Source organism: Somniosus microcephalus, chromosome 14, assembly GCF_052327205.1.
Source record: "Somniosus microcephalus isolate GS21.2 chromosome 14, FLI_Smic_1.0, whole genome shotgun sequence".
NCBI lineage: Eukaryota > Metazoa > Chordata > Chondrichthyes > Squaliformes > Somniosidae > Somniosus > Somniosus microcephalus.
This window is the reverse complement of record NC_141000.1, coordinates 123,341,438-123,753,859: the sequence shown is the minus strand read 5'-3', so window position 1 is coordinate 123,753,859 and position 412,422 is coordinate 123,341,438. Positions and strand designations below refer to the sequence as shown.

Sequence of the window (412,422 nt, the reverse complement as noted above, 5' to 3'; positions counted from 1 at the left end):
CTCTTCCCGTCTCTCTCGCTCACGCGCTCTCTTCCCGTCTCTCTCGCTCACGCGCTCTCTTCCCCTCTCTCGCTCACGCGCTCTCTTCCCCTCTCTCGCTCACGCGCTCTCTTCCCCTCTCTCGCGCGCGCTCGCTTCCCCTCTCGCCCGCGCTGTCTTCCCCTCTCGCGCGTGCTCGCTCTCTTCCCCCCTCTCGTGAGCTGCTCTCTTCCCCTCCTGCTCGCGCGCGCTCTTCCCCTCTCTCTCGCGCGCGCGCTCTCTTCCCGTCTCTCTCGCTCACGCGCTCTCTTCCCCTCTCTCGCCTCACGCGCTCTCTTCCCCTCTCTCGCGCTGCGCTCTCTCTTCCCCTCTCTCGCGCGCTCTCTCGTCCCTCTCGCGCGCGCGCTCTCGTCCCCTCTCGCAGCGCGCGCTCTCGTCCCCTCTCGCGCGCAGCGCTCTCTCGTCCCCTCTCGCGCGCGCGCTCTCTTCCCCTCTCTCTCGCGCGCGCGCTCTCTTCCCCTCTCTCTCGCGCGCGCTCTCTTCCCCTCTCTCGCTCGCGCGCTCCTCTTCCCCATCTCTCGCGCACGCTCTCTTCCCATCTCTCTTGCGCGAGCTCTCTTCCCCGCTCTCGCGCGCGCGCTCTTCCCCTCTCTCTCGCTCAGCGCGCTCTCTTCCCATCTCTCTCGCGCACGCTCTCTTCCCATCTCTCTTGCGCGAGCTCTCTTCCCCGCTCTCTCGCGCGCGCTCTCTTCCCCTCTCTCTCGCGCAGCGCTCTCTTCCCCTCTCTCTCGCGCGCGCAGCGCTCTCTTCCCCTCTCTCTCGCGCGAGCGCGCTCTTCCCCTCTCTCTCGCGCGCGCTCTCTTCCCCTCTCTCTCGCGCGCGCTCTCTTCCCCTCTCTCTCGCGCGCGCTCTCGTCCTCTCTCTCGCGCGCTCTCGCCCCCTCTCTCTCTCGCGCGCGCTTCTCGCCCCCCTCTCTCTCGCGCGCTCTCGGCCCCACTCTCGCGCGCGCCTCTCTCGGCCCCACTCTCACGCGCGCTCTCGTCCCCCTCTCTCTTGTGCGCTCTCGTCCCCTCTCTCTCGCGAGCGCGCTCTTCACCTCTCTCTCGCGCGCGCTCGCTCTCTTCCCCTCTCTCTCTCGCGCGCTCTCTTCCCGTCTCTCTCGCTCACAGCGCTCTCTTCCCCTCTCTCTCTCGCGCGCTCTTCCCCTCTCTCTCTCGCTCGCTCTCTTCCCCACTCTCTCTCGTGCGCTCTCTTCCCCTCTCTCTCCTCGTGCGCTCTCTTCCCCTCTCTCTCGCGCGCTCTCTTCCCCTCTCTCGCGCGCGCTCTCTTCCCCTCTCTCGCGCGCGCTCTCGTCCCCTCTCTCTCGCGCTGGCTCTCGTCCCCTCTCTCCCACAACGCTCTCTTCCCCTCTCTCCCGCGAGCGCGCTCTTACCATCTCCCGCGCGCGCGCTCTTCCCCTCTCTCTCTCGTGCGCTCTCTTCCCCTCTCTCTCGCGCGCTCTCTTCCCCTCTCTCGCGCGCAGCTCTCTTCCCCTCTCTCGCGCGCAGCTCTCGTCCCCTCTCTCTCGCGCTCGCTCTCGTCCCCTCTCTCCCACAATGCTCTCTTCCCCTCTCTCCCGCGAGCGCGCTCTTACCCTCTCCCGCGCGCGCGCTCTTCCCCTCTCTCTCGCGCGCGCTCTCTTCCCCTCTCTCTCGTCCCCTCTCTCTCGCGCGCTCTCGTCCCTCTCTCTCGCGCGCTCTCGGCCCACTCTCGCGCGCGCTCTCGGCCCCACTCTCGCGCGCGCTCTCGGCCCCACTCTCACGCGCGCTCTCGTCCCCTCTCTCTCGTGCGCTCTCGTCCCCTCTCTCTCGCGAGCGCGCTCTTCACCTCTCTCTCGCGCGCTGCGCTCTCTTCCCCTCTCTCTTGCGCGCTCTCGTCCCCTCTCTCTCTCGCGCGCTCTCTTCCCCTCTCTCTCTCAGCGCGCTCTTCCCCCTCTCTCTCTCGCGCGCTCTCTTCCCCCACTCTCTCTCGTGCGCTCTGTTCCCCTCTCTCTCTCGCTGCGCTCTCTTCCCCTCTCTCGCGCGCGCTCTCGTCCCCTCTCTCTCGCGCTCGCTCTCATCCCCTCTCTCCCACAACGCTCTCTTCCCCTCTCTCCCGCGAGCGCCGCTCTTACCCTCTCCCGCGCGCAGCGCTCTTTCCCCTCTCTCTCGCGCGCTGCTCTCTTCCCCTCTCTCTCGTCCCCTCTCTCTCTCGCGCGCTCTCGTCCCCTCTCTCTCGCGCGGCTCTCGGCCCCACTCTCGCGCGCGCTCTCCGGCCCCACTCTCGCGCGCTCTCGTCCCCTCTCTCTCGTGCACTCTCGTCCCCTCTCTCTCGCGAGCGCGCTCTTCACCTCTCTCTCGCGCGCGCGCTCTCTTCCCCTCTCTCTTGCGCGCTCTCGTCCCCTCTCTCTCTCGCGCGCTCTCTTCCCCTCTCTCTCGCGCGCTCGTCCCCTCTCTCTCGCGCGCTCTCTTCCCCACTCTCTCTCGTGCGCTCTGTTCCCCTCTCTCTCGCGCGCTCTCTTCCCCTCTCTCGCGCGCGCTCTCTTCCCCTCTCTCGCGCGCAGCGTTCTTCCCCTCTCTCGCGCGCGGCTCTCGTCCCCTCTCTCTCGCGCTCGCTCTCGTCCCCTCTCTCCCACAACGCTCTCTTCCCCTCTCTCCCGCGAGCGCGCTCTTCCCCTCTCCCGCGCGCGCGCTCTTCCCCTCTCTTTCGCGTGCGCTCTCTTCCCCTCTCTCGCGCGCGCTCTCTTCCCTTCTCTTTCGCGCGCAGCGCTCTCGTCCTCTCTCTCTCGCGCTCTCGTCCCCTCTCTCTCGCGCGCATCCTCGTCCCCTCTCTTGCGCGCGCTCTCTTCCCCTCTCTCTCTCTCGCGCGCTCTCTTCCCCTCTCTCTCTCGCGCGCTCTCTTCCCCTCTCTCGCGCGCTCTCTTCCCCTCTCTCTCTCGCGCGCTCCTCTTCCCCTCTCTCTCGCGCGCGCTCTCTTCCCCTCTCTCTCGCGCTCTCTCTTCCCCTCTCTCTCTCGCGCGCTCTCTTCCCCTCTCTCTCTCTCGCGCGCTCTCTTCCCCTCTCTCTCTCGCGCGCTCTCTTCCCCTATCTCGCGCGCGCTCTCGTCCCCTCTCATGCGCTCTCGTCCCCTCTCTCTGCGCGCGCAGCGCTCTCGTCCCCTCTCTCGCGCTGCTCTCATCCCCTCTCTCTCGCGCTGCAGCTCTCGTCCCCTCTCTCTCGCGCGCGCTCTCGTCCCCTCTCTCGTCGCGCGCTCTCGTCCCCTCTCACGCGCGCTGCTCGTCCCCTCTCTCACGCGAGCGCGCTTACCCTCTCCCGCCGCGCCGCGCTCTTCCCCTCTCTCTCGCGCGCGCTCTCTTCCTCTCTCTCGCGCGCGCTCTCTTCCCCTCTCTCGCGCGCGCTCTCTTCCCCTCTCTCTCGTGCGCACGCTCTCTTCCCCTCTCTCTCGCGCGTGCGCTCTCTTCACCTCTCTCTCGCGCGCTCTCTTCCCGTCTCGCTCGCGCGCGGGCTCTCTTCCCGTCTCGCTCGCAGCGCTGCGCGCTCTCTTCCCCCCCCTCGCGCGCGCGCACATCTTCCCCCCCTCGCGCGCGCAGCGCTCTTCCCCCCCTCGCGCGCGCGCACTCTCTTCCCCCCTCTCGCGCGCGCTCTCTTCCCCCCTCTCGCGCGCTGCTCTCTTCCCCTCTCTCTCGCGCGTGCGCTCTCTTCACCTCTCTCTCGCGCGCTCCCTTCCCCTCTCGCGCGCGCTCTCTTCCCGTCTCGCTCGCGCGCAGCTGCGCTCTCTTCCCGTCTCACTCGCGCGCTCTCTTCCCCCCTCGCGCGCGCTCTCTTCCCCCCTCTCGCGCGCAACGCGCTCTCTTCCCCCCTCTCGCGCGCGCGTGCTCTCTTCCCCCCTCTCGCGCGCGCGCTCTCTTCCCCCCTCTCACGCGCGCGCGCTCTCTTCCCCCTCTCGCGCGCGCGCTCTCTTCCCCCCCTCTCGCGCGCGCTCTTCCCCCTCTCGCGCACGCTCTCTTCCCCCTCTCGCGCACAGCTCTCTTCCCCCTCTCGCGCGCGCTCTCTTCCCCCCTCTCGCGCGCGGTGCTCTCTTCCCCACTCTCCCGCGCGCTCTCTTCCCCGTCACGCACGCTCCTCTTCCCCTCTCTCTCGCGCGCTCTCTTCCCCTCTCTCTCGCGTGCCCTCTTCCCCTCTCTCTCGCGCGCGCATCTCTTCCCCGCTCTCGCGCGCGCTCTTCCCCTCTATCGGCGCATGCGCTCTCTTCACCTCTCTCTCGCGCGCTCTCTTCCCCTCTCTCGCGCGCCGCTCTCGTCCCCTCTCTCTCGCGCGCTCGCTCTCGTCCCCCTCTCTCCCACAACGCTCTCTTCCCCTCTCTCCCGCGAGCGCGCTCTTACCCTCTCCCGCGCGCGCGCTCTTCCCCTCTCTCTCGCGCGCGCTCTCTTCCCCTCTCTCTCGTCCCCTCTCTCTCGCGCGCTCTCGTCCCCTCTCTCTCGCGCGCTCTCGGCCCCACTCTCGCGCGCGCTCTCGGCCCCACTCTCACGCGCGCTCTCGTCCCCTCTCTCTCGTGCGCTCTCGTCCCCTCTCTCTCGCGAGCGCGCTCTTCACCTCTCTCTCGCGCGCAGCGCTCTCTTCCCCTCTCTCTTGCGCGCTCTCGTCCCCTCTCTCTCTCGCGCGCTCTCTTCCCCCTCCTCTCTCTGCGCGCTCTTCCCCTCTCTCTCTCGCGCGCTCTCTTCCCCACTCTCTCTCGTGCGCTCTGTTCCCCTCTCTCTCTCGCGCGCTCTCTTCCCCTCTCTCGCGCCGCGCTCTCGTCCCCTCTCTCTCGCGCTCGCTCTCATCCCCTCTCTCCCACAACGCTCTCTTCCCCTCTCTCCCGCGAGCGCGCTCTTACCCTCTCCCGCGCGCGCGCTCTTCCCCTCTCTCTCTCGCGCGCGCTCTCTTCCCCTCTCTCTCGTCCCCTCTCTCTCGCGCGCTCTCGTCCCCTCTCTCTCGCGCGCTCTCGGCCCCCACTCTCACGCGCGCTCTCGTCCCCTCTCTCTCGTGCACTCTCGTCCCCTCTCTCTCTCGCGAGCGCGCTCTTCACCTCTCTCTCGCGCGCGCGCTCTCTTCCCCTCTCTCTTGCGCGCTCTCGTCCCCTCTCTCTCTCGCGCGCTCTCTTCCCCTCTCTCTCGCGCGCTCTTCCCCTCTCTCTCGCGCGCTCTCTTCCCCACTCTCTCTCGTGCGCTCTGTTCCCCTCTCTCTCTCGCGCGCTCTCTTCCCCTCTCTCGCGCGCGCTCTCTTCCCCTCTCTCGCGCGCGCGTTCTTCCCCTCTCTCGCGCGCCGCTCTCGTCCCCTCTCTCTCGCGCTCGCTCTCGTCCCCTCTCTCCCACAACGCTCTCTTCCCCTCTCTCCCGCGAGCGCGCTCTTCCCCTCTCCCGCGCGCGCGCTCTTCCCCTCTCTTTCGCGTGCGCTCTCTTCCCCTCTCTCGCGCGCGCTCTCTTCCCCCTCTCTTTCGCGCGCAGCGCTCTCGTCCTCTCTCTCTCGCGCTCTCGTCCCCTCTCTCTCGCGCGCTCCTCGTCCCCTCTCTTGCGCGCGCTCTCTTCCCCTCTCTCTCTCGGCGCTCTCTTCCCTCTCTCTCTCGGCGCTCTCTTCCCCTCTCTCTCGCGCGCTCTCTTCCCCTCTCTCTCTCGGCGCTCTCTTCCCTCTCTCTCTCGCGCGCTCTCTTCCCTCTCCTCTCTCTCGCGCTCTCTTCCCCTCTCTCTCTCGCGCGCTCTCTTCCCCTCTCTCTCGCCGCTCCTCTTCCCCTCTCTCTCTCGCGCGCTCTCTTCCCTCTCTCTCTCGCGCGCTCTCTTCCCCTCTCTCTCTCTCGCGCGCTCTCTTCCCCTATCACGCGCGCGCTCTCGTCCCCTCTCATGCGCTCTCGTCCCCTCTCTCTCGCGCGCGTGCTCTCGTCCCCTCTCTCGCGCGCTCTCGTCCCCTCTCTCTCGCGCGCGCTCTCGTCCCCTCTCTCTCGCGCGCGCTCTCGTCCCCTCTCTCTCGCGCGCGCTCTCGTCCCCTCTCTCGCGCGCTCCTCGTCCCCTCTCACGCGCGCTCTCGTCCCCTCTCTCGCGCGAGCGCGCTTACCCTCTCCCCGCGCGCAGCGCTCTTCCCCTCTCTCTCTCGCGCGCGCTCTCTTCCTCTCTCTCGCGCGCGCTCTCTTCCCCTCTCTCTCGTGCGCACGCTCTCTTCCCCTCTCTCTCGCGCGTGCGCTCTCTTCACCTCTCTCTCGCGCGCTCTCTTCCCCTCTCGCGCGCGCTCTCTTCCCGTCTCGCTCGCGCGCGGGCTCTCTTCCCGTCTCGCTCGCTGCGCGCGCTCTCTTCCCCCCCTCACGCGCGCGCGCTCTTCCCCCCCTCGCGCGCGCGCACTCTCTTCCCCCCTCTCGCGCGCGCTCTCTTCCCCCCTCTCGCGCGCAGCTCTCTCTTCCCCTCTCTCTCGCGCGTGCGCTCTCTTCACCTCTCTCTCGCGCGCTCTCTTCCCCTCTCGCGCGCGCTCCCTTCCCGTCTCGCTCGCTCGCGCGCGCAGCTCTCTTCCCGTCTCGCTCGCGCGCTCTCTCTCCCCCCCTCGCGCTGCAGCGCGCTCTCTTCCCCCCTCTCGCGCGCACGCGCTCTCTTCCCCCCTCTCGCGCACGCGTGCTCTCTTCCCCCCTCTCGCGCGCGCGCTCTCTTCCCCCCTCTCACGCGCGCGCGCTCTCTTCCCCCTCTCGCGCGCGCGCTCTCTTCCCCCCCTCTCGCGCGCGCTCTTCCCCTCTCGCGCACGCTCTACGCTCTCTTCCCCCTCTCGCGCACGCTCTCTTCCCCTCTCGCGCGCGCTCTCTTCCCCCCCTCTCGCGCGCGTGCTCTCTTCCCCACTCTCCCGCGCGCTCTCTTCCCCGTCACGCACGCTCTTCTTCCCCTCTCTCTCGCGCGCTCTCTTCCCCTCTCTCTCGCGTGCCCTCTTCCCCTCTCTCTCGCGCGCGCTCTCTTCCCCGCTCTCGCGCGCGCTCTTCCCCTCTATCGCGCATGCGCTCTCTTCACCTCTCTCTCGCGCGCTCTCTTCCCCTCTCTCTCGCGCACTCGTCCCCTCTCTCTCGCGCGCCTTCTTCCCCTCTCTCTCGCGCGCGCTCTCTTCCCCGCTCTCGCGCGCTGCGCTCTCTTACCCTCTATCGCGCATGCGCTCTCTTCACCTCTCTCTCGCGCGCTCTCTTCCCCTCTCACTCGCGCTCTCTTCCCCTCTCGCGCGCGCGCGCTCTCTTCCCCCCTCTCGCGCGCGCTCTCTTCCCCTCTCTCGCACGCGCTCTCTTCCCCTCTCGCGCGCGCTCTCTTCCCCCCTCTCGCGCGCTCTCTTCCCCCCTCTCGCGCGCGCTCTCTTCCCCCCTCTCGCTCGCGCGCTCTCTTCCCCCTCTCGCGCGCGCTCTCTTCCCCCCATCTCGCGCGCGCTATCTTCCCCCTCTCTCGCGCGCTCTCTTCCCCCTCTCGCGCGCGCTCTCTTCCCCTCTCGCGCGCCGCTCTCTTCCCCTCTCGCGCGCGCGCTCTCTTCCCCTCTCTCGCGCGCGCTCTCTTCCCCTCTCTCGCGCGCGCTCTCTCTTCCCCTCTCTCGCGCGCGCTCTCTTCCCCTCTCTCGCGCGCGCTCTCTTCCCCTCTCTCGCGCGCGCTCTCTTCCCCTCTCTCGCGCGCGCTCTCTTCCCCTCTCGCGCGCGCGCTCTCTTCCCCTCTCGCGCGCGCGCTCTCTTCCCCTCTCGCGCGCGCGCTCTCTTCCCCTCTCGCGCGCGCGCTCTCTTCCCCTCTCGCGCGCGCGCTCTCTCTTCTCTTCCCCTCTCTCGCGCGCTGTCTTCCCCGCTCTCGCGCGCGCGCTGTCTTCCCCGCTCTCGCGCGCGCGCTGTCTTCCCCGCTCTCGCGCGCGCGCTGTCTTCCCCGCTCTCGCGCGCGCGCTCTCTCTTCCCCGCTCTCGCGCGCGCGCGCTCTCTTCCCCGCTCTCGCGCGCGCGCTCTCTTCCCCGCTCTCTCTTCCCCGCTCTATCTTCCCCACTCTCGCGCGCGCGCTCTCTTCCCCGCTCTCGCGCGCGCTCTCTCTTCCCCGCTCTCGCGCGCGCACTCTCTTCCCCGCTCTCGCGCGCGCTCTCTCTTCCCCGCTCTCGCGCGCGCGCTCTCTTCCCCGCTCTCGCGCGCGCGCGCGCTCTCTTCCCCCCTCTCGCGCGCGCGCTCTCTTCCCCGCTCTCGCGCGCGCGCTCTCTTCCCCGCTCTCGCGCGCGCGCGCTCTCTTCCCCGCTCGCGCGCTCTCTTCCCCGCTCTCTCTTCCCCGCTCTCTCTTCCCCGCTCTCTCTTCCCCGCTCTCGCGCGCGCGCTCTCTTCCCCGCTCTCTCTTCCCCGCTCTCGCGCGCGCGCTCTCTTCCCCGCTCTCGCGCGCGCGCTCTCTTCCCCGCTCTCTCTTCCCCGCTCTCTCTTCCCCGCTCTCGCGCTCTCTTCCCCGCTCTCTCTTCCCCGCTCTCGCGCGCGCGCTCTCTTCCCCGCTCTCGCGCGCGCGCTCTCTTCCCCGCTCTCGCGCGCGCGCTCTCTTCCCCGCTCTCGCGCGCGCGCTCTCTTCCCCGCTCTCGCGCGCGCGCTCTCTCTTCCCCGCTCTCGCGCGCGCGCGCTCTCTTCCCCCCTCTCGCGCGCGCGCTCTCTTCCCCGCTCTCGCGCTCTCTTCCCCGCTCTCGCGCGCGCGCGCTCTCTTCCCCGCTCTCTCTTCCCCGCTCTCTCTTCCCCGCTCTCGCGCGCGCGCGCTCTCTTCCCCGCTCTCGCGCGCGCGCTCTCTTCCCCGCTCTCTCTTCCCCGCTCTCGCGCGCGCGCGCTCTCTTCCCCGCTCTCGCGCTCTTCCCCGCTCTCTCTTCCCCGCTCTCTCTTCCCCGCTCTCTCTTCCCCGCTCTCGCGCTCTCTTCCCCGCTCTCTCTTCCCCGCTCTCGCGCGCAGCGCGCTCTCTTCCCCGCTCTCGCGCGCGCGCGCTCTCTTCCCCGCTCTCGCGCGCGCGCTCCCTTCCCCGCTCTCGCGCGCGCGCTCCCTTCCCCGCTCTCGCGCGCGCGCTCCCTTCCCCGCTCTCGCGCGCGCGCTCCCTTCCCCGCTCTCGCGCGCGCGCTCCCTTCCCCGCTCTCGCGCGCGCGCTCCCTTCCCCGCTCTCGCGCGCGCGCTCTCTTCCCCGCTCTCGCGCGCGCGCTCTCTTCCCCGCTCTCGCGCGCTCTTCCCCTCTCGCGCTCTCTTCCCCTCTCGCGCGCGCGCTCTCTTCCCCGCTCTCGCGCGCGCGCTCTCTTCCCCGCTCTCGCGCGCGCGCTCTCTTCCCCGCTCTCGCGCGCGCTCTCTCTTCCCCGCTCTCGCGCGCGCTCTCTCTTCCCCGCTCTCGCGCGCGCTCTCTTCCCCGCTCTCGCGCGCGCGCTCTCTTCCCCGCTCTCGCGCGCGCTCTCTTCCCCGCTCTCGCGCGCGCGCTCTCTTCCCCGCTCTCGCGCGCGCTCTCTTCCCCTCTCGCGCGCGCGCTCTCTTCCCCTCTCGCGCGCGCGCTCTCTTCCCCTCTCGCGCGCGCGCTCTCTTCCCCTCTCGCGCGCGCGCGCTCTTCCCCTCTCGCGCGCGCGCGCTCTCTTCCCCTCTCGCGCGCGCGCTCTCTTCCCCCCTCTCGCGCGCGCGCTCTCTTCCCCCCTCTCGCGCGCGCGCGCTCTCTTCCCCCCTCTCGCGCGCGCGCGCTCTCTTCCCCCCTCTCGCGCGCGCGCGCTCTCTTCCCCCCTCTCGCGCGCGCGCGCTCTCTTCCCCCCTCTCGCGCGCGCGCGCTCTCTTCCCCCCTCTCGCGCGCGCGCTCTCTTCCCCCCTCTCGCGCGCGCGCTCTCTTCCCCCCTCTCGCGCGCGCGCTCTCTTCCCCCCTCTCGCGCGCGCGCGCTCTCTTCCCCCCTCTCGCGCGCGCGCTCTCTTCCCCCCTCTCGCGCGCGCGCGCTCTCTTCCCCCCTCTCGCGCGCGCGCGCGCTCTCTTCCCCCCTCTCGCGCGCGCGCTCTCTTCCCCCCTCTCGCGCCCGCGCGCTCTCTTCCCCTCTCGCGCCCGCGCGCTCTCTTCCCCTCTCGCGCCCGCGCGCTCTCTTCCCCTCTCGCCGCCCGCGCGCTCTCTTCCCCTCTCGCGCCCGCGCGCTCTCTTCCCCTCTCGCGCCCGCGCGCTCTCTTCCCCTCTCGCGCCCGCGCGCTCTCTCTTCCCCTCTCTCGCCCCCGCTCTCTCTTCCCCTCTCTCTTCCCCTCTCTCGCCCCCGCTCTCTCCCCCGCGCTCTCTTCCCCTCGCGCCCGCGCGCTCTCTTCCCCTCTCGCGCCCGCGCGCTCTCTCTTCCCCTCTCTCGCCCCCGCTCTCTTCCCCTCTCTCTTCCCCTCTCTCGCCCCCGCTCTCTCCCCCGCGCTCTCTTCCCCTCGCTCTCGCGCGCTCTCTTCCCCTCGCTCTCGCGCGCTCTCTTCCCCTCGCTCTCGCGCGCTCTCTTCCCCTCGCTCTCGCGCGCTCTCTTCCCCTCGCTCTCGCGCGCTCTCTTCCCCTCGCTCTCGCGCGCTCTCTTCCCCTCGCTCTCGCGCGCTCTCTTCCCCTCGCTCTCGCGCGCTCTCTTCCCCTCGCTCTCGCGCGCTCTCTTCCCCTCGCTCTCGCGCGCTCTCTTCCCCTCGCTCTCGCGCGCTCTCTTCCCCTCGCTCTCGCGCGCTCTCTTCCCCTCGCTCTCGCGCGCTCTCTTCCCCTCGCTCTCGCGCGCTCTCTTCCCCTCGCTCTCGCGCGCTCTCTTCCCCTCGCTCTCGCGCGCTCTCTTCCCCTCGCTCTCGCGCGCTCTCTTCCCCTCGCTCTCGCGCGCTCTCTTCCCCTCGCTCTCGCGCGCTCTTCCCCTCGCTCTCGCGCGCTCTCTTCCCCTCGCTCTCGCGCGCTCTCGCGCGCTCTCTTCCCCTCGCTCTCGCGCGCTCTCTTCCCCTCGCTCTCGCGCGCTCTCTTCCCCTCGCTCTCGCGCGCTCTCTTCCCCTCGCTCTCGCGCGCTCTCTTCCCCTCGCTCTCGCGCGCTCTCTTCCCCTCGCTCTCGCGCGCTCTCTTCCCCTCGCTCTCGCGCGCTCCCTTCCCCTCGCTCTCGCGCGCTCTCTTCCCCCTCTCTCTCGCGCGCTCTCTTCCCCCTCTCTCTCGCGCGCTCTCTTCCCCCTCTCTCTCGCGCGCTCTTTTCCCCTCTCTCTCTCTCTCCCGTGCGCCCTTCCTTCCCCTATTCCCACCTCACTCCTCTCCCTCTCTCTTGTCGTTCTGTGCTCTAGCTGAAAGTTTGAAGGTGGGTTGTGCTGACCTTGTACCATCATCAGGAGCACAGCAAGTGTCGAGCTGCCTGCAGACAGCCGCACTCTGCGTTTACCAGACACAAACCTTGAAAGTAAAATGAAGGACGTTTGGAATCTTTTCAGAGGTTGTGTTTGGTTCCCTTCCCCCCCCTCCCCCCACCCCACAAATCCCCCCATTCTTGATTTAAAATTAATCCTTTGTCATTCTTAACCAGGTCATTGCCGGTGATGGAAGAACTCAGGGCACTGATGGATGGTTCAAACAGGATTTGCTTCCCTAATTTATCCTCCCACTTTTACTTTATTCGTCACCTCTCCTCTAAAGAAGATTCTCTCGTATCTCCTTGACAGTACGTCACTGATCAATTCACACACACTCACTGACAAATTCACACACACTCACACTGACAAATTCACACACTCACAGACACACACTCGCACAAACACACACTGACACACACACTCGTGCACACATTCACGCACACACACACTCACGCGCACACACTCACTGATAAACACATTAACAAACTCACACGCTGACACACTCGCGCACAACCCCACATGCAGCAAGACCTGGACATCATTCAGGCTTGGGCTGATAAGTGGCAAGTAACATTTGCACCACACAAGTGCCAGGCAATGACTATCTCCAACGAGAGAGAGATTAACCACCTCCGCTTGACATTCAATGGCATTACCATCGCCGAATCCTCCACCATCAATATCCTGCGCTCTCTTCCGCCTCCCTAGTTCATCACTGTGTTGAAATCAAGACTCATCGCACATTCTCTCTCAGGTACTTAATACTACGCCCATTGTTTTCCCTACAATCTACAACTCAAGCTTGGTGTCGACAATTGACTTCCTGATTTGCTTCATCTTCTCTCCTACTCTATCCAACCTTGATAATATCCTGCCCTGTGGACCCAGGCCCTGAACCCCTGGCCCTTGACCCGTGGGTCCCACACGGGGGAACACAACCCTACCCCAGGGATTGGAACCCCCCCCAAGAGTACAGATCCCAATGCCGGCCCTGGGAACCCAACACTGGGGCGATGGAGAGACCCCCAACACTGGGGCGATGGAGAGACCCCCAACACTGGGGCGATGGAGAGACCCCCAACACTGGGGCGATGGAGAGACCCCCAACACTGGGGCGATGGAGAGACCCCCAACACTGGGGCGATGGAGAGACCCCCAACACTGGGGCGATGGAGAGACCCCCAACACTGGGGCGATGGAGAGACCCCCAACACTGGGGCGATGGAGAGACCCCCAACACTGGGGCGATGGAGAGACCCCCAACACTGGGGCGATGGAGGCCCCCAACACTGGGGCAATGGAGGCCCCCAACACTGGGGCGATGGAGAGACCCCCAACACTGGGGCGATGGAGACCCCCAACACTGGGGCGATGGAGAGACCCCCAACACTGGGGCGATGGAGAGACCCCCAACACTGGGGCGATGGAGAGACCCCCAACACTGGGGCGATGGAGAGACCCCCAACACTGGGGCGATGGAGAGACCCCCAACACTGGGGCGATGGAGAGACCCCCAACACTGGGGCGATGGAGAGACCCCCAACACTGGGGCGACGGAGAGACCCCCAACACTGGGGCGATGAAGAGACCCCACAACACTGGGGCGATGGAGGCCCCCAACACTGGGGCGATGGAGAGACCCCCAACACTGGGGCGATGGAGAGACCCCCAACACTGGGGCGATGGAGAGACCCCCAACACTGGGGCGATGGAGAGACCCCCAACACTGGGGCGATGGAGAGACCCCCAACACTGGGGCGATGGAGAGACCCCCAACACTGGGGCGATGAAGAGACCCCACAACACTGGGGTGATGGAGGCCCCCAACACTGGGGCAATGGAGGCCCCCAACACTGGGGCGATGGAGAGACCCCCAACACTGGGGCGATGGAGAGACCCCCAACACTGGGGCGATGGAGACCCCCAACACTGGGGCGATGAAGAAACCCCACAACACTGGGGCGATGGAGGCCCCCAACACTGGGGCAATGGAGGCCCCCAACACTGGGGCGATGGAGAGACCCACAACACTGGGGCGATGGAGAGACCCACAACACTGAGGCGATGGAGAGACCCCCCCAACACTGGGGCGATGGAGACCCCCAACACTGGGGCAATGGAGACCCCCAACACTGGGGCGATGGAGAGACCCCCAACACTGGGGCGATGGAGAGACCCCCAACACTGGGGCGATGGAGAGACCCCCAACACTGGGGCGATGAAGAAACCCCACAACACTGGGGCGATGGAGGCCCCCAACACTGGGGCAATGGAGGCCCCCAACACTGGGGCGATGGAGAGACCCACAACACTGGGGCGATGGAGAGACCCCCCCAACACTGGGGCGATGGAGACCCCCAACACTGGGGCAATGGAGACCCCCAACACTGGGGCGATGGAGAGACCCCCAACACTGGGGCGATGGAGAGACCCCCAACACTGGGGCGATGGAGACCCCCAACACTGGGGCAATGGAATCCTTCATGTTTGATTCAGCCACTGTCCATAGAATAGAATCTTACAGCACAGGAGGAGGCCATTCGGCCCATTTGCCTCTGCATGTGCCCTCCCAGGTCACATCTATTAATAATTTGAGTTAGAATTTCCAACCAAGCTCATTTCACATAGAAACTTTACAACAAACAACCTGAAAAGAAAGTAAGACTTGCATTTATATAGAGCCTTTCACGGCCACCAGACGCTTTACAGCCAATGAAGTACTTTTTTTTTGGAGCCTGGTCACTGTTGTAATGTAGGAAACACAGCAGCCAATTTGCGCACAGCAAGCTCCCAACGTGACAAATGACCAGATAATGTTTTTTTAGCGATGTTGACTGAGGGATAAATATTGGCCAGAACACCGGGGATTACTCCCCTGCTCTTCTTCAAAATAGTGCCATAGGATGTTTTACGTCCGCCCGAGAGGACAGACGGGGCCTCGGTTTAACGTCTCATCCGAAAGACGGCACCTCTGACAGTGCAGCACTCCCCTCAGCACTGGCACTGGGAGAGTCAGCCTGGATTTTTGTGCTCGAGTCTCTGGAGTGGGACTTGAACCCACAACCTTCTGACTCAGAGACCAGGGTGCGGCCCACTGAGCCACAGCTTAACACTTAACCTGGAACGCAGACTCGAGCGGTGAAAGGCTAGCTGCTAACCCAATGCTCCACCCGCTCCCACCCCCAGTCTTTGCAGCCTTTGGGATTCCTATCGAGCTTTGCTTGACTGCGAGGCATGTTTACTTTGAAGTTGCCGCTGGCTGCTCCGCGGGAGTCCGCGGCACAATCCCACCGCGACACCCAGCATAAAATCGGGGAACCTACCGAGTCGCAATTTGAGAGGACCGAGTTTAATTTCCCGAGGAGCAGGGAGGCACCGTACAATCTGATGCAATGCTATCTCCCATGCAATCTGCCCTGACCTTCATTAATAAGTAAACACGCTTGACCTGACAGTAAACTTTCCCGCACAAACAACAGGTAGGCTCTTAAATTACATCCCTGCCCAGAATCTGACGTCATTCCCGACTCAACTCACCAGAACACTGGCGTCTGATCAACAGAGAGATTAGACTATTGAGGAATTGGATTAGACAGGAAAGGGGATTAGACGACAGCGGGCAGCGGGATTGTCGGCGGGGGTTATGATCAGTAGCTTCGCAGTGAAGCCTCGGCGGTGGGATCCATGCAATGCTTGTACAACAACAACAACAACAAACTGCATTTATAGGGCACCTCCAACGTGCCGAGTCAGCTTTGAAACGTTCCCTTTCCGTTTAAGGTACATTGTCTTCGAAAACAGCAACAACTTGCATTTATATAGCGCTGTTAACATAGTGCAACAGCCCAAGGCATTTCTCAGCAGCCATATCAAACAAAGTTTGACACCGAGCCACGAGATATTAGCTGTGAGGAAAGATTGGATAGGCTGGGGTTGTTTTCTTTGGAACAGAGGAGGCTGAGGGGAGATTTAATTGAGATGTATAAAATTATGAGGGGCCCAGATCGAGTGGATAGGAAGGACCTATTTCCCTTAGCAGAGAGGTCAATAACCAGGGGGCAGAGATTTAAAGTAATTGGTCGGAGGTTTAGAGGGGAGTTGAGGAGAAATCTTTTCACCCAGAGGGTGCTGGGGGTCTGGAACTCACTGCCTGAAAGGGTGGTGGAGGCAGAAACCCTCACCACATTTAAAAAGTGCTTGGATATACACTTGAAGTGCCGTAACCGATAGGGCTACGGACCAAGAGCTGGAAAGTGGGATTAGGCTGGAGAGCTCTTTCTCGGCCGGCACGGACACGATGGGCTCCTTCTGCGTCGTAAATTTCGATGATTCTTCTCTGAATCTATATTAGGACAGGTGAGGTAGGTTTTAAGGAGCGTTTTAAAGGAGGGAGAGGTAGAGAGGATCAGGGAGGGAATTCTAGATCTTGGGCCCTAGGCAGCTGAAGAGACGGCCGCCAATGGTGGGGCAATGGAAATCGGGGATGCGCAAGAGGCCAGAATTGGCGGAGGTTACAGAGGGTTATACATCAGTCCGAGCGCTTGTAAATTTCAGGTCAATGTCTGGTTTTGAAAGACTGTTGTACTTATCTAACAACAGGCTATACTTGAGTCTAAAGAGCTTGCGTTAGGTGCAAGACTTGATAATATAATGTGGACTCAGAGACCTTCTCTGGCATTGCTCATAGTATGTAGGAGGTTACACTGTTTCATAAGGATAAAATGATTATGCCATGTAATGCACACTATGTTATCATAGAATGATACAGCCCAGGAGGCCGTTCAGCCCATCGTGCCCATGCTGGCTCTTTGAAAGAGCTCTCCAGTTAGTCCCACTCCCCCCTGCTCTTTCCCCATAGCCCTGCAATTTTTCCTTTTCAACTATTTATCCAATTCCTTTTCGAATGTTACTATTGAATCTGCTTCCACCGCCCTTTCAGGCAGCGCGTTCCAGATCACAATGCACTGTGTAAAAAAAAAAAAAAAATTCTTCTCACCTTCCCTCTGGTTCTTTTACCAATTATCATTCCAAGTACTCTCCACTTGGATACTCCTATAGTGGAATCACAGAAAGTTACAGCATGAAAGGAGGCCGCGCCGGCCAACAAAGAGCTCTCCCGCCTAATCCCACTTCCCAGCTCTTGGTCCATAGCCCTGCAGGTTAGAGCATCCCAAGTGCACATCCAAGTACTTTTTAACTGTGGTTAGGGTTCCTGCCTCTACCACCCTTTCAGGCAGTGAGTTCCAGACCCCCACAACCCTCTGGGTGAAGAAATTTCCCCTCAAATCCCCTCTAAACCTTCCACCAATTACTTTAAATCTGTGCCCCCTGGTTGTTGACCCCTCTGCTAAGGGAAATAGGTCCTTTCTATCCACTTTATCTATGCCCCTCATAATTTTATACACCTCAATAAGGTCTCCCCTCAGCCTCCTCTGTTCCAAGGAAAACAGACCCAGCCTATCCAGTCTTTCCTCATAGCGAAGATTCTCTACTCCCGGCAACATCCTTGTAAATCTCCTCCGTACTCTCTCTAGTGCAATCACATCTTTCCTGTAATGTGGTGACCAGAACTGCACGCAGTACTCTAACTGAGGCCTAACTAGTGTTCTTGCTCAGGCCAACATCCCCAGCATCGAAGCTTTGACCACGCTCAATCAGCTCCGATGGACGGATCACATTGCCCACATGCCCGATACGAGAGTCCCGAAACAAGCGCTCTGCTCGGAGCTCCGGCATGGCAACAGAGCCCCAAGTGGGCAGAGGAAACGCTTCAAGGACACCCTCAAAGCCTCCTTGAAGAAGTGTAACATCCCCACTGACACCTGGGAATCCCTGGCCCAAGACCGCACAAAATGGAGGAGAAGCATCCGGGAAGGCGCTGAACACCTCGAGTCTCTTCGCCGGGAGCAAGCGGAAGCCAAGCACTGGCAGCGCAAGGAGCACACGTCAACCCAAGCACCCCACCCACCCGCCCCTTCAACCACCGTCTGCCCCACCTGTGACAGAGACTGTAGGTCCCGCATTGGACTCATCAGTCACCTGAGAACTCATTTTTAATGTGGAAGCAAGTCATCCTCAGTTCCGAGGGACTGCCTAAGAAGAGAAGAACTACTAGTGTTTTATACAGTTGAAGCATAACCCCCTGCTCTTGTATTCTATGCCACGGCTAATAAAGGCAAGCATTCCTTCTGCCTTCTTAACCACCTTATCTACCTGGCCTGCTACCTTCAGGGATCTGTGGACATGCACTCCAAAGTCCCTTTGTTCTTCTACACTATTCAGTTTCCTACCATTTAATGTGTATTCCCTTTCCTTGTTAGCCCTCCCCAAATGCATTACCTCACACTTCTCCGGATTGAATTCCATTTGCTACTGTTCTGCCCACCTGACCAATTTATTGATATCTTCCTGCAGTCTACAGCTTCCTTCTTCAGTATCAACCACACAGCCGATTTTCATATCATCTGCAAACTTCTTAATCATACCCCCTATATTCAAGTCAAGATCGTTGATATATACCACAAAAAGCAAGGGACCTAGTACTGAGCCCTGCGGAACCCCACTGGAAACAGCCTTCCAGTCACAAAAACACCCATCAACCATTACCCTCTGCTTCCTGCCTCGGAGCCAGTTTTGAATCCAACTTGGCACTTTGCCCTGGATCCCATGGGCTTTTAACTTCGTGACCAGTCTGCCATGTAGAACCTTATCAAAAGCCTTGCTAAAGTCTATTTACACTACATCAAATGCACTACCCTCATCTACCCTCCTTGTTACCTCCTCAAAAAATTCAATCAAGTTTGTCAGACACGACCTTCCCTTAGCAGGGAGGGTGAGGTCAATCAGAACTGACCTGCTCCTCAGGCTGTAAAGGACAATCCAAGATGACTGGCTTTCTTCGTCTAAGCCTGGTGGCCAAGTGTTTTTTTTTTAAAAGCCTTCTGGTACAGATATTCTGAATGCCATGCTAAGAAGTTTTTCCTCTTGATGGCCAAAGTGTCTTTGTATAGTCCGATTTCTTTGTCATCTTTTAAAAATTAAACAAAGTATTGCTGGAAGAATCTTGCAGGTAGCTGCACGAAGTTTCCCTCTAATTAAGGGAGACACAGGAAGTGAGAAACAGGAAGTGTGACACAGGAAGTTCATGCACATGTCCGGTTTTTTCATAAGTAGAGATAGAGGGTAAATAGATGAGAAGATTGTTTGGATAGACAGAAGGATAGACAGTTAGGTGATAGATAGTTTGGATAGACAGAGGGAGGGACAGAGGGGAGGGGCAGACGGTTAGGCAATAGATAGTTTGGATAGATAGTTAGGATAGAGAATAAATAGATAGGTAGCTATAGATTTTCCAGTATATTAAACTCGTTGCTCTGTGAAATGGCAGGTGACTAACTATCTTTCATACTATAGCTCAAGCGCAACCATAGCAATGATGGTCTTGATGTTAGGAAGCTGTCCTCTGAACTCTGTACCCACCAGTTATTGTACCACTTCACTGGGTTAAAGACAAACAAGTGGGTAGTGTGCGTGGTACCGAGTCTGTGCTTAATCAGCCAGTCTCCGTCTGGGACAGCGATAGGACCTAGAATTGCACTCGGTATCCCTGGGTCAAAATAAAACTCACTCTCGCTCGCTATTCTTCATGCACTGGCCTAGACAGCGAGCCAGTGGGCTATTCGGCCGAGTACACCATCACAGCCGAGCCTGGTCCTGCTTTCAGCCACCATCCACCCTCTCTCGATCCTCCCTATCGCTATCGCGATCCTACTTCCCCTCCTATAGCCAATGAAGTACTCCCTCACTCCCTCCCTCCCTCTCGCTCTCTAGCAGGAAGCATCGATTAACAATCAGGAGTGGGCAGTCAATCTGCGCACAGCAAGGTCCCAAAAACAGCAATGTGATAATGACCAGATAATCTGATTTAGTGATGGCGGTTGAGGAAGAAGTAATGGCCCAGATACTGGGGAGAACTCCCCTGACCTTCTTCAAAAAATGTTCTTATTTTATTCGTCCCTGGGATGTAGGCATCACTGGCAAGGCCAGCATTTATAGCCCATCCCCAAGAGTGGCCTTGGAATCTTTTACGTCCACCCGAGAGGGCAGACGGAGGCCTCGGTTTAACGTCTCATCCAAAAGGCGGCACCTCTGACACTGCAGCGCTCCCTCAGCACTGCACTGGGAGTGTCAGCCTGGATTATGGTGCTCAAGTTTCTGGCGTGGGGCTATGAACCCACGACCTTCTGACTCAGTCGAGAGAGTGCTACCCACTGAGCCACGGCTGACACCTTTTGTGTGTGGTTAAAAGTCGAGAGTGGATTGCAATCCCGCCGCGAGGTCAGAACAGTTCCACCGCCCGGCTCTCACTGCAGTCACAAGACCCACGCTCACCGGCTCCTCCCCGAAGCTCGCTCTGCCGTGTTAGTTTGGCACGCCACTCTTCTTCTTAGGCAGAGTTGGGGGTTGTGGGGCTGGAGGAGGTTACCGAGACAGGGAGGAGTGGGGGGGGTGCCCATAGGGGGATTTGAACACAAGGATGAGAATTTTTAAATCGAGGCATTTGGGGACCAGGAGCCAATGTAGGTGAGCGAGCACAGGGGGTGGTGGGTGAACGGGACTGGGTGCGAGTTAGGACACGGGGCAGTGAGCACAGGGGGTGGTGGGTGAACGGGATTGGGTGTGAGTTAGGACACGGGGCAGCGAGCACAGGGGTGGTGGATGAACGGGGCTTGGTGCGAGTTAGGACACGGGGCAGCGAGCACAGGGGCTGGTGGGTGAACGGGACTTGGTGCGAGTTAGGACACGGGGCAGCGAGCACAGGGGTGGTGGGTGAACGGGACTTGGTGCGAGTTAGGACACGGGGCAGTGAGCACGGGGGTGATGGGTGAACGGGACTTGGTGCGAGTTAGGACACGGGGCAGTGAGCACAGGGGTGGTGGGTGAACAGGACTGGGTGTGAGTTAGGACACGGGGCAGCGAGCACAGGGGTGGTGGGTGAACGGGACTTGGTGCGAGTTAGGACACGGGGCAGTGAGCACAGGGGGTGATGGGTGAACGGGACTGGGTGTGAGTTAGGACACGGGGCAGCGAGCACAGGGGTGGTGGGTGAACGGGATTGGGTGTGAGTTAGGACACGGGGCAGCGAGCACAGGGGGGTGGTGGGTGAACGGGACTTGGTGCGAGTTAGGACACGGGGCAGCGAGCACAGGGGTGGTGGGTGAACGGGACTTGGTGCGAGTTAGGACACGGGGCAGCGAGCACAGGGGGTGATGGGTGAACGGGACTTGGTGCGAGTTAGGACACGGGGCAGTGAGCACGGGGTGATGGGTGAACGGGACTTGGTGCGAGTTAGGACACGGGGCAGCGAGCACAGGGGGTGGTGGGTGAACGGGACTGGGTGCGAGTTAGGACACGGGGCAGTGAGCACGGGGTGATGGGTGAACGGGGCTTGGTGCGAGTTAGGACACGGGGCAGCGAGCACAGGGGTGGTGGGTGAACGGGACTTGGTGCGAGTTAGGACACGGGGCAGTGAGCACAGGGGGTGATGGGTGAACGGGACTTGGTGCGAGTTAGGACACGGGGCAGCGAGCACAGGGGTGGTGGGTGAACGGGACTTGGTGCGAGTTAGGACACGGGGCAGCGAGCACAGGGGTGGTGGGTGAACGGGACTTGGTGCGAGTTAGGACACGGGGCAGTGAGCACAGGGGGTGATGGGTGAACGGGACTGGGTGCGAGTTAGGACACGGGGCAGTGAGCACAGGGGGTGATGGGTGAATGGGACTTGGTGCGAGTTAGGACACGGGGCAGTGAGCACAGGGGGTGATGGGTGAACGGGACTGGGTGAGAGTTAGGACACAGGGCAGCGAGCACAGGGGTGGTGGGTGAACGGGACTGGGTGAGAGTTAGGACACAGGGCAGCGAGCACAGGGGTGGTGGGTGAACGGGACTTGGTGCGAGTTAGGACACGGGGCAGTGAGCACAGGGGGTGATGGGTGAACGGGACTGGGTGCGAGTTAGGACACGGGGCAGTGAGCACAGGGGGTGATGGGTGAATGGGACTTGGTGCGAGTTAGGACACGGGGCAGTGAGCACAGGGGGTGATGGGTGAACGGGACTTGGTGCGAGTTAGGACACAGGGCAGCGAGCACAGGGGTGGTGGGTGAACGGGACTTGGTGCGAGTTAGGACACAGGGCAGTGAGCACAGGGCTGGTGGGTGAACTGGACTTGGTGCAAGTTAGGACACGGGGCAGCGAGCACAGGGCTGGTGGGTGAACGGGACTTGGTGCGAGTTAGGACACAGGGCAGTGAGCACAGGGCTGGTGGGTGAACTGGACTTGGTGCAAGTTAGGACACGGGGCAGCGAGCACAGGGCTGGTGGGTGAACGGGACTTGGTGCGAGTTAGGACACGGGGCAGCGAGCACAGGGGTGGTGGGTGAACGGGACTTGGTGCGAGTTAGGATGCGGGGCAACCAAGTTGTAGATTAACTCAAGTTTATGGAAGGTGGGAGGCCAGCCAGGGGAGCATTGGAAGGTCATGACCTTGCTCGTGAAGTTTTAACTCTTGGCCTTCATGTCTCACTGCACACTGTACGGTACAGACTAAATGGATATCGTGTACTGGAGGGGACACATACAGGCTGTCTGCAGTGGCCTTGGCCGAGAATGTTTCGATGTACGGGAGAGACTTCACTCCTTCAGCAAGTTCACAATCCCCACCCATCTGTGCTGAGTTAAAGAAAAAAAGACTTGCATTTCTATAGCGCCTTTCACGATCACCGGATGTCCCAAAGCGCTTTACAGCCGATGAAGTACTTTTTGTTGTAAGGTAGGAAACGCGGCAGCCAATTTGCACACAGCAAGCTCCCACAAACAGCAATGCCATAAGAACTAGGAGCAGGAGTCGGCCATTTGGCCCTTCGAGTCTGCTCCGCCATTCAGTAAGATCATGGCTGATCTTCAACCTCATCTCCACTTTCCTGCACTATCCCCATATCCCTTGATTCCCTTAATATTCAAAAATCTATCGATCTCTGACTTGAATATACTCAACGACTGAGCCTCCACAGCCCTCTGGGGTAGAGAATTCCAAAGATTCACCACCCTCTGAGTGAAGAAATTTCTCCTCATCTCAGTCCTAAATGGCCGACCCCTTATTTTGAGACTGTGACCCCTGGTTCTAGACTCCCCAGCCAGGGGAAACATCTTCCCTGCATCTACCCTGTTAAGCCCTGTTAGAATTTTGTATGTTTCAATGAGATCACCTCTCATTCTTCTAAACTCTAGAGAATATAGGTCTAGTCTGCTCAATCTCGCCTCATAGGACAATCCCCCCATCCCAGGAACCAATCTGGTGAACCTTTGTTGCACTCCCTCTATGGCAAGTATACCCTTCCTTAGGTAAGGAGACCAAAACTGTGCACAATACTCCAGGTGAGGTCTCACCAGGGCCCTATATAATTGCAGTAAGACATCTTTACTCTTATACTCAAATCCTCTTATAATAAAGGCCAACATACCATTTGCTTGCTGTGCCTGTATGTTAACTTTCAGTGATTTGTGTAAAAAATACTCTGCTTTTCTATTTTTCCTACCAAAGTGGATAACTTCACATTTCTCCACATTATATTCCATTTGCCATGGTCATGCCCACTCATTAGCCTGTCTATATCCCCTTGAAGCCTCCTTGCACCTCACCTCGAGTCAGAAGGCAGTGGGTTCAAGTCCCACTCCAGAGACTTGAGCACGTAATCTAGGCTGGCACTTTAGGGTACTGCTGAGGGAGTGCTGCACTGTCGGAGGTGCCATCTTTCGGATGAAATGCTAAACTAAGGCCCTGTCTGTCCAGCTAGATGCAAAGGGTCCCATGACATCATCTGAAGAGGAGCTGGGGAGTTCTCCCCGGTGTCCTGGGGCCAACATTCCTCCCTCAACCAACACCATGAAAACAGATTACCTGGTCATTTTTCTCATTGGTGTTTGTGGGAGCTTGCTGTGTGCTAATTGGCTGGTGCGTCTGCTTGTGTCACAACGCCGATAACAACCTGGCCCTTAACATCAAGAAAACCAAAGAAATCATTGTGGACTTCAGGAAGTCTAAAGGCGGAAGTCACACCCCCATCCACATCAATGGGGCTGTGGTGGAAAGGGTGGACAGCTTTAAGTTCCTCGGAGTCCACATCACGGAAGACCTCTCCTGGTCCCTCAATACCTCCTCTCTGGTGAAGAAGGCCCAGCAGCGCCTATACTTCCTAAGGAGGCTGAAGGGATGTAACCTGTCACCCCTGATCCTCTCTAACTTTTACCGCTGCACAATAGAGAGCATCCTGACAAACTGTATCACAGTATGGTATGGCAGCTGTAGCTACTATGACCGGAAAGCCCTGCAGCGGGTAGTCAAAACTGCCCAACGCATTACCGGCACCCGGCTACCGACCATAGAGCACATATACCAGAAACGCTGTTTACGGAGGTCACGGTCCATCATCAAAGACCCTACCCACCCCAGCCACAGTCTGTTCGCCCTCCTGCCATCTGGGAGACGCTACAGATGCATTCGCACCCGTACGACCAGATTTAGGAACAGCTTCTTTCCCAGGGCTGTCATCCTACTGAACTCCACAAATAAACTCTAAAGCCTGCACATCTGCCAATGCACTTTATTATGGTTATGTTAATGTATTACAAGCCAAATGGATGTTGAATGTTTAAATGTCTTAATCCAAATGTACACTCTCGGGAGCCGCAAGCCTACATTTCGTTGTACTGCACTTGTGCACTAACAATGACAATAAAAGTTGATTTGATTTGATTTGATTGAACAGTGACTCCGCTTTAAGAGGAATTCATTGGCTGCGAAGCTCTTTGGGATGTCCGGAGGCTGTGGAAGGCGCTGGAGAAAAATAACTTCTTTCCTTCTAACAACCAAACTGCGCCAACCTGCTGAATGTGCTGTTCCACAGAAGTCATGGAGTAAATAGATAAACATAAGGGGGATGACCAAGAGATCGCCTGGGGCCTGATCATCCGTGCAATTAATTCAGAGCTTGGGAGAAAACAAATCAGCGTGTCACTATAAAACTTTTAACAACAACTGGCATCTACACAGCGCCTTCAACATAGTAAAACGTCCCAAAGCGCTTCACAGGAACGATTATCAGACAACATTTGACACCGAGCCACATCATAAAATACAGGTTGAACCCCGGTAATCCGGCACCCGACGGTCCAGCACCTTCAGTGGTCCGGCACAAGGAAGGTCCTGCTGTCACATTCCCTCCCTGGGATGGGTCCGGCTCGGGTCCGCCGCCGGGTCAGGATCAGCGCCTGGACCGCGCAGCATCACCGACGGCTCGGCGGAGCGATGGAGCCCGAGCCCGAGCAGCCCGTGGGCAGCGGCGGCACAGGGAGAGCAGCAGCAGGAAGAGGAGGAGCAGGTGGTGGCGGTGTTTGTGGTGACTTTCGACACCTTCAGTGGTTCGCAATTTTCAATGGTCCGGCACCGGCCTGGTCCCGAGGGTGCCGGATTACCGGGGTCCAACCTGTAGTAGGACTGGTGACCAAAAGCTTGGTCAAACAGGTGGCTTTTAAGGAGTGTCTTAAAAGGGACAAGAGAAAGACGCAGAGGTTTTCAGGAGGGAATTCCGGAGCTTAGGGTCTCGGCAGCTGAAGGCGCGGCCGCCAATGGCGGAGCGAAGGAAATCGGAGATGCGCAAGAGGCCAGAATTGGAGGAGCGCAGAGATTCTGGAGGGTTGTAGGGCTGGAGGAGGTTACAGAGATGGGGAGGGGCGGGGAGGCCGTGGAGGCATTTGAACAGGAGGAAGAGAATTTTAAGACTTGAAACATTCGTTTGACAAGGGAGCCGGAGCTATTCAGCAGTTAAGAATCGGTTATTAAGCTCGAAGGATTTACGTTACAGCAAAGAACAAGAAAATCCACTGAAACTGGAGCCCACAGTTGTAGTGTAACCAAATCCAGCGCTGAGATAGACGTAACTATACCTGGCCTCTCCCCATCTCAACCCCACACAGGGCTCTTTGACCTTGTGCTCGCAGTCTCCCGAGAAGTCTGGTAACATCTTGTACCTCAAGTTCAAATCTACTTACAATAACACACGGCTCTGCTCTTCGAAAAGTACAAAGGCTGCACGAAATATCCGCCAACTACCAGATCTGGGGCTCTGTGAAATGTTTCCGATAGCATAGCTGCTGCACGGCCAGAACATGCTTACTCCTAGTGAGAAGAACCCAAGGTCCTTGATGAGACCGCACCTTGAGTATTGTGTGCAGTTTTGGTCGCCTTATCTGAGGAAGGACGTTCTTGCCATGGAAGGAGTGCAGCGGTCACCAGGCTGATACCTGGGATGGCAGGAATGACGTACGAGGAGCGATTGTGTCGATTGGGCTTATACTCGCTGGAGTTTAGAAGATTGAGAGGGGATCTCATCGAAACCTATAAAATTCTAACAGGACTAGATGCAGGAAGGATGTTCCCGATGGCAGGGGAGTCCAGAACCAGGGGTCACAGTCTAAGGATAAGGGGTAAGCCATTTAGGACTGAGATGAGGAGGAATTTCTTCACCCAGAGAGTGGTGAACCTGTGGAATTCTCTGCCGCAGAGGGCGGTGGAGGCCAGTTCATTAAATATATTCAAGAAGGAGTTGGATATATTTCTTAAGGCTAAAGGGATATGGGGAGAAGGCAGGGACAGGGTACTGAATTTGGATGATCAGCCATGATCTCATTGAATGGCAGAGCAGGCTCGAGGGGCCGAATGGCCTACTCCTGCTCCTATCTTCTATGTTTCTATGTTTAAAGGAGTTCAATGGATCAAGGCCTATAGAGCAGCTTAACTGCTGATCAACTACGGGGCCCTTGTTAAACAAATGTTTGAAGTCTTAAATTTTTTAATCCATCTCAAGCCATCGTTTGTTTCTTAACCTGTCCCATTACCATCTCCTCTTGCCTTGAATCTCTCTCAATGTCTCTTACCCTCTCCTGCCTTCCATCCTATCACAGACCTTCCCTGTTGTTCTTTCATCCCCTCCCCCATTTCCCAGCCCCTAAACTTGCTTTAAAATCTGTTCCTTTTCCTGCTTTTTTTTCCAATTCTGACGAAGGGTTTCGACCTGAAACGTTAACTCTGTTTCTCTCTCCACCGATGCTGCCTGGCCTGCTGAGTTTTTCCAGCGTTTTCTGTTGTTATTTTAAATCCTCATCCTTGTTTTCAAATCCCTCCGTGGCCTCGCCCCTCCCCGTCTCTGAAACCTCCTCCAGCCCTACAACCCTCCGAGATCTCTGCGTTCCTCCAATTCTTGCCTCATGCATCCCCGATTTCCATCGCTCCGCCATTGGCGGCCGTGCCTGGGCCCTCAGCTCTGGAATTCCCTCCCTAAACCTCCCCACCTCTCTTTCCTCCTTTAAGACTCTCCTTAAAATCTACCTCTTTGACCAAGCTTTTTGTCATCTGCCCGAATATCTCCTAATAACCCATCAGGAGGAGGAAAAATGTAAGAGAGCAGACAAGGTGATTCAGGAAGTAGTGTTTAAGTAACCTTCGGTTTTAAAAAAAGCTCCAGATAAGGGAAGGCTGAGGGAGAAGAGGATTCAGGGTCAAGGGGAGAATTAATTAGACGAGGAGATGCTGTGATGTATAGGATTTCAATACCCTTGGTTTAAGCGATAGAAGGGAGTGCAGAGAATGACATTAACCTCTCAAGGTCAGAAAGCGGCCTTATATTTGGTTGAACACAGTGCCCTTGGCCTGCACGAGCTCTGAGTTTTGAGCTAATCCCAGAGTGAGCTCTTTCATTCATAATAAGCATCAGATGAACTCCAATATCCACAGTGAGTGACCCTTACCCTGCTGAGTAAACAGTGACTCTGTACAGTTAGTGAGTGACCCTTACCCTGCTGAGTAAACAGTGACTCTGTACAGTTAGTGAGTGACCCTTACCCTGCTGAGTAAACAGTGACTCTGTACAGTTAGTGAGTGACCCTTACCCTGAATAAACAGTGACTCTGTACAGTTAGTGAGTGACCCTTACCCTGAGTAAACAGTGACTCTGTACAGTTAATGAGTGACCCTTACCCTGAGTAAACAGTGACTCTGTACAGTTAGTGAGTGACCCTTACCCTGAGTAAACAGTGACTCTGTACAGTTAGTGAGTGACCCTTACCCTGAGTAAACAGTGACTCTGTACAGTTAGTGAGTGACCCTTACCCTGAGTAAACAGTGACTCTGTACAGTTAGTGAGTGACCCTTACCCTGAATAAACAGCGACTCTGTACAGTTAGAGAGTGACCCTTACCCTGAATAAACAGTGACTCTGTACAGTTAGTGAGTGACCCTTACCCTGAATAAACAGTGACTCTGTACAGTTAGTGAGTGACCCTTACCCTGAATAAACAGTGACTCTGTACAGTTACAGAGTAACCCTTACCCTTCTGAATAAACAGTGACTCTGTACAGTTACACAGTGAGTAACCCTTACCCTTCTGAGTAAGCCGTGATGCTGTAGTTAGTGAGTAACCCTTACAGTGAATAAACAGTGACTCTGTCCAGTTACACAGTGGGTGATCCTTACCCTGCTGAATAAACAGTGACTCTGTGCAGTTAGTGAGTGATCCTTCCCCTGCTGAATAAACAGTGACTCTGTGCAGTTACAGTGAGTGATCCTTCCCCTGCTGAATAAACAATGACTCTGTACAGTTAGTGAGTGATCCTTACCCTGCTGAATAAAGTGACTCTGTACAGTTAGTGAGTGATCCTTACCCTGCTGAATAAACAGTGACTCTGTGCAGTTACAGTGAGTGATCCTTCCCCTGCTGAATAAACAATGACTCTGTACAGTTACAGTGAGTGATCCTTACCCTGCTGAATAAACAGTGACTCTGTACAGTTACAGTGAGTGATCCTTACCTTGCTGAATAAACAGTGACTCTGTACAGTTACAGTGAGTGATCCTTAGCGTGAATACTCCATGAACAGAATAGATCCCTGTGGTTGGAAACCAATCACGCATTCAGATTATGCATATATATACACAGAGTATATAAAGGAGGGGTTCAGAATGCATCACAAAACATAACATTATGTAACCCTGAGTTACCTGATCTCAGGTAACGCTCTACAACGGAGAGCGCCACTGAAAATTTCAGCCAAGGGTCCTGGGAGCGAGACAGTGCAGGCGTGCGAGGGACAGGATCCGACTTGGCTGCGATGCCTCTACATGTCGAATGTCCTGCCAACGCCGACATGTGTAAATGGCCAGCAGGTGGAGGCAGCGGAGGCTGGTTTGGACCTGTGGATCTATGGGCCGGCGAAAGAATCTTCCTGAGGGGAGGGGAGGGCAGGAGAGGAAGCGTCTGTAACATACTGCTGATATGGAGATGATTCTCTCGTGATTTCTTATGGGTTTCTATCATGGACAATAGGAAGAACATTACAGGGTCCCTAAAATGGTGTTCGGAGAGATGTAGATGTCCTCGTACAAGAAACACAGTTAACATGCAGGTACAGCAAGCAATTAGGAAGGCAAATGGCGTATTGGCCTTTATTACAAGGGGGTTGGAGTATAAGAGAAAGGAAGTCTTGCTACAATTGTACAGGGCCTTGGTGAGACCACACCTGGAGTACTGGGCACAGTTTTGGTCTCCATATCTGAGGAAGGATATACTTGCCTTAGAGGCGGTGCAACGAAGGTTCACTAGACTGATTCCTGGGATGAGACGGTTGTCCGATGAGGAGAGTTTGAGTAGAATGGGCCGATACTCTCTAGAGTTTAGAAGAATGAGAGGTGATCTCATTGAAACAGAAAAGATTCTGAAGGGTAGATGCCGAGAGGTTGTTTCCCCTGGCTGGAGAGTCTAGAACTAGGGGGCGTAGTCTCAGGATAAGGGGTCAGCCATTTAAGACTGAGACGAGGAGAAATTTCTTCACTCAGAGGGTTGTGAATTCTCCACCCCAAAGGGCTGTGGATGCTGAGTCTTTGAGTATATTCAAGACTGAGATTGAGAGAGTTTTGGACTCTAGGGGAATCAAGGGATATGGGGATAGGGCGGGAAAGTGAAGTAGAGGTCGAAGATCAGCCATGATCTTATTGAATGGTGGAGCAGGCTCGAGGGGCTGAATGGCCTACTCCTGCTCCTAATTCTTATGTTCTTATGTGATAAAGTGTGGGGTCGACCTGTCTGAAGTTAACATAGAAACATAGAAGATAGGAGCAGGAGTCGGCCATTCGGCCCCTCGAGCCTGCTCCGCCATTCAATGCGATCATGGCTGATCATCCAATTAACAATATTTTATCTGATGATACGATTTCTCAGGTTCTGCCTTTGTCTTGTTGTTGGTGCGTTCCTCTCACAGACAATAGGAAGAACATTACATGGTCCGTGAGATTAAAAAGAGCTTAAAGAAAAGTGCTTCAGACATAGCGGGTAAAACTTCATTTTACAGGTGTGTGTGTGTGTGTGTGTGTGTGTGTGGTGACCGCGTGTGTGTGAATGAGCGCGAGAGCGAGCGTGAGTGAGTGAGGACGTGAGTGTGTGAGCGAGCGCCTGTGTGAGCGAGCGTGTGAGCGAGCAAGTGCGTGTGTGTGCGAGCGCATGTAAGTGAGGACATGTGTGAGTGAGGACATGTGTGAGTGAGCGTGTGTGTGAGAGTGAGGACATGTGTATGAGTGAGCATGTGTGTGAGAAGTGCGAGTGGGCGAACGTGAGCGAGTGAGCACGTGTGAGTGAGCACGTGTGAGCGAGCGCGTGAGCGAGCACGTGAGAGCGAGCGAGCGTGTGCGAGCACGAGAAGTGCGTGCGTGAGAAGTACGTATGCGAGTGTGTGAGCAAGTGTGAGAAGTGCATGTGAGCGAGCGTGCTTGCAAAGTGCGTGTGAGAAGTGCATGTGTGAGCGAGTGTGTGTGTGTGCGAGCGAGCATGAGAGAGCGAGCAGTGCGAGAAGTGCGTGTGAGCAAGTGTGAGAGCGTGTCTGTGAGAGTGTGCACGTGTGCGAGTGAGTGAGTGTGCTCGTGAGCGAGCGAGCGTGAGTGTGAGTGAGCGTGTATGTGTGAGTGAGCGCGTGTGTGTGTGTGTGTGTGTGTGTGAGTGAGCGCGTGTGTGTGAGTGAGCGCGCGTGTGTGTGAGTGTGTGTGTGTGTGTGTGTGAGAGCGCGCGTGTGTGTGTGTGTGAGTGAGAGAGCGTGTGTGTGTGTGTGTGTGTGTGTGTGTGTGTGTGTGTGTGTGTGTGTGTGTGCGCGCGTGCAATTTGGGGGATATAGCAGTGACTACATTATTCAGCTAATTTGCAATCAGCTTCCATGGTGACAGCATCACCGGGGGAACAATGAGCCTGACAGGACTGGCTGAGGCTCCCTTCCAACCAGCAAGCTTCACACCGAGCAAAATAATAAGACACGTCAGACGGCAGGGAGCGGTCGGGTAACTGGATACTCTAGTCAACACAGAGACTGGCTGATTCACGGAGGCACTGTCAGGGATGAGGGAAGAGATCAGGAGGGGAATGGAATGAGTGGCAAATTCCTGACCAGGGTGGCAAGAGGAAAAGCAAAGGACCAGTTACTATGGAGCAGTCGATGTCCATCTCCGAGAGCTTAGTCAGAGCCTCACTGATAGAGACTGGAGGTCGCTCACCAGGAGAGGGGTGGGATGGGGTCAACTATCGAGAGGCTGGCAGAGCTGGTGGTGGGAGGAGACCGGGGGGTGGGGGGGGGCAGTGGGAGTAGCCGCCAAATAGTTCTAGCGAGAGGACCCCCCCTGTCCATTTTGAGGGCCCACTTTGTTAACCCACTGGGGAATTTTAGCTATAAGGAAAGTTTGGATAGGCTGGGGTTGTTTTCTTTGGAACAGAGGAGGCTGAGGGGAGATTTAATAGATGTGTATAAAATTATGAGGGGCCTAGACAGAGTGGATAGGAAGGGCCTATTTCCCTTAGCAGACAGGCCAATAACCAGGGGGCAGAGATTTACAGTAATTGGATTAGAGGGGAGTTGAGAATTTTTTTCACCCAGTGTGTCGGGGGGGGGGGGGGGGGGTCTGGAACTCACTGCCTGAAAAGGGTGGTCGAGGCAGAAACCCTCATCACATTTAAAAAGTACTTAGCTATGCACTTGAAGTGCCGTAACCTACAGGGCTACGGACCAAGAGCTGGAAAGTGGGATTAGGCTGGAGAGCTCTTTGTCGGCCAGCACGGACAAGATGGGCCGAACGGCCTCCTTCTGTGCTGTAAATTTCTATGATTCAGCAAGCCCCAAACGGGCAGCTCTGAGTCAGAACAATATGGCCGCCCAGACAAACAACAACTTGGATTTATATAGAGCCTTTAACGTCCCAAGGCGCTTCACAGGAGCGATTATCAGGCATAAAATTGACACCGAGCCACATAAGGAGATATTAGGGCAGGTGACCAAAAGCTTGGTATAAGAGGTAGGTTTTAAGGAGGGTCTTAAAGGAGGACAGAGAGATAGAGAGGCGGAGAGGATTAGGGAGGGAATTTCAGAGCTTAGGGCCCAGGCAGCTGAAGAGCAGCGAAAAGGTAGGTTCAAGGGTGGGGACTGAGGGAGAGGGAACCCAGGGGAGCAGCGGCTCACGTTATCCTTGTGGAGCCTGTGGGGGAGCAGTCCTGCTCCTCTTTGCCCCACAAAGATAATTTGAACACTTGCCCCTTCCTCTAGCCCACCAGGGTCCATTGAGCAGAGCTCCCTAGAGCACGATCCACACGGCAGGCCGTTAAAATTGCATCGGAGTCCTACGTACATCATAGAATGATACAGCACAGAAGGAGGCCATTTGGCCCATCATGCCTGTGCCAGCTCTTTGCTAGACCTATCCAATTAGTCCCACTCCCCCCTGCTCTTTCCCCACAGCCCTGCAAATTTTTCCTTTTCAAGTATTTATCCTTTCGAAAGTTACTATTGAATCTGCTTCCACTGCCCTTTCAGGCAGCGCATTCCAGATCAGCACACTCACTGCATAATTGTTCTTTTTCCTCATGTCGCCTCTGGTTCTTTTGCCAATTACCTTAAATCTGTGTCCTCTGGTTACCGACCCTTCTGCCACTGGAAAGTTTATTTACTCTATCAAAACCCGTCATGATTTTGACCACCTCAAACAGCTCGAAGGAGAACAACCCCAGCTTCTCCAGTCTCTCCACATAACTGAGGTCCCCCATCCCTGGCACCATTCTAGTAAATCTCCTCTGCACCCTCTCCAAGGCCTTGACATCCTTCCAATTGGGACTCCGATTTACGTGGATTCATCTGCCGCACAGCGGAAGGCCCCGGGAAACATGGTGGCGGAGTGGGATCGAAGCAGAGACACGGCCACCTCGACATTTAACTCCGCGAGTGACTGGTTTGCCCCTGGGAGGAGGGAGTTAAAATCCTTTCTCACACCCGCCTCAGGCAGCCTGTTGCCGATAAACTGGCCCGGGAAATGATTGCGTTTTCGACTCGGAAATATTCCTGAGTGTGTAATATGGCCGGCTTCCCTACTTACATCCCTATCGTATCGCGTCAACATCTGTAATACAGCTGCCCGTAACAACAACAACAGCTTGCACGTAACACGCCTTTTGGATAGAAAATAGTCTCAAGGCACTTCACTGAGGCGTAATCGAAAAAATGGACGTCGAGCCAAAAGACGAGATATCGGGAGATGCAGCCAAACAAGAAATAAAGACAGAACTTGCATTTATATAGCGTCTTTCACAACCTCAGGACGTCCCAAACTCTTCACAGCCAATGAAGTACTTTTTGAAGTGCAGTCTCTGTTGTAATGTAGGAAATACGGCAGCCAATTTGCGCACAGCAAGCTCCCACAAACAGCAATGTGATAATGACCAGATCACCTGCTTTTTAATGATGTTGATTGAGGGATAAATATTGCCCCAGGACACCGGGGAGAACTCCCCTGCTCTTCTTCGTGCCATGGGACCTTTTGCATCCGCCCAAGAGAGCAGACGGGGCCTCAGTAATTTAACGTTTCATCTGAAAGACGGCACCTCCAATAGTGCAGCACTCCCTCAGTACTGCACTGGGAGTGTCAGCCTGGATTTTGTTCTCAGGTCTATGGAGTGAGACAATAAACCCACAACCTCTGACTCCAAGGCGAGAGTGCTACCCACTGAGCCACAGCGGACACTAAAAGATTGGTCCCGGGGGTAGGCTTTTAAGGAAGGGTCCTAAATGAGGAGAAGGAAGCGAAAGGGAAGTTCAGAGCACGGGGCTGAAGGTACAGCCGTCAATGGTGGGAGGGGAGGGTAGGGGGGAGATGTACAGTGGGTGGAGTAGGAGGAATGAAGAGTTTTGGAGGTAGGGTGGTGGGAGTTATTGAGATATTAGGTCGGAGTGAGGTCATGAGGAAGAGTTTGAAACACAATGATGAGAATTTTAAATTTGGGGTATTGGGGAGCGGGAGCCAATATCGATCGGCGAGGCAGGCCTGAAGATGGTGGTCCTGGTGCCAGGGGCAACCATTTACAGTCACCGTCTCCGTTGGCAAGTGAGTGAATGCTATGTCAAAACAGGCCTCAAATTTATATTTAAACTGGGAGACATCAGCAGGGATTACAGGACGGTGATTTGGAGCAGGCACGGCCAGCTCACTCGTCTCCCCCTCCCTAGTCCTAGTGACCGCTTCCTCCGTTCAGCATGACTCAGTCCCACACTGATCTGCAAATCTACCAACTGAGCCCCTGGGCTGGGGGAAGAGAAGGGACCTCGGGAAAATTTAACGTGGTGGGTAAGGGTTACCGGACAGTGTTTTTTTTTTTTTTTTTAAAACGCCACAGGTTATGAATCGGGAGAGAATGTCACAACGGTTTAAAATGAAGAAAGGGGATGGGGAACACCATAGAGAAGTGGGAGAGAGTGCTGAATGTTCCTGGCAGGAATTTCATTTGGAATGCTTCATTAAAAACAAGGCACTGAGGTCAGAGCTTTCCGAGATGCTGAACAATATCCTACCCTTGACCCTCTGACCTCTCACCTTTTTGAAGTGAGGGGTCGCATACCATTATCAGAGCAAATAATTACTGGCCCGGAAAAAAAGACCTTTACAGCATAAAGCAACTGGTCCTTTGACCTGCACCTTTCGACCCCTGACCCTCCAGAGGTTATCAACACCACTGGCACTGTTCAGTTTATCGTGCAAATCTCTTTGAAGTGGCATTACCTCTCGGGCTGACAGCACAGCTTTACAATGCTCCTGCACTACACTTACAGATTCAGGGAAATGGAGAGGGAGAGATCTGATTGAAAGAGATTGTTCCCTTTTTACTCAGAAGCCAGCCTTGGCTCAGTGGTAGCACTCTCACTTCAAAGTTCAAAGGTTGTGGGTTCAAATCCCACTCTCAGGGATTTGAGCTCGTAGCCCAGGCACTTGAGAGCAGTACTGCCGGAGGTGCCGTCTTTCAGAGTTGGACGTAAAAGATCCCACGGCCACTATTTCGAAGAAGAGCAGGGGAGTTCTCCCCGGTGTCCTGGGGCCAATATTTATCCCTCAACCAACATCACTAAAACAGATTATCTGGTCATTATCACATTGCTGTTTGTGGGAGCTTGCTGTGTGCAAATTGGCAGCCGCGTTACCTACATTACAACAGTGACTACACTTCAAAAGTACTTCATTGGCTGTAAAGTGCTTTAGGACATCCTGAAGTCGTGAAAGACCGCGATAGAAACGTTCGTCTTTCCTTTCTTACTAACTTGGTAATTGCTTTTTTTTTCCCCCTCCTGATAACTGCATTTTCTATTTTTCCTTCAAGTAATTTTATAGAATGGACTAATTGACCTTTACAATTCGCTCCGGAGAACAGCATCAAACCTGGATCTACTTTAGTCAAAAATACTGCTACAAAAAGGGATTTCCTTACGGTCCAGTCCCCAAGGAACTGAAACTCTCACATCCCTGCATAGGGTCTTGCATTAAATGAACTGACCTTCTAATGGCATCAAGTGCGGAATCTGCTCAAAATTCAACCCCCTGTTGGTAATCGTACTCAGAGAGTGATAAGAAGCGTTGGCGTGGCGGTGGGGTGGCGGGGGGGGGGGGGCGGGGGGAAAATGACGGAAAAATAAAGCGTTTTTTCCATCAAGTATTGTTGGCCTCACTTTAATATCGTGACACAGGGTTCGCAATGAAAATAACCCAGGAGGTTTGATACATGAAGGAGCAGCAAGGAGACAGTCCAAGGACATATCAGGACGGCATGCATATGTAAATATTCTAGATTGCAACTCTGCTCACCTGCTGCTTTCTTCATTATGTTCGATGTGCTGTTACTAATTGGATTGTTCCAGCAGCCATTAGGCCGGGCATTGTTTTCAGATGTGGAAATATCTCGCAGGTTGTCGGGAAGTGTTTAAACTAGATTAGTTCTTTCGAAGGAGCCAAGCCACTCAATTCAAATACCCAGCACCTTTTCCTTTAAGAGTATTCTAGTAAATTGTCTGTGGTATCACCCACGCTCAATTGATGAACACAAGGTTGACTCCAATGCAAGATGGAAATGTAGTTGGGGGAAAAGAGACTTCAGAAGCTCGCTCCATAGAGCCCCTAGTGGCCAGAGCCTGCAACCACACTGATTGTTGACATAGCAAAATTGAATGAGTAATGTAAACATAGCAGTTTACATTGGTAAAGGCTGCTAATAAAGTATGACCAAAAATCACGGCAACAGGGAGTAAGGTTTGGGAACAGGAAGTGTGCGCCCCCATCCAAGCTGGTTAGTAATATCTTGGCAGCTCTGTTCCAGTTTGAGGGGTAGCTTTTGAATTTCCTTTATCACATGTCTACCTTCAGAAGTTCCTAAAAAAGTCTCTCTCACGCTCATTCGCTCCAAGTTGGGAGCAATCCTTCTGAAGCTATCTGAGAGTGGCAGCCAAGTTGCACACAGCAAGATCCCACAAACAGCAATGAGTTAATGAGCAAACAATCAGTTTTAGTGAGGTTAGTTGAATGATAAGTATTGACCAGAACACCAGGGAGAACTCCACTGCATTTTTTTTTTTTTGAATAGTGCCATGGAATCTTTTGCATCCACGAGAGAGTGCAGATGGGACCTCAATTTAATAACTCATTTGAAAGATGGCATCTCCCACAGCACTACACTGCCTAGATTGTGTGCCTAGACAGTGTAGAGAGAGCTTTACTCTGTATCTAACCCGTACTGTACCTGCCCTGGGAGTGTTTGATGGGACAGTGTAGAGGGAGCTTTACTCTGTATCTAACCTGTGCTGTACCTGCCCTGGGAGTGTTTGATGGGACAGTGTAGAGGGAGCTTTACTCTGTATCTAACCCGTGCTGTACCTGCCCTGGGAGTGTTTGATGGGACAGTGTAGAGGGAGCTTTACTCTGTATCTAACCCGTGCTGTACCTGCCCTGGGAGTGTTTGATGGGACAGTGTAGAGGGAGCTTTACTCTGTATCTAACCCGTGCTGTACCTGCCCTGGGAGTGTTTGATGGGACAGTGTAGAGGGAGCTTTACTCTGTATCTAACCCGGGCTGTACCTGCCCTGGGAGTTTATAATGCTGAAACTGGATGTAAGATATTGGAAAGTGACAACCCTCATCTTGATGAGCACAAAAAAGGCGGAGAAGTAAAGATGATGATAAAAGACCCTGAAAGAATCCAGTCGTTTGTGCAAGAGGCAGAAAGTTGCAAGTAGTGCCATTGAAGACCTTGTTACTAAAGACTGCTAGTGAGGCAGGATTTTCCCCTGATTGTAACGCACTTGGAAAAACAAACAATCTGTTTATCAAAAGCTCAATTAAGTTGCCCAGCATCCTCGAATTGCGAATCTTGGCTCTATATTGAGCAGTGACATTCTAAAACTGTCCGTAGACTGCAGGTACAAGAAGATAAACTCCTCTGCCCCAGCACTGGCCGTCAGGCCCTTGAACTACAACCAGCACTTTGGCCGCACCTACTTCTGTCAACTGCTTTCATCAAACTCCAAACTAGTGGTCGTGGCGTCAGCGTTAGTGAATGGCAGGCACAGGTGCTGGTTTTGGATGACGGGCCTGGTTTGTGATTGCACTTCTCCTGTTGCAGGTTCTCTGTTCAGCTCCTTCACTGTCACTCTTTCTTCAAACTCTCCTGTAGGAGATGTAAACTGACTCTACGCGCGGGGGTGAGGGTGGGGGCTGGGGCTGGGGCTGGGGAGGCCATAAGGGAAGGCTGGACAGTTGGGTTGGTGAGCAAGGGAGCCAAGTGAAGCACACCCAGAGCAGGTTCAGAACATGATAGAATGACTTGCATTTCTATAGCGCCTTTCACGACGTCACAAAGCACTTTACAGCCAATGAAGTATTTTTGAAGTGGAGTCACTGCTGTAATGTCGGAAATGCGGCAGCCAATTTGCGCACAGCAAGCTCCCACAAACAGCAATGTGATAATGACCAGATAATCTGTTTTAGTGATGTTGGTTGAGGGATAAATATCGGCCAAGACACCGGGGATAACTCCCCTTCTCTAATTCAAAATAGTGCCGTGGGATCTTTTACGTCCACCTGAGAGAGCAGACGGGGCCTCAGTTTAATGTCTCATCTGAAAGACGGCACCTCTGACAGTGCAACACTCCCTCAGTACTGCACTGGGAGCGTCAGCCTAGATTTTTGTTCTGAAGGGGAAAAAAATTGAGTCGCGCTCCAAATTAGCGCCCACACGGCCGAAATTCATTGGTAGCACCCCAAGAGGGAAGTGGGGCACTACTGCAAGTGCCCCGCCTCCCTCTTGGGGTGCTGCGAGGGAATATCACAGCGCTACGTGCCGCGGTACTGCAGGCCTTCCTCCCCTTCTTAAAGGGGAGGGGCCTTGTGCAGCGCGACCCGGGGCCCAGCTGGGCCACCGGGGATCGGAGTGCCGGAAAAAGAGCCTGGCACTCAAGAGAAGTGCCGGTCTCACGGAGCGCAGCCGGCACTCCGTGGGGGAGGGAGGGGGGGGTGCCAGGCAAGTGCTGGCCGCCCGCCACCTTGCCTTTAATTGGTGCCCCCTGACATAGTGTCCGGCGGTAAGTCAGGGGGCGCTACCGAAGTTCACGGTCGGGGCGCGAGCGGCGCACTGCGCAGACGTCATCGGCGGCGGCGCAGCAGCGCGGGACTCCAACGGTTACCACCGCCGCTGACCTCCTGCTGAATTTCGCGGGAGGCGTTGGCGGCACTGCGCCCGGGCGCTAGTTGCTTTGCGCCCCGCGAACGGGAGGCGCAAAGCAACCAAATTTTTAGGCCCAAGTCTCTGGAGTGGAACCCACAACCTTCTGACTGAAGAGGCGAGAGTGCTGCCCACTGAGCCACGGTTTATGCACAGGCTCAACTGAGCTGAAAGGCTCAGGCGGTGACCGGGAGTAGAAATTAATTGTGAAAATAAGATATACTGGTCAATCTCCCAGTGAAGAGCACGATGCTGCAGTGTCTTCACTGGTGGGAGGGTGTAATTACAGCGTGTCAAATTGGCACTCTCATTATAAATGTGGACGCACATTTAAAAGCCGACAGGAAGTGCACAGAGACCCACAAAGAAAGACAGTGAAGAAAAGAGTAGAAGTAAAGCTGAGGTAAATCAGGAAAGTTGGGCCTTTCGATGCTCCGGTTTTACTTTTTCCAGAATTGGGATACCAAAAAAAAGATGTAGGAAATCACACAACACCAGGTTATAGTCCAACAGCTTTATTTGAAATCACAAGCTTTCGGAGCGCTGCTTCTTCATCAGGTGAAGTCAGAGTTCACCTGATGAAGGAGCAGCACTCCGAAAGCTTGTGATTTCAAATAAAACTGTTGGACTATAACCTGGTGTTGTGTGACTTCCTACATTTGTCCACCCCAGTCCAACACCGGCATCTCCACATCAAAAAAAAGATGAAATCAGTAAAACCCCAACAGTTCCTCCAATCGAAAATAAAACCAAAACGTTTCTGAATTTAATTCCACAAAAACAGTTTTGGAAAGAACACACAGAATACCTTAAATAATAGACACGGACAGCTGTCTTCGCAAACAGAAGTGCCAGGAGGAGCGGAGCTGTATCCCAGGAGTAACTTTAATGTAGTAATACGTCCCAAGGCGCTTCGCAGGAGCATAATCCGATAAAAATGGATGCCGAGCCAAAGGCGGCAACATTAGGACAGGTGACCAGGTAGGTTTGAAGGAGCGCCTCAAAAATGAGGAGAGTGAGGTGAAAGGGTTTCGGGAAAGAATGAGTCGGAGGAGCTGATAGCGAGATCAGTGTTGGACCACGCAACGAGGAGGCAGGATGATGGATTCGGAAGCTTAGGAAGAGCAAGGGAGGAAAGTGCAGAAGAACAGAGTCCATTCTAAAATCAATAAAACAGAGAAAGAGCGTAAATATACTTGCCAAACACTTTGTTTTGAGAGTGTCGTAATCCCTTTCATTTCACTTGTGCCACCCAGCTAGTGTGCAATCCTGCAACCTCCCATCAGCTCGCTCCTCAGTGGCCCAGATGGTTAGCACTCTCTCTCCTCGGAGTCAGAAGGTTGTGCGGTTCAACTCCCACTCCAGAGACTTGAGCACAAAAATCCAGGCTGATGCTCCCAGTGCAGTGCTGAGGGAGCGCTACACTGTCGGAGGTGCCGTCTTTCAGGTCAGACATCAAGCCGAGGCCCCGTCTGCCCTCTCAGTTGGGTGTAAAGGTGGATCCCAAAGCAGTATTTTGAAGAAGAGCAGGGGAGTTCTCCCCAGTGTCCTGGTCAATATTCATCCCTCAACAAACATCACTAGAACAGATTCTCTGGTCATTTATCATGTTGCTGCTTGTGGGAGCTTGCTGTGCGCAAATTGGTTTCTGTGTTTCCTACATTACAACAGTGACTATACTTCAAAAAAGTACGTCATTGTCTGTGAAGCACTTTGGGGTGTCCGGAGTTTGTAAAAGGCGCTATGGAAGTGCAAGTCTTTCATTCTTCTCACCTCCTTCAATCTTCCCTTCATTCCAAGAGCGTCAATTCCAAAATTCTCCCAATTTTTTCTCTTCCCTCCCCTCGGACCCTGTATTATCTCTTTACCCCTTCCTCTCCTGCAGGGTGCTGTTTCCCGTCCCTCTGGTCCCTCACCCCCAAGTGGCCGTGTGTGAGCCTAGGCACAGGGCCCTGACAGACTGATCGACCAGGGGGAGCAGCACGGCCGAAACTGATCCCGCCCTCGAGCCAACACCCACACGGACTGCACTTTTCCAGCAAGGGACATTGAGTAGCGATGAGGAGCAGGAACGTTAACCGAGTTTTCCCCTTTCCTAGTCAAGGGGCGGTGAGGCCAGTTGTAGTGCGGCCCAAACACCACCCTGGCTGAGGAGAGTTAACTCACCTCAGACCTTAAATCTACTGGGCCGAATGGCTCAGCACAATTAAGTGTCAAGTGTGGCTCAATGGGTAACACCCTTTCCTCTGAGTTAGCAAAAGTTGTGGGTTCAAATTCCACTTCAGAATCTGGAGCACAAAAATCTGGGCTGACACTCCTGTGCAGTACTGAGGGAGTGCTGCACTGTCGGAGGTGCCGTTTTTCAGATGAGACGTTAAACCGAGGCCCCGTCTGCCCTCTCAGGTGGATATAAAAGGTCCCATGGCGTTAATCTGCAAGAGCAGGGGGAGTTCTCCCCGGTGTCCTGGGGCCAATATTTATCCCTCAATCAACATCACTAAAACAGATTATCTGGTCATTTATCACATTGCTGTTTGTGGGAGCTTGCTGTGTACAAATTGGCTGCCACGTTTCCTACATTACAACACAACAGGTACTTCATTGGCTGTAAAACACTTTGGAACATCCATCCGGTGGTTGTGAAAGGTGCGATATAAATGTGTAAGACTTTCCTAAACACAAGTTACTTTGCAGGAATAACAAACAATCTGCTCACCACTGAGGCAGTCCAATTAAACTGGTTACAACAAACAGCTCGGCACATATGAGAAGGTGGTTATCTTACTGGACTAGTAATCCAGAGAATGCAAGTTCAAACCCGCCTTTGCAATTTGGCTTTATTTTTAAAGCTGGCGTCAGTAAAAGTGACCATGAAGATGTCGGATTGTCGTGAAAACCCAACTGGCTCACTAACGTCCGTTTAGCGAAGGAAACCTGCCATCCGTACCCGGCCTGGGCCTATATGTGACTCCAGTCCCTCACACCAGTGCGGTAAATCTGAACTGCCCTCGCCAGCTCCTCGGTTGTAGTAAACCTTACAAGGCGGCGGCCCACCACCATCACCACCGTCTCAGGGCAACCAGGAATGGGCAATAAATGCCGGCCTTGCCAGCGACACCCACATCCCGAGGATGAATAACGGAAAAAATATATAGTCCCTCCCCGGTATTCAATAACAATACTTAGAGTAGTCCAAACATTGCATGTCGCAGTAAACATTAATTCAGGATTTTAACATATATAGTCACACAAAAAAAAATCCATAACTGAATCATGTAGCCCAGGGTGATAGAAACATAGAAGAAACATAGAAAAATAGGAGCAGGAGTCGGCCATTCGGCCCTTCGAGCCTGCTCCACCATTCAATATGATCATGGCTGATCCTCTATCTCAATACCATATTCCCGCTCTCTCCCCATACCCCTTGATGCCTTTTGTGTCTAGAAATCTATCTATCTCCTTCTTAAATATATTCAGTGACTTGGCCTCCACAGCCTTCTGTGATAGAGAATTCCACAGGTTCACCACCCTCTGGGTGAAGAAATTTCTCCTCATCTCAGTCCTAAATGTCCTACTCCAGATTCCATTCCCGGCCTCTGCTAAATTAGCTAATCTTAACTGGGACGGCGGTCAGACTGCTGCAATTGTCCTCAGTTCCCTGAGTAGGCAAGTGAGGGGGGAAACCAGCCAGGGTTCCTGCTCTTGATCCTAATCCAGTAACACACTGTGTGTGGGGGGGGGGGGGGGCACTGGACAAGGATGGGTTGGGGGCCGGGGCTCTGTCACGATCGCAGCAAGTGGTTTGATGATAAGGCCCTTTGAGGCAGGGAGTGTCCCAAGGCACTTCACAGAGCTGAAGCAGATGGTTTAACAGGACAGACCCACAGTTGAAAAGATCACTTTCCGGCAACGCCTCGATTTTAAAATTCTCATCCTTGTTTTCAAATCCCTCCCTGGCTTCCTCGCCCCATCCCTATCTCGCCAACCTCCTCCAGCCCTGCAACACTCCGAGAACTCTGCGTTCTTCCAATTCGGGCCTCCCCCATACCCTTCGCCCCACCATTGGCGGCCGTGCTTTCAGCCGCCTAGGTCCAGAATTCCCTCCTCCACTAAGACGCTCCGTGAAACCGCTCTCTTTTGACCAAGCTTTTGCTCACCTGTCCTCATATCGCCTCGCGTGACTCGCTGTTAAAATTGTGTGTCCGTTAATCGCTTTACCACGTTAGAGGCGCTATATAAATGCAAGCTGTTGTTGATTCGAGGAGGCCGTCGATAGGTGAGGAGGGAAGGCTTCCAGGAGTAGGGCCAAGATGGCAGAGGGTTCTGCCACTGATGGTGCAGGGGAGGTACGGTGCCCTCTGCAATGCAATTGCCTCCCAGCTCCCACAAGGCAGATCGAGCAACCAGGACCTGTGTGAAAGTGGACCCCATCAAGGGGTCAGCATCTTCACGTGAGGAGGAGGAGGAGGAGGAGGAGGAGGGGGGGGGGGGGTGAAGGAGGAGAAATGGAAAATAAAATCCAAGCGAACCATTATAACCAGATTTTTTTCATAAGCATTAAATTAAACACACAATCAATAAGCTGTGGCTAATATAATTCAAATGATTCACCCTGTAGCCTACTGAGCATTGACTGCTGACCACATCTAAACAACTTTATCATGGCAGGTTAAAAACTCTTGTTTACAAATTCCCTGGTCACCAACACCGACCTTTTAAAGTGGAGAACATTAAGGACATTAAAAAAAAGAGGATATATCCTTAACACTACCAACTCCCCCACACACTGTATAGCCCATTCCCAAGACTGCAAGGGGAAAACAGTACGAAAGGACCTGAATATCAAAATATGATATAAAAATACACACACAACACAAACCAGTGAGATTAACCCTTTAACAACACAATTAAAAATAAACATATTGTACAAACCCCTTTCCTAATAAAAAAAATACAAAAGACGTTCTGATTGCTCGGGATTAGAGTGGGTTATTTGTTTAAGATCCAAGGCCGATGCTTGGAAGAGGGAAGCTCGGCCTTTCTCCTGGAAGGGGATTTAAGGAGAAAGGACGAGGAAATCTATGGAAGCCACTCGGAATCCCGAGGTAGAAATGCCCAGGGACTGGGAACAGCGAGAGCTCCTGGTCAGTTTCAGCAGGGGCTGAAACTGCATTCTGATTGAGCTCGCCTTCTCCCCATTGATGTTACATTTTTTATATATATATCTATATACACACAATTAAATAAATATATATAATGGATGATAGATTCCCTTACCTGATCACACACACATACACACAGAGCAGCTCCGGAAATCCCAATCAGGATGAAGAAACGCTGCCGTTTCAATGGTTAGAAAAAAATTTTAATGTATCATTTTTTTTGTGTTGTTGCCGTTTCCTGGTTTGATTCCGGGTTTGCCAGCGGCCCCTGCCGATGGTGTATCCAAGCGAGGTTCAGGGGACACAAAGTAACCGGCTGTAATGTGTCCTCTCTGTACCTCCCCAGCGGAAAAAAACAGGTCAAAGCAAGGGCCTCTTCCAGAACTGGGGGGAAAAAAATAATAAAATAAACGGAAGATGATTTTTGGAAACTTAATTGCCTGATTTATTTAAACGAGGCCGTGCTTCCCTTTTTTTTCCTCTCTCTCTCTCGCACATACAACACAAACCTTTCCCAGGCCACATGGAGAATGAGGCAGTCGATCTAGACTCAAAGCCTAGGCACCTCCCAGATCAGAACATGTCGAGAGAAAAAAAAACACACACACACATACGACACACTACAGGCTGAAAGCTCCACCAGTCAACACCAGCAAGCTCTGGGGTTAAGCTGGCCCCACAGAGAGACTGGAGCACTCAGTATTTAACCCCTTGTGGTTACAACAAGTCAATCTGGTTGACATTATAAAGGTCTGCCAACATATTTTTTTCAACAAACATTTGTTTTTCCTACTCTCTCTCTCTCTCATTGTATTGATACTGCTTATGACCATTGTCGCTTTGACCACCCTCCCTTCACCCTCTCCAGCTCCAGTTACTAAAAGAAAGGACACCTTAGGAAGCGCCAAAGCGCTTTACGACCAATGGAGTACTTTTTGAATGAGGAACAGAAAATACTGGAAATACTCAGCAGGCCAGGCAGCATCTGCGGAGCGAGAAACAGGGTTAACGTTTCAGGACAGTGACCTTTCTCTCTCGCCACAGATGCTGCCTGACCTGCTGAGTATTTCCAGTATTTTCTGTTCTAATTTCAGATTCCCAGCATCCGCAGTATTTTGCTCTTGTACCAGTATATTTGAAGTGTGGTCACTGTTTGCAATGTAGGAAATGCGGCAGCCAATTTGCGCACAGCAAGGTCCCACAAACAGCAATGTGATAGAAACATAGAAGCTAGGAGCAGGAGTAGGCCATTCGGCCCCTCGAGCCTGCTCCGCCATTCAATGAGATCATGGCTGATCATCCAAATTCAGTACCCGGTCCCTGCTTTCTCCCCATAGCCCTTGATCCCTTTAGCCTTAAGAAATATAATAGACAAATGGCCAGATCATCTGTTTTTGCACAGGTGGGGATGAAGGAAGCCCCAGAGGATGAGGCCAAGGTATCGGCGGGTTTTGCCAGCGAATAAAGTCCGGATTCAGAGGACCAAGACTAGTGGCCCATTAACGGCTGTCGTAAGGAGAGTTCCTGGCGGTGATGTAACCGGTGACATGAATTACATCATTTCTGCCGCCAAGTCGCTAAAATTATTAAAATGCAAAAAAGAAATCCCGGTGCAGTGGATCGGACAGCAGAAAGAACGATGCGCCATGCAAGGATTTCCCAGAGGACAACCTGGAGCATTTGAGCAAAAGCAAAACACTGCGGATGCTGGAAATCTGAAATAAAATCAGAAAATTCTGGAAAACTCTGCAGGTCAGGCAGTATCTGTGGAGAGAGAGAAACAGAGTCAATGTTTCAGGTCAATGTTCTGATGAAGGGTCATCGACCTGAAACGTTAACTCTGCTTCTCTCTCGACAGATGATGCCCTGACCTGCTGAGTATTTCCAGCATTTTCTGTTTTGATTGGAGCATTTGAGGCCTGTTTTTGGCTGAACACGTTCCAGGATCTGAGTCTACTTAAAACCCCTGTCTCTTCCCCTAACCTCCCTCCCCCACTCCACCCCCAATTGCCCCCCACACCCCCAGTCCAATGTTTCCTGTAGGACCACACGGTCATTTTCTCCAGATCAAGACACAATTGAGGAAGGCTATTTGGCCCATCTTGCCTCACCCATCTAGGAAGATCCTGCAGAACTTCATCATAGCATCCAACTGCTGCGTAAATCATTCTAGGGTTTTAGCCTCCATTGCCTTAACCAGAAGTCCAACACATTTTGTTATTCCACCATCAACCACCCACCACCCTGAAACCTCCTTATACACCAGCATACATTGCTTAAGGAGTGTGATGGAATACTCTCCACTTGCCTGGATGAGTGCAGCTCCAACAACACTCAAGAAGCTCGACACCATCCAAGACAAAGCAGCCCGCTTGATTGGCACCCCATCCACCACCTTAAACATTCACTCCCTCCACCACCGGCGCACCGCGGCTGCAGTGTGTACCATCTACAAGATGCACTGCAGCAACTCGCCAAGGCTTCTTCGGCAGCACCTCCCAAACCCGCGACCTCTTCCACCTAGAAGGACAAGGGCAGCAGGTGCATGGGAACACCACCACCTCCAAGTTCCCCTTCAAGTCACACACCATCCTGACTTAGAATTATATCGCCATTCCTTCATCGTCACTGGGTCAAAATCCTGGAATTCCCTTCCTAACAGCACTGTGGGAGTACCATCACCACATGGACTGCAGCGGTTCAAGAAGGCGGCTCACCACCACCTTCTCAAGGGGCAATTAGGGATGGGCAATAAATGCTGGCCTTGCCAGCAATGCCCACATCCCATAAACGAATTTTTTAAAATCCCTCCATAGAACCCACTCCCTCCCTATCGCTGTAAACTCCTCCAGCCCTAAAACCCTCCAAGAACTCTGTGTTCTTCCAATTCTGGCCCCTCGTGCATCTCCCACGCCCTTCACCCCACCACTGGCGGCTGTGCCTTCAGCCATCGAGATGCTAAACTCTGGAATTCCCTGCCTGTACCTCTCCGCCTCTATACCTCTCTCTCCTCCTTCAAGATGCTCTGTAAAACCTACCTCTTTGACCGAGCTTTTGCTAGACTGTCATAATATCTCCTGAAACGTTAACGCTGTTTCTCTCTCCACGGATGCTGCCCTGGCCTGCTGAGTTTTTCTAGCGTTTTCTGTTGTTATTTCGGACTTCCAGCATCCGCAGTATTTTGCTATCGTAATATCTCCTTATGTGGCTCAGAGTGAAATGTTGTCTGATAACGCTCCTGTGAAGTGCCTTGGGGTGTTTTACTGTGTTAAAGGAGTTATATAAACACAATTTGTTGTTACATAGAAGATAGGAGCAGGAGTAGGCCATTCGGCCCCTCGAGCCTGCTCCGCCATTCAATGAGATCATGGCTGATCATCCAAACTCAGTACCCTGTCCCTGCCTTCGCCCCATATCCCTTGATCCCTTTAGCCTTAAGAAATATATCTAACTCCTTCTTGAATATATTTAATGAATTGGCCTCTACCGCCTTCTGTGGTAGAGAATTCCACAGGTTCACCACTCTCTGGGTGAAGAAATTCTTCCTCATCTCAGTCCTAAATGGCTTACCCCTTATCCTTAGACTGTGACCCCTGGTTCTGGACTCCCCGACCATCAGGAACATCCTTCCTGCATCTAGTCTGTCTAGTCCTGCTAGAATTTTATAAGTTTCAATGAGATCCCCTCTCATTCTTCTAAACTCCAGCGAGTATAAGCCCAATCGACCCAATCTCTCCTCATACGTCATTCCTGCCATCCCAGGTATCAGTCTGGTGAATCTTCGCTGCACTCCCTCCATGGCAAGAATGTCCTTCCTCAGATAAGGCGACCAAAACTGCACACAATACTCAAGATGTGGTCTCACCAAGGCTTCAAACCAGTCAATTCATATTCCGTCTATACCAATGGGCCGACGTTTACACAGTAGTCCATGATTTGGGCAGCACCCTTTCCATGTATACGGCATCCATGGTCTCACCCCTATCCACTAGGCCTATATCCTCCTCAAAGAAATTCTTAAACTGGTTAAGCGTGAACTGCTAGTCCATGGGAGCTGTGTCTACATGCTAGCTTTGGTCCAGTGGCAGCACCCTAACCTCTGAGTCAGAAGGTCACGGGTTTAAGCCCCACTCCACTCCAGAGACTTGAGCCCCACAAGCTGGACTGATGCTGAGGGAGCGCCGCACGGTAGGAGCTCTGGATGAAAGCGTAAACCAGGGCCCCGTCCATCTGCTCGGGGGATGGAAACGATTCCACGGCACTACGTGAAGAAGAGGAGAGTTTCCATCTGGTGAAAATCGGTAAATCCTATTTGCCTGGGATATTGCACCTGGATGTAAACCGGATCTAAATATTGACGCACTAAATGATGCTCCTTCAACATTCAAACAATTCACCTCCAGAGCCAGCTTTCTGCTTACCACATTGGATGCGCATTGGCATGCTCCAGGCTTTCATGCTTCGGATAAGTGCCATGGAGGATAGATAAACCACAGATTCACTGAATCACACAGCACAGAAGGAGGCCATTCGGCCCAACATGCCTACGCCGGCTCTTTGAAAGGGCTATCCAATTAATCCTTACCTAAGAAAGGATATACTTGCCATAGAGGGAGTGCAGCGAAGGTTCACTAGACTGATTCCTGGGATGGCAGGACTGCCATATGAGAGGTTGGGTCGACTAGGCCTATATTCACTAGAGTTTAGAAGAATGAGAGGGGATCTCATTGAAACATATAAAATTCTGACAGGGCTAGACAGATTGGATGTGGGGAGAATGTTTCCCCTGGCTGGGGGAGGGTCTAGAACGAGGGGTCACAGTCTCAGGATACGGGGTAGGACATTTAGGACTGAGATGAGGAGAAATTTCTTCACCCAGAGGGTGGTGAACCTGTGGAATTCTCTACCACAGAAGGCTGTGGAGGCCAAGTCACTTAATATATTTAAGAAGGAGATAGATAGATTTCTAGACACAAAAGGCATCAAGGGGTATGGGGAGAGAGCGGGACTATGGTATTGAGATAGTGGATCAGCCATGATCACATTGAATGGTGGCGCAGGCTCAAAGGGCCGAATGGCCGACTCCTGCTCCTATTTTTCTATGTTTCTATCTCACTCAGAGACAATGTTCCCTTAAAGCTGTCTGGACCTCCCAGGCAGCCAGTTCACCCGCTTTTAAATGCAAAAACCACACATGCGCGGATTCTTGAATGGACCGCGCAGCCCCCTTAAAGGGTCCGTGCAGCACGAAAAAATACTAGCAGGAACATTGCTAATATAATCATAGACTGCTACAGCACCGAAGGAGGCCATTCGGCCCATCATTTCTGTGCCGGCTCTTTGAAAGAGCTCTCCGATTAGTCCCATTCTCCCTGCTCTTTCACCCATAGCCCTGTGAATTTTTCCTTTTCAAGTAGTTATTCAATTCCCTTTTGAAAGTTATTATTGATTCTGCTTTTCAGGCAGCGCATTCCCGATCACAACAACTCGCTGCGTAAAAAATTCTCCTCATCGCCCCCTCCCCGGCTTTTTTGCCAATTATCTTCAATCTGTGTCCTCTGGTTACCGACCCTCCTGCCACTGGAAACAGTTTCTCATTTGTTAAATCATTATTTCCCGATTTTCCTCACCTTCTCTCTACCCTTTTCAACCTTGATGGTTTCCTACACTCGCCCTTTCATCAAGATTTCCGAATTTAAAAATGAGAGTGGGAAGACTGATCACAGAATCGCAGAACGAAACAGCACTGAAGGAGGCCATTCGGCCCATCGTGCCTGTTCCGGCTCTTTGGTGGAGCCCACCAGTGATACTGGAAAAGGTCCCGTTTAAGTGATATCTGATAACTTTTCGTGACATTACGGCATTTTTTACTTTGCTTTTTATTATTCCACTGATATACCTATCAATTCATCCAATGAAAAGCGACGAGTTAAGAAAGTAACTATAGGTTTTTATTGGCTAAATAACAGAGCCCACCCTCGTGGGTGATCGGATCCAACAAGGAGGAATACCTGGGCAGGTAGGTGGAGCCATGGGCGGAGTCAGCAGTGGTCAGCCCAGGTATAACAGCGTGACAAGAGGCGACCTCGTATAGTGATACAACAGTGTGAACAGTGATAACCATAGAGTAACGATAGTGAACGACAAAAGTGGTTTACCACATCCACCAACAGTCACCCACCACCCTGAAACCTCCTTATACACCAGCATTCCTTGCTTAAATCCCTCCATAGAGCCCGCTCCCTCCCTATCGCTGTAACCTCCTCCAGCCCTAAAACCCTCCAAGAACTCTGCGTTCCTCCAATTCTGGCCTCTTGTCCCACTCCCTTCACCCCACCATCATGGCTCAGTGGGTAGCACACTCACCTCTGAGTCAGAGGATTACATCGGATATACGGCACAGAAACAGGCCATTCGGCCCAACCAGTCCATGCCGGCATTTATGCTCCACTCGAGCCTCCTCCCGTCTTTCCTCATCTAAACCTATCAGCATCACCCTCTATTCCCTTCTCCCTCATGTGCTTATCTAACCGCCCCTTAAATGCATCCATAATATTCGCTTCAACCACTTCCTGTGGTAGCGAGTTCCACATTCTCACCACTTTCTGGGTAAAGAAGAGAGCTGTGGGTTCACGACCCACTCCAGAGACTTGAGCACAAAAATCCAGGCTGACACTCCAGTGCAGTGTTGAGGGAGTGCTGCACTGTCGGCGGTGACGTCTTTCAGATGAGACGTTAAACCGAGGCCCTGTCTGCTCTCTCGGGTGGACGTAAAGGATCCCATGGCACTATTTCGAAGAAGAGCAGGGGTGAGTTCTCCCCGGTGACCTGACCAATATTCATCCCACAACCAACATCACTAAAAACAGATTATCTGGCCATTATCACATTGCTGTTTGTGGGATCTTGCTGTGCGCAAATTGACTGCCGCATTTCCTACATTACAACAATGACTACACTTCAAAAAGCACTTCATTGGCTGTAAAGCGCTTTGGGACATCCTGAGGCTGTGAAAGGCGCTATAGAAATGCAAGTCCTTTCTTTCTTTTACACTACAGTTAGCTCAGTGGTAAATAGCCCAATGTGACACTGAGTTCCAGGGCTGGCTTTTCCTTTGTCTGCACTACAGAGTCACGGTAGGATTGCCCTGACCCCTGCCCAGTTTCCTGGGTCAGCGGGGGCCATTAGATATTCATGGTGGGTTTTCCGGTGGGATTCCTGCCAGTCGTGGGAGCCCACCAGTGGCCTGGCAGGAATAGCTGGGTGCAGGGTTGCCATGTTCCCTTGTTGTCGTAAGTGACCCAAGGGCCGTAAATATGGCTGGAGGGTCAGCAGGCCATCGGCGAGGTGGTGGGGCGGGGGACAGTAGTCCATCTCGTCAGAGGTGCGCCCCAAGCGGGGGACGGGGGACGGGGGAATGGGGGACAGAAACAGAGACAAAGCAGAAAGCCTAGGCCACAGGCTTCTTCCACTCAAAATATTGACGTGTCATCGCCAACGTCCTTAAGCTTCAAGTCAAATCCTACCCCAAAGGGTTGTCGGGCTGGTTAACCTTAAAGTCTCTGTACGCTCCTTTGGCCTTGGGTATCGCTGCTGCAGCTGGTTCGCTTCATGAGGGGTTGGGGGGAGGGGGAGTGGTGGGGGGTGGTTTGAGGCCGAGTGGCACAGTGTGGATTGCCATGGCAACGTGCTGTGTCACGGAGTGGCAGGATGCAACCAGCTGGCACTAAAACAGAGTACGAGTTACAGAATCGTTCGGGCATTGAACCTATGAGCATCTCACCTCTCAGCCAAGACGGTTAAGTGTGGGGAGGAGGGGGGGATTATAATAAAATGGCGCTAAAATTAAAAAATTAACAGCAGCATCAAAGTGCAATGAAATAGCAAAACAGAGCTGGAGATAAACTGTGCAAAGGTGTGAACATTGCTCACAGCACCACAGGCGGAAAACACATTCTGCAACAGGTCACCTCAGGACCCCACCATTGCAGACAGGATGGCCACCCGCTTGGTTTTGACCCAGACTGTCTGGTTTCCAGGGATAGACGCACGGGGCTTCAGATCGTTTAAAAAACAAGCAGAATAAGTCAGGATTGCGCTTTCCTGGATTTGGAAATTGCCGAGCGGCCCCTGTTCCGCAATGGTGCAGGCAAGTGTGGCCCCCATTAGATAATGGTACAGTCACGGGTGGTTCCCATTGGACAATGGTACAGTCACGGGTGGTCCCCATTGGACAATGGTACAGACACGGGTGGTCCCCATTGGATAATGGTACAGACACGGGTGGTCCCCATTGGATAATGGTACAGACCCGGGTGGTCCCCATTGGACAATGGTGCAGACACGGGTGGTCCCCATTGGACAATGGTACAGACACGGGTGGTCCCCATTGGACAATGGTACAGTCACGGGTGGTCCCCATTGGACATTGGTACAGACACGGGTGGTCCCCATTGGACATTGGTGCAGACACGGGTGGTCCCCATTGGACAATGGTGCAGACACGGGTGGCCCCCATTGGACAATGGTACAGTCACGGGTGGTCCCCATTGGACAATGGTACAGACACGGGTGGTCCCCATTGGATAATGGTACAGACACGGGTGGTCCCCATTGGACAATGGTACAGTCACGGGTGGTCCCCATTGGACAATGGTACAGACACGGGTGGTCCCCATTGGATAATGGTACAGACACGGGTGGTCCCCATTGGACAATGGTACAGACACGGGTGGCACCCATTGGATAATGGTACAGACACGGGTGGTCCCCATTGGACAATGGTACAGACACGGGTGGCACCCATTGGATAACACGGGTGGTCCCGATTGGACAATGGTACAGTCACAGGTGGTCCCCATTGGCCAATGGTACAGTCACGGGTGGTCCCCATTGGACAATGGTACAGACACGGGTGGTCCCCATTGGATAATGGTACAGACACGGGTGGTCCCCATTGGACAATGGTACAGTCACGGGTGGTCCCCATTGGACAATGGTACAGACACGGGTGGTCCCCATTGGATAATGGTACAGACACGGGTGGTCCCCATTGGACAATGGTACAGACACGGGTGGCACCCATTGGATAATGGTACAGACACGGGTGGTCCCCATTGGACAATGGTACAGACACGGGTGGCACCCATTGGAAAACACGGGTGGTCCCGATTGGACAATGGTACAGTCACAGGTGGTCCCCATTGGCCAATGGTACAGACACGGGTGGTCCCCATTGGACAATGGTACAGACACGGGTGGTCCCCATTGGACAATGGTACAGACACGGGTGGTCCCCATTGGACAATGGTACAGACATGGGTGGTCCCCATTGGACAATGGTACAGACACGGGTGGTCCCCATTGGATAACGGTACAGACATGGGTGGTCCCCATTGGATAATGGTACAGACACAGGTGGTCCCCATTGGATAATGGTACAGTCACGGGTGGTCCCCATTGGATAATGGTACAGACACGGGTGGTCCCCATTGGACATTGGTACAGACACGGGTGGTCCCCATTGGACAATGGTACAGACACGGGTGGTCCCCGTTGGACATTGGTACAGACACGGGTGGTCCCCATTGGACAATGGTACAGACACGGGTGGCACCCATTGGACAATGGTACAGACACGGGTGGCACCCATTGGATAATGGTACAGTCACGGGTTGTCCCCATTGGACAATGGTACAGACACGGGTGGTCCCCATTGGACAATGGTACAGACACGGGTGGCACCCATTGGACAATGGTACAGACACGGGTGGCACCCATTGGACAATGGTACAGACACGGGTGGCACCCATTGGACAATGGTACAGACATGGGTGGCACCCATTGGACAATGGTACAGACACGGGTGGCACCCATTGGACAATGGTACAGACACGGGTGGTCCCCATTGGACAATGGTACAGACACGGGTGGTCCCCATTGGACAATGGTACAGACACGGGTGGTCCCCATTGGACAATGGTACAGACACGGGTGGTCCCCATTGGACAATGGTACAGACACGGGTGGTCCCCATTGGATAATGGTACAGACACGGGTGGTCCCCATTGGACAATGGTACAGACACGGGTGGTCCCCATTGGATAATGGTACAGACACGGGTGGTCCCCATTGGATAATGGTACAGACACGGGTGGTCCCCATTGGATAATGGTACAGTCACGGGTGGTCCCCATTGGATAATGGTACAGACACGGGTGGTCCCCATTGGACATTGGTACAGACACGGGTGGTCCCCATTGGACAATGGTACAGACACGGGTGGTCCCCATTGGACATTGGTACAGACACGGGTGGTCCCCATTGGACAATGGTACAGTCACGGGTGGTCCCCATTGGACAATGGTACAGACACGGGTGGTCCCCATTGGATAATGGTACAGACACGGGTGGTCCCCATTGGACAATGGTACAGACACGGGTGGCACCCATTGGATAATGGTACAGACACGGGTGGTCCCCATTGGACAATGGTACAGACACGGGTGGCACCCATTGGATAACACGGGTGGTCCCGATTGGACAATGGTACAGTCACAGGTGGTCCCCATTGGCCAATGGTACAGTCACGGGTGGTCCCCATTGGACAATGGTACAGACACGGGTGGTCCCCATTGGATAATGGTACAGACACGGGTGGTCCCCATTGGACAATGGTACAGTCACGGGTGGTCCCCATTGGACAATGGTACAGACACGGGTGGTCCCCATTGGATAATGGTACAGACACGGGTGGTCCCCATTGGACAATGGTACAGACACGGGTGGCACCCATTGGATAATGGTACAGACACGGGTGGTCCCCATTGGACAATGGTACAGACACGGGTGGCACCCATTGGATAACACGGGTGGTCCCGATTGGACAATGGTACAGTCACAGGTGGTCCCCATTGGCCAATGGTACAGACACGGGTGGTCCCCATTGGACAATGGTACAGACACGGGTGGTCCCCATTGGACAATGGTACAGACACGGGTGGTCCCCATTGGACAATGGTACAGTCACAGGTGGTCCCCATTGGATAATGGTACAGACACGGGTGGTCCCGATTGGATAATGGTACAGACACGGGTGGTCCCCATTGGATAATGGTACAGACACGGGTGGTCCCCATTGGATAATGGTACAGACACGGGTGGTCCCCATTGGACAATGGTACAGACACGGGTGGTCCCCATTGGACAATGGCACAGACACGGGTGGTCCCCATTGGACATTGGTACAGACACGGGTGGTCCCCATTGGACAATGGTACAGACACGGGTGGTCCCCATTGGACAATGGTACAGACACAGGTGGTCCCCATTGGATAATGGTACAGACATGGGTGGTCCCCATTGGACAATGGTACAGACACGGGTGGTCCCCATTGGATAATGGTACAGACATGGGTGGTCCCCATTGGACAATGGTACAGACACGGGTGGTCCCCATTGGATAACGGTACAGACATGGGTGGTCCCCATTGGATAATGGTACAGACACAGGTGGTCCCCATTGGATAATGGTACAGTCACGGGTGGTCCCCATTGGATAATGGTACAGACACGGGTGGTCCCCATTGGACATTGGTACAGACACGGGTGGTCCCCATTGGACAATGGTACAGACACGGGTGGTCCCCGTTGGACATTAGTACAGACACGGGTGGTCCCCATTGGACAATGGTACAGACACGGGTGGCACCCATTGGACAATGGTACAGACACGGGTGGCACCCATTGGATAATGGTACAGTCACGGGTTGTCCCCATTGGACAATGGTACAGACACGGGTGGTCCCCATTGGACAATGGTACAGACACGGGTGGCACCCATTGGACAATGGTACAGACACGGGTGGCACCCATTGGACAATGGTAGAGACACGGGTGGCACCCATTGGACAATGGTACAGACATGGGTGGCACCCATTGGACAATGGTACAGACACGGGTGGCACCCATTGGACAATGGTACAGACACGGGTGGTCCCCATTGGACAATGGTACAGACACGGGTGGTCCCCATTGGACAATGGTACAGACACGGGTGGTCCCCATTGGACAATGGTACAGACACGGGTGGTCCCCATTGGACAATGGTACAGACACGGGTGGTCCCCATTGGATAATGGTACAGACACGGGTGGTCCCCATTGGACAATGGTACAGACACGGGTGGTCCCCATTGGATAATGGTACAGACACGGGTGGTCCCCATTGGATAATGGTACAGACACGGGTGGTCCCCATTGGATAATGGTACAGTCACGGGTGGTCCCCATTGGATAATGGTACAGACACGGGTGGTCCCCATTGGACATTGGTACAGACACGGGTGGTCCCCATTGGACAATGGTACAGACACGGGTGGTCCCCATTGGACATTGGTACAGACACGGGTGGTCCCCATTGGACAATGGTACAGACACGGGTGGCACCCATTGGACAATGATACAGACACGGGTGGCACCCATTGGATAATGGTACAGTCATGGGTGGTCCCCATTGGACAATGGTACAGACACGGGTGGTCCCCATTGGACAATGGTACAGACACGGGTGGCACCCATTGGACAATGGTACAGACACGGGTGGCACCCATTGGACAATGGTACAGACACGGGTGGCACCCATTGGACAATGGTACAGACACGGGTGGTCCCCATTGGACAATGGTACAGACACGGGTGGTCCCCATTGGACAATGGTACAGACACGGGTGGTCCCCATTGGACAATGGTACAGACACGGGTGGTCCCCATTGGACAATGGTACAGACACGGGTGGTCCCCATTGGACAATGGTACAGACACGGGTGGTACCCATTGGACAATGGTACAGACACGGGTGGTCCCCATTGGACAATGGTACAGTCACGGGTGGTCCCCATTGGACAATGGTACAGACAGGGGTGGTCCCCATTGGACAATGGTACAGACACGGGTGGCACCCATTGGATAATGGTACAGACATGGGTGGTCCCCATTGGATAATGGTACAGACACGGGTGGTCCCCATTGGACAATGGTACAGACACGGGTGGCACCCATTGGACTATGGTACAGTCATGGGTGGTCCCCATTGGACAATGGTACAGTCACGGGTGGTCCCCATTGGACAATGGTACAGTCACGGGTGGTCCCCATTGGACAATGGTACAGGTGGGACCAGCCCTGTTTTGCACACAAGAGCAATAATTCTTGTCTGCAATGCTCTGCTCCCGGCCAAGTTTGGGCCGGACAGAAGGTGACAATCCGGATTACACACACAGTAGCAGACAGGGGCAGCTGAGTAACAAGCCCCTATAAAGCCCCAAAATCACAGCCCCGGACACAGGTAGGGTGGGGTTGCTCCGCTGCAATGAGTCCCTTCGTGCCTCGCTTACAGACCCAAGGCTTGCAATACAAACAGCAGCAGATGTACAGAAAGAAAACACAAAGGTGACACAAAAATAATCAGTGACAGTTGCTTCATGCAAACAGCCCTCGTCAACCCTGGATGCAAAAAAAAACATTTGCATGTCAAGGAGGTCCCTTCAGAAGAGCAGCAAGGCAAACAACCCGATCTGACTGGGTCTCTGCCCACTCATCAGCTACAACATGCCAGTCAGGCATAAGGGTTACTTAAAGGGGAATTGTACTCATCGAGTGTGTCATACTGTCACAGCGGGAGTCTTACTGCACAGAATCAGTCACTTAGCCGTGGAACCCCAGGGCTGCCATCTGTCCAGTTTCGGTCCAGATTTGCAGCCGGCCATCTGCATGTTTGGAAGATATAAACCAGACATAGTTTCCTTTAATACGGAGGCTGGACAAGCTGGGGCTGTCCTCCTTAGTGCAGCGAAGGTTAAAGGGAGATTTAACAGAGGCGTTCAAGGTTATGAGGGACTTTTGATAGAGTAGATAGGGAGAAACTGGTTCCGCTGGCCGGAGGGTCGGTAACCAGAGGACACAGGCTGAAGGTAATTGGCAACAAAGCCAGGGTGGTGGGGGAAGGGGGGGGTGGAGGTGAGGAGAAGTTTTTTTACACAGCGAGTTGTTGTGATCTGGAACGCGCTGCCTGAAAGGGTGGTGGAAGCAGATTCAATAATAACTTTCAAAAGGGAATTGGATAAATACTTGAAGGGGAAAAATTTACAGGGCTGTGGGGGAAGAGCAGGAGGGGAGTGAGACTAATTGGACAGCTCTACCAAAGAGCTGGCACAGGCACGATGGGCCGAATGGCCTCTTTCTGTGCTGTATGATTCTATGATTCTATGGCAAAGAGTCAACAAGTTAAGGTACTGGGAAAAACAGTCATGACATCTTGAAGGGCTTTCCCCTCAATTATAGACCCTCCTCTACCTCATCTCTCCTCTTCTGAGTGTCCAACCGTGCTTTAGGGGACAGTTTCAAGAGTGCCAGTAGCCCCCACGGTACATCATCCAAGTGGTCATTTGTCTTTTGTACTCTGGACAGCGAGAACATAAGAACATAAGAATTAGGAGGAGGGGTCGGCCATACAGCCCTTCGAGCCTGCTCTGCCATTCAATAAGGTCCTGGCTATATAAATGCACGTTGTTGTTGTTCTTATTCCATGTTGAAAGGTCTGACTCCTGGAGGGGGGCAGGCAGGGGGGCTGGTGGTGTGGGGCGAAGCTTCTTGACAATGAAGACAACACTGGAGCTATTTATTGTCCATCCCATTGGATCCCTAGGGCATTAAGAGCCAGCGAGGACAGAGGGAAGTGTGGGATTGGAGTCATACATAGGCCAGACCAGATAGGGCAGCAGGTTCCTTTCACTGAAGACTCATAGTGACTTCAACTCCACTTTCCCACCCGATCTCCATATCCCTTGAATCCCCTAGAGTCCAAAGATCTATCGATCTTAGACTTGAATATACTTAACGACTCAGCATCCACAGCCCTCTAGGGCAGAGAATTCCAAAGATTCACAACGCTCTGAGTGAAGAAACTTCTCCTCATCTCAGACCTAAATGGCCTGAGCTTGGTCATCCTGAGACTATGCTCCCTAGTTCTAGACTCTCCAGCCAGGGGAAACAACCTCTCGGCATCTACCCTGTCAATTCCCCTCAGAATTTTATACGTTTGAATGAGATCCCCTCTCATTCTTCTAAACTCCAGAGAGTATAGGCCCATTCTACTCAATCTCTCCTCATCTCAGGAATCAATTTAGTGAATCTTTGTTGCACCCTCTAAGGCAAGTATATCCTTCCTCAGGTACAGTCCCAAAACTGCACACAGTATTCCAGGTATGGCCTCACCAGGGCCCTGTACAATTTCAGCAAATATGAGCAGGCTATTTTACAATGGGAACAAGGGGCGAGCTGGGCTCTGGCCTCACATGCTGTCCAGATCGATGGGTATGGTAGCCTGGTGTTTGTGGTGCTGCTGCAGCAACCTAGGGGTGGTGAGTTCGAATCCCACCATGACCAGTTGTGACAACTGAATTTAATAAATCTGGTCATTTGCACCAAGGAAAAGGGGCAATGAAAGCTGTAGGTTGTCACAGCAACTCAATCGGCACACCATGGGTCTTCAGTGAAAGGAACCTGCTGCCCTATCTGGTCTGGCCTATGTATGACTCCAATCCCACACTTGCCCTCTGACCTCGCTGGCTCTTGATGCCATAGGGGTCCAATGGGGTGGGCAATAAATACTTGCAGTGTTGTCCTCATGCCAAGAAGCTTCGCCCCACACCACCAGCCCCCCCTTTCCCTTGGGCTGATACGTCCCCCGACCTGCCCACCCCACTCCAAGAATCAGACCTTTCAACATGGAATAACAACAACAATTTGCATTTATATAGCGCCTTTAATGTCATAAAGTGTTCCAAGGCACTTCACAGGAGCGTTATCAGACCGAATTTGACACCGAGCCGGTATTTGGGCAGGTGACCAAAAGTTTGATCAAAGAGGTAGATTTTAAAGAGTGTCTTAAAGGGGGAGAGAGAGGTAGAGAGGCGGAGAAGTTTAAGGAGGGAATTCCAGAGCTTAGGGCCCAGGCAGCTGAAGGCACGGCCGCCAATGGTGGAGCGATGGAAATCGGGGATGCGCAGGAGGCCAGAATTGGAGGAGCGCAGAGATCTCGGAGAGTTGTAGGGGACTGGAGGAGCTTACAGAGGTAGGGAGGGGGGCGAGGCCACGGAGGGATTTGAACACAGGGATGAGAATTTTAAAATTAAGGTTGCTGCTGGCCCGGGAGCCAATGTAGGTCAGTGAGCACAGGGGGCGATGGGTGAACGGGACTTGGTGCGAGTTAGGACACGGGGGCAGCAGAGTTTCGGATGAGCTGAAGTTTACGGAGGGTGGACGATGGGAGGCTGGCCAGGAGTGCGTTGGAATAGTCGAGGCTGGAGGTGAGAAAAGGCACGCATGAGGAAGGTGAGTTTCAGGAATTTCTGGTCCGTACGTCTCGGTGGAATGTGTTTCCCCATTGAGGGAGTATTGAGGAGATGGTACTTGCTGTACAAGAGTTGTTGATGCTGAGGGTTTGACCACGCAAGTTAAATGGACAATTGGAACAACTCTCTTGGGAAGTTAATGGTTTATTTCAATCCGAGATCCGAGGCAATTTCCAGCTGCATGCGGTTCTCAGCCTCCAAATCATTAGCGCTATGGCAGGTTTGCGAGAAGGCCAGGCTACGAGTTTTCCGGGAATGCACAGAAGGAAAACATCCGATGCACCAGGAAGCATTGAACTTTGAACCCCGGCTGAACCTTGTACCAATCAGTAACAGGAAGGTGGGACTTTGCACAGGGAACCTGAGGTCAGGGTGCAAGGTCTGCAGCTCGATCAGGCTAGACTTTGTTCATATGAAACTAGATTATTAACTCTCTTGGGCAAACAATATATGCGCTGTGTTAGCATTGGGACAAAAAGGAGATTGGGCTGCTCTTACTCATATATGGTGGAAAAGATAAGTGTTCGAAAATAGGAACTCAGACACACACACAATGAGTGCACCCATTCTAGTTCAGGCTCCTACTGTTAACATCAAACATTCCCAAGTATGGGTTAGATACAGAGTAAAGCTCCCTCTACACTGTCCAATCAAACACTCCCAGGGCAGTTACAGCACGGGTTAGATACAGAGTAAAGCTCCCTCTACACTGTCCCATCAAACACTCCCAGGGCAGGTACAGCACGGGTTAGATACAGAGTAAAGCTTCATCTACACTGTCCCATCAAACACTCCCAGGGCAGGTACAGCATGGGTTAGATACAGAGTAAAGCTTCATCTACACTGTCCCATCAAACACTCCCAGGGCAGGTACAGCATGGGTTAGATACAGAGTAAAGCTTCATCTACACTGTCCCATCAAACACTCCCAGGGCAGGTACAGCACGGGTTAGATACAGAGTAAAGCTTCATCTACACTGTCCCATCAAACACTCCCAGGGCAGGTACAGCATGGGTTAGATACAGAGTAAAGCTTCATCTACACTGTCCCATCAAACACTCCCAGGGCAGGTACAGCATGGGTTAGATACAGAGTAAAGCTTCATCTACACTGTCCCATCAAACACTCCCAGGGCAGGTACAGCACGGGTTAGATACAGAGTAAAGCTTCATCTACACTGTCCCATCAAACACTCCCAGGGCAGGTACAGCACAAGTTAGATACAGAGTAAAGCTTCATCTACACTGTCCCATCAAACACTCCCAGGGCAGGTACAGCATGGGTTAGATACAGAGTAAAGCTCCCTCTACACTGTCCCCATGAAAGGCTCCCAAGACAGTACAGCACAGGTTAGGTACAAAATAAAGTTCACTCTACTCTGTAACATCAAACGCTCCTGAATCAGGTCCAGCAAGGGTTTGATACAGAGTAAAGCTTTCTCTACACTGTCCCATCAAACACTCCCAGGGCAGGTACAGCACGGGTTAGATACAGAGTAAAGCTGCCTCTACACTGTCCCATCAAATACTCCCAGGGCAGGTACAGCACAGGCTGGATACAGAGTAATGCTCCCTCTACACTCTCATGAATCTTATCATTCATGAAGAAATGACTCATGAAATAACACTGGGCGGCCAGATGGTGGCGCCGTCCAAGGAGTAAAAATATTCGGGCGGGGGCCCAGCTTGCCCAGGACATTTTTGTAACCAGGAACTAGTGATGTAACTAGAATCTCATGGCTGTGAAAGTTAATGAAAGCCTTGTTTTGTACTCAACCAAGTGCTTAGTGAGTTTTCTTACATCATACACTGTCCCGTCAAATACTCCCAGGGCAGGTACAACATGGGTTAGATACAGAGTAAAGCTTCATCTACACTGTCCCACCAAACACTCCCAGGGCAGGTACAGCACGGGTTAGATACAGAGTAAAGCTCCCTCTACACTGTCCCATCAAACACTCCCAGGGCAGGTACAGCACGAGTTAGATACAGAGTAAATCTCCCTCTACACTGTCCCATCAAACACTCCCAGGGCATGTACAGCACGGGTTAGATACAGAGTAAAGCTCCCTCTACACTGCCCCATCAAACACTCCCAAGACAGGTACAGCATAGGTTAGATACAGAGTAAAGCTTCCTCTACTCTGTCACATTAAACACTCCCAAGGCAGGTACAACACGGGTTAGATAAGGAGGAAAGCTCCCTCTACACTGTCCCATCCAACACTCCCAGGGCAGGTACAGCACGAGTTAGATACAGAGGAAATCTCCCTTTACGCTGTCCCATCAAACACTCCCAGGGCAGGTACAGCATGGGTTAGATACAGAGTAAAGCTCCCTCTACACTGTCCCATCAAACACTCCCAAGACAGGTACAGCATAGGTGAGATACAGAGTAAAGCTTCCTCTACTCTGTCACATCAAACACTCCCAAGGCAGGTACAACACGGGTTAGATAAGGTGTAAAGCTCCCTCTACACTGTCCCATCCAACACTCCCAAGGCAGGTACAGCACGAGTTAGATACAGAGGAAATCTCCCTCTACGCTGTCCCATCAAACACTCCCAGGGCAGGTACAGCATGGGTTAGATACAGAGTAAAGCTCCCTCTACACTGTCCCATCAAACACTCCCAGGGCAGGTACAGCACGAGTTAGATACAGAGTAAAGCTTTCTCTACACTGTCCCATCATCACTCCCAGGGCAGGTACAGCACGGGTTACATAGAGAGTAAAGCTCCCTCTACACTGCCCCATCAAACACTCCCAAGAGAGGTACAGCATAGGTTAGATACAGAGTAAAGCTCCCTCTACACTGTCCCATCAAACACTCCCAGGGCAGGTACAGCACGGGTTAGAGAGAGAGTAAAGCTCCCTCTACACTGTCCCATCAAACACTCCCAGGGCAGGTACAGCACGGGTTAGATACAGAGTAAAGCTTTCTCTACACTGTCCCATCATCACTCCCAGGGCAGGTACAGCACGGGTTAGATAGAGAGTAAAGCTCCCTCTACACTGCCCCATCAAACACTCCCAAGACAGGTACAGCATAGGTTAGACACAGAGGAAATCTCCCTCTACGCTGTCCCATCAAACACTTCCAGGGCAGGTACAGCATGGGTTAGATACAGAGTAAAGCTTCATCTACACTGTCCCATCAAACACTCCCAGGGCAGGTACAGCACGGGTTAGATACAGAGTAAAGCTCCCTCTACACTGTCCCATCAAACACTCCCAGGGCAGGTACAGCACGGGTTAGATACAGAGTAAAGCTCCCTCTACACTGTCCCATCAAACACTCCCAGGGCAGGTTCAGCACTGGTTAGATACAGAGTAAAGCTCCCTCTACACTGTCCCATCAAACACTCCCAGGGCAGGTACAGCACGGGTTAGATACAGAGTAAAGCTCCCTCTACACTGTCCCGTCAAACACTCCCAGGGCAGGCACAACACAGGGTTAGATACAGAGTAAAGCTCCTTCTACACTGTTACACTGTCCCATCAAACACTCCCAGGGCAGGTATAGCACGGGTTAGATACAGAGTAAAGCTCCCTCTACACTAATCCAACAATGTTTCCCTGTCCCAACCTCAGAGTGCCCCTGTAGTGCCGTTTCCTACACCAGCCATCTGTCTGAGTGAGATTGCCAATTAGTGCCTAGTTGGAGGTAGTTTTGTGTTGCCACATCAGTAGAGATTATGTCAGTGAAACAAAGTGCTGGGGAGAGCGGTTACTGAGTGACAGTGTGAGGGAGCTGGAAAAACATCAGTAGAGATACAGTCAGTGACACAGGGCGCTGGGGGAGCGGGGTTACTGAGTGACAGTGTGAGGGAGCTGGATTAACATCAGTAGAGATACAGTCAGTGACACAGGGCGCTGGGGGAGAGGGGTTGCTGAGTGACAGTGTGAGGGAGCTGGATTAACATCAGTAGAGATACAGTCAGTAACACAGGGCGCTGGGGGAGAGGGGTTACTGAGTGACAGTGTGAGGGAGCTGGATTAACATCAGTAGAGATACAGTCAGTGACACAGGGCGCTGGGGGAGAGGGGTTGCTGAGTGACAGTGTGAGGGAGCTGGATTAACATCAGTAGAGATACAGTCAGTGACACAGGGCGCAGGGGAGAGGGGTTACTGAGTGACAGTGTGAGGGAGCTGGATTAACATCAGTAGATATACAGTAAGTAACACAGGGCGCTGGGGGAGAGGGATTAAAAAGTGACAGTGTGAGGGAGCTGGATTAACGTCAGTAGATATACAGTCAGTAACACAGGGCGCTGGGGGAGAGGGGTTACTGAGTGACAGTGTGAGGGAGCTGGATTAACATCAGTGGAGATACAGTCGGTACAATTCACAATTCACAATTCAAATCGCTTTATTGGCATGATAAGTTACATCTTATGTTGCCAAAGCATCAAAATACATTTATGGTTTAGCACATAAACGCAGTTCTATTCATACAGTGTATAAACAGGTATATCCCTGAGTGTATAAATATACATTCGCATTGTTTATATATATTCTTTTCTTAGTTTACTGGTTGTAACACAGGAAATTCCGAAGAGGTTGCATATGGGACCTCTCTACTTAAGGACAAATGGTTACAAATAGATTACAGAATGGCGGCAGCAACAAAAGCCTGGAGTACGCCTGAAATCTCTAATCTGGGTGGGTTGGCACTGGAGCGACTCTGAGAAAGAAAGAAAGACTTGCATTTATATAGCGTCTTGCACGACCACCGGATATCTCTAAGTGTTTTACAGCCAATGAAGTACTTTTTTGGAGTGTTTTGGAGATCAGTCAGGTAACTGGGAGCTATCAGGTAACCTGAAAGTGTGGCAGAGATCGCTCGACTAGTTACCTATGCACAGCACCCTGCTCCCAGAGGCCCCTACTAATGATCTGCTGTTCATCTCTTTTGCTAATGGACATCTCATAAGAATGTACAAAAAGTGCCCACTACACCCTCTGAGTGTTTACACAAGGAGGAACACAGTTTACAACAGCGCTCCCCTGTTACACAATGCCCACAGTCATAGGAACATAGGAATACACATAGGAACATGGCAATATATATAGGAACATGCATAGAGACATAGGAACATACATAGGAACACACATAGGAACACACATAGGAACATGGGAATATATATAGGAACATGCATAGAGACATGGGAACATACATAGAGACATAGGAACATATATAGGAACATGGGAACATACATAAGAACATGGGAATATACATAGGAACATATATAGAGACATAGGAACATGCATAGGAACATGGGAACATACGTAAGAACATGGGAATATACATAGGAACATACATAGAGAGATAGGAACATACATAGAGACATGGGAACATACATAGGAACATGGGAACATTCTTAGTAACATAGGAATATACATAGGAATATATATAGAGAGATAGGAACATACATAGAGACATGGGAACATACATAAGAACATGGGAATATACATAGGAACCTACATAGACAGATAGGAACATATCTGTTCTAGACTGGACCTAATTCTGGGGAATGTAGCCGGGCAAGTGGTGGAAGTGTCAGTAGGAGAGCATTTTGGCGACAGTGACCACAATTCGGTGAGATTTAAGGTGGTCATGGAAAAAGACAAAGACGGCCCGGAAATAAGGGTTCTAAATTGGGGGAAGGCCGATTTTAATATGATAAGGCAGGATCTGGCCAAATTGGACTGGGAGCAGCTACTTCTAGGAAAATCCGCATCAAAACAGTGGGAGACTTTCAGAAGGGAAATAGAGCGAGTACAACGCCAACATGTTCCTGTAAAGGTCAAGGGTGGGACCAGCAAGCAAAGGGAACCTTGGATGACAAGGGATATACAAAAATGCATTAGAAATAAAAGGGGGGCTTTTGGCAGTTACAAAAGACTAAAGACGGAAGAAGCCCTAGAGGAGTATAAAAAATGCAGGGGCATACTTAAAAAAGAAATTCGGAGGGCGAGGAGGGGCCATGAAATAACACTGGCGAGCAAAATAAAGGAAAATCCTAAGATGTTTTATAAGTATATTAAGGGCAAGAGGATAACCAGGGAAAGGGTAGGGCCCATTAGGGACCAAAGTGGCAATCTGTGTGTAGAGCCAGATGATGTAGGCGGGGTTTTAAATGAATTTTTTGCATCTGTGTTCACTATGGAGAAAGACGATGCAGACATAGAAATCGGGCAAGGGGGCTGTGACATACTTGAACATATTAGCATCGAGAGGGAGGAGGTGCTAGCGGTTTTAGCAGGCCAAAAAGTGGATAAATCCCCAGGCCCGGACGAGATGTATCCCAGGCTGCTGTGGGAGGCAAAGGAGGAGATTGCAGGGGCTCTGACACAAATTTTCAGAACCTCTCTGGCCACAGGGGATGTACCAGAGGACTGGAGAACAGCTAACGTAGTACCATTATTCAAGAAGGGTAGCAGGGATAAACCAGGGAATTACAGGCCAGTGAGCCTAACATCTGTGGTAGGGAAATTATTGGAAAAAATTCTGAGGGACAAAATTAGTCTCCACTTGGAGAGGCAAGGATTAATCGGGGATAGTCAGCATGGCTTTGTCAAGGGTAAATCATGTCTGACAAATCTGATTGAATTTTTCGAGGGGGTGACTAGGGGGGTGGATGAGGGAAATGCTGTGGATGTGGTTTACATGGACTTCAGTAAAGCTTTTGACAAAGTCCCGCATAGGAGACTGGTCAAGAAGGTAAGAGCCCATGGGATCCAGGGTGCCTTGGCGCGTTGGATCCTAAACTGGCTGAGTGGCAGGAGGCAGAGGGTGATGGTCGAAGGTTGCTTTTGTGACTGGAAGCCTGTGTCCAGTGGGGTACCTCAGGGATCGGTGCTGGGTCCCTTGTTGTTTGTGATCTACATAAATGATTTGGATGAGAATGTAAAAGGTATGATCAGTAAGTTTGCAGATGACACGAAAATTGGTGGGGTGGTAAATTGTGAGGAGGAAAGCCTCAGGCTACAGGACGATCTAAACGGGTTGGTCAGATGGGCGGAAAAGTGGCAAATGGAATTTAACCCTGAAAAGTGCGAGGTGATGCATTTTGGACGGACAAATAAGGCAAGGGAATACACAATGAGTGGTAGGACCCTAGGAAGTACAGAGGGTCAGAGGGACCTTGGTGTACATGTACATAGATCCCTGAAGGCAGCGGAACAGGTAGATAAGGTGGTTAAAAAGGCATATGGGATACTTGCCTTCATTAGCCGAGGCATAGAATATAAGAGCAGGGAGGTTATGATGGAGCTGTACAAAACGCTGGTGAGGCCACAGCTGGAGTACTGTGTGCAGTTCTGGTCGCCTCACTATAGGAAGGATGTGATTGCTTTGGAGAGGGTGCAGAGAAGATTCACCAGGATGCTACCTGGGATGGAGCGCCTCAGCTATGAAGAGAGGCTGGACAGGCTGGGGTTGTTTTCCTTGGAGCAAAGAAGGCTGAGGGGGGACTTGATTGAGGTGTACAAAATGATGAGGGGCATAGATAGGGTAGATAAAGAGGAACTTTTCCCCTTAGTAGGGGGGTCAATAACAAGGGGGCATAGATTCAGGGTAAGGGGCAGGAGATTTAGAGGGGATTTGAGGAGGAACTTTTTCACCCAGAGGGTGGTTGGAATGTGGAACTCGATGCCTGAAAGGGTGGTAGAGGCAGGAACCCTCACAACATTCAAGAAGCATTTGGATGAGCACTTGAAATGCCATTGCATACAAGGCTATGGACCAAATGCTGGAAAATGGGATTAGACTGGACAGGGATGGATGGGCGGCGCAGACACGATGGGCCGAAGGGCCTCTTTCTGTGCTGTAAAACTCTGTGACTCTATGACTCTATGACATAGGAACATGGGAACATACATAGTAACATAGGAATATACATAGGAACCTACATAGACACGTAGGAACATACACAGGAACATGGGGACGTTTATAGGCGCAGAAGGAGGTCATTCAGCCCCTCGAGCCTGTTCTGCCATTCAATTAGATCCTGGCTAGTCTGTATCTTCCCGCCTTGGTTGGGTATCCTTTGGGTATTAATATTTACCAAACCAAGACATTACTTGTGGCTGTGAATGACGGCCAGAATCCATACAGCACTCCACTAACACGCTGGCGGTTTTGAGGCCGGATATTCATTGATTAATGTGATTTAGGAAGAAACATTTAAGGCTCCATTTTCCAATTCCATGCTCCCGAAATGGACCTCATGTGTTGGGAATGTATATGGGAAATCCGGGCGAGCTAGGGACACTAGTCTGACTGTTATTGAAGGGTGCACCCCTCAATTCTTGATACATTGCTTCCGATGGTGAGGCTCCGGGGGGAGCACACAGTCAGAAAGTGAACTGGTGGCTGATGAGAAGGCCTCAGCCTCAGACTCGGGCTTGGGGCTAGGGCTCGGGGCTGGGGCTCGGGGCTGGGGCCGGGACTCGGGGCCGGGGCTGGGGCTCGGGGCTGGGGCCGGGACTCGGGTCCGGGGCTGGGGTTCAGGCTGGGGCTGGGATGGGCTGGGGCTGGGCCTGGGGCTGGGGCTCAGGCCTCAGGTTCAGACTCGGGCTCGGGGCTGGGGCTGGGCCTGGGGCTCGGGCTGGGCCTGGGGCAGGGCCTGGGGCTCGGGCTGGGCCTGGGGCTGGGGCTGGGGCTGGGGCTGGGCCTGGGGCTGGCTGGGCCTGGGACTTGGGCTCGGGCTGGGGCTCGGGCTGGGGCTCGGGCGAGCTTCCACTGATCTTGGGCTGGGCAGCAGTTAAAGAAAGACTTGCATTTCTATAGCGCCTTTCATGACCTCAGGACGTCCCAAAGCTCTTTACAGCCAATGAATTTCTTTTAAAGTGGAGTCGCTGTTGTAATGTAGGAAACACAGCAGCTAATTTGCGCACACAAAGATCCCACAAACAGCAATGTGATAATGACCAGATAATCTATTTTAGTGATGCTGGTTGAGGGATAAATATTGGCCCCAGGACACCGGGGTGAACTCCCCTGCTCTTCTTCAGAATAGTGGCCGAAGCGTCTTTTATGTCCACCCGAGAGGTTTAACGTCCCATCCGATAGAGAGTGGTGGGTGGGGTACAATTAGCCTGCGAGCCCCTGGGTGAAACCAGCTTGGACTCCTGTTCCACGTCGATATCCGCTGACTGCTGTTGGATGCCCTGCACATTGGCGTCCGCTCAAAGCGTCTGCCTGTGTGCGAGTATATGTGTGTACCCGCGAGTGTGTGTGTGTACTCGCGAGTATGTGTATGTGTGTGTGTGTGTACTCGCGAGTGTGTGTGTGTGTGTGTGTGTACCCGTGAGTGTGTGTGTGTGTACCCGCGAGTGTGTGTGTGTGTACCTGCGAGTGTGTGTGTGTACCCGCGAGTTGTGTGTGTGTGTGTACCCGCGAGTGTGTGTGTGTGTGTGTGTACCCGCGAGTGTGTGTGTGTGTGTACCCGCGAGTGTGTGTGTGTGTACCCGCGAGTGTGTGTGTGTGTGTGTACCCATGAGTGTGTATGTGTGTGTGTGTGCACCCGCGAGTGTGTGTGTGTGTGTACCCGCGAGTGTGTGTGTGTGTGTGTGTGTGTACCCGCGAGTGTGTGTGTGTGTGTGTGTGTGCACCCGCGAGTGTGTGTGTGTGCGTGTGTACCCGCTAGTGTGTGTGTGTGTGTGTGTACCCGCGAGTGTGTGTGTGTGTGTGTGTACCCGCGAGTGTGTGTGTGTGTGCACCCGCGAGTGTGTGTGTGTGCGTGTGTACCCGCTAGTGTGTGTGTGTGTGTGTGTGTGTGCACCCGCGAGTGTGTGTGTGTGCGTGTGTACCCGCTAGTGTGTGTGTGTGTGTGTGTGTGTGTACCCGCGAGTGTGTGTGTGTGTGTGTACCCGCGAGTGTGTGTGTGTGTACCCGCAAGTGTGTGTGTGTGTGTACCCGCGAGTATGTGTGTGTGTGTGTACCCGCGAGTGTGTGTGTGTGTACCCGCGAGTGTGTGTGTGTGTGTGTGTACCCGCGAGTGTGTGTGTGTGTACCCGCGAGTGTGTGTGTGTACCCGCGAGTGTGTGTGCGTACCCGCGAGTGTGTGTGTGTGTGTGTACCCGCGAGTGTGTGTGTGTGTGTGTACCCGCGAGTGTGTGTGTGTGTGTACCCGCGAGTGTGTGTGTGTGTACCCGCGAGTGTGTGTGTATACCCGCGAGTGTGTGTGTGTGTGTACCCGCAAGTGTGTGTGTGTTTGTACCCGCGAGTGTGTGTGTACCCGCGAGTGTGTGTGTGTGTGTGTGTGTGTGTACCCGCGAGTGTGTGTGTGTGTACCCGTGAGTGTGTGTGTGTGTGTGTGTGTGTACCCGCGAGTGCGTGTGCGTGTGTGTGTACCCGTGAGTGTGTGTGTGTACCCGCGAGTGTGTGTGTGTGTACTCGCGAGTGTGTGTGTACCCGTGAGTGTGTGTGTGTGTGTGTGTGTGTGTGTGTGTACCCGCGAGTGCGTGTGTGTGTGTGTGTGTGTACTCGCGAGTGTATGTGTGTGTGTGTGTGTACCCGCGAGTGTGTGTGTTTGTGTACCCGCGAGTGTGTGTATGTGTGTGTGTACCCATGAGTGTGTGTGTGTGTGTGTACCCGCGAGTGTGTGTGTGTGTGTGTGTGTACCCGCGAGTGTGTGTGTGTGTGTGTGTGTACCCGCAAGTGTGTGTGTGTGTACCCGCGAGTGTGTGTGTGTACTCGTGAGTGTATGTGTACCCGCGAGTGTGTGTGTGTGTACCCGCGAGTGTGTGTGTGTACTCGCGAGTGTATGTGTACCCGCAAGTGTGTGTGTGTGTACCCGCGAGTGTGTGTGTGTGTGTGTGTGTACTCGCGAGTGTATGTGTGTGTTTGTGTACCCGCGAGTGTGTGTGTGTGTGTGTGTGTACCCGCGAGTGTGTGTGTGTGTGTGTGTGTGTACCCGCGAGTGTGTGTGTGTGTGTGTGTGTGTGTACCCGCAAGTGTGTGTGTGTGTACCCGCGAGTGTGTGTGTGTACTCGTGAGTGTATGTGTACCCGCAAGTGTGTGTGTGTGTACCCGCGAGTGTGTGTGTGTGTGTGTGTGTACCTGCAAGTGTGTGTGTGTGTGTGTACCCGCGAGTGTGTGTGTGTGTGTGTACCCGCGAGTGTGTGTGTGTGTGTGTACCCGCGAGTGTGTGTGTGTGTGTGTACCCGCGAGTGTGTGTGTGTGTGTGTACCCGCGAGTGTGTGTGTGTGTGTGTACCCGTGAGTGTGTGTGTGTGTGTGTGTGTACCCGCGAGTGTGTGTGTGTGTGTGTGTACCCGCGAGTGTGTGTGTTTGTGTACCCGCGAGTGTGTGTGTGTGTACCCGCGAGTGTGTGTGTGTGTGTGTGTACCCGCGAGTGTGTGTGTGTGTACCCACGAGTGTGTGTGTGTGTGTGTACCCACGAGTGTGTGTGTGTGTACCCGCGAGTGTGTGTACCCGTGAGTGTGTGTGTGTGTGTGTGTGTGTGTGTGTGTGCACGTTAGCTGAAGTCAGCATCAGACTTGGCTGTGAGGCCTGTACAGTTGAATATCCTGCCAATGCTTACTATGGGCGACAGAGGGTGGCTAGCGGGAGAGGGGTCACTGAACAGCAATTAGAAACGGAAGTCCTGGTTGGTTTACTTCCCCAGCCTCTCTAGCTGAAGTAGGGATGGAGGGAGGGGGTGGGGAGCTGAGGCAATTGTACACTGAGCATGCCCCCAATCCCGCCTCCCCCTCCCAAAGCAAAATAGCATCAATGGCTTCGGGGCAGGAGAAGGGGATAAAATCGAGGCGAACAAGCTCAGACAGGGACAGGTTGCGCGCACCATTAATCTTGAGCAAATGCAGAGGACAGAGGAGGCTGTTTCAGGAAGGTCACGAGGGTCAAGCTGATTAACTCCCCAGGCTTTGGCAACCGCTGGGCCCAGGCCCGGGGTTACTTGAGTTCACAGAGAGCCATTGACATTCAGCTCCAGCACTCACTCATTAACGCATCAGCGGGCGATCGGAGACTATTTAAAGGGCCGGCTGCCTTTAAAGAAAACAAAGATAGACCGAGGTACTAATACATTGCTGCCCTTTGGCGCAGATCAGGATTAAAAGGAAGAGATTCTGCCCATTTTAAATTAAGGTTTTATAAAAACGCCATTAAGCCGCGATCTTGCAAAAACGAAGCTTTGATTGAACCAGACAGTCTCATTTTCTTTTTCAAGACGAGATTTATAAGATGAAATATGTAGAAAGCTGATGGTTCAGGTGATAGATAGAAAGAACTTGCATTTCTCCCCCGCCTTTCACCACCTCAGGATGTCCCAAAGCGCTTTACAGCCAATGAAGTACTTTTTTGAAGTGTAGTCACTGTTGTAATGTCAGAAGCGCGGCAGCCAATTTGCGCACAGCAAGCTCCCACAAAACAGCAATGCGATAATGAGCAGATGTTGGTTGAGGGATAAATATCGGACCAGGACACCGGGGGGGAACTGCCCTGCTCTTCTTCCAATAGTGCCGTGCGATCTTTAACGTCCACCTTAGAGGGCTGGTGTTAGTAGATGCAATGCCCAGTGTGGAACTCAGGCACTCAGAGCAAGAACCAACGACAGCTTGTATTTATATAGGACCTTCAATGTAGGAAAATATCCCTAACCAGCTCACGGATCCATGAAGGACACAAAAACAGGCGCAGAGACAAAGGAGAGGTTAGGAGGGCAGATGACCAAAAGCTCGGTCAAAGAGGTGGGTTTTAAGGAGGGTCTTAAAGGGGAAGAGAGAGGCGGAGAGGTTTAGGGAGGGAATTCCAGAGCTTAGGGCCCAGGCAGCTGAAGGCACGGCCGCCAGTGGTGGAGCGATGGAAATCGGTGTTGCGCAAATGGCCAGAATTGAAGAAGTGCCGAGATCGCGAGGGTTGTAGGGCTGGAGGAGATTACAGAGATAGGGAGGGGCGAGGCCATGGAGGGATTTGAGTGGTACTGGGAGCATGGCGGTCATCTTCCCTAGGCTATTAGAGGGAGCAAACTCAGGCCCTGATTACAAGCCAGCGATTCTCCACTGGAAGGTGCGTTGTGTGGGCACCAGAAAGCTTTACAGCACGGAGTGAGGCTGTTCAGCCCATCCTGTCTACGCCAGCTCGCTGCTTAAGCAATCTAAAACTACTTAGCCGTGTCAGTTGTGGCTCAGTGATCACGCTCTCACCTCAGAGCCAAAAGGTTGTGAGTTCAATTCGCACCCCAGGCTGACACTCCCAGTGCAGTACTGAGGGAGCGCTGCACTGTCGGAGGTGGCATGTTTTGAAAGAGACGTTAAACCGAGGCCCCGTCTGCCCTCTCAGGTGGACTCAAAAGATTCCACGGCCGCTATTTCAAAGAAGAGCAGGGGAGTTCTCCCTGGCGTCCTGGGCCAATATTTATCCCTCAACCAACATCACTAAAAACAGATTATTTGATCATTTATCACATTGCTGTTTGTGGGGCCTTGCTGTGTGGAAATTGGTTGCTGCGTTTCCCTACGTTACAATGCTTCAAAGGTACTTCATTGGCTGTAAAGCGCTTAGGGAAGTCCCGAGGTTGTGAAAGGCGCTATAGAAATACAAGTTTTTTCTTTCCTTACATAGAAACCTTATTTTAAAGTTGCTGTTATATGGATGAATATGGAAGTCGATTTGCACAGTGAGATCTCCCAGATATCAATCCGATGAATGACCATTTAATCCAGTATTGACTGCGGGAGGAATGCTGGCCAGGACACAAGGACTTTCAATACGAGCTTAATATTGACAGGCGCCCACCTCTAAGCTTCAGTGTAATCTCTCATCCATAGGATGGCACCTCTGAAACAACAACTCACATTTATACAGCGCCTTTAACATAGTAAAAACGTCCCAAGATGCTTCACAGGAGCGATTACCAAAGGAAAATTCACACCAGCCAATGAAAGAGACATTAGGACAGGTGACCATAAGCTTGGTCCAAGACATAGGTTTTAAGGAGAGAGGTGGAGAAAGAAAAAAGAGAAAGACTTGCATTTCTATAGCGCCTTTCACGACCACCGGACGTCTCAAAGCGCTGTACAGCCAATGAAGTACTTTTGAAGTGGAGTCACTGTTGTAATGTAGGAAAGGCGAAGAGGGTTAGGGATGGAGTTTCAGAGCCCTGGGATGTTAGCTGTGGCTCAGTGGGTAGCACCCTTGTCTCCGAGTCCAGGTTAAATCGTGGGTTCATAATCCCACCCCAGTAGATCTGAGCACAGTAAATCTGCGCTGACAATCCAGTGGAGTGCTACACTGTCAGAGATGCCGTCTTTCGGATGAGATGTTAAACTGCGACCCTGTCTGCTTTCTCAGGGTGTAAAAGATCATGTAGCACTATTCTGGTGAAGAGCAGGGGAGTTCTATCTGATGTTCTGGCCAATAGTTATCCCTCAACTAAGATCAGGTGGATTGGAAATGGTTTGGTGGAGTGAGAGGTTTTTTTGCAGTCTCAGGATGTGGGCATCGCTTGCAAGGCCGGGTGTTTATTGCCATGGCTAATTGCCTGGAGAAGGTGGTAGTCGTCCATCTCTTCAACCGTAACAATCGTATTCGATGTAGTAAAAACAGAAAATGCTGGAAACACTCAGGCCAATGACCTTTCGTCAAGTCTATTCTCTGTAGTATTTTCTTCAGTACAACCGAGTGGCTCGCTAGACCACTTCACACGGCAATTAAGAATAAGCCACATTGGTGCGTGGCACTAGAGTCACAAATAGGCCCTAAACTAGGTGAGGACGGCAGGTTTCCTTCCCTAAAGGGACATTAGTGAACCAGTTGGGTTTTTATGACAATCCGACATCTTCATGGTCACTTTTACTGAAGCCGGCTTTTTATTTCCAGATTTTTAAAACTGCCGTGGTGGGATGTGAACTCCTGTTCTCTGGTTTATGAGTCCAGGCCTCTGAGTTACTGGTCCAGTAACAGAACCACTCTACCCATAAGTGCTATGGATCCGTTATCACCATTAACCAGCCAATAACATCTGCTAGCAGGAAGACAGCCAGTGACTAGCGTTGCCCACTCCGTATTCCGGGAGATTTCATCACATGGCCTCTAACCGCCCCGCCCCCCACCCTCCCGCCATTGGTCGCCCGACACATCCATCCTCACGACGTCCCGCCTTCCCACGGCCAATCGGAAAGCGAACAGACTCTTGGTTACCTGATTGGACGGGTCTTGACTGTCAATCAAACAGCCTTTTCCCTCCTCCGCCATCTTTTTTTTGAATTGTTTGTCGGCTGTGGGCGTCATTGGCAAGGCCAGCATTTATTGCCCATCCCTAGTTGCCCTTGTTCTGGACTCCCCCCACCAGAGGAAATTGTTTCTCTCTATCGATCCTATCAACTTCTTTAATATCTGCAATATTTTTATAGCTAATTAAACTAAAACGTTTGGAGAATGAAAAAAGCACACCATTTATTTAATGCTTCCAATGGTCTTTCTCCAGGATTGCTTGCCGCAGTGTCCTGGAGATTAACCTTCAATTCCTGGAGACTCCAGGCCAATCCTGGAGGATTGGCGACCCTACCAGTTACATGTGCACACATCACCATCACCAGCTGGGCACTGCAAGAGAATCACACTGGTGCTTTCAGTGGGAATACAGAGACACGATGAATGGAACCATTGACATGTCCATACAGGATAACTAGCCAGGTATAGTTGGACCTTCCCTTGTTGTAAATTACTGAACAGTGTTCAGTGTCAGGCACATGTGATCATCCATGCCAGTCTTTGGCTCTGAGTAACCCAGTCCTGACCTGCTGGAGAGCTTGGCATTGGGAACATAGGAACAGGAGGAGGCCATTCAGCCCCTCGAGCCTGTTCCACCATTCAAGTACTGTAGATCATAGCTTATCTGTATCTTAACTCTATCTACCCGCCTTGGTTCTGTAACCCTTAAACCCTTTGCCTAACAACAATCTATCAAGCTCAGTTTTGACATTTTCAATTCAGCTCCAGCCACAACAGCTTTTTGGGGGAGAGAGTTCCAGATTTCCACCACCCTTTGTGTGAAGAAGTGCTTCCTGACATCACCCCTGAACGGCCTGGCTCTAATTTTAAGGTTCTGCCCCCTTGTCCTGGACTCCCCCCACCAGAGGAAATAGTTTCTCTCGGTCTATCCTATCAACTCCTTTAATCATCTTAAACACCTCAATCAGATCGCCCCTTTAATCTTCTATATTCAAGGGAATGCAAGCTTAGTCTATGCAACCTGTCCTCATAATTGAAACCTTTTAGCCCCGGGATCATTCCTGCCCTGCACTGGGTGTCAAACTGTTCCGGAGTGTCACTGAATGTAAAACTTCCACCGTTGCTGCAATTTCAACAACTAAATCTTGCAGTTGAATGTAGAGAAATGTCCCAGGGTGTTTCACAGAGAGCCAAGGAAAACAGGCATCAAGCCAAGAAAGTAAGGATTACATAGAACGTATAGCAGCAGCGAAACAGGCCATTCGACCCAACTGGTCTATAAGAAAGAAAGACTTGCATTTATATAGCGCCTTTCACAATCACCTTCAGCGCTTTACAGCCAATGAAATGCTATTTTGAAGTGCAGTCACCTGTTGTAATGTGGGAAACGCGGTTGCCAATTTGTGCATAGCAAGATCCCACAAACAGCTATGTGATAATGACCAGATAATCTGTTTTTTTGATTGAGGGATAAATATCGGCCCAGGACACCGAGGATAACTCCCCTGCTCTTCTATCGAAAATAGTGCCATGGGATCTTTTACGTCCACCTGAGAGAGCAGACGGGGCCTCAGTTTAACATCTCATCTGAAAGACAGCACCTCCGACAGTGCAGCACTCCCTCAGCACTGCACTGGAGTGTCAGCCTAGATTTATGTGTTCAAGTTCCCTGGAGTGGGTCTATGAACCCACAACCCTCGGTCGCAGAGGCAAGTGTGCTACCACTGAGCCACAGCTGACACAAGTTGCACACACGTGTCCTCCCACTCTACTTCATCTCGCCCTATCACATAACCTTCTGTTCCTTTCTCCCTTATGTTTTTACCGAGCTTCCCTTTAAATTTATCTCTGCTATTCGCCTCAACCACCCCTTGAGTTCCACATTCTCACCACTCTCTGGGTAAAAAAGTTTCTCCTTCATTCCTTATTGGATTTATTTGTGACTATCTTATATTTAGGACCCCTAGTTTTGGACTCACCCACACGTGGAAACATCTCTACATCTACTCTATCGAACTGCTTCATAATTTTAAAGACCTCAATCAGGCCACCCCCTCACTCAGCCTTCTCTTTTCTAGGAGTAGGAATTCCAGCCTGTTCAGTCTTTCCTGGATGACCAAAGACTGGTCAACGGTTGGTCAAGGAGGTAGGTTTAAAGGAGGGTCTTAAAGGAGGCGAGGAACATGGAAAGCCATTATATAGGGAGGGAATTCCGAGCGTACAACAGAAGCAGCTTAAGCATGGTCACCGATTGTAGGATGAAAGGCAGGGATGTGGGGTAAAAATAGAGAGTTCTGCGGGGAGGTTGTGGAGCTGGAGGAGGTTGGGAGGGGCAAGTTCAGGAAGGGATTTAAACACAAGGATGATCATTTTATCAGGGCCTCGGTTTAACGTCTCATCCAAAAGACGAGATGAGATGTTAAACCGAGGCCCTGATATATATATTAATATAGTGAATATATGGGATAGACCATTTGGAAATAAAAGAAGATGGATAGTGTTGACATATTCAAGAGGGAAGTGGCTAACAGTGCGGCTCTCCCCCAGTAATGCGCTGAAGCGTCAGCCTAGATTTTGTGATCAAGTCTCTGGAGTGGGACTATGAACCCACGACCTTCTGTCTCAGATTGCGGTATAGAGGGACATGGAGCCAATCTAGATTAGTGAAGACAGGGGTGATAGGCGAGCAGGGCAGATGGTACAGGATGTAATGGAGAAGGATAGGGAATATATGAGACAGCCTATGTGGGATATGGTGGAGGGGGATAGTGAATATATGGGATAGACCATTTGGAACTAAAAGAAGATGGATAGTGTTGACATATTCAAGAGGGAAGTGGCTAGCTATTTGGAAGGGAAATGGACTGAGGGGTATGAGATTATAAGAATATTTTTGAACTTTGGGATCAGCCTCAATGACCTTAGCAGGTCTGGCCTGACCCTTTGCCTCCTTGTGTTCCCAGAGCAATACACATACATTAAAAAAATCCCATTCTAAATTAATTTCATCCAATCTCTCATTCTCTCCATTGCAACTCTTTTTGTGTCATCTTCCTCTGAGGTACCCTCTCTTGCACATCCAACTCTCACCCTAGACACTCTACCCCCTCTCTCCATGCTCATCATGTTAAAAGCAAGACTCATCGCTTTGCCTCCTACTCTAGCTGGTGTGTTGTGTCCAATTCTGGGCACCACACAATAGGAAGGATGTCAAGGCCTTGGAGAGGGTGCAGAGGGGATTTACCAGTGTGGTACCAGGGATGAGGGAATTCAGTGATGTAGAGAGACTAGAGTAGCTGGGATTGATCTCCTTAGAGCAAAGAAGGTTAAAAGAAAGAAAGGTTTGCATTTCTATAGCGCCTTTGACGACCTCAGGACATCCCAAAGTGCTTTACAGCCAATTAAGTACTTTTGAAGTGTGGTCACTGTTGCAATGTAGGAAACACGGCAGCCAAATTGCGCACAGCAAGCTCCCACAAACAGCAATGTGATAATGACCAGATAATCTGTTTTAGTGATGTTGATTGAGGGATAAATATTGGCCCCAGGACACCGGGGAGAACTCCCCTGTTCTTCTTTGAAATAGTGCCACGGGATATTTTATGTCCACCTGAGCGGGCAGACGGGGCCTCGGTTTAACGTCTCATCTGAAAGACGGCACCTCCGACAGTGCAACACTCCCTCATGGGGCATCAGCCTAGATTGTGCTCAAGTCTCTGGAGTGGGACTTGAACCCACAGCTTAGGAGAGATTTAATGGAGGTGTTCACAGTTATGAAGGGTTTTGATAGAGTAGATGGGGAGACACTGTTTCCAGTGGCAGGAGGGACACAGATTGAAGATAATTGGCAAAAGAACCAGAGGGGAGATGAGGGTTATTTTTTTTACGCAGCGAGTTGTTGTGATCTGGAATGCGCTGCCTGAAAGGGCGGTGGAAGCAGATTCAATAGTAACTTTCAAAAGGGAATTGGAGAAATACTTGAAAATGAAAACTTTGCCGGGCTATGGGGAAAGCGCGGGGGAGTGGGGCTAATTGGAGAGCTCTTTCAAAGAGCCGGCACCGACACGGTGGGCAGAATGGTTTCCTTCTGTGCTGTAAGATTCAATGATTCTGACTCATTCTTTCCCAAGACCATTAAACTATAGTGTTCCTCGCCTTCATCAGTCTTCCCAACCTCCTAGATCCTGCAGGCTTTTAATATCCAAACTTGGCTTCCTCCCTTCCACTCTTTTCAACCTTGACCTTGGCCCTTCACTGAACTTTCTCACCAAACAAAATGAAGTTCTCTCAATGCCTCAGCCCAGACGGTGCGAGCGACTTTAAGTTTGATGCGTCTAAGGAATCGCCTTGATGGCTACACGGCCACATTAATATTCACAAGGCAGCTGACCCGATGACCCACCAGGTCAATGCAGCACCTGCTGTGACCTTAAGCCACTCAGACCGGAAGGTCTCAGGTTAGGTTCCCAGCCTGCACTGAATTCGTTGCTCTCAGGAGGTTGGGTGGCTCAAGTTGGACTCAGTGGGCAGGATTTTCATTGGGCCATGGAGGCGGGATTGGAGGCGTGGGGGGGGGTTAAAATCCCGAAATCAGGGGGGCACAAACCCATCCCGCCCCCAACCCGCCTCCGTGCCAGTTTCAAAGGTGGCGGGTACCCGACCTGAACTGGTCGAGGCAGGAAGGGGATTAGTGCCAATTAACTGCTTGTTAACAGATAGTTAACAGGCAGTTTTTAGCTTAATCCCTATTTTCATTGGTGAAATGTGGGATTCCCGACGGTCCAAACCACGCCAAGTTTAGCGAGGCGGGCAGTCGGGATGAAGGGCTTGGAGGGGTCGAGATGTCCAGTGTTCAGGTGAGTGTAAAGTGTTTAAATAAGTTTTACTTACCTTTACTTACCTTTACAGCCTTTCTTCCTTCAGGTCTCGGGAGTCCCTCATCTCACCGGCACAGAAAGCAGAATGGCTGCGAGCTGTCAAAAATTGCAGCATTCAGCTTTCTGTTCTGGGGAGATCTCTAAATCATCCTGAGAGAAAGGAATTAACTTGGAGTACAGATTGTCAGTGTTTGACAGTTTCAAACAGCTATGAAACGCTGATATTTCATCTGTCAAAAGGTCTTGACAGATGAAATGTCAATCTGTGATGTCACCTGTTGCCAGGTGGCCCTTAATTGGCCTGCTGAGTCCGCTGGGCGGGCTCAACAAGGTCAATCAAGTCAAAATCGCATGGGTTGGCTACAACTCGATGGAGGCGGGACTACAACCCCAAAAGTTGTAGTCCCGCCTCCTACCCACCTCCTCAATGAAAATCCAGCCCAGTGTCTCCAGGCTAGGGAAGGGGAGATAGGAAATCAGCTAGTGTTGCCAACCATGTGTCAGCTGTGGCTCAGTGGGTAGCACACTCTGCTTCTGAGTCAGAAGGTTGTGGGTTCAAAGTCCCACTCCAGGGACTTGAGCACATAAAGCTAGGCTGACACTCCAGTGTAATACTGAGGGAGTGCTGCACTGTCGGAGGCACGTGCCGTCTTTCGGATGAGATGTTAAACCGAGGCCCCATCTGCTCTCTCAGGTGGATGTAAAAGATCCCATGGCACTATTTCGAAGAAGAGCAGGGGAGTTATCCCCGGTGTCCTGGGGCCAATATTTATCCCTCAACCAACATAACAAAAACAGATGATCTGATCATTATCACATTGCTGTTTGTGGGATCTTGCTGTGTGCAAATTGGCTGCTGTGTTTCCTACATTACAACAGTGACTACACTTCATTGGCTGGTGGTCATGAAAGGTGCTATATAAATGCAAGTCTTTCTTTCTTTCTCTGGTCACTATTCAGCGCAAGTCCGTATGTGTGAAATGCAAGTATGGATAGGCTTGGGCTTAGCGTGAGGTTCTCCAAGGTCGAATATCCTGCCGATACTCAGTGACCTTATACACGAGGGTTGCCCATGTTGCTGACAACAATGTGTCACTCTTCCTGTTTCCACACCTGGGCATATTGAATCACCCTTGGGCACAATGAAAGAACTTGCATTTCTATAGTGCTTTTCATAACCTCAGGACACCCCAAGCGCTTTACAGCCAATTAATTACTCTTCAAGTGCAGCCGCTGTTGTAATGTAGGAATCGCAGCAGCCAATTTGTGCACAGCAAGGTCCCACAAACAGCAATGAGATAATAACCAGATAATCAGTTTTAGTGATATTGATTGAGGGATAAATATTTGCCCCAGGACACCGGGGATAACTCCCCTGCTCTTTTTCGAAATAGTGCCGCGGGATCTGTTACGTCCACCTGAGAGAGCAGACGGGGCCTTGGTTTAACGTCTCATCTGAAAGATGGCACCTCCGACAGTGCAGCGTTCCCTCAGCACCGCACTGGGAGCATCAGCCTAGATTGTGCTCAAGTCTCTGGAGTGGGACTTGAACCCACAACCTTCTGACTCACTATGCGAGAGTGCTGCCCACTGAGCCACGGCTGACACCTATAGAGGGACGTAGGGTGGGCGAGGCACAGGCCCATAACTGATGACCCCCCGCCACCCCCCCCCACACCCCAAGGTGCCCTTACATGCTGCACCCAGGCGATTGAATACTCCTAGGCACAGGAACAGGAACATCTGCCCCGAGGCATGTTCAGGACAGGAGTGGGAGGTAAAGTACAACCTTCTCAAGGCTGCACTGTTAATGTAGCTGAAGATATTTTAACACCGAGGTAACAGACGTGTCTCCTCGTCACAGTTTGTTCTGAACCAGCTCCTCGCCTGTGCAGAAGTCCGTTTGCTAAAGCGTGGTGTAACCCAATGAAACAATTGATCCTCCCCCACTCTGTCAATCCGTGCACATCTACAGCCAGTACAGGACAATCTGTGCAGTCATTTTCAATTAGAAAGGAAATATCCCTTGGGGGCTTTCCAATAAGTGTCACTTACTCGGTATTTTTAAAAAAGAAACAGGGGAGCTCTCCCCGTTGTCCCGGCCAATATATATCCCCAACATCACTAAAAAAAAACTTCAGATTATCTGGTCATTATTGCATCGTTGTTCGTGGGATCTTGCTGTGCGCGAATTAACTGCCACCTTTCCATATATTACAACAGCAACTGCCCTTCAAACGTCATTCATTGGCTGTAAAGTGCATTGGGACATCCAGAGATCGTGAAAAGCGCGAAAGAAATGCAAGTTCTTTCTTTTTTTCTTTCGTTCGTTCGTTCGTTTGTTCATTCGTTTGTTCGTTCTCTCCGCCGTGGCTCAGTGGGCAGCACCCTCGCCTCCTAGTCAGAAGGTTGTGGGTTGACGTCCCACTCCAGAGAATTGAGCATAATCTAGGCTGACACTCCCAGTGCAGTGCTGAGGGTGTGCCGCACTGTCAGAGGTGCCGTCTTTCGGATGAGATGTTAAACTGAGGCCCCGTCTGCCCTCTCAGGTGGATGTAACAGATCCCACAGTACTATTTGAAGAAGAGCAGGGGGAGTTATCCCTGGTGTCCTGGGCCAATATTTATCCCTCAACCAGCTTCACTAAAACAGATTGGCCCAGAAATTCGGGTCGGGGGCTTCCCGCGGGTGCAAGCCCCCGACCTGCACTTACCTTGCGCGCCGGCAGTTGAGCTCTAGGGCCCCGTGGAATTCCGCTCCGGGGCCTGGCCCAGCTGCCGGCGCGCTGTGCTTGCGTGTCCCAGGGGCGTAGTTAGTGCGATGCGTCCCCTGGGATCACGTGAGCCATGGGCAGCCAATCGGAGGAGGGAAAAGCCCATTCATAAGATTGACAGGAAGACCTGTCAAAACGTATGAATACTACGGGCCCCAAAATAGCAGTAAACCTTCAAATAATTTTTTTTTTAAATCACACTTTTTAAATAAACTATAAATTACATTAAATAACTATTTTAAACAATAATTTAAATTTTTGAAAAAATAATTTTATTAAAAAATGGGGCTAAAAATAAACTTACCTTGCTTTAAAGTATTTAAAAATAATAAACCTGTGGAAAAAATGTTTTAATTTTAATTAATTGACCACTTACCTTGTAAAAAGCAGGCCTTACGTCGCTTTTTAAATGTGTAAATCCGACAGGCTTAACCTCGCGTGAAAACCTGCAAAAAAAACCTAAGTTCAAAGCGCACGCGCAGCCTCCCCTGCGCGCGCGTTTGACCTCTGAACCCCTTTGTTCAGAGGATCGGAAGTGCCGGTTTCCCGCGCATGCGCAGTGCATGCAGGAAACCGGCATTTCCATTTGGCCTACGGGTGAGCACCCCGTGCGTACTCACCCGGGGAGAGCCGAATTTCTGGGCCATTATCTGGTCATTATCACATTGCTGTTTGTGGGAGCTTGTTTGGTGCTAATTGGCTTCTGTGTTTCCTACATTACAACAGTGACTACACTTCAAGACGTCCTTCATCGGCTGTGAATCACTTTGGGACGTCCGGTGGTTGTGAAAGGCGCTACAGAAATGCAAGTCTTTCTTTCTGTCCTTCTAGTAAAATATTTCAGCTATGACCCAGTTTCCTCCCCAAGTTACCGTCCCGTTAAAAAATAGTAACTTCTGATTTGATACCAATTCACTCCGGCTGTAAAGAATCCCAGTGTGACAATCCACTTCCCTTTCAGTCCGGGTCTATTGAGTTCCTTGTCCAAAAGGTAATTGTTTTCTCATTATCCCATATTTAATGTTTAGAAATTGAACATGGTCACCCCATGGGGTAGTTCCAGCTCACAGCAGCCTAAATATTTGTGTGAAGTGTTAGGATTTACTTAACAGACCAAGGTTAAATCTATCAGTTTAATACCCAGGCTCTGTTGTATCACAGCAATGATCTTCTATCAGCATCTAATTATAATCAAAGATACAAAACAGCAAACCAATGAATATTTCAATTGCAGTCTTTTCTCCATAAGCACAATCCAAACAATATCTGCTACATGCACCATCTCCTCGAAATAATTGAATTTGCCACTGATCAGATACTTATTTCCAGCTCTTTAAGTTGACAGTGAGGAAAGTATGGCAGAGGAGTCTCTGAGTCAGAGGGTCGTGGTTTCAAACCCCACTCCAGAGACTTGAGCATAATCCAGGCTGACACTCCCAGTGCAGTACTGAGGGAGTGCTGCACTGTCGGAGGTGCCTCCTTTCAGATGAGACGTTAAACCGAGGCCCCGTCTGCTCTCTCAGGTAGGCGTAAAAGATCCCACAGCCACTATTCGGAGAGGAGCCGGTGAGTTCTCCCCAGTGTCCTAGCCCAATGTTTATCCCTCAATCAACATCACTAAAACAGATTATCTGGTTATTATTACATTGCTGTTTGTGGGAGCTTGCTGTGCGCAAATCAGCTGCCACTTTTCGCTACATTACAACAGTGACTACATTTCAGAAGTCCTTCATTCGCTGTAAAGATAGGCAAAAAAAGGAGGCCATTCAGCCTCTTAAGTCTGTTCTGCCATTCAATGAGATCATGGCTGACCTGTATCTTAACTCCATCCACGTGCCTTGGCTCCATATCCTTTTATACCCATTTAACATAATTAATTGAGCTATCATCTGTTGCCCTTTGCATGAAGAAGTGTTTCCTAACTTCTCTTGTGAATGCCCCGGCTCTGATTTTAAAGTTATGTCCTCTTGTCCTCGATTCCCCCACCAGCGGAATTTTCTCTCTCTCTGTCTACCCAATCAATTGTTTAAAAAATCTTCAATCAATTCACCCCTTAACCTTCTATATTCCAGGGAATACAAGCCTAGTTTATGTAATTTCTGCTCATAATCTAACCCTTGGAGCCCTGGTAACATTCCAATAAAGTGCTTTGGGATGTCCTGAGTTTATAAAGGTGCTATATAAATGCAAGTTCTTTCTTTATGTCCTCAGGTTGTCCCAGGGCACTTTACAACCAACAGGTTATTTTTTGAGCAGTAGTCAATGTTGGTATGTAGGCAGGATGTGGGCATCACTGGCAAGGCAGCATTTATTGCCCATCCCTAATTGCCCTTGAGAAGGTGGTGGTGGTGAGCCTCCTTCTTGAATCACTGCAGTCCATGCTACTTCTTTTTAGCAGTTTGGTACAACTGAGTGGCTTACTAGACCATTGCAGAGGGGCAGTTAAGAGTCAACCACATTGCTGTGGGTCTGGAGTCACATATAGGCCAGACCGGGTAAGGACGGCAGATTTCCTTCCCTGAAGGACAGTGGTGAACCAGATGGGTTTTTACAATAATCTGGTCACCATTACTGATACTAGTTTTTCATTCCAGGTTTATTTAATTAACTGAATTTAAATTCCCCAGTTGCCATGGTGGGATTTGAACTCATGTCTCTGGATCATTAGTCCAGGTCTCTGGATTCACTGGTCCGGTAACATAATTGTTGTGTATGTACCTTTAAGGGAATAACTGGTCTCAGACTGCAGTACCGGCAGTGACCACCCCTGTATAAAAGGCCCTAGCAGGCTTCTGTAGTTTTCAGTTCCAGGTTGTCTCCATTCAGTAAAGACTTGTTATAATCAACTCCTGCAGTCCGTGTCTCAATTATACACGGACATAATAATAACCACTATGCTACCAAATACACAGGGAGGCTTCATAACCAGCAACTGAGAAGAATGACCATTTGATCTATTTTTGGTGTTGGTTGAGGGATGAATGTTGGCCAGGACACCAGGGAGAACTCCCCAGCTCTTCTTCAAAATAATGCCGTGGGATCTTTTGTGTCCGTCTGAGAGGGCAGACGGCAGGGGGTGGGGTGGGGGGGGGGGGGGCCTGAGTTTAACATCTCATCCGATAGACGGCACCTCCGACAGTGCGGCACTCCCTCAGTGAGTGTCAGGCCCGAGACTATGTGCACGACGGGCATGTGCAGCTTCTGCAGCCTTGGAGCCGTACCCAAGGCAGAGTCACCGTCGGAAGAGGAGGGAGATGCGGAGGGGAAAAAAGGAATGAGAGAGCGGGAAAGAACAACGAAAGGAAATGAGATATTGTGCATATTGTGATTACAGGACACCCATTCTCTGTTTACACTGCAGGTGTTGTAGCCTTTTGTGCTGTCTAGTACTGAGAGTTTCTTGTGCTGTACAGTGTGTACTACTTTGCTTGATTACGTTAAGTCAGGGTACAGGACGTCTGTGCTTAATCAGCGGGGAGATGTACTAGACAGGACATGTTAATTAGTGTTCAAGATCAGTGGGGCCTGAGAGAAGGAAATGCTCATTGACAAAAAGTTAAATAGCGTTCTGCCCAAATTGGTTTTAGGTTACCAGGCAACCCTAGAAAGTTACAATTCATGGGCTTTTATCCTACTTTGACCTCCTGAACCGCACACCTCGCCCAGCCGAGAAGAGAAACAAGCACACGCCTACACACAACCTATCCCGCATTGTTATTTTTAACATTCCTGTTTCACCTGTCCCTGCCGAAATGCACAAATGCCACCGCCTTACTTCTTTATCTACGAGCATAGGCAGCCAGTTCTGGTAGCTATTTGACTGTAGAGGGCATCGCAACTGAGACCTATCCTGTTGTCGTTCCGATGCCCGCTGTCCTACTCAGGCCGCCACAGAAAACCCAGCCCCTGACCTGCTCTTGTTGCCACAGTATTTATGTGGCTGGTCCAGTTAAGTTTCTGGTCAATGGTGACCCCCCAGGATGTTGATGGTGGGGGATTCGGCGATGGCAATGCCATTGAATGTCAAGGGGCGGTGGCTAGACTCTCTCTTGTTGGGGATGGTCATTGCCTGGCACTTGTGTGGCGCGAATGTTACCTGCCACTTAACAGCCCAAGCCTGAAGGTGGTCCAGGTCTTGCTGCATGTGGACACTGACTGCTTCATTATCTGAGGAGTTGCGAATGGCACTGAACACGGTGCAGTCATCAGCGAACATCCCCATTTCTGACCTTATGATGGAGGAAAGTCATTGATGAAGCAGCTGAAGACGGTTGGGCCTAGGACACTGCGCTAAACCGGGGGGAGTTGTTGTGATCTGGAAAGCACTGCCTGAAAGGGTGGTGGTGGTTCAAAAGAGAACTAGATAAATACTTGAAAAGGAAAAATTTGCTGGGCTATGGGGAACGAGCAGGGGAGTGGGACTAATTGGAGAGATCTTTCAAAGAGCCGGCACAGGCACGGTGTGCCGAATGGCCTCCTCCTGTTCTGTATAATTCTATGACTTCAGTTTTACTAGGGCTCCTTGATGCCACACTCGGTTAAATGCTGCCTTGATGTCAAGGGCAGTCACTCTCACCTCACCTCTGGAATTCAGCTCTTTTGTCCATCTTTGGACCAAGGCTGTAATGCGGTCTGGAGCTGAGTGGTCCTGGCGGAACCCAAACTGGGCATCAGTGAGCCGGTTATTGGTGAGTAAGTGGCACTTGATAGCACTGTCGATGACACCTTCCATCACTTTGCTGTTGATTCAGAGTAGGCTAATGGGGCAGTAACTGGCCGGATTAGATTTGTCTTGCTTTAGTGGACAGGAGACACGTGGGCAGTTTTCCACATTGTCGGGTAGATGTTAGTGTTGTAGCTACAAGTGTAGCTAGTTCTAGAGCTCACATCTTCATTACTACAGTCGCAATTTTGTCAAGGCCTTTGCTGTGTCCAGTGCACTCAGCTATTTCTTGATGTCACATGTCTTTTCAATTGAGTGTGCAGATGACTGAATGGGTGAAAATCATAGAATCATAGAATAGCACAGCACAGAAGGAGGCCATTCGGCCCATCGAGTCTGCGCCGGCTCTTTCGAAGAGCAATCCAGTCAGTCCCACTCCCCCGCTCGTTCCCCATATCCCTGCAACCTTTTCTCCTTCGAGTATTTATCCAATTCCCTTTTGAAGGCTACTATTGAATCTGTATCCACCACCCAATCAGGCCGCGCATTCCAAATCCTAACCACTCGTTGCATAAAAAAGGTTTTTCCTCCTGTCGCCTCTGGTTCTTTTTCCAATCACCGTAAATCTGTGCCCTCTGGTTATCGACCTTCACCCATTGGAAACAGTTTCTCTTTATTTACTCTATCTAAACCCTTCATGATTTTAAACACCCCTATCAAATCTCCTCTTAGCCTTTTATGCTCCATGGAGAACAACCCCAGCTTCTCCAGTCTATTCATGTAACTGTAATCCCTCATCCCTGGGATCATCCTTGTAAATCACTTCTGCACCCTCTCCAAGGCATTCGCATCCTTCGTAAAGTGCGGTGCCCAGAATTGGACACAATACTCCAGCTGGGGCCAAAATAGTGTTTTATAAAGGTTTAGCATAACTTCCTGACTTTTGTACTCGGCCTCTATTTATAAAGCCCAGGATCCCATTTGCTTTAATAATTGCTTTGTTAATCTGTACTGCCAGCTTCAAAGATTTGTGCACGAACACCCCGCAACATCCTTTCTCTGATTGAATGGTGGAAACGTCCTTTCTCTGATTGAATGGGGAAACGTCCTCTCTCTGATTGAATGGGGGAAACGTCCTTTCTCTGATTGAATGGGGAAACGTCCTTTCTCTGATTGAATGGTGGAAACGTCCTTTCTCTGATTGAATGGGGAAACGTCCTTTCTCTGAGTGAATGGGGGAAACGTCCTTTCTCTGATTGAATGGGGAAACGTCCTTTCTCTGATTGAATGGGGAAACGTCCTTTCTCTGATTGAATGGTGGAAACGTCCTTTCTCTGATTGAATGGGGGAAACGTCCTTTCTCTGATTGAATGGGGGAAACGTCCTTTCTCTGATTGAATGGTGGAAACGTCCTTTCTCTGATTGAATGGGGAAACGTCCTCTCTCTGATTGAATGGGGGAAACGTCCTTTCTCTGATTGAATGGGGGAAACGTCCTTTCTCTGATTGAATGGGGGAAATGTCCTTTCTCTGAGTGAATGGGGAAACGTCCTTTCTCTGATTGAATGGGGGAAACGTCCTTTCTCTGATTGAATGGGGGAAACGTCCTTTCTCTGATTGAATGGGGGAAACGTCCTTTCTCTGATTGAATGGGGGAAACGTCCTTTCTCTGATTGAATGGGGGAAACGTCCTTTCTCTGATTGAATGGGGGAAATGTCCTTTCTCTGATTGAATGGGGGAAACGTCCTTTCTCTGATTGAATGGGGGAAACGTCCTTTCTCTGATTGAATGGGGGAACGTCCTTTCTCTGATTGAATGGGGGAAACGTCCTTTCTCTGACTGAATGGGGGAAACGTCCTTTCTCTGACTGAATGGGGAAACGTCCTTTCTCTGATTGAATGGGGGAAACGTCCTTTCTCTGATTGAATGGGGGAAACGTCCTTTCTCTGATTGAATGGGGGAAACGTCCTTTCTCTGAGTGAATGGGGAAACGTCCTTTCTCTGACTGAATGGGGGAAACGTCCTTTCTGTGATTGAATGGGGAAAACGTCCTTTCTCTGATTGAATGGGGGAAATGTCCTTTCTCTGATTGAATGGGGAAACGGCCTTTCTCTGATTGAATGGGGGAAACGTCCTTTCTCTGATTGAATGGGGGAAATGTCCTTTCTCTGATTGAATGGGGAAAACATCCTTTCTCTGATTGAATGGGGGAAATGTCCTTTCTCTGATTGAATGGGGAAACGGCCTTTCTCTGATTGAATGGGGAAACGTCCTTTCTCTGATTCAATGGGGGAAATGTCCTTTCTCTGACTGAATGGGGGAAATGTCCTTTCTCTGATTGAATGGGGAAACGGCCTTTCTCTGATTGAATGGGGGAAACGTCCTTTCTCTGATTGAATGGGGGAAATGTCCTTTCTCTGATTGAATGGGGAAAACGTCCTTTCTCTGATTGAATGGGGGAAATGTCCTTTCTCTGATTGAATGGGGAAACGGCCTTTCTCTGATTGAATGGGGGAAACGTCCTTTCTCTGATTGAATGGGGAAACGGCCTTTCTCTGATTGAATGGGGAAACGGCCTTTCTCTGATTGAATGGGGGAAACGTCCTTTCTCTGATTGAATGGGGGAAATGTCCTTTCTCTGATTGAATGGGGAAAACGTCCTTTCTCTGATTGAATGGGGGAAATGTCCTTTCTCTGATTGAATGGGGAAACGGCCTTTCTCTGATTGAATGGGGAAACGTCCTTTCTCTGATTCAATGGGGGAAATGTCCTTTCTCTGACTGAATGGGGGAAACGTCCTTTCTCTGATTGAATGGGGGAACGTCCTTTCTCTGATTGAATGGGGGAAACGTCCTTTCTCTGATTGAATGGGGGAAACGTCCTTTCTCTGACTGAATGGGGGAAACGTCCTTTCTCTGAGTGAATGGGGGAAACGTCCTTTCTCTGATTGAATGGGGGAAACGTCCTTTCTCTGACTGAATGGGGGAAACGTCCTTTCTCTGATTGAATGGGGGAAACGTCCTTTCTCTGATTGAATGGGGGAAACGTCCTTTCTCTGATTGAATGGGGAAACGTCCTTTCTCTGAGTGAATGGGGGGAAACGTCCTTTCTCTGACTGAATGGGGGAAACGTCCTTTCTCTGATTGAATGGGGAAACGTCCTTTCTCTGATTGAATGGGGAAACGTCCTTTCTCTGAGTGAATGGGGGGAAACGTCCTTTCTCTGACTGAATGGGGGAAATGTCCTTTCTCTGATTGAATGGGGAAATGTCCTTTCTCTGATTGAATGGGGGAAACGTCCTTTCTCTGAGTGAATGGGGAAACGTCCTTTCTCTGATTGAATGGGGGAAACGTCCTTTCTCTGATTGAATGGGGGAAATGTCCTTTCTCTGATTGAATGGGGGAAACGTCCTTTCTCTGATTGAATAGGGGAAACGTCCTTTCTCTGATTGAATGGGGGAAACGTCCTTTCTCTGATTGAATGGGGGAAACGTCCTTTCTCTGATTGAATGGGGGAAACGTCCTTTCTCTGATTGAATGGGGGAAATGTCCTTTCTCTGATTGAATGGGGGAAACGTCCTTTCTCTGACTGAATGGGGGAAATGTCCTTTCTCTGATTGAATGGGGGAAACGTCCTTTCTCTGAGTGAATGGGGGAAACGGCCTTTCTCTGATTGAATGGGGGAAACGTCCTTTCTCTGACTGAATGGGGGAAACGTCCTTTCTCTGATTGAATGGGGGAAACGTCCTTTCTCTGATTGAATGGGGGAAACGTCCTTTCTCTGATTGAATGGGGGAAACGTCCTTTCTCTGATTGAATGGGGAAACGTCCTTTCTCTGATTGAATGGGGGAAATGTCCTTTCTCTGATTGAATGGGGGAAACGTCCTTTCTCTGACTGAATGGGGGAAATGTCCTTTCTCTGATTGAATGGGGGAAACGTCCTTTCTCTGAGTGAATGGGGGAAACGGCCTTTCTCTGATTGAATGGGGGAAACGTCCTTTCTCTGACTGAATGGGGGAAACGTCCTTTCTCTGATTGAATGGGGGAAACGTCCTTTCTCTGAGTGAACGGGGGAAACGTCCTTTCTCTGATTGAATGGGGGAAACGTCCTTTCTCTGAGTGAATGGGGGGAAACGTCCTTTCTCTGACTGAATGGGGGAAATGTCCTTTCTCTGATTGAATGGGGGAAACGTCCTTTCTCTGATTGAATGGGGGGAAACGTCCTTTCTCTGATTGAATGGGGGAAACGTCCTTTCTCTGAGTGAATGGGGGAAACGTCCTTTCTCTGATTGAATGGGGGAAATGTCCTTTCTCTGATTGAATGGGGCGTTGAGGGGTGGCGGGGAAGGTGGAGATGCCTTTCCCTCATCAAGTTCCGGCCATTCTCTGATTAACCAAAGATCAATACACAGTTCGGTTATGGAAACATTTACAACTTGCCTTGTCCCACCATCCCAGTGGATAGAATAACAGAATTCAAGAGAGAGGAAAACTGGTCATGATGGAATGAGAAACAGAAAGAAGAGAATGGGAAAACACTTAACTCTCACTTGTAAATCTTAGACTTGCTGGCCAAAAATAAAACTTGGAGAATGTGACTCCTGGGCATTGATGAGTTCATTGTGACATTGGACTGGAGGTCATCTTGACCCTTTCATTCATCCATTGAAAGATCCCTTCAGTAACACAAATAACATCTTATCTTCTAACTCCAACTCCCTCTCCACTGTGCCAAGGAAGGTACAAAGACATTCAATCAAACACTAAAATTCTAAGAACTATATTTCAGCCTGAAAATAAATCGTCTGCCTTTTGATAAACTAAAACTGACTTCGATGTTTTTGCCAACGACTATTTATGAACATTATTGAATACTATCATTTTATTTTGTGAGGATGTATTTTCTGAACAGAATGCAACAGCTGGCTAGGTTCAAAGACAAAGACATGGCCTTTTGGATGGGTTGGCAGTAAACAGAATACTTTCCATCCCAATTTGATCATCAAGTTCTTTGATGATACCAAAACTGCGAGGTTATGACTATCAGGAAAGACTGAGCAGGCTGGGGTCTTTTCTCTTGAAAAAAGAAGGCTGAGGGGTGACCTGACAGAGGCCGTTAACATTCGGAAGGATTTGATAGGGTAGGCGCGAAGAAGTTGTTTCCACTTGTGGGGAGACAAAAACTAGAAGACATAAATATAAGATCGTCACCAATAAATCAAATAGGGAATTCAGGAGAAACTTCTTTCCCCAGAGAGTGGTGAGAATGTGGAACTCGCTACCACAGGGAGTGGTTGAAGTGAATAGTATAGATACATTTAAGGGGAAGCTAGATAAGTACACGAGGGAGAAAGGAATAGAAGGTTATGCTGAGATGACGTAGGGATGGGAGGAGGCTCATGTGGAGCATAAACACCGGCACGGACCAGTTGAACTGAATATCTATCTCTTCTAAGTAATTCTTTGTATGGAATTATTTTTCTCTTCACGCACCTGATGCTGCTGCCTCATGCTGGGGTCCATTTTCACAAGAGTCGGTAATCTTCGGCTCTTCAACTGCATGGGCGGGTGTATGGAGTTAGGTCGCAGATCAGCCATGATCTCATTGAATGGCGGAACAGGCTCGAGGACCTCAATGGCCTCCTCCTGTTCCTCTGTTCCTATGGGCCAGCCCAGTTCCGTCCTCACTGGACATCCACACCCCTACCCCTTCCAGCAAGTGTCGTTCGTTAGCGATCTAGAGTAGGGAACTTGAGCTGTCCCCACACCCCAGCAGCCCTGGGTCACTGAGTCCAATTGTAGCGCAGCTACTGCTGCTCTGGCTAACTTAACCCAGACTATGGGGGGGGTCAAACATTCTGTCCTGTGCACGGCTCTGTTTCACAAGCGGACAATGCTGAAGCATCCGTGAATCCCTACTCCCTGGTCCTCTAATGAAGAAGGATGGGAACTGTTGGTTTCTCTGGCAGTGAGTGGCCCGCAATTCAATGTTCCTTTTACTGGCTCGTAACCTCCTCCGGCTCAAATTTTAAAAAAAACAAGCCCCTTCCTGCCAGAATAGCCCTGGCAGAGTAGCTGGGTTCACCATGACCCGGTTTTAGCAGCATGATGCTGCCCCTATCATGAGGTTACTTGCAACATATTTCTCTGGCTGTTCACCTCAGGAATGGTGTGGTGTCTTCCAGGCACAGGCTGGAACATGGCTTGAGTCATACTCTGGGAAGCAACTTAGGTGATTCATGCCAGAATCAAAAAAATAAAAGCTGAGGCTTTGCACCCATTCCTGGCGTGGCGCCTGCTCAGTGAAGTAAGCGTTGGCACTGCCACTTTGCAGGTTGCACTGACCATTCTCCCAGCAAGGAGACGGTGACAGCATCGCGCTCCACTGGGTTGCTAGGAGACAGGTCAGAAACAGTTAAAGGGTTTGAAAAGAAAACAGTGCCTTCCATGACCTCAGGACGTCCCAAAGCACTTCACGACCAATGAAGCACTTTTTTGAAGTGTAGTCACTGGTGTAACGTAGGGAAACACGGCAGCCAATTTGTGCACAGCAAGGATCCACACACAGCAATGAGGTTATGACCCAATAATCTGTTTTAGGTGTTAGTTGAGGGATAAATATTTACCACCACACCAGGGAGAACTCCCTTGCTCTTCTTCGAATAGTGACATGGGATCTTTTACACCTGGTACGTCTGGCAGTGCAGCACTCCTTCAATACAGCACTGAATTTGTCAACCTGTATTATGAGCTCGAGTCTTTGGAGTGGGGCTTGAACGCACAACCTCCAACTCAGAGGCGAGAGTGCTAGCAACTGCCCCACCCTCAGAATTCTTTCCTCTCTCCGTGCACCATGGCCCCTTCTGGAAGGACCAGTTGAGATTGGTAACTCATTGTGAGGGGAATTCACTGCAGGAGGATGGGGCCTACAGGTGACTTGGCTCCCAGGACTTCGACAGAGCTATCACTAAAAAGGGCTGCTAAGATGTCTCACGCCAACCTTAGCCTTCAAATTTAGGTTCTGTTCATCTCCACCTTTTCCCCCCAGGACAAATCCACCCACCACCAGGTCCTTTCCCCCCTGGAGACGTAGATGAGCTTAGAGAGTCCCCATACAGAGAGTGACAGGTTTAAGACCAACATCCCGCCATGTTAGTGCAGTCACCACGGAGAGGCAAAACCCGATCCCCCTCCCCCTGCTGCAATTCCGTTCAAGGAGGGATTCATCATTTCAGCTGGGCCTTCCAAATGGGAAAGGTGGAAAAGCGTTTTTCGGATGAGTTGTTATCCCGTTCAGGTGGACATAAAAGAATCCAGCTCCGCAGTTCAAAGGGTAGAGCTTGGTTGCTGCTCAACATTTAATCCCTCAACCAACACCTAAAACAGACGGTCTGGTCAAATGTTTGATTGCAGTTCGTGGGATCTTGCTGTGCTGGAATTGGCTGCTGCGTTTCCAACAGCGGCTATGCTTCGAAAGCACTTCACTGCCTGTGAAGCACTTTGGGACCTCCTGAGGCCGTGAGGGACGCAGCAGAAATGCAAGTTCTTTCTCGAGGTGTGTGGAGGCTGGGCCTGGGGGCGGGAGATAGAAAATCCCAGAGGGAGGGTTAATCCAGGCCAGCCAGGTCTGTGGTTTGGATCAAATTGCTTTCCCTCCTCACTAAACCACCGCCCCCCCACGACCACACCCCCCCCACATCTGGAAGAAGGAGTAAAAGAGTGAAAGACTTGCATTTCTATCGCACCTTTCACGACCACCGGACGCCCCAACGTGCTTTGCAGCCAATGAAGTGTAGTCACTGTTGTAATGTAGGAAACACGGCAGCCAATTTGCGCACAGCAAGCTCCCACACACAGCAATGTGAAAATGACCAGATAATCTGCTTTATTAATAATAATTCAACTTTATTGTCATTGTACAATGCACAAGTACACGAAGAACGAAATGTGATCTTGCAAGCTCCCATGAGTCCAGTACAAATAACATTAACATTAAACGTAAATAGCACCATCCTGGGAGAAGCAAAGCCGCTGCGTCTGTGCGCGCCGCCATTCCATTTCCACCATTCCTCCTGTCCGACAATCTTCAGCCCAACGCCTGGGCCTGCTCACCAGCCGCCCCTTCCGTGACCTTCTCACCAACCGCCCCTCCTCGGGGCTCCTTCTGTGACCTTCTGCACCTGGTCTTCCCTGATGATCACCCCTCCAGGTACTAACCAGGCCTGGCTCTGCTTAGCTTCCAAGCCTTGCCAGTAACCCTGTCCCTAGTCCCAGGAATAAATATTCCCTGAGGGAAAAACTCCCCTGCTCTTCTTCGAAATAGTGCCATGAGATCTTTTACATCCACCTGAGAGAGCAGACGGGGCCTTGGTTTAATGTCTCATCCGAAAAACAGCACCTCCGACAGTGCAGCACTCCCTCAGCATCAGCACTGGGAGTGTCAACCTAGATTTTTGTGCTCAAGTCTCTGCAGTGGGACTTGAGCCCACAACCTTTTGATTCAGAGGCGAGGGTGCTATCCATTGAGCCATTGACTGACACTTGGAAAGTAGGAAAAATGAAACATAAGTTATTTTTTTTTAATGGGTTTGAGAAGGACTGTTTTGAGATCCAATGAATACTTTGCCCTGCGGTATTCAGGGTGGACTGAGCTGGCACTTCTAACCCAAGCCGTTCAGGAGAAATAACAAAAGGAGTTTGAATTAAGATGTTTTGTTGACAGAGACACAATGAATAATGTAATTTCATGGATGAAAATATAGCTGCTCTCTTGGGCGAGTCGACCTCAGGAGGTTGCTGCCCTGACCCAGGACAAATACACCTCACCCAGGCTGCGGAAACGGAGATCCAGTGATTTAATCCAGGATGCCAGGGGAGTCAACCCCGCACCTGGTGGACAACCCCGCACCTGGGCATGTACACTGCACATGTATGTGTGTGTGTGACTGAGTGTGTGGGTGTGTGAGTGTGTGGGTGTGTGTGTGGGTGTGTGTGTCTGTGAGTGTACGTGTGTGTCTGTGAGTGTGTGGGTGTGTGTCTGTGAGTGTACGTGTGTGTCTGTGAGTGTGTGGGTGTGTGTCTGTGAGTGTACGTGTGTGTCTGTGAGTGTGTGGGTGTGTGTCTGTGAGTGTACTTGTGTGTCTGTGAGTGTGTGGGTGTGTGTGTCTGTGAGTGTACATGTGTGTCTATGAGTGTGTGGGTGTGTGTGTCTGTGAGTGTACGTGTGTGTCTGTGAGTGTGTGGGTGTGTGTGTCTGTGAGTGTACGTGTGTGTCTGTGAGTGTGTGGGTGTGTGTGTCTGTGAGTGTGTGGGTGTGTGGGTGTGAGTGTGTGTGTGTGTGTGTGAGTGTGTGGGTGTGTGTGTCTATGAGTGTGTATGTGAGTGTATGTGTGTGTATGGGTATGTGTATGGATGTGCATGACTGTGTCTGTGCGTCTGTGTCGTGCCTGTCTGTCTGTCTATCTGTCTGTGTCTGTGTGTGTGTGTGTGTGCCTGTGTTGTGTCAGTGTATGTGTGTCTGTGTGTGTGCCTGTGTTGTGTCAGTGTATGTGTGTCTGTGTGTGGCTGTGTCTGTGTTGCGTCAGTGTCTGTGTTTTGTCAGTGGTGTGTGTGTCTGTGTGTGTCTGTGTTGTGTCAGTGGTGTCTGTGTCTGTGTGTGTCTGTGTTGTGTCTGTGTCAGTGTGTGTCTGTGTTGTGTCAGTGTTGTCTGTGTCTGTGTGTGTGTGTCTGTGTGTGTCTGTGTTGTGTCAGTGTGTATCTGTCTGTGTGTGTCTGTGTCAGTGTGTGTGTGTCTGTGTGTGTGTGTCTGTGTTGTGTCAGTGTGTGTCTGTCTGTGTGTGTCTGTGTCAGTGGTGTGTGTGTCTGTGTGTGTCCGTGTCAGTGTGTGTGTGTCTGTGTCTGTGTTGTGTCAGTGTGTGTGTGTCTGTGCCAGTGTGTGTGTGTCTGTGTCTGTGTTGTGTCAGTGTGTCTGTGTTGTGTCAGTGTGTGTGTGTCTGTGTGTGTCTGTGTCAGTGTGTGTGTGTCTGTGTTGTGTCAGTGTGTGTGTGTCTGTGTTGTGTCAGTGTGTGTGTGTCTGTGCCAGTGTGTGTGTGTCTGTGTCTGTGTGTGTCAGTGTGTGTGTGTCTGTGTGTGTGTGTCTATTGCCCGGTTAATTGATCCTAACCCCTCTCTCCTCCCGCTCAGTGTCTTTCCATTTCACCATCTGTTGCTAATGTGTTTGAATATTTTGGATCTGGTTGGAACTGTTGCTGATTAAATTTTCATTTCTCATTTTGTGTGTTGGCTCCTGCAACTCCCTCGGCCCTGGGGTGCCGTTTAAAAGGAACTGCAGCCCTTCTTATTCAGAGTGCTGCTGTCACTGAAATTTATAATGGAGAAATCTTACATTAATACGACGATTTTCTTTCCATTTTAATTTGAATCAGCCTGTGGAGGAAACTAAAGTCTTTGTGAATTACACTTTATATTTTTAAAAATCTATCGGTCCCCAGCTCTCTCCAGTCGTCTCCTGAAGCTGCTGACTCTCGGTGGAGTCTAGCTCCAGGGGCGCTGGCCCTCCCATTGTCCAAGTAGCTCTTTCTCCACGGGTGAGTCCACCAGTGAGAGGTTGAAAATTCATTGAGGGGGTGGGCGGGCACTGAGGCCTAAGCGCTGGAAAGGCCCCCTCGCCCAGGATCTCCACTGTTGACCCAGCCCACATCTCAGACGTACTGTTCCCTCCCAACAACAACAACTTGCATCTATATAGCGCCTTCAATGTAGTAAAATGTCCCAAGGCGCTTCACAGGAGTGTAAATCAGACCCCAAAAAAATGCCACCGAGCCACGGAAGGAGATATTAGGGCAGGTGACCAAAGGCCCGGTGAAAGAGTTGGGTTTTTAAGGAACGTCTTAAAGAAGGAAAGAGAGGTGGAGAGATTTCAGGAGGGAATTCCAGAGCTTAGGGCCCAGGCAGCTGAAGGCACGGCCACCAAAGGTGGAGCGAAGGAAATCGGGGGATGCGCCAGAGGACAGAATGGGAGGAGCGCAGAGATCTCGGGAGGGTTGTAGGGCTGGAGGAGGCTACAGAGAGAGGGAGGGGCGAGGAGGCCATGGAGGGATTCGTCCTCAGCCTGGATTCCCGGGTGAGGCCCACTGCCATCTCAAGCGGATGGGGTGCCTGTAGAGGAGGACATTTAGGGGCATCTCTGGGTGACTCCACTCGACACCCGTACATGCGTACGTTCCAGCAGAAGTTATTGGACGGTGACAGGAGAACCAGCATCCATCCCATTTCTACCACACCCTGTACACTCTACCCTATCACAGACTCTACCCCACTCATTTAATCTCTTGTGATAAAGTTCTGTATAAATATTCCCTGATTCCCAAAGATAGTTAATGAAAACCAGAATATTCATCTGTCTTCCCATTTCCAATACTCAACACTGGCTTCCTGCCCTCCACACACAACATTCCACCCCCTCCGGCTTGATCCCGTCACAGGGCTACCGTTCCCTGTGGGGTATTTGATTGTCTCAGTTTCTACCTGTCACTGTAACCTTCAATCTCATCCCCAACCAGGAATTGATCCAGCTCCTTTTTGAAAGGAGGTGAGTAACTCAGCCATGGATTCTGCTGGGGGTCCATTCTATTTGTACTCTGTGAGGGACGAAAGATAACTTCAAACCAGTTTGCTTTGAGGCTTCTTCATTCATAGCCTGTGTCCCCTTGTCCTGTGCGCAAGGTGCAATAAACCTTGCTTCATCGTCACTTCCCAACCAGTGACAAGCCAGTGTTTAATCCACCGCACCTCCCAATACTCCATTGATATGTTTTAAGAAATGTATTTAAGTATTGTGGCTTTAAGGGAGAATGGTAGGCTTTGCTAATGAGCTAAATGACCTTCTTTATCGGAGATCTTTGTGAGTCAGCACCTTCAGGGTAAGTGTGGAGAAAGAAAGTCTTACATTTCTAGAGCGCCTTTCATGACCTCAGGATGTCCCAAAGCGCTTTACAGCCAATGAAGTACTTGCTGAAGTGTAGTCACTGTTGTAATGTAGGAAACGCGGCGGCCAATTTGCGCACAGCAGGATCCCACAAACAGCAACGTGATCATGACCAGCTAATCTGTTTAAATGCAGTTCCTGTTGTAAAGTAGGGAGGAGAGGGGATTGTCTGTGGCAATCGCTCCCTGTTCTGCTGCTGGTGCCTCGAGCTCTGAGCTGTAAACCTCTCGCCTGAGACTTGAATTTTGCAGGTTTGCTGGTGGCGGATCCGTGGCCGACAGCTCCCTTTTCAGCTCATGACCGCTGCCAGCTCCCTCTTTGATTAATTCCCATTGTTCAGCTTTGTTTATCCCACCGAGAAGTTTAATTTACCCCCGAGATATTCTTACTGACCAGCTGCAGACTTGGTTAAAACCGCATGGGAGTCTGAGTGACATCGCCAGACCTCGGTTTTGCTCTTCAGTCGAGCCTGAGTGGGGCCCTGAGACGCTGGCCAAATCACGGTGGTAAAAATGGCGGCTCACGCATACGCGACAAGCACCATGCTGTTGCGATTTTAGCCCTTCCGCGCCCCCCCCCCCCCCCACAAGTAAATCCCTTTCCCATCAGGCGCAGGGAGGGGATTAAAATCAGTGCGAATATTTTGTTTTAATTTTACTGGGGTTGAACTGACATTCCTCATGTGGCCCCTAGGAGATGGGCAAGAGCTGAGTGAGAGGGGAAGGCAGGTTTTCCATGAATAAACCAGCTCCTCATCAAATCTTCACTTTCGTCCCACCAATTTGCTCCTCTATTGCCCTGAAGCTGTTGTTTTTTTTTGTGCAAAGATTCTGGGTTGAAGGGTGAAGATTATTGGGCTCATCGCCTTGATTTTAAAATTCTCGTCCTTGTTTTCAAATCCCTCCATGGCCTCGCCCCTCCCTACCTCTGTAATCTCCTCCAGCCCCACAACCCTCCGAGATATCGGCGCTCCTCAAATACTGGCCTCTTGAGCATCCCCGATTTTAATCTCTCCACCATTGGTGGCCGTGCCTTCAGTTGTCTGGGCCCTAAGCTCTGGAATTCCACCCCCCCCCAAACCTCTCCACCTCTCTACCCCTCTTTCCTCCTTAAAGATGCTCCTTAAAACCTACCTCTTTGACCAAGCTTTTGGACACCAGTCCTAATATCTCCTTATGTGGCTCGGTGTCAAATTTTATTTTATAACGCTCCTGTGAAGTGCCTTGACAAAGGTGCTGTATAAATACAAGTTGTTGTTGAAATAATGCCGTGGGATCTTTTATGTCCACTGGAGCGGGTGGACGAGGCCTCGGGTTTGACAGCACAAATTTTCGTTACCTTGGCGGGTCAGGTGCGGCCGGCATCTGTGGCGGGTCCCAACTCCACTGCTGGCTCCATCCCGCTGTAAAAATTGAACGTACCTTAATGGGGCCTATTCAGCCCTGCACAGCACGTTACCCAGCCCAATTAGATGGAGCGGGTCTGGTGGCATCATTCATGACAATTTTTAAGCCGGGATCCTTAAAGGGACCATGGCCACGTTAAATTGTAAGTTTAATTTAACGAAGTGGGTGTTGAATCTGTACACTACAATAATATAACAAAAGTTATATATGAGTGACAAAGAAATATTTTAATAATATTATCATTAAGTAATATGACTCCATCTACAAATGCGATCAAGAACATAATTTAAAAAGTACGTTAATTGGGAAGTTATTGGTGCTTTAGTCACAAACCTATAGATTATTGTATCAGTAACTGGTATAAATAAAAGGTGTGTGTATTGGTAAGACATAAAATTAAGCAGATTTTAAATGTAATTGTAAAGGGGTGGATTTACAGTCTTATGCAAGTTCAGCGAAGAGCTGCGGAATTCCTGACAAACAGTGTAAGTGGTGCTTACAGTGTGTTTCTGGGATTTCTGCAGCTCTTCTTTTGAAGTTAACAATGGACAAGTGAGAGAACCTCTGCAGATATTCACCCTAAAGTCTCAGACTAAAAAATTACATGAGTAATATTCAGAGACTGAAAGCAAATTGAACCAGTGGAGTGAGTGATGAGAATGAAATTGTTACGGTTGATGACTTGATTTAATCTGTAACTGGACAATCACAGTATACTGTGAGAAAAACCTGACCAGAAACAAAACACAAAAATGTATTTAAATGGTATATGTCATTTTTTGTAGTGCAGATCAATTCACTGCAATTACGGTTGCGTTGGAAGACAACAGCCGAGAATGGCCCTCACCATCCAGGGTAGCACTTACATCCCTTCAGGAATTTCTTAATTAACATTTACCAGCAGCTTTTCAAGTAGAACAGAGTCCCTATCAATCTGTTAGCTGATGTAATCAACATGTTTTTATTTTGGTTTGTTTTCCATGCTGTCAAGTGATCAGCTGGAGCAATGGCCACTGAACTCACGCCTCAGGTTGACAGACGTGGTTGCCGAGCCAAATCCCGTGGCCCTACAGGGAAATTTAAAAAGTAGGCGGGGGGAGGGCAGGCTCTTAAGTGCCTGTAAAGTACCTCATAATGATTTCAACTGGGTCCTCAGCCGCTGAAGGTCAGGTCGGCTCCACGATGACAGACGTACATGTGGGAGCGAGATGACAGCGGGTTCCCGACCCGCTGTCAAAATAAAATCTTTCCCACCCGACCCACCACGGAAAATTCAGCCCGACGTCTCCTCCGAAAGATAGCGCCTCAGCCGGTGCAGTACTCCCTCGGTACTGTACGGGAAGTGCCAACCTGGATTTTTGTGCTTAAGTCTCTGGAGTGAGATTTCGAACCCACGTGCTTCTGACTCAGATGCAAAAGTGCTACCCACCGAGCCGCAGTCAACACGTGTGGTCTCTAGTTTGCGCTGATTTAGCTGATGCGAGCCAGGGCAGGAGTTAAAATGACACAGTTGGCCTCAGCATCAGAGCGGGGGAAACAAAGTCAGCCAGGGTTGCCCCCCGCGCCCCTCCTCCCGTCCCAATCACTGTTCAGTGTCTCCTGCTGGAAAAGGCACTTGTGTGGAGCTTGGATGAGGAGAGGATCAAGACCGGACGTGATGATGCCGGACCTTCAGGTTAGCGTTATGAATATTTAATGGTTGCCACACACTCTCTAATTGCACTCTGGTCATGCCAGTGAATACAACCACTGACATGAATCAGTCATTCATGAAAGAAAGACTTATAAAATAATACTGAGCGGCCTACGGGTGGCGCTGTCCAGGGAGAGTATAAATACTCGGGCACGGGCCCAGCTTGCGCAGGACATTCTTAACAGGAACTAGTGAAGGACACAACTAGACCTCCATGTTGTAAAACAGTTGATTAAAGCTTTGTTTATCGCTTAGACCAAGTGCCTAGTAGTTTTCTTACGTTAACCATTATATGCCTTGGCCTTTCAACGTGTTCCCTCGGCCTCACTTTCTTTTATGGAGAGAGATAGTTGAGGAGAAGAACCCAATGATGGTATAAAATCCTCCAGATTAATGCATCATGTTAATTGGGCAGGGGAGAGGGGGCGGGCAGCGGGGGTGGGGGGTCGAAAGAATTTGACAAAAGACCAAGTTAGAGAGTGCAGCATATCAACGTAAAGGTCAGGGGTGAAGGATGATACACAGACAGACCGAACAGTGAGGCCCTTTGGCCAGAACGTTCCCACAGCCTCACTCTCTACAGTAGAGGCGGTAAGTTAGTCAGCCAGCAACTCCCACCATGAGAAAAGCCATTCAGTGCTGCAGAAAACCAAGGTTGTACAACCTATGGACCAAAGTCACTGTAAACATCCTGTTGCAGCCTGTGCGAGTTTCTCTGCGGCAATATCAGGAACACGTATTGATCGGAAGGAACTGTTTATCACATCAACAGCTTGCATTTATATAGCGCCTTTAATGTAGTAACACGTCCCAAGGTACTTCGCAGGAGCATAATCAGACAAGACCGAGCCACATAAGGAGCTATGAGGACAGGTGACTGAAAGCTTGGTCACAGAGGTAGGTTTTAAGGAGGATCTTATGTAGGAGCCAATGTCAGTCAGCGATATTCAGAGGGTAAAACCTGGTGACTAATATGCTCGCTGACCGACATTGGCTCCTCCATTAAGATCCTCCTTAAAACCTACCTCACTGACCAAGCTTTTGGTCACCTGTCCTAATATTTCATGTGGCTCGGTGTCAAATTTTGTTTGATGATTGCTCCTGTGAAGCGGCTTGGGATGTTTCACTACGTTAAAGGTGCTGTGTAAATGCAAATTGTTGTTGCTGTTGTTGTTGTCAGAGGAAAATTGTTCCTTTCCACGTTTGGCAATCCCATTTATCCGGCGCTGTTTGCTAAGCTGCGCCTTTTCAGTTGTTCTGACTGCTGGCTGCTGGCTGTACCCTTCTTCTGGGAAGGCCGAGCCTGCAACATCAAATCTTCTTAACAATATCCAGGGTCAGCTGTGACTCAGTGGGCAGCGCTCTCGCCTCACAGTCAGAAGGTTGTGGGTTCAAACTCCCACTGCAGAGACTTGAGTGAATCCGACAGGGGCCAATTTATTTCCCCAACGCTGGGATTAGCTAAATATCTCCCCCCCCCCCACACTGCCCCCTAAACCGGGGGGGGGGGGGGAATCGATGACCGGGACAACTGCAGGCCAAGCTGAGATCGGCTACGCTGGTGCAGACAGCGTATCGAGCCTGGCATGGGCTGGTCTGGGTTAATCCTCCACCAGATGGCACCTTTATCCAGTAAGCCAACAATGTGACTTTCAAAAGAACAAAAAAAATCTGAGGCCATTAGAACGGAACCGCAGTACATTTCCCCACAAACAAATCAAACCGTCATGGGCTCTGCATAATAAATAAAGTATGCTAATATATGCTAATATATTCAAAACATCCCAGTCTATCAACCTTCACAGCACAAAAGCAGCATTATCATCCTGCACCTTCGCCCATGTTGCCTCAACATGGCAATAAATTTAAAGGACTTTGCAATACAATTTGTTTTTTAATTTTGGTGAAGTTTGTGCTCATCAAGGTCAAGGATTCCCCCCCCACTCACCCCGCCCTGCCACCCAAGCCTTTTTTGTATTCAGTGTCAGCATCAAACACTCCCAGGGCAGGTACAGCACGGGTTAGATACAGAGTAAAGCTCCCTTTACACTGTCCCATCAAACACTCCCAGGGCAGGCAGCACGGGTTAGATACAGAGTAAAGCTCCCTCTACACTGCCCCATCAAACACTCCCAGGGCAGGTACAGCACGGGGTTAGATACAGAGTAAAGTTCCCTCTATACTGTCCCATCAAACACTCCCAGGGCAGGTACAGCACGGGTTAGATACAGAGTAAAGCTCCCTCTACACTGTCCCATCAAACACTCCTAGGGCAGGTACAGCACGGGTTAGATACAGAGTAAAGCTCCCTCTGCACTGTCCCATCAAACACTCGCAGGGCAGGTACAGCACGGGTTAGATACAGAATAAAGCTCCCTCTACACTGTCCCATCAAACACTCGCAGGGCAGGTACAGCACGGGTTAGATACAGAATAAAGCTCCCTCTACACTGTCCCATATTAAGAGTAAGAGGATAACTAAAGAGCCTATTAGAGATCATGAGGGTAATCTGTGTGTGGAGGCGGGAGACGTCGGTAGGGCTCTTAATGAATATTTTGCATCTGTTTTCACAAAGGAGAGGGGCAAAGCAGACATTGCAATCAGGGGAGGGGGCGGGGGAGTGTGAAATATTATATAAAATAAACATAGTGAGAGAGGAAGTATTCAGAGGTTTAGCAGCTTTAAAAGTGAATAAATCCCCAGGCCTGGATAAAATGTATCCCAGGCTGTTAAGCGAATCAAAAGAGGAAATCGGAGAGGCCCTGACCATTATTTTTCAATCCTCTCTGGCTTCAGGTATGGTGCCGGAGGACTGGAGGACTGCTAATGTGGTACCCTTGTATAAAAAGGGAGAAAAGGATAGACCAAGTAATTACAGGCCAGTCAGCCTAACCTCGGTGGTGGGAAAATTATTGGAAAGAATTCGGAAGGACAGGATAAATCTTCATTTAGAAAGACACAGATTAATCAAGGATAGTCAGCACAGATTTGTTAAGGGAAGGTCGTGTCTGACAAACTTGATTGAATTTTTTGAGGAGGTAACAAGGAGGGTAGAAGAGGGTAGTGCGTTGGATGTGGTGTATATGGACTTTACCAAGGCTTTTGACAAGGTTCCACATGGCAGACTGGTCACGAAGTTAAAAGCTCCCTCTACACTGTCCTGTCAAACACTCCCAGGGCAGGTACAGCACCAGTTAGATACAGAGTAAAGCTCCCTCTACATTGTCCCGTCTAACACTCCCAGGGCAGGTACAGCAAGGGTTAGATACAGAGTAAAGCTCCCTCTACACTGTCCAATCAAACACTCCCTGGGCAGGTACAGCACGGGTTAGATACAGAGTAAAGCTCCCTCTACACTGTCCAATCAAACACTCCCTGGGCAGGTACAGCACGGGTTAGATACAGAGTAAAGCTCCCTCTACACTGTCCAATCAAACACTCCCTGGGCAGGTACAGCACGGGTTAGATACAGAGTAAAGCTCCCTCTACACTGTCCCATCAAACACTCCCAGGGCAGGTACAGCACCAGTTAGATACAGAGTAAAGCTCCCTCTACATTGTCCCGTCTAACACTCACAGGGCAGGTACAGCAAGGGTTAGATACAGAGTAAAGCTCCCTCTACACTGCCCCATCAAACACACCCAGGACAGGTACAGCACGGGTTAGATACAGAGTAAAGCTCCCTCTACACTGTCCAATCAAACACTCCCTGGGCAGGTACAGCACGGGTTAGATACAGAGTAAAGCTCCCTCTACACTGTCCAATCAAACACTCCCTGGGCAGGTACAGCACGGGTTAGATACAGAGTAAAGCTCCCTCTACACTGTCCAATCAAACACTCCCTGGGCAGGTACAGCAAGGGTTAGATACAGAGTAAAGCTCCCTCTACACTGCCCCATCAAACACACCCAGGGCAGGTACAGCACGGGTTAGATACAGAGTAAAGCTCCCTCTACACTGTCCAATCAAACACTCCCTGGGCAGGTACAGCACGGGTTAGATACAGAGTAAAGCTCCCTCTACACTGTCCAATCAAACACTCCCTGGGCAGGTACAGCACGGGTTAGATACAGAGTAAAGCTCCCTCTACACTGTCCAATCAAACACTCCCTGGGCAGGTACAGCATGGGCTAGATACTCTCTCTTTCTTAGGCAGTCCCTGGGAACCGAGGATGACTTGCTTCCACATTAAAAATGAGTTCACAAGTGACTGATGAGTCCAATGCGGGACCGACAGTCTCTGTCACAGGTGGGGCAGACGGTGGTTGAAGGGGGGCTGGGTGGGGTGTTTGGGTTGATGTGCGCTCCTTGCGCTGCTTGCGCTTGGCTTCCGCTTGCTCCCGGCGAAGTGACTCGAGGTGTTCGGCACCTTCCCGGATGCTTCTCCTCCACTTTGTGTGGTCTTGGGCCAGGAATTCCCAGGTGTCGGTGGGGATGTTGTACTTTTTCAAGGAGGCTTTGAGGGTGCCCTTGAAGCGTTTCCTCTGCCCAGCTGGGGCTCTCTTGCCGTGTCGGAGCTCCAAGTAGAGTGCTTGTTTTGGGAGTCTCGTATCGGGCATGCGGACGATGTGACCCGTCCATCGAATCTGATCGAGCGTGGTCAAAGCTTCGGTGCTGGGGATGTTGGCCTGAGCGAGAACACTGACGTTGGTGCGCCTATCCTGCCAATGGATTTGCAGGATCTTGCGGAGGCAGTGTTGGTGGTACTTCTCCAGTGCTTTGAGGTGCCTGCTGTACATGGTCCATGTCTCTCAGACATACAGCAGGGCGGCTATCACTGCTGCCCTGTAGACCATGAGCTTGGTGCCAGGTTTGCGATCCTGGTCTTCAAACACTCTCTTCCTCAGGCGACCGAAGGCTGCACTGGCTCACTGAAGGCGGTGTTGGACTTCGTCATCGACGTCTGCCCTTGTTCGCAGTAGGCTCCCGAGGTATGGAAAGTGGTTCACATTATCCAAGGCCTTGTCGTGGATTTTGATAATCGGGGGGCAGTACTGTCTGGCAGAGGCAGGTTGGTAGAGGGCCTTTGTCTTATGGATGTTTAGTGTAAGGCCCATGCTCTCGTACGTTTCGGCGAAGGTGTTGATGATGGTTTGAATTTCGACCTCCGAGTGTGCGAAGATGCAAGCGTCGTCTGCATACTGTATTTTGACGACAGAGGATGGGACGACCTTGGATCTGGACTGGAGGCGACGGAGGTTGAACAGTTTCCCGTTTGTTCTGTAAATTAGCTCCACTCCAGCGGAGAGCTTACTGAGGGTGAGATGGAGCATTGCAGCAAGGAAGATCAAAAAGAGCGTTGGTGCGATGACACAGCCTTGCTTGACCCCGGTCCGTACGGAAATTGGGTCTGTGGTGGAAACATTGGTCAGGATCATGGCTTGCATGTTGTTGTGAAGCAGGCGGATGATGGTGACAAACTTTTGAGGGCAGCCGAATTTGAGGAGGACACTCCATAATCCCTCATTGTTGACAGTGTCGAAGGCCTTTGTGAGGTCAAAGAAGGCCATGTACAGCGGTTGGTGTTGTTCCCTGCATTTCTCTTATAATTGACCCGTGGTGAAGATCGTGTCCATTGTGCCCCTTAGTGGGCGAAATCCACATTGCGACTCTGGGAGGAGCTCTTCAGCCACTGGGAGAAGGCAATTGAGGAGGATTCTTGCGATGACTTTCCCTGTGACCGACAGCAGTGAAACTCCTCTATAATTATCGCAATCGAACTTGTCACCTTTCTTGAAGGTGGTCACAATCACGGCATCTCTGAGATCCCCTGGCATGCTCTCCTCCTTCCAGATAAGAGAAATGAAGCTCCCTCTACACTGTCCCATCAAACACTCCCTGGGCAGGTACAGCACGGGTTAGATACAGAGTAAAGCTCCCTCTACACTGTCCCATCAAACACACCCAGGGCAGGTACAGCATGGGTTAGATACAGAGTAAAGCTCCCTCTACACTGTCCCATCAAACACTCCCAGGGCAGGTACAGCACGGGTTAGATACAGAGTAAAGCTCCCTCTACAGTTTCCAATCAAACACTCACAGGGCAGGTACAGCACGGGTTAGATACAGAGTAAAGCTCCCTCTACACTGTCCCATCAAACACTCCCAGGGCAGGTACAGCACGGGTTAGATACAGAGTAAAGCTCCCTCTACACTGTCCCATCAAACACTCCCCGGGCAGGTACAGCACGAGTTAGATACAGAGTAAAGCTCCCTCTACACTGTCCCATCAAACACTCCCAGGGCAGGTACAGCATGGATTAGATACAGAGTAAAGCTCCCTCTACACTGTCCCATCAAACACTCCCAGGGCAGGTACAGCACGGGGTTAGATACAGAGTAAAGCTCCCTCTACACTGTCCCATCAAATACTCCCAGGGCAGGTACAGCACGGGTTAGATACAGAGTAAAGCTCCCTCTACACTGTCCCATCAAACACTCCCAGGGCAGGTACAGCACGGGGTTAGATATAGCGTAAAGCTCCCTCTACACTGTCCCATCAAACACTCCCAGGGCAGGTACAGCATGGGGTTAGATACAGCGTTAAACTCCCTCTACACTGTCCCATCAAACGCTCCCAAGGCAGGTACAGCACGGGGTTAGATACAGCGTAAAGCTCCCTCTACACTGCCCCATCAAACACTCCCAGGGCAGGTACAGCACGGGTTAGATACAGAGTAAAACTCCCTCTACACTGTCCCATCAAACACTCCCAAGGCAGGTACAGCACGGGGTTAGATACAGCGTAAAGCTCCCTCTACACTGCCCCATCAAACACTCCCAGGGCAGGTACAGCACGGGGTTAGATACAGAGTAAAGCTCCCTCTACACTGTCCCTTTAAGCATTCCAAGCAATGCACTTACCAGATGAGCCATTAAGGAAACCAAAACTCTTTATATCACATCGATGACCGGCTTTACATAATTTACGGGGAGTTTTTCATTTGTTTTCAGGATGTGGTGATACTGAAAAGGCTGCGTTGATTGCCCATCCTTCATTGTCCTGAGATGATAGTGGTGAGCCGCCTTCTTTAATTGATGCAGTCTGTGTGGTGAATGTGCTCCCACAATGGTGTTAGGTAGGAAATTCCAGGATAATGGCCCAGCGAAGGTGAAGGAAGGGCGATGCAGCCCAAGTTGGTGTGTTACTTGGAGATGATGGGGGCCTCACAATATTGAACCCCGCATCCTCGTAGTTTCATGGGTAGTGTGTTGAGGTGCAGAGTAAAGTTTTCTCTATACACTACCATCAAAGACACCCAGATGGGATACCGGATGAATAATATGTGGATAAAAGCCCCCCTGCATTGCCCCACACCATGTCGCCACCTCAACCTCACCGAACTACTGATGAAAAAGGAAGAAAGACTTGCATTTATATAGTGTCTTTCACGACCTGAGAACATCCCTAAGCACTTTACCGCCAATGAAGTACTTTCTGAAGTGCAGTCACTGTTGTAATGTAGGAAACGCAGCAGCCAAACTGCGCACAGCAAGCTCCCACAGACAGCAATGCGATAATGACCAGATACGCTGTTTAAGGATGTTGGTTGAGGGATAAATATTGGCCCAGGGCACTGGGGAGAACTCCCCTGCTCTTCTTCGATCTTTTACATCCACCTGAGAGGGCAGGATGGGGCAGTGGTTTAACATCTCTTCCGAAACACGGCACCTCCGACAGTGCAGCACTCCCTCAGTACTGCATGTAGATTTTGTGCTCAAGTCTCTGGAGTGAGACGTAAACCCATAATCTTCTGACTCAGAGGTGAGAGTGCTACCCACTGAGCCACGGCAGACAGAAAGCAAGATTTAGGATTGAGACAGAGACAACTGAAGGTTGTACCACTGGCTTATGGGATGCGTCTGCCCAACATGGGTAGGTCTATTATAATCATATGCAAATGATGGGGAATATTTTGCCCTTTAAAATAACGAAAGAACTGGCATTTATGTAGCACCTTTCACGACCTCAGGAGCAAAATGTAGGGTCATGTGGTTCGCTGTATTAATTTATGTCTTTCTTGCTGTGTGTCCTTGAGGGAAACACTGGAACTGGAAGTCGAGCACAGAAACTACGCAGAACCTAATAGAATATTCCGTCCACCATTTACCTTTAAGAAAGAAAGACTTACATTTATATAGCGCCTTTCATGACCTCAGGACGTCCCAAAAGGCTTTACAGCCGATGAAATACTTTTGAAGTGAGGTCACTGTTGTGATGTAGGAAACACGGCAGCCAATTTGCGCACAACAAGCTCCCACAAACAGCAACGTGATAATGACCTGATAATCTGTTTTAGTGATGTTGGTTGAGGGATAAATATTGGCCCCAGGACACCGGGGAGAACTCCCCCTGCTCTTCTTCGAAATAGTGGCTGTGGGATCTTTTACGTCCACCTGAGAGATCGGACGGGGGCCTCGGTTTAATGACTCATCCGAAAGGTGGCACCTCCGACAGTGCAGCACTCCCTCAGCACTGGCAGTGGAGTGTCAGCGTAGACATACGGGGGGGGAAGGAACCATGCTGCTAAATCCGTTTTTGTTTTGAGAGGAAAAAAATGCTTGCTCCCAAGTCTGACTGGCGTGAGATCTCGATGATCATTTCTGAATCAGCTTATGTCGGCATCTCACAAGGTGCCTCGCAGACTTACAGCCAGGATTTCATTCTCCGAAGGGTCAGGAGGTCACTGCACTGTAGTGAATAGATATGAGAGTAATGTAGCTTGACTTGTGGTTCCAAAAAGACCCATTATGAATTAATTTGATATTGCATCAAAGATCCATTGCCATCAGTAGGGGGGGGGGGGGGGCGAGGTGGCCCTATCATATAATGACATGCAAAAACCTTAAGCTCAATTGTTTTCTTTTCGTTGCTTTTAAACAAAGGAGGAATTTAAATATAGATTGTTCGGAAGCCTTTTGTACACCATATCGAAATTAGCCTCGGGGAACATGGCACACAGCCAGCACTAAAGTACCACAGTAGCAGCAGCGGGCTGAGACTGTCTCCGTTGCTTCCTATCGCACTGGAAGAGCTGAATGCTTTCCCTTGACCTTCTGCGACCTTCGCTCCTGCATCTTGCCCTGCCCCCCCGCACCCCACCCCCGCAAGGTTATTTCCTGCAGCAGATCTGGTGACCTTTGACCGCTGTGACCCCCCCACCACCGCCAACACCCCTCCACACCACCCCCACCCTCCCCCACCCCCCACTCTGCTTTTTGGAGCCGAGAGAATGTGACCCTTCCGCCCTCCCCGGTGCGGCCTCTCGCGACCTCGTTACTTCAGCGACGATGTGAAACCCATGGCCTCCCGTGACCTTTGTGCCTTCTCTGCTCTGTGACCTTCCGTCAGGTGATGCGTCTCTGTGCTAATCCACCAGCTGGAGGTTGTTTTCATTATTCGAGCTGTTTGAGTTTCTTTGCAAACAGATTATAAGAGGAGGTTTGTGATCCAGGACTCCTTTCAGAGGAGCAGGTCCCACATTCCGGATTCTGATATATGATTTACTTTCATTCTCAGAATTACTTATAAAAGTACTACAGATAATAACTAATAATATTCTATTTTTATTTTTTATTTCTCCTTTACTCCTAAAAACACTGCCGCCCGTGTAAAGTACAGATTCTGGAGTATGTTACCCATTTACTCCTTATAACACAGCTGTCTGAGCCTTCAGGAGAGGAGGAGATTGTACCCCAGTGAGAGTCGGCACCTTCAGGAGAGGAGGGGACCCGTACCCCAGTGAGAGTCATCACCTTCAGGAGAGGAGGGGACCCGTACCCCAGTGAGAGTCAGCGTCTTCAGGAGAGGAGGGGACCCGTACCCCAGTGAGAGTCATCACCGTCAGGAGAGATGGGGACCCGTACCCCAGTGAGAGTCATCACCTTCAGGAGAGATGGGGACCCGTACCCCAGTGAGAGTCATCACCTTCAAGAGAGATGGGGACCTGTACCCCAGTGAGAGTCATCACCTTCAGGAGAGGAGGGGACCCGTACCCCAGTGAGAGTCATCACCTTCAGGAGAGGAGGGGACCCGTACCCCAGTGAGAGTCAGCACCTTCAGGAGAGATGGGGACCCGTACCCCAGTGAGAGTCAGCACCTTCAGGAGAGGAGGGGACCCGTACCCCAGTGAGAGTCATCACCTTCAGGAGAGGAGGGGACCCGTACCCCAGTGAGAGTTAGCACCTTCAGGAGAGGAGGGGACCCGTACCCCAGTGAGAGTCAGCACCTTCCGGAGAGGAGGAGATTGTACCCCAGTGAGAGTCAGCACCTTCAGGAGAGGAGGGGACCCGTACCCCAGTGAGAGTCAGCACCTTCAGGAGAGGAGGGGACCCGCACCCCAGTAAGAGTCAGCACCTTCAGGAGAGGAGGGGACCTGTACCCCAGTGAGAGTCATCACCTTCAGGAGAGGAAGAGACCCATATCACAGTGAGAGTTAGCACCTTCGGGAGAGGAGGAGATTGTACCCCAGTGAGAGTCAGCACCTTCGGGAGAGGAGGGGACCCGGACCCCAGTGACAGTCAGCACCTTCAGGAGAGATGGGGACCTGTACCCCAGTGAGAGTCAGCATCTTCAGGAGAGGAGGGGACCCATACCCCAGTGAGAGTCAGCACCTTCAGGAGAGATGGGGACCCGTACCCCAGTGTCAGTCAGCATCTTCAGGAGAGGAGGGGACCCGTACCCCAGTGAGAGTCAGCACCTTCAGGAGAGATGGGGACCCGTACCCCAGTGAGAGTCAGCACCTTCAGGAGAGGAGGGGACCCGTACCGCAGTGAGAGTCATCACCTTCAGGAGAGATGGGGACCCGTACCCCAGTGAGAGTCAGCACCTTCAGGAGAGGAGGGGACCCGTACCCCAGTGAGAGTCATCACCTTCGGGAGAGTAGATGGCCTGTACCCCAGTGAGAGTCAGCACCTTCAAGAGAGGAGGAGACTGAAACCCAGTGAGAGTCAGCACCTTCCGGAGAGGAGGAGATTGTACCCCAGTGAGAGTCAGCACCTTCAGGAGAGGAGGGGACCCGTACCCCAGTGAGAGTCAGCACCTTCCGGAGAGGAGGAGATTGTACCCCAGTGAGAGTCAGCACCTTCAGGAGAGGAGGGGACCCGTACCCCAGTGAGAGTCAGCACCTTCCAGAGAGGAGGAGACCTGTACCCCAGTGAGAGTCAGCGCCTTCAGGAGAGGAGGAGACCCGTACCCCAGTGAGAGTCAACACCTTCAGGAGAGGAGGGGACCCGTACCCCAGTGAGAGTCAGCACCTTCCGGAGAGGAGGAGATTGTACCCCAGTGAGAGTCAGCATCTTCAGGAGAGGAGGGGACCCGTACCCCAGTGAGAGTCAGCACCTTCAGGAGAGGTGGGGACCCGTACCCCAGTGAGAATCAGCACCTTCAGGAGAGGAGGGGACCCATACCCCAGTGAGAGTCATCACCTTCAGGAGAGATGGGGACCCGTACCCCAGTGAGAGTCATCACCTTCAGGAGAGATGGGGACCCGTACCCCAGTGAGAGTCATCACCTTCAAGAGAGATGGGGACCCGTACCCCAGTGAGAGTCAGCACCTTCAGGAGAGGAGGGGACCTGTACCCCAGTGAGAGTTAGCACCTTCAGGAGAGGAGGGGACCCGTACCCCATGAGAGTCATCACCTTCAGGAGAGGAGGGGACCCGTACCCCAGTGAGAGTTAGCACCTTCAGGAGAGGAGGGGACCCGTACCCCAGTGAGAGTCAGCACCTTCCGGAGAGGAGGAGATTGTACCCCAGTGAGAGTCAGCACCTTCAGGAGAGGAGGGGACCCGTACCCCAGTGAGAGTCAGCACCTTCAGGAGAGGAGGGGACCCGTACCCCAGTGAGAGTCAGCACCTTCAGGAGAGGAGGGGACCCGTACCCCAGTGACAGTCATCACCTTCAGGAGAGGAGGAGACTGAACCCCAGTGAGAGTCAGCACCTTCGGGAGTGGAGGGGACCCATACCCCAGTCAGAGTCAGCACCTTCAGGAGAGGAGGGGACCCGTACCCCAGTGAGAGTCATCACCTTCGGGAGAGTAGATGACCTGTACCCCAGTGAGAGTCAGCACCTTCAAGAGAGGAGGAGACTGAAACCCAGTGAGAGTCAGCACCTTCAGGAGAGGAGGGGACCCGTACCCCAGTGAGAGTCAGCACCTTCAGGAGAGGAGGTGACCCGTACCCCAGTGACAGTCAGCACCTTCAGGAGAGATGGGGACCTGTACCCCAGTGAGAGTCAGCATCTTCAAGAGAGGAGGAGACTGAAACCCAGTGAGAGTCAGCACCTTCAGGAGAGGAGGGGACCCGTACCCCAGTGAGAGTCATCACCTTCGGGAGAGTAGATGACCTGTACCCCAGTGAGAGTCAGCACCTTCAAGAGAGGAGGAGACTGAAACCCAGTGAGAGTCAGCACCTTCAGGAGAGGAGGGGACCCGTACCCCAGTGAGAGTCATCACCTTCGGGAGAGTAGATGACCTGTACCCCAGTGAGAGTCAGCACCTTCAAGAGAGGAGGAGACTGAAACCCAGTGAGAGTCAGCACCTTCAGGAGAGGAGGGGACCCGTACCCCAGTGAGAGTCAGCATCTTCAGGAGAGGAGGTGACCCGTACCCCAGTGAGAGGCAGCACCTTCGGGAGAGATGGGGACCCGTACCCCAGTGAGAGTCAGCACCTTCAGGAGAGGAGGGGACCCGTACCCCAGTGAGAGTCATCACCTTCAGGAGAGGAGGGGACCCGTACCCCAGTGAGAGTCATCACCTTCAGGAGAGGAGGGGACCCATACCCCAGTGAGAGTCAGCACCTTCAGGAGAGATGGGGACCCGTACCCCAGTGAGAGGCAGCACCTTCAGGAGAGATGGGGACCCGTACCCCAGTGAGAGTCAGCACCTTCAGGAGAGGAGGGGACCCGTACCCCAGTGAGAGTCATCACCTTCAGGAGAGATGGGGACCCGTACCCCAGTGAGAGTCAGCACCTTCAGGAGAGGAGGGGACCCGTACCCCAGTGAGAGTCAGCACCTTCAGGAGAGGAGGGGACCTGTACCCCAGTGAGAGTCAGCACCTTCAGGAGAGATGGGGACCCGTACCCCAGTGAGAGTCAGCACCTTCAGGAGAGGAGGGGACCCGTACCCCAGTGAGAGTCAGCACCTTCCGGAGAGGAGGGGACCCGTACCCCAGTGAGAGTCAGCACCTTCAGGAGAGGAGGGGACCTGTACCCCAGTGAGAGTCAGCACCTTAGGAGAGGAGGGGACCCGTACCCCAGTGAGAGTCAGTACCTTCCAGAGAGGAGGGGACCCATACCCCAGTGAGAGTCAGCACCTTCCAGAGAGGAGGGGACCCATACCCCAGTGAGAGTCAGCACCTTCCAGAGAGGAGGGGACCCGTACCCCAGTGAGAGTCAGTACCTTCAGGAGAGGAGGGGACCCGTACCCCAGTGAGAGTCATCACCTTCAGGAGAGGAGGGGACCCGTACCCCAGTGAGAGTCAGCACCTTCAGGAGAGATGGGGACCCGTACCCCAGTGAGAGTCAGCACCTTCAGGAGAGGAGGGGACCTGTACCCCAGTGAGAGTCATCACCTTCAGGAGAGGAGGGGACCCGTACCCCAGTGAGAGTCAGCACCTTCCGGAGAGGAGGAGATTGTACCCCAGTGAGAGTCAGCACCTTCAGGAGAGGAGGGGACCCGTACCCCAGTGAGAGTCAGCACCTTAGGAGAGGAGGGGACCCGTACCCCAGTGAGAGTCAGTACCTTCAGGAGAGGAGGGGACCCGTACCCCAGTGAGAGTCAGCACCTTCAGGAGAGGAGGGGACCCGTACCCCAGTTAGAGTCAGCACCTTCAGGAGAGGAGGGGACCCGTACCCCAGTGAGAGTCAGCACCTTAGGAGAGGAGGGGACCCGTACCCCAGTGAGAGTCAGCACCTTCCAGAGAGGAGGAGACCTGTACCCCAGTGAGAGTCATCACCTTCAGGAGAGGAGGAGACCTGTACCCCAGTGAGAGTCAGCACCTTCCGGAGAGGAGGAGATTGTACCCCAGTGAGAGTCAGCACCTTCAGGAGAGGAGGGGACCCGTACCCCAGTGAGAGTCAGCACCTTAGGAGAGGAGGGGACCCGTACCCCAGTGAGAGTCAGCACCTTCAGGAGAGGAGGGGACCCGTACCCCAGTGAGAGTCAGCACCTTCAGGAGAGGAGGGGACCTGTACCCCAGTGAGAGTCATCACCTTCAGGAGAGGAAGAGACCCATATCACAGTGATAGTTAGCACGTTCAGGAGAGGAGGAGATTGTACCCCAGTGAGAGTCAGCACCTTCGGGAGAGTAGATGACCTGTACCCCAGTGAGAGTCAGCACCTTCAGGAGAGGAAGAGACCCATATCACAGTGAGAGTTAGCACGTTCGGGAGAGGAGGAGATTGTACCCCAGTGAGAGTCAGCACCTTCGGGAGAGTAGATGACCCGTACCCCAGTGAGAGTCAGCACCTTCAGGGGAGGAGGGGACCCATACCCCAGTGAGAGTCATCACCTTCAGGAGAGGAGGGGACCCATACCCCAGTGAGAGTCATCACCTTCAGGAGAGGAGGGGACCCATACCCCAGTGAGAGTCATCACCTTCAGGAGAGTAGATGACCTGTACCCCAGTGAGAGTCAGCACCTTCAGGGGAGGAGGGGACCCGTACCCCAGTGAGAGTCAGCACCTTCAGGGAAGGAGGGGACCCGTACCCCAGTGAGAGTCAGCACCTTCAGGGGAGGAGGGGACCCGTACCCCAGTGAGAGTCAGCACCTTCAGGGGAGGAGGGGACCCATACCCCAGTGAGAGTCGGCACCTTCAGGGGAGGAGGGGACCCGTACCCCAGTGAGAGTCAGCACCTTCAGGGAAGGAGGGGACCCGTACCCCAGTGAGAGTCAGCACCTTCAGGGGAGGAGGGGACCCATACCCCAGTGAGTGTCAGCACCTTCAGGGGAGGAGGGGACCCGTACCCCAGTGAGAGTCAGCACCTTCAGGAGAGGAGGGGACCTGTACCCCAGTGAGAGTCAGCACCTTCAGGAGAGATGGGGACCCGTACCCCAGTGAGAGTCAGCACCTTCAGGAGAGGAGGGGACCCATACCCCAGTGAGAGTCAGCGCCTTCAGGAGAGGAGGGGACCCATACCCCAGTGAGAGTCAGCACCTTCAGGAGAGGAGGGGACCCGTACCCCAGTGAGAGTCAGCACCTTCAGGAGAGGAGGGGACCCGTACCCCAGTGAGAGTCTGCACCTTCAGGGAAGGAGGGAACAAACATGAGGAAATAAAGCACAGGAGAAGTAACTGCTCCAACCTACAGAATAATGCAGAGATTTTACTGAAACTGATTTTTTGTAACACAGTCCCCTGGGTAAGATGAATAATCTTAGGTCAAACAGAAACCCTGTAGGAAATGTTTCCTCCGTTCCCAAGACAGTTGAGAGAACACTCGGTAGTACAATCCATTACAATCGACATTCTTAAACCCTGAGCTGATCCATTCTACAAATAACATTGCAAAATGACTGGAACCAGACAATATCTGTCTGTCTGACTGTCTGACCATCTGTCTGTCTGTCTATCTATCTAGCTATTTATCTCTCTGTCTTAGGTCTATCTATCTATCTTTCTATCTGTCTGTCTGTCTATCTATCTATTTATCTATCTATCTATTTATCAATCTATCTATCTGTCTGTCTGTCTGTCTATTTGTCTGTCTATCTGTCTGTCTATCTGTCTGTCTATCTATCTATCTGTTTGTCTATCTGTTTGTCTATTTATATGTCTGTCTTTCTGTCTGTCTATCTGTCTGTCTATCTGTCTGTCTACCTGTCTGTCTGTCTATCTGTCTGTCTGTCTGTCTGTCTATCTATCTATCAATCTATCTATATTTTTATTGTGTATTTATCTGCTATCTGCAAATCTATCTATTTATTATTCATCTGTATATCTATCACTTTCTATACTACCGGTCTATAATTTTTATATAAGATAAGAATATAAGAAATAAGAGCAGGAGTCGGCCATACGGCCCCTCGAGCCTGCTCCGCCATTCAATAAGATCATGGCTGATCATCGACCTCAACTCCACTTTCCCGCCCGATCTCCATATCCATTGATTTCCCTAGAGTCCAAAAATCTATCGATCTCAGCCTTGAATATACTCAAAACTCAGCCTCCACAGCCCTCTGGGGCAGAGAATTCCAAAGATTCACAACCCTCTGAGTGAAGTAATTCCTCCTCATCTCAGTCTTAAATAGCCGACCCCTTATCCTAGTTCTAGACACTCCAGCCAGGGGAAACAACCTCTCAGCATCTACCCTGTCAATCTGCTTCAGAATCTTGTATGTTTCAATGAGATCACCTCTCATTCTTCTAAACTCCAGAGAGTATCGGCCCATTCTACACAATCTCTCATCATAGGACAGCCCTCTCATCCCAGGAATCAATCTAGTGAACCTTCGTTGCACCGCCTCCAAGGCAAGTATATCCTTTCTCAGATAAGGCGACCAAAACTGTGCCCAGTACTCCAGGTGTGGTCTTACCAAGGCCCTGTACAATTGTAGCAAGACTTCCTTACTCTAATACTCCAACCCCCTTGCAATAAAGGCCAACATGCCATTTGCCTTCCTTATTGCTTGCTGTACCTGCATGCTCGCTTTCTGTGTTTCTTGCACGAGGACACCCAAATCTCTCTGAACACCAACATTTGAAAGTTTCTCACCATTTAAAAAATATTCTGTTTTTCTATTCTTCCTACCAAAGTGAATAACCTCACATTTCCCTACATTATACTCCATCTGCCACCTTACTGCCCACTCACTCAGTCTATCTATATCCCTTTGCAGACTCTATCGATTATTGATCATTAACTTCCCAAGTGAAGCGTTGTACCTAGACTTCCAACATGACTTGGATTCAGACGCTCCAGATGGCCTTGGAGCACGGCTCCAGCTGCTCTTTGCCTAGTGGGCCTGGCTGCAGACAGCATCACCTCGGCCTGGGCTGCAGCAGTCTGGTCTGGAAGGGCACTGATGGAGTGGTTGGCTGGGGAGCAGTCATGTTGTCACCCTGAGAGAGAGGACGGCACGTTCCTGTCCCATAGAGCCAAGGCTGCTCTCCTGAGGCCCCGCCTCACCACTCCTCGTGCTCTGCTGGAGTATAGAGTGCTGGACTGCTGTGATGCCCTGGAAGCCTCTTTCGACAGTGGCACCCAGAGCTAAGATGGCATCCGCCTGAGCTTCCACGGCAGCGGATTGTGTTGCGATGGAAGCTTCATCATGAGGCGCTCCATCCTGGTAGGTGCCACTGCGTTGCTGATGAAGTTCACCACTCGTTCCACGTTGGGAAGAATGGGGGCTCCATGCTCTGCGTAAAGCCTTGCACCAAGTTGGAGGTGGACACCTCCATGCTCCGCGACATTACGCGCAAGCTCTTCGGCAAGCTGCCCTGTGCACCCAGCATTTCCTGGTGTATGCCCATCAGCTTCTTCAGTAGCCTATATAAGAACATATGAAGTAGGAGCAGGACTTGGCCATTCAGCCCCTCGAGCCTGCTCTGCCATTCATTAAGATCATGGCTGATCTTCTACCTCAACTCCACTTTCCCGGCCGATTCCCATATCCCTTGATTCCCCTAAAATCCAAAAAATCTATCTATCCTAGCCTTGAATATACTCAACGATTCAGCATCCACATCCCTTTGGTGTAGAGAATAAATTCCTCCTCATCTCACTCATAAATGGCCGACCTTATCCTGAGACTCCCTAGTTCTAGACTCTCCAGCCAGGGGAAACAATCTCTCAGCATCTACCCTGTCAATCCCCCTCAGAATCTTATACTCCAGAGAGTTTAGAATCGGGAACGGTAGCATAGTGGTAATGTTACTAGGCTAGTAATCCCGAGGCCTGGAACGAATGATCCAGCGACATGAGTTCAAATCCCACCACGGCAGCTGGGGAATTGAAATTCAGTTAATTAAATAAATCTGGAATAAAAAGCTAGTAATGGTAACCATGAAACTATCGGATTGTCGTAAAAACCCATCTGGTTCACTAATGTACTGTCTTCACACTGAGGACACCCTCCATCGTGTTGTGTGGCACTACCACCGTGCTAAATGGGATTGATTCAGAACAGATCTAGCAGCTCAAAACTGGGCATCCATGGGACACTGTGGGCCATCAGCAGCAGAATTGTATTCCACCACAATCTGTAAGCTCATGGCCCGGCATATCCCTACCATTACCATCAACATAGAAACCTAGAAGATAGGAGCAGGAGTAGGCCATTCGGCCCCTTGAGCCTGCGCCGCCATTCAATGAGATCATGGCTGATCATCCAAATTCAGTACCCTGTCCCTGCCTTCTCTCCATATCCCTTGATCCCTGGCATGCTCTTCTACATTCCTGGTTCAATAAGGAATGTAGAAGAGCATGCCAGGAGCAGCATCAGGAATACCTAAAAATGAGACACCAAACTGGGGAAGAAGCAACACAGGACTACATGCATGCTAAACAGCGGCTGAAGCATGCTATAGAGAGGACTAAGCGATCCACAATCAATGGATCAGATCAAAGCCCTGCAGTCCTGCCACATCCAGTTGTGAATGGAGGTGGACCATTAAACAACTAACGGGAGGAGGAGGCGGCTCCATACCCCCATCCTCAATGATGGTAGAGCCCAGCACATGAGTGCAAAAGATAAGGCTGTAGCATTTGCAACCATCTTCAGCCGAGTGGATGATCCATATTGGCCTCCTCCTGAGGTCCCCACCATCACAGAAGCCATTCTTCAGCCAATTCGATTCACTCCACGTGATATCCAAAAACAGCTGAACGCACTGGATACAGCAAAGGCTACGGGCCCTGACAACATCCCAGCTATCGTGCTGAAGACTTGTGCTCCAGAACTAGCTGCGCCTCTAGCCAAGCTGTTCAAGTACAGCTATAACACTGGCATCTATCTGACAATGTGGAAAACTGCCCAGGTATGTCCTGTCCACAAAAAGCAGGACAAATCCAATCTGGCCAATTACCGCACCATCAGTCTATTCTCAATCAGCAAAGTGATGGAAGGTGTCATCGACAGTGCTATCAAGCAGCACTTACTCACCAATAACCTGTTCACTGAGGCCCAGGTTGGGTTCTGCCAAGACCACTTGGCTCCCGACCTCATTAGACATGGACAAAGGAGCTGAATTCCAGAGGTGAGGTGGGAGTGACTGCCCTTGACATCAAGGCAGCATTTGACCGAGTGTGGCATGAAGGAGCCCTAGTAAAACTGAAGTCAATGGGAATCAGGGGGAAAACTCTCCACTGGCTGGAGTCATACCTAGCACAAAGGAAGATAGTTGTGGTGGTTGAAGGTCAATCATCTCAGCCCCAGGACAATGCTGCAGGAGTTCTTCAGGGCAGTGTCCTAGGCCCAACTATCTTCAGCTGCTTCATCAATGACCTTCCCTCCAACATAAGGTCAGAAATGGGGATGTTCGCCGATGACTGCACAGTGTTCAGCGCCATTCACAACCCCTCAGATAATGAAGCAGTCCATGCCCGCATGCAAAAAGACCTCGACAACGTTCAGGCTTGGGCTGATAAGTGGCAGGTAACATTCTCGCCACAGAAGTGCAAGGCAATGAGTATCTCCAACAAGCGAGAGTTTAACCACCTCCCCTTGACATTCAACGGCATTACCATCGCCAAATCCCCCACCATCAACATCCTGGGGGTCACCATTGACCAGAAAGTTAACTGGACCAGCCACATAAATACTGTGGCAACAAGAGCAGGTCAGAGGCTAGTTATTCTGTGGCGAGTGTCTCACCTCCTGACTCCCCAAAGCCTTTCTACCATCTACAAGGCACAAGTAAGGAGTGTGATGGAATACTCTCCACTTGCCTGGATGAGTGCAGCTCCAACAACACTCAAGAAGCTCAACACCATCCAGGACAAAGCAGGCTGCTTGATTGGCACCCCATCCACCACCTTAAACATTCACTCCCTCCACCACTGGTGCACCGTGGCTGCAGTGTGTACCATCTACAAGAGGCACTGCAGCAACTCTCCAAGGCTTCTTCGGCAGCACCTCCCAAACCCGCGACCTCTACCGCCTAGAAGGACAAGGGCAGCAGGCGCATGGGAACACCACCACCTCCAAGTTCCCCTCCAAGTCACACACCATCTTGACTTAGAAATATATCGCTGATCTTTCATCGTCGCTGGGTCAAAATCCTGGAACTCCCTCCCTAACAGCGCTGTGGGAGCACCTTCACCACACGGACTGCAGTGGTTTAAGAAGGCAGCTCACCACCACCTTCTCGAGGGCAATCAGGGATGGGCAATAAATGCTGGCCTTGCCAGCAATGCCCACATCCCATAAATGAATTTTAAAAAAATATAGGCCCAATCTACTCAATCACTCCTCATAGGACAATCCTCCAATCCCAGGAGTCAATCTAGTGAACCTTCGGTCCAACAGGTCCGCGCCGGTGTTTCTGCTCCACACAAACCTCCTCCCACCCCTCTTCATCTCACCCTATCACCATATCCTTCTATTCCTTTCTCCCTCATGTGTTTATCCAGCTTCCCCTTAAATGCATCGACACTATTCACCTCGACCGCTCTCTGTGGTAGCGAGTTCCCCATTCTCACCACTCTCTGGTTAAAGAAGCATCTCCTGAATTCCCTGTTGGATTTATTAGTGACTAACCTGTATTTAGGACCCCACTAGTTTTGGACCCCTATGTTGAACTGCACAGCCAAAACAGTCAAGTATAAGTCAGAGCGAGTCATGGTCAAACTGTCCAGTGCTCTTGTGAGACCACAGCTTGAGAACTGCTCACCGAGTCACAGGGAAGGCAGTCAAGTGCAGGAGGAGGTTACAGAGGTAGGCAGGGGCAAGGCCATGAAGAGATTTAAGCACAAGGGTCAGAATTTTAAATTGGAGGCGTGGAGACTGGTTTTCATTTAAAAAGCTTCACACGGCACCAACGTGGAGATATTGTTTCCCACATGCCTCCTACCTTAAGGGAAAAGAAATCTGTCTGAGGTTTTTAGGGTTTTGAAAGGAATTGATTGGGTAGATGGAGAGAAACTTTTTCCGCTGGTGGGGGGAGTCTAAGACAAGGGGACAGAACGTTGAAAGCAGAGCCAGGCCATTCTGGAGAGTAGTTAGGAAACACTTCTTCCCACAAAGGCTGGGAGACGTGTGGAACTCTCTCCCACAGAAAGCAGCAGGTGCCGGGGCTCAAATAATCATTTTAAATCTGACATTGATAGATTTTTGCGAGACAAGGGTAGAAAAGGATATGGAGCCAAGGCAGGTGGGTGGAGTTAGGATGGAGATCAGCCATGAGATCACTGGATGGCAGAACAGGCTCGAGGGGCTGAGTGGCCTCCTCCTCTTCCTATGTTCAGTCATAATTGGACTAGAAGCAAAATTAATTAAACTTACTGTGTTAATCAAAATGGCTTCATTCTCGAGTTTGATTCATAAAAATGGAATGTTCTGGCAGTTGGAAGTAGGGATTAATCCCAGTGCTTCATTTTCTTGCCTGTTCTCATGGGAGCGAGCGTTAGGAGCGGGGGGGAGGGTGGCAGGGTGTGGGGAAGACCAAAACGCAAGATGACAGTTACTTAAAAAAGCGGAAAGGTTAAGGCCAAGGAACGTGCAGCTTTAACTGACCGAGGTGACAGTTGGTGGGTTGGTGGTTGAGAGTTTGCAGGTGCAGGGCGAAGGATAAAGGTTGAGGTCAGGTCAGAGTGACTGTTGAAGCACAGATAAGGGTGAGGGGGAGGTGAAGAGCTCCAAGTTAAGGGTTGGAACTTGCCGTTGCTTTTCCGGCAGGGTAAAGTGAACGTCGAGTGTGAACCTCTGTCCGCTGCGGGCCGAGAGTATGAGAGAAGGACTGGATCAGAGTCCGGGGGAAATGTTTTTAGAGGATTGTGTGGAGTGTGCATGTGTGTATGTGCATACGTATCCATGTTGTATGTGTGTGAGACGCATGATTTTGTGTGTGTCCACACATGTGTGTGTACGCGTGCGTGCGCATGCATATTTTGTGTGTCTTGTCAGTAAGTGTGCGTGAGTATATGTGTTACTGTGTTTGTGTGCATGTATCTCTGTGTGTATGTAACTGTGTCTGTGTGTGTGTACGTGTCTGTGTGTTTGTATATGTGTGTGTGTATGTAACTGTGCATGTGTCAGTGTGCATGTGTCTGTGAGTCTGTGTCTGTGTGTGTGTACGTGTCTGTGTGTTTGTATGTGTGTGTATGTAACCATGTGTGTGTCTGTGTGTCAGTGTATGTGCCTGTGTTTGTGTGAGGAGGTGGTTATTTTTCTTGTTCCAACCCCTCAGATAGAACGCTGACTTTTACACCCAGAACAGTAGGAACTGGAGGATGTCATGCTGAAACTGGACAGTGTGCTGTTCAGACTACAGCTCGAGCGAGACTTCTCTTTCTGGTCACTGAGACACTCAAACCCCCAAGGTTGATGCCTCAGACTAGTTTTCCGTCCTCTTTTTTACCTATTTGAGCAGGTGTATTAACTAGAATGATAATGAAAGAAAAACCGGCCACTGCAGATGTTTTCATTAAAGTATTAGCCACTCCACGGTTAGAAACTCCTTTGTGTTCTGGTACATGGCCGATCTTCTACCTCAACTCCACATTCCCGCCCTATCCCCATATCCCTTGATTCCATTAGTGTCCAAAAATTTATCGACATCCACAGCCCTCTGGGGTAGAGAATCCACAGCCCTCTGGGGTAGAGAATCCACAACCCTCTGGGGTAGAGAATCCACAGCCCTCTGGGGTAGAGAATCCACAGCCCTCTGGGGTAGAGAATCCACCCTCTGGGGTAGAGAATCCACAACCCTCTGGGGTAGAGAATCCACAGCCCTCTGGGGTAGAGAATCCACAGCCCTCTGGGGTAGAGAATCCACAGCCCTCTGGGGTAGAGAATCCACAGCCCTCTGGGGTAGAGAATCCACAGCCCTCTGGGGTAGAGAATCCACCCTCTGGGGTAGAGAATCCACAGCCCTCTGGGGTAGAGAATCCACAACCCTCTGGGGTAGAGAATCCACAACCCTCTGGGGTAGAGAATCCACAGCCCTCTGGGGTACAGAATCCACAGCCCTCTGGGGTAGAGAATCCACAACCCTCTGGGGTAGAGAATCCACAGCCCTCTGGGGTAGAGAATCCACAGCCCTCTGGGGTAGAGAATCCACAGCCCTCTGGGGTAGAGAATCCACAGCCATCTGGGGTAGAGAATCCACAACCCTCTGGGGTAGAGAATCCACAGCCCTCTGGGGTACAGAATCCACAACCCTCTGGGGTAGAGAATCCACAGCCCTCTGGGGTAGAGAATCCACAGCCCTCTGGGGTAGAGAATCCACAGCCCTCTGGGGTAGAGAATCCACAGCCCTCTGGGGTAGAGAATCCACCCTCTGGGGTAGAGAATCCACAGCCCTCTGGGGTAGAGAATCCACAACCCTCTGGGGTAGAGAATCCACAACCCTCTGGGGTAGAGAATCCACAGCCCTCTGGGGTAGAGAATCCACAGCCCTCTGGGGTAGAGAATCCACAGCCCTCTGGGGTAGAGAATCCACAGCCATCTGGGGTAGAGAATCCACAACCCTCTGGGGTAGAGAATCCACAGCCCTCTGGGGTACAGAATCCACAACCCTCTGGGGTAGAGAATCCACAACCCTCTGGGGTAGAGAATCCACAGCCCTCTGGGGTAGAGAATCCACAGCCCTCTGGGGTAGAGAATCCACAGCCCTCTGGGGTAGAGAATCCACAGCCCTCTGGGGTAGAGAATCCACAGCCCTCTGGGGTAGAGAATCCACAACCCTCTGGGGTACAGAATCCACAGCCCTCTGGGGTACAGAATCCACAGCCCTCTGGGGTACAGAATCCACAGCCCTCTGGGGTACAGAATCCACAGCCCTCTGGGGTACAGAATCCGCAGCCCTCTGGGGTACAGAATCCACAGCCCTCTGGGGTAGAGAATCCACAACCCTCTGGGGTAGAGAATCCACAGCCCTCTGGGGTAGAGAATCCACAGCCCTCTGGGGTACAGAATCCACAACCCTCTGGGGTAGAGAATCCACAGCCCTCTGGGGTACAGAATCCACAGCCCTCTGGGGTAGAGAATCCACAACCCTCTGGGGTAGAGAATCCACAGCCCTCTGGGGTAGAGAATCCACAGCCCTCTGGGGTAGAGAATCCACAGCCCTCTGGGGTAGAGAATCCACAGCCCTCTGGGGTAGAGAATCCACAACCCTCTGGGGTAGAGAATCCACAGCCCTCTGGGGTAGAGAATCCACAGCCCTCTGGGGTAGAGAATCCACAGCCCTCTGGGGTAGAGAATCCACAGCCCTCTGGGGTAGAGAATCCACAACCCTCTGGGGTACAGAATCCACAGCCCTCTGGGGTAGAGAATCCACAGCCCTCTGGGGTAGAGAATCCACAGCCCTCTGGGGTAGAGAATCCACAGCCCTCTGGGGTAGAGAATCCACAGCCCTCTGGGGTAGAGAATCCACAGCCCTCTGGGGTACAGAATCCACAGCCCTCTGGGGTAGAGAATCCACAGCCCTCTGGGGTAGAGAATCCGCAGCCCTCTGGGGTAGAGAATCCACAACCCTCTGGGGTAGAGAATCCACAGCCCTCTGGGGTAGAGAATCCACAGCCCTCTGGGGTAGAGAATCCACAACCCTCTGGGGTAGAGAATCCACAGCCCTCTGGGGTACAGAATCCACAGCCCTCTGGGGTAGAGAATCCACAGCCCTCTGGGGTAGAGAATCCGCAGCCCTCTGGGGTAGAGAATCCACAACCCTCTGGGGTAGAGAATCCACAGCCCTCTGGGGTAGAGAATCCACAGCCCTCTGGGGTAGAGAATCCACAACCCTCTGGGGTAGAGAATCCACAGCCCTCTGGGGTAGAGAATCCACAGCCCTCTGGGGTACAGAATCCACAACCCTCTGGGGTAGAGAATCCACAGCCCTCTGGGGTACAGAATCCACAGCCCTCTGGGGTAGAGAATTCTAAAGATTCACAACCCTTTGAGCAAAGACATTTCTCATCTCAGTCCTAAATGGCCGACCCATTATCCTATGACCCCTAGTTCTAGACTCTCCAGCCAGGGGAAACAACCTCTTAGCAACTACCCTGTCAAGCCCTCTAAGAATTTTATACATTTCAATGCGATCACCTCTCATTCTTTTAAACTCCAGAGTATAGGCCCATTCTGCTCAATCTCTGCTCATAGGACAACCCTCTCATCCCAGGAATCAATCCAGTGAACCTTCCTTGCACCCGCTCTAAGGCAAGTATATCCTTCCTTAGTTAAAGGGACCAAAACTGTATGCAGTACTCCAGGTGTGGTCTCGCCAAAGCCTTAAATAATTGCAGAAAGACTTCCTTACTCTTGTGTTCCAACCCCCTAGCAATAAAGGCTAACAAACCGTTTGCCTTCGTATTTGCTTGCTGTACCTGCATGTTAACTTTCTATGATTCGTGTACAAGGACATCCAAATAGAAGGACTATGTGCCTCCGTCAAACAGAAAGCGGATCTATCACAGAGCACACCGTAAGCCTCATGAGGAAGCGGTTCCAGTCCCTGGACAAGTGTGTGGGGAAATCCAGCTCGATCAACCAGCTAAAGTGTCCAGGTTCAATGTTGGACCATTGACCAAGTTGTGGACCTGGAAGACCAGCAACAAGATTCTTCAGCATAGGGAAGGGAAGAGATACCTGCAGAGCTAGAAGGGAACCAGGAGCAGCCCCTTCCGAGCTGCTAGATACATTTGGTTAGCATTAATAAATAAAACATTCTCCTGAAATACCCTCGAATATTCCTCTCCTACTAACCTTAAATTCTGAATTTCCTCCACATTAACCTCCTGAACAAAACATCTCTGACCCAGCAGCAACAGTCTTCTGAGTCAGAAGCTTGTGGGTTCAAGCCCCACTCCAGAGACTTGAGCACAAATTGTAGACTGACACTCCCAGTGCCAGTACTGAGGGAGTGCTGCAGTGTCGGAGGTGCCGCCTTTCAGATGAGACGTTAAACTGCGGCCCTGTCTGCCCTTACAGTTGGACGTAAAAGATTCCTATGGCGCCATTTTGAAGAGCAGGAAAGTTATCCCTGGTAAATAGTTAGCCCACAATAAACATCACTAAAACAGATGATCTGGTCATTATCACGTTGCTGTTTGTGGGAGCTTGCTGTGGGCAAATTGGCGGCCGCGTTTCCCACATTACTACACTTCAAAAAGTACTCCATTGTCTGTAAAGCCTTTTGGGACGTTCTGAGGTTGTGAAAGGCGCTGTATCATTGGAAGTCCTTTCTTCCTTTTCTGAAGTGAAAATAGAAGATGCGGAAAAACCCTCAGCAGGTCAGGGAGTATCTGTGCAGAGAGAAATGTCGGGTTAACGTTTCAGCTCAATGGCCTTTCATCAGAACAATCTTCTGCCCAACACAGCACCAATGGCCAATGAAGAAATCAAAGTGATTCCTTACACAGAATGTTTTGTGCCAAATGATTTGCTCAACACCGTCAACATAAGTGCCCCTTAACCTAATGTTTGGTTCCGGCTTTTTGTTCACCAAAGGTAGGGATATGGGGCAAAGGCGGGAATATGGAGTTAGGTCGCAGATCAGCTGTGACCTCATTGAATGGCGGAACAGGCTCGAGTGGCTGAATGGCTTCCTCCTGTTACTATGTTCCTATCTTCCTTTTCCCCACGTGACTGAACCCTTGTAGACAGCACTTAGCCCTTTAAGAGTTAGTGGTGTCGGTGTTTCTGATCAGACCGCGTGCTAATTGATTGAAATGATGCAGTCAGAAAGCTTCATTTGTTTGTTAAACTGCGACCCTGTGTTGACTCAGCGGGGTCAAGCAATCAATTGATTCTTTCGATTGTGAATAATCCTTTTGCCCATTTCCTTCAGTTTTCCAGAGAATTGTGTGAGACAGCAGATGTTGGCATTAGGCTTTTATACTCTATAATCAGGCCAATCGACTTCATAGGAACATAGGAACAGGAGGAGGCCATACAGCCCCTCGAGCCTGTTCCATCATTCAATGAGATCATGGCTGATCTGCGACCTAACTCCATATACCCACATTTCCCACATATCCCTTAATACCTTTGGTTAACAGAAAGCTATCACTCTCCGATTTAAAATTAACAATTGATTTAGCATCAATTGCAGTTTGCGGAAGAGAGTTCCAAACTTCTACCACCCTTTGTGTGTCGAAGTGTTTCCTAATTTTACTCCTGAAAGGTCTGGCCCTAATTTTTAGACTATGCCCCCTAGTCCTAGATTCCCCAACCAGCGGAAATAGTTTCTCTCTATCTACCCTATCTGTTCCCCTTAATATCTTGAAAACTTCAATCAAATCACCCCATAACCTTCTAAATTCCAGGGAATATAACCCTAATTTGTGTAATCTCTCCTTGTAACTCAACCCTTGAAGTCTAGGTATCATTGTGGTAAACCTACGCTGCACTCCCTCTAGGGCCAATCTATCCTTCCTAAGGTGTGGTGCCCAGAACTGCACGCAGTGCTCCAGGTGTGGTCTAACCAGGGTTTTGTACAGCTGCAGCATAACTTCTACCCCCTTGTATTCTAGTCCTCGAGATATAAAGGTCAGCATTCCATTAGCCTTTTTGATTATTTTCTGTACCTGTTCATGACATTTTAATGATCTATGTACCTGGACCTCCAAGTCTCTTTGGACCTCCACTGTTTTTAGCCTTCCACCATTTAGAAAGTACCCTGTTCTATCCTTTTTAGGTTCAAAGTGGATGATCTCACATTTGCCTACATTGAAATCCATTCACTTAATCTATCGATATCTCTTTGTAATTTTATGCTTCCACCTACACTGCCTACAATGCCGCCTACCTTTGTGTCATCGGCAAATTTGGATATATGACTTTCTATGCCATCATCTAAGTCGTTAATAAATACTGTGAATAGTTGAGGCCCCAACACAGATCCCTGTGGGACATCACTAGTCACCTCCTGCCAATTTGAGTATCTGCCCATTATCCTGACTCTCTGTCTCCTGCCGTTCAGCCAATTTCCTAACCAGGTCAATAATTTGCCCTCAATTCCATGGGCTTCTCCCTTGGTTAACAGTCTCTTATGTGGGACTTTATCAAATGCCTTCTGGAAGTCCATATAAATAACATCCATAGACATTCCCCTGTCCACTACTTCAGTCACCTCCTCAAAATCAGGTTTGTCAGGCCTGACCTACCTTTCACAAATCCAGGCTGGCTCTCTCTGATCAACTGAAAATTTTCGAGGTGTTCAGTCACCCTATCCTTAATTATAGACTCTAGTAATATCCCGACAACAGATGTTAGGCTAACTGGTCTATAATTCCCTGGTTTCCCTCTCTCACCATTTTTAAATATAAGAGTGACATGCGCAATTTTCTAATCTAAAGGGACGGTTCCTGAATCGAGAGAACTTTGGAAGATTATAGTTAGGACATCTGCAATGTGCTCACTGACTTCCTTTAAATCCCTGGGACTTCAGGTAAATGGAAACGCCTCTAAGTACAGAATTCAAATGGGCAACCTACCTTCACATTCATTTAATTGTGTATCAAATTCTAATTAACCATTCTCCATTCACTTCAATCCTACTGTATAATATCTCAATGGACCAAATCCATCCCATTCACTCCCAATGTATAAAATGCCAAAGGAACAAGCTCCTTCCCATTCACTCCCATTGTATGGAATCACAATGCACTAAAGCCTTTCCCATTCACTCCCATTGCCTAGAACCCAAAAGAGCTAAATCTTTCCCATTGCCTCCCAATGTATAGAATTCCCATTACATAGCATTTCAATCGATGAAACCCCTTCCCAATCATTTCCATTGTATAGAATTGCAATGGACACCTCCTGTTCCATTCATTCCCATTGTACACAATTCCAGTGGAGCAAACTCTTTCAATTATACACAATCCCAATGGGCCAAACCCCTTCCCATTCACTCCCATTGCACAGAATCCCAATGGACCAAACCCCTTCCCATTCACTCCCATTGCACAGAATCCCAATTGGCCAAACCCCTTCCCATTCACTCCCACTGTATAGAATCCCAATGGACCAAACCCCTTCCCATTCACTCCCATTGCACAGAATCCCAATGGACCAAACCCCTTCCCATTCACTCCCACTGTATAGAATCCCAATGGACCAAACCCCTTCCCATTCACTCCCATTATATAGAATCCTAATGGGCCAAACCCCTTCCCATTCACTCCCACTGTATAGAATCCCAATGGACCAAACCCCTTCCCATTCACTCCCACTGTATAGAATCCCAATGGACCAAACCCCTTCCCATTCATTCCCACTGTATAGAATCCTAATGGGCCAAACCCCTTCCCATTCACTCCCATTGCACAGAATCCCAATGGACCAAACCCCTTCCCATTCACTCCCACTGTATAGAATCCCAATGGACCAAACCCCTTCCCATTCACTCCCATTATATAGAATCCTAATGGGCCAAACCCCTTCCCATTCACTCCCACTGTATAGAATCCCAATGGACCAAACCCCTTCCCATTCACTTCCACTATATAGAATCCCAATGGAACAAACCCCTTCTCATTCACTCCCACTGTATAGAATCCCAATGGACCAAACCCCTTCCCATTCACTCCCATTGTATAGAATCCTAATGGGCCAAACCCCTTCCCATTCACTCCCACTGTATAGAATCCCAATGGACCATACCCCTTCCCATTCACTCCCACTATATAGAATCCCAATGGAACAAACCCCTTCTCATTCACTCCCACTGTATAGAATTCCAATGGACCCAAACCCCATCCTATTCATTTTATAAAACTCCATTGGATCTAATTGCTTCCTATTTAATCTCATTGACCAGAAATACTTTTTCAAGAGTAAAGACAGAGGGGGTGAATTTCCAGAAGGGTTCTCCCACCATAACTTCTGTGGAAGAGCCACGAAACCCCCCGGCAAACGGCCATTTTTCCAGGGTATCCGTTGCTCCTTCGCTGTAGTTACAGCAGTCGAGTGGGAGAATCGCTGAGGAAATTCACCCCCCCCACCCCCACCCAACCCAACTCACCCCCCCCCCACCCCCACCCAACCCAAGTCACCCCCCCCCCACCCCTTGGCCCCCGGAAATAATACAGAATGTTAAAGTGATGAGAAATGTAATCTATTTAAATGTCAAGGTTGCAAACTGCTTCCATTTGGCCCGAGGCAAGAGGTTGCTTTACTGGAGAGTCTGCTAATTGTATTTAATGATCCAGTCACTAGGTTCCTGGAAGCAAAGAGGTTTAGAGCTAAATGAATAATGGGAAGTGCAGTGTGTTTAAACTATTCTCATAACCGAGCCAACCTGACTAGGCAAAACCGTTCTGCTAGTATTCAAAATATCCCCTGCCTATGAAGGGTTGTGATAGAGTAGATAGAATTAGCTAGAATTCACAGCACAGAAAGAGGCCATTTAACCAAACTGGTCCAAACTGGTCCATGCTGGCATTTATGTTCCACACGAGCCTCCTCCCACCCGACTTCATCTCACCCCATCAGCATAACTTTCTATTCCTTTCTCCCTCATGTGCTTATCTAGCTTTCCCTTAAATGCATCTATGCACCTGCTCACCACTCTCTGGGTAAAGTTGTTTCTCCTGAACTCCCTGTTGGATTTATTAGTGACTCTCTTATATTTATGGCCCTTAGTTTTGGACTCCCCCACAAGTGGAAACATCTTCTCTACGTCTATCCTATCGAACCGTATCTTCATTTTAAAGACCTCTATCAGGTCACCCCTCAACCTTCTCTTTTCTAGAGAAAACCGCCTCAGCCTGTTCAGCCTTTTCTGATAAGTATAAGTATAGGGAGAAACTGTTTCCACCGGTGGAGGGTCAGGAACCAGAGGACACAGTTTTAAGATCATTGGCAAAAGAATCAGGGGGGAGATGAGGAAAATTTGTTTTACACAGCGAATTGTTGTGATCTGGAACGCGCTGCCTGAAAGGGCGGTGGAAGCAGATTCAATAGTAACTTTCAAAAGGGAATTGGATATATAGATGAAAAGGAGAAATTTGCAAGGCTATGGGGAAAGAGTGGGGGAGTGCGACTAATTGGAGAGCTCTTTCAAAGAGGCGGGGCAGGCACGATGGGCCGAATAATTCTATGATTGCAATGGGACTTTTGACAAGAATCCCAAAGGGTTGGGGTGGGAGAGGGGACACTGATTGGGACAGCTCTGACTAACTTCAAGTGGTGGTATGAGCACAGGGATTGTGGCCTCTCTGTGTTCCGTCGGCAGGGCAGTTTTTTTCCCCCGACCTTAGATTGGACTTTCTCGGAACACCCGCATTCCCTCCCTAACGATGACGGCAAGCTCGCCAACAGAGTAGGAAGCCGGCAGAGCTGGTGATAACAGTTGCAGGGGAGCTTTTACAATGAATTATTCAGGATTCCATATGCTGACAGGAGTGTACTCCCGCAGCGTACAGCCTGTTGGTCAGGGCACTCTGGTGGGAATGGGGGCAATTAGTCAAGCCACAAGCTACTGTCACCTATCGATTCTGTGTACAAATCATGCACAAAGTAATTAGAGATTATGTATTAAGGAGAGATGTTGCTTCAAGTTTGACTTGTCCAATCTAAGGGGGCTGAGGGTGGGAGGACAGTTTTTTTTTGCAGTCTGACAGCAAATTCAGAAAACTAACAGCTGTTCCACATGATTTTTTTAAGATAGAAAGAACTTGCTTACACTACCTTTCACAACCTCAGGACGTCCCAAAGCGCTTCACAGCCAATGAAGTACTTTTTGAAGTGTCGTCTCTGTTGTAATGTAGGCAACGCAGCAGCCAATTTGCGCACAGCAAGCTCCCACAAACAGCAATGTGATAATAACCCGATCATCTGTTCTTTTAGTGATGTTGGTTAAGGGTAAATATTGGCCCAAGACAGAAGCGACCAGCTGCATTCTCAACCCTGCCAATGGGACTACCTTTTCTTTCCGATTTGACTGTCCCTTCTCAATCCCTTGGCCCTCGTGAGCCTCACTGGAGTCCAGGACTCACATGTGCCCGCTGTCTCTCACAAGGGTGGTCTTCACCTATGGGCCCAGATTTTGGGGACCAGCGGGTTATTCAACTGATCACTGAACTTAAGCTCATCCAAAACTCTGCTGCCCCGTGTCCTAACTCGCACCATGTCCCGTTCACCCATGACCCCTGTGCACGCTGACCTACATTGGCTCCCGGTTAAGCAAAGCCTCAAATTTAAAATTTTCATACTTGTTTTCAAATCCCTCCATGGCCTCGCACTTCCCTATCTCTGTAACCTCCTCCAGCCCTACAACCCTCCAAGAGATCTGCGCTCCTCCAATTCTGGCATCCCAGAATTTAATAATTCCACCTTTGGTGGCCGTGCTTTCAGCCTGGGCCCAAAGCTCTGGAAATCCCTCCCTAAACCTCTCTAACTCTCTTTCCTTCTTTAAAGACTCTCCTTAAAACCTATGCCTTTGATCAAGCATTTGGTCACCTGCCCTAATATCTCCTTATGTGGCTCGGTGGCAAATTTTGTTTGATAATGCCCATGTGAAGTGCCTTGCGATTTTTTACTACATTAAAGGCGCTATGTAAATATAAGTTGTTGTTGTTGTTGAAGTCAACACCAAATCCAGTCCTCACCCAATGCCCACATAAATGGATCCCAGGAGGAATCATTGGGTAATGATCAGCAGCGAGAACACCTGGCTACACTTTTCCCATTAGGGGCTCAAGAAAAAAGTAGCACATTAACCATTACCTTGCTGAGATCAGAGGAACATAGGAACAGGAGTAGGCCATTCAGCCCCTCGAACCTGTTCCGCCATTCAAGTAGATCATGGCTGATCTGTATCTTAACTTCATTTACCCGCCTTGGTTACAAATTCCTTAATACCCTTACCTAACAAAGAACATCAAAACATAAGAATTAGGAGCAGGAGTAGGCCATACGGCCCCTCGAGCCTGATCTTCGACCTCAACTCCACTTTCCTGCCCATATCCCTTGATTCCCCTAGAGTCCAACAATCTATCGATCTCAGCCTTGAATATACTCAAAGACTCAGCATCCACAGCCCTCTGCGGTAGAGAATTCCAAAGATTCACAACCCTCTGAGTGAAGAAATTCCTCCTCATCTCAGTCTTAAGTGGCCGACCCCTTATCCTGAGACTGTGCCCCCTAGTTCTAGACTCTCCAGCCAGGGGAAACAATCTCTCAGCATCTACCCTGTCAATCCCCTTCAGAATCTTGTATGTTTCAATGAGATCACCTCTCATTCTTCTAAACTCCAGAAAGTATCGGCCCATTCTGCACAATCTCTCCTCATAGGACAACCCTTCCATCCCAGGGATCAATTTAGTGAACCTTTGTTGCACTGCCTCGAAGGCATGTATATCCTTCCTCAGATAAGAAGACTAAAACTGTGCACAGTACTCCAGGTGTGGTCTCACCAAGGCCCTGTACAATTGTAGTAAGACTTCCTTACTCTTATACTCCAACTCCCTTAAAATAAAGGCCAACATGCCATTTGCTTTCCTAATTGCTTACTGTACCTGCATGAAAGTCTATCAATATCAGTTTTGAAATTTTCAATTGACCCCCCCAGCCTCAACAGCTTTGTTGGGGGGAGTTCCATTTTTCCACTACCTCTTGTGTGAAGAAGTGCTTCCTGACATCACCCACAAACGGCTTAGCTCTAATTTTAAGGTTATGCGTCCTTGTTCTGCACTCCCCCCCCCACCAGAGCAAATAGTTTTGCGCTATATTTACTCTGTATCTAAGCCAGGCTGTACATGGTTTGGGAGTGTTTGATGGGACAGTGTAGAGGGAGCTTTACTCTGTATCTAACCCGTGCTGTACCTGCCCTGGGAGTGTTTGATGGGACAGTGTAGAGGGAGCTTTACTCTGTATCTAACCCGTGCTGTACCTGCCCTGGGAGTGTTTGATGGGACAGTGTAGAGGGAGCTTTACTCTGTATCTAACCCGTGCTGTACCTGCCCTGGGGGTGTTTAATGGGACAGTGTAGAGGGAGCTTTACTCTGTATCTAACCCGTGCTGTACCTGCCCTGGGAGTGTTTGATGGGACAGTGTAGAGGGAGCTTTACTCTGTATCTAACCCATGCTGTACCTGCCCTGGGAGTGTTTGATGGGACAGTGTAGAGGGAGCTTTACTCTGTATCTAACCCGTGCTGTACCTGTCCTGGGAGTGCTTGATGGGACAGTGTAGAGGGTGCTTTACTCTATATCTAACCTGTGCTGTACCTGTCCTGGGAGTGCTTGATGGGACAGTGTAGAGGGAGCTTTACTCTGTGTCTAACCCCGTGCTTTACCTGCCCTGGGAGTGTTTGATGGGACAGTGTAGAGGGTGCTTTACTCTGTATCTAACCCGTGCTGTACCTGCCCTGGGAGTGTTTGATGGGACAGTGTAGAGGGAGCTTTACCCTGTATCTAACCCGTGCTGCACCTGCCCTGGGAGTGTTTGATGGGACAGTGTAGAGGGAGCTTTACTCTGTATCTAACCCGTGCTGTACCTGCCCTGGGAGTGTTTGATGGGACAGTGCAGAGGGAGCTTTACTCTGTATCTAACCCGTGCTGTACCTGCCCTGGGAGTGTTTGATGGGACAGTGTAGAGGGAGCAATACTCTGTATCTAACCCATGCTGTACCTGCCCTGGAAGTGTTTGATGCGAGCACTTGGTGTGCTCAATGGGAAAATAATACACCTCACCGTGAGATCTACAAAAAAAAACAAGATAGAAACATAGGCCTAGAAATTGGGTTGGGGCGCCAAAGTGGCGCAAAAGTCGCCTGAGCGCAGGATTTAGCGCAGCATTCGAGGCTTCAGCGATCGTCAGATATTCAGTTTCATTGCCCCTCGAGGGACACGGGGCGAGGCTCGAGGCGCTCCGCGTCCCTCTTAGGGCGCTGAAACTGAATATCGCAGCGCAACGTGCCGCAGCATCACACGCTGCGGTACTGCAGGCCTTCCTCCCACTGTTAAGGGGGAGGGGCCTGCAGCAGCGCGATTCCCCGATCGCGAATGCCGGCAAACGAGCCCGGCACCAAGGAGAATTGCCGGGCACTCGGGAAACAGCCGGCAATGCCGCGGGGGGTGGGGGGGTTAGGAGGCCAGGGATGGAGGTGCTGGCAGGCAGCCGCCGAAAAGGCAGCCGCCCCGCACCCCCACCTTAACTTGCACCGCTGCCGGCACAGTAAGGCCCCGTGAACCGGGCGCGGGTAGCGAACGGCGCAACTGCGCCGTTCGCTACCAAATATCGCGAACGGGGCGCGAATGGGGCGCTGCGCACACCGATGACATCATCGGTGGCGGCGCAGCACAAAAGGCTAATGCCACCATTATCGCCCCAACTCAATATCGCGGGAGGCGCAGCCAGTGGCGCTACAGCCACTGCCTGCCTCTTTAGGCGCTAACAAGTGGCGCTGCTCACCCATAGAAACATAGAAGAGAGGAGCAGGAGAAGGCCATTCGGCCCCTCGAGCCTGCTCCACCATTCAATGCGATCATGACTGATTATCCAAGTTCCATACCCGGTACCTGCTTTCTCCCCATATCCCTTGATCCCTTTAGCCTTAAGAAATATATCCAACTCCTTCTTGAATATATTTAATAAATTGGCCTATACTGCCTTCTGTGGTAGAGAATTCCACAGGTTCACCACTCTCTGGGTGAAGAAATTCCTCCTCATTTCTGTCCTAAAAGGCCTACCCCTTATCCTTAGACTGTGACCCCTGGTTCTGGATTCCCCGACCATCGGGAACATCCTCCCTGCATCTAGTCTGTCCAGTCCTGCCAGGATTTTATAAGTTTCAATGAGATCCCCTCTCATTCTTCTAAACTCCAGCAAGTACAAGCCCAATCGACCCAATCTCTCCTCATACGTCATTCCTGCCATCCCAGGTATCAGCCTGGTGAATCTTCGCTGAACTCCTTCCATGGCAAGAATATCCTTCCTCACATAAGGCGACCAAAACTGCACACAATACTCAAGATGTGGTCTCACCAAGGCCCTGTACAACTGTAGCAAGACATCCTTGTTCCTGTACTCAAACCCTCTCGCTATGAAGGCCAACATACCATTTGCCTTCTTAACCGCCTGCTGCACCTGCATGCTTACCTTCAGCGACTGGTGCACAAGGACACCCAGGTCTCGTTGCACTTCCCCTTCTCCCAATCTATTGCCATTCAGATAATAATCTGCCTTCCTGTTTTTGATACCAAAGTGGATAACCTCACATTTATCCATGTTATATTGCATCTGCCATGCTTCTACCCAATCACCCAACCTGTCCAAATCATCCTGTAGTTTTTTGGCATCCTCCTCACAGCACACACGTCCACCCAGCTTTGTGTCATCTGCAAATTTGGAGATATTATATCTAGTTCCCTTGTCTAGATCATTAATATATATTGTGAATAGCTGGGGTCCAAGGACCGATCCCTGCGGTACCCCATTAGTCACTGCCTGCCACTCGGAAAAAGACCCGTTTATTCCAACTCTTTGCTTTCTATCTGCCAACCAGTTCTCTATCCAAGTCAATACCTTGTCCCCAATCCCATGTGCCTTAACTTTTCTCTTATGTGGGACCTTATCGAAAGCCTTCTGAAAGTCCAAATACACCACATCCACTGGTTCTCCCTTATCTATTTTACTAGTCACATCCTCAAAAAATTCCAGTAGATTAGTCAAGCACGATTTACCTTTTGTAAATCCATGTTGACTTTGTCCGATCCTGTCACTGTTTTCCAAGTGATCTGCTATTACATCTTTTATAATGGACTCTAGCATTTTCCCCACTACCGATGTCAGGCTTACCGGTCTGTAATTCCCCGTTTTCTCTCTACCACCTTTTTTGAATAGTGGGGTAACATTAGCTACCCTCCAATCCATGGGTACTGTTCCAGATTCCATCGAATGTTGGAAGATGATCAGCAATGCATCTACTATTTCTAGGGCCACTTCCTTAAGTACCCTAGGATGTCGATTATCAGGCCCTGGGGATTTATCGGCCTTCAATCCCATCAATTTCCCAAACACCATTTCCCTACAAATTACTTGCAAGCAGAGTTTCCGAATCCAAAACATGGCCAGGACAAGGAGGAATCCAGTGTTAGAGAGGGACCGCACTGCTTCTACCAACAACGCAACTAGGGCCAACTTGTGGTTGTTCAACATTTCACGGATATTTTTCCTTCATATTGCACAGGGGGGTCAAGACCAAGTGCAGTTTTCAGGTCAGGTGGAGCAGAGAGTGAACCAGTAATTGGAACCGGGCAGAGGAATGTGCAGGGGGGACTTCCCAAATGGCCGTCACCCAATTTGTACCACTTGTTGGTGGGCAGGAGCAGGAACTGGCAGGAGTCAATTTTTAAAATTCTCATCCTGTGTTCCAATCCCTCCATGGCCTCGCCCCATCCTATCTCTGTGACCTCCTCCATCCTTGCGACCCTCCGAGATCTCTGTGCTCCTCCAACTCTGGCCTCTTGTGCATCCCCGATTTCCTTCGCTCCACCATTGGCGGCCGTGCCTTCAGCTGCCTGGCCCCCAAGCTCTGGAGTTCCCTCCCTAAACCTCTCCGCCTCTCCGCCTCTCTCTCCTTTAAGACGCTGCTTAAAACCTACCTTTTTGGCCAAGCTTTTGGTCACCTGTCCTAATATCTCCTCATGTGGCTCGGTGTCAAATTTTGTTTGATATTCGCTCCTGTGAAGCCCCTTGGGATGTTTTACTACGTTAAAGGGGCTGTATAAATACAAGTTGTTTTTCACCGTCAGGCAGACAGAAGCAAAAATGGTGTCGGGGCCTAAATAACATCACTTGACGCCTATTTTGCACGCATGCATGAGGAACCCGCTTGCATCCAGCGGAAGTTCCGACTTCCGGGATTCAAGTCCGCCAGAAAACTGGAACGGACATCAAGGCGGCAGTCAGTTGACGCTCCATTCGGTTCCGCCGCTATCCCATTTCAGAAAGGCAAAGGGGGCAGCTCACAGGACGAAAGTCACCCCCATTATAAAAAGAACAGGCATTGGCTGCATTACAGAGGAGGGGGCCTTGTCACACAGACAAAGTGAACAACTACTCAACCCAAGGGAGCAACGCTGACAGGGCGGAGGGCGTTAGAAAGGTTGGTCTTCGAACCCTTCCAGTCGATTACTGCGCCACGGATCTGTGCAATCCCTTCCACACTGCGACGGGACAGCAGCTAGAAGCCAGTCTGGCACAGGCCCACGGGCCCCCGCCCCCCGTTAAGCTGCCCAGAGAACAGTCACGTTATGGCGTTGATACCCACGCCTAATAACACACGGAGACAGAGATTTGGATCTATTTTTCACTGGTTAATGCTTTGTGCTGTCAGCGCTCTGCGTTGAGCCCCCGTGGGTCCTGTGAAGTATCACGTCCAACGGATTAAGAATGTTGTCTGTAAGCACCACAGCTATTAATGCTGCGATCTTCCTCTCAACCATACAAAGGGGGTGGCTGAGTTAGACAAGGAAAGCTCGATTGCACCATCTAGTGTTCTGGGAACTGCTCAGTGTTAATTCCTCTGATGTTAGAGTCAAACTGAATACAAACAAAGAATTTCTACAGCACCTTTCACAATCTCAGGACGTCCCAAAGCGCTTTACAGCCAAAGAAGCACTTTTTAGAAGTGGAGTCACTGTTGTAATGTGGGAAACGTGGCAGCCAATTGTGCACAGCAAGCTCCCACAAACAGCAATGAGATAATGACCAGATGATCTGTTTTAGTGATGTTGGTTGAGGGATAAATATTGGCCCAGGACACCGAGGAGAACTCCCCCTGCTCTTCTTCAAAATAGTGGGATCTTTTACGTCCACCTGAGAGAGCAGACAGGGCCTGGGTTTAACATTTCATCCGAAAAACGGCACCTCTGACAGTGCAGCACTCCCTCAGACCGGCACTGGGAAAGTCAGCCTCGAATCTGTGCTCAAGTCTCTGGAGTGGGGCTTAAACCCACAACTGCGTGACTCAGAGGCGAGAGTGCTACCCACTGAGACACGGCTGAGTTTGTTTCATTACCGTCTGTGGGGGACGAGGAATACCACGTAATAGGCTAACGAATAATTCAGGGGACAAGTAGCAGAATGGATAACGAGCTGGCTTCAAGACAGAAAGGAGAGAGTAAGGGTAAAGGGTCTTGTAGGGGTGAAGCGCCCTGGAATATTTTACAACAGCAACAACTTGCATTTACATAGCTTCTTTAATGTAGTAAAACGTCCCAAGGCCCTTCACAGTTAAAGGCGCTTTATAAATGCTAGTTGCTGTTGTTTCATATGTTAGGCCAGATGTTGGGTTTGTCGCCAGTGGAGGAAAGAAATCCCTTATGAAACAAGCCATACGAAGGGTGTCAGCAGGTTTAGACAATGAAAGGCGTGGCCTCATATGGAAATAAACGCGGAGGTAACATTTACTAAGGCTGCTAGTATTCTTAGTGAATACATTTCAGCGTGGGGTCAGACGTATCCCTCTTGCCTCCCAACAGACTCCCACCAAAGATACGGCCGGGGTCTGTCGGAACAGACATGGGTTTTATGGCCCCAGCACTTTCTCCCCTCGACTCTTGGTGAATCCCTCTTCTGTGGTGAGTCAGCTGGGTAGAGCATCCCTGGGCTTGAGCTGGGGAAAGAAATGATCAGCCAGGGCTTTTTGCTCCCGATCGCTGTCCAGTGACCGCGGTGCCTTGGTGTAAGTTGTGTGCGTGTGTGTAGGCATCAGGTGAGGACAGAGTTGGGCTCATTGGTGATGCACTCCATACTCGAATAGCCTGCCAACATTCACTGTCCAGGCTGATACTTGAAGAATGGCGACTTGGGTGAAGCAAGGGGGAGCGTGGCTATGCCTCTACGGAACCTCACCTCAAACAACAGTCACTGTCTGCGGGGGATAGAAATGCAGTCAACTATATGCTAAGTCCAGCAGTGGAGCGAGTGGGGCCAGTGGGAAAATATTGTGCACACGGACAAACACTTTTTTGAATGCAGCATTAAAAAACGGACTTTAATTGCGTAATTACATTTACAGTGTCAGCTCTGGCTCAGTGGGCAGCACCCTTGCCTTTGAGTCAGAAGGTCGTGGGTTCAAATCCCACTCCAGAGACTTGAGCACAAAAATCTAGACTGACACTCCCAGTGCAGTGCTGAGGGAGTGCTGCACTGTCGGAGGTGCCGGCTTTCAGATGAGACGTTAAACCGAGGCCCCGTCTGCCCTGTCAGGTGGACGTAAAAGATCCCATGGCATTATTTTGAAGAAGAGCAGGGGAGTTCTCCCCGGTGTCCTGGGGCCAATATTTATCCCTCAATCAGCGTCACTAAAACAGATTATCTGGTCATAATTACATTGCTGTTGCGATGTTGGTTGAGGGATAAATATTGGTCAGGACACCGGGGAGAACGCCACTGCTCTTTGAATAGCGCCATGGGATCTTTTACCTCCACCTGAGAGAGCAGACAGGGCCTCGGTTTAACGTCTCATCTGAAAGACGGCACCTCCGACAGTGCAGCACTCCCACGGTACCTCACTGGGAGCGTCAGCTGTTTACAATCTATATCAATGACTTAGATGAGGGGACCGAGTGTAATGTATCCAAGTTTGCTGATGATACAAAGCTAGGTGGGAAAGTAAGTTGTGAGGGGGACGCAAAGAGCCTGCAAAGGGATATAGACAGGTTAAGTGAGTGGGCAAGAGCATGGCATATATAGAATATAAAGTGAAGAAATGTGAAGTTATCCACTTTGGTAGGAAAAATAAAAAAGCGAGTATTTTTTAAAAGGTGAGAGATTGGGAAATGTTGGTGTTCAGAGGGACCTGGGTGTCCTTGTACACGAATCACTGAAAGTTAACATGCAGGTACAGCAAGCAATTAGGAAAGCAAATGGTATGTTGGCCTTTATTACAAAGGGATTGGAGTATAAGAGAAGGTGTCTTACTGCAATTATACAGGGCCCTGGTGAGACCACACCTGGAGTATTGTGTAGTTTTGGTCTCCTTACCTAAGGAAGGATATACTTGCCATAGAGGGAGTGCAACGAAGGTTCACTAGACTGGTACAATAGCAAAATACTGCGGATGCTGGAAATCCGAAATAACAGCAGAAAATGCTGGAAAAACTCAGCAGGCCAGGCAACATCCGTGGAGAGAAAATAGAGTCAACGTTTCGGGTCAAACTCTTTGTCAAGACTGGTTCCTGGGATGGGGGGATTGTCCTATGAGATTGTCCCTCAGTGCTGCACTGGGAGGGTCAGCTTAGATTTTGTGTTCAAGTCTCTGGAGTGGGGCTAGGAACTCACAACCTTCTGACTCTAGAGACGAGAGAGTGCTCCCCACTGAGCCACAGCTGTTGTTCTCATACTCACAGAATAACCGAGAGGCGATATTGTGCCAGTGTTTCTGTTTCCCGGAGCTGATTGGGACACGGCACTGAGCAAATAAAGGGATTAGCTAACTGTCTTACGCTGCTGAGATTGTTACGTGATGCCGTTCAGTGCACTTTGCCCCAGCGTGTCTGTGACACAAGAGCAGAGAATGTTGTAAATCTCTTGTGTTGAACTTTGCAGCCAGGGCCCGTTCAGGAGAAGGATTTGGCGTCTGGTCTCCCCATCCTCCGGGTCGCAACCCCCCTCCCTCTGCACCATGAGCCGGGACACCACCATTCAAGACCAGGTTAAGGTAAGGGGATTGATTGGGGCATTCCTGGCACATTATTCCAGCTGTCTGGTTTTATCTGTAACACACTCTGGAAATGCAAGGAAGCTGCAACTGCACCAGGAGAGCACGGAATGAAGTGCTAATGATATGCAAAAACAAGTCACTGTGGAAGGAATCTGATTTCAATTCAATTTGGGAACTCGTTACAATAACAATTCTGGGTAGACATTAGTCTCTGGGTGTTTGTACATTGCTCAAGAGACTGCTTGGTTGGCTGTGTTTTTTTGCCTTCCCCTGGGTCCTAATACCCCCTGAGTTACACACACACAAATTGGAGTAGTCGTCGTCGTACGTGTCTTCACACTGTTCCCTTTGGGGAACTGTATGAAGTGGCCGCGTTTAACGCTCCTTCCGTGACCATAACCATCTTCATACCAGCCATTAAGGTGGTTAGTCCTATGGTGGGAGGGTTTTACAGGCTCCCACAACCCATACGAGGGGGGAGGCCACCCACACCCACGGACGCAAGTATCCCGCTGGATGTCAACCCAGAATTTAGAGCCGGAGCTCCGACTCCACTTGCCAGGACTGTCTGGAGCGGGGATCGAAACCCTACACCTTCTGGCCCAGCGGCGAGGATGCTACCGCTATGCCAAAGGCCCACTCCATTGGAGTAGTGAGTTGTACAGAGAGTAAAAGAGGGCTGTCAGTGAAGAAAGAGCGAAATAACTTGCATTTCTATAACACCTTTCACGACCTCAGGACGTCCCAAAGCATATTACAGCCAATGAAGTACTTTTTTAAGTTGTTGTAATGTAGGAAACGCGGCAGCCAATTTGCACACAGCAAGCTCCCACAAACAGCAATGTGATATTGACCAGATCATCTGTTTTAGTGATCTTGGTTGAGGGATAAATATTGGCCCCAGGACACCGGGGAGAACTCCCCTGCTCTACTTTGAAATAGTACCGCAGGATTTTTATGTCCACCTGAGAGAGCAGACGGGGCCTCGATTTAACATCTCATCCGAAAGACGGCACCTCTGACAGTGCAGCACTCCCTAAGTACTGGCACTGGGAGTGTCAGCCTGGATTCTGTGCTCTATTTCGAAGAAGAGCAGGGGAATTCTCCTCGGTGTCCTGGGGCCAATTTTTATCCTTCATTCAACATCACTAAAACAGATTATCGGGTCATTATCACATTGCTGTTTGTGGGAGCTTGCTGCGCACAAATTGGCTGCTGCGGTTCCTACATTACCACTTCAAAAAGTACTTCATTGGGACGTCCGGTGGTCATGAAAGGTGCTATATAAATGCAAATACAAAAGCAAAATACTGCAGGTGCTGGAAATCTGAAATAAAAGCAGAAAACGCTGGAAACACTCAGCAGGTCAGGCAGCATCAGTGGAGAGAAAAACAGAGTTAACGGCCTTGATTTTAACTGAGCCGTGGAGGCGGGCTTGGAGGCGTGCGGGGGGTTAAAATCACAAAAACTGGCGGTCGGGACCCCCCCGCCTGGTTCCCGACTCCGAGTCATTTTTACTCAGGCGTGTCTGATGGTCCTGAATCCATCCCGCATCCAACAGGCGGGACTGGTCTTTAAGGCCCTTAATCACCACTAAATGGCCTCTACAATGCCATTTTAACAGTTCCTTGCACTTTTAACCCTTTTCCCACGTAAAACACGCCTGGTGGGAAACACGACGGTGAAACCTGGCGGGAGCACTATTGGTCAACCATTAAAAAAGAGATTTGATCAGCCATCATTTGCAGGTGGCAGGATTTTTTGTCTCAGGCCTGGGCCAACTTTTACCAGGCTTAACCACACCTGTGGAAGGTTGGAGCCTCACACACATCTCCAGTTTGAACTCCTGGGAAACCCCTCTCGCCACCTTCCTTCAGCGCTTCCTCAACAGAGGCATATGTCAGAAGCATGGGAGCCATTTTTTTCCTTCCCTTCTGGGCATTAGAGGAGCTCAAGCACCAGGCGCAGCAGCAGCAGAACCAGGAACAACAGCAGCACCAGCAACAGCAGCAGCAGCAGGAGCGACAGGCTGCTCACCCACCTGAGGCAGCACAGGCCAGAAGGGGCCAGCGCCTGGAAGCCCGTCGGCACAGGAGATACCCCCCAAACAGGGTCTACTGACACAGGGTCAGCTACCTCAACATGTCTGAGCAGCAGTGCCAAAGGCGGCTCCGACTTTTGCGAGAGGTAGTGACTGACATCTGCGCAATACTACAGCAAGACCTGCTGCCCAGAGGACCAGGTGGACAAGCATTACCAGTGGCCGTCAAAGTCACCACCGCACTCAACTTTTTTGCCTCAGGCTCATCCAAGGATCAGCAGCAGACATCAGCGGCATCTCCCAGGCGGCCGCACACACTTGCATCACGCAGGTAACCGATGCCCTCTTTGACCTCGCACACAATCACATCCATTTCACCAAGGATCGAGCAAGTGTCACGGCGTGAGCTGTTGGATTAGCTCATCTGGCAGACTTTCCGAGGGTGCAGGGCATCGTTGACTGCACACATGTGGCCCTTAGGGCACCCCATCGCAATCCAGGTATTTTTGTCAACCGCAAGGGCTTCCACTCCCTTAACGTTCAGCTGGTGTGTGACCACAAGAAGGAAATGTTGCATGTTTGTGCCATTTACCCTGGCAGTTGCCATGACTCCTTCATACTGCGTCAGTCTAGTGTGCCTCCGCTATTCAGGCCACCAGACCAACTTCACGGATGGCTACTTGGAGACAGGGGCTATCCCCTGAGGACTTGGCTAATGACGCTATTGAGGAGGCCAACCAACGAAGCTGAGGAGCGCTACAACTCCAGCCACATTTCCACCAGATCCATTATCGAGCAAACCATCGGTTTGCTGAAGATGCGCTTCAGATGCCTGGATAGATCAGGTGGAGCCCTGCAGTACTCAGCAGCCAGGGTCTCCAGAATCGTCGTGGTTTGTTGTGCACTTCATAACATGGCACAGCGTCGTGGCTTGCAGATTCCTGAGGACCAAGTGGCTTCTCACATACCCTCCTCAGATGATGATGATGATGAGGAGGAGGAGGGCGAAAACAACCATCCTGCAGAGGACCAACAACCAGTGGCAGCATTACGCCAGAACATTGCTGCCCGGGATGCAAGGAACACACTCATCTTGGCCAGATTTGCTTAGCCTAGTCAATCAAGCACTTTAGCCTTGCAGCTTCTTACCTGAGCATCGACAATGGCCAAGACACTGCGGATTCCTAGCTATTTGTCCAGCATACTGACAATTGCAAGTAATCCTAAGTCCTCAATGTGAAAGTCTCATTTGCGAAATGACACACGCCACAAATACAGCAGTCGCCATCAGACTTTTTATTGACAGAATTCATCTGATGGCTTTTTTTAACAATACATAAAATTTCACCCAAGTGACTACCCTTGTGACTACTTGTGCTTTATTTTCCTCTTACACGTGCTCCTTCATAATGGTTCCCCTGTGGCTTCAGCAGATGTGGAGGCCCCTTGATCACTTTCCTGCTGCTCCTGTCTTGACACCTTTGGCGGGCATCCTCTGGGGTGGCGAGCCTGTGAGGGCTCATCAACAGTCTGCTGCTCCTGCGGCTGTGCAGGGGTTGAGACGTCTATCTCACTTGGGTGTGGACTCCGGTGGGGCTCTGACCAAGGGCCCTCTAGTGGCATGGAAGCGTGAGCGTTTGGAGAGGAGCCCCCACTTCCTTGAGGTCTGCCACCAACCTCCCTCTGATGGGTCAGCTCCCCCTCCGCGCCTGCAAGTGGCTGGAGAGCACCTTGCTGCACATCAGGGGGGCCATAGGGACCTGTATCTGCAATGGCAGTCCTACTCAGAAGGACTTCCATGAAGGTCTGGTTTCTATGTTCAATAGATGCCCATCGCTCCTCAAGAGATGTCATTCTATTCTGAACACTCGCCATGTTTTCCATACCCTGGCAACTAACCTCCTCTATGGCCGTAGCCCTCCTCTCCTCTACCGTAGCCAGCCTTACCACGGAGGCAGCAATCATTTCCACGTGGGTAGCCATCCTTTCCGTGTTGATGCGTTCATGCGCCAATGACTCCACAAAGGCTCTGCTCATGTTGACTATGGACTCCTCCATTCGCTCCACACTCGCAGCGACCCTGGAGACAAAACCTGCCAGACACTCCTGCATCTGTGCCTGGAGTTCCATCACCTCTGATCTTACGGATGGACCCAGAGGCAGAGGGTCGACATGCTGCTGAGCTGAGCTGGCAGAGTCCTGCGCCCTCCGCCTAGGACTCTCCACTGATGTCCCTGTCTCCACAATCTGCTGATGCTCACTTGTGAGCTGTGATACACCAGGTGACAACACTACTCTATGTCCCGAAGGTCCCACCAAGGTGTGAGTGTCTGCGCTGGTGCTGGGTGCGCTTATTTTTGCTGACGCTGCGCCCTCAGAGGTTGCAGCTTCCTCTGAGGAGTGTGGAAGCTCAGGCTCTTCCTCCTGGGCAGTGAGGACGGGGGCTCTCGATGGTCCTGTGAGGGAGTAAAGGAAAGAGTTAGAGATGTGAGGTCAAGGTTACATGCACATTGCATATTGCAGATGCTCATAAGTCCATCTGTTAGAGCTTCACAATCATTATCAGCGACTCATGCAATGTCAATGAGAGAGATGGAAAACTATTCTGTCACCAGCTTGCTGTGATGCACCCGTCTGTCCGTCCCCAACTTGCACATCTTTTTCAACCCCGACAATTTCCAGGACGGCTTCCTCCCAGGGGGTGAGCTGGGCTAATGATGGTGGGCCTCCTCCTGTCCTCGCTCTTTCCCTCTTATTGTGAGCTCTCTTTTCCTGCAATGAGGGAGACAAGTGGAGGTTGAGTGAGAATGAAGGAGTGAGTGTAGAGATTGCATAGCATAGATACTTAGAAGGAGACAAAGATGGAGTGAGGTTGCAAGACCAAGGGCCCTCCCTGTGTGTTGTCAGTTGTGTTCAAAGCATCAGAGTGATAGGGAGTGTGAGAGCTGCATGGTGGAATAGTTATGTGATTGTGAGCATAGAGAGAGAGGGAATGGGTAAGGGTGCATGGATGTCAGTGTCAAGTGGGATGTGGAGGAAGAGATTGCTAAAGCTGAGTGCTGGTGAGGAAAGGCAATGGGGATCAGATTGTGGGTGATGGGAACTTCATACTTACTTTTCCAGTGCGCTGAAGGTCATGGAATCTTTTCCTGCACTGCATCCAGGTGCCCCGTGTGACCCCCAAGGAGTTGACCTCCCCAGCCACCTGTATCCACACAGTCTTGGTCTGACTGGGAGGCCTCTTCCTCCCTGATGAAGGGAACAGGACCTCCCTGTGGGCGCTAGCCCCATCCACCAATGCCTGTTGTGCTGCCTCATCAAACTTAGGAGCTGCTCTTGGCCTCCCAGTGGCCATTGTTCCTGCAGGTTCCTGTGCCATCAAATGGAGAAAGCTTGGAAGCCTGCAGAAGAAGCAAGGCTTGCTGTGGACCTTAAATGCAGCAGCAATGATGACATCATCGGAGGGGACTTTCAGTCATGAAAAACCCATTTGCAAAGGCTTCCCACACGTTGGAAATCAATTGGCCAATTGAGTTAAAATTGCATCAATCTCCCACACCCTTTTAGATTCGTGTGGGAAACACGAAATTCAGGGAATACGACAATTCCCCACACCTGAGTTAAAATCGACCCCAACGTTTCAGGTCGATGACCTTTCACCCTAAAAGTGATCTCCAGTACTAAACCAACACTGGTCAGCATCCACTGGTGTTGGGAGTTGAATCAGATGATCAACACCTCAATCAATCATCATTCAGGTCCCAGTTTATTATTTCTCAACATTTTTGGTAGCCATATGTGAGAAGTGAATTTTGACTTTTTTTTAAAAACATTCTTTTCTGGAATCAAACTTTTTGACTGAATTTTTCTAAAATTTGAGACGCACTAGGATTAAATTTCTTCCAAAGACTTTAAATAAAATAAGGTTTGACTCAAGGTCCAGATACAAGGCTGAAACTAAAATTACAGTTATTACTTAGACCAGAACATTGATTTTTACAAACCTAACGCCAGTTTAAGTTGTGACCAGGTGCAATTATAATGGGCCGTATTTTCCGATCGGAGGCTTCCTGCATGCGGAGGCCTCCGATCTGGAAAAAAATCTATGCCCGTACCTGAGGGCTCCCGAGGTGCGTATACTTCCGCTCCTGGGCCTCTCCAACTCCAAGTGCGCAGGGCCCACGTATCCCAGGGGCGCAGGTGGTTCGCAAGCGTCCCTGGGATCACGTGGGCCATGGGGAGCCAATAGGAGAAGGGAATCTCCATTCATACACTTGACAGATAGACCTGTCAAATATATGAATGGAGATCACCCCAAAAACACTGTAAAACATTAAATACATTTTAAAAAACAGCACATTTTTAAAATGAGTTGAAATTACAATAAATTAAATATTTTAAACAAAAATTTAATTTTTTCAAAAAAAAATTAAAGTTTTTTACAGGTCTAAAAATAAACTTACCTTTTTTAAAGTATTTTTAAATGATAAATGAGTGAAAACATTTTTTCTTTTTAACTTTTTTCAACTCTTATGCTGGTAAAAGTAGGCCTTACACCTGCTTTTACCAGGCGTAAGCTTTCTAAGGGTTTTCTGCGGGCGGAGGGTCTCCAGAAAGCGGAACTCTCCCCCTGCAGAGGCCCTTCTCCAGGGCAGGCATCCGATCTGTCGAGCATTCTTGGCAGATCGAAAATGACGGTTTTCAGCGCATGCGCTGTGCATGCCTGAAACCAGCATTTTCGATGTCCCTACGGGTGTGTACACAGCGCGTACCCACCCGTAGGGATCGGAATATACGGCCCAATGTTCACTGAACTGTTAATAAAGCAACAGTTAACGTGTAACAGCACCACTTATTGGTAAAGAGCAGTACTGTGTGAATAGGTCAGTGCCAGCTTTTAAGAGGCAAGCCTGTGGCTTGGAAGGAAACACAAGAAATAGGAGCAGGAGTCGGCCATTCAGCCCCTCGAGCCTGCTCCGCCATTCAATCATGGCTGATCTTCGACCTCAACTCCACTTTCTCACCCTATCCCCATATCCCTCGATTCTCCTAAAGTCCAAAAATCTATCGATTTTCAGCCTTGAATATACTCAACGACTCAGCATCCACAGCCCTCTGGGGTAGAGAATTCCAAAGATTCACAATCCTCTGAGTGAAGAAGTTCCTCCTCATCTCAGTCCTAAATGGCCAACCCCTTATCCTGAGACTGTGACCCCTGGTTCTAGACTCTCCAGCCAGGGGGAACAACCTCTCAGCATCTACCCTGTCAATCCCCCTCAGAATCTTACATGTTTCAATGACACAGCTAACAGTTATATCGAGCCTTTCACATCCTCAGCACATCCCAAAACTCTTTAAACCCAAAGGATTATTTCAAGAGCAGTCACTGTTGTTTTGTAAGTAATGCGGTTGTCAATTTGAGCACAGCAAGGTCCCCATATTATAAAAAGGATATCGAGGCATGGGAGAAGGTGCAAAAATGATTTACTAGAATGAACCCAGAACTGAGAGGTTATACCTATCAAGAAAGATTGGACAGGCTTTGATAGGGTAGATCTAGGGAAGATGTTTCCACTCGTGGGGGAGACCAGAACTAGGGGCCATCGATATAAGACAGTCACTAATAAACCCAATCAGGAATTCAGGAGAAACTTCTTTACCCAGAGAGTGGTGAGAATGTGGAACTCGCTACCACAGGGAGTGGTTGAGGTGAATAGTATCGATGCATTTAAGGGGAAGCTGGATAAGCACATGAGGGAGAAAGGAATAGAAGGGTATGCTGATAGGGTGAGATGAAGAGGGGTGGGAGGAGGCTCGTGTGGAGCATAAACACCGGCACGGACCAGTTGGGCTGAATGGCCTGTTTCTGGGCTGTAAGTACTTTGTAAGGTCCGACAAACAGCAAATGACTGGACAATCTGTGTGTTTTGGGGTGGGGGGGGTGGTGGTGTGGTTTGTTGGTTGAGGGATGAATGTTGGCCAGCATGACTCCCCTGCTCTTCTTTCAACAGTGCCGTAGGATCTTTGCCATCACCCCCGGACAGGCAGACGAGGCCTTAGCTTGAACTTTGCATCCAAATCTCTGACAACACAGCACTCCCTCGGTGCTGCACGGTGTGTCAGCCTAGGTTATGTTCTCAGGCCCATGGTGGGGTTTGAATCCACCACCGTGATTACTAGAATGCCCACCAGTGTCAGGCTGGCACGATATAACACTATAAGGGGGTTTCTGGCACATGATTGAGTTCATAAAAGTTATGCTGCAGTTACACAAAACCCTGGTTAGACCACACCTGGAGCACTGTGAGCAGTTCTGGGTGATGTGCTATCAATTACTCATAAAAGACGGAGATTTAGGAGAGTAACTAAAAGGCTTTTATTAGCAAAGAACAGAGCATGCCTCTCGTGGTTGACTGGGTTCCAAGAAGGCAGGGGGCTGCAGAGCAGTCACCTTTATACCTGGGCCTGTGGGTGGAACCAGGGGCGGAGCCAGCAGAGGCATGTTGAGGCATGCATAGATACAACAGTGTGCAACAACAACAACAACGGTGAACAACAATAACAGTGGTTTACCACATTCACCCCTTGTTTAAAATTGAGTCCGGTGGGGTGAAGTGTACTAAAGGTTGGTGTAAGTAAGTCTATCAGGTGGCCTTGTATGCCGTCCTGATTGTCGTGGTGGCGGCGGTGATGGTGCAGCATCCAACGTTGAATCTGGCGTCTCATTGAGTGGTTGGGTGGTCAATGCCGGGTCCTGGGACTGCGGTATGCCGTCTACCGGGGTTGGGTTGTGGGTAGTGGTGGATGGCAATGGTAGTGTTTCAGGGGCACCCGAAGGTGCGAGGTCTCGTATGGAGACTGTGTCCTCCCGCAATGGTAGTGTTTCAGGGGCACCCGAAGGTGCGAGGTCTCGTATGGAGACTGTGTCCTCCCGCCCGTCCGAGTACGCCACGTAAGCATACTGGGGGTTGGCGTGGAGGAGGCTCACCCTCTCGACCAGGGGGTCCGTTTTATGGGACCTCACGTGCTTCCGCAGTAGGACGGGTCGTGGAGACGTCAGCCATGTCGGCAGCGAGGTCCCCGACGTGGACTTCCTGGGGAAAGTGAACATTTTTTCATGGGGGGTGGCATTGGTGGCCGTACAAAGCAGTGACCGAATGGAGTGGAGCGCCGCAGGGAGGACCTCCTGCCAGCGAGAGGTCGGAAGGCCCTTAGATTTTAAGTTTAAGAGGACGGCCTTCCAAACCGTCGCGTTCTCTCTTTCCACCTGGCCGTTCCCCCGGGGGTTGTAGCTGGTGGTTCTGCTTGTAGCAATTCCTCTCGTGAGCAGGTACTGACGGAGTTCGTCGCTCATAAAGGATGAGGCCCGGTCGCTATGGATATAGCTAGGGAAGCCGAACAAGGCGAAAAGGTCATTCAGACATTTAATGACCGTAGTACTGGTCATGTCCGGGCACGGGATGGCAAACGGGAAACGGGAGTACTCATCAATTATGTTGAGGAAGTACACGTTGCGGTCAGAGGAGGGGAGGGGCCCTTTAAAATCGACGCTCAGGCGCTCGAAGGGGCGAGTGGCCTTGATTAGGCTTGCTCTGTCTGGCCTATAAAAATGCGGTTTGCACTCGGCACAGATTTGGCAGTTCCTGGTCATGGTCCTGACCTCCTCGATGGAGTAGGGCAGGTTACGGGATTTGATGAAATGGAAGAACCTGGTGACCCCCGGGTGGCAGAGGTCATTGTGGAGGGTCTGCAGTCTATCGACCTGCGCGTTGGCGCATGTACCACGTGATAGGGCATCTGGGGGCTCATTGAGTTTCCTGGGCCGGTACAAGATATCGTAATTGTAGGTGGAGAGTTCAATTCTCCACCTCAAGATCTTGTCGTTCTTGATTTTGCCCCTCTGATTATTATTAAACATAAAAGCTACTGAACGCTGGTCAGTGAGCAGGGTAAATCGTTTTCCGGCCAGGTAATGCCTCCAATGTCGCACCGCTTCCACAATGGCCTGGGCCTCCTTTTCGACAGAGGAGTGTCGAATCTCGGGGCCCTGGAGGGTCCTTGAGAAAAAGGCCACGGGTCTCCCCGCCTGGTTAAGGGTTGCAGCTAGGGCAAAGTCGGATGCGTCGCTCTCCACTTGGAAAGGAATGGACTCATCCACTGCGTGCATTGTGGCCTTCGCAATATCTTTTTTTATGAGAGTGAAGGCTGCACATGCCTCTGCTGTCAGGGGGAAGGAGGTGGACTTGATGAGGGGTCTGGCTTTGTCCGCATAGTTGGGCACCCACTGAGCATAGTAAGAGAAAAACCCTAGGCATCTCTTCAGTGCTTTTTGGCAGTGGGGGAGGGGGAGCTCCATAAGGGGGCGCATTCTGTCGGGGTCGGGGCCGATGACTCCGTTCTCCACTACGCAGCCAAGAATGGCGAGGCGCGTGGTGCGAAACATACATTGTCCTTGTTGTATGTTAGATTCAGCCGCTGGGCCGTACGGAGGAATTTCTCTAGGTTAACGTCATGGTCCTGCTGGTCGTGGCCGCAGATGGTGACGTTGTCTAGATAGGGGAAGGTGGCCTGCAGCGCGTTCTGGTCAACCATTCGGTCCATCTCCCTTTGGAAGACCGAAACCCCGTTGGTGACGCCGAAGGGGACTCGGAGGAAGTGGTAGAGACGACCGTCAGCTTCAAAAGCTGTGTACTGGCGGTCCTCAGCCCTGATGGGGAGCTGGTGGTATGCTGACTTCAGATCAATCGTCGATAACACCTGGTATTGTGCTATCTGATTGACCATGTCAGATATGCGGGGGAGTGGGTATGCATCTAACTGGGTGTAGCGATTGATCGTCTGGCTGTAGTCAATAACTAGGCGCTGTTTTTCGCCAGTCTTCACTACCACCACTTGTGCTCGCCATGGGCTAGTGCTACCCTCAATAATCCCTTCCTTCAGGAGTCTTGCTACTTTGGATTTAATGAAGCTCCTATCCCCGGCACTGTACCGCCTGCTTTTGGTAGCGATCGGCTTACAGTCGCGGGTGAGGTTAGCGAACAATGGGGGGGGGACTTTAAGCGTGGAGAGGCTGCAAATGGTGCGCGGCGGGCGATTTAAAAGCTGCTGGCTGCAGACTGTGAGTGGGGGGAGGGGTCCACCGTACGCTAATGTGACACTTTTAAGGTGGCACTGAAAATCCAACCCCAGTAGAACGGCAGCGCAGAGATGGGGCAGGACAAGAAGTTTAAAATTTTTGTACTCTGTGCTCCTTACTGAAAGGGTCACTACACAGTAGCCACCGACGTCTGCTGAATGGGATTTGGAAGCCATAGAGATCCGATGGCGCGTTGGCAGGACCGGGAGAGAGTAACTGCGCATCGTGTCGGGGTGGATAAAGCTCTCCGTGCTCCCGCTGTCGAAAAGGCAGGTAGTGGCGCGGCCGTTTACCGTAATATCCATCATGGACCTGGACAGTTGGTGAGGGAGAGATTGGTCCAGCGTCACGGAGGCCAGCGTATGGTCGAGCGAGTCGCTGTGGTCGTCAGACGAGGCGGTGGTTGAGTCCGGGTCACCCGCGATTGGAGTTGGAGGCGTCCAAGATGGCGGACAAAATGGCTGCGCCCATGATCCCGATCCCCACGCGGCTGGAGGTGTCCAAGATGGCGGACAAGATGGCTGCCCCCACGGTTCACACGCGGCGCTGCTGGCGTTAGCGGTTTTACCTTTGCAGGCGCTGACGTAGTGTCCTTTCTTCCCGCAGCCAGAGCAGGTAGCGTTTTTCGCCGGGCAGCGTGCTCTGGGGTGTTTTGCCTGGCCACAAAAGTAACATTTCGGGCCCTTGGACATTGCTGCAGCAGTTGGTGCCGGGGGTGGCGGTCCCATGACCCAAGGTTGCGGCGTCCACGGTGCGGAGCGGTTAGGGGAGAATGCGTCCATATTCCGGTGGGCCGCGTCTAGCGAGAGCGTGAGGGACACTGCCTTCTTCAGGTCGATTTCGCCCTTCTCCAGCAGTCTCTGCCGGGAGTAGTCGGATTTGAGGCCCGCAATGAAAGCATCTCGGATAAGTCCCTCCGTGTGTGTCGCGGCCGATACCTCTTTACAATCGCAGGCTCGGCCGAGTATCTGTAGTGCCCGTAGGATTGCCTCCACCGATTCCCCGGACTGCTGTTTGCGGGATCTCAGGAGGTGTCTGGCATAAACCGTATTTACCGGGCGTCTGTATTGTCCTTTTAGCAGATCGATAGCCACCGTGTATGTAGTCGCATCCTGGATGAGCGTGTAGACTTGGTGGCCCACCTTGGAGGCCAGGATTTTTAGTTTGTTTCCATCTAGTGTCACGGCTGAGGCTTCCAGGTAAGCTTCGAAGCACCGCAGCCATTGTGCGAACTTGGTAGACGAACCCGCCTCTTGAGGGTCTAGGTCCAGGCATGTTGGTCTGAGGGCATGCAGCAGCGCCTGCTGTTCAGCGTTTGGTGCCGTCGTTTGCTGCAGCGCCAGCTGCTCAGCGTTTGGTGCAGCAGCCTGCTGCTCAGCGTTTGGTGCCAACATTTGTTAGGAGAGTAACTAAAAGGCTTTTATTAGCAAAGAACAGAGCATGCCTCTCGTGGTTGACTGGGTTCCAAGAAGGCAGGGGGCTGCAGAGCAGTCACCTTTATACCTGGGCCTGTGGGTGGAGCCAGGGGCGGAGCCAGTTGAGGCATGCATAGATACAACAGTGTGCAACAACAACAACAACGGTGAACAACAAAAACAGTGGTTTACCACACTGGGCACCACACCTTAGGAAGGGTATATTGGCCTTGGAGGGAGTGCAGCACAGGTTTACCAGAATGATACCCGGACTCCAAGGGTTAAGTTATGAGGAGAGATTACTCAAATTAGCGTTGTATTCCCTAGAATTTAGAAGGTTATGGGGTGATCTGATCGAAGTTTCCAGGATATTATGGGGAACAGATATGGTAGATAGAGAGAAACTGTTTCCGCTGGTTGGGGATTCTAGGACTTGGGGGCATAGTCTAAAAATTAGAGCCAGACATTTCAGGAGTGAAATTAGGAAACACTTCTACACAGAAAGGGTGGTAGACGTTTGGAGCTCTCTTCCGCAAATGGCAAATGATGCTAGATCAATTGTTAATTTTAAATCTGAGATTGATAGCTTTCTGTTAACCAGAGGTATTAAGGGATATGGGCCAAAGGCGGGTATATGGAGTTAGGTCACAGATCAGCCATGATCTCACTGAATGGCGGAACAGGCTCGAAGGGCTAAATGGCCTCCTCCTGTTCATAGAACAGCCTGGAAGAGTCTGCCGTTTAAACTCCACTTGCAGCTGTTATATTTGCTTCCAGATGCTTCAGAGAATTATACAGCACAGAAGGAGGCCATTCGACCCATCGTGCCTGTGCCGGCTCTTTGGTAGAGCTCTCCAATTAGTCCCACTCCTCCCTGCTCTTTCCCCGTAGCCCTGCAAATTTTTTTCCTTCAAGTATTTCTCCAATTCTCTTCTGAAAGTCACTATTGAATCTGCTTCCACCGCCCTTTCAGGCAGCGCGTTCCAGATCACAACAACTCGCTGCGTAAAAAAATTCTCATCTCCCCTCTGGTTCTTTTGCCAATTATCTTAAATCAGTGTCCTCTGGTTACCGACCCTCCTGCCACTGGAAGCAGTGTCTCCTCATTTATTCAATGAAAACCTCTTATAATTTTGAACACCTCTATTAAATCTCCTCTCAACCTTCTCTGCTCTAAGGAGAACAATCCCAGCTTCTCCAGTCTCTCCACGTAACTGAAGTCCCTCATCCCTGGTACCATTCTAGTAAATCTCCTCCGCACCCTCTACAAGGCCTTGACATCCTTCCTAAAGTGGTGCCAGAATTGGACACAATACTCCAGCTAAGGCCTAACCAGTGATTTATGCAGAAGCAAGTAAGATCTCTGCTAGAAACACTTGCCTTTCTACAGCACCTTTCACAACCTCGGGACGTCCCATAGTGCTTTACAGCCAATTAAGTACTTTTTGAAGTGGAGTCAGTGTAGGAAACGTGGCAGCTAATTTGCACACAGCAAGCTCCCACAGACAGCAATGTGACAATGACCAGATAATCTGTTTTAGTGATATTGGTTGAGGGATAAATATTGGCCCAGGACACCGGGGAGAACTCCACTGCTTGCTCTTCTTCGAAAAGTGCCATAGAATCTCTTACGTCCACCTGAGAGAGCAGACGGGGACCCTGGTTTAACGTCTCATCCGAAAGACGGCACCTACGACAGTGCAGTACTCCCTCAGTATGGCACGAGAGTGTCAGTCTAGATTTTTGTGATTTAGTCTCTGGAGTGGGACTGTGAACCCACAACTTTCTGACTCAGAGGCGAGAGTGTTACCCACTGAAACACGGCTGACAGTACTAGCAATGCTCTGGGAGTGTTTGATGGGACAGTGTAGAGGGAGCTTTACTCTGTATCTAACCCGTGCTGTACCTGCTCTGGGAGTGTTTGATGGGACAGTGTAGAGGGAGCTTTACTCTGCATCTAACCTGTTAAGTCTGTGTGTCCCAGTTATGCTTATTATAAATCACTGGACACAGACCACAAGAATAACTTTAACAGGTCTTTACTATTCGGAGGTCAGGGCTGAACTGCCCAGCAAATCCCTACACAACGTTTATATACCGGTGTGGTCACCACCGGTATTACAGTATACAGCAGCCAAGAGAAAGTAGTACATCTCTTAAGGTAGTTCTCTTAAGGTGGAACAGGTTACATACACCACAATCCTCCCTTTTTAGCTTAACAGTTATATCCCCATTTAACATAACATAATAACATATAGATATATATACATACAACTTCATGCAAAACAGTTCAAAGATTCAGTCTCTGAGGAGGCCTCCTGATTCGAGTTGGATAACGCCTTTCAGGGGTCTCTGATTCTCGTTGCTGGGGTGACTCATCTAGTTGATCTCTTATGGATTGGACGTCATCCTCAGGTACATTCACTTCTGAGGTAGATGCTTCAGGTTCACTAACTTCTTCCACGGTTGTCTCTGCCGTAACCCTGGGTTCGACCCTTGTTCTCGATTCTACCAGTTGGTCAGCATGACGCCGTATTACATTTTCACCAATATCTACCGTGTACATCAGCGGTCCTTGTCTGGCCCGAATTGTTCCAGATTGCCATTTCTCGTTTTTATAGTCCCGGGCTAACACTGGTTGTCCTATTTCGAAACTCCGAGTGGTCTTGTTATTTATATGCTGGAACTGTTTGTTTTCAACTTCCCTCCGCACATTTGGTTTTAACAAGTCCAACCTGGACCGCAACCTCCTGTTATAGAACATCATGGCAGGACTTTGGTTTGTCACTGCATGAGTGGCGTTTCGATATGCCAGTAGGAATTTGTCCACCTTGTGTTGTAGTGGAATCTGATCTTCGCTCATGGCCTTTATTGCTTTTTTGAACGTTTGTACAAATCTCTCGGCCAACCCGTTTGTAGCCGGATGATATGGGGCAGAGGTATAATGTTTCACCCCATTCTTCTTCATGAATTTCTGGAATTCTTCTGACACGAACTGCGGTCCGTTGTCTGAACATATTTGTTCTGGCAATCCATTTCTTGCAAATATCGTTCTTAACACCGCGATCGTCTTTTCCGAGGTAGTGGTAGTCATCTTAATCACTTCTGGCCATTTAGAATGTGCGTCCACCGCAATTAAAAACATGGAGTCCATGAATGGACAAGCAAAGTCAATATGTACACGTTGCCATGGGGTTGAAGGCCATTCCCATGGATGCAGCGGTGCAATCGGAGGTGCATTTTGCACTTTTTGGCTCCCTGAGCAGCTTTTCGTCAGATCCTCTATCTGTTGGTCGATACCCGGCCACCACACATAAGCCCTAGCAAGGCTTTTCATCTTGACTCCCCCCAGATGACCTTCATGCAGTTCCTTTAGAACTCTCTCTCTTAACTTAGGAGGAATAATCACCCTTGTTCCATACATCAATGTTCCTTGACAGACGGACAGCTGTTCTCGTCTTGCTGAGAATGCCGGTAACAGTGGATCACCATGTGCTGGCCATCCCTTCACTGTCGCTTCGTAGACCCGGGACAGTGTCGGGTCGTTCCTGGTTTCTCTTTCAATACTTGCATTGGTGACTGGTAAACATTCGATGATGGTCGAGTGAAATAACTCAACAGGGTCAACCGTCGGTGCCTCCTCCTCTGTAGGTAGTGGCAGGCGCCACAGCCCATCAGCATTACCATGCTGCTTTGTACCTTTGAATTCGATCTGATATTGATGTGCCCCTAGGAAAAGGGACCATCTCTGGAGTCTCTGTGCTGTCATCACCGAAACACCCTTCTTAGGGTTAAAAATGGATACCAACGGCTGGTGGTCTGTCAGAAGCGTAAACTTTTGGCCCTGCAGGTAAAGATTAAACTTCTTTACTCCCCACACAAGGCTGAGAGCCTCCCTATCTATCTGAGCATAGTTGCGCTCAGCGGAGGTCAATGATCTGGATGCGAACGCAACTGGCCTCTCCAGGCCATTTGGCAACTTGTGTGAGAGTACTGCCCCAATACCATATGGAGAAGCATCACAAGCCAAACGAATAGGCAGCGTTGGGTTGAAGTGAGCCAACACTTCCTCTGAGGTGATCAATGCCTTGCTTTTGCGAAAGGCCCTCTTACAGTCCTCGCTCCACTTCCATGGTACTCCCTTCTGCAAAAGAGCGTTCAGCGGGTGCAGCACCATGGATAAATTTGGCAGAAACTTATGGTAATAGTTAATCAACCCTAGGAACGACCTCAACTGGGATACATTATCCGGAGCGGGAGCCTTCACAACAGCTTCGATCTTGTCAGGAGACTTATGAAGCCCCTCCTGGTCAATGACATGACCACAGTACGAGATCCGCTTCTGAAAGAACTCACATTTCTGGCGATTAACTCGAAGTCCATATTCTTTCAATCTGGTGAGCACCAGTTCCAAATTTGCAAGGTGTTCCTCGCCATCATCTCCTGTAATCAGAATATCGTCCAGGTAACATTGTGTGCCTGGAATTCCCTGTAATACCTGCTCCATGGCCCTCTGCCAAATTGCTGGAGCCGATGCCGCTCCAAAAACCAGTCTATTATACCGGTACAAGCCTCTATGCGTGTTGATCGTGAGATACTGGCGTGACTCTTCCTCAACTTCCATCTGTAAGTACGCCTGCGCCAGGTCTATCTTGGTGAAGTGTTTCCCGCCAGACAACGAAGCGAAGATATCCTCAATCCGCGGAAGCGGATACTGCACCGTGTGAAGCACCGGATTAACAGTGATCTTGAAATCTCCACAGATGCGAACCTTCCCCGGTTCCCCCGGCTTGTTGCTCGATGAACGCTTCATGACGGGGACAATGGGCGTGGCCCACTCACTCCAGTCTACCTTAGACAGTACTCCTGAACGTTCTAGCCCTTCCAGCTCAGCTTCCACAGCAGGTCGTATCGCATAAGGTACCGGTCTGGCTTTGAAAAATTTCGGGTTTGCATGTTCTTCAACCTTGATGTTTGCCGTAATTCCTCTCAGTGTTCCCAGTCCCTGTTGGAACACCTCTTTAGCATCGTCCAATATTCTGGACAATCGTTTAGGTTTGACATCTTTTTTACCGGAATCTACCGTTAGTGCTTTTATGGAATGCCAGTCCATATTTATTTTCCTAATCCACTCCCGTCCCAGTAGTGGTGGACCTCCCTCAGGTAGCACATATAAGTCCATTCCTCGGCTTTCTTTGCCCTTGTGGACCACCTTTACCTCTATCTTCCCGATGGGGTATACTCTTTGCCCCGTGTATGTTTTCAATACAATCTCCGTATCCCGTAGGGGAATATATGGGAATAACCTTTTGTAATCTTGCTTATTCATGACCGTCAATGCCGATCCAGTGTCCAATTCCATCTTCACTTGGACCCCTGCTATCTGAAGTGTGACCCAGATTGTTTGGAGGTCTGCTTCATTACCAACATTGTGTACTCTTAGACTACCCAGTTCATTACTGCTGGAGTCTGAATTTGACTTCTGTTCGTTCGAACTGTTCTCTGTCACTTTGTGTACCTTTCTGTACTTTTCCTGCGGTGACTTTTTGTTGCTGGTCTTCTTTCCTGACCGGCATACTTTAGCTATGTGACCAAGCCTGCCACATTTTCTGCATTCCTGATTTTTGAACCAGCACTGGTTCTGATCGTGCGTTGTCTTTCCAAAACGATAACATTTTACTGTACCCAAGACCATTTGATTGGTGCTGAGTTCCGGTGACCGTAGCTGCATTTCCGCAGTGCCTCTCTCTGCGGCTTCGTGCAATGCTGCAGTAGTGACAGCTTTATCAAGCGTAAGATCATTCTCCTCAAGCAGTCGCTTTTGTGTTCCTTCTTTTAACAATCCACACACAAATTTATCTCTCAGCGCATCTGCTAGTCCTGTTCCAAACTGACAGTACTTTGATAGCTTACGCAGTTCAATTAAAAATTCAGCGTTGCTTTCATCTTTCAGCTGCGTTCTTCTGTAAAATTTAAATCATTCCGCTATCATCAGCGGCGTGGGGTTTAAATGATTTTTCAGGACAGTAACAATATTCGCGAAAGTCTGATCCGCCGGTTTATCTGGTGATAGAAGGTGCTTCAATAGCCCGTATGTCTTCGCACCCATTGAGCTTAATAAGGTTAGTGCTTTCTCATCATCTGGTACCTTATTTGCTTTACAATAAACTTCCATGCGTTCTACATACGTGGTCCAATCTTCGATATCGCTATCAAAGGTATTAATGTTCCCATGTTTAGGCATCCTTGCAAGTTTTTAAATTTTTCTTTTTCTCAAAATGGCGGCTTCCCGCGCTTGTCTTCTTCCCCCGCTGGCTGCAATGGCGATTGCCGTGCTGCTGCCGTTCTTGCCTCCCCAGCGGTTCTCAATTCCCCGATGCTGCTTTTACTCCCCCGTGGTTCCCGTGGGCATTCACGCTTCCCCTGCTGTTGTGCCTCTCAGCCCCGCATGCAGCCTGGTCCTTTACACCAGCTGCGTTTGAGTTCTCCGCGGCTCTCGTGCCTTAAGCTGCCCCAGTCGCTGTGCCTCTCGGCCTCGATTGCAGCCCGGCCCTTTTCACCGGCCGTGGTCGAGTTCTCCGCCCTTTTTCCTCCGTTTTCCCTCCCCCACTCCACAGTCAACGCGGCCGACTTTCTGCTCGTGTCGCTGATCGGCTTACCCACCACCGTGGTGGAAGGGATGATCACTGCCTGTCGCTGATGGAGGGCTTCGTGGTCAGAATTTTTCTTTTTAACCTGGGTTCTCGATGCCTCCCGTGCGATGGTGCTCAGCAGGATGATGAGGGCGGATGCCTCTTCTCGACACCCGTTCTGAGGACGAAGCTGCCTTGGATGTAAAACTGCCGCAGGGTAAGATCGGACTCGTCGCCACTGTTAAGTCTGTGTGTCCCAGTTATGCTTATTATAAATCACTGGACACAGACCACAAGAATAACTTTAACAGGTCTTTACTATTCGGAGGTCAGGGCTGAACTGCCCAGCAAATCCCTGCACAACGTTTATATACCGGTGTGGTCACCACCGGTATTACAGTATACAGCAGCCAAGAGAAAGTAGTACATCTCTTAAGGTAGTTCTCTTAAGGTGGAACAGGTTACATACACCACATAACCCGTGCTGTATCTGCCCTGGGAGTGTTTGATGGGACAGTGTAGAGGGAGCTTTACTCTGTATCTAACCTGTGCTGTACCTGCCCTGGGAGTGTTTGATGGGACAGTGTAGAGGGAGCTTTACTCTGTATCTAACCTGTGCTGTACCTGCCCTGGGAGTGTTTGATGGGACAGTGTAGAGGGAGCTTTACTCTGTATCTAACCCGTGCTGTACCTGCTCTGGGAGTGTTTGATGGGACAGTGTAGAGGGAGCTTTACTCTGTATCTAACCCGTGCTGAACCTGCCTTGGGAGTGTTTGATGGGACAGTGTAGAGGGAGCTTTACTCTGTATCTAACCCGTGCTGTAACAGCCCTGGGAGTGTTTGATGGGGCAGTGTAGAGGGAGCTTTACTCTATATCTAACCCGTGCTGTACCTGCTCTGGGAGTGTTTGATGGGACAGTGTAGAGGGAGCTTTACTCTGTATCTAACCCGTGCTGTACCTGCTCTGGGAGTGTTTGATGGGACAGTGTAGAGGGAGCTTTACTCTGTATCTAACCCGTACTGAACCTGCCTTGGGAGTGTTTGATGGGACAGTGTAGAGGGAGCTTTACTCTGTATCTAACCCGTGCTGTACCTGCCCTGGAAGTGTTTGATGGGACAGTGTAGAGGGAGCTTTACTCTGTATCTAACCCGTGCTGTACCTGCCCTGGGAGTGTTTGATGGGACAGTGTAGAGGGAGCTTTACTCTGTATCTAACCCATGCTGTACCTGCCCTGGGAGTGTTTGATGGGACAGTGTAGAGGGAGCTTTACTCTGTATCTAACCCATGCTGTACCTGCCCTGGGAGTGTTTGATGGGACAGTGTAGAGGGAGCTTTACTCCGTACCTAACCCGTGCTGTACCTGCCCTGGGAGTTTTTGATGGGACAGTGTAGGGGGAGCTTTACTCTGTATCTAACCCATGCTGTACCTGCCCTGGGAGTGTTTGATGGGACAGTGTAGAGGGAGCTTTACTCCGTACCTAACCCGTGCTGTACCTGCCCTGGGAGTGTTTGATGGGACAGTGTAGAGGGAGCTTTACTCTGTATCTAACCCATGCTGTACCTGCCCTGGGAGTGTTTGATGGGACAGTGTAGAGGGAGCTTTACTCTGTATCTAACCCATGCTGTACCTGCCCTGGGAGTGTTTGATGGGACAGTGTAGAGGGAGCTTTACTCCGTACCTAACCCGTGCTGTACCTGCCCTGGGAGTGTTTGATGGGACAGTGTAGAGGGAGCTTTACTCTGTATCTAACCCATGCTGTACCTGCCCCGGGAGTGTTTGATGGGACAGTGTAGAGGGAGCTTTACTATGTACCTAACCCGTGCTGTACCTGCCCTGGGAGTGTTTGATGGGACAGTGTAGAGGGAGCTTTACTCCGTACCTAACCCGTGCTGTACCTGCCCTGGGAGTGTTTGATGGGACAGTGTAGAGGGAGCTTTACTCTGTACCTAACCCGTGCTGTACCTGCCCTGGGAGTTTTTGATGGGACAGTGTAGAGGGAGCTTTACTCTGTACCTAACCCGTGCTGTACCTGCCCTGGGAGTTTTTGATGGGACAGTGTAGAGGGAGCTTTACTCTGTACCTAACCCGTGCTGTACCTGCCCTGGGAGTGTTTGATGGGACAGTGTAGAGGGAGCTTTACTCTGTATCTAACCCGTGCTGTACCTGCCCTGGGAGTGTTTGATGGGACGGTGTAGAGGGAGCTTTACTCTGTATCTAACCCGTGCTGTACCTGCCCTGGGAGTGTTTGATGGGACAGTGTAGGGGGAGCTTTACTCTGTACCTAACCCGTGCTGTACCTGCCCTGGGAGTTTTTGATGGGACAGTGTAGAGGGAGCTTTACTCTGTATCTAACCCGTGCTGTACCTGCCCTGGGAGTTTTTGATGGGACAGTGTAGAGGGAGCTTTACTCTGTACCTAACCCGTGCTGTACCTGCCCTGGGAGTTTTTGATGGGACAGTGTAGAGGGAGCTTTACTCTGTACCTAACCCGTGCTGTACCTGCCCTGGGAGTGTTTGATGGGACAGTGTAGGGGGAGCTTTACTCTGTACCTAACCCGTGCTGTACCTGCCCTGGGAGTTTTTGATGGGACAGTGTAGAGGGAGCTTTACTCTGTATATAACCCGTGCTGTACCTGCCCTGGGAGTGTTTGATGGGACAGTGTAGAGGGAGCTTTACTATTTACCAGCCAGGATCACTAAGCATAAAATAACCCCAGAATTAATTCTATTTTCTCTTTGGCCTCAGAGTTACTATGGGAAACAGCTGAAGAGATCCGAAGACCTACAGACCGATGTGTCCTGCTCCCTAAAGAGTGCCCCCCGGAGTAAATCAGTGTGCGATGCCATGACGCTCATCCACCCGGAGGTTTCTCAAAGGTGCTTATTTTTCAGGGAATTGCCTTGTACTCATTGGAGGGTGATTGGTTGTGCAGATAGGACGCTGTATAAATTTAATACACTGCATAGGAAGAGGGGGCGGCCGTTCAGCCCCTCAATCCTGTTCCGCCATTCAGTTAGATTAGGGTTGATTTGTGTCTTAACTCCATCTAGCCACCTTTATTCCATAACCCTTAATACCCTTTTGCCTACCATAAATCTTTCAATCTCAGTTTTGAAATTTTCAATTGACCCCCCAGCTGCAGCAGCTTTTTGGGGGAGAGAGTTCCAGATTTCCACCACCCTTTGTGTGAAGAAGTGCTTCCTGACATCACCCCTGAACGGCCTAGCTCTAATTTTAAGGTTTTGCCCCCTTGTTCTGGACTCCCCCCACCAGAGGAAATAGTTTCTCTCGATTTATCCTATCAATTCCTTTAATCATCTTAAACACCTCGATGAGATCACCCCTTAATCTTCTAAACTCGAGGGAATACAAGCCCAGTCTGTGCAGCCTGTCCTCGTAATTTAACCCTTTTAGCTCCGGGATCATTCTGGTGAATCTGCGCTGCTCCCCCTCCAGGGCCAGTATATCCTTCCTGAGGTGCGGGGCCCAGAACTGAATGCAGTCACTCCAGATGGGGTCTAACCAGAGCTTTATACAACTGTAGCATAACTTCCACCCCTTTGAGATAAAGGCAAACATTCTATTTGCTTTTTAATTATTTTTTGCACCTGTCCACTAGCTTTTTGTGATCTGTCTCCTGCGGGTACCCCATCTTGCTGGGGTACTCTTCGTCTTCTCAGGCAGTCCCTCGGAACCGAGGATGACTTGCTTCCACATTAAAAATGAGTTCTCAGGTGACTGATGAGTCCAATGCGGGACCTACAGTCTCTGTCACAGGTGGGGCAGACGGTGGTTGAAGGGGCGGGTGGGTGGGGTGCTTGGGTTGACGTGCGCTCCTTGCGTTGCCTGCGCTTGGCTTCTGCTTGCTCCCGGTGAAGAGACTCGAGGTGTTCGGCGCCTTCCCGGATGCTTCTCCTCCACTTTGTGCGGTCTTGGGCCAGGGATTCCCAGGTGTCGGTGGGGATGTTACACTTTTTCAAGGAGGCTTTAAGGGTGTCCTTGAAGTGTTTCCTCTGCCCACCTGGGGCTCTCTTGCCGTGCCGGAGCTCCGAATAGAGCGCTTGTTTTGGGAGTCTCGTATCGGGCATGCGGACAATGTGACCCGTCTCTTATGTTCATTACTAAATAGACATTCTTATTATGAACACAGCTAGCTTTTGCTAGTTACTTTATTGAGCACATGTGGACTAGGTACAGTATCTGTAGAGGCTTCCATCTTGACTGTTGCCTTGTGGGTAGCCTAGTGCCTCATGGATAATGTAGTCTTAATATCATACAGCTGGGTAGTGTAGTCTTATACATACAGCTATACGCAGCTCTACGGCTCCACCTAGTGTCCACTATAGAATGACATGTTATTGATCATTACATCCCCCTTTCTTTGAGGTTTAACAAAATCAATATCAATCAACTTTCAAGAAAACAATAAAGATAATATCAGTAACACTTTTGTTAGTGCTCTATAAACATAAACATTTTCAAAACAGTCAACACATTTTCAAAGCTTTACATTGTACTCAAAGATTAAGTCTATCAGGCTCTTTTACTTCATGTGTGGATCTTCTCAACACGGGTAAGTCTGATGTGTCTTCATCAGATTGTTCTGGCAGTGAATGACAAGATGCAGTTGCGGCATTGTCATCAATCTGGTCTTGAATAGTCTCTTGTGTTTTTAGGAGGGAACAGCAGTTCCTCCTGAGAATCTGTCCTTCCTCAGTTCTAACAGTGTATGACCTTGGTCCTACTTCCTCAAGAACTGTAGCTTTCCTGTTCCATGCATCTGGATCCTCAATCCTGACAACATCATCCCTTGCCAATGGTTTTAGAGTTTTGGATGACTTGTCATAGTATGATTTCTGTTTCAGCTTTAACAGTTGAAGTCGCTGTCTCAGTTCCTCACTTTGCTGTTCTTTTGCACAGCAGGGTAGCGTGGTGCGCAACTTGCGACCCATTAGTAGTTCAGCAGGTGAAGAACCACAGTCTAAAGGTAAGGCTCGGTAGCTCAGCAGGGCGAGATAAGGATCAGACTTGCTTTCTGTCGCTTTCTTCAGTAGCTGCTTGAGAACTTGAACACCTTTCTCTGCCTTACCATTTGACTGAGCATACAAAGGACTGGATGCGATGTGCTGAAAGTTATAATGTGCTGCAAACTGTTGCCACTCCTTACAGTTGAAGCACGGATCATTGTCGCTAACGGCAATCCTGGGAATTCCATGTCTGGCGAAGATGGATTTCACATGCATTATGACACTGCTTGCTGTGGTGCTTGAGAGCAGCGCCATCTCAGGATAGTTAGAATAGTAGTCAATCACTATTAGATAGTCTTTACCATTTAAATGAAAAAGGTCCATACCAACCTCTTGCCATGCTGCTGTTGGTATGTCAGCTACTATCATTGGTTCCTTTGCTTGTTTGTTTTGGTGTTTCTGACATATCTCACATTTGCCTATCATGTTCTCAATATCCTCATTTATGCCAGGCCAATAAACAGTGTCTCTTGCTCTCCTTTTGCATTTTTCAATTCCGAGGTGTCCCTCATGAATCCTTTTGAGCATGTCTTGACGTAGAGCCTGTGGAATGACTATTCTGTTTTGTTTTAGTAATAGTCCACTTGCGACACTCAATTCTGACCTTATGTGAAAATATTTTGGACAGGAACCTTTTGGCCAACCATGATGAATGTTCTCTATTACTGTTTGTAATACTGTATCTTTTACTGTTTCTTCTGCTATTTGCTTTGATTTTGTGTCTGACACGGGCAGCGCAGCAGTGACCATACTCACATGAACATCCACGTCTTCTTCAGTAGAGCTCACATGACTCATTGTGGGTGCTCGGGATAGTGCATCTGCTAACACTATGTATTTGCCTGGTGTGTAGATCAGTTCAAAGTCATATCTTTGCAGCTTCATCATGAGTCGTTGAATCCTTGGAGACATCTCATTCAGGTTTTTTTTTATGATGGCAACCAGAGGGCTGTGGTCTGTCTCAACTGTGAAGGTGGGAAGTCCATATATGTAGCCATGAAACTTTTCTAGTCCAACTACCAAGCCTAGACATTCCTTTTCAATCTGGGCGTATCGACACTCAGTATCAGTCATAGACCTGGCGGCATAGGCAACAGGCTTCCAATCTTCACCCTCTGCTTGTAGCAAGACCGCACCTAGGCCATCTTTTGATGCATCCGTTGACACTTTGATTCTTTTTGTTGGGTCAAAGAAGGTGAGTACAGGTGTGGTTGTCAGCACTGTTTTGAGGTTTATCCACTCTTGTTCATGTCTTTCTGTCCATGCGAACTCATTTGTTTTATGTAGCAGGTCTCGCAGACAGGCTGTCTTGGCTGACAAGTTAGGAATGAACTTTCCAATGAAGTTTATCATCCCCATGATGCGTAGCACTCCTTTTTTGTCAGTGGGTCGGGGCATTTTGAGTATAGCGTTTACTTTTTCCATATCTGGCTCTATTCCTTTACCAGATAGATTATCTCCTAGGAAAGTGACTTCCTGGATGCCAAACTGACACTTGGCTTTGTTGAGCTTCAGTCCATTCCGGCATATGCTCTGTAGCACTTTAGTCAGTCTCTCATTGTGTTCTTTCAGTGTGGAGCCCCAGATGATGATGTCATCAACATAGACCCGAACTCCTTCCAGACCTTCAATTATGTGTTCCATCGCTCTATGAAAGATTTCAGATGCAGATATTATCCCGAAAGGCATTCTGAGGAAACAATACCTGCCAAATGGTGTGTTGAAGGTACAGTATTTGGTGCTCTCTTCATCCAGTTTTAGTTGCCAAAATCCTTGTGAGGCATCGAGCTTTGTAAAGTATCTGGCACCTGACATTTCACTGGTGATTTCTTCTCGCTTGGGAATCTGGTAGTGTTCACGTTTTATGTTTGCATTTAAGTCCTTTGGATCCATGCATAGTCTTAGATCATTGTTCTTTTTCTTTACACATACCATGGAGTTAACCCAGTCTGTTGGCTCTTCGACTTTCCTGATGACTCCTAGTGTGGTCATTCTGTCCAGTTCATTCTTGAGCCGGTCACGCAGGGGTGCTGGAACTCTTCGTGGAGCATGTACCACTGGCTGAGCATTCTGCTTTAGCTGGATCTTGTAAGTGAATGGTAGAACTCCAAATCCTTTGAACACATCCTGGAAATTATTCACTACAGAACCCACCGAGTCATCTGGTCTGCTTATGGCACAGTTTATACGGTAGACTCTTTTGACCAGTTCTAAGTCCTCACAAGCTTTGTCCCCCAGTAGTGAATCAAGCCTTTCAGCCACAACAGAAAACATGAGATGATGCACTTTGTCTTTGACTGTCACTTTAAGTCTGCATACACCTAAGCTATCTATTTTCTGTCCATTATAGTCCTTCAGTAGTACTGACTTTTTCTGTATTTTGGGCTTTTCTTTCATATTGTTAATGTCACTCATACTGATTAAGTTTGCTTTTGCCCCAGTGTCTAGTTTCAAGGCAACTAATGCTCCATTTACCTGCAGTGGGATGATCTATTTGTCCTCTTTTACTGCATTAACTTTATGTTCAGCATTGTCCATTTCTGAGGGCTGCACATTTTCTGTATCCTTTTTGATATTGTCACATGACACCATTCCTACAAAAAATGTCTCACTTAAATCAGTGTCCTCAATTACATTAACTCGTTGCCCTTTCTTAGTTTGTACTTTTGAAAAGTATTGTTTGGCAAAGTGATTCTTTCCATTACACTTTGTGCACATTTTTCCAAACGCTGGGCATTGTCTTAACTGGTGTTTGTAACCACAGCGTTTACAATTAAAAATGTCATCCTCCAATTGCTTTTCATTTCTGTTCTGCCCATGCTTCTTCCCCTTATAGGACACAGCACCGACAGCAGCATTATCACTCATTACAATCGCATCATTATTGATTTCACTGAAAGTCTTCGCGTGCTTTTGAGCTAGCTCGCTGGCTTGGCATATTTTCACCGCATTTTCCAAATTTAGTTCGGTTTCTCTCAACAGGCGTTCCCTGACTTTTTTATCATGAATACCAAACACAATCTGGTCACGAATCATGGATGCTTTGAGCTCAGAGAAATTACATGTCTGTGCTTTCAGTTTCAGATCAGTTATAAAGCTATCAAAAGTCTCATTTTGCTGCTGTGTCCAAGAACGGAAGATGTATCTTTCATAGGTCTCATTCTTTTTGGGAGAGCAATGTGCATCAAATTTTTTTAGCACATCTTCTAATTTTTCTCTGTTCTCCTCTGGATTAAATACAAATGTATTCAATACCTCTATCGCCTGTGGGCCTGCAACCGTAAGCAGCAACGCTATCTTCCTTGCGTCTGGCTTCGTACCGAATCCGGTGGCTGCAATGTAGAGTTCGAATTGTTGTTTAAGAATCTGCCAATTGTAGTCGATGTTTCCTGTGAGTTTCAAACGCTCTGGTGGCTTCAAATTCTCCATGTCGCTATTCACAATTTTCAGCAGATCTTCACCACCCTGGTACCATCTTATGTTCATTAATAAATAGACATTCTTATTATGAACACAGCTAGCTTTTGCTAGTTACTTTATTGAGCACATGTGGACTAGGTACAGTATCTGTAGAGGCTTCCATCTTGACTGTTGCCTTGTGGGTAGCCTAGTGCCTCATGGGTAATGTAGTCTTAATATCATACAGCTGGGTAGTGTAGTCTTATACATACAGCTATACACAGCTCTACGGCTCCACCTAGTGCCCACTATAGAATGACATGTTATTGATCATTACACCGTCTATCGGAGCTGATTGAGCATGGTCGGCGCTTCGATGCTGGGGATGTTGGTCTGAGGAAGAACACTGACGTTGGTGCGCCTATCCTTCCAATGGATTTGCAGGGTCTTGCGGAGGCAGCGTTGGTGGTACCTCTCCAGTGCTTTGAGATGCATACAGCAGGGCAGGTATCACTGCTGCCCTGTAGACCATGAGCTTAGTGCCGGGTTTGAGGTCCTGGTCTTCAAACACTCTCTTCCTCAGGCGACCGAAGGCTGCACTGGCACACTGAAGGCGGTGTTGGACTTCGTCGTCGACGTCTGCCCTTGTTGACAATAGGCTCCCAAGGTATGGGAAGTGGTCCATGTTGTCCAAGGCCTTGTCGTGGATTTTGATAATCGGGGGGCAGCACTGTGTGGCGGGGGCAGGTTGGTAGAGGGCCTTTGTCTTACGGATGTTTAGTGTAAGGCCCATGCTCTCGTATGCTTCGGTGAAGGTGTTTACGATGGTTTGGAGTTCGACCTCCGAGTGAGCGCAGACGCAAGCATCGTCTGCATACTGTAATTCGATGACAGAGGATGAGACGACCTTGGATCTGGACTGGAGGCGACAGAGGTTGAACAGTTTCCCGTTTGTTCTGTAAATTAGCTCCACTCCAGTGGTGAGCTTACTGAGGGTGAGATGGAGCATTGCAGCAAGGAAGATCGAGAAGAGCGTTGGTGCGATGACACAGCCTTGCTTGACCCCAGTTCGTACGTGAATTGGATCAGTGGTGGAACCGTTGGTCAGGATCAGGGCTTGCATGTCGTCGTGAAGCAGGCGGAGGATAGTGACAAACTTTTGAGGGCAGCCGAATTTGAGGAGGACACTCCATAATCCCTCACGGTTGACAGTGTCGAAGGCCTTTGTGAGATCAAAGAAGGCCATGTACAGCGGTTGGTGCTGTTCCCTGCATTTCTCTTGTAATTGGGCTACAGTCCTAAAGGAGCAGACCACCCTTTGGTTTCTCATCTAAATGGCCATTGCCCAGCAATGAGCAAAGGGCAGTGAGTGTCGGCGGATATTTGACTGCGGAGGGCATCACAGGGAGTCCAATCCTGTTCTAACCTGACGGCCGAAGATAAACTTTCCATTGGGATCACTAGATAATGGTCAGGAGTGGGAACGCTGACTGTTCTCTCGCCCCCTAGATTAGGGATTCTACCTGAGCTGAGATCACCTAAATCAACCCACATGGGAAACAAACCCCAAACCTTCTGGATTATAAATATATAGAGGAAGAAATAATTATATTATATTGCTATAAGGAGAAACTGTTTCCACTGACCGGAGGGGCGGTAACCAGAGGACAAAGATTTAAGATAATTGGCAAAAGTACCGGGAGAGATGAGGAGAATTTATTTTACGCTGCGAGTTGTTGTGATCTGGACTGCGCTGCCTGAAAGATTCAATAGTATCATTCAAAAGGGAATTGGATCTCTACTTAAAAAGGGAAAGATGTGCAGGGCTATGGGGAAAGAGCAGGGGGGGTGGCGGAGAAGAAGAGTGGGGCGGGGGGAGTGGGACTAATTGGAGAGCTCTTTCAAAGAGCCGGCACAGGCACGATGGGCTGAATGGCCTCCCTCTGTTCTGTAAGATTCCAAATGGTTCATCATATTGGGTGGTATCCATTAGACCATTGGCAGAGTGCCCCATTCATTGACCAGTTGTGAAATCTGATGCAGCTATCTATGTCCTGAACACCTCCCGATTATACTGAGGGCGATTTCAGAGACCAGTGGTAACACGCAGAAAGGCTATAGCCAGGAATTTCCTCAGACCTGCTCCCGCTCCGATACCGTAACTTCGCCGGAAGTGCATCATAAACTTGCATGCCTGTTTCTGTAGCATTCACTAGTTGTAAGGTTCTAGCCTAGGCATTATGATCCAATCGGGGCCATACCCCATAAACCACGCAGTGTTGGCCCGTGAAGGTCATATTGACCCTTCAAGCCCACTGCAACTCTGGTCCCGTCAGGAAGCACTGCCGGCAGCTGCCATTTCTGTCTGCCAAGGAACACAATTGGATCCCTCCAGGGCCTCGCCCCTCCCTATCTCTGTAACCTCCTTCAGCCCTACAACCCTCCGAGATCTCTGCGCTCCTCCAATTCTGGCCTCTTGCATATCTCTTATTTTAATCGCTCCACCATTGGTGGCCATGTTTTCAGCTGCCTGGGCCCTAAGCTCTGGAATCCCTTCCTAAACCTCTCCGTATCTCTCTCTCCTCCTTTAAGACGCTCCTTAAAACCTACCTTTTCGATCAAGATCTGTCCTAATGCCTCCTTGTGTGGCTCGGTGTTAAATGTTGTTTGCTAACGTTCCTGTGAAGCGCCCTGGGACGTTTCACTACATTAAAGGTGATTATATAAATGCAGGTTGTTGTTGTTGTTGGAGGCATGTACATGATCTCGTTTATATCACAGCACTATCCCTGAGGACACAGCAGCCCAGAAAACGGACCCAGCCTGGGACGTGGTTAGGCTAGTTGTCCCAATCTGGGAGATGGTGGTCAGGTTAATAGGACCAGTCTGTGAGCTTGGAAGTATAGTGAACAGTGAGGAGGATAGTGATAGACCTCAAGAGGACATAGATAGGCTGGCAGAATGGGCGGACACGTGGCAGATGAAATTTAATGCAGAAAAGTGCAAAGTGATACATTTGGGTAGGAAGAACAAGGAGAGGCAATATAAACTAAAGAGTACAATTCTAAAGTTGACCTGGGGGTATATGTGCACAAATCGTGAAGGTGGCAGGGCAGGTTGAGAAAGCGGTTATAAAAACATCCGTGATCCTGGGCTTCATAAATAGAGGCGTAAGGCTTGATTTTGCCAAGCACGAGGAGGCAGGTTTGGAGGCGTGCGAAGTGGTAAAATCGCAAAAAATTGTGGGTGGGCGGGCAGGCCCGATCCCGCCTCCATCCCGCCTCCGAGCAATTTTCCCAAATGTGTGTTTTCTGACCCCCTTTCCATCCCGCCTCCAAGAGGCGGGATAGGTCCTTAAGGCCCTTAACAACCACTTAATTGCCTCTATTATCCCATTTTGAGAGGCCTTTCCGATTTTGAGACATTTCCCCCATCCTACATGCCTCCTCTGGAACACGCCAGTTAATCCTGGCGGCCTCACAATTGGATTGCTTACTAACAGCTGCAGCTCCACCATTACAAAGGAGTTTTCACCGATGATCATTTGCAGGTGGCAGAACTTTGTTGTCTTAGGTCTGGGCGAACTTTTAGCAGGCCTACTCATTGTTGTGGAAGTTTGGAGCCTGACACCCATCTCCAGTATGACCGCCTGGGAAACCCCTCTCCCCACCTTGACTGAGCGCTTCCTCAACTGAGGCATATACCAGAAGCATGGCGACCATTTAATTCCTTTCCTCCTGGACATCAGATTCAGACGAAGACCAGCCGCAGCAGCAGCAGAACCCTGAACAACAGCAGCACCAACAGCAGGAGCATCAACAGGAGCGCCAAGCTGCTAGTCACCCACCTGAAGCTGCACAGGCCAGAAGGCGCCAGCGCACGACAACATTGCTGCCCGGGATGTAAGGGAAGCACTCATCTTGGCCAGATTTGGTGAGCCTGCACAATCAAACACTTTTGTCTCGCACCTTCTTACCAGAGCATCGACAATGGACAAGAACCTACAGATTCCTATCACTCTGACCACCATACTGACAATTGCAAGGTGCCCTAAGCCCTCAATGTGAAAGTCCCATTTGCGAAATGACACAGGCCACAACTTCAACAGTTTGCCATCAAATCTGTTTATAATACAATGACAAAGATGGCTGGTCCAAATACAAAACATCACAGCACCCAAGTGACTACCCTTGTGACTACTTGTGCTTTATAGAATCATAGAACGTAACAGCACGGAAGGAGGCCATTTCGGCCCATTATGTCCGCGCCAGCCAACAAAGAACTATCCAGTCTAATCCCACTTCCCAGCTCTTGGGATGCTCTGACCTGCAGGGCTACGGACCAAGTGCACAGCCAAGTACTTTTTAAATGTGGTTAGTGTTCCTGCCTCTACCACCCTTTCAGGCAGTGAGTTCCAGACCCCCACAACCCTCTGGGTGAAGAAATTTCCCCTCAAATCCCCTTTAAACCTTCCACCAATTGCTTTAAATCTGTGCCCCCTGGTTTTTGACCCCTCTGCTAAGGGAAATAGGTCCTTTCTATCCACTTTATCTAGGCCCCTCATAATTTTATACACCTCAATAAGGTCTCTCCTCAGCCTCCTCTGTTCCAAGGAAAACAGACCCAGCCTATACAAAACATTTGGCATAGTGGTTAGCACTGTTGTCTCACAGCGCCAGGGACCCAGGTTCAAATCCGGCCTCAGGAGACTGTCTGTGTGGAGTTTGCACATTTTCCCCGTGTTTGTGTGGGTTTTCTCCGGGTGCTCCGGTTTCCTCCCACAGTCCAAAGATGTGCGGGTTAGGTTGATTGGCCATGATAAAAAATTGTCCCTTAGTGTCAGGGGGGATTAAATACGTGGTGTTACGGGGTTACGGGGATAGGGCTTGGGTGGGATGGCTGTTGGTGTAGGGACCGGGTGCTAGGGTTTGGATGATCAGCCATGATCTCGTTGAATGGCAGAGCAGGCTCGAAGGGCCGAATGGCCTACTCCTGCTCCTATCTTCTATGTTTCTATACAGTCTTTCCTCATAGCTAAGATTCTCTACTCCCGGCAACATCCTTGTAAATCTCCTCCGTACTCTCTCTAGTGCAATCACATCTTTCCTGTAATATGGTGACCAGAACTGCACGCAATACTCTAGCTGAGGCCTAACTAGTGTTTTATACAGTTGAAGCATAACCCCCCGCTCTTGTATTCTGTGCCACAGCAAATAAAGGCAAGCATTCCGTATGCCTTCTTAACCACCTTATCTACCTGGCCTGCTACCTTCAGGGATCTGTGGACATGCACTCCAAGGTCCCTTTGTTCCTCTACACTACTCAGTGTCCTACCATTTAATGGCCCAGAAATTTGGGTCGGAGGCTTCCCGCGGGTGCAAGCCCCCGACCGGCACTTACCTAGCGTGCCGGCCGTTGAGCTGTGGGCCCGCCTGGGATTCCGATCCTGGGCCTCCTCCAACTGCCGGCGCGCAGTGCTTGCGTATCCCAGGGGCGCAGTTAATTCGATGCGTCCCCTGGGATCACGTGGGCCATGGAGAGCCAATGGTAGCAGGGAATGCTTCATTCATAAGTTTGACAGGAAGACCTGTCAAACCTATAAATACTATAAGACCCAAAAATCACTAAATCTTCAAATAATTTTTTTTTTTAAATCACATTTTTAAAATAAACTATAAATTACATGAAGTAACTATTTTAAACAATAATTTAAATTTTTGAAAAAATTAATTACATTTTCTAACAGGGCTAAAAATAAACTTACCTTTCTTTAAAGTATTTAAAAATAATAAACCTGTGAAAAAAGTTTTAATTTTAATTAATTCACCACTTACCTTGTAAAAAGCAGGCCTTGCACCTGCTTTTTACATGTCTAACTTCTGGAGACTTACCCTCCCGGGAAAACCTGCAAAAAAACGTAAGTTCGATGTGCACGCGCTGCCTCTCCTGTGCACGCGTTCGACTTCTGAACCCCTTCTTTCAGGGGAATGGAAGTTCCGGTTTCCCACGCATGCGCAGTGCATGCATGAAACCGGCACTTCCATTGGGCTTACGGGTGAGTACCCCGTGCGTACTCACCCGTGGAGACCCGAATCTCTGGGCCATTGTGTATTCCCTTTTCTTTTTAGCCCTCCCCAAATGCATTACCTCACACTTCTCCGGATTGAATTCCATTTGCCACTGTTCTGCCCACCTGACCAATTTATTGGTATCTTCCTGCAGTCTACAGCTTCTTTCTTCAGTATCAACCACACAGCCGATTTTAGTATCATCTGCAAACTTCTTAATCATACCCCCTATATTCAAGTCTAGATCATTGATATATACCACAAAAAACCCTGCGGAACCCCACTGGAAACAGCCTTCCAGTCACAAAAACACCCATCAACCATTATCCTCTGCTTCCTGTCTCCGAGCTAGTTTTGAATCCAACTTGACACTTTGCCCTGGATCCCATGGGCTTTTAACTTCGTGACCAGTTTGCCATGTGGAACCGTATCAAAAGCCTTGCTAACGTCCATATACACTACATCAAACACAGTACCCTCATCTACCCTCCTTGTTACCGCCTCAAAAAATTTAATTATCTTCCTCTTACGCGAGCTCCTACATAGTGCTTCTCTTGTGGCTTCAGCAGATGTGAAGGCCCCTTGCTCACTTTCTTGCTGCTCCTGTCTCGATGCCTTTGGCGGGCGTCCTCTGGGGTGGCGAACCTGTGCGGGTTTGCCAAAAGTCTGCTGCTCCTGCAGCTGTGCAGGGGCTGAGACGCCCATCTCAGATGGGTGAGGACTCTGGTGGGGCTCTGACCGAGGGATTTGCAGTGGCATGGTCATGTGAGCGCTTGGCGAGGAGCCCCCACTTCCTTGTTCTCTGCCACCAACATCCCTCTCATGGGTCAGCCCCACTTCAGAGCTAGCAAGTGGCTGGAGAGCACCTTGCTACACTTCAGTGGGGCCATGAGGACCCGTTTCTGCACTGGAAGTCCTACGCCAGAGAACTTCCATGAAGGTCTGGTTTGTATGCTCAATAGCTGACCATCGCTCCTCAAGAGATGTCACTCTATTCTGAACAATTACCATGTTTTCCATACCCTGGCGACTAAGCTCCTCCATGGCCGTAGCCATCCTCTCCTCTACCATAGCCATCCTCTCCTCTACCGTAGCCATCTTCTCCTCTACGGTAGCCAGCCTTACCATGGAGTTAGCCACCTTTTCCACAGAGGTTAAGAACATAGAACATAAGAAATAGGAGCAGGAGTAGGCCAATCGGCCCCTCAAGCCTGCTCAAGGTTGCCATCCTTTCTGCTGTGATGCGTTCATGCGCCAATGCCTCCACAAAGGCTCTGCTCATGTTCGTGATGGACTCCTCCATTCGCTCCACACTCGCAGCGATCCTGGAGACAAAACCTGCCAGAGGTTCCTGCACCTGTTCCTGGAGTCCCAGCACCGCTCTCCTTCTGGATGGACCCGGAGGCACAGGGTCGTCATGCAGCTGAGCCGAGCTGGCAGAGTCCTGCGCCCTCCAACGAGGACTCTCCACCGCTGACCCTGTCTCCACCATCTGCTGATGCTCACTTGTGAGCTGTGATACACCAGGTGCCAACACTACTCTATCTTGCGAAGGTCCCACCGAGGTGTGAGTGTCTGCGCTGGTGCTGGGTGCGCTGAATTCTGCTGACGCTGCGCCCTCAGAGGTTGCAGCTTCATCTGAGGAGTCTGGAAGCTCAGGCTCTTCCTCCTGGACAGTGGGGAACGGGGGCTCTCGATGGTCCTGTGGGGGAGTAAAGGAAAGAGTTAGAGATATGAGGCCAAGGTTACATGCACATTGCATATTGCAGATGATCATAAGTCAACCTGTTAGAGCATCAGATTAATTATCAGTGACTCATGCAATGTCAATGAGAGAGATGCCAAACTATTCTGTCACCAGCTTGCTGTGATGCGCCCGTCTGTCCGCCCCCTACTTGGGAATCCTCCTCGATCCCAGCGATTTCCAGGGCCGCTTCCTCCGAGGTGGTGAGCTGGGCTACTGAGGGTGGCCCTCCTCCTGTCATGGCTCTTTCCCTCTTATTGTGGGCTGTCTTCCTGCAATGAGGGACACAAGTGGAGTTTGAGTTAGAATGAAGGAGTGAGTGTAGAGAATCCATAGCATAGATGCTTAGAAGGAGACAAAGGGCCCTCCCTGTGTGTTGTAAGTTGTTGTTGTCATTGCATCACAGTGATGGGGAGTGTGAGGGCTGCATGGTCGAATAGTTAAGTGAATGTGACCATAGAGAGAGAGAGAATGGATAAGGGTGCAGGGATGTAAGTGTCAAATCGGATGTGGAGGAAGAGGTTGGCAAAGCAGAGTGCTGGTGAGGAGAGGCGATGGGGATCAGATTGAGGGTGATGGGAAAGTCATACTCACTTTTCCTGTGCGGAGACGGTCATGAAACCTCTTCCTGCACTGCAGCCAGGTTCTGCGACACATTGAAATGGAGATCACCTCCTGGGCCACTTGCAGCCACACAGCTTTAGTCTGCTGGGGTGGCTTTTTTCTCCCTGAGGAAGGGAAGAGCACCTCCTTATTACATCTGGCTCCGTGCACCAGAGCTTGGAGGGAGGGCTCATCAAACCGAGGAGCACACTTTTGCTTGATCGTGGACATTGTCGGGAAATCAACTCCTTCATACAATTTGCAAAACGTTTGCAGTCTCCAGAGGAAGCCAGGCTGCTTGCAGGCCTTAAATCCAGCAGCACTAATGACGTCATCGGAGGCGACTTTCTGTATGAAAAGACTCATTGGGCCAGGGGTTCCCACACGCAGGAAATCAATTGCCCAATTAGGGGAAAATCGCATTTTTTCAACACTTCACTTAGGAGTCGGGGTCCTGACACGATTTCCACCCGACACGCCCCAGCCCGCCCACACTGACACGCCCCAGCCCGCCCACACTGACACGCCCCAGCCCGCCCACACTGACACGCCCCAGCCCGCCCACACTGACACGCCCCAGCCCGCCCACACTGACACGCCCCAGCCCGCCCACACTGACATGCCCCAGCCCGCCCACACTGACACGCCCCAGCCCGCCCACACTGACACACCCCAGCCTGCCCACACTGACACGCCCCAGCCCGCCCACACTGACACGCCCCAGCACGCCCACACCGACACGCCCCAGCCCGCCCACACTGACACGCCCCAGCCCGCCCACACTGACACGCCCCAGCCCGCCCACACTGACACGCCCCAGCACGCCCACACCGACACGCCCCAGCCCGCCCACACTGACACGCCCCAGCCCGCCCACACTGACACGCCCCAGCACGCCCACACTGACACGCCCCAGCCCGCCCACACTGACACGCCCCAGCCCGCCCACACTGACACGCCCCAGCCCGCCCACACTGACACGCCCCAGCCCGCCCACACTGACACGCCCCAGCCCGCCCACACTGACACGCCCCAGCACGCCCACACCGACACGCCCCAGCCCGCCCACACTGACACGCCCCAGCCCGCCCACACTGACACGCCCCAGCCCGCCCACACTGACACGCCCCAGCCCGCCCACACTGACACGCCCCAGCCCGCCCACACTGACACGCCCCAGCCCGCCCACACTGACACGCCCCAGCCCGCCCACACTGACACGCCCCAGCCCGCCCACACTGACACGCCCCAGCCCGCCCACACTGGCAAAATGCAGCCCGTAGAGTACAAAAGCAAGGAAATTGTGATGAACCTTTATAAAACACTGGTTCGGCCTCAACTGGAGTATTGTGTCCAATTCTGGGCACCACACTTTAGGAAGGATGTGAAGGCCTTAGAGATGGTGAAGAAAAGATTTACAAGAATGGTTCCAGGGATGAGGGACTTCAGTTACGTGGATAGACTGGAGAAGATGAGGTTGTTCTCCTTAGAGCAGAGAAGATTGAGAGGAGATTTGATCGAGGTGTTCAAAATCATGAGGGGTCTAGACAGAGTAGATAGAGGGAAACTGTTCCCATTGGCAGATTGGTTGAGAACCAGAGGACACAGGTTTAAGGTGATTGGCAGAAGGACCAAAGGCAACACAAGGAAAAACCTTTTTACGCAGCGCGTGGTTAGGATCTGGAATGCACTGCCTGAGAGAGTGGTGGAGGCAGACTCAATCATGGCTTTCAAAAGGGAATTGGATAAGACACTGTCAACCATGAGGGATTATGGAGTGTCCTCCTCAAATTCGGCTGCCCTCAAAAGTTTGTCACAATCCTCCGCCTGCTTCACGATGACATGCAAGCCGTGATCCTGGCCAACAGTTCCACCACAGACCCAATTCGCGTACGAACCGGGGTCAAGCAAGGCTGTGTCATCGCACCAATGCTCTTCTCGATCTTCCTTGCTGCAATGCTCCATCTCACCCTCAGTAAGCTCCCCACTGGAGTGGAGCTAATTTACAGAACAAACGGGAAACTGTTCAACCTCTGTCGCCTCCAGCCCGGATCCAAGGTCGTCCCATCCTCTGTCGTCGAATTACAATATGCAGACGACGCTTGCGTCTGCGCTCACTCGGAGGTCGAACTCCAAACCATTGTCAACACCTTCACCGAAGCGTACGAGAGCATGGGCCTTACACTAAACATCCGTAAGACAAAGGTCCTCTACCAACCTGCCCCCGCCACACAGTACTGCCCCCCGATTATCAAAATCCACGACAAGGCCTTGGACAACGTGGACCACTTTCCATACCTTGGGAGCCTACTGTCAACAAGGGCAGACATCGACAACAAAGTCCAACACCGCCTTCAGTGTGCCAGTGCATCCTTCGGTCGCCTGAGGAAGAGAGTGTTTGAAGACCAGGATCTCAAACCCAGCACTAAGCTCATGGTCTACAGGGCAGCAGTGATACTTGCCCTGCTGTATGCCTCAGAGACATGGACCATGTACAGCAGCCACCTCAAAGCACTGGAGAGGTACCACCAACGCTGCCTCCGCAAGATCCTGCAAATCCATTGGCAGGATACGCGCACCAACGTCAGTGTTCTTGCTCAGGCCAACATCCCCAGCATCGAAGCTTTGACCACGCTCGATCAGCTCCGATGGACGGGTCACATTGTCCTCATGCCCGATACGAGACTCCTAAAACAAGCGCTCTACTCGGAGCTCCGGCATGGCAAGAGAGCCCCAGGTGGGCAGAGGAAATGCTTCAAGGACACCCTCAAAGCCTCCTTGAAAATGTGTACCATCCCCATCGACACCTGGGAATCCCTGGCCCAAGTCCGCACAAAGTGGAGGAGAAGCATCCGGGAAGGTGCCGAACTCCTCGTGTCTCTTCGCTGGGAGCAAGCGCAGGCAGCGCAAGGAGCGCACGTCAACCCAAGCACCCCACCCACCCGCCCCTTCAACCACCGTCTGCCCCACCTGTGACAGAGACTGTAGGTTCTGCATTGGTCTCATCAGTCACCTGCAAACTCATTTTTAATGTGGAAGCAAGTCATCCTCGGTTGCGAGGGACTGCCTAAGAAGAAGAAGAAGGATAAGTACGTGAAGGAAAAGAAATTGCAGGGCTACGGGGAAAGGGCGGGGGAGTGGGACTAGCTGAAGTGCTCGCAGAGAGCCGGCACGGGCTCGACAGGCCGAATGGCCTCCTTCTGTGCTGTAACCATTCTATGATTCTATGGTCAAACTAATGAGACCAGTCTGGGGCTTGGTGGCTGGGCTAATGGCACCAGCATGACACACAGTGGGCAGGCTAAGTGGAGTTGGTGGGCAGGCTAAGAGATCCTGTGGGCAGTAGGAAAGTTTGTTTTCGTCCCATGAATCTGGACTCCATGTAAACCCAGGTCCAAACAAGCCAGTCACCTCCGCCCAATTAATGGAAGAAATGTGCAATACTGTATCTGTTTTTTACAGTGTACTGTGTTATTTTATCCCCCACTCCCACCCCTGTGACACACTCACAAGACTATTGCTCACTGATCACAATCAGGGCCATCCAGCAAATTGATTCCTTAAACGTGACAGTAAAAACTGCTGGAGGTGTAATGAAGGTGATTACTAACCACAGCATCTCTCTCTCCCTCTGTCTATCTCTTCGTCTCTATCGCTTTCACAATCTCTCTCTATCCCTGTCTTTCACTTCCTCTGTCTCCCTATCTCATTCTGTATCTGTCATCTCTCATTGTCTGTCTCTCTCTGCGTCTGTCAATATATCTCTCTCTCTTTCTCTCTCTTCCTCTGTCAATCTGTCTGTCTCTATCTCTCTCTCTGTTTCTGTCTCTGTCTCTCTCTCTCTCTGTCTGTCTCTCTCTCTCTATCTCGCTCTCTGTCTCGCTCTCTCTCTGTCCCTTTGTCTCTCTCTGTCTCTCTCTCTCTCTGTCTGTCTCTCTCTCTCTCTGTCTCGCTTTCTGTCTCGCTCTCTCTCTGTCTCTTTGTCTCTCTCTGTCTCTCTCTCTCTCTGTCACTCTCTGTCTGTCTCTCTCTCTCTTTTTCTCTCTGCCCCTGTCCGTTTTCTCATTTGTTTTCCAGGTATTTCGGATGTGGACTCGTGGTCCCAGAGAGGCTGGAAGGATGTTGTGTGTTGGATCTGGGAAGTGGGTCTGGCCGAGACAGCTATATCCTGAGCAAGCTGGTGGGACCTACTGGCCATGTAACTGGAGTGGACATGACTGACGAGCTGGTAAGACAATAGGAGAATTATTAACACTGTGATTGTTGTCCTCTAGGATAGACTCCAGGATCAATATTTCTTTGGTTTAATTCTCTTCATTCTGCCAATATTCTTGCCTCCACTTCTGACTCATTCCTGGGGTCACTCTCTGGTACCTCACCTAAGTGATCATTCTTCACATGTAAGCCAAAACAATAAGGGGTGGTAAGTTATTGAACTGTGAAAAGCATCACAGCTGAACTCGATCTTGTCCTTAACCAACGTGCACACAAACATGCATCTACACATACTTTCCAACAGGGGGCATTTGACAGTGAACATGAAGAAAGAAAGGACTAGGATTTCTATAGCACCTTTCACAACCTCAGCACAGCCAATTTGCAGTGTAGTCACTGTTGTAATGTAGGAAACACAGCAGCCAATTTGCACACAGCAAGCTCCCACAAACAGCAATGTGATAAAGGACCAGATAATCTGTTTTAGTGATGTTGGTTGAGGGATAAATATTGGCCCCAGGACACAACTCCCCTGCTCTTCTTCCAATAGCAGCTATGGGATCTTTTACGTCCACCTGAGAGGGTAGACGGGGCCTCAGTTTAACATCTCATCCGAAAGACGGCACCTCCGACAGTGCAGCACTCCCTCAGCACTGCACTGGGAGTGTCAGCCTGGATTTTTGTGCTCAAGTCTTATTGAAGTGGGACTTGAACCCACAACCTTCTGACTCAGATGCGAGAGAGAGTGCTCCCCACTGAGACACAGCTGACACGCTGTACATGTGGATATTGAGTGAGGACAGACTGGCTGGGCTATGATGCCTCCTAGAGTGGAATAGCCGGCCAACACTTAACCATTTCATCTTATCAATAAGGGGGAGGGTGGAGGAATGGGAAGAGCAGAAAGGAGGAGGGGGGAAGCTCAACCAACCATTTCAATTCTTCTTCCCCTCTCGGACCTGGGTACAAATCTAGCCCAGTCGATGACAAGTTTGGTCATGCAATGCCTAGTAAAATGCAGTACAATCATCAGCAACAGCAGGCCAGCTTAAAACAACATTGCAATCCACTAAATACAACAACGGGGCCCCAAGAACAGGCAGCGCAAATAAACATCAGTGTCAGCCGTGGCTCAGTGGGCAGCACTCTCGCCTCTGAACCAGAAGGTTGTGGATTCATAATCCCACTCCAAAGACTTAAGCACAAAAATCCAGGCTGACACTCCCAGCGCAGTACTGAGGGAGCGCTGCACTGTCGTAGGTGCCGTCTTTCAGATGAGATGTTAAACCGAGGTAACAACAGAAAATGCTGGAAAAACTCAGCAGGCCAGGCAACATCTGTGGAGAGAGAAATAGAGTCAACATTTCAATGTTAAACCGAGGCCTTGTCTGCTCCCTCAGGTGGCCGTGAACGATCTCATAGCACTATTTCTCAACCAGCGTCACTAAACAAACTGAATATCTGGTCATTTATCTCATTGCTGTTTGCGGGAGCTTGATGTGTGCAAATTGACTGCCATGTTTCCTACGTTACAGCAGTGACTACACTGCATTGGCTGTGAAGTGCTTTGGGATGACCTGAGGTTGTGAAAGGTGCTGTAGAAATGTAAGTCTTGCTTTCTTTAACAGTGACCGGCAGGACCAGCCTGTGGAATTGAATTGAACCTGACATCTATGCTGGACATGAAGATGTTTTGAGAACCTGGCACACAGTGCTTTAGGCCCCAAGGTTCAAATCCAGGCCAGACTGATGGGATGAGGTTTCCTGATTTCCTACGTGAAATGAGTTTGGTCAATCTCACCACAATTCATCATGGGGACGGCACAAAACTGCACCTATTTGCCAGGAGATGGTCAATCACACAGAATAACTGGTGCCGGAAATGGAAAATAGTTGCAAAAGGGAGCTATCCTGAGATTGGGGTTGGGACAGTGTAGAGGGAGCTTTACTCTGTATCTAACCCGTGCTGTACCTGCCCTGGGAGTGTTTGATGGGACAGTGTAGAGGGAGCTTTACTCTGTATCTAACCCGTGCTGTACCTGCCCTGGGAGTGTTTGATGGGACAGTGTAGAGGGAGCTTTACTCTGTATCTAACCTGTGTACCTGTCCTGGGAGTGTTTGATGGGACAGTGTAGAGGGAGCTTTACTCTGTATCTAACCCGTGCTGTACCTGCCCTGGGAGTGTTTGATGGGACAGTGTAGAGGGAGCTTTACTCTGTATCTAACCCGTGCTGTACCTGCCCTGGGAGTGTTTGATGGGACAGTGTAGAGGGAGCTTTACTCTGTATCTAACTCGTGCTGTACCTGCCCTGGGAGTGTTTGATGGGACAGTGTAGAGGGAGCTTTACTCTGTATCTAACCCGTGCTGTACCTGTCCTGGGAGTGTTTGAGGGGACAGTGTAGAGGGAGCTTTACTCTGTATCTAACCTGTGCTGTACATGCCCTGGGAGTGTTTGATGGGACAGTGTAGAGGGAGCTTTACTCTGTATCTAACCCGTGCTGTACATGCCCTGGGAGTGTTTGATGGGACAGTGTAGAGGGAGCTTTACTCTGTATCTAACTCGTGCTGTACCTGCCCTGGGAGTGTTTGATGGGACAGTGTAGAAGGAGCTTTACTCTGTATCTAACCCGTGCTGTACATGCCCTGGGAGTGTTTGATGAGACAGTGTAGAGGGAGCTTTACTCTGTATCTAACCTGTGCTGTACCTGCCCTGGGAGTGTTTGATGGGACAGTGTAGAAGGAGCTTTACTCTGTATCTAACCCGTGCTGTACCTGCCCTGGGAGTGTGTGATGGGACAGTGTAGAGGGAGCTTTACTCTGCATCTAACCCGTGCTGTACCTGCCCTGGGAGTGTTTAATGGGACAGTGTAGAGGGAGCTTTACTCTGTATCTAACCCGTGCTGTACCTGGCCCGGGAGTGTTTGATGGGACAGTGTAGAGGAAGCTTTACTCTGTATCTAACCCGTGCTGTACCTGCCCTGGGAGTGTTTGATGGGACAGTAGAGAGGGAGCATTACTCTGTATCTAACCCATGCTGTACCTGCCCTGGGAGTGTTTGATGGGACAGTGTAGAGGGAGCTTTACTCTGTATCTAACCTGTGTTGTACCTGCCCTGGGTGTGTTTGATGGGACAGTGTAAAGGGAGCTTTACTCTGTATCTAACCCATGCTGTATCTGCCCTGTGAGTGTTTGATGGGACAGTGTAGAGGAAGCTTTACTCTGTATCTAACCTGTGCTGTACCTGCCCTGGGAGTGTTTGATGGGACAGTGTAGAGGGAGCTTTACTCTGTATCTAACCCATGCTGTACCTGCCCTGGGCGTGTTTGATAGGACAGTGTAGAGGGAGATTTACTCTGTATCTAACCTGTGCTGTACCTGCCCTGGGTGTGTTTGATGGGACAGTGTAAAGGGAGCTTTACTCTGTATCTAACCTGTGCTGTACCTGCCCTGGGTGTGTTTGATGGGACAGTGTAAAGGGAGCTTTACTCTCTATCTAACCTGTGCTGTACCTGCCCTGGGAGTGTTTGATGGGACAGTGTAGAGGGAGCTTTACTCTGTATCTAACCCGTGCTGTACCTGCCCTGGGAGTGTTTGATGGGACAGTGTAGAGGGAGCTTCACTCTGTATCTAACCTGTGCTGTACCTGTCCTGGGAGTGTTTGATGGGACAGTGTAGAGGGAGCTTTACTCTGTATCTAACCCATGCTGTGTGCGATAACCTGTTTCCTTACTGCACATCTGTTTTTACTGCAGATCCAAGTGTCGCGCAAGTACATCTCGTATCATCAGGAGAAGTTTGGATACAAGGATGCAAACACAGAGTTTGTCCAAGGATACATTGAGAAGTTGGGAGATGCTGGGATTCAGTACAACAGTTTCGATGTTCTAGTGTAAGTCGGGGAGAAGTCTGATCAGTTTGTGCTCGATGCCTTTTAATAATATGTTTGCTTATTATTTTGGCCAATTCTCTCCGCTACTCACCTGAAGGCACTTATGTTCCTAAACCACAAGTGCGGGCAGATATTGCACCATGAGAGGCATCACACCCGAGCCCAATCTATGCCCCTGATTGGAGGGAAAGCAACTCAGGTGGTGAGGGCCAGTGGGGACATCCATTGGTCTGTCCCTGGTTATTAATGCCCTGACAGATGTATAACATCCAGTTCTGGGCACCGCACCTCAGGAAGGACATTTTGGCCTTAGAGCGGGGGCAGCGGAGATTCACCAGAATTACACCAGGGGTTATAGGGTTAAATTACGAGGACAAGTTGCACAGACTAGGCTTGTATTCCCTTGAGTTTATCAGATTGAAGGGTGATCTGATTGAAGTATTTAAATTAAGATATTTAAGATGATTAAGATTCGATAGGGTAGATACAGAGTAACTATTTCATATTGGCTGTTGGCTGTGGCTCAGTGGGGAGCACTCTCTCTCTTGCCTCTGAGTCAGAAGGTTGTGGGTTCAAATCCCACCCCAGGGACTTGAGCACAAAAAGCTAGGCTGACACTCCAGTGCGGTGCTGAGGGAGTGCTGCACTGTCAGAGGTGCCGTCTTTCGGATGAGATGTTAAATTGAGGCCCTGTCCGTCCTCTCAGGTGGATGTAAAAGATCCCACGGCCACTATTTCGAAGAAGAGCAGGGGAGTTTACCCCTGGTTTCCTGGCCAATATTTATCCCTAAATCAACATCACTAAAACAGATTATCTGGTCATTATCACATTGCTGTTTGTGGGAGCTTGCTGTGCGCAAATTGGCTGCCGCATTTCCTACATTACAACAGTGACTACACTTCAAAAAGTACTTCATTGGCTATAAAGCACTTTGGAACGTCTGGTGGTTGTGTAAGGCGCTATAGAAATGCAAGTCTTTTTTTTCTTTTCTCTGGCGGAGGGATCAAGAACAAGGGGGTATAATTTTAAAATTAGAGCCAGGCCATTCAGGTGTGATGTCAGGAACCAATTCTTCACGCTAAGGGTGTAATGTGTTGTAGGAAAACTGATTCCTCGGAAACTAGACTTTGAGTAAGAGAGACAACTTTATTAAATGACAGAGCTCTGGGAGAAGAGTCTGCAACCACGCGGTCTGCGAGAGCATCTTCTCCCCGATTGTAGTACGTGCCGAGCTTATATACAATTCCAAGAAGTTGGTTTTAGATCATTTACATTCATCCAATCAATTCGTTTATTAGCGCATATCGTTATTTTCCTCCAGTCAGGAGTTTACACACTTGTGTTGCCAATTCTGCCTCTTCAGGTCTTCGTTCCGTCTTGTTCCCCGGCGGAATGTGATTAGTTCGATAATAGGATACAAGTGATTAGTTCGATGATAGGATACCAGTGAACCTTGTTAGTCCTCAGTGATTCAATTAGTCCCAGTCAGGACACGAGATGAGCTTTGTTCCAGCCATGCGTAAGCGTGGCATGTTTCACTGTGCAGTGATTCAAGTAGTCCCAGTCAGCGAATTTGTTGTTTGTGTCTTTTCCAGCAAAATCTTGTCCAGCAATCTTGTCCAGCAAAATTTTATTCTAACAAATGTTATCTTATATCTTAGTATTAAGAGGCTTACGAGTAGATATCGTTGAGTACTCTTTATTAGGTCTTGAGTCAGTGCCAGCTCGTGCAGTGCTGCCGCATGGCCAAGATGGCTTCCTATTTATACGACTGCCGTCAAGCAGCTGTCTTTACTACAGCTAGCGTAAAGCAGCTGTCTTTACTACAGCTACAGTTATCTGTACATCTTTCCCCCTCAACGCTGACATAAACAGTAAACACCATAACATAACATAACACATAGAACACATATTAACAACATATAAAAACAGTCAGTGTAACTACTATTAATTACTATTAACAACATGTAAAAACTGTCAGTGTAACTATACCTTGCAATAACTGCCGGTACATATAAACACTACCCACACCCAGAAGTCCATTAGCTGTTTACAGTCTTTCCCTTGTCTACAGGTCGAGTCTAACGACAGGCTTTCTGGTGCGCTGTCACCTGCGTAGCTGAGCGGGTATTTGCTGGGCCAACCCAGTTGTGTCCATTAAGTTCATTTCTGTACCACATGGATCCCTTGTCTCATTGTCACCCCTGTGTACTTCATCACTTTGTGGCATTGCCCTCATCTCCTCGTCACTCTGTCGGATTTCCATCATCAGCTCATCCTCTCTGTCCTCCTGCGGCTGATAGGTCTCGGTGGTTTTCAGTAGGTGCCTCCTGTTTCTGCGATACACATTGCCATTTTCTGTCATAACACTGTATGACCTGGGGGGCGACCTGTTGTAGAACGGTGGCTCTTTGATTCCATGACCCAGGCCCTTCAATGAGAACTACATCCTTCTCCTGTAGAGGCACTAGTGCAGTGGCTGTGCGGTCATGGAGCATTTTTTGTTTCCGCTGAAGTTTCCGGGCCTTGTCTGCCCATACCTCATCTCTGTGATCAGGTGTGACATGCCTGGGAAGTCGAGTACGGATTTTGCGACCCAGTAAGAGTTCAGCTGGAGACTTGCCACTTTCCAGCGGGGCCGCCCTGTACGACATCATGGGTCAGTGTTGCTGTGTGCTGCTTTCTTCAATAGTCTTTTCACAATCTGTACCCCCTTCTCCGCTTTTCCATTGGCTTGAGGGTAGAGCGGGCTGGAGGTTACATGCTTAAACTCATACTCTGCAGCAAACGACTGAAACTCATGACTGGCATAGGGAGAGCCATTATCAGAGACCAGAGTTGGAGGGATGCCCTGCCTGGAAAAGATTGACTTCAGGTGAGTTATCACAGCTCTTGACGTGGTGCTGGGTAGGAGAGCAATCTCAGGATAATTAGAGTAATAATCAATAACTAACAAATAGTCTTTTCCTTCGTAGTGAAAAATATCAGTTCCTACCTTTTCCCAAGGTTGTGATGGGAGCTCTGTGGTAATGAGGGGCTCTTTTGTTTGCTTGTAGTGATACTCCTGACATGTAGCACACTCACTGATCATCTGGTCAATATCAGAGTTCATGTTTGGCCAGTAGAGTGCCTCACGTGCTCTCCTTTTTGACTTTTCCACACCCAGGTGCCCTTCATGTATCCTGTGAAGCATTTCTCGTTGCATAGAGATGGGCACTACAATCCTGTCACACTTAAGCAGTAGTCCATTGACCACAGAAAGCTCAGACTGAATATGATGATATTGTTTACATGACCCTTTCTTCCAACCCTCTTGAAGATTTCTCATCACTTTCCTCAGAACAGGGTCCTTTGATGTCTCTGTGGCTATCTTTGATAGTTGTTCCTGTGAGGCGGGCAATGATGCATAGACCATATCCACATGAAGGTCCACATCCTCTTCTGTTTCACTGTTTTGTGTGGCACGAGGCGCAGCCCTGGATAGTGTATCTGCTATGAACATTTGTGTCCCTGGCACATATGTGAGCTCAAAATCATAACATTGTAGTCTCATCATTAGGCGCTGTATCCGTGATGACATGTCACACAGATTCTTTTTTGCGATCCCTAGCAGTGGCTTATGGTCAGTTTCTAGGATAACCTTGGGAAGTCCATAGATGTAGGTATGAAATTTTTCACACCCAAATGCCAAGCCAAGGCACTCCTTCTCTATTTGCGCATACCAGCACTCTGTAGCCGTCATGGAGCGTGACGCATATGCCACTGGTCGCCATTCTCCTTCATCTTCCTGTAGAAGGACAGCCCCTAATCCATCCTTAGAGGCATCTGTGGACACTTTTGTCCTCTTTTCAGGGCAGAAGAACTTCAGTAGGGGTTCACTTGCTAGAATGTGTAGCAGCCCCTTCCATTCATTCTCATGTTCATGTCCCCATTGGAACTCTGTCTCTTGGTGCAGCAGTTTTCTCAAGTGAGCTGTTTTCACTGCCAGATTTGGAATGAATTTCCCTAGGTAATTAACCATGCCAAGGGCCCGCTGAACCCCTTTCTTGTCCTTTGGTTTTTCCATGTCATGTATGGCCTTTACCTTTGACTTGTCTGGCTGAATCCCTTCTGCAGAAATCTTGTCCCCGAGGAATGTGATTTCATTGACGCTGAACTGACATTTGTCTTTATTTAGTTTGAGTCCATACTGCCGTATCCTCTGAAGTGTTTTTTCCAGTCTGGTGTCGTGCTCTCCTTGAGTGGAGCCCCATACTACCAGATCATCCACGTACACCCGCACACCATCCAGGCCCTCGATGATTTGCTCCATTGCTCTGTGGAAGATTTCTGGGGCGGAGCTAATGCCGAAGGGCAGGCGCTGGTAAGAGTATCGACCAAACGGGGTGTTAAAAGTGCACAGCTTAGCACTCTCTTCATCAAGTTTCAGCTGCCAGAATCCATGCGAGGCATCCATCTTGGAGAAGAATTTTGCTCCTGTCATTTCACTGACGATTTCCTCTCTGTTAGAGATTTGATAGTGCTCTCTTTTTATATTAGCGTTAAGGTCCTTGGGATCCATGCAGACACGCAATTTATCAGTCTTTTTTGAATTGACGCAAACCATGGAATTTACCCAGTCAGTCGGTTCCTCAGTCTTCTTTATGACACCTAGGCCTAGAAATTCAGTGTAGCCACTTTTGGGGCGGTAAAGTCGGGCGGCCGCTGAAGTTTGCGCCCGGCGCAAAGTCGAGGCCACTTCGCCGATATTCAGTAGCATCGCCCTAAGAGGTTGCTGCTGCGCTAAAACTGGCGATGCACGACTATCTTTAGGCGCTAAGCCGGCGGTGCTGAGTGATACCGCCGAGGCCGGGCGCAGCGCAGGTGCGGTGATTTTTTGATTGACGGCAGACACGCTGGCCCCGGTCAGCTCTTAAAGGGGGAAGGGTCGATTTGTTTGCCTGCAACACCCTGGACACTGTAGCCCTCCACCTAGGCCTGAGCACTGCTGCTGCAACTCTTTACAGCCCAGGACGATGCAGAAGGCCCGGGAGAGAGCGCAGCGCTTCAGCGAAGGTGACCTGAGGCTGCTGGTTAGCTCAGTGGAGCGAAGATGCCATGTTTTGTTTCCTGACAGTGGCAAGAAGCCGCTGCCAGCGTCTACCGCAAAGCCTGGAGGGATGTCTCCAACAGGGTGACATCCAACAGCGTGGTTGCCAGGAATCCTGTACAATGCAGGAAGAAGTTCAACGACCTCACTCGGATTGTCAGGGTGAGTACCCTTTCCAGTGTCCTCCTCATCCTTGCATGTGCACCTCACATTATGGACAAAGGGACCTGAAAGCCCTAATGGCCAGCCCTCATCCAGCAGCTATGGGACTGGCATGAACATCAATTGCACATTCTGCACTTTACACACTGTCCAAGCTATTCGACCATGGGAGGCAGTGCAGACAAGATCAGGGCTACACACCGTACTTAGAGGCCGTCCTTTCTCTTGCAGGCCAAGCTGGCTAACAACAAGCGTAGCCAGATTGCGACCGGGGGAGGCCGACCTCAGCTCCAAGAGCTCACCGACCTCGACCAGCGCATGGAGCGCATTATGGGAGTCCGGGTGATTGGCCCCGTTGCCACTGAAGATGCCGACCCTGTTCTGGGCACCAATGGTAAGGACATCACCTTTTGGACCTCTCTCGTTCCACTTGCGCATCAGATCAACATCCTTTGCCACTGTCCGACCAATGCGGTGAATGGCACCACTCATGCCTCCCTCTCTGACGCCCTGTCCTCACTCTAAAGCTACTCTTGTGCCTTCCTGCTTTCAGATGGTGACTCGCCAGGTGAGGAGGAGGTCCCTCAAGCTGCCAGTGTCAGCCCCTCGGAAGAGGAGGAGGAGGAAGAGGAAGCCGGCCCATCAGTGGCACCCTCAGCCGCACCAGCCCATGGCGATGTAGGGGACATGGCTTCCCTGGAGGGGAGCCTGGGGGAAGGGTCGGAGGAGAGTCAAGTTCCGGGGCCCAGCGGCCTGCAGCAACGCGGGAGGGGTGGGGAAGCTCGGCGGCCTTCTCCCCAGAGGGTGAATGCGGCCTCCAGTCCTGCGACGGTCAGCGCAGAGGAGGTGCACCTCCTAGAGGAGATGGCCGTCGACTCTGAGCGTAGGCACACTGAGCTCATGGTGGTAGTGGCACGGATGCCTGACTCCATAGAGTCACTGGCTAAGAGTGTCCAGGAATTCGGGGCAGCACAGGCCAGGAGTCTGCAGGAATTCGGGGCAGCACAGGCAGCTAGTATCCAAATGCTCAGTCGTGCTGTCCAGCCACTGGCTGGTCTCATGCGGTCACAGACCAGGGCAACACGGGCACTAACTGCTGCCACACTCGCTGCGTCAGGCAGGCATCGCCAGGGCACCTGCCGCACTGCAGGAGCACAGCGGTCTGTCCTTCAGCAGATTGCTGCGCATGCTGCAGTGCTGGCCCGGGCGAGTGCCACTGTATCAGGCGACCAGCGAGCGCCTGCGATCAGCCAGCTTGCCCCCATTCCTGCAGCCGCCACTGCCACTCCACCAGTGCAGCTGCCACGAGCTGCTGGACAGACTGATGCCGCCCAGCCACAGCTGCAGCAGTCACCAGCCGGCCCCTCGAGGGCCAGAGCTCATGCAGGCCGACCCCCAAGGGCATCTGCCGTCACGCCATGTGCCCCTCAGGAGCCTTCCCCCAGCCTTGCTGCAGCCACTGGGCTCACATTGAGGAGGAGCAGCAGGGCGGCCAGGGGCCACACAACGATGCGGAAGGCATCGCCCTCGCGGGGCAAAAAGTAGAATGTGTGGGCAGTTGTGTTTGTTTGTTATGAAGGCCGAGGATGTTGTGTTTGGTTTTTATGAAGGCCGAAAATGTTATGTTTGTTTTTTATGAAGGCCGAGGATCACGGTCATTTTTGTTTCACTGTTTTGATCATCCTCTCCAGGTTGTGGGAGCCAGTTATGTGTCTGACTGGTTTTTGGGGGTTTTTTCTGTTGTTGTTTGTCATGCGGGAAGGGCACAGAGTTTGTGAAATAAACAATTTTCTTTATTCAGATTGTCCATGTTTGAACTTTGAAGTCTTTGTTGCCTTGACCGGCTGAGGGCTTGCGGAGCGGCTCCATTCATCTTCTTTCATTGGCACAAGCCATTCCCTGAGAGGGGGCCTAGAACCTACGTTCAATAAGCCGCCGACGGGCGGCCCTTGGACCTTGTGCCTCCCTCCTGCTCCTCCTGCTCCTCCTCCTGAGGTGGTGCTCCAATCTGTGGTGGCAGTGCCTGAGTCCTGCGGATAGCCAGGTTGTGCAGCATGCAGCAAACGACCACGAAATGGGAGACTCGCTCCGGAGAATACTGCAGGGCTCCGCCGGAACGATCCAGGCAGCAGAACCGTTGCTTCAGGACGCCGATTGTTTGTTCGATGATGTTCCTGGTCGCTTGATGGCTCTTGTTGTATGCCTCTTCAGCAGGGGTCCTGGGCGCGCGGAGCGGGGTCATGAGCCAGGTACACAACGGATAGCCTTTGTCCCCGATAAGCCATCCTCGTGGCTGAGGCTGTGCCTGGAACATGTCAGCCACAGTAGTCTGTCGCAGGATGAAGGCATCGTGGCTGCTGCCTGGAAAGCGGGCATTGACAGCTAGGATGAGCTGCCTGTGGTCACACACCAGCTGCACGTTCAGCGAATGGTAGCCCTTCTGGTTGCGGTAATCCTCGGCATTCTCCACAGGTGCCCGCAAAGCCACATGCATGCAGTCAATGGTGCCCTGCACCATGGGGAAGCCCGCTATTCTTCCAAATCCCATTGCACGCTGTTGCTGCTTGTCCAGGGTCATGGGGAAGGAGATGAACTGACGTCTCCTTCTGAAAAGGGCATTGGTCACCTGGCGGATGCAGCAATGCATGGCGAACTGGGAGATGTTGGCAATGTCCCCTGCAGCGGATTGGAAGGAGCCAGTGGCATAGAAGTTGAGAGCCACCGTCACCTTCACTGCCACCGACAGAGACGTCCTGCACCTCAGCTGTGGCTGCAGATCTCTCTGAAGCAGCTGGCAGATCTCTGTGACCACCTCCCTTCGGAATCGCAGCCTCCTAACACACTGCTCGTCAGACATGTTGAGATAGGAGAACTGCTGGCGGTATACCCTGGGTGGGTAAGGCCTCCCTTGCCGACGCCTGTTGCCCCCTCTCCATCTAGCCAGGGCTGCCACTCTCTCACGGCGTCTGTGAGCCCTTTGGATGTAATTGTGAAAGCCAGCGTTGACACCCATTGCAGCCCCCGTAATATGCTGGCAAACAATGAGATATCAATGAAGGCAAAGACAATTGCAAAGCTGTGGCCTGAAGCCAAAAGTACCTGTCCTAGTGTTGGGCCAAAGCAGTAAGCTCTCTACCTTGGTCTCTCTCCAAAGAGCCGTTTCACAAGAATGAGTGCTGCAAAATGGCAGCCTTTTATAGTGCAGGGGAAGTGCCCTTTAATTTGCGCTCCCCGCGGCCTGCATCGGCTGAGCACCGTTCCACTCAACAGTCGCTAGGGCCGCCCGGCGCACAATGGGCCGGCGCGACTGAAGATCCGGTTGGGGGCGCACAAAGGGCGTTGCACGAGGAAATGACGTCATGATCTGCGCGCGCAGCTGAGCGCGCGCAAAGACTTTGCGCCGGCGCTAAATGTCTACTGAAGTTGGGGCGAGGCGCAGATCGCGCTGCGCCCGGGCGCTAAGCGCCTAGCGCTCGACATCTACTCCTCCTAAGGCGCTAACGGCTGGCGCAATCAACTAAATTTCTAGCCCCTAGTCCCTCCATGTGGTCTAGCTCTTTCCGCAGTTTCTCACGGAGGGCCACCGGAACTCTCCTGGGTGCGTGAATCACAGGTTGTGCGTCATCTCTCAGTTTGATGGAGTATGTAAAGGGCAGTGCTCCGAAACCCTGAAATACATCTGCGTACTTGTGTGTTATAGCATCATGCTTTATATTTGTACTGTCTTGGGGGGCACTCTGCACACAGTTCAGTTCATTAATAGTATAGACTCGTTTTACCAAGCCCAAATCCACACATGCCTTATCCCCCAACAGTGACTCATGTCTTTCAGGCACTATAACAAACGTCAATGGGTGAATGCGATTTGTTACCTTAACATTCAGCCTACACGTTCCTTTTGTTTCAATACTTTGTCCATTGTACGCCTTCAAAGCCATTGTCTTGTTCAGTATTTTTGGTCTCACTTTGAGATTCCGTGCATCACTCCAGCTTATGAGGTTTGCCTTAGCACCTGTATCTAGCTTGAAGGGAACAATGGTGCCATTTACCAGCAAGGGGGCTATCCAAACTTCAGTCTTTAGTCCTACGGAATGTACTTCCTTTTCCATATCTTTACCCTGTTTTAAGTCATTTTGCACCATTCCAACATACAAAGTCTCCGATTCCGTGTCTTCAGTCTCAATAGCATGCACTGTCTTTTTACCTTCGGTTTTCTCTTCCCAAAAGCACATTTTAGCAAAGTGATTCCTGCCTTTACATTTTGCGCAGTTCTTCCCATAAGCCGGACATTGTCTTGCCACATGTCTATTGCCGCGCCGTCTGCAATCGTATGGTGTCATAGTCCTGAACTCTGTGCACCCTCTTGTGTCCCTTCTGTGTACTACATCCACTGGTAGGTTGTCCAGTTCCTGCGCTCTCACGCCCGTTGCTGTAGTTCTCCCATCGAATGTTTGCGTGTGCATGGCTGAGAGTTCACTAGCATGACATATTTTTACTGCAGCATCCAAAGTTAAGTCATTGCCCCTAAGCATTCTCTCCCTCACCTTCTTGTCAAGTATTCCAAAAACGACCTGATCGCGTATCATTGATTCCTTCAAGTCTCCAAAGTTACTTGTTTGTGCTTTTGTTTTCAAATCCATCAAAAAAACATCAAAGGATTCTCCTTGCTTTTGCACGCGGGAGTGAAAAACAAATCTCTCGAATGTTTCATTCTTTTTAGGTGTGCAGTATTTATCGAACAAATCTATCACCTTGTCCAGATCATTTTTGTCACATTCAGCTGCAAACGTAAATGTATTATACAGCTCGATTGCCTGCGAGCCAGCCACTGTTAGCAACAAAGCTACCTTACATGTTCCAGAGCTAGTCATGGCGTCGATCGCTGTGAGGTAGAGAAGAAAGCATTGTTTGAATTCGTGCCAATTTTTGTCCAGATTTCCTTCAAGTTGCAGGCTAGTCGGTGGTTTTATCCCTTCCATTGTTGTGGTATGCCCGTATCGTGCGTTCTATAAATCCTGGAACCATGTAATGTTATCTTATATCTTAGTATTAAGAGGCTTACGAGTAGATATCGTTGAGTATTCTTTATTAGGTCTTGAGTCAGTGCCAGCTCGTGCAGTGCCGCCGCATGGCCAAGATGGCTTCCTATTTATACGACTGCCGTCAAGCAGTTGTCTTTACTACAGCTACCGTAAAGCAGCTGTCTTTACTACAGCTACAGTTATCTGTACAAAGGGTAGTGGAAATCTGGAACTCTCTCTCCAAAGGCTGTTGAGGCTGAGGTTCAATCGGAGCTTTCAAGACTGAGATCGATAGATTTTTATATTGGGTAAGAGTATCACGGGATACAGAGCTATGGCGAGTAAATGTAGTCGAGACACAGATCAGCCACGATCCAATTAAATGGCGGAACAGGCTCGAGGGGCTGAATGACCTCCTCCTGTTCCTATGAGCCAATGAAATGTATTTTTAACTTTCAAACATCTTGGCTTGTAATTTATTTCAGCTCGAACTGCGTCATCTGCCTGTGCCCAGACAAAGGGGCAGTCTTTGAGGAGGCCTACCGGGTCCTTAAGGTTGGTACCGAGCTCTTGCTGGTGTTTAGGTCGATTACTGTTCAGATCATTAACTGCCGCGTGTGGCGAGGGATTCGTGGCGCGCCAGAGATGCCCGCATATAAATCGCATTGCCAACTGAACCTGTCATCTGCCTGGTGCCCGACTGCCCACCTCGCTCATGAAATCACTTGCCGGTGGGGATACCGTGTAGAGTCCTGGCACTGCCGACACTCACGCCCCATCCTGTCCTCCCCCAACATCTACGGTACCTGTTCATAAATAATCAGAAGGAGAAACCCTGGCTGATTTATTTTTACAGCTCTCCACCTCCTTAGCCCCAGGACCGGTCGCTCAGCTAAGATTGGGAGTTAAGTAAAGAGAGGGTCATGAGAGGGAGGTTGTTGGTTGGGTGGGGAGGGAGTTGGAGGGGAGGTTTGCCCTCAGCAGCTACTCCTGCATTCCTCCCAGCGTCAATCAAGGTTGGCCAGGCTCCCAGTGTCGATTATGGTTGGCCATGCTCCCAGCTTCAATCATGGTTGGCCATTCTCCCAGTTTCAATCATGGTTGGCCATTCTCTCAGCATCAATCATGGTTGGCCATTCTCTCAGCATCAATCATGGTTGGCCATCCTCCCAGCATCAATCATGGTTGGCCATCCTCTCAGCATCAATCATGGTTGGCTATCCTCTCAGCATCAATCATGGTTGGCTATCCTCTCAGCATCAATCATGGTTGACCGACTTCCCAGTGTAAATCATGGATGGCCATACTCTCAACGTCAATCATGGTTGGCCATTCTCTCAGCATCAATCATGGTTGGCCATCCTCCCAGCATCAATCATGGTTGACCGACTTCCCAGTGTCAATCATGGATGGCCATCCTCTCAGCATCAATCATGGTTGGCTATCCTCTCAGCATCAATCATGGTTGGCTATCCTCTCAGCATCAATCATGGTTGACCGACTTCCCAGTGTAAATCATGGATGGCCATACTCTCAACGTCAATCATGGTTGGCCATTCTCTCAGCATCAATCATGGTTGGCCATTCTCCCAGCATCAATCATGGTTGACCGACTTCCCAGTGTCAATCATGGATGGCCATCCTCTCAGCATCAATCATGGTTGGCTATCCTCTCAACATCAATCATGGTTGGCTATCCTCTCAGCATCAATCGTGGTTGACCGACTTCCCAGTGTAAATCATGGATGGCCATACTCTCAACGTCAATCATGGTTGGCCAATTCTCTCAGCATCAATCATGGTTGGCCATCCTCCCAGCATCAATCATGGTTGACCGACTTCCCAGTGTCAATCATGGATGGCCATTCTCTCAACGTCAATCATGGTTGGCCATCCTCGCAGCATCCATCATGGTTGGCCATGCTCCTAGCCTCAATCGTGGTTGGCTACCCTCCCAGCATCAATCATGGTTGGCCATCCTCCTAGCATCAATCATGTATGGCCATCCTCCCAGCGTCAATCATGGTTAACCATGCTCCCAGTATTAATCATGGTTGGCCATTCTCACAGCGTCAATCATGGATGGCCACCTGCCATCTTGACCACGTTAACGTGAGGCAGAAGGAAACTGAAGGTGGGGGCCAAGGTAATGAGTAAGATGGATCAGAGAGACCAGAGATACAGAGCAAGGGAATGGTAGCATAGTGGTTCTGTTACTGGACTGTAATCCAGAGGTCTGGACTAATGATCTGGAGACATGAGTTTAAATCCCACCACGGCAGTGGGGAATTTAAATTCAGGTAATTAAATAAATCTGGAATTAACAAAAAACTAGTGTCAGTAACGGTGACCATGAAACTACCAGATTGTCCTAAAAACCCATCTGGTTCACTAATGACCTTTCGGGAAGGAAATCTGCTGTCCTCACCTGGTCTGGCCTATATGTGACTCCAGAATCAATATGGTTGACTCTTAACTGCCCTCTGAAATGGCGGCTCACCACCACCTTCTCAGGAGCAGTTAGGGATGGGCAATAAATGCTGGCCTTGCCAGCGACGCCCACATCCAGTGAATGAATTTTTTTTTAAAAGGACACTTAAAGCAAAGTTTTAATAATATTAAAGAGGGTTCTTTGGAACCCGCCCACAACGGGTGCCCATTGTGAAGAGGAAGATCCCAGTTTTATTCCCTGATCCCAGCCAAGATGACATATGGATCAAGTCTCCTGTGCCGAGTGGACAATGAGACGACCAGTTTCTTCCACTGACCCCTGTCCAGATCAAGGTATTTGACTCAGATCAGAGGATCTTGGCTCATAACTCGGGTTGCCAACTCTGGTTGGACGTATTCCTGGAGGTTTCATCACATGACCTTCCACCTACAACCGCCCCACCTGGTCAAACAGCTTTTTATCCCATCTTGAATATTTTTTTTAGAACTAATAAAAAGAACATGATTTTTCTCCCGGGTGTTGCTGGCCGCCATGTCCTGGAGATTAGCCTTTCATTCCTGGAGACTCCAGGACAGCCCTGGAGGGTTGGCAATGGCAACCATACTCACAACCAGCAGACGATGGCTCGCCACGGTTGATGTTTACCTTTGCAAGTCTGTAACAGACTCGCCTTGTCTCTGGGTTGGTTTCTGTAACGAAAGGCATTTTTACATGGACAAGTCATTGGCCTGACTCACGACCCCCTTTAGGTGCACTGCCTTTAGTCTAGAACATAAGAAATAGGAGCAGGAGTCGGCCATTCGGCCCCTCGAGCCTGCTCCGCCATTCAATAAGATCATGGCTGATCTTCGACCTCAACTCCACTTAGAGTCCAAAAATCTAGCGATCTCAGCCTTGAATATATTCGACTGAGCAACCACAGCCCCCTGGGGTAGAGAATTCCGAAGATTCACCACCCTCTGAGTGAAGAAATTTCTCCTCATCTCAGTCCTAAATGGCCGACCCCTTATTCTGAGACTGTGACACCTGGTTCTAGACTCCCCAGCCAGGGGAAACATCCTCTCTATATCTACCCTGTCAAGCCCTGTAAGAATTTTGTATGTTTCAATGAGATCACCTCTCATTCTTCTAAACTCTAGAGAATATAACATAGAAACATAGAAGCTAGGAGCAGGAGTAGGCAGCACGGTGGCATAGTGGTTAGCACTGTTGCCTCACAGCGCCAGGGACCCGGGTTCGAATCCGGCCTCGGGTGACTGTCTGTGTGGAGTTTGCACATTCTCCCCGTGTTTGCGTGGGTTTCCTCCGGGTGCTCCGGTTTCCTCCCACAGTCCAAAGATGTGCGGGTTAGGATGATTGGCTATGATAAATTGACCCTTAGTGTTAGGGGGATTAAATACGTGGGGTTGTGGGGATCGGGTGGGGTATGTGTCGGTGCAGGCTCGATGGGCCGAAATGGCCTCTATCTGCACTGTGGGGTTTCTGTGATTTGGCCCCTTGAGCCTGCTCCGCCATTCAATGATATCATGGCTGATCATCCAAACTCAGTACCCAGTCCCTGCTTTCTCCCTTGATCCTTTTAGCCTTAAGAAATATATCTAACTCCTTCTTGAATATATTTAATGAATTGGCCTCAACTGCCTTTTGTGGTAGAGAATTCCACAGGTTCACCACTCTCTGGGTGCAGAAATTCCTCCTCATCTCAGTCCTAAATGGCCGACCCCTTATCCTGAGACTGTGACCCCTGGTTCTCGACTCTCCAGCGAGGGGGTCTCGAAGGGTTAATAGCTGATCAGACCTTATCTGGTCATTGTCACATTGTTGATTGTGGGAGCTTGCTGTGCACAAATTGGCTGCTGCGTTTCCCACATTACAACAGTGACTACACTTCAAAAGTACTTCATTGGCTGTAAAGTGCTTTGGGACGTGCTGAGGCTGTGAAAGGCGCTATAGAAATGCAAGTTCTTTCTTGTCGAAGTCTGAAGTATCTATTCTAACATTCCTCTTATACCTTTCTTTCACTGTACTTAACGTGAGAATCTGCGTGATTCAGGGTATTACCTCATTCAATTAGCTGCCATAACTTCAGTTTTAACAAGAATCATGCCCCAAGCCTTCACCTTGACTAAACTGTCAATCGAGTCATTCACACGGAGGCAGTTCCAGGGAACAGCGGCCCTCCACGGGGACGTTACACAGGTGTCCTCGGAGGAGTCACCATCTGCAGCCATAGCTTCTCGACTTGACGGTCAAAGTATGTTGGTAGATAACAACAGAAAATACTGGAAAAACTCAGCAGGCCAGGCAACATCCGTGGAGAGAAAATAGAGTCAACGTTTCGGGTCAAAACCCTTTGTCAAGACCGGAACGTTGACTCTATTTTCTCTCCACGGATGTTGCCTGGCCTGCTGAGTTTTTCCAGTATTTTCTGTTGTTATTTCGGATTTCCAGCATCTGCAGTATTTTGCTATTGTACTAGCATGTTGGTAGATATTTCACTGCCGAGAGATCTGCGGTAGCTCTCAAGGCTATGTAAACAAAGATGGTTTGTGACGTCCACAGAATCTCCTTATCAGAGAAAACAGTCTTTGTGTTTCATTTCACTGAAAACGAAACTGAAAGTGACATTTCCAGCCTTAGAAAGTATTACAAAGTATTTACAGCACAGAACTAGACAGCACAGAAACAGGCATTTCAGCCCAATCAGTTTATGCTCCACTCGAGCTTCCTCCCATACTTCCTCATCTCACTCTATCAGCATCACCCTCTGTTCCCTTCGCCCTCATGCGCTTATCTAACTGCCCCTTAAATGCATTGACGTAATAAAACTCACTACACACTTGGTTTGAGTATAAAACAAGGCTTTAATCAACTTGTTTCAGAACATGGCGGTCTAGTTGTACTTCACTAGTTCCTGTCTTACAAAATGTCCCTGAGCAAGCTGGGCCCACGCCCGAGTATTTATACTCCTTGGACGGCGCCACCAGCTGGTCGTCCAGCGTTATTTCATGAGCAGTTTCTTTATAATGATGAGATTTATAACATACATCTATACACAGAACACAGAACACAGAAACCCCACAGTGCAGATAGAGGCCATTTCGGCCCATCGAACCTGCACCGACACATATCCCACCCGATCCCGTAGCCGCACGTATTTAACCCCCCTAACACTAAGGGTCAATTTATCATAGCCAATCAACCTAACCCGCACATCTTTGGACTGTGGGAGGAAACCGGAGCACCCGGAGGAAACCCACGCAAACACGGGGAGAATGTGCAAACTCCACACAGACAGTCACCTGAGGCCGGATTCAAACCCGGGTCCCTGGCGCTGTGAGGCAACAGTGCTAACCACTATGCCACCGTGCTGCCCAACGATTCACCTCAGCCACTGTTCCCTCTAGGGTGCGTGGCTGTGCGGCCGTGCACACGTCCCTGAGCTCGCGCGCGCTTCTGATTAAATGCCGCACAGGGAACTGGACCGCCGGACAGCTGGAGCGGGGGAGGGGCCCCGTACACCTCGGCCCGGAATGCAGACAGTCGTCAGTGAGACTTGCCACCTCGGAGCCAATCCCAATTGGAATTTAACAAAAGAGTTGGGGCAGCGGCCACATGATGAGGGAGCGGGTGAGGGGCTGGTTGATTTGCTCGCTGGGAAGTTCCAGACGCTGCGGGCAGAAGCTGGAGAGAAGCCGCGCTCCGCCGGTTCCCATGGTGATGAGGGCAGCGTCTCCCTCCTTCTCCTTTGGCACCGTGGTTGCGGGAGCCTGTGTTACCCAAACTCCGCGGTCCTCGCGGGGCTTTTCGGAGCGGGGCCAGTCTGAGCGAGGCCAGTCTGAGCGGGGTCAGTCTGAGCGAGGCCAGTCTGAGCGAGGCCAGTGTGAGCGGGGCCAGTCTGAGCGAGGCCAGTCTGAGCAGGGCCAGTCTGAGCGAGGCCAGTCTGAGCGGGGCCAGTCTGAGCGAGGCCAGTCTGAGTGGGGCCTTTCCTGAGCGAGGCCAGTCTGAACGAGACCAGTCTGAGCGGGGCCAGTCTGAGCGAGGCCAGTCTGAGTGGAGCCTTTCCTGAGCGAGGCCAGTCTGAGTGGGGCCAGTCTGAGCGGGGCCAGTCTGAGCAAGGCCAGTCTGAGTGGGGCCAGTCTGAGCGGGGCCAGTCTGAGCGGGGCCAGTCTGAGCAAGGCCAGTCTGAACGGGGCCAGTCTGAGTGGGGCCAGTCTGAGCGGGGCCAGTCTGAGCGAGGCCAGTCTGAGTGGGGCCTTTCCTGAGCGAGGCCAGTCTGAGCGAGCCCAGTGTGAGTGGGGCCATTCCTGAGCGAGGCCAGTCTGAGCGAGGCCAGTCTGAGCGGGGCCAGTCTGAGCGAGGCCAGTCTGAGCAGGGCCAGTCTGAACGAGGCCAGTCTGAGCGGGGCCAGTCTGAGCGAGGCCAGTCTGAGCGGAGCCAGTCTGAGCGGGGCCAGTCTGAGTGGGGCCTTTCCTGAGCGGGGCCAGTCTGAACGAGGCCAGTCTGAGCGGGGCCAGTCTGAGCGAGGCCAGTCTGAGCGGGGCCAGTCTGAACGAGGCCAGTCTGAGTGGGGCCTTTCCTGAGCGGGGCCAGTCTGAACGAGGCCAGTCTGAGCGGGGCCAGCTCAGTGCAGCCAGCCACCACTATGGGGCTGAATGAAGCTTTAAAAATCGGTGGGAGAGATCGGCAGATAACCAGGTGATCCTGATCTTATTAAACCTGTTACAGGTGAGTGAGTCGCTGAGTTTTACTGCACAGGTGAGTAAGAAGGGACTTTGTTGCTGTCAGATGGCAGTGACATGTTTTAGGAGAGGAAATGAGAAAAAGATTTGTGTGAATTTTGAGCTGTATGCGAATCCGCTTTTTAAAATAAAATGATGGGTTTGTAAGATCAGGCTTTCAATCATTAGGTGAAACAAGGAAGCATTTTAGCAGAAGGAAGAAGAGCGATTGACACAAGTTTAACTTACTTTTATTTGCTACTTTTTAATAAATCCAATGCTGCACCAGAGTGGATTTATGGTTTTAATCTTGTTGCTGATGAAAGTTCATAAAAACCTGAATAACATTAAAAAGTGGGGAATATTGGAGTTTACTTTTGAAATCAGAATTCTGGCGTCAGGTTTAGATTTTTAGAAATGTTGAGGCACCTCACTTTCTACAGGCCGACCCAATTAGCGCATCTGCCTGCTGAAGAATTCAAACCGCCTGGGCCAACACAGGTTGCCTTTGTCAGAAACAAAAATATGAGTTTTTTTTTAATTCGGAAAATTGTTTAAAGCCGGAAAAAAATATGGGAAAGTAAAGTTAATGCTACCATAAACAAACTTGTAGAATGGGAACGTAAATGACAAGTGAATTTCCATATAGGTAAGTGTGAGATGGTGCATTGTGGCAGGAGGATTAAGGAGGCGACCTACTCCTGGGAAAATAAGAGACTAAATGGAGTAGAGGTGCAAAGGGATCGAGGGGGATCGATTCACAAATCATTAAGAGTAACAACGCAGGTTGAAAAAAGCCATAAAACTGCAAATAAAGCACTGGGGTTCATTTCTAGAGGAATAGAATTCAAAAGCAGAGAAGTTATGTTCAACAGCAACAACTTGTATTTATACAGAAAGAAAGACTTGCATTTCTATAGCGCCTTTCACGACCACCGGACATCTCAAAGTGCTTTACAGCCAATGAAGTACTTTTAAAGTGGAGTCACTTTTGTAATGTGGGAAACGCGGCAGCCAATTTGCACACAGCAGGATCCCACAGACAGCAATGTGATAATGACCAGATAATCTGTTTTTGTTATGTTGGTTGAGGGATAAATATTGCCCAGGACACCGGGGAGAACTCCCCTGCTCTTCTTCAAAATAGTGTCATGGGATCTTTTACGTCCACCTGAGAGAGCAGACGGGGCCTCGGTTTAACGTCTCATCCAAAAGACGGCACCTCCAACAGTGCTGCACTCCCTCAGCACTGCACTGGAGTGTCAGCCTAGGTTTATGTACTCAAGTCTCTGGAGTAGGACTTGAACCCACAACCTTCATAGACTCACGAGGCGAGGGTGCTGCCCACTGAGCCACAGTTGACACCTACACCGTTAACGTAGTAAAACGTCCCAAGGCGCTGCACAGGAGTATTTTAAGACAAAAAATTTGACACCGAGTCACATAAGGAGAAATTATGGCATCTTAAAGGAGGAGAGAGAGGTAGCAAGGCGGAGAGGTTTAGGCAGGGAATTCCAGAGCTTAGGGTCCAGGCAACAGAAGGCACGGCCACCAGAACTTGTATAGAACCTTATCTGATTGTCTTATGATTTGAGATGGTGGGGTGGCAATATGGCGTTACTGTATATATGCTTTTAACTGGTCACTGTTGTTGGTGTAAACGTTGTTGTTGTTGTCAAATTTGCTCACTGACGAAAAGGTCGTGGCCTGCTCAGCACAAAAAAATTAGAGTAGACATTGGCCTCAACCACTCCCTGTGGCAGCGAGTTCCACATTCTCACCACTCTCTGGGTAAAGAGGTTTCTTCTGAATTCCCTATTGGATTTCTTGGTGACTATCTTATATTGATGGCCTCTGGTTATGCTCTTCCCCACCAGTGGAAACATTCTCTCTGTGTCCACTCTATCAAAACCTATCATAATTTTAAAGACATCCATTAGGTCACCCCTCAACCTTCTCTTTTTTAAGAGAAAAGAGACCCAGCCTGTTGTTCATCCTTTCGACAACAGGCCATTCGGCCCAACTGGTCCATGCCAGTATTTATGCTCCACACGAGCTTCCTCTCACCCCTCTTCATCTAAACCCATTACAACCCAGACAGAAACGCACGTAACAGGGAATATATGTCAGTGTCCTGGGTCAGAATCCTAGAACTCCCTCCCTGACAGCACTGTGGGAGTACCTTCACCACACGGACTGCAGCAGTTCAAGAAGGCGGCTCACCACCACCTTCTCAAGGGCAATTAGGAATGGGCAATAAATGCCGGCCTTGCCAGCGACACCCACATCCTGTGAATATTTTATTTTTTTTTAATCCAGAAATGAAAGAAATGAATATAAAATAACCCGCTTCTTACACTGCCGGTGCAGTGGAGAAGGGAGGAGACTCTTGCGAAGACTAAATTCTCAGGAATGTTTTGTCTGTTGCAGGAAGGCGGAGAGATGTATTTCAGTGACATGTATGCCAGTAAGGCCCTGGATGAAGAGCTGGAGAAGGATCCGGTGCTTTGGGGTAATTGTTCTTTCTCTCTGGAACTCTTCGCACCTCACTGTTTGTACAGCACACCGCACAGCCCATTTAGTTGTTCGACTAAACTGAGCCTATGGCCGACTCCAAACACCGGCATTTATGCAGTGTTAACAGCAACTGGCTTCCGCAGAGTAATTTCTATCTCCATTGCCTATCATCTCTGTATGTGACAATGGCCCAGAATTTGCTGGGAAATTAGCGCCGAGTTTAATGGCGCTCGCCGTTATTCATGCAATTTGTGGCGGGGAAGAGATACGCCACAAAAGAGTTGCGAATTGCCGCAAGTTGCTGGACGATTTGCGCCACTTCACTGTTAGCCTCGCAAAAATGGGAGCTCGCCTTCGACCTCCCCGTGAGTTTCATGAGGTTGCTGCATTTGCACATTGATTACAATTAATCTCACCGCAGAAAGCTAGGGCTGCTACTTAATAGCGTAAGGACCCTTTTAATGAGGAGGTTTATGCAATGCCACTCAATCTCTCTGGCCCAGAAAGGGAACAATTGAAACTGTGGAGTCTCATTCCTGCAGGTAGTAAATTGTTGCTAGAGGTTTTTAAAATTTGAAATGTTTTAATTTTTTTCTTAGTTCTGTCACTTTTTTTTTCTCTCTCTTAATCCAATCTTTCTTTCCCTCTCTTTATTTCTCTCTATACCTGATTTGACTCTAATTCATCTGATTCCCTTTTCCCGTCATTCCTCTGTTTCTTTCTTAATCCTTTAATCTCATTGGTTAAGGAGACAGACTGTTGGTCCCGTCGTTCGCCGAGGTCCCAGATACCCCGCTGCCCTCGCCGCCCCATTATCAGCTCGCACTCCCAGCAATTTGCAGTACTATAATTTTTCAAACTGAAGGGTGAAGAGAACAATCTAACAAACGGGGGTACACTGCGAGATGCCTCGCTCCAGACAATTGTGGACCAGTGCAGCATTCCCGCTCAGCTGCGCAGCCGTGCGGCGGTCTGGAGATCCCGCGCAGGCCACTCACCAGTTAAAGGGACCGCGCGCACAAAAAAACAATTGGAGAGAACATTGGGCCAGTTGTTGGATGCTCAGGGATCTGAAGCTAGCTGGAACAGGTCTGACAGTTCTCAAGGATTTTATCTTGTTGCTGGCAGGGGAGGGGCTCGCAGGCGCCCTGTACTGGAAGGATTTAATCAGCCTGGTGAAGGCGCTCGGATTCAGCACCCCTTACCTCGTCACTGCAAGTCGCATTACAATCCACAAACCCGAACTTCTCAAACAGACGGGTAAGTGTCTTTGTTGCGGTTACTATGCGATTACTCTCTGTATAACTCACTGCCAGCTCTCTATTACTCTGAAGTGTCAGCCATGGCTCAGTGGGCAGCACTCTCTCTCGCCTCCGAGTCAGAAGGATTGTGGTTTCGAGCCCCACTCCAGAGACTTGAGCACAAAATCTAGGCTGATACTCCAGCGCAGCACTGAGGGAGTGCTACACTGTCAGAGGTGCCGTCTTTTGGATGAGACGTTAAACCGAGGCCCCGTCTGCCCTCTCAGGTGGATGTAAAAGATCCCATGGCCACTATTTCAAAGAAGAGCGGGGGAGTTCTCCCCGGTGTCCTGGGCCAATATTATCCCTCAATCAACATCACCAAAACAGATTATCTGGTCATTATCACATTGCTGTTTGTGGGAGCTTGCTGTGCGCAAATTGGCTGCCGCGTTTCCCACATTACAACAGTGATTACACTTCAAAAAGTACTTCATTGGCTGTAAAGCGCATTGTGATGTTCTGAAGTTGTGAAAGGCGCTATAGAAATGCAGGTCTGTATAACTCACTGCCAGCTCTAATTCTCTCTGTAAATCTCACACATTACATCCTCTTGCCAATGACCCTCTCTGGTAATTTTATCTCCCAGGAGATGTAAAGTACGCGTCTGGAACTTATCGCTTTTTCAAACTCCCCGCCAACGGGAACGATAAGAACGCTCGGGTCATCTATAGAGGAACAGTGACTGACCACCAGGACCAGCTACAGTTTGATTCCGTTCACACTTTCAAAGTAAGAAGGCTTAAATAAAGCGAGAGCTTTATATAAACATTTAGATAATATTGTGCCTGGTCACACCACCCAGAAATAGCTCGAAGCTCTTGGCGTTCATTGAATTACATTGTTAGGTTAACTTGTGGGCAAGTGATCATTTTCTCCTATCACTAAGGTAAAGATCAGATCTGATCTACTCATCCTCCAGCTCATCTGATCTGAGCTTATCCTTCCAAAAAGCCACCACTCCTGCAACTCCATGTTTGAATGTCTCCAATCAGGTCTCCACCCCACCATAGAACTGAAACAGCCCGAAGCAAAGTCACGGGTGACATTCTCTGTGACTCTGACCCTCCTTGTTCTCCTCATTCTCTCTGCAGTCACGGTCAACTGTACCATCGTCTTTCCTCAGTGGGACTGCCCTCGCTTGGTTCCACTCTTACCTATCCAATAACAGTCAGAGCATCCTCCAGCTATGCCTTCACTTAACATCCTCATACCATGTCCTTGGGAACCCCCCTGAGGATAAATCCTTGCCCCCACCCCACCCACTCCTCTACCTCATCTACATACTAATCCTCCTCTCACCTCTGAGTCAGAAGGTTGTGAGTTCATGTCCCACTCCAGAGATCTGAGCACATAATCCAGGCTGACTCTCCCAGTGGAGTTCTGAGGGAGTGCTGCACTGTCGGAGGTGCCATCGTTGGGATGAGACGAACTGCACTGGGAGCGTCAGCGTAGATTTTGCACTCAACTCTCTGGAGTGAGACCTCGAACCCACAACCTCCTGACTTAGAGGTGAGAGTGCTACCTACTGAGCCGAGGCTGACACCACGGGTAGGATGTCGGCTTCGCTCATGCACACCTGCTGCTGTAAGACTGGAGGCCGTAGCCTTCTGACCTAGAGGCACTAATGGAGCCAAGCTGACCCTCGGTACTCTGGACAAAGATATTTTCACATCCAAGCACTGAGAATAGTAAACCGAAGTGGACTGTTCCAGATTGATCAAGACTGCCTTGGATTCCTTGATTCTTTCCCAGTAACATTTTTTTCAAGGATTGCTAAGTTGCTCTTTCGCTCCCCGCAGCTTGCTGGTTTTCTATGCCTGGTCCGCGGTTTGTCTTGGGCCCTGGGATTCAAGAGTGGCTGGGCAATGAATTCCCCAAACCCGTGCTGCACTTCAGCTGGCCAGCAGGTGGCGGGCAAGAGCAACTTGGACACAACTGCCTCCAACTTTCTTCCAACTTTCTCTCCTGGTTTTCAGTCGGTGTCTCCCTGCCTCTCTCCAGTTTGGGCTTCGATTATGTAGAATTCTACAGCACAGAAACAGGCCATTCAGCCTAACTGGTCTGTGCCGGTGTTTATGCTCCACATGAGCCTCCTCCCACCCCCTCTTCATCTCACCCCATCAACATATCCTTCTATTCCTTTCTCCCTCATGTGTTTATCCAGCCTCCCCTTAAATGCATCGATACTATTCGCCTCAACCACTCCCTGTGGTAGCGAGTTCCACATTCTCACCACTCTCTGGGTAAAGAAGTTTCTCCTGAATTCCCTATTGGATTTATTCGTGTCTACCTTCTATTTATGGCCCCTAGTTCTGGTCTCCCCAACAAGTGGAAGCATCGTCTCTACGTCCACCCTATCGAACCCCTTCATAGTTTTAAAGACCTCTACAAGGTCACCTCTCAGTCATTTCTTTTCTAGAGAAAAGAGCCCCAGCCTATTCAATCTTTGCTGATAGTTTGTAGAAATGGGGTTATATAACTGGGGTTATAGTCTCTGGCCAGTCAGAAGTATCTGAGCTGCTCCAGAGCCCCGTGCGGTTTCGAATCGCTCCCCTTTTCTGGTTCTGACCGCCGGACTTATTCAGTAGCGATGTAGACAAAATGAGACTCGTGGTTGTGTGCAAAGAAGACCAGTATTTATTGAAATAAAAGGAAATAAATTGAAAATAATCAATACAGCACACCTATGCTAAATACAGCACTATTACTCAAATACAGTACACTTATGCTTACTACAGCACTCTTTTGCGTAGTACAACACTCTTTTACTTGATACAGCACTTTTACCTAGTGTAGCACACTTTTACTTAACACAGTACACTCTTTTACTTAATGCAGCACTTTTACCTAGTGCAGCACTTTTACTTAATAGGGAAGGAGAAAACAGACACATCGAGGGAAAATGGACTAAAATTACAATGTTAACAAAATTCCCCTTAACTCGCACCCCTAATACCTATCTAAGTTGCCTTGTGATGGGCCAGAAAATCTATGCTCACCAGTGAAATGCCTGCTCTGTGCCCCTTCACTGCCCCGAAATAGCGATACCCCAGTATTTAAAAGTAACTGCTGGTATTCCACTTCTTTTGGGCGGGCTTGCTGAGCTGTCCTTCTGTAGGCAGAGCACGGAGGCGAGGCGGCAGAGAGAGAGAGAATGGCTTCCCGAGAGGCTATCTATATACCCCAATTGGGAGCCAAAATCTTCGCGCCCAAATCCGGATGTTTCTGGGCTGTACAAAAGGGAATTGATCTGTCCCCATTGACTGTGATGGGTTTTAATGTATTACCCATTCATTGACTGGTTTGAATAAAGCTGTCTTAGTTTGAAAAAAACATGTCTGTTTCCTTAAGTGCTGAGTAAACAGCCCTTGGATGTTAGTGTAAACAAATCCAATTGTCCTGCGGTCCCGCCCAACCGCAATTGATTGACAGTCTCAAGTACTTAATCTCTTTGTCAACATTTTAGAGGGTTCTGTAAACAAACAACCCCTTTGTCCTGCGGTTTGAAACTTCCTGAACTGCAGTTGACTGACAGTTTAAATACCTCATTACTTCAGAGGCTGGTTTTTTTTTCCAAATCCTTTGTAGACACACAAGCAGGCTGTCCTTTTGTCTCCTGCCACGAGGTCTGACAGCCATCTTTGATTTTCCTTTCACATACACACAGGCTGTGTTGTATCTTTTGCCACGAGGCCGGACAGCCATCTTTTATTTTCCTTTTCACATACACACAGGCTGCCTTTTTTTCTTCTGCCATGAGGTCTGATGGCCATTTTGATGCCCTGGATTTTTAAAGTTATATTCTACCCAGGTTTTCTTTCATCAAAAATATAATCTTCGGGGCTGTAGAAATTTTGGAAATTCTTGCGAAATCTTACAAGTTATAACCTCTCAGAGGTGAGATGAAGAAGGGTGGGAGGAGGCTCGTGTGGAGCATAAACACCGGCATAGACCAGTTGGGCCGAGTGGCCTGTTTCTGTGCTGTAAATACTTTGTAAGACTATGTACTGTGTAACTGAACTCCTTACAGAAACATGCCACGCAGAAATGCAGCTCTATTTCTGCCAGCAGCAGGAATGCACGATCTGTGAGTCAGAAAAGGCACAGCGAAACCCCTCCCCCGCCCTCACCGTATTATTCAATCTCTGTCCAGCTGCTACCCGAGACAACTGATAAAGTCTCAGTGTGAAGCAAACCGATGGCAAAGTCTGTGGCTTGATGGTAGCCTTCTTGTCTGAGCCAGAAGGTTGTGTGTTCATGTCCCATTCCAGAGATTCAAGCACATAATCCAAGCTGACACTCCCAGTGCAGTGCTGAGGGAATGCTGCATTGTTGGAGGTGCCGTCTTTCTGATGAGACGTTAGAACGAGGCCTCATCTGCCCTCTCAGGTGGACGTAAAAGATCCCACGACACTATTTATCCCTCAACCAACATCACTATCTGGTCATTTATTTCAATGCTGTTTGTGGGAGCTTGCTGTGCGCAAATTGCCTGCCGCGTTTCTCTACATTACAACAGTGACTACACTTCAAAAGTACCTCATTAGCTGTAAAGCGCTTTGGGATGTCTTGAGGTGGTGAAAGCCTTTGTAATGGAGGCCTATGGTGATCCTGGGATGAGAGGGTTGTCCTATGAGGAGAGATTGCGTAGAATGGGCCAATGTTCCCTTTAATTTTTTTTGGGTGCGCAGCCCCATCAAAGGGATGGGCGGCCCGTTCAAAATACCGCACATGCGGGGCTTTTCCCATTTAAGAGCTGGTCAGCTGGCTGCACGGGAGCACCAGAGTGCTGCATAACCACGTGGCCGCACAGCTTAAAGTGAACATTGAAATGGGCCGATACACTCTGCAGTTTAGAAGAATGAAAGGTGATCTCATTGAATCATACAAGATTCTGAAGGGGATTGACAGGGTAGATGCAGGGAGGGTGTTTCCCCTGGCTGGAGAGTTTAGAACCAGGGGGGTCACAGTCTCAGAATAAGGGGTCAGCCATTTAGGACTGAGATGAGGAGAAATTTCTTCACTCAAAGGGTTATGAATCTTTGGAATTCTCTACCCCAGAGGGCTGTGGAGGCTCAGTCGTTGAGTATATTCAAGGCTGAGATCGATAGATTTTTGGGAAGGCGGAGTTGAGGTTGATGATCAGCCATGATCTTATTGAATGGCGGAGCAGGCTCGAGGGGCCGTATGGCCGACTCCTGCTCCTATTTCTTATGTTCTTATGGCACGGTTAACGTCATTTGCCCGATATAGGCAGCTGCCTGTGATCAGCGTGGACGGTGTAAGTTCTGGGGACTGTACATAAAAGAAAGACTTGCATTTCTATAGCGCCTTTCACAACTTCAGGACGTCCCAAAGTGCTTTACAGTAAATTAAGTACTTTTAAAGTGTAGTCACTTTTGTAATGTAGGAAATGCAGCAGCCAATTTGCACACAGCAAGTTCCCACAAACAGCAATGTGATAATGACCAGATCATCTGTTTCAGTGATGTTGGTTGAGGGATAAATATTGGCCCAGGACACCGGGGAGAACTTCCCTGCTCTTCTTCGAAATAGTGCCATGGGATCTTTTTGTCCACCTGAGAGAGCAGACCAAAAGACGGCACCTCCGACAGTGCAGCACTCCCTCAGTACTGCACTGGGAGTGTCAGCCTGGATTTTTGTGTTTAAGTCTCTGGAGTGGGACTTGAACCTGTAACCTTCAAGCCCCACTCCAGAGAGGACAGTCTTTTCTCATTCATTCTCAGGATGTGGGCATTACCGGCAAGACAGGCATTTATTACTCATCCCTAATTGCCCTGGTTTGGGGGGGGGGGCGGGGATGGAGAGGCTGCATTCTTCAACCATTAATAGTGGTTTAATACAACGGAGTGAGCTTTCTAGGTCACTTCAGAGGGCAGTTAAGAGACAACCACATTGGTGTGGGACTGGAGCTATGAATATTAAATGGCGTGGATAAAGTGAAACGAGATGGTTATGAAAGAGGAAGTCACAGAGTCAGGGTTAGGGAGCCCCAATTCGTCCTCCATCTTTCAGTTTTACTCGTTGGTTCTCGTTTTCAGCCGTCTCTTTCATTTGTTTCCTTGCAGAAGGACGAAGCAGTGGAGGTTGATGGGGAGCTGGCCATGGTCCTGAAGACCTCCCGCTTTGCCTCTCATTTTGATTTTCAAACCACCGAGTGTGAGGCACCTTTTAAAGATGGCCCTCGGCAGGTAAGGGGATACTTTTCAGTCCGGACCTCTGCATACTCTGCCGAGAAAGAGAGTGTTCCATTCAAAAAAAAAATAACTGCACACATTTCTGGAAGTAGTCTCGAGGGTTGAGGTATCCCCCAGTGCATCACTGAGCCACCTGGTCTCTGGTCTGATTCCGGGTCTGTGCTCCTCCCGCGCATGCTACACTTATCACATGTCATGTCTCACATTACTCATATACTCTATCCCACAATGTTATTCTCTGAACGACATCTATCTGATTTGCATTTGAATGAATACTCTCTGCTGTCACCGTCTCCCTAGGGAGCCTGTTCCATAGATTGACCACTCGCTCACTGAAATATTGTTTCCACAGATTCATTTTGATAGAGGAGCCTTTCAGCTATCCAATATATTACATAGATTAGGAGCCTTTCAGCTATCCAATATATTACATAGAATATATTATATTACCTATCCATTGGCAGGATAGGCGCACTAACATCTGTGTTCTTGCTCAGGCCAACATCCCCAGCATCGAAGCTTTGACCACGCTCGATCAGCTCCGATGGACGGACCACATCATCTGCATGCCTGATACGAGACTCCCAAAACAAGCGCTTTACTCGGAGCTCCGGCACAGCAAGAGAGCCCCAGGTGGACAGAGGAAACGCTTCAAGGACACCCTCAAAGCCTCCTTGAAAAAGTGTAACATCCCCACTGACACCTGGGAGTCCCTGGCCCAAGACCGCACAAAGTGGACGAGAATCATCCGGGAAGGCGCCGAACACCTCGAGTCTCTTCGCCGAGAGCAAGCGGAAGCCAAGCGCAGGCAGTGCAAGGAGTGCACGTCAACCCAAGCACCCCACCCACCCGCCCCTTCAACCACCGTCTGCCCCACCTGTGACAGAGACTGTAGGTCCCGCATTGGACTCATCAGTCACCTGAGAACTCAGTTTTAATGTGGAAACAAGTCATCCTCGGTTCCCAGGGACTGCCTAAGAAGGAGAAGATATTACATAGAATATGAGCTTTTCAACTATCTAATATCACAAAGCCTAGGAGACTTTCAGCTATATAATATAGGAAGGGACCTTGATTCATTTAGTCTGGGCTGGACACAAACAAAATCTGGAAGTAGACAGACACTGGTCCAATTGACCAGTCCAGGACTCTTGGGTGTTATAGGCTAGTTTCTGGATTTATTGCACCCTGTGTGATGGGAATGCATATTGAAAATGGAGACACAAATACCAATCATCCCAATTTCCAGTCTGTGTGATTTTCCATCCATTAGTTTATGGAAAAATTGTGTGGCCTTCAGATTGGGTGCGCTGACTGATTTCTGCATTCAAATTCTAGATATGGGCTGCTGTCATGTAAACTTTTCAATCAGGAACACTCAATCATTAAAGTTACCTAAACATTCACTCCCTCCACCACCGGCGCACCGCGGCTGCAGTGTGTACCATCTACAAGATGCACTGCAGCAACTCGCCAAGGCTTCTTTGGCAGCACCTCCCAAGCCTGCGACCTCTACCACCTAGAAGGACAAGGGCAGCAGGCGCATGGGAACACCACCACCTCCATGTTCCCCTCCATGTCACACACCATTCTATCTTGAACATACATCGACATTCCTTCATCGTCGCTGGAACTCCATCCCTAACAGCACTGTGGGAGTACCTTCACCACACGGACTGCAGCGGTTCAAGAAGAATGCCCACCACCACCTTCTCAAGGGCAACTAGGGGATGGGCAATAAATGCTGGCCTTGCCACCGTCGCCCACATCCCGAGAATGAATTAAAATATACCCTTCGTCATGCACCCTAGAGTGTGACGGAGAAGACAGGTGTAGACCTCTCTACTCTCTCTGTCAATGTGCAGTGGAATGAGGGGAGCAGAATGCAATGGAGCTTCATCCTGTTTTCTTTCTGTTCCCCTCAGCCAGGCATCTTTCCTACCATCTGCTGTTGTATCTGACAAACTGGCAAGGTCAGTCAATCTCCATCCAATCATGAAGCAATCGAGACCCAATTCACAGTCATTCAGCACTAGTGCATTACACTATTGGAGCCATAATTCAGGATTTTTCTGGAGGGTGATTTTGTAACTTTTTATTGCCTTTTCTCTTTCAATTCTTGCAATATTAACAACAACAACTTGTATTTATATAGTGCCTTTAATGTAGTAAAATGTCCCAAGGCGCTTCACAGGAACGATTATCAAACAAAATTTGACACCGAGCCACATAAGGAGACATTAGGACAGGTGACCAAAAGCTTGGCCAAAGAGGTAGGTTTTAAGGAGCATCTTAAAGGAAGTGAGAGAGGTAGAGAGGCAGAGAGGTTTAGGGAGGGAATTCCAGAGCTTAGGGCCCAGGCAGCTGAAGGCACGGCCGCCAATGGTGGGGCGATTCAATTAGATCATAGCTGATCTTTAGCTTAACTCCATCTACCCACCTTTGTTCTGTAACCCTTAATACCCTTACCTAACAAAAATCTATCAATCTCAGATTTGTCATTTTCAATTGACCCTCCAGCCTCAACTGCTTTTTGGGGGAGAGAGTTCCAGATTTCCACCACCCTTTGTGTGAAGAAGTGCTTCCTGACATCACCCCTGAACGGCCTGGCTCTAATTTTAAGGTTCTGCCCCCTTGTTCTGGACTCCCCCCACCCGAGGAACTAGTTTCTCTCTATCTACCCGATCAAACCCAATACCTGTGCTCCTTGGTCCCAATTCTTGCTGCTAATTCTCCGTACACTGAGCTACTGTTGGAAACCTCTCGGATCTGGATTCTATCCAGGCTCGGATACACTTTGTCAGGTACAAGGCTATTTCAATCAGTTTAGACGGATTCAATCCCGTTCTAGGAGATACTCATGCTAGGGAGCAGAGAACTGAGATTTGAATTTTTTTTTAATGTATTGGAAACAGCTAATTTTTTATGGGGGAAAACCTTCTTTACTCAAAGACTAATGGCGAACTGTTCCTGAATATATTGTTTTCAAGGAGCTTGTCTTCCTTTACAAATCCCCTTCATGGTTTTGCCTTTCCCACCAGAATGATTTCCTCCAGTTCTGAGTCTCATATCTGGCTGTAGTTCAGCATTACACTGAAACTGAGACCTGGCCAAAGTGGCCATTAACTGGTCCAGGCAGCGGGCGGTCGAGGGGGTCGTTTGGCCCGACTGCCTGCCTCTCTTCCGCGGCCACGTTCGCGCCCGGGTGGCCCTGGAGATGGAGCACGCAGTGTCCGACGGCACGCTTGAGTACTTCCGCGACCGGTGGGCGCCGCTGGGACTGGAGTGCGTCATCGATTCGGACAACACAATTTTAATTTGATTTGTTAAGGTTTATTTAAAATTTGATTAATTTACAGACAATTTGTTTTTGGTCCAATCAGAAGAGTACACTGAAACTGAGACCTGGCCAAAGTGGCCATTAACTGGTCCAGGCAGCGGGCGGTCGAGGGGGTTGTTCGGCCCGACTGCCCGCCTCTCTTCCGCGGCCATGTTCACGCCCGGGTGGCCCTGGAGATGGAGCACGCGGTGTCCGACGGCACGCTTGAGTTTTTCCGCGACCGTTGGGCGCCGCGGGGACTGGAGTGCATTATAAATTCGGACAACTAAATTTTAATTTGATTTGTTTAAGTTTCATTTGAAGTTTTTGTTAATTTACAGATAATTTGTTTACGTACCCAAATTAAAAGAGTACACTGAAACTGAGACCTGGCCAAAGTGGCCATTAACTGGTCCAGGCAGCGGGCGGTCGAGGGGGTCGTTCGGCCCGACTGCCCGCCTCTCTTCTGCGGCCACGTTCGCGCCCGGGTGGCCCTGGCGATGGAGCAAGCAGTGTCCGCCAGCGCGCTCGAGGCCTTCCGCGACCGGTGGGCACCGCAGGGACTGGAGTGCATCATCACGCCCGGGAATACAATTTTAAGTTGTTAAGGTTCTTTTAATGTTTTAAGTTAAGTTACAGTTTTATTGTTTTAACCAGAAGAGTACACTGAAACTGAATTAATGGTGGTTGGTGAGCGATGCCCATCCAGGGATTGGGGCTCGGGCATATTGTTGGAGCAGCGTAGCAGGAGCTTTAAGCCACAACTTTAGCGTTGATCCAGGAAGTGCTTGATGATGGTGGTGGATGACAAAAAAATAGGAGAGTGTTTCATCCAGCAGTATTGACACCCCTCACCTTAAAACGGAGTTCATTATAACCAGGGTTTTGTTTTTCTACAGTCTCTAACTCTAACGACCTCTTCCTCTCTATCTCTCTCTCTAGTACTGCCACCTGAATCCCTTCCTGCTCGCTGAAAAACTGGGATCATCCATTCAGAAATGCTCCAAAACTCAGAAAGACGGTGTTTGTGCAAATCGGACTGAAGGGACAAGCAAAGGCGGAGAGACTGAAAGCTAAATACTTACCCCGTGTCTTAAAGGGGCCATGTTATTTCTTACAAGCTGATTATTTCTTACAAGCTGATTCGCCGAGTTTGAATTAAAAAATACTCGGAACAAAAAATAAATTGCCCTTGTTTTACGTCCATCTGTTTTAAGACTCCATCTTCCCCGCCCTTCATCACATGGCATTCGTTGGTTAAGAGAATGGGTAGGCGAGCTGGCTTTATTTATTCCCAGGTTTTCCCCTCGTCTCCTGTAGCTCCTGACAGGCTAAGGCTACTCTTGACCTCCTGATATCGTTATCGTACATCAGTGTGGGGAGTAAATTAGAGACAGAGAGCCATTCTGTCCAGTCGGACATTATGGGAGGGGACCACGTCAGTGTACATCTGGCCTGTCAGTGGGGCATTGGCAGGTACACGTCTGTCCCACACGTGCTTAACTTAATTTGTTGCCGCAGTGCCTCTGGGTCATATGGTGTATGCCAGATTAGGCCTGAAAGGAACAGGAGGAGGCCACTCAGCCCCTTGAGCCTGTTCCGCCATTAAATTAGATCATGGCTGATCTGTAGCTGAACTCCATTTGATTCCATAACCCTTAACATCCTTTGCCTAACAAAAATTTATCAATCTCCATTTTGACATTTTCAATTGACCCCCAGCCTCAACAGCTTTTTGGGGGTGAGAGTTCCAGATTCTCACTACACTTTGTGACATCACCCCCCTGAACGGCCTGGCTCTAATTTTAAGGTTATGCCCCCCTTGTCCTGGCCTCCCCCTCCCCACCAGAGGAAATAGTTTCTCTCCTATTTACCCTCTCAAATCCTTTAATCATCTTAAATACCTCAATTAGATCACCCCTTAATCTTCTATACTCGAGGGGATACAAGTCTAGTCTGTGCGACCTGTCCTCGTAATCGTATGGAATGTAGGGCAACAGATGAAGGGTCCCACCCCCACATGGCACCACCACAGCAACAACAAGTTGCATTTATGGTGAGTTACCCTTGGAGACTGAAGGACATTGGTGTCGATTCAATGTTTCTGCTGGGCGGAAGGCCAGCGGGTCGGCTGCCCGTTTTATACCCTGCTCGATTATCTTTTCCGTTGACTTTGGGGTGGGGTGGGGCGGGTATAAAACGGAAGACCGATCCACAGTCACCTCTTTCCCCACCACGGCGGGACCAGTTAGAATTTCATTAATTCGCTGGACAACGCGCACAGTGAAATTGCAGAGGGACTGCTGCAGGTGGCAGAGCGACACACAATAGAGCTCGTGTAGTCTGAGCACAGCGGAGGAACGAGGAGATAGGAGTGTTTTCATGCGTGTCCATGACTTCAGTCAGAATATTATCTCAACGTAAGAGGTGAAATTAAGAGCAGAGAACGGAGATTAGAATTTTTTTAATGAATTGAAAACTGCTAATTTATTAGGAAAATATTCAAAGTCCGATAGCTCCGTGTTCCTGAATATATTGACTTATCTTGCTTTACAAATCCTTTATGGTTTCGCCTTTCCCTCCACAATGATTTCCTCCACCTGTACATCCCAACGTGTATATATTCAATGAAAATTAACTTTTATACTTTTAGAAAAAATATTTTACTTTCTGTACTTATTTTTACAACTATTGAATATGGGCAGACACCCCAGCTTTAATAATTTTTATATATGTTAAACAGAATACTGATTCTAAACACCGATTGTTTAGAATGTCAGCCTTGCACTATCAACTCTGAGTCAGAAGGTTTGGAGTTCAAGCCCCACTTCCGGGGACTTGAGCACGTTATCCAGGCTGACACTCCCAGTGCGGTGCTGAGGGAGTGCTGCACTGTCGGAGGTGACGTCTATCGGATGAGATGTTAAACCGAGGCCCCGCCTGCCCTCTCGGGTGGATGTATTTTGAAGAAGAGCAGGGGGAGTTCTCCCCGGTGTCCTGGGCCAATACTTATCCCTCAACCAACATGGCTTAAAAAAAACAGATTATCTAGTCATTATCACATTGCCGTTTGTGGGACCTTGCTGTGCAAAAATTGGCTGCTGCAATTCCCTATGTTGGAACAGTGACTACACTTCAAAATTATTGGATTAAATTAATGGCGTAAGAAAACTACTAGGCACTTGGTCTGTGTATTAAACAAGGCTTTAATCAACTGTTTTTCAACATGGAGATCCAGTTGTGTCCTTCACTAGTTCCTGTTAAAGAATGTCCTGCACAAGCTGGGCCCATGCCCGAGTATTTATACTCTCCCTGGACAGCGCCACCAGCAGGCCGCCCAGTAATATTACATAAGTCATTTTCACATGAATGGCAAGATTCATGTCACTTAATTTCTCGAGAAAAGAAGGAAGGAAGGAATTGGATTGGCTGTAAAGCACTTTGGGACGTCCTGAGGTCGTTGAAGATGCTATAGAAATGCAATTCCTTCCTTTCTTCTTTTCTCGAGAAATTAAGTTAATAAACTAGTTTTAAATCTTTATTTATGTTGTTAAATTCCTAATTAGAAAATAAAGATCATGCTTTTTAAAATATAACAGGGAAATAGAAAATAAAAAATTAAAATCCACCAATTACACCTGCTGTCTTAATGTACAATTACAGGTGATGTATTGTCGGGATTGGAATCATTGTGCATTTGAGCACTGCGCCAGATTTCCTGAAACTATCTCTCAATGAAATTAAGATGGGTTGTAAAAGTTGTTAAAAGCTTGAACAATATACTATTACAACAACAACAACAACAACAACTTGTATTTATATAGCGCCTTTAACATAGTAAAACGTCCCAAGGTGCTGCACAGGTGTATTTTTTAAGACAAAAAATTTGACACCGAGCCACGTAAGGATAAATTAGTACGATAGCAAAATACTGCAGATGTTGGAAATCCGAAATAACAACAGAAAATGCTGGAAAAACTCAGCAAGTCAGGCAACATCCGTGGAGAGAAATTTGAGTTGACGTTTCGGGTTGACCCTTCTTCAAAGAAGAAGGGTCAAACCCGAAACGTCAACTCAAATTTCTCTCCACGGATGTTGCCTGACTTGCTGAGTTTTTCCAGCATTTTCTGTTGTTATTAAGGATAAATTAGGGCAGGTGACCAAAAGCTTGGTCAAAGAGGTAGGTTTTAAGAAGCGTCTTAAAGGAGGTCATAGAGTCATAGAAAGTTACAGCAAGGAAGCAGGCCATTTTGACCCATTGTGTCCGCGCCGGCCAACAAAGAGCTATCCAGCCTAATCCCACTTCCCAGCTCTTGGTCCGTAGCCCTGCAGGTTAGAGCATCCCAAGTGCACATCCACGTACTTGTTAAATGTGGTTAGGGTTCCTGCCTCTAGAGGTAATGAGGCGGACAGGTTTAGGGCGGGAATTCCAGCGCTTAGGGCCGAGGCAACAGAAGGCACGGCCACCAAAGGTTGAGCGATTATAATCAGGGATCCTCAAGAGGGCAGAATTAGAGGAGTGCAGATATCTCGGGGGGTTGTGGGGCTGGAGGAGGTTACAAAGATAGGAAGGGGCTGGTAGCATAGTGGTTCTGTTACTGGACTAGTAATACAGAAGCCTGGACTAATGATCCAGAAACATGAGTTTAAATCCCACCATGATAGCTGGGGAATAAAAAGCTAGTATCAGCAATGGTGATCATGAAACTTATTGATTATCGTAAAAACCCATCTGGTTCACTAATGTCCTTCAGGGAAGGAAATCTTACCCGGTCTGGCCTATATGTGATTCCAGACCCACAGCAATGTGGTTGACTCTCAGCTGCCCACTGAAATGGCCGAGCAAGCCACTCAGTTGTACCAAACTGCTGCAAAGAATTAAATGCAAGTTTTTTTTTATCGTTCATGGGATGTGGGCATCGCTGGCAAGGCCAGCATTTATTGCCCATCACTAATTGCCCTTGAGAAGCTGGTGCTGAGCCACCTTCTCGATCTGCTGCAAAGAAGTATACAATTCCCCCTCCCTCAATGTCCCACACCTCCCCTTCTCCACAGCTCCTCCCACTCCCCCATAGCCTCTCCCCTCCCCTTCCCCCACAGCCCCTCCCCTCCCCCACAGCACTTCCCCCCCACAGTTCCTCCCCCTCCACCATAGCCCCTCCCCGTCACTCACAGCCCCTCCCCCTCGCTCACAGCCCTTCCTCCTCCTATACTGCCCCCCTACTCACAGCCCTTCCCACAGCCCCTGTCCTCCCTCACAGCCCCTCCCACTCCCCACAGCCCCCCTCGCTCACTGCCCCCCTACTCACAGCCCCATCTGCCCCTCCCCATCCCCAGAGCCCCTCCCCATTTCCCCAGAGCCCCGCCCCAACCCCAGAGCCCCTCCTCATCCCCAGAGCCCCTCCCCATTTCCCCAGAGCCCCTCCCATCCCCAGAGCCCCTCCCCATTTCCCCAGAGCCCCTCCCATCCCCAGAGCCCCTCCCCATTTCCCCAGAGCCCCTCCCATCCCGAGCCCCTCCCCATTTCCCCAGAGCCCCTCCCCATCCCCAGAGCCCCTCCCCATTTCCCCACAGCCCCGCCCCATCCCCAGAGCCCCTCCCCATTTCCCCACAGCCCCTCAACATCCCCACAGCCCCTCCCCATTTCCCCACAGCCCTGCCCCATCCCCAGAGCCCCTCCCCATTTCCCCACAGCCCCTCCCACTCCCCACAGCCCCCCTCGCTCACTGTCCCCCTACTCACAGCCCCATCTGCCCCTCCCCATCCCCAGAGCCCCTCCCCATTTCCCCACAGCCCCTCCCCATCCCCACAGCCCCTCTCCATTTCCCCGCAGCCCTGCCCCATCCCCAGAGCCCTTCCCCATTTCCCCACAGCCCCTCCCCATCCCCAGAGCCCCTCCCCATTTCCCCACAGCCCCTCCCCCTCCCCACAGCCCCTTCCCATTTCCCCACAGCCCCTCCCCATCCCCAGAGCACCTCCCCATTTCCCCAAAGCCCCTCCCCCTCCCCAGAGCCCCGCCCCTCTCTCAGCCCCACCCCCAGCCCCGCCCCTCCCCCACAGCTCCTCTCGCGGACCGGCCATGACGGTGGAACAAAATGTTCTGCAGCAGCACTCGCAGAAGGTAATTGAAAAACAAACCCCTCAGCAAACAGAAACCTTCCTTCTCCACCTCCACTATTGATTTAAAGCCGCCCTCAATCATTCGGCTTTGTTTTTTTGGACAGTCAGCCCGGGCGCCTGAGCTGCCCATCCCCGGGGCCGGGCTGAGGCGCCGCTTCCCCGGCCTCCCCGCCAGGCGAGACGCAGGCCTCGGGCCCAGTGCTGGCTGGGCGGCTGCTCCCCAGGGCAGAGGCTGTTTACACCGGTGGAGGAGGAGAGGAAGGGGAGAGTTGTTATTTTAGTGTGTGTGTTTTATAAATCCATTGAATGCTGGAATTGCTGGTTGTTTATTTTCTGCTCTGGTTGTGAGGCTGTGATCTTGCAGCAGGGCAGCTTGTGTTTACTTTTGACAGTGTGTTGGCATTGTAAGATTTCTCTGCCTCCTGTTCCCTCCAAACTCAGCCCAGTATTGTACCCAACCCATAATAAGGGACATTTTTATAAAGTGCATTTGTTGTTTATATTATATCGCCACGCTCCAATTCTGGCCTCTTGTGCATCCCTGATTTTAATTGCTTCACCATTGGCGGTTGTGCCTGAAGATGTCTGGTCCCAAAGCTCTGGCGTTCCCTGCCTCTAAAGCTCTCCACCTCGCGCTCTCTCTCTCGTCCTTTAAGACGCTCCTTAAAACCCTACTGCTTTGACCGAGCCTCTGGCTCTGCTGTCCAATTCTGTCTGTTAACGCTCCCACCAAGCGCTAACTTTCCCTGTAATTTTTCTTTCGGGGCGCGCAGCCCATTCAAAATACAGCGCAAGCGCGGTTTTTCCTGTCGAAAAGCTGTCCGCGCGCGACCGCACAGCTTACAGGGAATGTGAGTCCTGACGAAGGGTTTCGACCTGAAACGTTGACTCTCTTTCTCTCTCCACGGAGGTTGCCTGGCCTGCTGAGTTTTTCCAGCATTTTCTGCTGTTATTACAGGGAACATTGCTTGGAACATTTTACTTCATTAAAGGTGCTATATAAATACAAGTTGTTGCATCGAATTCAATTTGATTCTTATAAAGCAATGAAAAGTCCTGAATTGCATTGTGTACTTTTTGTATAATGTCTATTTTATGTTGTAATAACACACTATTGAGATATTTCCTCATTGAACGCTGCGCTGTCAGAGGTGCCGTTTTTCGGATGAAACGTTAAACCGAGGCCCCGATCTGCCTTCTCGGGTGGATGTAAATGATCCCATGGCACTATTTTGAAGAAGAGCAGGGGAGTTATCCCTGGTGTCCTGGCCAATATTGATTCTTCAACTACCATCGCTTTAAAAAAAAAAACAGATTATCTGGTCATTATCACATTGCTGTTTGTGGGAGCTTGCTGTGCCTGTTGGGCTGCCATGTTTCCCACATTACAACAGTGACTCCACTTCAAACGTCCTTCATTGGCTGTGAAGCGCTTTGGGACAACCTGAGGTTGTGAAAACTGTTCTATAGATGTAGTCTTTCTGCTTTTAGTTACACAACACACTGTTGAATTATTTCTTTATTGAATATTGATTAGTTGTGAATGACAGTGTATGTTTTGTATATGACCTTGTATAGTTTGTGTGCACTGTTATATAACACTTGACATATTTTCTGATTGAGCTTTGGAAAAATTGAGTTCTGATGTTGACCTAGATTTGAAGGATGGCAGAGAGATGCAGCTTTTATATGTTGTTTGTGATTTTTTTTTTTAAAACAGACATTACAAGTGTTTTTTCCTCCCTTCCCCATTTCCTTTTGATTAAGGGATGTTGAAACTAAATCCCAGGCTTTGAGTGAGGACCCACCTGTCTGCAGGCGGCTGGCCTCGGGTGTCCTTTTTTGACAGACTTCATGGATTATTTTTAGGATTCCTGGATTGCTCCTTTGCAGAGTGGCTTTGGAAACTTGCGTGTACCACTGAATGTTGAAACTTTTCTACTGTCTGTCTTAAAGTTGGATGGTCGGTTTTCCTTGCAAGTTTTGTGCTCTTTTCTCTTGTTATCCCAACCAAGAGCCCATTGTTCATGCGTGAGCTTAGATATTGTGTTTGAGGGGCCGTGGAATACATAAAACCTGTGGCGCCTTAAACATAAAATACTTCAAGGCGCTTTGTGATTAGATCAATCAGTAGTACAAGACGTAGGAGGGTTGGCCAAAACCAGGCTCTGAGGAGGCTTTCAAAGGTGGGGAGGGAAGTGGCAAGGGGGAGACATTTAAGGAGGGGGTTCCAGAAATTGAGATGGCTAAAAGCTGTGGGTAGCTAAAATTGCTACTTGGCCCTAAACAGACAATACAACATGGCTGATTACCTGACCATGGTAAAGGATAGCAAACTGAGAAAAACCTTGACAATGTACAGACTTAGTGAACATAGCCTGGCCATCGAAAAAGGTAGACACAGACAGACCCGGCTACCAAGAGAGGACAGGATATGCTCTCACTGCAGTCAGGGAGTGGTGGAGACAGAGATGCACTTCCTCACAGCTTGTGGAAAATATCAGGGCATAAGGGAGAATTTCTACCCAAAATTCACAAAAATATGCCCGGAATTCAGAAATTTGAATGACGACCAAAAACTCCCATACCTACTAGGGGAAGAGAGAAATTGTGTAACCTTAGCGGCACACTATGTTACAACTTGCCATAAACAGAGGGACAACCACTAAATATAAGAAAAGAGTATATACAAATTATATGAATGTATATTTATACACTCAGGGATATATCTGTTTATACACTGTATGGATAGATCTGTGTTTATGTGTTCAACCATAAATGTTTTTCGATGCTTTGGCAACATAAGATGTACCTTGTCATGCCAATAAAGCGATTTGAATTGAATGTGTAAAGGGAGCCAGAGTTGGAGGCCTGTATGGCATGGGCTCGGGCACAGGAGGTTGTAGAGGTAGTGTGGGACAAGGCCATGATGGGATTTGTAAACGAGGACAAGGATTATTGAATTTGGTACATTGGGAGTGAAATCAGGCACCAAATGCTTCACCTAAAGGGTGGTAGAAATCTGGAACGCACTCCTCCAAAAGGCTGTGACTGCTGGCGTTCAATTGCACTTTCAAGACTGGGATCAGTAGATTTTTGTTAGGTAAGGGTATCGAGGGGTATGGTTCAAAGGCAGCTAAATGGGGTTGAGGTACAGATCAGCCATGCTTTAATGGAATGGCGGAGCAGACGCGAAGGGCTGAATGGCCTCCTCCTGTTCCTATGGGAGACGGAGCGAGTAGAGGCCTGCAAAGAGTGAGCCGGCCTCGGTGTGATATAGAATGAGGGCGACAAGAGTTTTGGACAAGTTGGAATTTGTTTAAGGTAAAGCTCAGGAGGTTATTGAGGAAGACATTCAGGAGGTTATTGAGGAAGACATTCAAGAGGTTGGTCTGGAGGTAATGAACGGGCTGTAGGGATTTCAGTGGCGGTAGATACTGGGCAGGGGCTTAGGTCAGCGTTGTGGCGGAGGTGGAAGCAAGAGGTCTCGGTCTTATGGGGTTTGAAGCTCAACTTTGGGTTGAACAGGGCGCCGAGGTTAGGCACCACCAGGGACTGGGATTGAGTCGGGGGAAAGATGATCTACCATGGAGATTATCACATGATTTAACGTCCACACATCTATTCCTGTAGGGGGGGTCACTGGATAGAGATTAGGAGTGGGACCAGCGTTCTGAGGTTATTTCTAGTGCCTCTTCTGCCATTTTGACTGAGAATGCACACATTAGAGAATACTAGGTTCCTGCAATGTGCTGAGTTAGCTGTATGGTGACAGCAGTGGTATCTTGATGCATGTTCCCTGGGTTAAGGATGGGTCTATCCATCTATGGTTTCTGCTCCTGATTGGCACCAGTTGGTGAGGTGACGAAGGGCAACCAGTGCCTGTGGATCATATTATTTGTACTTGTATACACCGTAAACCTTGCAGATTGCGAAGAACGTAATACAAACCACTAACCGAAGTTCAACTGTGAGTTACAGTACATTAGCACGGATCTGTTGCATTTGTTCAGGAGTGCATGTTGGGGGATGTGGAGTACATGTTAGGTGGGGCCCACCACAACAGTATTTTAAAGATTGGGGCAGTGCTCTTTGCAGTATAACGGTGTTGGTATGACACATGCCGAATGTGATTATGTGACCGGCCAGATCGTCGATACCCAAACATCTGTAACTGAAGCTGAAAAATTATACATTTTGTTGGTCTGAAATTGCTCTAGAATTAGCAAGCACAAGATGAAGGAAAAGCATCTGTATCAGGATTTTATTTTTTAACGTGTAAGGAATTGCCACTTCCAGTATCTTTGGTCCTCGTACTATTTACATTTTCAAATTGTTTCCTCTCGTCCCTTGAAGGACACTGACTCTCGCTGGGGTTGGGTTTCACAGGCATTGGCTGCCGTCTGATATCTCCAGCACGTGACCCAACATGCGTTGTTCCCATTTAATGAGCATTGGCAGGCTATTCAACCAAAAGGGCATCACGGCTGAGCCTGATCCTGCTTTCAGCCGATGTGAAAAGAAAATAGAAAGAACTTGCATTTCTATAGCGCCTTTCACAACCACCGGACACCCCAAAGCACTTTACAGCCAATGAAGTACTAATTGAAGCGTAGTCACAGTTGTAATGTGGGAAACGCGGCAACCAATTTTCACACAGCAAGCTCCCACAAACAGCAATGTGATAATGACCAGATCATCTGTTTTTTTTAGTGATGTTGGTTGAGGGATGAATTTTGGCCAGGAAACTGGGGATAACTCCGCCGCTCTTCTTCGAAATGCACGCGTTTACATGTGTGCTGCAGTCCAGAAGGGAGGGGTGACTGTGTTAATCAGGAGTAGGGCCATTAGCTGATCTTTCCTCTCCCTATCTGGAGGGTACAGAAGCCTATTGTAGTGCACTAAAAAGTTTCTCTACTGAGATCAGCCAACTCCGTGCGGACCAGCGATCGCGTGTGGGACCTCTCTGGTTTGCTTAGCTCGGTGTTGCATTCTGTGGCGCCTTTAGCCACTAGGTTGAAGAACTGCTATGTGAACAGAATAGCCGTTAAACTTGGAGCTGGCGCAACTTTAGTGCAGGTTTTTATTGCGTCTAAACGTGGGCAGCGTGACTCGGAGATTCACCCCTTCTGTAAAGGGGCCGCTGACTTGGAAGTGAAATGGTGCAATTGAGGACATTGAACATTTCAAGTGACTAATTGCACAGTCCAGAACGGTTTTAAATTGAGTCACAGGCCTGCTGCTGTGCATGAAACCCAATTAGCAGCTGATAAATGTTAAATCAACAGCTTCGTTCAACAGCTCCTCCAGACCAGCAGCTATTTTCAGCCAGGTGTTACAGATCAGACATGAAACATGGATAGGTTACACAGAATTTACAGCACATTCGGCCCAACTGATCTATGCCGGTGTTTGTGCTCCACATGAGCCTTCTCCCAACTTCTTTTTATATTCATTCTTGGGATGTGGGCGTCACTGGCAAGGCCAGTGTTTATTGCCCATCCCTAATTGCCCTTGAGAAGGTGGTGGTGAGCCGCCGCCTTAAACTGCTGCAGTCCGTGTGGTGAAGGTACTCCCACAATGCTGTTAGGGAGGTAGTTCCAGGATTTTGACCCAGCAACGACGAAGGAACGGCGATATACTTCCAAGTAAGGTTGGTGTGTGACTTGGAGGGGAACTTGGAGGTGGTGGTGTTCTCACACGCCTGCTGCCCTTGTCCTTCTAGGTGGTAAAGGTTACTTCATCTCGCCCTATCAACATATCCTTCTATTCCTTTCTCATGCCCTTATCTAGCTTCCGCTTAAATGCAGCTATTCAATTTGCCTCAACTACTCCATGTGCTAGCGAGTTCCACATTCCTACCGCTCTTTGGGTAGATGATGTGCTTCTATACGTTATAATGCTGGTGGACCGTATATAGTTATGCACTTGTATACAGTATGTAATCGAAAGCCATCCAAGCATATTGCACACCAGTCACACACCCAACTCTGTGTGTATGCATATGTTGCACTTATTTAAGAAAAGCACTTTTTTTTGCCTTATCACATCCCTGCCAGGTCTCGGTGTTACATATGGAATGAATTGCATTGTACAAGTTACTTTTGTTATGTTGGTAACCGTGGCAGCCATTTTGTGCACGGCTAATTTACGCCAACAACAATTAAATAAATAACCAGTTAATCTGTTTTTGGTGGTGTTGGTTGGGAGACATGTGTTGGTGTGTGAGAACACTCGGCGTCAAATAGTTCTATACAGCGCCTTTCACAGCCTATGGACATCCCAAAGCACTTTACAGCCAATAAAGTACTTTTGAAGTGTAGGAAATGTGGCAGCCAAATTGCGCATAGCAAGTTCCTACAAACAGCAATGTGATGATGACCAGATAATCTGTTTTAGTGATGTTGGTTGAGGGATAAATATTGGGATCTTTAATGTTCTCCTGCACCACTGGGACAGGCAGACCAGGTCTTGTTTTAATGGCTCCTATCCAATCCCAAACAAGGTCCCACTCATTGGACTTGCTGACCTCTGTTGGCTTTGTTCCCCTCAGTGCATTTTCAAAATCCTCCTCTACAGATCCCTGCTTAGCTTCACTCCTCCTGACTGTGGCAAACTCTTCCAGCCCTAAAGCCCAACTGCATCCTTCTCTCTTCCTACTCTGGTCAACTGTGTGTTTCTCCTCTCCGTCCGCTCTACCATTGGTTGACAGGCCCTCAGCCTCCACTCTCTGAAACTCATCTGTCTTGCAGCATCCCTCCCCACCTTCAAAAGATGCCTTTCAGCCACCTCCTTTAATTTCCCTCCTGCTCCAGTTCTGACCCCTCACTGTGAAGTTACTTTGGGACATTTTGCTAAGTTATAGGTGTTTATAAATGCAAGATGTTAAAGAAAGAAAGACTTGCATTTATATAGCGCTTTTCACGACCACTGGACGTCCCAAAGCATTTTACAGCCATTGAAGTACTTCTTGACGTGTAGTCACTGTTGTAATGTAGGAAACACAGCAGCCAATTAGCGCACAGCAAGCTCCCACAAACAGCAATGTGATAATCACCTGATAATCTGTTTCAGTGATGTTGATTGAGGGATAAATATTGGCCCCAGGACACCGGGGAGAACTCCCCTGCTCTTCTTTGAAATAGTGCCCTGGGATCTTTTACGTCCACCTGAGAGAGCAGACGGGGCCTCGGGTTAACGTCTCATCCGAAAGACGGCACCTCCGACAGTGCAGCGCTCCCTCAGCACTGCACTGGGAGTGTCAGCCTAGGTTTTTGTGCTCAAGTCTCTGGAGTGGGATTTGAACCCACAACCTTTTGATTCAGAGGCGAGGGTGCTGCCCACTGAGCCACGGCTAACACCTGATCAAGATGGAGGACACTTCAGATGTACTTGAATGAACTGACAACTGCTTGCACTAGTTAATCTGATTGAGCGGTTGAGATGGTTTACATATAGATCCCTACCGAACTCCCCCAATAGCTTGCTGATCCATACAGAACTGTACTAAGTTAACTGATTGCAGCTGAAGCAGGATTGGGAACACTGTAGTCATAGGAAGTTACATTCATAGGAACAGGAGTAGGCCATTCAGCCCCTCAAGCCTGTTGCACCATTCTGTTGGATCATGGCTGATCTGAACCTTAACTCCATTTACTCGCTTTATCCCCAAATCCCTTGATGCTCTTACATTAAAAAAATCTATCGATCTCAGTCTTGACCCAGCATCCACAGCCCTTTGGGGGAGAGAGTTCCAGATTTCCACTACCCTTTGTGTGTTGAAGTGCTCCCTAATTTCACTTCTCATGTTTATATTCCAGTCCCCTTCAGATAAAGACCAACATTCCGTTAGCCTTTTTGTACCTGTACATTTATTAATTTGTGTACATGGACACCTAAACCCCTTTTCTCCTCCACATCTCCTAGTCTCTCACCATTAAGAAAATATTCCGATTTGTCTTTCTCGGATCCAAAGTGGATGACCTCACACTTCCCTACATTGAACTCCATCTGCCATAGTTTTGCCCACCCTTAATCTGCCTATAGCCTTTTGTAACCTCCTGCTTCCATCTACATTTACTATGCTTCCCAAATTAGTGTAATTTGTAAATTTGGATAAAGAACTCTTTTTTTCCATCCAAGTCAATATATATGGTGAAAAGCTGAGGTCCCAGTACAGATCCTTGGGGAGCACCACTTGCCATCCTGCCAGTCGGAGAACGTTCCCTTTACCCCATCTCGTGTCTCCTACCTTTCAACCACTTACCAACCTGCTTCACAAGGTTACCTCCAATTCCGTGCACTTTTGTTTTTGATGATCCCTTGTGTGGAAGCTTATCAGATGCCTTCTGGAAGTCAGTACAGACAACATCCACAGACACTTTGCTAACTACCATGCCAGTGACCTCTTCAACAAATTCAGCGAGGTTAGTGAGACATGACCGGCCCTTCACAAGTCCATGCTGACTCTCTTTGATCAGCTCATAATTGACCAAGTGCTTGGTCATTCTGTCCCTGATGATGGATTCCAGTAATTTCCCTATAACTAATACTGAAGTGACAAGTCTACATTGACCTGGATTCTCCCTTCTTAAAGCCTGGGCTCCCACTCTTGATTACTACCCAGCGATTGTGTCTATCCACCCAGCTCAGCCATTCAAAACACCTTGTGTTTCTCATTAAATTTGTTTGTGGTTGTTGCATCTGTTCCATTCCTACCTGGCAGCTTGTTAATGGTATTTATCCTTTTCTGTTCTTGTACCTGCATCAGGCGCTCACAGATGGGGTGTGTGTTCTGAGCTATTGTTTCCATAGTTTGTGAATGTGTGTTTGGTAGGAGAGGATTATAATGTGATGGAAGACGTCCAGAAAAATGTATGCCTCAACCCATTGTAGAATATTAAATCCTTTCCCATTCATTCTCATTGTACAGCACTCTACCGGAGCAAACTTGTTGCTGTTCCCCTACTTCCTGTTGTAGCCTTCCCATTGGCGCAGCGGAGATAGCAGCTGGAGGCCTGTTCCAAGGCCTGGTTTGTCAAGTGCTGCTTCACACCTCCTCCGACTGAGACTGTGTGGGAGATCTGCTCCCACACGGCAATGATGCCAGCCATGGCTCAGTGAGCAGCACCCTCGCCTCTGAGTTAGAAGGTTGTGGGTTCGAGTCCCGCTCCAGGGACTTGAGCACAAAATCTGGGCTGACACTCCCAGTGCAGTGCTGAGGGAGGAGCAGGGAATTTCCCACAGTGTCCTGGCCAATATTTATTGACTGTCTACTAATAGGATAGCAAGAACAGGTCTAAGCATGACTACTCCACTGATTGTTCCTACTGTGTTCCTTATTTTCATATGTTCCTGTGGCTCAGTAGTAGCACCTTCGCCTCTGAGTCAGGTTGTGACCCTTCCCGGGGTACAGTTCCACAAGCATCAGTTGCCGTCTGGTACCTTGCCCAACTGGCTATTCTTCAGGCTAGCCTGAGAAGGTCAGCAACATCAACAACAACAATTTCCATTTATATAGCACCTTTAATGTAGTAAAACATCCCAAGGCGCTTCACAGGAGTGTGAACAGACAACATTTGGCATCGAGCCACATGAGATATTAGGGCAGATGACGAAAAGATTGGACAAAGAAGTAGGTTTTAAGGAGCGTCTTAAAGGAGGAGAGAGAGGTAGAGAGGTTTAGGGAGGGAATTCCAGAGCTTGGGGCCCAGGCAGCTGAAGGCACGGCCACCAATGATGGAGCGATGGAGATTGGGGACGTGCAAGAGGCCAGAATTAGAGGAGCGCAGAGATCTCTGAAGTTTGTAGGGCTGGTGGAGGTTATAGAGATAGGGAGGGGCGAGGCCATGGAGAGATTTGAAAATGAGCATGAGAATTTAAAATTGGATATTTTCACCATGTGCGACATCGCAGGCCAGTTCTCACTGTCATCCCAATGTGAATGCTTTCCAACATGGGTGCCTGGAATAATAATCAGGGCCAGCAATGCTGACTGGTGTTGCTCTCATTAGCTGCACCCCCAACTGACTGAGATAAACAAACGCTGCAATCCAGAGGTCAAACTTTGGATCTTCTGTATGGCTCAGTTGACCTTGACCTTTGCCTTTACCAACAGTGCCACTGGAGAAGCTTCCAGATATTATTTTCCCCCATCCTGAGTGTATGTCTCACTACACCTGCTCCATAGAAGATAGGAGCAGGAGTAGGCCATTCGGCCCCTCGAGCCTGCTCCGCCATTCAGTGAGATCATGGCTGATCATCCAAATTCAGTACCCTGTCCCTGCCTTCTCCCCATATCCCTTGATCCCTTTAGCCTTAAGAAATATATCCAACTCCTTCTTGAATATATTTAATGAACTGGCCTCCGCCGCCCTCTGTGGCAGAGAATTCCACAGGCTCACCACTCTCTGGGTGAAGAAATTCCTCCTCATTTCAGTCCTAAATGGCTTACCCCTTATCCTTAGACTATGACCCCTGGTTCTGGACTCCCCCGCCATCGGGAACATCCTTCCTGCATCTAGTCCTGACAGAATTTTATAGGTTCCGATGAGATCCCCTCTCAATCTTCTAAACTCCAGTGAGTATAAGCCCAATCGACACAATCTCTCCTCATACGTCATTCCTGCCATCCCAGGTATCAGCCTGGTGAATCTTCGCTGCACTCCTTCCATGGCAAGAACGTCCTTCCTCAGGTAAGGCGACCAAAACTGCACACAATACTCAAGGTGCGGTCTCACCAAGGCCCTGTACAATTGCAGCAAGACATCCTTGTTCCTGTACTCGAACCCTCTTGCTACGAAGGCCAACATACCATTTGCCTTCTTAACCACCTGCTGCACCTGCATGCTTACCTTCAGCGACTGGTGCACAAGAACACCCAGGTCTCTTTGCACTTCCCCTTCTCCCAATCTATTGCCATTCAAATAATCTGCCTTCCTGTTTTTGCCACCAAAGTGGATAACCTCACATTTATCCACATTATAGTGCATTTGCCATGTTTCTGCCCAATCACCCAACTTGTCCAAATCGTACTGGAGTTTCACGACATCCTCCTCACAGCATACCCTCCCACCCAGCTTTGTGTCGTCTGCAAATTTGGAGATATTACATCCAATTCCCTCGTCCAGATCATTAATATATATTGTGAACAGCTGGGGTCCGAGGACTGATCCTTGCGGTACCCCACTAGTCACTGCCTGCCACTCGGAAAATGACCCGTTTATTCCAACTCTTTGCTTTCTATCCGCCAACGAGTTCTCTATCCAAGTCAATACCTTGCCCCCAATCCCATGTGGCTTAATTTTGCACGCTAATCTCTTATGCGGGACCTTATCAAAAGCCTTCTGAAAGTCCAAATACACCACATCCACTGGTTCTCCCTTATCTATTTTACCAGTTACATCCTCAAAAAATTCCAGTAGGTTAGTCAAGCATGATTTACCTTTTGTAAATCCATGTTGACTTTGTCCGATCCTGTCACTGCTTTCCAAGTGCTCTGCTATTACATCTTTTATAATGGACTCTAGCATTTTCCCCATTACCGATGTCAGGCTTGCCGGTCTGTAATTCCCCGCTTTTTCTCTACCACCTTTTTTGAATAGTGGGGTAACATTAGCTACCCTCCAATCCATGGGTACTGTTCCAGAGTCTATCGAGTTCTGAAAGATGGCCAGCAATGCATCTATCTCCAGGGCCACTTCCTTAAGTACCCTAGGATGTAGATTATCAGGCCCTGGGGATTTATCAGCCTTCAATCCAGTCAACTTCCCCAACACCATTTCTCTACAAATACTGATTTCTATCAGTTTCACCCTTTCATCAGACCCTATGTTCCCCGACATCTCTGAGAGGTTATTTGTGTCCTCCTTTGTGAAGACAGAACCAAAATATGTATTTAGTTGGTCTGCCATTTCTTTGTTCCCCATTATAAATTCCCCCGATTCTGACTGCAAGGGACCTACGCTTGACTTCACCAATCTTTTTCTCTTCACATATCTATAAAAGCTTTTACAGTCAGTTTTTATGTTCCCTGCAAGCTTACTCTCATATTCTATTATCCCCTTCTTAATTAATCCCTTTGTCCTCCTTTGTTGAATCCTAAACTGCTCCCAATCCTCAGGATTATTGCTTTTTCTGGCCAATTTATATGTCCTCTCCTTGGATCTTATGCTATCCCTAATTTCCCTTGTTAGCCATGGTTGAGTCACCTTTTTTGTTTTATTTTTATGCCAAACTGGGATGAACAAATTCTGTAGTTCATCCATTCGGTCTTTGAATGTTTGCCATTGCCTATCCACCATCATCCCTTTGAGTGCCATTCCCCAATCAATCCTACCCAACTCGCGCCTCAGACCATCGTAGTTTCCTTTATTTAAATTTAGGACCCTAGTCTCTGAGTCAACTACTTCATTCTCCATCTTAATGAAGAATTCGATCATATTATGATCGCTCCGACCCAAGGGGCCTCGTATAACAAGATTGCTAATTAATTCTTTCTCGTTACATAATACCAGTCTAAGATGGCCTGATCTCTGGTTGGTTCCTCGACATACTGGTCCAGGAAACCATCCCGTAAACACTCCAGGAATTCCTCCTCCACAGTATTGTTACTAATTTGGTTAGCCCAATCTATATGTAGATTAAACTCACCCATGATGACTGCTGTGCCCTTATTGCACGCTTCTGTAATTTCCCTTTTAATGCCATCCCCAACCTCTGCATTACTGTTTGGAGGTCTATACCACTCCCACTAACGTTTTCTGCCCCTTAGTATTTCTCAATTCTACCCATACAGATTCCACATCATCAGAGCTAATATCCTTCCTTACAATTGTGTTAATCCCTTCTTTAACCAGTAATGCTACCCCACCTCCCTTTCCTTTTTGCCTATCTTTCCTGAATATTGAATACCCCTGGATATTGTGTTCCCAGCCTTGGCCATCCTTGAGCCACGTTTCCGTAATCCCAACCAAACCATATTTGCTTACCTCTATTTGCGCAGCCAATTAATCCGCCTTATTACGAATGCTCCTCGCATTAAGACGCAAAGCCTTCAGGCTTGTTTCTTTAGCGCTCTTAGACCTATTAGAATTTTTATTTACTGTGGCCACGTTTGATTTAAACCGTTGATTTCTCTGACTGCCACTTTTGTTTTTCTCCTTCCTATCTTTTGCTTTTATCCTTGTTTCCCTTTCCTCTGCCTCCCTGCTCAGGTTCCCAACCCCCTGCCATTTTAGTTTAAACCCTCCCCCAGAGCACTAGCAAACACTCCCCCTAGGACATCGTTTCCAGCCCTGCCCAGGTGTAAACCGTCCAGTTTGAACTGGTCCCACCTCCCCCAGAACTGGTTCCAATGTCCCAGGAACTTGAATCCCTCCCCGTTGCACCATTCCTCTCGCCACGTATTCATCTGAAATATCCTTCTATTTCTACTCTGACTAGCACGTGGCACTGGTAGCAATCCTGAGATTACTACCTTTGAGGTGCTATTTTTTAATTTACCTCCTAACTCCCTATATTCCGCTTTTAGGACCTCATCCCGCTTTTTACCTATATCGTTGGTGCCTATATGCACCACGACAACTGGCTGTTCACCCTCCCCTTCCAAGATGTTCTGCAGCCGCTCTGAGACATCCTTGACCCTTTCACCAGGGAGGCAACACACCATCCTGGAGTCTCGTTTGCGGCCGCAGAAACGCCTATCTATTCCCCTTACAATAGAATCCCCTATTACTATAGCTCTACCCTTTTTCCTCCCGTTGTGTGCAGCAGAACCACCCCTGGTGCCAGGAGGTTGGCTGCTGCTGCTTTCCTCTGATAAGCCATCCCCCCCAATAGCACTCAAAGTGGTGTATCTGTTTGAGAGGGGGATATCCACAGGGGACCCCTACACTACCTGCCTGCACCTAGTACTCTGCCTGTTGCTCACCCATTCCCTTTATGCCTGTCCAACCTCTACCTGCGGTGTGTCCAACTCCGTAAACGTGCTATTCACGATGTCCCGAGCATCGCGAATGCTCCAGTATGCATCCAATCGCAGCTCCAGTGCCGCAATGCGGTCTGTCAGTAGCTGCAGCTGGATGCACTTCCTGCACACGTAGTTGTCAGGGACACAGGAAGTGTCCCTGAGTTCCCACATAGCGCAGGAGGAGCATACCACGTGGCTGGGCTGTCCTGCCATGATTACCCTTTAATTAATTGAATTTAAATTAAATCAATCAATCCCACTAATGACACTACAGTTAAATGGTTTACCAACAGTTCCCGCTACAGCAGAGAGACCTTAGTAACTATAAACTACAGAGTTAAAGTTTAAAAAGAGAGAAATACTCACCAACCAATCACTTACCTGCTTTCTGGTGACGTCACACTTTAATTACTTTTTACTTCTCTCCCTCCCTCTGAGCTCGGCGACTGGAGACTGGTGCGCCTCACCTGAACTCTGGCGCCCTTTTTAAACCGCCGCTCAGCCTCGTTCCCTCGCAGGTCCGCCCACCTGCCGCCGCTGCTCTGAGGCCTCACCTGGTCTCGGAGCTGTTTTTAAATACTGCCGCCGCTCAGCCTCGTTCCCTCGCAGGTCCGCCCGCCTGCCGCCGCTGTTCCGACTGAGACCGTGTGTGGGCGATCTGTTCTCTCACTGCAATGAAGCCAGTCGTGGCTCAGTGGGTAGCCCACTCTGTCCTCTTTAGTCAGAAGGTTGTGGGCTCAAGCCCCACTCCAGAGACTTGAGCGCAAAAATCTGGGCTGACACTCCAGTGCTGTACTGAGGGAGTGCTGCACTGTCGGAGGTGTTGTCTTTAGGATGACACGTTAAACCGATCCCTGTCTGCTCTCTCTGGTGGCTGTAAAGGCGATCCCACAGCACTGTTTCGGAGAAGAGCAGGGAAGTTCTCCCCGGTGTCCTGGGACCAATATTTATTCCTCAACCAACATCACTAAAAAGCAGATTATCTGGTCATTATTACTGTTTGTGTGGGACCTTGCTATGTGCAAATTGGCTACCGCGTTTCCTATAGTATAACAGTGATGACACTTCAGTTGGCTGTAAAGCACTTTGGGACATCTTGAGGTCATGATAGGCGCTATATTAATGCAAGTCTTGTTCTTTTTTGCTAGCAGGTATTTGAGGTGAGTTTTCTCTGGTGTTAAACTGTTTAACTCCATGGGTAATGCCTAGCCTCTGCTTGCAGGCTCCCTTTGACAGTGAGGCCAAGATCTGGAACTTACTTGGCTAAACCATGAGTGATCCAACTCCCATCGAATGGGACTCTCCGCTTCAAGGTACCGCGACACCACATTTACCCTACATCGACCCTCCTGACGGTGGGAAGTTTCTCCTCATTTACTGCATCAAAAGTCTTCATAATTTTAAACACTGCTATTAAATCTCCCCTTAATTTTGATGGCATTGCTCACTTTTTTAAGCCACATGGATCAGTTATGTGGAGATACTAGGAAAGCTGGGAATGTTTTCCTTTGAGCAGGGAAGATTTAATAGAGGTGTTTGAAATTATGAAGAATTTTGATCGAGTAAATAAGGAAAAACTGTTTCCACTGGCAGGAGGGTCGATATCCAGGGGACAAAGATTTGGGATAATTGGCAAAAAAAAGGAGAGAGAGCAGAAGAATTTTGTTTGTGATCTGGAATGCGCTGCCTGAAAGGGAAGCGGATTCAATAGTAACTTTCAGTGGGGAAATGAGATACAGGAAACTCTCGATTTACCGGCACCCAAACAACCGGAAATCTCGGTTAACCGGCAAAATTCAGGAGTAGGTTCAGTTAAGTTTTTCTTCATATTAGTGGCCGTTTCTTGATTCTTGGCTGTGTAATCGGGGGGGGTTTCTGCACTTGTTGCTAAGCAACAGGGACGCTTGGTCTGCGGCCGGGGTTCTTGCAGCTGTTGCTAAGCAACAGGGAAGCTTGGATTTGTGGCTGTGTACGGAGCTCTCGTACCTTTTAACTATAACTCTCTGTAATCCGGATTTTTTGATAAACCGGCACCACGTCGGCCCCGTCGGTGCCGGATAAAAAAGAGTTTCCTGTAAGTACTTGAAAAGGAAAAATTTACAGGGCTACGGGGAAAGAGCAGGGATCTGGGACTAATTGGAGAGCTTTTGCACAGAGTTGGCGCTGGCATGATGGGCCGAATAGCCGCCTCCTGTGCTGTAAGAATCTATGACATTGTCAATGTTGCGATGATTGTATTTCCAACCTTTTCTAGTGTTTGATGCCCAGTCTGTGCTGTGCTAGTTGGCCTCAGCTGAGGCAACGACTGAAATCAGTGTCTCTGGGGCTGGAAGTGTGGAAATCGGGCATGGTTTGCGCTTCCGATGACCATTCGGCCACTCCTGCTGGAAACCATCCATGTGTGTGGATGTCGGGTGAGGACACCCCCTCGCCTGTCCTCTCCTGCAGGCGTGCAGTCTCCTTCCTCGGTGTCAGCATCTCAAGTCATAGAATAATACAGCACAGAAGGAGGCCATTCAGCCCATCGTGCCGGTGACGGCTCTTTGAAAGAGCTCTCCAATTAGTCCCACTCCCCACAGCCCTGCAAATGTTTCCCCTTCAAGTATTTATCCAATTCCCTTTTGAAAGTTACTATTGAATCTGCTTCCCCCGCCCTTTCAGGCAGCGCGTTGCAGATCACAACAACTCATTGAGTAATTTTTTTCTCCCTTGTCACCTCTGGTTCTTTTGCCAATTATCTTCAATTTGTGTCCTCTGGTTACCGACCCATCGCAGAATCCAACAGCACAGCAGGGAGCCATTCGGCCCGTCGTGCCTGTGCCGGCTCTTTGAACGAGCGCTCCAATTTAGTCCCACACCCCAGCTTTTTACCATAACCCTGCAAATGAGTCCTCTTCGAGTACATGTCCAATCGCCTTTTGAAAGTTCTGATGGAATTTGATTCCACCCTCCTATTGGAAACAGTTTCTCTTTAAAACCTGTCGTGATTTTGAACATTTTTATTATATCTCCTCTTAACCTTCTCTGCTCTAAGGAGAACAACCCCAGCTTCTCTCGAATCTCCACATAACTGCAGTCCCTTCATCCCTGGTACCAAGTGGCTGCTGTTCCTGTGCTTGCTGACCTACATTGGCTCCCGGTTAAGCACCACAACAGTTTGACAATTCTCATCCTTCTTTTCAAATCCCTCCATAGCCTCACCCCTCCCCTATGTCAAGGCTCTAGAGCAGAGCAGAGTTTTGGGTAAAAATAAGCAGAGTGGGTCAGGAAGGGACAGAGAGAGTAGCAAAGGTAATAAGGCATCAGTGACTAAGGTGACATCAGGGAAAAAGAGAAATAAGTCAAAGCTAAAGGCACTATATCTGAATGTGCGAAGCATTCGCAACAAAATAGATGAATTAATAGCGCAGATAAACGGTAGTTGTAATGTAGGGCAGAGTATAAATCAGGAAATTAGAGGCGCATTTAACAAGGGTAATACAGTAATCATGGGGGACTTTAATCTACAATAAGACTGGGCAAACCAAATTTGCAGTAATAGTGTGGAGGACAAACTAATTTATTAAATGGTGAGAGATTGGGAAATGTTGGTGTTCAGAGGGACCTGGGTGTCCTTGTTCATGAATCACTGAAAGCAATTAAGAAAGTAAATGGTATGTTGGCATTTATTACAAGAGAATTTGAGTATAAGAGTAAAGACGTCTTCCTGCAATTATACAGGGCCCTGGTGAGACCACACCTGGAGTATTGTGTACAGTTTTGGTCTCCTTACCTAAGGAAGGATGTACTTGCCATAGAGGGAGTGCAACAAAGGTTCACCAGACTGGTTCCTGGGATGGGGGGGTTGTCCTATGAGGCGAGATTGAGTAGACTAGGCCTATATTTTCTAGAGTTTAGAAGAATGAGAGGTGATCTCATTGAAACATACAAAATTCTTACAGGGCTTGACAGGGTAGATGCAGGGAGGATGTTTCCCCTGGCTGGGGGGGTCTAGAACCAAGGGTCACAGTCTCAGAATAAGGGGTCGGCCATTTAGGGCTGAGATGCGGAGAAATTTCTTCACTCAGAGGGTGGTGAATCTTTGGAATTCTCTACCCCAGAGGGCTGTGGAGGCTCAGTCGTTGAGTATATTCAAGACAGAGATCGATAGATTTTTGGATATTAAGGGAATCAAGGGATTTGGGGATAGTACAGGAAAGTGGAGTTGAGGTAGAAGATCATCATGATCTTATTGAATGGTGGAGCAGGCTCGAGGGGCCGAATGGCTGACTCCTGCTCCTATTTCTTATGTTCTTTGTCATCTCCTCCAGCCCCACAACCCCCCCCCCCCCCCAAGATATCTGCACTCTAATTCTGGTCTCTTGAGCATTCGTGGTTACAGTCACTCAACCATTGACGACTGTGCCTTCAGTTGCCTCGGCCCTAAGCTCTGGAATTCCCTCCCTAAACCTCTCCGCCTCTCTTTCCTCCTTGAAGATGCTCCTTAAAACCTGCCCTAATTTCTCCTTGTGTGGCTCGGTGTCAGATTTTTGTCTTCTAACACTCCTGTGAATGGCCTTGGGACATTTTACTACGTTAAAGGCGCTATATAAATACGTCGTCGTTGTGAGCCCACTATATTTTGGCAGAACGTTCTGCTCAGTAATGCACTGTGTCAGTGTCCAGCCCTGTTTTTTTTTAACCGTGATCCACATAGGCACTCTTTCTGGTGGGAATCAAAACGTAATAAATGGTTGACTGCAGGTACGCTTGTCGATTCTTTCCTTCTTATTTCACCATGCCAACTGCTGAGCCAGCTGAGATCAACACAGGCCAGGAACTCAAATCTGGGACCTCTTGGTCTTTCTGCAAAGGGATACAGACCGGCTAAGTGAATGGGCAATAAGGTGGCAGATGGAGTATAATGTGGGGAAATGTGAGGTTATTCCCTTTGGTAGGAAGAATAGGAAAACAGAATAATTTTTAAATGGTGAGAAACCATTAAATGTTTGTGTTTGGAGAGATTTAGGTGTCCTTGTACAGCAAGCACAGAGTTCGTAAGCAGTACAGCAAGCAATTAGGAAGGCAAATGGCATGTTGGCCTTTATTGCAAGGAGTTTGGAGTACAAGATTAAAGAAGTCTTGCTAGAATTGTACAGGGCCTTGGTGAGACCACACCTGGGGTACTGGGCACAGTTTTGGTCTCCTTATCTGAGGAAGGATATACTTGCCTTAGAGGGGGTGCAACGAAGGTTCACTAGATTGATTCCTGGGAAAGAGGGTTGTCCTTTGAGTAGAGATTGAGTAGATTGGGCCTATACTCTCTGAAGTTTAGAAGAATAAGAGGTGTTCTTTGAAACGTATAATTCTGTGGGGGATTGACAGGATAGATGCTGAGAGATTGTTTCTCCTGGCTGGAGAGTCTAGAACTAGGGGACTTAGCCTCAGGATAAGGGCTCGGCCATTTTAGACTGAGATGAGGAGGAATTTCTTCACTGAGGGTTGTGAATCTTTGGAATTCTCTACATCAAAGGGCTGTGGATGCTGTATCGTTGAGTATATTCAAGGCTGAGATAGATATCTGGACTCTAGGGGAATTAAGAGATATGTGGATCAGATGGGAAAGTGGAGTTGAGGCGAAGATCAGTCATGATCTTATTCATTGGCAGAGCAGGCTCGAAGGGTCATAGGGCCTACTCCTGCTCCTAATTCTGATGCATTCTTAAGTTCTGACTTCCTGCTACATTGGGCAGTGCCTTCATTGGGGTCGCTAAAAGGTGAATTTGGTGCTAATGGTCCTTAAACCACTCAGTTCCTGACCTCATTACAGCCTTGGTCCAAAAATGGACAAAGGAGCTGAATTCCAGAGGTGAGATGAGTGACTACCCTAGACATCAAGGCAGCATTTGACCGAGTGTGGCATCGAGGAGCCCCAGTAAAACTGAAGTCAATGGGAATCGGTGGGAAAACTCTCCACTGGCTGGAGTCATACCTAGCACAAAGGAAGATAGTTGTGGTTGAAGGTCAATCATCACAGCCCCAGGACATCGCTGCAGGAGTTCCTCAGGGCAGTGTCCTAGGCCCAACCATCTTCAGCTGCTTCATCAATGACCTTCCCTCCAACATAAGGTCAGAAATGGGGATGTTCACTGATGACTGCGCAGTGTTCAGTGCCATTCACAACTTCTCAGATAATGAAGCAGTCCATGCCCGCATGCAACAAGACCTGACGATGTTCAGGCTTGGGCTGATAAGTGGCAGGTAACATTCGCGCCACAGAAGTGCCAGGCAATGACTATCTCCAACAAACAAGAATCTAACCACCGCCCCTTGACATTCAATGGCATTACCATTGCCGAATCCCCCACCATCAACATCCTGGGGGGTCACCATTGACCAGAAACTTAACTGGACCAGCCACATAAATACTGTGGCAACAAGAGCAGGTCAGAGGCTGGGTATTCTGCGGCGAGTGTCTCCCCATCTGACTCCCCAAAGCCTTTCCACCATCTACAAGGCACAAGTCAGGAGTGTGATGGAATACTCTCCACTTGCCTGGATGAGTGCAGCTCCAACAACACTCAAGAAGCTCGACACCATCCAGGACAAAGCAGCTGCTTGATTGGCACCCCATCCACCACCTTAAACATTCCCTCCCTCCCTCCCTCCACCACCGGCGCACCGTGGCTGCAGTGTGTACCATCTACAAGATGCACTGCAGCAACTCGCCAAGGCTTCTTTGGCAGCACCTCCCAAACCCGCAACCTCTTCCACCTAGAAGGACAAGGGCAGCAGGCGCATGGGAGCACCACCACCTCCAAGTTCCCCTCCAAGTCACACACCATCCTGACTTAGAAGTATATCGCCGATCCTTCATCGTCGCTGGGTCAAAATCCTGGAACTCCCTCCCTAACAGCAGTGTGGGATGGGCAATAAATGCAGGCCATGCCAGCGACGCCCACATCCCATAAACAAATAGTCTCTTAATGGCTCCTGCCTTCCATCCAATCACAGACCTTCCCTTTTGTTCTTTCCGCCCCTCCCCCCTTTCCCTGCCCCTGCACTTGCTTATAAACCTGTTCCATCTGCAGCTTTTTCCAGTTCTGACGAAGGGTCATCGACCTGAAGCGTTAACTCTGTTTCTCTCTCCACGGATGCTGCCTGGCCTGCTGAGTATTTCCAGCATTTTCTGTTTTTATTTCAGATTTCCAGCACGTGCAGTATTTTGCTTTTGTAAAATTAAAATCTGCTCTTCTGGCTTCGCTGTTTAATGTGTAATGCTGTTTCATCCATTCTGGGCCAATGGAAATTGTCCTTTTAATTAAATAGTGCGTATAATAATGTCATCGTCACGTGAGGTTATATTTGTTGAAAGGAGCCACTGGCCGAAGATTGAAGATTTTATAAAAATGTGTGGTCTCTCTCCCTGTCATCAGTAAGGAATGATGTCTTTAGTTTTGAACAGACAGAATTAACCTCGATTTGTGTCTGTACTGGAAGCCTCATTCTCTCTCTCGTTTAAAAAAAAATCTCATTTTAACGCTTCCCACCATCTTGTAAGTGAAATAAATCAATGCAATTTAGAAAGAATTTTATTGATCCTCATTTCATAATTGCTAATTTATGTTACAAATTACACAACACACTCTTTTCTGCCTATTTCTTTTGTAAGTGCTCTCTGTAGCCCTCCAGTGCCCATTTTCCATTTGTGAACCTAGATTATTCTATACTTGGGGTCGGGGGGTGGGTGGGGGAGGTATGGAACGGGGTGGTGGGGTGGAAGAGTGTCACAGGTGAGACGGATATCGTCCTCTCCTAACATCTGTACGCACAGTGCTTACAAGCGAGCGCTCCTGGATAATAGTCAAGAACAGAAACAATGGCTGACTTTCTTTACCCCCCCCCCCCCCCAACAATTCCTATCCCGGGGGAGCGGATCTCAATTGACGTCCCAGCTTAGATGAACTGATACAACACAGACTGAATCTCAATTGTGGGACCTTCTGGGTCTGTACAGCTTAGTACCACACTTGGCAGTGCGAGTATCACTTGGCACTTTCTCCATCTCTGAAAGAAAGAAAGACTTAAGGAGATAAGCAATAGGAGCAGGAGTCGGCCATTCGGCCCCTCGAGCCTGCTCCGCCATTCAATATGATCATGGCTGATCATCGACCTCGACTCCACCTTCCCGCACTATCCCCATATCCCGCGATTCCCTTCGTGTCCAATGTAAAGTTGATCTTGCTGCTAGCAGAGAATGGTTTTGATCCATTGACTTCTGGGTTATGGGCCCAGCACGATTCTGCTGCTCCACTCTGCTTGGATGTTTTAAGGAAATATATGGCCAGCACGGGGATCAAACCCACGACCTTGGTGTTATTAGCACCATACCCTAAAGAACTGAGCTAACCAGCCCTGCACTTGCCTTTAGCTAGATTATATAACAGATGATCTGGTCATTATCGCATTGCTGTTTGTGGGAGCTTGCTGTATGCAAATTGGCTGCCGCGTTTCCCACATTACAGCAGTGACTCCTTCAAAAGAACTTCATTGACTGTAAAGCGCTTTGAGATGTCCGGTGGTCGTGCAAGGCGCTATATAAATGTAAGTCTGTCTTTCTTTGGCATCACCATCAGAGAGCTCAGGAGACCAGTTTTTCTCCCTACTGTTTTACAACTGAAAGTGCTCCTCCCAGGCACACCTCATACAGGAAACTTTGTGATACCCGGCACCGACGGGACCGCGCTGTTGCTGTTCCATCAAAACTGCCGGACAAACCAGCGCTAATGTTGAAACATAACGGAGATTTTCAGCTCCGTGTGAATCAACAAACCCTGTTGCTTAGCAACAGCTTCAAAACAGTCGGCTGCAGCTTAAAAGCGTCTCTAGCTGAAGCTGTTGCTTAGCTACAGACCTTGCAGAGCCTGACTGGGAAAAATAAAGCAACGAGAAGTAAAAAAACTTATAGGAAACGGCTCCTGAATTTTGCCGGTAGATAAAGCTTTCCGGACTTTTAACCTCCGGATAAACCAAAGTTTCCTGTACTTGGGATGGACACATTCTGTAACTGTGCCACTGCTTATTTCTTCACAGTTTGGTTTTTGTATTGTGGCGAGTTGACCACACATGTCATTACACTTCACTGTAAAACTCATGAGCCACTGGAAGGCTGTGCTACGTGACTTGATGCCTTCAGGCCTCAACACATTAGTAATGTTCCATCCTCGAAACAAATAATACTATAGTTGCTGGTAAGAAAGAAAGACTTGCATTTATATTCTCGATCTCAAGACGTCCCAAAGCCTTTTAAAGCCAACTTATGCTTTTGAAGTGTCGTCACTGTTGTAACATGGCAGCCAATTTGCGCACAGCAAGTTCTCACAAGATAATGACCAGATTAGCTGCTTTAGAGATGTTGGTTGAAGGATAAATATTGGCCAGGACACCGGGGTGGGTGGGGGGGAAACTCCCCTGCTCTTTTTCAGATAGTGCCATGGGATCTTTAACATCCACCCGAGAGAGCAGACGTCTTGGTTTAACGTCTCATCCGAAAGACAGCACCTCCGACTGCGACGCTCCCTCAGTGTTGGCGCTGAAGTGTCGGCCAAGATTATGTGCTCAAATCTGTGGAGTAGGACTTCACAACCTTCTGACTCGGAGGTGACAATGCTGCCCACTGAGCCATGGCTGACACTTCAAAATCTGCTGGAAACTCTCAGCGGGTCAGGCAGCATCTGCGGAGAGAAGAGACAAGTTGATGTTTTGGGCGTTAACTGATTGTCAGATGACGGTTCCACAACCTGAAACATAGGTGTCTTCCACCCTTTTCCTTCTCTATTCCCATATTTTGCATTTCAACACTGACTAGAATCGGTTTCAAATGTCTTCGAAAAAAAGAAAATGGAAAAAGTTATGAGCCGAGTTGGAAATGAACATACATGTGGATCCACACACACACACATACATGGTGCGCTATTCCTGGACTGTGCTGGGCTTGCTGATCTGAACTGAAGCAGCAGTTGGGGGCGCACTGCAAGTAACCGAAGCATTCCTGGGCCAAGGAGGGAGGAGTAAAACCGTCCAGAGTGCCTGCTCCTGGTTGTCCACCGACTACGTCTGTGTATGTTGGTTTGAGGATATGATCAGACTAAATTGTGTTGCATGTGATGGTTCAATAGCACAGGATCACATATGAAGAATGGCTGCTACTTAACTTGTGAAATTCTTTCCAGCAAGGGTCAGTGTCTTTTGGGGAAAGGATGACCAAATGATTATTCATGTGTGGCTCCTTCGCCCATAGCACAGAAACAGGCCATTCAGCCCAACAGGTCTATACTAGTGTTTATGCTCCACACGGGCCTCCTCTCACCTGACTTCATCAAACCCTATCAAAATGTCCTTCTATTCCTTTCTCCCTCATGTCCTTATCTAGCTTCGCCATAACTGCATCTAAGCTTATTCGCCTCAACTACTCCACTCACTGGGTAAAGTTTCTCCTGAATCCTCACTGGATTTATTAGTGACTATCTTATATATTTATGGTGGTGCTCCCACAATGGTTTTAGGTAGGCAGTGCCAGGATTCTGACCTAGTGACGATGGGGCACTTTGAAGGCCCCTAGTTTTGGACTTCCCACAAGTGGAAACATCTTTCCTGCCAAACCCCTTCATAATTTTAAGGACCTCTATCAGGTCACCTCTAAGTCTTCTCTTTTCTAGAGAAAAGAGCCTCCGCCTGTTCGGTCTTTCTGAGTTCTTTTATCACCCTTGTAAATCTTTTTTGTACCTTCTCCAGTGCCTCTATATCCCTTTTGTAATATGGAGACCAGAACTGTGCACAGTACCCCGTGTGGTCTAACCAAGGTTCTATACAAGTTTAACAGTACTTTGTGTCCAGTTTCAAGCTTTGTTTTGTTGAAGCACTTGCCGTGAAATGGGATTTTTCTGCACTGATGGCAATGTAATTTTTTTCTATTCTCCAGCATCAACAGACACTACTGAACCAACTGAGGGAGGTCACTGGTACCAATGACATCCAGTTATTGCAACAAGCTTTACAGGTACTGTACACTTTATAATAAAAGGACGACCTCGTTCAGTTCATTACATTGCAATTTACCTAGCATTAGTGTTCCTGGAGCTTATTCATTCTCGGGACGTGGTTGACACTGGAAAGGTCGGCATTTATTGCCCATCCCCTAGTTCCCCTGAGATAGTGGTGGTGGGCCCTCATATTAAATACAATATACAGCACAGAAACCGGCCATTCAACCCATCCATACTCCACACGAGCCCCCATTCCCCCACCCAACCCCACCAGCAAACCGCTCCCTCACGTGTCCATCCAGCCACCCCTCAAATGCATTCACGCCACCTGCCTAAACCACTCCCCGGGGCAGTGAGCTCCACACCCTACCCACTCTCTGGGTAAAGAAGTTTCCCCTGAATCCCCTATTGTATTTTATTATATTTAAGGTGGAACTCCCACAATGGTTTTAGGTAGGCAGTGACGATGGAGCACTTTGAAGGGTTGATCAAAATATGGTCTTAACAGTGCGTCGCTGTTATAACAAATTGGGTTTGTGAATTCCTCGTCCGGTTAGAGGCAGAAATTCTGCAGCTGGTGAAAATATAATTCTTGCCTTACTGATATTTGGACGGTGGCAGACAAGAGGTCAAATGGATTGGTAATAGAAGGGTAAGCTACCTCCTCAAAGTATGCATATTAGTACCTTTTGCGGAGGCCTTGGGGACATGTCAGCTATCCTCCCTCTTTGGATGTGTGGTACAGTTAATGATTTCTCTGACAGGCCAGAAGATCCCAGCTTCGCTTCTTGGCCTGTGCTGAGTTAGCCAGGGTGTCAATTGGAGCACAACAATTGTCCACATCGCCCTAGACGAGAGAGGGAAATAAATAAGCCAGGTTTCCCACTCCTGCTCACTGCCAGAGGCTCCTGCTGAAAAGCGTGTGTTGCTGTTGGCTGAGGATTGGATTTGGCTATGATAGCCGCTCCTGTTGAATAGACACTTGATACTTAGCTGGGCTGTGGTTGTGATCTGGAATGTGCTGCCTGAAAGGGCGGTGGAAGCAGATTCAATAGTAACTTTCAAAAGGGAATTGGATATTTACTTGAGAAGGAAAAATTTGCAGGGCTGTGGGGAAAGCGCAGGGGCGTGGGACTAATTGGAGAGCTCTTTCTAAGAGCCGGCACAGGCACAATGGGCCGAATGGCCTCTTGTTCTGTATGATTCTGAAGGCTAGCCAGTTGGCAAGTGCCTAGTCCAAGTGTTACTGTCTCCAGTATGAGTCAGTGCCTTTAGGAGCGGAGAGGAGAAAATTGGTGAAAAAGTTGTCTTAAATGGGTTGAATACATAGAATGTAATTTATTATTCAGTCTTGGCAAGGCCGGCATTTATTGCCTATCCCCAGTTTCCCTGAGAAGGGCTTGGGAGGCCACTTCAGAGGGTAGTTAAGAGCTATGTTCCCTGTAATTTTGTTTTTGGCTCTGCGCTGCTCCTTTAACGTTATTACATTGAAATGCCGGCAAACCAGCTGCACGGGTTCCCTGCAGCAGTGCGCGGCCACGGACCTTACAGGGAACACTGGCTAAGAGTTAACCACGCTAGCGTGGGACTTGTGTCACTCTGGGTAAGGACGGCAGGTTTCTTTCCGAGTGAACCACGTTGGGTTTTTACAACAGTCTGATAGCTTCATGGTCACTACCGATACCAGATTTTCTATTTCCAGATTTAAAAGAAAACTGAATTCAAATTCAACCTGCCAAGGTGGGATTTGAACTCATGTACTCTGGATTACTATTCTAGTTCTCTGGATTACTAGCCCATTAACACTACCGTACTGTACTTGGCATTTAACGGTACAGACACTTCAGATTATTGTGGGCTCTGTGAAAAGCATACTGAACCTGTGTAACTCACTGACATGATCTATTTATTGCGAGTGCCTTTTATAAAAGTCTTGTATGTGTAGCGTCATACTGTTCACAGCTGTAATAGCAAAAGCAAAGTCCTGACTGGCTGAAATAGTTGCAGTCTGTTGAATTAAAATGCTGATTGGCTCACACATCCGATTGATTTGCTTTCAATCATACAAAAAAAAAAGTTCAATTCACTGGACAGAGAGGAAAAGCTACCAATCAACTGCCAGATAACTGCACACCGACCAAACACATCGCTCAGTTCCCCCCCCCCCCCCCCCCCACAAAGTTATCAGCCATGGAATAGCAAGTATTGCAAAATCAACCAATCGATTCACTTCTTTTGTTCAGCTTCTTTTACTGGCAGTGACACTTTAAAGCACCAACTGTTATAAATCTCATCATTATTAAAGAACGACTCATGAAATAACGCTGGACGACCAGCTGATGGCGCCGTCCAAGGAGTATAAATACTCGGGCGTGGGCCCAGCTTGCCAGGGACATTGTGTAAGACAGGAACTAGTGAAGTACAACTAGAGCTCCATGTTCTGAAACAAGTTGATTAAAGCCTTGCTTTATACTCAAACCAAGTGTGTAGTGAGTTTTATTAGGTCACCAACTATATGCAGTAATTTAAAAGATGTGTCTTAATTTAGAAAGTTAATTTATACCATACACACAAAAATTGTTCAGTTACGTTTTCCTTCGAGCAGGGAAGGTTACGGGGAGATTTAATTGAGGGGTTCAAAATCATGAAGGATTTTGATAGAGTAAATAAGGAGAAACTGTCTCCACTGGCAGGAGGGTCGGTAACCAGAGGACACAGATTGAAGATAATTGACAAAAGCACCAGAGTAGAGATGAGGAGAATTTTTTTTTACGCAGTGGGTTGTTATGGTCTTGAATGCACTGGCTGCAAGGGAGATGGAAGTAGATTTAATAGTAACTTTGAAAAGGGAATTGGATAATTACTTGAAGTGAAAAAAAATTGCAGGGCTGTGGAGAAAGAGCAGGGGAATGGGACTAATCTTTAAAAAGAGCTGGTACAGGCGCAATGGGCCGATTGGCCTCCTGTGCGGTATCATTCTATGATTCTTATCAGTTAGTCATAAATCTACCTACATTATCTTAGAAATCCCGATTCCAACTTTTCTTTGCACAGGAACAGGAGGAAGCCATTTTGACCCTCGATCCTTCCTCCATTCAGTGAGCTAATGGCTGATCTGTATCCTATCTCCATCTACCCGCCTTGGCTCCATATCCCATTATTCTCTTGGCAAGCAAAAATCTATCTCTCTCAGATTTTAAATTATTAATTGAGCGAGCATCTACTGCTTTTTGTGGGAGGGAGTGCCACATTTCTTCTACCCTTTGTGTGAAGAAGTGTTTCCTAACCTTTCCTGAATGGCCTGGCTCTGATTTTAAGGTTATGTCCTCTCTATCTACCCTAGCAATTCCTTTCAAAATCAACCTGTAACCTTCTATATTCCAGGGAATACAAGCCTAGTTTATGCACTCCTCATAATCTAACCCTTGGCGCCCTGGTAACATTCTGGTGAATCTGCGCTGCACTCATCCCAAGGCCAAGATATCCTTTCTAAGCTGCGGTGCCCAGAACTGTACACAGCACTCTAGCACAGTGGCCTAACCAGGGCTTTGTATATCTGTAGCAAAACATCCTCCCCTTTTATATTCTAGCATGTAGACATGTATCTTTCTCCGGGGCTGTACTTACCTGGGCATTGAGAATGCTTCACCTCAATTTGCAACCTGCGACAGTTTATTTATAAGCAGCTCTGCTGCTAGAATAAGTAAAGTTGGGCTGAACTGTAATGTGGTGACCAGAACTGTACACAGTATTCTAGCTGTGGTCTAACTAGTGGTTTATACAGTTCAAGCATAACCTCCCTGCTCTTGTATTCTATGCCTCGGCTAATAAAGGCAAGTATTCCGTATGCCGCCTTAACCACCTTATCTACCTGTCCTGCTACCTTCAGATATCTGTGGACCTGCACTCTGAAATGGGATCTTTTACATCCACCTGAGGGAGCAGTCGGGGCCTTGGTTTAACGTCTCATCCAAAAGACAGCACGTCCGACAGTGCAGCGCTCCCTCAGTACCTCACTGGGAGTGGCAGCCTAGATTTTTATGCTGAAGTCTCTGGAGTGGGACTTGAACCCACAACCTTCTGACTCCGAGGCGAGGGTGCTGCCCACTGAGCCACCTCTGACACAGAATCAATACCGACAATGTTAATTTCACATAGGACCCTTATATCCAAAAGAGAGAGTAGACATTCATCACATTAGTCTACACTGGGAGTTATGTCCATTAAATTTTACCCTTCTGACTGGTATCATGTTTCTGGGCAGTGAGAGATTGGTACCATTCATCATGTAATGAATAGCACCAGTGTGTTGACGTGTCTTCACAACGGATAATCTGACTGGGAAACGTACTGGTTGGGTCAGAAAACGTAACCATGTGTCTTGTAATTAAAGCAGCACCTCCGTACCCATCTGTTTATACCTTGAAAGTGCTGACGTAGTATCAGCAGAGTTTCCTTTTGAAATCTGTACTTCTGTAGAGTTGAATGGAACACAGTTTTGCGAGTCAGTCTGTTGTATGGTGTAGGTTTTAAATATTTTTTTGTTGAATTTTCTCCCCCAAGTCACCAACTCTTACTCCTTGGGCTGTGACAGCCCTCGGTGACTCCGACTAATCTTCCTGTGTGAGCTTCGACAGCCTATTCGAGCGGGGTGGAAGGGAAAGAGAGTCGTCACAACTGAGCCGATTCTGCTGTCACCAGACTTCTACCCATGTGCACTTTCCAGCTGGGTTTACTGGATAGCGTTCGGGAGCGGCACTGGTTAATGCCTTTTAACTCCTCAATTCCTTTATCTCCTTGGCCGTCAGGAGAAGCTTGTGTTATTGTTAAGGTTCCCGTAGCCCCACATCCTACCTAAGGTATCTCATTGGTAGCAGGTCCATGCCAAAGGTTCAGTGTGCAATGTAGGAATAATGTGACACTAAACTCTGTCATTAATAATCACATGACTGTAACAAAGATTGACATGACAATGACATCAGAGCAATTTCCAATTTCCTTCACAAATGTGTTACCAGGAACACAAGTAGAATATAAATCTGGAATGCGCTGCCTGAAAGCAGATTCAATAATAACTTTCAAAAGGGAATTGGATAAATACTTGAAGGGGAAAAATTTGCAGGACTCTGGGGAAAGAGCGGGGGGAGTGGGACTAATTAGAGAGCTCTTTCAAAGAGCTGACACCGGCACAATGGGCCAAATAGTCTCCTGTGCTGTAAGATTCTATGATAATAGTGATGACTGCTTTTGATGTCCAATCCAAATATGTTCCCTCTTTTCCTTCCTCCTCCCTCCATGAAAAGAACTGCAGAATAATTTCCCATCTGGTGGTGCTGATGCAAGACGTTGGTTGGGTGAGCGTTGGAATAGTGCATGCAACTTTGGGCACCCCATTATAAGGAGGATAGTAGAGCCATGCAAAGGGCACAGTTAATATTCAGTAGAATGATTCCAGGAATGATAGCTCATAGTTATGAAGAAAGGCTGGAAGAATTGGTGCTTTTTCACTGTAACAGAGAAGGTTAAGTGGGATCTAATAGAGGTTCTCAACATTATGGAAGACTATGGGTTGGTAACTAGTGAAAGATTGTTTCTACTAGTTGGGAAATCGACAACACAGGCATGACCTGCGAATTATCAGTTAAGGATTGAAGGGGTAGGTCAGAAGAATTTGTTTTTCACCCAGTCCTTTATTAAAACATGGAAGGCTTTGCCACCAGTGGGTATTGAAGTCGTGGCTATAACATTATTTCAAAGGGAATCGGATAGGTATTTGAAAAGAGAGACTAGAAAAGAATGCATGGGAATTGTATTAGAATAGATAATTCCAGTTGATGAGCTAGCACCTGCATAGATGTGATGGGCTGAATGGCTGTATTTTTAATGATTCTGTGCTTCGAGCTCAGGCCCGGGTTGTCATTTGTCCTCCCCTTGCAAAATTAAAACAGGAAAAGGGAGTTGTTGCTAAGTTATGATGTTGCATTTGGCCATAACTGAAATTAATGCCGAGGTTCTTGTGTGGGATGCGAACCATTGTAATAAGAGTAATGGCTGCCTGCCAATGACAAGTCAGTACATTTGGTTGTATGCAGAATATCATATTCAGCTACAGATGGGCTACATGCCAGTCAAAGGTCACAGCATTTTAGATGAGCATATAGTTGCTAAGATACTGATCACTCCAGCAGTGTTGTCACCAGGTTTATTTAGCTTGTTGGTACCAATATACCAGCTGAAAAAACTGCATTTAATCCAATCCACTTTAATGCATCAATGCAATCCTTGTGTAATACTCTTCATTTATCACCTCCACAGTGCTTGAGTCAACTTACCATTACCACAGCTTGAATTTATATTGCGCTGTTAATGCTCACTATCATCAGTGACGGACCTGTAACCAGCAGTACTTCACCCCTAGTGTAGCCCAGTGCAAGGCGTCACGGGATCTTTTAAATGTCCAGCTTCATCGTTGGAGCAACCACATGGGGCTTCGATATCGTAGAATATACAGCACAGAGGGAGACCATTCGCCCCATTGTGCCTGTGCCAGCTTTTTGGTACAGCAATCCAATTAGTCCCACACCCCTGCTCTTTCCCCATAGCCCTGTAATTTTTTCCCCTTCAAGTATTTATCCAATTCTCTTTTGGGACACCCTGAAGTCGTGAAAGGCGCTATATAAATGCAAATCTGTCTGTCTTTTTTTTGAAGGTTACTATTGAATCTGCTTCCACCACCCTTTCAGGCAGTGCATTCCAGATCGCAACAACAGTAATAAAAATGTTTCCTCATGCTGCCCCGGGTTCTTTTAACGTCTTATTCAAAAAGATGGACCCTCTAACAATGCAGCATTCCCTCAGCACTGTATTGAGGTGCTAGCCGAGATTATGTGCTCAAGTCCTGGAGTGGGGTTCGAACCTGCAACTTTCTGACTCGGGTGAGAGTGCTTCCAAGTGAGCCAAGCTGACACGTGAAGTCTAGATTTTAGCCGTGTGAAAGGGAAGCGGATGAGCAATCTGTTGCCTTTGTTGTGAGCCAGTAACAGAATGAGATTGGCAGAGATTTCATAATCTCTGAACAGAAAAAGAAGGCTTATGACAAAGGCCAGGAGCAAGATTCAGTTTATAACCAGGACGATTATGGAAAGTACAGGAGGTAATTGAAAAAGTTAATACGGGTGGCAAAGAGAGGTTACGAGAAAAGATTAGCAGGCAACATTAAAATTGAACCTTAAAACATTTTATAAACATATAAAGTGTAAACAGTTAGCTGGGGAAAAAGTTGGGCCCGGTGGCATAGTGGTTAGCACTGTTGCCTCACAGCGCCAGGGACCCGGGTTCAAATCTGGCCTCGGGCGACTGTCTGTGTGGAGTTTGCACATTCTCCCTGTGTCTGCGTGGGTTTCCTCCGGGTGCTCCGGTTTCCTCCCACAGTCCAAAGATGTGCAGGTTAGGTTGATTTGGCTATGATAAATTGACCCTTAGTGTTAGGGGATTAAATACATGGGGTTACAGGGATATGGTGGGATATGTGTCGGTGCAGGCTCGATGGGCCGAAATGGCCTCTATCTGCACTGTAGATTCTGTGATTCTGTGATATTAAGAACCCAAAGGAAAATCTTCCAAGTAGAGACGGAGGACATGACTAAAGTATTAAATGAGTACTTTTCTTCACACAGGAAGTGGATGAGGGGAATGTTACACTAAAAGAGGAGAGGGAAGTTATGGACAGGATAATAGAGAAGACATACTAAAAAGATTAGCATTACTGAAAGTTGGTGAGTCACCTGGTCCGGATGGAATGCATCCTAGGTTACTGAAAGAAGCAACGGTAGAAATAGCGGAGGCATTGGTCACAATCTTTCAATCCTCATTGGATACACGAGTAGTGTCGGAGGACCGGAGGGTTGCTAATGTTAAACCACTGTTCCAGAAAGGGGAGAGAGATAAACCAGGAAACTACAGACCAGTCAGCCTAACAGCGATGGTGGGGAAGTTATTGGAAACCATTATCAGGAACAGGCATGGGTTAATCAAGGAGAGCCAGCATGGATTTGTTAAAGGTAAATCGTGTCTGACTAACTTGACTGAATTCTTTGATGAGGTAATGGAGAAGGTTGATCAAGTAGATGTTGTACATATGGATTTTCGGAAGGCATTCGACAAAGTGCTACACAGGAGGCTTATTAATAAAGTGGTGGTATGGATATAAAATTGGCTCAATGACGGGAAGCAAAGAGTGGTGGTGGATGGATGTTTTTCAGACTGGGAGGTGGTTTGCAGTGGTCAGTTTTGGGTCCATTACTCTTTGCAATTTTTATGAACGACCTAGACTCGGGTACAGGGAGCAGCATTATAAAGTGTGCAGATGATACAAAACTTGGCAAAGTAGTAGATCACGATGAGGATAGTTATAGATGTCAGGATGACATAGACAGGATGGTGAAATGAGCAGAAGCACGGCAGGTGGATTTCAGTGTGGAGAAGTGTGAAGTGATGCACTTTGGGAGGACTAACCTGGAAAGACAGTACAGGAAACTCTCATTTAAACGGCACCTAAATATCCAGAATTCTCTATTAACCAGCAAAATTCATACTCCGAAAACAACACCTCAATAACCGGCAATGTTGCCGAGTCCGAGTCTCCCGCGGTGGCCGAGTTAGTCAGTGGGGGTAGTTCTCCAAACTGCCACTACTCGGCTTCTTGGCGCTGTCGGAAGTCCGAACACCTCAATAACAGGAGTCTGACTCTCCCGCGTTGCCGGTAGTCTCTTCCGATCCGCCATTTTTCTGTGTGTCTCTCCATCTTTATCATGAATTATCTCCCCCATCTTGCATTATGGAAATATGTTTGTTAAAAATAGCTTCGGTAGATAACCCTCCGCTCCTATTTCGTGTGTCTAATTCTGTTAGATTCAGGAGATGGTTCTGTGATAGTGGATTGGTGGTTAGGATCAGATCAGCCATGATCTTATTGAATGGCGGAGCAGGCTCGAGGGGCCGATTGGCCTACTCCTGCTCCTATTTCTTATGTTCTTATCCGGAATTTTTAATCAACCGGCACCATCCCGGTCCCGTCGGTGTGGGATACCAAAGAATTTCCTGTATATGATTTTGAAATGTGTAGATGAGCAGAGAGACCTTGGTGTTCATATACACAATCCTTAAAGGCAGCGAGGCAAGTTGAGGAATAGAATATAAAAGCAAAGAGATGCTAGAAATTGATAAATCACTGGTTAGGCCTCAGCTGGAGTATTGTGGACAATTCTGGGCCCCACGCTTCAGGAAAGATGTAAAGGTATTAGAAAGGGTGCAGAGGAGGTTTACCAGGATGTTACCAGGGGTGAGGGACTTCAGTTATGTGGAGAGATAGAGAAGGTTACAAGGTGACCTGATCGAGGTTTTCAGGTAAGGACGGCAGATTTCCTTCTCTAAAGGACATTAGTGAACCAGATAGGTTTTTACGACAGTTCCGGTAGTGTCACCATTACTGATGGTAGCTTTTTTTTTGTTCCAGATTTATTTACTAACTGAATTTAAATTCCCCAGCTGCCGTGGTGGGATTTGAACTCATGTCACCTCATCTTCCGATTAGGCACTCTGCAGCCTTCTGGACTCAATATCGAGTTCAACAATTTCAGATCATAACCTCGGTCCCCATTACATATTTTTTCTTGGAATTTTTCCACTCCTTTCCCCCCCCCCCCCCCCCATTCCTTTTGTTTCTCTCTCACACCTGGCAGCTATCTCTTGCCCTGCCAGTACACTTTACACCTAATCTCAGCCTGTTACCATCTCGTCTAGCTCTTTTGTTTCTTTCACTTCTTTTGTCCGATCGCAGCCCTGCCTTCGATCTAATTTCTTTTCTTTCCAGTTTTGAAGAAGGGTTCGACCCGAGACATCAACTCAAATTTCTCTCCACGGATGTTGCCTGACCTGCTGAGTTTTTCCAGCATTTTCTGTTGTTACTCCGGATCATTAGTCCAGGCCTCTGGATTACTAGTCCAGTAACAGAACCACTATGCTACCATAACCGATAGTGAACAAGTATTCCCTCTGGGTCAGTAACTTAGAGGTCATCGATTCAAAATCGTTGGAAAAAGATTTCGCGGAGAGATAAGAATGTTTTTCCACTGGGAGTTGTGGGGATCGGGAACGCTCGACCTGAACAGGTGGTGGAAGCTGATTCCATCAATAATGTTAAAGGGAGTCGGACGGGTTCCTGAGGACGAGGAGCTCGCAGGGTTCGGGACAATAACAGGGGGAGTGGGACTGAGCGTGACTGCTCTTTCAAAGAGCCGGCACAGGCACGACGGGCCGAATGGTCTCCCTCTGTGCTGTTAGGTTTCTATGATTCTCTGATTTATTCAGTTTAATGTAGGGGAAAGGAAGATAAAGAGCACCAAAATCTGCAGTGTATTGTGTCGTGGATATGTGCTGTTTCTCTAAAATGCTGTGAAATATGATCTTTCAGTTTGAGTGGTAAAATGCAACTGTGGGAGTTTCGGCCCCTTTGAAATTATTTTCCAGTTTTCTTCACTAAATTATGTTTTTAGTCATTCTCTGGCAAGGCCGGCATTTATTGCCCATCCCTAGTTGCCCTGAGAAGGTGGTGGTGGGCCTACTTGAACCGCTGCAGTCCGTGTGGCTTTCAATCTTTGCAGCGGTTTGATACAACTGTGGCTAGCGAGGCCACTTTAGAGAAGTTAAGAGCCGACCACATTGGTGTGGGATTGGAGTCACATGTAGGCTGGACGGCAGATTTCCTTCCCTAATTCACGAAGCAGTTGGGTTTTTACGACAATCCGACAGCTTCATGGTCACTTTTGCTGATACCAGCTTTTGATTTTCAGATTTTATTTAAAACTCGATTTAAGTGATCTGTGCTAATTTAAAAAAGGCAACATATGACTAAGCCTGTGTTTTTGTTATTAAGAATGGTGTGTAGTTTGGCGTTTATTACAAGGAAGTAACGCACCTTGGAGTTCAGATAGTATGGACCCTGTTCATGAGGAAATTGAAACAGCAACAACAGTTACTTTGGAATAGTTGAGTCTGGAGGGTGATGAGGGTTTTAGTAGCATACGGGCTGAGGTGATGCGGGCGATGTTACAGAAGTGGAAGTAGGTGGTCTCTACGATGGAGAGACCCTTCTGGGGTTGGAAGTTCAGATCGGGGTCAAACGTTACGAACAGTCTGATCCAGCCTGAGACAGTAGCTGGGATAGGGGCCGGAACCAGTGGCAATGGTATATTTGTTTTACTCATTCACGGGATGTGAGTGCCACTGGCAAGACCAGCATTTATTGCCCATCCCTAATTGCCCTTGAGAAGGTGGTGGTGAGCTGCCTTCTTGACAACTGAGTGGCTTGTTAGGCAGAGGGCAGTTAAGAGTCAACTACTTTGCTGTTGGTCTGGTGTCACATCTAGGCCAGACCGGGTAAGGATGGCAGATTTCCTTCCCTAAAGGACTTTAGTGAACCAGATGGGTTTTTACGACAATTCGACAGATACATGGTTAGCATTACTGATACTAGCTTTTTATTCAGATTTATTTAACTGAATTTAAATTCCCCAGCTGCCGTGATGGGACTTGACCTCTTGTCTCCGGATCATTAGTCCAGGACTGGATTACTAGTCCAGTAACAGTATAGAGTAGGTGGCGGAGGCAAAAGGTGATGACTTTGATCTTCCCAGTATTTAACTGGAGGAAATTGCAGCTGACCCAAGGCTGGATGTCGGGACAAGCAGTCTGCCAGCAGCGACGCAGTCGATAAATGGCGGAGAGGTAGAGCTGGATGGCGTCAGTGTATGCGTGAATGCTGACCCCATTCCTGCGGATGATATTGCCTAGGGGGCAGCAAGTAGGTGAGCAGGAGGAGGAGGCCAAGGGGCAGGTGCTGCCCTCTGTGGCACTTGTTCCAGCCTCTTTCCAGCCTGCCTTCCTCCACGGACTCGCTTTGGCGGTGAGTGTCCTGTGTTCTTGTTCAAAGTCCGGAGCTTTGTCTGCTGTTAACTTACCTCTTGTGCTTTCTGCAGGCGAGTAATGGGGATCTTGCAGAAGCTGTGGCTTTCCTGACTGAGAAGAATGCCAAAGCACCACAACAGGAAGAAGCCTACTATCACACAGGGCAAACCGGCAACGATCGGTACATCAGTGTGGGAAGCCAGGCTGACACAAGTAAGTGGCGCACTGGACGAAGGCTTGTTATGGAAGACAAGCCTTAACAACAAAGCTGTCACAGGGATGGATAAAGAACTTTTTTTGCCTCATAATTTTGAAGAGTTGCCGAGCGTGCACTTCTCCTTTACACTAACCTCAGTACAGGTGACAGGTTGCTGCAGCATTCGCGTCATTTGAACTGCCGTTTTGTTCCAGTTGTCTCGCACGATCCAGCGCCATAACGTTTGGTAGTGACAATAAAAGTAATAATGAGCAAACGAATCCTAGTGTTGCTTTTTAGATATTTTCAGTTTAAAATTTGAAAACTTTGGTCAATTTTTGTTAGGCAAAGGTATTCACCTAAAGGTTAGAGCCAGGCTTTTCAGGAGTGAAATTAGGAAATACTTCGACATGCAAAGGGTGGTAGAAGTTTGGAACTCTCTTCCGCAAATGCCAATTGATGCTAGGTCAATTGTTAATTTTAAATCTGAGATTGATAGATTTTTGTTAACCAAAGGTATTAAAGGAAATGGGGCACAGGTCACAGATCAGCCATGATCTCATTGAATGGTGGAACAGGCTCGAGGGGCTGAATGGCCTACTCCTGTTCCTATATTTCCTTGGGTTTGCAGCTGACCAATAAGTGTACTGTAAACGGCTCCACAGCATGCTTCTAATTGAATGGAATGCCTTGACCCATTGAACAGTTCCAAACATTTTAAATGATCTCCAAGGCAGGTCCCCGTACAAGGTCAGTGGCAACGTAACAAACTTCAGGTCTATCCTAGATAACTTTCTTGGGTTAACGTGACTGGTCTCTCCTGAGAGTAGATCCCACATCTCTTACGACATAAGTTTATTTTCACTACACGATACCTAGACGCGCAATAGTGTGACCTGGGCAGCAGGAGCTGTAATCTTGAAACACCTTTGATACATGCACAGGAGACTGTAATCATCCGCACGTGACCTAGTGTGTGCTTCAGTTTTCCGAAAGATGGATCTGACGCGCACACTGCTAAGATGCGATCAATGTAAAATCAGGATGCTGGTTTATTTTATAAATTGTACGTGGCTGAACAGAATAGTCATTCCAGACTCCTTCTGTAATGAGTTCCGTTACAAAACAACAAAGTGTGATACGCTGTCATTATTAGTGGTCTAAGTACTTTATATTTAATTTTTGATTTTCTCTAGCTGAAATCTGACTTTTTTTTATTCATTCCTGGGATGTGGGCGTCGCTGGCAAGGCCAGCATTTATTGCTCATCCCTAATTGCTCTTGAGAAGGTGGTGGTGAGCCGCCTTCTTGAACCGCTGCAGTCCGTGTGGTGAAGGTGCTCCCACAGTGCTGTTAGGGAGGGAGTTCCAGGATGTTGACCCAGCGACGATGAAGGATCGGCGATATACTTCCAAATCAGGATGGTGTGTGACTTGGAGGGGAATTTGGAGGTGGTGGTGTTCCCATGTGCCCGCTGCCCTCGTCCTTCTAGGTGGTAGAGGTCGCGGGTTTGGGATAATATCTTAATTTCCATCCTGGCCCTGGTCAGACTCTCGCAGTGGGTGACGCACTCTTCCGCTGTCACTGTTGGACAGGAAATTGAGGACTTGACCGTTGACTCCTTCGCTGTCCTGGGTTTGTACAGTAGAGATGCCAATTAAAAGAGCGACGAGCCCCTTCTCCCGGAAGCTAACCTTGCTGTTATCAAAGTGAACAGGGCTCACTCAGCACAGTGAGCCTGGATAGTGTGCGGGAAGGTTTTAAGCCTCATTGTTTGATCAGAAGACACGCCACATTCCAAAGACTGGTCTGGTTGGTTTGGCTGAATGTACACCTACTTTCCATTCCCCCCACCCCCCACCCTGAAAAACAGTGAATATTAAACCTATTGTAAATTACATTTAGCTTAAAGGTATACATTTTAATGCCCTCCTGAACTAAGCTAGGTCTTTGTGTTGTCCTGAGGTATTATCAGCCAGTCCGGGATGTGTAGTCTTGACAGCCTGCAGAAACAGCTCGCAGCAACCAATTTTAATTGTGTGTGCGTTCTGACTAGCATGAAAGAATCCCATATATAATTCATCTTTGACACAAATGCTTCATTTTTATCGCCCTTGTGCTCGCTGACCTACACTGGCTCCTAGTCAGAAAATGACCCGAATTTATAATTCTCATCCTCATGTTCCAGTCGCTCCGTGGCCTCACCCCTCCCTATCTCTAACCTCCTCCAGCCCTACAACCCTCCCTATCTCTGTAACCTCCTCCAGCCCTACAACCCTCTGAGGTCTCTGCGATCCTCCAATTCTGGCCTCTTGCGCAACCCCATCGATTTCCATCGCTCCACCATTAGTGACCGTGCCTTCAGCTGCCTGGGCCCCAAGCTCTGGTATTCCCTCCCTAAACCTCTCCGCCCCTCTCTCCTCCTTTAAAACACTCCTTAAAACCTACCCCTCTGACCAAGCATTTGGTCACCTGTTTCCTAATATCCCTTTATGTGGTTAGGTATCAAATAGGTTTGATTACGCTCCTTGGGACGTTTTACTAAGAAAGAAAGACTTGCATTTATATTGCACCTTACACGACCACTGGACGTCTCAAAGCGCTTTACATCCAATGAAGTACTTTTGAAGTGGAGTCACTGTTGTAATGTAGGAAACGTGGCAGCCAATTGTGCACAGCAAGGCCCCACAAACAACAATGTGATAATGACCAGATAATCTGTTTTTGTTGTGTTGATTGAGGGATAAATGCTGGCCAGGACACCGGGGATAACTCCCCTGCTCCTCTTCGAAATAGTGGCCATGGGATCTTTTACGTCCACCTGAGAGAGCAGACGAGGCCTCGGTTTAACGTCTCATCCGAAAGATGGCACCTCTGACAGTGCAAGGCGCCATATAAATGCAAATTGTTGTTATTACATTATGACAACATGACCTTTCTGATCCAAAGCAAAATCTCCTTTTCGCAGAGTCAAAGCATGCCTCTTCCACTTGACTGCTCCCATGGGACTATGCGCAGGCAAGAATCTACCTGCGGGCAAATTGGTTTTGGTTCAACACTGCTCTGTTTGTTGCGTTGAAGATGTTTGAGGCAGGGGTCATGCGGGTATTTGTTAGTGAATTAAAGTTTTGTGCTGTGACTTCTGTCACTTGCACAGTACCCTGTTGAAGGAGGCCAAGAAGTCTTTGCTCGTGCCACATAAGGTGCAGTAATGGCAAGACACTAATCCACATATTATTCAGTGACTGGCTACCTGAGATCATTGCCCTAATTCAACACCACAGTTCATCCTACTCTCAAATATCAGCTTGTGTACTATAATATGCTTATTGTTTACCCAGTGTACAGTATTGTACATGTGCAAGAAACTTGTAATGATCCATACTGCACCAAATGTGGGCTCACGGGCAGTTTCTACATATATCCTATTCTAAGAACTGGAGCTGAATGAATTCTCTGCTTCTTTCCACTGTGTAACCCGCAAGTGGACTCAGTTCTCTGCCTCTACTTAGTGTGTGTGCATCACGTAGAGGTGATTGGGGTCTGATGCGAGTGAATTGTCACCTTTGGCCGACCCTGCATTGTAAACTGTCCTGTCCATTGATTTAGATTTTTTGGGGGGGGAAGTGAGAGGGGGTGTTCCCACAATTTCCTCTCCCTCTATCCCTATCCTCTTCTCTCTTGAGGGTCTGTTGCTGGAGTACAGTTCTGTGAGCACTCGCAGCCCTCCCAACAACTCAAGTGGCCTGGCCATTATTTGTGTACAAGCCCAAGAAAACGAGTGTTAGCTGAAGAATGGACTATTCTATTACCACAGGGAAGCCCAATCCTGTTCACAAACACTCATTTTGCAGCAGGAGTTACTGAAGCCGGAAATGGGAACCCTGGCTGATTTTTTTTCCTTCCCTGGCCCATCGTTACGAAGGCCAATTATAGCCCTACTGCTGACCGCCAGAGATAAGCTACATCAGTACAGATCGGGAATTGAAACTGGGACTTTCCAGTCTGCATGGCTGAACACGACATTGCATTGTGTCTGTATTCTTGCCTTCCACCTGCTGTTCTCTTTCGTAGAATCATATAGCACAGAAGAAGACCACTCGCCCAATGTTCCCTGCAAGCTGCGCTTTGTTCTGCATGGCCTGTGACGTAAGAAAACTACTAGGCACTTGGTCTAAGCGTTTAACAAAGCTTTAATCAACTGTTTTACAACATGGAGGTCTAGTTGTGTCCTTCACTAGTTCCTGTTAAGAATGTCCTGCGCAAGCTGGGCCCGTGCCCGAGTATTTATACTCTCCCTGGACAGCGCCACCCGCAGGCCGCTCAGTATTATTTCGTAAGTCTTTCTTTCATGAATGACTGATTCATGTCAGCCTGTTTCTTTTAATGTGTGGTTCCTTTAAATTTCTGTGCATTCGTGGTATTTACAATATAAAAGCCAGTAAGCGGTCTGCGTGGGATCTTTCAGATTATCCCGCGGACACATGCACCTTAGCGGGAACATTTCACTCGGCCTGTGCCTGTCCGGCTCTCTTATCCAATTCCCTTTTGAAAGCCACGATTGAATCTGCCTCCACCACCCTTTCAGACAGTGCATTCCAGATCATTACAACTTGCTGTGTAAAAAAAAATAAAAAAATAAAAAAATAAAATTCTCCTCATCGCTCCCCGGTTTTACTTTGCCAATTTCCTCTTTTTTTGTGTTTGGTCCTATACAAGAAGCTTCTCATTCCCAGCTGTTCCGCTTCTGATAAAAATTCCCACCCGAAGTGTTAACTTGTCTGACTAAACTGCAGGACATTTGATGCACTCCTCGATCAAGAGGTTCTGAGATTGTCGTCTCTGAGAGTGACATTCACTTGTTGCCACAGAAGTGCCAGGCAAAGATTATCTCCAGCAAGCGAGAGTCTAACCACCGCCCCTTGACATTCAACGGCATTACCATCGCCGAATCCACCACCATCAACATCCTGGGGGTCACCATTGACCAGAAACTTAACTGGATCAGGCACATAAATACTGTGGCAACAAGAGCAGGTCAGAGGCTAGGTATTGTGCAGCGAGTGTCTCATCTCCTGACTCCCCAAAGCCTTTCCACCATCTACAAGGCACAAGTGAGGAGTGTGATGGAATACTCTCCACTTGCCTGGATGAGTGCAGCTCCAACAACACTCAAGAAGCTCGACACCATCGAGAATTCAGAAGAAACTTCTTTACCCAGAGAGTGGTGAGAATGTGGAACTCGCTACCACAGGGAGTAGTTGAGACAAATAGTATATATGCATTTAAGCATATGAGGGAGAAGGAACTAGAAGGTTATGCTGATAGGATTAGATGAGGAAAGACGGGAGGAGACTCGAGTGGAGTATAAACGCCGGCATGGACTGGTTGGGCCGTATATCCTACGTAATCCAATGTAATCATATATGATGGTGCAAGGCAAAAGGAGATGGTAACAGGACAAGAAAAGATGGGTCTAGAGGAAGTGCAAATGGGAATAACAGAATCATCAGCAATAGGTAGAAATCTGAAATTAATATCTGATTGAATTGCTAGATGTTTTTCTTCCTAATATAAACATTTCACCAACCCAGTGTTTACACTTTACTGAAATCCTTGTAGCTGCACAGATAGCTGTTGTAATTTTACCTGTATTAACAGTACTGACTGGCCCTCAGTCATCTCCGGAATAACTCTTTCCCCCCCCCCACCCACCCCCAAATATAAATGTGTTTGTGCTTACAGATGTTATTGACCTTACTGGAGATGACAAAGATGACCTTCAGAGAGCAATCGCCCTGAGTTTGGAGGAATCCAACCGAGCTTTCAGGGAGACTGGTATAACTGACGAGGAGCAAGCCATCAGTAGGTGAGGGGTCAGGAGAGGATCCTATCAAACCGAGGTTTTTAAAACACTTCTTTTCTTGAGGGATGTTGGTGCTGGGGATGGAGTACTTTCCGTTTCAGACACCCCACCTGCCGAATGGGAACGGTTGCGCGGGAGGCAACGTTCCCTTTAACGTGGCCGCTCAGCTCTCTGGACCTCCCGTGCAGCCGGCTTTTTAATGGGGAAAAACTGCGCATGCTCGGTATTTTGAATGGGCCGCGCACCCAAAAAGAATTAACGGGAACGTCGATGGGAGGGGCTAAAATCAGGCGCCATTTTCTCTTCGCTGACCTTCAAGTCGCCCGAGGCTCCCGCTACATGCAGGCTGTGGCCTAATTGAAATGTAAAGGTCGCAGCCTGACGACATCGCTTTAATTACAACTCATGGGGGGAGGCCTGACCGAGAACCTCGGTGTGAGCCAGCAGAGTGGCCAGAAAAGGCCACAATCCATTTCATTTTTTTTTACTCTTCAGGAGGATATCTTGGTGGGGCGTCGGGAGGAGCAGGAATGATCTTTCGGGCCCCAGAAGGAATCCTCGGGTCTCTCCTACCTTCCCTATCCCTCCCCACACTGGCATATGTTTGGGAAGTACCCCTCTCCCACCCCCCTGCCCCGCCCCAGCACTTGCCTTATGCTGGGAATCGTTCCCTTGCGCCCTGGCAGCAGACGGCCCTCGCCCCGATTCCCGCCCTTGCCTGGGAATATTAAAATGAGGCCCGGTGTTTAAAATCGGCTGTGTCTCGCTTCCTTCCTGGCTTCCGGGCCCTCCACGCACTGGTCCGCTCCCCGAGTTAAAATCAACCCCCTATGTCAGAATCTAGCACTTCCAGGTCAGATGCATAATGGTTTAAAAACAAAGGCAAGCACCCTCCAGTCTTGTCCAACAATGTGCCTCAGCCTCAACCTCAGAAGAGTGCCCCCCACGACGCTAGTATAACATTTGTTTCCATACACCCCTCTACATCAGAAGCCCGTGTGGTCAGCTTTGTGCTGTGGTTCTGCTGTGTGCTGGATCACGACTGTGCCAACTCCCCCCCCCCCCCCCCCCCCCCCCCCCCAGTACAGGGCCTTGACACCAGCAGACAGAAAGGACTTTCACCCAGTCAGTCTGGGCTGTATTTGAGCCTGTGTTCTCGAGGTCGAAAGTCAGTGTGAGACCTGCTGCACAGCATGTTCCCTCTCTCCCCTCCCCCAATGCTGAGTTGAAAGGTGTTTACGGAGCAGTACTGTGCCTTTTATTACATTGCTAAATGTTGTGAGGCTGGTTGGCTATTAGTTGAAGGTGTGTGATTGCAGCGTATGCTCTGGGGCTCAGGCCCATTGGTGCTGCAACAAGTGCATTGAAATATTTATTAAAGAAATGCTTGTAGCAATGATTTTTTTGCTAGCTAAAATTGCGCTTCATTTACAGTCAGGTCGGACCTCCATCAGAATGCGATTGAGGAGGGGGACTGTGAATATTTCCTAGCTCTGTGCCTAAGCCATACTCTGACCTCCCAGTGAATTATGATCTGAGATAAGCATCCCTTAAAGTTTCTCCCCTCTTCCTCTGAAGTGGCCGACTCCCTGTTGGGGTACGGCTCCACAGCTTCCAGCCGCCTTCTGCTACTTTGCCAGAGTGACCGTTCCTCACGTGAAGCTGAGACAGTTGAGTGTTGACAGGCCAAACACAGCCCCGTCCTCACCTCAACATTCACATGTACGTTTTTCCAGCTGGTTATTGGACTTCAGTCAAGAACCAGATCTGGCTTTCTAAATGCCAGACATCAGGGGTCTGGATTTGCTGATGCAAGTATCATCTCCGAGTAGTCAGTGTTCACATGCAGTGCATCCCTGATGTCTTTGCAAATAAGTGGTACACTCTGGAAGTTGACCATGATCGTACAACCTTTTGACCATGTTGGCCTGCTTGCTGATGACTATCTGCTGGATCGCTAGCAAAAAGTGGCAGAGGGCTGTGGAGGATTTTACCGATTCCCTTCAGCAGTGAGCTATCTACTGTAAAATTCTGACAGGACTGGACAGACTAGATGCAGGAAGGATGTTCCCGATGGTCGGGGAGTCCAGAATCAGGGGTCACAGTCTAAGGATAAGGGGTAGGTCATTTAGGACAGAGATGAGGAGGAATTTCTTCACCCAGAGAGTGGTGAACCTGTGGAATTCTCTACCACACAAGGCAGTTGAGGCCAATTCATTAAATATATTCAAGAAAGAGTTGGATATATTTCTTAAGGCTAAAGGGATCAAGGGGTATGGGGAGAAAGCAGGGACCGGGTACTGAATTTGGATGATCAGCCATGATCGCTTTGAATGGCGGAGCAGGCTCGAGGGGCCGAATGGCCTACTCCTGCTCCTATCTTCTATGTTTCTTATGTACCCCCCCCCCCCCCACACCCGCCTTCTTTAAAAAAGGAGAGTCTCGCCATCAAGACGGCTTTAATTTAAAAAAAAAACCAAAGAAGTACTTGCATGAATGCACAAGGGAAGCCTCATGAAGACTTGATGGGCCGAATAGCCTCTTTCTGTGCTGTACTATTCTATGATTTGAAGAGCCTTTTCAGTCAGAAGGTTGTGGGTTCAAGTCCTACTCCAGAGACTTGAGCACAAAAGCCAGGCTCACATACCTGAGGGAGCGCTGCGCTGTCTTTCAGACGAGACGTTAAAACCAAAGTCCCATCTGCCCTCTTGGGTAGATGTAAAAGATTCTACTGTAGTATTTTGAAGCAACGGAGTTTTCCCTGCTGTCCTGGCCAATATTTATCTCTCAACTAACACAAAAGCTTGGTGAAAGAGGTAGGTTTCAAGGAGTGTCTTAAAGGAGGAAAGAGGCGGAGAGGATTAGGGAGGGAATTTCGGAACTTATGGCCCAGGCAGCTGAAGGCACGGCTGCCAATGGTGGATCGACTAAAATCGGGGATGCACAAGAGGCCAGAATTAGAGGAGCGCAGATGTCTCCAAGGGTTGTAAGGCTGGGGGAGATCGGGCTCAAATACAGGGGAATTTTGATATATTGAGAAACCAAGTCCCACAGTACAGGACGCTGACTAATCTGATAGAGTAAGAGAGAGTCGTAAGTAAATTGGGACGTACCGATCAGGTGAAGCCAAAGTCGGCTTTTAAAAATCTGAAGATCGCACAAGGAAGTTTTCCACAGGATCCTGGAATGAGTTGGAGTAGAGGTAGTGTGATGAGCCTTAGAGAGGGTGCTCCTGGGCAGCACTCATCATAGTAGTGTTGACAGACAATCGAGGTTAAATAGAGACAATAGAGGTTAGGATAGAAAGATGTTGGAATACTAATAACTCACAAAGAAAGCATTTTCTTGTATGTTTAAGTTACGTATATTGCGATTCCCATAATTGGGCTCACAAATGTGATCTTTGTCAAATGGAAACAGAAAATGTTGGAAATGTGGTCTGATCATCTGAAAGAAAGAAAATAAAGAGAGACATTTTTAAAGCGTCTTTCACAACCCCATGATGTCCCAAAGCCCTTTACAGCCAATGAATTACTTTTTGAAGTGTAGTCACTGTTGTAATGTAGGAAATGCGGCAGCCAATTTGCGCATTGCAATGTGATAATGACCAGATAATCTGTTTTAGTGATGTTGGTTGAGGGATAAATATTGGCCCCAGGACACCGGGGAAGAACTCCCCTGCTCTTTGAAAAAGTGCCTTGGGATCTTTTACGTACACCGAAGAGGGCAGACCGGGCCCCGGTTTAACGTCTCATTGAAATATGGCACCTCTGACAGTGCAGCTCTCCCTCAGTGGGAGTGTCGGCCTGGATTTTGTGCTCAAGTCCTTGGAGTGGGACTTGAGCCCTCGACCTTCTGACTCGGAGGCGGAAGTGCTACCCGCCTAAAAAAGAAAGGAAGATAGGTTAGCTTCACTGGCACTGCTGGAGGTAAGTGCTAAGGAAAGAAACGTGGTAGTCAGAATGTGTTTTGGCAAATCAAGAGTCAAAAAGAAGAAGGGATGGGGAGAACTGTGATAAACAGGATGAATGCCAGACAAAAATCATGACTCAAGGAATAGTTCATATCCTGATCTGCTGTAACTGGAAGAAGAATAGTCACAAATCAAATAGGTCTACGAAAGCACTTGGGGCAACTGATGCAGTGGGTGTTCCACCTCTGCAGCCTGGGTTCACCTCCAGACTGATGGGGTGACAGTTTCTTCTGTGTACTGTTTGCAGGGTCTATTTGAAAGGATTTTTAGACAATCTCAGTCCAGTGAGTAGGAGCCCACAGCGAAAATGGCACCTGGTTCTGCACGGAATTACAGACCTCCGTCAGGGAGGCAGCTGTGTGATAGCATTTCCGAGGTTGGAGCCGTCGGGTGATGGACATTGCTCAGGAAGAGCAGAGGGGGGGACTTGATGTCAACAGTGGGTGCCAGCAGTGGAAAGCATGCCACTTCCTGCGAGCTGGCATTCCTTGACTTTGTGTGCAACAAATATTTTAAACTTTAATAAAGACCTCTATAATTTTTAAATCTTCCACAGTTTGGTGCTTCAATACACTTTTTGCTTCCTTCCATGGAAGTTCGTCTTTTATATTTACTGGTGACATTCACATTTTAGTGAACGGTAGCGTAGTGGTTCTGTTACTGGACTAGTAACCCAGAGGCCTGGACTAATGATCCGGAGACGTGAGTTCAAATCCCACCACGCTGGCTGGGGAATTTAAATTCAGTTAATTGAATAAATCTGGATTAAAAAAGCTAGTATCAGTAATGGTGACCAGGATTGTTTTAAAAACCCATCTGGTTCACTAATGTCCTTTAGGGAAGGAAATCTGCCGTCCTTACCCGGTGTGGCCTGTGACTCCAGACCCTCAGCAATGTGGTGAACCCTTAACTACCCCTCTGAAATGGCCGAGCGAGACTCTCAGTTGTACCAAACTGCTATGACACACCATATGGACTGCTGCAGTTCAAGAAGGTGGATCACCACCACCTTCTCAAGGGCAGTTAGGGATGGGCAATAACTGCCGGCCTTGCCAGCGACGTCCACATCCCATGAATGAGTTAAAAAAACCATTGTGCTTATTTATTGAGTTGGTATCAATATGCCGTGGGGGACAAACTGCACTCAAACCAAAATACCCCTTGCGGGAAACTCTTATACTCACTTCAAATTGCTCTCGCTCCCGCCGCTACCACTGACAGACCTGGAACCACCGACACTTTATTGTAGTATTGTGCAGTCCAATACACGCTCACTCCAGACATCATAAGATTGATCCCTGGGATGAGTGGGTTGTCCTATGAGGAGAGATTGAATAGATTGGGCCTAAACTCTTTGGAGTTTAGAAGAACGAGAGTTGATCTTGTTGAAACATATAAGATTCTGAGGGGTATTGACAGGGTAGATGCTGAGAGGTTGTTTCCCCTGGCTGGAGAGTCTAGAACCAGGGGTCAGTCTCAGGATAAGGGGTCGGCCATTTAAGACTGAGATGAGGAGAAATTTCTTCACTCGGAGGATTGTGAATCTTTGGAATTCTCTACCCCAAAGGGCTGTGGATGCTGAGTTGTTGAGTATATTCAAAGCTGAGATCGATAGAGTTTTGGACTCTAGGGGAATCAAGGGATATGGGGATCGGGTGGGAAAGTGGAGTAGAGGTCGAAGATCAGCCATGACCTTATTGAATGGCGGAGCAGGCTCAAAGCCATCTCCTGCTCCTAATTCTTAGTTCTTATGTTTTATTGAATACAAGTGATAAAGTAGCCATGTAAAAATTTGAAACAGCATCCATTTTGCTTTATTGAGATCAAGGTTCTATGTTCCTATGTATATTGTTAACTTCATGGTCAGCCTCAGGAACCACTTTTACACAGAGCCATTGATTAAAAAAAAGCAAACAAGATCCATTGTTATGCTAAACTTTTATAAATCACTGGTTAGGCCTCAGCTGGAGTATTGTGTCCAATTCTGGGCATCACACTTTAGGAAGGATGCCAAGGCCTTGGAGAGGGTGCAGAGGAGATTTACTTGTGGCTAACAAGGGAAATTAGGGATAACATAAAATCCAAAGAGAGGACATATAAATTGGCCAAAAAAAGCCGCAAACCTGAGGATTGGGAGCAGTTTAGGATTCAGCAAAGGAGGACCAAGGGATTAATTAAGAGGGGGAAAATAGATTATGAAAGTAAGCTGGCAGGGAACATAAAAACTGACTGTGAAGAGAAAAAGATTGGTGAAGTCAAGCGTAGGTCCCTTACAGTCAGAATCAGGGGAATTTATAATGGGGAACAAAGAAATGGTAGACCAATTAAATACATATTTTGGTTCTGTCTTCACAAAGGAGGACACAAATAACCTCCCAGAGATGTCGGGGAACATAGGGACTAATGAGAGGGAGGAACTGAAAGAAATCAGTATTTGTAAGGAAATGGCGTTGGGGAAGTTGACTGGATTGAAGGCCGATAAATCCCCAGGGCCTGATAATCTACATCCTAGGGTACTTAAGGAAGTGGCCCTGGAGATAGATGCATTGCTGGCCATCTTCCAGAACTCGATAGACTCTGGAACAGTACCCATGGATTGGAGGGTAGCTAATGTTACCCCACTATTCAAAAAAGGTGGTAGAGAAAAAGCAGGGAATTATAGACCGGTAAGCCTGACATCGGTGGTGGGGAAAATGCTAGAGTCCATTATAAAAGATGTAATAGCAGAGCACTTGGAAAGCAGTGACAGGATCGGACAAAGTCAACATGGATTTACAAAAGGTAAATCATGCTTGACTAATCTACTGGAATTTTTTGAGGATGTAACTGGTAAAATAGATAAGGGAGAACCAGTGGATGTGGTGCATTTGGACTTTCAGAAGGCTTTCGATAAGGTCCCGCATAAGAGATTAGCGTGCAAAATTAAGGCACATGGGACTGGGGGCAAGGTATTGACTTGGATAGAGAACTGGTTGGCAGATAGAAAGCAAAGAGTTGGAATAAATGGGTCGTTTTCCGAGTGGCAGGCAGTGACTAGTGGGGTACCGCAGGGATCGGTCCTTGGACCCCAGCTGTTCACGATATATATAAATGATCTGGACAAGGGAACTAGATGTAATATCTCCAAATTTGCAGACGACACAAAGCTGGGTGGGCGGGTGTGCTGTGAGGAGGATGTCGAGAAACTCCAGGATGATTTGGACATGTTGGGTGATTGGGCAGAAACATGGCAGATGCAATATAACGTGGATAAATGTGAGGTTATCCACTTTGGTGGCAAAAACAGGAAGGCAGATTATTCTCTAAATGGCAATCGATTGGGAGAAGGGGAAGTGCAACGAGACCTGGGTGTCCTTGTGCACAAGTCGCTGAAGGTAAGCATGCAGGTGCAGCAGGCGGTTAAGAAGGCAAATGGTATGTTGGCCTTCGTAGCGAGAGGGTTTGAGTACAGGAGCAAGGATGTCTTGCTGCAGTTGTACAGGGCCTTGGTGAGACCGCACCTTGAGTATTGTGTGCCGTTTTGGTCGCCTTATCTGAGGAAGGATGTTCTTGCCATGGAAGGAGTGCAGCGAAGATTCACCAGGCTGATACCTGGGATGGCAGGAATGACGTATGAGGAGAGATTGTGTCGATTGGGCTTATACTCACTGGAGTTTAGAAGATTGAGAGGGGATCTCATCGAAACCTATAAAATTCTGCCAGGCCTGGACAGACTAGATGCAGGAAGGATGTTCCCGATGGCTGGGGAGTCCAGAACTAGGGGTCATAATCTAAGGATAAGGGGTAAGCCATTTAGGACTGAGATGAGGAGGAATTTCCTCACCCAGAGAGTGGTGAACCTGTGGAATTCTCTGCCACAGAGGGCGGTGGAGGCCAGTTCATTAAATATATTCAAGAAGGAGTTGGATATATTTCTTAAGGCTAAAGGGATCAAGGGATATGGGGAGAAGGCAGGGACAGGGTACTGAATTTGGATGATCAGCCATGATCTCATTGAATGGCGGAGCAGGCTCGAGGGGCCGAATGGCCTACTCCTGCTCCTATCTTCTATGTTTCTATGTCACTAGAATAGTGCCAGGGATGGGGGACTTCAGTTATGTCGGGAGACTAGAGAAGCTGGGGTTCTCCTTAGAGCAGAGAAGGTTAAGGGGAGATTTAATAGAGTTGTTAGATTATGAGGCGATTTGATGGAAACAATTTCTCCTTATTTACTCTATCAGCAGGATGATTGGTAACCAAAGGACACAGATTTAGGATAATTGGCAAAAGAGCCAGAGACTAGATGAGAAGAATTTTTTTTAATGCAGTGAATTATGATGATCTGGAATGCACTTCCTAAAAGGGTGCTAGAATCAGATTCAATAAAGAATTGTAGGTCTACTTGAAACAGAAACATTTGCAGGGCTGTGGGGAAAGAGTGGGGGAGTGGGATTAATTGGGTAGCTCTTTCAAAGAGCAGGCACGATGGGCCGAATGGCCGCCTCCTGTGTTGTAAGATTCTATGAAGTTACAGTTGAAAGGAAAAGAGATCTGAAATCAATGGACCAAATAAAAATTGATTCTAACGCATCAATTTGTGTACGAGGTCGTGCTGATGAAAAGTTTATGGTTTTCCGTCGCTTCCCATTACAATCGACAAAGCTTTGTCAGGGAAGTAAGAATGATCTTTTACCGTCCGCACTGCTCCTCACAGTAGCTTCCTTGTGACCTTTGAAAGCAGCTGAACCGCCTTCGAAGATAGCACTTCATTCACATGTTTTGAGTCTTTTCTGCACCATTCCAGTATAAATAGAACACGTAACAGGCGTGTGCGTGTAATACCTATTTATATTCCACTGACCGGGCTCATGTTTCTGACTAACTTGTGGTTTATGAGGTTAGCCTCAGATTAATCATTACATACTTCCCCAGTTCACATTCAGTTTCTCTTTTCAGTCTAGGTTTTGATTCCTTTGTTGCTGTTCTCCCTTCAGTTTCATTTTCCTATTCGTGTGTATTTTTGTTGTTGTTGTGTTTCACCAGTACTATTGCTTTTCCCCCTCCCCCCCAATGCCTTGTCACCGAGTCTCCCTTTGCATGTCGTGTAGTTTCTACCTGTAATGATCCTCATCACTTTTTTTTTTACCTTCTTCACCGTGCCCAGCTGGAGATGGTCTGCAGCAGAAATCACATGCTTCACACTGCATCCCTATCTTGGGATTCTTCGAAGTTTTGACATCCTTCTTTTCCCCGTCCCGAAGCAAGGAAAACCTTCTTGCCAGTTTCGTTAGCAAAGGTGTGGAGCAGAGCCATTAGGAATAGAAAGTTCCTCGTGTCAATCCCAGTTAGCCATTAGGAATTGAAAGTTCCTAGGATCAATCCCAGTTAGCTGATCTTTAGGGTGTGAAAAGAAAGCTAGACTTGCATTTATATAATGCCGTTCACATCCTTAGCACATCACAGCCAATGAAGTTATTTTTGAAGTGTAGTCACTGTTGTAATGTAGGAAACGCAGCAGCCAGTTTATGCACAGCAAGCTCCCAGCAATGTGATGATTTTTAAAAAAATTAGTTATGTTGGTTGAAGGATAAATATTGGCCAGTACACTGTGGATAACTCCCTGCTCCTCTTCAAAATAGTGCCATGGGATCTTTTATATCCCCCTGAGAGAGCAGACGGGGCCTCGGTTTAACGTCATCCAAAAGACGGCACCTCCGACACTGCAGCACTCCCTCAGTACTGCACTGGGAGTGTTGGCCTGGATTTCTGTGCTCCAATCTCTGGAGTGGGACATGACCTTCTGATTCAGAGGTTGAGAGTGCTACCCACTGAGCCACGGCTGACACAATGGTAAGGGCATGGGTTCCTGTCCGAGTTCCTGCTCCTGACCACATAAAATGCCCGCGTGTGGCCGCCAAGCCCAGCTGTGATGATTCTCTGGTTGAATAGCCTACTGATGCCCAGTGCTCAGGCTCGTGCATGAAGAATGGCCACGGATGAGATCTTGCAGAGCAGCTGGTGCTCAAGAGGCAGTGCCCCAGCATTAGTCCCTGCCTTCAGGGGAAGGAGTGGGAACAAATTAGGGCAAAACTAACTGTACCTGGGAGCTGTCAATCGGTGTCAATTTGGCCATTGCATTGTGACTTTCGGGATCGGATGGTGCTCACTGCTCTTTAAATAATGGGACTTGGGTTTGAACTCAGCACAGGGTGATAGGCCAGAAGTCTGCCTCCTTTGCTGGCTGTAAGGACCTATGTAAAATGAGTGATTCAAAAGGAATTCATTGGTTGTGAAGTGCTTTGGGACATCCTAAGACAGTGAAAGGTACCATCTTGGTTGGGAGGATGTGGGGGAGGGTTGCATGGAGTGTACTGGCAGGAAAGGTTAAAGGATATTGATTGAATACTTTTATGTGATCATTCAAAAGGATGGCTATCATTGGAGGGAATGGAATACTTGTCCATTATCAACATTGTGCACTCCCAGATTAGGTATCGAGCAGGCCAGCTATACAGTAATGTTCCTTCTACAGTCATCCATCAATGAGCCTCAACTCCACCCCCAGAAGAGCACCCCTACTTGAATCTGTGTCAGGTGTTTTTCTCCCCTTTATTCTCCCCATTTCTTTCTGGGGTAGAGTTCCATGAGTGTCGTGTACTCTCCGATACATCATATAATTGGCAAATGAATTTCAACACAGGTGAGGTATTATATTTTGGTAAGAAAAATAAGGAGGTGACATATTGCTTGGAAAATAAGAATCTAAATGGGGCAGAAGAGCAAAGGGATCTGGGAGTACAAATACACAAATCACCTAAGGAGCACTGTCCGTGGCTAACTAAAGAAGTAAAGGATGGTATCAAATTGAAAATGAAGGCATACAATGTTGCCAAGATTGGTGGGAGGCCAGAGGATTGGGAAATTTTTAAAAACCAGCAAAGGATGTTTAAAAAAAAATAATGGAGAGAGAGGAGATGAATTATGAGAGTAAACTGGCAAGAAATATTAAAATTGAAAGTAAGAGCTTCTACAGGTATATGAAAAGGAAGAGAGTAGCTAAAGTAAACATCGGTCCCTTAGAGGATAAGACTGGGGAATTAATAATGGGGAACGGGGAAATGGCAGAGACTCTGAACAAATATTTTGTATCTGTCTTCACAGTAGAAGACACTAACAACATCCCAATAATGGACAATCAAGTGGCCACAGGGAGGGGGAAACTAATGAAAATCACTATCACTAAGGAAAAAGTACTTGGTAAAATAATGGGACTAAAAGACGACAAGTCCCCTGGACCAGATGACCTGCATCCCAGGGTCTTAAAAGAAGTGGCTGCAGAGATGGTGGATGCATTGGTTGCAATCTTCCAAAATTCCTTGGACTCTGGAGAGGTCCCAGCGGATTGGAAAACCGTAAATGTAACACCCCTATTTAAGAAGGGAGGGAGACAGAAAGCAGGAAACTATAGACCAGTTAGCCTAACATCTGTCGTTGGGAAAATGCTGGAGTCCTTCATTAAGGAAGCAGTAGCAGGGTATTTGGAAAATCATAATGCAGTCAAGCAGAATCAGCATGGTTTTATGAAAGGGAAATCATGTTTAACAAATTTGCTGGAGTTCTTTGAGGATGTAACGAGTCGGGTGGATAAGGGTGAGCCAGTGGATGTGGTGTATTTGGATTTCCAGAAGGCATTCAATAAGGTGTCACATAAAAGGTTACTGAATAAGATAAGAGCTCACTGAGTTGGGGGTAATATATTAGCATGGATAGAGAATTGACTAACTAACAGAAAGCAGAGAGTCGGGATAAATGGGTCATTTCTGGTTGGCAAACGGTAACTAGTGGGGTATCACAGGGATCGGTGCTGGGGCCTCAACTATTTACAATCTACATTAATGACTTGGATGAAGGGACCGAGTGTAATGTAGCCAAGTTTGCGGATGATACAAAGATGGGTGGGAAAGCAAGTTGTGCAGAGGACTCAAAAGAATCTGCAAAGGGATATAGACAGGCTAAGTGAGTGGGCAAACATTTGGCAGATGGAGTATAATGTTGGAAAGTGCGAGGTTATTCACTTTGGCAGGAAAAATAAAAAAGCAAATTATTATTTAAATGGAGAGAGATTACAAAATGCTACAGTTCAGAGGGACCTGGGGGTCCTTGCACATGAAACACAAAAAGTTAGCATGCAGGTGCAGCAAGTAATCAAAAAGGCAAATGGAATGTTGGCCTTTATTTCAAGGGGGTTGGAATATAAAAGCAGGGAAGGTCCTGCTACAACTGTACAGGGTATTGGTGAGACCACACCTTGAGTACTGCGTACAGTTTTGGCCTCCTTATTTAAGGAAGGATATACTTGCATTGGAGGCAGTTCAGAGACGATTCACACGGTTGATTCTTGAGATGAGGGGGTTGACTTATGAAGAAAGTTTGAGCAGGTTGGGCATATACTCATTGGAGTTTAGAAGAATGAGCAGTGATTTTATTGAAACAGATAAGATACTAAGGGGGCTCGACAAGGTAGATGCAGAGAAGATGTTTCCCCTCGCGATGAGGAGGAATTTCTTCTCTCAGAGGGTCGTAAATCTGGAATTCTCTGCCCTAGAGAGCCGCGGAGGCTGGGTCATTAAATACATTTAAGGTGGAGATAGACAGATTTTTACAAGATAAGGGAGTGAAGGGTTATGGGGAGCAGACAGGGAAGTGGCTTTGAGCCCAAGATCAGCCATGATTTTATTGAATGGCGGGCTTGAGAGGCCAAGTGGCCTATTCCTGCTCCTATTTCTTATGTTCTAAAAGTAGCGAAGCAGGTTAATAAGACCACATAAAAATGCAAACCAAGCTCTAGGAATTATTTCTAGAGGGATAGAATTGAAAAGTAGAGATGTTATGCCAAATCTGTATCGAACCTTGGTTAGACCACACTTGGAGTACTGCGTACAATTGTGGTCGCCATATTATAAAAAGGATATAGAGGCACTGGAGAGGGTGAAAAAAGATTTACAAGGATGATACCAGGAATGTGAGGTTATACCTATCAAGAAAGAATGAACAGGCTGGGTCTCTTCTCCCTTGAAAATAAAAAACTGAGCGGTGACCTAATAGAGGTCTTTAAAATTATGAGAGGTTTTAATAGAGTGGATACAGAGATAGTGTTTCTGCCTCTGGGGAAGAGCAAAACCAGAGGCCGTCAATATAAGATAGTCGCCAAGAAATCCAATCGGGAATTCCAAAGAAACTTCTCCACCCAGAGGGTGGAACTCGCTACCACAGGGAGTGGTTGAAGCGAATAGTATAGATGCATTTAAAGGGCGGTTAGATAAGCACATGAAGGAGAAGGGAATAGAGGGTTATGCTGAGAGTTAGATGAGGAAAGACGGGAGGAGGCTCGAGTGGAGCATAAACTCCAGTATGGACTTGTTGGGCTGAATGGTCTGTTTCTGTGCTGTATATCCGATGTAATTCTTCCCCATTTCTTTCTGGGGTAGAATTCCATGGGTGTCATGTACCCTCCGGTACCTCATTGGATAGTGTTGAGGAGTTGGGAATCCTGGCAACTTTTTCCCTCCCTACGCAGGTGGATAATAACACTGTCGTTGCTGAGATCCACTAATTCAGTCCATTGTGAAGAATTGAACCTGGATCCCGTGCATAGCTTACTAAGACACTGGGAAATGCCATTACATGCCAGCTCACTGGGGGAGGAGGGAATTTCCACAATCCTTTGTTTTAATGGAATTAATAGTTTATTGAAAAGCATACTCTGAATAGCGAGAGGCTGCAAGCTAACTGTTCATCTTTGTGATTTTGTTGGTGTTCTGAGTACTTGTGTACCCTTGAGAGACTCTTCCTGGACATAGCCATCAAGGCAGATGCGTTAAGTATACTTTACTGACAGCATGAGTGATTGGCTGCAGATAGACCTGGTATTCAGCCACTCGATGAGTGCACATGTTATCAGAAACCAAAGCCGATGAGATCACCTAAACATTTGAGCATATGTTGCCGTGTGTTTGAAGTTTATTGAGCTTTTTAAGGTCTCTGGGACGCTTTGCCTATGAGGACGGTGACGCTGCTTCCTTGCCTTAGGGTGCAGAAGAGGAAAGTGTGCAAGTGTTACCTTAAAACTAATCGACCTCTTGTGGCATTGCACATGGGTAGTCAAGAACACAGTCAGGTTAAACTGTTAAGACGGTGTGGGGGTATAACTGAATTGGATAAAGAAAGAGGTAGGGGAAAAGAGACAGATGGGAGAGAGCAGGAAGGGCAGGGGAGGATCAAGTTGGGAGGAGGGGAGGGAAACATGGGAGACAGAAGGAGGACATTGTGGGGGGGAGGGAGATTGCGGTTCGCGATGAGCGGGGGTGGCGTTCGAGGCTGTGCTCCCATCTAAGTGGGGGGAGTGGAAGCACCTTCCTCACCAGGGCTGGTTCGGTTTGTGCTCAGTGAGGGAGGGGGGGGGGGGTGGTGGGGGGGTGACGGGTGATGGTTGTGATTCGTGATACGAGGGTTTGGGGTTGGGATTCGTGCTTGGTGAGTGAGAGTTGTGCCTCATACGCCGGAGGGAGTGGGTGGTTTCTGCTCATTGGAAAGGGGCTGTGATGCAAGCTGCCTGTCTTGTTCCCAGCTATTTTAGCGCTCCTGATGCTTGTGTTTCTTTACCAATGCAGTCCCTCCGTTGCCCCTGGTCCAAAGATTTTTGGCGGCTGCTGTCACTCAGAGTCTTGCAGTTTTTATCTTTCACTTCGGGGTGGGGAGGAGGTTACAATTTGTGGCCAGATTGAGGGGTGGAAGTAAGAGGGCTGAGATTTGTTCTCGGAGGGAATGGTGGGAAGATTTAGTGTCTGTGGTTGCAAGCTATGTATGTTCTTGTTATATATGACCCCCAAGGCTCCATTATACACCCACGCAGCCCAGGAAGACAAAATATTGGGCATCCCTGCGACACCCTAACCCAGAGTGCTTGATGGGGCAGTGCAGAGGGAGTTCAAATCTCCTTGTGCTGAACCTTTCCTGGAATTACTTGTTGTCGTCACAGCCCTGAAGTGGGAAAGTGTTCAATTCCCCAAGCAGTAACATTTTGAGGACAAAATTTGCAAGAAGGTCATTAAAAATAAGTACATTTTGTGCCAATACTTCTAGGCTCGAAGGGCCGAATGGCCTACTCCTGCTCCGATCTTCTATCTCCCATTGCCTCGTCCTCCATTGTGATTACAGTAGGGCAGTTTGCACTCTGCTATCAGCAGCCACTGCACCGTGCCATTTTTAGGGTGCAGCAGGGTTTACAAATTGGCTTCTTCAATTTGGAGTATGTTGTGCTAGTTCGATACATAGTTCAAAAGAAAAATCTGTTCGAGTCCCCCAGAACTTGATAAGTGGGAGAATGGAGTCTACTCTTAATTCAAAGTTGCTTAATTTGCAGTACTAAATTTTTTCATGCAAAAAATGCTTTTAATAATCTGGAGTAGACTGTATTGTGCTGTATTGATGATCATTCTTTGTGAAGCTAAGTGAATTAAGTATATCAGTGTTGTCCTTGGGCTTATATAGCACATTGGCACTAATGCTACAGGAAAGTATTTCACTTAACCCAATACACTTTAATGCGCGATGGGCTTCTTGCGCAGTACCATAAATCCATCGCCTCAAATTGCTCCCACTGCCAGTAATTCGCCTTGGCATTACGCAGCACAAAATGCTGTCCCTGGGCACAGCCCGAGTTCAGAAGAGCAGACAAAACTCGGGACATGTAGTAAGCACAATGAGGCGGATAGTAACAGACCTCACGGTGACATAAACTGACTGGTGAAATGGGCAGACACGTGGCAGATGCAATTTAATGCAGTGACGTGATGCATTTTGGTAGGAAGGAGGAGAGGCAATATAAACAACAGTTTTAAAGGGGGTGCAGGAATGGCGAGATTTGGGGGGTGGGGGGGATGTACTCTAATCAGGGGAGTTGGATTAATTGAATAGCTCTACTAAAGAGCCGACACAGACACAATGGGATGAATGGCCTCCTGTGCTGTATCATTCTATGATTCTATAATTGTATAGTTGGGCAGGTTGTCATAATTGAAGTGGACATAGTATGTGAGTACTCCCCAAGCTCACGTCACTGAAATCCAAGCAATAGCACCACCTTCGACTAGCGCTTGTACATTCGCCGGGCAGCATTTTAACTTTCTTATTTCTAGCAGAGTTGGGGCTGCTGCTTTTTAAGGTTCTGACTGATTCTCGAAGTTGAGACTCTGTCTGAAATAAGAAGCGATCTGTGAAAAAATGGGCACGAGCACCCCTTCGTTGCCAGTGTCAGTTGATGAGGATCTCTGGGCTTGCTAAGATTTCTCACTTCATGGTCCAGACACTTTTAGTTTATAATATAATTTTTGTTATTTTTATTGTCACTAAGAGTACTAGAAGCCAGCATCGCAGAAAACAAGGCCAGCTTGAAAAGGACTCAAGGAGAGGTATGGAGTGACTCGGTAAATCCGTACGATCGGAAGCGACAGGAGAACTGTCCTGTCGGGCTGAAGAATGTGGGAAACACCTGCTGGTTCAGTGCAGTCATTCAGGTGAGAGCCCGGTTTGTTCTTTCTCTCCAAAGAGTTTCATTTTCTCCTGAAGGGCTGGGGCAGGGTGGTTAACCATCCCGCAGGTGTGGTTCCAGAAGCATCAAGCATGTTTCACCCCAGGCCTTCACTTCTCCTTTGTGTGCTGTGACGGACGAGAATCATCAGGCTGTTCCACTGCAAGGGAATCGGAATTGAGCCCACTCTTGTCTTCGCCTTGAGATACACGCATGTGTGGCAAGAGTCACCACCTACCCTGTCTGGCCAAATTACAGGCTGCGATATTGGGGAAGCTGTAACTTCTCCTGAAGACTCATTCTTTCATGTAAAGAAAGAAAGACTTGCACCTTTCACGGCCTCAGGATGTCCCAAAGCGCTTTACAGCCAATGAAGTACTTTTGAAGTGTGGTCACTGTTGTAATGTAGGAAACATGGCAGCCAATTTGCGCACAGCAAGCTCCCACAAACAGCAATGTGATAATGACCAGATAGCCTGTTTTAGTGATGTTGGTTGAGGGATAAATATTGGCCAGGACACCGTGACGAACTCCCCTGCTCTGCTTTGAAATAGTGCCGTGGGATCTGTTACATCCACCTGAGAAGGCAGATGGGACCCTCGGTTTAATGCCTCATCTGAAAGCAGGCACCTCCGACAGTGCAGCGCTGCCTCAGTACTGCACTGGGAGGCCAGTATTCTCTGTTTTGTATGAGTGATTGAATGGGCTGTGGTGCAGAGATCTTCCAAAAACAAATTGTGCTGTTAACCTGAACAGATTCGGGAGAGGACTTTGCTCGCCTGGGGAAATCCAATGTGTTTCACACCAGTTTGTTTTTGCTCCAACACCCCCGCCCCCCCACCCCTGCCCTAAGTACTGCGATGACTGGCCAGCGACAACCAATTTAGAAACAAGCGAGCCTGGAAGTGATACCTAAGCTGACGGATCAGGTAGCAGCTCCCGTCTGAGTGACTCATTTGTTTATGTAAACTAGTCGTACTTGTTTTTTAGGAGGTAGCCTACTCCAGCACACTTTCTGAGTTAATTGCTCCCGTCACGCGGTGCGTCCTATTTCCCTGGAACCTAATAAACCTTCGTAAGCTGATTCCCCCCCCCCCCCCCCCCCCCCCTACCTCTAGCCTCTGGCAGTCACCCTCTCTCTTTACCACATGGAATGCAGCGGTTCAAGAAGGCGGCCCACCACCACTTTCTCAAGGGCAACTGGGGCAGGCAATAAATGCTGGTCTTGCCAGCACCGCACACATCCACGACAATGAATAAAATATCTTTTTCTAGTTCTTTATTTTTTTGTTACCTTTGCTTCTGTGAGCTTTACTCTCGTGATCTTTCTGAGCTGTCCTGATCCCTCCACTTTCTCTTCCCCTCCCCTCCAGTCTTACTGCACTGTCTCCTGTAACTTATTAACATATAAGAAATAGGAGCTGGAGTCAGCCATTTGGCCTTTCGAGAAGATCATGGCTGATCTTCTACCTCAACTCCACCTTCCCGCACTATCCCCATATCCCTTAATTCCCCAAAATTTATCGACCTCTGTCTTGAATATACTCAACGACTAAGCATCCACAGCTCTCGGGTAGAGAATTCCAAAGATTCACCACCCTCTGAGTGAAGAAATTTCTCCTCATCTCAGTCCTAAATGGCTGACCCCTTATTCTGAGACTGACCCCTGGTTCTAGACTCCCCAGCCAGGGAAAACGATTTCCCAGCATTAACCCTGACAAGCCGCATAAGAATTTTATATGTTTCAATTAGATCACCTCTCATTCTTCTAAACTCTAGTGAATATAGGCCTAGTCTACTCAATCTCTCCTCATAGGGCAATCCCCCATCCCAGGAACCAGTCTAGACAACCTTTGTTGCACTCCCTCTAAGGCAAGTATGTCTTTCCTTAGGTAAGGAGACCAGAACTGTACACAGTACTCCAGGTGTGGCCTCACCAATGCCCTGTATAATTGTAGTAAGACTTCTTTACTCTTATACTCTAATCCCTTTGTAACAAAACCTGACGTACCATTTACTTTCCTAATTGCTTGCGGTACCCGCATGTTAACTTTCTGTGATTCATGTACAAGGACACCCAGGTCTCTCTGAATGCAAACATTTCCCAGTCTCTCACCGTCGAAGGTGGATAACTTCACACTTCCCCACATTGTATTCCGTTTTCCATGTTCTTGCCCACTCAGCCTGCCTATATCTCTCTGCAGCCTCTTTGCGTCCTCCTCATAGCTTACTTTCCCACCTAACTTTGTATCATCAGCAAACTTGGATACGTTACACTCAGTCCCTTCGTCTAAGTCATTAATAAAGATTGTGAATAGCTGAGGCCCAAGCAATGATCCTTGCGGTACCCCGCTAGTTACAGATTGCCAACCCGAAAAAGTCCCGTTTATTCCTACTCTCTGTTTTCTGTCCATTCACTCCTCAATCCATGCTAATACATTACCCCCAATCCCATGAGTCCTAATTTTGTGTAATAACCTCTTGTGTGGCACCTTATCGAATGCTTTTTGAAAATACAAATACACTACATCCACTGGTTCCCCCTTATCCATCCTACTAGTTACATCTTCAAAAAACTCTTGAACAGATTTGTCAAACACGATTATTCTTTCCCATGACCTCAATACTGTAGAATTCCTCTCCTACCCCGGGTCTTCCTTTCATCCTGCAATATGTTCAAGCACAAGAGTCTCCGAACTATTTCCACTTGATTTACCGTGTCATCTTCTCTGACTTGTTTTCTGATCAGGTGGGGTCCTGCTATCTTCACCTAGGCGTCTCAATGAGGAACTAAATCGATCATTTACAATGGAGGCCGGCCGGAGAGGGGGTTTGAATCTAAGAAGTGAAAGCAGACCAGAAACTCCCAGCTCACCAATGCCCACAAAATAAAAGTGACAGTAGTGAACCACGGTCCTATAAAGCCTGATTGTTTTGGCTAGAAGCACAACTTGTTGAGGAGGGTGAACCAGGGGATCTTATGGATCACTCCTTATCTGTTTCTTGAAGGGAGGAGGTCAGGATATTCCATTTGACATTGGCTGCAGAGAGGAACTTTGAGAAATTGGGGGTGGAAGGTGATGGAGCCTATATTGGGATGCAGTCAGAAAGTATTCCATTTTTTTTTATGCAAACACTTAAATACCGAAATATTGAACTTATTTCATTCTTGATGCGCTCTTCAGCCTTTGGAAAAGCGACTGAGACCAGTTAATCATTGTGTTGGCTGTTTTGATTTGGATAATGCTGGCAACATGAGCAATGTAGGCCCTCCTTTTGGTAATTTGTCTCCCCCCCACGGTTACATTGACCGGTGCTTGCGTACACTTGCTGCCAGCTCACTGTCTTGGCACTTTGCCCAAATGACCGTTCTTCATGCCTGAGCTGAGACCATTGCAGCCGAACCGAATCCTGTCCGGGGCGGGGCATTGGCTGCGGTGATGGTGGTGGTGGAAGAGACGCGCATGTGGGATGTCGGCTGTGGTGGGGGAGAGTTGCCTGCGTGGGCTGCAGAGAGGGGAGAGCCACGTGCGTCCGATGTTGGCTTTTATATAACATGTTTTTAAATGTGCCCACGGTTTGCAATCAGCTGCCATTCAGCGTAGATGTAAACAAGTGATCAAGACTCTGTTCCACTGCAGTAGATCCAGTTACAAATTGGCAAAATGTTATTGAGGATTAATAGCTTCATGGGGCTTTCACTGACCTTGACATGTTTATTTGGAGCTCGCGTGGGCCAGAGGTTAAGTACAGAAATGCCCTATGAATTATTACTAAGGAGCACTTATTTGACGTGTAGAAAATTCTTTTTACCTCCCTTTCTTCTCCCTTCACCACCTCGCAGTCACCCCATCGATTCCTCTGTTGGAAGTGACATCTGTACACTGAGTCTTCCTTAAGCTACAATTAGTATTTTGTCATAGCACTGGAATTAAAAAGTGTTGCTGTAAGTGCAAACATCTCGTACCAAGACGCAGCCAAGAGCGAGAGCTCGATGTTCGGGAATCGTGAATCACCCCGTGCTCTCGTTGGTGCCGTGCTGCACCCTGCGTGGAAATTTCCATCACCCGTTTGCTGAAACCTTTCACCTTGACGAAGATTAATTCACGCAAATAAGAGGAAAGAGACCAAACAAATCATACGGCAATGAACAAAAAGCACCCTTTGAAGCTGCTCACTCACTTCAAGTGTTTCCTTTTACTGCATTTTAAAATTTGTATCCAAGGTCCGTGATCTTCAAACCGCGACTCTGGTCCACGCCAGGCCAGTCAGCCCTGGCAATGGACAGCCCTTGAAGCACAGGCGATTCTGCTCTACCTGTGCTTATCAAAGAAACAGTATAAAGCACCTTTCGCAAAACTCCCCAAAGCGCTTTGCAGACAATGAGGCACTGTTAAAGTGTGGTTACTGTTGTAATGGAGGAAACGCAGCAGCCAATTTGCTCCCACACAAATAGCAATGAGATAATGATCAGCGATTCTGTTTTTCTTTAATGTTGCTTGAGGATGAAACATTGGCTAGGACACCAGGAAGAACTCCCCGGTTCTTCTTCGAATAGTGCTGTGGGATCTTTTACGTCCGCTGTAAGTTCCAACATTTCATACCAAGACGCAGCTGCAACCCTCATCCATGCCTTTGCTACCTCTAGACTTGACTATTCCAACGCACTCCTGGTTCTACCCTCCGTAAATGTAAGGTCATCCAAAACTCTGCTACCTGTGTTCTAACTAGAACGGGTGAAATCTCGTTCACCCATCACCCCTGTGCTCACTTCCTATATTGGCTCCTGGTTAAGCAACGCCGCGATTTTAAAATTCTCATCTTTGTTTTCACATCCCTCCCTCCATGGCCTCCCTATCTCTGTAACCTCCTCCAGCTCCACAACCCCCCGAAATAGCCGCGCTCCTCTGCTTCTGGCTTCTTGCGCACCCCCAATTTTAATCGCTCCACCACTGGCAGCCGTGCCTTCAGCTGCCTGGGCCCTAAGCTCTGGAATTCCCTCCCTAAACCTCTCCGCCTCTCTACCTCTCTTTCCTCCTTTAAGATGCTCCTTAAAACCTACCTCTTTGACCAAGCTTTTGGTCATCTGCCCGAATATCTCGTGGCTCGGTGTCACATTTTGTTTTATAACGCTCCTGTGAAGCGCCTTGGGACGTTAAAGGCTCTATATAAATATGTTGTTGTTGTCCACCTGAGAGGGCAGCTGGGGCCTTGGTTTACCATCTTATCTGAAAGACGGCACCTCCGACAGTGCAGCACTCCCTCAGTACTGCACTGGAGTGTCAGCCTAGATTTTGTGCTCGAGTCACTGGAGTGGGACGTGAACCTTCCGACTCAAAAGCCAGAGTGTGCCACTAACTGAGCCACCTGACACCATGTCACCCAAACCTCTGATCTGTCCTGTTTAAAACTTGTGGGCCTGGATCTTTGCAAATGACAGTTGCCTGATAGATGGATCAATCCTAAATCTGAATACTAAAGATCCCTCAGCAACAGCAACTCAAGATATATGCAGAACGTGGATTTTTAGAGCGTCGCTGGTCTTGAGCATCCGCGCTATGTTTAGGGATGGATGATGAGCAAAGGCCATCCTTGCATTCTTCATGCGCCAGTGCAGATTGGATAGCCTGCCCTCCATGTGTCTACTCTGAGGCCTGTTGCAGCGTTGTGTGCCGGGTTTGTTAAGGTACATCATCCCGATAGCCACACCTCGCCTTCAGTAGCAGGACTGTCAGATCATTTGTGGTAAAACGTTTCATGTTTGAATAACCCTTTGTGTTGTAGAATCCTTCTAACTTCAGCCCTTCATTCTTCACGTGATAATCTGTGCCTCCTTGTTTCCACTCACTGGCAAATGGATAGCCACATTTCTCCATTTGGTCTTGTCGTTTTGAAAACCTCTGGTAGAATTTGTAAACACTTTCTGTTGGGAGAAATTTCTTTCCTATTTCCTATGGGTTATTCACTTCACAAGGCAAAAGAACCAGAGGAGAGCGTCGGAAAGGACTGCTGCTGATGCTGACCTCTAGTGGGCACGCACGTTTATGGGCGCTGGGTTGAGGGCAGATTCCAGCTCAGCTGTGCCAACCTCGGTGGGCAACTAACTTGGGAGGCTAACATGACTGGTGGCCAGTTAGGCAAGGCCCTGAGGGTCGTCTGGTGCTGGTCAAGCTGTACTCAGCAAGGAGCAAATGCCTTCAGTATAGGAAAGGAGGAAATTAAAGGTAAAAGAGATTATTTGGCCATTTATTGCATTACTGTTTGTGGGATCTTGCTGTGTGCGAATGGCTGCCGCGTTTCCAACATTACAACAGTGACTACACTTCAAAAAGAACTTCATTGGCTGTAAAGCGCTTTGGGATGTCCTGAGGTCCTGAAAAGCGCTATAGATATGCAAGTTTCTCTCTCTCTCCCTCTCTCTTTCTCTTGCTTGCTCTTTCTCTCTCTCCTTTCTTTATCATTCTTTCTCCTTTATCTTTCCTCTTTCCTTTCTCTCTTTTGTCTCATCGGTTGATCAGATCATTGCTCTGTCATATTCATAGGCCTCCTCTGTGTTAAGTGCGCGACCTGTAAAACTCCAGCACTGACCGTACCTAATATACTATTTTTCTTTCTTCCCTCCCCCTTCAGTCCCTCTTTAATCTGCTCGAGTTTCGGAGACTCGTCCTCAACTATGTGCCGCCGACTGATCCTCAGGATGTACCTCAAAATCAAAAGGTGCGTGGCTTCTATTGTCTCTTTGTGAATGCTTGCAGCTGGCACTTGGGACGCTGGGCACGGCAGGGACCCGACTCACTGCGCCCCCACCTCCCCACTCTCAGCAGGTGAAACAAATTGACTTTTTAAAATCTGAGGCCCGTGCCACTCTTTGGGCTGCCAACTCTGGTTGGGCATATTCCTGGGGGTACTGTCACATGACCCTTCCGCTTCCAAGCGCCCTGCGCCTACGCTCCGCCATTGGTCTCCCGACACGCTCATCCTCACGGCTCCCGCCTTCCCACAGCCAATTAGAAAGCTAACCACTCTTGGTTACCCGATTGGATGATGCGCGGCTGTCAGTCAAACAGACTTTTTCCCCTCCCATCTCCTATAACTAATAAATGTAAATTTGAAAGAAAAACAACTTTTTTTGAAGTGACCCTATGATTTTTCTCTTAGGTTGCCAGAAGCAGTGCCCCGGAGATTAAGTTTTAATTCCCCCAGGGCAATCCTTGGAGGGTTGGGAACCCGACTAACCCCTCTGGCCAGTGTAAAACTTGATGTGGTTGGGCTTCCACTAAAGCAAGCACGTGGTGTGCGAGTAGACCAAGGACAGGCATTTAAAAAAAAAACTGCATGCAACACTTGGGCTTTTGCTGTCTAGGTTTCATTTCTCAGAATCACACTCTGGCTGCTCCTGAAACCAGGCTGGCTGCAGACGGAGGTTGTGCGTCAGACTGTCCATCCTCTTTAACACAATATAACAGCATTCTGGCCTTGGCCTCGCTCCCGCTAACTTGCACTGTAGCATCCTCTGGTGGTCAATAAATTATTATTTTTTTATTCGTTCATGGGATGTGGGCGTCGCTGGCAAGGCCAGCATTTATAGGCCAGCATTTATTGCCCATCCCTAGTTGCCCTTGAGAAGGTGGTGGTGAGCCGCCTTCTTGAACTGCTGCAGCCCGTGTGGTGAAGGTACTCCCACAGTGCTGTTAGGGAGGCAGTTCCAGGATTTTGACCCAGCGACGATGAAGGAACGGCGGGATACTTCCAAGTTGGGATGGTGGGGGACTTGGAGGTGGTGGTGTTCCCACGCGTCTGCTGCCCTTGTCCTTCTAGGTGGAAGAGGTCGCGGGTTTGGGAGGTGCTGCTGAAGAAGCCTTGGCGAGTTGCTGCAGTGCATCTTGTAGATGGTACACACTGCAGCCACGGTGTGCCGGTGGTGGAGGGAGTGAGGCCTAGAAATTAGGTATGGCCCCGCCAGCTCAGTTGCGCCCAAAAGTTTGCGCAGCGCCCGGAGCCCATTGCGCCCGCCAGAAATTCACTTTTAGCGCCCCAAGTCGGAACCGGGCGCTGTTCCAGGGTGTGCCCGCCTCCGCTTGGGGCGCTGAAAGTGAATTTCAGCGCTCCAGCTGCCGCTGCGCCACCCGATGCGGTGCGGCAGGCTGGGGTACTGCAGGCCTCCTCCTCTTAAGGAGGAGCTGCCTGCAGCCGTGAGATCGCCGCTGGATTCTGCCGGCAAATGAGCCCGGCACCACGGAGAAGTGCCGGGCTCGCGGGAATCAGCCATCAATGCCGCGGGGGGGGGGTGGTGTAGGAGGCCGGGGAGGGAGGTGCGGGCAGGCGGCCGCCGAAAAAGCGGCCGGCCGCACCTCCACCTTTATGCGCCCCACTAACGCTGCATGAAGGCCGTGTTTCACGAACGTTGTTTGCGGCCACAACTGAATATGGGCGTCGGGCCGGCATTGGGGTGGAACCGGGGCGCTGCGCACACCGATGACGTCATCGGTGCCGGCGCAGCGCTACCGGCTACCGCCGCCTTTAACGCTGCACTCAATTTCCGCGCTAGCAACCCCGCCGGCGCAGAAGACCTCGTTAGGCGCTAAGTGGGCACAGGGCCCACTGAATTTCTAGGCCTGAATGTTTTACGGTGGTGGATGGGAACAGTAGCGTAGTGGTAATGGGCTGGCAATCCAGAGGCCTGGACTAATGATCCAGAGACGTGAGTTGAAATCCCACCACAGCAGCTGGGGAATTTAAATTCAGTTAATTCAATAAATCTGGAATAATTACTAGTATCAGTAATGGTAACCATGAAACTCAGATTGTCGTAAAAACCCATCTGCTTCACTAATGTCTTTTAAGGAAGGAAATCTGCCGTTCTTACCTGGTCTGGCCTATATGTGACTCTGGATACACAGCAATGTGGTTGACTCTTAACTGCCCTCTGAAATGGCCTAGCAAGCCACTCAGGTGTAACAAACCGCTACGAAACACAATAATAAGAATGAAACCGGACGGACCACCCGGCATCAACCTCGGCACCGGCTACGGACACGGCAACGGCACACCCAGCCCAGTCAACCCCGCAAAGTCCTCCTCACCAACATCTGGGGGCTTGTGCCAAAATTGGGCGAGCTGTCCCACAGACTAGTCAAGCAACAGCCTGACATAGTCATACTCACAGAGTCATACCTTTCAGTCAATGTCCCAAACTCATCCATCACCATCCCTGGGTATGTTCTGTCCCACCGGCAGGACAGACCCACCAGGGGTGGTGGCACACTGGTATACAGTCAGGAAGGAGTGGCCCTGGGAGTCCTCAACATTGACTCCGGACCCCATGAAGTCTCATGGCTTCAGGTCAAGCATAGGCAAGGAAACCTCCTGCTGATTACCACCTACCGCCCTCCCTCAGCTGATGAATCAGTACTCTATGTTGAACACCACTTGGAAGAAGCACTGAGAGTAGCAAGGGCACAGAATGTACTCTGGGTGGGGGACTTCAATGTCCATCACCAAGAGTGGCTCAGTAGCACCACTACTGACCGAGCTGGCTGAGTCCTGAAGGACATAACTTCCAGACTAGTACTGCGACAGGTGGTGAGAGAACCAACACGAGGGGAAAACCAACTTGACCTCGTCCTCACCAATCTACCTGTCGCAGATGCATCTGTCCATGACAGTATTGGTAGCAGTGACCACCGCACAATCATTATGGAGACGAAGACCCATCTTCACACTGAGGACACCCTCCATTGTGTTGTGTGGCACTACCACCGTGCTAAATGGGATAGATTCAGAACAGATCTAGCAGCTCAAAACTGGGCATCCATGAGGCACTGTGGGCCATCAGCAGCAGAATTGTATTCCACCACAATCTGTAACCTCATGGCCTGGCATATCCCTCATTCTACCATTACCATCAAGCCAGGGGACCAACCCTGGTTCAACAATGAGTGTAGAAGAGCATGCCAGGAGCAGCAGCAGGCGTACCTAAAAATGAGGTACCAACCTGGGGAAGCTGCAACACGTGCATGCTAAAAAGCAGAAGCAGCATGCTATAGACAACTTGCCAAGGCTTCTTCAGCAGCACCTCCTAAACCCGCGACCTCTTCCACCTAGAAGGACAAGGGCAGCAGACGCATGGGAACACCACCACCGCCAAGTTCCCCTCTAAGTCACACCATCCTGATTTAGAATGATACCGCGATCCTTCATTGTCGCTGGGTCAAAATCCTGGAACTCCCTACCTAACACCGTGGGAGTACCTTCACCTCACTGACTGCAGCGGTTCAAGAAGGCGGCGCACCACCACCTTCTCGAGGGCAATTAGGGATGGCCAATAAATGCTGGCCTTGACAGCGACGCCCACATCCCATAAAAACAAATTAAAAAAAAAGACAGGGCTAAGTGATCCCACAATCAACGGATCAGATCAAAGCTCTGCAGTCCTGCCACATCCAGTCGTGAATGGTGGTGGACCATTAAACAACTAACGGGAGGAGGCTCCATGAATATCCCCATTCTCAATAATGGTGGAGCCCAGCATGTCAGTGCAAAAAACAAGGCTGAAGCGTTTGCAACCATCTTCAGCCAGAAGTGCTGAGTGGATGATCCATATCGGCTTACTCCTGAGGTCCCCACCATGACAGAAGCCAGTCTTCAGCCAAATTGATTCACTCCACGTGATATCAAGAAACGTCTGAACGCACTGAATACAGCAAAGGCTATGGGCCCCGACAACATCCCGGCTATCGTGCTGAAGACTTGTGCTCCAGAACTAGCTGCGCCTCTAGCCAAGCTGTTCCAGTACAGCTACGACACTGGCATCTATCCAACAATGTGGAAAACTGCCCAGGTATTTCCTGCCCACAAAAAGGACAAACCCAACCCGGTCAATTACTGCCCCATCAGTCTACTCTCAATCATCAGCAAAGTGATGGAAGGTGTCATCGACAGTGCTATCAAGTGGCACTTACTCACCAATAACCTGCTCACGGATGCCCAGTTTGGGTTCCGCCAAGACCACTCGATTCCTGACCTCATTAGAGCCTTGGTCCAAACATGGACAAATGAGCTGAATTCCAAAGGTGAGGCGTGAGTGACTTTCCTTGATATCAAGGCAGCATTTGACCGAGTGTGGCATCAAGGAGCCCTAGTAAAACTGAAGCCAATGAGAATCGGGGGGGAAAACGCTCCACTGGCTGGAGTCATACCTACCACAAAGGAAGATGGTTGTGGTGGTTGAAGGTCAATCATCACAGCCCCAGGACATCGCGGCAGGAGTTCCTCAGGGCAGTGTCCTAGGCCCAACCATCTACAGCTGCTTCATCAGTAACCTTCCCTCTAGCATAAGGTCAGAAATGGGGATGTTCGCTGATAACAGCAGTGTTCAGCGCCATTCACAACTCCTCAGATAATGAAGCAGTCCATGCCCGCATGCAACAAGACCTGGACGACGTTGAGGCTTGGGCTAATAAGTGGCAGGTAACATTCACGCCACAGAAGTAAATACTGTGGCAACAAGAGCAGGTCAGACGCTAGGTATTCTGCGGTGAGTGTCTCATCTCCTGACTCCCCAAAGCCTTTCCACCATCTACAAGGCACAAGTAAGGAATGTGATGGAATACTCTCCACTTGCTTGGATGAGTGCAGCTCCAACAACACTCGAGAAGCTTGACGCCATCCAGGACAAAGCAGCCCGCTTGATTGGCACCCCATTAAACATTCACTCCCTCCACCACTGGTGTACCGTGGCTGCAGTGTGTACCATCTACAAGATGCACTGCAGCAACTCGCCAAGGCCTCTTCGGCAGCACCTCTCAAACCCGCGACCTCTTCCACTTAGAAGGACAAGGGCAGCAGGCGCATGGGAACACCACCACCTCCAAGTTCCCCTCCAAGTCACACGTCATCCTGACTAAGAAGTATATTGCCGATCCTTCATCGTCGCTGGGTCAAAATCCTGGAACTCCCTCCCTAACAGCACTGTGGGAGTACCATCACCACACGGACTGCAGCGGTTCAAGAAGGCAGCTCACCACCACCTTCTCAAGGGCAATTAGGGATGGGCAATAAATGCTGGCCTCGCCAGCGATGCCCACATCCCATAAACAAATTTTAAAAATATCAAGTGGGCTGCTTTGTCCTGGATGGTGTCGAGCTTCTTGAGTGTTGGAAAGGCTTTCGGGAATCAGGAGGTGAGACACTCACCGCAGAATACTCAGCCTCTGACCTGCTCTTGTTGCCACAGTATTTATGTGGCTGGTCGAGTTAAGTTTCTGGTCAATGGTGACCCCCCAGGATGTTGATGGTGGAGGATTTGGCGATGCTAATGCCGTTGAATGTCAAGGGAAGGTGGTTAGACTCTCGCTTGTTGGAGATAGTCATTGCCTGGCACTTGTGTGGCACAAATGTTACTCGCCACTTATCAGCCCAAGCCTCAATGTCATCCAGGTCTTGCTAAATGCTGGCATGGACTGCTTCATTATCTGAGGAGTTGTTGAACACTGCAGTCATCAGTGAACATCCCCACTTCTGACCTTATCATGAAGGGAAGGTCATTGATGAAGCATGGTTGGGCCTAGGACACTGCCCTGAGGAACTCCTGTAGCGAAGTCCTGGGGATGTGATGATTGGCCTTCAATCACCGCAACCATCTTCCTTTGTGCTAGGTATGACTCCAGTCAGCGGAGAGTTTTCCCCCCGATTCCCATTGACTTCAGTTTTAATAGGGCTCCTTAATGAGGTCTGGAGCCGAGTGGCTCTGGCGGAACCCAAACTGAGCATCAGTGAGCAAGTTATTGGTGAGTAAGTGCCGCTTGATAGCACCGTCGATGACAACTTTCATCACTTTGATGATGATTGAGAGTAGACTGATGGGACGGTAATTGGCCGGGTTGGATTTGTCCTGCTCTTTATGGACAGGACATAACTGGGCAGTTTTCCACATTGTCGGATAGATGCCAGTGTTGTAGCTGTACTGGAACAGCCTGGCTAGAGGCGCAGCTAGTTTTGGAGCACAAGTCTTCTGCACGATAGCTGGGATGTTGTTGGGGCCCATAGCCTTTGCTGTATCCAGTGCGCTCAGCCGTTTCTTGATAGCATGTGGAGTGAATCAAATTGGCTGAAGACTGGCTTCTGTGATGGTGGGGACCTCAGGAGTAGGCCAATATGGATGATCCACTCGGCACTTCCGGCTGAAGATGGTTGCAAACGCTTCAGCTTTGTCTTTTGCATTCGTGCTGGGCTCCACCATCATTGAGGATGGGATATTCATGGAGGATCCTCCATGTTGTTTAATGGTCTACCACCATTCACAACTGGATGTGGCAGGACTGCAGAGCTTTGATCTGATCCGTTGATTGTGGGATTGCTTAGCCCTGTCTATAGCATGCTGCTTCTGCTTTTTAGCATGCTTGTTTTCCAAGTGTCAAGATCAGTAATGAGGAATAGCTGTGAGGAAAGATTGGATAGGTTGTTTTCTTTGGAACAGAGGAGGCTTAGAGGAGACTTAATTGAGGTGTATAAAATTATGATGGGTCTAGATAGAGTGGATAGGAAGGACCTATTTCCCTTAGTAGAGGAGTCAATAGATTTAAAGTAATTGGTAGAAGGATTAGAGGGGAGTTGAGAACTTTTTTCACCCAAGAGGGTGGTGGGGGTCTGGAACTCAGTGCCTGAAAGAGTGGTAGAGGCAGAAACCCTCATCGCAGTTACAAAGTACTTGAATATGCACTTGACGTGCTGTAACCTACAGGGCGACAGACCAAGAGCTGCAAAGTGGGATTAGGCTGGATAGGTCTTTTTCGGCCAGCACAGACACGATGGGTCGAATGGCCTCTGTCTATGATTCTATCGTAACTTGCAAGATGAAACCATCGGAGGCTTCAGCGTTTCCTTTATATCTGAATAATTTTCTCCTTTCCTGCCCAAGTCTTTATTCATATATTTTTGTTATAAAACTTGTTAATTTTATATGCTTGAAAGTGAGGGCTTTCAGAGCCAGGGGGATGGAACACTTTCCTTTTCAGGCATCCAGGTCAGGTACGATACAGCATGGGGAGAGATGCAGGATGAGAGAGGCAGGGTAATGCTCCTTCCACTCTGTCCCAGCAATGTGTCCCCTGCAGCGTGGCTTCTTTTTTTCATTTCTTTGCACTATCTCCATGCTGTATCCCCTCTTGAGTCAGAGTGCTATTTGTTTTTACAATTAGGTGGGGAACTAGGTGGGATTGTGAGTTGTGAGGAGGATGCAAAGAGGCTTCAAGGCGATTTAGACAAGTTGAGTGAGTGGGCAAATACATGGCAGATGCAGTATAACGTGGATAAATGTGAAGTTATCCACTTCGGTAGGAAAAACAGAAAGGCAGAGTATTATTTAAATGGTGATAGATTGGGAAATGCTGATGTACAAAGGGACCTGGGTGTCCTTGTACACCAGTCACTGAAAGCAAACATGCAGGTGCAGCAAGCAGTTAGGAAGGCCAATGGTATGTTGGCCTTCATTGCAAGAGGATTTGAGTACAGGAGCAAGGATGTCCTACTACAGTTATACAGGGCCTTGGTGAGACCACACCTGGAGTACTGTGTGCCGTTTTGGTCTCCTTACCTAAGAAAAGATATACTTGCCATAGAGGGAGTGCAGCGAAGATTCACCAGACTGATTCCTGGGATGGCAGGACTGCCGTATGAGGAGAGATTGGGTCGACTAGGCCTGTATTCACTAGAGTTTAGAAGAATGAGAGGGGATCTCATTGAAACGTATAACATTCTGACAAGGTTAGACAGACTGGATGCACGGAGGATGTTTCCCCTGGCTGGGGGCTCTAGAACGAGTGGTCACAGTCTCGGGATAAGGGGTAGGATATTTAGGACTGAGAGGAGGAGAAATTTCTTCACTCAGAGGGTGGTGAACCTGTGGAATTCTCTACCACAGAAGGCTGTGGAGGCCAAGTCACTGAATATATTTAAGAAGGAGATAGATAGATTTCTAGACACAAAAGACATCAAGGGGTATGGGGAGAGAGTGGGAATATGGTATTGAGATAGAGGATCAGCCATGATCTCATTGAATGGCGGAGCAGGCTTGAAGGGCCGAATGGCCGACTCCTGCTCCTATTGTTCTATGTTTCTACTGAATTGGAAGCAGGTTCTTGCTGTGGGTCCTTGCCCACTAGGATCTGGATTGAGACTGAACAAGCTACTGTGTCACTGGGCCCTTAGTCACCAGACAAAGTGGACTTTCATCCCATTAATCTTGGCTGTATTTTAAGTTGGGTTCCAGAAGAGAGAGGCCAGTGCCTCCTGAACCCTCATTCCAGTTTTTAAAACTGACCATTTTTGCTTTTATATTTAATGGCCTCTGTTTGTTCTCATCCTCCTCCTCTGTTCCTGCAGTGGGATCGCTGGCACAGTGACGCTTTTAGGATGCACATCATGGAAGGAGAAATCCAGAAATGCTCGTAATTTTTCCTTAAAATTTTTTTGTGGGAGATGATTTTTTCCCCCCAGTCCTGATAGGTCAGGCAAGCGCGATCTAGTCCCAGAACTTTTCAGTAAATTGATACAATAGTCAATTGTTGTGCTGTGTTGTTAAATTAACCTTGCCTCCCCCCCCCACACCCTTGTAGAAAGAGCCGAGGTCTCAAGTTGATGTCACCTATTCCTTTCCTGCTGCTCTCAACATGACAGCTAAATTGAGGAGGTGGACTTACTGTGTGGGAGTGTTGAGAAGGTGGCAGTGAAGACAGTACATCCTGCCGATTACTGTGTTAGTGCAGCAGTGTGAGCTTTTGTCTTCATGACCTCAGTAAAGTGTAATAATATTGGGCGTGTGCACTGTGTGAACAACAGCAAACAGTGCAGCTATACCTACTGAGCTTGGGTTGTGTTTGCATAATGTGATCGCTCTCTCTCCCTCGCGCGCTGTCTCTCTCTCCCTCGCGCGCTGTCTCTCTCTCCCTCGCGCGCTGTCTCTCTCTCCCTCGTGCGCTGTCTCCCTCTCCGGCGCATGCTCTCTCCCTCTCCGGCGCGCGCTCTCTCCCTCTCCGGCGCGCGCTCTCTCCCTCTCCGGCGCGCGCTCTCTCCCTCTCCGGCGCGCGCTCTCTCCCTCTCCGGCGCGCGCTCTCTCCCTCTCCGGCGCGCGCTCTCTCCCTCTCCGGCGCGCGCTCTCTCCCTCTCCGGCGCGCGCTCTCTCCCTCTCCGGCGCGCGCTCTCTCCCTCTCCGGCGCGCGCTCTCTCCCTCTCCGGCGCGCGCTCTCTCCCTCTCCGGCGCGCGCTCTCTCCCTCTCCGGCGCGCGCTCTCTCCCTCTCCCCCTCTCCGGCGCGCGCTCTCCCCCTCTCCGGCGCGCGCTCTCTCCCTCTCCGGCGCGCGCTCTCTCCCTCTCCGGCGCGCGCTCTCTCCCTCTCTGGCGCGCGCTCTCTCCCTCTCCGGCGCACCCTCTCTCCCTCTCCGGCGCACCCTCTCGCTCCCCGGCGCGCACGCGCCCTCCTTCCCCCTCGCACGGGTCCTCCCTCTCCTGCGCGGGCTTGCTCCCTTACTCCTCGTGTGGGCTTGCTCTCCCTCTCCGGCACGCGCGCTCTCCCTCTCCGGCGCGCGCTCTCTCCCTCTCCGGCGCGCGCTCTCTCCCTCTCCGGCGCACCCTCTCGCTCCCCGGCGCGCACGCGCCCTCCTTCCCCCTCGCACGGGCCCTCCCTCTCCTGCGCGGGCTTGCTCCCTTACTCCTCGTGTGGGCTTGCTCCCTCCCCCCCCGGGCGCTCCCTCCCTCCCACCCCCGCTTTCCGAGTGGCAGGCTTTGACTAGTGGGATACCGCAAGGATCGGTCCTAGGACCCCAGCTGTTCACAATATATATTAATGATCTGGACGAGGGAATTGAATGTAATATCTCCAAATTTGCAGACGACACAAAGCTGGGTGGGAGGGTAAGCTGTGAGGAGGATGTCGTGAAACTCCAGTACGATTTGGGCAGGTTGGGTGATTGGGCAGAAACATGGCAAATGCACTATAATGTGGATAAATGTGAGGTTATCCACTTTGGTGGCAAAAACAGGAAGGCAGATTATTATTTGAATGGCAATAGATTGGGAGAAGGGGGAAGTGCAAAGGGACCTGGGTGTTCTTGTGCACCAGTCGCTGAAGGTAAGCATGCAGGTGCAGCAGGCGGTTAAGAAGGCAAATGGTATGCTGGCCTTCGTAGCAAGAGGGTTCGAGTACAGGAACAAGGATGCCTTGCTACAGTTGTACAGGGCCTTGGTGAGACCGCACCTTGAGTATTGTGTGCAGTTTTGGTCACCTTACCTGAGGAAGGACGTTCTTGCCATGGAGGGAGTGCAGCAAAGATTCACCAGGCTGATACCTGGGATGGCAGGAATGACGTATGAGGAGAGATTGTGTCGATTGGGCTTATACTCACTGGAGTTTAGAAGATTGAGAGGGGATCTCATCGAAACCTATAAAATTCTGTCAGGTCTGGACAGACTAGATGCAGGAAGGATGTTCCGGATGGCCGGGGAGTCCAGAACCAGGGGTCATAGTCTAAGGATAAGGGGTAAGCCATTTAGGACTGAGATGAGGAGGAATTTCTTCACCCAGAGAGTGGTGAACCTGTGGAATTCTCTGCCACAGAGGGCGGTGGAGGCCAGTTCATTAAATATATTCAAGAAGGAGTTGGATATATTTCTTAAGGCTAAAGGGATATGGGGAGAAGGCAGGGACAGGGTATTGAATTTGGATGATCAGCCATGATCTCATTGAATGGCGGAGCAGGCTCGAAGGGCCGAATGGCCTACTGCGGCTCCTATCTTCTATGTTTCCCTCCCACGCTCCCTCCCTCCCTCCCTTGCTCACTCCCTCCCTCCCTCTCCCACCCCCGCTCCCTCCCACCCTCCCCCGCCTGCGCTCCCTCTCTCCCCCCGCTCACTCACTCCCTCCCACCCCCGCGCCCTCCCTCCCTCCCTTCCCCCTCCCCCGCCCGCCCTCGCTCCCTCCCTCCCCCCTCCCCCGCCCGCCCTCGCTCCCTCCCTCCCCCGCCCACCCTCGCTCCCTCCCTCCCCCCCTCGCTCTTTCTCTCTTTCCCCACACTGCAGCAACATTGTTCTACGCTCCGGAGGAAACTCCTACTGTCCCACTGGGTCTTTCTCAGAATGACTCACCCTTGTAGTTTTAATGAGCGAGTACAGGATTTTGCCAATTTCCCAGCAGATTTGTGCTATTGACCTGTCATAACTAGAAACTAGATTGAGACTGCAAAAAGTTATTTTGTGTGGAGTCCTTATATTCTGCCGCAGATTCGAGGGGCCGAATGGTGGTCTCCTATGCTCTACTATTCTGTGATTCATAATAGAGATGGGGAACACTTTAACCTGTCAGTCTGGGCTGGGTAGAAATTTAGGTTCCGAAGTGGAAAGGACAACATGATACCGCACTCACCTCCGATTTTGTTTTTTAAACGACATTTACACGCACAATATTCCAATTAGTTTTGGCAGAATGAGTAAAAGACAGGTTGCCAGGAGATCCTGGGCTCGACTCCTGGACCATGCTGAGTCAGATGATCTCAACCAGTCCTGTTCCAGGCCTCAGTGTTTCTGGGCTCGGGAGAAGAAAATCAGCTAGGGCCCCTGTTCCTGGTTGCAATCCACGGACTGCTGCTGGAAAGTGCGCACTGCGCATTCCAAGTGAGGGCAGGACCTTGCTTGATCCCGATGACCTCCATGGCCGAATAGCCTGCTATCTCTTGCGCGCGAAGGGCGAGCTATTTGGGGCCCCATTCAACTGTATCCTCGCAAGAGTCAGGAGGTGTGGTGAAAATTGGCAAGAAAACATCTTGGACATGAATTTGTACTTGCTTCCATTCCGTGCAATTTAAATTGCATGTTCGTAAGCCTGATCAAGATTCACTCTCTCCTTCATCCCCTTAAGGTGCACTATAACACTTGGATTTCAACATTGGGCACAGTTCACCTGTAGCATCTGTGTTGGATCTATGCTCACAAGATGAATTTGCGTGATTGTTGTAATTGCACTGCATTCATTTTAATCGGGTCTGTGCACATGCCTGCCAGGTTGCTAGGCTGTTGCCTGGCAACTGAGAGCAAGTAACTAGCCAGAATTTAAAAGAGTGTTGCATCAAATGACTGTAGCTGGCCTTTAGAGAAAGCAGCACAGCTATCCCTGATTGACTAAAATCCTGAGGAAGTCGGAGGGGCCGGAAAATACCTGAGCCCGGATCTGATTTAAGAAGGAAATCTCGAGACAGCAATTGATTTGAAAAGAAATCAAAAAACAAAAGAGGGTGCCTCATCCCTGGAATTTCGACGGTTAAGGCGTGATTTGATCAAAGCTTTCAAGATAGTAAAAGGGAACAGATAGGGTCAATAGAGAGAAACTATTTCCACTGTTTGGGGATTCTAGGACTAGGGGGCATGGTCTAAAAATTAGAGCCAGACCTTTCAGGAGTGAAGTTAGGAAACACTTCGACACACAAAAGATGGTAGAAGTTTGCAGCTCTCTTCTACAAATGGCAATTGATGCAAGATCAATTGTTAATTTTAAATCTGAGGTTGATAGATTTTTGTTAGCGAAAGTTATTAAGGGATATGGGGCAAAGGCGGGTATATGGAGTTAGATCGCAGATCGGCCATGATCTCATTGAATGGCGGAACAGGCTCGCGGGGTTGAATGGCCTCCTCCTGTTCCTATGTTCCATAGCCATTAAACAATTAATTGCTCAGACAAAAATTATTTACTTTTAGTTACCTTCTAGTTTTTCTTTCGTTTTCTGAATTTGCTGGCTTACTGGGGTACTGTTTCAATCATTCTTCGGAATGTGGGCGTCGCTGGCAAGGCCGACATTTGTTGCCCTTGAGAAGGTGGTGGTGGGCCGCTGCCTTGAACCGATGCAATCTGTGTGGTGAAAGTGCTTGCGTAGTGCTGTTAGGCAGAGAGTTCCAGGATTTTGACCAGCCACGATGAAGGAACGGCCGATATATGTCCAAGTCGGGATGGTGCGTGACTTGGAGGTGATGGTGTTTGCATGCACCTGCTACTCTCGTCCTTCTGGGTAGTGGAGGTCGCGGGTTCCACAGAGCCTGTCAGTCTTTCAGCATCTCATCCAAGTGACTGTTCTTCATGTGACCCCTGTACCGCGACTGTCTGTACTTGCTGCTTTTAAGGACACTCATCCCAGATAAAATCTATCTATCCGTGGTAGAACCCAACATTGTTCAGAGGATACCATCTGCTTGCAGAATAGAGAGCCTCCTTATCCTGCTTCCTAGATTACAACAGTGACTACACTTCATGTTACGTTAACCTGTGTTCATTTCTCCACCCCCCCCCCCCCCCCCCACAATCTGCAGGAGCGCCGGAATCTTCCTTTTATGCGTGAATTGAGGCATCTATTTGCGCTCATGGTTAGCTCCAAGAGGAAATATGTGGACCCTTCAAGAGCCGTGGAAATACTGAAGGATACCTTCAAATCCAATGACTTGCAACAGGTAAGAGTTGGGAGACAGAGAGAGATCTTTGAAAGTTATTAAAATGTGTAATATGTTTATTCTCGCGCCTGATTCCTTTCTATCACGTTTGATGGTTCAGTTGATCAAGGCAAGATGCAACTCAGCCATCCAGACCAGACGGTCCCAGGTTCAGTTCCTGTTGCGTTAGCTGATCTCAGCTTGTAGTTGGGACACTTCAGTTGGTCTCAGCACTTCCAAAGATCAGCCAGGATTGCCACTGCTGATTGCTATCCAGTGGCTGCTATCCTACTGGAAATTGAAGAGAGCTTGATTGGCCTCTGTTGTCACGCCCCAAACACCAACACTCATCACTGTCTAGGCTCATACATGAAGAGTGGACTCTTGGGCAAGGGAATGGAGAGAGGGCTTGCCAGCAGAGTCAACTGTACAAGGAAGGAATCCTCTATTTCAGGAGAGAGGAAAAAGATGAGAACATTACCAAAAAAAAAAGTTACGCATTGAGGCTATCGACAGTACACAAGTCAAGTGCACAGGAGCTTGCTGACATTTTTCTATTTCCCATACCAACTGCGAGAAAGAGATGACTACTTCTGTGACGTTGAGTGGGAGGTGCACATTCGATAGGGCTGTCCTGCCCATCCTTTCCCTTCCCTTCTGTGAGAATGTCTTGATCTCCACCTTTATGGCCTCTTCCCTGATGGTGTGGCTACATTAAGGAAAAGGAGCTTGGTATGGGGAATGATGGCAGACCTGTTCCAGCACTGCATCTCCCTCAGGTTCTTTATTGGTGCTGATTTTTCTTGCCTTGCTCTTGAAGCCATAGACTGCTCACGTGCAGTTCCAAGGGTACTGGCTGCCCTCTTTTGCCTCATCCAGCTGATGGATTTTCATCTGTAGAACTAGACAGAGTGTGCGCTCTTTGACCATGGAGGGGACAGCACCTGTCCTTGCCTGACTTCTGCACGCATGTATTTTCCAGTAGATGTCATTGGACAGTGATTAGGAGGGAGAACCCTAGCTTACTTTATTATTACACTCCCTCCCCCAGTGTGAGGCCAATGGTAACACCCCACTGTGGCCCAGGCTGAAATCAGGAAACTCAGCGCAGGTGTGAAACCAAAGCTGGGGCCATTTGGTCCATTGCACACTGCCTTTACCTATCTCTGTAACCTCCTCAAACAACAACTTGTATTTATATAGTGCCTTCAATGTAGTAAAACGTCCCACGGCGCTTCACAGGAGCGTACTGAGTCACATGAGATATTAGGGCAGATGGCGGTAGGTTTTAAGGAGAGTCTTAAAGGAGGAAAGAGTGGTAGAGAGGTTTAGGGAGGGAATGCCAGAGCTTAGGGCCCAGGCAACTGAAGGCACGGCCGCCAATGGTGAAGCGATTAAAATTGGGGATGTTCAAGAGGTTAGATTTGGAGGAGCACAGATATCTCGGAGGGTTGTGGGGCTGGAGGAGATTACAGAGATGGGGAGGGGCGAGGCCATGGAGGGATTTGAAAACAAGGATGTGAATTTTAAAATCAAGGCGTTGTGTAACCTGGAGCCAATGTAGGTCAGCGAGCACAGGGGTGATGGGTGAACGGGATTTGGTGCGAGTTAGGACACGGGGCAGTGAGCACAGGGGGTGATGGGTGAACGGGACTGGGTGCGAGTTAGGACACGGGGCAGCAGTGTTTTGGATGAGCTCAAGTTTACGGAGGGTATAACGTGGGAGGCCAGCCAGGAGTGCGTTGGAATAGTCAAGCCTAGAGGTAACAGAGGCCCTACAACCCTCCAAGATCTCTGCGCTCCTCCAATTCTGGCTTCCTGAATCCCCCATTTCCTTAGCCTCTCCATTGGTTCAGCTGCCTAGGCCCCAAACACTGGAATTTCCTCTCTAAACCTCTCCGCCTCTCTACCTCTCCTCCTTTAAGATGCTCTTTAAAACCTAACTCCTTGTCTGCCCTAATATCTCCTTAAGTGGCTTGGTGTCAAATGTTGTCTGAACACGCTCCTTTGAAGCACCTTGGGACATTTTGCTCTGTTAAAGGTGCTGTATAAATACAAATTGTTATTGTTAAACACATTGGAGGTGCCTTTCAGGTATCATCCTGTGCAGAGGTTTTGCTTTTTACTCAGTATTTTGTTCCCTCCCTGCCCTGTTTTACAGCAAGACGTGAGTGAGTTTACACACAAGCTTTTGGACTGGCTAGAGGACGCCTTTCAGGTGAAAACAGAGGAAGAGAGGTAAGCCTAGAATGGTTGTAAGGAAAAACTGAAGCTGCCCTCCTGTGGCATTGCTCACTGGTGCGCTGAAGCTGCCCTCCTGTGGCATTGCTCACTGGTGCGCTGAAGCTGCCCTCCTGTGGCATTGCTCACTGGTGCACTGAAGCTACCCTCCTGTGGCATTGCTCACTGGTGCACTGAAGCTGATCTCCTGTGGCATTGCTCACTGGCGCGCTGAAGCTGATCTCCTGTGGCATTGCTCACTGGCGCTCTGAAGCTGCCCTCCTGTGGCATTGCTCACTGGTGCGCTGAAGCTACCCTCCTGTGGCATTGCTCACTGGTGCGCTGAAGCTGCTGTCCTGTGGCATTGCTCACTGGTGCGCTGAAGCTGATCTCCTGTGGCATTGCTCACTGGTGCACTGAAGCTGCCCTCCTGTGGCATTGCTCACTGGTGCGCTGAAGCTGCCCTCCTGTGGCATTGCTCACTGGTGCTCTGAAGCTGCCCTCCTGTGGCATTGCTCACTGGTGCACTGAAGCTGCCCTCCTGTGACATTGCTCACTGGTGCTCTGAAGCTGATCTCCTGTGGCATTGCTCACTGGTGCGCTGAAGCTGCCCTCCTGTGGCATTGCTCACTGGTACGCTGAAGCTGCCCTCCTGTGGCATTGCTCACTGGTGCTCTGAATCTGCCCTCCTGTGGCATTGCTCACTGGTGCACTGAAGCTGCCCTCCTGTGGCATTGCTCACTGGTGCTCTGAAGCTGATCTCCTGTGGCATTGCTCACTGGTGCGCTGAAGCTGCCCTCCTGTGGCATTGCTCACTGGTGCGCTGAAGCTGCCCATCTGTAGCATTGCTCACTGGTGCGCTGAAGCTGCCCTATGGCATTGCTCACTGGTGCGCTGAAGCTGATCTCCTGTGGCATTGCTCACTGGTGCGCTGAAGCTGCCCTCCTGTAGCATTGCTCACTGGTGCGCTGAAGCTGCCCTCCTGTGGCATTGCTCACTGGTGCGCTGAAGCTGCCCATCTGTAGCATTGCTCACTGGTGCGTTGAAGCTGCCCTCCTGTGGCATTGCTCACTGGTGCTCTGAAGCTGCCCTCCTGTGGCATTGCTTACTGGTGCGCTGAAGCTACCCTCCTGTGGCATTGCTCACTGGTGCACTGAAGCTGATCTCCTGTGGCATTGCTCACTGGTGCACTGAAGCTGATCTCCTGTAGCATTGCTCACTGGTGCTCTGAAGCTGCCCTCCTGTGGCATTGCTCACTGGTGCGCTGGATCTACCCTCCTGTGGCATTGCTCATTGGCACTCTGATACTGACCTCCTGTGGCGGTGCTCTGGAAGGCAGTTGTATTGAGCGTAGACCCATTTGAAGCCAGGCACTGAACCCCCATGATTGGGTGGGTGGGTTTGTGGGTCATCGCTGTGCGGAATTTTAAAATAAAAATCACTCGATCTCGAGAGAAGTAGGGGTTCGTTCTCTTAACGGTGTCAGAGATGTACAAAACTGTGACGGCAGGTGAAACGGAAATTGCTGGATACAGGAAACTTTGTTATATCCGGCACCGACGGGACCGAGCTGTTGCCAATCTATCAAAACTGCCGGACATACAAAGTTAATGTTGAAGCATACGGAGATTTTCATCTCCGTATCTGACAACAAACACTGTTGCTTAGCAACAGCTTCAAACAGTCGGCCCGTACCTTGGAAGTGCCTCTGTAGCTTAGCAACAGCTTCAGAGAGACTTTCCAAAGCCTGACTTGGGGAAAAAAAAGCCACGAGAAGAAAAACAACCTAACAGAACGGCTCCTGATTTCTGCCGGTAGATCGAGGTTTCTGGACATACAACCTCCGGATAAACCAAAGTCTCCTGTAGATTGTTCTGAGGGTTCCACTTTAAACATTAATTATCTTCTCTGTTTGTAGCTGCTGTGTATTTCCAGCGTTATCTATTTTCAGTCTGGAATTCCAGCATTTGTAGTTTATTTTCTTTTTGTGATTGCCAACATTCTAAATCAGTAGATTTGGTCGTGTTCTTAAAGCATCAGAATTGTTAATATGATTGATAAGACTGGCCAATCGCTAGAGTGTGTCGTGACTTCCTGTTTATAAGCCCCACCCTGTATTTTTGTCATAATACTCCCGTGAAGCACTTCGGGACGTTTAATAAAAAAAAAAAAAAAATAGACTTGCATTCATATAGCGCCTTTCATGACCACCGGATGTCTCAAAGCGCTTTACAGTCAATGAAGTACTTTTGAAGTGGAGTCACTGTTGTAATGTTACTATGTTAAAGGCGCTATATAAATACAAGTTGTTGTTGTTGTCCAGGACTGAGAAGAAAGAGACAGCCTTGGACTACAATTTTCAGAATTCTGACCATCAGAAGGTTGTGGGTTCAAGTCCCACTCCAGAGACTTGAGCACATAATCTATGCTGACGCTGTCAGAGGCGCCGTCTTTCGGATGAGACGTTAAATCGAGATCCTGTCTGCCCTCTCAGGTGATCATAAGAAAAAAAACCCATGGTACTATTTTGAAGGAGAGCAGGGCAGTTCCCCTGTTATCCTGCCCAATATTTATCCCCCAACCAACATCACTAAAACAGAGTATCTCCTTGCTGTTTGTGGGACCTTGCTGTGCTTGAATTGGCTGTTGCTTTTCCTACATACGACAGATATAGATAGATCCATTTAAAACGGCTGGGACACAATAAATGTAAAAATAAAAAAGGGCTGTGAGGATATTCCCACATCGGACTCCTGGAGTAAAATCCCACACACGGAGCACATGTGCAGCCGACTCCAGGAGTGAAATCCCCTCACAGGGAACACATGTGCAGCCGACTACAGCGTGCGGTTTCTGCTGGCTGCGGCCCACAGGGTAAGGAACCCAATGTTCGTTAACTGGCAGGATCGCAGAGCGTGAGATTCTGGGTCTACGAATCTCCAGTTGGGGTAAGGCAGCCTCTTGGATTAAAGTAAATGCGAGGAGTCGGGGCTTATATTCCATGGAATTACATCGAATTTACAGCACAGCAACAGGCCACTCAGCCCAGCTGGCCCATGCCGGTGTTCTGCAGCTCTGTGTTATACAAGGGCGCCCAGAGCAGCTACAGCACAGTGGAGAACAGCAGTGCAGGGCATCGAGGGCGCTCTCCAGGAACAGACAGAAACTATTAAAGTATCTTTTATTTTCATTATATGCGTTCAAAATTAATGAGGGGTCTTGAAAGAGTAGCTGGGGAAAAACTGTTTCCACTGGCAGGAGGGTCAGTAACCAGAGGACACAGATTTAAGATACAGGAAACTTTGGTTTATCCGGAGGTTGTATGTCCGGAAACCTCGATCTAACGGCAGAAATCAGCAGCCGTTTTGGTTAGGTTTTTTTTCTTCTAGCATTTTTTTAACAGTCAGGCTCTGGAAAGCAACAGCTTCAGAGATGCTTCCAAGGTACGGGCTGAGTGTTTACAAGCTGTTGCTAAGCAACAGTGTTTGTTGTCAGATACGGAGATGAAAACCTCCGTATCCTTCAACATTAGCGCTGGTCTATCCGGAAGTTTTGATAGATCGGCAGCAACTCGGTCCCGTCGGTGCTGGATATCGCGAAGTTTCCTGCAATTGGTAAAAATTCCAGGGGGTGGGGGAGATGAGATTTTTTTACGATCTGGAATGTGCTGCCTGAAAGGGCGGTGGAAGCCGATTCAATAGCAACTTTCAAAAGGGAATAGGATATACACTTGAAAAGGATGTAATTTGCAGGACTATGGGGAAGGAGCACGGAAGTGGGACTAGTTGGATAGCTCTTTCAAAGAGCCGGCACAGGCACGATGGGCTGAATGGCCTCCTTCTGTGCTGTATGATTCTGTGTTTGCAGACCCAGCATTGAAGTGTGTTTTGGGAACTTTTCCTTTGTGATTTGTTAGGGATGGCGAGAAGCCGAAGAACCCGATGGTGGAGCTCTTCTATGGACGGTTCCTGGCTGTGGGGATGCATGAAGGTAAAGTGGATCAGCGCCAACTTGTGAAAATATTATGAACACAAGAAATAGGAGCAGGAGTAGGCCATACAGCCCCTCGAGACTGCTCCACCATTCAATAAAATCATAGCTGATCTACATCAACTCCACTTTCCCGCCCTTTCCTCATATCCCTTGATCCCCTTAGTGTCCAAATAGCTATCGATCTTGAATATACTCAACGACTGAGCCTCCACAGCCCTCTGGGGTAGAAAACTCCAAAGATGCACAACCCTCTGAGTGAAGAAATTTCTCCTCATCTCAGTCCTGTGACCGGCCCCTTATCCTGAGACTGTGACCCCTGGTTCTCGACTCTCCAGCCAGGAGAAACAATCCCTCAGCATCTCCCCTGTCAAGCCCTCTCAGAATCTTGCACATTTCAATGATATCACCTCTCATTCTTCTAAACTCCAGAGAGTATAGGCCTAATCCACTCGATCTCTCCTCATAGGACAACTCATCCCAGGAATCAATCTAGTGAACCTTTGTTGCACCGCCTCTAAGGCAAGTATATCTCTCCTTCCTTAGGTAAGGAGACCAATACTGTACACCGTATTTCCGGTGTGGTCTCACCATAAAGCAGACCGTGCTCCAAGCCCCTTGCAGTAAAGGCTAACATACCATTTGACTTCTTACTTGCTTGTTGTATCTACATGTTAACTTTCTGCGAGTCGTGTACAAGGACACCCAAATCCCTCTGCACACCAACATTTACTAGACTCTCATTTAAAAAAAATATCCTGCTTTTCCATTCCTGCTACCAAAGTGGATAATTTCTCACTTTCCCACATTATACTCCATCTGCTACCTTGCCTACTCACTTAACTGGTCTATATCCTTTTGCAGCCTCTTTACGTCCTCCACACAGCTTACTTTCCCATTTAGCTTTGTATCATCAGCAAACTTGAATACTTTACACTTGGTCCCCTCATCCAAGTTATTGTTCAGCAACTTTGGTTTTTAAGGCAGTTTTTGTTTTACAGCTAAAGGAAAAAGAAGTTTATTTGTGTCCCCTTGTGTGGGATTTTTACCTTTTTTTACACTCATTTGTCAACACCAAGCAATGCCATCATATACAGCATGGTCCAGATACAGAGTAAAGCTCCCTCTACATTGTCCCATCAAACACTCCCAGGGCAGCTACAGCATGGGTTAGATACAGAGTAAAGCTCCCTCTACACTTTCCCATCAAACACTCCCAGGGCAGGTACAGCACGGGTTAGATACAGAGTAAAGCTCCCTCTACACTGTCCCATCAAACACTCCCAGGGCAGGTACAGCACGGGTTAGATACAGAGTAAAGCTCCCTCTACATTGTCCCCATCAAACACTCCCAGGGCAGCTACAGCATGGGTTAGATACAGAGTAAAGCTCCCTCTACACTTTCCCATCAAACACTCCCAGGGCAGGTACAGCACGGGTTAGATACAGAGTAAAGCTCCCTCTACACTGTCCCATCAAACACTCCCAGGGCAGGTACAGCACGGGTTAGATACAGAGTAAAGCTCCCTCTACATTGTCCCCATCAAACACTCCCAGGGCAGCTACAGCATGGGTTAGATACAGAGTAAAGCTCCCTCTACACTTTCCCATCAAACACTCCCAGGGCAGGTACAGCACGGGTTAGATACAGAGTAAAGCTCCCTCTACACTTTCCCATCAAACACTCCCAGGGCAGGTACAGCACGGGTTAGATACAGAGTAAAGCTCCCTCTGCACTGTCCCATCAAACACTCCCAGGGCAGGTACAGCACGGGTTAGATACAGAGTAAAGCTCCCTCTACACTGTCCCATCAGACACTCCCAGGGCAGGTACAGCACGGGTTAGATACAGAGTAAAGCTCCCTCTACACTGTCCCATCAAACACTCCCAGGGCAGGTACAGCACGGGTTAGATACAGAGTAAAGCTCCCTCTACACTGGCCCATCAAACACTCCCAGGACAGGTACAGCACGGGTTAGATACAGAGTAAAGCTCCCTCTACACTGGCCCATCAAACAATCCCAGGGCAGGTACAGCACGGGTTAGATACAGAGTAAAGCTCCCTCTACACTGTCCCATCAAACACTCCCAGGGCAGGTACAGCACGGGTTAGATACAGAGTAAAGCTCCCTCTACACTGTCCCATCAAACACTCCCAGGGCAGGTACAGCACGGGTTAGATACAGAGTAAAGCTCCCTCTACACTGTCCCATCAAACACTCCCAGGGCAGGTACAGCACGGGTTAGATACAGAGTAAAGCTCCCTCTACACTGGCCCATCAAACACTCCCAGGACAGGTACAGCACGGGTTAGATACAGAGTAAAGCTCCCTCTACACTGGCCCATCAAACAATCCCAGGGCAGGTACAGCACGGGTTAGATACAGAGTAAAGCTCCCTCTACACTGGCCCATCAAACACTCCCAGGGCAGGTACAGCACGGGTTAGATACAGAGTAAAGCTCCCTCTACACTGGCCCATCAAACATTCCCAGGGCAGGTACAGCACGGGTTAGATACAGAGTAAAGCTCCCTCTATAATATCCCAGCCAACACTCCCAGAGCAGATGGGATTAGAGAGTAAAGCTTCTCCTGTGATCCTTGTTGGAAGTGCACCTAAAAATGGGGGAATTGGGAGCGGACTCTAGTAAATGGAGGAATTGGAGAGAGGGCACCAGTCAATGGGGCAATTGGAGAGAGGGCACCAGTCAATGGGGCAATTGGAGAGAGGGCACCAGTCAATGGGGGAATTGGAGAGAGGGCACCAGTCAATGGGGCAATTGGAGAGAGGGCACCAGTCAATGGGGCAATTGGAGAGAGGGCACCAGTCAATGGGGGAATTGGAGAGAGGGCACCAGTCAATGGGGCAATTGGAGAGAGGGCCCCAGTCAATGGGGCAATTGGAGAGAGGGCACCAGTCAATGGGGCAATTGGAGAGAGGGCACCAGTCAATGGGGGAATTGGAGAGAGGGCACCAGTCAATGGGGCAATTGGAGAGAGGGCACCAGTCAATGGGGCAATTGGAGAGAGGGCACCAGTCAATGGGGGAATTGGAGAGAGGGCACCAGTAAACGGGGCAATTGGAGAGAGGGCACCAGTCAATGGGGCAATTGGAGAGAGGGCACCAGTCAATGGGGCAATTGGAGAGAGAGCACCAGTCAATGGGGCAATTGGAGAGAGGGCACCAGTCAATGGGGCAATTGGAGAGAGGGCACCAGTCAATGGGGGAATTGGAGAGAGGGCACCAGTCAATGGGGCAATTGGAGAGAGGGCACCAGTCAATGGGGCAATTGGAGAGAGGGCACCAGTCAATGGGGGAATTGGAGAGAGGGCACCAGTAAACGGGGCAATTGGAGAGAGGGCACCAGTCAATGGGGCAATTGGAGAGAGGGCACCAGTCAATGGGGCAATTGGAGAGAGGGCACCAGTCAATGGGACAATTGGAGAGAGGGCACCAGTCAATGGGGCAATTGGAGAGAGGGCACCAGTCAATGGGGCAATTGGAGAGAGGGCACCAGTCAATGGGGGAATTGGAGAGAGGGCACCAGTCAATGGGGCAATTGGAGAGAGAGCACCAGTCAATGGGGGAATTGGTTGAGTGTTACGGTGTTCTATCATGATTGACATGACTGCCAAGCCCGATCCTGTCCTTACCTGAAGCTGATACTTAAGCACTTTGAGCAGCGGCCCCTGGATTGGGATTGATTGCGGGACGCCTGCCTGATTTCCCCTCCCCGGCTCAGAGTTAGTGAGGATAATTGTAGCTCCCCTACTGCCGCCAGGACTCAAGTCAGCTCACTCGGAACAGGCGGAAAGTCGGACCTGGTTCCTTTTCTTGTCCGCACCGTTCAGCGACACACTTCCTTCTACAACTGAGTCAATGAATAACATACTTTATTTTTCTAAAAAGCAGATATTAAATTCAGCAGATTGACCTGTACTGAAAGGCAGCGCAAGTTCTGGAAACCGCAACCACTCTACTTCAGTTGAATATACCTTTAATTTTGCAATAGGGAAGAAATTTGAAAACTCTGAGATGTTCGGACAGTACCCGCTGCAGGTGAACGGATTTAAGGATCTCCACGAGTGCCTAGAGGCTGCGATGGTTGAAGGCGAGATTGAGTCCTTACAGGCGGAAAATTCTGCCAGTTCTGCGAAGTCTGGACAAGAGGTGGGTTGTCACAGAAGGATGCTGCTGCATCCTCCCGTTAATTCAGTAGCATGTTTGATGTACGAGGTTTATGTGAACCTTCTTGCCCTGTTGAAAATATTGGCCTCATGAGTTGATATAGTGATGGGAGAGGCAACTTTAAGGCAGTCCTTCTTTTGTTCAAGTACTCTCCCATTCAGCACTGCTGGACTACACCCTTCGTCACCACATCCGCCCCCGCCCCCCCCCCCCAGCTTGCACCTGGGATTGTGCGGCCAATGATTGGCTCTTGTGTTGGTGAAAAATGATGTTTCCACGGGATTAGATCCATCACGCAGTATTGCCTCCCGTTGGTGATGTGACAGTGGCCTAACGAGGGATTCCTGACTGCAAGTGGCTCCTAGCAGGTCAGACAGCTTTGAATATTAAGATATTTGAAAGTGTGATCTATTAGTGTAAAATGGGGGAGTGCTGAGAGTAAAAATAACCTTTGCCCAAAACTTGCCACTAGGTCCTTTTTAAAGCAAGAGAATTGCTGAGCACCTATATAAAAGAAATATTAAGTTCCATCAAAGTATCTGCTCAGGTTGTCGGATTGCCCTGTTTAATGGGTTACGTTTTGGTTGGATTGAGTGCTGTGACCGAGAGTGTGGGACCTTCACTGTTTTGGAATGCAGGACAAGTCTGCTCAGAACTTCAAAATGCAGGACCAGGGCTGTTTAAAGCGACACGTGTTTCAGGAAGATGGGAAAGCAGTTAGTCCTGCTAGACCGCTTCAGGTAAACTTTTTAGAATCTGCCAACATTTCTTTCAAAGGAGAAACTAAGGGAACAGCCAGGCACGCCTGCCCCCCCCCTCCCCCCCCACTGTTGAGAAGAGATCAGGAGGTTGTGATTCGACAACTGCACAAGCTTGAGTTTAAATCAGCCATGCCTCAGTGGGCAGCACTCTGGCCTCTGAGTCAGAAGGTTGTGGGTTCATGTCCCACTCCAGAGACTTGAGCACAAAATCTGGGCTGACACTTCTGGTACTGAGGGAATGCTGCACTGTCGGAGGTTGATTTCTCAGTTATAAAGAAATGCTGACAGATACTAGCAACTTTGCCTAAAGCAGGCGAGTAAAACTAACTGCTTTCCCATGTTCCCAGATCCACCAGGGTAATATCAGGGATGGGAACTAGAGTTCTGAGGAGAAACTTGCGATAACGGGAACATTTCTACTGAAGCAGAGCAGACTAAGAGAGATTTAATAGATTACTTTTTAAATTATGAACGAGTTTTTGACAGGGTGACGAAGGAAAAAGTATTTGGGAAGTTGGCAAAGTGGGGGTCATCAATTTAAAATCGTCAGCGAGAGAGTAAGGAGAGAGATTAGGAGAAATCTCTTTATGCAGATGTTGTTGGAGCAGGGCACACTTGGTGTTGAGGTAGAGATCGTTGCATCTTACAAGGGAAAAGTGGATAAAATACTTGAAGCAGAGGATGAAGCATTGCTGAGAGTGAAGAAAGCAGGACAGTGGGGTTAGTGTTGGATTGCCCTTGCACAAAGCCGGAACAGATATGCTGGGACAAGTGGTCTCCAATGTTCCCCCTAAGGCGCGCGGGCTCGCATCAATCGGGAGGTCCCACGCAGGCTGCTCACAAGCTATCGCCACACAGAAAAAAAAATTAGAGGGAACATTGATAGTCTCCCTTTGCCGTATGGTTCTCAGCCATGTTACCTTACACGAATGGAGAATTAGCTTTAAATTGGGTAATGCTCACAGAGCAAGATTTATCACAAGAGCGAGCTTAACAAAATACTTGCCCGGTTTTAATTTTGCTCGGGGCTCTGATGATCTTCAATACCGATGGTTTAATTTTCTCAACAGCGGGGCAGATGTGAAACTCACCGACCACTGAGAGTCACCCTTGCCCCTTTCCGGGGCAGTTATGGTTCCCACCCCAAAAAACTAAGCAATTATTGTCTGGTCATTTTCTGTTGCAACAACTGTTTGTCTTCTGTTCCCACAGCACTGGTTCACTGCACTCCCACCCGTCTTAACCTTCGAACTTTCCAGATTTGAGTTTAATCAAGCTTTGGGAAGGCCCGAGAAGATTCATCACAAATTGGAATTCCCATCCGTCCTGTACATGGACAGGTACAGCAGCCCTGTAGTTTGTGCGCTGATATTGAACAGGACTGGAACAGAGTATCCTGGCGCTCCTAGAAAGACCTTTGCAGTGAAGGCACAACAGAACTTGTATTTATTTAGCACCTTTAATGTGGTAAAACGTCCCAAGGCGCTTCACAGGAGCGATTATCAGACAAAATTTGACACTGAGACATAAGAAGATAGTAGGACAGATGGCCAAAAGCTTGGTCAAAGAGGTTGGGTTTGAAGGAGCATCTTAAAGAAGGTAGAGAGCTGGAGAGGTTTAGGCAGGGCCTGTGGGAAACTCGTTCTCCCAGGTTCTCGACCGCTTTCCAGCCCCCCCCCCCCCGCCACCCGCTCCCTACCCACCTCCAAACTAAAATTCCAGCCGCTGTTTCCACTGGCAGGAGGGTCAGTAACTAGAGGACACAAATTTAAGATAATTGGCAAAAGAACCAGGATGCGATGATGTTTTTTACGCAGCGAGTTGTTGTGATCTGGAATGTGCTGCCTGAAAGGGCGGTGGAAGCAGATTCAATAGTAACTCTCAAGAGAAGAGGGAATTGGATAAATACTTGAAAAGGAAAAATTTGCAGGGCTATGGGGAAAGACCGAGACTAATTGGACAGTTCTTTCAAAGAGCCAGCACTATGAACCAAATGGCCTCCCTCTGTCCTGTATAATTCTCTGATCGCCTACCCCCCCCCCCCCCCACTTTGATACCTTTGAATCTCATGTTTCCAGGAGTGAGATCAGCAGTTCTTTCTTAATTGGGTGTTGTGGTTGTTTAAAAAAACAGGTACATGGATAAAAACCGAGAAATCACCAGGATTAAACGGGAAGAGATCCGGCGGCTGAAGGAGCACCTTACGGTGTTGCAGCAACGATTGGAAAGGTACGAGAACCAGGAGTCTTGATGGAGAATATCAGTTAGAAATGAGCAAAGAACAAACCTGTCTCGGTAATGTAACCTGATTAAGAGTCTGGTCGATAAACCACAGCTGTCTTGTGCTTTTTTTTATTCGTTCACGGGATGTGGGCGTCACTGGCAAAGACCAGCATTTATTGCCCATCCCTAATTGCCCTCGAGAAAGTGGTGGTGAGCGGCCGGCTTGAACCACTATGGCGGAGGTGCTCCCACAGAGCTGTTGGGGAGTTCCAGAATTTTGACCCACTAATTATGAAGGACGGTGATATATCAGGATGGTGTGTGACTTGGAGGGGAACTTGCAGGCGGTGGTGTTCCCATGTGCCTGCTGCCCTTGTCCTTCTAGATGGTAGAGATCACGAGTTTGGGAGGTGTTGTCGAAGAAGTATCACAGAATCCCCACAGTGCAGATAGAGGCCATTTCGGCCCATCGAGCCTGCACCGACACATGTCCCACCCTATCCCCGTAACCCCACGTATTTAATCCCCTAACACTAAGGGGCAATTTATCATAGCCAAATCAACCTAACCCGCACATCTTTGGACTGTGGGAGGAAACCGGAGCACCCGGAGAAAACCCACGCAGACACAGGGAGAATGTGCACACTCCACATAGACAGTCGCCCGAGGCCAGATTTGAACCCGGGTCCCTGGCGCTGTGAGGCAACAGTGCTAACCACTATGCCACCGTACCTCTTCTTTCTGTTCTGAGTCTGAGCGACTCGCATAGATGCATTCAAGGGGAAGCTAGATAAACACATGAGGGAGTAAGGAATCGAAGGATATGTTGATCAGGGTAGATGAAGTAGAGTGGGTGGAGGTTTATTTGGAGGTGGAGCATAAACACCGGCATGGAACAGTTGGGCCGAATGGCCTGTATCTGTGCTGTACATTCTATGCAATTCTATCAGGTATCTCAGTGTTAAATGTTGTAATTGGGCACCTCAAGTGGTTTAGCTGGTGTAGGACTGAGACATAGAGACCAGGATTGGTCTCTGATTGATTCTCTGCCTAGGCTGTTAGTTGATGGCAGTGCTGAGGGTTACAATTTACCTCAGCGTCCCTGGGATAGGACGGGAGTAATCGGCTAGGGTTCCTGCTCATGATTGGTATCCAGTATCCCTTCCTGGAAAGTGGACATTGGGTGAGAGTGAGGTCACGCTGCACTCGTGAGGCACTCATCCTCCCCCACATGGCGATGCTCACTATCCGAGCTCTCTCATGTCGAAAAACCACTTAGTGGGAGAGGGTGGCCACAGCACTTGTGAAACCTTAGCCCAGTAAGATTCATCCCCTACAGCACAGGAGGAGAAAATGGGAAAAGATATTAAAAGCAGCATTTGGTCAGAGCATGCTGCTTGGAGTGCAGGTAGATGAACCCAGAGAAGTGGAGAAATATGAAAAACAGGCACTGAGAAAACATCTCCAAGTTGGTATTGTGCACATTGTTTGTGGTTGGATAAAAACAGCTGAGGCAGAACTTGGGTTTATTTCATGCCTTTCACAGCCTCTTGACACCTTGAAGTGCTTCACAATCAAATAATTACTTTGAAGTGTAGCCACTGTTGTGTTGTAGGCCGGCAGCAGAAAAGCCCAACAAAGAGCAGATATCCTGTCAATCTATAATACAATACAAAACACTGCGGATGCTGGAAATCCGAAATAACAACAGAAAACGCTGGAAAAACTCAGCAGGCCAGGCAACATCTGTGGAGAGAGAAAGAGAGTTAATGTTTCAGGTCTTTGACCTGAGGCGTTAACTCTGTTTCTCTCTCCACGGATGCTGCCTGGCCTGCTGAGTTTTTCCAGCGTTTTCTGTTGTTATTTCCTGTCACTCTATGTTGGTCGAGGAAGGAATGTTAGCCAGGACGCCAGGACAACACTCAGCTCTTCGAAAAAGTGCCTTGGGATCTTTTACATCAAGAGCGCATCACTGTTGAGATATCGGGCCCTGGCTTAGTGTTTCAGCAGCAACAACAACGCATTCATACAGCGCCTTTAACGTCGTAAAATGTACCAAGATGTTTCACAGGGGCGCAATCAAGCAAAACTCAGGTGAAAGACAGCATGTCTGACAATGAAGCACTCCTTCAGTACTATATTATACTAGCTTATATATGTGCTCAAGTCCTTTAAAAGCAAGAGTGCTACCAGCTGAGCCAAACTGACACATTAGCCAGGTGTTTGAACACATCCTGGTGGTGGTCATGTTTGCAAACTTTTGATTCCTGTTTTTCTCTCTTTCTATTTTTCTATTTTTTTAACGTTCTCTTTTGCTTTCTTTTTCCATTTCTTTCTTTCCCCATCTCTGTCCCCCCCTCCTTCCCCCCTCTCCTTCCCCCCCCTCTCCTTCCCCCCCTCTCCTTCCCCCCCCTCTCCTTCCCCCCCTCTCCTTCCCCCCCTCTCCTTCCCCCCCCCTCTCCTTCCCCCCCCCTCTCCTTCCCCCCCCCTCTTCCCATCTCTCTCTCTTCTCTTCCCCCCCCCACCCCCACCAATCCCGCTGGTTTTCTTTTCCTCTCTCCAGGTATTTAAGCTATGGTTCCGGCCCCAAACGATTCCCACTGGCAGATGTCCTCCAGTATGCCTTGGAGTTTGCCTCGAGTAAGCCTGTGTGTACCTCACCGGTGGAAGATGTGGAACCTGCTCCCCCCGGTAGTACGACAGCACCTCAGACAACAGCTCGGCAAGAGAGGTTCGTATATAAAGTAGGAAGTTCTGAATAAATTAGCAATAAATAAATACCTTGCTGTTGAATTTTCTTGGAAAAAAGTTACATTTATATCGCACCTTTTCACATCTCAGATACGTTTCAATAGATTACTTTGAAGTTATAATTGATTTTTGATTACTATATAAACAAACATAGCAAAATGAAAAAGAAAGACCTGTATTTCTATAGCGCCTTTCACGACCACCGAACGTCCCAAAGCGCTTTACAGCCAATGAAGTACTTTTTGAAGTGTAGTCACTGTTGTAATGTAGGAAATGTGGAATTTGCACACAGCAAGCGCCCACAAACAACAGTGTGATAATGACCAGATAATCAGTTTTAGTGATGTTGATTGAGGGATAAATATTGGCCAGGACACCTGGGAGAACTCCCCAACTCCTCTTAGAAATAGTGCCATGGGATCTTTTACGTCCGCCTGTGAGAGCAGATGGGGCCTCGGTTTAACGTCTCATCCGAAAGACGTCACCTCCAACAGTGCAGCGCTCCCTCAGCACTGCACTGGGAACGTCAGCCTAGATTTTTTTGCTCCAGTCTCTGGAGTGGAACTTGAACCTGCAACCTTCTACTTCAGAGGCGAGGGTGCTACCCACTGAGCCACAGCTGACACCTATTTTTGGCAGCCATTTTCTTGTACAAGATCCCAAACGCAGCAGTGAGGTGAATCACTACAGGAAACTTTGTGATATCCGGCACCGACGGGACCGAGCTGTTGCCGTCCCATCAAAACTGCCGGACAAACCAGCGCTAATGTTAAAACATACGGAAGCTTTTGAGCTCCGTATCGAGCAACAAACCCAACAGCTTCTAAACAGTCGACCGTAGCTTGCAAGCGTCTCTGTCGCTAAGCAACAGCTTTAGCTAGACCTTGCAGAGCCTGACTAGTGGAAAAAAAAAAGCAACGAAAAGAAAAAAAACTTACTGAACCGACTCCTGAATTTTGCCGGTGGCTCGAGCATTCCGGACAGTTAACCTCCGGATAAACCAAAGTTTCCTGTAGTTATTTTCTATTTTGGCGCTGTTGCTTGAGGGAGGAATGTTGGTCAGGAAACCAGGAGAACTCGTGCTTTTCCACTGATTGTTCCATGTGCTCTTCAAAAAAAAATCACTCCCTTGGATCAGTTTTTTCCCCCCTCTTGACATAAATTTTCTGTTCTACAAACCCTCCGCTTGCAGTTGAAAGTATATACATTCTTTTGGAGATGTTTTGTCGGGAGAGAGTGGGTGAAGCAGTGGGTTAGAACCTGACCTTTCAACTCTGTGGCCTTGGGTTTTCATCCAGAAAATCTCCTCTGCGCTGTCTGTGAGGTGAGTTTGGAGAGTCTCAGTCTCGTTCCTTGTGCAGCTTTGAGAGGCCGCAGAATGGCTGGGGTAGGAATAGAAAGATCCCGTGTGCGCACAGTAGGGGATGCTGAGAGAGAATGTGTGTTGCAGCTGCCCTTCGTGCTCGCTGCTGGATGCCTGAAATGCTTCCATCCTTCGCTTTGAGCACCTTAATATTGTGTCAGCAGCACACACCCCCTCTTTAAGAATAAAAGCCTAGCGGTAGCACAGGACGTGATGTGTGCAGAGCAGGAGAGATGGGACGTGCATCGGCTCTGCTCCCCTCTGTTTTTCTCAGCTGTCCTGTTCTGTGGATGGGGTGTGCAGGCTGGATGCTTCCTCACAAAGATTAAGAGTAAATTGAGGGGAGAATCAGGCTGTCGCATTATCACACTTACCGGTTTTGGAAATGGCGGTGTTAGAGCATGAAGGCTTATTGTCTGGGGGTGGCTTGTGATGTTGTGGACTGAGGATAAGCTAAGAATGTTTTTGTTTTGTTTTGTTTAGATAGAGTAAATAAAGAGAAACTGTTTCCAATGGCTGAAGGGTTGATAACCAGAGGGCACAGATTTCAGGTGATTGGCAACAGAACCAGAGGCGCCATGAGGAAAAACTTCTTTACACAACGAGTGGTTAGGATTTGGAATGCACTGCCTGATAGGGTGGTGGATACAGATTCAATAGTAGCTTTCAAAAGGGAATTGGATAAATACTTGAAGGAGAAACAATTGCAGGGATATGGGGAAAGAGCGGGGGGGTGGGACTGACTGGATTGCTCTTCGAAAGAGCCGGCGCAGACTCGATGGGCCAACTGGCCGCCTTCTGTGCTGTACTGTGCTATTCTGTGCTTTTAGGTAGCCTAGCCCTTAATAAAGCAACATATATATTGCAGATAAAAACAGAAAATGCTGGAAATACTCAGCAGGTCAGGCAGCATCTGTGGAGAGAGAAACAGTTAACGTTTCAGGTCAATGGTGAGCGTTAACTCTGTCTCTCTCTCTCCACAGATGCTGCCTGACCTGCTGAGTATTTCCAGCATTTTTTGTTTCTATTTCTGATTTCCTGCATCCGCAGTATTTTGCTTTCCTGCGTGGATTTAGACGTTCGGGGTAGTTGCAGAAGTGCTGGGAAATGTTAACTAACTGTCCTATTTTTATCGTTACAAAAACCGCCGACAGCCCAACGGAACAGGGACCCTTGGTGCCCACGGAACCCCCCTGCACACCCCCTCTTCAGCGGCCGGTAGTTCACAAACCGTTCACGCAGTCGAGGGTTCCACCGGAAATTCCGATGCATCCTGCACCGCGGCACATCACGGAGGACGAGCTGAGGGTGTTGGAGGGCTGTCTACATCGCTGGAGGATGGAAGTGGAGAATGACACTAGAGGTATGAATTGCTCGCCCTCCCCCTGATCTGGTTCTCTGTCGTCTGTAAGATAGTATGGTATTTCTCAGTAAAAAGCCTGTTGTCCCATTAGCTGACTTGTGATAATATTATGACAACCCTGCTCTCCCATCATTTCTTGAGGAGCATAGAAACATAGAAGATAGGAGCAGGAGTAGGCCATTCAGCCTCTCGAGCCTGCTCCGCCATTCAATGCGATCATGGCTGATCATAGAAGAAAGGTGAGTCCCTTAGGCAGGTTCCCACCAAAGCTGAAAAGAGAATCTGCAATTAAGAAGTCGTAATTCTAAATGCCTTTAGACTGTATGAGGAAGGAGAGATTGATGGATTTCCACAGGTTTGAGGTTCTGGGAAAGAATGCAGTGGTATCGTGCATGGGTACGGTAGCATAGTGGTTTTGTTACTGGACTAGTAATCCAGAGGCCTGGACTAATGAGTTCAGATCCCACCACGGCAGCTGGGGAATTTAAATTCAATTAAATAAATCTGGTATAAAAAGCTAGTGTCAGTAATGGTGACCATGATTGTCGTAAAAACCCATCTGGTTCACTAATATCCTTTAGGGAAGGAAATCTGCCGTCCTTGCCTGGTCTGGCCTATATGTGACTCCAGACCCACAGAAATGTGGTTGACTCTTAACTGCCCTCTGAAATGATCTAGCAAGACACTCAGTTGTATCCAAGAAGGCGGCTCACCACCACCTCTCGAGGGTAGTTAGGGATGGGCAATAAATGCTGGCCTTGCCGGCTATGTCCACATCCTGTGAATGAATTTTTTAAAAAAGTCGTTCTAGTACAGAGCTAGTAACCCAGAATTCAAATTAATTACGGTAAGTTGTGAAATTGAATTCAATAAATCTGGTCTCTGCGGGCCAGCACCAGAAGATAACCGTGAAATCTGCAGGATTGCTGTCAAGACTTTAATGGTTTACTAATGTCCTTCAGGGACGGGGTCCTGCCACCCTTGCCCAGCCTGGCCTACAGGTGACTCCAATCCCACACTGAGTGGTTCTCAGGGCAACTGGAGATGGTCTGTCACATCCCAAGAGCAAACACCATTCTGGGAGCGCCCACCACCACAAGAACAGCAGTGGTTCCAGGAGAATGCCGACCACCACCACAGGGATTGGCATTAGATGTAGTCTCACCAGCGTCGCCCCATATCTAAGAACAAATAAATAAAAAGTTGGGAGTAGGAGACTTTACCACAGTGAGGATGTAGGAAGGCGAAACAGTACGAAGGCGCAATGGCAATATCATTAATCAAAGTTGGAAAAGATAAGTTCTGGCAGGGAGTGCTTGGAACCTGGAAAGGAGGGAAGGAATTAGTGGGAGAGGTGGCAGAAGAAGCTACCCAGATGTGTAAGCCGTATCTGAGGATGGGCTGGGCTTTCAAAGGGAGCTTGGTGTTGTTGAGGGGGGAGAAAGCAGAGTGTGATAGGAAACCAAATTTCTCAATGGCAGACTAAACACCGGAAGAGATGTGCAAGTTGAGAGCCAAGGATATCGTGAGGCCAAGAATGTCAATCAGTTACGCCATTGTCAAAGCTAAAAGGTAGTTGGACTTGAGAGACTGGAAGAAACTGCCTCCTTGAAGTGGTTGAAGGAACAAAGTTGTCACTTTTGTTGTCCCCTCAAAGGGTGTGGAGGAGATCAAGGTTTAGTGGAGCCCGAGGAGAACCTGATGGCCGGAACGATGGGCTAGTACATTACTAGAGAAGTAACGGGCTTGGATGACAGAACAAAGCATTTAAAATTCACTATCATGGATTGACATGCCTAAGTCCCAGAGTGAGATTATTTTCTTGTGACCACTCCCATTGGTGCATTGCACTATTGCTAAAACCCTTCCAGACATTGTACTTATTTTATACTTCTCGTGCTAACCATCTGAGCAATGAGAAAATCCTGGAAATCTGAAACAGAACCAGAAAACCCTGGCAATATCCAGCAGGTCTGTCAGGATCTGAGAAAACAGGTTCGTGATTTGAGTAGAGGCCTTGGTTAGGACGCAAGCATGTTCTGTTGGGTGTCTATACTTCCACCATTAGCCTGTTTTCAGACGGTAATGGAGTGGCATTTCCTGTTCTTTTATTTTATTTTCTGAAGGATGTTGATGTTTGGGATTGGAACACCTCCCATTCCGTGTTGTCTCTAAATTGTCTTTGTTGTGCGCGGCCTGTTTATTTCAGTGCGTGGTCCCTTTAAAGTTCTGCGCATGAGCAGTATTTCAAATGGAAAAGCTAGTGTGCGGCCTGCGCGGTACCTTGCATATTACTGCGCGCATGCACACAGCTAAGAGGGAACATTGCTCCCAATTCAAGCTGCGGTCCCATGTTTGTACTGAGTTAATGGATTTAAGCTCGGACTTTGCAGTTGGCACCTGGGCTAACAACAATCGTACAGTGACTCCTGCTTTAAAGTGCATGTGTGTTTGTTATGTGACGACAGCACTGAGCTTGGTTGTGATGCCCTCTCTGCTCAAGTAGCCTGCGGACAATCTCTTCAAGCATGAAGAATGGCCACGGTCAAAGCCTGTAGAATTTTGTAGAGAAGAGGGCAAAGAAGGATTTTGCTTTTGGCTAACCATAGCTCCGTCACTTTAACAGTTTCCTGGCCCCAACCGTCTCCTTTTCACTATGGACGTCCAATCCCTCTACACCTCCATCCCCCACCAGGACGGCCTTCGGGCGCTCCGTTTCTTCCTTGAACAGAGGCCCAACCAGTCCCCATCCACCACCACCCTCCTCCGCCTGGCTGAACTTGTTCTCACATTGAACAACTTCTCCTCTGACTCCACTCACTTCCTCCAAATTAAAGGTGTTGCTATGGGAACCCGCATGGGCCCTAGCTATGCCTGTCTGTTCATGGGATATGTGGAACATTCTTTGTTCCAGTCCTACTCAGGTCCCCTCCCTCACCTCTTTTGACTGTATTGGTGCCGTTTCCTGCTCTCGCCCTGAACTAGATAAGCTCATTCACTTTACTTCCAATTTCCACCCTTCCCTCACCTTCACATGGTCCATCTCCAACTCTTTCCCTTCCCTGACTTCTCCGTCTCCATTTCTAGCGATCGGTTTTCGACAAACATCCACTACAAGCCCACTGACTCCCACAGCTACCTGGACTACACTTCCTCCCACCCCGCTTCCTGTAAGGACTCTATTCCATTCTCCCAGTTTCTCCATCTCCGCCGCGTCTGTTCTGACGATGCCACCTTCCATACTAGTGCTTCCGACATGTCTTCCTTTTTCCTCAATCGAGGATTCCCCTCTACTGTGGTTGACACGGCCCTTGACCGTGTTCGTTCTATTTCCCGCACTTCTGCTCTCACCCCTGCCCCTCCCTCCCAGAACCACGATAGGGTTCCCCTTGTCCTCACCTTTCACCCCACCAGCCTCCACATTCAACGGATCATCCTCCGCCATTTTCGCCACCTCCAACGAGATCCCACCACCAAACACATCTACCCCTCACCTCCCCTTTCAGCATTCCGAAGGGACCGCTCCCTCCGCGACACCCTTGGCCAAATCTCAATCACCCCTAACAGCCCTTCTCCTTCGCCTGGCACCTTCCCTTGCAAGCGCAGAAGATGCAACACATGCCCTTTTACCTCCTCCCTTCCCACTGTCCAGGGCCCCAAACACCCCTTCCAGGTGAAACAGCGATTTACTTGTCCTTCTTGCAATTTAATATACTGTATTCGCTGCTCACGATGCGGTCTCCTCTACATTGGGGAGACCAAACGCAGATTGGGTGACCGCTTTGCGGAACACCTCCGTTCAGTCCGTACGGGTGACCCTGAGCTTCCGGTCGCCTGTCACTTTAATTCTCCGCTTCACTCCCTCTCTGGTCTCTCTGTCCTCGGCCTATTACATTGTTCCAATGAAGCTCAACGTAAGCTCGAGGAACAGCACCTCATCTTTCGATTGGGCACTTTGCAGCCTGCCGGACTCAACATTGAGTTCAACAATTTCAGATAATTATCCCTGCCCCCATTTTTCGTGCTGTATGATTTTGCCATTCCCATTTGCAACATTTTATCTTTCCTGCCTCTTACAAAAGTACAGGATGTTCTTTCAATTCCTTCCTCCCCTCCTAACCCCCCCCCCCCCCCCCTGTCTCTGCACCTGCTTAACATCTGTTATATCTCCAGCTTTTTCCAGTTCTGATGAAGGGTCCCAGACCTGAAACGTTAACTCTGTTTCTCCCTCCACGGATGCTGCCTGGCCTGCTGAGTATTTCCAGCATTTTCTGTTGTTATTTCAGATTTCCAGCATCCGCAGTATTTTGCTATTGTATTACAGGAAACTTTGAGCTATCCGGAAGTTGAATGTCCGGCAACTTTGATCTAACAGCAGAAATCAGCAGCCGTTTTGGTTAGGTGTTTTTTTTTTAACATTCTTTTCACAGGCAGGCTCTGGAAAGCGTCTTTGTCGCTTAGCAACAGCTTCAGAGACACTGCCAAGCTACTGGGCCGAGTGTTTACAAGCTGTTGCTGAGCAACAGTGTTTGTGGTCAGACACTGCAATGAAAAGCTCCTATCTGATAACATTGACGCTGGTCTATCTGGAGCTTTTAAAAAAACGGCAGTAGCTTGGTCCCATGGGTGCCGGATAGCACAAAGTTTCCTGTAGTTTTAAGCAAACTCTCCGAAGTGGCAAATTTTGGACTGTCAGCCCCCACTTTTTTTTAATATAAAATATGAATTGCTTGCGTTCATTCAGATTTCAGTCATTGTCCCCATGGGGGTGTAAACCGTGCTTTCAGTTCGAACTGTCCATCACAATTTCTGCCGTGTTTTCAGATCTGCAAGAGAGCATCGCCAGGCTTCACCGCACAATCGAGCTAATGTACACCGACAAGACCATGATGCAAGTGAGTGCCTTGCCGATGTGGTTCTAACCGGGCTGCAGGCAATCTGCTGCAGGAATGAGTAGGTCGAGTGAAGGGCAGAGTCCTCTGGGCTGGGTTCCATTGGTCTGGACGCGACTAGCAGGGAAAAACAGCAAGTGCGGGAAATCCGAAATAAAAGTCCCGAGCCGGCCCATTGGCCTCTGAAGGGGAAAAGACAGGATAACTTTCCAGCTGCAGCCCTTCATTAGAACCAATCTGATTAAATGTCCCCCATGGAATTTGAACCGAGAATTTTAACAAGAATGTTATATTTGAGGTTACAAGAGCATAAGAAATAGGAGCAGGAGTAGGCCGTACAGCCCCTCGAGCCTGCTCCGCTGTACAGCCCCTCGCGCCTGCTCCGCCGTACAGCCCCCCAAGCCTGCTCCGCCGTACAGCCCCTCGCGCCTGCTCCGCCGTACAGCCCCCCGCGCCTGCTCCGCCGTACAGCCCCTCGCGCCTGCTCCGCCGTACAGCCCCCCAAGCCTGCTCCGCCGTACAGCCCCCCGAGCCTGCTCCGCCGTACAGCCCCTCGCGCCTGCTCCGCCGTACAGCCCCTCGCGCCTGCTCCGCCGTACAGCCCCTCGCGCCTGCTCCGCCGTACAGCCCCTCACGCCTGCTCCGCCGTACAGCCCCTCGCGCCTGCTCCGCCATTCAATCATGGCTGATCTTCGACCTCAAATCCACTTTCCTGCACTATCCCCATATCCCTTGATTCCCTTAATATCCAAAAATCTATCAATCTGTGTCTTGAATATACTCAACGACTGAGCCTCCACAGCCCTCTGGGGTAGAGAATTCCAAAGATTCACCACCCACTGAGTGAAGAAATTTCTCTTCATCTCAGTCCAAAATGGCCGATCCCTTATTCTGAGACTGTGACAGCTAGTTCTAGACTCTTCAGCCAGGGGAACAGCCTCTCAGTATCTACCCTGTCAAGCCCGTTAAGAATTTTATACGTTTCAATGAGATCACACCTCATTCTTCTAAACACCAGAGAGTACAGGCCTAGTCTACTCAATCTCTCCTCATAGGACAACCCAGGCATCAGTCTAGTAAACCTACATTGCACTACCCACGCCCAAGGTAAGTACAGGTAGACTACCCTTTATCCGAACTTCCGAAAATCGAAACCCTCTAAAAACCGAAGGTTTTTTCGGTCAGCGTAAGTCGTGCGCACGACATGACCAGAGTGGTGCACGACTTACGCTGAGCAGAGGGTCAGCGTAAGTCGTGCACACGACCCCCCCCGCTGACCCCGACCCCCGCCGACCCCTCCCCGCGGACCCCCGCCGACCCCGACCAGCGCCGACCCCGACCAGCGCCGACACCCCCGCCGACTTATGCTGAGCAGAGGGTCAGCGTAAGTCGTGCGCACGACCCCCCCGCGGAACCACCTGACTCTCTTCCAAAGGCTCGAAAGCAACGAGAGCTCTGAGCCCGCGGCGGTGCCGGCCCCTGTTCCGACCGAGCACGACGACCTGTTGGTGGAAATGCGGAACTTCATTGCATTCCAGGCTAGCAGCGACGGACAAGCCACGACTGCGGACCCCCCCGCGGACCCCCGCCGACCCACCTTCCGAAATCCGAAATTTTCCGAAAACCGAAACACGGCTGGTCCCGAGGTTTTCGGATAAAGGATAGTCTACCTGTACATGCTTCCTTATATATGTTCTGAGGGGTCGGTTTTGTGGACGTGACCAAATTTAATGCATATCAGATGCTACAGCATCAATTCATGGAGCTACTTGTGTACTTTGGTGTTCTTTAATGTACCGAGCCCTTGCTGGTCATATCTTTCCCTCTGTGCTCTAGGTTCCTTACCGATTGCATGCAGTCTTGGTGCACGAAGGGCAGGCTAATGCTGGGCACTACTGGGCCTATATCCATGACCACCACCACAAGAGATGGATGAAATACAATGACATAGCTGTTACCAAATCCTCCTGGGAGGAGCTCGAACGCGACTCCTTCGGTGGCTACAGGAACGCTAGTGCATACTGTTTAATGTACATAAATGACACGGAGCGATACTTAATAGAAGGTACTTGCATTAGCAGCATACTCATCTTTTACATAATCCGCTGCGTGCAGTAGGTGTATGGTGTGGCGGAATGTTGCTTTCAAGTTTGAGATGATGTGTTTGTGTGAATCCTCTGCTTCTGTTGCGTTTCAGTTTTTACACGTTAAATCATACTGCACAGGAGGAGGCCATTCGGCCCAGAGTGCCTGTGTTGGCTCTTTGAAAGAGCTCTCTTAATTAGTCCCACTCCCCTCTTTCTCCGTAGTCCTGCAAATTTTTCCTTTTCAAGTATTTCTCCAATTCCCTTTTGAAAGTTCCTATTGAATCTGCTTCCACCGCCCTTTCAGGCAGCGCGTTCCAGATCACAACAACTCGCTGCGTAAAAAAAGTTTTTCCTCATATCGCCTCTGGTTCTTTTGCCAACCATCTTAAATCTATCTCCTCTGGTTACTGACCCTCCTGCCAGTGAAATTCTACGATTCCGTCTTCTTCCACCAGTTCCTTCTCATGAGAGTGGTTGATATCATACAGCCCATGCACCAATAATTGTGATTTTTTTGCCTTGTAGGTTATTGCAGGCCCAATAAACAGTAGAGCTGAAAGGTGCAGGGTGCGCTTCTCAACTGCTTTGTACCTCCAACCTCCCTTTCCTCTCCCAAGATCTTTGAACGTGTTGTCGCCTCCCAAATCCGTACCCATCTTTCCCGCAACTCCATGTTTGAACCCCTCCTGTCCGATTTCACACTGCAATGTCTCTAGTCCAAGTCACAGATCACATCCTCTGTAAATGTGACCGTGGTGCACTAACCCTATTCGTCCTTCTTGACCTCTCTGCAGCTTTTGACCACACACCCCTCCTCCATTGTCCAACCGAGTGACGCTATCCTCGCCACTTTTAACTATTCAATCGTAGCCAGAGCATTTTCAGCAATGGCTTCTCTTCCTGACCCTCTGGAGTCTCCAAAGGATCCATAATTGGCCCCCTCCTAGTCCTCAACTACATGCTACCCCTCGGTGACATCATCCGAAGACATGGTGTCTGGTTCCACATGTACGACACCCAGCTCTACCTCTCCTCCACCGTTCACGACCCCTCTGCTGCTTCAGTATTGTCTGACATCCAGTGATCCACAATTTCCTCCAGTTAAACATTGGGAAGACTGAAGCCATCATCTTTGGCCCCCGCCAAATTCTGCACACACTCGCCACCGATTCCAGCCCCCACCCCAGCTACTGCCTCGGGCTGAAACAGACTGTTCGCAACCTCTGAGCTGATCTTCCAACTCTAAATTCGCTCCATCACAAAGATCAGCTGTTTCCACCTCCGTAACGTCGCCCATCTCAGTCCCTGCCTCAGCCCATCTGCTGCCGGGACCCTCACCCATGAATGTTTTACCTCCAGACTCAACTATTCCAATACTCTCCCGACGGGCCTTCCAGCCTCTATAAATTTGAGCTCATCTAAAGCTCTGCGACCCGTTTCCTAATCTGTGTCACCCCTACTCGCCCATCACCCCTACTCGCCCATTACCCCTGTGCTCGCCCATCACCCCTACTCGCCCATCACCCCTACTCGCCCATCACCCCTGTGCTCGCCCATCACCCCTGTGCTCGCCCATCACCCCTGTGCTCGCCCATCACCCCTGTGCTCGCCCATCACCCCTGTGCTCGCCCATCACCCCTGCTCGCCCATCACCCCTGCGCTCGCCCATCACCCCTGCGCTCGCCCATCACCCCTGCGCTCGCCCATCACCCCTGCGCTCGCCCATCACCCCTGCGCTCGCCCATCACCCCTGCGCTCGCCCATCACCCCTGCGCTCGCCCATCACCCCTGCGCTCGCCCATCACCCCTGCGCTCGCCGACCAACCTTGGCTCGTAGTTCCCCAACGCCCTCAATTTAAAATTCTCATACTTGTGTTGAATCCTTTCTTGGCATTGCCCCTACCTAGAGTCATAGAGTCATACAGCACAGAAAGAGGCCCTTCGGCCCATCGTGTCCGCGCCGGCCATCAAGTCCTATCTATTCTAATCCCATTTTCCAGCATTTGGTCCGTAGCCTTGTATGCTGTGGCATTTCAAGTGCTCATCCAAATGCTTCTTGAATGTTGTGAGGGTTCCTGCCTCTACCACCCTTTCAGGCAGTGAGTTCCAGATTCCAACCACCCTCTGGGTGAAAAAGTTTTTCCTCAAATCCCCTCTAAACCTCCTGCCCCTTACCTTGAAACTATGCCCCCTTGTTATTGACCCCTCTACTAAGGGGAAAAGTTCCTTTCTATCCACCCTATCTATGCCCCTCATAATTTTGTACACCTCAATCAGGTCCCCCCTCAGCCTTCTCTGCTCTAAGGAAAACAACCCCAGCCTATCCAGTCTCTCTTCATAGCTGAGGCGCCCCAGCCCAGGTAACATCCTGGTGAATCTCCTCTGCACCCTCTCCAATGCAATCACATCCCTCCTATAGTGTGGTGACCAGAACTGCACACAGTATTCCAGCTGTGGCCTCACCAGCGTTTTGTACAGCTCCATCATAACCTCCCTGCTCTTATATTCTATGCCTCGGCTAATGAAGGCAAGTATCCCTAGCTCTGTAACCTTCTCCAACCCGCCAAGAACTTGGCATTACAACAAGTGACTCCACTCCAAAAGTACTTCATTGGCTGTAAAGTGCTTTGAGACGTCCGGTGGTCGTGAAAGGCGCTATATAAATGCAAGTCTTTCTTAGCTCTGGAATTTCCCTCCTCAACATCTTTGTCTGTCTGTCTCTCTCTCCTTTCAGATCCTCTTGAAAACCCACCTCGTTGACCAAGCTTTTAGTACCCAGCACACCCCCCCCCCCCCCCCCCCCCCGCCCAATATCTCCTCCTCTGACTTGCTTAGTTTTTTTTTGTCTGGGGCCAAGGAACGTTGTTCCAGATTACACAAATGCAAGTTGTTGATGTAATGGTGCCTTTTGCCTGCAGAGGGGGCTCTTAGTTGCTTGGTACAGGAGCACCAACAGCAGGAAGAAAGGGAGGTGGCACAGAGCAGGCCAAGCTAGAGGAACATTATAGGCCAGGAGAAAGCGAGGGGTGTGAGGGGGGGGGGGGGGGCGGCGGTGCGGTGGGGTGGGGTGGCAAGCACAGCAAGAAGAGAATCTGAGGGCAGCGAAGAGGCAGGGATTAGAAGAGAGAGAGAGAGAGCGAGCAGGGCAGAGCTATCACTTTAAAGTTAGGTCACGCCAGGGGGCAGAGAATCCCTCCCCCGATCGCAAAAGTCAGCAGCAGCAGTTCGCTGATAATATCTAGCTCCTGTCAGACAAGTCAGGCAGCCCTTTGATGGGACTCGGAATCGAAACATGGAAATTCAGACCGAGCAGCATTTGTGTTGAAGAACCTGCTCTGCAGCGTCTGTGCACTAAATGCAGTCAGCGTTGGTTAACACTTTAATTGTCGCAGCAAAGAGTCTCGGGCTCCTGCTCCTGCGAAACTTCAGACCAGCAGAATGGCCAAGGTTCCAGGAGCTAGTAGTGAGTCAGTGGCCCTGGTGCAGTGCTCTCCAATACATTGGCACTAGCCAGATGTGGCTAATTGGGAATCCAGATGTGACTAAATACTTTTCTGATTAATAAATAATAAATAAATAACAGACACTGCCGTTGGGCGCTTGATCCCAATACTCGTATTCACAGGGGGTACGCATAAAACGGTGTCGCCGTAACCGCACCTGTGGCTAGTGAGATATTAGACCGAGGCCCCGTTTTCCCTCTCGGGTGGACACAAAGGTTCCCATGACACTATTCAGAGGAGTTCCTGTATTAGTGAAATGTTGGTGGAACCTTTGAAACGCTGGTGGTCTAGTGGTTAGGATTTGGCGCTTTCGCCGCCTCAGCCCGGGTTCAGTTCACGGTCAGGGAATTAACTTTGGCTAAGTGGAACATAAACACTGGCATGGACCTGTCTGGCCGAATGGCCTGTTTCTGTGCTGTAATTACTTAGTAATATGCGCTTTAATTTTTTTGTGCGTTTTGATAGCAAAATGATGAGGGAACACCACCACCTCCAAGTTCCCCTCCAAGTCACACACCATCCTGACTTGGAAATATATCGCCGATCCTTCATCGTCGCTGGGTCAAAATCCTGGAACTCCCTCCCTAACAGCACTGTGGGAGTACCTTCACCACACGGACTGCAGCGGTTCAAGAAGGCGGCTCACCACCACCTTCTCGAGGGCAATTAGGGATGGGCAATAAATACTGGCCTTGCCAGCGACGCCCACATCCCATAAAAACAAATTTAAAAAAAGCAGAGTGTGTGTGTTTTTGATTGCTGTGAGTGCTTTACTTCTTTGATTACTGAATGGTGGTAGATGTTTGTTAAGTAAAGATACACGTGCGATGTACATTTGCCTTTTTTTCCCCTGTTATTCATTGAGGATGTGTGCGTCATTACCGAGGCCGGCATTTATTCCCCCATCCCCAGTTGCCCCGAGAAGGTGCTGGTGGTGGACCTGTATTGTGTGAGTGTATGTAAGGCATTGTCTACTAAAATTGGTGAAGTGGCTAAAACAGTGTCGCTGTAGCCTCACCTGTGGCTAGTTAGAAATTTCTATTGGGCAGCACTGCACGGACGATTTTTATTTTTGTTAAAAAAAAAATGCAAATTTGGGGCAGGATGGTAGGACCGGATCTCGTCTTCACCCAACATTCGCACAAATGCACTTTCCGCCAAGGGTCCCTGAATAGTGAGCAGGGGCAGGAACCCTGGCTGATTTTCAATTTTCTCTTCTAATTCCAACTGTTCCGCTTGCACTGCCTCCACAGTTGAGGTCAGCAAAGAACAGGGCTCAAACCTGGTCTGTATATATCACTTTACTGCCATCTCTCATAGCGAGGATGTGTGATATGCAAGAGGAAGGATACGCACTTAATATTGAGACTGTGCTGTTTGTTATTTAGTTTGCAGAATCTTTTTAAAACAACCTTCCTTCCCCATTGCTCTTGTAGAGGAGTTTGATAAGGAAACTGGCCAAGTGTTGACTGGAATGAACACCTTGCCATGTGATTTGAAAGAGTATGTCAGAGATGACAACCGAAGGTTTGAGAAGGAGCTACAAGAATGGGACGTGCAGCAGGAGAAAAAAGCCCAACAGGAAAAGCTGGAGATACACACTACCCCGAGGGAGTCCGCTGCAGCATCTCCCTCAGGTAGGAGGCTCCGATGATTAGTTTGCATCCTTATTTGCAGTTCTGAATCGTCATTTCTTCATTTGTGTTTGTTTTTCCTTTGAGCAATTGTTTAGTAGGTGTCTTGAGGCATCGATTAAACTTCGAATTTTCACTGCTGTGTAAAACCAAGCTTTGCAGATCGAGGAGGTCGCCGGTCCAATTCCTGTTCTGTATCGAGTTAGCTAAACTCAACCAAGGCTGGTAATCGGGTCCTCTGCATCCGTGAGCTGTGGAGGGGAGAAATCAGCCAGCATTCTCGCTCCCGACCTCTGTCTGGTGTCTCCTGTGTGCAGACGTCTGGTGACTCCTGTGTGCCGACATCTGTGGTGAGAACAGGATTGGGTTTGGCTGTGCTGCCATCTGCCGACGCTCTACTCGGAGAGCGGCTAGAGTGTGGAACTCGCTACCACAGGGAGTGGTTGAGACGAATAGCATAGATGCATTTAAGGGGAAGCTAGATAAACACAGGAGGGAGAAAGGAAGAGATTATGCCCATAGGGTTAGAAGGGTGGGCGGAGGCTCGTGTGGAGCTTAAACACCGGCATAGACCAGTTGGGCCGAATGGCCTGTTTCTGTACTGTAAATTCTATGTAATTCTGTGAGATCAGCTCACTCAAGGTAGACTAGGAATGGCACCTGGGATCTTCTGTTCTGAATGACACCCCGCTGTTTACCGGCTGAGCAATCAGGGAGTCTTCGAGCTTCGGGGTTGACATGTTGTTGCTTTGTTTCATAACTGATGTTGGGCCTTTGAAGCCATTTGGAATAGTGTCAGCTCACATGTGCAGAGCAGCCAATTGAACGAGGCATCAGAGGGCTGTGGTCACCTGCAGGTCCCGACCCGGATCAAAACGCCTGTCAGCGAGAAGGAGAGCAGCCTGGCAGTATGCATTGTTTAAAACGCTCTGTTCTTTGTAGTGCAAGGAAAAGAGTTGGAGTACTTGGAGCAGCCATCGGCGAGCGATCCCTCTAAAGTTTGTGAAGAAGACACAGCAAGGGCGGTCTCCAAAGCTGTCATGGAGTATGAAGACCGGGGCCCAGAGGCTGCACTGCAAGCGGTATGACTTGCAACAAGCCAGCTTTTTCCTCTTTTCACTTTTGGTATCAAATAAAGAAATGCTGAATAGTTAATGTCAGCCCGCTCTCAGTTATTGCTCATTAAGGAAAGCCCATTGACCTCCCCCTTCAACCCCTGCTCCTTACCCACCCCCCATTAACAGTTCTAAAACCCATGATTTACTCGTGTTATATACAGGAGTATTGTAGCCCAGCGAAAGAGCAGTGTTGTTTTCCCTCCCCTCCCCTCTTAAATCTGTTCCCGACATAACCTCAACGGGTGCACTTCGAAAATAATTCATTGCTCGTGAAGCACTTTGGGATTTCCTGAGGGCAGAATAAGGTCCTCTGTCAATGTAAGTTCTTTTCACTTTCTTCCTGCCGGCTGATGCTGTCGCCTGTCTGGTTTTGCTTCTCTTCCCTTCGCCCCCCGCCAATATCTCTCTTTCCCTCCATCCCAAAGACCTCGGCTCCCATCGGAGGTCAGTTCTGTCAGTGCCAGCAGGCCCCCTACTCCCCCTTTGGCATCTCAGCCAAGCGGGCTCTCTTCGCCCGAGCGAGCGGAGTTGGCGCCCCCGTTCGATGCCTGCCGGCGCCACAGCTGAGCCCGACTCCCAATCCCAGACCGGCCTCCGCAGGCCCCTCTAACCGGAGCAGCTGCACGATGAGGAGTGTGAGGGCCCTGGCTGGCTTTCCTGCTCTTTAGCCCAGTGCCGCAGAGAGCTCCTCAAGCTGCCATGCTGGACTCAGCACAGACTGGGGAGGGGGGACCAAACTCGAGTCTGTACGGTTCATGTACTCACTCTTTGAGCCCTCGGGTGCGTAAGATTAAAAAAAAAAATCAAACTGTAAAGTAGCAACATGGCACTTAACAGAGGCGCAGCACTCCTGTATATAATACGCTCTTTAACAGACTTTATGCTAATCTTTAACCTGTCCATTGTGCCACGTTTCATTTTTGGCTCCGACCTCCAGTTCTAGCCTCGTCGGTTCACACTTCATCGCCCCAACGGTTGTCTTAAAATGATTCGAAACAAAACGCAGATGTACGAGAGTTAAAGAAGCTGATTTATATTCTTCCAATAAACAGATTCTAATGATCTCCCCGGATACAATATATTTTTGTGTTTCATTTGGGGGAGGGAGACGCGGAGGTGGCGTTGGCGAGCGTGCTGCCGGACCTCTGCTTTGTGCCCCGCCTTCTGGCTCTGATTGCCGGGAACTCTGAACCGAGGCCCTGGGGCACAGGGCAGAGGTCAATAGGGGCAGCGCACAAACATTACATTCCTGAAATTGACCTAGGCTGCAAAGACCAGTTTGGTTTTTTTGTCCGCCGCCTTCGCAACAAGCGGTGTTAATATTTTACCGGTTATTTAATGCTGGTGTGCTTCTTTTGCTCCTTAACATGTGTGTTTGTATATACCCGTAGAAAAGGTGTTTCTTGGGGAGAGGTGATAACTTTCACACCAGCTGTGGAACAATGCGGTTTAAATATGTCCCAGCAGCGGGGAGGGGGCCGATAGACAGATCTACCCTTGTCCTTGGGGAAACCTAGGCCTTCAATCTGTCCCGGTAAATAGGGTAGCCAGTCCTCCCGGATTGTCCTGGAGTCTTGCGGAATGAAGGATTAATCTCCCGCACGTTCTTGCCAGCAATCTGGCAGACGTTGCTTTCTCTCGTGTGGCTCCGGCTGGACTAGCGATGAACAGCAGGGCAGCAAGGCTCCCAGGATGTAAAACCATGGTTTCTGGTGCGCAGAGGATTGTGGGTACTACAGTCACCATTATTGACTGACGTGTCGGGTGACCAGTGATGGCAGGGGCGAGGTGAGGCGGTTGGAGGTCATGTGATGAAGTCTCCTGGAGTTGAATACGGTCAACCAGAGTTGGCAGTCCAGTAATGCTGCGACTGTCTCTGAATGGATTGCAGTGTGTTTACCGTAGCGCATAATAGATATTTGTAGATTGAAGAGTTCGCGGTGTGGTCTGAAAGAGCAGGCATTGTGCATGACCAAGGCCGCTGATTTACAGTGGCTGAGTAACTTAAAAGTATTCTATTGCTAAATGCGTGGGATTCCAGTGTGTTGGGATTGCATTCTGCACTTGTATTAGGTTCTCTGTGACAATTGCAAGCCAGTGGCCCTGGCCATGCTTAAAACCAAAGTTCATTTAATTAGTGGGGTAACACATGATTGTTAGCAGCTTGCAGGCTGGGTGGGTGTAGGTTTATGCCGAGACTGTTACTTTATTAGCGCCGATGTTCAAATCACACCAGAGCCACCACAGGTCCTCTGCAGGGCCGGGGGATGAGAAATTGCTCTATCACGGCAGTCAGTAAAGATCCGAGGGGAGTAGATGGTAACCCCGATCTCCTGGTCATCTTAGAAGGAACCAGCAAGGAAAGTTAAGAGCCCCGTTGAGGTTATGATATTGAGCAGCATATGGACCTAGGCTTAGCTGTTTGCTTTTGATCACATCCTCAACTTGTGTTTTTTTTTAATTCGTTCTCGGGATGTGGGCGTTGCTGGCAAGGCTGGCAGTTATTGCCCATCCCCAGTTGCCCAGAGAAGGTGGTGGTGGGCCGCCTTCTTGACACGTTGGCAGTGGTTTGATACAACTGAGTGGCTCACGAGACCACTTCACAGGGCAGTTAAGAGTCAACCACATCGGATTGGGACTGGAGTCGTAAAACGGCCCAGACCGGTTAAGCACGACTGGTTTCCTTCCCTAATGGGACATTAGTGTGTTCAGTACCTACACTTGACCCTTGATAAGCCCTGCATTTGGAAAGCAAAGTAATCACACGGGTCAGCTACTATATTGGGGGCAGTACCCTGGAGGAAAGTCTCCACCTCAGCTGATTGCTTCTTGTGCGAGACTTTTAATTCCTAGCCTCAGACCGTTCCTTCTCCTAGCGGCAGGACTTCAGCCCGCTGGTGTGCGGCTCAAAATGCTTTTCCCCAGGCACAACCCAAGTTTTATATTAAATTAAGGCAACCAGACAAAGGGTAATTGTCAGGTCCACAGTGCAGGACGCCCAAAGTGGAAAAGAGCAAAGACGAGATAGCAGAATTGGCAACACCAAGCTTAAAGTTGGAGAGCGTGGTTATTGGAGGGAGGGAGATAATAAGGAACTGCAGCCACCCCAGGGGCACTGGGACATCCTTGTGGGATTTAGCAGTGCCTATGAGGGATGGTGATACTATTACACCAGGCGATCCCAGAACATCTGCCACCTGTTTGTGTGCAGGATTCAGATGGAAAAACGGCTAACTTAATCTGTGTAATTCTGGGTGCTTTCCCAGTCAAAGCGGGCACAGTAAGAGAAGTTCCACATGCCCAGCAGTGCACCTGAGTGAGATCCCAGTGACCACACTGTCACTCTCCAGGATATTGTGGGGCTGCTGTGCCTGGTATCGCGACCTTGCCTCACCTTGTGCTGGAGACGGTGGTTGGGGGTCATCCTGCACACTTTTTAAAAGTACAGTATGTGCGGAGACACGAGGTACCCTGAATTTATGTAGTGTTGGTGGAATTGCAGCCATTACCCGAGGTGTGGCAATTGTGTTTGTGTCATATGGTTTGTGCGTGTGTATATTATAAAAGCCAAAGGGTTAGCATTCATGGGTGGAAGTGGCCAGAATTACATTTTGTCGGTGGTTTCTATCCACTCCCAGCACTTTATCCCAATCTGTCCTGATGTGAATGCTCCCAGTGCACAGTTGCATCCTCTTGCTGCTCTCCAGTCACCGGCATCATCGCTTTGCTGCTGAGCTTCTTGTCCTTGTCCACTCTTTAGCTCCTCCTGCTCCCCCATCGAGGCTTCTGTCTGTTGTACACTGAATGTAGATGCTCTATGTCCTGTCATCCTGTTCATGTTGAAACACAGTGTAGGGGAAGCAGAGCCAGCGAACTCTCCCAATCAGTCCCCTGGCATCAGTAAATGTAGTTCTCTCCGATTCTGCAAAGTTGCCTGACTATTCTATGTTTGTCTTTTGTCTTTCCTTGTTTTGGTTATCAGTTTTTTTGCCAGACTTGACTGAAGTGTTGGTACTAATCTATTGAAAAAGTTTCACTTAAGCTGCACACTTGTTTTTTGCTCTCAATTCATCAACTCAAAGTTCTTCATCTCTTACCATTATCAGTGACAGAGCTGTAATCACCAGTATTTCAACCTAGTAATATATGCTAGTGATGTTTAGAACTTTCTGCTTTGGGGAGGGCCCCTGCAAATAGTGTCACACTCCCGGTGATCCCCTGTAAATAGTGTCGCACTCCCGGGGACCCCCTGTAAATAGTGTCGCACTCCCGGGGACCTCCTGTAAATAGTGTCGCACTCCCGGATACCCCCTGTAAATAGTGTCGCACTCCCGGGACCCCTGTAAATAGTGTCGCACTCCCGGGGACCCCCTGTAAATAGTGTCACACTCCCGGGGACCCCCTGTAAATAGTGTCGCACTCCCGGGGACCCCCTGTAAATAGTGTCGCACTCCCGGGGACCCCCTGTAAATAGTGTCACACTCCCGGGGACCCCCCTGTAAATAGTGTCGCACTCCCGGGGACCCCCTGTAAATAGTGTCACACTCCCGGGGACCCCTATAAATAGTGTCACACTCCCGGGGACCCCCTGTAAATAGTGTTGCACTCCCGGGGACCCCTGTAAATAGTGTCGCACTCTCCTCCCTTCCCGCACTCTTCCCCCCCCCCCCCGCCGCACTCTTCCCCCCCCCCCGCCGCACTCTTTCCCCCCCCCGCCGCGCACTCCCCCATCCCCCGCCGCACTCGCCCCCCCCCCCGCCGCACTCGCCCCCCCCCCCCCCCGCCGCGCTCTGCCACCTCCCCTCACCCCCCCCCCCCCCCCCCCCCGCTCACTTCTCTCCCTGACCCGCCACTCCTTCCCTCCCCTCCCTTAGTCTGGGACATGCTTGCTGATCGATGCACTCCTCCCAGCTGTGCTGCCTGCCATTATTAGCACCACATCTCGAGTAGTTTTACTTGTGTTGTGCAGATGTGCACAGCTGCAATTAATTTTGCTCTGTCCCAGATTCATTTCACTTGTGACCCTGCTTCTAAAGGAGGGTTCAGAAGTCGAGATCCTAAATATTTGACTGTAGGAATCAGAAAAACCCATTTGGCTGATTCAGCACTCTGATTTCTGCACAACCTTTTTCTAATCCTATAGGCTTTGTTCAGAAATCACAGAAACCCCACAGTGCAGATAGAGGCCATTTCGGCCCATCGAGCCTGCACCGACACATATCCCACCCGATCCCCGTAACCCCTACACCAACACATGTCCCACCCTATCCCCACCTATTTAATCCCCCTAACACTAAGGGTCAATTTATCATAGCCAATCAACCTAACCGCACATCTTTGGACTGTGGGAGGAAACCGGAGCACCCGGAGGAAACCCACGCAAACACGGGGAGAATGTGCAAACTCCACACAGACAGTCACCCGAGGCCGGATTCGAACCCGGATCCCTGGCGCTGTGAGGCAACAGTGCTAACCACTATGCCACCGTGAGAAAAGTTCTCGAGCTTTTCCACTTTTTTTCAATAAATTGCAACGGCAGTTGTGAGGAGCTTAAACGAGGCTGCTCAGAACAGCTCTCGATCATAAAATCATGTCGAATGTCCCGGTTTCGATCTCAGTCGGTAGGGGTCGCTACAATTTGCCTCAGTGCCCTTGGGCTGCGGTGTGTAAGGGGGAAATCACCCTGCTGCTGGTGGCAGTCCGCTGACTCCTGTAGGAAGGCACCAGTGTGCGCACCAGCTGAGGACCGCATCGGCTGGCTGCGATGCCTTCCACGGTTGAATTGCCAGCCAACGCTGGCTGCCTCTGCTCACACGTGAAGAATGGGGCAATTGGGTGAAGTAACAGGGGTTTATGCCCTTGAGAGGAGGAGATGGGGAGGTGAATAAAAGGTGAGGAATTTGACAAAAAGCAAGACTTGGGCAAATCGTTTAGGTGTCACTTCTCGGGATTGGAGATAGTACTTCTGGGGGGAGATAGTCAATTACTATTTGGCACAGGTTTGAGTTATTAATCCTGTTGACATTTCAGCCATTAAAAATCAGTAACCGCAATTAATTGTGGCCTCCTCACTGACGGCTGCCTTTTCAACTGTAAAATCACTGATATTCTTGTGGTGCTCTTAATTCATCGGCGTAGGTTTTTGTCCCTACATCTCTCTTTCCTTTACGTGTGCTATTTATAATACTTGTTTTATTTTTTCACTTTTCAAACTTCCTCCATCCGCTTGCTCTTTCGGCCAAGGCTGGATTCTGCATTGACATTTTTGCATTGCTGTAGTCGTTCATGTTTGCCACTGGGTGGTGCTGTGTGGCAACCCATCCAATCTTTGCCGCAGGTTGCAGATCTTGCCAATTTTAACAAGCTAGTGTTATGCCGCAAAGTGATTGAGTGTTGGTTCATGCCTGTGACTTGTAACCACAGTCACCATCGAGGCAACCCAGACATCTGCCTCGGTGACTTTTTCTTTCCTACGTGGTAGGCAGGACTGAAGAGTAGGGGGACTGCAAGGAGGACTGAGGGCCAGCGAGTGCACAGCAGAATGGTTAATTGTAAAACCTTTTTACCTGTGCAATAAAGACACGAACGAGAAAAGAACCTTTCTGAAGCAGATATAGCATAATGGTTAAAAAGCCAAAAATGGCGGGTCAGCCATGTGTCTGGGGCGGGTCGGCCATGTTTGTTGCGGCGGATCGGCCATGTTTGTTGCGGCGGATCGGCCATGTTTGTTGCGGCGGATCGGCCATGTTTGTTGCGGCGGATCGGCCGTGTTTGTTGCGGCGGATCGGCCGTGTTTGTTGCGGCGGATCGGCCGTGTTTGTGCGGCGGATCGGCCGTTGTTGCGCGGATCGGCCGTGTTTGTTGCGGCGATCGGCCGTGTTTGTTGCGGCGGTCGGCCGTGTTTGTTGCGGCGGGTCGGCCGTGTTTGTTGCGGCGGGTCGGCCGTGTTTGTTGCGGCGGGTCGGCCGTGTTTGTTGCGGCGGGTCGGCCGTGTTTGTTGCGGCGGGTCGGCCGTGTTTGTTGCGGCGGGTCGGCCGTGTTTGTTGCGGCGGGTCGGCCGTGTTTGTTGCGGCGGGTCGGCCGTGTTTGTGAGGCGGGTCGGCCGTGTTTGTTGCGGCGGGTCGGCCGTGTTTGTTGATGTGGGTCGGCCGTGTTGATGTGGGTCGGCCGTGTTGATGTGGGTCGGCGTGTTGATGTGGGTCGGGGACCGTGTTGATGTGGTCGGCCGTGTTGATGTGGGTCGGCCGTGTTGATGTGGGTCGGCCGTGTTTGTTGCGGCGGGTCGGCCGTGTTTGTTGATGTGGGTCGGCCGTGTTTGTTGATGTGGGTCGGCCGTGTTTGTTGATGTGGGTCGGCCCGTGTTTGTTGATGTGGGTCGGCCGTGTTTGTTGATGTGGGTCGGCCGTGTTTGTTGATGTGGGTCGGCCGTGTTTTGTTGATGTGGGTCGGCCGTGTTTGTTGATGTGGGTCGGCCGTGTTTGTTGCGGCGGGTCGGCCGTGTTTGTGATGTGGGTCGGCCATGTTGTTGCGGCGGGTCGGCCGTGTTTGTTGATGTGGGTCGGCCGTGTTTGTTGCGGCGGGTGCTGAATTGCTCCACTCAACTGAGTGGCGTTCGGGGCACAGCCTCAGCACTCTGCCCCGGTGGGTGTAGGAGTGGATAGAGTCGCACTTGGCTGCGATGCCATTGACGGTAAAACACCCCACTAACACTTGCGATTTAAGCACACGAGGGAAGGTTGCCTATCCGGGTATGGTACTGGAGGGAATCTTCACCAGTGCATTGGGTCCGAGCAAGGGTCAGCGCCTGAGAAAAGTGACCAGAAGAAAGTTAAAGTTGCTCTTGAAATAGCACCTGGAAAGAAATGAACCCTTTGTGGAATCAACATTGTTCTTTGTGACCATCGATCTTTTCTTTTTCCCTTTACCTGTGCCATCCTTCCCATCCCGTGTGTGTCCTTGCCCTTTTCCCGTAGGGCTCCGCCGCGGCTTCCTCCAAGCCTGGTCCCAGCCAGCGCGTGGTTGAGGTGGAGATCCCCATATAGGAAGGTTGGTCATAGAGTCAGAGAAGGCGGTTATGATGATGAGGTATCTACCCTGTGCCGGACCGTATGTAAATGACCGGAGAGCATGCGGGCAGTCATTGCATGGCACTCCCGATATGAGCATGTTTCTGTGCACTGCTGTGCGTGGGAGTGCTAGAGCTACATTTACCTCGCTTCAAATCATTTTTAAAAAGCCAGAATGTAGGATTGGGAAGAGTGCACGTTACACAGCACAGGGGAGAGTGTACGTTACACAGGACAGGGGAGAGTGCACGTTACACAGGACAGAGGAGAGTGCACGTTACACAGGACAGAGGAGAGTGCACGTTACACAGGACAGAGGAGAGTGCACGTTACACAGGACAGAGGAGTGCACGTTACACAGGACAGAGGAGAGTGCACGTTACACAGGACAGGGGAGTGGCACGTTACACAGGACAGGGGAGAGTGCACGTTACACAGGACAGGGGAGAGCGCACGTTACACAGGACAGGGGAGAGCGCACGTTACACAGGACAGGGGAGAGCGCACGTTACACAGGACAGAGGAGAGCGCAGGTTGCACAGGACAGGGGAGAGTGCAGGTTGCACAGGACAGGGGAGAGTGCAGGTTGCACAGGATAGGGGAGAGTGCAGGTTGCACAGGATAGGGGAGAGTGCAGGTTGCACAGGATAGGGGAGAGTGCAGGTTGCACAGGACAGAGGAGAGTGCAGGTTGCACAGGACAGGGAGAGTGCAGGTTGCACAGGACAGGGGAGAGTGCAGTTGCACAGGATAGGGGAGAGTGCAGGTTGCACAGGATAGGGGAGAGTGCAGGTTGCACAGGATAGGGGAGAGTGCAGGTTGCACAATGCTGTGCAGGGGAGAGTGAACGTTCTTTACCCGGTACTTTACCCAATGTCATTGCATGTATTTACGACTTGAACTGACGTTTTCAACAGTTGGGAACTGGTCACTTCAGGTTCGCACTGACCACACATAACTCAGATGAATCTAATTCTACGTTGACAGTAAAAAATGGGTCTCTATATATGCATTTATATTAGGTGTACACTCTAGAAACACTTTGTGAATATCTAACTTCTATAGACTTTAAAAGAAATTGTCCTGGCTCTTTTATCTGTAGAGCTACCAGGATAGAGAGGGAGAGCAGCACTTGAATTTCAATACTTTCAGACAGAACTTTTATTTTCTCCCTCCACATTTTTTTCTTTTGTTTCCCGTCTGTTCCCGCCTCTTGCCACCCCCCCATCCATCACAGGACATCGCGGCTATTCCCCCGCCCCCCCCCCATAGGCCACACAAATGACCTGCTTTCAAATGTCTTGTGAGTTCCAGCTTGTAATCGCCAACAGGAGGTGCGAGAGGGCACGCTGATTCCCCATAAATGCGTACCCGTTTAAACCAGGTGTAGTTTCTATTTCCAGTTAACTGATGTCAACTGGGGGCAGCAACAGCAGGAACTTTGCAATTGGCGCCAGGGAGGTTCCCGCTCCCGAGAGGTGTCCGCCACTTCTTGCCGGTAAGTCCCCCCCCCTCCCCCCCCCCCCCCGCATGCGGGGGGCGACGGGCTCGGCCGTGATGGTTCCCCAGGCCGAATATCCCACCGGCATCAACCGCTTCGGCTCAAGCGAGAAGAACGAGCTGCCTGCGGGAACCGTATCCCAGCAAGAGTCGGCACCTTCAAAGGAGGGAGAGGGAACGTTCGGGGAGAAAATGATTCCTTTTAACCCGGTTTCCTCTTCTTCCTTTTTGCACCAGCGTGCTTTTGCGAACAGTATGTCCTCCCTCCCCTGTTGAGGGAAGTTCAGAAACGCACTCTGCAGGGTAGGGAAAATTACAGAGCCATATTTTATTTTGTGATTTGTTAGTTATGCCCTGGAATGTGGTCGTGTGGCGCATAAACACTGGCACAGACCAGTTGGGCCGAATGGCCTGTTTTGGTGTTGTAACATCTAGGTAATTCTGTGACTGCGCTGCCTGAAAGGGCGGTGGAAGCAGATTCACTGGTAACTTTCAAAGGGGAATTGGAGAAATATTTGACAAGGAAAAATTTGCAGGGCTGTGGAGACAGAGCAGGGGGTAGTGGGACTAATTGGATCGCTCTTTCAGAGAGCCGGCACAGGCATGATGGGCCGAATGGCCGCCTCCTGTGCTGTATCATTCTTTATCTCCGAGCAAATGATCTATGCGACGTGCACTGGTAGCTTAAAGGCGTGAAAGAGAGAATCGCATTCAATGTACGGCTGAGCGTTTGTGGACTGCATCATAGGCAGCATGTTGATAAACATCTGCATTTCACAGCTGCAGCCAAGCTCTCTCCATTTGCAGGCAAATAAAATCACATTGTTTTCTTTCCGATTTTTGCGCACGCTCCGTTTCGATCGCCTTTTAATTTTTTACATACGAAGCATCCAAAAACCCATTGCTTATTCACTGCTTAATTCATTTGTAGCATTAATCATTTTAAGATGATTTATAAACCTGCTTTTTGTTTCGTACTCTCCTTATGTGAACCACTTTTTTAAATTAAAAAATAAATAAAAGAAAAGAAAAATTGTTGCCAATTCATGTGTTTTGAATAGCTTTATCCGTATCTGACCTTTTACCTACAACCCCTTGTTGGCAGGTCATGCTGACCCCAACCATGCAAGCTATTATCATGGCTATAGGTAAAGCCCGGAATGTGTATGACAGACATGGTCCTGAGGCGGGTTTCTTCAAGGTACACACTCCCTTTATTTCATTCGCTGTGATTGAATGCTGTCTGCTGTTGCATATTAACGCAATATTGAACCCAGCATCGTGCGTTTTATCACAAGGACTTGTAAAGGTCTGCTCTGATCAGACCCTCTAAGCAGCTCTTATTGGCTCCCCCCCTCCTCTCTCTTTCTTTCTATTCTTCCTGCTTTCCTTCCCCTTCCTAATTTTTTTCCACTCTCTCGTTTTGTCGCGCCCCCTCCCTCCCCATCATTTATTCCTTCCCTCCCTCATTTTGTCACTCTCTCCCTCGCTTTCTCAATCCCTCTATTGTTCCCTCTCACTTCCTTTCTCAACTTTTCGCACCCACTTTTCCTTTACTGGCTCTTCCACTTTTTAATCTCTCTCTCTCCCACTTTCCCCTCTTCCCTCACTCTGTTCTTTCCCTTGCCCGTTTTCCCTCCCCCCACTCCCTCAGGACTGCAATTTGGGCGCAGTGCCTCCAGCCCAGTGACCTGTCTATCAGACGTTTAGTGTAATATATGGTTACCCACAATACAATATGTATCTAGCTGTACTGTACTTAGTCATCATCCTGTGCAAAGCTGCTGGAAAGGGCTGGGTAACCCAGGAATGTGCTTTAAACACATTCTGCCATCTGCTTCTCCAGCACTGACGGTACCATTTTCCGTTCAGTGTTTGTGGGGCTCCAGAATGGTTTCAAAGTGAAAGGGAATGCACGATTTTTGAGTTCATTATTGCTGTTAGATTACGGGTATGTGTTACGCGATATGTTGATTATTACGGTGTGAGGGGGTTTTAATAACGCTTTCAAATTTACCCTCCCATCACGGTCTGTGATTCTCCCAACAGCAGCAGCTCCGACTTAAGCTTGGGAGGTTTCTGAGATTGAGTGAAGCTGTGGCTTTATCGTGTGGTACACGGAATGGTACTGGGGGCGGGGTTAATAACTATCGTCAGCAGGACCCTGCCTTAACCCTACCCATAATCTAATCTGTGTTTTCTAATTCCTGTTTTTTTCTGCTACTGCTTTTATTAGAGCTTGCATTTCGTTTTTTAAATAGAAAGCATGATGAGCACAAAATCTACACACAAGCTAGAAGTTAGGAGGTACTTTTATCCCCACGAAATTGTGAGGCACTGCAGTTTTAATAGAAAACTACTTGGTTTTCCCATTTATTTTAGGACCCCCTCTTCCTCGCCCTCCCCCAGCCCTCTACCTCCCTCCCCCAGCCCTCTACCTCCCTCCCCCAGCCCTCTACCCCCCCCCCCCCAGCCCTCTACCCACGCTACACAAAAATGTGGATGCAGGCACAGAGGACATAGGATTATCTGGCCTCTGCCAATGCTGCTTTACACCAGGCTATCAAGATAGATAGTGAGACTTGCATTTCTATAGCACCTTTCACGACCTCAGGACGCCCCAAAGCGCTTTACAGCCAGTTAATTACTTTTGAAGTGTAGGCACTGTTCTAATGTAGGAAACGCGGCAGCCAATTTGCTCACAGCAATCTCCCACAAACAGCAATGTGACAATGACCAGATAATCTGTTTTAGTGATGTTGTTTGAGGGATAAATATTGGCCCCAGGACACCGGGGAGAACTCCTCTGCTCTTCTTCAAATAGCACCATACGATCTTTTACATCCACCTGAGAGAGCAGACGGGGCCTCGGTTTAACATCTCATCCGAAAGACGGCACCTCCGACAGTGTAGCACTCCCTCAGCACTACACTGGCGTGTGAGCCTAGATTTTTGTGCTCAAGCCTCCGGGGTGGGACATGAACCCACTGACTCAGAGGCGAGAGTGCTACCCACTGAGCCACGGCTGACACTTGATGTGGAAGGGCACCCCATGCCGAACTGTTCTGCGATTCATATTTTTGGCGGAGAGGAGACATCCACACTCCACTCCGTACCTCTTCTCTTCCCAACCCACTACCCGTTGATCAGGAATTGGCCACAAGGAGATCGCAGAAAGGAATACACATCCCATTGCTTCATGGACAAGACCCTTTTTTTCGTGTCGTTGCATTGTGCCACTGAACCCCTTGCTTACGCTGTAAAACAAGCAGTATAGGGAGTAACTGAACAAAATTTTAATACAACGCACGCACAGTTTGCATTGTGTTTACAACCTCATGGACCAGCATAATAACTCACTTCACCGTAAAAATTCTTCAGCTCTGCGTCGAGTTATCCAAAGTTATTTTGCTTATCGATTTAAAAAATAAAACCCCTTATCGCCAGCAGAGATAACCGTCTGTAAAGGAGGCTTGAGTGTAGTTGTTAATTTGCCAGACGGGGTAAAGTTGGCCAGGGTTCCTATTGCTGATTGCTATCTCTGGTGATTCCCGCTGCACAGTGCGCCCTGTGTGTGTGTGTGTACATCAGATGGGGACAGGCTCAAGCTTGACTGTGATACCCTCCACAGTCGCATAGCTTGCTGGCACGTAACTGCTAACGCTCAATAGTTACTTGCCGCCAGTGCTATGTCGTTACTCCTGTTCATACCTAGAATGTTTCAGCGCTGTGTGAAAAGTTTAAACCTTCTAAGCCCTGCGTGAAGTTACGGTTCTTTAAAACTATTATCCAGATTTTTCTTGTTCAAATAGGGCAAAAATTAGCTTTCAAAATCTAACCTTTCGTCCATCGTGGCCTCTATAAATCCTCCCCCCCCCCCCCCCCCCCCCAACTTAAAAGCTGTAAGAATGACACACAGGATGCTGTTATCAAAAGGTTCCATCTAATTAAAGGTTACACGTCTCGGTTTATATTTCAGCACATTGCTTAACCTGCCACCTTATCCCAGCCACATCTAATTTCCGTGCTGCTAATTCGAGTAGCTGAGGGTGCTGTTGCCTTTGAGTGAATAGCTTACCTTTTGGTCTACTAATGGCACTGACCTGGTGCAATACTGGGCCATGCAGAGCAGAGGGTTCCAGTGTCAAGCCTTGGTCTATGCTGAAATCATTTGGGGCTCTGCACCTCGCCCCCACTGCGCCTGGACAAGAGAAGGCGAACAAAAATATCAGCCTGGGTTCCCGATCCTGATTGCTACCTAGTCACTCCTGTTGGAAAGTGCGTGCACATCAGGCGAGAACGGGATCGAACTTGGCTGTGGTGCAACTCCGTGAAGAATAGTTCGGCAATGCTCACTCTGTGTTGACACATGGAGAATGGCTACCTGGGTGTGGCACCAGATGGCTGCTATTGTGTTTCACGCCCCCAACAATTGATGATTGATGATGAGGATGTCCTAGTGGGTAAAGACGTTACCTTGTGTAATACTGAACTCTACAGATCAGAGGGATAGTGACAGGGACACCTGTAAACGTTGGGTCCGTTAACAAAACCTCTACAGCTTCTCATTATTCTAGATTTTGTAGAATCATACGGCACAGAAGGAAGCCATTCGGCCCATCGTGCCTGTGCCAGCTCTTTGAAAGAGCTATCCAATCAGTCCCACTCTCCCTGCTCTTTCAAATCAAATCAAATCAAATCAACTTTTATTGTCATTGTTAGTGCACAAGTGCAGTACAACGAAATGTAGGCTTGCGGCTCCCGAGAGTGTACAATTTGGATTAGGACACTTAAACATTTCAACATACATTTGTACATATATATTAGCATAAATATGACCATAATAAAGTGCAACTTTCTCCTTTTCAAGTATATATTCCAGTTACTATTGAACCTGATTCCACCACCCTTTCAGGCAGTGCATTCCAGGTCATCGTAAATCGCTGCATAAACCCTCCCGCCAGTAGAAAGAGTTTTCTCCTTATTTACTCTATCAAAACTCCTCCATTCTGAACATCTCTATTCAATCTTCCCTTAACCTTTTCCGCTCTGAGGCGAACAATCCCAGCTTCTCCAGTCTCTCCACGTAACTGAAGTCCCTCATCCCTGGTACCATCCTGGTAAATTGCCTCTGCACCCTCTGCAAGGCCTTGACATCCTAAAGTGTGCCCAGAATTTCTGGCAGTACAGTGAGCGCCTTGCGTTCGTGCACTTTAAAACCAGACGACAGTTCTCTTATGTTTCCAGAAGTTATCTAAAACACATGAATACAATATGACAGCGTGGCAGCGTTAACAACAACAGTCCTGGGGGGGTGAAGCCGCCAGTAATTGGGACTGCCATTACATAGAATTTGTAGCACAGAAACAGGCCATTCGGCCCAGCAGGTCTATGTTGGTGCTTAATACCACACGAGCCTCCTCCACTCTACTTCTTCTAACCCTATCAGCATATCCTTCTATTCCTTTCTCCCTCATGTGTTTATCCAGCTTCCCCTTAAATGTATCGATACTATTCGCCTCAACCACTCCCTGTGGTAGCGAGTTCCACATTCTCACCACTCTCTGGGTAAAGAAGTTTCTCCTGAATTCCCTATTGGATTTATTAGTGACTATCTTATATTTATGGCCCCTAGTTCTGGTCTCTCCCACAAGTGGAAACATCTTCTCTATGTCTACCCTATCGAACCCTTCATAATTTTAAAGACCTTTATCAGATCAGCCTTCAGTCTTATTTTGTCTTGGTGCTTTTAATCTGATGTGTGACAGGACCTCCTGATCTTTGTGTGTAACTCTGTTCAGACATGACGGCTTACATCTCACTGAACTCCCTGTGAAACCCAACCTACGCATGTCACCGCACAGCATAAAAATAGTTTGACACAGAGCACACTCTCTTCCCCCCCCCCCCCCCCCCCCCCCACCCCATCAGTTTTCATTCCCTTCTCTCAGGAAGGCACTGACTCTTGTTGGGGTAGGATTGCACAGATGCCTTACATTACCAAGAGCCCATGCTCTACGTGTGAGCATAGACAGTAAATATTAACAAATTATTCCACCGTGGCATCACAACAATGATAAAGGGAATCGATAGGGTAGGTACGGAAAAACTATTTCCTTTGGTGGGGCAACCTAGATCATAAGAACAAGGAGCAAGAATAGGCTATACAACCTCTCGAGATTCAATAAGATCATGGCTGATCTACAACCTCAACTCCACTTTCCCTCCTGATCCCCATATCCCTTGATTCCCCTAGAGTCCAAATATCTATTTATCTCAGCCTTGAATATCGAGGGGACATAATCTTAAAATTGAAGGTAGGCCATTTAGGAGTGAAATCGGGAAGCACACAAAGGGTAGTGGAAATCAGGAACTCGCTCCATCAAAAGGCACTGGGTGCTGGGGTCAGATGAAATGTTCATAACTGAGATTGATTTTTGTTGGGTAAGGGTATTGAGGGATATGGCGCAGAGGCGGGTAAATGGAGTTGAGGTGCATGCAGATCTGCCATTATCTAATGGAATGGCCTCCTCCTGTTCCTAATGTTCATTGCTCCGCACCTGCACACTTGCAGTCTCCCGGAGGAATCGATGGATGGCGATCAGGAAGATATTTTGTTCCCACTGCCAATCCATGCGGGTGTGAGACCTGCTGTCGGGCCAGACTTGAGACTAGCTTCAAGGGGTTAACCTGGGATTTCTGCTCCATATGGTTGAATTTTACCGCGTCTTTATCAATCGAGTCACCTTTGGGAGCTAAAGGCCCGGGGTGCATGTGCCTGCAGGGATTGCCCCACACACTCACTCACACTCACTCACTCACTCACTCACACACACACTCTCACACACACACACACACACACACACACACACACACAGACACACACACACACACTCTCACACACTCACTCACACACACACACTCTCTCTCACACACACACACACACACACACACACACTCTCACTCTCACTCTCACACTCACACACACACTCACACTCACACTCACACTCACACTCACTCACTCACACACACACTCTCTCACACACACACACACTCACACACACAGACACACACACACACACTCACTCTCTCACACACACACACAGACTCACACTCACACACTCACACATACACACATAGACACCCCCGGTAGGAGAATATGGAACCTGAAACCACAGAATGTAGCGTGCATAGTTCATTATTGCATTCCAAAAACTGGTCCACCTGCAAGCACATAACCCTTCCTGAGAAAATGGGAGTATTCGAGTAGCTACACGCTTTGCTTGTGTGTACTGTTTGTGATCGCTATGAGACCCACATTGAATGCACTTGCATGAATGGCAGCAAACCGGCCTTTAACGTGTTTTTAAAGGCGAATCCCTCAAATTCAGTTCCTAACGGCAAACCTTTTTTAAGGAGGAATCCGATCGAATCCTTGTTCCAATTATAACGCAATGAGTTTTGACATCCTTGAGTTAATTATACTGTTGGCTCTCCCACCACCACCGTTTCTCAGCGGGTGTTTTAAAACGTCTGGTGCAATATCATCCGGCAGAACTGAAGAGAGAGGCAATGACCGAGGCATTTTAAAATGGCGGTGGGTGAATGTATTGACACAGTTAATTGTCTGGTACAGATCTCCTCAACTGGCCTGTACAGTGGAGCCAGTGAATTGAAGCGAGGTGATTTATTTTTCCATCCTCCCGTTCTGCCACCGTCTCAGAATAACTGGGACGCAATCCCAGTGATGTTGCTCGTGCCCAAGTTGTCGGTTGCACGATACCATTGGCAGCGAGCTCGGAGCAAGCAACTGGTCTGCCCCTCTGTCCCGTCACTTGGGTAGGAGAGGGGGAGAGAAGGATTAGGAGAAGTCTTAAAAAAGGGAAACAAACCACTAGCAGAGTGGAATTTGGAGAAGGAAGAGAGCCCTGTAATTTTGGCAATAAAGCTTAAGATGTAGGATTTTGGACGATATATTTTATTTCTTTCCTCCTCTCCTGGGAGATGTTGCTGGGGTACAGCTGCACCATACTAAAGCGCCATCCAGTGCCTTGCCCGAGTGGCCATCCATTATGGGTGACTCTCGATGGTGAGAGTCGGCAAGCAATTTGACGGCAGGACACATCTCAGCTGAGGCCAATCGTGTCCTTGGTCAACTTGTGTGTGAGTCACAGGTTAGTGATCAGGTTCTGGGAGCCCCGAGTGACCATTCTTTCTCTCTCCCCACCCCTCCCATCCATAACCCATTGCCGCGGAGGTGAATTGAAGCACCTCTGTCCACCACCCTAGCTCACAGAATGGGATTCAAATCCTTGGACCTTTTATTTTTTGTCTGCATGGATAGGCTATTTAGCAACTCAACTCAACTGAGCAGAGCTCACACCCAAGCTTTTTAACAAAGGACCCATTTGGGGTCGGGACGTAGATGTGTGCCGTTAGGTAATGGATTTGCTTTTACCCACGTGCCTTTGGCAGACCCTTGCGGTTCTTCTTATCTTTGAATCTTACCGCGAATGCCCCACAGTCGGCGGGGGGGTCCGCGGCAGCTCGGAGCAGTGTCGGCGTACTCTGAATGCATTTCCGGTGGGTTTTTTTTTCTCCTCCAGGCATTTACAGCGGAGTACTCCCGTTTGGTCAGGCTGGCCCAGGAAGACACCACGTTGGAGAACGATAACCGGTTAAAACACGTGGTGGTCTATTTCCTGCACAACGAGGCGCCAAAGAAGATCATCGAGAGGACACTCTTGGAGCAGTTTGCAGATCGGAATCTCAATTTTGACGAACGGTAAAAAGTGATTTATCGTTGTCGTTATAAAAATAAAATAAACGCCTTTTCAAACCTCAGGACATCCCAACGCGCTTGACAGCCAATTAATTACTTTTGAAGCGTAGTCACTGTTGGGTTGTAGGAAACGCAGCAGCCAATAGGCGCACAGAAAGATCCCACGCGCAGCAGTGTGATAATGACCAGATTATCTGTTTTTTATTCATGATGGTTGAGGGATAAATATTGGCAAGGACACCGGGGAGAAATCCGCTGCTCTTCTTCAAATAGTGGCCGTGGAATCTTTTACGTCCACCTGAGAGAGCAGACGGGGCCTCGGTTTAACGTCTCATCCAAAAGACTTCACCCCTGACAGTGCAGCACTCCCTCAGTGCTGGCACTGGGAGTGTCAGTACCGGATTATGTGCTCAAGTCTCTAGAGTGGGACTCGAACCCACGACCTTCTGACTTGGAGGCGAAAGTACTACGTGGCACGGCTGACGCTAAAAGTCGAGTGGAGAATGCGGGCAATGATCCCGCAACCTCTCGCGTGCCAATTGCGAGGAAGCCTCACATGGCCATGCGGGTTGAAGTACTGTCTGATTCAGCACGAAGCTAAACAGAATTAGGAGCGGGAGTAGGCCATACAGCCCCTCGAGCCTGCTCCGCCATTCTGTAAGATCATGGCTGATCTTCAACCTGAACTCCACTTTCCGCCTGATCTCCATATCCCTTGATTCCCCTAGAGTCCAAAAATCTATCGATCTCAGCCTTGAATATACTCAAAGACTCAGCATCCATAGCCCTCTGGGACAGAGAATTCCAAAGATTCACAACCCACTGAGTGAAGAAATTCCTCCTCATCTCAGTCTTAAATGGCCGACCCCTTATCCTGAGACTATGCCCCCTAGTTCTAGACTCTCCAGCCAGGGGAAACAACCTCTCAGCATCTACCCTGTCAATCCCCCTCAGAATCTTGTGTGTTTCAATGAGATCACCTCTCATTCTTCTAAACTCCAGAGAGTATCGGCCCATTCTACACAATCTCTCATCATAGGACAGCCCTCTCAGCCCAGGAATCAATCTAGTGAACCTTTGTTGCACCGTCTCCAAGGCAAGTATATCCTTCCTTAGATAAGGAGACCAAAACTGTACACAGTACTCCAGGTGCAGTCTCACCAAAACCCTGTACAATTGTAGCAAGACTTCCTGACTCTTATTCTCCAACCCTCTTGCAATAAAGGCCAACATGCCCTTTGCCTTCCTAATTGCTTGCTGTACCTGCATGCTAACACTCTGTGTTTCCTGTACGAGGACACCCAAATCTCTCTCAACACCAACATTTAAAAATTTCTCACCATTTAAAAAATATTCTGTTTTCTATTCTTCCTACCAAAGTAAATAACCTCATTTCCCCACATTATACTCCATCTGTCACCAATTGGTTTGGCATGCAAAAACCCAGCCACGACCGTAGACATTTAATCGGACCTCTTCAACTCCCATTGACCTTCCACTCCTGAAACTTATTTAAATAAAGAACGTTAAGTTGGCAATTATTTATGATTTTTTTCAAATGAAGAGCTCATTAATTACATTTATCTCAGCTAAATTGCCACTTTAGCTCTCCAGTCGGTCAGTTCGTAAAAGCACTGGCTACTGTGGAATTAAGCCATACAGACCAGGAGGCCCCAGGTTCGATCCTGGTCTATGATGAGTTAACTGATCTCATGGTGTTACACTGGGCCCCGGGCGATGTGGCTGAGGTGTCCAGACAAAGCAAGATTAAAAAAAAAATCCGGCGGGATCCAGCTCTTAATTGCAACCCAGTGACCTGTGCTGCAAAGTGTTAAGTGTGTGAATGTCAAGTGAAGACAGGATAGAGCCTCGATAATAGCCAGGCTCATTCATGCACTTGACCCGACATACTGCAGGTCACCCGACACCTGTGGAAAGGTAAACCAGTCAGATTCAGGTGAGGATGGAGAGAGCACAAGGAAAACATAGATCACCACTTTAATCAATATCAGTAGATAGGCCTAACTTGCAGGCACTAATGACCAAAATAAACCTGTGTCAGCTTGGCTTAGCTGGCAGTGCTTCCATCTCCGTGAACAGGCTACGGGTTCAGACCCTGCTCCAGGATTTGAATACAATCTGGGCCAACACACCAGTGCCGCACTAAGGGCGTGCCGCATTGTCCCAAGTGCCATCCATTTGGGTGAGGTATTAAACTGAGGCCTGTTCAGGCGATTTAGATGCATGCTGAAGATCCCACACTGTTCAAAGAGGATGGGGGATGAAGAGGAGCAGGGATTTCCTCAACCAACACCACCAAATAAACAGATTTATTTTCTTCATATGAACATAAGAAAATGACAGGCAGGATAAGACCAGCTGGTCCATCAAGCCTGCCCCCACATTCATGAGTATCATGGCCAGTCATTTCATATCCATGCCACCCCCCCGCTCCCCACCCAGCAGCCATGCAATCTCCTGGGAGAGGCAAAAAAATAGAAAAAGACAGACTTGCATTTCTGTAGCACCTTCCGCAACCGCAGGATGTCCCAAAGCACTTTACAGCCAATGAAGTACTGTACTTTTGAAGTGTAGTCACTGTTGTAATGTAGGAAACACGGCAGCCAATTTTGGCTTAGCAAGCTCCCACAAACAGCAATGTGGTGACCAGATCATCTGTTTTAGGATAAGTATTGGCCAGGACACCGGGGGAGAACTCCCCTGTTCTTCTTCGAAATAGTGCCATGGGATCTTTTACGTCCACCTGAGAGGGCAGACAGGACCTCGGTTTAACACCTCATCCAAAAGACGGCACCTCCGACGGTGCAGCACTCCCTCAGTACTGGCACTGGGAGTGTCTGCCTAGATTTTTGTGCTCAAGTCTCTGGAGTGGAACTTGAGCCCACAACCTTCTGACTCAGAGGAGAGAGTGCTGCCCACTGAGACAAGGTCTAACACGGTTGAAAGGTAAAAGAGCTTTGGAAAATTCATCCGTGGCCCCTTCAGGCGATCGAAACCAGTCGAAGAGATCACACGGACCAAATTTTTGTTATCTATTAATCCACTAACCTATATGATGCGATCTCTGCCCCAGTCAAGAACTGGCCCAGCTCTCTCTCGAAGGCGAATCAGAGAGACAGCACTCATCGCACCAGCTGCTATGTTTGCCTGCACAACAGTGACTGCACTTCAATAGTATTTCAATTGTATTAAAGTGCTTTGAGATGTCTCTGACAGACATGATGAAGCGTTAAATTTAAGTCCAATTTTTTCCTTTGTTGTTGCCCGTAACATCAGCAGTTTGCTTTTGAAACTCTCGCTAATTCCGCTCTCAATGTGTTTCAGGTGTCGCAGTGTAATGAAAATTGCTCGGGCCAAACTTGAGCTGATCAAACCTAAGGAGGTCAACATGGAGGAGTACGAGGTACGTGTAACGTGAGGTGACAATGTAGGAAAGTGCCCAAAATGAATAAGATTCTAGATACCTGCCTCTTGGGTGGAAATCTGCGGTGAAGTGACTTTTATAAATGCCAGCTTTCTCCCGAAGATGTTGACTCTTGCTTGGGATACAGTTGTCGGCACCTTCCTGGGCTTGGGCATTCTTAATGTGTCATCCAAGACAGTTACGTAGAATATATTTTTTTATTCGTATATGAGATGTGGGCATCGCTGGCAAGGCCAGCATTTATTGCCCATCCCTAATTGCCCTTGAGAAGGTGGTGGTGAGCCACCTTCTTGAACCGCTGCAGTCCGTGTGGTGAAGGTACTCCCACAGTGCTGTTAGGGAGGGAGTTCTAGGATTTTGACCCAGCGACGATGAAGGATCTGCGATATACTTCTAAGTCAGGATAGTGTGTGACTTGGAGGGGAACTTGGAGGTGGTGGTGTTCCCATGCGGCTGCTGCCCTTGTCCTTCTAGGTGGAAGAGGTCGCGGGTTTGGGAGGTGCTGCCGAAGAAGCCTTGGTGAGTTGCTGCAGTGCATCTTGTAGATGGTACACACTGCAGCCACGGTGCGCCGGTGGTGGAGGGAGTGAATGTTTAAGGTGGTGGATGGGGTGCCAATCAAGCGGGCTGCTTTGTCCTGGCTGGAGTCGCGCTTCCTGATTGTTGTTGGAGCTGCACTCATCCAGGCAAGTGGAGAGTACTCCATCACACTCCTGACTTGTGCCTTGTAGATGGTGGAAAGGCTTTGGGGAGTCAGGAGGTGAGACACTCGCTGCAGAATACCCAGCCTCTGACCTGCCCTTGTTGCCACAGTATTTATGTGGCTGGTCCAGTTCAGTTTCTGGTCAATGGTGACCCCCCAGGATGTTGATGGTGGGGGATTCGGCAATGGTAATGCCGTTGAATGTCAAGGGGCGGTGGTTAGACTCTCGCTTGTTGGAGATAGTCATTGCCTGGCACTTCTGTGGCGCGAATGTTACCTGCCACTTATCAGCCCAACTCCTGCTCCTATTTCTTATGTTTTTATTTAACTCATCTCAGCCTTTCAGCACATCTTTCTATTCCCTTTTCTCTTATGTACTCATCTAGTTTCCTTTTGAAAGCATCTAACCTACAGCACAGAAACAGGCCATTCAGCCTAATTGGCCTGTGCTGGTGTTCATATTCCACACGAGTCTCCTCCCATTCCATTCAAGGCTGAGATAGATAGATTTTTGGATTCATGGGGAATATGGAGATCAGGCCGGAAAGTGGGGTTGAGGTCAAAGATCAGCCGTGATCTTATTGAATGGCGGAGCAGGTTCAAAGCGCTGTGTGGCCTCCTCCTGCTCCTATTTCTTATGTTTTTATGTTCTTATGTAACTCATCTCAGCCTTTCAGCATATCTTTCTATTCCCTTTTCTCTTATGTACTCGTCTAGTTTCCTTTTGAAAGCATCTAACCTATTTGCCTCAACCACTTGCTGTGGCAGTGAGTTCCACATTCTAAGGTGGAAGAGGTTGCGGGTTTGGGAGATGCTGTTCATTTAGACTCAATGCCATTGCAATGCTCTTCTGAGAGATAAAGAAAGCCTTGCATTTCTATCGCGTTTTTTACCACCTCAGAACGTCCCAAAGCGCTTTACAGCCAGTGAAGTACTTTTTTGAAGTCTAGACACTGTTGTAATGTAGGAAACGCAACAGCCAATCTGCATGCAGCAAGCTCCCACAAACAGCAATGTGATAATGACCAGATAATTTTAGTGATGTTGGTTGCTACTAGGGTAGCGCTCCCTTAATGTGCCCGACTCCAGTTTCTGACGAAAATAATCTCACGGGCTCACTTTGGGCATTTGACGGAAGGTGTTTGTGGGATGCACTTAATGCTGAAAGTACCTTATTGTCCATGACTGTCCAAGGCACCCTGGTTTCATGTGCCACATGGAACTGTTGCTTGAGGCTCACTTTTTTGAGGGATAGGTAGAGCTTGGAGTCGAGGTGCCTAGTGATGCTGCTGGTTTGTAATATAATATATGGCTGTAATTGAGGGAACTGTGGTCCAAAGCATGAAGTAACAGGGACATGGTGCAAGTGATGGGGCCAAACTGAGTGTTTTTTGATTCTTCCTCGAGATAATATCAATTAAGTGGTACAATTTTGATCTTTGGCTTTATAAATAGAGGCATAGAGAACAAGCGCAAAGAAGTTATAGTAAATCACTTTATAAATCACTTGTTAGGCCTCAGCTAGAGGATTGTGTCCATTTCTGGGCACCACACTTTAGGAAGGATGTCAAGGCCTTGGAGCCAGTGCGGAATGATACCAGGGATGAGGGACTTCAGTTATGTGGAGAAAACTGGAATTATTCTCTTTAGAGCAGAGAAGGTTTGCGGAGATTTAATAGAGGCCGGTAACCAGAGGACACAGATTTAAGAAAAGTAACAAAAGAACCAGAGGGGAGAGGAGAAGAACTTTTTTTACTCAGCGAGTTATGATGATCTGGAATGCGCTGCCTGAAAGGGTGGTGGAAGCAGATTCAATAGTAACCTTCAAAAGGGAATTGATATATACTTGAAAAGGAGAAATTTGCAGGGCTACGGGGAAAGAGCAGGGGAGTGGGACTAATTGGAGAGCTCTTTCAAAGAGCCGGCACAGGCACGATAGACTGATTGGCCTCCTTCTGTGCTGTATGATTCTACAAAATCTAGAATAATGAGAAGCTGTTGAGGTTTTGTTAATGGACCCAACGTTTACAGGTGTCCCTGTCGCTATCCCTCTGATCTGTAGAGTGCAGTATTACACAAGGTAACACCTTTACCCACTAGGACATCCTCATCACCATTCAGCAATCGTTGAGGCGTGAAACACAATAGCAGCCGTCTGGTACCACACCCAGGTAGCCATTCTTCATGTGTCAACACACAGTGAGCATTGTCGGACTATTTTTCACGGATTTGCTCCACAGCCTATGGAGAAAGAGCAGGGGGAGTGGGACTAATTGGACAGCTCTTTCAAAGAGCCGGCACAGACACGATGGGCTGAATAATATAATAATATAATTCAACTTTATTGCCATTGTACAATGCACAAGTACATGAACAACGAAATGTGATCTTGCAAGCTCCCATGAGTCCAGTACAAATAACATTAACATTAACGTAAATAGCACCGTCCTGGGAGAAGCAAAGCTGCTGCGTCTGTGCGCGCCGCCATTCCATTTCCACCAATTCTCCTGTCCGACAATCTTCAGCCCAACGCCCGGGCCTGCTCACCAGCCGCCCCTCCCGGGGCTCCTTCCATGACCTTCTGCACCTGGTCTTCCCTGATGGGCACCCCTCCAGGTACTAACCAGGCCTGGCTCTGCTTAGCTTCCAAGCCTTGCCAGTGACCCTGTCCCTAGTCCCAGGAACAGGGCTAATAACCTCCTTCCGTGCTGTATGATTCTACGATAAGGTTTGACTGGCATATCTTGTGTGATAATGATGCCTTTCCACAATAAACGATTGTCGGAGGGTACACTCAGTCTTCGTGATTGGAAGCTACGAACCATACAATCACTGGAGACTGGAACTGTCGACTTTCAAATGCCCCTCCCCCCGCACCCTGTCGCTGTAACTTTCCATGTGCACAGCTTGTTGCGTGTGCAGGAAGCATTTCATTTGGGTTTTGTTCCAACAACCAGCCTCAGCACACCATTGGAAAGCTTCCATCAGAGTCAGACCCTTAGAGAAATAATGACAGAAAATGATCCCATGCCACTTTGTGTTTACTTAATTGTGTAAATAAATTGTAACCAACTCTTTTAGTGCACCGTAGTTGGTTAAAACAGACGTACTGGACAAATCCGATCTTCATGACCAAGCTCGCTGTGTGTGGCTTACACTGTAGCAAGAAGCAAGGACTTGAATGTTTGTAACTGGGAGGTGTCAACATCTCAGTAAATCTTCCCCAAGATTCATTTGTTATATTGCCCACCTGTTGCTTAAGGCTTTACTCGGCCAGCTGGCACTGTGTGTCAGCCTCGCCTCTGTGAGTCAGATGGCTGTGCGCTCAATTCCTCACTCCAGAGGCTTGAGCACATAATCTAGGCTGAGGGAGTGCTGCACTGTCGAGGGGCCGCCTTCCGGATGAGACCTTAAACCGAGGCCTCTTCTGCCCTCTTGGGTAGATGCAAAAGATCCCATGGCACTATTTCGAAGAAGAGCAGGGGAGCTCGTCCTGGCCAATATTTATCCCTCAACCAACATCACTAAAGCAGTTTAATTGATTGTTTATCTCATTGCTGTTTGTGGGAGCTTGCTGTGCACAAATTGGCTGCTGTGTTAACCTACATTACAACAGTGACTACACATCAAAAGTACTTCATTGGCTGTGAAGCGCTTTGGGACGTCCTGAGGTTGTGAAAGGCGCTATAGAAATGCAAGTTCATTTTTGCATAGTTTTACTCAGTCATACAGCACGGAAGGAGGTCATTTGGCCCATCGTGCCTGTGCCTGCTCTTTCAAAGAGCTCTCCAATTAGCCCCACTCCCCCTGCTCTCCCCCCCCATCGATTTAGGTGAGGAAATGATCATGGGACTAGGGAGGACAGCAGGCAACCGGGGCTTTGAAGGAAAGGTGTTCAAAGGAGAAGGTGGTACTAGAGGAGCGAGGACAGGTCTAGTTTGAACCTGGCGATGAGAGGCTCAGTGGTTAGGCAGGGGATAAGAACATAGGAGCAGGAGTAGGCCACTCGGCCCCTCGAGCCTGCTCCGCCATTCAATAAGCTGATCTTCCACCTGAACTCCAACCTCCTGCACTATCCCCATATCCCTTGATTTTCTTAGTACCCAAAATGTTTTTGCAATGCGTAGGCAGTCGGGGAGGACATCAGTAAAGGAAAAGGCGTCACTGTCTGACTGGCAGGTAGACAGAAAAGTGTGCTGGTACAACAGAGATATCAGTGGAAACTGATTGAAAATGCAGTCCCACAGGAATCGGCTTTGGAACTGCTGTTTATAATTTTTTTTTTTAATAGCCCCTGTGCTCGCTGACCTACATTGGCTCCCGGTTAAGCAACGCCGCGATTTCAAAATTCTCATCCTTGTATTCAAATCCCTCCATGGCCTCACCCCTCCCTATCTCTGTAATCTCCTCCAGCTCCACAATCCCCTGAGATATCTGCGCTCCTCTAATTCTGCCATCTTGAGCATCCCTGATTATAATCGCTCAACTATTGGTGGCCGTGCCTTCTGTTGCCTAGGCCCTAAGCTCTGGAATTCTCTCCCTAAACCTCTTTGCCTCTCTACCTCTCTCCTCCTTTAAGAGGCTCCTTAAAACCTACCTCTTTGACCAAGCTTTTGGTCACCTGCCCTAATTTCTCCTTATGTGGCTTGGTGTCAGATTTTTTTTGTCTTTTAATACTGCTGTGAAGCGCCTTGGGATGTTTTACTACGTTAAAGGCGCTATATAAATACAAGTTGTTGATGTTGACTAGAAGACGAGAATATTGACCATGAATTCAAGAAAGAAAGAAACTTGCATTAATATACTTTTCACGCTCTCGGGACGTCCCAAAGCACTTTAAAACGAATCACTAAGTTTGTGGGCGACACCGAATTTGGCAGCAAGTAGCCAACGATGCTGGCCAATGTGCAGTAATCCGATGGAATCCTGACAGTCTCGCTCACTGGGTGGAGAGGTATCAGATGGAGTTCAACGCAGGGAAGTGTAAAGTCACGAGATTAGAAGAATCAAAGAATGCCCAGTACATAGTAAATGGTTAAGTGCTTGAGGCAGCGCAGCAGGGTGGAGTTCTGATAGACAGGCCATTGAAACCATTGCTTCGGTATCCACAGATGCTCGATAAAACCGTATGTTGTAATGTATGGCCAGGGTTTGTGGTTTATAAGCTAATGGAGGTGATTTTGAAGTTGTGTCTGGCTATGGTGAGACTACATCTGGATTACTGTGTTTAGGTTTAGTCTCCATGCTACCAATTCATCATTACACAAACACTGTTGAGTTTTAGTGTTGCACAGGGACTCAGAACATACCATCCAATTAAAAAAATGTTCCTTCTGTGAATTAAGCTAGCATCTGAACATTTATCAATATTTTAGTTAGTGGCCCCTTCATCCCTGGGCCCTGGGTTTGATCCAGCCCCGAATGATGGGATGGAAGACTCTTTCATAGAATCATAGAATCGTACAACACAGAAAGAGGCCATTCGGCCCATCGAGTCTCGGCTCTTTCGAAGAGCAATCCAGTCAGTCCCACTCCCCTCGCTTGTTCCCTATAACCCTGCAATTTTTTCTTCAAGTATTTATCCAATTCCCTTTTGAAGGCTACTATTGAATCTGTATCCACCACCCGATCAGGCCGTGCATTCCAAATCCTAACCACTCGGTGCGTAACAAAGTTTTTCCTCATGTCGCCTCTGGTTCTTTTCCCAATCACCTTAAATCCGTGCCCTTTGGTTATCAACCCTTCAGCCATTGGAAACAGTTTCTCCTTATTTACTCTATCTCTAAACCCTTCATCAAATCTCCTCTTAGCCTTCTCTGCTCTAAGGGGAACAACTTCTCCAATCTATCCACATAACAGTAATCCCTCATCCCTGGAACCAGTCCAGTAAATCTCTTCTGTACCCTCTGCAACACCGTCACGTCCTTCCTGAAGAGTGGTGCCCAGAATTGGACACACTACCCCAGCTGGAGTTGAGCGAGTGTTTTATCTGCTGGTTGTAATACAAACTGGAGTTTAGGACAATCTCAATCCACAGCATAAAACCCGCCGCTACATTAACAGCCTTCCTCAGAGGTTGCAGAGTGTAGAGGGAGCTGTAATCTACATCTAACTGAGCCGAGAGTGCTTGCTACTACTAAAGAGAGCGCGAGTTTACATTTATACAGCGACTTCAAGACGTCCCAAAGCACTTTGCAGCCAATGAAGTACTTTTGGATTGTGGTCACGGTTGTAATTGGAGGGAAACGCGGCTGCCAATTACCACACAGCAAGATCCCACAAACAGCAAATGGTCAGATAATCTGTTTTAGTCATGTATCTGAAAATGGGCTGTGCTCCATTTCTCAACATGACCATTTATCACTTTCATGAGCAGAGAATTTAGAAAGAAAAGTCCTTTTCTTTGTTAGCTTTAGTTTGAGGAAGTCAGTTGAATTAGAGCTGCTTGCCCCAAAATAGTAATTCTGCTAATAAATGTTGGTGGGACTGGGAGTTTCTGCATTTGTTGAATGGCCAGTGCCTGACAGTTTGATTCTCCGAATGTGTACAATTCAGTTTTGTACATAGCAGAAAGATGCATCGCTGTGTATACCAGTGCCAAAGATCATGGCTTTCCATTCCCAGTTGGTGCTGAGCTAGCTGGTATCAGCCAGGGCTGCAGTTTAGATGCTCTAATTGGCCCCCGGGCTACTGAGTGGGGAATCAGCCTGTGTTCCTGCCCCAGAGAGCAAGCCGGTGTCCGTGCAGGAAAGTACGTGTATGGGCGATTGGTGATTGGGCTCAGGCGTGATGCCCCTGTATGTTGAACAGCCGGCCACCAGTCACTGTCTAGACCTGACGTGGAAAAATTGCCAGTTCGGCGAGATGTCCCTCTGATAGTCTAGCAAGGAAATATATGGTTGATTCCTGATCTGTGCTAAATTAGCAGGTCAGATCAGAGTAGCAAGGCTACAGTTAGTCTCAGCCCCCTCCCCACCGCCCCCCCCCCCCCCCGGCTGCCTCAAAACTGGGGCGATGAACCCAGGATCCCGATCACCTTCTACTGACTCAACAACTTGCGTTTATACAACGTCTTTAACACAGTAAAACATCCCAAGGCGCTTCTGAGGAGCGTAATCGGATAAAAATTGACACTGAGCCAAAGGAGGAGACATTAAGACAGGTGACTAAATGCTTGGTCAAAGAGGCAGTGTCTTAAAGGAGGAGAGAGAAGTGGGGAGACAAAAAGGTTTAGGCCGTGAATTCTAGAGTGTGGGGTCTAGAACACTGAAGACATGTCCGCCATGGGGGGAGGGGGGTGCACAAGAGGACTTATGCTGCGAAGTGCGAGTGTAAGGGCAGGAGCCAACTCCTAGTCAGTTGGTCGACGCTCACTACCTGAACTCTAGACGAATGACCACTTGAACAAGGTGCCAGATGGCACCACAAGAGTCCTACTCCCAACAATGGGAGGGAAGGAACTGGGGGGCGAGGGGGGGGGCGGTGAAGGAAGCTGCAGGGGGCTATGATACTTCCACATTAAGTAACCCGCTGCCCCGCTGTGTTTTGCATTTGTTACAGAGGTGGCACCACGAATACCGAACATTTCGAGAAATCACTGTTTCTATTATGATTGGCCTGGAGCTGTTTCAGAAGCAAAGGTAAGACAGGGATGGTGTTGGACACAGCAAGTGTACCCTGATTTTATTGTGAAGCTTTTGCACCTTTTTCATTCTCCTCTGTTTCACTCACCGGATTAAAAAGACAAGCTAATTTGCATCTGATCACTCGGAATTTCTACCTTCAGTATTGTTTTTTTCGAATGCATGAAATGGCGTTGTCCATACTGTTGTGGTTTAAATTCTGCTCATCCTCTAGGTGGCATACGTGCCGCTGGCTTTTCTCTCTCTCTCTCTCTCTCTCCACAGGCCTGTTGAGACAGAGCTCTCGCGGTTTCTTCCCTCTGCTTGAGTCAAGGCAGTAACCCGGCCAGAGAATTGTCTGATCTGCCTGACAGCAGCAGTCGACAACCGCTGCATTAATCCTGCAACACAATAGATAAAAGCCATATGTGTAGCTCCCCCAGTGTCTCTGTTGGTAAAGGGACCGTGTAACTGATCGATACAGAAAGAAAAGAAAGGACTTGCATTTATGTAGCGCCCTTCATGACCTCAAGACGTCCCAAATCGCTTTACAGCCAATTAAGTACTTTTTGAAGTGCAGTCACTGTTGGAATGTAGGAAACGCGGCAGCCAATTTGTGCACAGCAAGCTCCCACAAACAGCAATGTGATAATGACCAGATCTACTGTTTTTTAATGTTGGTTGAGGGATAAATATTGGCCCATGATACCGGGGAGAATGCCCCTGCTCCTCTTCAAAATAGTGCCATGGGATCTACCCAAGAGGGCAAGTCTCTGGACTGAAACTTGAACCCAAAGCTTCTGACCAACGGCTTCCTTTCCTGGTCTGTGCTGGCCCAACTGATCTTACTCGGGGCAACAGTGAGGTCTTGGCATCTCTTAGCCAGAGAGGAGGAATAAATGTTGCGTAGACGAGGCTTGTATTCCCTCGAGTATAGAAGATTAAGGGGTGATCTAATTGAGGTGTTTAAGATGATTAAATGATTTATCAGAGTAGATAGAGAAAAACTATTTCCTCTGGTGGGGGGAGTCCAGAACAAGGGGGTATAATCTTAAAATTAGAGCCAGGCGTTCAGGGGTGATGTCAGGAAGCATTTCTTCACACAAAGGGTAGTGGAAATCTGGAACTCTCCCCCCCAAAGAGCTGTTGAGGCTGGGGGTCAATTGAAAATATCAAAACTGAGATTGATACATTTTTGTTAAGCTAGGCTATTAAGGGATACGGAACCAAGGCGGATCTAATTGAATGGCGGAACAGGCTCACGTGGCTGAATGGCCTCCTCCTGTTCCTGTATCAGCCAGGGTTCCTAATTCTGATCACCGTCTAGGGGCCCATGTTGCAAGATGATCATTGGACATTGAGCTGTTCTTGTTGTTTCATATGACGGGAAAAGCTTATAATGGGTCTGGTTTGGCTCTCCATTCGATGGCCTTCTGAGATGCCGCGTGGAGAAATGAGGTGCCTCCCGCCACAGATCTCAGTGAACAGGTTGATGTGATGTGTTCCGTGGCCTGGGACTCATGGCCACAGTCCCACTCCGGGTCGTCCCTCATCTTCCACTTGTGGAGCAGGTGGCCGCAGTGTCCATGACCAGTGCAAATTGGGTTGAGCGCTGTCCACTGTCTTCGAGGGAGGTCGAAGCCAGGAACCTCTGCTGTTGGGTCAGTGATGAGCTGTTGGTTTTTTATGTTGCGTGCGTCCCACGATTCCGTCCATCTGGATAGTGGGTCGATACCAGCTGCATGAACATTGGCTGCTGTTTCCCAGAATGGCCGGCGCAATTTTAAGAGCTTTCATGGTGGATTTTTCAAGTCTTCGTGAATAGGAAGGTCGATGTTGCTCATGATCTTTTCCATCTCATGGAGCACGGTGGCGTCGCGGTGAATGGCAGGCGGGACAATGTGGGACAGCACCGGGAGCCACTCAGCGTCCCTGACACCGTCCACATGGCGGCGTTTAGCTGCACAGTCACGCTCTTTGGGTGGCGGCTGCAGGACCATGAGGCAGAGCAGCATTCTACAGCAGAGTAGACTAGGGCCACTGTTGCGGTGTGAAATGTTCTGGCTGTGCTCCCCCATGAAGTTCCAGCGAGTTTCCGGACCAGGTTCACCCCAGTGGCGTAAGAAAACTTTTAGGCACTTGGTCTAAGCGTTAAACAAAAGTTTTAATCAACTGTTTTACAACATGGAGGTCTAGTTGTGTCTTTCACTAGTTCCTGTTAAGAATGCCCTGCGCAAGCTGGGCCCATGCCCGAGTATTTATACTCTCCCTGGACAGCGCCACCCATAGGCCACTCAGTATTATTTCAGAAGTCTTTCTTTCATGAATGACTGATTCATGTCACCCGGTTTTTACTTTTTGGCCGGTGCTGGTGAGATGAGGCCGATAGGTGAGAGTCCTGTCCAGGGTGACACTCAGGTCGTTGATGACAACCTACACGTGGTCTCGCTGTGTGCACTAGTTCACTGAGAACTCGTCAGCTCATGTCATCACGAAGACAACCGAAAGCCCAAAAGTGGCCTCCCGGTCTGAAAGGCATGAAAGCATCGGACTTTGAGTAAGAACTGAATTGGTCTTGACTGTCGTCAAGTAAGCTGCCCACACTCACTGACTGGGCTCACCAGTGAAGAACGTTACCGCGGGTGAGGAGCCAGAAGGCTGCTAGTTCCTGTGGAATCATCTCCCCAGCAAGGAGTTTTTTTTTTATTCGTTGGGATGTGGATGTTGCTGGCGAGGCCAGCATTTATTGCCCATCCCTAATTGCCCTTGGGAAGGTGGTGGTGAGGCACCATTTCAGAGGGCAGTTAAGAGTCAACTACATTGCTGTGGGTCTGGAGTCACATATAAGTCAGACCGGGTAAGGACGGCAGATTTCCTTCCCTAAAGGACTTTAGTGAACCGGATGGTTTGACAATCCGGTAGGTTCATGGTCACCATTCCTGATGCTAGCTTTTTATTTAATTAACTAAATTTAAATTCCCCAGCTGCCATGGTGGGATTGTACTCATGTCTCTGGACCATTAGTCCAGGCCTCTGGATTACTAGCCCAGTAACATAACCACTATGCTATTGTACCCCTGGTTTTGTTCAGAAGCTTCAGGAATAGGAGAGAGAAATTGGGAGAGGGAAAGGAAGAGCTTAAGTTTAAAAAAAAAAAAAAAAAAAAAAAATTATTGATTGCTTACATTCTTTCATGTGTGACGGTTTCAAAAGTCCTTCTGAAACCTTTTCCAATTTTTTTCAAAGCCGTTAGAACTACAATTTAATACATACTCAGTATATTTTGGCAATTATCCATATTTCAAGAGAATTGTGCAGAGCTGCTGCCAATCCAGCCCTCCATATATGGATCTAATTTTTGTGATTTGTTTTTAAAATATATTGTGGCGTTTTTCTCTTGGCTGGTGTACTTGGTCACGGCCTTTGCCCCCTTCCACACGGCCAGCTCCCCCGGGCAGCAGCGGGCGCATGGCGGCCTGGATCTCCCGGGAGCCGAAGGCCCAGCGTTTGTTGTAACAAACCAGGCAGGAAGCTTCACTCGCCTGGCACTCGAAAATATCATTCACACAACAACTTGCATTTTTATAGCACCTTTAATGTAGTAAGGCGTCCCAAGGTGATTCGCAGGAATGTAATCAAAGCAAAATTTGACACCGAGCCACAAAAGGAGCTATTAGGACAGGTGACCAAAAGCTTGGTCAAAGAGGTAGTTTTGAAGGGGCGTCTTAAAGGAGGAAAGAGGTTTAGGGAGGGAATTCCGGAGCTTAAGGCCTAGGCAACTGAAGGCACGGCCACCAATGGTGGAGCGATGGAAATCGGGGATGCGCAAGAGGCCAGAATTGGAGGACAGCAGAGATCTCAGTGGGTTGTAGGCAATGTTCCCTCTAATATTTTGAGGGGGTGCACGGCCCATTCAAACTTGCGTGCATGCGCGGTTTTCCCATAGAGAAACCAACAAGTGGCCTACGAGGGAGCTTCAGACAGCGGAGTAGCTAAACGGGAACATTGGTTGTAGGGCTGGAGGAGGTTACAGAGATAGGGAGGGGGTTGCGAGGCCAATGGCGGGATTTGAACACAAGGTTGAGAATGTAGATTAGTGCACAGGGGTGACGGGTGAATGGGTCTTGGTGCGAGTTCGGATACAGACAGGAGAGTTTTTCCAAACACTAGGGATGGGAGACCTTTATTAGCGAATGTGGTGCTTTTTTGTACAGGGGGAAGTGTTCTTTTCAACCCCACACCCACCCCACTCAAAGACCAGGCACGTTTAAAAATAGAAACTCCTAATCTCTCCGAGGGCTCAACGAGTTGATCTGGGGAGCAGCTGAAAAGCACAGATCAGGAGAGTCCCCTGGATTTGGTCCCTAGTCTTGGCTGACTTAACTCACTTCAGGTGGGGCAGAGGTAGAGGTGCTTCAGTTGGTAGGGAGGGGAAATCAGCCTGTGTTTCCTTCCCACTGTTGCTCACTTTCCAGTGACCTCCCATCCTGGAAAATGTGCGTGTACGAGCTTCACGTGAGGGGACAGGGTTTAAGTTTGGCTGTGAGGTCCTCGGCAGTCGAATAGCCTACCATTACTCACTGCCTAAACTCACATATGGAAATGGCCGCTTGGGCAGCAGGAGTCCTTGCCTTTAGGAGAAGGCAGCCAAGTGGAAAATTGAAACGCCTCAATTGTAGGATTTAAAACACGCAGTATATTTCCATGGAATGCTCCTCATTTCATGGAGATGCTATCACAACACTCTAATTACTGAAACTGTTTTTTGTCCTTTCTGAAAAATTCATCTGAAAGAAACGTGCCAAGTATAAACATTCTGAACCCGCGTCATGCAGCAATCAACCAAATTTGGCACTCGCGGCCACCAGCTGCACTGGGACCGAAACATGAGCAAGTGCGATGAATTAAACTCGCGTTTTTTTTCTTTTTAACCCCATTTTACCCGATTGCTTACCCAGTTTTTAACAAAGAAAGAATGTAACATTTTATAGCACCTTATCACACCTCATAAACATCCCTATGCACTTTCTGTCAAATGAATTACTAGTCTTTGATTACGATCGAGCAACTTGACATTTACCACCACGTTAACTTGCATTTGTGCAGCACCTTTAATGTAATAAAACCTCCCAAGGCGCTTCACAGGAGCGTTATCAGACAAAAATGTTTGGTGAGCCACATAAGGACATACAGGAAACTTTGGTTTATCCGGAGGTTAACTGTCCGGAATGCTCGAGCCACCAGCAAAAATCAGGAGCCGTTTCGTTAGGTTTTTTTTTCTTTTCGTTGCTTTTTTTTCACCAGTCAGGCTCTGCAAGGTCTCACTGAAGCTGTTGCTAAGCTACAGAGACGCTTGCAAGGTACGGCCGACTGTTTAGAAGCTGTTGCTAAGCAACAGGGTTTGTTGCCAGATACGGAGCTCAAAATCTCCGTATGTTTCAACATTAGCGCTGGTTTGTCCGGCAGTTTTGATGTGACGGCAACAGCTCGGTCCCGTCGGTGCCGGATATCACAAAGTTTCCTGTATTAGGAATGGGTGACTCAAAGCTTGGTCAAAGAGGTGGGTTTTAAGGATGATCTTGAGAGGAGAGAGCTGGCGAGGCACAGGGGTTTACGGAGGAAATTTCAGACCTTGGGGCCTAGACAGCTGAAGGCATGCTCGCCAATAATGGGGCAAAGGGGGTGGGGGATGCGCAAGAAGCCAGAGTTGGTGGAACGCAGAGTTGCTGGAAGATTTCTCGGGCTGGAGATGGTTACAGAGATAGAGAAGGGTGAGGCCATGAAGGGATTTAAATATGAAGATCAGAATTTGAGGTGTTGGGGAGTATGGAAGCCAGTATAGGTCAGCGAGCACAAGGGTGATGGGCGAGTAGGTTTTGGTGCGAGGTTTGATGCACGCAACACAGATTTTGCAGCTGAATTGTGACTACAGCAGGGTTCGGATTGGCAATTAAATATTCCTGGATTTGAGAAGGGAGCAGGATGGCAGCGTTATTATTGAGAAACAATATCATAGCTCTAGAGTGCTAAGAAGAGAAGTGGTGCAAATAGAATTGCTTTGAATTGAGCTCCGGCATCAGTACCAGGGAGCAAGTTCTCGGGGAAAGTATCACTCTTTTCCCCTTGGGTAGCCCCTTGCTCACAGTGCCGTGGTGTCATTCTTCATTACTCACCACAGTACCTTCATCCTTGACCACCTCATAGGTGTCAAAGGTGTCTATCTATTGGACATGTGCAGACACGCAAGATTTTCCTGTGCTGGTTCCTTTGGTCTTATCCGTGCTCCACCTTCTTCCCCTCTCCTTCACTATTAAGTAAGAAAGACCTGCATTTCTATAGCGCCTTTCACAAGCTCAGGACGTCCCAAAGCGCTTTACAGCCAATTAAGTATTTCTGAAGTGCAGTCACTGTTGTAATGTAGAGATGGTGTGGAGATGCCGGAGTTGGACTGGGGTGGACAAATGTAAGAAGTCACACAACACCAGGTTATAGTCCAACAGCTTTATTTGAAATCACAAGCTTTCGGAGCGCTGCTCCTTCTTCAGGTGAAGTGGAGAAATGCATAAAGACACAGCTTATATAGTCATAGAATCATGTCAGATGTTTACAGGTAACCTTTCCAACTGCCATTTATCGCACCTCGGCAGAGAGATAATCACAGCAGTCAAAGGTGTGAATGGTGTCCAAACAGGTCAGTCAGGGAAACATTACATCAAAGAACAATGAGGTGGGGTCACAAGGGGTCAAATATTGCAGATGCTGGGGTCTGTATGAAAAACAAAAAAACAGACAAAAAACATTTTTTTTGGCTGGAAATCACAGCAGGTCCGGCCGCATCTGTGTAGAGAGAACAGGCCAATGTCGACTCGAGTCTGGATGACCCTGCATCAGGTGGGGTTACATGTAGCGTGACATGAACCCAAGATCTCGGTTGAGGCCGTCCTCATGGGTGCGGAACTTGGCTATCAGTTTCTGCTCGACGATTTTGTGTTGTCGTGTGTCTCGAAGGCCACCTTGGAGAATGCTTACCCGAAGATCGGAGGCTGAATGTCCTTGACTGCTGAAGTGTTCCCCGACTGGGAGGGAACACTCCTGCCTGGTGATTGTTGCGCGGTATAGGGAACGCAGCAGCCAATTTGCACTTGGACAGTAATGATAATGACCAGATAATCTGTTTTATTTAGTGGTGTTAGTTGAGGGATAAATATTGGCCAGGGCAACTCCCCTGCTCTCCTTCAAAATAGTGCCATGGGGAACTTTTACGTCCACCTGAGAGGGCAGGTGTTTCATGTCTCATCCGAAAGACAGCACCTCCGGCAGTGCCGCACTCCCTCAGCACTGCGCTGGAGTGTCAGCCTAGATTATGTGCTTAAGTCTCTGGAGTGGGCCTTGAAATAACAACATCCTGACTCAGGGGCGAGAGTGCTACCCACTGGGACACGGCTGACAGATCCGCTCTCTGTGGAGTGATCCCATGCTGGAGCAAATCTTCAGAAACATTTCTTCCCTGCACATGTTGCAGAGTGGAGCCAGCTGGTCATTGAACTCCGCATTCCTCTGCTGAGCCACACTTCATGCATGCGGTTCTGGGCTATTCCACAGCATGCTTGCCCTACCTATCCCTTTTCTAGCTCCCTTTTCCTCCATTTCTTACACTCTTTACTGCTGTGCGGTTCACAAGTACTAACCGCAGAAATCATTTGCACACTCACTTGCTGACTCATGTCTGCTCCGACTCAGCACCAAAATCTGATTCTCAGCCAAACCTCTTGTCTCCTTTCACTCACTCAGCTTCCCACTCAACCGGCCTCTTCCAGCTCAAGTCCTCCACATTTTTCCCCATGGCCCCTCCACTCTGCAGCCTATATGCCCCTCACCCTCTGGACCTTTCTACCACTTCACCTTGCCACTCTCCTCACCTTGAACTGCTTACTGCAAACCAATCTCATCGATTTCCTTGGCTTTTTAAATGGTGACCCCCCAGGATGTTGATGGTGGGAGATTCGGCGATGGTAATGCCATTGAATGTCATGGGGTGGTGGTTAGACTCGCTTGTTAGAGATAGTCATTGCCTGGTACTTCTGTGGCGCGAATGTTACCTGCCACTTATCAGACCAAGCCTGAACGTCGTCCAGGTCTTGTTGCATGCGGGCATGGACTGCTTCATTATCTGAGGAGTTGTGAATGGCACTGAACACTGTGCAGTCATCAGCGAACATCCCCATTTCTGACCTTATGTTGGAGGGAAGGTCATTGATGAAGCAGCTGAAGATGGTTAGGCCTAGGACACTGCCCTGAGGAACTCCTGCAGCGATGTCCTGGGGCTGTGATGATTGACCTTCAATCACCACAACCATCCTCCTTTGTGCTAGGTATGACTCCAGCCAGTGGAGAGTTTTCCCCCGTTTCCCATTGACTTTAGTTTTACTAGGGCTCCTTCACGCCACACTCGGTCAAATGCTGCCTTGATGTTGAGGGCAGTCACTCTCACTTCTCCTCTGGAATTCAGCTCCTTTGTCCATGTTTGGACCAAGGTTGTAATGAGGTCGGGAGCTGAATGGTTCTGGCGGAACCCAAACTGGGCATCAGTGAGCAGGTTATTGGTGAGTAAGTGCCACTTGATAACACTGTCGATGACACCTTCCATCACTTTGCTGATGATTGAGAGTAGACTGATGGGGCGGTAATTGACCGGATTGGATTTGTCCTGCTTTTTGTGGACAGGACACACCTGGGCAGTTTTCCACATTGTCGGATAGATGCCAGTGCTTTAGCTGTACTGGAACAGCTTGGCTAGAGGCGCGGCTAGTTCTGGAGCACAAGTCTTCAACACGATAGCCGGGATGTTGTCGGGGCCCATAGCCTTTGCTGTATCCAGTGCGTTCTTGCTGCCTGGTGTGCATTATAAAGCATTTCTGTACCAGCACTATGTAAATGGAAGTTGTAGTTTCCTTCCCTGGGACCTGGGTTCAAATGCAGTTCAGACTGCTGGGAGGAAGGCCTCTTCTGTTCGCTGGCTGTAAGGGTCCCACATTAGTGGGTTTGGGAAGTCTCAATCCAGTTTCTAATGGGCACGGACTCGCAATACCAAACAGCCCCTAATTTGGGCATGAGTTGATTAAAAAAGTTGGCAATCTAGTTCATAGAGGCCGCAGGCGTGGAGAGATAGAAAAATGTCGCACTGTTGTTGCAGGAGGCACTCTTAAATGTTGGGGCTGAGGCCCATTGTTGGAACAGAGTAATACTCTGTATCTAACCCATGTTGTACCTGACCTGTGAGTACTTGAATGCCTGAAGTGGAAAGTGTCCCATTCCCCAGCACTAATATCCGTCACTTCTATGAGCACAAAATTCACTCCAAAAAAATATTGTTTTTCCCCACTATCAATGTTCCCTTTAAGCTGTGCGGTTGCACAGCGCTCCAGGGGTCCCGCGCAGCCAGTGAGCTGGCTTTTACATTGAAAAACCACGCATGCGCGGACTATTGAAGGGACCGAGCGGCCCCCAAAAAATAACAGGGAACATTGCCTGCTGTATCTGGTTTTATTATTCAACACAAACACGTTGGGAGTATATTGGAAGGGTCATGGTGTCAAACACTTGGCCATTTCAGGGGTCAGTGAAATATGTTTTCTTTTATCGGGTTGCTACCAAGGCCAGCATTTATTGCCCATCCCTAGTTGCCCTTGAGAAGGTGGTGCTGAGCTTCCTCTTCCAGAGAATTTTTACAAGACACTCTAAACTTGTATGGGACCTCAACTTCACCACCTTCCATGCATAAATGCAACTTGTGACTCTCGCAATCTTTTACAGATTCTCTTCCCCAGATCCCAGTTAACCTGAAGTCATAATTAGTTGCACTTTCACTCCCGTGAACCACATCGCATTCATATCATACATTCACGCCCCAGCATTCTCCATGCAAACCACCAAAACGCCCTCGATTAAAGTGCAGCCTGTTACGTCATATATAAACCAGCTGAATCCCTGAATTCTAGCCTGTATCTCTCGCTCTCTGGTTTCCATCCAAACCCAGAGATGAAATTCCAGTCTACCTCCGTCCCAATATCCGCCAAGAACACATACCAACCAAACCCCAGCGTGACCCAGTGAACCACGGTGTGTCAGCTGTGGCTCAGTGGGTAGCACACACTCACTTCTGAGTCAGAAGGTTGTGGGTTCACAGTCCCACTCCAGAGACTTGAACACAAAAATCTAGGCTGAAGCTCCAATGTACAGTAGTACTGAGGAAGCGCTGCACCGTCTGAGGTGCCATCTTTTTTCGGATGAAGCGTTAAACCGAGGCCCCGCCCGCCCACTCAGGTGGACGATTTCGAAGAAGATTATCCCCACTGTTGTGGCCAATATTTATCCCTCAAACAACATCATTAAAAGCAAATTATCTGTTCATTTATCACATTGCTGTTTGTGGGAGCTTGCTCTGCACAAATCGGCTCCTGCTTTTCCGACAATCCAACAGTGACTACACTTCAAAAGTACTTCATTGGCTTTGGGACGTCCTGAGGTAGTGAAAGGCGCTATATAAATGCATATTTTTCTTTCTGTGATTGCAAGTTTTTCTAACAGTGTGGAAGATGTAATAAGGTGAAGCACCATTGCATGTTGAAGGTGTTTGATCCTTCAGTTTCCCGTCCCCTTTAGCAGGAATCCGTGGCCATGCTAACACCTGATGCCAGTGTACATAAAACTGGTTGTTTCAGGTCTGTGTTATCCTTAAGGTTCTTTGGCAATGCTCCTTGTTCCTGTCCTCTTAAGAAGCCATTCAGATAAGTGGGTGACCGGCCAAGTTAGTCTGGCTAGCAACCAGCAAGAGCACGAGAAAATCCTGCTTTTCTTCTGCTGGGGACCTGTTTTGCACTGTCAGCAGTCGCCAGTACGGATTAATCTGCCCAGCGACTAGTCAGAAGCAGGACTTTTGTGTGTGTTGTGCCTGTTTGTGTTTTCAGCTGACGCTCCTGGGGTCCGAATGTTTTTGTTCGACCGCCAAGGATCACTCGGGGAAGGAATTTAAGCTCCTTGCTTGCCTGGCGGCTGGCCCGCAGTCCCAGTTCCGAGAAAAGTCCCAGAACATTTCGACAGCTGCCGAACGCGTTGGATGAGTAACCGGGGCCACACAGTGCGGTGAACTGCCCGGGAACGGGTGGTTTAAATGGCTGCAATGTCGTCTTCCCCCAGAAACCTTGGAATAAAACTGAAATCGGAGGTTGCCTGTGTGGGGTGCTTGTTTGGGGGTCGGGGGGTGGAGCGGCCGGGGAAATACAATCGGCAGCAAAGCCTTCTCATTGTAATGTTGAAGTTATTTTCGTGACGCCTGCGCTTTTGAAATGGTTTCAAAGAAGAATTCTAGATTGCATCTCTGAAACTGTTCCCAGAACCAGCCCTGTGTATTCACAGCTGTCAAGTTTATCCACTAAGATTTTTCATAGATGATGACTTGGCCCACTTAAAGAGAGAGAGAATCACGCCATCAATAGAACCCCTTGTTCGGTTTTCCCCTCCCCTTTGCTCTCAATGCACTGGCTTTTTGCCGGTTACCGTTCTAGGGGTGCCGGAACCTCGCCCGATCACCCGTCCATCAGCTGTGAGACCAGGCGGTGAGCGGTGACAGGCTATTCGACCTTGGGGAGGGAGCCGAGCCTGATTCTGTCCTCACCCGACATCTGATCGGGTGGATGCGGTGAAGATGTTTCCACTGATGGGTGAGACTAGAACTAGGGGGCATAATCTAAGAATAAGGGGCTGCCCTTTCAAAACTGAGATGAGGAGAAACGTCTTCACTCAGAGGGTAGTAAATCTATGGAATTTGCTACCCGAGAGAGCTGCGGAAGCTGCAACATTAAATAAATTTAAAATGGAGATAGACAGTTTCCTAGCAGATAAGGGAATTAGGGGTTACGGGGAGAGGGCAGGGAAGTGGACGTGAGTCTAGATTCGGATCAGCCATGATCCTATTGAATGGCGGAGCAGGCCCGAGGGGCCGTATGGCCTACTCCTGCTCCTACTTCTTATGTTCTTTTTCTGGCGGTGCGGGGGGTTGGGGGGGGGGGCGTGGGTGGTGGGTGCTGGGGAGTGGGGGTCGCTGAACAGCAGAGATGAGTGGGAGCCCGAGCTGATTTACTTTTCCTGCCCGCCCCCCTTTCTCTAGCCGAGTGGCGCTGAAGCTAATGACTCTATCACTTCCATTGGCCATTAAAAAAAAAGCAAACAAAGCACTGGGGTTCATTTCAAGAGGAATATAATTGAAAAGCAGAGAAGTTATTTTAAACTTAGCTAGAACCTTCGTTAGACCACACTTGGAGTACTGTGAACAGTTCTGGTCTCCATATTATGAAAAGTATATAGAAACACTGGAGAAGGTGCAAAAAAGATTTACACGGATGATATCAGAACTGGGAGGGTACAACTAACAAGAAAGAGTGATCAGGCTGGGGATCTTTTCTCTAGAGGTGACCTGATAGAGGTCTTTAAAATTATGAAGGGGTTTGATAGGGTAACGGTAGAGAAGATGTTTCCACTTGTGGGGGAGACCAGAACTAGGGTTCATGAATGTAAGATAGTCACTATTAAACATAAGAACGTAAGAATTAGGAGCAGGAGTAGGCCATACAGCCCCTTGAACCTGCTCCACCATTCAGTAAGATCATGGCTGATCTTCGACTTCAGATCCACTTTCCCGTGCGATCTCCATATCCCTTGATTCCCCTATCTATCCATCTCAGCTTTGAATGTACTCAACAACTCAGCATCCACAGTCCTCTGGGATAAAGAATTCCAAAAATTCACAATCCTCTGAGTGAAGAAATTCCTCCTCACCTCAGTCCTAAATGGCCTATCCCTTATCCTGAGACTATGACCCCTAGTTCTAGACTCTCGCACCAGGGGAAACAACCTCTCAGCATCTACCCTGTCAATCCCCCTCAGAATCTGTTTCAGTGCGATCACCTCTCATTCTTCTAAACTCCAGAGAGTATAGGCCCATTCTACACAATCTCTCATCATAGGACAACCCTCTTATCCCAGGAATCAATCTAGTGAACCTTCGTTGCACCGCCTCCACGGCAAGTATATCCTTCCTTAGATAAGGAGACCAAAACTGCGCACAGTACTCCAGGTGTGGTCTCATCAAAGCCCTGTACAATTCTGGCAAGACTTCCTTATTCTTGTACTCCAACCCCCTTGCAATAAAGGCCAACATGCCATTTGCCTTAAGCACCTGCATGCTAACTCTCTGTGTTCCCTGTACGAGGACACCTAAATCTCTCTGAACAACAGCATTTAATAGTTTCTCACCATTTAAAAAGTATTCTGTTTCTCTATTCTTTCTACCAAAGTGAATAACCTAAAAAATCCAATAAGGAATTCAGGAGAAACTTCTTTACCCAGAGAGTGGTTAGAATGTGGAACTCGCTACCAAATGGCATAGTTGAGGCGAATAACACAGATGCATTTAAGGAGAAGCTAGATAAGTACATGAGTGAGAAATGAATAGAAGGATATGTTGATGAAGTAGGGTTGGGCGGAGGCTCGTGTGGAGCTTAAACACCGGCATAGACCAGTTGGGCCTGTTTCTGTGCTGTAAATTCTATGTAATTTTGTGAGATCAGCTCACTCGAGGTAGACTAGGAATGGCACCTGGGATCTTCTGTTCTGAATGACACCCCGCTGTTTACCGGCTGAGCAATCAGGGAGTCTTCGAGCTTCGGGGTTGACATGCTGTTGCTTTGTTTCATAACTGATGTTGGGCCTTTGAAGCCGTTTGGAATAGTGTTAGTTGGGTTTGGCCGCCTTATCTTAGGAAGGATGTACTGGCCTTGGAGAAAGTCCAAAGACAATTCACCAGGATGATGCTTGTACGAAGGGACTTGGCTATGTGGAGAGAATAGGTTATATTCCCTGGGGATGAGGTGGTTAATGGTTGAAATGATTGAGAACAATGGAGGGAATTGACCTGGCCGACAGGGAACAACTCTTTCCTGTATTAGTACAAAGGGGTGCACTCGTAGATGGTTGAGCTCAGCCAGTTAAAATGAATCCAGGAAAAAAGTCTTCACTACAAAGGGTTATAAAAATGTGGAACCCACGCCCCACAAGCAGTAGGCATTCAAATCAATTGAGGTGTTTAAAAGGGAAGTAGGAATATTAAGACAATAACCAGAACTAGCATTTATACAGCGCCTTTTACAACCAGAACGTCGCAAAGCGCTGTACAGCTAATGAAGTACTTTTTGAAGTGCAGTCACTGTTGTAATGTAGGAAACGCGGCAGCCAATTTATGCACAGCAAGCTCCCACAAACAGCAATAAGATGATGGGCCATATTTTCCGATCGGAGGTTTCCCGCATGCGGAGGCCCTCCAATCTGGAAAAAAATCTACGCACTTACCTGAGGGCTCCCGAGGTGACTATCGTTCCGATGCTGGGCCTCTCGAACTCCAAGTGTGCAGGGCCCACGTACCCCAGGGGCGCATGCGGTTCGCAAGCATCCCTAGGAACACGTGGGCCCTAGGGAGCCAATAGAAGAAGGGAATCTCCCTTCATACACTTGACAGATAGACCTGTCAAATATATGAATGGAGATCACCCCAAAAACACTGTAAAACATTAAATACATTTTTTTAAATCACATTTTTAAAATGAATTGAAATTACAATTAATTAAATATTTTAAACAAAAATTTAATTTTTTGAAAAAAATAAAGTTTTTTGCAGGGCTAAAAATAACCTTACCTTTTTTTAAAGTACTTTTAAATGATAAATGACTGAAATTTTTTATTTAAAAAAAAAAACTTTTTTTCAACTCTTACCCTGGCAAAAGCAGGCATAAGATTTCTAAGGGTTTTCTTCGGGATGAGGGTCTACAGAAAGCAGAACTCTCCGCCCGCAGACGCCCTTCTCCAGGGCAGGCGTCCGATCTGTCAAGAGCATTCTTGACAGATCGGAAATGCCGGTTTTCAGCGCATGCGCTGTGCATGCCTGAAACCGGCATTTCCGATGTCCCTACGGGTGGGTACACAGCCCATACACACCTGTAGGGATCGGAATAAAAGGGCCAATGCGCTTTAGTGATGTTGGTTGAGGGATAAATATTGGCCAGGACATAAAAGGCATGGTGAAAGGACATGGAGTTGGAATTAGAAAGATAAAGGGCTGGATGGGTCGAAAGGCTGGTGCCGGTCCCTGAATGATTTTGTGGCGAATCTTGATGTGGAGGTGGGATAATCGCCGGCACTTCGGTGAGGAATGTAGCCCCGATGAGTCGCATAAAAATTTGTGTTGTGGCAATATCGTGCAGAGGTGATGTAATTCTTTTGTGAAATTTACACTCCTTGAAGTGAGTGATAGTAGTGCTGGGGAATGGAACACTTTTGAGTTAAGGTACCTAGTGTCATGCATCAAGTGCCACCAGTGTCAGATGTGGCATAGTTTCATAGAAAGCTCCCTCTACTCTGCCCAACAGTGTGGCTCAACCCCAAAATCAGAAGAGCGCTTGTGTTTCCATTCCCCGCATCAGCCATCATATGGTCTCCCTTGACTGAGATTACTCATTCACTGCTAAGCAAGGGGCACATCTGGGCTGTGGGGCCATTCACACCAGTAGCTGGATTGAGAGTGCCCCAAACCAGTTTCACATTGGAGACATGTAGCCGACAGATGGAGGAAATTTCCATTAGACTGGGACTGGGCTGAATTCAAACCAAGCTCCCAGAAACAAAAGCCCAGGAAGTGGAGATTACTTGTATTAAAATTGCGCCAGCCATTCTGGGTAAACAGCAGCCAATATTCATGCAGCTGGTATCGACCCACTATCCAGATGGACGGAATTGTGGGACGCATGCAACATAAAGAACCAACAGCTCATCACTGACCCAACAGCAGAGGTCCCTGGCTTCGACCTCCCTCGAAGACAGTGGGCAGCCCTCAACCCAATCCGCACTGGGCACGGACGCTGCGGCCACCTGCTCCACAAGTGGAAGATGAGGGACGACCCGAAGTGTGACTGTGGCCATGAGTCCCAGACCATGGACCACATCATATCAGCCTGTCCACTAAGATCTAAGGTGGAGCAAGTGTCAGGAGGGGAACATTTAAGGAACAGTGGTCATAGTATTTTAAGGTTTAGATTAGCTATGGAAAAGGACAAGGAGCAACCTAGTGTAAAAATACTTAATTGGAGGAGGGCCAATTTCAGTTAGTTGAGAATGGATCTGGCCCGGGTAAATTGGAATCAAAGATTGGCAAGCAAAACTGTAATCGAACAATGGGCTGCCTTTAAAGAAGAGATGGTTCGGGTACAGTCAAGATACATTCCCACGAGGGGGAAAGGTAGGACAGCCAAAGCCAGAACTCCCTGGATGATGAAAGAGATAGAGTAAAATGAAGCATAAAAAGGGGGCGTCTGACAGATGCCAGGTTGAGAATACAAGTGAGAACCAGGCTGAATATAGAAAGTTCAGAAGGGAAGTAAAAAAGGAAATAAGAGGGACAAAGAGAGAGTATGAGAATAGACTGGCATCTAGCATAAAAGGTAATCCAAAAGACTTCTATAGGCATATAAATAGTAACCGGGTAGTAAGAGGATAGGTGGGGCCAATTAGGGACCAAAAAGGAGACCTACGCATGGAGGCAGAGGGTATGGCTGAGGTACTAAATGAGTACTTTGCATCTGCCATTACCAAGGAAGAAGATGCTGCCAAAGTCATAGTGAAAGAGGAGGTAGTGGAGATACTGGATGGGATAAAAATTGATAGAGGAGGTACTAGAAGGGCTGGCTGAACTTTAAGTAGATAAGTCACCAGGACCGGATGGGATGCATCCTAGGATGCTGAGGGAAGTAAAGATGGAAATTGCGGAGGTGCTGGCTATAATCTTCCAATCCTCCTTGGATTCGGGGGTGGTGCCAGAGGACTGGAGAGTTGCAAATGTTACACCCTTGTTCAAAAAAGGGTGTAAAGATAAACTCGGCAACTACAGGCCAGTCAGTTTAACCTCGGTAGTGGGGAAGCTTTTAGAAACGATAATCCGGTACAAAATTAACAGTCACTTGGACAAGTGTGGATTAATTAAGGAAAGCCAGCACGGATTTGTTGAACTAACTTGATTGAGTTTTTTAATGAAGTAACAGGGAGGGTTGATAAGGGCAATATGGTTGATGTGGTGTACATGGACTTCCAAAAGGCGTTTGATAAAGTGCCACATGATAAGCTTGCCAGCAAAGTTGAAGCCTATGGAATAAAAGGGACAGTGGCAGCATGGATACGGAATTGGCTGAGTGACAGGAAACAGAGAGTAGTGGTGAACGGTTGTTTATCAGTCTGGAGGGAGGTATACAGTGGTGTTCCCCAGGGGTCGGTACTAGGACCACTGCTTTTCTTGATATATATTAATGACTTGGACTTGGGTGTACAGGGCACAATTTCAAAATTTGCAGATGACACAAAACTTGGAAGTATATTGAACAGTGAGGAGGTTAGTGATAGACTGCAAGAGGACATAGGCAAGCTGGTGAAATGGGCGGATGGTGACAGATGAAATTTAACGCAGAAAAGTGCGAAGTGATACATTTTGATAGAAGAACGAGGAGAGGCAATATAAACTAAAGGGTACAATTCTAAAAGGGGTGCAGGAACAGATAGACCTGGGGGATATATATATATATTCACAAATCGTTGAAAGTGGTAGGGCAGGTTGAGAAAGTGATTAAAAAAGCATACGGGATCCTGGGCTTCGTAAATAGAGGTATAGAGTACAAAAGCAAGGAAGTTATAATGAACTTTTATAAAACACTGGTTCAGCCTCAACTGGAGTACTGTTTCCAATTCTGGGCACCACACTTTAGGAAGGATGTGAAGGCTTTAGAGAGGGTGCAGAAAAGATTTACAAGAATGGTTCCAGGAATGAGGGACTTCAGTTATGTGGATAGACTGGAGAAGCTGGGGTTGTTCTCCTTAGAGCAGAGAAGGTTGAGAGGAGATTTGATAGAGGTGTTCAAAATCATGAGGGGTCTAGACAGCGTAGATAGAGAGAAACTGTTCCCATTGGTGGAAGGGTTGAGAACCAGAGGGCACAGATTTAAGGTGATTGGCAGAAGAACCAAAGGTGACATGAGGAAAAACTTTTTAACGCAGCGAGTGGTTGGGATCTGGAATTCACTGCCTGAAAGGGTGGTGGAGGCAGACTCAATCGTGGCTTTCAAAAGGGAATTGGATAAGTACCTGAAGGAAAGGAATTTGCAGGGCTATGGGGAAAGGGCGGGGGAGTGGGACGAGCTGAAGTGCTCTTGCAGAGAGCCGGCACGAGCTCGACAGGCCGAATGGTCTCGTTCTGTGCTGTAACCGTTCTATGATCTGTTGAGGGAGGCACCTGATTTCTCCACTCGGCATCTCAGGAGGCCATCGAATGGATAGCCTAACCAGACATCCCAATAAACTTTTCCCATCACACGAAACAACAACAACTTATATAATTATACCAACATATTAACAAACAAATTCTGCGAACCAGTGTAGTACTAAGCCGTACAGACCCACACGTCCAATCTCCGCACTCCTGGTTAGTTGCTGAGTTAGTTCATCGCCGCACTCCTGCAGGAAAACTCCACCAGAATTCCCACTCCTGGTTAGAAACATTCGGAACATCAGTCGGCCAATCAGCCCCTTGAGCCCGTTCCACCATTCAGTCAGATCATCTGCACCTCAACCCCATTTACCCGCCTTTGGTCCATATCCCATGATAACCTTACCCAACAAAAATTTATCAATCTCAGTCTTGAAAGCTCCATAAATCTAAGCTGACACTCCAGTGCAGTACTGAGGGAGTGCTACACTGTCGGAGGCGCCATCTTTCAGATGAGACATTAAACCGAGGCCCCGTCTGCCCCCTCCGGTGGATGTAAAAGATCCCATGGCACTATTTTGAAGAAGAGCAGGGGGTTATCCCCGGCGTCCTGGCCAATATTTATCCTTCAACCAACATAACAAAAACAGATTACCTGGTCATTATCACATTGCTGTTTGTGGGACTTTGCTGTGTGCAAATTGGCTGCTGCGTTTTCCACATTACCACAGTGACTACACTTCAAAAGGTACTTCATTGGCTGTAAAGCGCTTTGAGAAGTCCGGTGGTGGTGAAAGGCGCTATAGAAATGCAAATCCGTCTTTCTTCTTTCTCCAATTGTCCCCCAACGTCCACAGCTTTTTGGGGGAGAGAATTCCAGATTTCCACTACCCTTTGTGTGAAAAAGTGCTTCCTGATTTCCCTCCTAAATGACCTTGCTCTAATTTTAAGATTGTGCCCCCTTGTTCTTGATTTCCCCACCAGTGGAACTAGTTTCTCTCTATCTGGGGATATCTGATGAAGGTAGGCGGGGCTCAGCTACTGTGTCCTCCATGGTCAAGTAGTCTGCTCACTGTCCGGTCACACATGAAGGATGATGGGCAGTTGGGCTGCCAACACTTGTTAAACCAAACCCCAGCGTCAGTCTGAGCCTCAGGACGTTTTAATGTGTTTAAAGGCGCTATATAAATCCAAGTTGTTAAGAATGGGGGCGGGGAAGGAGGGTTCTTGTCCCTTTAAACCTGGATGTTAACGACTGCATGTGTGTTTTTTTTCCCCATTCATTCACGGGATGTGGGCATCGCTGGCAAGTGTAGTGTATGTGCCTTTAAGAGCCCCAGGTGTGCTGTAATGCCGGTAATGGCCACTCGGGCTATATAAGCCTGTATATTGTGTATATCCGTTAGAACCCCCCCCCCCCCCAGACTTTGCTTAGTAAACACCTATGAACCAACTCCTGTCTTCAGTGTTTCTATCAACACACGGACACTACAGTGGCGACGAAGTGGAAACGGACTTACCTGCAATTCGGCAGCACCTCAAGGACATTGATTCCTCGGGCGTCCAGAAGACTCAAGAAAGTGAGAGAAGCTGTGGTTTCACCAGCTGGCCAAGCTGGTGGCAGGTACTGCGCTAATCCTTCCTGGGCGTCAGGCTGGGGCTCCAGCGGCTGGCTCTACAGCTGAGACAGGCAGCGAAATCAGAGGCAAGCAATAACGGACGGGGAGGGAGCACTCGGGAGACGGCCGGCGCTGCAAGCAGGTCGGCGTTCAGACCTGGAGAGAAAGTCCGGCGGGAACGAGTCTCCAACTGTAAATAAATAAAGGAAAAGAAGGGGAACGGAAACCGCGGGAAACAGCGTTGTCATCGGCAGCAGCGGCGGGAAAGCGCGGGAAGCGCCATATCTTTTCTAAGATGCCTAAGTCTGGCAATATTGATGCTTTTGATAGCGAAATAGAGGATTGGACCATATATGTGGAAAGAGTAGAGGTATATTGCACTGCAAATGGAATAGAAGATGAAAAAAAAGCTTCAGGACTGCTGAACCTAATGGGGCGCAAAGGCATACGGGCTGTTACGAAATTTAATCACTCCAGCCAAGCCAAAGGACAAGAATTTTAAAGAAATTGTTGATACCCTGCAGGTGCACTTAAACCCAACACCGCTGCTGATAGCGGAACGATTCAAATTCTTCAAGAGAAATCAACACAAGAATGAAAGTAACGCTGATTACCTCACCGAATTAAGAAAGCTATCAAAGTACTGCCAATTCGGGGCAGGACTAGCAGATTATCTTCGAGACAAATTCGTCTGCGGTCTCTTAAGTGAAGGAACACAAAAAAGGCTGCTTTCTGAAAAAGATTTAACACTGGACAAGGCTTTCAGTATGGCTGTATCATACGAAGCAGCAGCAAGAGGAGCTGCAGAGATACAACAAAAGACACAGAACTTCGGCACCCATGAAATGACACAGGGTTTCAAAAGATGTTATCGCTGCGGCAGATCCACCCATAACCAGAGGGACTGCTGGTTCAAGGACAAAGCATGCAGGCAATGCGGAAAGATTGGACACATTGCGCGGGTATGCCGATCTGGACAAAATAAATCCACGGACAGAAAAAAAAAAATCAATAAGGAAAAGTACAGAAAGGTACAAATGATGACGGACAGTAGCTCCGAAGACCAGAAGAGCGATAGCGACTCCGAAAACAAGAGACTAAGCTGTCTCAAATTACATAATGTACTTGCCAAAGATGATTACCAAACCATTTGGGTTACCCTCACGATAGCAGGGTCCCCAGTTAAAATGGAGCTAGATACAGGATCAGCTCTAACCGTAATAAATCGACGGGATTACGAGAGGCTATTTCCGCATATACCTTTAAAAGACACATCCATTATCTTAAAAACATATACGGGGCAGAAAGTATACCCCAAAGGAAAAATAAGGGTGCCTGTTGTATACAACGGCAAAGAAATACAAAAGTTGTATTTATACATTCTACAAGATGGTGGTCCACCGTTGTTGGGACGTGAATGGATCAGAAAGATACGTTTAGACTGGCACTCCATTCAGGCACTGACGGTGACCAGTAAGGAAAAAAACGATGATGACATCATACCTGAACGATTAAAAGACATCTTGGCCAACGCCAAAGAAGTGTTTCAAGAGAAACTAGGAACCTTGAAAGGCATCACCGCCTCAATAAAAGTGGAAGATGCAGCAATTCCCAAGTTTTTTAAGGCAAGACCGGCGCCATACGCAATTCGTCCAGTCGAGGCAGAGCTGGAGAATTTGGAAAAGGCAGGCGTATTATCCAAAATAGATTGGAGCGAGTGGGCAACACCCATCGTTCCAGTCATGAAGAAAGCATTGAATAATGATAAATCTGAAGAACAGAGAAAAATTCGCATCTGTGGAGACTTCAAGGTGACTGTAAACCCGGTCCTTCACACAGTACAGTATCCTCTTCCGAGGATAGAAGATATTTTCGCCTCACTATCCGGAGGGAAACGTTTCACCAAAATTGACTTGGCACAGGCACATCTACAGATGGAGGTTGAAGAGGCCTCTAAAAACTATCTCACGATAAATACACACAAAGGCCTGTACCAGTACAATCAACTGGTTTTTGGAGTAGCATCAGCTCCAGCTATCTGGCAAAGAGCTATGGAGCAAGTCCTCCAAGGGATTCCGGGGACTCAATGCTACCTAGACGACATCCTTGTAACAGGAGAAAACGACAACGAGCACCTTGCCAATTTGGAGCAGGTGCTCACTAGGCTGAGAGAATGGGGCCTACGAGCAAATCGCCCCAAGTGCGAATTTTTCCAAAATCAAATACAATATTGTGGCCATATAATTAACGAAGAAGGGTTGCATAAGTCACCTGAAAAAATTGAAGCGGTCATAAAAGCCCCAGCACCTGAAAATGTCTCACAATTAAGGTCGTTCCTGGGATTGATAAATTACTATCATAAATTTTTACCGAACTTGTCTACTATTCTGCACCCTCTTAACGAACTGCTACAAACGGGAGTAATTTGGAAATGGAGCGAAGACTGTAAACGTGCCTTCCATAAATGCAAAGACTTGATCACGTCCAAGGAAGTTTTGGCTCATTACAACCCATCACTGCCAATCAGACTGGCGTGCGATACATCCCCTTACGGCATAGGAGCAGTATTATCGCATAAATTCCCTGATGGCTCAGAACGGCCGATAGCTTTTGCGTCACGCTCATTAAACTCAGCTGAACGTAACTATGCCCAAATCGACAGGGAAGCACTCAGCCTGGTATGGGGAGTGAAGAAATTCAACCATTACCTACACGGACAAAAATTTACCTTGTTGACTGACCATCAACCCCTCATCTCCATATTCAACCCTAAAAAGGGTGTTCCCATTATGACAGCGCAAAGGCTACAGAGGTGGTCCCTTTTTCTAGGGGCACACCAATACAACATAGAATACAAAGGATCAAAACAGCATGGGAATGCTGACGGTTTATCGCGCCTACCGTTGCCAACGGTAGAAGAGGCACCTACAGTAGACCCAGTGGAGATGTTCCACTCTACCATAGTGGAATGTCTACCAGTAACAAATTCTGCCATTGAAAGGGAGACGAGAAATGACCCGACTCTCTCACGGGTCTACGATTTAACAGTGAAGGGATGGCCAGCACATGGCGAACCACTGTTGCCAGCATTCTCGCAAAGAAGAGAACAGCTGTCAGTGTGCCGAGGAACCTTGATGTGTGGATCCAGAGTGGCAATTCCACCCAAACTCCAGGATAAAGTGCTAAAGGAGCTTCACGAGGGGCATCTGGGTGGAGTGAAAATGAAGAACCTAGCCAGGGCGTTTGTATGGTGGCCAGGTATCGATGGAGACATCGAAGAAATGACCAAGAGCTGCCTCGGATGCCAGAAGGTCCAAAACGCTCCACCACAAGCCCCTCTACATCCATGGGAGTGGCCCTCATCTCCCTGGCAAAGGGTACACATCGACTTTGCTGGTCCATTTATGGACTCAATGTTCTTAATCGCGGTTGATGCACACTCCAAGTGGCCGGAGGTAATAAAGATGTCCTCCACCACCACGGAAAAAACCATCACAGTATTAAGGACCATATTTGCCAGGAATGGGCTGCCGGAACAGATCTGTTCTGATAATGGACCGCAATTTGTGTCCGAAGAATTCAGAAAGTTCTTAAAAAACAATGGGGTTAAGCACTACACGTCCGCCCCATACCATCCCGCCACCAATGGATTGGCTGAAAGGTTTGTCCAGACCTTCAAGAAGGCCATGGGTAATGAAGACATAAAACTTCAGCACAAGGTGGATAACTTCTTATTCGCATACAGGAATGCAACACATATGGTTACCAACCAAACTCCCGCCATGATGTTCTTCAATAGAAACATAAGATGCCGGCTGGATTTGGTCAAGCCCAACATCAGAAGGGACGTGGAGAACCGGCAGTTTCAAGGCATGAATGAAAGGCCAACTAGAACCTTCCAGATAGGTCAACAAGTTTTGGCCCGGGACTACCGTACCGAGAAATGGCAGCCTGGAACTATCTGCACACGACTAGGACCACTGATGTATACCGTGGACATCGGAGAAAGCATAATAAGGCGCCATGCTGACCAAATCATAGTCATCCGAAAAGGGACAACCTACACCACAACTCTATACGTCTAACGATGAAGTAGAGATACCCATATCTACCTCCGATCCAGTGATACTGGAACCCGATGAACCCGACACTGGCATTCAAGCCGAATCAGTCTTGCCAAAAGAACCTACTACACCACCAGAAACTACTACACCACCAAGGCGTTATCCGGACCGAGTCAGGAAGCCTCCTGAGAGACTGACTTATAATTAATTAACTACAGCAATGTGTATATTATTTTTCTTATAACATGTAATTAATAATTACTTAAAATATGATGTACTGGTTAGCTAAAAGGGGAGGAATTGTAGTGTATGTGCCTTTAAGAGCCCCAGGTGTGCTGTAATGCCGGTAATTGCCACTCGGGCTATATAAGCCTGTATATTGTGTATATCCGTTAGAACCCCCCCCAGACTTTGCTTAGTAAACACCTATGAACCAACTCCTGTCTTCAGTGTCTCTATCAACACACGGACACTACAGCAAGGCCAGCATTTATTGCCCATCCCTAGTTGCCCTTGAGGTGGTGGTGAGCCGTCTTCTTGAACCGCTGCAGTCCGTGTGGTGAAGATACTCCCACAGTGCTGTTAGGGAGGGCATTCCAGGATTCTGACCCAGCGACGATGAAGGATCGGCCAATATACTTCCAAGTCAGGATTGTGTGTGTGACTTGGAGGGAAACTTGGAGGTGCTGATGCCCCATGCGCCTGCTGCCCTTGTCCATCTAGTTGGTGGAGTTTGAGGCATGTGTTGTTGCATGTATTACATGAAGTGACGAGTACCTGTGCATCTTTTTTTCAGTTACAATGAAGCCTTGATGTACCTTATCCACGCTTACCAATATAACCAAGAACTGCTGTCCAAAGGCTTATACAGAGGGCATGATGAAGAGCTGATGTCACATTACAGGCGAGAGTGTTTGCTCGTAAGTACAGTTCGACAGAAACAGCACATAATTAACGTATTCCTACACGTTACCTCTCGGAAACAACAAACTTGAGTGAAAATGTAACATTTGCTGTTTTTTTAATCGCAGTCCTGTTTCATGTACCTTTGCGATATTTAAAATCTGCTGTAAAATCTCTGCAATAAGCTGCATTTTTGTACAATCCACTCTCCTTTATTCGACGGGCAGAAACAGGTGCGTGAAAGGTGAGACTTGCACATCGGGTTTATACAGATCCTAGTATTACTAAAAACAGAAAATGCTGGAAACACTCAGCAGGTCAGGCAGCATCTGTGGAGAGAGAAACAGGGTTAACGTTTCAGGCCGATGACCTTTCGTCAGAACTGGAAAAAGTTTGAGATGCAACAGGTATTAAGCAGCCTTCCGGACTCGACAATTGAGTTCAACAATTTCAGATCATAACCTCTGCCCCCATTTTTTTTTTGGACAGCGTCTGTTATTGATTCTGCTATTCCCATTTACGCCTCTTCTAGATCCATCTTTTGTTTCTTCACTTGTCCCATTACCCCACCCCCTTTTGCCTCGTACCATCACCCCTTTTGTCATTTAATCTCTCTCCTGCCTTCCACTGCATCACGGACCTTCCCTTTTGTTCTTTCCTCCACTTTCCCTGCCCCTGTCACATCTCTAAGTTTTTCCAATTCTAACGAGAGGTCACTGACCTGTAACGTTAACTCTGTTTCTCTCTCCACAGAATGCTGCCTGACCTGCTGAGTGTTTCCAGCATTTTCTGTTTTTAGTTCAGATTTCCAGCACCTGCAGTATTTTGCTTTTGTGCTAGTGTTGCTAATGGTGTCTGAGGGGAGCGTTGGGCTCGGCACTGCCCTACCACCACTTGGACATTGGTTCAGATCTCGCCATGGCTGATGGGATGAAAGTTCTCTGGAACAGTCCTGCGTGAATCGAGTTTGGGCAGTCGCTACCCAGTTCCTTCTGAGCAGGGGCACATATAGCTTTAAAACTCCTTTTAATTAGCACTAAGTTAGCATTCGGACACTGCAAGGCCACAGGTGGGGAAAATAGAAAGAAGTCGCACAAGTGCGGAAAGTCGTGTCTGAGACACGGGCAGAATGCTGGGAATTTTACTGGGCATCTAATCTGATCCTGGGACACTCGTTGCTGACACTGGTTGCCTGAAATGAATCATGACATCTTGATGTGTACAAAAGATGCAACGAAGGTTCACTAGATTGATCCCTGGGATCAGAGGGCTTGTCCTATCAGGAGAGATTGTGCAGAATGGGACTGTACTCTCTGGAGTTTAGAATAATGAGATGTGATCTTATTGAAACATTTAAGATTCTGAGGGGGATTGACAGGGTAGATGCTGAGAGGTTGTTTCCCCTGGCTGGAGAGTCTAGAACTAGGGGTCACAGTCTCAGGATAAGGGGTCGGCCATTTAAGACTGAGATGAGGAGGAATTTCTTCACTCAGAGGGCTGTGAATCTTTGGAATTCTCTGCCCCAGAGGGCTGTGGATGCTGAGTCATTGAGTATATTCAAGGCTGAGATCGATAGATTTTTGGACTCTGGGGGAATCGAGGGATATGGAGATCGGGCAGGAAAGTGGAGTTGAGGTCGATGATCAGCCATGATCTTATTGAATGGCGGAGCAGGCTCGAGGGGCCGAATGGCTTACTCCTGCTCTTATTTCTTATATTCTTAAAAAAGTTTTTAAAAACTGCATGAAAGATGCAACTCATCTATAACTATATGAGTGATTTGAAATATAATATGTATTACATAATATTTACAGCGCAGAAACTGGCCATTTGGCCCAATAGGTCTATGCCAGTGTTTATGCTTCACACGAGCCTCCTCCCGCCCCTCTTCGTCTAACCCCCTCAGTATATCCTTCCATTCTCCCTCGTGTTTATCTAGCTTTCCCTTAAAGGCATCAATGCTATTCGCCTCACCCACTCCCTGTGGTAGCGAGTTCCACATTCTAACCACTCTCTGGGTAAAGAAGTTTCTCTTGAATTCCCTATTGGATTTCTCGGTGACTGTTTTATTTTTTATGGCCTCTAGTTCTGATCGCACTCGCAAGTGAAAACATCTTCTCTACATCTACCCTATCAAAACCTTTCATAATCTGAAAGACCTCTCTAGTGAAAAGAGCCCCAGCCTGTTCAGTCTTTCATGCTGGGGAGTAACAGGTGACTTTGGACCTATGGTTCCCAAAAGCTCTCCACCACTGGGGGTTTTCCTCGCCTCATGTCTGGGTCTGTTGTAGATTCATTGATAGAGATTGAGCACAATGGTTAGTCAACAACTACTTTATCATTGTATCGTGTGACTCCCAGGATGGTAGAAGGCGAACTAGATGGACCTTGAGTTGGTGTTCGTCTAGTAATTCTTATGTTCCAATCATAAAATAGTGCAGCACAGAAGGAGGCCATTCGGCCCATCGAGTCTGTGCTGACTCTTTCAAAGAGCAATCCAGTCAGTCCCACTTCCCCGCTCTTTGCCCATATCCCTGCAGTTTTTTCTCCTTCAAGTATTTATGCAATTCCCTTTTGAAAGCTACTGTTGAATCTGTTTCCACCACCCTATCAGTCAGTGCATTCTAAATCCTAACCACTCGTTGCGTAAAACGTTTTTCCTAGTGTGCCAGTCGCCTTAAATCTGTGCCCTCTGGTTATCGACCCTTCAGCCATTGAAAACAGTTTCTCCTTATTTACTCTCTTGAAACTCTTTAAGATTTTAAACACCTCTATCAAATCTCCTCTCAGCTTTCTCTGCTCTAAGGAGAACAACCCCAGCTCCTCCAGTCTATCCACGTAACTGTAACCCCTCATTCCGAGTAAATCTCTTCTGTGCTCTCTCCAAAGCTCTTCTGTACTCTTTCCAAATGTATTATATTTTATAGTAACATTACAGACCATTATTGACATATTCCTTTGCTGTGCTTGTGGTAGAAGCTGAACGAGCATGCTGCAGCTCTCTTTGAGTCTGGGGATGACCAAGAAGTGGAGGAAGGCCTCGCCACCATGAACGAGTTGGTCGTACCCTGCCTGCCACTGCTGTTGGTGGATGAAATGGAGGAGAAAGACATTGTGGCTGTAGAGGACATGAGGAACCGGTGGTGTTCGTATCTGGGGCAAGAAATGGAACGCAAGTATTGTTGGATGAGTATTGAGCCATCCAGACCCGTAGATCCGTCTCAAATGATAAGTGCAGGAGGTTCAGGACCATGAGATAGACTGAAATATATTGAACTGCAGTAAGAAAAAAACTCATCAAGTTGAAAGGAAGCTGACATGAGAAAACTACTTGGCACTTGGTCTAAGCGTTAAACAAAGCTTTAATCAACTGTTTTACAACATGGAGGTCTAGTTGTGTCCTTCACTAGTTCCTGTTAAGAATGTCCTGCGCAAGCTGGGCCCGTGCCCGAGTATTTATACTCTCCCTGGACAGCGCCACCCGTAGGCCCCTCAGTATTATTTCATAAGTCTTTCTTTCATGAATGACTGATTCATGTCAAAAGCAAAGAGTTATAAATGGGTTTTTTGTTAGTACAGAGGAGGTAGATAGAAACACACTATTTTCAGTGACTGAAGGAGTCTAGAACAAAGGGACACATAAGAGCAAGTGTAGGATTTGGGCTGGACAGGAGAAACTTTCTGTGTTACACAGAGGGTTATAAGGCTGTGGAATGCACAACGAGAATTAGTGATTGAAGCAGAGACCATGTCAGAAACCGTGTCAGCCGTGGCTCAGTGGGTAGCACTGCTGCCCCGAGTCAGAAGGTTGCGGGTTGAGACTTGAGCACAAAAATTGGTTGAGCCGGACAACCTGTTTCTGCATCATAATTTCTATATAATAGGTTACTAGCGGTGTGTAACAGGGATCGGCGTTGGGAACCACTGCTGTTGGTTATTTTTATGAATTATTTAGAAACTGGATTCAATACCAAGGCGCCTCAGTTGGAGATAAGAGCTGGTGTGATCAAACTGGACAGCTGCAGAGATGCTGGGTTTGTGGACAGAAAGGTGGCAAATTATTTTGTTAGAAAGGACAGGGAAAGGAAGTGCGCCTTAAATGACGAGGTTTTAAGTGGAGCAGCGGAGCCTTGGTGTGCAGCTCATTATAAAGAAATACTCTTTAATGCCCAAAGCACTTATCAGCCCATGAAGTCACTGTTGTAAGGTAGGAAACGCGGAAGCCCATTTGCGCACAGCAAGCTCCCACACGCAGCAGTTTAATAATGACCAGATAATCTGTTTTAGTGATGTTGATTGAGGGATAAATATTGGCCCCAGGTCACTGGGGAGAACTCCCCTGTTCTTCTTCGAAATAGTGCCATGGGATCTTTTACGTCCACCTGATGGGGCCTCATCCAAAAGACGGCACCTCCGACAGTTCAGCACTCCCTCAGCACTGCACTGAGAGTGCCAGCCTAGATTTTTGTGCTCAAATCTCGGAAGTGGGATTTGAACCACAATCTTCTGACTCAGAGGCGAGGGTGCTGTCCACTGACACCATAAAGGCGGTGCGCAAGTAGATAAGGCCATAAATGGAATCCTTGGTTTTGTATCTAACGCAAGAACAAGGTAATAACATTGAACTCGTACTAGAGTTTAGTTGAGCTGTACTTGGAGTATTGTGTACGCTTGTTGTGCATCCCATTATGAGGATAGAAAAACAATGAAAAAGGTGTAGGATATATTCAGTAGGACTTTTGACTTAAAACATTCTGGTTCCAGTGTCATTTAAGGTTATTTTTAATTATTGGGGGAACGTTGTACATTCCAGATGGCTGCTTGTTTCTGTATACTTTTCTTTTTAAATGTGACAGAAATTCTGGATGTGACACTTAAAAGTGTGACAGACAGGAAATGCAGCTGTAGAATTTGTGGTTAAATGTAAAAAGAAATATATATAATTAAACACACGCACACGCTAATAGATCGGAGTTGGAAGCATCATAGTGAAAGTGTGCACTCTGTGGAAGGCTTTTAATTAGTAAATAAGTTTGAGACAATTTGCATGGTTCTCAGCGTGTCAGCTGTGGCTCAGTGGGCAGCACCCTCGCCTCTGAGTCAGAAGGTCGCGGGTTCAAGTCCCACTCCAGAGACTTGAGCACAAAAATCTAGGCTGACACTCCGGTGCTGTCTTTTGGATGAGACGTTAAACCAAGGTCATCTGGTCATTATCACATTGCTGTTTATCGCCTCCAGTCCAGAGCCAAAGGTTGTCCCATCCTCTGTCGTCGAATTACAGTATGCAGACGACGCTTGCGTCTGCGCACACTCGGAGGTCGAACTCCAAACCATCGGCAACACCTTCACCACAGCTTACGAGAGTATGGGCCTTACACTAAACATCCGTAAGACAAAGGTCCTCTACCAACCTGCCCCCGCCACACAGTACTGCCCCCCCCCCCCCCCCCCCCCCGATTATCAAAATCCATGACAAGTCCTTGGACAACGTGGACCACTTTCCATACATCGGGAGCCTACTGTCAACAAGGGCAGACGTCGATGACGAAGCCCAACACCGCCTTCAGTGTGCCAGTGCAGCCTTTGGTCCGCATGCCCGATACGAGACTCCCAAAACAAGCGCTCTACTTGGAGCTCCGACACGGCAAGAGAGCCCCAGGTGGGCAGAGGAAACACTTCAAGGACACCCTCAAAGCCTCCTTGAAAAAGTGCAACACCCCCACTGACATCTGGGACTCCCTGGCCCAAGACCGCACAAAGTGAAGAAGAATCCGTGAAGGTGCCAAACTCCTTGAGTCTCTCCACCGGGAGCAAGTGGAAGTTCAGTGCAAGCAGCGCACGTCAACCCAAGCACCCCACCCACCCGCCCATTCAACCACCGTCTGCCCCACCTGTGACAGAGACTGTAGGTCCCGCATTGGACTCATCAGCCACCTGAGAACTCATTTTTAATGTGGAAACAAGGCATCCTCGGTTCCGAGGGACTGCCTAAGAAGAAGAAGAAGCTGTTTGTGGGAGCTTGCTGTGCGCAAATTGGCTGCTGCGTTTCCTGTTTCCTACATTACAACAGTAACCACACTTCAAAAGGACTTCATTGGCTGTGAAGCGTTTTGGGACGTCCGGTGATCATGAAAGGCGCTGTAGTCTGTCCTTTTTTTTCCTCAGATTGTTCCTATATTTAGTGTTATGGTTAGCACGGTTGCAGAATATGGAAGAGCATATTTTTAATGAGGGGTGGGGGTAGAAGCGAAAGGAGATATTTTTTGGTCAGGGGAGATCTAATAGAGGTGTTCAAAATTATGAGGTGTTTTAATAGAGCAAGTAGGGAGAAACTTTCCACTGGCAAGTGGGTCGATAACCAGAGGTCATAGATTTAAAATAATCGGCATCAGAACTAGAGGGGAAATGGGGAGAAATTATTTCACACAGAGGGTTATGATCTGGAATGCACGACCTGAAAGGGTGGTGGAATCAGATTCTATAGTAACCGTCAAAAGACAATTGGGCATTTATTTGAAGAGAACTAGTTTGCAGGGCTATGGGGAAAAAGCTGGGATGTGGGACTATTTGGAGAGCTCTCTCAGAGAGCCGGCACAGGCACGACGGGCCGAATGGCCTCCTTCTGTGCTGTAAGATTCTATGGGCTAGAAATTCGGTGCATTTGCGCCTCCAGGGGCGCTAATGGGGTGCAAATGACTTTTCGCCCGGGCGTGGCACCACTAACGACTCCCGCTAAATTCAGCAGGAGTTTAGTGGCGGCGGTAAACGGTAGCGGCCCCGCTCCGCTGCGCAGGCGATGACGACGTCATCACTGTGCGTGGCGCCCCGTTTTTGCCCTGCCTGCAAAATTGGCCCGTGCCCGCTGAATCTGCGCCTGGCGATGACAGCGACCGATTCAGGGGGCGGGAACGAAGCAGCAGAAGGCTCGCGGGGCGGTAAGTAAAAAGGGGAGGTGGCGGGCGGGGGGAAAGAAAAATCGGCCGACTTACTCGTCGTGGCCCGTTGCGTCTTTGAACGGGGGGAATCCGTGCTGCGATCTGGCAGCCCGGCGCTCCTCTTGTGTGCCAGGCTTCTGGCACGGTAACCCGCTCCCCGGTGGTCCAGGTAGGGCCCCACAGAGTTGTGGGCTTGGGCCCTCCATGCGGCAGCGCTACGTGGCCCAGTGCGCCACGCTGCAGAACGCACTGCCCCGATATTCGGGGTTAGCACTCTAAGAAGGAAGTGGAGCGCTTGAATTAGCTCCACCTCCCTCTTGGGGCGCTAAAACTGAAGTTAGCGATTGCCAGCACTATTTTTTGCCGGGCACTAAATTTAGCGCCCAGGTGATGTTAGCGACCCGAAATGGTCGCTAATGAATTTTCCCCCTATGTTTCTAAGGCATATTATTCTGAAAGATGTATAGTTGAATAGTGTATTCAGTGGATTAAACAAGATGACATTTATATTACAGTGATATATAAAGCAAAAGAAGTGTGGGATAAAGCAACAACAGACCAATTGAAATAAACCCTCCTAACCAGCTAAGAATTGTCCAAGGTTAAAATTGTTGAGATTGTCAATGTATTGTAAAGGATTTGAGAAATCTTTTGGTAAAAGCAGCCTTAAAGGGTTGTTTGAGTAACGGCATATGTTTGCTTTGTGTTGAAAATATTGCTGAATGTATAAAAACATGTATTGCCGTTGGCTGCAATTGTGGGAAAAGTTCGTTGTTCAGACCTTGTGATGGTTGTGAGTGAAAGATTGTTGGCCTTTATTGCAAGGGGGGGGGTTGGAGTATAAGAGTACGGAAGTCTTGCTACAATTGTACAGGGCCTTGGTGAGACCACACCTGGAGTACTGTGCACAGTTTTGGTCTCCGCACCTGAGGAAGGATATCCTTGCCTTAGAGGGGGTGCAACGAAGGTTCACAAGCAGTGTTCCTCCTAATATTTTTTTTGGGTGCGAAGTACATTCACGGTTTCATGCGTGCGTGAAATTTAACATGGGAAAAGCCAGTCCCGGGCTGCGCGGGTCCGACGGGAGAGCTGCCGGCCGCGCAACTTAGAGAGAATGTTGTTCACTAGATTGATTCCTGGGATGCGAGGGTTGTCCTATGAGGAGAGTAGAATGGGCCTATACTCTCTGGAGTTTAGAAGAATGAGAGGTGATCTCATTGAAACATAAGATTCTGAGGGGGGTTGACAGGGTAGATGCTGAGAGGTTGTTTCCCCCTGGCTGGAGACTCTAGAACTAGGGGGCACAGTCTCAGGATAAAGGGTCGGCCATTTAAGACTGAGGAGGAGGAGAAATTTCTTCACTCAGAGGGTGGTGAATCTTTGGAATTCTCTGCCCCAGAGGGCTGTGGAGGCTCAGTCATTGAGTATGTTCAAGACAGAGATCGATAGATTTTTGGTAACTAAGGGAATCAAGGGATATGGGGATAGTGTGGGAAAGTGTGGTTGAGGTTGAAGATCAGCCATGATCTTATAGAATGGTGGAACAGGCTCGAGGGGCCGAATGGCCTCCTGCTCCTTGTTCCTATTTCTTATGTTCTTTATGTTCGAAGATGCTGTTTAGTGGTCTGTTGTCAGATAATCAGAAATAAAAGTTATGAGGAATAAAACCTTAAGCTCATAGTGAGATTAAAAGGGCCATTCATGCGGAGGGGTGAAGGGCATAGGATTGTTAATATATGCGCTGTAGAATAGTGAGCCTGAAGTGCACTCAGGAGGCGAGAAGTAGCAAATGATAGGAAACCAGTTTGGGGGAGGGAGGGAGGGGGGTCCTTGGGCACCAGCTGGGATAGGGAGCACAATCAATCTCCGAGCTCTCCTCCAAGTCACACGCACCATCCCAACGGACATATATCGGCCATTCCTTCATCGCCGTGGGTCAAAATCCTGGAACTCCCTCCCTATCAGCACTGTGGGAGCACCTTCACCACACAGATTACAGCAGTTCAAGAGGAAGGCTCACCACCACCTTCTCAAGGGGCAATGAGGGGATGGGCAATAAATGCTGACCTTGCCAGCGGCGCCCACATCCGGAAAAATACATTTTTTTAATTACACCGTGACAGCCAACAATTTGCATAGGAATTCTCATTATATGTGTTTACATAGCATTTAACATTATAAGTGTTGACAAAGTAGTACTGAAAAATCATGACAACCGGAAATGGCATGGACCCTGGGAGTCAAGCCCAAATATAGTCTTCAGCTGAAGTAGGGGTTAGGACCCAGGGGGACCAGAGTCAGCAGAGGTAAATCCATCTCTGTCTTAAAGTCATATATTCTATATTTATTTTTATACAAATACTTTGGGGTTTTTTTATTAATAGAAAGACTTGCATTTAATAGCGCCTTTCATTACGTCAGGAGGTCCCAAAGTGCTTCACCAGCAATGCATCACTTTTTGAAGTGTAGCCACTGTTGTAATGTAGGAAATGCGACAGCCAATTTGTGCACAGCAAGCTCCCATAAACATCTATGCGATGATGACCGGGTAATCTCAGTAATATTGGTTGAGGGATAAATATTGGCCAGGGCACCGGAGAGAATTGCTCTTCTTCAAAATGGTGCCGTGGGATCGTTAACGCCCAGATGGAGCCTCGGTTTAACGTGTCAATTGAAAGATGACAGCTGTGACAGTGCAGCAGAAACTGCACTGAAGTGGCAGCCTGGATCTTGTGCTCAAGTCTCTGGACTGGGACTTAAACTAACCGAGACGAGAGTGCTACCCACTAAACCATGGCTATAGCAATAGTTATGGCAGTTTGGGAAGCAGAGAAGTAGAGTTGGTTGAAGCACCATTCCCTTAAGGAATAAAAACATCACGGGAAAAATGGTCCAACCTTGGCTAACAAGGGAAATTAAAGATAGTATTAGATCAAAGGAAGAGGCTTATACTGTTGACAAAAATTAGAATTCTGCAAAGGAGGACCAAGAAATTGATAAAGGGAAAATAGAATGAGAGTAAACTAGCGAGAGACATAAAAACAGACTGTAAAAGCTTTTATAGGTATGTAAAAAGGATAAGATTAGCGAAAATAAACGTGGGCCCCTTACAGGCTGAGACAGGAGAAATTATAATGGGGAATAAGGAAATGGCAGAGAATTTAAACAAATACTTTGTGTCTGTCTTTACACTCCTATTTCTTATGTTCTAAGCATGGGAATTTCTCTGCAGTACAGGCTGAGGAGCTGGGAGAACTGCAACTGAATGCTAAAGTGGCATCACTAGCAGGAGATTATAATTCCAGTCTGATAAGTTTACCTAAGTAGTTTCATTATATATGTGAACATTGGAATTCATAAAGTTGACAGGAATACTCTCCTGGCTGAACTCCCATCTTCCACGGTAAATTTGAGCTCATACTAAATTCAGCTGCCCGTATCATTAACTCGCAACAGGTCTTGTTCACTCATCACCTCTGTGCTCGATGACCTGCATTGGCTCCCGGTCCAGCAACGCCTCATCCCTGTTTTCATATCCCTCCATGGTCTCGCCCCTCTCTATCTCTGTAACCTCCTCCAGCCCCACAACCTTCTGAGATCACTGCGTTCTTCCAATTCTGGCCTCATGCGCATCCTCGATTTTCATCGCTCCACCATTGGCGGCCGTGCCTTCAGCCGCCTGGGCCCTAAGCTCTAGAATTCCCTCCCTAAACCTCTCCGCCTCTCCACACCTCTCTCCACTTTTAAGATTCTCCTTAAAACCTACTTTTTTGACCAAGCATTTGGTCACCTGTCCTAATACCTATTTATGTGACTCGGTGTCAAATTTTGTTTGATTACGCTCCTGTGAAGCGCCTTGGGACATTTTACTACGTTAAAGGCGCTATATAAATACAAGTTATTGTTGGTGAAATGTGCTGAGGCATCAGTGTTGTAATATATTATAGATAGCAGACCTCCTGCTGCGATGCTCTTTCAGATGAGATGTTAAACAGAGGCTCGCTTCGTCTGCTCTCTGGTGGACGTAAAAGATCCCACGGCACTATTTCGAAGAAGAGCAGGGGAGTTCTCCCTGTTGTCCTGGGCCAATATTTATCCCTCAATCAACATCACTAAAACAGATGATCTGGTCATTATCACATTGCTGTTTGTGGGAGCTTGCTGTGCACTAATTGGCTGCCGCGTTTCCTACATTACAACAGTGACTGCAGTTCAAAAAGTACTTCATTGGCTGTAAAATGCTTTGGGATATCCAGTGGATGTGAAAGGCGCTGTAGAAATGCAAGTCTTTGTGAGTCAGTGGATCTCTGAAGTGCGACAGGAAATAGTGTGATGCTTACAAGAAGTGCGTTGGAAATGTTTTTTTAAATTAAAAAATAAATAAATGTTCCCTCTCTCTCCCTCCATCCATTTGCAGCCAACTTACAAGAGAAGCTGACCGACTTCCTGCCAAAGCTGTTGGACTGCTCGACCGAGATCAAAGCTTTCCGCGACCCGCCAAAACTACCTTCCTTCTCCACGCACGAACTGTGCGAGCGCTACGCTCGCGTAATGGCATCTCTCAGTCGAACTCCCGCAGACGGCAGATGAAAAGAAACACGGGATTCTTTTTTTTTGGGAGCACGTTAACAACCAACAAGGACTTCTTTTCGTTTAAAGTTTTTTTTTTGTTCCGAAATATAACCCTTTGCCTTCCCGTCACTAGGGTTTGCTTTGCTGCTGCTATAGATTTTACCCATTTTTAAACAATAAAAGTTTAAATTAACCGCAACCCAAGGCGTCCATTGCCATAAATGAACTCTTTAACGCCACGACTGGCAGTGGACACGGCTCCATGCGCATGATGCTTTGGGCACAACCAGAGGAGACGGCGATGATGATGATGATGGCGGAGCGAGACCGGAAGAAAAATAGAGACAGAAGCTTAAATTAAGAGTTGAACTTATTAAAACGAGAGATTTCCCCTCTTTTTGTTTCCCCTCCCCGCCCCGCCCCACCAGTTTCTGTTAGTGTTATCTCACCATGCTATCATTTTTTTTAAAAAAGAATCTCAATTTCATCCGCTAAATCTTATTCTTTCCAAATTACTCTTTACGACAGCCAATATTAGAGGTGTAGGAGCTGACCGTCCCCTCCCCCAGGAAAATGACATCACGAGGCTTGTGAAGGAACTGAAAGAATAAAGTTTTATTTATGGCTATTTTTTGATGTAATGATGAAACCTCTGCTGTTCTGTGTTTTTTTTTTTTAAATATCTGTTCCTTTGAAAGTGAGGTATGGAAGAGAAGGCTGCCAACCATGTTCCCGCTAAAAAATTTTTGGGTGCGCGGCCTCTTCAAAAATCAGCACACGTGCGTTTTTTGCATTTAAAAGCCGGCTGCGTGGGACCTCCAGACAGCCGGGCGGCCCCACAGCTTAAAGGGAACGTTGGTTGCCAACCCTTCAGGATTGCCCTGGAGTCTCCAGGAATTGAAGACTAATCTCCAGGTCACTGCTGGGAGTAACCCCAGGGAAGAAAAATCATAGGAGACATTAAACAAAATCCTGCTTTTTGCCACTTTCATTCATGATGGGGAGAAAAGCTGTTTCACTAACTGTTCCTCAAGAAAAGAGAAGGCTGAGGGGTGATCCTAAAGTGTCAAGCTGTGGCTCAGTGGGTAGCACACTCGCCTCTGAGTCAGAAGGTTGTGGGTTCAAGTCCCACTCCAGGGATTTGAGCACAAAATCTAGGCTGACACTCCAGTGCAGTACTGAGGGAGTGCTGCACTGTCAGAGGTGCCGTCTTTCAGATGAGACATTAAACCAAGGCCCCGTCTGCTCTCTCAGGTGGACGGAAAAGATCCCATGGCACTATTTTGAAGAAGAGCAGGGGAGTTAACCCCGGTGTCCTGGCCAATATGTATCCCTCAACCAACATAAAAATCAGATGATCTGGTCATTATCGCATTGCTGTTTGTGGGACCTTGCTGTGTGTGGGAGCTTGCTGTTTGTGGGACCTTGCTGTGTGCAAATTGGCTGCCGTGTATCCCACAATAAAACTGACGCCACTTCAAAAGTACTTCATTGGCTTTGAGACGTTCGGTGGTAGTGAAAGGCGCTTTATAAATGCGAGTATTTTCTTTCTTTTAACATAATGCAAGGGTTTCACAGAATCACAGAAACCCCACAGTGCAGATAGAGGCCATTTCGGCCCATCGAGCCTGCACCCGACACATATCCCACCCAATCGTAGACGTAGAGAAGATGTTTCCACTTGTGGTAGAGTCCAAAACGAGGGACCATAAATATAAGATAATCACTAATAAATCCAATCGGGAATTCAGGAGAAACTGCTTTACCCAGAGAGTGGTGAAAATGTGGAACTTGCTACCACAGGGAGTGGTTGAGGCGAATAGTATAGATGCATTTAAGGGCAGACTAGATAAACACATGAGGGAGAAAGGAATAGAAGAAAATGTTGATAGGGTGAGATGAAGGGGTGGGAGGAGGCTCGTGTGGAGCATAAACACCAGCATGGACCAGTTGGGCCGAATGGCCTGTTTCTGTGCTGTAAATTTTATGTAGCAGTGAAGATTAATTCAATTGGCTAACAGTCTGTTCCCTTTCCAATTGGTTGTGACAAGGCAGTGCGCCACAAGGCTGGACCAATGGCGGGAGTGTGGGGGCGAGGTGATCCGAGGCAGGAGGTCATGTGATGAAACCTTCAGGAATACACCCAACCAGAGTTGGCAACCCTAGTGGAAGACTTACTTTTTCTTTCCCCAAGTGTGGTTTGGGGTACAGTTAATGCTATGTATGTAGGGGAACGTATCTTTTTTTTCCCCCTCCCCATTGTCTCCAGTTTCCTCCCTTTGCATTCACCTAAAACCATCTACAGAGGGCACACTACAGAGGAATAACTTAAGAAACAGGTTTAGGAGGGTCAGATCCGTATGAGGAGAGATTGGGTCGATTGGGCTTATACTCGATAGAGTTTAGAAGAATGAGGGGATCTCATTGAAACTTACAAAATTCTAACAGGACTAGACAGACTAGATGCAGGAAGGCTGTTCCCGATGGCGGGGGAGTCCAGAACCAGGGGTCTAAGGATAAGGGGTAAGCCATTTAGGACAGAGATGAGGAGGAATTTCTTCACCCAGAGAGTGGTGAACCTGTGGAATTCTCTACCACAAAAGACAGTGGAGGCTAATTCATTAAATATATTGAAGAAGGAGTTAGATATATTTCTTAAGGCTAAAGGGATACGGGGCGAAAGCAGGGACCGGGTACTGAATTTGGATGATCAGCCATGATCGCATTAAATGGCCGACTCCTGCTCCTATCTTCTATCTATGAGAGAATCCCTTAACTACTTTGATGACGCTACAGGTAAAGTTGATCGTGACACTCCCATTTATGTGGCTTGTTAATACTTTCAGAAAGCTTTGGGCAAGGTTGCACATGAAAGACTTCTAATGGAACCGAAACCTGCTAGAATCCAAGGTAAAAGTGGACTTAAAAAAAATTGGAAAGTGAATGCTTCTTAGACCAAGGCTGCCTGATACTTGGGAAGTGTTGAACGATGCTCTACATGAGCCACTGCTTTGGAACTTCATTGTTTCTAAGGTTTATATAAATGACGTGGATGCTGAAACCATCTGTAAGCTGCTTAAATTTACTGTTGACGACAACAATTTGCATTGGTATAGCGCCTTTAATGTAAAATGTTCCAATCGCTTCACAGGAGAGTAATCAGACAAAAATATGCTACCAAACCACGAGGAGACATTAGGACAGGCGACCAAAAGCTTGGTCAAAGAGGTAGGTTTTAAGGAGCGTCTTAAAGAAGGAGAAAGAGGCGGAGAGGGTTAGGGAGGGAATTCCAGAGCTGAAGGCACGGCCGCCAATGGTGGGGCGAAGGAAATCGGAGATGCGCATTATCTAACAACATTAAAACAGAGAGATCAGTAGAGACTGCTGAAGATTTGTGAGAACGGTTTAGATCATTATATATGCAATTTAAAAGGCACAGCAAACAAACTTTAAAACTGATGAATGTAAAGTATTAGAGGTGTAAATCAAAACTGTTATAAGAATACAAAATTAGCACCGGAAGAGTTAGTAGGGAGCTGGGAGTTAATGATACGTAACTCTCAGTGTTTAGATAATGCGGTGAAGCAATTCGAAAAGCTAATAGAGTACCTGGATGCTGTAGTCAGATAAAATGCAGTAGAATTCATGCGACCAGACCATGTTCTAAGGCCTTTCAATGCACTGATCACCATATGTCAGAGTACAGAACGGAACAAGACTCAAGATGCTCAACACCATCCAGGATAAAGCAGTCAGCCTGGTCGGCACCGTATCCACCAGCTTAAACCTCCACCACCGGCGCGCCGAGGCTGCGGTGTGTGCTATCTCCAGGATGCACTGCAGCAACTCGTCAAGGCTTCTTCGACAGCACCTCCCAAACCTGTGAATTCCACCTAGAAGGACGAGAGCAGCAGGTACATGGAAACACCATCATCTCCAAGTTCCCCTCCAAGTCGCACACCATCCTGACTTGGTTATATATCTCTGTTCCTTCATTATGGATGGGTCAAAATCTTGAAACTTCCTACCTAACAGCTTTACACAGAATTACATTGAATATACAGCACAGAAACAGGCCATTTGGCCCAACTAGTCAGTGTTGGTGTTTGTACTCCACACGAGTCTCCCATTCCATCTACCTCATCTCAGCCTTTCACCATACCTTTCTATTCCCTTTTCTCATGTACTCGTCTAGTTTCCTTTTGAGAGCATCTATGCTAATTGCCTCAATCACTTCATGTGGTAGCAAATTCCACATTCTGACCAAAGAGTAAAGAAATTTCTCCTTATTTCCTTCTTGGATTTATTAGTAACTATCTTGTATTTATGGCCCCTAGTTTTGGATTTTCTCGCAAGTGGAAACATCTAACATCTTCTCTACATCTACCCTGTCCAACCCATTCATAATTTTAAAGACCTCCATCAGGTCACCTCTAAGTCTTTTCCTTTCTAAAGAAAAAAGCCCTAGCCTGTTCAATCTTTCCCGATACCTGGAATCACCTGTGTGGAGGCACCTTCACCACATGGACTGAGGAGGCTCACCTTCACCTTCTCAAGGGCAGTTAGGGATGGGCAATAAAAGCTGGACTTGCCAGTGACATCCGCTTTCCGATAATGAATAAAAATAAATCAACAATGTGAAAAGCTGAGAGAAACTTAAAACTTCACAATCTGGAACAGTAGTTCTTAAAATGTGGGGTACATTAGGGGAGAGATGTTAAAATCAGGAAGATGAAGGAAAATGAAAAGGAGCAGTACATGAAAGGAGAGGAACATGAAGAAAATAGAGGTGACACTAAATTGGTCATTTCACTGACCAGGATGGCTATTACAGCAGTAAGTAAAAAACAAACTTGAATTTATCGAGCACCTTTCAGGAAGTCCCAAAGCGCTTCACAGACAATGAATTACTTTATCGGAGGTGCCGTCACTGTGGTAGGGAAACATGGCAGGCCATTTGCACACAAGATCCCACAAACAGCAATAAGTAAAATGACCAACCTACTTTAGTCATGTTGGTTGAGTGATAAATATTGGCCAGGACACCAGGAAAACACCCCTGCTCTTCTTCAAATAGTGCCCTGGGATCTTTTACTTCCACCTGAGAGGGCAGACGGGGCCTCCATTTAATGTCTCATCTGAAAGACAGCACCTCCCTCAGTACTGCGCTGGAGTGTCGGCCTAGGTAATGTGCTCAAGTTCTGGAGTGGGGCTTGAAACCACAACCTTCTAACTCTGTTACCACTGAGCTCAGGTTGACTCCTACATTAGGAGGTTAGGTCAAAGGTACATTGCTGGGCAGATAAACAAAAGGTTATGTGGTTCGGGGAGAACCTGCTCACACTGGGTGACCAGAATGGGAAGTGTTTCATTCCCCAATACTGACCACACCTTTTTGCAAAAGAAAACTTAAAAAGAAAGCCACTTTATGTTTAAGTGGGTTTGCTACCTGTATTTTCACAAATAACAAGCTTCACATTTCCCTGATATTGGAAGCTCTTATCATCCCCACATGTGCTGTGACTCTCCCTATCAACCTAATTATTGACTCCTGCTGGGAATGCATGTGCGCACATGTTTGGGCAGAGGATCAGGCTTGTCTGATCCTGTATACAGGCAAATGTCCTGCTAACACTCATCATCCAGGTTTGCGCTAGATGAAGATTATCGCTTGGCTGAAGCATCAAGGATAGGGCGATAGCTCAGCACCAATGCATCTGTACAGCAGGAGCCAATGTTTGCTGACGATACAATCTAGGTGGAAAGGTAAACTATGAGGAGGACACAAAGAGCCTGCAAAGGGATATAGACAGGTTAAGTGAGTGGGCAATAAGTATAATGTGGGGAAAGGTGAGGTTATTCACTTCGGTAGGAAGAATAGAGAAACAGAATTTTTTTTAATGTAAGAAACTATAAAATGTTGGTGTTCAGAGACATTTAGGTGTCCTCGTACAGGAAACACCGAGAATTAGCACGCAGGAACAGCAAGCAATTAAGAAGGCAAATGACATGTTGGCCTTTGGTTGGAAAACAAGAGTAAGGAAGTCTTACTATAGTTGTACAGGGCCTTGGTGAGACCACACCTGGAGTACTGTGCACAGTTTTGGTCTCCTTATCTGAGGAATGATATACTTGCCTTAGAGGCGGTGCAACAAAGGTTCACTGGATTGATTCCTGGGATGAGAGGGCTGTCCTATGATGAGAGATTGTGTAGAATGGGCCGATACTCTCTGGAGTTTAGAAGAATCAGAGGTGATCTCATTGAAACAAAGGAGATTCTGAGGGGGATTGACAGGGTAGATGCTGAGAGGTTGTTTCCCCTGGCTGGAGTGTCTAGAACTAGGGGGCCTCAGTCTCAGGATAAGGGGTCGGCCATTTAAGACTGAGATGAGGAGGAATTTCTTCACTCAGAGGGTTGTGAATCTTTGGAATTCTCTACCCCAGAGGGTTGCAGATGCTGAGTCGTTGAGTATATTCAAAGCTGAGATCGATACTTTTTTGGACTCTAGGGGAATCAAGGGATCTGGGGATCGAGCGGGAAAGTGGAGTTGAGGTTGAAGATCAACCATGATCTTATTGAATGGCGGAGCAGGCTCGAGGGGCCATATGGCCGACTCCTGTTCCTAATTCTCATGTTCTTATTTTAATGTGATTGCTAAAGGTTGGGGTCGGGGGAAGAACTGTGTGGAAACTGTCCGTCTCGAGAGACGATGGTGTAAGCGCCAATGTAGTTTAGTTATTTTGCCACACAGGAGTATCGTGAGTGTCTGAAGAGTCCAATTCTTGAGCAACAGCCCTTGCCACAAATGGTGCAGGTGTAAACCCCAGGGCCAGATGCTAAAACCCACACAATATTAACTCCTGAAGCTTGATGTATTTTCCTTTGCTGTCAGGAGGGAAGAATGGTTAAAATAAACCCTGCAATATCCGATATTGTCAGTATTTTTAGTTAACAGTAAAGCAGCATGGTCAACCTTGACATTCCTCTATTGGGAAGCGCTGACAAGATGTGGGAGTTTTCGCTCCCTTTAATGGAGCACATTTACCTGCTGAACTTTTATTTTGCACGGAACTATTCACAGGCTGATTTGCAAAGTGCAACATTGCTCCTTGCTGGTAGAAGATCATTCCCAACTTTTTTTTGTGCCACATGAAGAGGTCATGTCTTGCTCCTGCCCAGTTCTCACCAGTGCTCTTGCGCCTCCCCTTGGGTATCAGTATAAATGTTACAGTAGTGCCCAGTTAGCCTGGGGGATGGAGGGTGCATGACCCCCCCACTATTGCTATCCAGCGGCTCCTGCTCGTAAGTGCATAGAATCATATCGAATCATAGAATAGTACAGCACAGGAGGCCATTCGGCCCATCGAATCTGCACTGGCTCTTTCGAAGAGCGATCCAGTCAGTCCCACCCCCCCCCCCACTCTTTCTCCATATCCCTGCAATTCTTTCTCCTTCAAGTATTTATCCAATTCCCTTTTGAAGGCTACTATTGAATCTGTTTCCACCACCCTATCAGGCAGCGTATTCCAAACCCTAACCACTCGTTGCGTAGAGAAGTTTTTCCTCGTGTTGCCTCTGGTTCGTTTGCCAAACACCTTAAATCTGTGCCCTGTGGTTATCGACCCTTCAGCCATTGGATACAGTTTATCTTTACTCTATCTAAACCCTTCATGATTTCAAACACCTCTATCAAATCTCCTCTTAGCCTTCTCTGCCTTAAGGAGAACAACACCAGCTTTTCCAGTCTAACTGTAACACGCATGTGTGTAGACATCGAGCGACAACAGGATGTTCCTGGTCTGTAAACACCCTCTGTGATCAAAATGCCTGGTGACTCTCATTACCTATGACCTGCATGCAGAATGGGCCCCAGCACTTGTTGACCTGTACCCCAGCAAGAGTCAGCAACTCCAGGAGAATAATTGGGTGGAAAAATTTAGGAAATTGGCAACACAAATTTTGCTTCGGCCCTTATCACATTTCATTGATTGTAGGTGGGTGGGGGGTGGGGTGGGGAGGAAGAAACTAATGTTTTACAATTAGATTAATGAGGCCTGACAGCGAAATAACCCACACAGTAAATTGAATCCCTTTGGGGAAACCTCCCCAAAGATGTGAAGCTTCAGGTATTAGAAAGGCTGCTACATAAATATCACAGCAGTGTCTGTCAGGCAGAGTTGTTATGGGTCAATTCTCTTGCTCCATCCATCCATGCTAACCATGTAAGA

The 412,422-nt window shown here is 49.1% G+C and overlaps 3 protein-coding genes across 7 annotated transcripts in view; 2 read left to right on the top strand and 1 right to left on the bottom strand.

Annotated features, from left to right (window-relative positions):
- Positions 1-44,270, bottom strand: part of nrip1a (nuclear receptor interacting protein 1a) — a 90,183-nt gene extending 45,913 nt beyond the window's left edge. The window contains exons 1-2 of one of the 3 annotated variants that reach the window (XM_086007276.1): positions 43,743-44,270; positions 28,225-28,302 (exon numbers count right to left, since the gene is read on the bottom strand). The gene's annotated coding sequence lies outside the window, so the exon portion shown is untranslated. Of the gene's footprint in view, positions 1-18,157; positions 19,080-28,224; positions 28,303-43,742 lie in introns of those variants that run through there. The other 2 variants (XM_086007275.1, XM_086007277.1) reach the window with 2 other exon arrangements.
- Positions 44,271-144,108: 99,838 nt separating this feature from the next.
- Positions 144,109-220,600, top strand: LOC147107892 (arsenite methyltransferase). Of its 3 annotated transcripts, XM_086007272.1 has the most exons (11): positions 144,112-144,417; positions 166,392-166,522; positions 184,565-184,715; positions 188,456-188,592; positions 199,351-199,420; positions 208,469-208,550; positions 209,684-209,815; positions 210,446-210,588; positions 215,949-216,071; positions 216,575-216,968; positions 220,339-220,478. In XM_086007272.1, exons 1-11 carry the CDS (start codon positions 144,382-144,384, stop codon positions 220,368-220,370), a joined length of 1,431 nt encoding a protein of 476 aa, XP_085863398.1. In that variant the 5' UTR covers positions 144,112-144,381; the 3' UTR covers positions 220,371-220,478. The 3 variants fall into 3 exon arrangements, with proteins under 3 accessions (XP_085863399.1, XP_085863398.1, XP_085863400.1); XM_086007273.1 differs by lacking the exon at positions 209,684-209,815 and having other exon boundaries at positions 144,109-144,417; XM_086007274.1 differs by lacking the exon at positions 216,575-216,968 and having other exon boundaries at positions 144,134-144,417; positions 220,339-220,600.
- Positions 220,601-225,441: 4,841 nt separating this feature from the next.
- LOC147107891 (ubiquitin carboxyl-terminal hydrolase 25-like) lies at positions 225,442-404,821 on the top strand. The gene is given in 28 exon segments (XM_086007271.1): positions 225,442-225,517; positions 250,446-250,523; positions 262,545-262,686; positions 268,414-268,537; positions 284,899-285,061; positions 291,706-291,792; positions 305,421-305,558; positions 307,699-307,775; positions 311,674-311,747; positions 315,761-315,918; positions 317,910-318,037; positions 318,831-318,926; positions 321,484-321,651; positions 324,189-324,397; positions 329,222-329,292; positions 331,126-331,354; positions 336,316-336,516; positions 337,456-337,595; positions 345,605-345,665; positions 345,668-345,691; positions 345,694-345,716; positions 348,302-348,397; positions 355,803-355,981; positions 359,324-359,402; positions 367,687-367,766; positions 392,580-392,703; positions 395,663-395,858; positions 404,039-404,821. Coding segments are annotated over 28 exon segments (3,360 nt in total). The 5' UTR covers positions 225,442-225,475; the 3' UTR covers positions 404,212-404,821.
- The last annotated feature ends 7,601 nt before the right edge of the window (positions 404,822-412,422 follow it).

Coding starts and splice junctions, on each gene's coding strand:
- LOC147107892 (XM_086007272.1), top strand. CDS start 144,382: ATGAGCCGGGACACCACCATTCAAGACCAGGTTAAG. Junction 184,716..188,455: donor TGGACATGACTGACGAGCTG/GTAAGACAATAG, acceptor TTTTTACTGCAG/ATCCAAGTGTCGCGCAAGTA. Junction 199,421..208,468: donor AGGCCTACCGGGTCCTTAAG/GTTGGTACCGAG, acceptor TGTCTGTTGCAG/GAAGGCGGAGAGATGTATTT.